At 44.7% G+C, this 576,716-nt stretch overlaps 6 protein-coding genes and 1 pseudogene across 14 annotated transcripts in view; 4 read left to right on the plus strand and 3 right to left on the minus strand.

Annotated features, from left to right (window-relative positions):
• The window catches only part of BPIFC (BPI fold containing family C), a 54,303-nt gene extending 34,916 nt beyond the window's left edge, over window positions 1-19,387 (plus strand). For 3 of the 4 annotated variants that reach the window (XM_060166830.1, XM_060166832.1, XM_060166831.1), the window contains 6 exons: window positions 513-683; window positions 1,328-1,395; window positions 15,506-15,548; window positions 17,017-17,080; window positions 17,845-17,921; window positions 18,788-19,387. In XM_060166830.1, the coding sequence (XP_060022813.1) occupies window positions 513-683; window positions 1,328-1,395; window positions 15,506-15,548; window positions 17,017-17,080; window positions 17,845-17,921; window positions 18,788-18,952 (588 nt within the window). In that variant the 3' untranslated portion in view covers window positions 18,953-19,387. The remainder of the gene's footprint in view (window positions 1-512; window positions 684-1,327; window positions 1,396-15,505; window positions 15,549-17,016; window positions 17,081-17,844; window positions 17,922-18,787) is intronic. The other variant, XM_060166834.1, reaches the window with a different exon arrangement.
• LOC132529188 (pleckstrin homology domain-containing family B member 2-like) lies at window positions 10,358-11,626 on the plus strand (annotated as a pseudogene).
• Window positions 19,388-20,722: 1,335 nt separating the features above from the next.
• On the plus strand, window positions 20,723-41,782 carry RTCB (RNA 2',3'-cyclic phosphate and 5'-OH ligase). The gene is made up of 12 exons (XM_060165121.1): window positions 20,723-20,905; window positions 23,615-23,693; window positions 24,855-24,922; window positions 26,038-26,137; window positions 28,203-28,359; window positions 30,158-30,314; window positions 31,540-31,699; window positions 32,980-33,155; window positions 33,659-33,847; window positions 34,534-34,644; window positions 36,045-36,164; window positions 39,771-41,782. The coding sequence occupies exons 1-12, from the start codon at window positions 20,813-20,815 to the stop codon at window positions 39,876-39,878; spliced, it is 1,518 nt and encodes a 505-aa protein (XP_060021104.1). The 5' UTR covers window positions 20,723-20,812; the 3' UTR covers window positions 39,879-41,782.
• Window positions 41,783-61,129: 19,347 nt separating this feature from the next.
• On the minus strand, window positions 61,130-61,651 carry ASCL4 (achaete-scute family bHLH transcription factor 4). The gene has a single exon (XM_060166698.1). It carries the CDS (start codon window positions 61,643-61,645, stop codon window positions 61,130-61,132), a length of 516 nt encoding a protein of 171 aa, XP_060022681.1. The 5' UTR covers window positions 61,646-61,651.
• An 11,708-nt stretch (window positions 61,652-73,359) lies between these two features.
• PRDM4 (PR/SET domain 4) lies at window positions 73,360-98,348 on the plus strand. 3 transcript variants are annotated; one of them, XM_060164307.1, is made up of 12 exons: window positions 73,360-73,643; window positions 76,774-76,907; window positions 79,481-79,666; window positions 81,204-81,998; window positions 84,254-84,403; window positions 85,414-85,532; window positions 86,488-86,573; window positions 87,555-87,682; window positions 88,309-88,623; window positions 90,150-90,318; window positions 95,607-96,124; window positions 97,347-97,538. In XM_060164307.1, exons 1-11 carry the CDS (start codon window positions 73,633-73,635, stop codon window positions 95,917-95,919), a joined length of 2,406 nt encoding a protein of 801 aa, XP_060020290.1. In that variant the 5' UTR covers window positions 73,360-73,632; the 3' UTR covers window positions 95,920-96,124; window positions 97,347-97,538. The 3 variants fall into 3 exon arrangements, with proteins under 3 accessions (XP_060020290.1, XP_060020291.1, XP_060020292.1); XM_060164308.1 differs by lacking the exon at window positions 97,347-97,538 and having other exon boundaries at window positions 90,150-90,426; window positions 95,607-95,734; XM_060164309.1 differs by lacking the exons at window positions 90,150-90,318; window positions 95,607-96,124; window positions 97,347-97,538 and adding an exon at window positions 98,271-98,348.
• Window positions 98,349-115,954: 17,606 nt separating this feature from the next.
• On the minus strand, window positions 115,955-137,284 carry PWP1 (PWP1 homolog, endonuclein). 2 transcript variants are annotated; one of them, XM_060164310.1, is made up of 15 exons: window positions 137,054-137,284; window positions 134,932-134,990; window positions 134,611-134,795; window positions 132,963-133,048; window positions 132,766-132,862; window positions 130,199-130,309; window positions 129,279-129,409; window positions 128,583-128,644; window positions 122,720-122,816; window positions 121,990-122,051; window positions 120,643-120,754; window positions 118,848-118,938; window positions 118,634-118,755; window positions 117,133-117,238; window positions 115,955-116,307 (listed from the first exon to the last, which is right to left on the minus strand). In XM_060164310.1, exons 1-15 carry the CDS (start codon window positions 137,123-137,125, stop codon window positions 116,198-116,200), a joined length of 1,503 nt encoding a protein of 500 aa, XP_060020293.1. In that variant the 5' UTR covers window positions 137,126-137,284; the 3' UTR covers window positions 115,955-116,197. The 2 variants fall into 2 exon arrangements, with proteins under 2 accessions (XP_060020293.1, XP_060020294.1); XM_060164311.1 differs by lacking the exon at window positions 137,054-137,284 and having other exon boundaries at window positions 134,611-134,790; window positions 134,932-134,984.
• A 19,284-nt stretch (window positions 137,285-156,568) lies between these two features.
• ABTB3 (ankyrin repeat and BTB domain containing 3) lies at window positions 156,569-463,909 on the minus strand. Of its 3 annotated transcripts, XM_060164682.1 has the most exons (17): window positions 462,244-463,907; window positions 276,666-276,815; window positions 264,852-265,056; window positions 228,537-228,689; window positions 202,197-202,362; window positions 200,018-200,107; window positions 197,912-198,013; window positions 195,845-195,938; window positions 195,593-195,728; window positions 194,708-194,928; window positions 193,071-193,249; window positions 180,293-180,398; window positions 176,748-176,850; window positions 174,577-174,658; window positions 167,535-167,603; window positions 165,554-165,667; window positions 156,569-158,723 (listed from the first exon to the last, which is right to left on the minus strand). In XM_060164682.1, exons 1-17 carry the CDS (start codon window positions 463,394-463,396, stop codon window positions 158,514-158,516), a joined length of 3,333 nt encoding a protein of 1,110 aa, XP_060020665.1. In that variant the 5' UTR covers window positions 463,397-463,907; the 3' UTR covers window positions 156,569-158,513. The 3 variants fall into 3 exon arrangements, with proteins under 3 accessions (XP_060020665.1, XP_060020666.1, XP_060020667.1); XM_060164683.1 differs by lacking the exon at window positions 197,912-198,013; XM_060164684.1 differs by lacking the exons at window positions 194,708-194,928; window positions 195,593-195,728 and having other exon boundaries at window positions 462,244-463,909.
• Between the last annotated feature and the right edge of the window lie 112,807 nt (window positions 463,910-576,716).

Below are 576,716 nucleotides of genomic sequence, written 5' to 3' on the forward strand. Positions count from 1 at the left end.
GTTAAAACAACTATTAATATCATGCTGTCACGGGATCTGAGTATTGGACACAGTATATTGAAAGGCTCAGGTTTGCCCTGGAGGACAGAGAGATGCTCGTGTAGCATCCTGGGTTTAGAGCAAGGATCTTGAGTCAGACAGACCTAGATTTGAATCCCAGTTCTATAACTTACTCATCTGGAACCTTCAGAAAATTACTTAACCTCTCTGAGACTCACTTTCTTTAGTTGTGAAATGGGAATTCCGATAGAACCTGCCTCAGAGGGATTTTTTGGAGATTAGATGCAATAATACTGAAAGTCCTGACGTGGTGCCTGACACACAGTATGTGTTCAATAAATGGCAGCTGTTATTATTATTATCTTGTTGTTATTGCTATAATTATTAAAGAGCTTTTTTCTGTTCTAACTGTATGATGTAAGATTTAATCACCACAGGCCACCCCAAATTTGTGATTTCCCCTCTTCAACTCATGACTCCCAATCTCTGTTTCTTTCCCTGAATGTGGGCAGATTGCAGAGCTGTACATCTTGTCCCAGCCCTTCATGGTACAGGTCTTGGCAAGAGAGCCTCCCGTGGTCAATTTATTACCGGGTAACTTCACCCTAGACATCCCTGCCTCCTTCGTGATACTCACCCAGTCCAAGAACTCAACTGCAGAAACCGTCATTTCCATGGACTTTGTAAGTCTGCGGGGACAGGAGGGCAGCCTACGGATACCAGTCCTGTTCCTGCAGTAGACCACTGGCCAGCAGGGTCTACTAAATGTTTGGAGGGATGGGATGTGATCCATCGATTAGGAGAGAGGACAGGGTTGAGACTGGGGTGGGGGTAGGTATGGGAGGCCAGTGCTCATACCCCCAAACATTGTAAAATAGCTCTCCCTGCTTCTCCACGTCCTGTGTGCCCTTCCCTCTGCTTCAGTTACATTGATAACCAAATTTCTTTTTTTCTTGAAATAAGTCAGTCAAGGTAGAATTCAAGTTTATTTGAGTAGATGAAGGCCAAATAAAATCTGAGAGAAAATGACTGAACATGAACCTAAGTGAGACGTCTCTCTCTCCCTCTCTCTCCCCCCACTGCCCCCCACACACGCAAAAGAGAGATTAGAAGAAAAGGAAAAATAATTTAAAGGAGATCTTCAAACAAAAAGTCTTTATAGTTAGTTTCCCTATCTGCAAGACAATATTTTTAGAGCTATTTCTTTCCAATATTTTTTGAGATGAGAGTGAAAGTGAAGTTTATGTTTCTACTATAGGTAATGATATTCATGGCCAAAATGGATAAATGCACTCATCTTACTAATGTACGCTTTTGTTCTCTGCAGGTTGCTAGTACCAATGTTGCCCTGGCTATTTTGGGACAAAGATTGATCTGCTCTTTATCTCTGAACAGGTAAGCTCAGTTGATGTGACTGTTGGATGGTAGTACTAAGTGAATCAACAGACCTTAGAGACAAGTGAACAGTAACAAAACAGGGGAAGTTACCATTCAATAGAACATGAATCACTTAAACATTTCTCCTATAATAGTCCAGATAATTTCAGAATATGGACCTAACTGAAAATTATGAATTTTTTCTTCCCATTAGACAATATTCAGATAAATTTGGCAACAAAATTATTGTAAATTTAATTCCACAATGTAAATTCTCATTCTAATGGTACAACAGTGTAAAATAAAGTTCCTCTTCAACAAATTTAGAATGGATGCTATTGAAGAAAGAGCATGAAACTTTGAGGTCAAGGAATGAAGTTTCAAATCCCTGCTCCCTGGTTCCAGAACCGTGATCAAGTCTGTTAACCTCTTTGAACCTCAGTTTCCTTATCTGTAAAATAATGAAGTTGGACAAAATCATCTCTGACTTACCTTCAGGCTCTGACACTCTGATCCCTTTACTAAAGTGGAGAATTTAACAAGACCATGCCCCACGGCCTGGCTGGCTCTCAAACACAAACCATGCAGTGTGAAAGGGCTTGAGCAGGTCATGCACACAGATCATTGAACAGTAATTACCACTGGGAAGAACCACCCGCAAAGCCCGTTCTCCTCAGCCCAATAAAGCCCATAGCTGAAGCCATGAATCAGACTACCTGGGGCGGAGGGAGGCAGGGGAGGATATACAGAATGATCAGGTGGCCCAGACTAAATCCATGAAAGGACAAAAAGGAAGCAATAAAACAGACAAAGAAATCCTAGTCTGAAAAGATTGGGAAACCAACAGAGAGAAAAAGTAAGTCAATCACCATAAGTCAAATTGATGGTTAGGAAGACTATTGTAGAAACATGGAAAATGTTTTCAATAAAATAATATGAAATGGAATAAGCAGAATACAGAACTGCATAAACACAACAGTCAGCCGTGTAAACTAGCTTTCCATCTGGATAAGGAAGTGAATTACAAATGAAGGGTTGTGTTAGACTATGAGATTATGAGTTGGTTGTTTCCTCAAAATTTTCTTTATAACTATGTTGTTTTCCCAATAAAAGGAACAATAAAAGCAAAAAGTAATATGTCTTCCCAGAAATAAAAGACTTCATGAAGGCTTTCTCCTCAACTTTACCCAGGCCTTCAAAGAAGGACTAATTTCTCCATTAAATTCTAAAGGCACAGTGCCCAGAGCCTATGAGACTTCAGGGACCCATGAAAATGTTTTAATATATTTTAAAATGAGAATTTTAGGGGCTTCCCTGGTGGTGCAGTGGTTGAGAGTCTGCCTGCCGCTGCAGGGGACATGGGTTTGTGCCTCGGTCCGGGAGGATCCCACATGCCGCGGAGCGGCTGGGCCCGTAAGCCATGGCCGCTGAGCCTGCGCGTCCGGAGCCTGTGCTCCGCAACGGGAGAGGCCACAACAGTGAGAGGCCCGTGTACCGCAAATAAAAAAAAAAAAAAAGAATTTTAAAATAAATACAATCCAGACTGGATTATACTTATCTTTATAAAACACAGTCTTCGAAGATAATTTTTAATGTTTTTTTATGGAGGAAGGGCTCCTGAAGGCTTCAGGCTACCAGAATTCATATGTGGCCCTGTTTCTAGAGGATCAAAGCTGATGAAACTGTGAACCTTGATGGGTGGTGTTTGAGATGGCAGTTTTAATGGTTGAGAGGATGGAAGCCAGAGAGCAGGAGATGAGGAGGGAAAGGACCAAAGGTGAAGAGCTGGCGGTATCTGAGCTAGGCCGAGAGAAAGGAGAGAATTTGAAAGGCGGTTTGCCTGAGCCGCAGGACTGGGAGGCCTCTATCTGAAGACTGAGAGGAAAGGGCTATAGGAAAGGGGAGCTGGCAATCTGGAGTGATGGCGGAGTATGCGGGCAGGGCTGCTAATTGAGGCAGCAAGCTCTGAGAAGGTAGAAACATTTGCACTTGAGCGGGGTTCTGGTTTACTGGCAGGATCTGAAGGAAGGATTTAATAAGAAGGGGATTTCAGGCTGTGGCAGGCAGGTAGGAAAGATCTTAAGTTGCAGAGACCAGGTTTGCTTCTCTGCTTAATTGGGCTTGACCCTCACCTCCAACATTCTACCAGTAAGAAACTGCATGTACAGTGGGCGTTACGTTTATTTATGGGAGTAACTGGGAAAACTGATGGTAACCTGCTAAATTCACATCATCCAAAGGAATGTTTGAATTCATTCTCCAGCTTCTGGCGGTCCACAAGCCTTCTTTGACCTTGTGAACACAAACCTGAAATTAGAACTCCTGCCTGCTTGAAGTCTCTTCCGAACACCCCTGTGATCTCCTTTAGATTCCCGTGCTGGGGAGGCTGCCTGCGCCCTGAGGCCTTAGTAGGGTCTGAACAAGACCACCTACATAGTTTGTGAGGCTTGGTGCAAAATGAAAGTGCAGAACCCCTGTTCAAAAATTATGAAGAATTTCAAGATGGAGATGGCAGGGCGTTAAACCGCGCACAGAGCCCTTCTGAGCACCGTGCAGGTCACGTGCACTGAGTCTGAGTGGGGCTCCTGCAGTGGGTACTATAGCAAACCTCAGGCAGCGAGCAGACTAGGGGCAAAGCAGGTGGGCCTGGCATCACTCAGGCCTCAGGCAGTCAAACCCAGAAGCAAGACCACAAAGGAGCAGAGGCTGTGCTGAAAGAGCAGCCTGAGCCGTTGGCAGCAAGAGCAGTAGCCCCGCCTCCCACACGGGCCACAGCAGCCAATGCCTCCGCTCCGGGGCTCCACAGAGCTGCTTTTCAGGGTGAGCTGGTTTGGTCTTAAGTGACGTCATAGAGACACAGCAGGAAAAGGTGTAAAGTGGATGGGGATCAGTGAAACACCCCTGAGGAGAGCCAGGGAACACAGGGTCTCCGAATACGTCTCCCCAGAACACCACGGCCTTCCTAACTGTCCCCTGTCTGAGGGCGTCTCTCTCTGGAGCTGCTCAGGGCTGGCTACCTAGACACGAGACGCAAAAATCAGAGGCGAATCCAGGGTGGTGAGTTTAGAGAGGTGGGGAGATCATGGGCTTTGGAATCAGGCTAGCTGGTTCAGGTCCCAGCCCGGATCATTAGCTGTGGGATCTCAAGCAAGTTTCTTAATCTCTCTGGGCCTACATTTTCTCCTCTATAAAATGATACAATAAAACCTACTTCAGGGAGTTGTTGTGAGGAGTACATGAGTTAATACGTGTAAAGTGCATGTTAAGTGTTAAGCAAAAATGATGGCTATGGCTATTATCTAAAATTATGGGGACTGGCCTCAGCCAGGGGAAGGAAGGACTCAATTATACAAGATCATTCCAAGAGCTCTATTCAGAAAACACCTCACTCCCCTGTCTCCTGTCCAGTGATGGCTATTAGAGAAATTGCCTTTTGTTCTACCATTTATAAATACACTTTATCATTGAGCCTTTACTATCTGCTGGTCCTGTACCAAGCACCACACAGAGATTACTTTAGTTAAACCTCACAGCCCTGTATCTCCAGGATCTGGCACAGATAAGTGTCTGTAGATTGAATGAATAATCCTGGAGGTAGCTTATCATCCCCATTTTCCAGCTTACAGAGGTCAAATAACTTACTCAAGTGTTGACCAAAATAAATGGGCTGCCGGATATTTCTCCCCAGCGAAGATGTGCGTATTCAGGATGAGCAGAGAACTGCAGTTTGGGGTCTATAACCATGGTGAGCCCTGTGCAAGTCCCCACATGGCAAGGGAAGGAGAACCCTTTTATAGAGGGAAAAGGAAGTTGGGAGGGCTGTAGTAAACAAAGAGTCCATGGCTTTTCTTTAGCTAAGTCCTTGCCAGGAAACAAGAGGAGGCTTCCTTCTTCCTGTTGGGCTCTGCTGTCGTCACAGGGTGTGAGAACTCCCCCTGCTGGTCTCCAGACTCTGTTGAACTGAGCTTTCTATTCATTAGTAATTTTTTGGGCAAGTCACAGAGCTATTGAATGGCAGAGCTAGAACTTGAACCTGAGTGAGTCTTCAACGCCCTGAGTGTTTGTTTACTTACTACATTGTACTGCCTTTGATGTGGTGAATAGCTAAGTCTTAGAAAATGAGACTTAGACCTACAATTTATAAAATAAATACCTTTGCCTAGAGGAGAAAACCAGAAGCATGGAGTCAGGTTAAAGTGAAACAGGATGTCCTGTCTCAATGTTAAGTATTGATAGAAAAAAGAGAAGACACTGGCATTGTGTGTCCTGAAATGGAAAAAGCACACAGCCCTTTTCTCATTGCATTAAGGAACTGAGTGAAGGAAAGAATAAAGAAAGAGAAAGCTGGAAGTACTAGTAATAAACTTGACCTTTTTGTGTATGTCCAATTAAAAGCACAGGCTCTGGAGTCAAGCATGTCTCATTTTGAATTCTACCTCAGCCATTTGCTAGCTGTGTGACCTTGCACAAGTTAACTTTCCTCCTCAGCAAAACAGAGCCCCTGTGTAGAATGTTGTATTGGTAGAGATGAGAATGTATGAAAAGCACAGCGCCCAGCCCATAATCAGTGCTCGAGAAACATCCGTTACTGCTACTAGTAGTACTTTATTCTCTTTCCTTATTCTAGTATCAAAGTTTGGCCAAGTAAGAGGGAGAAATTGGTCCCAAGAGACATGACAAGTCAGGAGGGTCTTAAAAGCTGTGGAGTGGCCCATAAACCAGATTCTTACAGCTCTTTGTATATTTGAGGCTTTTGTTCCAAACAGTTCTGTTTGGAGGTAACTCCAATCCAGGTTGGTCTATTTGGAGGTAACTTCAATCCAAATGTCCATGTAGACATTTTTGAGACTAATTCAGGGACCAAATTAAACAACACTTTCCTTTTGATGGTCTTCATACACATGACTTAATTCTAACCCTTTTTCTTAATCGCATGCAAAGCTCAGGGCAATCAAATGCACATTATTGTTCAACCATTTAGAGCTTGGAACACTTTTTTTTTACATTCCCATGATTGAGGATTTGGATACTCCCAAACTGCACCCCACCCCACTACCACACACACACACACACACACACACACACACACACACACACACACACACACACCTACCTACCTGCCCTGCAACCCCTCCCATGCAACACCATCAGAGCATGCAAATATAGCTGACTACAAGCAGATAGTATCACCACCCAACTCCATTTCTCACAGCTGGGCAGATAAACATTTCCCAGCGTGAGCCATCTGGTGAGAAAGAGAGGGAAACAAGTCTGGAAAGAATGGATTCAGTTTCTGTTGGAATGGTGCTTGGACAGGCCAGCAGAGCTCAGTCTTGGCAACTGGGCTGATCTCCATCTCCATCTTCCCTCTGAACTACTGTTGAGGCCAGGGTAGAGGAAGGCCACAGTGGGGAGCCCCTATCGGAGGTGGAACCCCGAATGATTTCTTACCTTTCTCCCAGACTCACTTAGGGAATTTCTAGACTGCAGAAGGCAATGGAGTTAAAATACTGGGGAACTCTGCCTCATAAAGAGGGTCCTTTAATTCTGGAGTGGGCTCAACACATTCCTCCCCTCAAAACTTTTCATCATTGGATTAAATCTACAGCCTAGGGTTTTCAAGCTCTTCAATGTCTAGTCCTACCTTTCCAGACAGCCAGTCTAACCTCCCATAACTCCCTAAATGAACATTTTGCTTTAGGTGCTTCACCCTCAAGGTGACCTCAATTCTAATAGATACTTTCCCACCCATCCTTTATCTGCTTGTTTATCCATACATCCATTCAATGAGAATTTATTGAGCACCTATTACGTGCTCTGCACTGTTCCTGATACAAAGAGTTGAGAGAAGAACAATGGTTTCTATCTTCCAGGTCCACAGCCTGGTGAGGGTAACACTCAGATTTTTTTAAATTAATTTTTATTGGAGTATAGTTGGTTTACAATGTTGTGTTTGTTTCTACTGTACAGCAAAGTGAATCAGCTATACGTATACATATATCCCCTCTTTTTTGGATTTCCTTCCCATTTAGGTCACCACAGAGCATTGTGTAGAGTTTCCTGTGCTATACAGTAGGTTCTCATTAGTTATCTATTTTATACATGGTATCAGTAGTGTATATATGTCAATCCCAATCTCCCAATTCATCCCACCCACCCCCTTCCCCCTTGGTATCTATACTTTGTTCTCTATGTCTTTGTCTCTATTTCTGCTTTGCAAATAATATCATCTATGCCATTTTTCTAGATTTCACACATATGTGTTAATAACATACGACATTTGTTTTTCTCTTTCTGACTTACTTCACTCTGTATGACAGTCTCTAGGTCCATCCACATCTCTACAAATGACCCAATTTCATTCCTTTATATGGCTGAGTAATATTCCATTGTATATATGTACCACATGCTAATGGACAAGGTAGGGTGCCTGTACATGGTAGTATACAGAGTGCTTCTCTCAAAGGGCAATTTATTTCCGCTCTCCCCCTCGTATTACACACACACACACCCCTCGCTGGTCTCATCACCTTTTCACACCTTCTCAGAATTCCTGCAACAAGTAATGTGTAAGCCCACAAAAGCGCACCTGAATACAGGCTGCTTTGTATTGTTCTCTAACTTCTTCCTGTGCATAAAGTTTCTCCCCATCCCTCATAAATATAGATATAAATAAAATTCTTCACATTGCCTAGCACATTACCAAGCATAGAAGAAGGACCTGGGAACCTCCTCAGCCTGCCAGTCTTTTCTCCATACTGCAGCCAGAGTGATCTTTACAAAACACTGACCTCCTCCCCCTTCTTAGAAACCTGCCACAGATTCCTTTTCGGGTAAACATCAAAATTCCAACATGACCTGAGAAACCCAGCCCGGTCAGCCGCTGTCTGTCTGTCTAGCATCGTCTCACTGTGCTCTCTCCATAACTCTCTGTTCCCTCCACTGGGCCTTTGGCCTCTGCCCAGACCCCTCCACTCTTCCTTCCCCATTTTGCCTTTTTAATTCTGCTCATCCTTCATATGTCAGTTCAAGGACACAGCCCCTTCTTGGAAACCTTCCTGCATCCACCAAGTTAGATTCCTTAGTCATTTGCCTCAATGAGCAAATGAACGTATTTCTTTCCTTCAGACTATTGATCTAACCTGTAGTTAAACGTTCATCAGTGCAGTTATTTGGTTAATGTCTGCCTTCCCACTAGGCTGTAAGCTACATGGAGCAGTGAGTGTGTTTGGTTTTTCTCACACTTGTATCTCTGGTACCTGTCCCAGAGCTGCTGTATACTGGGTATTCAATAGATATCTTCTGGAAGAATCAATGAGTGAACGAATGAACACTAAGCACTAAGTGTGCCATGCTCTGTACTCAATCCCACGAATACAGAGGGAATTAAGACTGTATCTCAACCCACAAGGAGTTTATAGTCATAGGGCAAAGAGATAAGCAATCATTATAGGGGATTGAGTGCAAGGATTGATTTTCAATGTCTGCCATGGCCACAGGGTTGGAGGAATGGCATTGTGAATGCCTGTGATTTGGTCCACTTGGCCTTCATTATGTCATAGTTGCTATATTGACTCAGATTATGAAGGGCTTTTTGCCATGCTTAAAAGTTTGCACTTTAGCTCTGGTTTTCAATCAGAGCAGTAAACCTTCTCCAAAGCTTTAAAAATAAACTACACTTTTATATGCCTGCAAGGTAGACATATTTGAGCTCCCTTTCTCCTCAGCTACTCTGTGGTTCTGTAATAAAAATTAGCTGCTAGTAGCAGGGCTTTAAGTAACAGGTTAGGTGCCAGGTGAAGGATAAAATGTCAAAGGAGTGAAGTTGTTCGCCACCTAGTGGTCTGAGTTGAGCTTGTGTGTTTTTCAGAACCTGGACGGGAAGAGTTTGCTCTTTGCTCCACCTGTTTCTCTGCAGTTAGACTTGTCTCTTAGTAAACTAACCTAGTAAATATGCCTAGAGACTAGTAAATAGATAAAAGTCATACGGCCCTAGTAGGAAAGGATAGTTGATTTGCGGGAAGCTCAGGTGGTCCTAAGATAACCAATCATGGCTTAGGGTTGTGATGAAAGAAAAGAAAGGAAACTCACAAGTGTGTTCCATTTTATGTAGACCTAATTTCTAAATTGCTCTAGATTGCCCATTGTAAGAGGCAGGGTGACCAGGGGGAGGCACCCACATTTCCCCAGCAGTGCCTGCAAATGTTTGTTCAACTGCTCAGCTTACTTCCTTCAAAGATGCCCCAATGATTCTGGTCCTCACTTTCCACTAAGATCAATTTGAGCCACAGTGCCTCTGATACCATTTCTCATCCTTGTCAGAATTAACAGTCTTTCTGGTTTTTACTCCTAGCTGTCACTTTGAATAAATCTCAAAAGCTAATTCATGCTAACATGATATTGGCTGATAATAAGCAAACTTACCTCTTCTGTCAATATCTGCTCCTTAAATGAAATAACAGAAAGATTCCCGGAAGAGGTCACACCTGAGTTAAATCTTAAGCAAGTAAAAGGAGTTAACCAGCCAAAGAGAAAGGAGAAGGGCAATTCTAGAAAGAGGGGGCCACATGAGCAAAAAGCATGGAGGCCAGAAATATCATGGAATATGCAAGGAAACACCTCAAGGTCGTTTTAGGGTCTTTATGGCCTTACCCACTCTAATTTTTGGAGACTCCATCCCAAAATATATTGCACATATTCAAATGCATTCCACAGTAAATATAATTTATATTTAACTATGAGTCGGGTTGAGTTAACGTGACTAGCGGCCATAATGTTACTTGTTGTAGACATTTATTAATTTTAATTTTTCAGGATTTTTTGGTATGTGTTTTGAAGCCAATATACTTCAAACTCAGGTATATAGTACCTGATGAAAAAGACAGCATAGCGCTAAGCAGTTAGGAGTTACTGAGTATAAAGTTCAAGGTAGAGGGCGTGAGGCAGTCGGAGCTGAGGAGCCCAGCAGTGACCTTGCGCTCCCGCCCTGCTTCGGTGCACGGCTGTGGCCAGAGGCTTTGCAGGTGAGAAGACAGCGTTTGTGAAGAGTGGATGGTTGCTGAGACAGAGTACTATTTTGAAGCGCTGGAAGGAGAATTGGTTTGACCTGTGGTCAGATGGTCACCTGACCTATTATGATGACCAAACTCGGCAGAGTGTAGAGGATAAGATGCACGTGCCAGTGGACTGCATCAACATCCGCATGGGACGTGAATGTCAGGATATTCAGCCTCCAGATGGGAAGGCAAAAGACTGCTGCAGGTTGTTTGCCAAGACGGGAAAACCATCAGTCTTTGTGCAGAAAGCACAGATGATTGTTTGGCCTGGAAATTTACACTTCAGGATTCCAGGACAAACACAGCTCATGTTGGCTCAGAAGTCATGCATGATGAGACTGCCCTGGCTTCCTCCCCACCTCCTTACACAGCCTATGCTGCACTAACCCCTGATGCAGATGGCTATGGTCCATACAGTGGTGCATACCTGCCAGGAGCTCAAGTTTTCTATGCTGCAAACAGGCAGGCTTACGCTGTACCCTGTCAGTACCCATATGCAGGACTTTATGGACAGCAGCCTGCCAACCAAGTCATCATTCATGAGCGGTACTGAGACGATGACAGTGACCTGGCGCTGGGCATGCTGGCTGCAGCAGCCACAGGCATGGCCTCAGGGTCTCCGTTCTGGGTCTCCTCGAGTCCTTGGAACCTGGATGTGCATAGCTTCTGATGCCCTGCGTGCAATAATATACTTTGCAGGGCATTTCTGTTTGTTATAAACGTTTTTAATAATAGTTTTAGTAGTTCTTTTGAAAGTAGTGACATCATACTTATAACTAATCCATATAAATACCACAGAGAAGGCTTTGGACTGCTGTTTAGCTAAAACGTGGACTATTTGGGGGCACTGGCTCATTCTAGGAGTTTTTTATGGCACTCTCAGAATACCTTATTTGAACACACCTGTTTGGAAAGGCCATTTTGCTTTTAGAGTTAGGCCTTAGTGCTTAAGGGATAGTTTATTTTAGTAGTACACTAGTAACATGGTGATGTATGAGTGAGTGAGTGATTAGGGCAAGAAGAACTGCAGCTGTTTTGTTTTAATGCCAGACTTTGAAACCTCAGACCAGAACTGGCTGCACGTTACTTCAGGAGTTGTAGGCTGGAACCTTCCTGAGGCAGCCGTGTGATATGCCCACAGCCTCTGGGGCTCTGCAAAGCTGACTGCTCAGGATGATGGGCGGGGTGGCAGATCCCCCCCTTTAAAATGATGCCTTTTCATTTTATTTTTACTAGTTTGTTTTTGGTAGCGATCCTTGGAAAACATCTCAAATTAGGAGTAGACTTGAGTCTCAGCATTTTAGGGCTTTATCATTTAAAACTCGAACAAGGCAAAACAATTACAAACAAGTATGTGGAGGTAGATTTGCTTTATTCAGAGGCATCATGTTTTTAGTGTTTACTTTGACTATTTTTATTGCCACTTCAGCCTACTTATAGCTTATTTTTCTACTTGTTGAGAAAGTAATATTAAGAGAATGGTGAGGAAAGTGGAATGAGAACCATAGTTACAGTGCTGTTTCAGGGGATTGGGCTGCACTGAGGATCCTCTTTTCCACCCTTCTGAAGGCTGTTAAAGAGCCCATTTCCTGTCCTGTGCAGGACTGGGGCTCTGTGGCTGTCCCCAAGCACTGGGGTGCGTGCAACCCCCATGGGTGGCATGGTTGGGGAGACTCAGGTTACAGATGGGGATTGCGGCCTAAGGACATGAATAACCTGCTCAAGGTATTACTCCACCTGATCAGGACACCGGCCTTGTTTTTATTCTTGACTCAAATGTTACAGAGAAGCTTAAACCATTTAATTTGAGCCCCAACTATGTGTGAAGCTCTGGAAAACTGAGAGTCGTGCGTTTCTGTTATTTCTTATTTCTTTATTTATGTAAATTTTAAAACTTCAATTATTCTAGTTTTCTGTCCTGCATGCTTTAAAAAATGTACTTTTACAAAGGCAGTTTAGCACATTGAAAGTCTCTGCCCCTGTATTCCATGTGGCCCTATTTTCCATAAAATACACTCCTAGTAGCACAAATTCTGTTTGTATTCTATGTGGCCAGTTACATACATAGTCTTTTGTTCCACTGATCAACGCACTCCACCTCTAAGGCAGACTTAAATAGATCTATCTCCGTACGAAACCAGATGCCAGATGAACTTTGTGGTGACCACAGGTCTGTTTTCCTAGTCAATTCTGTTGCACTTGTTGACTCTGGAGAGTCTGTTTCCAGCTGAAAAGAAGTATACTTGGCTGTCATCTCTTTGGATGTTTGACATGGTGGAAATTTGCCAGATGTGATGCGTGACAACACTGGTTTTGATGGTTAAAAATGTTACTTTAGTTATTTTACATCGTATGTAATAAGAATGGTTTTGTTCAGATGGTAATCATTATTTGAGCTGTATGCTTTACTTACAAAACTAAACTCAGTTTTTAATGTTACATCAGGGTATTAATTTTGAACTTGGAGTTACTGGAACCACAGATACTGAGTTATGTCAGTGAAATGCCCTTGAAGCAGATGGTCTCCCTGTGTTCCCCTGGCTTCCCTCTGTCAGAAGGGGGAGAGCTATGGACTGAAGCTTGGGCACACATATTCCCCCGCATCTCCAGTCCCTGTCCCCAGTGGGGCCAGCCCCACTGGGCAACTATAGTTGAGTCTGGAAGTTCAATGTCACTAGTGACTTGATCCTGAGAGGAAATGCATGCTCGGTATAAAGATGGGCTGAGATACTTCACTTCCCTGGCCCCAACTCTCATAGATGCCAACACTTAGGTAATCCTAAATCAAGAAGTTAGGTGAGTTGGAAGGAACTTGTTCAGGTTTAGTCAGTATTTTACTTCCATGTGTACTTTTAACTAGTTGGCCTTTGACATTGTACACATGCCAGTCTGCTTGTTTCTTAGCTCTGTTCTTTTAATTCCTTGAGTTAACTTCAGGGTCTTAGATGTAAAGAGAAGGGAGAGACCTGTGATTGTGTTTCAGATCATCATTCATGAAACGGGCCAGACCGGGACCCAAGATCTGGATCATGGGAGAAGTTCCTGTCATTGAGACAAAATGACCCACATTTATTTTCTGCATTAATTGTGCTACCGTGTGATCTATCTTTCTGCTTCCCAAGTTTATGTAGACACCAGCATGGGATGCAGTTCCCTTTTGTCCCCCTAGGTTGATCTTTTTTTCTGATTACTTGCCTGTCTCTAGTATTCTGTTGTGTCCTCAGAACCTATGTTTCCCTGTATATGCAAATTGTATGTTTATAAGTGAAAATGTTAATACATTAAATGATTGCTAACCTTAAAAAAAAATTCAAGGTAGAGAATGAAAGATGAGAACAGAGAGGCAGCTGGGAGTCAGGATACAGAAAGCCTCCTGTGCTGTATGAATCACTAGGACTTTATCATAACCAGGAAAGAATATTGAGCAGGAGAACGTCCTCGTCAGACATGAGTGTAAGTGTAGCTCACTCTGGGGATGGTGTGGAAGATGGATGGAGAGAATCAAGGCTGAAGACAGGGAGTTCCACTGGAGGGATGATACAGAAGCAAGACTCTAGACCTGGGCAAAAGTGAGCCATAGGAAGCTAAATAGGGAGAACAAGATGAGTCAACATCGTATAATGGAAGGGAGCTTTGGGGGCGGCATCAAGAGATCTGTGTTCCAGTCCCAAATCTGCCATTAGTATTCCCCTCTTTGGACCTCAGTTTTCCCATGTGTAAAATGAAGGAATCCTCCCTGTGGATTACTATTGTTTCATATTACTATTGCTATTGATTACTATTGCTTCATATTACTATTACTATTGATTACTACTGCTTCATATTACTATTACTATTGCATTGAACATCAAGTGTGTATGTTGGGAGGACTACCTGTGGATCGGTCCTTGGAAAATTGGGGAAAGAGGCAATGTTGGCCTTTAGCTTTATCATGAAAATTACAAAATATCAAGCATCAGGACAGGCTGTGTTGGGGAGGTGAGGGACTCCCTGCTAATGGGACCTATAGCAAAGGTTCTGTATTTGACAAAGAATATCAAGGGCATTATGTGCTGGCCTAACTGTTAGCATTTCTCCTAGTTATAATAACAGCATTGATCGAGTGCTAAGGATATGCTAGGCACAGTTCTAGGCATTTTATGTGCATTATTTCATTCAATCTTCACTATAGTCCTATAAGGTAGGTACCATTCTTATTCATATTTTGTAGATGAGAAAACTAAGATCCAGAGAGAGTAAGTAATTCTATGTAGTAAGAGGCAGACATGGGATTCAAACTCTGGCATTCTACAGAGTCCCTATTCTTTAACAATTATACTGTACTGCCTTTCATATCAGGTAGCCATCACAGCTAACGTTTCCCTTATGTGTTCTGACTGAGCCGCTAAAAAAATTATACATGTAATACCTCCTTCAGAGGGGTGTGGCCTAGACAGAGCATAGAACTTAAGAGTCAAATAGAGTGAGATTTGTCACCTGCACCTATCAATTGCTGACTCTGTGACTTGGGAAATTTACTTTCCCTCTCTGATCATCAGTTTTCTTGTCTGCCAAAGGGACAGTAATAGTAGCATTTCTAACAGGGTCATTATGAATATTAAATTTTTGAATGTTTACAAAGCTCCTAGAATAGTCCACGTCCTGCAGTGGCACTACCACCACCATCATCATCATTGTCATATCTATTAATAAGGGACTGGCCTGACTCGGGGAAGTTATATGGTTGAGTTCAGAGCAAGAAGACTTAAAAACTGTTTCTTAAGAATGTTCTGCATTCCAAGTGGCCAACAGTAAGTTGCATATAGCAAATGCACTTGGGCAACCCATCCTGGTTACAAATCCAAGCTTTCTGTTACCCCTGCTCTTCTTCTGAAGCAGCAAATATAGGGGTAAAGATGTACTAGAACAATATGTTCTTAAAAGTTTGTGTAGTTTTTTGAATAACGGCTTATTGAACTAAAGAAAAAAAAGTTCCCTTTCCTTTTTGTTTCTTTCTTCCGATATGGTTGTTTTTAAGTCTTCCCTCCTTTAACTTTTTCCCATTGGTTTTTGTTGCTTTGTTTTGTTTTCAGATTCCGCCTATCTTTGCCAGAGTCCATTCGCAGCAATATTGAGGTAGGAATCAGAGCTCTCAGAGTCCCCGTACAGGGAAAAATGAGAATTTTCCTATATAGTAGCTGGATGATTGTTTTCTTTGCCTCTGATTGTAGGTTTTAACTTTAAAATTCTTTATGTAGCTACTCATCCACCAAGCCTGTTAACTATTAAACTCTCCAATTTACTTTTATCTATTCAAAAACACTTTCAAAAGAACTCAAAAGACTGTTAAGACTGTGTAATATTGGGGAGAAGAACCCAGACATTTCATTTTTTGGATAAAATAATCCTTTAGAGTTAAACTTAAGATTCAGACTACCAAAGGATGATGCTCTATATAATTATTAGACTACGATTAGGTTTGCTCTTAAAAGGATATCTACCCATCTCCTAAAATTAGGTCAAGGTGCCTAATTTTAGGAGGTTGTGTAGGTGCCTCTTCGGAGGGTCTAGCCTGGTGACCTCCTGACTGGAATAGGTCATCCCAACATTCGACTTGGAAACCCCCCTCCCCAAGCTTCAGGAAGATCAGCCAGATCACTAATTGGTGCCCCTACCCTCATGTCGCTTATGTTCTAGAGCACTGGTTCTCAACGCTTATGTTCTAGAGCACTGGTTCTCAACGAGGGTCAATTTTCCCCTCCACGGGCATTTGGCAGCGTTTGTAGACATCTCTGAAAAATGACAATGCTATATACTGGGCATTTTACATAATATTAACTTGTTTAATCCTGATAACAACCCTCTGAGATTAGTACTATTATCTTCATTTTACAGTTGAGGAAATTGAGGCACAGAGAGATGTTTCCCAACATCACACAGTAAAATGGTAAAATCAAGAGATAAATCTAGGACATCTGCTTCAGAGCCACCCTTGCTAAGCTTCAAAGAGGTTCTTATTATTGCTAAGCATATAGGATGCTTAAAAAATATTCACTGAATGAACTGATGTTCATCATAGTGCCTTTGTTTTTAATACCTAAATCTTCCCAGGAACCAGCAGTTTGCTAAGATTATACAACTACCATAGTTTATTAAAGATAAATTACATGTTCTGGTGGTGCTATTAGCTATAGAGCATAATATAATACAAGGAAACTCCTGTGGCCAGGGTTCCCAATAAATTAATGGAAGACTACTAATTGGAATATCTATTAGTCATTCAAGATTATCTTACCTGGTAAGTATCTAAGCTGTTATGTTTGCTGCCACCATGTGGTCCCTCTGCATTTGTTGTCACCACGATCTACTGTAGAGAGAAACCAAAATGTCCATCCTCAAAGAGGAAAAAAGATTAGGAAACCCTGTAAAATGGCTTCCCACAAAATAGCTTTCAGTGTCTGGAAAGCTAGAGTATCTCTATGGGGAGATGCTAATTATTGCTTTCAGTCCTGATAAAGACTGGGAGAGTACATGTCCAAACCAGGTGTGGTGCTTTCAAAATGCCCTGATTCGGCAACTGATTCAGTTTCCCCTTTCATTTTAGGTCTTCAGGTTTGAGAATATTCTGTCTTCCATTCTGCACTTCGGAGTCCTCCCACTGGCCAATGGTAAGGGATTCTTGGGAAACAATGTGACACTGACATTGGCTAAGTGTTGGTGATTGTCTGGAACTTTTCCATCCTGAAGCTTGTACTTCTAATGTGTTCTTATGAATCGAGGCCAGCCCCAGAATTGACAGAGTTTGTACCAACAACGATACAGTTTTGAAGTTAGATATTCCAGGTCCAGGCCTTGTTAGCAACTCTACTTGCAGACTCAGCAAGAACAGCTAACTCTGTTTGAGTTAAGGAGATTAAAACCACTCTCCTTAGGCAGTCAAGAGTCTCCTTCGGGTCAACCAGAAATGAGATGATGATCCTTAGAAGGTGTCTCTGTGGTTCTTATGCAAAAACCACTATCTGGACAGACACAGTTTTAATGAATGACAATCCTAGGCCTTCTCCCTACAGTGCAATTGTTCACAAACTGTAGGATCTTGAGTTTGGCTTGGTTAAAATATGCTTTGTACTGGAGATCAAAATATTCTCAGGACCCACTAGTTAAGGTATTTTCAAAATACAAATTGGACAAGTTGCCAGCATTTTTCTGCCATCCAAATGCCCATAGTTGCAGGTGCATTTTTATTAAGCACAGATTAATTAACCATTCTTTCAGGGAAATGCTAGGGACATATCAGAGAGAATGAAGACACAGAACCAGGAAGAATGGAAAGATAAATTATCAAAAAGTTTCTTGTTAGTCTCTTACTAAAAGGTTTACTAAATCTTCCATGCCCATGCCCAATTATTTTACATCTTGTTCTATATTTTAGCAAAATTGCAGCAAGGATTTCCTCTGCCCAATACACACAAAATCTCACTCGTCAATTCAGATATTGAAGTTCTTGAGGTAAGAATTGTCAATGTTAATTGCCCCATTTCTTTTCATAGTAAAATATACCTCTTCCTATTTTGCTTACTTTTTGTTTTGTTTTGTTTTGCTTTGTTTTTTCCCAGCCCGAGGAATTTCATAAATAAGATGTTTAGCTCTTAAAGCCCATAATTAACAATGAAAAGCACTTAAACTTGAGTTTAAAAATCAGATCAAAGTGGAAAAAAACCCCATCAGACCAAGTCTGATTTCCCTTTGAAGCCAAGTTTATTCACACCACACTACAAGAAGATGCACTAGTGCACTGTATTTCATTTGTTTCACAAGACAACTTGTAAGGCTGGGATTATTAATCCCATTTTATAGATGAGGAAAGTAAGATCCAGAGAGGTGAAGTGGCTTGTGTCCTGGAAAAGGGCATATCTGAGACTAGACTGACTCTTCTGATTCTCTCAGTCAGTAAACTTCTGCCTGAACCAAAGACCCTCCTCTGGGTTCAGGGATCTGTTGTGAGCTGTTTCCTGGTTAATCATTATTAACAAACTTCAGAATACCTTGTTTCTTCCTTTCTGGGGCTTTTTGGTTTGGGGAGGTGAACAGAAGATTCTGACAGAGTTCTCCAATCCTATATACTACCCTGCACTCCCTCTTCCCTCCCCATGTCCCTTTCTATAACTGCTTAAGTCACATAAGGTGACAAGAATCCAAAATGGCCTGTTCCTATGTCTGAGGCACTCACAAGGGGGACAGGGGTTAGGAAGGGTATTGCACAGTAGGACCTGGTAAAGAAACCACATCTCCCCAACCCCTCAGGCAAACTCAGACATCCTATGGCTCCAGGTGCCCCAAGTTTGATATCATCTTCATTGTTGCATCCTTTTTAGGGTTTCCTTTTGATTTCCACTGACCTGAAGTATAAAACGTCCTTAAAGCAGCAGTCAAGTTTCCATGGTTGGGAAGCTCTGAACCTGATAAGTGGACGGTGGAGGGGGAAGCCAGCCCCTTGGTTGCCTGTTTGGAGTCCACTCCAGAAAGTAAATCGCCCTTAATCCCACAGCTCCTGTAAAGCCAGAGCGGGAAGATGGTACACACAGGAATTGTAAAGCCATTGTGAATTGCTGGAAGTTTTCTTTTTCAAGCCCTCATGGATGTAGAGGGAGGCAAACTGGGTGAAAGGGCTCAGTCAGGATGTGTGTGTTCCCATGTGTGTGGAGGGGTATATGTTTGAATGTGTGTTCATGTTTGAGTGCATGTTGTATGTTCCTGTGTCTGTGAGATTCTGGGGCCAAGAGTGAGGCATGTACTTCTAAGGAGGTGCATGAGAAACTCTCAAATACAGATTTGCCTCAGTTGTTATCAGCGGAGATCCCTTCAGCCCCTTCAGCTCTCTAGGGTTCCCCCCTCCCTGCATATTGGATTTTATGTTTTATATTTACTGTTACTGTCCCCTGTATTTAATTAAAATTGTTTGCTATCAATGTCAATTTTGCCTTTTTATTTGCAAATTTTCTTGCCCCAGATTTTTTTTTAATAAAATAAGGCTGGTAAGAAGAAAATTTAGTGTCCTTATCATTAACACAAACTGAGCTTGTACAGAATTCAAGAATTTCAAGAATTTTAAGTCCTTGATTTAAAAAGGGAATATGTTGTCTCTTTAGATGTTTCCAGAGAGAAACAGAGTGAACACAGGAAACTCTAGAAGTTGTATCACTTGTTTAAGTTTTAGGCTGTTTTCCCTTTCAAATTAAATGAAATGGCAGTGAAGAGTACTAAACCTAGATAAATCACAGTAGGTTAAGTTAAAGCAACCAATCAATGGGGCGAAATTGGGGCAGAAGAGGAGGAAAGGGGAACCCGTATGGATAATGTAGGGAATGAATAGAAACCACACTTTGCATTTGTGGTGCTGACAATCCAGTGGGGGAATGGAAGAGAGCTGTTTACTGGAGGGCTTACCAAGTGTCATTTCATTTAATCCTCACAGCCACTCTGTGAAGAATTATGATCCCATTTTATAGATAAGGAAACAAAGGTTAAAAGAGATGAATCACACAAAGCCAGTAAACAGCAGAGGTAAAAATTCAATCAAAGCCTTTCTGATTTCAAAGTCGCTGTTCTTTACATGAGGTAGGATTAGAAACCGAAGGCACTTAAAGCTCACTTATTACTGTGAAGAAGCGACACTGGATAAAAGCACGATCACAGAGTACTTAGTCATCACAGAAGGCTGGACTGGGAAGCTCTGGCTATCCATAGGGACTGCCATTTACCCATCTTCGTATTGCTCATAAAATAGCAATAGATACCCCCGTAATAGAAGCCCCTGTCAGTGTTGTTGGAATAAATGATAAGCTGTCACGTTTCATTCTTTGGAATGCCCTTTTCTGAAAGAAAAGTTATTTAATGTGTTCACAAATTCGTTCTGAAACATTACAAAATTTCCGTTGTGGTATTTATTTAAACACGTTTCTCTTTCTCGGCTGCAGACATCTCTTCCCCCTCACTACTAGGGATGTAAACTCCAAGCAGATGGATTCTTCAGAACAACTGGACCTGATCCCGATTCAGTGTGTTTCTCAGTGCTGGAGAACACTTCCAAAACGAAGGATAACTAGATCATACTAAAAACTACTGCACTGCATTTAGCCTAGCTTTAGCCTAGAAGAAAATGACTAGTTAACATCCAAAAAGTAAACACTAGAGGACAGTCTAACTTAAAAAAAAAAAAAAAAAAAAAAAGCGATTGGTGCTACGAGTTTTGAGCCTCGGCGCTAGCCGTCGCCCATCCTGCCGCGGAGCTGGCCGCGCCTGCGCGTTGAGTTCCGGAAGTTGGTGTTTCGGTCAGCGGGACAACGCGGCAGCGGCTCTTCAAAGCGAAGCCGGGAGTTTTCGCCACTCTTGTCGCCGCCATGAGCCGCAGTTACAACGATGAACTGCAGTTCTTGGAAAAGGTCAATAAAAGCTGCTGGAGAATCAAGAAGGGCTTCGTGCCCAACATGCAGGTGAGGCGGGGGAGCAGGACCCGGTGTCGGGGCCTTCCCGGCTGGGGGCCCGCGGCGCGTCTTTACCCACCCGGCCCGGTCTCCTTCGAGCCCTCCCGACCCCTCGCGCGCCGGAGAGGCCCCCGCCCACAGCAAAGTTCCCATCCCACCCCACCCACTCCTCCCGCCTCCGGGGCTGCCCAGCCTAGGGCGGCCCCACCTCACGGATGGAGCGGTCCCCGAACCGCGAGGACGAGCAAAGCGAAGTGCGTCCAGGGAATCCCAGTAAATACGAAATTGGCCTTTGCAAAGCGTCTTCACACAGAAGTCTCATGAACGCACCGTGAGATGTGTTACGTCCCTGAGCCTTAGAGACATTAGTGGGCTTTTACTAGGTGGCACAGCCAGTCCAGGGTGCAGTTGCTGGGACTGAACTCCGCTTCTCTGAGTCATACCAGTCATTTACATAACGTTTACTGACTTGTGTTCGCTGAACCAAGTTTCTAGCATTCACTGCTCCGTGTTGGGTTTGTTGTTGTTTTTTTTAATTGACATGCGCGGGGTTTTAATACAACGATCTTGCTTCTCGTGGCAACCTAGAAAGTTCACAGGGCAGGTTTTTTCTTTTTAATGTGCACTTTTTAGTAGGGCTTTGAGCGTGAGTCGGTTACACGGCTTCCTTTACTCACCCAGTAGAAGCTCAGCTAAGACGTGATGTCCAGTTCACTTATTTTTCCTCTGACAGGATGACGTCTTCCCGATGGAGACTTGGGAGCCCGATACCAGAGAGTTTGAAAGCCAGGTCTCTGTATCTCTTGGGCTTCCTTGTCATTTGTGCTTATGGTCTTCCATTAAAGTGAAGAAGGCGGCATTTGTGAGGTTTTGGTGCATATGTTGTTAGACGGCTTTTGAAATCCCTTTAGGTGCCCTGCAAGTGTATTGAAGGTTTGTGATCCTGCGTCTTGGTAAAAGTTCCCGATAGCCGCTCCACCCTTTTACTCAATATTAAAACTTATTGAGCACCCCCTATGAGCAAAGCACTTAGCTAGACGCTGAGCGGAGAAAAAGCCCATAGTCGCAAACCTCCCTTTTGCTCTGTTTTTTCCTTTGACTAGTTTCTTTTTATGGAATCCAGTTCCCTGCATGGAGTAGAAAATAAAAAGCATATGACCATCCTAAGAGGATTGTAACACACACTGTTATGTTCCGTCAGCAATTCTGGCTTAACTTTTGATGCACACACTCCTGCTAATTCAGCTTGGGGACAAGTCTGATTTTTGCTAGGCAGTTCCAGTTTAACTATTTGAACAACACTTTACTACCACCCCTCCCTTGGGAAGGGAGAGTTGAAATCTTGATATATTGCTCTTAAAAAGTTACTGACCTTTATGGTAGGCTTGTGTTGTATTCCCAGTCTCATGAGAGTAGTGAACTTCACACTTACAATTCCCTATCTCTCTTGCTTAATCTCCATTCCTCCTGTAAGAACCGTGTGCTGCACTAAAAATTCCTCTTTGTTCCTTAAAAATACTTCTCTCCCATCTTTATGTCATCTTTCCATTCAGCTCCTAAATGTGTTGCTGCTGCTCCAGTAATGTCTCTTGTCTTTAAAGAGCCAGCTCAGTGTTCACAAAAAATTAACAAACTGTGAAGCGCACCCCCACCCCGGCTACCGCCTCCCTAGACTGTTGAGCCCCTTCTTCATCAGATTCTTCTGTAGTACTCTGTGCTTCTATTACAGCACTTGCCTCATTGCACTCTACGTTTTCTAGTCTGAGCTTCATGCTAGACTAGAAGTTCCACAACATCACGATCTTGCATATTCTCTGTATCTCCCCTACTGCGCAGTACAGTGCCTGACACATAATGAGTCCTCAGCAAATGTTTGGTGAATTAATAAATGTGGCCCTTTGGAAAATTGAGACATTTTCCATAACTGGTATTGTTATTCATGCAGTGGTAAGATGCAGAAGTCATCTTTCTGATAAATAAATTTCCTTGTCCAGATGATTGTTAAATCTTTGGTTCTTCAATGCTTGGCAGATCCTTCATAATATTTGATCTCTGATTAAAATGTTCTGTCCTTTGGTGTTACATAATCATGTCTTCCATTGCCCTTTGTGTGCCTCTATTGTCAAGCTTTTTTATCCCCTTAAAATTACATAGATGGTAAAACTAAGCACACAGCTATATAGCTACTTGTTAAAATTTTTTTACTCACTGTTTACCTAAGTACAGATTTGTAAATCAGAATAGGACACAGTAAAGTGTAGTGTGCTGTTGTCTTAGACCTAGATAAAGTACACTTAGGTCAGATGACTGCATTTTTATGTTTAGATCTGAGTTTTTGATTCATTTATTTTTTTCAAAACCTACTGATATTTTAGAAGCACAAGAATACTGAGACCTTTGGCCTTAGAGCATTGTTGGAAGACGTTTCTTTAGCACACACACACACACACAAAATATTTTACCTGTTGAACTTTTAAATATGGCCTATGAGAGTAGGAGAATAAACAAAATGATTTGTGAACATTGTAAAATACACTTTTAAGATATAAAGATGGGAACATCTTGTAAGAAGTTTTCTGCTTGTTTAAGGTAGCGTGAAAGTGTTTTATAAAGAGTAAAGCAAAATAAATATTGTCTACAGTGTTTGTATTCTATCCTGTACTTATATACATCAGGTCCATGTGCTCAGACATAATTCTTCCTTTTCTTTGGTACCAGGTTGAAGGAGTTTTCTATGTGAATGATGCTCTGGAAAAATTAATGTTTGAAGAATTAAGGAATGCCTGTCGAGGTGGTGGTAAGTAAATTAGAGTTTGACATGTGGCGGTACAAGTAGTGTCTACCTTGTGACCTGAAAAATGGTAACTCAAAGAATTATAATTTAAAAATACAAAAGTGTTGTCAAGGAATGATCAAGACTTCAAATGAGGCGAGAACCCATTACTTATTCGTGATCACATTGTTAGCCACCTGGCCTTGTAGAAAGCACTTGGAGCTGGATGGACCTGATTGGTTTTGCACCTAACCTCGGACAGTAATAACAATAGCTACCATTTATTGTGCACTTACTATGTGCCAGGCACTTTACATAGGTTATCTCATGTAATTCTTAAAGTAACTCTAAGAGGATATCTCCATTTTACAGATGTTTAAGTCAAGGCTGAGTGAAGTTAAGTCATTTTAATTTGTCCAAGGTTGCGCAGTCTCTCAGTGACAGAATCAGAATTCAGATCCAGGAGTGTCTGATTACAAAGTCAGTGCACTGATTAGCCTCATTGAACTTCAGTTTTCTCATCTGTAAAAGAGAGTTTATAACACATATCTTGCAAGACTACAGGGAGGTTTAGAGATAAATGTATAAAACTGTAATACAATGTTCTAGTGGTAATGGTAGAATAGAAATCTAGTTTTAACCCTTTTATTTTTTTAGTCAACAAACCTAAAATAAATAAGTCTCATCCTGCCCCCCACCAGGGTGTGCTGACTTGTCTGAAATGACACACAGCCAGTGACAGAGCTGAGATTAGAACTCCAGATCCCCTGGCTCTCCATCCAGTGTTTTCCCAACTCTTCCAAATTGCCCTTCTTTGTCACTTAGAATACAACCACTACTTTTTTTTGATATATATTATGAACAGTTAAAAGAACGCTTTTTTTATACTGACAACATAAGTTATAATGATTATGTTTCACATCTCCCTGTACAGTATTTGCAAGCAATCCTCCGTGGTATGCACAGAATACTGACAGCATGTTTGTAATTATTCTGGTTGCCCTCACTACCTTCCTGTGCATGTGCTGCCTTCTTTTCCACTTCATCTCAAACACCCTTTTATGCTTTGTTGTTTTAGCAGTCCTAACCACTACCCCTTCATTAACGCAAGCTAGAAAAGTATGAATACACTTCAACTAAAAATCAAATATGTCCTCTTTTCTAATATTGAAATTTTGTTTTCAGGTGTTGGTGGCTTCCTGCCAGCCATGAAACAAATTGGCAATGTGGCCGCCCTGCCTGGGATTGTTCATGTGAGTCTATGTTCACAGTTTTAATCACTCATATTTTTTTTTAGTCTGAAAGTTTGTTGAATGGATGAATGGCCATGCCTAACTGATAGTGGTGTCATTTAGACAGTGACCTTCAAACATCTAGAAATAACCATGGAATTTAAAGAAATAACTGAGTCTGGGTAACATCTCAGTTTCTGGTTGCCTTTAGCCAGAATCTATAAGTTTGAGAACCTTTGAAGTAGATTTTGTTTTCTTGTTGTACACATTATTCTTATATCAGTTTGCCACCAGTGAAAGTTTCACGGTGGCCTCATTTAAGAGATTGATTGGAGAAAGACTGGCAAGAATTGTAAGGGTTAGGACTGAGGGGAGGGACAAAGGGCAATATAGCTGTTGTGGGTATGATTGGAAAAGGAGGGTGGTGGCGATGGTGGGGATAGAACTGGATGGTACAAGTGGGGCCCTCACCTGAGTCTACATTCAGATTCCACCATTAGAGGTAGATGTTAAATCCATTCAACAGACATTTTTTGAGGTCTTTATGCCGGTTTCTCTGCTGGGCACTTGGGAGGAGAAGTGAAAAGACATGGCTTGTGCATTTAAGGAACTCGTAAGTGTCCAGGTGTCTGCATGTATTCCTACCATGTTTTGACCTCCATTCTTCCTGGGTCAGTATCCTTTTCTAGGCCCCAGATGTAGAAATTGTACAGTTTTCATACCATCAAATGGATTACATTTGTCTCTGATTGCTTAAACACTAAGGACCTGTGTAAATCAGGTATTTTCCTCCTGTCAGCCTGACGTGACCACAATCTGTCAGTCATCTTTAAAATGTAATAATGCGTTAAAGTTAGTATGTGGTCCTCCTATATCATGTGGTACTAAGGTTTTTCTCTTTTCAATTTTCTTAGTTAATGTCAGACTTTGTAAAAAAGTTTTTCCTGCTATATTTGGCTTTATGATTAGGAATTTTTTACACCTAATTTCCACCAATAGAGAAGATTTCATGAAAACAGAATCTTGATTTAGGGAAGGCTTCAGCCCCCCAGCCTGTTTGAGAGTTAGTGTCAGGTCTATCAGGCAGCCAGAGTGCCAGTGAGAAAACTGTATTTTATTTTCTAATTCTCTTTCAGCGATCCATTGGGCTTCCTGATGTCCATTCAGGTTATGGGTTTGCTATTGGGAATATGGCAGCTTTTGATATGAATGACCCTGAAGCAGTGGTATCCCCAGGTAAGGTCACTGTGCATGTCTGCTGTCAGGTGTGTAGCTTCTCTCAGAATCGTAGCCTTTCTAAAATAGAGCACGGCTGCATTTTGTGTGTGAATGTCAGCCTCATCATATTCTATCATTTCTTTTCCCCATTTACTGAGAGAATTAATTGTGGACACTCAGAGGCTATTAAAATATCAAGTAAAGCATATATTTATTTAAAGTTATTTGGGCTCCTACTGTGTGCCAGGCACTATTCAGACATGGGCTACAAAAGAAACTGAAACACTTCCCTGGCAAATTATACATCTTCTTTGTGTCCCAGTTATCTCTTAGGCAAATTGTAGTTAATAATGTTATTTACTGCATAGCATTATTGTGAGGATTAAATTCATTAAGCTTTGTTAAAATACTTAGAACAATGCTGGACACATAGGAAGTAATTGATAAGTGTTTACTCTCATTAGCATCATTATTAGTCACTTGTAGTTGTATACTTCTTTTCTGCTGTGGTGTGCTTTCACTGAAAATGTTTCATGCTGGAAGTAATATCCTTGCGTTCAGAGGCTGAAAAAAAGATGAAAGGTTGAATTGTGTCTTGAGAGTTCTGCCTCCAGCAGCAGTGGACAAGGTCATTTCAGGCAATCCTTTGCCGAGAACAACGAGAAAAGCTGCGTGAAATTTTTAAAACAGAGCCAAAAATGCATCTGTTGAAACCATAAAAATCTACAGAGGCAGTAAGAATTTGTGAGGCTAAGATCCAGAGGAAAAGTGCAGATACGTGAGCCCAACATTTAGCACTATTTTTCTCTTGAGGAAATGGCAGATTTGAATCAGTAAGGACACGTGATTTGAACAATCCTGTTACAAACTTGACACCTTGATCTCTCATATACATGTGTGGTTGTGCATGCATCCACATTACAGTACATCCAAGAACTGTAGAGTACACATTCTTTTCAAGTGCACACAGAATGTTTACCAAAATTGACCATATACTGAGCCGTAAAGCATGTCTCAAGTTTCAAAGCATTGAAATCATACATCAGCAGTTCTCAAACTTTGGGCCCAAGACCCCTTTACGTTCTTAAAATTATTGAGGGTTGATCTCAAAGGCTTTTATCAATGTTTACCTTACTGGAAATTAAAACTGAGAAAGTTTAGAAACAGTAATACACAAGGACATGTCTCATTACCCCTCAGAGCAAGCATGTTATCACATGTCATGTAGCCTTTGGAAAACTTCACTGTACAGTAGAGAGAATTGTATTGTTATACAATTAATCCTAAAGGCCTGAAAGAATTCTTGGGTCACACCTAAGAACCACTGATATAGAGGATACTATCCTACCACAGCAGAATTAAGTTAGAAATCACTAATAACAATAAAAACCTGGGGGAAAAAAACTATGTTTATGAGTTAAGCAATGCATTTAAATAACCCATGGGTCAAAAACAAAAAATCGTAATGGAAACTACAGAATAATTTTAACTGATGTTAATTTAAAAAATACCTGTCTAAAAATTGTGGGTTACTGTTAATGCCATACTTGGATAGAAATATATAGCCTTCAGTGCACAAATTAGAAAAGAAGAAAGGCTGCAGTGTCAATGATCTAAGCATCCATCTCAAAAAGTTAGAAAAAGAACAACTAATTAAACCCAGAAAATGTAGATAGGTGGAAATAATTGAGCAAGATTAATGAAACAATATACAGTGGTAAGGACCAACAAAGCCAAAAGTTGGTTCTTTGAAAAGACTAATAGAATTCATAAACCCCTGACAAGAGTGATCAAGAAAAAAAGAGAAGCATGTAATTCAAATTTTAATCTCTAGTCTAGATGTTACTTGTTGTTCATTACTGCCTCCTTGACCCACAAAGTACCTTTAGTATGTATTTACTTTAAATTTTGTTGTCCTCAGACTTTACCCACAGAGAACCACTTTGTTGGCTCCTTTAAAACATAGCTATTTTTAAAAGAGTGGCTGTCTTTTAAACCCTTTATTAATAGTGGGAAACCACAGGTAACAAAGCCTAACTACCTGGTTTTGCTAATATTTGACTAACTTTTCTCTATTTTGTAGGTGGCGTCGGATTTGACATCAACTGTGGTGTCCGCTTGCTAAGAACCAATTTAGACGAAAGTGATGTCCAGCCTGTGAAGGAGCAACTTGCCCAAGCTATGTTCGACCACATTCCTGTTGGGGTGGGGTCGAAAGGCGTCATCCCAATGAATGCCAAGTAAGAATGAAAGCTGCCAGTAAAGGGAGTGAGAGATAATAATCACACGACCCTCACGTTCATTTCCACTGTAGGACACTTAGGAGATGGGGATTGTTCAGTCACTGTTGAAGAAGTGGTAACGAATTGTTTTTTTAAGCATGAGGTCTGTAATGTTCATTAGAGACATTAGTCAATTCATGTTCATCATGACAGCCTTTGACATATGGTAGAATTCATAATAGAATAATATCCGCTGATGATTACTAAGCACTTCCTGTATGCAGAGCACTGTGCTGTAGTGTAGGTGTATATCATTTTGTGTAGATAATAACCCTAATATTATTCTTAGTTCACAAGAAAGGAAACTGAAGTTTAAAGAGATAATAGTAAATAAGCTAGTAAGTAAAGTCAGGATTCAAACCAAGGATCTTTTGGCTTCAGAAGCTGTATTCTGAACCCCACTGTCCTTTGTCAGTGAACCTGTATTGACAACCTTCCTTTTTGGATGATAGCACTGAGTGTGTTCTTCACCTAAGATGTTATGTATTTCCAAAGTAGAAAATTCAATGTAAAGCTACAGCACAGTGGCCTTTTACATGGCCGTTGATGTACTGTCATAGCTCGTATAAAGCTGTGCACCTTACACTTTGCAGAAGGGTGTGCTTAATAAGTATGTATCATTAATATCTTCTGTTTTATCTAAAAGTTCATGTGAATTTTGCATTCTATTCAAATATATGTACAGACATTAATGTTAAAATGTCTTTAGCTATTACCTGTTATACAACTCCCCTTTACCAAAAAACAAAACAAAAAAACTTGGAGTAAAATTGATACATTTGGAAGATGCTTATTCTGTGACTTTATGTGGTCCCTGAATGCAGTCCCACTTTGAAAAGCATACCTGGAACATCTAAATAAATTCCAAGCATCTTTACAAATATTTTAGGTAGGAATTTTGTCCTAATAAGTAATGTTTGAAATGGGCTGTTGTGGGGAGGGCCCATTGATCATTGTAATCTCTCCGGATGGTATTTTGTAAGAGGGCTAGACCTTAGGTGAAGATCAGAGCTTTTTCCTTCTAAGGGTTTAACGTTGTGCACCTCAGCTTCAAAGTGCAGGTGCAGTAAAGCGACGTAGTACTTCTGTGAAGGTGGGAATAGACCTTAAAATTTAACCTGTGTTGGGCTTCCCTCGTGGCGCAGTGGTTGAGAGTCCGCCTGCTGATGCAGGGGACACGGGTTCATGCCCTGGTCCAGGAAGATCCCACATGCCACGGAGCAGCTGGGCCCGTGAGCCATGGCCACTGAGCCTGCGCATCCGGAGCCTGTGCTCCACAACGGTGAGAGGCCCGCGTACCGCAAAAAAAAAAAAAAAAAATTTAACCTGTGTTGCCTGAGGACATTGAGATAGCTTTGTTTGTTGTAATTTTTCATAAGTTACTATGAAAAGTTAGTGTAGCTATAGTAAAGTTGGTGGCAGATAATGATATTTGATTATGGTTATAAATTTTCTGTGGCTGCTTAATCACTGCCTCATAGAATTAAGGATCAGAGAGATAAATAAGATTTGAAAAGTATGAGGGGCTGAGTAAATGTCAAGAACATTGGCGTTTATAATTTTAATATTCAATTATTTATGTAACCGCTTTTCCTCAAAAAACTAGAGTTGCTGAGAGCATGAACTACATCTAGCACGATGCCTGATACACAGGCATAGTCAATATAGTTCTTTCTTTTGCCCTTTGAGATGTGGTCATCTTTAGATTTTGATCTGCCTTGGCTGTGAAATGACCTGCACCTTGTTACTCACTCAGAGACTTGGAGGAGGCCTTGGAGATGGGTGTGGACTGGTCCCTAAGGGAAGGCTATGCCTGGGCTGAAGACAAGGAGCACTGCGAGGAGTACGGAAGGATGCTGCAAGCCGACCCCAGTAAGGTCTCTGCCAGGGCCAAAAAGAGAGGCCTTCCCCAGGTAGCGCTCACTTTGCAGGGGAAATGTTCATTTTTTTCATATTTTGTTTTTGTTGGGAGGAAGAAAAAAGTCTGTCTTCCATGTAGTAAATATACCCCAGCTTTTTTCACATCAAAAGGAACACAAACTTGTTTATGCTTCATTGTTAATCTTTTAAAAAGCTATCAGGAGCTTGTAGATGTTCGTAAAATAAAACAAGATATCATGAATTAGAAGTGGATGGGAGGAAAATGGGATATGATTATAAGGCTTAAAATGTATACCAGGGCTTCCCTGGTGGCGCAGTGGTTGAGAGTCCACCTGCCAATGCAGGGGACACGGGTTCGTGCCCCGGTCCGGGAAGATCCCACATGCCGCGGAGCGGCTGGGCCCGTGAGCCATGGCCACTGAGCCTGCGCGTCCGGAGCCTGTGCTCTGCAACGGGAGAGGCCACAACAGTGAGAGGCCCGCGTACCGCAAAGAAAAAAAAAGGTATACCAAAATTGCGTATGTACAAACTTGGACAATCTACAGATTTGGCTGAAAGTTTTCTAGCATCCAAGATGACAGCAGATACCTTGTCGGTTCATGGTGTCCATGAGATAAAAATATACCCGATGTTTGAAATTTACAGCAAATTGTGATGGCTTTGCCACTAATTCACTGTGACCTTGGGCAAGTCTCTTTTGCCTGTCTGGGTCTCATTTTCTCATCCAAAAATTGAGATAGTTAAAACTAGGCAGTCTCTTAAGACTGTTCCAACACTGCCATTCTTTGGGTCCGTAAAGCATCTGTTAGCTCCAGTTATGGGATATATTCTTCCAGTGATGGATAGTGGTAGGTGTCAGTGAACTCACAGATATTTCAAAAATCATTTGAACTTGGACTTTGTGTAAGAGTCAACATTCACCAGAGTTCACCCCAAAATTTGACCCTTCTCTCCGTGATGTTTAAATTGTCCTGTGAGCCATTGGTGGTTTGAGTTTTCATTTATGATGCTTTTAATGTGCTGTGCCTCAAGCAAATAATGATATAATAAACGCAGGAACTGGTCTACATTATTTTAGTTGTGTGGGATATTACTTTAAGTGAACGAAGCGTTTCTAAGCTTAGAAGTTTTTTTGTTAACGCTATATGTGTGGTTATCTTTTTATTTTTATTGGGTTTTTTTTACCTATTTGCTTTGCAAATGGATTTTTTCAAACCTGAATAGCAGCTATTTTATCAGACATTCTCACATTTGCAGTTGGGGACTCTGGGAGCAGGCAACCACTATGCAGAAATCCAGGTTGTGGATGAGATTTTCAATGAGTATGCTGCTAGGAAAATGGGCATCGACCATAAGGGACAGGTGTGTGTGATGATCCACAGTGGAAGCAGAGGCTTGGGCCACCAAGTAGCCACAGGTATTTTCTGGACCTAATTTTTGGCTTGGTGCTAAAATGTACATTTTGTGGGGAACCATATAGAGACTAAAGGGAGAAAGTGCTGGAACTGTACTGTGCAGGTTTTTACCCTGGTTTTCCTAACTAGCAGAAATTAACTGCACTGGGCCTTAACTTACTTGTCTGAAAAAAATGGGAATAATAATTATTTCATATGGTGTTGTCAAAGGCTCCAGTTACCATATTTACTCTTACAGGTTACTATTACTGTCTGACCAAGGAGAGCAGTAAAGACTTCAAATTGTAGAGTTTATGATATATGCGGGAATATGTCTTAGACACCTACCTGTACGGCAAGATTAAGTGTTATAGTGGATTCAGAGATGAAATAGCAAGGGCTCTGCCCTCAAATTGTCTCATGAGAGAGATGTCATGTTCATTAAGAAGAAAAAGTAAAGACAGAAGGTGTAGTAATTGATAAAATACTATGGAAGAGACAAAAGTGTTTAGGGAAAAGATTTTAGAGATGACTTCATGGACGCATAACATGTGCAATTTGAACAATCACACACGCAGAACATTCATGACCGAAAGACAGTGTGAACAAAAGCAGGAGGCAGGGAAATAGTAGAAAGGTCACTTTGGACCGTTTGTATGATGAGTGAAAGGATTTATGAATATAGGAAAAGTTATATAGACACGTGGGAATTACTGTAAACTCTAAATTGCAATTATGGTTCATCCTTGTATGTACATTTAATTCTATGGGAATCTAACAATTTGTGCCAGCCTGGCCTGTTAGAATATTTTGTCTAGCAAATATATGGAGCATTGACTAGTATTTCTGAACTTGCTACTGAGTTCTGCTTTACACTTTATCATGGATTTGATTTGCATGCAGAAGGTCTAGCAACTTATCTCCAGTTCTTTTAAGTTAAGTCACTAAAAATTATTTTTTAAAACCATGATGGCAATAAAACGTATTTTATTACTTCTCATTCATGCACATGCCAGGAAGGGAGTAAGTAACTCAGACCACCTTGCATTCCCCTTGCAAGTCTTCGAGGGCAGGTGTTCTCTTTGGAGCCTGCATATATTGTGTCACATAGCTCTGACAGAAGATTCTCAGTAGATATATCTTGACCAATAAATAGATGAGCTCAGAAACACTTTAAAGGGAAAATGGTATTTTACTTGTTTATTTGTAGAATGGTTTTGAATCTAGCCCACCTTTCTGCAATAAATCTGAATTATAAAGGGAAAGCTGGCTGGTTTGGACTTGTTGTGCTCTCTCCTTTCAGATGCGCTGGTAGCTATGGAAAAAGCCATGAAGAGAGACAAGATTATAGTCAATGACCGTCAGTTGGCTTGTGCTCGAATCGCTTCCGCAGAGGGTCAGGACTACCTGAAGGGAATGGCAGCGGCCGGGAACTATGCCTGGGTCAACCGCTCTTCCATGACCTTCTTAACCCGTCAGGTACAGTTGAGGTTGCTTGTCTGTTCCCAGTTATACATGATGAAGTTAAGTAATTTAAAACATAGTGTATTCAAATCTAAGCTTGTAGAATTTGGTTTTGGAAATGTATGTAATAGATATTCAAAATATTGGCAAAGTGTCCAAGCTTTCGGTGTGTCCTTAAGCTAACTCAGCAGGGTATCAGGAGAGGGGAGAAGAGAAGCCAGAATTATTCCTAGAATTTGCCTTGAGCAGCGGAGAGGGTAGAAGTGCCGTTCACTGAGATTCAGAAGGCTGAAGAAGAAGCACCTCTGATGGGTTTGGTCAAGACTAGTTGGAGTTTATGGAGTGGAGTTTGCTCTGTGGTCTAAAGATAGTTTTTGTCCTTTACATGAAGGTTAATAATTCTGCTATTTTTGAACTCTTAAATCCTTCACTCCCTTCCAACAGACCTTCCAGAATCAATAAGATAAGTTCTGAAGAGCTGGTTCTGCCACTTTTAACGTAAGCTTTTTTTCTCTTAGGCTTTTGCCAAGGTCTTCAACACAACCCCTGATGACTTGGACCTACATGTGATCTATGATGTTTCTCACAATATTGCCAAAGTAGAACAGCATGTGGTGGATGGAAAGGAACGGACTCTGTTAGTACACAGGAAGGGATCCACCCGAGCTTTCCCTCCTCACCATCCCCTCATTGCGGTTGATTACCAAGTACGTACTGAGCCATTTGTGGTTTTAAGCAGTGGGGGCATGATTTAGACAGTTCTAAATATGTAAGAATTTAAACAGGAAAGCAGCAATTGTGAAAAGAAAACAGTCTGTCATCCATGAGAACAGTGATTTCCAGTCTTCTCTGAAGCATGACTCCCCCCGCATCTGTGCTTGCAGTGTGCTGTAGTGCTGCATGGAGAATATTCTACTCCATTAAGATGCACTAAGATTATCTTTTTAAGGCCTTTGAATGATTAGAAGACAGGATTAAGATTAAACTCAGTCTGTTTCATTCCTCTTATCCTTTTGGTGTCTGGCTGTGATAGAGTTAGAAAGACCCTTAACCTACCATTTCACAGATGAGGAAACAAGCCTGAGAGGGCAGATGCCTTGCTCGGGATGGTTCTTCCTAAAACACTTCACTACAAATTTGAGTTTTGCTTTGCTCTTACCTTCAGGCTGTCTTCTGCTGCCTTCCTGGTCCTCACATTTTTCCTCCCATCCTCTTCCCTTCCCTCTCAACTATCAAAGAATCAGAATAATATCTTAATATAGTTGTGAGCACAGTGCATTTAAAGGCCCTGGTTTCTCCACAGTCCTCCAATGCAAGAGGAAATTTAAATCTCAGACATAGGAAGCTCCTGCTTTTCTAAATTTTAACATGTTTGATTTGTGTGCTTCCTCAGCTCACTGGACAACCTGTGCTCATTGGCGGCACCATGGGAACCTGTAGCTATGTTCTCACTGGCACTGAGCAGGGCATGACCGAGACCTTTGGAACAACTTGTCATGGAGCGGTGAGTTATGAAAACAGAAAATTACTTAGAAATGTTCTCTTCAGTGTAGTCATTGTTTTGCATTTTGACAGGTAAATGTACTTGGTTGAGCATTAACAAAGTTGAGGTTTGGGTTTGTCTTGTCTTCTACCTGAATTTTTCCCCGTAATATATACTGTCTAGTGAACTAACTGAGGTCACCAAGTATCTCGACCTTAGTGGGGTCATTGTACGGCCAGGGACTGTTCCTCAACTCTGTGAGTCCACAAAATCCAGATCGAGAAATTATCGCACTACCGTAACTGATAAAACTTTACCTGATGCAAATTTACATCAAAATGTATCTCAATGATTCACAGACCTAGCCATTAGCATAATTTGTTCCTTACTGGGTGGGTCCACTCAAGATTTGGAGGATATGCCCCATTTTGCAAATCAGGACGCATGTGTAGACTGCACACCTATTTCAATATATTGCCTCTTCTAAGCCAGGGGTTGGTAAACTTTCTATAAAGCACCAGACAGTAAATATTTTAGGCTTTGGGGGCCATAAGATCTCTGTAGCAGCTATTCTATTGTGCCATTTTAGTAGAAAAGCAGCCATAGACAATATATAAACAAATAGGTATTGCTGTGTACTAATAAAACTGTATTTACAAAAACAGGTAATAGGCCAGATTTGGCCCACAAACCAGTTTTCCAGCTGCTCTTCTAAGCCATCAAAGTTCTTAGCTGGTGATGGAGTGGAAAATAGAAACTGTCTATGATACCTTCTCAGTAGGACAGAGCCTCACATATATATTAACCCTACTTATTTTCCTCTGATCCTTTCTCATTTTCAGTTGCCTCCCAACTCCTAACTTTAACCCAGTGATCAAAACCATCTCCCCACACACATTAGCGGTGTCTCAGGGCATTTTCTGTTGTCGCAGTGGGGGAGGGGAATTGTGCTATTGGCATCTAGTGGGTAGAGGGCAAGGATGCCGCTAAACATCTTATAACGTATGGGACAGTCCCCACAACAGTTACCTCATCCAAGATGTCAGTAAGTGCTAAGGTGGAGAAACTGTTTTAAACCACAAAGAGCACAAAGTTTTTGTGATGATGGACATACTGATTACAATTTAAAATTAACATATTTATATGTAATTGATAATTAGTAGTGATTAGATACACAAAACTAAGTCTTTAAATGCTAAATGCTTTGTAGATGTAAATTTGTCTTCCAAAAGGATGAGTCTTAAAACAAAAAGCACATTACAGTGTTGATTAAATAGAAAAAGACTCTCTTATTTCTTCTTTTAGTTTAAAAAGAAGTCAGGGAAAAGGCATATGATCCTAAGGGTTTAAATAATTGCTGGGATTGAACATAAATTGGAGCTCAGAATTTATAAATGAAGTTCATTCCTTTCCCAATCTAGGGCCGTGCACTGTCCCGAGCAAAGTCAAGGCGTAATTTAGATTTCCAGGACGTCCTAGACAAATTGGCAGACATGGGAATTGCAATCCGTGTTGCCTCACCCAAGCTGGTTATGGAGGAGGTAAGTGAAATTTTGATAAGTATTCAGCATAAAACTGTTTATAATTTATGCCAGTACCCGGAGACAGCAATTTTTAGTATTGCTAATAGAAATGTTTTTTTTAAAAGTAACCTCAGTTACAGTCTATCATTGTCTTCTCTTTTGTTTGGAGGTTAATTATGAGCTGGGTCCATAAGAATGATTTTTACCATTCATGTATAGTCTTTGTCTACATATTACAAGCTTTAAATTTAGTTTGAGCTGACTCATCTTAACCTTTCTTTTGCACAACTGTATACTTAACAGTTAAATTTGAAAGCAAATTTGAAAAGGTAGGGGGGGAAATGTTTGAGAAGATGGATTTTTTTGATTCATAAGGGAGCAAAGATTTTGTTTAAATTACATGTATGTATATGTACACATATGTACATATTTAAATTAGAAGCAACATAACTTCCTTTTAAAAGTTTAAGAGAAAAGAAAAATTGTCATCAGAAATTCTGTGCCATGACATAACTATTACCTCCTTTTTTTAAGATGCTTATTGCCATTTTTTCCCTAAATGCTTTTTTTAAACTGGTTATAATCATAGTTTACAAACATTTTATAGTCCTTTTTAAAATTTAACACATTATTATAATATTGTTTACGTCATTTTTAACGACTGAGAAATATTCTACTAGCTAAGTACCGTAAGTTTCTGCCCATAGTGGATAATCAAGTAGTTTCCACATCTTTGCTACTCTATATTAAGTTGTACTGTGTGTCTTCATGCCTGAATCTTTCCTCCAGATGTTTTAATAATTAGAGTGAAATCTCAAAAGCAGAATTACTGCGTTAAAGAGTATGACAAAGCTTTATTTTTTGGTTTTTTTGGGTTTTTTTTTGTGTGTGTGGTACACAGGCCTCTCACTGCTGTGGCCTCTCCCATTGTGGAGCACAGGCTCCGGACGCGCAGGCTCAGCGACCTTGGCTCACGGGCCCAGCCGCTCTGCGGCATGTGGGTTCTTCCCGGACCGGGACATGAACCCGCGTCCCCTGCATCGGCAGGCGGACTCTCAACCACTGCGCCACCAGGGAAGCCCCAAAGCTTTATTTTTTAACAACTTAATTTTTCACCTGATTTTAATTAAGAGGTTTTAGAAAATACCAAGAAGAAAACATCTAGAATTCCACCAATCAGAGATAACCACTATTAACATTTGGTATACTTTTTATTTGCACGTTTTACATATGATTTTTTTCACTCATCCAGCTAATACTTATTAAACATCTGCTATAGTTAGGAACTGTTCTAGGTGCTAGGGATATTGCAGTGAACAAAACAAACATAAATCCTTTCCTGTGAAACTTACCAAATAGTAAAATGTATAGTGTGTAGAATGATGGTAAGTGCTACAAAGTAAAAATGGGAAGGGGGATAGGGAGAGACTGGGAGTGGGTGCAGTTTTAGATAGGGTGTAGTGAGGTGGTATTTGAGTGAAGACCTGAGAGGGGTAAGGGAACAGGCTATGTGGGTATCTAGGGGTAAGCTTTCCAGGCAGGGAGGATGGCAAGTGCAGAAACTCTGAGGCCAGATCACACTTGGAGGTTCAGGAAACAGTGTGGAGGCCAGCGTGACTGGAGCGAGCAAGAGGGAGAGGAGGTTAGAGAGGTAGGGTCACCAGATCGTGTGGGTCCTTGTTTTTTCCTTTACAAATGGATTTTTGCTCTTCCTCTGAGTGAGATGAGGGGAAGACTTGGGAGAATTTTGAGCAGAAGAATAACATGATCTAACTGATGTGTTTGCATGCTGTTGAGAAGAATCTAGAAGAGAAATTGAAGATGCAGGAAAGAGTGGGGAATTACTAGAGAAGTGTCCTTGAGTAGATGAAAGGAGATGGGATCTGGTGGGGTTGGTCTTTGCTAGGAGCTTAGGTAATTCATCCTTAATAAAAGGAGAGAAGGTACAGATGCTGGTAGTCAGGGAAGATATGGCAAGAGAGTTTATGGAGATTCTTTTCTGGTTGTTTCTGTTTTTTCAGTGTAATAGGAAGTAGGGCCAGCAACTGAGAGTGAGGATGCAGGAGAAGGTATAAAATCATCATCTAAGAAAGTGATTGGCCTAGTGAAATTTTGGGTGATTGCCAGGACAGCGTCAAGGGCCCACTTGAGCTTAAATTCAGTGGTTGGCTGTTTTTCAGCTATATCCAACTGTATAGGTGCTGGCATGAAATAGATGCTGAGTTTCCTTTAACCAGGGTTGCAAGCAAAGGAGAAGCAAGGTTGTTGAAGGGTGTTGCAAAGGGATTGTGGGTCTCGTGGGGTTAAAGGATTGTTGGAGGTGGAAACCTAGGCTGTCTGGGGTGCTGGGAGCTGAGACTGTGGAGGAGTTGTAATCATTGGTTATGACGAGTTCTTGGGGATGACTCTGGGAGAGAATGGCAGAGGTAAACATTGAAGGAGAGGGAATCAAGAAACTAGGAAGCCAAGTTACTGAAAGAATCCTCTTCCTGGATATTGAAATCGTTCTGAATTACAGCAGGAGAGGATGAGGGTGACCCAGGAGCTACAAAACTTTAAGTAACAATGGGGATCAGACTCTAGCAGATGATTGCAGCAACAGGAGTAGTGGGTGGTATAAATGGTGACTGCAACATTCAAAACTGGGAGAAAGGAGGGAGAATGGTCTGAAAGGAACCATGAAGAGCAAGGACACCTGTCCCACCTCTCAACCTAATGGCATGACCCAGTTTGGGAGAGAAAACAGCTACCACTTCAGAAAGCTGGAAGCAGAAGTAATATCGTCAGCAGAGGTCCATGTTTCAGCAAGAACAAGAAAATGAAGGGGATGTTTAAAAAAGAAAGGAAGAAGTTCTTTGCCTTTGACTCAATGGAAGGAGTTCAGAGGCCACAGTGGAAATGTTGCAGAAACTGGAAGGGAATAGGAGATGGGCTAGAAAGGGGTGTGTACAGAGCCCCCACGGGAATCAGTCTGAGAGACCTAAGCTTGCTGTGTTGACATGAATGGAGATAAAGGGTGTGTGTGGTGAGATTTGTTCTAATGGTGGCAAGACAGAAGGAAGGGGGGAGGTCTTACTAGAAACTCACAGAAATAAATTGTATGTGTATGTATGTATGCCCATGTATGCATGCATATATATAGTGTTAGTTATATATATGAATGTAATAATCTTTCCTTATTGTGAAGGTTATACATGGTCATTCCAGGAATTTTGACAACTGTAGAAATATCTAATAAAAGAAAATCAAAACTGCTAATAACTCCACCATCCAAAGACAGTTACCACTAACAGGATGATTTGGTACATTTCCTTCCAGTTGGGTATTAGTGTATATGCTTTATTCAATTACATTTACTGCTTTTCCTACTTATACAAGTGATATATATTCTTTGGGGAAATTTAGAGAAATACAGAAAAAATATAAAACAAGATGAGAGTGTTATTATACTACTCCCTTACCAACACTGAGCTTAATCTTTTTTTAAACCTTTGCCTATTTGATAGGCAAAAAAAGAAAAAACAAAAGCAACTCAGTACTGTTTGAATGTGCATTTTTTAAATTACAAATGAACATTAATGCTTTTAAAGATTCCATTTTAAGTAGACTTTTCCTCCCCTGCAGGCACCTGAGTCTTATAAGAATGTGACTGATGTGGTGAACACCTGCCATGATGCCGGAATCAGCAAGAAGGCCATTAAACTGACACCGATTGCTGTTATCAAAGGATAGAACCCTGACGGCAGCCACTGGACACCACTGACCCTACTGAAGTGGACGTGGACTGAAATGCTCTTCAGACATCAGACTCGAGACCTGACAGGTTCCAGGGTGTGCAGGTGTAGCTGCCCGTTCCAGAATGGCTGGTGGGGAGGCTCCTGATTCAGGAACCAATGTTGTAAACTTTCCTTCTGGGAGGAGTCACAATGCCTCCATTTGGAAAGGGATGTATATGCTTCCTCCCTGATTATCCCACAGGTTTTTAGGAAGGTCTGTTAGGGGGTGGGGGTAAGTCAAGAAACTGCCTTACTCAGTCATACAAGTCTTTAATCATCAGAATGAAGTTCTTTACACCAACCTTTGTTTCCAGCCTGAGAGGTGTCATGAAGAACATTGTATTAAATAGGAAGGTTTGGGAATGTTTCTTTTTGCCCTCTGTTTGTCAGTTTATCCATTTAACCACTCATATACCCCCTTCCCCTGCACTGAGCAAAACCCTAAATACCATTCTTACTTGGAGCATATAAAAGGGTCATAGCAAGATGTTAGATGGATAATGAGACACGTTATGGAGGGGTTATGTGTGGAGGCGTAGGGATAGGGACCCAAAAGAGAAAGTAATTCATCATAGACTTGCTACCTTTGTCATTCTAACTATAAGGCAGACTTCTGACTTCCGTGTAAAAATGGCATCAGCTGGTATCTTTAATTAGGCCTAGTCTGGCAGAATTTTCTTGAATAATAACTTGCACAGCAGCAGCAGAGAACCCTCAGATAATACAGATATCTTTACATTTATGATTGAGTTATTATAAAAGCATCAAAAGGCCGCAGCTATGATGTTAATGGTTACTCTGTGTTGACAGGTTGGCTAGTCCTTGTGCCACCTAATCAGATTAGGTATTATATATACTGTGACACCCAAAGATGTTAACGTTATAGGTTACTAAGGCCATAGTTGAGTCTAAATAGCCAGTAAAATAGAAGAATCTAATAAAGTTGTAATACGTTGTTTATATTTTGTGCTTAATGTTTTATGGCTTAGGATAATTAGTATTTTTTCTTGGTTCACTTTGGACAGTGCTTCTGTTTTCTGATTTTCTCCCTGGTTGCTTTCAGAGATGCACCCTAAAAGATATTCTTTTCTAACACTTATCTCTCAATATATAATAAAACCCCCCATTGGAGTGTCTTCTAAATGCTGTTTGGAAGACTAGAGAAAAGCAGACTTCCTCTGAAAAATGTATGATACGAAATAGCATGTCTTGACTCTGAGCACTCGGTAACTTTAATGGTTTTGATGGTAGAGTTTGAAAGTTATCAGTAAGTTAGTAATCGTAATGCGATAATTATGCATTAGTTATGCCTCCAGATTGGACCAGCAACTGTTGTGCACAGATGACTTAAGGATGTAGGTTACCTGTGAACGCTGGAGGGCATTTAAAGATGAGAAACAGGCTTCTGGCAAGTGCTAGATTCTCTAGAGATGAGGCAACACTGAGTGTCTGAGTGGACTTCCTCTAACTGCGCTTTCCCAATGATGTTGTTTGAAACAGATTCATAGCAAAGTCCTCTCCCAAAACTAACTGATGTCAGTGCAAGCAATGCTGCAGATTGTCTTAAATACATATGTTGCGTTTTATTGGATGCTTTGAAAGTCACTCTTTGGGAAGGGAAGAGGGGAGCAGGTGAGGAGGAGAAATAGAGAAGGATGGTTTGTGCCATGGCATTTCTGTATTATAAGCTTTTCTTATATGTAGCATTTCTACCAAACTTGACCCTATTAATGACCTTGGAAAGTAATGGTTAATATTTTGAGTTCAAAAAGAAAACTACAAACATTGTTTTCCTTGTTCTAAAGATGTTATTTTCCCATTGGAGGCAAAAAGCCACTTAAAAGTGAATGTTCAAATGAAGCTGATGTAACGGACTGTTTTTTACTGCCCTGAGTAAAAGAACCCCATGCCTGGGCGCATGGACGCAGCTGGGAAAGCCCTTTGATAAGGCACTGTCTGGTTTTCTCAGGCATGAAAATGAGTCTTATTACTATGCACATATTTGTCCCTTTTTCAGTCCTCTAAAGTCAGTAGGTTTATCATTAATATTTTCAAAAGCAGTGCCGTTCACACATTGATGATGGGCTGTATCATTCCTGTCATCAGCATATGGTTGGGAAAACCAGTTCATGAGATATAAACAAAATATGAACATTCACTAATTTGCTAATTTTGTGAATATTTTGTGGAGCAACAAGGAACTGAAGATTCAGGAACTGAAGGTTTTTTTTTTTTAGGATTTCCTATTTTGTTTGCGTAAGACTGCTTTTTTCCCCTCATGTTCATTTTAAAGTTTCTTTCTCCTATTTCTGAAAACTGCCTTTAAGCATTACCTATATTGCTGGAGTGTTTGCAACTCTCTGTGCCTGCTATTCCAATACACAACTAACATAGCCTCTCTGTCCGTACTTCTCACCTATGTCCTTATTGTTACATCTGCTCCATTGCTTGACTATGTGGGATTTTCATGTTGTCCAGAGAGCGTGATTTGGGTCCATCTGGATCAGTTGAGTTTGAAGATGCTGTTAATTATTAATCAAGCACCTTGGAGTATGCAAAGTTGTTATGATAGATTCTGATCTTTAAAAGATCTTGCTTTAGGGCTTCCCTGGTGGCACAGTGGTTGAGAGTCCGCCTGCCGATGCAGGGGACACGGGTTCGTGCCCCGGTCCGGGAAGATCCCACATGCCGCGGAGCGGCTGGGCCCGTAAGCCATGGCTGCTGAGCCTGCACGTCCGGAGCCTGTGCCCTGCAACAGGAGAGGCCACAACAGTGAGAGGCCCGTGTACCGCAAAAAAAAAAAAAAAAAAAAGATCTTGCTTTAAAACTAATATCTGAAACACCAGTGATCCGAAGAGAAGATAATGTTATAAGGGGAACATGGCATAGAGAACTGAGTAGTGATTGAAGTTGTACCTTGCGGACAGACATGTTGTAAATGAACAAAGTGCCAAGCATATAGTAGGTGCTTAACACATTAAAAATCATCATTCCTGGGGTGAGGGATCAGAGAAAAAAAAAATCACCATTCCTGCTTTGCAGTTTACCCAACATTTTTACATATGGTTTTAGTCCTTAATAAATGAGGGAGGACTGACAGGCAGGGTCGACGCCCCTACTCAGCCTTGAAGCAGTTACAGAAGACTGACCATTGCCCCTTGCTTCCCATTAGAATGTGGGAGTAAAATCTCTGAGGGGGGATGAAACAGGAGGTGAGGGGTCAGGGCACAACCTTTAAAAGAATGACATAGCCATAGGACATGACAAAAACTGGTTAGAACCAACTAGATCCAAGATGGTGAAAGATTCACCTTCCAATGGACCTTTGAGCTTCATTATATGCTCATTGTAATACATTAGCGTATGCTAAATGACATGACACCCACAGGTGTCATGACAGTTCCTAGGCCGACCATCAAAGGTCAAAAAGTGAGTGGTGGCCCAGTTTCTGGAAATCTCCACCCCTTCTCCAAAATAGTTGGAATAATCCTCCCACTCATTAGCCTATGAAATTACCCAGCCCATAAAAACTAACAACCCCATATTCCAGGGCTTCTAGCCTTTTGAGATGGACTGCATTCTGTATGTGGAATGTGTATCTCTCTAAATAAGTTCACTTCTTATCTAAAAGGAGGGAGGGAGGACTGTGTGAGCCATTCACTGGAATTTAATGAAGTTGGCAAGATAGGTATTATCGCATCATTACAAATTAGAACGAAGCCTCAAAGATCAAGCAGCTTGGGGACCTCCCTGGTGGTGCAGTGGTTAAGAATCCACCTGCCAATGCAGGGGACACGGGTTTGATCCCTGGTCCGGGAAGATCCCACATGCCACGGAGTAACCAAGTCCATGTGCCACAGCTACTGAGCCCGTGTGCCACAACTACTGAAGCCTGCGTGCCTAGAGCCCGTGCTCCGCAACAAGAGAAGCCATCACAATGAGAAGCCCACGCACCACAAAAAAGAGTAGCCCCGACTCGCTGCAACTAGAGAAGACCCAACGCAGCCAAAAATAAAACTTAAAAAAAAAATCAAACAGTTTGCCCAAGGACAAGCTTGCCCAAGGGCACCAACTAATGACAAAGCCAGGCATAGAGAGCCAGGTGTTTTGACTCCCAAGTTTAATTTTTTTTTTTTTTTTAATTTCTGTTTGCACCACGCAGCATATGCGAGATCTTGGTTCCCCAACCAGGGATCAAACCCGCGCCCCCTGCAATGGAAATGCGGAGTCTTAAGCACTGGACCGTGAGGGAATTGCCCCTGTTTTCTTGATGTCACACTGCCTCATTTAACCACTTTGTGCTGCTTTTTCTAATCAGTACAAGAACCAGCCAAGACCAGTCTGGAACTTTTAACATGGAGCACTCAAAGAAATTTCTTTCAAATGGGATTAGTCTTCTTGCTTGGCCTTGTTGAGGCAGGTCAGAGATCTTGACCACCATTAAGGATTCCGTGTGAACTATGAAGGTTTTATTCTGCTTGATGAATGTGTATAAAACAGGCCTCTCCTTTTGCTTTGTGTCCTAGCCCACAAATCAGCAAATGTCAGGTAGCCCTCAAAACACAGCATCTCTAGGGACCCCAGGACCCTGTAAACATTTGCCCTCTGTTGCTACATGTTTCTTTCCCAGAATGGGAGAAAAATTTGTGTATAATCAGGCACCAAGACACTTGCCCATGTTACTGGGGGAAGGAGACCCCTTTGCTCTCGATTCTAAATCAGTATTTATTAATCAACAATAGTTTTATTCTTAACCGTGAGCAGAGCACTGTGCTAGATCCTAAGGAAGTTCACAAAGATTGTCATATTCTGCCTTCAGGAACTTAGAGTCTAATTGAGAATGTGGAACAGATGTGCATACTTTTCAAACAAAAGCAACTCAAAGCAATTTAAGCATTGACTGATAAGTGTGAAGAATACGTGTTGTAGGGAAAAGACACTGAATTCCAGCCCTTCATTGTACACAGCCACGCTACTTCAGAGGGGTGTGTGTGCTCTAAGCCTCCACTTCCTCTTCTCCCATGCTGTCCTTGATTCTTCTTAATCCTGGCTGTGCCCTTACAACTCCAAGGAAACTACTCATCAACGTCACCAGTTGGTTACTAGTTAGATGGACCAATTTTTGTTTGTATTTGCCTTGTGTAGTATTTGGTACTATTAATCACTCTTGGAACACTCCCTTAAAACGTTTTCACTGGGGGAATTCCCTGGCAGTCCAGTGGTTAGGACTCTGCACTTCCATTGCAGGAGGCACGGGTTTGATCCCTGGTCAGGGAACTAAGATCCCACAAGCCACACAGTGCAGCCAAAAAATTAAAAAATTTTATTTAAAACAAAAAAGTGTTCTCACTGGGCTACATCCTGGCCCTCTTCCCACTGTGCACATACTTCATGGCTCATTGTCAACCACTCCCATGGCTGGTGACCCCACGTTCACCTCTCCAACCCACACCTGCTGGACAGCTCCACCTAAAGATCCCATAGACACCTCAAAATCAACACGTAAATTCAACTCATCATTTTTCCTTCTTTCAAGATCTGTTCCCAGTCTCAGGGAAGACACTACCACTTAGTGGTAGTGTCTTAAGCCAGAAATTAGTGTCTTCTTTGATTCTCGCCTCTCTTATTCTAATGCTTGGCTATCTCTAAAATGCTTTCCTCTCTTCATTTTCAGTGCCTACATCACTTACCTGTTCAGATGCTTATCTGCCATCTCTGAGACTATGCATTAGCTGGTAGCCTGCCCCGCATAAATCCTCTTTTCTTCCGGTAATAGAACCCATATGTTTCTTAGCGAACCATTCCGCCTCCATTCTCAGTTCATGTGGTTTGTTGGGTGGACTGACTCCACCCCTAGACTCACACCTGGGTACCTGCATCACTTCCTCCGCCCCAAGCTCCCAGCCCCAGGAACTGGTTGAGGAATTGGCACATGATCCAGTTAGAATAAAAGCTAACTGGGAGTTTTTTCTGTTACCCAAGAGCAAGGTGCCCTTTTTCCCCTGGTGTTGCTAAGAGGATATGATGTAGGCCTGGGCCTCTTGCTGGCCATCTTGCCATTTGAGCAAACTTGCCTGAGAACTGGAACCCACATAAGGGAAAGCAGAGCTGAAAAAGCAGATATGAACTGGACTTACCCTTTCCCAAAAGCAGGATACCCTTGGACTTTTCAGTTATGTGAGAGGAAAAAAGTGTACCTTTGTGCTTAGGTCAGTTTGAGTTGAATTTTCTTACAACCGTAAGATTCCTGGCTGGCACAGTGATCAGATGATGGAAGTAGGCAGGAAGAAAGGAGTCAGCTGAATCCACAGTTTCGCACCTGACGTACTGAAAGAAGGATGGCTCCCCTCTCAGAAACAGAGATTGCTGAGGAAAACTGATTTCAAGAGGGTCGTGAGTTTGGCATTAGACACATTGAATTTAAGGTGCTTCAGACCATGGAGGAGGCAACTGAAGATGTATTACAGGGTTGCTAAGAAGGGAGACTCTAAATGGATTGTTGGATTTCGGAGAAAGAGATTTTTCAGAACTCAGACTCTGAGGCAATCTAGCACCAGAGCATGAGAATCTTCCCTAATAATCTTAATGGTTAACATTTATTGAGCATTTCCTATAAGCTGGAGATTGTTTTAGGGCGGACGTAATTGAGATAGCAAAAGGAAATAACACCCCTCCAAGCTACCCAATAATAAGGAACCTGAAAAATGGTAGATCTGAAAGACTCAGTAGGCATTTCTTGAGATGTTAGTTGTGGTCCTTAAACTTGTGGAGGTCAGGAACGTTCTTTGAGAATCCAGTAAAAGCTAAGCTAGATCTCTCCCCAGAAAATGTACAATCAATGACACAAAAGTTTGCATATAACTCATAGGGTTTACCGAGGTCATCTTTGTCAAATCACAAGGATGTGTGTGCGAGAGAGAGAGAGAGAGAGAGGGATAAAGACTGGAACATCTTGTGCCAGAAAATAAGGAAAAGCTCAATGAATAATGGGGACATGTAAAAGGAACCAGCTTGAAGGGGTTTCTCTACCCCCAGGCAAGTTAGAAACAATCTGAACACTCAGGAACAGTATTTATCAAAAATAATATTAATAGGTGACAACCTACTGAATGAGTCGATACTGATAAAAATAAATGAATAAATTAATTGAGAAAGTAGAGAAAGCTGTTCCTTATAGGAGAATGCCAACTAATACGGAAGGACTAATGGAGATAGAGAATCAACCTTTGGCAACCACTGTGGAGGTGACTGATGCAGATAGGAGTCGTCAATAAACATGAAGGCGAGTTGGTGGAAGTTTGATGAACAGGATATTGGCATAATATGAGAATACCTCTCCCTCCCTCTAAGACTAATCAATTACAAAGGTGAATTTAAGGTAGGGAAACCTGGCAGATTGATCAAGGTTAACATGGCCAATGGTGGGATGACTCACATCTCCTGGTGTGAGGCAGAGAGGAACACAGCACCGTCTCTGAGATGTTCCTGTCAAGAACGCATGGCCTCAATCTGGTCATGAGCAAACATTGAAAACACCCAAGTTGAAGGTCATCCTACAGAACCAAAGCCTATGCACTCAAAACTGTCAAGGAAATGAAAGACAGGGAGAGGCTGACAAACTGTTTCAGACGGAAGGAGTCTGAAAAGACATGACAACTAAAGGCAATGTATATTCCTGGATAGGATCCTGGACCAAAAAGGAAACACTGACATTGTTGGGACAGTTGGTGAAATTTGAATAAAATCTATAAACTGGCCAGTAGGGATATACCAACGTTGATTTCTTGATTCATTGGTTATGCAGGGTGGTGTCTTTGTGTGATATTGTGATCTATAACAACTAACATAAATTTGGTCTTCACCCCTGGCTTTTGGCACAGAGCTCTTAAACCCTTGGAATTTCCTAAGTGATGAGTGATAAAGGTGTCTTGTTATTCATAACAAGCCCCTTTCAACCACATCAGAGTTTATACCAATGAGATAACTTTTGGAAAACCCCTAAGGAGGGGGGCTGGTTGCCAGGGGAGCCAACCATGTGATTAGATGTTTGGAACTTTCAGCCCCAACCCTGGACCTCCAGGGAAATGTGAGGAGCTGGATATGGACTTCAATCACCAATGGCCAGTAGTTTAATCAATCATACCTATGTAATGAAGCCTCCATAAAGACCCAAAAGAGGTTCAGAGAGCTTCCATGTTGGTGAAACAGAACACATCCACGTGCCAATAGGGTAGCACACCTGAAACTCCACGAGGACAGAAGCTCCTGTGTTCAGGACCTTTCTGGACCTCTCCCTTTGTATCTCCTCATCTTGCTGTTCATTTGCACCCTTTAATATTCTTTGTAACAAACCAGTAATCTAGTAAGTAAACTGGTTTCCTGGGTTATGTGAACTGCCCTAGTAAATTAATCAAACCCAAGGAAGGGGGTCATGGGAACCTCTGATTTATAGCCAGTGGGTCAGAAGCACAGGTGACAACCCGGACTTGTGACTGGCATCTGAAGTGGGGGAAGACCTGTGGACAGAGCCTCTAACCTGTGGGATCTGATGCTGTCTCCAGGTACATAGTGTCAGAATTGAGTTATATTTGTAGGACAACCAGTGTCCACTGAGAATTAGAGAATTGCTTGGTGGTGTTGGAAAACACAGACCTCGACCTTGTTTGGGAGTGTGAATGAAAATTAACAGAGCTAAGACGCCAGACAAACCCCCTGATGCTGCGCTCTGGAGCAGAAAAGGCGAATGCCCAGCACCCCACATGACTCAGACCTGACGCCCGTCCCTCAGGCAACTGCACCTGACCAGGAAGCCCCTGACAGGAGGCTGCCCCTCAGGAGTCTCCGGGGCCCGAGAAGAGGAGCCCCCAACAGGACACCCGACCCTCAGGTGACTCCATGACAGGATGGCTGCCCGAGCTGTGTGGCTGACAGGGTCTTGGTGCTCCGGCTGGGTGTCAGGCGTGAACCTCTGAGGTGGGAGAGCCGAGTTCAGGATATTGAACCACCAGACCTCCCAGCCCCATGTAACATCAATCGGTGAGAGCTCTCCCAGAGATCTCCATCTCAACGCTAAGACCCAACTCCATTCAACAACCAGCAAGCTCCAGTGCTGGACACCCAATGCCAAACAGCCAGCAGGACAGGAACAAAACCCCACCCATTAGCAGAGAGGCTGCCTAAAATCATAATAAGTTCACAGACACCCCAAAACACACCACCGGAAGCAGTCCTGCCATCAAAAAGACAAGATCCAGCCTCGTCCACCAGAGCACAGGCACCAGTGCCCTCCACCAGGAAGCCTACACAACCCACTGAACCAACCTTACCCACTGGGGGCAGACACCAAAAACAATGGGAACTACGAACCTGCGGTCTGCGAAAAGGAGACCCCAAACACAGTAAGTTAAGCAAAATGAGAACACAGAAAAACACACAGCAGATGAAGGAGCAAGGTAAAGACCCACCAGACCAAACAAATGAAGAGAAAATAGGCAGTCTACCCGAAGAAGAATTCAGAGTAGTGATAGTAAAGATGATCCAAAATCTTGGAAATAGAATGGAGAAAATACAAGAAACGTTTAAGAAGAACTTAGAAGAACTAAAGAGCAAACAAACAATGATGAGCAGCACAATAAATGAAATTAAAAATTCTCTAGAAGGAATCCATAGCAGAATAACTGAGGCAGAAGAACGGATAAGTGACCTGGAAGATAAAATAGTGGAAATAACTACCACAGAGCAGCATAAAGAAAAAAGAATGAAAAGAATTGAGGACAGTCTCAGAGACCTCTGGGACAACATTAAATGAACCAACATTTGAATTATAGGGGTCCCAGAAGGAGAAGAGAAAAAGAAAGGGTCTGAGAAAATATTTGAAGAGATTATAGTTGAAAACTTCCTTAATATGGGAAAGGAAATAGTCAATCAAGTCCAGGAAGCACAGAGGGTCTCACACAGGATAAACCCAAAGAGAAACACGCCAAGACACGTATTAATCAAACCATCAAAAATTAAATACAAAGAAAAAATATTAAAAGCAAGGGAAAAGCAACAAATAACATACAAGGGAATCCCCATAAGGTTAACAGCTGATCCTTCAGCAGAAACTCTGCAAGCCAGAAGGACATATTTTAAGTGAGGAAAGGGAAAAACCTACAACCAAGATTACTCTACCCAGCAAGGGTCTCATTCAGATTCAATGGAGAAATTAAAACCTTTACAGAAAAAAAAAGCTAAGAGAATTCAGCACCACCAAACCAGCTTTACAACAAATGCTAAAGGAACTTCTCTAGGCAGGAAACACAAGAGAAGGAAAAAACCTACAATAACAAACCCAAAACAAGAAAATGGTAATAGGAATATGCATATCGATAATTACCTTAAATGTAAGTGGATTAAATGCTTCAACCAAAAGACATAGACTGACTGAATGGATACAAAAACAAGACCTGTATATATGCTGTCTACAAGAGACCCACTTCAGACCTAGGGACACATACAGACTGAAAGTGAGGGGATGGAAAAAGATAGTCCATGCAAATGGAAATCAGAAGAAAGCTGGAGTAGCAATTCTCATATCAGACAAAATAGACTTTAAAATAAAGACTATTATAAGAGACAAAGAAAGACACTACATAATGATCAAGGGATCGATCCAAGAAGAAGATATAACAATTGTGAATATGCACCCAACATAGGAGCACCTCAATACATAAGGCAAATGCTAACAGCCATAAAAGGGGAAATCGACAGTAGCACAATAATAGTAGGGGACGTTAACACCCCACTTTCACCAATGGACAGATCATCCAAAATGAAAATAAATAAGGAAACACAAGCTTTAAATGACACATTAAACAAGATAGACTTAATTGATATTTATATGACATTCCATCCAAAAACAACAGAATACACTTTCTTCTCAAGTGCTCATGGAACATTCTCCAGGATAGATCATATCTTGGGTCACAAATCAAGCCTTGGTAAATTTAAGAAAATTGAAATCATATCAGGTATCTTTTCCAACCACAACACTATGAGACTAGATACCAATTACAGGAAAAAAAAAACTGTAAAACATACAAACACATGGAAGCTAAACAATGCACTACTAAATAATTTGATTACTGAAGAAATCAAAGACAAAATCAAAAAATACCTAGAAGCAAATGACAAAACACGACCCAAAACCTATGGGATGCAGCAAAAGCAGTTCTAAGAGGGAAGTTTATAGCAATACAACCCTACCTCAAGAAACAAGAAAAATCTCAAATAAACAACCTAACCTTACACCTACAGCAATTAGAGAAAGACAAAAAAAAAAAAAAAAAAGTTAGCAGAAGGAAAGAAATCGTAAAGATCAGATCAGAAATAAATGAAAAAGAAATGAAGGAAATGATAACAAAGATCAATAAAACTAAAAGCTGGTTCTTTGAGAAGATAAACAAAATTGATAAACCATTAGCCAGACTCATCAAGAGAAAAGGAGAAGACTCAAATCAACAGAATTAGAAATGAAAAAGGAGAAGTAACAACTGACACTGCAGAGATACAAAGGATCATGAGAGATTACTACAAGCAACTATATGCCAATAAAATGGACAACCTGGAAGAAATGGACAAATTCTTAGAAAAGCACAACATTACGAGGCTGAACCAGGAAGGAATAGAAAATATAAACAGACCAGTCACAAGCACTGAAATTGAAACTGTGATTAAAAATCTTCCAACAAACAAAAGCCCAGGACCAGATGGCTTCACAGGTGAATTCTGTCAGACATTTAGAGAAAAGCTAACACCTATCCTTCTCAAACTCTTCCAAAATATAGCAGAGGGAGGAACACTCCCAAACTCATTCTATGAGGCCACCATCATCCTGATACCAAAACCAGGCAAAGATGTCACAAAAAAAGAAAACTATAGGCCAATATCACTGATGAACATAGATGCAAAAATCCTCAACAAAATACTAGCAAACAGAATCCAACAGCACATTAAAAGGATCATACACCATGATCAAGTGGGGTTTATCCCAGGAATGCAAGGATTCTTCAATATACACAAATCTATCAATGTGAAACAACATATTAACAAATTGAAGGATAAAAACCATATGATAATCTCAATAGATGCAGAGAAAGCTTTCGACAAAATTCAACACCTGTTTATGATAAAAACCCTCCAGAGGGACTTCCCTGGTGGTGCAGTGGTTAAGAATTCACCTGCCAATCCACCTGCCAGGGGACGGGTTCGAGCCCTGGTCTGGGAAGATCCCACATGCCGCGGAGCAACTAAGCCCGTGCGCCACAACTACAGAAGCCCACGTGCCTAAAGCCTGAGCTCTGCAACAAGAGAAACCACTGCAGGGAGAAGCCCACACACCGCAACAAAGAGTAGCCCCCGCTCAGTCCAACTAGAGAAAGCCCATGTGGGGCAATGAAGATCCAGTGCAACCAATAAATAAATAAAAATTAAATTAAACAACAACAAAAAACTACAATGAAATATCACCTGGTACTGTTCAGAATGGCCATCATGAAAAAATCTACAAACAATTGTGCTTCCCTGGTGGCGCAGTGGTTGAGAGTCCGCCTGCCGATGCAGGGGACACGGGTTCATGCCCCGGTCCGGGAGGATCCCACATGCTGCAGAGGGGCTGGGCCCGTGTGCCATGGCCGCTGAGCCTGCGCATCCGGAGCCTGTACTCCGCAGCGGGAGAGGCCGCAACAGTGAGAGGCCCACGTACAGCAAAAAAAAAAAAAAAATCTACAAACAGTAAATGCTGGAGGCGGTGTGGAGAAAAGGGAACCCTCTTGCACTGTTGGTGGGAATGTAAATTGATACAGCCACTATGGAGAACAGTATGCATGTTCCTTAAAAAACTAAAAATAGAACTACCATATGACCCAGCAATCCCATTACTGGGCATATACCCTGAGAAAACCATAATTCAAAAAGAAGCATGTACCACAATGTTCATTGCAGCATTATTTACAATAGCCAGGACATGGAAGCAACCTAAGTGTCCACTGACAGATGAATGGATAAAGAAGATGTAGCACATATACACAATGGAATATTACTCAGCCGTAAAAAGAAATTGCGTTATTTGTAGCGAGGTGAATGGACCTAGATTCTGTCATACAGAGTGAAGTAAGTCAGAAAGAGAAAAAAAAATGCCTTATGCTAACACATATATATGGATATATGGAATCTAAAAAAAAAAAAAAAGGTTCTGAAGAACCTAGGGGCAGGAGAGGAATAAAGACGCAGACGTAGAGAATGGGCTTGAGGACACGGGGAGGGGGAAGGGTAAACTGGGACAAAGTGAGAGAGTGGCATGGACATATATACACTACCAAATGTAAAACAGATAGCTGGTGGGAAGCAGCCACATAGCACAGGGAGATCAGCTCAGTGTTTTGTGACCACCTAGAGGGGTGGGAGGGAAACGCAAGAGGGAAGGGATATATGTATACGTATAGGTAATTCACTTTGTTACACAGCAGAAACGAACACAACATTGGAAAGCAATTATACTCCAATAAAGATGTTAAAAAAAAAATAAGAAAACAGAAACCTCATTTAAAATGGAGTCGGAGGCCAGTAGAGGGAGCTCTCACGCCCACCACTTGCCATCAACTGCAGACCCCAACAGCAAGAAGGTTACTACTTTACTACCCAGCAGGAGGAAAGAAGAATTTCTCCCCGCCCAGTGACAGCCCAGCCAATGAGAGCCAGTCACGGCTCAGCTAATGAAAAGCTACTATACTTGGAACTCCCAGTTTCCTCCAGAGGATTCTTTGTTTATAACAGCCCCTCCCAATTTTCCCCTCTCCTTTATAAAAGAATCATCTTCTCCTCTCTTCTCCCCAAGGGAGACCAGCAGATGAACCACCCAGTTAATCTCACAGTCTCAATTGTGGGAAACAATAAATTGCTGTTGTAAATTTTAGAGTGACTTCTTACACATTAGGAAACCTAGTATGTTTCTATTTCCGTCCTCATACTTGAGAATTTAATCAATATCAACTGACTTTATGCTGAATAGAATTTTCCGCAAATTGGATAGTGTATTTCTCTGCAAAGCGATCCCTAACTTTCATTGGAGACTTGATTTGCATATGGGTTAATAGTGATAATAGCACTTTTTAGAGAGATATTTTACTTATGTACCCTCATTTCGCCTTTACCACAACCCTGTGAGATGGAATAGGGGTTACTATCCTTAATTTTACAGATGAGAAAAATAGGTTCAGAGCAGTCCTGTCACTTGCCCAAGGAAACAACCAATAAGTGCTGAAGTCAGGACTGGAACACAGGTCCTTTCTACTCCGTCAAGGTGCAGCTAGTGTCATGGGCCTCTGTGGGGAACACTTGGCTTACCTGCAGATGTCAAACCGAAATTACATCAGGAAGTGTTCTAATGTTCTGAATCAACTTTGGTTGCTGTGAATGTGAAAGGGGATTGATGGGGATCCCCTTATCAAGTAGGACCCCACTTTATTCCATTTGTCCCTCGTTTTTTTACATGGATATTGAGCTGAGTGTGGTAACCATGGGTCTCAAACAAGAAGAGCTTACAGGGGAACTTAATGTCAGTCTTCAGATATTTTGGTCTGATTGAAAGTTGTCTGGTCATTTAAATCTGCACAGGGCTGCTTTAGAACAGTAGAAGGAGAAGAGATGTTGATTGAAAATGAGAGTGAAAAGTAATTGAATTACAAAAATCCTTGCTTTATTTTTCTTGGCCATTATCACCACCTGAAGCATATTTATGCTTGTTTACTGATTTCCTTCCTCTCCTAAAATTAAGCTCCATGTAGGCAACCAGTAAATATTTACTGATTGATGAATGGATGGATGGACAGATGGATGGATGAAGACCAACCAGAGACAGTTTACTACCACTGATCTGTATGATATGCTACTTAACCTCTCTAAGCTTCACTTCCTCATCTCTAAAATGGAAGTGATACACATAACTTGTAGGATGGTTGTGAAGATCAGATGAGAATAATACATAGAAGGGCTAGCCTCCTGTCTGGTAGGCCCTCAGGAAATGTCAACTGGTGGAGAATTTCTGTCATTAGAGGTCTTTTAAGAGAGAACAGATACGCTTCTGCCCTGCATGGTTTAATCCTTCATTTCACTAAAACCCCTGGGGTTGAATCAGGTCATTTCCCAAGGCCCTTTCTAGTCCTGTGACTCTGAGATAGGATTCCTTCTTCAGAGATGTTTCCACTGTCAGGGAAATGAGAAATGTCTTCAGCAGTGGCCCCCTCAAGGCTTGCTCTGCAGGCAAAAACCAGTTTGGAGAGTTTCATCGTCTGGACGCACTTCGTTCTGCCACAACTGCAGTTTCATTTTAGCTGTGGTTAATGACAGTAACCCCACATGAGAAGGCCGCTGACAGGTTTTCAGCAAAGGACACAGCTAAATAGCTACGAAAGGATTAAAGACCAATCTCACCACCCAGAGAGCCTGCGTGTAAAACGCATACACAACCCAGTGATGATAATCAAAGAGCTGGGAATGGTTCTATGGTTTCATGGGCCAATAAAGAAAATGTAAAGCAATTTCAGGCCCTCTGCCCTCTTCCAGCAGTCTGTCCGCCTCACATGGAGATAAAAGGGCCGGTGATGCCTGAAAGAGAAGGGTGGAGAAGTGATCATTCTGCAGAGAAGGAGTCCGCTGAGTCACATTTCCATCAAAAGTCTCATTCCCAGGGCGACAAGTGGGATTGTTATCCATTTTGGGAGAAAATGATAACTTTGGGAGCATTGAAAAAAACCTTCAGGGGTTTCAAAAGCTCAGAAAGCTTTTGAAATGCACCATCTGAAACTGTGGTTGGCTATAGCCGGGTAATGCTGACTCATCCTATGAAACGCCTTCCCTAGTCTGATGGGACTTTGCTCTCAAATTCAATTAAGACTTACAGCACCTGGAGTCAGGAGGATGAGAGTTAAATTCAAGTGTCCTGAGTTGAAGTTATGTTACCCAAAAATCACAAACGGCTAGGCCAAAGGAGCAGACCCCGTCTCTTCAGATCTAGATAACTGAAGGGCATCTCAGTTCTCCTCGCCTCCAAACTTTGTTCCTTTTTCCTAGGTTACTTTATTCTTCTTGTCTCCAGAAATAATTCCACAAAGGGAAGAAAATAAGATACTGTTTTCTTCTTTCTCATCAGTGCTTGATCCACTGCAGTTACTTTATACCGGTTCTGTAAATACTATTCTACATGAGAATTTTTTTTAATTAATTAATTAATTAATTTATTTATTTTTGGCCGTGTTGGTTCTTCGTTGCTGCGCGCGGGCTTTCTCTAGTTGCGGCGAGCGGGGGCTACTCTTCGTCACAGTGCACGGGCTTCTCATTGCAGTGGCTTCTCTTGTTGTGGAGCACGGGCTCTTTGGCATGTGGGCTCAGTAGTTGTGGCTCGCAGGCTCTAGAGTGCAGGCTCAGTAGTCGTGGCTCATGGGCTTATTTGCTCCACGGCATGTGGGATCTTCCCGAACCAGGGCTTGAACCTGTGTCTTCTGCGTTGGCAGGCGAATTCTTAACCACTGAGCCACCAGGGAAGTCCCTCTAGTGATCTTTCAATGGCTAAATCCAATCTGAATCACTTGATGCTGTCCACTGCCTCCTCCTTACAAAATGAAATCTTCATTTAATTGCCATGATCTCACACCAGCCTGGTTCTCTTTCCAACTTCTCAGTCCTCTTCAAAGACATTTTTTCTTCTGCCACTCCTTAAGTGTAGGCCTGCCCGGCTTTCTTCTCTCCCTGGGAGATCTCATCTACTCCTACTGCTGCTTATATGTTTATGCCTCTCAATCTACAGCTGTCCTTGACTTCCCTCCTGACCACACTGTCAGCATTTCCGGGCAGGAGTAACCTATTAATATTTTAAACCCAGCATCTCCAAATCAAGACAGGTACCTTTTCAATCTGCCTCTCTTTCTGCATTCCCAACTTCAGTTAGTGGGAACTCACTAGAGCTGTCTCTAACTTCTTCCTCTTCTTCATCCCCAGCCCTGTCCTCTGAGTAGCCAAGACCTATTAGTGCTACTCCCACATCACCTCCTCATCCATCCATCCTTTCCTTCCCATCCCCACCACCACTGCCTTCATTTAAGCCCTCACTTCCTCTTCCTTCATTATTGCAATACCCCATCAGTCTGCTGCTTCCTGCCACCAGAGTGATCCTCAGCCACAGCGATGAACAGTTCACCCTCTCTGCAAGCCAAAAGAAACCATTTTTTTCCAATAGTTCCCCATTGTCTTAAAAATAAAGTTCAAGTTATTTTAGCCGGGCTTTCAATGCCTCCTAGAACCTAGTCTCAGCCGTCATTTCTAATCTCCTATTACTCGGCTTCTATTCTTCAAACACAGTTCCTTGCTTCTACGTAGGAATCCAGTCGATTCCCCGCTAGATGCTCTGCCTGTAATTGTTCCCCTTGGATTCTCTGCCTGTAATTCTCATTCCATTTTCACCTGCCCAGTGCTATATCCCCCAAAGCCTTCCCTCCGAGTCCTCTGCTCACCTGAAGTTAGAACAAATCCCTCTTTTCTCTGTATCCTCATAGCATTTTTCATTTTGGACCCCAGTTGTAACACTTACACCTTTTTACCTCATATTGAGGTGAAATGGGTTCATTTTTCCTCCAGATTGTAAGATTCTTCAAAGTCCACTCCACAGAAGATTATGAAGTTTGTGCTTTTTAAAATTAAGCATTGTAACAGCAACTAGACTCAAAGTGTAAACTGCAGCTCTGGGACTGGATCTTTCTAGAGGGAGAATATGATACAGAAGCATAGAGCCATTGCACTGTGTGGCAGGAAGTGGGCATGTCTTACTGCCATTTGTTTCCCCTAGTCTAGGACTTTGCACATGTCAGAAGAATGGCATGTTCTAGCTGGAAGGCCTAAAAGATCATGCAGTCCAGTCTTCACGTGCCCTAGCATAGGGAACTGAGATCACTAAAGTTAGGGACTCGCCCAAGGTCACCAGATCAGTGAAAGGCCAAGCCCGAGGGCACACTCTCCCACACCCCTCTACAGCCCCTCCTTCTTCGCACCCAAGGGATGGGGGTAAGGTGTCACAGTTATTAATCAGTGTTATGAATATTCTAAAAGCAATACAATGTAATCAATGGATATGTCTGGGCTGAGTGTCCAAAGAAATAGGGAAGATCTTGAAGGACTTGCAATGTTTCTCCTTTCATGAATGCATCATTTCCATAAAACTCCTCTCCACTCCATTGATTCTACGCAGCCTGCGGGATCCTAGTTCCCTGAATAAACCCGAGCCTTGGGCAGTGAAAGCATGGAGTCCTAACCACTGGACAGCCAGGGGGTTCCCGAGAGTCAAATTGTTCTGTGGTTAATTAAGTGTTCAGTCACAGAAAAAGGGAAAACTGAACATTTTAAAAGGTCTCATTCCTGGATTGGTGCTCCTCCTGTAAGCCATTAGGAAAGTTCCAGAAAAACTGCCTGATTTTTTTTTTTCCTCTAAAAAAAGTTACATGATTGAGATAGGATTTTTTTTTCCGAAAGTTTTCTCAAAATCATTGCTTTATTCTCAATAGGACTTATTTTTTTTCAATAGGACTTTAAAGAAAAGTTTCATTAGAAGTCTCTCAAGAAATTTTATCCAGAAAAAAAGTTCTCTTTTAAAACTGCCTTTGTCCTTCTCTTTATAAACCACTCATGTCAGCCAAGTATATTATACTTATTCACACATTTTATACACATATTTTGAAGAAGTAAATGAAGAAATCTTTCTTTTTTCCTGCATTAAAAGCAACCACATAACCTGTATAGATTAAACAAAATATACTCTTTTATTATTATTCCTACTTTAGAAAAGAGAATATCAAGGTTCTCACCCATTAGCTGGAGCAGAAAAAAGGAATAAAGAGTGTTATTACTGTCCAACGAATACCCCTAAAAAAGTATCTCAAGGTTCTCCAATTAACAACTTGATTAATTAGCCTCTTCTTCAACACAGCCAGGAGGTAACATGAGTGCTTTCCCTTTTTCTTTTCTTTTTCCCCCTAATTAGCAAATATATCTTACGTATACTTGCTTCACTGAAACCTGCACTGGAGTAAGAACCAGCCTGGAGAAAAAATGGATACATTATAGGAGTTTGTCAGAATGTAACTAAGTAATGGGTAAGAGAAAATAGCTGTTCCATCTTGCTCATTCAAACCACAGAGCTCTGCCTGCTTCTAAAGAAAAAGTAGTTTGGTAGTAAATCATTGCACAGCATTTATCTGAGCAGTAAGAAACAATAGAATCCCATAATAATTCATCATCATAAATATTAGTAGTAATGCATTTCAACGTGGATTCAGCATTCCATCAGTCATGTCCCCTAGAACCTTACAATAGAAAACAGAACCCTAATAAAGTGTGGTTTACTCCATCCTTCTGAACACTGAAGAAATCACACTCACTCCATCTAGACATCATTTTTAACCAGGCTTACTCTCTATAGCTAATGAATAGTACTTCCTCCAAACACTAACGCTAACACTACTAACTTAATCATTGGATTGTAGCTTGCAGATGACCAAGGTCTGTAACCTATGCTTCTGTGAAGTAGTGGAATGAGGAGGAGGAACCTGAGTTGCAGAGAGGTTAAGAAGCATTTGCTGGTCACCTAGCTAGCAAATGACAGGGCAAGGGAGAGCACAGTCAGGTAGAAAGCAAGCCTAGGCTTCAGGGTCAGGCAGACTTAGGACTGGATCTCAGCTCACCTAATTCTAGCAACACTAACCTGGGCAAGGCATGTAACCTCTCCCAGCCTTTTTTTTTTTTTTTAACTACAAATATGTATAATACCCACTTCACAGATTTATGAGAAGAAACAGGACAAAATGTGAAAACCACACAACAGAATTTCTGGCACATAAAAGATGTTTATTTGCTTCCCTCTGTTTACACATCTGCAGAAAGGGGGTAATAAAACCTACCTCAGTGTGGGACTTAATGAAATAATACCTGGAAAGGGCTCAGCACTGTTAGTTTTCTCTCTTTGTCCTCTTCCCAGCACCCCCAAGCCCCCTCACCCCCAGAGCAAAGCTGTCTGCAGGGAAAGTCAACAGTCAGACTTTAGAGATAGGAAGTTTATATGTCAACAAGCATTTGACTTACCTACTGAATTTATAATTGTTTCTCAGGAAGAAAAAGACCAGAATTAAATATTTTTAAAAGACTTCTAGAGTCACTAGACAATTTCAGTATAGCTGGAAGCCCTCAAGGTGATAAAAGTATGAGAATGTCCCAACGTCAATCCCTCCCATTCAACCATCTAAGCGTTTCCTTTTTTTTTTTTTTAAGGCCACAGTGTCACTTTAACCGAAAGTTAGATGGAGTGAGAACAAGGGGGTGGAGGTGAGGGGTGCAAAGAAAAGGAAAATGAAAACACAACGCACAAGACACCTGAGAGGAAAAGTAAGTTTTCATACAAATCTTGAGTTCTCTTCCAAAAAAAGATCATTGCCACTGACACGTTACTATCTGCTAGATGCTATGAAGCTCCCACACGACCACTCTTTTGATAAAACAGGATGTTTCCAATATGGAATGTCCTTTCTAGCACCGCCATCCACACGCTTAGTCAACAGCACAGGCTGGCCTGGCCGCGTGCTCTGGCAAACGTGTTCCGAGGTGTCAGCTTTGGGCCACCTTCCTCCAAAGCACGGTGTCAATTACATTTCACATCAATTCCCAAATGAAGGAATGCAGGAAAAACCTTCTGCTCATCTTAAGGGCTGTTATTTATTTAGATAGCTAGTTTTGGAAAGTTCTTCTTTGGTTAAGATTGGATTTGTTTCAGTATTTACGTCCCTAATTTACCCACCCCGTTGACTGTGGCAAATCCTCGTTGTTTTCGCCCTTTGAGGAGTTCAGAGTCTGGTACAGTTTGTCTTTGAGAAGGACAGGAAGAGTTTCATAAGCATCTTTCAGTTGCAGGCACATAACCAATAGGGGGGGTGGAGGGGGTGGAAACAACTAGAATGTCAAAATCTTTTTTTCCCCCTAAAGCACTCATTTCTTTTTCCTAAGATTTAGTTCTGGAGAAAAGAAAAAAAAAAAAAACAGATTGCAAATGCAAACCACCTCCGGAGGGAACCTTAGAGCAGACTCCAAAAGCGCGCGGCACAGCGGGAGGGGTCCGGCGCGGCCCAGCGCTCGCTAACAGGCCCCCTCCTCGGGCTCGCTGCTGGGCGAAGGCGCCGACGAGGCCTTGGACTCGCCGTCGCTGTTGCATTCGGCCCTGAGTGAGGGGCCGGCGCCGGCCGCGCCCTCCTGACCCCGCGCGTGGCGCTCCAGCAGCTCCTGGAGGTGCTTGATGTAACGGATGGCGGCGCGGAGCGTCTCCACTTTGCTGAGGCGCTTGTCCGCCAGCTCGCGGGGCAGGTGAGCTCGGAGGCGCGCGTAGCCCTCGTTCACGCAGCGCACCCGCTGCCGCTCGCGTTCGTTGCGCTTGCGGAGGAAGGCGGGCTCGAAGGCGCCGTCCAGCGGCAGGGGCAAGTACGGCCGCCGCGGGGCGCAGCCGCCCCGCTCCCAGCACGCGGCGTCCAGACGCAAGGAGACCCTGAAGGGGTCTCGCAGGGGAAGGCGGGGCAGGGACCCAGGCACGCCCATGGGCCCCGGGAGCAGGTGGTACGGCAGGGTCAGCAGTCCGGCCTGTTTACGTTTCTCCATCATCCGCCGAAAAGCGAACCAATCACCCCAGAGGTGAATCTCTCAGCAGAAGACTGAAAATAAATCTTCAAAGCGGAGATGCTGGTCCATTCAGACTGCCTAGCACCGCCGCTGGTCTGCTTCTGGAGAAGGTTCTGGATCCGGAAGCTAGGTTCCAGAACAGGCTTCACGGAAACGTTGCATGATTCCCTAAGTTCATTGTACTCGATCTTTTTATAATGATCCAGGCGGAGGTGATAGGCAAAGATTTAGGCGACCCCCCCCCCAATCCACACTTCAAACCCTGTCTTCCCTTCTGATCTTATTTCAAAAGATTACAAAAGGGGTTCCTCTACGCGGTCCCCTAGCCTGGAAATGTGAGCGCACACCAAACATATAGTAATCTTGCAAAGCCACCAAAGCTTTTCAATTACTGTAATCCACCGCTCTGTGTCTTCATGAACATAGGAATCGTTAAGGTTTCAGAAGAGCTCCTCCCAGGAACCAACAGATCTCCTGGCGGCTGAGCGAAAGTTTACCAGAGGCTTTCTCCTTGAAAATCAAGACTTGACTGCCCTTTGTGGTTTCCGGCGTCCAGGGCTAATGGAAAGAGCTTTTAGGCTGTTTGCAAACTTACACTTGCTCTTTCATTTCTGGAGAGGTGGAGAGAAGACCTCATCAAAGGGAAGAGTGCTCCCTTGTGGTTATAAAATGTGTCAAGTTAAGGAGGACCCCAGGGAAGTCTTGAGGGTTTTCTTCTCCAAAACCAAAACTTTCAAAAACCCAAGTAGACATTTTTTGAAGAGAACAGAAAAGAAACATACTTTAGCAACAAATATAAGGGTCTGCATATTATTATGTTGAACACGGGGGCCGTGATGTATTTGTGCTACTTTTTAAGAGCACATCAAAAGACTGAGCAGTAACAAACACTTTTAGCCAGAGTTATTTCTCACAGTGCTTACTGTAAACACAGCTTAAGCACTGCTTCCCGACCTCTTCTGATCCCACCCAGGATATAAGGACATCAGCTTTCCATAGTGTAAAGAGTATATTTCTATTGTATTTTTTTTGTCTTAAAAAAAAAAGATGTAATTTATTTTCTCCCTTGGGGGTAAGAAAGCAACATTTGAAAGGTGGAGAGCCCCAGTTCCGAGGAGAAAGGATGATGGCTTTGAAGATTTGTCTTTTTAACACACAACCAAAAAATGAATAATTAATCCACCGTGTTAGTGAAGGGCTTTGAAGATGAAAGTGTCATTAAAAATCCAACTGTACTGGTTAATGTCAAAGAATGTGTTATCACACTGAAAATCAGATTTCCTGTTCTGCAAACCAGCACATTAAAGGCAGCTTCTACTTTAAAAGTCTGACTTAAAAACAAGAGAAGCAAAAACCCCCTACGTTTTCAATCAGACTTTCTGCCTATTCCTCGGGAGCCAAGGTGTCGCCCTGACATGTTTTTTTGACAAGTCCTACGCTTCCCTGTTTACTCTGATGATCTGCCTGAAGCAATTGGAAAAACACTTCCATCAAGGCAAGTAAAATAGAAACAATTATTCCTTTCAGGCATAAGTTAGTCACATTTTAAAAGGTGTAGCTCCCTCTGAGGCTTGTACCAGTAAACAAACATATGTCATCTTGATTTCTCAGTAGAGTTGAGACCTATCAGGAGGAAGCCCTACTGGGCGAAAAGCCCACCAGAGAGGCAGACAATTAGACCACAAGGAGCTTTTGGGCCATGTCAAAGATGTTGGCCATTACTCTAAGAGTGATGGGAAATAAATGAGGTGTTTTGAGCAGACAGGTGACGTAAGATTTGTTTTTCTAAAAGATCACTGCAGAATGCAGAATAGATTGGAGGGGAACAAAAAAGAGAATAGTTAAGATACCATTTTTCATCCTCAGATTGGCAAAAATTTAAAAGATTGCTAATAAGGATTGGGGGAAAGGGCAGAAGCATAAATTGCTGCAAGCTTTTGGGAAAATAATATTAATAGTGCACATCACATATCCTTTGACTCAGAGTTCTCTACAATTTTATCCTGCAAAAATAAATGCACCAGTATGGATTTATATGTACAATAATATTTATTACAGCATTGTTTGTAGTGATTAAAACAAGAGAATAAATGGAAATAGAGTGAATGTCCATCAATAGGGAAAGGGCTAATCCTTTTAACATACTGTCTTATTAAAAATAAGGAGTTAGATCTATATGTAAGAACTTGCAGAGATGTCCATAACACAATAAGTGAAAAAAAAGCAAATGGTAGGGTAACGTATGCAGCATGAACTTAAAACAAACTATTCTGCACGATGTCTTTACATGAGCACAGAGAAAAAAGTAGAAAGACACGCTCTAAACTTTTGTCATTGGTTGCCTAAAAAAGGTGGCCTTGGGGGGCTTCCCTGGTGGTGCAGTGGTTGAGAGTCCGCCTGCCGATGCAGGAGACACGGGTTCGTGCCCCGGTCCGGGAAGATCCCACATGCCGCGGAGCGGCTGGGCCCGTGAGCCATGGCCGCTGAGCCTGCGCGTCCGGAGCCTGTGCTCCGCAACGGGAGACGCCACAACAGTGAGAGGCCCGCGAACCGCAAAAAAAAAAAAAAAAAAAAAGGTGGCATTGGGGATGGGGGAGTGGTTCACTTTTCTTTATGGATATTTCTACTATTTAAAGTATTACAAAGAACAAATATTACTTTTGATTTTCTCTGATCTAGTGAACTTTAAAATACTAAGGTAAAATATACAGAAAACTCAAATGATACCCTGGTCTGACCTAAACGAACAGATTTATCATGAAAATTTAAAGTTCTTGAGCCAAGTTTTCTGGCTTCTTATAAATTCTGTCTCTGAGGAATAAATATCTACAGGATTTTTTTTTCCCACTACTAATACCACAATCAACAATGGCCGGACCCTGATCCTATAGTGGTCTTTTTAGAGGGTCCAAGTAGTGTTAGGATTACTACATGATCTATATGGTCACAAAGAATGCTGACACTCTTTCTTACACTTTTTGAAGGTGCACGTGCATTGGAAATAAGTGGTTTTCCCAGTGAGATCCCAGTGAGAGAAGCATCATTTTACTCGCACAATGTGCATGAGTGTGTATGTGGGGGGGGGTATGGGGGGAGGGGCTGCCTTCTTTCTTATATAAGAGATCAAAAGAGGAGATTCTGACTCCCCATCACTCCCCAGTCAGTTTTCATCCAGACAAATGTTCTCGCCAACTTTAAAGATGTCTTTCTTAAGACTGGCTAGATCAAGTTACAGATAGGCAAAACCGCCAAGAGCGTTTGGGACTAGTGTTATGTAGTCCTACTTAGATCTGCTTGTAAAAGGGGAGATGGGATTCACCCAGTCTCAGGAGATTTAAAGGTATCTCTAAGGCCAAGGAAAACTTCCACCCCTAAAACTCAGACAGGTCTCTCATCACTTGCTTGAAATATGTGAGATAAAGAGACTTAGATTGGCCCTTCTTGTGAAGTATTTGATATCACATTGTAGATTTTGGTATCCTAAACCCATGGCACAGAGGGCTGCATACCCCCTGGCCCCATACCTGCAATTTGCATCAGCTGCCACTGATGGGGGAACAGGGAAACATATGTATTACCTCGTGATCCAAGTAAGATTTATCACAGGTGTAGTTACATAAATCTCAAATTGATGCTCTAACACAATTCTATCCAATTAGTTCTTTTCTATATAGCCCAAGTATAAACTGTTTGTATTACCATTTGCAGCATTCACCAGGAGTCTTCTCAGGCACAACTAAACTTCAAGATTCATTAAGACTACCATGGGCCACATTTAGCATCAGATTCATTTGGAAGGATTTAGGTCAGGAACAATAGCTCTGAGCAGGGCAGAATTAGGTGTTATACCTCCCAGGGAGTCCTTGCAGTAATCTATGCAGATATCTACATAGCTGCTCCCCCTTAACCCACCTGCGGCCAAGTGACAGCTCAGGTGCAAGGCAAGACCACTCACATCAGACCAGTGTGGCAGCTTCCCTGACTTGGATGTCTGGTACCTCTCGGGAGCCAGTCTGTCTTGTAAAGACCCCATAGGCATAGCTTCCAGGGACCTCGCCACGGGCCCAATTAGAGTCTTCACACTCAGAAAAGCCCAAAGCTATGCTCCCCCACCAGCTATAGTTGTGGCAACCCAGATGCAATCTAACAATCAGGTAATTGCTTTAATATAAGTCAGGCTGCCTAACAACATAGCTGACATTCGATCTTTATTAGGTTTCAGAGAAACAGATAACAGCAAGTTAACTGAAGGTCAAATTGTTGTGCAAGAAGAGGAAAAGTTTTATTAATCCTTTACCCACACCATTACATTCTATTTTAAAGATAATATAATTTACAGCAAGATTTAAAGAACCACAAATATTTAGGTACAATTTATTACTGGTTTTTTTTTCTGAACTTCTCAAACACTATTTGCATTTTAACCTTGCCTATGCAGTCTTTTATTGAATAGAAATCTAAAACTTTGATGTAGTCAGATCCATTAATCCTTCCCTTGTGGTTTTTGTCTTTTCTCTCTTGCTTAAGGCTACCTTCTCCTACCACACATTTACAAGGCCTTTCCTTGTCTATGTGGCATCTTGGTGTGAATCAGAAAAATGTACCACATTCAAGGCTTGGAGAATGGATGGCTGACTTTGCAATTTATCTGAAAGAACTATTGAGCAAGGATGCCCAAATTTGGAAAAGAAGAGGAAAGTAACGTGCACGTTTAAAAAAAGTTATTTATTTATTCATTCATTTTGGGCTGCATTGGGTCTTCGGTGCTGGGCGCGGGCTTTTCTCTAGTTGCGGCGAGCGGGGGCTACTCTTCGTTGCAGTGCATCGGCTTCTCAGTGTGGTGGCTTCTCTTGTTACAGAGCACGGCTCTAGGCACGCGGGCTTCAGTAGTTGTGGCTCGCGGGCTCAGTAGTTGTGGCTCACGGGCTCTAGAGCATAGGCTCAGCAGTTGTAGCTCATGGGCTTAGTTGCTCCGCGGCATGTAGGATCTTCCCAGACCAGGGCTCAAACCCGTGTCTCCTGCATTGGCAGGAGGATTCTTAACCACTGTGCCACCAGGGAAACCCAACATGCACTTTTAATATCCGTGAGAGAGGAAAACTTTGGGATTCTAATTGGGATTGTGTTAAATATACAGATTAATTTGGAGAGAATTTACTTTTTTTTTAACATTGAATCTCTCCTATATGAACATAGTAGAACTCATTTATTCAGGCCTTCTTTTTGCCCTTTAATAAAGTTTCATATGTTTCTTCATGTAGATCTTACATGCTTCTTGTTATGGTTATCTCAGGATGTTTTACAGGTGTGATTGCTGCTGTGAATAGTATTTTTTCAAAGCTATTGACTTATTTCATGTTAATTTTTAATCCAGTCATCTCATGATCTCTCTTGCTAGTTCTAATGATTTTTAAATGAGTGAAAATCTACATATAGTTAAACTCTCATATATTAAATACGTCATTCAATGAGTTTTGATATATGTATACACTTGTGAAACAACACCCCACTCAAGATAGTTCTAATAGGTTTTTCGGGGGCCACGCCACACATCTTGTGGAATTCTAGTTCTCGGACCAGGGTTCGAACCTGGGTCCTCAGCAGTGAGAGCTTGGAGCCCTAACCACTGGACCGCCAGGGAATTGCCAATAGTTTTTGTTTGTTTTTTGTTTTTTTTGCCGTGCCGCAAAGCATGTGGAATCCCAGTTCCCCAACCAGGGGTCGAACCTGTGCCCCCTGCCCTGGAAGCACAGAGTGTTATCCACTGGACCTCCAGGGAAGTCCCCCAATAGTTATTTTTTAAAGATAGTTTTCTACAATTTCTTAAACTGTAATCAGATCGTCTACAAGTAATGATAATTTTGTTTCTTCTTTTCTAGTAAAACTCATTTATTTTTTCTTATTGAATTTCATTGCCTAAGATCTCTAGTCCAATGCTAGCATCCTTGTCCTTTTTTATGGGAAAGCATCTAATGTTGCACCAGTTTAGCTTTTGCCCCATTAAAATCTTTAAAGTAGATCAGAACAATACATTTGTTAAATTAACCTCAAAGCCTGGTGGTCCCTTGGCTAAAAGGGCATTCTTTTCCTTTCTCTAATGAAAACCATTTCAATAGAGCTGGCCAGAGATTATGCAATCAAATAAATTATCAGTAGAATAATACTTCAGACTTTTAAAAATCATTTATTTATTTATTTGGCTGCATCCGTTCTTAGTTGAGGCACATGGGATCTTTGTTGTGGCACGCGGGATCTTTCGTTGCGGCGTGAGGGCTCTTCTTTGCACCGCGGGCTTCTGTCTAGTTCTGGTGCGCGCACACAGGCTCCAGGGCGTGTGAGCTTAGTTGCCCTGTGGCATGTGGGATCTTAGTTCCCCGACCAGGGGTCGAACCCACATCCCCTGCATTGGAAGGCAGATTCTCAACCACTGGACCACCAGGGAAGTCCCCAATACTTCAGATTTTAAAAAGCACCCATTATCAAATTGCTAAGGATAAATTAAAACCCAAAGTTTAAATAACCTTACCCTATAGGTTTAAATTCAAAGGTATCAACATCAAAATTTCTTTGGTTAAACTCCACAGATCATTCCCCCCAGTTTCCGATTCTGCTCAGTCTCAAATAGAGGGGTCACACTGCCCAGTCTGAGCAAAGTCAGGGTTTCTTCAGCAGTTTTAGCCTGGGTGATCGTCTACTGAAATTCGTGTAGTCTCTTCAAATCTGAGGAATTGAATTAGTTTATCACCACATGTTTTCTGCTTTTGAAGTCCATAGAACACACAAGATTATCCCAGTTCTAGTCCCATACACACTCCATTTAGAAAACAAGCCATTCTGCAGCCCTTAGAGAAGTTAAACCAAATACTTGGAACTTAACCCAAGAGAAATAATGTTCCAAATACCAGTGGTTAATTTTATACCCATGTAACAGTTTCCAAAGGTCAAAGCAGAAAATCAGTGGCATCCAAGAAAAGGAAGGCAGCCTCAATATTGCCATCAAATAAACCACCTCAAGACTCAGTAGCTTAAGAAAATAAGCATTTATTTAGTTCTTGAGCCTGAGGGGCAATGATTTAGGCTGAATTCTAGTATATGTCTAACATGGCAAACTTAGAATCAAGGGGCAGAAAAAACTTTTTTCTTTTCCTAGGATGAGCTATGAAGTCCCCTTGTAAAGGGCATGGTTACAAGAGGAGTGAAGAACTGGGGCCAGTAACATAATCACTCTAAAATAATTACACAATTTGAACTAGGGACATTTCAGGGGCTCAATAACCACACGTGACTAGTGGCTCCCATGTTAGACCGTCCAGTGCTAGTGTCACTGGCCTCCTTGCAATTCCTCAAACCTGTCAGGGATTCTCCTGCCTCGGGGCCTTTGCATTTGCCATTCCCTCTGAGTGAAACACTCTTCCAGATGTGCAGATGGGTCACTCCCTCATCTCATTTGTTTCAAATGTCACATTTTCGATGATGACTTCCCTGTCTACCCTGTTTAAAATTGCAGCTCCTATCCCTGAGCACTATCTATATTCCTTGCCATACTTTTAATGGTATTTATTGCTATCTCGTATATTTTATATTTTAATTATTTATTATTTTTCTCCACTATAATGTAAGCTCCATAAAGACTGGGTATCTTTTGCCTGTTTAGTTCACTGTTATCTCCCCAGTGCCTAGAGCAATAGTAGGCACTCAACACATATTTGTTGAACCAACTCTAGCCTTTCCATGACTTTCTGCAAATACTAAAGAAATAAGTCAGAGTTATATTTGATAATTATAATTTATTATATCAGATTGTACATCATAAGTCTGATTTCCAATAAATCAGGCTTATGCATGAGAATCCCAAGAATTCCAAAGAACAGGTTTACCCACGTAAGAAGTCGTATTTCCAGACCCTCCCTTACATGAGCGATCAGAAGTAGGATTTGAAACCTTAATTAGAGTCAATTGAAAGAAAAATATCCTAAGAAGCCCAGTCCAGGCCCAAACTTACCCATTACTGTCCTCGTCTTTAGGGCTAGAAGATAACGTTTAAAGGTAATTTGCGCGGTTTCCCTGTGGTGCAGTGGTTAAGAATTCGCCTGCCAATGCAGGGGATACGGGTGCGAGCCCTGGTCCGGTAAGATTCCATATGCCGTGGAGCAACAAAGCCGGTACGGCACAACTACTGAAGCCCGTGCGCCTAGAGCCCATGCTCCGCAACAAGAGAAGCCCATGCACCACAACAAACAGTAGCTCCTGCTCGCCTCAACCAGAGAAAAGCCCGCGCACAGCAACGAAGACCCAACGCAGACAAAAATAAAAAAATAAATAAATTAAAAAAAAAAGGTAATTTGCTGTTTCTGTCTTTGCCATCCAGCAAAATATTAATGCTTGCTATCTGGTTTGTCTTATACACAATTATCTCTAAGGTTTACCTTTGATTGCAACCCTAAATCTTTGCTCCACAGTCTTTCTATTACTTGGGATCTGAAAGAGCAGCTATGCTCTTCATTTCTACTTGTCTAATTGGTCAATAATTCTCCTATTGTTTTTATTGTCTCAGTGGCACCTTGGTGTCTCCTAAGTGGTAAGTCACCCTAAATCAGCTCCTTAGACAACTGTGGGCATCCATTTTACTGTAGGTCTCCAAGTAAGTAGATATTTGAGTCAATAAGCATAGCTTTGATTTATGTCGGTTTGACTTTCATTCATTTAACAAATATTTATTGAGAACCTAATATATGCTGAAAATTGTGCTATGTCATATAGCATTAAGTAAGATGGACATGGGTCTTGTCCCCAAAACTTAAAATCTACTTGGCAAGACAGAAAATTAAACAATTAATTACAATGAAGATAAGGATGGTGAGAGAACATATGGTTGACCTAATCTGGTCTGGGGAATGGGGTTAGGATGCTTCAATTTTTGATGACCCTGTATCATTTTCTTTTTAAAGCAACTTTTTGAGTGTTTTTTTCTTAAAAGAAAGAAATGGAAAATTTTATTCAAGCCAAATTTGAGGATTATAACCCAGGAAGAGCATCTATCTCAGAAAGCTCTGAGAACTGTTTACTCGAGGTATTTTTACATACAATAAAACTCATCAATCTCAAATGTACTATTTGATGAATTTTGACAAATGTATGCAGTCATACACCCACTCCCACAATCAACATAATTACATCACCCTTAGAAGTCCCCTCATGCCCCTTTGCAGGCAGTCTCATTCCTCCCATTCATCCTCAACTCCCAACACTTACCTGCTTTTTATTACTACAGTTTTTCCTTTTTTAGAATTCCATATAAATGGATACACATATTGTGTAGTCTTTTGTGTATGGTTTCTTTTACTTAGCTTAATGCTGTTGAGATTCACCTATGAATAGCTTTTTCCTTCTTATTGCTGAATAGTATTCCGCTGCGTAGATATACTCTAATTTGTTTATTCATTCACCAGTGGATGGACATTTGGGTTATTTCCAGTTTGAGGTTATTATAAATAAAGCTTCTATGCACATTTGTGTACATGTCTTTGTACATATGTTTGTATTTTCTCTTGGGTAAACACCTAGAAGTGTTAATTACTGAATCATATGGTATAAAAATTGCTAAGTTGTTTTCTCAAATGGCTTCAGCACTTTGCATTCCCACCAGCAAAGTGTGAGGGTTACAGTTGTTTTGTATCTGCACCAACACTTGTTGTAGTTGGCCTTTTAAAATTTGGCCACTCTAGGATGTGTATAATGTTATCTCATTGTGTTGTGATTTGCATTTCCCTAATCAATAATAATTGCTCATCTTTTTGTGTGCTTAGTTGCCATGCATATATCTTCTTTGGTGAAGTGGCTGTTCAAACATTTTGCTCATTTAAAAAAGTTGGGTTGTTTGCCTTATTATTTAGTTTAAAGGGGTTTATATACATTCCAATAAAAGTCCTTTGTCAGATATTTGTTTTGCAAATATTTTCTCCCCATCTCTGGCTTGACATTTCATTTTGTCAACAGTGTCTTTTCAAGACCGAAAGTTTTAATTTTGATGAAGTTCAATTTGTCAAATTTTTAGTGGTTCCTGATTTTTGTATCCTATCAAGATTACAAAGATTTTCTCCTATATTTTCTTCTGTAAGTATTATAGTTTTAGCTCTTATATTTATCTGACCTGACTTTTACATACACTTCTGAAATTAATAAAATTGTTCAAAAAGAATAGGCATGGAAAACCAGAATGAAATTATTTAGCCTTTGTAAGACATCATCTCTCCCTAGGCCCCAGGTTTGATGTGACATTTTAGGGAATATTGTCTCTCACTTAGTTGTGATATGATGACTTTCTTGATTTAGGTTTCTATTGATATCTGTTGTCAACGAGAGCAAAACCAACGTGACCTGCCAGTGTTCAGTGAATAGTTCCCTCAACTTGGAATGTTCTTTTTCCTTCTGAGAAGTAAAGGAAGGGAGACATTACATGAATTGACACCACTCCAGGCTCTCGTCCAAAACATTGTATGTGCCTCTGTCTTTCACATGAGACTGAATTTTCAAAACTCACCAGTCCCTACTACACTGCAAGCTGTTGAAAGTCAAGACCTGCGTGTTATTTTGTATCCTATGTTTGAGATGTAATTCAGTAAATGTCTTCTGAATGAAAGGAGGAATTCCTGGGTCTCTGCTGTTCTGCTGGTGAATGGAAGCTAACAGGTAGTGTGTGCTGTAGTTTCATTGTCCAATCCTCACGAACTTGGACCACTTTCCTTTAAAGCCATCTCAGTATCCCTAGGGCTTAGCACAGTGCCTGACATGCAGTAGGGAACGAACGGCAAAGAGAGAAGGGGAAGGAAATTTGTACAAAATCCCAAACACCACTCTTTATGACCTCAAGCAAGGAAACTGAGCAACCTTCAGATGTAACGTATGACGACAAATATTCGGGATATTCAACTCCTCCTGGGCAACACCACCAACACCTCTAGGTTAAGTCCCTTATTTCAAATTTTGTGGGCTTGCGTGGACGCACGCTTTGCTACTAGGAGAATGCCAGGAAGACTGAAATCCTAAGTTTGGTGGATTTATAAGACTCAGAACTCACTCCCTGCGCGCACGTCAGCCCTGGTTACTTAGCAACGGGATCGACCGCTCGGCGCTCGACTCGACCCGGCCGGACTGAGACGAGGCGTTCCGGGCCGAGCCTCTCACGGCCCGCCCCCTCCGGCCCGAGTCCCCGCGGCGCGCAAGCGCGGAACGGGGTGGGTTGGGGGGAGGGGGAGTCGGTGCGCTGGCGCCGGTTGCGGGCCGTGGCGGGGAGGGGCGCACGCACAAGGGGCGGGGCAGCGGGCGCCGAGAGTGGCTGAGGAGCCGGAAACGCGCCTTGGAGGGTGCGGCCCTGAGGACACTGCGGGTTGGGCCGGGCCGGGCGGGAAACGTTAGGCGAGCGGGCCCCGGGGCGGGGGGTCGTGCTGGCGGGGAGGGCCCCGAGGCGAGCTTTGCCCGGATGAGGAACAAAGCGGTGGGGCAGGCGTGCGCGACCCCCGCGCGGCCGGCAGGTGGGCTGCGCGCGGGCCCGGCCGGGGCGGGGCGAGGGCGGCCTGCGGGCCCCATGCCGGCGAGCGGGCGACTTGGCCGCCCTTGGGAGGCAGTGTCAGCAGGCCCGGGCTCTCTGGCGGCGAGGGGACGGGGGCTGCATCCTTCCCGTGTTTTGGTGACCTCCCTTGTCCTCCCCCTCAGGTTAGGTAGCCCCCCCTCCCGAAGCTTCTGGAGGAAAGGCCCCGGGTGTCCCCCGGCATGCCTTATCTCGCGGCGGGGTGCGCGGCCGCCGGCCCTCGGGAGAAGTTGGGCTGCCCCGGGCGGCCCCGGGGAAGAATGGCCGCGTTTGTGCAGCGGTTGTAAGCAAGATGTGGTAGCACGTGACCCTGGAACGCAAACCCTGATGCCGGTTCTCCACCACCCGTGTGCGCGTTCCTCTGACACTTGGCCCCCAGCAGATGCATCACAGGTGAGTAGCTTGGTGAGCTCAGCGTTGGTGACATCTTTGGAAAACATTTGGCAAATGAGACTTAAGAGTGCTTTTGTTTTTGGTGCCATTGGGCAGGTTACAGGTGCGATTGGCAAGTGGGTTTGTCCCAAAGGGAACAAAACATCCAGAAACCAGTATTGGGTTGAATATACTCTCATTAAATTTGATTTACTCCAAATGTGAGTAGTTGTTCCGAATAGCCATTACGTCGATTGTTGGCTCGTTGGACATCTTTATCCTTGCCTTTGAGTTATTTGCGCGTTTAATAATATTTTTATCTGGATTTCGAAGTGTGTTTTTAGCTCAAAACCATGTTTCATCTTGAATTTTGCTGGTTACCGTCTGGCTTGGCTGGTAATGTAGAGAAATTACGTTATTAATTGTGCAGGCTCCGTGTTAATGTTGAAAGTACTTTGTGGTACCATGCCACTACAGTACAGAAGTGTGCCAGAGAAATAGTTACATTTGGCCATTCTTTATGAGTCCTTTCATAGGCTGTATGTTGAGGATAAGGAAGATTAAAAAAAGTTCATCCAAATTACTGAAACTGTCCATTGCATTTGCAAAGTGGCTGCATTTCAGTTAGCTTCTTATGTCATTCTAAGAAAAAGTCGTAAGATCAACAAATGGTTCATACATAGGTCACATAAACTAGAGAAGATGAAGGATATGATTCTACAGTGAATGCATAGGGAAGAAGAGCGAGCTTAGTATCTTGATTCTGGCCCTTCTCCCAAGATTGCTTCCTAGCATCCCATGTGAGAAAAGGAGCTAGAATAGACTTGCACTTTGGAATGAGGGAGTCTTTTGAGGCTCATACTGTAAATTCCCTTCATCTGCTTTCTCTCTGTGGGATACTAGTTACCTTTGGTTTATGGCTGCTGAGATCATCACATTTTAGTGACTCACAGCAAAGCAGAAATCTGCTGAGCCTCTCACATTAAACTCCGGTTTGAACTGGTTTGAGAAGGCCTAAGAGTCAACCTAGAAGCACCGTTTTGATTTTCATCTTGAGATGAGGTGCACAGATTAATACTCAGAAATTTTTCATCATGGAATTTGAAGCTACAGACTTTTAATTGTACTTAAAATAATTATCGTAACCATTTTTTGTAGGTCATTACTGCTCCAGTGGTTCTAAAGTTTTAGTTAATGTTTGTAGCTATAAAAAGTCACAGGAAAAGTCTGTTTTAAACCACCCCAAACCCAGAAACCTTCAAAATTGTTAGCTATCGCTTCTTTAGGCTATAAGGATTTTTGCATTCTTTTATAGCATAATTAAATACTGTTATTAATGTGCTGTCTTTCATAAGGTGTATCTCATTTGCCATGTGATGCTAGTTGTCTTTCTAGTAAAGATGAGTTTGCATTGCTTCATCCAAATCAAATACATATTTCAGAATGCCTACTCTTTATAGGGTATCGCCCTCAGCTTTGTACACTTTATTAACGTCTGGGAGCCTAGTTGTATGAGATACCTAGCCCGGAGTAAGGTTGAAGCTTATGGATAGAGAGTAATTCAGGAATAGGTCTATGTGGGACTTTAAACATACTCCACAATATAAATACACAGATCATAAGTGTTGGGACTGTAAAAGGCAAAAAGTTTCTTTTATTGTAATTGTCTTTTTCTAGTCATAGTTAAGAGTTTAGATTTCTTAAATTAGGCAGACCTGGACTTAAATGCCAATTCTGCGACTTACTAGTTTCTTAAATTAGGCAGACCTGGATTTAAATCCCGACTCTACCACTTACTAGTTAATGTAATTTGGGGTTAAGTTTCTTAGCCTGAGTCTCAATTTTCTCATCTCTAAAATGGGATTAAGAATAATACCTACCTCACAGTAGTTATAAGGATTAGGTGAGGTAATTACATGTTATCACTTAGCCCAGTGCCTAACACCTAAAGTAAGGGAGTAATAAGTATTAGTTGTTATTATTTTCATGTTGATTGGCAGCTGATACTGCCATTTTTCAGATTAAAAACCTATTAAGTTTTGCCTTCACTGCTAAGGAGTGTGTAGACCGATTTGGTTCCCCTTCCTGTTCTTCACCCCTCCCATGTACATAGGTGCACGCGCATGAACTTGAATCACTGATAACTCAGTATAAGCATTGGAGGTCACTGGTGACCTCCTTTGGATAGCCTGTTGGCTGGCCTCTTGAAGTTGTTTATAATATGGCAGTCTCTAAATTCTGACATAGGAACTAATACTTACTGATAACAATCTCTAGTAGTATCTTATTCAAATCAGTATACTCTTATTCTAATGGCTTTGTCAATGGCACTACAAGATGGATTTTATGGAAAAAGCAGTTCTCAGATTCTTCAGCCAAAAATGGTCTCTAGATAAAAAAAGTTTGGTGCATTGAAAAACTTCTTGACAGTATTTTGCAGCATGATCTGTGTTATTTCATTGCTGTGTGATTTGGGGCATATGACAAGCCCTCTTTGAGCCACTGTTTCCTTGGTTACCTTATTTTGTAGAATTGGTGAGCAAATATGAAGTAATTTTTTATAAAGTAGCTAGCTTGCCTAATGAACCTTGATATGTGGAGGATATTACTAAAATTATTGATTATTAAGGTATCTATACAGAATTTTAATAAAATGCTGATCCATGGAGAAGATATGGTGCTTCTTTATACGATTGGTAATCTAATTCACACCCAGTATCACTTAACTCCTGGTAAAAGGAATTAGTAAAAATTCTTTGAGTAAGTTAAAACAGACTGTCTATAAAACTCCTGGTTTAAAGTAATAAGTCGGTTGGAGAAACTAAATACTGTGAAGGAAAAAACTTAGGTGAATTTAAAAAACAAACCCTTGTTGCCAGTGTGCTCTAAGGATTGCAAACTTTGCTTTGGATAGTGTGCTTAGGGTTTGGAGCGAGGCACACCTGAGTTAAATCCTGTTTCTGCTATATGATGGCTGAGTTAACATCTCTGAATCCCAATGACACTAGTTATCAGGGAGCTGTGAGCATAGAAATGAAGTCATAGTTGGTTAAGTCCCATTTCCCCACCTCCATTGTTTCAGGTTCTTCAGTACCTTAAACAGTCACTGAGGTAATTTTTTGCATAACTGGTTGTGTCTGCTCTTTCTTAGGATGAATGAAATGAACCTGAGCCCAGTGGGGATGGAGCAGCTGACTTCATCCTCTGTGAGCAATGCCTTGCCAGTCTCAGGGAGTCACCTGGGGTTGGCTGCCTCACCCACTCACAATGCCATCCCAGCCCCAGGTGAGTGGTAAGGGAGAGTGACTGAATTTCAGCACTTAATTGCATTATCAGTTCTAAATGGAGCCTACAGGGGGGTGAAAGCCCCTTTAAGAGTGGAAGGGAGAAGCCCAGCAGGTCTAAATGGTGGTTCCACATGTGGCAGCAATTTTCCTAGAGTACTGAAGTCCTAGTGGATAGAATAGGAGTAGCGGTTTTTTTTCTGGTTGTTCTCTTCTTGGGTTAGTGGCCTTTTGTCTGTAGAGCTGTAGTTGATTTGACATTTTATCTAGGGTTACCCATTCATCTGTTTTCCCCCTTGGCATTCTGTCCCTGGGTTATTAGGAGAGAATCAAAGTTACTGTAATAACTATTCCTAGAACACATGGGAAATTCAGCTTTATTTTCTATGGTATCAAACTGGCAACAGCTGCAAACACACCAGGCCTAGAATTATGGTCAAAGAGGAGGTTTCAGAGATGGAGCTCCTACGTAGAACTCCCCCTGAGCCTCAGTACTGGGACAGAATAATAGTATAGGAAAAGCTCATTTTTCCCCATCGCTGTACTTTTAAAACCTTGTTATCTGGCTAGTTCAATTTTTTCTTTCTACTGAAATAGAAATGAAACAAGTAAGCCATTGAGTCTTACAGTGGCAAGATAGTGATTCTTCGGTCTTTGACATTGTAATGTATTGGATTTTATCAAAGTAAGAGTTAATGTTTAAGAGTATTTTAAATCTATTAAGTTGTTTAGTTCTCTATAGAGAATTACCTGCTTAATTACTAATATGCAGCCGTTAAATAAGGTTTGTCTAAACTAGGGTGTCTTCACATTTCTTTTAGTGTCCACAAAAGAAATTTTTAAAAAAAGTATTACTTCTTAACTCATTTGATTATCTCCTAGGCATTCCATTTAGTGGACACTCTTATTGAGGAGGAAAAACCTATTAAAAAATACTGCCACTGGCAAAAATAATGCGAATCAGCACTGCCCAAGTTGGTGATTGTTCATTATGATACGTAGGCACAGGGTCACTTTAGCACTTGCGGATAGATACAGTCCAAGGTAAATATAAAGTACAAATTTTTAAAAATCATGAAGTACAGCATATATACAAAGATTATATGAAAATATGTATGTACAGTTTTACATTTAGCTTTACATTAATTTCCAAGTAGAAACATTTTTTAAAAAATGAATTAATTAATTTTCTTGGCTGCATTGGGTCTTTGTTGCTGCGCCCAGGCCTTCTTGTTTTTGTTTTTGTTTTTGTTTTTTGCGGTACGGGGGCCTCTCACTGTTGTGGCCTCTCCCGTTGTGGAGCACAGGCTCCGGACGCGCAGGCTCAGCGGCCATGGCTCACGGGCCCAGCCGCTCTGCGGCATGTGGGATCTTCCCGGACTGGGGCACGAACCCGTGTCCCCTGCATCGGCAGGCGGGCTCTCAACCACTGCGCCACCAGGGAAGCCCCCAGAAGCCCAGAAGCATATCTTTTTTTAAGTGAAACGTTCTCACCATATAAAATGGAAAATATAGTAAAGTGCAAAAATAAATTTAAAAACTCTGGGGACTTCTCTGGTGGCGCAGTGGTTAAGAATCCGCCTGCCAGTGCAGGGGATACGGGTTCAAGCCCTGGTTCGGGAAGATCCCACATGCCGTGGAGCAGCTAAGCCTGTGCTGCGCCACAACTACTGAGCCCGCAGGCCACAACTACTGAGCCTGCACTCTACAACTACTGAAGCCCGTGCTCCGCAACGAGAAGCCACCGCAATGAGAAGCCCACGTGCTGCAACGAAGTGTGGCCCCTGCTCGCCACAACTAGAGAAAGCCTGTGCGCCGCAACAAAGACCCAAATAAAGAAAGAACGAAAATTCTTAGAAAAACAAACAACTGTTCTATCACTACTCAGAGACCACTCTGAACTTTGATATATTTCTTTGATCTTTGGTATGTTTCTTCCCATTCTTTTTATCTCTAATAATTTGTTTTCTTAAATTGTATTTAAACTAGGTTTTTAATTGTAATTAAATGCTTTGATACTTAAGAGCAATAGACAACTGGATGATCAAGTTGGCATTTTAAAACTAACTTGACTAAATGTAGGACTTGTTTGTGGATGTCTGCACAACACTACCTGTGGATGTAAAGGGCTGCTAGGTGAGATTTTTGCCCATTGCAAAAACCTTCCTAAGAGTTGAGCAAGTGATTACAGAATTTTAAAGTACTTACTTTTTAAAAAAAAATTAATTATGGCTGTGTTGGGTCTTCGTTGCTGCGAGCGGGCTCTCTCTAGTTGCGGAGAGCGGGGGCTCCTCTCCATTGCGGTGTGCGGGCTTCTCATTGCAGTGGCTTCTCTTGTTGCGGAGCACGGACTCTAGGCACGCAGGCTTCAGTAGTTGTGCCTTGCGGGCTCTAGAGCGCTGGTTCAGTAGTTGTGGCGCACGGGCTTAGTTGCTCCCGCGGCATGTGGGATCTTCCCTGACCCGGGATAGAACCCATATCCCCTGCACTGGCAGGCGGGTTCTTAACCACTGCGCCACTAGGGAAGCCCTAAGATACTTACTTTTAATGGAGAAAAAAAATTTTTTTTTGTAGGGCTGCCAGTGGCGATTCCAAACCTGGGTCCCTCCCTGAGCTCTCTGCCTTCTGCTTTGTCTCTCATGCTCCCAATGGGTATTGGGGATCGAGGGGTGATGTGTGGGTTACCTGAAAGAAACTACACCCTACCTCCACCACCTTACCCCCACCTTGAGAGCAGTTACTTCAGAACCATTCTACCTGGTAAGTGTTATAGTTATTCAGGAATTTAGGAGAAAGAATTCAGCCAGCTCTTAACTTCAGTTCTTGAAGGCTTGAATAACACTTTTTTCTGTTTGTCACTATTAGACATTAATCTTTGTGGGAAAAAATTGTTCATATTTATGTACTTTTCCTCTTAGAACATATAGATAACATATTAACGTAGCAGTTTGACTAAGCTTAGCCTCTCCCGCTGCGGAGCACAGGCTCCGGACGCACAGGCTCAGCGGCCATGGCTCACGGGCCCAGCCGCTCCGTGGCATGTGGGATCCTCCCAGACCAGGGCACAAACCCGCGTCCCCTGCGTCGGCAGGCGGACTCCCAACCACTGCGCCACCAGGGAAGCCCTAAGCTTAATTTCTTAATGGCACATAAACAATTTTTCTTGTCTCCTCTAGCATCTCCTTGGTTCAGTTTTTATAATTCTGCAGTTGTAATACCTGTCAACCACATGTCCTGCTTACAAGTGTCATTGTTTATTATAAATTAAAGTTTATTGAATTTTTATTCTAGAAGTATTATATACTCATTTCAAAAAATTTAGCAAATAAGGAGGAAGGGGAATCATTCATAGTCCCATCATCCATCTTTTTGGTGTACTTCCTTCCTGTCTTTTATTTTTATGTATAGGTTTTTACTGTTTTTCATAATTAACACTATATAGTACTTTCTATACAATTGTGTACCCTTTTTTTTACTTAATATTTTTCTCTAGTTTTACATAGTTATTTTTCCCAACTGCTGTGTGGTTTTCATAATTATCCTTTTTAATGATGCATTATATTCTACTGAGTGGATATTCCGTGGTTTATTATATCTTTATTGTTGGAGAGTTTTTTCCAGTTTTTTTAATAACCATATATGAATGTCTTTGTGTATAATACTTAACAAAATACATTTAGGTGAGATTACCATAAGTGGAATTTCTTGTGCAAGAGGGTATGAACATTTTTGAGGTTATTATTGTAGATACTTTCCAAAGAGGATTTAGAAATTTAGGCTCCTACTGGCAATGCAGCAAGTACCATTTCACCACATCTTCATAAGCACGAGTGTTCAAATATTTTTTTCTGTTTTAATAAAGCAGGTATAATTGTGACTTGTTTTGAATAGAGCCTAATGTTTTATGATAGTCTAATAAGTTAAAAATTATATTTAATTTTTATTTTTCACATGGAAAATCTTTTAAATGATTTTACCTTTTAACTCTTATAGAGCAGATTTCAGCATCTTAAGACTCAGGAACTCCAGCCATGTATATATTAAAGGCAGCATTTATAAGTGATTAATTTCTAGTGACTTCAAAGGAACATAGTTAATTTTTTATGATTTCTGAGTTTCACAGGAAAAACTGAATTGTGGTATATGTATGTTGCTATTTATAAAGTATATAGATATCAAACCAAAGAAATAGGTAGGAGATTATTTTAGTTTAGTTACATTTGTAAGGAATTTGGAATTCTTTATATTTAAGAATATACTGAAAAATTCCTGATATCTCATCTTTTCCTTTTCTCAGGCATTTTATCTTATTTAGCTGACAGACCACCTCCTCAGTATATCCACCCTAACTCTATAAATGTTGATGGTAATACAGCATTATCTATCACCAATAACCCTTCGGCGCTAGATCCCTATCAGTCCAATGGAAATGTTGGATTAGAACCAGGCATTGTTTCAATAGACTCTCGCTCTGTGAACACACATGGTGCCCAAAGTCTTCATCCCACTGATGGCCATGAGGTGGCCTTGGACACAACAATCACTATGGAGAACGTCTCTAGGGTCACCAGCCCAATCTCTACAGATGGAATGGCAGAAGAGCTCACCATGGATGGTGTTGCAGGAGAGCATACCCAAATCCCAAATGGCTCCAGAAGTCATGAACCTCTGTCTGTGGATTCTGTGAGCAACAACCTTGCAGCAGAAACTGTAGGACATGGTGGTGTGATACCCATTCATGGGAATGGCCTGGAGCTCCCTGTGGTCATGGAGACAGACCACATTGCAAGTCGGGTCAACGGAATGTCTGACAGTGCCCTCAGTGACTCCATCCACACCGTGGCCATGAGCACCAACTCTGTAAGCGTGGCACTCTCTACCTCACACAACCTCGCCTCCCTAGAATCTGTTTCCCTCCATGAAGTTGGCCTAAGCCTAGAACCTGTGGCTGTCTCCTCCATCACCCAGGAGGTTGCTATGGGGACAGGTCATGTAGATGTGTCTTCAGACAGTCTTTCTTTTGTACCACCTTCACTGCAAATGGAAGACTCCAATTCAAACAAGGAAAATATGGCAACCTTGTTTACAATTTGTGAGTGTGCTTAGCCTTTTTCTTTTGGAGATATTGATAGAAAGGGCCATCATCCTTAACAGGTTTAGTCACAAAGTCAGGTGTTAAGGGAGTATAGAAAGTAACTAGACTTTGGAACTTTTATTTGCCTTTGTATTGTCCTTTGTATTAATGTGGTGCCTTTTCCTCAGGTAAGCCAAACAGTATATAGACATTTTGTTGGTTCTTATAGCATCTTCCTGAAGTAAGGAAACAGTCATTTCTGTATTTTACAGGTAAGCTTAGCCTAATAATGCTTAAGGTATTTCCCAAGATTTCACAGATAGTTAATTATAGAAGTAAATTTCAGTAAGGTATTCTGTGTGACATGCTATTTGCTTTTTCAACATAAGACATATTTATTAGATCACGTGTAATATAATTCGCATATGCATTTTAAAGTGTACAGTTTAGTGGTTTTTAGTATATTGACAAGGTTGTGCAACCATCACCACTGTGTAATTCCCAAATTTTTATCGCCCCATAAAGAAACCCCATTAGCAGTCACTCTCACCCCTGCCCCCCATTCTCAGGCAACCAATAATCTACTTTCTCTGGATTCGCCTATTAGACATGTCATATAAATGGCATCACACATTATGTGGCTGTGTCTGGCTTCTTTCCAGCATAATGTTGGGATGGCTCATCCATGTTATAGCATGTATTAGTACTTTATTCCTCTTTTTGGAAGAAGAATATTCCATAGTATGCATATACCGCATTTTGTTTATCCATTTATCTTTTATGAATATTTTGTTTCTCCTTTTTGGCCATTATATTCAATGCTGGTAGGAACATTCACGTACAAGTTTTTGTATGAACATATGTTTTTAATTTTCTTGGATATATATTAGGAGTGGAATTCCTCATTTTGAGGAATTGCCAGACTGTTTCCCAAAGTGGCTGCACCATTTTACATTCCCAGCATCTGTGTATGAGGGTTCCATTTTCTCTACATGTTTGCCAAGACTTTTTTTTTTTAATACCCATTGTAGTGGGTGTGAAGTGGCATCTCATTGTGGTTTTAATTTGCATTTCCTTAATGACTAATGATGTTGAACATCTTACATGTACTTATTGGCCATTTGTATATCTTTGAAGGAAACCTGTAAGCATTTTTTGCAGTATGAATTCTGAATCTCCTTTGTTTGAAGAGTTAACATGGTTTCTTGTTAAGAGCATTGGAGAATAAGTTCTCATAGAGTGTAGGGGATCTCTAGTCTGATATTCAAAGAATTTTTAATCAAGTAGTACTCGAAGAAGTAATATATTATTACTGCTTTGGCTAAATATGAAAACTTACTGATATTTTATGCCACTTAAGCAGTAATTTCTAATGGATTTCTTAGGAGAAAAAGGCACCTAGAAGGCTGCGATTCTAAGGTTTATGTATTTACAACTATTTTGTGAATGAATTTGGAAAGTTTGAACACAATCATTGACTAAATAGGGTCATTAATACTACTGTTAAGGTAGCAGTGAGAAAGGAAAGTAAAAGAATAGAACAGAAGATTTATAGAGAAGGAGGACACTCCTGAGCTTGTAAAAGTGAAGTTACAGTAAGCACAGAAAACAGAATATGAATTCAGCGTTTTTTCTGACAATGCAAAAAGACCGCATGAACAATAAGAATTAAGAATGTTAAGCAAATATGTCTGCAAGAATATGATTCACCTGCTGTCCCAAAGAGCAGGTTGCATATTTTTTTTGTCTTAAGAGCTTGTCATCAAAGCGTGGTCAGCCAGTTTGTTAATAGTGAAGCAAAAGAGAGCAGTGGTGCAGCTTGCTGACTTTGTTGTGCTCTGTTGTCATCTCTGTTTTGGCTTTGCATCGCTACAGCATTTCAACTCAGTTTCCTCTTATAGTTTGGTAGAATTGGAATCTTTTGGACTTTAGAATATCATATCTCAAGGTATTATCTACTCAATGCAAGGAATAATATACTTGATTCTTGAAGTAATGTAGGCTTATTTTTTGATCAGTCTTTCTCTTACGCATTGAATAGAAAACTTGTCCAGTTGGATCAAAAGAAAAATATCAAATGTTGCTGAAGAGAGATATAACAGTGGATATATATTTTAGTGTAAGAAAGTGGTTCTTTGATCAGAGAATTTCTACTAGAACCTTGCTTTTTACTGGTTACATTTTAATAATATGTATTTAAATAAAAAAGCAGGTGGTCATTCATTTGCCTGCTAGAACTGACCCCATTTATGTCTCAAATTTCCCATCTGCAGGGTGCACTCTCTGTGACCGAGCCTATCCCTCAGACTGCCCAGATCACGGACCGGTGACTTTTGTTCCTGACACTCCAATAGAGAGCAGAGCGAGGCTTTCTCTCCCAAAGCAGCTTGTTCTCCGCCAGTCAATTGTGGGAGCAGATGTTGGTAAGACCCTTGGAACCATAAAACCCCATCAGAGGTTCTTCTTCCTTTGCAGGGTGAAGTTGTAAAAGTGGATGTGTGTAATTTAGTGATTATTTGGTTGATCCAGAAGTCAGTTTATAGCTGAGATTTATCCTTTTACGGAATATTTGTCTTGTCCAGGGGTGACAGCATTACATCAAGTTGAAAACTTTATTGGAAAAGTTCCCCTTTCTTAGAATCAGAATTGAATAGAGGAGAGAATCCTAGCCTGAGTCTTTGAAGACTTGACTTTTATTTTCAGCTGTATCATCCACTATCAATAATCATAACAAAGCACTCCTTGAAACTTAGTTTCTTTTATAAAACATTGAAAATTCACCATTGATAACTTCTTTATCACTAAAGATATTTACATTAGATGTTTGTAAATTGCCTAATACTCCTTAGGAAAAGGTAATAAGAAATGTAGACTGCCAAAGTATGCTTATCCATATTGGAACTTCACATGGTATCTGAATCACTGTGCCATTCTTCGAAAATACAATACTAGGTTCGTTATTCTTTCAGGTGTAACTTAGGCATGGGTCAACTGAAAGCAATAAACAGCTTAGATAGTAAAGAGCAGTGCTTTAAGCACAAGTGATCTTAGAAGTTTGATTTATTTTGTAGTAATTGCTTTACTTTTTTATGATAGAATGATGTTCTCTAGTCTTTTTTATGTATCAACTCCAAAATAACGTATTTGGAGGGACATGGTTTGGTTCCTTGTGTATAAAAATGGTTCAGGAATTTCTGATACTGCTTCTTACTCTGCTTATTTCTTCTGAGCCCCTGTCTAATCTGTTTATTACTTTTTCCTTATTTACAGGATAGGACCCATAAGACTTATCTACCTCTCAGGAGTGCTAGAATATCAGTAGTACTTAGGTTCATTGAAAATAAGATTCTTTGTATGAGTTAAGCTACTCTCTTCTCTATCTGATTAGATGTTTAAATCATTGATTGTGTAGTTCATGTCCTTCCACTGATAGGTGTATGGACTGGAGAAACCATTCCTGTGCGGACTTGCTTTGGGCCTCTTATTGGCCAGCAAAGTCACTCCATGGAAGTAGCAGAATGGACAGACAAGGCAGTTAATCATATCTGGAAGGTCAGTGTTTATGAAACTTTTCTATGACTTTTGGTTGCTTTTACTGTAATGAGGTAGTTAAAAACTTAGCCAAGATTCATACAGTGCCTTTCACTTATCAGTCATTTAATAGTACATTCTCTCCGTTCTTAGTAGCCAACTTATTATACATAGCAAAACATCAGATATTGAATATGGAAGATAAACTGTTTTAGTCTCCATTTTGTTAGATAACTCAACGATTATTCATTTTTATTACTTGTGGCAGCTGAGGCCATGGACTTTGTTTATATGTTGAAAGTCTTATTTTGTAATCAACTAAAACATTCCTCAAATATTTAGCTTGGGAAACAATTCTAGAATTGGAAGCTAAGATTATTTCTCTAGTTTTCTAACGGGGCTAGAAGGGGCTAGAAACTTAAGTTTTTGATATAAACAGCTATTCCTATAACATGTTTATATAGAATTTTAGTCAATAGGTTGAGAATGATACCTGCAAAAATTGAAGTAAGGGGGAAATGGGTCTTGTGATAGTTGGAAAGGTAGAGTGCCACTGGCATTGGGGACTTTAATTGTGGTATCCAGGAGTAAACACAGAGGAATGCTACGTGCACTGGAGAAATAATGAGAAGAGGTGGTTCTCTGACCTTAATGTCCATTCATGTGGTAGGTGGTGAAGACAAGCGGACTGTTTCTTATGTCTTTTCCAGTCAAGCCAAAATGTGAATAATCAAGAGCAACATGATTCTATACACTGAGCACTAACTGTAGGTCTCTAGTGGTCTTTATTGTACTGCTGGAAATAGGGGGACTGGTGAAATGACAAACATTTGAAAAGACAACCATGTATTTTCACACTGACTAGGAAAGTTGGTACCTAGTGCAAAGTAAATGAGATTATTGCTAGACTAAACTTAGTAGCATTGTGTATCACTTTTCAGTTCATCTGATGTGTATGTTTGCCTTTTGTTGACAGATATACCACAGTGGTGTCCTAGAATTCTGCATCATTACAACTGACGAAAATGAATGTAATTGGATGATGTTTGTGCGCAAAGCCAGGTAAGAGTAGACTTGGATGAAAGAAATAGTTACGATTCAGATGTTTTTCGGTAGGAAGCTTTGAATAAAATAGGGAAGAATCGAAGAATCCAAATGACAGTGATATCTGAACATACCTTAAAGCCTAAGACTTTTCACCTTCTTCACCCCAGTAGTTGTTGACTAAGGGTTATTATAAATCAAAATATAAGAAGCTATCCTTGTTTTATGAACAGTTTATTCAACTTACTAATGCAGTAAGGAATGATACAATTACCATTGACCTTGCAAGTGGGTACCTTTTTTTTTTTTTGCTGTATGTGGGCCTCTCACTGTTGTGGCCTCTCCCGTTGCGGAGCACAGGCTCCGGATGCGCAGGCTCAGTGGCCATGGCTCGTGGGCCCATTTGCTCCGCGGCATGTGGGATCTTCCCGGACCGGGGCACGAACCTGTGTCCCCTGCATCGGCAGGCGGACTCTTAACCACTGCGCCACCAGGGAAGCCCGGGTACCTCTTCTTTATATTAGCTATTAGTCAACCCCTTAGGCTGCTGTTGTGGTTAATTCTTGTTCAGCTATCTATTTCTGTGTCTTTGTTATATTGTTTTAAGACTTTATTTATTTTTCTTCCAGTAACAGACTGTAGTATTTCTGACTATAAAGGACGATATTGAAGTAAGAATTCTGTTTCTATGCAAGTTACTCCTAATAGGTAGTATAGGGAATTAGAGAAATGACCCAGAGAAATAGTACATCTAAGTTTTCATATAGGATTTTGCTGTAGGGATATGATGTGTTTAGTGTATATTTCAAAATTAATATGCTTGATGGGAGTTCCCTGGTGACCTAGTGGTTAGCATTCTGGGCTTTCACTGCTGTGGCCTGGGTTTAATCCTTAGTCGGGAAACTGAGATCCCGCAAGCCTTGTGGCACAGCCAAAAAAATTTTTTTTAATTAATAAAATAAATTTAATATGCTTCATCTGTTAAATGTGATGACTTAGGAATCGGGAAGAGCAGAATTTGGTGGCTTATCCCCATGATGGAAAAATCTATTTCTGCACCTCACAAGATATCCCTCCTGAAAATGAACTGCTTTTTTATTACAGCCGGGATTATGCTCAGCAGATTGGTAAGTTTATGTAAGACTTGTTTGCTATGAATCTAGCATAGTAAAAGCACCAAGGACCAGTAGTAGAGTTTTGGGAATGATTTACATGTAAGCTGAAACAAATCCCATACCTTTGTATATATAAAAGCAGGATATTACCCCATGTTAAAAGTGTTAAAATCCGTGAGATTCTTCATAAGCTAATTGTTATTGACCAGACAGTATGAACTTTTGTGTTAGGACTTTGATTTGTGGAATTTGAAGTTCCTATGTTCCTTTTGAACCATTACAATTTAATTTCATAAAGGACAGCAAAGCTTCTTGAGTTGGTTTAACCTTCATAGGCTTTTTCTTGCACTGTGTCATGATAACAAGTGATGTTTAGGAGTTTGTATGCTACAAAATCTTAAGTTTTTTTCCTAGGAAAGGTGCCTTATAATCCGGTATTTACCAAGTGTTCCCTATGTATGTGCCTGACACGCTATCTGAGATGCTGGGACTAGAGCATTGAACAAGATGTTTTAATTTTACAGGTAGTGGGCAAGCTGGAAATTTTGGTAGAAGGGAGAATTATAAGCAATAGTTACTAATATCAACAAGTTTTTAAATTTAAGTGTCAGGAGACATTGAATAATCTTTCTCTTAAGGTGTTCCTGAACACCCAGATGTGCACCTCTGTAACTGTGGCAAGGAGTGCAGTTCCTATACAGAGTTCAAAGCCCACCTGACCAGCCACATCCATAACCATCTTCCTAGCCAGGGCCACAGCAGCAGCCATGGGCCAAGCCACAGCAAAGAAAGGAAGTGGAAGTGCTCCATGTGCCCCCAAGCTTTTATCTCTCCTTCCAAACTTCATGTTCACTTTATGGGTCACATGGGTATGAAGCCCCACAAGTGTGATTTCTGTAGCAAGGCTTTTAGTGATCCCAGCAACCTGCGGACCCACCTCAAGATACATACAGGTAAGTTGTGTTGGACCATCAAAGTGGAATTTTGAAAAATTAGAAATTAGTAAGGCCTTGGCAGCAAGATAGTCTTGCAGGTAGAGTTGAGATCAGATGTTAGAAAGAATCCAGCTGGCTGTCAGCAGGACTTTTTTGGGTCATAAATCTTGGTGGGATAACTGTGCCTCCTCAGAGAGTATTACTTCTCGTTATTAAGTTGCTTCACTTTCCAGGTGCCCCCACCATAGTTTGAAGGTGACTGGAAAAATGCAGTTAATAATCAGGAAGTTGGTGTATGTGTTTGGGCCTAAAGGGAATTCTACAGAAACAGCCTGAGCCTCCCATTAGAGCTCACCCCTGGTCACCAGCCACAGCCAGTTTCTTTCCTTTGAATATTGCTCAGTAAACACTGCCAAAATTTGTTGAGTTTCTATTTTCTAAACTCCATACAAACCAACCCCTTTCTCTTAGCACTTACTTTTTTCACTTACTTTTTTACTTTGCTATAAAGTAACTGCTTTAGTTTTGTTTTCTTGGCTGGGTCATTCATTCTCCAAATCTTTGAAAGTAAAGCTTTTCCTCATTCTTTTCCATTAAGACTGAGTAGTTGCAGCAGAGACCATATGGCTCACAGAGCTTAAGATTCTGACCGACCTGTAAGAAAAGGTTTGCTAACCCCTGACTTAGAGTAACTTTCTTTTTTTTTAATATAAATTTATTTATTTTTGGCTGTGTTGGGTCGTTGCTGCGTGTGGGCTTTTCTTTAGTTGCGGCGCGAGTGGGGGCTACTCTTGGTTGCTGTGCGGTGGCTTCTCTTGTTGCGGAGCATGGGCTCTAGGTGCACAGGCTTCAGTAGTTGCGGTGCGTGGGCTCAGTAGTTGTGGCTCGCGGACTCTAGAGTGCAGGCTCAGTAGTCGTGGTGCACGGACTTCATTGCTCCGCGGCATGTGGGATCTTCCTGGGCCAGGGCTTGAACCTGTGTCCCCTGCATTGGCAGGCGGATTCTTAACCACTGAGCCACCAGGGAAGTCCCTATTTCTGCATTCTTAAAAGGATTTTATTTCATCCCTGGTTTATGAGGTCATATTAAATGTTTTAAAAAAGAATACTAAAATGTAGGTTGTAAAAATATGTTTGCTTATAGGCAAGTACTAGATTTCATGAGTTTTTTAAAAAAAATAATTGAATTAAGTTGGGCACTGGGGTTATAAGTGATTTTTTCTCCAGAGTTTATATCATGTGTTAGCTATAAACATTAAAAAGTGTGTGTGGGTGTGGGTGTGGGTGTGGGTGTGGGTGTGGGTGTGGGTGGGCAGGCAGTCCTAGGAGGTCAGATTTGTTAGCTTCACTAGCTTTAGTTGCAGAATATAAATTCAGTGGCTCTGAGTGGCTCTGGGTAGACAGTCCCAGAAAGTGAAGTTCCAGTTTACAGTCAGTTCTGTTTTATTCCTGCCTCTGCTACATACCCATACAGTGTGCCTCTTCATCCTGAGAATGCTCGTGGCAGTTTTATTCATGGTATGGTAATTCGGGTTGATGTGCAGGTCAGAAGAACTACAGGTGCACTTTGTGTGACAAGTCTTTCACCCAGAAGGCTCACCTGGAGTCCCACATGGTTATCCACACGGGCGAGAAGAACCTCAAGTGTGATTACTGTGACAAGCTGTTCATGCGGAGGCAGGACCTCAAGCAGCACGTGCTCATCCACACACAGTGAGTCGCCCGCAGCCCAACACCCCTTGGGCGGGGAACGAGGCTTGTCATCTGTCTCCTGCCTTGGCACCCGTCGGTGCCTCCTGTGTTCCACGTAGCCAAGCAGAGGTTGGAAAACTAATGTTTTGGTTTATCCTGGAAGATTTCACTTGTTTGTTTTTCTTATTTTTCACCTCTACTCTCTGTATTTCCTTTTTTTTCATATTTTCAAAACATCATTTCATTAACAAGTTTCTAAGTACCTCCTTGATGCCCAGCACTGTGCTAAGTGGTAAAAATACAAAGATGAGATGGTCCTTGGATTTAAAGAGCTTGGGGAGCATTAAGAGACAGAAGAGTAATTGCTATACTGTGTTGCAGATGTCAGGGTAAGCGCTGGGTCCTGAGAGACCAGAGAGGAGGATCCAGCCCAGCCTGCAGTGTCCTGGGAAAGTGTCCTGGTAGTTTGAGCAAGCATTAAAGGAGATAAATTAGAGTTATTCAGGGAGACAGTGAAGGGTAAGGGATGAGAATACTGTTCTAGACAGAGGAAACGGAGTATGCGAAAAGGACTGTGAAATGCAAGTGTTTCCTTTTCTTTTTTTTTTGGCTGCGCGTGCGGCATGCAGGATCTTAGTTCCCTGACCAGGGATCGAACCTGTGCTCCTGCAGTGGAAGCACAGAGTCGTAACCACTGGACCACCAAGGAGGTCCCACTAGTGGTTCTTTATAGTTAAGAGCATTGGGTGTATATGAGAGCGAGGGAGAGAGAGGCAGCAGCCAAATCATAAAGAGCCTTTTATCCAACTAAAAAAATTAAATTTCATTCTGGAAATAATGGAGAGTCACCGAAGCATTTTTCCTACCTATGTACCAGGAACTATTCTTTGCTTTGTGTGTGTGCGTGCATGTGTGTATTTTAATTATGGCATAAAACACAGATTTTACTGTCTTAACTGTTTTTAAGTATATAGTTAGTAATGTTACGTGTATTCACATTCTTGCACAGGCATTGAAGGATTTTAAGGGAAAGAATGTCATGGTGAAATGTTCTTTTTTTTTTTTTTTTTTTTGAGATGTTCATTTTATAAAGATTACTCTGGCAGCAGAAAAGGGTGATTGAAGGAGGAGAAGGCCAAGTATTAGAAGACCTATTAGGATTTTATTGCATGGATCCAAGTGTAATTAATTGCCCAGCCTGTTAGTTACAGTAGTAGTAGAGAGAAGAGAACAGATTTTGTGGTCCTGAGCTTTTAGCAAGTGTTAGAAGAGGGAGAAAACATTAGCTTGAATTATTATTTAGAAATCCATAAAAAATGGAAACTTTATATTCTTATTACGGGTTTTAGATAAATATTTTGCTTTTATACCAGCTCTTTGATTCATAGCCACAGTGCAACCTGAAACACTAAAACATCCAAGGAGTCTGGATCTACATTCCAAACTCTCAAAATGACCTTTTAAAACAAAGTTTTCATTAAGTGGTTTCATTCTTAGTATGAAATTTTAGAAATTTGACACACTAATTATCAAATATTAGATATGATTGTACATAATTAGAGCTGAAAGGATCTCTGGGATCATTTAGTCTAGCTGCTTATATTAGTCAGCTTGAGCTGCCATTAACAAAATACCATAGACTGGGTGGTGGCTTAAACAAAAGAAATTTATATTAAACTTCTGGAGGCTGGAAGTCGAGATCAGGGTGCCAGCATGGTTGGGTTTTGATGAGGGCCTTCTTCCTGGCTTGTGCATGGCTGCCTTCTTGTGTCCTCACATGGTGGAGAGAGCGAGCAAGCTCTGGTCTCTCTTCCTCTTCTTATAAGGGCACTAATCCCATCATGGGGGTCCCATCCTTATGACCTCATCTAAACCTGATTACCTCCCACAGGCCCCCACCTCCAAATACCATCACATTATGAGTTACAGCTTCAACATACCAATTTAGGAGTGGGGATGGGGGGATGACAAATATCCAACCGATAACACTGCTCATGATAATCAGCTGGGAAATGTGAAAAACAGTGATTGGTGCCAGGGCCCCAGCTCCAGGGATTCTAATTTAGTTGGTCAGGGGTAGAGCCCTGGCCTTGGTATTTTTAAAAAGCTCCCCAAGTGAGTCTAATGTCCAGTCAGTGTTGCGTGCTACTCAGTTGATCCAAATCAAAGACTTGTTTCACAGTATCTCTGGCAAGTGGCTATATTGTTACTTCTTGAAAACCACACATAAAGAGGAGTTATTATCTTCCTTGACCTTAACTTTCTATTCTTTCAAGTGATGTGTAAATTTGCACTTGCTTTTATGGTAGCCATTTCACAGCATAATGAAATAGAAATTATTTTGAGATTAGTCATAACTGCTTATCTCCTTTTGGGGTGGAAATTGGCTTTATCAGATATTGACCAGTGAAAGCAGTTTTCTTAAATGTGGATCTGGACACTTTCTCATGATGACAAAATATAATAAGCCTCTGCCAAACTCCCATGGTATAAAAGTTGTTTTAGGACTGTCAAGACTTTATGCTAGTGTAAGTCATTCATAAAAGAAGCACCATTCACCCTATATATATATATATATATATACACACACACACATACATACACACACATTTTGGCTGCACCACACGGCTTGCAGGATCTTAGTTCCCCAACCAGGGATTGAACCCAGGCCCTCGGCAGTGAACGTCCTAACCACTGGACTGCTGGAGAATTCCCCAACCAATTTTTTTTTTTTTTTTTGCGGTACGCGGGCCTCTCACTGTTGTGGCCTCTCCCGTTGTGGAGCACAGGCTCCGGATGCACAGGCTCAGCGGCCATGGTTCACGGGCCCAGCTGCTCCGCGGCATGTGGGATCCTCCTGGACCGGGGAACGAACCCGTGTCCCCTGCATTGGCAGGTGGACTCTCAACCACTGTGCCACCAGGGAAGCCCCCCCAACCAATATTTTTGAATGAGACTTCCTATAGAGATCATTGGTAAAATTTTCAGTTGTTTGTATCTTTACTTTTAGGCATTTCAAAATGCATATGTTAGTATTGGAATTCATTCTATTTATCTGCTTAGAAAAGAGCTATAGCCCCTAAAGCCAAATGTAGGAGTTGGTCCTCTCCCAGTGTTCCCCTGGGAGTATAAGGCATGGACTTTGCCCTTCCTCTAAGAAAGGAACTTGAGAGTACGAGTGGGGCGCTTATTCTCTAGGTCGTTATTTTAGTCCCGTGGCTTTGTGATCTATATCCCCAGCCTTATATAACTAACCATTCACTCAGCATCTCTGAGTTCTGGATGTCCGCTAGGCAGCTCAAACCTGATAAGTCCAAACCTCAACTCTTCGTATTAACCCAACAAACTTGATTTTCCCCAGTGTTCACTGGCTCAGAAAATGATACCACCATTCATCCCAGTGGCTCAAGCCAGACACCTTGGAGTCATCCTCAACTCAGTCTTCCATTCTTTCCTTCATTCAGCTCTTGCCTGGTTGAGACCACCAGCATCTTTTTTATGGACAACTTCAGTAGTGTCGCAGCTGACTTCCCTGCTGCTCTTCTCTCTCCTCATCCATTCCCCAACACAGATATACACACAGGTGCCACGCACACATGCTGTATTCATCCACAGTGGCCAGAGTGATATATTTAAAACATAAGTCAGATTGTGCACATCTCCAGTCGTGATTCTTCATTGACTAGAAGTCCCTTCATGATGTGGTAGTGGTACTTGACTATGTGTCCCACTCCATCTTTTATTGCTTTTCTCATATTGTTCTATTTTACCCACATTGGGCCTCCCCTTGCTACTACTTCATACTGAACACAGTCTCAGGGCCTTCGCACTGTTCTGCCTCTGCCTAGAAACTTCTCCCTCTGGATATCTCCCTGTCTCCCTCCCTCACTTCATTCAGGTTTCTGCTTAAGTTTGTCATTTCCTCAGAATGGCCTTCCTTGATTATCTCATCTAAAACAGGACTCTGTCACTCTTACCTGGCTTCATTTTTTTTTAATAGTATTTATTACTGTCTGATATCACATTATATATTTTTAATTTGTTTATGGTGTGAGTCCTCCACTAGAATGTAAGCTCCATGAAGGCAGGAACTGAGTTTTCCCTGTCCTGTAGCTCCACAGAATTCTTCTCTGCCACGTCCTGCTGGGAGAAGGTGGTAGAAATGCTAAGGAAACCAGGCTTCAGAACTTTCCACTGCACCCTCACACTCCATCAAGGATTTTAACCCCCTTTTATTTGCTTCACATATTGGACTTTCATTAAGACGTAGGCTTCAGCTGCTCAAAAAAAGAGTTAAAAAATTCCTGCTCTGTGTGATCCCTAAGTTTCTTTTCAGCTCTAAATGTCTAGGCCAAGTTTACTCCACCCTTGACACTACTGACATCTTTAGCCGGATAATTTTTTGTTGTAGGGGCTACTGTAACACCATAGTTAGATACCATTGTGTATTGGTCAATTGGCAAATGTTTTCAAACTTGAGTTTTCCAGTTGGTAAGAATGTGGGGCAACGGGAACTCACAAATGGCTGTTGATGGATGTGTATATCAATACAGCCATGTTGGAAAACAGCGTAGCATCATCTAGTAAAATTGAAGATGTGCATATCCTTTGATCCAGCTATGCCTCTCCTGAGTATATGCCGTAGAGCAGCGGTCCCCAACCTTTTCGGCACCAGGGACAGGTTTCATGGAAGACGGTTTTCCCACGGATGGGGGACGGGGATGGTTCAGGCGGTAATGTGAGCCATGGGGAGCGGCCGATGAAGCTTCTCTTGCTCACCTCTGCTGTGCGGCCCGGTTCCGAACAGGCCGTGGACCCCTGCCCTAGAGGAACTGATGTGTATGCAAATCCACACACCAGTGTAGAAATGTTCATAGCAGTCTTGCCTGTGGTGATAAAGAACTGAAAAGCACCAGAATACCCATTAACAACAGACAGAGCCAGTGCCACAGATAAGTTGTGGTATATTTGTAAGTAGCTTACCGCCGTGGAAGGGAGCAAACTACTGATACAGCAACTTGATTGAAATTCAGAAACATCATACTGAGTGAAAGAAGCAAAACACAAGAGAGATACATACAGTACGATCCCATTTACATAGAGTTCTAAACCAAGCAGAATCAGTCTATGGTGTTTAAACTACAAATGGTTTATGACTCTTCTATATGATACATCTCCTGTTAAAAAAAGTTTGATTCTACTTGGGTAGAGCTTCTCTGACAAAGGTCTGAGGTTGTGCAGAATAAGTGTGTGCCTCAGTTGTCATTTGTAACCCCAAATCAAATGTTTTTTTCTTGTGTTCCTCTTAGAGAACGCCAGATCAAGTGCCCCAAGTGTGATAAGCTGTTCTTGAGAACAAATCACTTAAAGAAACATCTCAATTCACATGAAGGAAAACGGGATTATGTCTGTGAAAAGTGTACAAAGGCTTATCTAACCAAATATCATCTCACCCGACACCTGAAAACCTGCAAAGGGCCCACGTCCAGTTCATCAGCGCAGGAGGAGGAGGAGGAAGACGACTCGGAGGAGGAGGAGCTCGCGGACCCTGTGGGGGCAGAAGGCTGCCGGGTTAGCAGTGCTGTGTATCCCGCAGACGAGGCTCTGTCTACACATAAATGAAAGGAAAAGGAGCCAGCTGTTTCGGATGGAAAATACAAAAGGGAAAAACACACATGACCAGTTATCCACTACCGTGCTTTTTATATAAAATAATTTCTGATTTCCTTCCAGCCAACAGTCAAAACAGACTAAATGGGAACGGATAAAGCACTTATAGAAGAGTATCCTAATGAAAACACTTTAAGAAAGATTGAGAAAAGAGCACGTATCCTATTTTTAAGTGGCGTATGGGGAGGAAAGTGTCAACTTTAGAGATCTTTTTTTTTTTTTTTTTTTTTTTTTGCTGTACACGGGCCTCTCACGGTTGTGGTCTCTCCCGTTGCGGAGCACAGGTTCCGGATGCGCAGGCTCAGGGGCCATGGCTCATGGGCCTAGCTGCTCCGCGGTATGTGGGATCTTCCCGGACCAGGGCACGAACCCGTGTCCCCTGCATCGGCAGGCGGACTCTCAACCATTGCGCCACCAGGGAAGCCCTGAGATCTATTCTTTATTTACATAATTGGGTGATACATTTATGCCTGAGTCAGAGCTGCTCTCTGCCCAAACAAATCAGATTTATTTTAAATTCTTTCATTATTCCATTTTTCTCCCAAGCCACTGATTTGGTAGCACTCTAAACTTGATCCCTGCCTTACAGTCGTCCTGATTATGGTTCTGGTGTTTTGTTTTATGCAGACTTGTGACTTAAGCTCATCCCAGAATGGATTGGAATATAACAACGTAAGCTTGTTACTCTTGACTGCAGCTAACAAGTTTAAAGCACCACCTACCTTAATCTCTCCTGGCTGCTTGGGAGTTTAGGGTAGGTCTTGCTTCCCAAAATTTCAGCAGGTACCTAGAGGACAGATAAAAAAGGGAGCAGCCAGGCAGTAGGCACTGATGGAGAGAAGAAAAGGAGAGATGCCTGGGCCACTGTCCAAGCAGCTAGCTTTGATTGAAGCTGGGGTAAGAGATCTGGTGGTTGTTCCTTAGAGGTCTTTGTAGGTTTAGACATGTCTCTGTCTCCAGTGAAGCCTCCAGCACCCAGACGAAGGGGATCTGGGGGTGTAGCAAGCCAAGTAATGCCTGCTGCATCGTCTCCTGATAACAAGGACATGTGGACTCAGCTGGCAAAGTGGTACCTTGGCCCAGGGAAGGAAGGAGGGAATGATCCTTCCTATCTGGCTTACCCTACGAAAAGGATCAAGACACCATTAAAACGTTGCCAACTCAGAATGACAGATGACATATTGGTGCATTTGCAAGATTAGGCCTTCCCAGTTGTCTACAATGAAGGACCTCATCAGTTAAGCATGGTGGATGCCAAAGGATTTGGGAAGTGCAGAAGGTTCAGTGGTCACCACGTGGGTGTGTTTCCAGGGTCCCAGCCTAATTCATCTACCCATCTGATCTTTTCACCTTGTCTCTCATGCATCTCCTGCTTTCAGCAAGAAGCAAACACATCTTGAAGTTGACGGTTGATGGAACATGCTCTCCTGCTCTAAGGCGTGACCTCTGGGCTGGAGTAGAGAGAACCTTGGTGGGAAGGTTTTGCTGCTAATGTATTTATGGAATGAATGTATTTCATTCAAATCTGTATTCCTCTAGGAAGGATTAAAATAAAAACTTTTTAAAAAATACGATTCCTCTTGTAATCTCATTTTGTGGACGGAGAGGAATGAGTCTTTTTAGGGAAAATGAGATACAACTTGAGTTTTTTTTTAAGGTCAGAAAGTATTTCCTAAGTACTGTAGCTTTGAAATTATATTTTCGCATGCTTCTGCATAACAGTGCTTAAATAAACTATGCTCCCTGTGTTTCCAGCTCTCATCCCTGCCCTCTTCCTTCCTAAGGTGGTGCCTTTACTTTGCTGTCTCCTTGGAGAACTACAGGTCTGCAGTTGAGGGAGTTGGTGAGGTATGGTGGTTAGAGGTGGCTGTCAACACTGGGCCATGAAGGCTTCATCAGGGAGCTCTGGTGGGACTGAGGCAACTCAAATCTCAGCCTTTTGAGCTGGTAAAGGCATCCTGGTGGCAGCGACTCCTGTCCCCAGGAAACTATCGGTGCTAGAACTACAAGCACCTTTCTCCCTTTAACTCTGGCTCACGCTGGGTTAAATTTCTTCATTTCCAGGTGCTAGTTGAAGTGCTGCCCAAGATAGATAAACCTTACATAAAACAGTAAAAGGGGAATTCTGGGAAATAGTTTAGGTGAAAATGTAGCTGTTGTTGCTTGCTTTACAACTGTGTCTTCCATTTTTTTTTTACCTCTTAGACTTAAGTGACACATTATAAGTCATTCTCACAAGATGAGTAAATTAGTAGCTGCCCCTTTGGCAAGATTTTACTCTGAGCCTTCCTTGCCCATTGCAGGTGCCCTCATCTGTTGCTGCTGCTGGGATCAGTCTGCTGTTGGGTAAATGGTCACATTCAGAGGCAGGATATTATGAGTGTGGGCTCTGTAGCCCTGCTGAACGTTCTCCAGTCGGGGCTTTGCTGCACGATGGTTTGGAAGCTTAGTCAAGTATGTAACCTCTCTGTGCCTCTTTTTACTTAACTGTAAGCAGAGACTACTAACAAGAGTTCCCATTTCATAGTATTGTTTGATGTTCATTCATGTAAAGGGCTGGCACAGTGCTCAACATACAGTGAGCACTGGCTAATATTCTTTAGTTTTAGGTTATCCTAGCACAGATTTCTATCCTTAAAATATGGCTATTCATGACCCAAGAAGTCCTAGATTTTAGTGAGACAAGTAAAACTGACGTGACTTGAGTTTTCAAGGCCAAAGCCTAGAAACTGTTTAGTTTGCAGTCTTCTTGTGGATCAGTATATGTATGTTTGCTGTTTCCTACCTTAAAAGGCGAGTTTCAATCTTGCATGTGTGCTGAGTTCCTCCGTACGTCAGAGGGCAAAGAGGTGACAGGATCTAGTCTGCTTCAGCCTTTTCAGCCTATTGACCTATATTCACACTTGCTAGTGTGTCTTGAGGAACATAAACGTTGCCAGAGCTATCAGCCCCTTATTAAGTATGTAAACTTGTATTACCTGATCACCAAGCTGCATCTTAGAGTCAAACACTCAAAAACAACTTCAGGTATATAAATGATAGCATCTATTTTGGGCAGAATTGTGTTCCTTCAAAATTCATGTATTGAAATTCTAACCCCAGTACCTCAGAATGTGAGTGTATTTGGAGATAAGGTCTCCAAAGGAGTGATTAAGCTAAAATGAGGTCCTTAGGGCATACCTTAATCCTGTATGACTGGTCTCCTTATAGAAGAGGAAATTTGAACAGAGAGACCCAGGAGGAAGATCACGTGAAGACGCAGGAAGAAGATTACTATGTGCAAGCCAAGGAGAGAGGCTTCGGAAGAAACAACTCTCCTGACCCCTTGACCTTGGACTTCTGGCCTCCAGAACTGTGAGAAAATTAATTTCTCTTGTTTAAGCACCCCCCCGGCCCCTGTCTGTGGTACTTTGTTGTGACAGCACTGGCAAACTAAATACTGTCCAACCGAATAGACCATCTTTATGGTGATTGCTTCATAGAGGAGCAGCTTCCAGAGTAGTGATTACAGCTTAACCTCAGTTTTACAAATCGTGAGCAACATAATGGCAGTAACAATCTGTAGTGGTGTGTTTTGCCACTGGCAGATTTCTGGACTGCTGAAAGGATAGATTTGCTCCTCAGCTATGTTTTTTTCCTTTGCTTTTCTTGCATATACACACTTGACAGTCATGAAGCCCCCAGGCCTATGTCATCCTCAGATAAGGACAACTTTCTTTCAAAAACCATATATTGGCAAAAACAAAACCAAAAAAACCCCAAAACACTTATTGAGTGCTGGTACAAATTAAGGCATTGTAAAGGGACAGAAAAATGGTTAGAACTTATGCCCTTGTCCTCTGGAAACTCAAAATTTTGCAGAGATCTGAATGCACAGCTGGATCACCTGAGGAAATGAGAAAAGTCAGGTGTCCAGGTCAGCCCCAGGCCTACTGATGAGCCTCCTGGGCTCCCCAGGTGATCCTGAAGCAGTCCACAGGAGTTTTAAACGTTGGAGACCCCACAAGATGCAGATGCAGACACCTATACCCAAGGCAAGCCGGACCATGGCAAGTGTTACAGGTACAAGAAGTAGTAAAATCTAGGAGCAGGAGTGAAAATGTAATACTAAGAGAAGAATAGTAAGGAAAAGTGGATAAAACAATCCTGGGTCTGTGGTGTAGTAAAATAAGGCTGGGGCAATACATTTGAGATAACAGGGCTAAAATTTTTATTTTTATTTATTTATTTTTAAAAATATTTATCTGGTTGCATTGGGTCTTAGTTGCGGGCGTGCAGGATCTTCGTTGTGGCATGCGGGCTTCTTTCTGGTTGTGACGCACGGGCTCTGGAGCACGCGGGCTTAGTTGCCCCGCAGCATGTGGGATTTTAGTTCCCCGACCAGGGATCAAACCCATGTCCCCTGCATTGGAAAGCAAAGTCTTAATCACTGGACCGCCAGGGAAGTCCCCAAGGAAGGCGGAATTCTTAACCACTGGACCACCAGGGAAGTCCCAGGGCTAAAAACTTTAGAATGAGTAGTTTACCAAATCAGTAGCTGCTTTTTGATTATTTTTAATTGCATTGGTAGTGTTTACTTGTGGCAGGCATTGTTCTAAATGTTTTCTAAATAACACATTTAACCTGCACAGTAGACTTGTGATGATCCCTAGTATAAAGAAGAAACAGAGGTGCAAGAGAGGTTAAGTAATTGACACACAGTTACATGGCTGTTAAGTGCAGTCTGCGCCTAGCCCACCAAGCGTTATTGATTCTTCAGTAGTGGCCTGGCTAAAATTGGGATCTCACCGTGGCATATAGGCAGGCTACAAGTCTTTAAAAGCAGTCACACAGAACATTTAAATTATTCTATTTAGACAAAACATATTTATATACCCGAGTTAGGGAGCTCGTGGAAAGCACGCTTTGGTTTTTGTCTTCTCCTCTGCTGCAGCAGCCCTCTCCACCCTCCACCCGCTTCGTGCTGCTGCCTACTTGCTGAGGCACAGGCTAGAGCTGGGCTCTGGGGTAGGACAAACATCAAGATCTGTTAATGGCCAGAATGAGGAGAGAAAATCACTTAGGGAGAAGGGTACTAACTTTGGGAAAATTTACTTCTTGACTGATCTATCACTGGTCAGTAGACAACTTCCAGCCCTTCTTAGCTAACATGTTCTAGGACATCTGTGACACATTTATTTGCAGATATCGTTTGTAACAGCAGTAGTATATTTTAGTTTAACATTTGTTTAATCCTCGCAGAGCATTATAAAAGTAGATTTTACCCCCATTTTATGGTTATTGAAAATGAAGTTCAGAAAAATAAAGATGTTCCACATTTCATATTCAGTACTTCACTGCCTGGGAGCACTTTTTAAAAAGTACATTTTAAAATGTATGTAAATATTTCTCCTCCAGGGTTCTCTTCCATGTGACTCCACATGCTGTTGTTCTGACACCTCATTTCAGGGTGCATCACACTGCTACCTCTACTAGTTGCATATTTGTGCTGGGGTTGTGAAATGCATTTTTATAAGCAGAGAGCACCATTATGGGCCATTGCTCTTAACTGGTTACAGACAACTGGCACTCAGCTATGAAAAATGAATTAGTCAAAAGCGTGGGAGATGACATAATATTCTGTTAGGGACTTTTTCAAGATGCCTGACCCAGATATGCTGTAGCAAAAAGAAAGTGAGCCAGGCTATTTTGCATCTGAAATTCCCAAATGCAAGTAGTATTTTGAGGCCAAAGAAAAGCAGGATGACCCATTCATTCAGTATATATTTGTTCTCTTTGGGAAAGGAACATGTTAGACTTTAAGGGGGGTAGAGGAGGGAGATAAAGTGTAGGGGAGGGAGATGAAAAAACAATGGCTTATGACCAGGAAATTGAATCTCAAGCCCAGAAGCATACACACATGCAAAAAAAAAAGAAGATATATTCAGGATCATAGTCCTTTCTTACAGGGGTGTAGTTAGGATGAAGGAATACATCAGTTTCTAACAGCGGAGACAGAAGAAGCCTAAGTGTCTTCCAGAAAGGAGATGTTGAATAAATTATGGCACATTCATACTGAGCAATACGTTGTTATGAAAAAGGATGCCTGCTTCCCAGACTCCTTTAGAGCTAAGATTCCAAACAAAACCACAGTTTCTCTGATCAGATGCACTTGTGTGAGACTTTGATTCGGAAGTGAGTTATGTGGGGACAGAAGCAGGGCCTGAGGCGTCTATTTAATATGCAGGCTTGGATCTTACCAAGGCTGATGTGGTTTTGGAGCTGGTGGCTGTGTGGATGGAGGCCTTCTGGTGTGGCAGGTCGCTTCCTGATTGTAGAAGCAGCACTGTACCTTGCAAGCTCACTTCTGTGGTATGGGATTGGGAGTCATTCCTAGAATTCAGCCTGGACTCCATTTGAAACCTTTTCAGTGATTCTATGAGCTATCTATACTGCATAATAAATTCTTTTTGCTTAAACTAGCTTGAGGGGATTCTGTTTTCTGAAAATAAGAATGCTGATCAAGTAATTGGTATCCAGAAATATTACAGGAAATAGATCCACAAGGAAATGGGATCTTGCATTAGTTGTCTGACCTCTCTGGGTTTCAAGGCACTGAGGATCCAGCTACTGTTAGAGGATGGGGTACAAAATTGTACCTGGACCCCATGGTTGGAACATGAGTTAGATCATCACCTGTGACCACTTGAATTGAAATGTGCCCAAAACAATAAATTCAGTTTCATCTAAATTATGTTTCTCCTTCCCGGTCCAGCATCCTCAGAATCCTTTGGACACGTATTCCTCAAGATTTAGGAAATTCCTGTAATTCTGTTAATATATAAGCTTTCTTTTACAAGGTTTGTCTTTGGAATTATACAGAATTTGAGGGTTTGTCTTAGTCATAGGTTAGAGGCAGTAGGAGGTAGCAGGACTGGTAAATGAGGGGAATTGGAATTTTATTTTGGTGTGGTCATTACAGGGTATTCAAGAAAGTCAAAGCCATTCTCATTAGATAGTGGAGGAGGAGCTGCTTCTGTTGACTAGGGAAATCTTTGGGGTTTGGGGGTGATTGGAGTTATTAGAATCCTCTCAAATATTACCATCCTACTTTTCAGTTTTGCACTTTTACCCCCAAATACTGTAATTTTCACTTAAGAAATCTGCTGAAGCTATGAATTCAACCTGTGTTGTAAGTCAGTAACCTGCAGGATCAGACTGCTTCTGGTTTATCCCTGTGTCAGCCTTACGGCTACAAGAGGGAAGATATTCTTTCAGGGCAATCAGGGATAACTCCATGGTTCTCTGACGTAGCTTATGTGTTTATCAGGCAGTTTGATATGAATATTAAGTGTGTTTCAGTATTCATATTTTCTATTTTTTCTTGTATCAGTTCTGGTAAGTTATGTTTTTCTAGGAAGTTTTCCATCTTAAATGTGTAAATTTAGTCACATAAAGTTCATATCTTATTAATTATTTGTCTCTAGGATCTGTAACAATGTCCCCTTTTTTGTTCCTGGTGTTGATAACTTGTGTGTGTCTTTTGTTATCAGTATTGCTCCTGGGTTTATCAGCTTTCTTAGTATTCTAAAGAACCAGTTTTTTGCTTTGATGATTTTCTGTATTGTATGTCTGTCTCTGTGACATTACTTTCTACTCTTACTTCCTTCTGTCCACATTTTCAGGTTTAAATTGCTATTCTTTTTCTTCTTAAGATGGCTGCTTGAATAACTGATTTTATTTCTTTTCTAATATGCTTTTAAGGCTATAAATCATCTTCTCAATCAATATAGCTTTAGTTACATCCTATTTTTTTATGTTAGACTTTCATTGTTTTTCATTGTTAAAAATACTTTCTAATTTCTGTTGTGCTTTCTCCTTTGACCCATGGATCATTTATAAATGAATGGCTTAATTTCCAAATTTTCAGGAATTTTCTAGTTGATCTTTTCTAATTGATTTCTAGCTTAATTCCATGATGATCAGAGAACACACTGAATAATTTTAGTTCTTTAAAATTTGTTGAACCTTGCTTCAGGGCCCTGCATATGGTCAATTTTGGAAAATGTTCCATATGAAAAGAATGTATGTTCTGCTTTTCTTGGGTACAGTGTTCTATGAATAACAAGTCAGCTCGATAATCATGTTAACTAGGACTCATACTGAATTTTTTGTCTGCTTGTTGTATCAGTTACTGAGAAAGATATATTAAACATCCTCAGTCTGATTGTAGATTTGTCTGTTTCTCCTTTTAGTCGTCCTTTTTGCTTTATGTATTTTGGAGCTATGTTTCTGGATGTTTAAAAATTTAGAAATGTATTTTTGTGTTGGATTGATCCTTTTATCATTGTAAAAAGGACACTGCTTTTATAATGTCTTTCCTTGAAGTCTATTTTGATATTAAAATAGCTGCATCACATTAATCTTGATATTTGCATAGTATTTTTCCATTCTTTGAGGACTTTTGACTTTTCTGTATCCTTATGTTTAAGTGTGGCTCTTGTAAGCGGCATACAGTTATTTTTTTTTTTTTTACATATTTGGATAATCTGCCCTTAATTACTTAGATCATTTATATATATTATACTTATGGATATATTTGGGTTTAAATCTTCCATCTTACAATTTGTTTTCTATTTATTCCATTCTGTATTCCTTTTTCTCTCCTTTTGGATTAATCAAGTATTTATTCTTCATTCCTCCTCCCCCCTTTTGGCTCTGTGTGTTCTTTATTCTCTTAGTAGTTAGCCTAGAAATTACAACATACATCTTTAACTTATTAGAGTGTAATATCAATTAGTACTTTTATTGCTTTTAAAAGAATGTTGGTGTTGTAGAATACCTGACTCTATTCGTCTCTTTCCAGCCTTTTATATTGTTGTCAGGCATTTTAATTTTACAGACATCTTACATTCTACACAAGATTATTATTGTTGTTTTACAAAATAATATTTATTTAAATTTACCTGTATTGATCATTATTCTTTCTTGCATTTCCATGTTCCCATCTGAGATCATTTTTCATTTTTAAGTTTAATGTAGGTCTAAAGATAATGAATTTTCCCAGTTTTAAGACATTCTGTCTTAAAATGTCTTTATCTTTTTACAAAACAGCTTTATTGAGGGTAATTTACTTACCATAAAATACATCCATTTAAAATGTACAATTTAATGGTTTCTAGTATGTTCAGAGGTGTGCAACCATTGCCACAATCCCATTTTAAAATATTTCCATCACCCCAGAAAGATCCATTGTGTCCATTTGCACTCATTCCCATTCTCACCCCTAGTCCCAGGAAATTATTATTCCGTTGACTCTATAGATTTGCCTTTTCTGATAATGTAAATGCAGTTCATTCAATATGTGGTTGACCCCTTGTGTCTGGCTTCTTTCATTTAGTGTGTTTTAAAGGCCCACTCGTGTAGCAGCATGTGTCAGTAGTTCATTCTTGTTTATCGTATAATTCTATTGTATGGATATACCACATCTTGTCTGTTCATTCACCAGTTGATAGACATTTGGATTATTTCCACTTTTTGGCTATTATGAATAATGCTGCTGAACATTTGCATACAAGTCTTTGTGTGGATATATTTTTATTTCTCTTGTGTATATACCTAGGAGGTTTGCATGGTAAATTTATGTTTAACTTTTTAAGAAACTGCCAAACTGTTTCCCAAAGTGGCTGCATCACTTTACATTCCTACTAGTTATATAGAAAGGTTTCAGCTTCTCCATATCCTCACCAACACTTGTATTTTTAATTATAGCCTTTCTAGTGGGTATGAAGAGGTATCTTACTGTGTTTTTATTTTGTATTTCCCTTCTGGCCAGTGATGTTGAGCATTTTTCCGCAAGTGCTTATTGGCTTGATGCCTTTCATCAGTTTGGGAAAAATTCTCAGCTATAATCTCTTTGAATATCACTCTCTCGTTCCTTTCTCAGATTCCAATTACATGTAGTTTAGACTTTTGTACCATGTCCAATATGTATCTTATGATTTTTTAAAAATACTTTTTTTTCTTTGTACTTAGCCTGGATATTTACTGTTGACCTACCCTCAAGTTCACTAATCCTTCCTCACCTGTGTCTAATTTTTTATTAATCCCATACATAAAATTCCCTATTTAATATATCAGTTCTAGAATTCTCATTTAATTCTTTACAGATTTCAGTTTTCTGGTGACATAGTCAATCTTGTTTTCTCTTTTCTTGGATGTATCAATCTTGGCTGTTTCAAAGTCCATGTCCAGTAGAAGTCAATTGTGTGAATTCCTTTCAGGTCCATTTCTCTTTTGGTCCTATTTCCTAGTATGCTTGTTAACTTATTTTTTGGCCACGCTGAGCGGCATGCGGGATGTTAGTTCCCCAACCAGGAATCAAACCTGTGCTCCCTGCAGTGGAAGCACGGAGACTTAACCACTGGACCGCCAGGGAAGTCCCTATGCTTGGTAATTTTTGATGGGATGCTAGAGATTGTATATGAAACACTGGAAGCTGTGGATGAAATTATCCTCTTCCAGAGAGGATTCACCATATTCTCTAGCAAACAACTAGAGCAGGAACATCTCAATCCAGTCAAGAACTGATCTTATTCAAGGCTGGGCTTCTGATTTTATAAAGCTGGCTCTGTGTCTGGTTCACCTCAACTTCTAGTCTAGGGGTCACAATAAGAGCCTGAAGTGTTTGGAAACCTCCCTCCTTGAGGTCCTTAAGTTCAATTTTTGTTTTTTGTTTTTAGCATTGTGAGACTGCTGAATGCTCTGCTGTACTTTTCACCTACATTTTTTTCCCTTTTAGTTTCTCACCTCATACAACATAAAAATTAGTAAATGCCTGAGAAGAAAACCAGCCTAGGTTGCTTCTCTACAGGTCTCTTTTCCCAGGATCTTTGCCCCTCAAGTCTCGGGTGCCTTAGAAACTCTCCAATGACTTCAAATAGATGTTGCATGCATTCTGTTCAGCCTTTCTTGTTTTCAGTGGAAGAGCATAACAAACTAATTTGTCATAGCTAGAAATGGAAACATAGAGTTATTTTTGAACCCACATTCTGGATGTTTGCTCTGACATTATGTTTTTTTGTTTTATTACTTTGTCTTGAAAAGACCAGGAAAAAAAAAGTATGTACTACCTTTAAGATGTCATGTTTATAACATGAGCTTTAAGATGTAATGAACTTTACAACGTACAGTTGGGGTTGTCCTGAACAGTTAAGGCCTGATCATTACTCCTGTGTAATGCGTCCCCCCAGCAAAATAAGTTGATTCTGCTTTTAAAATAATTGGTCTCAGTGAATTTGAATTCTGATATATAATTAGCTGGAGCCTACCTATATCTAGGTTGTTTTGTTTTTTTTTAAGTTAGTATTGATTTTTCACTTTGACAGACAGGATCAACCCCATAGCATTTCCACGTACTACCTAATGAAAACACCAATCACCAACAAACCACCAATGATGAAAATAATGCTACATCTCGTTTTCCCACTTTCCTTTCCAGATAGGCACTCTCTCTAGGCCACTAATCTCTGGGCTCAGATCTATCCACACGTAAGAGTGGTATATCCCTATGGTAGGAAACAATTGGAATTTTTTTCTCAGTCCACATGGCACAATTGAGCTTCCTTTTAAATCTACAATCCTGACTTGTATTTGAATCCCCATGTTCCCCAGTCTCCTGGGTTTGACTGCCTCTGTTGCCTGTCTGCTCAGATGTCTCACCCACTGCCTGTGCTGGCTTTTGGCAGCAACTGTGCAAGCCTAGGCCAGTTCTTTGATCCCAGGTGTCCAGATCTACTCTAAGGAATAGCTTCAGAGGCACATTCTCTTGGCTCTGAATGCACCTCCTTGCCTAGCATTCATCAGACCTAGTACTTTCCAAGTTGGAAATAGGAATGTCACCCTTATTTTACCATTTAAAATTTTTACAAGTATTAACAAATTATTGACTGGCGGATTTTTGCAGAAACTAATGCTTGTGGCTGTAATACATCTCCAGTCAAAAATGTGTTAAATATGAATTCTTATATTAATATGTATAATAATATGAGTTATATATATATTTAGGCAGTGCCATATGTCTATATAAAACAGTGAAATTTATTTATTTATTATTTTTTTTTTTTTGGCTGCGTTGGGTCGTTGCTCCACGTGGGCTTTCTCTAGTTGTGGCGAGTGGGGGCTGCTCTTCCTTGAGGGGCTTCTCATTGCGGTGGCTTCTCTAGTTGCAGAGCACCAGCTTTAGGTGCATGGGCTTCAGTAGTTGTGGCTCGCGGGCTCTAGAGCGCAGGCTCCATAGTTGTGGCGCATGGGCTTAGTTGCTGCGCGGCATGTGGGATCTTCCCAGACCAGGGCTCGAACCTGTGTCCCCTGCATTGGCAGGTGGATTCTTAACCGCTGCACCACCAGGGAAGCCCTCTTTACTTTTTATACCTAACTTTTCCTGAGAAGTCCAGGAAAGATGCATTTTTTATAGCTATTCTTTACAGGAGAATACAAAATTTGAGAGAAAATTAACTATTGAGTTTAAACCTATTAGAAGTCTGCCTCTAGCTGTCACTAGTCTGGGGCTGGTTTTGATACTGAATTAAAAGCCAAATCAAAACAAAGAAAACCAAAATAGTTACTCCGTCCTTCAGCCTGTTGTCCTTTCTAGAGAGATTTTGGTGAACCCAAGTTGCTGTACCTTTATACCAGTGTCTGACTTGGAGTGATATTCTGCAGGATTCACGCTGAAATGATTGAAGTCATATTCATGAATTAAACAGGAAATATTAATGGTTCATGAACTGATAGCTCTTTTATTCTACCAAGTTAGGATTGGGTCTCATAAATCAAACTAATTTTTACTGCTTGCTAAAATTCACTTTTAATAGGAAGAAAATCTGTAATTAGAATTGTCCCATTAGGTGGAAAGCAAAGACTTTTCTTATTCACACTGAATCTCCCCATGCCTGAACGGCACTAGATACAGAATAGGCATTCAGTATTTGAAAATGAAAGAACAGTCTCCCTTTTATCTTTCTCACTTTTTAATGTCCATTTATGTATTGTCTATGGCTACTTTTGTGCTACAACTGAGTTGAGTGTTGTGACACGCAGCTAGCTAACTATCCAGAATGTTTACTATCTGGCTATTTTTTGGAAAACTCACCAACCCCCATTTTAGGTTATAGTGATCAGGAAACACCTTACGGTTCTTGAAGGACATTTTTGCTAGGTGTAGAATTCAAGTTTGGCTACTATCTTCTTTCAGCACTTTCTATTGTTTTTTTGTTTTCAGTTATGTTTTTTTGTTTATCTGATTATTTTTATGCCCTGATTATTCGTATCAAAAATTATAATAAAAACGTGTTAACCAATACTTTCCAGGCACTTTCATTTAGATTCAATTTCTCTTTGTCACAATTATTTATCTTTTGTGTATTTTAATATTTGCCTCTTCATTTATTCTAGTGTGGGCCTCCTGACAGGAAGTTCTCTGGGTTTTTTAATAACTTTCACTTTTGTTCTTGAAGAATCATTTTGTAGGTGTAGAATTCAAATATGGCTGCTATTTACTTTCAGTACCTGGACTATATACTTCTGTTATCCTCCAGCTTCCATTATTTTTGTTACGAATTCATCTGTAAGGTGAGTTGTTGCTCCTTTAAATTCTCCTCCCTGCCTCACTATGGTTGTGCCTTAGCCTTTGCTATAGTTTTCAGCACTTTACCATAATGTGCTTAGATACGGTTTTTTTGGGTATATTCTGCATGGGGTTACTGGTGCTTTCAAATCTGTCATTTGATAAATCATTAATTTGGTGTCATTATTCTTGGAAAACTTTTAGCCAATAATTTTGCATATATTGCTTCTGTCCCATTTTTCTCCTTTTTCTCCTCTACTTCTAGAGAATCTCTTCTCAGTTACATCTAATCTGTTGTTAAGGCCATTTATGGAGATTGTCATTTCTATTATTATGTCTTTCAGTTCTAGGTTCTATATTTTAAATACAATTTCTAGTTCTTGGCCAAGATTCTCCATTTTTAAGTTTCCTTGACCATATTAAAGATAGTTATTGCAAAATCTGTTTCCAATAACTCCTTTATTTGGATCTCTTGTGTGTTTCTTTCTATTGTCTTTTTTTTTTTCCAGTTTTCAATTATGTTTTGTTTCCTTCTGTACCTGGTTATTTTTATGCCCTGATTATTACATATCAAACTATAATAAAAATGTGTGGCCCCATATGATGCTGTCTTCCTCTATCTTCCAAATGATTTGTCATTTTGGTAGGCAGGTAAGGGTATCAGCAATCCTGCATTACATTAATGAATTATAATTCAGATGATTCAAAACTGGCCTTCAGTCTGTTTGTGGGAGGAACAGTTTCTGGTTAGTCATTACTTCTAGATCAACTCAAAGCCTTGGGAGGTTATTCAAGCTCCACCTACCTACTTGATGCCTCTCAATACCAGTTGTTTCCCACTAGCACTTCACTGTTAATAAAGAAAAAAAAAAATCTATGCTTGGCTTTTCAGGCCTTTAGCTACCTTTCTGTAATCCGCACATGTTCCTCGAGAAAAAAAATAGTCCCCAAATTGGGTACAACTTTCTGTTTGTTTTCTCCTGGCTGTTGCTGTAATATTTCAATGACTTAGTTCCTTGGGATTTTCTATGATCTGTATTTCTCAGTCTGGCATTTGTGGAAATAGATGTTGAACTGTGTAGTGGATGCTGGGATGAACCACCCAGAATCCCTTTCACAAATAACAAGCTCTTTCCAGAGGTGCTGGCCTATGACTGCTCATAGCTGAATTTTTCTCTGGAGATGGCTCTCAGCTTATGGCAGTTGCCTTGCCCAGGGAGACAATGCCTGCTCATTCCTGCACGCAGTCTAAACCAAACGACTGGTTGGTGTACAGGTAAATGCTCAGTGACAGTGCCTCAGTTTAGGACTTCTGTGGAGGGTCATTTCAGCTTTAGGGTTAGAGATCCGAATGGGACATCTGTGGAAAGTTCCTATCAGTCCAGCTTATCCCTTCACATAATTCTGCATCCCTCTTTCCTTACAGGTCTTGTTTCAGAGAGTACTCCCAATTAACCTACCACAGAGTTCTAGGAAACCATATTTATGAGTCACTACTTTGCTTTTAATATAGTCATAGCATTTCTTTTTGTTATATTTAACTCATATCACAAAGGAGGAGAGGAAGTTGTGTTACGAGAAATAGAACATTTGGTAGAAGTGATATACTTTGGCTATGACAGAGGCAATTAAGATATATTTTGTCTTTGTCTTTTGTCTGAGGGGGCACATCTTTACTGTTTTACATTCTCTCCTTTTTTTTTTTTTTTTTGCAGTACACGGGCCTCTCACTGTTGTGGCCTCTCCTGTTGCGGAGCACAGGCTCCGGACACACAGGCCAGCGGCCATGGCTCACCGGCCCAGCCGCTCCACGGCACGTGGGATCCTCCTGGACCGGGGTACGAACCTGTGTCCCCTGCATCGGCAGGCGGACTCTCAACCACTGCGCCACCAGGGAAGCCCCCATTCTCTCCTTTTGAAAAAAAACTGAGATATAACTGACATATAACATTAGTTTCAGGTGTACAACATAATTAGATTTTGTATATATTGTGAAATGATTACAATAAATCTAGTTAACATCACTCCACACAAATTTTTGTGATGAGAACTTTAAAAATTTACTCTTAGCAACTTTCAAATACATAATTCAGTATTATTAACTATAGTCACCATGCTATACATTACATCCCCAGAACTTAATTTTATAGTTGGAAGTTTATACCTTTTGACCCCCTTTACCCATTTCACCCACTCTCCCCACCTCTGGCAACCACCAGTCTGTTCTCTATAGCTATGAGCTTGGGTGGTAGTGGGGATTTTGTTTTGGATTCCACACAGAAGTGAGATCATACAGTTCAATATCTGTCTTTCTCTGACTTGCTTAGCATAATGCCCTCAAGGTATATCCATGCTGTCACAAGTGGCAAGATTTCCTTCTTTTTTATGACTCATTATGTGTGTGTACCACATTTTTAAAAATTTATTTTTATTTGTTGCTGTTGGGTCTTCAATGCTGTGCGCAGGGTTTCTCTAGTTGCGGCAAGTGGGTGCTACTCTTCATTGTGGTGCACGGGCTTCTCATTGCGGTGGCTTCTCTTGTTGCAGAGCATGGGCTCTAGGTGTGTGGGCTCTAGAGCGCAGGCTCAGTAGTTGTGGCACACGGGCTTAGTTGCTTCACTGCATGTGGGATCTTCCTGGACCAGGGATCGAACCCGTGTCCCCTGCATTGGCAGGTGGATTCTTTTTTTTTTTTTTTTGCGGCACGCGGGCCTCTCACCACTGTGGCCTCTCCCGTCGCGCAGCACAGGCTCTGGACGCGCAGGCCCAGCAACCATGGCTCACGGGCCCAGGCGCCCCGCAGCATGCAGGATCCTCCCAGACCAGGGCACAAACCCACGTCCCCTGCATCGGCAGGCAGACTCTCAACCACTGCACCACCAGGGAAACCCGGCAGGTGGATTCTTAACCACTGCACCACCAGGTAAGTCCCCACATTTTCTTTATTCATCCATTGACAGACACTTGGGTTGTTTCCATGTCTTGGCTATTTAAGTAATGCTGCAGTGAACACTGGTGGTTCATGTATCTGTTTTAGTGTTTTCATTTCCTTCAAATGAATACCTAGAATTGCTGGATCATATGTTAGTGCTATTTTTAATTTTTTGAGGAACCTCCATACATTTTCCATAGTAGCTGCACCAATTTACACTCCCACTAACAGTGCACAAGGGTTCCCTTCTTTTCAGATCTTTGCCAACATATTATTTCATGTGTCTTTGATTAATAGCCATTCCAGCAGGTGAGGTGACATCTGATGTAGTTTTGGCTTGCATTTACCTGATGATTAGTAATGTTCATTACCTTTTCATGTACCTGTGGCTTCTGTATGTCTTCTTTGGAAAAATGTCTTTTCATATCCTCTATCCATATTTAAACTGGGTGATTTTTGCTGTTGAGTTATATGAGTTCTTTATACATTTTGGATCTTAACCCCTTATCAGATATATAATTTGCAAATATTTGCTCCCATTCTGTAGATTGCCTCTTCATTTCATTTTGTTGGTTTCTTTTGCTGTGTAGGTGCTTTTTAGTTTGATGTAGCCCCACTTGTTTTTTACTTTTGTTCCCTTTGCTTTTTGTCAGATCCAAAAAAATTACTGCTAAGACCAATGTCAAGGAAATTGCTGTGTATGTTTTCTTCTAAGAGTTTTATGGTCTCAGGTCTACTAGTCAAGTCTTTAATCTACTTTGAGTTAATTTTTGTGTATGGTGTGAGATAGTGGTCGTTTCCCAACACCATTTATTGAAGAGAGACTGCCCTTTTCCCATTGTATGTTCTTGGTCCTGTGTTGTAAATTAACCATATGCGTGGGTTTATTTCCAGGCTGTTTATTCCATTGATCTGTATCTGTTTTTATGCCAGTATCATACGGTTTTGATTACTATAGCTTTGTAATATAGTTTGAAATCAAGAAGCATATGCTTTTAGCTTTGTTCTTTCTCAAGATTTCTTTGGCTATTTAGGATCTTTTGTGGTTCCCCACAAATTACAGGATTATTTATTTAACTTTTGTGAAAAATGCCATTTGAATTTTAACAGGGGTTGCATTGAAGATGCAGATTGCTTTGGTTAGTTCCTGCATTTCAATAGTATTCATCTCCTCCACAAGCACTGAATATCTTTCCACTTATTTGTGTCTTCAGTTTCTCTCATCAGTGTCTTAGTTTGCAATGTATAGGTCTTTCACCTCCTCATTAAATTTATTCCTAGGTAGTTTATTCTTTTTGATGCAATTGTAAATGGCATTGCTTTCTTCTTTTTCTGATAGTTGGTTATTGGTGTATAGAAATGCAACAGATTTCTGTGTATTGATTTTGTATCCTGCAACTTTACTGAATTTATTCTAATTTTTTTAATAGAGTCTTTAGAGTTTTCTATACATATTATGTCATCCACAAACAGTGACAATTTTACTGCTTTCTGATTTGGATTTTTATTTTTCCTAATTGCCCTGGCTAGGGCTTCCAATACTACATTGAATAAAAGTGGTGAGTGGCGGCATCCTTGTCTTGTTCCTGATCTTAGACGAAAAGCTTTCAGCTTTTCACCACTGAATATGATGTTAGCTGTGGGCTTGTCATATATGTCCTTTATTATGTTGAGGTACATTCCCTCTATACCCACCTTGTTTTTACCATAAATTGATGCTGAATTTGTCAAATGTGATTTTTTTTTGCATCTATTGGATGATCCTATGAGTTTTATCCTTTTTTTTTTTTGGTTAATGTGGTGTATCATATTAATTGATTTGCAGATGTTGAACCATTCTTACATCCTTGGGGTAAATCTGACTCAGTCATGCTGTATGATCCTTTTAATGTATTGCTGAATCCAGTTTGCTAATATTGATATTTTGTGGATTTTCACATCTATATTTATGAGGGATACTGGCCTTTAATTTTCTTTTCTTGGGGCATCCTTGTCTGGTTTTGGTATCAGGGTAATGCTGGCCTTCTAAAATGAGTTTGGAAGTATTCCCTCCACTTATATTTTTTGGAAGAGTTTGAGGATTGGTATTAACTTTGGTATAATTCACCATTGAAGACATCTGGTCCTGGACTTTACTGGAAGGGTTTTGGTTACTGACTCAACATTCTTACTAGTAATTGGTGTGTTCAGATTTTCTATTTCTTCGTGATTCAGTCTTGGTAGTTGTCCAATTTGTTGATGTACGGCGCTCATAGTAGTCTCTTATGATCCTTTGTATTTCTGGGGTATTGAGGTATAACATTTCCCCTTTCAGTTCTGATTTTAAGTCCTCATCTCTTTTTTTTTCCCTTACTGAGTCAAGCAAAAGGTTTGTCAGTTTATCTTTTTGAAAAGTAGCTCTTGGTTTCATCTTTTCTATTGTCTTTTTAGCCTCTATTCCATTTATTTCCATGATCTTTTTCCTTCTGTCTACTAACTTCGGGCTTTGTTCTTCTTTTTCTAGTTCCTTGAGGTGTAAAGTGAGGTCATTTGTTTGAAATCTTTGTTTCTTGATGGTAGGCATTGCTAAGAACTTTTCTCTTAGAACTACCCTTGCTGCATCCCATAAATTATGGTATGTTGTATTTCCATTTTCATTGTTCTTTTGATTTCTTTGACACATTAGTTGTTCAATAGGATGTTGTTTAATCCTCACATATTTGTGAAATTTTCCAATTTTCTTCTTGTAACTTATGTCTAGTTTCATAACTGTAGTTAGAAAAGATGCTTTATATGATTTTAGTCTTCTTAAATTTATTGAGACTCATATTTGTGGTGTAACATCATCTGTCCTGGAGAATATTCCATGTGTGCTTGAGAAGAATGTGTATTCTCTTGCTTTGGGTGGAATATTCTATATATGTCTGAGTCCATCTGGTCTAGTGTGTCGTTTAAGGCTGATGTTTCCTTATTTTCTGTCTGAATGAGCTACCCATTGGTGAAAGTAGGGTACTAAAGTCTCCTACTAGTAATTGTATTGCTACTTCTCCTTTTAGCTCTTTTACCATTTGCTTTATTTATTCACCCAACATAAGGGTACCTAAATATTTATTTACAAATGTTATATCCTCTTGTTGAACTATCATTATGTAATGCCTCTTTTGTTTGGTAACACTGAATACTATGCTATGGACAAAAAAAGGCATATGCCACTTTTAAGAGAGTAGCACTAAGAACATTTCTAAGTCATGAGCACTAATTGGAGAACAACTGGTCAGGAAAGTGTAGTCCCAGAAGGACCTGCCTGTGCTCATAGTCTACTGTGCAATCTTGGCCTAATTACCACTTTTCCAGGCCTGGGTTTACCCATCTTTTAAGATATTAAGAGGATTTTCCTCTTTTAAAATTCTATGAAGTACTACTTATTTTACAAACCTAGACTATCTGTGACAGATGGCATACTTAAGAAATTATTTTTAAAAAACCTTTTTTATTATCCCTTTCAAGAAATGCAAGTGGAGCCCTATATACCACATGCTTGAAAGGTTAGTACAAAGACCAGCCCCGTTTGTTTGTGCTGCCACCACAGCTGCAGAGAGGAATGTCAGGCAATTTTGTTTCAGTCATTTTGATGGCTGCAGCAGGGAACATCTTTAGGCCAGCTTTAAAAAACTGAGTTAGGGTAAATAAAACAGGAAACTGTATGCTCTTCATTAAGACTCCATTGGTGTTGCTGAGCTCCTGCTCCCAAAAGGGCCACTAACAGATGAATTTCTTGTATTGCTGAGAACAAGCCTCTCTCGTCTTCCAAATGCTTCATTTACTAAAACATAAATAAATGGTTAAGAAGCTACCAGATCAGAAAACTAAGACCCTATAATATAAAAAGAGACTAAAATGTAGACATGAGCAATGAGGTTCTCTATCTACCCTGTGGTGGTGATTTTGTTTTGAAAAATATATATTTAGCACTTTATAAATGGGTAAGTAACCAGCTCAAAAGTCCAAGATAATGTTCTGAAGTTTTAACTATGTTTTAAATTGGTCCTCCTTTTTTTAATACTTTCTTTGCCTTGTCCTGGATTTATCAAATCCACCATGATAACAGATGTCCAAGCCCTTATAACAGTGACTCTATCCTTCCCTTATTGTACTTCTGATTGTTTCCTACCTTCATCTTTCTCTGTATCATGATCAGAATAGAACTTTGTGGATTTAGGACCCCAGTGGAGGGAAGAATCAGTAAGTAATAGAAGGGAACAGAGTGGCCCCTTCAGGAAAGCTGGATTTTCTAGGAAGTAGTTGAAAAAAGGCAGACTTACTCACACTGGGAAGAGGAGGGGCCATTCTTTGAGACCATACTATATATCCTTCCAGCTTTCCAATAAAATCTTTCATTTTTAAAATTCAAATTTTGTCATAAAGATATTTAAAAATTATCTACATTTAAAGTGTGAAGACAAATTTATTTGTGAACATGAACATTTCCAAATTACAATTTGATCTTATCTGTTTCCTAAGCAGACTGTACTAGAGGATGAACACTGGATCCATCTTTGTTATCTCCTTAATGTATTCAAGCCACAGATTCTACTACTTTAGCTCTTATACAACTCATCCAGAAAAAGCAGGAAATTAAGATTCTTACCTGAAGAGATTGTGCTTATATCCCAGACCCGAAGCCCTTCTTTCTGACCTCCAAAAGCATAAATAAATGGTAAATCAGGGCAACAGGAAGAACAGAAGAGAACTCCCTGAGAAGAGAATACAAAGTCAGTGATTTCAGTTTTTCCAGAAAGCTCTAATCTTGATCCCTACTCCTGTCTACAAGAACCTATGATTGGAATGGTTACTCAAAACCAACTCACCAGTATCTCTTTCAAGGCTCTTGCAAAGGTAGTTCACAGTCAAGTTGGAAGGGCTATCTCTACAATACAAAGCTGGACAAGTTCAGCATGATGGACATTCCGGGAAGACAAGTGTATGCTCTGACCACTCAGGTCTCTCTCTCCATTGTCATTCTAATAGGGACCTCCTAATTAATCTAATCTGCTAAATATTCCCATAATGATGCTGATACCAGATGTCATTATTCAATCATTTAAAATTTTTAACTCTATTACAACATTTGCATCATAGAAAATACAAAAAAGTATAAAAATCACTCTGAGATAACCAGCTGTTCATGTTTTGGGACAGGGTCTTCTAGATTTAAATATAAGCATTCAAAGACTTAAGTATTTAAATATATGCATGGAATGATGCTATAAAAACTGCTCTGTAACCTGCCTTTCCACAAATATATTTTTATATATATATATACATACATATATACAATTTTAAACAGCTGTGTGCAGTGTTCTATGTCTGCAATTTAAATTTTGTAATTTAGCGCCTGGCATACAGTATATGCTCAATAAATATTTGATGAATGAATTATTGAATTCCAGTTACTTCTAAAACTCTTGCTACTATGTAGTAATTAGTGTAGTAAGAACTAGTTATACAAAGAAGTAGGTGATAAACTGACCTCAACCACTATGGTGCCCTATAAAGGTTCAAGATTTCCTGGGATGGTCCTGATTTTAAGGTTAAAAAATTGTGGAACTTATGGTTACCTGGGGGGAAAGGGGGAGAGGGATAGTTAGGGAATTTGGGTTGACATGTACACAGTGCTATATTTAATATGGATAACCAACAAGAACCTACTGTATAGCACAGGGAACTCTGCTCAGTATTATGTAACAACCTAAATGGGAAAAGAATTTGAAAAAGAACAGATACATGTGTATGTATAACTGTATCACTTTACTGTATACCTGAAACTAACATTGTTAATCAACTGTACTCCAATATAAAAGAAAAAGTTAAAAAAAAAATGTGGCCATTCCACTTGTGTCCTTGAAAACCACCCCCTCATCATCCTTGTTTTTCCCAGCAACTGTTAATCATGTGAGTTGGAAAAGGAACCAGCTAGTCATTGATTTCTCCCCAAACTGTCCTAAGTTATAAAACTTGCACAAATTTGACTAAGCCCCAAATTAACCTCCCAACAAATCCATATTCTTTAGTGCAATGATTCCTAGAGAAAGACAAACGACACGACAGATCAGAAACAAAAAAACCAAGATGCCCAGGGATATTCTTACCATTTTCATGTCCCTAGAGTGAACTAGGCTTGGCCTATCTCCTAATATGTCCCAGATCTTCACATACTTGTCCGCTGATGCAGTCACAAGACAGCCCTTGATTTGACTACTTAGATCAAGACCTAGAGGAAGATAAGTTCAGAGACTCTCACTTTGAAATAAATTTACTTCATCATAGGTTAATAGAGACGAAAGAAACAGTATTCTTGCTCACCAGAAATTTCATCATTGTGTGCATTAAGTGTAAAAATTGGCTTATCTGAACGTGCATCCAAATTATATACAAAGCCGTCATCTGTACTGGCCTGGAAAGAGTAAAAGATGGGCAAGGTAATATTACATGACAATAAAATTTAGCAATGGGTAAACAGTATAAATCATTGTGAAAATCAGCTATGTACCTGACTTAGCTGAAGAGCTTATTACAAATTAACATGGACATAAAGAATTTACTTGTGGATAAGTCGAGTTGGTTCTTACAAGGACTAGTTTAGCTGACATGTCTATTAGGCAGTTGGATATGAGTATGAAGCTGTGGTAGTGATACAGACTGCAGAGATATGGAAGCACAGAGGCAGAAGTTACATCCATTGAGAACAGAGGGGATACACCCTGGGAGTGTATAATTAAGAGCACTGTGTTGAGGACAGAGACCTGGAGAGCACAGCCACTTACGGTAGAGGCTGAGGAGGAGCTCACAGAAGTAAGAATCAAAGAGGGAGGAGGGAATAACTGTTAAAGAAGCCAAGGGAAGAGGGGTTCTGAAGAAAGGAGTGACAATGCTGTCAATATTTTGGCAGAGATTTAATCAGATAAGGACTGAAAGGCAGATTACAGTTCCACTTTGAAGAAAGGAAGAGAAAATTTTGAAGGAATTAAGAGACCTAGTCAAGGACAGGAGACAGAAACTTGAGCCTATATACAGGCCAAGGGCAATAGCCAGGACAGGAAAAAGGGAGGGGAAAAAAGGACAACTGATGCAGTCTTGAAGGTGGAGCTGCAGATGGGCATAAAAACAGAAGAGGGAGATCCCATCCTTTGAGACTGGAGGGAAAGGGGTAAGCCATTTGATTACTTTCCATTTCCCTAAATATTTGTGAATTTAGTACTGATAACCATTTGTTAGCAAATAACCTCAGGAAATATGTGTGCCTGCCTGTGAGAGCCAAAGTACAGTACAACATTCAGATATAACGGGGACTTCACTCCTGGTAACTGTAAGATGAAATCTGGCTTAAGGGAGCTCAGCTGGGAACTGCATGCAACTCCACACAGAGGAGATTAAATGTTCCCACAAGTGCAGGAAACTTATTAAAATTGTTCACATATTTTAAGAAAGCTGTTTTTTAAAGAATTCCTTTCCTCATTTACAAAGCACTACGTATTTGCTTTAGGAAAATTAGGCAATATATGGATGTATCACAATTTCTCTAATTAATCTTCCCTTCTGGATAAAAGCTGGGATTTTATTTTTCCATGGATTGAAATGTCAGTGGCATCTTTGGATCCTACATGGAAAACTGTTATCCTACAGATATTAAGGGTATTTACAAAATGATCGTAAACTATCTGGGAGATGGTGGTATATTAAATGCTATATTAGTTAAATAGGCCAGCATTTGCATCACTGGAGCTCCATTTAAGTACTAATATATAAATAAAGGAATTTTTTTTTGGACTGCTTTAACCATTAAAAAACATAAAAAGAACATTAGTCATGCTTAGTATTTCAAAGTAATTTTAAAATGATCAACTAATTACAACTAATAAAATGTGACACTTTGGAATGATTGGAAATTAGCAAAATCATTTACATGTTTACTGTCTTTTTGTGGCAAATCCACTGTTCTCTTATTAAAAATATATTTTTGTTTTTAAAGAAAACCCAAACCCAAATACTTCACACTGTTAATACAGAAAAAGCTTTTCAGAGATTCTCTCTACAATGGAAGTAAAGAAAAAAAGTCATTAATAACCTGATAAACGAACAGTGATATGCACACTCTTACCAAAAAATGACAAGGTGAAAAGTGATTCCAAGTCACTCTCTCGATCTGCCCACTGAATCGCCACATTCGATGGCTTTCCTCTGGACTTCGGCAGTCATACAAAGCCACCGACCTGGATGTGTTCAGGCAAAGTTAGGATTTTAAGGGTTCAATTTTCCTGTATGTTTTAATTTATTTTTAATGAAATGGTAATAAAACAACACCATGAAATCAAGATCAAATTATTTAAAGCCTATTTTAAGTAGAAAAATCAACTCATCTAAAAGTAGAAGAGTTGATTTTTACTAATTGGTGGACTCTGGTCCTGTCACTTGAAGACACTGGTAGCTCTGGATGTCACAGTGGCCTTGACCTCCCCCAGACTGAATCCTCTACTTCCAAGATGAATCCTCTCTATTTCCAAAAGAATGGGACAATTTCTAATTTCCCCTTCCCCAGTAGTGCTCAGAGCCAGATAACTCACATCTCAGCCACATTTACTCTTTACAAGCAGGCTACTGTGTTGGGGGAACTGATAAATAGACTTTTGCAATTTTTGCATGAATCCCAACTAAAAAATGTAAATATAGGACTCTTCAAAAGGGTAAGGAATCAAAATAAAGACTGCAAGTTGGTTTCTGTTTCTACTAGCTACCTCTCCTACCTTCACACCCAATCTGTAAAAAGCACACATATGACTGGAACCCCCCCTGTGGTTGACCACAGTGGTCCCAATTCTTCACTTCTCCCTACATCCATGCCTTCTGTCAGTGATCTGACAGTTCCTCCCCTAAAGGCAGAGTTCATTTCCCACTCCATGTGATGTCTATTTTGGCCAAGAGTAAGACAGACGTGTATTAGGTCTGAGCCCAGGTCTTAAGAGGCCTTGGTGTCTCTGCTTGTACTCCTGACCTTGCTATGGCAACACATGTGGGCCAGCCCGCTGGTCCCAGGAAGATGTGAAACACGAGGAAGGGGAGCCAGGTCTCCAGACCCAGCCTGAACAAGCCAAGATTAGCAGAGCTACCAGTTGAATCTAGCCTCGATTAGCTCAACCCTGCAGGTGATAAGAAATAAATGTTCACTGCTTTAAGTCACTGAATTTTGGGATGGCTTATTTCACAGCAATGTCTAACTCATACACCCGCTAAAAAAATCAAAGTAGTTGCTAGTTAGGAACTACATTATAACAGAACCATATTCCCTTGCAGATTGAAAGGATCAAGTTGAAAGGACAAATAAGTAGTCCTACAAATTTAAACACACAGAAGCCTCAGTAATAAATTCTACCTGAGCATCAAGCGACACTTTCTGAATTAGTTCAAGAGGATAAAAACGACAGCAATAATTCCTGAAATGCTTTCTTACTTATCATATGATCCAGAAATCAGAGTCTGTGCTTCAAATGGATGAAACTGGAGAGTCTGGACCTAAAAAGAAGAAACATAAATGAATAGATCAATGTTTGTTTTGGTTTGGTAAAACTGCCTTATACTTGGTGAGACTCAATCTGGCAGTGTTTCTACAGGTTTTTCCCTTTGAAATGTAGTACTATTTAAAGAAATGTAAATGTACTGCATAATCAAAAGGTCAAAACATACTTCTGAATAAAGGCTGACACTTAAGAGACACAATGCAGCATCACCCAAATTGTGCTTGGCAGTATACCTATGTCCCTCATGCTAAACTATAATCAGAAGAAAAAATGGGAGCTGTCAAACTTACTGGGCAACTCCACACGTTCCGGAAGTTTCACAATGTACATTAGCACATTAGATCCCTGGGTTCTGTAGTAACATCTGTTAAATTCTTTAACCCCATTTGGTGACTGATACCCCTTCATCCCTTTTTAGGAGCCTCTGTAAAAATGCTGCAAAGCACTAATGTTCCTAGTCACTTCACCTTTCTGCACCCATTTTTGCATCTCTCAGGTGGGTAATTATAACTATCACGAAGGGCTCTGTGAAGGATCCAGTGAGATAGCATGTCAAAGCACTTTGTAATTCACAGAAAGCCATATATAAATGTTTGGGATTATTTGTAGTCAATATACGTCTCAGAGTTTTTAGAATCCCTTTTATCCATTAAATCACCATACCTTGTCTGTATGTACGGCAAGGCTGGCTGCTGGTTTCCCCAAGGACATATCCCACAGAATAACAGTGTTATCAGCTGATGCACTGGCCAGCACATTTCTGAGAAAGGGAGGAAACAAATCAGGTAATCTTTTAAAAATCAAGAGGATTACATGTAAGAATTCCATTTACAATACCATCAAAAAGAATAAAATACTTAGGAATAAATTTAGCAAAAGAAAAGTAAGATTTTTAATATACTGAAAACAAAGATTGTTGAAGGAAATTAAAGAGTATCTAAATTAATGGAAGGTCATTTCATGCTCACGGACTGGAAGGCTTAACATTAAGACAGAAATATTGCCAACTACAGACTGATTTATAGATTCAGCCACAATCCCAGCTGACCCTTTTGCAGAAAACTGAATGCTGGTTTTAAAAATTGATATGGAAATGCAAGGGACCCAGACTACTCAAAATAATCTTGAAAAAAGGAGAGCAAGTTGAAAAGTTCACAGTTCCTGATTTCAAAACTGACTGAAAAACAACAGTAATCGTAACAATGTGGTACTGGCATAGGACATACAGAATAGAAAAGTCCAGAATTAAACCCTCAAATTTATGTTCTTATGTTCACTCGTTTTTGACAAGGGTGCTAAGAGTATTTATGCTTAGTTCAATGGGGAAAAAAACAGTATCTTCAACAAATGACTCAGGGTCAACTGGATATTCTACAGCAAAAAAATGAAGATAGAGCCCCACCTCACACTATACACAAAAAGGGATTCAAAATAGATCACAGGTCTACTAAACATAACAGCTAAAGCTCTAAAGCACTCAAAAAAAAAAAAACTCAAAATACCCCAGGTATAAATCTTCATGACAATGGGTTAGGCAATGGTCTTAGATATGACACCAAAAGCAAAAACAAAAGAAAGAAACTGGATATCATCAGCATGAAAAACTTTTGTGATGCAAATAAGACTACCAAGAAAGTGAAAAAACAACCCACTGGAGAAAATATTTGTAAATCATATATGTGATAAAGTGCTTGTATCTAGAATACATAAAGAACTCTCAACCAAAAAATAAACAGACAAACCCAATCAGAAGATGGGCAAAGGATCTGAACAGACATTTCTCCAAAGAAGATATACAAATGGCCAATGAGCGTGTGAAAAGATGCTCAACACCATTAGTCATTAGGGAAATGAAAATCAAAAAAATGGGAGACCACTTCATACAGGATCTCTATAATGAAAAAGATAGACAAGCGCTAGCAAGATGTAGAGAAACTGGAACCCCCCTACATTGCTGGTGGGAATGTAAATGGTAGAGACACTACCACATGACCTAGCAATTAAACTCTTAGGTATGTATCCAAGAAAATGAAAACATATGTCCATGCAAAAACTTGTTCATGAATGTTCACAGCAGCATTATTCATAATATGCAAAAACAAACTAAATGTCCATTAACTGGTGAATGGATACACAAAATGTGGTATATCCATACAAGAGAATATTATTCAGCAATAGAAAATGAGGTACTGACAGACGATGCAACATGGATGGACCTTGAAAACATTATGCTAAGTGACAGAAGCCAGATACATATGGCCACGTATTATATGATTCCATTTTTAGGAAATGTCCAGAATAGGCAAATCCACAGAGACAGAAAGCATATGAGTAAGCTACCAGGGGCTGGAGGGACAGGAGAACGAGGAGTGACTGCTAATGGGTATGGCATGGTTTTTGGACTGATGAAAATGTTATGGAATTAGACAGTGGTGACGGCTGCATAACTTTGTGAATATACTGAAAACTACTGAATTATATACTTTAAAAGAGTGGATTTTATGACGTGTACTTGCTAGGTCATATATTATGAATTACATCTCAACTGTTTTTTTTTCTTCCTTAAAAAAGAGCATTAAATGCTATTAACAGAAAAAACCCAATATGTCTACCTCTTAGGGATCAAGCACTAATAATGTAGTTCTACAGCGGAACACAGGCTTTAGGGCCCAGAAAACCTGAAATGGAGTCTTGGTGCTGCCACTTGCCTGCCAACGAGAATGAAACAACCAACCTCAAAGAGCTGCTATGCAAGAACCTGGCTGAGTAACTGGGACATAGCAGGCCCTTGATAAATGTTAGCTGCCTCCTAAAAATACAGATACTCCTGAAATTGAAAGCTCATTCTTCAACATCGAACTTTAACATGGCTCAACACAAAATTAGGCCATTAGTGACAGTAATGTTTTTGTTCAGAAAACCAATATACTGTTGAAATAAAATGCTGATGGACTCATTTTCAGATATTATTTCCTCAATAAATTACTTCCATTATACAAACTACTTTCAGTTTTGTAACTCACATTTCAGTGATATATGCAAGGTCTCTTAGGAGGATCATGTATATTCAGGTCATGCTAGCTTTTTTCTACCATTAAGTCCCACATACAGGTCACAATGTTTTCAGTCCTTAGCATTTTATAAATTAAATATTAATTTAAATTTCCAGTAACTAGTTTATTTATATTCTATGTCTCCCAACAGCAAAAAGTTAAAATTCCACAGTACATTTTTCATCCCAGTCATTCCAAAAATATCTGAGATTCCTCCCACATTAAAGTTCTTATTATATGAGGCGAAAAAAACAAAAACAAAACTTCTGAACACTACAACCGCAAGAAGAGCACTCCAACAAGAGTATGAATTAGCAGAGAACATGCATTTTTTTTTTTCCTGGGAGGATTTTACTAGAAACCAAGGGCCCCACCAGTAACAAGGTCAACATGTTATTCCTCACCATAATCCTAAACTCTGTGCACCAGAGTATGGGACATATTTTAAAGCATACTGCACCTTTTCAGTAAAGAAAGGGGAAAGGAGAACGAAGATCTAAAATAAGATAGAGAAAGGAGAGTGAAGGAGCAAAGAAATCTGTGGCACTGAAGTCAAAGAGATGCGAGTGCAGATGGGGATGGAAGGGAGTACAGGTGCTGATAAGGGTCTAAATGGAACTAGGGAATTGTGGCTGGGGAAAGGAATTGATGAGTCAGTTGGAATACTGACGAGAGGTTGTTCCATTAGAAAAAACTTTCAGTTGCTCAAAGTAACAGTTGCTATATAAGAATTTATATATAAAATTGGGTTTCTAAAAGCATGGTACACTCATTATTAGATCTCTTATTTATCTCCCCATTCGTCAGGATCAGGGCCAATTCAAGCAAAACCCAAACAACTGCCTGTAGCCTGGCAGCAAGAGGTTCATCTGGGGAAGCTTTGAAAATAAAAACAAAAACACCAACAGATTCTTGGGCCCCTGCTCCAGAACAACTGACTCAATCTTGGGGGATTAGAGACTGGGAACTTGTACCTTAAAGGGTTACCCAGAAGTTTCTGATTTGCAGCTATGTTTGGGAAATACTAACCTAAACAACTTTCTCAGGTCCATTTCCCCAAATAGTCGTAACTCTGAAGAGGTCTGAACACAAACAAGATAGGATATCCTTCAGTTAAGCCAGCACTCTGGGATCTTCCTTAGAATGCTCATAATTATAGTGTCCAGTGTAATAGAAATGCTTTAAAAAAAAGTGCCCTGGCTAATCCAGTTTGTTCTTACCCCCCTTAAGTAAGCTGTACTCAACCTAATGCTTACCTCCCTTGCCTTAGCAGCCCCTCAAACCAACTACACTATTAGGAAAATGGCCCCTTTGCAGTAATTGTTGTTTGAGGATAAGTATGAAAAATATGTGGATGACATGCAAAAGAATTAAGGTGAACCCTTACCTTACACAGTATAGAAAAATTAACTCAAAATGAATCAAAGACTTAAGAGCTAAAACTATACTTTTAGGGGAAAATCTTCATGACAATGGATTTGGCAATGATTTCTTGGCTATAATACTAAAAGCACAGGCAACAAAAGTAAAAATGAACTGTACTACATCAAAATGAAAAACTTCTGTGCATCAAAGGACACTTCAATAGAGTTAAAGGCAACCAATCGAATGGGGGAAAATACTGGCAAATCATAAATCTCATAAGAGATTAACATTCAGAATATATAAAGAACTCACACAACTCAAAAACATAAAACCAAACAACCAATTGAAAAATGGACAAAAAGACTTGGATAGACATTTCTCCAAAGAATATATAAAAATGGCCAATAAGTACTTGAAAAGATGATCAACAGCACTAATCATTAAGGAAATGCAAATCAAAACTGCAATGAGGGCTTCCCTGGTGGCGCAGTGGTTAAGAATCTGCCTGCCAATGCAGGGGACACGGATTCAAGCCCTAGTCCGGGAAGATCCCACATGCCGCAGAGCAACTAAGCCCGTGCGCCACAACTCCTGAGCCTGCACTCTAGAGCCCACAAGCCACAACTACTGAGCCCACGCACCACATCTACTGAAGCCCGCACACTCTAGGGCCCATGCTCTGCAACAAGAGAAGCCACCGCAGTGAGAAGCCTGCGCACCACAACGAAGAGTAGCCCCTGCTCGCGGCAACTAGAGAAAGCCCACGCACAGCAACGAAGACCCAACACAGCCAAAACTAATAAATAAATAAAAATAAATAAAATAAATAAATTTATATAAAAAACTGCAATGAGATACTGCATCACACCTGTTTGGATGGCTATTATGAAATCAACAATAACAAAAACAGAAGGTATCAAGTGATGGAGAGGATGTGGAAAAACTGGAACCCTTGTGCACTGCTGGAGGGGAGGTAAATGGTGCAATTGCTGTAGAAAACAGTATGGTGGTTCCTCAGAAAGGTAAACATAGAACTACCATTAGATCCAGCAATTCCATTTTTGGCTATATATTCAAAAGAACTGAAAGCAGGGACTCTAACAGATACACATAAACCCACATTATTTATATCTGTGTCAATAACAGCAGCATTATTCACAAAAGCCAAGAGGTGGAAGCAACCCAGGTGTCCATCAACAGATGGATAAACAAAATATGGCATATACGTACAATGGAATATTATTCAGCCTTAAAAAGGAAGGAAGTACTGCCACATGCTACAACTTTTGCTAAGTGAAGTAAGCCAGTCACAAGAGGACAAATACTGTATGATTCCACTTATAACAGGGAGACGCAAGAGGGAGGAGATATGGGGATGTATGTACATGTATAGCTGATTCACTTTGTTATAAAAAAGAAACTAACACACCACTGTAAAGCAATTATACTCCAATAAAGATGTTAAAAAAAAAAAAAGAGGTACCTGGAGGAGTCAACTCATAGAGACAGAAAGTAGAACGGTAGTTACTAGGGCCTGGGGGGAGCAGGAAATGGGGAGTTACTGTTTAATGGGCATATAGTTTCAGTTCTGGAAGATGAAAAGGTTCTGGAGTTGAATGGTGGATCGTTTTGCACAACAATGTGCAAAAATGTCCAATGAACTGTATACCTAAACGTGGTTAAAATGGTAATGTTACATATATTTTACCAGTTTAAAAAAAAAATATATATATATATATATAAAGAACACGTGGATGAGATGTGAAAACTAAATGAAGTGAGAAAAACGTCTTCCCTGAAGAAACAATTCTACTGCACCACTGGCACTGCAGTACATACTGCTTTTTCCCAGTGGTGTTGGAGAGGAGGGCACTTGGTCCCCAAATATGTAATGAGCATCTACTAAGTGAAGAGCTGGCAGGTGATGCTGGGGGGTGCAAGGATACAGACAGCAGAGCTCCTGCCTTCCAGCAGCTTGTACTGCAGGAAAAGAAAATAAAACATGGACACAAAGATGTGAAACTCATAACGTAGAGAGATGAGTGTAGACAGGAGGTAGAATCACGCTGGTTACCGTCTTTAACAGTCCTGCAAATGGTATTTTTTACCTGATCAGCTTATTCCAAGAAAGGTCAAGGACAGCATCGGTATGCCCATCTGCTGAGGAATTCTGTAATAATTGTTTAATTACTTTTGGTATTAAAGTACACCCCCAAATAAAATTGGTATATTAATTTGAAAGATTCTTTAAACCTTATTTTGATTTTAAGTAAACTTGCCCAAATATCTAGGGAAAGAAACACCTTTTCCTCCTCTTACTTGAGAGACGTGATAAATGTTCTTTACAGGGAAGAAACTATAGTTCTTAACCTAGGTGCTATAATTCTACAAGTCAATCCTCACCCCACCCATCTCTCCCCCACCAAAAACCTGAGTTTTCAAAGCTACAGGAATACATGGATATTTAGAATTCAACGTACTCAAGGCTAAACAGAAATATTTTAAAAGTTCAAAAATAGCATTTTAGTGTGAACAGCTACTCTCTATGAAGGAAGATCATAACCTTAAGAGTAATTTGTTTTGTGTAAGGATGGATAACGTGCCAGTGGAGGTTTTATATAATCAGAAGTCAATTTTTCTTTGGATGGGCTTTTCAAAACTAGAAACTAGAGTAACTTCATAATTACCTGTCCTATTTCACCAAAAGTGTCTAACTGAAAAAGTGCATGTTCCCATCCCCCGTCCCCAGCCCCACAAACCTCTCTGTTTGTCATCAGAGTTTAAATATCTATTAGCTTGTTTACCTTCTTTCCTTTCTTTTTCTTCTTTTTTGATAGCTTACTTCCAAGTGTAAAGACTGGCTCCAAAGAGTCCACTATATCAAGGTCCCACACTTCAATAACGGGGGTCATGTTTCCCACAGCAATGTAATTTCCTACAGGAGGAAATGATATACTTATGATTTAAAATACAACTCCTAATGAAATACATTACACTTCAGATTAACTGAGTCATGGCTTAGAGCAGTTTCTCTCAAACTTTCGTATGTGTGTACACCACCTGAATGTTGTTAAAATGCAGATTCAGTTTCAGGTCTTGGGTGGGGCCCCAAAACTGCATTTCTAACTGGCTCCTAGGTGATGGCAATGCTGTGCTGCCGTCCTCAGACCACAATTTGAATAACAATTTGAATAACAATTTGAATATCATGAATGTGAACAAGCTTTGCAAACAAGATGTAAGGTATGAGTATTAACAGTTTTTATCCTTGTTAAGAAGTATGCAGGGGCAACTAGTACTGTGCAGCTATGGCCAAAGGGACTAACACGAGCGCCCAATTCTTTCTTCATTTTGGTTTACCTTGATGTTTTCTGAAAAGGGTCATGAACTAAACTCTAGCTGGTAACATCAGACACACCATGCCAGTTTGTAGGTTTGGGATTTTAGGAGACCTTCACACAGTTCTGCAGACCCAAAGCCTCCAGGCCCTGTCCTTCTGCCTATAGTGGAGCAGCAACCTCCTCAGCCTGCCCGAAGTCTGGAGACACACAGACCCTAAACAATTAAGTGATTGTGCTTGGAGAACTATATAACTTCATAAAGTAACATTAACTTCATAAAACATCAATAATTATGAAAACATTCATACAAAATAGGTAACTTATGTGGCTAGGAAAAACACATAGGAGTAGAACCATTGAGCAATCTCAACTTTTCTAATTACCAGTTGAATCATCTGGGCTAGGATCAAAATTCAGCCATTCCACACTCAAAGGGTATGCAGACAACAGGATATCATGGTGGACATAAAAAGAATCTTCTTCTTGATTATAAACTGTGAAGATTGGGAAAAGAGAATTTATTACATCAGAATAAGAAATCATATCCCACTCAAAAGAAAAGATTCTCCCTTTTAAACCTATGGGAGACACTTGCTTAAAGTGAGACATATTTTATGACATTAAAGACATTCCAAAGTATTTATTGCCAGGCAAAAATTTTTCATGTCAAATATATTCCCAGCACCTGGTGTGCCCCAAAGGGGAACAGGAACACTGAGAGAGAATTGACATCTGCCTGAATACTCCATCTGCATGATCCCCAGCTAAAATGGTCCTACCTTCCGGTTCACCAATTACAGAAAACAAACGAGGTCTCCATAAGGAGTACTTCATTATTATTTTATCTTTTAAAGGTCTATCTGGTCATAAGTAAAGAAGAACAAATCAGCACTGGAGAGAAATAACTCATATTTAGAAGTCTAAATGCCTGTCAAAAATTGCTTCTTTAATATTTATTGTTAAGATCAATAAGAAGCCTTTTAAAAATTATATAATGAAACACTGATAAAAATAGAGCCCAAGTAGTCAGAAATTTCCCCCAATATGTTTTTTACTAGAAAGAAGCAATGTTAAGATAAGCTAAGGATTTTTTAAAAATTCTTCAGACCACTGCATCTGGGACAGATCTTGGGATCAGCAGATTCCATGTAATGCTCTATCACATCACGTTATGATAAGAATGTGTTCAAAATGATTAGGTTGTGGCCCTGCAAGAACCTCAACTATGGTCAATGCACTCAGCTTACATTTTAAATAAAAATGATGATGATGCCTTAAAATAATCTTCTTTTAACCATGTCAGATTATTATTCAGAGTTGATTTAGAGTGCAATTTTGAAATTATTCTTGAACAGAGATACACTAGGTAATCTGGAGATTCACACCAAATCCAAGTAAAATATATCATTAATGACCTAACCTAGAACAACGTAGGAATACAACTGCTTTACTTCAACTTCTCAGCTCCTGTCTAAGGCTCACGAGATTCAAAGGAATGACTACAGTAAATTCTCAAATAAGAATGCATAAAAATCAACGATGACAAACTGTAATAGCTGCAATTTTTTGAAATTAGAATTGGTGTTTTAAAAATTCCATCATCATGGTTTACACTTGAAATATGTAAATAGTTCAAAGATAATTAGGAGAATAACTTCACATTGACGTATTTGCTATTTAAAGCCTTTTTGACTTTATAAATAGATCACAATGGGCCATGGAATAAAAATGGCCTGATTGATAGGCTTCCTGAGGGCAGTCTTGAAGAAATTCAAGCTAAAAAATGGAGTAAAACATTAAACCCAAGGGTTTTAATTTTCAAACTGTGTTTCCTATAAGAAAAGGCGTTAGCCTATTAATCTCTTTAAAGCTTCAAAATTTTAAGACAGATGAACAGAAGAGTGTTGGGGAAGGAGAGTATCTGGGCACGAATGGACCTGTCTGAGGACGTGTGCACACAGGAAGGGGCAAAAAAAAGAAAAAGGGAAAATATGGAGGCAGAATATTCCAGATATCTTAAAGGTCTATTTTAAGAAAATAGTCATTAATGTTTGTTGAATTAATAAATATCAACATTAAGAAATATCTGATTTAAGAATTCCAATAAAAAAGAAAAATTCAAATCATTGCCTACTTCAGATTCAAAGTACAGCTGACCCTTGAACAATGCAGAAGTTAGGGATGCTGACCCTCTGCACAGGAGAAAATCCCTGTATAACTTATAGTCCACCCTCTGTATCCCAACCAAACTTGCATCGTGTAGTACTGTAGTATTTACTATTAACAAAAGTCTGCATATAAGTGGATCTATGCAGTTCAACCCCGTGTTGTTCAAGGTTCAACTGTATTCACCTCTGGCTTTAGTGCAAACATTCTCTGCACCGAGAAAGGTGACCAAAATGTTTTGGTCTCTGAAGAAAAATGTGGGCCTCTATGCTGAAGTTTTATGAAAAGATTAAAATGTTTTGCAAAAGGGGATCTATTTGAAATGACTCTGAAAAAAAGCAGGATAAATTATATTGAGTGTAATCTTTGCCACATAAAGAAAAAACAGCCAGAAAGCAAACTGGAGTAAAGAGCCAGGGTAAAAAGTTACCCTACGCTAATGGGATTATAATTTTTTCTTGCATTTTAAAATAGTTTTACTTCCAAGTTTTCTCCATTGAGGGGAAAAAGTTAAAAACTGGCAAAAATGTTTAAACAAAAGATTTAAAAAACCCAGTTAGAACCTTCCAGGTGACCTATTTCCATAAGTAAAGTCAAGTACCAAACTAACACATTGGACTACACATGCCCAGGCACAATAACCAGGAAGTCTGATTTAACTGGTAACCAACTTAAATGAAATACAGACGGATCTGGTGCTTAGAAATCCATAATAGTTACTATGATGGTTATTTTAGTATCACTTAAGTAGAAAACTTTTTAGTAAGGGATGTATCCCACTTACCATGTACCTCTAAATTGCACTGGTCCTGTTCAGCTCTGCCACAAACTATGAGATTGTCATTGGGCTTAATCAAGAAATCTTCACGTTCGTACTGCTCCTAAGTGGAGAAAGAAAAAGTCATTGACTAGAATCAGATATTTGGGAAGGTTTTTCAAACACTTAAGGAGCATAATTAGAAAAGCCATATAGCTATTTACCGTATCTTTCAGAGTAACATAAGGATCTTGATCATTACTCCCATAGACTGTAAGACCCAAAAGAGATTCACCAAGAGTTTCAGTATCTGTAAGAATTCATAAAACAAAATGAATAAAACAGTCATTTTGACAAAAGCATTTTTCCTAAGGCATCCCATCTTTAGACTTAGATCCAACCATCTATTTCATAACTAACACTGGATCATCCACAATTGGGAAAGGAAATAGTGGATAATAATAAATAGGAGTTTAAAAGCCATTTATATTTGGCTCTGGAATGCACATCTGATAGTCTTGGAATACACAATCTTCCATTAAAAGAATCAAATCAAACCAAGAAACTCCCTTTTAGAAAATGTTAGAACTCTACTCAGATCCTCTAGTTTGCTCCTTGTACTCATTATTCAAAAGTGCTACAGAGAGGTGGCCTCGCAGACCTGGAAATAAGTAAGTCCCTAAAACACTGGTATCAACACAATGAAGTAAGGGTTGCTTGGTCAAATAAAATTGAAAAATAATGAGTCTCATAAAGTTAAATAGGTTTCTTTATTGCAAGATGTCTCATAACTACTGATATGCTAACTTGCCTAATGAATCTGAAAGAGAGGATACTACATGCCCTTTTCACCAAACTTATGGCATTCTTTTATGGCATGTCTGCAAAGATGACATAGAGTAGACCCCGAATAACATGAAACTCAGAAGAAGGAAGATACTCTTAATTTTCAGGAGAAACTACTTTAAGGAGGTAGGGCTAATACGTCTTAAACATCTGACAGGCAACAGAGAGGGGAATTTCTACTGGATGAGAAACACAGAGTCAATACTCTGCAGGGTATAGAGAGTATCAGGGAGCAGTGTCTGAATGGCTCTTCTCCAGGCTGGTTAGCTCTTCTTTCTCTGTATTCCCATGGCCTCCGTCCTAGTAGGATGGAAGCCAACCCAGAGGGGCCCATAACCCAGAGTCCAATGGAAAAAACTATCCCCTGCATCTAGTGAAGTACACTGAAAAGCATGAAGGCTTTAGAGCCAGAGAATGTTCAAACCTCAGCTCCATTAATCACCAGCTGCATGATACTGGCAAAGTTATTTCATCTCTGTAAGCCTGTTTTCTCTTCTGTAAAATGGAGGTAATAATTCCTCTCTCATTGCAGGTAAAGAAAAATGAATTACAGATTATCATAACCACTACTTGCAATAAAACATACCATACTAACATTTTTTTGTTTTTTAAATCTTTTTTTTTTTTTTTTTTTTTGCGGTACACGGGCCTCTCACTGCTGTGGCCTCTCCCGTCACGGAGCACAGGCTCCAGACGCACAGGCTCAGCGGCCATGGCTCACGGGCCCAGCTGCTCCGCAGCACGTGGGATCCTCCCGGACCGGGGCATGAACCCACATCCCCTGCATCGGCAGGTGGACTCTCAACCACTGCGCCACCAGGGAAGCCCCCTGTTTTTTAGATCTTAGAGGGCTGAACTGATTTTTTTAAATCAGTTTAGGAAACATGCTGTCTTCCTTGAGCCCGATTATTTGACTGACATAAAGGACAACAGATTCTCAGAGTAAAGCTTTGGTGGAACACTAGAAGCATGATCTAACGCACTGAGTTTGTGATTAAAAACCAGTAGAAGTGGGTGAATTCTAACCTGGGTCACCTTCCTCATCATATTTATCTAAGGCGTACTCGGCCAGCTCATCATCATCCAGCGTCCTGTCATCCTCCGGGTCGCCATCCTCCAGGGGCTCCTGAGGTCGGGCCTGGGTACGGGCACTCTGCATGCCATCTTCTGAAGGATCGCCTGTCTCCTCTTCATCACTGCCACCTTCTTCTCTATGCCAATGAAAAAATAAAAAGTAAAAAGATCACCCAAAAGGCACCGTTCAATAACAAGACCGCCTTGTCGTCATCGTTTAAGATTTACATTTCATCTGGACTTTACTACAGGCGTCAACATCCCAAAACTTACTGTAATTTTTCCTTTGCTTCAGCAATGAGACGTTTCACTTCTTCTTTACTAAGCTCTACCTATAAAAGACCAAACATCTCATTATGATATATTTAAGGAAATCATTTTAAGCCTTTGAATTTAAAAGAAGTTTACAAACTAACATAAAACATAGCTTCAAAAGACATCAAAAGTCAAATGGAGTTTTCACAGGTCCTTACAAATTAAGATCCTTCTCACCTAAAACTGTTAAAAAAAAATCATGTTCGGTCTACCTCTCCAGTCTTTTTCAAAAAAGACAGACTTGTATAAACTGGCTTCTATGAAACCCCATCTCATTTTCTTCCACTTACCCCAACTCCTTGGCCGCTTCTCCCCATTTTTCCTGTGGATATTCCTAAACAAACCACCCTTGCCTTGGTCCTCTGCTCTTTCCCCCGGTATCCCTGCCAAGTATTCACTCATTACGCTGTCACTTCCTTGCAAAGCTCATTCATTCTCAAGACTAAAACCACCATCTCTGAACAGATTACTCCAAACTTTCCCTTCTCTAGCCCTGTATACTGTAGTTCCATTTTTCCAATTGCCTATAAGACTCTCCACTTGGACATCCTGTTCAAAACTGAAGTCATTCTCTTCACTCAAAAACTGGCATTCCCTCACCTAATCAATGCTTCAGTACCTTTTAAAAACGCCCGTATCACTGCTAAACTGTAAGCTCCTTGTCACTGTGTTTTCTGCCCATGGTAGATGATAGATGATGAATCAAACAATCATGCAGTTTGTGCTAAAAGGCCTTTAATAATGTGGAAATCCTCTTGGGTGATGACATTTTACTATTAGCTCCAGAAACTAAAGGTTCTTAAGTTTAATCAAAAGATACTTATTTTTCTAATTTCTCTTATTGATTTGAGTTTTCCTTTCTGGGACTTTGTAGAATAAATTCAATCTCTTCTTCCTATAAACTCTTCAAGCAATGGTTCCAAATTTGTCTGCACATTAGAATCACATGGGGGAATCTTTTAACAATTTCAGGCTCTACTCCAGGCTAATTAAATCACAACACTTGGGAGCTGGTATTTTTTAAGCTCCACAAGTGGTTCCAATGTGTAGACATGTTTGGAAATCACTGTCTTCAAGTATTTGAAAGGCTGTATGTTCCTTTTAAACAACAACTCTTACCTCCTTCAATAATTTTTAATATGAGATGGTTTCCTGTCCCTATTCTACATATACCGCACTGAATGCCTACTGTGAGCCAAACACTGGAGAAACTGGTGAACAAAACAGTCTGTGCCCTGGTGAAATTGGCTCAGTAACATTGAAACAAACACTCCCCCGTCCCTATTTGTTTCATAGCATTTATCCCCACGGACAGAGTATCATATATGCACGTATCAACTCCACAAAGGCAGGGACTTTTCCTGTTTTGTTCATGCCTATCCCAGGACACTGAACAATGCCTAGTACAGAGAAAGCGCTTCCTAAGTATCTGTTGAATAACTTAACTAATCTTCTCCTCTGCTACAGACTCAGCCTCTCACTCCTGTAGGCTTTCCCTTCATGACGTGTCGCGTTTACCTCGCACCCCCACTGCCACATCAACATCTCACTTGGACTACTGCGAGAAATTCCTAATTCAACTCCCAGCCTCACGACACCGTGGTCTCCATACCAGCTCTTCTACACCACAACTTTCATCCAGTTTATTCCTCTAAACGCCGAGCGGAGGAGTGGAAAGTGGAGTTTCACATATGTGCTCCCTCTTCCCCTTATGCCTGGAAACGCACTGGGCTGGTGGGAGACGACGTGGTGTCGTCAGGAAGGCTCTGGGGGAGCTCCCCTTCCGAGCAACACCCCGCCCCCTTCCAGCCCTTGAGGTCCACGTGTTTGCGAACTGGGGGTGGGGCTGGGCTTGGGGGAAGGGACCGTGAGGAGGCGGGGCCCCTGATCCCAGGCCCAGGAGTCCCAGACCCTCGGAGCCGCAGCCCTAATCACGACAAACAAGCCACAGCGGGCCTCACCCCGTCAGTCCCACCAGCCGCGCCAAGGCCGCGCGTTCCGGGTCCAGGTCCCCAGGTGGGGCTGACTCAGGGTGCTGCAAAGAGGCCGCTACCCCTACCTCGGAGCGACCAGGCCTCACCTTGTCTGGCGTCTCTTTGGCCACGCCGCAGCGGACCCAGGCCACGCACGTCACCTGGCGGCTGCGGTTCATCGTCCTCGGCGCAGCGACGCCTCAAGCTAAAGACTTGGCCCCAACGGGTCTCGAAGCCACGCCGCGCTGGGGTCCACACGCTCCCCAACGGGCTCCAGGAGGCGCCTCGGCAGGGCAGAGGCGCGGGGCGCTGCTTCCTGTGGCGTCGGCGCCCGTTTCTGACGTCAGTCGAAGGCGCCTAAACGGGAAAGGGGTGGAGAAAGGGCTGGAAGCTGAAGCAACTGGGCGAGGAATCTGCTGTGTGGGATGATGTGAATGGGCTCTACGGGACACCTGTGACGGTGTGTGCAGGCTTCGTGGAAGCAATGACTAAATAAGTGTAAATGGAACTGTAGGGATCAGAGGCAAATTTCCACCGACCTTTATTTTGCCTCCATAGCCTAAAAGCTGACAAATGGTAGAGGTTTTAGGTTTATTTTTAAAGCTTTCTCCAAAATGAATTTATCTTTTTTTCTTTTCCTGCCGAGACGCGCGGTTTGCGGGATCTTAATTCCCCAACTGGGGATCGAACCCGCTCTGGCAGTGAAAGCGCTGAGTCCTCACCCTAGGACCACCAGGGAATTCCCCCGAAATGAATTTATCATTTCAAGGAGATACTTCCGCCCTTTATATTTCATTACATGCTTGGATGTTACTTATATACTAAGTATACAGTAGTGGTTGTAGCTAGCAGTAGCAAACACAAAGTGCTTGATAGCGTTTTAAGTGCCTTATATTAACTTGGTTACTTCTTAACCCTGTGTGGAAGGTCTTGCTCCCATTTTACATATGGGGAAACATTATCTTTCCCAAGGTCACACAGCTAGTAAGTAGCTAGGATATTAACCCAGGCAGTGTGACTCTACATGCTGGCTATAATCTGTCAGGCTTCTCAGCTAAGGTCAGAGTCATCTACTAGAAAATGTCAGTGGCTGGAGACTTTAGAATGGAAAGTCTTAGCATTGCATAAAGGTCTAGGTTTTGAACTTTTTCTTGGCTGTGTGACCCTGTCCAGGTCATTTGCCCTCTCTGAGCTTCCATCTCTCTCTCCTACCTCTGAGACAGGCAAGCAAAAACAGGAGGGTGGCTGCTATGGAGAGAGAGTGGTGGCAAAGGTGAACCCGCAGCATGTGGTTTGCCCCAGATGCATTGTCAAAGTGGGCTGCCCACCTGTGGGGTCAATTTGCGGGCACTTTCGCAACACATTTTTCTTACATACAATATTTTGCTTGGTTCTTGTAACAATGCTGGTGAAACATGATCGCGCATTACCTCCATTTTAAAGGTGAGGAAGTTCAGTGATGAAAAGCCTTACTACTGTGAGATCACACACAGTTAGGGACCGACAGAACTACAACTAGACCCCAGCAACTCTGTACACTCAGACGGGTGCCCTTGGCACTTGCGCGGCCTGAGAAGGGATCCTCTCAGGTGTGAACTGCTAATCCTTAGGGTTGGTGGACTGTGTTCAGCTTTTCCAGGGCTCTGTTCATCTAAACTGATTCCTCTGTAGCTTCTTTGCTTTCAGCCCATTTTGAAAGGTGGTATGACAGGTTCTATTTTTCAGAAGTGGCTGCAACAATATCTTTCTTTCAGACGTGTTCTTCCACAATGTGATCTTGATGCTCTCCCATCAAAACATGGAGTGTAATTCTATCCACCCCCCAACCTCGAGTTTGGATAGGCTTATGACTGTTTTGACCAATATAGAATATGACAGACATTCCAAGGTTAGGTCATAGATGGGATGCAGGTTTTGCCTTTTTTTCCCCCTGACACACTCATGTTTGGTGCTCTGAGCTGCCATATAAAAAGTTTGACTACCCTGAGGCCACTATATTGTGAGGAAGCCAAACCACGTGGAGAGGCCACATGTGGGTGCCCCAGTAGACAGTCCTAGTTTTTGAGTCAACCCAGACACATTACTGAAAGAGCCTTCAGATGATTCCAGCACCCAGACACTAAATCCCTCACCCCCAGCCTTTGAGTTTTTCCACCTGAGGCCCAGACACCGTGGAGCAGAGATGAATCCTCCCCACTGTGCCCTGTCCCCAATTTTGACACCCCCAAATCTGTGAGCATAGTTAAATGGTTGTTTCAAACCATTAAGTTTTTTTTATCCTTCCGTAATTCTTTATTGTGGTAAAATATACATAGTATAATCTAATAATTAGATTTACCATTTTAATCATTTTTAAGTGTATAAGTCAGTGGCATTAAATACCAAACCACTAAGTTTTGAGGTCATTTTGTTTTATTTTGAGGTCATTTTAAAATGCAGCAATAATACCTGAAACAGGCAAGAACCTGGGCTATATTCAGAACAGAGCACATGAACTGATATATATAAAAGGCTGATTTGTTAACACCTGGCTGAGCCTAGTCAGGTGTGCACACCTGCTACGTGGGAGTGGGATCATATTTGAGTATTTGCCTCTAGATCTGTTTTCTCTGGGGGCTGCCTTCTTCAGAGCCAGCTGCTGCCGCATGATGGTGCCTGGTGCAGAGTAGGTACTTGATAAATATTTGTTAACATGGATGAATAAATTAAATAAGAGAAGGTGCAGCAGGGCTCTGGCTACTTTGACCTACTAAACTTATACTCTTTTACTGCGCTTAGATCTGACATTCTGCCACTTCAACCCAAGCTGTGAATTCCCTTTAGAACTGAAAATCCAACTGCAGTTGGCATCATTAGTTCCTTATTACAAGAATAGAAAGAGATTGAGCTTAAGAAGTTCCATTTCTAAGCCTGATTCTTAGGCACACTGATGAGCATATTTAACTCAGAAAAGTCTCTTTGCCAGAGGCCAGAAAAAATGTACTTGGTAGCATGTTGGCTATTCTTATAGCTAAAGGTCCCAGAGGATTGGACCCAGGCCCATGCAAGGCTCTCACTACACCCTCTAGCTCAGTGCTGGGTATAATTAGGCTCCTAAACATGATTTCAGATTGGTCCTGAGCCGGGGAAGGGAGTGAAGTGTGTGGTACCCCCTCCCCCATTACACTAGGCTCTATTTCTTGCCCCTCCTATAGCTAACCCTGCAATATTAGCTGATAAGGAGTGGAAGGAATAATAATAGCTACCAGTTACCAAGTGCTAGAGACTTCTACCACAAACAGATTTTACAGTGACACAAAGTTATTTTTCTAGAACCGAACTCTTTTTCCATTTTCATGAAAATAGGAACCATGAGGGTTTTGCTAGTACTGCAGAGCCAACACCTAGCTTGGTGCCTGGCACAATAAATACTGTAAATATTTGTTGAATAAATGAATGATATCAGAGTTCTAAACTGAAGTCCAGAGACATCGGGCAACTTGCCTAGTGTCACCCAGTAAATGGCAACATACCGTGCTGAATTTTAGCACAGAATCCTTTCCTCTATGCCTCAAGTTTTCCAGTAGATGCATTCATTCATTCATTCATTCATTCATTCATTCATTCATTTGCCTGTCAGGACTCTTTCGGATGCCAGTGACAGATAACCCAATTCTAATTGCCTTAGGCAAGAAATGGAATTTATGTGCTCGGGTGACTCAAGAATGCAATGACATAAATGGCTTCAGGCTCAGCTGGATCCAGGGGCTTAACCCATGTCATCAGGATTTGACCTCGCTCCCATCTTCTGTCTCCATCTTCCAATGCCTTGGCTAATTTCAGGCCTTCAGCAGCTTCCAGCTTGCAGTATCCTTACTACTTGCAATCCTACCAGAAAAGCACTTGCCTTTATCCTTGCCTCTCTCTGCCTCATTTGTCTCTTCAGTTCTGGAACGGTCACTTGCCCATTCTTGAAGCAGTCACTGTGGTCAGGTGAAGGTGATGTTTTGCTTGGCCGGGGCTGAGCATGTGTCCAGCTCTGGAGCCAGGGAAGGAGTCAGCTGTCACATGGCGCACGTGAGTGGGAGAGGGGACAGGAGAGTTCTTTAGAGAGAATTGGGATGCTGCTCCCGTCAGTGGGCTGGCAGGAAGAACCGATGCTCAGGACATTCATCAAACGTTTTCTCTGCCATCTTTGTGCAGAGCTCTGTTCGAGAGACAGGGAGCTACACAGATGAATATGCCATAGTCCTTCTCCTGAGAGGAGGTTACACTCTAACGGAGGACTAGCGGTGTAAAGTCAAGGGAAAACTAAGATGTGCAAGCACATGTGGTTGCAGCAGCCAGATGGCCGACTCACTCACCCTGTTCCCCGTCCGATGCTAAATGACAGCTGAGGTTTCTGACCCCTTAGCTTCCACCAGAAACTCCGCATTTCCCCAAACCCTTCCTGCTTTATGCCACCACCATCTCCACCTCTTAGGAAAAAAACCTTTCCCCAGGTTCAAGGAGTAGTTCTGGGTAACACTTCAGTATCTGTCTTAAATTGAAACTTCAGTACCATAAGGTTTCTAACTCCAGTTCTACCTTGGTTTTCTGCTCCAATTTCTCTCCAGGTGACCAGCTGCGTGGTATTGGGGTCCCAATCCCAGACATGAGGCTGGAGCAGAATGAACAAGGAGGAGACAGGTGGAGAGGTGGTGGGCAGCCAGACGGTGACAAATCTTGCAATTCATGGTGAGGGACACTGGGGGCTGTGAGTAGGGGGCATAGGACAGACAAAGGGCACATCTAACTTATGTTTTCATGCCGTTCGATCTCCTGTGTGATGGGGGGGGGAGCCGAGTGAATGTGGGGAGAACCATTAGGAGGCTACTGTATGGCTAATCTAGGGGGAGATGATGCCACGTGGACTAGAGCATGGCTGACTGTAGGATGGAGGGAAGTGGGGAAAGTCCCCATCTCCTGATGGGATGGTCTGTAAAGAACTGGTGGCTGTATTTAACTTACCACAGATGAGAAGACTGAGGCCCAGAAAAAGGATAAGACTGATCCAAGACCACACACCACATATGGGTCAAGATGGGGGTCAGAGCCTGAGTCTTCCAACTTCAGTCTTATGTGGCTCCCTCCACATCCACACAGCCCCTTCTAGAAGAGAAGGCAGAAAGGTGTGCCCGGGGAAGAGCGAAGCTTCACTAAAGCCCCAGGTGAAAGAAATCAATCACATCCCTGCCATCTCAAGCCCCACCCAGTGGCATTAACAGAGGTTTCTGAGGAGACAGGACTTTATTTCCATTTTCATGAGGACAGGGATTGGGAAATGGATCCAGCTGTTCACAAGAAGCAAAGAAAGGATGGGTGGGGCAAAGGTTTTGATCTCCCCACTTCAGGGTGCCAACAGAGAAATGACTTGACTTTAAAGGGTCCAGGAGACCTTTAAAGTCAAATTCTGGGCTCCTCTGGCTAGCTTTTGGCAAGCATCAGTCATCACACCGGTCAAGCTGAACGCACGTGTTTTTCTTGTCCACCAGACTGTGCCTGATCCCTCTTAGGATTCCCAGAGCTTGTTGGAGAATACATGCTAAGTGAATATTTGAATAAGAAATGGGAGAATGATATCTCTGGACCTCTGTTAAGGATGGAGTGAGTAGAATGATGTAGCTGTTGCCTGGCTATGAGACATTCCAGAAGCAGAGGCGTCAGATCCTTACAGGGTTTGTAAATACAGTGTTCACTGCTTATCACCATGCTTAGTACAGAGTAGGTGCTCAGTAAATATTTGTTGGATGAATGGATGAGTGAGTGAATGAGTGAGCCTCCTCCATCCCTCACTTAGGGGCCAAATTCATGCTGTCCTCTGGAAACAGTTTGAGAACCCCCTGAATGTATCAATAGAAGTGTGGCTCCACCTAGTGGATACTTGAGAATTGTGCCTGGAGTTTGAACATTTTGCCCCCACTTGTTCCTGAACTGTAGCTTCTCTAATTACTTGTCCCCACTTTACCCAGTTTGTCACGGACCACCATGTGTGGCAGTCTAGCCCTGCAGGTGAGCAGAGCCTATATGCAGCCCTGAAATGAGCAATTTGAGAAAGATGCTGTTAGAGGATGGAGGGGACCAGCTATATGAAATGGTTTAGAGTGGCTGAAGTTGTGCCCAGAACCCTGGACCAGGTGTCCAGAGGACTGTCACTAGTTTGCTGTGTGGCCTTGGGCAACTGACTTGCTCTCTCTGAGCTTCAGTTTTATCATCACACAGCTGTGTACCCCTTGTACCCCTGCGCTAATCTTCAGATCCCAGCACAGCCTCACTGGACATGTGGGGACCACCTTGCCCATGTTACAGCAGAGGAAATCTGCTTTAGATTAAGTGAGGAGCCCAAGACCTCACAGCTAACAAGGGTGAGAATCAGGATTTGAATTCAGATCTGTCTGACTCCAGTGCCTATACTGCTGGCTTTCTAAAGCCATTCGATGGTTCTGCACATCTTCTTGAACCTGTGTCTCTCCTTTTGAGAGGCTGTATATCAAAAGACTTAAGGGTGTGGCCCCTGGAGCCAACCTCCCTCAGTTTGAATCCTAAATTTACTTACGTACCTGATTCTATGAACATGCCTACTTGTAAAGCATGTGACCTTTGGCAAATCACTTGATTTCACTCCATTTCAGTTTTCCCATCTGTAAAATGGGATTGACAACAACAGATATTTATTACTTAGTTAACTCAGAATACTACCCAGGATACCCAGTATTTATGTTTTAACTATAAATATATAGTTAGCCATATACATATATACATATGTAAGTCTTTATATGTTTTAACTATTATTTTCGGCCTGTGAACTTTTGCTGCTCCTAATGACATAGCTTCAAAGAGCTGTAAATTTAGATCTTTAATATTTTTCCAAGCAAAGTATATTTATAGCTACAGAGACACACTAAGACTGAAGCGAAGAAAACTTTCACTGTGTACCTATAAGGTTGTATCCCATTAAGGGACAACCTTGTCTGTAGGGTACTATGAAATAATATATGAATCTTATAGATGTTTTAATAGCACAAGTATATTGCATTCTATTACTCCAGGGTAGAAATATTAATTCCTTATATGCAAATATTTAAAATTAATTGATATTTTTGTAATCTTGTTTTTGCCTTTCTTCATTTTTATACCTGGAGCTTCTAAAATGGACATGACCTGGGTTTCTCTTGACCTCCCAGAGGCCCCGATCTATGCCAAGGTACCAGGGTTGGAAGAAGCTAAACCCCAGAAATCCCTTTGGAGACTAAAATATAAATGAGGGGGCTCTGCCCTCCAAGGAGGCCGTGTGGTGACACAGCTGAGTGGCCAGGACCTGGCCCTGGGGTGCGAAGCAACCTGGGCTCATCACTTGAGCCTGTTCATGCTGACTTGCCTGTGATCCAAGAAACTACGGGAGGAAGTTCTGACCCAAATTCCTTCAATACCACCGTGCTGAGCGGTGAATGGAGACTCAAACCCATCTCCCCAGAACAAAGCTTCTCAACCTCATTGCTACTGACACTCGGGGCCGGATAATTCTGCAGTGGAGCCTGTCTTGTGCATTGTAGAATGTTTAGCAGCACCCCAGCTCTGCCACTAGATGCCAGCCGCACCCTCTCTCTCGTGACACCGAAAATGTCTCCAGACCTTGGCAAATGCCCCGGGGGTAACCTCACAGCCCCCTCCCCTCGTTGAGAACCACCAGCATAGAGTAAATGGTGGGAGTCACAAGGCAGCCGGTTTGCTAAACCAGCGCTCCCCAACCTTTTTGGCACCCGGGACCGGTTTCGTGGAAGACAATTTTTCCACGGACGGGGCGGGGGCGGGCGGCGATGGTCCAGGCGGTAATGCGAGCTATGGAGAGCGTTGCGGGGGCGGCAGATGAAGCCTCGCTCGCTCGCCTGCCACTCACCTCCTGCTGTGCGGCCCGGTTCCTAACAGGCTGAGGGCTGATACCGGACCGCGGCCCCGGGAGTTGGGAACCCCTGTGCTAAACCAAGTCCCAATCACGTGGTTAGTGCCTCTGGTCAGATATTTTTGGAGAAGTCCATGATGATGGCTTGTGTGCAGAGGTGGTTGGGCTGGGGGAGGTTGGCTGTGGCTTATCCGGATAATTAATCAGTACTCCTTCCCTACGCTGCATTGTAGGCAGGGCCTTGATCTCCTTTGGATGAAAAGAATTGCTTTTACAAAAAAGCAATTTTGCAAAAAGCAAAGAGATCATGTTTCATTAATAGGTATGTAGAGACATAATCTAAAGGCTGAAATCCTAGGAGTTTAGGGCATTCTGTACACATCGTAGTTTCTTGTTTTAACTTTTATGCTCTCAAAGGACATTTCTAAGGAAGATGTTTGAGATTGTCAGCCCCCCCCCCTGGCCCATGTACCCTTGAAACATCCTCTTTCAAGCCATCACACTTCCCTCCCTTCAATTCCCTTCTCTGCTCCTGCCCCTTGAGTGGCTTGTCTGTCCCACATGGAACACAAGCTGCTTTTGGCAAATCTCAAGCATGCATATGTGGTTTTATAAAACGCCCTTAGCTTTCTGTGTCATCTCTCCCCAGAATGGAGTGATTTATACCTAATGCTTGGTAATTCTTAAAGTTGTCAGCAGAAACAGGTGGCTGGAAAGGATGATTGCTTATATATATGGTGTTCCAAAGCTTTCTTCACAATATGCCCCTGGTGAGAGACAGCAGGAAAGAAGCCACCCAGCAGGGAAGGTAATTGACCAGACATTCTGCAGCGGACTTGAAAAATATCTCACACCTCTAGTCGGGGGAGAAGTGATTGGCAGTAAAAAAGTGATGCACAAATGACTATCAGAAAACGTCTCTGAGGGACTTCCCTGGTGGTGCAGTGGTTAAGAATCCACCTGCCAATGCAGGGGACACAGGTTCGATCCCCGGCCAGGGAAGATCCCACAAGCAGTGGAGCAATTAAGCCCATGTGCCACAACTACTGAACCTGCGCTCTAGAACCCGTGAGCCACAACTACTGAGCCCACGTGCCGCAACTACTGAAGCCCACGTGCCCAGAGCCCGTGCTCCACAACAAGAGAAGCCACCGCAATGAGAAGCCCGCGCACCACAACGAAGAGTAGCCCCTGCTCGCTGCAACTAGACGAAGCCAGTGTGCAGCAACAAAGACTCAACACAGCCAAAAGAAAGAAAGAAAGAAAGAAAATGTCTCTGAGAACACAGAGGTCTTAAAATGACTTATTACAGGACTCCCCTGGTGGCACAGTGGGTAAGAATCCACCTGCCAATGCAGGGAACACGGGCTCGAGCCCTGGTCCGGGAAGATCCCACATGCCGCGGAGCAACTAAGCCCGTGCACAACAACTACTGAGCCTGTGCTCTATAACCCACGAGCCACAACTACTGAGCCCACACGCCACAACTACTGAAGCCCGTGTGCCTAGAGCCTGTGCTCCGCAATGAAGAGTAGCCCCCGCTCGCCGCAATTAGAGAAAAGCCTCCGCTCAGCAACAAAGACCCAACGCAGCCAAAATAAATGAATAAATAAATGTATTTAAAAAAAAGACTTATTACAGCTGAACAAATAAAACATTAAAAAAATTTAAAAATATTTATTTAGTTATTTGGCTGCTCTGGGTCTTTTTTGGGGGGGGGTTGTTTTAATTTTTTTTTTTCATTTTTACCTGCGTTGGTTCTTCGTTGCTGCATGCAGGCTTTCTCTAGTTGTGGCGAGCGGGGGCTACTCTCCGTTGCGGTGTGCGCAACTAAGTCAGAAAAAAAGGCCGGTCCGTCTAACCCCAGGCTGGCACTGAGGACACCTGCCTACAGCTCAGCCCTGAACCGCTGAACCAAAGTTGTTCAATGTCCTGATTTTCCACTGCCTGGACATCACAGCTATTTACTTATTTCCCGATTTTGCTTAAAAAAAAAAAAGAAAGAAAGAAAGAAAGAAAAAAGTACCTCCTGGGCTTTCTCAATCCACTCTTGTTCCCCTGAATACAGATGTATTGAGGATGAAGATGCTGTATGTACAGCAGAAAATGGGAGAAACAGAACCGTGTTTCAGCTCAAGCTGATCTACTAAAAGAAACACAATAAAACAAACAAAAACCAGGAAAAAATTAGAATGCCTGTGTAAGTGTGAGGAGTTTCTGGTGGTTTATTCTTGAGGTGCTTCTGAAAGGTTGCAACTGAGAGCAAAATTTGTGGTTAGGGCAGTCTCAGCAACAGGAAGCAAACAAGTCTCTTGTCCTCCACGTGGAAGTCAAAATAAGCAGCCTGGTTGCTGCACTGCAGGAACTGGGCCACGGGGCACGCCTTCTTCTGCAGCCTCAGAGGCAATAAAGGGGGCCTTCGTCTGCTGGCTCTGTGGGCCTTTCCTCGTTTATAAAGCTCTAAGAAGCAGCTGAGCCTTTGAAGTCTTTCTCAGCTCTAACAAGACACTAAAACCCAAACCTCCCAAATTCAGGTTGTTCCCCGTGCCTGGAAAGGGGACTACGTCCCGCTTTGAGTTAACACAACCATACTCTGCTCCCTGCACCCCGAGGTAGCAGAGTCTTGGAGTCCAGGAGGTGCCTCTTAGGTGTATGCCCCTGGGGAAGTGATGCCCATCACTGAGTCACTGTTTGGGGGTGAAGTCAGCCTTTAGGGAAATTCCCCCTCTGCTTTCTCTATTTGTCAACAAGGCTGAGAACTCAGGTCAGTGGGACCCTGGCCCAACAGAAGCCCAAAATCTGAGTTGGGAAAGGGGCGGACTCAGAGGCACAGGGGACCAATCACGTCTCCTGTTTGACCCATCGCCTCGCTGAGAGTGATGATAATTGGTGACCCCTCTGTCAACGAGGTGTGGAGGGGGGTGGGTCCTTGGACAGGGTGGTGGGTCTTCGGAGGCTGTCTGACAACCTCCCACCACCTCACTTTGCACCGAGTCAGCCTGGCAGCAACTCAGTACCTAGGCTGTGTCTGTGTGTCAGGGAGCACCTTTGAGGGATGCATCGTCCTCATCTCTGTCCCCCGTGGAATCAATACCCGTTAAATATTGGCTGATCTGAATGGAACCCTTACAGCACTCAACAATCCTTTCTCCCCCAAACAAAACTCACAACAAAACTACATCCAAAAAAAAAAAAACTACATCCAGAGGCAGCTGACCTTGGCCTAATAGCTCACCATAGGTACACACGATTAACCTTTGTCTTAGCCCATAAGGCTTTATCTTCCACTTCTGAATAGTTACCTGAATGGTCATTTTTCAAGCAGTGGACAAGAGAGAAGCATCATATTTTCCCCACCTCTCCTTACAGGACGCAATAAAGCAAGAGGACTGGGCTTGCTTAGAAGTCAGACCAGCCCAGATCCACAGCCCAGCTCTGCACTTATCTTTTAGCCTTGCTCTCTGCACCTCAGTTTCCCTATCTGTAAAATGGAAATACAGATCCTTATCAAGTAGGATTCGCAGTGAGGACTGAGATAGTGCATGTAAGTACTTGGTACAGTATCTGCCACATGATAAAAGCTCCATAAATGTTAGATCTCACTATTCTGTCCAAGTCAGAACAATGCTGGGTTTTACCTGTTCCTATATATATATATATATATATATATATATATATATATATATATATACACACACACATTGCAGAGTATCTTTCCATGGTAGGAATGTATACGATTGCCCTGTGGTGGTCCTTTACCTGTCAAGAAGTCATTCTCTAAAACCAGCCCTGTCCTGTCATACCAATTTCTGCAAAGATATATAAAAGAGGAACGCGAAATATAAAGGAATGGGAAACACACGACTCTCTCGTGCATTGAAAATGATATTTCAGTCACATCGAAGCAGCACACAGGGGCACCATATTCAGGTGTTGCTTCCATCGCCTCAGGAGTGAAATGTGACAGTGGCTCACAGTCTCCGAGTAAGATTCCTTACCTGAGAGCTCGGAGCAGGAGCCCCTGGGGGCTCCGGGGAACGAGGCTGTCAAGAGGGTGTCATGAATCAAACTGGAATCTAGTGGGTGACTCCTCAAACTCAATAGTGTAGTAAGAGGGGGGCTGTCAGGCTGTTCCGGGCTGGATGGCTGACAGAGCACCTGCTGGCCTTTGGGGACCCAAGGCTGCGGGGGAGGTGGATTTAACCAATCAGCGAGAAGACTGGAGGCGGCCAGCTCCAGGGTAGGGACAAACCCTAGTTTCCCTCTTGCTTCTCTCTGCTTGTCCAGACCTTGGTGAACACTGCGTTCTGCATTTTGACAGAACCCCCTCCCCCGCACTACTGCAAGATTGCCTCTCCACCTCTGGCTTTGTCAATGCAGCGGCATTCCCATTCTGCAGGTGGCAAGACTGAGGCTGACAGGGGAACTCACTCACCAGGCACTTGTGGCCAAACTAACGCACCACTCATGGTTTTTCTCTGTTGAGTCTGGTTTAAAAAACGCGTAACAGGGGTGGTGTTGACACATGCAATTTCACATACCTGGATTTCTTTCTACTCTCAAAACTGGCCCTCCCTAACTTGATTACTTTACTGAAATCCACTTTTTTCTCCTTTATAAAAAGAAGTCCCATTTTTCAGTGACTGAATCACTTCTAGCTACTTTTTTTCTTGCCAGCTGGTGAGGTTTTATAGAACATTTCTCTTCCTTCTGTATTAGATAAGTAATAATAATGAATAGATCTGCTGCCTCACTAACTGGATGAGGATAAATAGGTGGCAGATTTTAATACAATGCAGCCCTGGCAAAAAGCAAAGGCTGGGAGGTCATTACAAATTCTACATAAGATCTATCAAGATTGATTTCTTTTCTGAGGCCAAATGGATGATTACTATCAGAAGGAGAGAACTAATAATGACAAAATCCCTGACTTGTAAGAGAACTTTAAATTCTACCCTGCTTTATTGCTTGCAGTTGACCAGCATTTTCTTGAATGCTTCCTGTGATCGGGAACTCACTACCCCCTGAGAGAAGTCATTCAGTCTTGGGAAGGCTTTGATCTGACTTTTAAAAGTTCTTGTTTATGCTTAGATGAAGTCTGAATCCTTGAGGAGTCCATCATTAGGACAGCTCTAATCCTTGTGGCCATACTGAATCAGGCTAATTCCTCTTATCTATGAAATCTCTCCCCCTATTTAAAGGCAACCACCATGGTCACCCAAGTCTTCTCTTCTACGGGCCAAACATCCCATTTTCTTCAGCTGTTCTTTCACTTTCTGGCTCTTTCCTTCTGATGCGGCTGCAGTTTCTCTGTGACCTTCATTAAATGAAGGGGACATGTGTCATGTTCATGGCTACCCATCATCCTTCTATACTTGTAGAAATCCCATGGTGTAGGTCCTGTCTCCCTAACGCAGCAGTAAGAACTGAAATTCCCAACCTCCTCTGTGTCTGACACAGTCACATGACCCAGGTTCTGCCAGTGGGATACACTGAGGTGAAACTCTGTTCTTACAGGTGGAGGTGAAAGCATTGAGCTTCTCGAGCAGGCTGAGTTCCTGATGCAGGAATGGTATTGGTGCTCACGGCCACAGCAGTCTTAGAAATCAACCTCCTGGTAACTGCAGACCTGCCATTATTGATTTCTGCCTTCGTTGTATCTGGTGGTGGCAGTGACAGCAATGATATCATCAGGGCTTTTCTGTATCACAGTTTATGTTATTCCTAAAAGCCCCGCCTTTAAAATGGTTTCTCTAGCCCTCTCAACAATTGTATGAATCATCTAATATCTTTGAATAAATCCCCTTTTGTCTCAGAGTTAGTTAGTTAGTCATTAGTCAGAGTTGCTTGCTGCTGGGAACCCTGATTCATCCCGGCCCTGAACTGAACGCACAGCTCCAGTGGGGATCTCTCTGGAGCAGAGAGAACCATCACGGCCTCATTCCAGTGATCCTGCTTCGACTGACGTAGCCTACAGCCAAATTAACTCTCCTAAGTGACCACATCACACACCTGACTTACATTCAATTTAATGGTTAACTGAAACCCTCACACTTCTAGGGCAGGGAGTCACTCCCTGGTCCAAGGAATTGCTAGGAAAACAGAAGCTCATGTACTTTCTTACTATGTGTTCAACAGAAAACGGTGTCTGAGCTTTCCCCCCACCTCCAATCACAATATTTAGTATATGAGAGTGATTCCTTCGAAGTATTGAAATCATGCACTCATTCCCTTGACAAGGAAAGGAAAGAGGAGTAATTAAGCGTGAAATCCTACCCCCTCCTTCCCCTGCAGCACATGCTGTCAAGTCTCAAGGTCACCCGGCAGCCATTTGAACCAGATGTGTCACTCATCTCTCTCCACTATCAAAGAGTTTTCAAGCGAACACAGAAGGGACAGCTGTCTTTGATTGTTCCCTTCTCCATCCTCCTGAGACCCAGGGTGTCTCTTGAGTACAGCAAGAAGCCTCATAAAACAGCCTTAAAATAAAGAAGCATTTTCTCCTTTCCTTCTACTGCCATCCCTGAAGGAAAAAGGGAAAAGAAAAGGGGGAGAGTTTGGGTACTTGATGGCAGAGAGGAGGGTCCCTTATGCAGCTTACGACATCAGTAAATACCTGTGCGATAAATACATTTGATTTAGAGCCAAAGCAGGGTCTAAATACTACCAGGAAAAGGTGAGGGTAGTATGGAGTTCTGTGAGAATAATTCCTCAGGCATAATGCAGAACCACCTAGAAAAATATAATTTGAAATGATTCCCCCAGATACATGGCTAGAACGTCTTCATGGTCTGGGTCAGAAAGAAAGGCTCGTAATAATCCACAAGATTGAAATTCCAGAAAGGCCAGATGACAGGACAAAAGCCACAGGTTGGTCTGGCAGGAGAAAGTCTTTGAGATGAATCTCTATACTCTACACCTTTGCTACTCAAAGTATGGGCCCTGGACCGGAAGCCTCAGCATCACCTGGAGGCTTGTTCAAAATGCTGACTCTCAAGCCCGAACCAGCCCCACTGAGTCAGAACCTGCATATCAACGAGATCCCCAGTGATATGTATACAGAGTGAGTGTGAGAAGCCTTTCCCAATACCATCAGTGAGATGTTTGGAAAAGTCAGTCAATCATAGAAGGACCTTACCGCAGAGCTGAAAGGCCCAGGTGAGCCCAAGTGAGAGCAGTGGACCTCCGTGATCCATCACCAACACTGAATTGTAGGACTAACATCATGGGACATTCCTCGATGCTGCAGGGTGAGGCAGTCATGTCCAGCTCTCAGGAGACAGAATTGTTTTCTGGGATCTCTGACCAGAGAGGCAGCTGCCAGAGCCTCTCTGGCAGAGTATGGCAGTATGTCTCACTGCCATACTTCCTGACGTGCTGGAGCATTAGGTAAAAAGGAGATGAGACACCGGGGAATACTGCTCAGCAATAAAAAAGGAACAGACTCTTGATACATGTAACATGCTTGGATGGATCTCAAGGGCATTGTGCTGAGTGAAGAAAGCCACTTACTGTATGGTTCCATTTATATAACATTCTCAAAATGAGAACACTATGGAGATGGAAAACAGATTAGTGGTTGCTAGGGCTTATGGATGGTATGTGTGGAGGAAGGGGGTAGGAGTGACTATAAAGGGGTGGCACGAAGGAGATCTTTGTGGTGATGGAACAGTGATGGTGGTGGTGGTTAAACAGATCTACACACGTCATAAAATGGCACAGAGCTATAAACTCACATTGTGCCAACGTCCACTTCCTGGTTTGATGCTATACTAGAGATACTTGAGATGCTACCATTGGGGGAAACTGGGTGAAGGGTACACAGGACCTCTCTGTACTCTCTTTGTGACTCCCTGTGAATCTATAATTATTTAAAAACAAAAAGTGAGAAAAACAAAAGGAGATGGTAGTCAGGAGGCTGTGATCTGGTGAGATGCATCCTCAGAGTAAAATGTCCTCGGACCCGGGTTGTAGGGCTTTACTTGGTTTCCCATCTGTTTTACCGAAGACATCATCATACACTGAGGTCCCTTTACTGAAGTCATCCTGGATGCAATCCAGTATGTCCTATCACACTAAACAGCGCCACCACCATTCTAATATATGTAATATATAATATATATATGTAGTAAGAGGAGTGTGTGTGACATGTGCCGGTCTAGGTGACAGAATATCATCTCAGAAGGACTCCCATTTAGAGTTGAGGAAACTGGTCCAGGGTGGAGAAGAGGCCCAGTCAAGGTTACCCAAGTAGCTGATGGCAGCAGTGAGCCCACAGGTGAGGTCTGGTACCCAGCCCAGAGCCCCTCTGTTATCCCACCTGCAGCTTAGTACCAGAGGTTTGAGACAGCATTAAAATGCAGAACTCATCCAAAGGTTAACTCTGAAAAGCAACACCCAAAGAACGTATCAGTGACATCAGGGCACCTCTTTTAATTGCCTATTCACGTGGACAGATTGACTTTTCATATTCAGAGCTAAACTTGGAGACGTGTCCTTTTGCAGGGTTCTCGTTATCTGACTGCCTCATCAGGAATGGAACTAATGTGCAATGTGATTGCTGAGTTTGAGTTCTAATTTTTTTTTTTTCCTGTGAAGCAGGAAGTTTAAAATGTGCTGGGTTATATTTTAAGATGGTGAAAAAATAGGCATCCTACCAGCTTCTGTAACGGCCCTGTCCAAAGGCACGTGCTACTTTATTCAAGGCATTGGCCAGCTGCGGAGGAACAGGGGTGGCATGAAGTCTTACCAGGGAGATTTCCTGGTGGAGGGACTGGGGATGAGTGTCCACACACTGAAGTGGCAGCAAAGGACCTGAGCTTAGCTGTTGACTTGGCGAGGACAGAGATCCAGGGTGTTTTTGGTGGTGACATCCAGCAGTTTGTTTCATTTGGGAATTTATGACTCTCACTTCCTCCCCAAAGCGTGTTGGTCGCCAGACCTGAACTGAGAGTTGGCCCCAATGAGTCTGTTCCCTGCCCGGTCATTTTTGGGGCCTTGTGTCATATGAGTCACAAACGTGAGTCTCACATTCTTGAGTTGATGAGGAGTTTGGGAGAGCAAACCCCTGCAACTCTAGTACTTAGGAAATCGAGTATTTATCTGAAAGGAAATCCAGTTGAACTTGGCTTCCAGTAAGTTACACATTTCTTGATCACCGACTTTGTGTTAAGGCACTGTAGTAGGAACGAGGTTGGCAATAGAATTTTTGGGGGGCAATTTCCCCACGTCGCCTGGAAGAGCAACAAAACTCAGAGAATCACAAACCACCATGGGAAATTCTGCCGTAGAAAGTTCTAGAAAGTGACTTCCCTGGTGGCGCAGTGGTTAAGAATCTGCCTGCCAGTGCAGGGGACACGGGTTCAATCCCTGGCCCGGGAAGTTCCCACATGCTGCGGAGCAGCTAAGCCCGTGCTCCACAACTGCTGAGCCTGCGCCCTAGAGCCCGCGAGCCACAACTACTGAGCCGGCGCGCCTAGAGCCCGTGCTCCGCAACGAGAAGCCACCGCAATGAGAAGCCCGCGCACTACAAAAACGAGCAGCCCCCGCTCGCCGCAACTAGAGAAAGGCTGTGTGCAGCAACGAAGACCCAACGCAGCCAAAAAATTTAAAAAAAAAAAGTTCTAGAAATGAATGGTAAAATCATTAACCTTCCTTTCCTCGTGTGAGTCATCACGTTCTCCTCTCTGCTCAGTCTTAGAAATTCGGAACGCTTTTTCTCCGCTACTACAAGCAGAGGCCCTGTACAGAATACCTCCTCTAATCCTCCCAACAACCCTGTTCACTAGTTATTTTTAAACCCAATTTCTCAAAAGAGGAAAATGAAAACTAGATGGCGTAATAACCTGTCCACTGTTTTCAAAGTGAGTCCGGGGCTGAATCAGCTGGGAAAGGGAAGGTTTCAGGCCTGCACTGGAGCCTGACGTCCAGTAGTGGGCGCTGCACAGAAGGGCTGGGTGAATTTCTCCCCGACTTGAACGCTGAAGCTGACAAGCTCAGGAAACGGTCTGCTAGCGGGCGGGCGGGGGTGGGGGTGGGGGGTGGTGTCCACGTCGGGGCGGGTGGGAAGGGGAGGTAGGAGTGGGAGGCTGTGAACACTTCTCTGACCACTCATATGTGACTCAAGCTGGCGAACGTAGGGCGAGGGGTCGGGGGAGCTGCGCACTGGATTCTGAAGAAGGCTGGGAGCCCAAGATGGGTGAAAGAGGAGATTTTCCTCAAAGAATTGCCTAGGATCCTTACCTTTCACCCACCCTGAAAGCACGAGGCCTGAGGTTAGTAAGCGCTGTGTGATAACAGCTTTGATGAGACAACTCTGGATGACATATCACCCAGCTGGAGTAACACTTTTGCCTGGGGCTTCCCAGGAAAGAAACGCAAGCTACAAGAGTCACAGGACTCCAGAGTCCCGGGGGTGGAGAGACTCTGGTAGAGGCCCGACTGCACTTTCCTCCAGCTTCTGCCTGGGCCCCTCTTGTGTTGGGAGCTCACACCTTGATCTCTATTTTGGGTGGAGAATCCTCCTTCTTTTGGGGAGAACGGATGGCACCCAAGCATGGTGTATATAAGACCCTTCCCACGTTGAGTTGGGGAGGGGGTAGCAGAAGCCAAGTCAAGCCCTTCACGTTGATTCCCGGGGCTGCAGGCACACGAGCCTTCTGGTTTTCCACTGCGAACGGAAGGGGCGCAGGGGAGCTACGTGGCAGGAAGGTAGGCTCCCCCACCTACGCCTACCCCCCCATGCTAAGGGGCCCTTGTGCAGTCGCTAAGAACAGAGGGACAAACCCCCTATCCGACAAGTGAAAGGCAAATGCCACAGCACACGCTTTATCTTTCCAAAAGGAACACATCACATGCCTTATTCACTCCGAGGATACACAGGGGGTGATGCACAGTCAAAAATAAACTGACCTTCTGTTCTCCTGGCCTGACTCTGAGTTCTGGTTCCTGGCACTCAGTTGCTTGGGTTGCTTCCTAAAGAAGAAACAGACCTCGACTGCTAAGCAGGGGTGATCAGTCTTTGCCAGAGGTGCTTGTGATGTCAGCTGTTGACCAGGCCTCACTGGCCCAGGGCTCCAGGGGCTGCCTGGACCTCTCCCTGGCTTCCTGTAGGCCTCTGTGGCTAGGCCAGAGGTATTCATCTCCACCAGGCCTGGGTTGGGCCCAGGCTGGGTCAGGAGCCAGAGGGGACCAGCTGGGGACTCGGTTTGACCCCCAAGGGGAGAGCTGCTTGTCCCTCCATGACCCTCACCCCTAATCCCAGAATGCTGCCACCATCCACAAACATCACTTCATGCTGCCCTTTGGGGCGGGACATGCCAGGTTGAGATAACCTGTTTTTCTTCATTCCCCCGCTCCCCAAAAGCTTCAAGGCACACAATGACAGAACTCCATCCTTTGCAGGCGAGTTAGCTGCAGGAGGCAAAAGGCAATGACAGGCGGCACCTGTATGTCCTCTGCCTGATGGGAAGGAAATCCAAGGGTGGCACCCAGAGGTGTTTGCAGACCCAGGGGACTAGAGCTTGGTTAGCCAAGTTCTAGTTGGCAGAGTGGAAGGCAGTCAGCAACACGAGCAACCATCTTTTATCTAGCATCTTCATTTCCCTTGATTTTTTTTTTTTCTGCAGGGTCACATTTTCCAATCTCTTAACTGAGTGAAGTTCTCAGGCTCCAACTGTGGGGTACCATACAAACAATGCACGGCTTGGGAAAATCATTTCTTTTAATGACAGAGAAAGCACACCAAACTATGACAGAAGCCCGTCAGGAGTTGCCACTGTACAAATCAATGCCCAGAGGCCCAGAGCTAGCATCAGACATTCACAGGGAAGTCAGTCGCGGTTAAGGAAACATCCACGCAGCATCTCGGACAGGAGGAGGCGAGAGACAGCAATGACTCAGGATGTGCTGTGTATCTGTGACTTGGACTCCTCTGTAGGCAGTTTTTTTTTCCCCTTCCTCATCGGATGCTGGGGGCTGGGGAGGTTTGCAAATGACCGAGTGGAAGAGAGGCCTTGTGTATCAGCATCACAGAAGAGCCAATGCTGTAGACAGATGTGGCCCGAGTACTCCATGGGTCATACCTATGAAATACGACTTGACATTGGTCCTCTGAACAATGGCTCAGGGAGCTAGTACAACGTTTGAACAGCAGCTCCTTTAGACTCTGGGGTCTGCGCACAAGTTCCCAAAGGCATGCTAGGAAATAGTTTTGTCAACGAAACTTTGCCATCCTAAAGGGTAAGAGTCATTCTCCTAGTTTTTACTGCATGTTATCTAGGTTTCAAATGACAGGACAAGAAAAAAAAGGCAGTGACTCAAAAATTATTTGGAATATTGTGGCACTTCACTAATCTCTTTTGCTTATAAGATATGGCAAAGCAAACAGAACCCTGTCGACATAAACTCTCCTTATAGATAACCCTATACTGTACACTCTCAGAATACAGAAAGAATCCATCCTATCATACATGTTCCATCTTTAAAAATAATCTAACATAGTCATATCCTCTGGCTAGTAACAAACTATGAACATCTTCTGAGAATACAGAGGAAACTCTGGGATTAATAGTAAATTCTCTGACGTGCCCCCCCATCCCCTATGCAGCATCATCTATGAACACATTTCTGCAAAAGCATCCCAGCATCATTCCTAACTAGGAAAGGAAATGGATATGTTAGTTTCACCAAATGGACTTTTAGCAAGAAGTGATGGGACATTTTTACCTTGGCAAAAATGAAGCACAAACATAACATTTTACAGGTTCAGGCCCATGCAAATGCATGTTTTTTTTTTTTTTTATGTGGGGGGATTTTATTCTCACCCCGAAATCACGATTAGCATGCAGGTTTTTTTCAACTATTGAGTTAATTATTGGCAGTGCAGCTCTTTTGGGTAACCATGATCACTAAGGCAAGGTTATTATTTCACCTTGTGCAGAATATAGTAATATCTTCTCAGATGCATGTTTATACAGTGTAGACCTGCAACTGTATCTTTAAAAAAAGAAATCTCAAAACACAGATCCCTAAACACAATCCAGTTGAAAATGAACTGTTAAGCTTTTAGAAATATATTTTAAACTACAAGGCTACCCTGTTTTGGGTTTTTTTTTTATGAACATTTTAAAAAGTTCCCACCCCTAAAAATATGCCAAATGATGTCTTCGTCATTGGTAACAGTCTCACCAATTTGCTACCATGGTTTAACTCTTGCGGAATTGCAGCTACTAAGGTAATGTGTAATAAATATAATGCTTTTCAGGGTCGGTGCAGTGAAGTTCTCCAACTGTCAACCTGGAACCTGAACGACCTTTAGTTCTCAGTCTATCTGCTGGATAGCGGTCCCTGGCAAGGGGTGTTCAACTGCCCCAGGGGTGCTTTCAGATGAGGTCAGCTTGGCTGTCCCACGTTGGCCTTCCAGCTCTGGATCCAGCCGTAATCTGACCTGCAGGCCAGTGGCATGTCCTTTGTTTCTCAACAGGAGCTCATGAGAGCTGTATTTGCTTATTCAAGAGCAGCTGAGGCAGGAAAAGCAGCTCCTTGGCCCAGCCAAAAACAGACGCCAGGTGAGACTCGTATGTTTGTGTGAAGTCAATGCAGCAGCAGAACTGGCAAGTCCCCGGGGAACATTCTTTGGACTGGACGTTTCATACAACAGAACCTTTGGAAGATGACAAGTGGATTGACTGAATCCTGATGGCCAACGTCCTCTGTAAGTCCTGGAGCACATCCTGGCCCGTCCCTTCGCCATTTTTGTCATATAGGAGCTGCTTGAATGCTTCGTTTTCGATGAGGACCATCATGTTTTTGAGAAAGTAGCCTTCGCAATATGCTGAGAGCTCCATGACTCCAAGAAACTGTGGAGAGTGGAGAAGAAGCAGGAGATGGTTATGTTTCTGAAAGCACCTGTTTTCACACGTGTTGATGGCGAACACCTGTTAAAGTAGACTGCGACAGTGGCCCCGATTCTGCATCCTTTGCTGTATTCACACCCAGGGTATGTGACTTTGCAGCTCCTCCCATCAAAGGGCTGAGTCCATTTCTCCCTGCCTTGGCCTTGTGAGTTGCTCAGGCCAAGAGAACGTGGTTGAAGTGAGAGTTGCCAGCTCTGAGCTGGCTTCAAGTGGCCATGTGTGCTTCTGTGCTCTCTCTCAGAACCCTGCCTCTGCCTCAAAAACAAGCCTGAGCTAGCCTGCTTGCAGCTTCAACAACCACATGAAACTGACCCGACAGCGACAGAGCCCAGCCAGGATCAGCACAGCCAGCCACAGCCAACCGGCCAGCTGACCTCAGAAGCAAGGCTGGCTGAGATCAGAAGAGCCCACCCATGCTGTCAACTCATGTACTAACACTGGGTTTTGAGTCTCTTTGCTCCACTACAGATAACTGGTACACTGACGGAGTTGCAGACACAGTTCTAATCTCTTTACAAGTATCAATTAGCTCACTTAATTCTCACAACCATCCTATGAGTGGGCACTGCCTACCTACCCCCTGTATTTAGGGCAGTGGTTCTCGACCAGGGGTGATTTTGTCTCTCAGGCGACATCTGGAAGTCTGGACACATTTTTGGTTGTCACAACTCGGGGGCAGGGATGGAGTGTGTACTCCTGGCATCTAGTGGGTAGAAGCCAGGGATGCCACTAAATACCTCACCATGCAGAGGACAGACCCCCTGGCAGAGAATTACGCAGCTCACATTGTCAGTAGTGCCAAGGTTGAGAAACTGATAAGAGAGACATAGTTCCTGACAGACTAAACCAATACGGAAGGGATGACTGACCTGCCTCACTTTACAAGCCCAAGAAGAAGGCTTGGTAGACAGTAGACACAATATGGATTTGTTGAATGTATGAATGAACAGTTAATTCTCAGAGTAGTGACACCAGCAGCAAACACTGAGTGACAGCATATCATGTGCTGAGCACCGTGCCAGGCACTTCACGTGCATCATCTCAAAGTCCTCACATTTCCTTGAGGCAGGTACTATTACCACCTTCGATTTATAGATGAGGAAAGTGAGACAAGGGAGTAGCTGACAACAATTCACACATGTCAAGGACAGAACCAGGAGCTGAACCCTGGTAACTCAAGTCCTGAAGGCTGTGTGTTTAACCATTAGGATGCACTGCCTCCGGCCTGATACCATTCAACCTTGGAAGCGTGCTTGGTGGAAGCGTGCTTGGTGGAAGCGTGCTTGGTGGAAGTGTGCTGTTTGAGATGCAGAAGCAAATGTGCATACGAGGGTCAGCTGTGTCCGTATTCAGACCTTTTCTACAGTTTTCAAAGCTTGTAAGTCTCTCTTTTGCAATGAGCTGGATGCTCCCTGAGATGATATCCTGCTGCTTTATTTAGATGCTAAATTATCTAAATTATCTAAATGTGGAATTTACCATTCTGAACTCCCCAATATGCTGTCCTTAAGCCAGAGATGCACTTTAAGCTGCCCCATGTGGAATGGTGGAATTACGATGAGGCAGCGCCAACAGGGCGATGGTGGAATGAGCGGGACACCTGGAATCAAGTTGAGGCTCCCCCACTTTTCTGAATATGTGACCAGGGCTGGGTCACTTGGCCTCTGGCTTTAGGTTCCTCATTTTCAAAATGGGAACTATGTCACTTGCATCATAGACCTGTTGAGGGGATTGAGTGGAACATAACTGATGGCAGAGTTGTCATCTGTCACACTTAGGGGATGCAGGTTAGGAAGGGAGCTAAGGGAGGGAGCTTTGGAATCTGCATGAGTTTTTAATCCAGACTTTGCCACTTCCAGCCATCTGCTGCTGGGCAAGTTATTTAATCTCTCTGTGCCTCCATATTCCTGTCCCTAAAATGGGGGAAGATAATAATACCTACCTAATAAGCTGTCACTGGCATTAAATGCGATAATACATGGCACATTCAGAACAATGGCTCATTGTAGTCAGTGCTCACTCAATGTTAGCTGGCATGCTAAATGTAAACTATTCATAATTATTACCCTCATCTCACTCATTTAAATCCAGGGACCCACGTGGACAACCTAGGTGCCTAGGTTGGGATAAGAGGAGTTGACTGTATCTATGGAACCTAGTTCAGCTAACTGGCCCATAGAAGGAACAAGCCTGTAACCTTTTTTTCTTTTTTTTAAAACTATTATTTTTTGGCTGCATCACATGGCTTGCGGGATCTCAGTTCTCCGACCAGGGACTGAATCCAGGCCACGGCAGTGAAAGCCTGGAATCCTAACCACTAGGCCACTAGGGAACTCCCCCAAGCCTGTACCTCGAACTCACTGACACCATGTGCTAATTCACTGAGTCAATGACCTATCTTCATAAAAATCATGTGCAACTTTGGGCAAGTCAAATCACTTCTCTGGGCCTCAGTTTCCCAAGCTACAAAATGAGGGGGTGTGAACTGGAGGGTGCCATGCTCTGCGCATTCAGGACACGGACACACCAGGTAATTCTGTGGTCTCTGAGAGGCTTAGGGGGCCTGGTGAGCTGTATCAGGTGGGCAGGATTGTTATCACACAAATGTTCACAGAGATGCTAGCATCCTGGAGCTGGAAGAGTTCTTAGGAATGCTTTCATTCTTTCAAAATGAACCCTCCTTTTAGAGTCACAGAGAAAAGGCCTCATTGTACCTGTGGCGAAACTAAGGCTCAGAGTTGCCTATCTCTGATTCTGTGGACAGAGAGAGACCCTCTCCCCTTACCACACCTAGCCACTTGCTTTGTATAGGGGGGTCTCTCATCACAAGTTAGTGTAATTGGAGAAGAATAAGCACAATAAGTACTTCCATTTATATTTGGTGATATTTATTGAATGGTGAGTATGTATCAGATGCTTGCCTACCTTTACACAGCTAATTACAGACAGAACTGGGACCAGACCTCTCACCTTCTAGACCAATGGTTGACAAACTACAGGCCTGTGAGCCAAATCTGGCCCACCACCTGTTTTTGTAAATAAAGTTTTATTGGGAGACAGCCACATCCATTCATTTACATATTGTCTCTGGCTGCTTTTCACTACAATGGCAGAATTGAGTAGGATCAAAGTGACAGCATGGCCTCTGTGAAAATACTTATCTGGACCTTCATAGAAGAAGTGTGCTGACCCCTGTCCTAGACAGTACCTTTTTCAAGTGCAGAGACCATATCTTACTAATTTCTTATTCAGATGTATATACACCTCCTGGTAAACAGTGGGCTCACAATACACACTAGGGAATGAATCCCTTGGTTTCCAAACACATGTTCTTCCCATCACGGTGCCCCGTTGAGCTTACTGCGTTAGCTTAGATTCAATCTGATGAACCAGCTTGTTCTTATTCTCAAGTTGAAAGACACCCTGAAAGGGCCATCAGAAGCTCCAGGGCCTCTTCTTCATGACTGAATAGTTCGGGACAGCTTTGCTAGCAAAAGAAAGATGAGGAAGCCATGCATTTATGGGCTAGGCTTCTCCTCTGGGCTGGAAAACTCCACAGCTGTCTCCAATGGTTAGGTGCAGAACAGAGGTAATGTTGCCAAGAACTTGTTGACATTTGAAGCATGGCTGTTAGTATCTCAACGCCTGCATTTCCTGGGGTTCCAAACCGAGTATTGGTTTCTTTTCTGTCTCTTTTACTAAACTAGCCTCAGCATGCAGCACAATCTGGCAGTAACAGAATCCACGTGGCAGGTTATCATTAGCGGGAGCTGCAGGATCCACAGCACAGGGGAAGCGGCACATAGAAAGGGCAAGGGGTGCTGGCATTGTCCCGTTCTCCATGCAAGTGTCAGGAAGGGCAGGCGTTGACCTTGGAAACATTCCAGGATGAGGCCTGGGAGGGCAGACAGAGGCTGGCGTCTGCAAAAGACCAAGCTCTGGCTGCAGAGGCACATCCATGAAAGAGGCAGTTCTTTGCCATAGGTGTTCCAAGCCTGTAGCACTAATGTATTCCCAGCCCGGGCTCACGTTGCATCCGGTGTGTTATTAAATAAAAAGAGAGCTACAGAAGCTGCCTGCCAAGGAGCCTGAAGTTATTAAAATGGGACTGTGGAACGCAGGCCTTGCTGCCAGGGAGATAGGCCACGGCAAAGCCACTGTGGATGTGGGGTTCACAGGGCAGTCTGGGTGTCCAATGGCCAGGGGAGGGGGCAGAGGACCGTGAGACTAATTGGGCCCCTTCCTGGGTAGAGAGTTTCTCTGGATGCCAGTAACCAGTTTCTCTGGTTACTTTTTGCAAAGTAACCAGTTCAAGATTTAAAAAAAAATTTTTTTTGCTGTGTCCCAAGAAACCAGATTTTGGTAAAACCCTGACTTAACCCAAACATCCAGTGTGTGTGGGTAGAGAGTAGCCTGACTGAACCTTTTGATTTTCTGATGAGCAATCAGAAAATCTTTTTTTGAGTATTATTGCAAGGATTATTGCAAATATTTTGAACATTTATTAGGCCAGACAATAAACACAAGGAAGAACCTGTGCTTTGGAGTGAGGCAAATCTAGGTTTACATTCTGAGCAAATATCCCAAAGAACTGAAAGAAGGGACTGGAACAGATATTTGCACACCCCTGTTCACAGCAGCATTATTCACAAGAGCCAAAAGGTGGATGCAACCCAGGTATCCACTGATGGATGAATGGATAAACACAATGCGGTACATACATACAATGGAATATCATTCAGCCCGAAAAAGAAATGAAATTCTGACACACACTACAACATGGACGAACCCTGAGGACACTGTGCTAACTGAAAGAAGCCAGCCTCAAAAATAAGCCAGACAAATACCATATGATTCCATTTATATGAAGTACCTAGAGCAAACTCACAGAGACAGAAAGTAGAATGATGGTTGCCAGGGCTGGGGAGGAGGGGGGAATGGGGAGTTAGTGTTTAATGGGTATAGATTTTCAGTTTGGGAAGACGAAAAATTCTGGAGATGGATGGCAGTGATGGTTGCACAACAGTGGGAATGTACGTAATACCGCTGAAGTGTACACTTAGAAATGGTTAAAATGGTAAGTTTCACATTACGTATGTTTTACCACAATGGAAAAAAATCTCTGTAATAGCTGTGTGACCTTAAGCAAGTTACTTCACCTCTCTGTGCCTCAGTTTCCTTATTATAACATGGGACTAATGAAAGGGTTGTGGTGAGGATTTAAAAAAGCTTTAAGCACAGAGGCCTGCACCTGGGAAGGACTCAGGGAATGTTGGTGTAAAACAGAAAATAACATCTCAAACGCAACCTGTGTTTTCACAACGAGCAGAGTAACCATTATTCACATCAGTTGTCACTCTACAACCGTGGATGTGGGAGGCATGTGTACTGAGCTCCAGTTATACCAAAGAAGAGTGCTTTGTTTTAAATTAACTCCTGATCTTAATTTATTTCATTGTTTCTTCCCAGCAGATGCTAATCCCCCTGTCCTGAGCGCATGAACCAAAATGAAGTGGCACCTGGACACACGATTTTAATTCTCTTGGTCCCGGTATCCCCACTTGTGAAGTGAATTGGATGAAATCGGTGGTTCACTGATTTTACTCCAGAAACTGGAGTGAAGACTGGCCTTAGGGCTGAAATCACAAAGGTTGCCCTGGGAGCCTGTTAAAAATACAGATTCCTGGGCTTCCCTGCAGAGATCTTTGGGGTGAAGGGCCACACCGAGATTCCAAATGTCTCCCCAGGTGTTGGGGCCACCTGAGTAGGAGGAATCCTTGGACCTCTCTAGGGTTGACAGCCTGTTCTCAATCTTGGCACATCTGAGAATCACCCAGGAAGCTATGAAAAAAATACCTTTTTTCCAGGCTCCACCCCCAGAGATTGATGAATTGGTCTGTGATAGGTCCCAGGCATGGGGAATTTTTTTTTTTTTTTTTTTTTTTTTTTTGCGGTACGCGGGCCTCTCACTGTTGTGGCCTCTCCCGTTGCGGAGCACAGCCTCCGGACGCGCAGGCTCAGCGGCCATGGCTCACGGGCCCAGCCGCTCCGCGGCATGTGGGATCCTCCCTGACCGGGGCACGAACCCGTGTCCCCTACATCGGCAGGCGGACTCTCAACCACTGCGCCACCAGGCATGGGGATTTTAAGTGAGTGCCCAGGTGATTCTACCGTGCAGCCAGCATTGGGAACCTCAGTTCTAGCATAATGGTTCTCACCTGTGAACACCCCCAGACTCACCTGGAGGGCCTGGGAAGCCATAGACGGCCAGACCTCACTCACAAAGTTTCTGATTCAGCAGGTCTGGGTGGGGCCTACAATATACATTCCTGACAAGTTTCTGGTTGATACTGATGCTGCTGGATTGGAGACAACACTTGGAGAACCACTGTTCGAGAAGCTTGCTGCTCAAGGTGTGGCCTAGACCAGCTAGCAGAGGCTTCACCTGGGAGCCTGTTAGAAACGCAGGACCAGCGCCCACCCCAGAGCCCGCTGAATCAGAGTCTGCGATGTGACTCATACGCATGCCACAGTTTGAGAATGACTGCTTTTGAAACTTCTGCTTGCTTGCTTTCATTGTGTTCTGGAGGGGCAGATGAAGGGAAAGACATCTCTTCTAAGCAGGAAGCAGACCTTGGGAGGAGTGATGACGGCTGGCCTAAATGCACAGGCCCAGCATCCGCGCTCTACCCGGACTCAGAGTGTGTGCAAAGAAAGTCTCTCCCGCGTCAGGGCACGGGGGGTGCTCGGGAAGCGAGAACGGGATCGATTACCTTGGCGTGGTTGTAAATATCCACACAGTTGTCGGTATTGATGCTCTTTGCACAGATAATCTCACAGTGTCGCTGCAAAGCCTCCAGCTGGAAAAATTTAGCAGCAGACAGAAGCTAAAAACCATGAAAAGAGCCTGTTAGAGGTTGGGAGGTGGAAGGAAAGCAACGCCCATGGTGAGAAAACTCTTCACCTCCCACAGCGGTACCCAAGGTGAAGGCACCGGGAATAAAGTGTCGGACATCACTCTAAAGCTGGAAGGTTACACTAGAGCTGTTGCTGGCATTAGAGGACTAAAGACTCAGAGACAGAATTCAACTGCAGGGGAAGATGGCAGGGGGGAGGGGTGGGGTCGAAGTGAATCAAATTTACATTTATTACAGCAAGAGGTCAAGCAGAAATGCCTAAAATTGTTACATCCAGAAATAAGGGTGACGCTCTTATTCCGCAAGGTGGGTATCAATGTGGCTCACTCCCTCCATTTATCCATGTCTCCACACACATGTCACCTCAGGACTCCTCCCTCCATCACGATCCGGCCCCCCTACCCTGTCTGAGTTTTCCTCACAGCCCTTCTCACACCAGACATGATGTCATGCCTGTCGCCCTCTCCAGAGACCAGGAGGGCAGGCATCTCTGTCCCTTTGCATAGCTGCTGTATTCCAGCCCTGAGCACGGCACCTGGCCGTGGAAGATGCTGAACAGAGGCTCTGGGGAGGGGAAGAAAGGGCTGAAGCAAGAGTTCAAAGGGATTGCCTTTGGGGAAAGGACTGGGAGGATGGGGTGGGGGGTGGCTGGGTGAGGTGCTTTTTATGTACTGTAAAGCTCTTCTGTGTTATCTACATGATTGAAATGTATGTTCATTATTTCAATTTGAAAATAATTTTTAAAAAGGTTTACAAAAGAGTCTGAGTCCTCAGAGTGTAGTTTAGTCCTGAGGTTGTGACGAGTCAGAGGAGCCGTCCAGAGAGACAGGAGAGTAACTTTGGGGGGCGGGGGAGTGACCACAGAAGGTTTCACAGAGTAAGAACAAAAGGATAAATGGCCCCCAGTGAACACACAGCCCCTGTGACACGAGCCAGGCACTGTAGTAAGCACCTTACAAACAGAAACTCTTAAGATCTTCAAAACCCAATGGGGTAGATATTGTTATCCCCATTCTACAGGTTGGGAAACTGAGGATCAGAGAGGTTAAATTACTGCTCCAAGATCACACAGCTCAGAAGGGGTAGAGCCTGGATCTGAACCCAGTCTGGCCCAGAGCCCATGTCTGAACCACCATGTGGTGTCACCTCTTGAACAACTCATAGTGTTCTGACATCTCTCATCAGCCACCCTGGGCTTCAGGCACCTGAATGGGCTCCTGGCTCTCTCGCTCTGGAATATCAAAGTGATTTTGGCTTCTGGTTCAAAGCTACCAGCTTTGACACGAGTTCCACTTCTAGGAAGGAGCAGGGAGGGCAGAAGAGGCAGAGTTACGAGAGGTGGACAGGAGACAGGGAGAGCCAGGGAGCTGCAGGAATGAGGGGCCTGAGTGAGGCCAGGAGAGCTTTGTAACTGGTTCTTGGCTTCTGCCTCAGTGGACGTGCTGAGATTTGAGGAATGCTTTCAGACCGTCTATTTCTCTTACAAATGACAAGGGAGAAGTCGTCAAAGATAGTTCCTGATGATGCTATTTGAGCCCCAGCTGTGCCTGAAGCTAGCGCTAGCCTCAGACTCTTCAGTAAATTTCCTTTCCTCCACCCGCCAAAGCCAGTTAAAATTGGGCTTCACTCAGCTTCACTCAGTTGCTATTGAAAGGGATCAGACTAGCGCCCCCAGCGCCCCAGCCTTCCGGGGGAGGGGCTCTGATGAGAAGCCCTTGGGAGATCTAAGGAGGCAGGCAGGACCCCAAAGCCTGCATCCAAGTGAAGACCCAGCACAGCCTCCCCCCAGACACCGCCCGTGCGTGCCACCCACTCAATGACACAGCGGATTCCTTACCTCCATGATCTCGTTGTTTTTAATGAGAAGCGACTCTGGGCCACCGTAGTAGAGGTACTGCATGACCAGCTGGAAGACAGAACACAGTGAGCAAAGTGTCAATGGCACACAGACACAGTCATCTTGAAGCCATCCACTCAAACCCTCGGGCTGGCTCTGAGTCCCTGTATGACACCCCTGTTTAAGGGCGGCCATTCCGGCCGGATCACTGCCTTTCAGGAGAAGCTCCCTTTAAACGTTGTATAGGCTGGACAGTTTTCCTTACACCGTGCTGCCATCTGTCTCCCTGTGGTTCATCCTCGGGGCCAAATTAAACAATTCTAAGCTCTGCTCTCCAGGATGGTTTTCCCCCATCTATGAGTGATAATCACGGGTTGTCCTCCTACCTCCCACCCCACCGAGCTGCCCAGAACTGCAGCACACGTGGTGTGGCTTCAAGACCCTACACCAGCGGCAGTCCCCCTGGGAACATGGCCCGGTTTGACTAGAAACCTCTTGTTTAAGTTCCGGAGGGTGACTGAGCCACGGTGAAACCACCTGCTTATTATAACTTGACATCAGGGGTCCAGGGTTTCAACGTTTCATTGATGGTGTGAACTGTCCAACTGTCCAAGCCAGGCTTTGTACATGGGACTCAGGATGCGGGATGGTGTGCAGAGTCCCAGAGCTTTGCAAACTGGTGTCCCTCAAGTAGAATGAAGCCTAAGGATGTGTTAGTATTGGCTGTCACCACCTCCCATGGAGCTGAGTATAAATTTTTTAGGTGGTGTGTATCCTTCCCAGTTGGCTACTGTCTCCACTACTCTCTAATGTTTTCTGCCTGCCTGTATGACATGCTGACTTTACCTGCCTGGGCTTAATAAAGGTGTGTTGGAAAAATCTGTAGACTGTTACATTCCATTTTGGGGGCGCCTATAAAATGAGGTGCTTGGACTGGGCTGCCCTCTATGGTCCCTTCAGGCTCTGAGAGTCTGTGACTAATATAGAACAGTGGTTAGGAGCAAGGAACCTGGAGCTGGGCTGCCTCAGTTTCTGATCTGGCTCTGCCACTTAAAAGCTGGGTGACCTGAATTAAGTTAGGCTCTCTGTGCCTCAGTTTCATCATCTGTAAAGTGGGGATAATATGACCTACGTCATGGAGTTGTGATCAGGATTAAATGAGTTAATATATGTAACAGGCCTAACAGGGGCCTGGCAGGTGCATGGCAAGAACTCAATAAATGTTAGCTCTTCAATTTTCTCTGCGGTTGAAAAACCTTCTTCCAGGAGTGCTTCTGCCATGTGCTGCCACTTTCTTACGCAGGCCATTTAACATCCTTTGTGACTGATCTCAATCTACTTTTTGCATGTGTGTTTAAAGTAATCATTTTTCAGCTCATATAACTCAATAACAAAAAAAGACAACCCAACCCAAAACTGGGCAGAAGACTAAAACAGACATTTCTCCAAAGAAGACATACAGATGGCCAATAGGCACATGCAAAGATGCTCAATACTGCTAAATATTAGAGAAATGCAAATCAAAACTATAATGAGGTATCACCTCACACAGGTCAGAATGGCCATTATTAAAAAATCTACAAACAATAAATGCTGGAGAGGGTGTGGAGGAAGGGAACCCTCCTACACTGTTGGTGGGAATGTAAATTGGTGCAGGCACTATGGAGAACAGTATGGAGGTTCCTTAAAAAACTAAAAATAGAGCTACCATATGACCCAGCAATCCCACTCCTGGGCATATATCCAGAGAAAACTCTAAGTCGAGAAGATACATGCACCCCAATGCTCACAGCAGCACTATTTACAATAGTCAAGACATGGAAACAACCTAAATGTCCACTGACAGATGAATAGACAAAGAAGATGTGGTATATTACTCAGCCACAAAAAGAATGAAATAATGCCATTTGCAGCAACGTGGGTGGGCCTAGAGATTATCATACTAAGTGAAGTTAAGTCAGAGAAAGACAAATACCATATATCACTTATAAGTGGAATCTAAAATGACACAAATGAACTTATTTACGAAACAGAAGCAGACTCACAGACATAGAAAACAAACTTATGGTTACCAAAGGGGGAAGGGGGAGGGGGAGGGATAAATTAGGAGCTTGGGATCAACATATACACACTACTGTATATAAAATAGATAAACAACAAGGTCCTACTGTATAGCACAGGGAACTATATTCAATATCCTGTAATAAACCATAACGGAAAAGAATATGAAAAAGAATATGTATAACTGAATCACTTTGTTGTACACCAGAAACAAACGCAACATTGTAAATCAACTATACTTCAGTAAAACAGTAATTGTTCAAAAAACATGTATATATTATTTAGTTGTCTTGAAATAGAGTTCATATGACACAAAATGCTTTGATCTAAAGTATACAGTTCAATGGTTTTTAGAATATTCACAATGTTGTGCAACCATCACCACAATCTAATTTTAGAACATTTTCAACACCCCCAGGAAAAACCCCACGCCCACCAGTAGTCTCTCCCATTTCCTACTTGTGCTGACAACCACTGTGATTTGCCTGTTCCGGACATTTCATACAGACGGAATCATACAGCATGTGCTCTTTTGTGTCTGGCTTCTGTCACTTAGTGTGAATGTTTTCAAGGTTCACCCTGCTGTCACATGTATCACTTTCACCTCTTTTCTATTGCTGAACAATATCCCGTTGTGTGGATGTACCACATTTTGTGTATCCATTCATCAGCCGATGGACATTTGGGTTGTTTCCACTTTTCTGCTGTTATGAATACGGCTACTACGGCTCAATTTACTTTTTCAGATCTCACCTGCCACTCTGCCCTTCTCGCCTCCTAACCTTGATAACATCTGCCTTTTTCACTCTGACCGCTCCCAACCATTTGCCTTGATCAGAACCTACCACCACCGTCACTTTCACTCCTCTGCTTTTGCCCACGCTGTTCCCTCTGCTTGGATGCCCTTCCCTTCTTCTCCACCTGTTGATCTCTGGCCCCTCCTTCGGGATCTAGCTCAGTGGTCACCTCTGTGAAGCCTTCTCAGATCTGCTCAGATCTCTCAGCTGCCTCCCACCCCGTGCCGGGCAGCCCATCACGCGTGACTGCAGTGTTACTTCCCGCTGGAGTCTGAGGGCACAGACTGGGTCTCGTCCATCTCTGCCTCCCCAGTGCCTGCCCTTCCTCTTTTGCATTTGAGTCTGGCCACCTGCCTGTTGCAGAGATGGCGGTGCTTTAATGGTGATGGCTGAGGCTTTGTGAAATGATATCGTAGCGTTATTTACCCGCCCCGCCCCCCCAAACCTGATGGGTCATAAGCATCTAAAACACCACATCGGTGAATGCTGGGACATTTGCTTTATTAAAATCCATTTATTCCCCTAGCATCTCTCTTTTATAAAGGCCAAACCAACAATAATAACGGTAAGAGCCATAATAATAACTGTCCTGAACACAGGGCCGCTCCAGTTACAAAGCATGTTATCTCATTTCCTCACGGTTGGGTTGTTGACTTGAAATGCTTCTTTCAAGAGCATGGATGGAGAACCTGGGGCTCATGGAATTTAAACTGGGCTGAGCCATGTCACCTTCAGACTCGGCCAGCACAAGCCTTTCCCACAAGGGGGCGGAATGGACCCTTATTAGGCCAAAGGGCCTGTTTATGGAGTTGTTTTTCTTGGCAGCGGTCCGCCTGCATGAAGCAGGATGTAAACGGAGTCCACAGCCTCGTGGAGGCCCTGCTGCCAGGTGCAGCCTCAGCTGCATGGGGCTCTTGCCCGTGTATGATGTTAAATATTCTTGCAGGGAGGAAACTCAAAGCTGCCTCATTTACTAAAATTCTTCTGTTCAGCAGGGAAGTGAAGTGAGCAGGCCCCTGGGAGCCTCCTTCTGGGTCAGATTCAGCCCTACTTGGCCTATTTTGAGCCACAAATGAGGCTTTTCTTCTTTTATGGGGAAGGGGCAGGCACATGGAAGAGTCCCCAGGGCCTGCTCAATCTTCTCTGCCCATTACAGTAACTGGAGGCTAATGTGGCCGGGAAGCCTAATCCAGCCAAAAGCAATTACAGGCCTATGATTCCTCTGGGGCTGTGCCTTTCCACGTAGGTGTCTCATTTAACCAGCTCCCACAGCACGCATTTATTGAGTGCCTACTACAGGCCGGGTTCGGATGACAAGAACCTCCCCAATTAGTCCCATGCTTGATGGCGTACGTGCTCCCTCCATGAGCACTTGGAGAGCTGGGGGGCACGTGGTTTCCAGCATCTGGCTCATGCTCCAAATGCTAATGGACCTTTCCTCCGGGCTGGGCGATTTTTAGGGAGGACCCAAGGCCCCAGAGCAGGGAGGCAGTTAAGAGGTCAGGTCTGGGAGTCAGCCAGGCCTGGGTCTGAAGCTCAGCTTGGCTGTGATGAGCCGTGGGAGCTCGGGCCACTTCCTCTACCTTGTCTGCTGGGTGGGAGAAGAGCCACCTGGAGGGGGAGCTGGGAGGACTGAATGAGACGATGTGGGGCAGTGGTGCTCGGAGTGGCTCCCTGCAGCAGCATCAACATTACCTGGGATCTTGTAAGAAACATGAATTCTCGGGCCCCACCCCAGGCCTACAGAATCAGGAACTCTGGGGGGCAGGGCCCAGGAATCTGTACCTTAGAGAGTTTTCTGCATCTTAACAAGCAACTCCCTTCACCCCCCCAGCACTTCCCCTGGAGTTTCTGACGCCTCCTAAATTTCGAGAACCACTGTAGCTTAGAGCACTGGTTCTCCACCTTGGCTGCACACGCCTCTGGATGATGGCAGAGGGTGGATACTTCAAAATGCTGATGCCTGGGCCGCAGCCCAGATTCTGATTTACAGCCTGGACACTGGGGATCGTCAAAGTTCCTCAAATGATTCCACTGCTCAGCTGAGGTTGAGAACCACTGGTTTCGAGCCCTGCACGTAGCTGGAGCACATGAAATGGGAGCTGCTCTTATTATTGTTCCTCTTTGGACCAGACTGGGTGCAAATAATGGCTCTGTCACTGACCAGCACTAAGTTCTCTGGCTCTCCGTTTCCCCACCTCTAAAAGTGGCAAGATTAATCCAGATAACCACATGCAAGCAAAGGTCAGTGCCTCATTCATAGTTGGAGTTAAAAATGGGGAAAATGAGGCTCAGAGAAGACAGTGTCTTGTGCATGGTTATTCCATAAGGATTCTTTATTTTGAAGTTTCAACATGACCAAAGGAATGCATCTCTAATGGTGGAAATACTGACACCTCAGTGGGCTTTAGGGCTTTAGTGTGAGGTCATGGGGGCTTCCTGGCAGCCCTCTGAATCACAGGATCTGGGGGACCAGGGGCAATCACCAGTGGAGGGAAGAACCATCATCTGACCAGCCACACTTGGCTTATAGTATGTGGTTCCAATGCATCTTTTCGATCTCCAGTATACCTTAAGACACAGCCGAATGGACTATTATCACTTTCCCTCAAATACACACCGCGATTTCCCACTTTCGTGCCTTTGTTTATGCTGTTTCTCCCTCTGGAATACCCTCTCTCTCCTATTCACCAGATGAGGAAGCTGAGGCTCAGATAGTCTGGGTAATTTGTTCAAGGTCACACGAGGGACAATGGTTTCAAACAGGGGAATGCAGCTGTTTAAACTGGGGAAGGTAGCATTTAGATCCTGAAACGCAGCTCTGTCCTTCAAAGCCCAGATCAGGACCTCCGCCCTATGACCCTGGTTACGGCCGTGCTTGCCTCCTGCTTATGTCTGAGTGGTCTCCTCAACCCTCTTGGAATGTGAGCCTCCCGAGGGCCAGCCTGAGTCTTACCCACATTTCCCCAGGGCTGTCCTTCCAGAACTAAACCAGAGGAAACAGATCCTGTTCAGAATCCTATAAACTCCATCCCCAGATCACCCACATTGGCCGACTAACCCTGGCTGTGGGAAGACAGCACGGAGGGGCCACAGTCTCCCCGGTAGGCCCCCTGCTGTACATAAGCAGCCCACCAGCCTCCATGCCCCCAGTGAGACTCAGAGCTTCAGAGATAGGGCTGCAAGGCCAGATGGGGGTGTGAATTTCTCCTAGCGGCGAGAATTTCTCCTAGTGGCGAGAATGTCATTGCAAGGCTGGATTTATGAATCAGGCATGAAATCCAGGGCCAGATGGCTTCACAGGCAAATTCTACCAAACGTACAGAGAAGAACTTATACCAATTCTTCTCAAACTCTTCCAAAAGATTGAAGAGGAAGGAACACTCCCGAAGACATTCTATGAAGCCACCATTAGCCTGATACCAAAACCAGACAAAGACACCACTAAAAACAAGAAAAAAAAAAAAAAAAAAGAATCAGGCATGAAGAATGGAGGAAAAGGGAAGAAAGCTACTGTGCCCCCTTAGAGGCGCCCCATAAACCAAACGGTATTGATTTCAAATGCAGGGAGACATGGCAATGTCATTCGGCCTCTGACAAACCTTCCTTTCCTATTTACATTAGGTTCAGACCAATGTTAAAATGACCCTGGATTCCCTGAAGTCCACTGGTTCCTGATCACACTGGGTTCAACCGCCTTTGGGGACTTCATACCTGCTGTTCTCTGCCTAGAATGTTCCAATTCCCTTTCTTAAGCCCTAAGCCTCCCCACGGTTTGCCAGCTTCTCCTCAGCCTGCAATATTTCAGCGACACCTCATCCAGGGGCCTTCCCCAGTCTCCCGGGTCTGAGTCGCCGTAGCTTGTTGGTTCACCCCTCTCTCATGCACAGCCCACTTTATACTGTAACTCAGAGTTACCCCCTCTGGACTGTGAGTCCCCAGGAGAAGAACGTCCTTTATCCTTGTGTCTCCAGGTCCCAACACAGTGTCGGGCACATAGTAGGTGCTCAGTTAATGCTGTGGGCATGAATGGATGGTAAGTGGGAGGGGCAGTGTGCGGATGGGGGCCAAGAGTGCAGGAGCTGATGACTCAGTACAGTGGCTCATCCACAGGTGGAGGGTTGGAGGGACCCACCGGTGCCCCGCACCTACCAGCAGGGTTCCAGGCCACAGCAGGGGCTTACCTGAAAGATGGGGTACTTCACGTATCCGATCTCTATGCAGGTGTTGTCATTTGTTGGTTTGTTAGAGAGGAGGGCTTTGAACCTGAGGAGGAACATAAAGAGGGAGATAAGAAGACTCAGAAAGACATCAACAGCTTGCAAGAGACTCAGCTCTCTGATGACAGAACACGTAATGTCTTGTATCCCCTCCCACTCTGAAATACAATGACATATCCATAGATGGTTTAACATAATGCTCCCCCTTCTGATATGATACCATAATTCAATCTGAAGTTAAAACTAAAACTCTAAAGTTTAAAAGTGTTTGGAACTGTTAAATTATTTCTCAAACAGGTGATTGGAAAAGAACAAATGTCTTTTAAAACCCCGTCCACCTTGTAGGGCCCATCACAAAGGCTGCCTTCTTCCTGGAGTCCTTCCTGATTCAGGCCTCAAGCTCCTCAGGCGCCCACGGAGCTCTCCACCTCCCTCTTCCCCCCCGCCTCCCACACAACCTTTGCTCCAAGAGGGCAGGGACTTCTGCCATTTCTGCCTCTGCTGCCTCCTCAGAGCCTATGCCAGGCTGGACCTGATGCACTGTAGGTATTTAATCAACATCTGTGGATTACCTAACCATCTCCCTATGTGGGTGATCTTCTGTCTGGGGTTTGAGGTGCATTTTCCTGCCGCTGACTAAACTAAGCTCCTTGTGGGTAGAGATGCAGTCAGTGGAACACATGGATACTCAATACATTTAGAAATAAGCTAAGCTGTGTCTCTTTTTATAAATTAAACTTTAAATCTGAAATAATTTTAGATTTACAGAAGAGTTGCAAACATCATACAGAGACTTCCAGGATGCCCTTCACCCAGCTTCCCCCGATGTTACATCCTACACAGCCATGGTACCTTTGTTGAAACTAAGAAATTAACATTGGTACAATACTGATCTAGTTCTTCTATGGTGTCACAACCGAGAACCTTGCAAGGGACAGTGTATTTTTCTTGCAGTGGCAAAGCAGACATTTGGGGTATTAGGTTTTGGGGGGGACACCGGAGATGCCAGGAGGCTTTTAGGAACCCAGGGAGTGTTGGCCACACAGCTTCATTAGTGACCTGGAAGTGGGTTCCGTTTCTGGATCCCAGTGGCCTTACCCTCTGCTCACCCCCTGGCAGCCTGCCTTCCCCTCATTCAGCATCACTTTCTTCTCTGCCCACCTTCACCGATCCCTGTTCAGGTCCCGGGATAATACAGTTCTAAATGGTCAACTCTATCTCTACTCAAATCAAAAGGAGAAGCAAGGGCTGTAGCAGAGCTAGCAGGGACGGTGTTATACTACTGTCACTCCAGAGTCAGGGAAAAGTAAGGTTCAGGACCTCTGTGTTTTGGGTGGCTTATGTCAAAGTTCCCTGATATTTGGAGAGCAGGCCTTTCAAGGCTTCTGTGTATGAGCTTTCAGGCTGCATGAGGACACCTGGCTGAGGGAGCTACAATCCAATCCACGCTCTGCTCACGAAGCTCTTTGCCCGATATGTGCCCCGTCTGCCTAGAGGAACGGTGCCCTGTCTAAGCCACATAATCAGGCTGCTGATTATGCTAGTGTCAGCCCTGTACTCTTTTTCCAAATTGTGGTTAAACATGTAACATAAAATTTACTGTATTAACCATTCTTAAGTGTAATGTTCACGTGAAGTGTGCTCACATCGCTGTGCAATCAGTCTCCAGGACTTACCCTGTCCCCATTAAACAACTCCCCATTCCCCTCTCCAGCTCCACCATCCCCACCCTTCTACTTGCTGTCTCTATGAAGTTGATTACTCTAGGTTCATATAAATGGAAACATACAGTATTTGTCTCTTTGTGATGAGCGTATTTCACTTCATATAATGTTCCCAAGTTCATTCATATTGTAGCATGTGTCAAAACTGCCTTCCTTTTTAAGGCGGAACAACATGTATACACTAGGTATTTTTTAATTCATTCCTCCACTGATGGACTCCTGGGCGGCTTCCCCCTTTTGTCTTTGTGAATCATGCTGCCTGAACACGGTATACAAATGCCCTGTACTCTTGGATCCTTGATTTTGAGAAGAAAACCTGCCAGTTCAGTGACCATACCACCCAAATTGAATTTCAGAGAACAGTAATAGCCACCCTCGTAATTCAGTGCTTTCAAAATTGATGACACATACCTTGGAGAGGCTGTAAATAACAGCACTTTGTGGGCATAAAATGGTCTTCCTTCTACCAGAAAGGTAACATCTGACATTTCTTTATTGTTAAGGAAATGAGGATCTGGAACAGGAAAGGGAGAGAGGGTAGCTTTAGAGGAGAGAAGGGTGAGGTTTGGATTCCCCTTTTGGAAAAGTGCCTGTAAGAGCTGACAGGGAGGCTATGGCGATAAAATACTCATTGGAGAGAAAGTGACCAAACAGGAGACAGAATCAGTTAAAGGAACACTCAAATCACTGAAATTCAGTTTCTTGTAGGAAACCTTCATAGCTTACTCGTGACTAAAAGTAGCATTTCCCCTTAGAAGCCTCGCCCCCAGCCCGAGTTCAGATGACTGTCAGGTGTGGAAGGTGACCATCCACCTCACTGACCTCCAAGGAGTCACCCCCCCACCTCGCTCCTCCTCAAGCTCGGCGCCCTCCGGCTGGTGAGAAGTGCTTCTGAAGAGCTGTCCCCTTGCCGCTGCGTTCCAGGCGATCCGAAATCCAAGCCCTTTTCTCAGGGTCAGAGGCAAACGAGCCAGGCCCCTGCCCTCAACTCCAAGAATAAAGAAGTTGTATAACTACTTGTACAACGAGTACTCTAGCACTTGCTGAGCTGCCACTTACACGTGTAAACTCATTCAGTCCTGGGAGAAAGGGACGGCTGTCAGGTTGCAGCTGGGGACACAGCCGCCAGGAGTCACAGTGACTTGTCAAGCAAATGGCAGGTGGAGAGGCCAGGATGTGAACCTAGACATTCTGACTCCAGGGCCTGCATTGCTAAGCACTGGGATCCTCCGATTTGCCTGTCATGTTGGCCATTTTTCCTGGGGCTACAGAAGGTGCCAGTCTGTCCTCAGCTCAGCCCTTCTGTCTCACTGGGAAAATCCACCAACACTCCCGTGCACCCCTACACGGCTCCACCCCACCTGGCTTCTAAGTCAGACCCCTGGCCTGGCCCCATTTTGCCCAGGCCCTGCTGTAACTTGGACCCAGAATTTGCCTTCCTGGCTGATTCGCCCCAGGGGGTGGTCCTGGATGTCCTCCACTCATATTTCTCTGTCCGTACCTACAGCCACCTCACCTCTTCCCAATAAAAAAGTTTTAATTTAAAAGATATCAAAAAAAAGCATTAAGAAGTCAAAATCCCCTGTAATCCCTCTATCTTAAAAAAAAATTTTTTTATTAAAAAAAAATACAACAAGGGCTTCCCTGGTGACGCAGTGGTTGAGAGTCCGCCTGCCGATGCAGGGGACCCGGTTCGTGCGTGCCCCGGTCCGGGAAGATCCCACATGCCGCGGAGCGGCTGGGCCCATGAGCCATGGCCGCTGAGCCTGCGCGTCCGGAGCCTGTGCTCCGCGATGGGAGAGGCCACAACAGTGAGAGGCCCGCGTACCGCAAAAATACAAAAAAACAACAAAACCCAAACTTCTAAAACTCTCCAGGTAAAGGGAAGAGAGGCTATAGGGGAAGGCCCCAGCGTTGACTAACACTTCTCCACTTGCTTTAAAGACCGTTAACAGGTTGGAGTGACTTTCTCCCTCTTCTCAGCCACCTGCCTCCCTCCTCTGGGTCTCTCTCATTCCCACTGTCCACTTCCAACTAGCCCCCACTCCTGCTTCCCAAATTGCTAATATCTCCTACCTTTAGCTCTTTTTACCATTCTCCCCCAGAATTCACTGGGAGGGCAAGAGGACAACATACTATAAAAAATAAGGCATGTGCTCTCCAGTTTGCCATAGTCCCCACCACTCCCCTACTGTCTTACACCAAACTCATTTCAATCATTTTTATGACCTGCCTGGCCCTACAGAGATGCCAGTTTGGAACCTCTGTCACTACTCTTATCTTTCCTTTCAAGTAGATTCCTAAGGAACTACTATTTGGCCACCTTTAGTTATCTGAGCCTGAAATGCTGTATTGAAGATGCAAAACACTATTTGTTCCATATTCCACTTATTAGTAATTATGTCCTTTTTCTTTCATCTTGTGAGCTTTGAGCCTCTCAGGCCTGCCTTTATTCTCTTGGTGCTAATAACCCTTGGGATTCCGATGCTTGGGCTGAAAACCAGGCCCTTTTAATCGCTGGTGAAAGAAATCTCAGCAAGTTCAGGAGGAAAAAAAATGTTCCCTCCTCTCCTATAGCTACAGGAAAGCAGATTTTATGCTGCATCAGTGAAACAGCCCTTGCAAATGTTTGCTCTAACAAGGGTGTCTTGTAAGGCACCAGCTGTCAGAGATTATTGCTGTGTCCTGGCAATGTAACCTTCAATCTCTAAAGTCTGTTAATTTGATTGATCTTTATAATTTGTTGCCCTGATAATATTTTAATTAACACCTGTTTTCTACAAGGTAAGAACTCCTAGCAGTTTTAGTACATTCTGGTTTGCCTACATGAATGGGCATAAAGAAAACCAGACAATTTGGATTCAACTGCTAAGTTTTTCATTTTAGCATAAAAGGTTGTATCATTTAAATTAACAGGTTATTCATGACAGGAACAAAAATACTTTAAAACCGTTTCATGAATTTAGCCTTTTCATTAATTTAAACTAGCTCACCTGTTTCAAAAGTAGGGGTTTTGCTAAAGGGTAGAATTTTTCAGATGCTTCCATTTCTCCAAAGTTTCCTGGTCTTTACAGGAAGAGGAAACAGGAAGTAGGAAAGTCCCCAACCTTCATGGCAAAGGGAGTCCTTTATCTTTAATATTTTATAACCCCCAGGCAGTGAGAGACAGGCCCTCACAACAGAAGGTTCATGCTTCAGGATTCAAGGCAGCTGGGTGTTTGCCTTCTTGCCAGGCTGATCAACCAGGTTGCAAGCAGACTCAGGATCTTCCAAATGAAATCAGTGCCTGATGGAAAGGTTTCTTCTGGAAAACCCCAGAAGCCGGACTGGAGAATGATGGGATTGTGGCTTTGGGGGGACCTGGGTTCAAGCTCCAGTTCCACCTGAACTGATGCTGCAGCCTCTGAGAGCCTCTCTTTCTTCAGCTTCGACCAGGATGACACTGTGTGCCTCCTGCGGTGGCCCAGGGATTGCTTGAGAGAGAGTAGGTGAGGGGCTTTGCTGTGGCCAGCTCAATGCCAGGGTCAAAGAAGGGTGAAAAGTACTGTCACTGTCCCCAGCTTGTTCCATCTCAGGGAGGAGGGACTTCTTAGAGGGGAGGCTGGGGGAGAGCAGCCATGCATGCACAGCTCAGCCTTCTCCGGGACTTTACCTGGCTGCTGGAAGTGCGTGGGCTCAGAAGGTCTTGGGCAGCCCGTCACTGTCGGTGACTTGCAGTAGAAAGGCACTCAATGGAAGGATGAGATTTCGGCGAGTTCCCTTGTCCACACCCCCAAGGTATGTTCTCCAAACAGTTTAATCGCATAACAAAGGTGACATCCCGATCTCCGCCTACCTCACTCCAGTCTCCACCTCGTTTGCCCTCCAACACTCCCACCTTCTTTTATGGCGTTTGCTTGCTCCCTGCCCTCCAATCACAAAGCAACAGCGCAGGGCAGGACCCGGGAAGCACTTACCCAGGCGCGAGGTCTGTTTCCGTTTGATCTCTGTGAGCTTGGGGATGGGGTAGGGCCCGTAGCAGTGAGTGAAGATGACACACAGCTGCTGGCTGATCACTTCGTTCTGTGGAAAGGAAAGAACGGCTCACACTGCTGGGGGCTGTGCACTCATCCAAGCTGTGCTGTAACAATGGGTTCCTCCCCCCAGGCGAGAGGAGCCCACAGACTCACTGCAGATTCTCAGAGAAATTCCCCTGACATCACACGTTCACTTTGCCCCTCAGGCCCTGGATTTGCTTGCTCTGTTTGTCCACTATTTCTAGCAGGTTCATTGGTGGAAGTTTAATTTGTAATTAAATCCTTTCTTGCTCCAATCATTTCTTTACTATCCATTAGAAGACAAGTTTTGTAGCTCACAGGATGGAAAATAAGTTTTTCACCCTAAACACACCTTTATTAATACTCCAAAATTCTGGCAGCAGGTCATTATCCCGAAAATCACAGCAGGAAGCCCTGTGGGTCCTGTTCCTGTGCTCTCCATGACCAAGACACAAACGCTCCTGATTCGGTGTTCTTCTGAATTTGATTCTGGCGCTGAGGCATTTCCAGAGCCAGGAGTGCTCAGCTGAATCACTTCCTCCAAAAAAAAGTGTGTGTGGGGAGGGGAATAGTTCTGTGATGCAAAACTACAGCTGCCCCAGTTGCTCAGGGAGCCTGTTTCTGATCGCCCTTCGCCCTTCACGTTCTCTCCTCCTTTCCCATTGGGGCCCGTGCTGTTCATTAATCTCCCTCCAACTGCAGGTGTGCAGGAAGGAAGCTCAGGAATCAGAGCATTTTTTGGGATGCTTTTTACTGGGTGAAGGGGGTTGAAACTAGGGGCTAAAATCAGAGGTAGATAGCTAGACATTTACAGTATATTAAGAAAAGTAGGTTACAACACAATTTGTACCATGTATTTTTGGAAGTAAAATGCTACATATATATTTGGATGTATAAAGAAAGGTCTGGAAAAAGAGTAGCTACCGTTGGGTGGGATGATGATGTCTTCCCTTTTCTTTTTATCTATATTTTCTGTAATAAACACGTGTTGCTTTGGTCATAAAAACAATACATGTTATTTTTCATTTTAAAAGACAGGTTTGGGACTAATGATGTTAGCAGTTCTTATTCTTGAATCTGCTTCACTGTGTTCCTGAAAGAGAGGGATCACAGCTCAACCTATGGAAAGAAAACCCAACCCTTTGATCCTGCAAGGCACCATGTTACCTCAGAGGGGGTCCACAGAGGTGCCTAAGGAGATGCAATCCTATTGGACAGAAAAAGGGATTCTGCTTTCAAAGATGATACCTTGCGACCAGCAGCATCAGCATCACCTGGGAGCTTGTTAGAACTGCAGATCTGCAGGTCCCATCCCAGACTTCAGCCTCAGGTGGGCTGGGGGTGGGGCCCACCAGTCAATATTTTAACAAGTTTTCTGATGCTCCCTTTGTTTTGAGACCCACACGTTTCATATATTGAAATTCTGTCTTGGGTTTGACCTGGGCTGGGGACTGTCAATTTGTTTCCTTTGGTCTAAAGCCTTGCCACACAAACGTGCCCCATCGACCAGCAGCAGCAGTATTGCCTGGGAGCTTGCAAGAAATGCGGACTCTCCTCCTAGGCCCACTGAATCAGAATCCGCATTAACACGCTCTACAGGTGATCCCCATGCATACTCATGTTGGAGAAGCACGGGGGTGGTTGGCAGTACTGTGGCCCCTAGAGGACTGCGTGGCCTAATCCCTGGGGCTGTGATATCATGAGATACCATGCCTGTGAATATGTTCTCTTTCAGAGCAAAAGGGACTTGGCAGGAGTAATTAAGGTCACTAAGTAGTTGACCTTAAAAGGGGGCGATTACTTTGGATTATCTGGGTGGGCTCACTGTAATCACATGAGCCTTTAAAATTAAGAGGCAGAAGAGGAATTCAGAAGGGATGGGGGAGACGTGGAAGTCAGAGGGTCTGGAAGCCTGAGAAGGACTTGATGCACTGTTGCTTGAAGACGGTGGGGGCCACATGGTGAGCTTGAGAGGGAACGTAGGCCCCAACACTAGGAACAAAATGTGACCCCCCAGCTGACCCCCAGGAAGGAAATGGGACCTCAGTCCTACAGCCACAAGGAACTGAATTCTACCCAAACCTGAATGAGCTTGCAAGTGGATTCTTCCCGGGTCTCTGGAAAGGAACTCAGCCCTGCTGATACCCCTGATTTTGGTCCTGTGAGACCCTAAGTAGAGAGCTCAGCCGAGACCTTGTGCCTGGACTTCTGACCAATGGAAACCATGAGAGAGTAAATGGCTGTTGTCTTCAGCCTCTAGATTGTGGTCATTTGTTACCGCAGCAATAGAAACCAATCCAGCTCATCTAGAGTTTGCCTATTTCATCTTCCTTCTGACCGCAGCATACCCGACACACTGTGGATGCACAGTGAACACTTGCAGATCACAAGAAAGATGAGACCTGTGACCGGCAAGATGCTCTGTGCAGACTGTGTGCTGAATGGTGCTGGTCTCACTACCTGCACCTGGGGTTGTCTTGGGAGGCTTGCTGGTGAGTCAGCCCATGTCATCAACTCGGGGGAAGGAATGAAGATCCATTTCCTGGATTTCGTGACCCGTAAGAGAAGCTGTACTCAGCATCTAAGAGGTGACCGGCACCGTGAAAGGAGCCATACTGGGGGCAAGCAGAGGCAGCAGAGCAAGATCCCGTCTCTCCAGGAACTCACAGCTCGGCCTCACTTCCTAACTTCACTATGTGTTGTATCACCTGAGAAAGTGAAGACAAGGGCTGTCTGTTCCACAGGGACAATCCTCAAGCACTTAAAAATTATCTGGGAGGCACGTAACTCCCCACTCCTAAGTGAGGGCTGCATACAGTGACTTGATTCCAAAGAGCACAGTCTGAAAAGCGAGGGGGAGGCAACAGTAAGTTAGCCGTGGAGAAACTCGGCAAACACAATCTCAGCCAGGTGGTCAAGGTCATCATCACCGGGGATGAGTCATATTGATAGCATGTACACCTGATGTGATGAGAAAGGCGCTTTACCTCGGTGGGCATCCTTCCCAAACCCACAATCTCAGTCTAAATCGTGAGACAAATACTGCGTGCTCCACTAGAGGGGCAGCCTATAAAATATGTGACCAGTACTCCTCAGAAACGGTCATGGTCATCAAAAACAAGGCAAATCTGAGAAACTGTCTCAGCCAAGAGGAGCTTAAGGAGGCATGACGACTAAAGGTAACCTGGTGTCCCGGAGCAGAAAAAGACACTAGATAAAAACCGAGGAAACAGGTATAAAGTATTTAGCTAACAATAACGTATCCATGTTGGTTCACTGATTATAACAAATGTACCACACTGATGCAGGATGTTAATACTGGGGGAAGCAGGTGAGGGGTTGTATGGGAACTCTCTGTGCTATCTTCTCCATTTTTCTGTAAATCTAAAGTCATTCCAAAAAATGAAGTCTATGATTACAAGAAAAGCTGCCCAATGAGGAAATAGGAAAATTATGATGAAAGCACTAAAAGTTCAGGAGAGAAAGGGAAAGAAGACGGGTCATCAACATTTCCCTAGGCTTGACTCATTCATCCCCCAAAGGTTTCGTGAATGTAAACTTTCCCTCATGCGCTAAGCTATGCTTTCATCCATTCGTGAATTTTCTTCAAAATATTTATTGAGCATCTGCTAAGTGCCAGGCACTGGCTAGACCCTGAGGGCTGGACACTGTGTGAAGGATGATGCTGATGAGCCCGACGCCAGCACCAAAGATGCTGCCATTTCCGAGGCTTTCTGGCCGCTTCTCTTTCAGAGATGAGAACCCTAAGAGAAGCCTCCCCACTGTGTCCTTGAACTCATCTGTGTTTGTCGAGGTGTCTGCTCTGTGCCCTTTTCTGTGCACTTCCTCCAGACTGTGGGATTGTTGGGATAATTCACTCTGCTTCCCTGGCACGCTGTAATTCGTGTAAGTTAACAACTCTTGTGGGGTTGTTCTACCCTAAGGATTTGGGTAGGTCTGGACCCAAACCTCAAGACAGTGGCTGGAATTAGCCAAGCTTGAGGCTCACTCTCTTCTGGGGGTGGGCGTGGGTTGGGTGGCTGTGCTGGGACAGACGCTGACGCTCTCCTCTGAGCGACACATTTAAGCATGGCGCTTTTAGCTCAAAGGGCCACAAGGCTCAAGCCCCAGGGGCAGCAGGCCAGCCTCAGCATGTAGGCCCTGACCTGGGAGGCCTGGGCTGGGAGAGGTAGGTCTGGCCAGGCTCATGTACATGGCAGCCGGTTAGCAGTTGTTATTGGCGTGCCACTGGGGACCTGGAATTCAGGTTTCTCACGGAAAATGCTGGGTATGTGTGCTCGTGGGGTGAACTTGGGTCCTCGGGACTCGGAACTGTGCAGCTACATAGAACTAGACAGGAATGAAGCCAAGTTCCTAACACCAGGGTTACCAGGAGACTCCCCTGAGATGGATTCCTGTGGACTTTGGGGCTGACATCCTTCCTCTCCTCCTCTAACCCCTCACTCCTCTCCTAAAAAGATACTGAAACACCTTCTCTTCTTCACAAAGGAGTGCTAGGATTGATCCCAAAGGTCCTTTTCAGGTGGCTTAGGCGGGGGTTCTACACAGTGGTAAAAACCTGGACAAGGGGGCCAGATGGGACTGGGTCCCAGTCCTGGTTCCTCACCCACTAGCTCTGTGACCTTAGGAAAGTGACTCGGCCTCTCTGGGTTTTGGTATTCTCTTCTAAAGTGGATTAAAACTACCTGCTTGGTGAGGTTGCTATGAGAGCTAAAAAGGATAACACATCCCAATATACTGCTGAACCAAAGGAAAGTGCTGAGATTTGACCATTTTTAACCCCCAAAACAGCAATTTCCCATAATTCAGACGAATGCCTATTTTTCTAGACCCTAAAATGTCATAAAATTAATGGCAGCTTTTAGGAAGAGGAAAAAGAAACTCACCACATTAAACACACACACCCATTTTTAAGATCCATTTAACTTGAGAAATGCTGGAAGGTGGAAAAAGCTGTGTCTCAGAATCAAGAGAATGCGGAATTACTGTTACTATCTGGGGGCACTGGCAGGGAGTTCTCTGCCTCAGTCCACCGTCAACAGGGACTGACTCTTCCCTACAGAGGCCCCTCCCTTGCGGGATGCACTGACCTGTGAGCAGTGAGCTGCTCTGCGCTGCCACATCCCTGGGAAAGGTGGAGGTGGGAAGTGTCCCCACCTCCAGAGGGTTCTGCGAGGTCAGCATGTAGCCCCACTGGAGTTGTGCACAAGATGAAATTGAACACACGATGAACTCAAGTGCTTTTAAATAGTCATCCGTGTGTTTTGATATGTACCTTTTATTCATGTCAAGTGAGGAAGGTTTTCAATTTATGGTAGTAATACAATGTTTCCTTTCTAACTACATTTAATGGAAAGCAAATTGATTTAAAGAAAAATATCAGTGGAAATACCCTTGAGGAATGAAAGGGAAATCAGACATTATCAGATGAAGGAAAACTCAAAGAATTTGTCACCAGGAGACCTACCCTAAAAGAATAGCTGAAGAAAGTTCTCTAAACAGAAAGGATAGAGGAAGGAATCTTGGGACATCAGGAAGAAAGAACATGGTAAACAAAAATATGGATAAACATAATAGGTTTTCTTTCTTCTCTTGAGTTTCCTAATTATGTTTGATGGTTGATGCAAAAATTATAAGTGTCTGATGTGGTTCTAAATATGTAGATGAAATATTTAAAGACAATTATGTCATAAATGGGGGAGGTAAAGGGACATAAAGGGAAGTAATGTTTCTGTACTTTACTTGAACTGGTAAAATGAAGACACCAGTAGTCTATGATGTTATACACACACACACACACACACACACACACACACACACACACACACTATAATACTGCAAGCAACCACTAGAAAAACTATACAAAGGCATACAATCAAAAACACTACAGACATATAAAAATGGAATTTAAAAAGTGTTCAAGCAACTCCACAAGAAGGCATAAAAAGAAAAGAGAAAAAAGACAGAGAGACCAAACAGAAAACCCAAAATAAGATGGCAGGCTTAAGCCCTAAAGTAGCAATAACTGAGTAAAATACAAATGGTCTCAATATACCAATTAAAAAACAGAGATTGGCAGAGTGGATGAAAAGCCCCACTATATGCTTTTTACAAGAAAGTCACTTCAAATCTAATAAAACAGGCAAGGTGACAGTAAAGGATGGAAAAATATATCACATGAACATTAATCAAAGGAAAGCAGGAATGGCTATATAAATATTAGATAAAGTAAATGTCAGAGCAAGGAAAATTAGCAGAAGCAGAGAGGGGCATTATATAATGATAAAAGGGTTAATTCACCAAGAAGATATTGCAGTCCTAAATGTGTATGCACCAAACAACAGATCTGCAAAATATGTGAATCAAAAACTGACAGAACCAAAAGAAGAAATAGACAAACCCACAATTACAGTTGGGTTCTTTCTCAACTGATAGAATAACTAGACAGAAAATCTGTAGGCTATGGAAGAACTCAACAATACCATCAACCAACAGGGTCTTATCGACAGTTATGGAAACACTCCACTCAACAATGGCAGAAAACAGTCTTTCCTTTTTTTTGGCCACATTGCATGGCTTGTGGGATTTTAGCTCCCAGACCAGGGATCGAACCCAGGTTCCCGGCAGTGAAAGCACTGAGTCCTAACCACTGGACCACCAGGGAATTTCTGAAAACATTCTTTTTAAGTGCCCGTGAAACCAAGATAGACCATATCCTGGGCCATAAAACCAACCTCAAAATTTTAAAAGGACTGAAATAATACAGACTGTGTTCTCTGACCACAATGGAATCAACCTAGAAATCAATAACAGAAAGATAACAGGAAAATCTCCGAATACTTGGAAACTAAACAACACATTTCTAAATAATTCATAAGTCAAAAAGGAAGTTCCAAGGGAAATAAAAAACACACTGAACTGAATGAAAATGAGAATAAAAGGTATCAAATTTTGTGGTACACAGCCAGAGTAGTGCTGAGAAAGATATGCATACATAAGACAAGAGGAAAGGTCTCAAATTAATATTCTAAGCTTCTACCTAAAGAACCTGGAAAAAGAAAAACAAAATAAGAAAAAAAAAAGAAAAACAAAATAAGCCCAAAGCAAGCAAATAATAAAGATAAGAGCAGCAATCAATGAAACTTAAAAAAGAAGAGTAGCAGAGAGAGAAGACACAAATTAACAAAATCAAGAATGAAACAGGGGCTATCACTACAGACTCTGTAGACATCAGAAGGGTAATAAGGGAATGTGATGAGCAACTCTACACACATACATTTGACAACGTAGATGAAACGGACCAATTCCCTGAAAAACACAAAGTACCCCACCTCACTCAGTATTAAGTAGATAATTTGAATAGCTCTGTAACTATTAAAGAAATTGAATTTATAATTTAAAAAACTTCCCTTAAAGAAATCTCCAAGACCAGATTGAAAAGGAAGAAATGAAACCATCTCTACTTGCAGATTACATGATTATCTAAGTAGAAAAATCCCAATAAATCTGCAAAAAACTCCTAGAACTAATAAATGAGTTCAGCAAGGTCACAGGATACGAGATAAACATACAAAAATCAATTGTATTTCCATATGCTAGCAATGAACACATGGACAAAAAATTAAAAATATAACACCATTTACAATTGTTAAAAAAAGAGAAATAGTTATGTGTAAGTCTAATAAAACATGTCCAGGGGCTTCCCTGGTGGCGCAGTGGTTGAGAGTCTGCCTGCCGATGCAGGGGACGCGGGTTCGTGCCCCGGTCCGGGAGGATCCCACATACCGCGGAGCGGCTGGGCCCGTGAGCCATGGCCGCTGGGCCTGCGGGTCCGGAGCCTGTGCTCCGCAACGGGAGAGGCCACAACAGTGAGAGGCCCACGTACAGCAAAAAAAAAGAGAAAAAAACATGTCCAGGACTTGTACCCTGAAAACTCACAATATTGATGAAAGGAATCAAAGAAGATCTAAAGACACCAAGAGACTAACATGTTCATGGATTGAAAGACTTAACATAGAAAAGATGTCAATTCTCCCTAAACTGATATAGAGGTTTAACACAATTCCTATCAGTCTCAGCAAGATTTCTGTTGTTGTTCATATAGCAAATTTGTTCCAAAATTTATATGGATAGGCAAAGAACTAACATAGCTAAATTCATTTTGTGAAAGAAGAATAAAATGGAAGGAACAAATTTACCCAATTTCAAGACTTATTTTATAGCTATAGTAATTAAGACTGTGTGGTAATGGTGGAGGGACAGACACATAGATCAATGGAACAGAATGGAAAACTCAGAAACAGACCCACACAAATATGCCCAACTGACTTGACAAAGTTGCAATAGTAATTTGATGAACGAGAGATAGCCTTTTCAACAAATGGTGCTGGAGCAATGGAACATCCACTGGCAAAACAAAAACAAAAACAAAACAACTTTGCTCTGAGTCCTGCATTTCATACAAAAATTAACTCAAAATGAAAATGAATCACAGACTTCAGCGTAAAACAGAAAACTATAAAAATTCTAGGAAAAAAATGCAGGAGGAAATCTTCATGATTTAGGGCTAGGCAAAGCATTCTAATACTTGTCATCAAAAGCATAAGCTCCATAAAAGGAAAAACTTAAATTGGACTTCCTCGAAATGGAAGCCCCGTGAAAGACCCTGTTAAGAGGATAAGAAGACAAGCTGCAGAATGGGAGAAAGTATTTGCAAACCATGTATCTGACAAAAGACTATTTTCTAGAATTTACAAAGAACTCTCAAAATTCAACAGTGAAAAACCAAACAATTTAATTAGAACACGGGCAAAAGACACAAAGAGACATTTCACTGAAGAGGATATACAGATGGCAAATAAACACATGAAAATATGTTCAACATCATTAGCCATTTAGGGAAATGCAAATTAAAACCACAATGAGATACCACTTACACATCTACCAGAATGGCTAATATAAAAAATAGCAGTAGCATCAAACAGGGAGGATGTGGAGAAACTTCATTACCCATACTTTGCTGGTGGGAATGTAAAATGGTGCAGCCACTCTCAAAACCAGTTTAGCAGTTTCTTTAAAAACTAAACATGCAACTTCCATACAATCCAGCAGTTGCACTCCTGAGCATTTATCCCAGAGAAATGAAGACTTATATTCATATCAAAACCCTGTGCAGGAATGTTTAAACAGCTTTATTTGTAATAGCTCAGCACTGGAAACAACTCAGATGTCCTTCAGTGGTGAGTGGTTAATAAACTGTGATCTGTCCGTACCACAGAGTACTAGTCAGCAATAGAAAGAATCAAACTATCAACACATGCAACGACCTGGAAGAATCTTCAGAGAATTATGCTGAGTGAGAAAATCCAATCCTAAAAAGTTACATACTGTATGATTCCATTTAAATCACATGCTTGAAATGACAAAATTAGAGAAATGGAGACCGGATTAGTGGTTACCGGGGCATGAGGAGGGAGTGAGGGCAGAAGAGATACGGTGTGGTTGTAAAAGGGCAACATGAGGGATCCTTACGGTGACGGGAGTTTTCTGCGTGTTTACTGTATCACGTCAATATCTCGGTTGTGATATTTAACTGTCATTTTGCAAGATATTGCCAATGGGGGAAATGAAGTATCTCTCTGTATGTTTTCCTACAACTGCATGTGACTCTACAATTGTCTCAAAATAAAAAGTTTAATTTACAAAACTCAATTTTAAAACAGTGGGAAAACCCCCTAAAAACGTGTATAAACCACAAGGAAAAAAAAACCCAAAACACATAGCTTATGTCTCACCCTGGACATGAGCTATGTGTTTTGTCTTTTTTTTCTCTCCATGTGAACTGCTTTAGCCTCCAGCGTTGTTCTATTCAGTTCACGTGGAGAGAAACCCCAAATGTCCACCATGTTCTGAGAAAGGCTCCGTGCCATTTGATCTCATCTCCTACACTTTCTCCTGTGTCCCACTGCTTCCTGCTGCCCCAGCACATCAAGCACGTTCCCACCTGGAGCCTGAGCTCCTGCAGTTCCCCCACTTGGAATGCTTTCCCTCCAGACCTCTGCGTGGCTGGAAGCTTTTCCTCACTTAGGTGGTTGTTCCCATGCTCCCTCCTCTGGGAGACTTTTCTTACCATCCTCTCTAAATTAGACCTTGCACCAGAGACTACATCGTTGTCCAAGTTCTTTTTTTTCATAGCATTTATCATGCTCTCACTCTCTTTTGCTGATGTATTTCCTTGCGTACTATGTGTCTGCCCCTCCCCTGGCCACAGTACGTTCCATAAAGAAGGTAAAGAAGGTCCTGTCACCCCTGTAGCCTAGGAGGCACTCATGACTACAGAATGAATAAATGCCCAGAGGAGTCATGTGTGGGAGAAACGGGCCAGGAGCTCTCTTTAAATAGATGTATTTTAAAAAATGACTGTATTGTTCTACTCCTGGGGAACTCTAGAGACACTGAACCCTTTTAAAGATAAAATTTATAACTGGGGGCAAAAAAGCACATCTGCAACTAGATTTCAAGTAACGTATGACCGAGCAAGAGTCACGGATGCGGAGAAGGCCTCGCCTCACTTTACAGGATGGCTGTATTTCTGTGAGTTGACCATAAAGTGGATTTATTTACAGGAATTCTATATTCTTACCCACTACTCTGATAGAACCAGGTATTTGTGCCCACAGAACAGCAGACATGATTTGAACAGGAATCCGTTAATGGAGGGAGAAGGGACAATGCTAGCTAGTTGTGTGATGCATGGCTACTCCTTTCCTCCAATAGGACACTTTCTGAAGGCAGAGCTTTGCAGCACTTTCTCAACTCTCTGAACTTCTCTGCCACCATCTCTCTCTAGACATCTTTTGACCCCAGGAACATCACCATGTTTGGGGACTGCTTGACTTGCCCCGGCAGCCAAGGGAAATTGATCACCTCTTTGTCCCCTGTGGTCGGTGTACATGGTGGTGTAATACCACATCTCACCAGTAGGGGTTACCATTGACCCCCCCGCATAATGGCAAACTTGACTCTTGAAAGCACCCTTTTCCCCAGACTTGCCCCCGCTCCTGACCACGTGCTGCTCCTGCCCCATCCCTGGCTCCCCCCACCCTCCAAGATCAGTACAGCTGACAGGGAGCAGGCTCTAGTCCACATCTGCCAAAGGCCCCTGGCTTCTTCCAGGCCTCCAGGTGCTACTTTCAGAGGCTGTTGGCTGCCCTTTCCGGGTGGTGGCTGAGTGGGGTATAAGGGGCCTGCTGGCGTGCTAGCAATGTTCCATTTCTCAGTCTGGGTGCTGACCACACAGGTAAGTTTACCTTGTGAAAATTCATTAGGATCTATAGTTACGATCTGGGCACTTTTCTAATGTATCTCATTCTTCAAAGTGAAGTTTACTTTAAAAAATCCATAGATTAGCTTTCCTCAAGACATAGGATGCCTTAGTAATTTCTGGAACTCCCACTACAGCCCGTAGAAGAGAAAAAAACCAAACCAAACCAAAAAACCAATTAGAACACCAAGACCCTGGGAACAGACCTAGCAATGATTTTTCACTAAGGTGGTTTCTTAGGTAGTTTCAGGCCTTATTTATTTATTTTTCAAGTTGCGGGGTGAGGGGCAGGGAGAGTTTGGTTTTGAAATACTTCCAGCAAGTTTTGCTCTTTGTGGAATCACTGAGGCTCATCACCCGAGGGCCGGCACACCTCCTCCCATTTTGGGTCTCAGTGGGGCCTGACATCAAGCACAAATCCAGCCCCCAGAGGCTGAGACTCTGGTGCTAATGAGAATACCTAATGGGACCCGCTCTGGACCCCAGGCCAGGTGCTCCAAGGCTCAGGGAGCAGCTGGGTGTGTTGCTGCTGCTGCTTTGCTGCGGGGCCATCCCTGCCACCTGGAGAAGGCTGCTCCCCCTCTCCACTCGTGACAGCTTGTTGGCCAAGCCTGGCAGGGGAACCCACCCGCCCTTTTGGTTCAGAGGCCTGCCTACTTCCCTGACACTGCACAGGCTCCCACTATCTTAGGACCCCCGGGTCCTGCAAAGCCTGTTGTGAAGGGGTTGCGGCATTTCCCCGTTGCTGGGAGCATAGTGCCAGCAGGAATTCAGAGGCCCTTGAGGAAGGCGTGAGCCTCAAGCGCTGGGCTCATGCGATCCTCAGACCTGAAAAGCCTTCTCAGGGCCTGGCTTTCCAGGGACCTTGGCAGGTCTGCATCCTGTCGACCTAGAGAGCTACACCCATTTCTCTCTTCCTGCTGGGTTCCTAATGTCCATCCAGGCCTGCCCTGGTCTCAGCGCCTCAGTGACGCCTTCCCTGAGCATCTCACACCCCTCAGAGCCTGTGCCACCCAATTTAACATTGTTTCACAAACCACCTCAGATGTCCTTGGGGCCCATGGGTGGGCTTTAGCTCCCCAGCTTTCATGCAAATTCCCCAGGCTGGAAGGTATCTTTTACTTTGTCCCACGTGCCCAAGTGCCTTGGGACGTAACAGGTGTTCAGTAAAGCGGCTGCCCCATGAAAGGCTCTGCAAATAGCTGTAACCAGCTGGGGTACACTTGTGTCAGCGCTGTGACTGCAGGCAGCCCCCCCACCTCCGTGGGACAGGGTCAGGCTCAGGGAGCATGGAGATCAGAGCCCCCAGCCTTTCTCTCTGCCCACAAGCACAACGGCATTAAGCCCTCGTACCTTGCTGGCTTTCAAGATCTCGAACATGAGGGGCAGGCCCTGGGTGACGAGCTCCTCCGTGTACTCTTCCTCCTGAATGGTCTTAAACTCCTTCAACAGGCACTGAATGAGAGGCCGGCGATGCTGCTGGAAGGCGATCCGCAAAGACTCCAGCCAGGTGTGCAGGGTCCACGGGACACCTGGAAAGGGGGCAGGTGGGGGTGGGGGAGGGGAGGGGAGGGCAGAAAACAACCGGAGGAGAAGGCGTGTTTTTATCTGGAAGCTGGCCTTTCCGGGGGACATTACCACATCATGAGACCAAGAGCCTGCCTTTCAATGAATAGAGCCAGTGTTGCTTTTTTTCCCCCCAAAGACCCACAGAAGTTGAAATTAAAGGTCGTAATTCGATTCCCTTAACTATGGGTGTTTAGTTCTGCACGCTACTCACGTTATTAGGGGCTGCATTTTACAAGGTATAATCCTTGTGTAGAATATTGGAATTCTAATGCACACTCTTTATGCAGATCCCATCCTTCTGAGTTCTGACTTCCTTCGTCTCCATCCCCTCTACATCCGTGCCCAGAGCTTAGAGGTGGTGAAACCTCACCATCCGCTGCTCTGGTCAGGGCAGGTATTTCCATCTGAATGTGAAGACACGGGAGGGAGGATGCTGCTGCCGCCCCCATGTGCAAAACGACATTTCCACCTGCAGGCACTTCATCAGGTCTTTCTCCCTGGATAGAAGCCTCTCCAGCAGCTGATCGCTGTGATTTGCTTCTCCCCCCCCCCACTGTGAGACTGAGGCACTCGCTACTGTTTATAACAAGCACACGATTCAGGGTCTCGAGCTTCAGAATCAAGCGTCACAGGCTCCCAGGGCGATGGCATAAACGTCCGCCACACTAAACGGCCACCCTCCAAGAGAGACCAGTTTCCAGAACAGCACCGGGGGCCCCTCCTTGGGGCCTCGGCCTACCCTGAGCTGCCACAGCCTGTGTTTACAGCCCGTGCTCCATCCTGCTGTGTCTGGGCCGGGGCTAGTGCCATTAGAGGGGTGAAGGCCAGGCCAGCCTGTTCCCCAGACGCACGGAGGAGATGGCTCCGGCATAGCTCACTCAAGGGAGAGCCACCCCTAACTTTTCCCGAGGGTGGCTTTGCCCCTGAAGTGGGTGCAGCCTTGCTAGGGAAGAGATGCCCTCATCCTAGCTGGTGCCGGCGGCCGCTTCATGGATTTGGGGGCTCTCAGGCAGCGATTCCCCAACCACTGGGAACCACCTGGGATGATTGTTAAATATAAAGATTTCCAGCCTTTATCCATCCAGACCCTTGAAAGCAGAGCCTCTGGGTGTAGGGCCTGGCAATCTGTATTCAGACAAGCTCCCCAGGTGATTCAAATTTCTAACTCAGGGTCCAGAGTTTGGGAATCGTGGAAAGGTGACCTGAGGATGGGACTTTGGGGCTGGCAGGATGCTGCTGTCCATGGGGATGGTGTGGGAACTTAGCCTGGAAGTGCTCCAACCAGCAAATGAGAAGTTCCCTGGGCTGCGTGGGGTGTGCGTGCGTGCGTGCGTGCGTGCGTGCGCGTGTGTGTGTGGGTGCGTGTGACCTGGAGCTGGGCAAAGGCTCTGTGCCCAGCCTTGGGGGGTCCCCAGACTGACCTATGCTCCTGATATCAATTGTGACATCCACGTAGCCATGCTCAGCGCTGTGATACATGGCCTCCCTCAGGGCTCTGAGTTTGGCCTTGCTGTTGCGGCTGGCGCACAGGGGGGGCGGGGCTGTCTCCGCCAGGTCTGTCCCCTCGGCCAGAATCTCCTCCAGGGACAGGATATCACTCTTCTCCTTCTCTGGCTGAGCGAGCAGTTTGCGGAACACATTCCTGTCAATCATAAACCCAGAGATGAAGACACTCAGAGACGGAAGGGCTGTGCCAGGGCAGGGACTAGGCAGGGGCGTGGGGAGACCTCTCACGTGGGACAAGGGAAGGACGGGACCAACTCCGGGGTGGCGGTTTCAGAGGCCTGACCACAGGTGCTACGTTTGGTGGATGGAAGAGATGGTGGGGCAGGTCTGGCTGTGTTTCCTTGAGGACAACTTGGAGCTAAGTGCATTCCCCAAATATCTAGAAGGTTCTAGAACGTCTGCCTGCAGTTCCCCCCCCCCATAGTGAATTTGCTTCACTTGGGGTTACGTGTAGTAAAATCTGATGGGGTAAATCCTGAAGGAAATGTAGACAGGAGGTAACCAAACATGAGAGGTTTTACGATTCTTTAAAATGGATTCTTCTCACTTCACGACAGGCGATAGGATGAGTGCTGACCAACCCTGGCAGAGAGTGACGTCTCTGTGATAGGAAAGCCGGTTGGGAAAGGACCAGACAAGCCAGTCTGAGTGGACGTGTGCTGCATGAAGCTGGCTGGCCAGGACTGGTCTGCCTCTGGGTCCCACATCCAGAGATACAGTGGGTCTGGGGTAGGCTTGGGAATCTACATTTTTAACAAGCACCACTTGGGACCTCGTGGCTTTGGGCCGTCCTAGCCTACCTGTGTCCGTGGGCTGCGGCCTGGCTGAAAGAGTTCATATCACCCTGGGGGGTGGTAGAAATTCCATTCCTGTACATGGTTCCTATCAGGGGGTCCGCGCCACGCTCCAACAGCAAACTAACCAGCTCAAAATTTCCTGCAAGCCCAGAGAAGGGGGTTTTATAAGAGAATCAAGCAAACACACAGTCACAGACACATCAAGGGCCAGCGCGCTGGAGCCCCTTGGCCGGCGTGAGCATCAGCAACTCTTACCTACGGCGGCTGCGAGCTGGAGGGGTGTTTCTGAATAGTTCTCCTCGCCATGCTCCACAGAGCCCTCCACCTTGGCCCCAGCGTCCAGGAGGAGCTGCGGAGGAAGAGTGGCCATTGAGATGTTTAAAGGACATGCATGTGAGGGGACGTCAGGAAAAGGTGGTGGAAATCAGTGTGACGTCAGTGTTCCTGCCCTCCCTCTGGGTCTGTGAGCATGTGCACGGGGGAGGGCAATTGCACCTCAGAGGAAAAACCGAGAGCCTCTCGTATCTTCTAGAGCCTCAGATCACTCCAATTGTGGTCCACGGACAGTAGCATCGGCATCCCCTGGGAGCTTGTTTGAAATGCTGGCTCTGAGGCTCCACCCCAGACCGAAGGATGGGAATCTGCACTTCAGCAAGTTCTCCAAGTGATTTATATGTACATTAAAAGTTTCTAGAAGCACTGAGCTAGAAGCTCGTGGCACCAGAGTGTTGGAGGACTTCCTTTCGGGGTCGGTGACACAAAGCCTCGGAGAGTATTAGTGGGGTCTCTTAGAGCCATAGCAACCCAAGAGTTCTGAAAAACTCTGCGGGGACCACCAGGGCCAACCAGGACAAGAATCGCTTCTAGAACATCCTGGAGGGCTCTGAGGACAGCTCAGCAGATGCTGAGTTTTCTGGCCAGCAAGAGCAGTGAGTAAAGTGGCAGAGTGAGCTTCCAAGAGCGCTGCTGAATATGATTCCATTCTGTGCATCTCTGAGAGATCTGGGCTTCCTAAAAACAGAGATGCTGTCCATGCCGGATCTCACAGTGAACGTGCTGTCAGCACCGCTGATGTAAAATGGGGGAGAAACATCTGTCTTACCTGTTCAGGGCTACCTGAGGGCACAGCCAGGAAGGGGCTGCCTACCTGGCATTCCATGATGTGTGCACCTGCTGCACAGAGGTGACCTGACTTCTGTTTGGCTTTGCTTGGCTACCCACTGCTCCTATTCCTGATGTAAAGGCTGGGGATTCCACTGCATGTTAAGGGATGGCATTGGTGTCCACTAGGCCACCCTCTGACCCCTCCTTTCTTTGATCCCTCCACTAGGAGTGGGCTGGTCATGACATTCTACAGGCAGAAGCCAGCTCTCGGTGTGACATGTCACACACTCAACCTCCTGAAACATGACTTCGGATCTGTCTTAAGGATTCCCACGACCTAGGAAACAACGAAGGATTCCTGTGGCACTCCAACATTGCCTAGGGGTCCCTAGCACACTATTTTCTGCTCTGCATACTTCTAAGAGGCTTGGACCACGTAAAAGGAGGTGAGTTCCCGATGTACCCAAAGCTCAGCGTTTATTAGGGGGTCAGATGTGGTCAGGGACGTGGGTGCTGATCTCTTTTTTCCAATGAAGTAAAGTTTTAAGATCTAGAATAAACCGAGCTTAAGATCTAGAATATACTAGATGGGTATTCATTGAACACCAACTCTACAACAGCCAGAGAAGGTGCAAGCAAAACACACTTACGTGCCCAAAGGACCTCAGATGAGGACATACTCGGGGAGCTGTTTCAGAAGACACACGTGAAGACCCTACTCTAGACCTCTCGGATGGGCTTCTCCATAAGTGGGATCCAAGCAAGTATCTTTTGGAACCACTCCGTTGGAGACCTGGATGTTTCTTTCCAGTGGTTGGAAACCACTAGACTCTATGCAAACACTGGGGTCACACCTAAGGGAAGGTTCTAAGGTCTCACACCAGCCAGGTCTTACGTTCATGTTACAACAAGCAAAAATGAACAAATCCACAAAATCACAGCTCAGGCCCCACCCCCGAGCAACTGGGAACAACTTGATAAGTTTGCCACTCTGCGTGTGAGGCTGCATGTGGGTATGTGTTAAGTTCATATTGGTTAGAGCCAGGCCATATAGAGCATTACATATAATATTTTCATTCATATGATATGAATGTGCTATATTTAACTGCAATTAACCAATATGAATCTCTTAGGGAATAGGCATGCTGGGAGAGGTACAAATTTGCATGAAAGAGGTAAAATTAAAGGTCAGATGTGGATAGGGAAATATGTTAATACCTGAACTACAGGAATATGTCCATGCAACACAGCAAAAGTCAGAGCCGTCCAATGGCGGGTCTCAGGGTGGACGGATGGATATTTATGAGGAGTACTGACAACCTATAAACAAATTGAAGTTATTTTCAAAATGTGACCTTCACAATACTTAGACCAGCAAATCTGACCTATCTGTGGCTGGGCATGTGGGCCAGATATGTACAAAAGGACGTCCTAGAAGGCGCCTCGGGAAACACTGGAGATGTGGGGTAGTGACTTTATATCCTCCGTCACAATAAGGACTCCTTTGCTTCTCATCTGAAAAGAGTTGAATGGATGATTTCTGACCACCTCTAAGGAGCCTTGGAGAAGCTGTAATGGTGGCTACAATGAGCCTGCTCCCCTGCCTGTTTTTCTCTTCCTGCTTAAGGGAGGGTGATGCTTCTGAGAGCTACAGGATGTCAGGTAGTGTGAGGCCACTACCATCACATCCACATCTTTAGGGGAAATTCTTGGCAGTGGCAAACCCCGTGCAAGGGGAGGTCTGCTTCGAGCTTTCAAGCCAAGCAATACCACCAGCCTTCTGATGGAGGACATCACCATCTGGTCACAGCTCACCCCACACTGTCCTCACTTCATTCTTCTGCTGGCTTCCTGGTTGACAAGGACCCTCATGCTACTGGAAACCTAGGCACAAACCTTCCCTGGGCACACCACGAATGAGCAATCTGATACTGGCCTTCCCATATGGGGACCTCAAAACACCCCAGGCCAAGAGAGAGGCTGCAGGACAGCTAAAGGTTAGGGTCCTGCAGGATTGCCACCTACACATGGCTTTTCTTCCAAACATTCCTGGGGCCATAGAGCCGCGATGCCTGCTGCTTTCATAGCAGTTGATTTCACTAATCACCGGCGGGGGGAGGACCTTGAGCTGGGAGCTGTGGGATGGGCTAGAGGACCAGAGAACCCCACCAGGACCCAAAGTTGACGAGCCTTTGCAGGGATGTGCACAGTGCTTGGGGGATTCATAGCAGGAAAAAAAATCCCCAATACCTGAAATTTATAAGATCCAAAATGGTTCTGGATCCAAAACCATGTCTATTGCCTGCTTTCCTCAGATGAATATAAAGCATGCTTTTTTTTTCTTTTTTTTTTTTTTTTAACCACAGTACTAAGACTACAAGAGCATCTAATTTTGAACTAAAAAAAGTTTCGTGGGGTGGCTGAGTTAGGAGTGCAGCATGTCAATCGATCTTCTCAGCTTCTGAGACTGCCAATATTAGGCTGCCGGAAGAGAGTGGGTCTTCTTTTTTTTTTTTTTTGTGAGAGTGGGTCTTAAGTCAGCATAGAACATGGTCAAAAAGTGTAATTTTACCTATTATAAGCCTTGGCGGGGGCAGGAACCAATAATAACTGAGTCCTAAATTGATGCTACTCTGTATTTATTTCTTCCAACAACTCTCTGAGATGGGTGCGATTATTCCCCCATTTTGCAAAGGGGAACACCGAAGCTCAGGAAGGTTAAACTATTTGCCCAAGCAGAAAAGCAAGTTACTAAGATGCAGCAGTTTCAGAATTTGAACCCATGTGTCAAATTCTAAAGCCTGCGGGGAGTGTGCTTTCCACTATACCACACTGCCTCATGGAAGCTTTGCAATTAGCTTTAAGACCTGTGGTTTAAACCGGCCAACCGGGTGAGCCAATCGGGATTCGGTGGGGGAGGGTGGAAGATCTGGGGGAGCTACACCTTAGCTCAGGGCACGTGGACCAACTTTGTATTTGGCAGAGGAAAGGGCTGATGGCTCAGGAGAGCTCTCTCTTCCCGACCCCAGAAGGAACGGATCAGCAAGAAGAATCAGAGATTGGGTACAGCTGAACTGAGGGAAAAGCTAGGGCTCCTTGTGGCCTCGTTGGTTATTTTTAAATGAAAAATGTTTGGGGGCAGCTCCTTGGAGTTTGGTTGGGCTGGGGCCTCAGGACGGAGGAAATCCAACAGCTGGTCTGACCTATTTGCTGGACTGAGCACCCTCAGCGGTGGCTCTTTGGGAGATAAAGCCCCCCTCTCTTTGCTCGCCTTCCCGAAGGATATGCCAGGCCCAGGGGCCCTGCAGCCCTCTGCACCCTCACCTCCACATTCAGGTCAGCTCCGGCATCCAGCAGCATCTGAACCATTGCCTCGTCCCCGCGGACGCAGGCGTACATCAGGGGGGTCATGCCCTGCAGTGAGTTAAAAACCAGAGAATGGAGGTTTACCAGGTGGCTGTGTCACTTGACAAAACAAACGGAAAATCTTACTTGTGTGAAGAAGGCTATAACTGTACTCAAAATCCAGTATTTTAAAGTAAATGTACAGCCCTATAAGGTCATAATCCTCCATATTTTGAAAACCAAAAGGGAAGCAAGGAGGGAAACATACATTGCCTTTTTTTTGCATTTATCTTGGCTTAAGTCGGAGGATTTTTTGTTTGCCTTAGGGTGCAACAGATCTAAAAGTGTTGGCTAAAACAAGTGGCTGGTTTCAACTGAAAGCTCTTAGGAACTTTCTGGATTCTGCAATATCAGCCCTAAGCTATCTAATTGGTAAACACTGTTTCCTTGACATTTTCTCTTTCACAATATAAGTGTCATCTTTGCTCTATGTGAGCTGCTGGTCAGTGTCAAGGGAAATTGGTGCCTCTGAGTATGACCACAGCACGACGTCAGCTTTGACATTATCATTTACAAGCAAAAGGCAAGGGAATGAGGAATGACTTTCAGGAATTCCATATCTGCCCACGATTCCTGCTTATTACAAAGTACCACAACCAACAGAAGTAAGGGACAGATTTTTCAATAAACAGTGTTGTGAAGGTGGCTATTTGGGAAAATGTTCAGGTTAGAGCCTTACCTCACACTATACACCAAAATCATTTCCAGTTTGATTAGAGATATAGAGAAAAAAATTAAAACCATAAAAGACATCTAACTGGATCCGTTTCTAGGCATAAAAGTAATGGAAGAAATCACAAAAGAAAATCATTATAGTGTTGAGGACACGCAATTGAAAACATAAACAAAATTAAGAGGTAAACAAAATAAATTGAGACATATTTGTCATATTGTAACAGAGGGTTATATGTCTAATATGTAAAGAACTCTTTGAAATAAAGAAGAAAAACACTTAAGCTCTAATGAAAAACAGGCAAAAGATAATTAAATTAAGTAAAAGATTAACAGGGTACACATAAATAGTTGGAGAGTGTGTACAAGGAAACAGCCTCTGGGAAAGTAATTTGAGATCAAAAACTTTAAGATAAGTTGATGCATTTGAGTGACTATTTCCACTTAATCAGAGATTTGAACAAAGGTTTGTGTAAGTATATGTAGCTCAGCATTATTGATATAAGTAATTAGAAACAATCTAAGTATTCAACAACTGAGGTATGGTTCACTGAACAAATAATATGACCATTTTATGTAGCCATTAAGAGTTAAAAAAAGAATATTTAATGATACTGCAAAGTATCTTTAATACAAAATACCAAAACCAGAAAGATAATAAATCCTTGTTCTTAAAAAATAATGTGTGTGTGTGTGTGTGTGTGTGTGTGTGTGTGTGTGTGTGTGTATGTGTGTATTACGGCTCCTTTGTGTTGCTCAAGAAAATTATTAGCTGTTATCCCTTCCCTGGAACTTGCTGCATGAGCTGCCCATGTGAGAAGCAATTCCATTTGTCCTTTGTGACTTTCCATCTGGGGCTCACATTGAAAGCTGCTGTTTGTTTTCTCCATCCGTGACATCTTCACCCACCCGGGGTGTCTCCCTGATAGATACACAAGCCTCTCACTGTACCTGTGTCAGTGGTTTGGGGGATGGCTGCCTGTCTCTGAGGTGTCTCCTAGGGTCCCTCAGAATGACTTTTGTGTATCTTAAACACACCCTGAAAGTTTGGTGAAAATCTGCTTGGATTTGTTCTGTGATGCAGAGAACTAATTTTAACTATGCTGGAAAAAGGGCTTGAAGGACACAAGCTAAATATAAATGATGGTGGATGATGATGGTATGATTTCCTTTCTGGAATAGGTCTATTTTTCTCTATTTTCCATTTCAGCTGCAAGGATCACGTGCAACTTCTGTACAGATGAACAAGGATATTTTTATAAGATATTTTAAAAACTTAAAAAAAAAAGAAAACAACAACTACACAATCACCCTACGTCACCAGAAGGGGGAGCCTCTGTTCAGCGCCTCCTGTTTCCATCCTGCCCTGGGGCAGGGCACATGGTGGAGGTGGGGTGCCTGTTCAGACACTCCGAGGACCCTGTACCTGTTCGCTCATGGTGTTGATCCCATCGGGCCCCAGGAGAGACACTGCCTGCTTCACCAGGTCCGTCCGCCCACAGTTCAGCATCCGGAAACCCAGGTCCTGCTTAAACTTGGCTTCGATGGCCACCGCGTCCAGCTTCCGAGAAGCGCAAAAGCAGTCGTCGGCCCTAAGGAAGAGAGAGATGGTCAGGTGTGTGCAACAGCTTCGCCAGGACTGGCTCTCGAGTTAGGAAGCACCAAGGAGACTTTCCATTTGCTTTTCATGTCAATTGCTTGTTTCTGGGCTCCAGGTAGAATATGGATATCTCTTGATCCTCGTCCTTTATGTCCTTTATAACTGCGGCTTATCTGTCTTATCTCTCCTCTGCTCCCACAGCAGATTGAGCTAAGAATAATAATGGCTAATATTTACTGACTGTTCACTATGGTTAAACTCTTTACATGAGTTAATTCGTTTACCCCCACATAACCCTAAGAGGTAAGTACTATCATTACCCTCTCTTTTAACCATGGGAAACAGACACAGATAAGGGACTTGCCCAAGGCCACACAGCAAAAACCAGTGAGCTGGGATGTGAGCCCAAGGCAGTCTGTGGAGAGCTGACCTGGGTATATACTGTGTCCCCCCACCCCACCCCCCGTCCCCCCATCACAGCATATACTACTATTTGCCTCTTTCCTTGTCTGACTTCCCCTCCAGGCTGGGGACTTCTGAGAGCAGGGACCTTGTCCAGCAAGTCTCTGCATCACAGTCCAGACAGCACCCAGCACGTGGAGGTGTTAAAAACGTTAGCCGAGTGAACACAGAATGGCTGGAGTCTCTACTTTCAAAGTAGAAGCAGGGCGGAGACCTGGCAAGATGAAATAAGAGTACTAGTGGTGAGATGCTTTGGAAACTAACCGAGCCAGTTGGGCGAAGTGAGCCAGGTTAGGGAAGGGTGGGGAGGAGAATCAAGGAATTCAAGAAGGGGATACAAACTACACTTGCAAAGGATGTTACTTCCTTCTTATGGTGAATTGTCAAATCAAATCACCAAGCATTTACTGAGCACCTGTTTGCAAGAGGCGCACAATGCCTGGAAGGGGAGAGGGCACAGGCCCTGGCAACCATGATGCCATGTGGCAATTGCAGTGATTGAGGTGTTCAGAGACACACACCAACCAGAGCCTAGGGGATCCAGCAAGGCTTCCTGGGGAAGGTGACCCCTGAGCTTTGTCTTTTTTTAAATATATATCTTTATTGGAGTATAATTGCTTTACAATGTTGTGTTAGTTTCTGCCGTACAACAAAGTGAATCAGCTACATGTATACATATATCCCCATATCCCCTCCCTCTTGAGCCTCCCTCCCTCTCTCCCTATCCAACCCCTCTAGGTCATCACAAAGCATCGAGCTGATCTCCCTGTGCTATGCGGCTGCTTCCCACTAGCTGTCTATTTTACATTTGGTAGTGTATATATGTCCATGCTACTCTCTCACTTCATCCCAGCTTCCCCTTCCCCCACCTGTGTCCTCAAGTCCGTTCTCTACGTCTCCGTCTTTATTCCTGTCTCGCCACTAGGTTCATCAGCACCGTTGTTTTTAGATTCCATATATGTGCATTAGCATACGGTATTTGTTTTTCTCTTTCTGACTTACTTCACTCTGTATGACAGACTGAACTGTGTCTTAAATAAGGAGAGAGAGGGACAGAGGGTAGGAGAACTTGGAGCAGGGCTTGCATGAGCAAAGGTATGGACACGAGACGTGGCGGGCTCTGAGAGCTAACTATGGAGGTTTTAGTGTTTCTGGGGCATAAACTTCCAGGCAGAGGGCCAGAAGCTGAGGGTGGGGAACTTTACTTAATCCTAAGACTTTATCCGTAAGAGCCACTGAAGGTTTCTAAGCAGGCAGGGGACTGATACGGTTGGATGGCCAACTCTGGGAGACCGTGGAGGATGGATTTGAGGGGAGCTGACCCTAGAGGTGGGGAGATGTTAGTGCTAAAAGAAACAGCCAAACAGAAAGAAGTCACTGCCCAAGTGTGAAGTGACAAGGGGCTGAGTGAAGGTAGTGGGTGCTGGGACGGAGCAGAGGACGAAGATTCCATTTTTCTACGAGCAGGTGCCCATTTCTCAGGTGATGGCCCTTGTCCTCAGGCTGGTGAGCTACACGCCCTGCATCATCAGGAGTCTGTGCTGTCCCGGACCCCTTCATACTCCTGCTCTTTGCTAATGCTGGGCATGGATACCCAGGAAAGGAGCCAGGGCTCCAGAATTCCTGGTTCCACTCCTGCCTCTAAATAACCCACTTTCTGGTGTGAGGAAGGGTTAACTTTGCCAGGGAACTAGCTTCTTGTTAATCCTTGAAGGAAATGAGACGGACTGTTGTTCTGAAAGTTTATGGCACTAAGGCTCCTCAGAACGGCTAGGATCTGGGGCAGAGGACCTGAGGGATGAAGAACAGAGGGAACCTTAGGAATCATGTGGGATGGGTGTGCCCTTGACTCTTCACTGGGTTCCTGACCTATCATTCATCCCAGCTGGCAAAGGAGCCTTGGAGGAAGGCTGTCTGGAAATAGGAACACAGTCACAGGAGATGTTAGGGCTCTTAGAGGACCAGAGGGCGCTGATGCAGTGACGATGGAATCCAGAGAAAGAGGAAGCTTGGTGTTGACGTGGGGTCTAATCTGCATACATGCTTCAGGAACTGGGTGTCAGGCCAGGCCATCCGAGGGCTTGTTTGTATGACAGCCCTGGGAGGAACTAAGAAAGGTTTTTGGAGACTTGGACCTGGACCCTGGACTCCAGGATTAGACCTTTTCATGGCAGGTCGGGGAGCCAAGACTACCTCAGTTGGAAGACTCTCCGAGGAAGCCTGAGAGCTCTCCAGGTGTGGGTAGGGGAGGGCTGAAGACTCCGGGTCTGGCTTTAGACCATGGCATCAGCACCCAAGATGTGAACTTCTAAGGACACATAATGGGGCTGTGCCCTAGGGCTTCTTGGTCCAGTTCATGGGAATTTGGACTTGGGATTCTTACAGCTACGGTGGCCAGATTTAGCAAATAAATATACTTTAGCAAATACTGAGTGACACAAACTTATACTAGAACATTATTCACTGTTTATCTGAAATTGAAATTTAACTTAAAAAAAAAAATCTGGGAAAGGGCAGAGCCACGTGCCATGATTTGAAAAGAACACACGGTGAGATCATGGATCTCACTGAATGTAGACAGCACCCATCTCCGGGGAAGAGGGGAGGTGCCTGGTGTGGCAGTGGGCTGCATCTAAGGGACCCATGTTCCCCCAAAACTGGTTAAGGCAGATGCTTCAGGCAAAATGAACACAACAGAGAGAAGAAGGTGAGAGCAACAGGGTGAGATCCTGGGGCACACATCACAGAGGCTTCCGGAGAGGGAGAGATGGGGGCCTGCAGGTGTCACACCGAGGTGTCTGGAGCCTTGATGGGTGTGTGTGTGTGCAGATCTTGGGGAGGTATCTGATTTGACTAATTGGAAGGGAAACCTTTCTTCTAACAGACCACTAACTAATTCTGGACGAGGTTGCTTTGTGAAATCAAGAGCCTCCTTCTTGGGGAGCAAAGATGCTGTGAATCGTCACCGTCACTGAATTTGCAATTTCCTCTCTCCTGTCTGTGTCCAAGCCCCTTCTGCTCTCTTCAATGCCTGATTGACTCTCTCAAATAAGCATCTTTTCCGGAATCACGCTAAATTCCATGTGACTGGATGAGGGTTACTGCGGCACATCCTGCGTGTGGGCACCACGAGGGGAGGTTATGGAGGAGAGACACAGACCCTACCCTGTGTTCACGGAGCTCCCAGACTGGTAAAGCGATAATTCCTGGACCACCAGGAGAAGTGTTTACCAGCTACAAAGGTCCTTGATTTTAATTAGAAAGAGAGAAATGGCAAGAAATTACTGTCGCTAAGATGATGATGATGATAATTGTTATTATAGGAATCCAACGCTTATTGAATACTGACTATTGAAATCTAAGCTCTTCCCACGTATTAACTCATACGATCAGTACAACAAGCCCACAATGTAGGTGATATTGGGAGCCCCGTTCCAGAGATGAGGAAACTGTCCAAGTCACAGGGCTGGTACGTGGCGAGCCAGGATCTGACCTGGCTGATCTGAGACCCCGGCCTGACACTGGTACTTCTCCATCATGCTGGCATATACAACCGTCTACTGGACCAAGCTGCTTGGATGGCTCTCAGACCCTCAAATTGGGCCCGTCCAGAATGGAGGTTTCTATGTCCATCCCCACCCTCCGTCCTTGTCCTCCAGTCGTCCCATCTCCGTAAATGGCATCACCGTCCACCCAAGGCGCTCAGGCCAGAACCTTCTCTCATGCCCATATTCATTCCATCAGCTGTTAATGTTCCCACCCAAATCCCAAATCCGCCCGCTTCTCTCCACCTCCACCACCCGTACCCTGCTTCTAAACACCAGCATCTTTTTTTTTGGGGGGGGGTATGGTTGTTTTACAACGTTGTGTTAGTTTCTACCATACAGCGAAGTGAAGTAGAGTCCCCTGGGCTATACAGCAGGTTCTTATTAGTTATCTCTTTTATACATATTAGTGTATATACGTCAATCTCAATCTCCCAATTCATCCCACCTCCCCACTCCTGCTTTCCCCCCTTGGTGTCCATACAACACCAGCATCTCTTGCCTAGAGGTCATAATTGCAGTCCTATTAAAGTGCTCATAGTGCAGAGACTTTCAGGTCTGGGCATATTTTAATTCTTAGGCCTGTGATATCCTAGACAGCTGCTGACAAACAAGGACTGCCTTGCACCAAGCATAGGCATAAGAATTTGTTATGACAAATTCTCGTGACAGTGCTTTGGCTTGGGTCATTGGCAGGGGAGGGTTGGGAAGGGACAGTTGTTTAGACTTTTATATATTGGAAAGTTGTATTTTGAAATGCTTTAATAAAAGTTTTCTGTGTGAGGGACTTCCCTGGTGGCACAGTGGTTAAGAATTCGCCTGCCAATGCAGGGGACACGGGTTCAATCCCTGGGCTGGGAAGATCCCACATGCCGTGGAGCAACTAAGCCCATGTGCCATAACTACTGAGCCCGCATGCCACAACTACTGAAGCCCACGCGCCTAGAACCCGTGCTCCACAACATGAGAAGCCCATGCACCACAACGAAGAGTAGCCCCTGCTCGCCACAACTAGAGAAAGCCCATGCACAGCAACGAAGACCCAACGCAGCCAAAAAATAAATAAATAAAATAAATTAAAAAAAAGTTTTCCGTGTGATTTGACTCTTCTCTCTATCCAAACCAGTCTCTTACACAAGGTGAGAGTGAACTTAAAATGTCTATAAGGGGAATTCCCTGGTGGTCCGGTGGTTAGGACTCTGCGCTCTCACTGCCGAGGGCCCGGGTTCAATCCCTGGTCAGGGAACTAAGATCCCACAAGCCATGGAGCATGGCCAAGGAAAAAAAAAGTCTATAGGACCATGTTCTGCCTCTGCTTAACACCTTTCAATGCCTTCCCATGTACTGAGAATAGAATCCAGCTCTCCACGCATGGCCTGCCGGGCTCTGGGGTACCGGCCCGGCCCTGCTCTCCAGCACTTCCCTGCCTCCTTCACTCTGTATGAGCAATTCTCCTCTCTCTTCTGTACCTTCAGCTGGCCAACATCTGTCCTGCCCGGAGGACTTTCTTCCTGCTGTTCCCCCTGGCTAGAATGCCCTTCCCCTGGCTCTTTGCAGGGCTGACTCCTTCTCTCCCCTCAAGTGTGAGCTTGGAGGTCATGTCCAAAGGATGTCTTCTCTGACCATCTAAAGGAGGTAAGTTTCCCCCCTATCTCTGTACACCTTGGCTCCAGGTCAATTTCATCTGTCTCCTTCTTGGCACCTTTCAAAATCTGTGACTATTTTATTAATTTATTTTTTCACTTGTAAAAAGCTTGCTTTTTGTTTTTTGGGTTTTTTTCCATGAGAATGTCAGCCTCCTGGGGGCAGGACCACATCTACCTTATTGTCTGTCGTATCCCCAACAGTGCCTGAAGCATAACGGCATTAACAGATGTGTGATCCACGCACAACCCACTGTTCATTCTTGAGAGCAGACCCCAGGAAACGTCTGTTCATCAAGAATCCCTCGGCCACACAAAGTAAGGAATGGTTCTGGTTACTGAATTCTGCCAGCCAATGCAGGCCAGCAAACTGAAACAGGTAAGAAACATTTTCCATAGTGGTATGTGAAAATGTGGCTTTCTGTTCAACTGGGTTTGTTAGAAAATTTAACTCTGCAAAGTCTTAATTCCTGCAGCATTCTTGCAGACACGACTCAGAGCTCCATTTACTCTTTCTGGAAAGTCTCTGAGGGATCTGCCCCGGAAGACCAGCAGGTTCCCCGTGGCCTGGACAAATGAGCATGGCTGCCTAAGTACAGGACTTATTTATGTAGAAATCTATTAAGCCGGTCACCTGGGGCTTCACTAGAAGGTGATCAACTTTGTGGTTTTTCCCTCTGAGTGGCTTTCAATGATGCCATAAAAAAATCTGATCAATTTAAGTAAGAGTCGTCAGCTACCAAGGTGGTCAATTTCTCTGACTTCTCAAGGACCCCGGCCCCAAGAGACTGGTTCAATATTTCCCACTACTTCAGGAACATGACTTCAGAAAGATGTTTTCCAGGAGGCCTGCAGGCCTGAGGACAGCAGTGATTGCACTGCCTTTTCTCCCCCGGGGAAGGAGGCGGCGTTGAGGTGAGAGCTGACACATTCTGCTGATATCTTGATGCAGTCCAAGTGACAAATGCAAGCTGGTGTGGCGTCAGACACATTTTATGCATTTATGAATTTTAAAAGCTAGCACCGAAGTTACGAGCATGAACTCTGGTTTTCCCAGCTCTACTGTTTAGCAGCTATGTGACCTTGGGGCACGTTATTTAACCTCTGTGTTATTCAGTTTTCTCATCTGTAAAATGAGCTTTTAGTAACGATACCTTCCTTGTAGGATTTTGGGTGTGGATTAAATGAGATAAGCCCCGTACAGCGTGTGGAAGAGAACAGAGCTTGGCACACAGCTCTCATTAAATGTTAAGAGATCTCATACCATAATCATTATTACAAATCACAAAGCAAGGTGCAGACTGGAGAAAATACACTGTATTTCAAAGAAGCAAATGCAGAGACACAGAGACTAAAGAATGTTTTAGGAAGAGCACTTCTTAAGGTCTCAGATTAGACACTGTATTTAACAAATTCTACCAGAATAAAGGCGGTCCTTTTCCTAGTGGGGAAACCATGCCCCCAGAAGGGCTGTCATTCCTGTCCTGTATGCTTCTGCAAGCAAACTGAAAATGACGACAGAGGTTGGGGAGGGAGGGGGGAATGGGAGTCACACTTGATGAAAGCACAGTTTCTGGAACAGTTCAACAGCAAGAAAAGCCAGAGCCTCTCAGGATGCTATGGGCCTGCCCAGCCAGGCTCCCACACCCTCTTTCCTCCTCCACCACCAGGACCAATCCTGACCCCGCTGGTACGAGAAGGTAACCTGCAGCTCCCAGGATCCCTGAGCTCCAGTGGAACTCTGCTAAGCCCGTCCCCCAGGGTGTGCACTCAGAAGCCAGACTGCCTGGGTTCACTGCTTGGCTCTGCCCTCACTCCCTGGGTAATGCTGCACAGGTTACTCAATCTCCTTTATTTTTCTCCTCTGTAAAACAGGGACACTAACATTACATGTTTTACTTATCCAACAAAGACTTAGAAAGCAATGACCATGGACCAGGCATATTGTAAGGTTTTTTTTTTTTTTTTTTTTTTTTTACAAATATTGACTTGTTTAACTCTCATGATATCCTTATGAGGAAAGCATTATTATTACTAACCTATTTTACAGATAAGGAAAATGAGGCACAGAGAGGTTAATTAATTTGCTCATTGTCACACAGCTAATAAGGAGGAGTCAGGATGTGAACTGAGACAGTCTGGATCCGGGGTCAGTCCCACTGACTAGTCCGTACTGCTCAGTTCTTAGTGATGTGCTGGCAACCACTGGGCTTCCAAAGGGACTCCTCATGACCCTGGGATCTGAACTCCAAAAGGCCTAAGCAGTTCCCATAACCATGACTTTCTCATCAGTAATAAAAAAAGCTACCCTTCACTGCACGCTCATTATATGCCAAGCGCTGTACAAAGTGCTTGGTTCCCACCACTTCAATGGATTCTCTCCTTGAAGGAACTGCTGGAAGCTGAAGCCCAGGTTTGAGTGTCTGACACCAAAGCCTGTGCACCTACGCAGCAGGCAGAGCCCAGGCCCCAGCACCAGAGTCCACATCCCTGTTTAGCTTCTTACTTGCTATCTTGGGCAGGTAGCTTAACCTCTCTAAGCCTCTGTCTCTCTATCTGCAAAGCAGGCTTGACAACACCAGTACTTAACGTCTATATCTGCAATGAGGATTAAAGGAGATGATACTTTCGAACCACTCAGCACAGTGTGTGATCATAATTGCCTGATACATGGGAGGCATATTTATTACAATACTATTATTTTATAACTGCAGGTCCTCTTTCTAGGGATTTAATCAGGCCATCTGGAATCTCCCCTTTCCCCCTTCCCCTCCCCCATCCTCCAACCACACAATCCTCCAGTCCCAGGGCAGGTCTTTCCTTGGCCCCCGAGGCGATTTCCAGCTATCCCAGAGCCCGGCCCCCCAGAACCCAGCCCTCCCTGCAGCCTCATGTTTGCTGGGCCTTGTGAAAGTTCTGCGGTTTCTCTCATGGCTTCTCACTTCCCTTTCCCCGTGTTTCTATTCTTGTTCATCAAGGTCTCGCCAGCAGGCTGGCAACCTGAGACAGAGCAACTTTCGAGACCCCTCTCAGAGGCAGTGGCCTGGGGTAAATATTTAGTAAATATTTACAGTTTCCCAACACACTCTAGTTAATATAATACTACTACTACTAACTGACATTTATAGATAGCTTTCCACGTGCTAAGCATTTCACACGTAATAATCCATCTCATCCTCAACATGGCCCTCAAAACTGGGCACTGTTCATTTTACAGATGAAAAAACAGAGGCATGGAGGTTATGTCACCCGCCCAAGGCCACACAGTTTGTAGGTGGCAAGGCCTGGTTCAACCCAGGTGGTCTGACTCCTGAGCCCATGCTCACTTCCTGACAAAACCGTTAAACCCAAAAGGCAGGTTTCCACACGCCCATTTCACAGGTGAGGAAACAGAGACCGAGAGGCGTGAAGTAACCTGCCCCAAAGTCACTTGGCTCTTCTATCTCCAAGTCACCAGGCCTGTCTCGTCACAAAGTTAGGCCTAAGTAAGACTCGGGTTGGTGAGGAGTCCCACACCTGGTCTCAGGCCAACTCCTCTGAATCCAACACTATCGAATGCCACGAGCCACACCCTGGGAATACAGAGGGGCCAATAGGATGAGATTTCGGCTCCGGAGAACCTCAGAGGCTAAGCGAAGCGCCATGATTCATTCATTCCACGTATTGAGCACCAGCTACAGGCCAGGCGCTGGGTTAGGTGCTGGGGTCCCCCAGCAAGTGGACCAGACACAGGCCCTGCCCTCCCAGGCTGTCATGGAGAAGGATATTAAGCAAGATGTTTGGCTACATAGGTGACTATGTAACTGGAAATGAAGTTGCCTAGGGTTGAGAGTACAACACTAACTCAAAATAGTAATTGCGGATCAAGTCGCCATCCCTTCATATTTCTCTGTGGGCGTGGAGCCTTCTGACATCCAGGAGCGAGACGACAATGCTGATTTCATTTATCTGCCGACCCTGGAACTCACCCAAGGGTGGCAGAAAAAACTATTCATGAAATGGGAGAGAAGTACATACGTGTCAAGGTTTTTGTGAGGAATCAGTGAGAGGGTGCCTACGAATCTACTCTTGCTATGCTGGAGGTACTGTTTGAATACAGATACGTAACTGGAGATGTGGGATGTGTGACACAGACTATGAATTTCTAGAAGATGTGGGCCTATGTCAGTCATCGGAAATGCAGGAGAAACATTACAAGGAGTCAGCACTCCCACTACCTCTTTAGGAATTCAGGGTAATGTTGTGTTGTCTGTGAACAACATCTAAGCTAGGGATGGAACGGGGTTCATCTTGGGCAAACTCTGATTCATTGGATGATTAGAGTAAAGGTGTTAAGCAGGATTCTGAGGCCATGACCAGATTTAGCCAAGAAAGAGGAACCCTACAGAACAGGGGCCTACGTAATGGTTCTGAAAGCAACTGGTAAGGCAGGAATAGGGCCACTGGTTTAAGTCGTGGCTGTACCACCCATTAGCTGTGACCTTGGATACATCACATTTCCACTGACAGCTTCAGTATCCTTATCTATAAAATGCGGGTGTTGGGCTAGTCAAGCTCTTGGGTGCCTCCAAGCAGGGACATTCTCTGAGTTTATCACGTGTTTTCTGGTGTTCACGTACCACTCTTTACTGTGCAACAGCTCTTCTCCCTGACTCCATCCTGACGTTTTAGCTTCTTGGTTTTTGCTCTAATTTCATGCAAACACTTATTACTGTAGCCAGGTGGATCACCTGGGAAAGAAATGCGTCTAGTTTCCCAGCTTACTGGGCACCTGGATGAGGTCAGCTTGAGGAGAAACAAGGCCAAGAATTTGCCAGTTTACACTTTCATTTAAGAGCAGCCCAGTGGTTCTCAAAGCACAACAAAGAAAGCCACACTCTGTCCCTGCTGTGAAGCACAGGAGTCTGCCCAGGAAGAGAATTTCAGGAAGGAGGGAGAGATGCTGGGCTTGGGAGCAGAAGGGCAAACTCTAGGCCAGTGCAGTCCTAGCACCTATGCTGCGGGCTAGCACAGGGTTTGAAAACAGCTGGAAAACTTTGATGTGGGGCATACATATGCCTAGCTCTTATCTCACGTCCAGCTGGGTCCACTCATTGGTGTTCCCTGTCTGGCTCTGGGGCCTCTGAGTTTGGACCGTGGACTGGGGAAGGGTGATACGGGATAAGTTCTAGTATCATAGATGGGTATTAAGGAGCTAATGTTTTAAGAAAGCTTCATTAATTCATTCTGATCACCTATTGTATGTCAAGCAGTATGCAAGGCATACTAAAAGTATTTTATTGGTTCTCAAATAATAGTAATACTAGTAATAACAATACCAAACACATTAGTACTTATTGTGTACTAGGAACTGTTCTAATTTTACTATATGTGTGTGTGTGTGTGTGTGTGTGTGTGTGTGGGTGTGTATATATATATATATATATATATATATACACACCCACACCCCCACACACCCACATATATACTCATTCATATATGTGAACTTATCCAATCCTTACTTTAACCGTAGAAAATTTATCTTCGCTGCTCAGAAGAAGAAACTGCAGCATAGAGAGGCTACGAAACTTGCCCCAGGTGACAGAGCCTGAAAGTAGTAAGTAGAACTGAGATTTGAACCAGGCCGACTGTTGCTGGAGCCCTGCTCTTACTGCCTCACTCCCCTGCCTCTCTGTGTTACCAAAGGCCTTCCACGTTCACTTAGATTCTGTTCAAATGCTGCGTGGCTAACTACTAGACGCCTGGTCCTGAGTTGGGTGCCAAAGAAATCTAAATTCCCAACCACAGGCTTCAAATTCAAGGCTGTCTTGCAGTGGCCCCTCTGGAAAGTTCCCCATTTCTCAACCATTTCTTCCTTCTCACCATTCCAGCCACAGGGTCTCTTCCCACTTCATATACACATTTCCCTACCGCTTTCTTGCCTGCATGCATGGTGTGTCCGTCACTGCAAATTCTCTCCCCTGAATCTGCTTTCCTTCAAGTTGTATTCTAGACCCAAGTCCCAGATCGCAGCTTCTGACCTGCAGAATCCCAGAAGGTCAGTGCTGAAGGAGAGCACTCAGCTCAACTCTCTACCTTCTTCAGATCAGGAAACTGGAAGCCTGAGAGGGTTAACTAATTTTTAGGGGTCAAAGATGTATTTAGGAGCAGAATTCATGTCTTCTTTTAAGGTCATTTAGCAAGTCTCTCTATGGATGGATACCTGTAGGTTTTGCAGGGCAGTGATTCTCAAACGGGGGTGATTTTATCTCCCAGGGGACATTTGGCATTGTCTGGAGACATTTTTGGCTGTGACAACTAGGGACCTGCTACTGGCGTCTAGTAGGTAGAGGCAAAAGATGCTGCTAAACATCTTACAATGCACAGGACATCCCCCACTACAAAGAATGATCCAGCCCAAGATGTCAATAGTGCTGAGGCTGAGAAACGCTGGTGGAGGGAAGTACAATTTTTTTGCATCATCTCTTATGTAGTGGGCAGTTCCCATTACAGGATTCTGTAACCGTGACAATAAAATGGAACCTTCAGAAATGAATCGTGAAATGGAAAATCAGAGGACTCTAGGCTTCACTTGGATAGAGGCCCCTGGCCCCCCTCCTCAGCACATTTTCCCAAGGAAGCCAAATTCCTTTTCAGAGCCTACAAGTCCCCCCAGTAATGAGTTTTTCCTTCTCTTCTTGGTAGCAAAAAGATGAACAAATTGAGACCACTTTGTACTCAAGTAAGTCACACCGAGATCTCCGTGCACCTTTGTAAGAAAATTATATGATTGTTGCAACTGGAACATGCAATGCTTGCAAAGTTCCTAGGAGAAATCTTTGTCCAACAATTGTGCCCACTTGCTGTTTAATGCTGCTACTAAAGTACAGAAAAGAGCCAGCTCATTAAACCTGCCTTGAATAATGTAACAAAAGTGTGATTCCACCTCCTTCTCCCAGCCAATCTCTTCTGCCTCGTGAGATATAGCAAGGGACCTGGAAGCTTTCTCCTTCTTAGAAGTAAATGCTCAGTTAGTGGCAAAACCCACTTTGTTTACCTCCTCACCAAAAAAGAAATTCTGGGTCTGTTCAAATACGTGAAAAAAGACATCTCAAATGCAAGGGCTAGGAGAACAAAACTAGCGTGTTGCATCTGAACGTGCTGTCATGTTACTTTGAGTAGAAAATAATGAAGCAGAGTTACACGTCTCTTGCTCTGGCATCACGGCTTATTTTGTTTTTGTTTCTGTTTTTTTTTTTTTTTTGTGGTACGCGGGCCTCTCACTGTTGTGGTCTCTCCCATTGCGGAGCACAGGCTCCGGACGCGCAGGCTCAGCGGCCATGGCTCACGGGCCCAGCCGCTCTGTGGCACGTGGGATCTTCCCGGACCGGGGCACGAACCCGTGTCCCCTGCATCGGCAGGCGGACTCTTGACCACTGCGCCACCAGGGAAGCCCACGGCTTATTTTAAAAGAGTTGAAAATAAGGCCTATCCCTACAGAAAGGAGTCACCTTTGATTTTGGCAGCCCTTAATGTATCCCTTTTTGGCAGAGACTCATTGCTCTCCCCCAGAATCCTTTATCTCCTTTATGTGTTGTAGGACCTGAATTTTTAGCTGGGCACGTGGCTGCCCAGATAAAGACTACAGTTCCCAGGTTCCCTTGCAGCTAGACATGGCCACCTGACTAAGTGCTGGCCAATAGGGAGTAAGGGGAAGAGATGGTGTGCAATCTCCAGGGCATGCCCTATCTTACGTTCCCTCTTCCCACTAGATAGATGTAGTTCTGGTGGGTGGGGCCAGCCATGTCCGGCCATGCAAAGAAAGGTATCACCTAAGGGACCACAGAGCAACAAGAGGGAAGGTGCCTGGGACCCTGACCTGGAGTTGCCATAACAGCCCAGACTGCCTATGCCTGGATTGTTAGATGAGGAAAATTTTAAGCTCCTATCTTATCCAAGCCACAGGTACTTCGCATGTCTGTTACAGCTAATGAATCTATATCCTAATTAATCCATTCCACAAATGGTTCTTTAATTTAAATCAATTCCACGAAGCACACAGGAAGCACTAAATATATGCGGGCTATTGCACTAGGTGCTGGAGATTCCAAGATGAAACACCATCTTCCAAGGAATTCTAGAAAGAAAGGATAGTCTTCTTTATAACAATTTTCACAAATAAACATACCAGTTCCTGAGGTGTAAGGGCAAAGTTCTAGTGTTACAATCCCAAAATTAATTCCCAGTAACACCAGTGCCATAAACTGCTCTATGACAGATCTGCACATTATTTCTGTAAAGGGCCAAAGTAAACATTTTGGGCTTCGTGGGCCACGTGGTCTCTGCCGTAACTACTCAGTTGTGCTACAGTGGTGAAAGCAGTCATAAACAATGCTAAACAAAGGGGTATGGCTATTTCCCCATACAACTTCTTTTACAAAAATAGGTGGCAGGCAGCTCTAGTTTGCTGACTCCTCATCTATGGTAAAAGAACTTAATAGGATAACCTTCTTTTGGGGATTTACAAGAAAGACAGGATGTTAAAAGCACCGAGAGGGACTTCCCTGGTGGCACAGTGGTTAAGAATCCGCCTGCCAATGCAGGAGACACGGGTTCGATCCCCGGTCCGGGAAGACCCCACGTGTGGTGGAGCAACTAAGCCCCTGTGCCACAACTACTGAAGCCCGCATGCTCTAGAGCCTGCATGCCTCAACTACTGAGCCTGCGTGCTGCAACTACTGAAGCCGGAGCACCTAGAACCCGTGCTCTGCAACAAGAGAAGCCACTTCAATGAGAAGCCAGTGCACCGCAACGAAGAGTAGTCCCCGCTCGCCGCAACTGGAGAAAGCCCGCGCAGCAACAAAGACCCAACGCAGCCAATAAATAAATAAATAAAATAAAATACACAACATAAAACAAAAAATAAAAAAAACACTGAGAATTTTTTAAAAGCCTGTTTAATTTTATTTAAGCCAGTGTTTCCCAAATTTATTGAACCACTTATAACTTTTAAAATAATGCTTATAAATATCCCAGAATTGGCCTTCTGAATGTGCTGTTGCAAACACCAGCTAAGTAACTTTTATTGTTAATAGGTTATTTTAGGCATACATAAAATATAGAGTAGTACAATGATGCCTACATGTTCACCACCCAACCCAGCTGAAAGAATAAAATACTACAAGTACAAAGGCCTCTGCACACTCTTCTTGATTCCATCATCTCTTCTACCTTCCTGAGATTACCATCTTCCCTGAATTTGACATTTATCATCACTGTCATGCTTTATACTTTCTACTACTTTTATGAATTCCTAATAATATATAGACTGTTTTGCACGTTGGTAAGCTTTATATAAATGTTAGCACTGTACCCAAATCCTGCCTCAACTTGCTTTTTTTGCACAATATTATGTTTCTGGGATTTAGTTATATAATAACATGTAGCTCTAGTTCATTTATTTTTGTAGCTACTTTGTATTCCCATGAATGAACATACCAGCATTTATTCATCCATTCTCCTGTAGAAAGCTTGTTCCTTTCTCTTTTTCTGTATTTTGCTATTACAAACACTGCTTCCATGAACACCTTTGTACATATGGGAGAGTTTCTGTAGGGTATAGACTTAGATATGTGTTTAGGTATGTGTTTTCAAGTTTACTTGGAAGTGGATTCAGAGTCCCCTCCGGTGATGTTTAAGAGTTCTCACACTTCTATATCTTTTCTCAAATCTGATATCGTCAGACTTTAATTGTTTTTGCCAATCTAACGGTTATGAAATGCATACTGGGGTGTGGTTTTGAATTGCATTTCTAGGATTACTAGTGAGGTTGAGCCTTTTTCATACATTTCTTGGACTATTTCTACGTTAATTCTTCACAGGGATCCTTGGCCTCGGACGATGCTGACAATGTAGGTTGACACAAGAGACAGACGGGCATACAAATTCCTAAGGGAAACTAAGGCTGGAAGCTAATCCTTCCAAGGTGAACCAGTGGGCCTCACTCAAAAGTTACTTTCCCATTTCCCAATGCCAATTCTTTGATTGGAGTTACCTTTTTAGTGGAGAGAACCTGGGCTTTGGAGTCAGACAGACTTGGTTCAAATCCAAGATGGGCTCTTTCTACATGTGATGGTGGGCAGGTTTCCCAACCTCCCAGAGCCCCAGTTTCCCCAGGTGTGAAGAGGAAAATAAAGTCTCTCATGCAGTTGGGGGAAACTGAACGCAGTGCAAAAAGCACCCAGGACAGTGTCTGGCCCACGACTCGCAATCATTCCCTCTGTTATTCTGTGAGATATGGGAGAGACGTGAGCTGAAGCTCTGCTCATTTCCTTCACCCTCTGCATGCCTGAGTTTCCTGCACAGGGAAAAGTGTCACCTCCATTTGCACACAGAACATCAGACCACAAAACTGAATAATCTTCAGAGTTAGAAAGGACTTTGGAGATCACCCAGTCTGGTGGTTCTTAACCTTTCATAGGGTGATTTAATGAGCTGATGAGAGGCTAGTTCACTTTGGAAAAATGGCACATATGCTCCAAACGTTGTGATGACTGCAAACTTTCTGAAGGATGGTACCCACTCTTTCATTGTTACCCAAAAACACCATTGTCATGACCTTATATGAAGGACTTTGTGTAAGGACATGGCTTTGCAGTAAGTACTGGTTGGCTGGCTAATTGCTAAGAGAAGATAATGCTCCTGTGTAACTAATATTTTAACCTAGACTTTGGGAGATTTGCTCACAGATAAGTAAATAAGCATCTTTGACAGAAATTTAACAGACTCAAGAGGGGAAAACCACCCCCCCCCACAAAATCCCTGTTCCCAGGAAGCCAAATCCCATATGGAAAACTATATACTCTCAAGCTGCCAGCCTGAATCTGAAGGCCCAGTTTGGAAGTGAGCCCCAAATGCCATTTAAGATGTAGTTCTCTGTGTTGCTGTAAGCACCAAATGTGTTTCTTTTTTTTTTTGCTTTTAACACTTGGAAACGCCAAACAAATTCCAAGTGTCGGCAAACTGTCTGCTGCCGCAGTCTGGTCTCTGCCCACACCGGGCTGTCGAAACTGCCGTTAAGGGAGCTGCTGGCTCCTGCACTGCCAATCCCTGTGGCCTCCTTTCGGTCTGCATCTTCTCTGCCTGTGGGTAGCCTTGGATCCTGGTGACCCCTCCCCACCTTAGTTTCCTAAGTCTGCTACCTTGCTTTCTTCAGGCTGTTCTTGGACCTGGGAGTCCTCTTCCTTCATCTCATGATGACGCCTCTTCGTTGGTCCTTTTCCTGGGCTTCGGCCCCACCCATGACTTCAGGGGCCACTAGTCTGCCAGCGTACCCCACAAAAGCCTCTTTAGTTAAGACCTCTCTTCTGAGTTCCACGCCTGCATCTCACCTACCTACCACTGTTTCCATGTTGAAGCCTTTTTGCCTCTGAATTAGTCCAGGACGTCTTAGTCTGTCATTTCTAGTATCACCTACACACTTGATGACAGCCTTTTGCATCATTCATTCATTCGACGAGGATTTACTGGGCCCCAGCTATGTGCCAGGCCCTGTGGTAGGCACCCCAATCAAGGAAACTGATTTCTGGCCCAGCCCTAATGAGAGAAGGAGGCTACTCTCTGAGATAAAGTCCAAGCTGTGACTCTTTCTTCGGAAATATTCTATGCCCCCCTCCCCTCACCTCTGCTCACTTGGGACAAGACCCCACTGATGAGGGACCATATTTGTTGTCTACGTGTCTCTCTTCCCTTCTTTTATCTCTTCCTGCTAGTGACCTCATCCAAGATTGCAAATGCAGCTGGTGATGTATGATCAACTGCTTTGGACAAGGTTCAGGACTCCAGCCAATGATGGCTTTCAAAAATCTCACACGTCAGAGAAAATATAAAACTTGAGTATCCAGAGGAACTCTAAAGTCGCTGGAATAGGGACAGTGGCCCCCAAGCCCGTCAGCCCCGGTTGTCTTCCTGCACGCTGGGGGCACTGAGCCACCAGCAGTGGTAGAAGGGCCAAGACACACCTGACTGCAGCGTGGGCTACAAACCATATTCCTGACGGTACACTAGCACATCTCTTCAAGATATATATTTCTCCTCTCTCTCAGAGGAAGTTGAGACGATTGGTTTTGGCAATCGAGAGGAGCTGACCTTCTTGGTCCAGAGTAGGGCAGTAAGGATAGTCACTAATATTTAATGTGCATTTACTATGACACAAGTATGCTACATGGTTTTCATGCTACATGGTGTTAAATGTTTTATATATACTATTTTACTTAATTCTTCCTATAACCTTATGAGGTGGGCATACTATTGTGCCTATTATATAGATACAGAGACTGAGGCCCAGAGAGGTGAGTAACTTGCCTAAGGTCACACAGAGCGCAAGCAGTCGAGCCAAGATTGGAACCCAGGCAGCCAGGCTGCAGGGCCTGCATTCCTAGCCACTCTGCTCTGTTTCTCCTCTAATTAGATGATAACACAAGCACCTAATTCCTTGGCAACCTTCCTCCAATGGACGAGCCTGACACAGACTCTCATTTCCATGGACAACCAAGTGGGCGGCATCTGGCGCTCAACATTTTCAAAACTGACCCCATTATTACTTCTCTGACATCATCCTTGTCCTGTATTTGTTAAAAGCATCCCTAGCTACACACTCCCCTCAGAGTCAATTTTTTTTTTTTTTTGCTGTACGCGGGCCTCTCACTGTTGTGGCCTCTCGCATTGCGGAGCACAGGCTCCGGACACGCAGGCTCAGCGGGCATGGCTCACGGGCCCAGCCGCTCCGTGGCATGTGGGATCTTTCCGGACCGGGACATGAACCCGTGTCCCCTGCATCGGCAGGCGGACTCTCAACCACTGCGCCACCAGGGAAGCCCTCAGAGTCAATTTTTAACATAAAAGTTTGGTGAGGGGAAGAGGTATCACGTGTACATGCTACGAAGTCCAACAGTCAAGTAAGTTTCCTCCCATCTCTGTACTCCTGTGTAATGGGTTGAATTATGTACTCCCCAAAAGATATGTTGAAGTCCTAACCACCCTACCCTGCATCTGTGAAGTGAATGTAACTTTATTTGGAAACAGAGTCTTTGCAGATGCAATCAAACTAGATGCGATCATCAGGGTGGCCCCTCATCCAGCATGACTGGTGACCTTTACAGGAAGATGGAAATTTGGACAGAGAAACAGAGAGAAGACAGCCCTGTGAAGAAGGAGGCAAGGATCGGAGTGATGCTGTCACAAGCTAAGGACCACGGGGGCTACCAGAAGCTGGAAGGAAAAGGAAGCATCCGCCTCCAGACCCTTCGGAGGGAGCACGGTCCTGCCGACACCTTGATTCTGGACTCTAGCCTTCAGAACGGTGAGACAGTAATGACTGCTTGAAGCCACCCAGTCTGTGGTACTTTGTTACAGCAGCCATAGGAAACCGATATAGACAGTTTTCTAATCCCCTCCTTGGTATGACTCTGGTTATTGGTTTCATACCTACCCTCTCAGACGCAGTCTGAGCACGGAGAGCAAATACTCATGTATATATTTCACACAGGGTGACATGTCATACACTATTCTTTATGATCGTTTTCACTTGATAACACACCAGGACTAATCTTTTAAATTGTGGTAAAGTATATATAACATAAAAATTGACCGTTTTAACATCTTAAGTGTACAGTTCTGTGGCATTAAGTACATTCACATTGTTGTGCAGTCATCACCACCATCCATCTGCAGAACTTCTCATCTTCCCAAACCGGAACTCGGTACCCATGAAACACTAACTCCCCAGGCCCCTCTCCCCCCCGCCCACCAGGGCCACCTCTAACACTGCTCCGTCCCTCCCCCACCGACATGTGCCCCCAAGTCCTGCTGCTTCTACCTTCTCTGTTTCTCTAGCATCTCTCCATCCCCTCTGATTCTGCATCACTCTGGCTGTCAGCATCTCTCACCTGGATCTCTGCAAGAACTTCTTGACTCGAGGCCCCGGCCCACCTCAGCCCATCTTCCCTGTCACCACCAGTCTCCCTTTCTAAAATACAACTCTGATGTCAGTCCCATACTTAATCATCTGTGATGGCTCCTACCTCCTGCAGAATATAGTCAAAAGTCTTCGGCGTGGCATACAAGGCCCTCCCTGGGCGGAATTCAGCTGGCTTTCTGTGCTGTAGCCAATGCCTGGTCCAGGGCCTGGCCCACAGGAGGTGCTCAGAGCAGTGTTGGTTGAACCCTGTGTTCTCAGTTTGAATTCCTTGTTTCCTCCAACACACATTCTCACCTTGCCCTTTACATACATGGTTCCCTCTGTGTGGACTTATTTTTTCTAATGCCGTTTCTCCATTCCTCTCCTATCTTCACCTTCTCTACCTGATAAATCTGTTTGTTCTTCAGTATTCAGATTAAACGATACCTCTTGCATTTCGAGCTCTCCCAGACCTAGATCTTTACTGCCTTCTATCAGAGCGTTTACCAGATTTTTCTGTAATTCCTTCGACCTCTCTGCCCACCCACCTCCAGTCTAACTCACAATAGGCCAGGTGCACAGTGGGTGCTTGGCCTGTGTCTGCTGAGTGCAGGGCGGCCTCGCCAGCCCGGCTCCTGGAGCTGTGCTGTGGCCTGTCCCTGACACTGTTAGGGAGGACAGCTGAGCCCAAGAGCAGCCCTCCTGGGGTCAGGGAGAGGGCAGCTTCCTGGCTCGCAGGAGGCGCTAATGCACTGACATCAGTGCAGGGGTAGCAGTGGTTCCAACGGGGTCACGCGGGGGCTGGCAGCACAGGCTTAATGCCCGCTGGAGGTGAAGGAGCTGGCATCGCGAGGCTGCACTTCAAGCCGGAGAGGCTGGGGAGCAGCAAGGACAAGGGCTCTCCAGGGGAGAGGAGAGTGTGGGTCCGGCTCTGAGAGGCTGGGGAGCCTTCCAGGGCCCCACAGAGCCGCGTGCAGGACCCAGGTGCTCGGCCTCTGCAGGTGACCTTTTGAGGGAGAGAACAGGGAGGCCCAGGTCTGAATTCAGGGGTCGATGTGGACTTGACCAAGGGAAATGGCTGGCGTGGGTGCGGCTCCAGATCTCCCCCCACCCCCCAGCCCCCAGTTTTCTCCATAAGCCACTGGCCAGGATACCAAGTATTCCTTTACAGCAGGCCTGTGACACTGTCCCTTCCTCCCCGAGGCCCCAGGGTGCCCTGTTCTTTTCTCCTCAACTCCTCTCTACCCCAGACTCTGTTTCACTTTCTTTGTAGTACTCAGACTCTGTGAGATTATTTTGCTAATCCGTTGGCTACTGTCTATTACTGGTGTCTCCCCAGCAGCAAGTAAGTCCCAGGGACTCCGTCTCCTCTGAGCCCAGAATAAGACCTGGCTCCATACAGATGGGGCGAGGAATGGGTGGACAGCATCTTTCCTTCTGGCACCAAGGGCTGGAATTCCCCTCATCTGGTGATCCTCTTCTTAAAGGGCCACGGGTGCTTACAGGAACGGGGACCAGTGGCTCCAGGAGCACCAGGCCTGCTTCCCATGTGATGGGCAGCAGCTGGGTTTTCCCTGACTTGGTGTCCCTGGGTCCCACACAGGTTCTGGTGGGCCATCAGCACCCAGTACATTTTCGGCCCATGTTTGGCAAATGAGCCCGAACTTCCAGCTGTCCTTACAGGGCTGTCTCAGAGGCACCAGAATTTCACTTCAGGTGCTGCTGTGGCATAAACTTCGCCTTAGAACCTACCTTGACCCAAACCAGACAAATAACAAAACTTATTAACCTCAAGAGGTGCCAAGGAGACCTGGGAAGGGTGAAAAGGGGCAGACCAAGCGGTGGTGCGATTTTTAAAATTCACACGTGACCTCTTACTGAGGTTCCCCACCCCACGAAGCAGCTGTCACCCCCGTCTTTACAGGGGATGAACCTGGCCCTGTGAGATGGGCAAGGTGACCTACCAGAGGCGACCCGTTGGAAAGCAACAGACCCAGGTGAGAGCATCTAGTGTGGGGTTTGGCCTTAGGTGCTCAAAAACAATGTACCAGAAGAGCAAAGGAAAGAACATAATGACCCAGGTCTCCGTCCTGATACTCTTAGCATCCTATCACCCCGAACATCCATTCTGGACTGCTCCAAATCTGGTCTGAATCTAAGAAACGCTTGCAAAAAGATGAACCATTTCCTGGAGTGAGCTCCTCGTTCTAACAACCCCCAGTTCTTGTTGGTAGGTGTCGTTTATCAGCTCCGATAGGATTTGAGAACACCCCTTACTATCGTTATTTTAACACAGCCTCACTCTGGAGCAGAAAAACTGCCCCTTAAAAATATGGGGAAAACAACAGTATTCACTCTTTGTATTTCTGAAATGTTTCAAAACCAGTTATTAATAAGAAAATGTACAAAGCCTAATAAGAAAATGTACAAACTGCTCCAGGATGTATTATTTGTTCTTTCCTTTATTCTTACTTCCCTCCTCCCCCACTTCCCGAAGGACATGAAGAAGAAAAGAAAGGGCCCAAATTCCCAGGTTTCAATGATCTGATACTTTAATTAAGGAAGAATAAATGGGTCACCTCTGTCAGCTTACAATCTACAGCTGCATTAAATGGTGTTCCTTTGGTATAAACCCAATAGCCACGGTGAGGCTTTACTGTAGCAGAATAAAGACGAAAGCAGAGCTCCCACAGGACTGACCAAGGTCACTGTGAAAACCAGTGTAGCACGAGCGTCAGACCTGGAATTCCTTGACTCTGCTTGCTCTGTCCCGGCTGGTGTCCAGGCTGCCTCCCCACGAGGAAGCCTCAGCCAGCTGGTAGGTAATTACATGTGCTAACAGTCACTGACACTCCAGCTGCCAACACCACGTCCCAAGTTCCCGCATCTGTTAGAACACCAAACTACCCACACTTTTCTAAGGCTGATTACGTAGAGAGGTATGTTTGGCTCCAAATGAGTCAGAACTAGGAGCCTGCCTGGCAACTTTGCAGATGAATGTCTGGGAGGGTAGAAAGACAAGTCCACTTGCCAAGTCCTCCATCCTACACCTCATCTGCCTCACAGTAGCTGTGTGACCTTGGACAAGTCCCATAACCGCAACTAGCCTCAGTGCTTCTATCTGTAAAATGGGATAATAAAGTCTGCCTTGCGGAATTGTTGGGGATGGCACACCATGAAGACTGTTAGTGCAAGGTCGGCGTCCAATACTTATTTGTTGGCTATCTGAATGAACAAAACTTCTTTTTTTTTTTTTTTTTTGAACAAAACTTCTTTGATCCCATCCCCTGAAAACTGGAGACAGTAATTCCTACTTCACGTCACACTAAATGTGATTGGGAGATATATGTATAGATAGATGTATCTGTATGTTGACCAGACTGAAAAATAGGTACTCTTAAAAACAAAAACAAAAACAAACTGGCTCATTGTATCACGTACTGAATTTGGTCTAGTTAATGGAACTTGTCTTACACTTACGATTTAGGAAAATTTATAATGAAACACTATATTTTAGTTTTCTCTTGGAATATGATTTCCAAATGATGAAAATTTGGCTGGAACAATCAATTCGTATAGTTTGTACACACAAATCATCATCCTGGAGACAAAAGAGTCAAGAATTGCAAGGTAAATCACTAAAAATAGCCTAGAGACTCAAGTGGAACTGACTTCCTTTGTTTCGCTGCTCTAACTGTGTGCATCTTGGCCTGCCAGGTGATCACAATCACATCCCAAATGGCAGGGCTGATGCCTCAAACTGGACAGACATTGAAATGGAAATCCTTGGTGTGACTGTCAAACGGCACATATCTGGTCACTAGACCATGTAGCAAAAGCTCTGTGTTGGGGAAAGAGCATAGAGATGACAGCAGCCCTTGGAGCTCCTGTTCAGTCTATGGAATTAGCATATGAAATAGAAGCGTCTGGAAGAAGGTTATCAGCATCCACCAAGAGGGCTGACTCTAGGTCTAGGGTGAGGACCAGAAAAGTTGGTTATAGCTCTGGGTGTCTGGGTTTGATATTCGGCTCCTAACTCTGTCACTTAGTACCTGTGTGACGTTGGAAGAGTTACCTAATCTTGTTGGCCTTGATTTCTTCCTCTGTAAAATGGGGAAGCACTACCTTCCCAGATAGCAAGAGTGTTTGTTTTGAGGCTCACATGAGAAAGTGTTAAGATAAAGCAATACTGGGACTCCCCTGGTGGCGCAGTGGTTAAGAATCCCCCTGCCAGTGTAGGGGGCATGGGTTCGATCTCTGGTCAGGGAAGATCCCACATGCCACAGAGCAACTAAGTCCGTGCACCACAACTACTGAGCCCACGTGCCACAACTACTAAAGCCCACGTGCCTAGAACCTGTGCTCCGCAACAGGAGAAGCCACCGCAATGAGAAGCCTGCGCACCACAACAAAGAGTAGCCCCCGCTCACCGCAACTAGAGAAAGCCCGCGCAGCAACGAAGACCCAACACAGCCAAAAATAAATAAATAAATAAATTTAAAAAGAAAAGATAAAGCAATACCTAGGTATGAGCCTGCATTATTACTGCAGGGATAGTAGAGGTTTAGGGTAATGTTCACTTCCTTTTAGGCATTGTCTGTGTGGGTCCTTCATGTTCATGACCCTGCTTTGTGCTTGTACCAATCTCCGAGGGAGCTGCTATTATTATGTTCATGTATGGGTGGGGAAAAAGGTCCAGAGAGGTTAACGAACTTGCCCAAGGTTGCACAGCTAATTAGCCATGGTGGTGAGATTTAGACCCAGGCAACAGGACTCTGGAGCCCAGACTCCTAACCTTTAGGCTGTGGGGTTTCCTGAGAGCATGACAAACAAGAAGTGCTTTGTCGGCAAGAGTTAAGGAAGCATCTTACTTTCCCTGCCACCCAGCAGTTTCAGGTTTGCTGCAAGGAAGAGAGCTGGAGTCTGAAGGTCATCCCAGGTCGGAGCTGGGGACAGTGAGCACGGGCAGTGGGAGTGAGCCTGCAGGTAGCGTAGCCATGCCCATGAAACAGGAGGCAGGAGAGTCTGGTGGGCAGAGGATGGGCTTTGGAATACGAGCTACAAGGATCACATCCCTGATATCTCCACCTACAAGCTGTCCCAGCAACGGCTTCCCAATCTTTTAAAATGGGAAGCTTATACTAATCTCAGGAGGTTGCTTCAGGGCTCAAAGGAGACAAGTAACGAATGCAAATCTCTTGTTGCAATTAATAACAGGCACATAGTAGGTGCTCAATAAGTGGCTGCTCCCTTGTCTCTCTCCCTGAGACCTCTTGTTATTCTAGGTGACAAGATGTAAGGGATGGTGGCACAGACAGATTCTGTCTAGACAGAAACCTGAAGAAAGTACAACTCAGTGGTTAGAACTATGGGGGCCTGGGGGTCTGGGCTGCCTGAATTCATATCCTGGCTCCACCACTTACAAGTCCTGTGACCTTGGGCATGTAACTTAACCTATCTGTGCCTCAGTTTCCTTATCTGTAAAGTGGGCATAATAATAATGCCCACTTCATACAGGTTGGAGAATATTCGATATTAATTAATCTGTGTAAAGCATTTAGAACAGTGCTCAGCTTATGGTAAGCATTCAATAAATGCTTGCTGACGTCCATCAGGCCCCTGCATGTTCCTGGGCTGCGGGGCATCTCTGGGCCTTCAATGGGCTATACTTCATACTGCAAACCCTCTCTTTCCTTGAAGACCTCCAATCATATCCTGGAAGGGTGGACATCTCTGCAGCCTGGCCACATCACAGGCTAGATGAACTTTAGAGGAAGGACAGTGTCTCATCTGGTGGGCAATGGGGATTTGAAAATGGTGACAATGACCACCTGGACAACAGTGCAAGGAGTCAAGAAAGTACACCACATATGCACACACACCTATGTCTGTGTGTCTGTATTTTCTGCGTTTAGAACCAGGTTTTGACTCAACTGAGCGAGTTGTTTCCTTTCTTTCACTTTGGATAAATGTGAGCCCCCCTGCATGGGGTCTCTGAGCAGCCCGTGAATAATTCCCACCCTGATGCAGGAGAGACCTGGATGCAGGCGTGAGAGATGGTGGGAGAGTCGCTCCATCCCCGTGCAAGTGAAAAAGCACAGGCGGGCTCTGACCCAGCCAGAAATTCTACTCTGCAAGGTTTTGCTAGAAAACTACAGGAAGACAATAATTTACTTCTAATGGAGAGAAGGAGAGAGGGAAGGAGAGGGAGGGAGGGGGAGAGGGAGGGAGAGAGAGGAAGAAGGAGAATAGAAAAGAAAGAATATGAATCGAATCAAGGCACACCGATATCTTGCAATCGAAGAATCAGGAGCCTTCCCACAGAGCCTTGCTCCTGTCCTCCTCCATCCCTGCAACTCGAGGAACCTGGTCATTGTTAAGCCGGCGTCTGTCCTTTAAACCAGCGAAGCCTCGATCTCAGCGACGGCAAGGCTGCCGGCGCATACCGCCCCAGGCGCAACCATCCCCGAGCCCCACGGGCTGCGGCCGCTCTCCCTGCACCCGGACGCGGGCTGGGTGTGCGGGGAAGGGCGCCCTCCCTGCGCCCCGCCGCCCCCGATCTCCCGCCCGCCGCCCTTACCTGAGCTGGCGCGGCTCGCAGTCCACGCCGGGCAGCAGCAGCCGGGCGGCCTGGCGGACGTCGTCGCTGTCCATGGAGAAGCTGCGGCGGTGGCCGGCGTGCGCCACGGCCACCCGGATCCACTCCATCAGTGGCGGCAGCACGAGGAAGGGCCTGCGGCGGGGGAGGGAACGAGACGCGTTAGGGGGGCCGCAGCGGGAGCTGCCGGCTCAGACCCACCCCCACCGCTCATCGCCGACCCCCCCCCCACTTCCCTATCCCCACCCTCTTTTCCCTGGAGACCCTGTCTCTCAATTCAAAGTGGGAGGACCTTTGGAGACATCCGGACCGCACTGGTGACCTCGGGGCAGGCTCTCCTGAGTCTTTGGGCCTCAGTTTCCTCATCTGCAAAACGGGGATAATGTGACTGAAAGGCCACGATGTGACTCTTCTGTGAGTGTAATCTTCCTCGGCGGTCATGTGAACATGAAGGAGATGACTCACTTAAAGCACCATGCACAGAGTCGGGTGCTCAGTATAAAATCCAATCAACTCCTGGGGTTTTTAGGACTTGGGGCTCCCCATGGTGAGGCCAATCGTAAATCGTCCTCCAACTCTCTCTTCCCACCCCTAGCTGCTCCCTGTCATCATTCTGGAGCTCTCCCAGGCCTCAGCTCTGCCCAAGCACCAAGCCGCCAGCAGGCTTTAGCGTCTGGAAACAGAGGAGCCTTCCCGGAGAGACCGGGCAGCCCAGAACTACCAGCAAAGTGCGGGGGAGGAAGGGGTGGCACTTTGGGGCCTCGGCCACACCGCTGAAGCTTTGGGAAGTCTCCTGCTCCTACGGGCTCAAGGGATCACAGCAGTGGTGCAACTCGCCGCCAGAATTCACGAGATAATGCTTAAGGCTGAACTATAACTTTCGAAGTGTAATACATTTGTGCCATCTTCTTATTTTTTCCGGTGATTATCATAAACTCCATCCTCACATTAGGATTGAGGGCAGGGGAGCTTTTGGAAAATACTGATACCTGAGTCCTATCCCAGGAATTCTGATTTAATTTATCTAGGATTGGGCTGGACATTGGTAGTGTTTAAAAACATCCCCCAGGTGACCTTAACGCACATCAGAATTCTCCGGAGGGCTTGTTAAAATGCAGATTGCTGGGCTCCACCCCCAGAGGGTCTGATTCAGTAGATCAGGGGAGGTGGCCAAGAATCTGCCCTTCTAATGAGTTCTGGGGCCATGCTGATGCTGCCGGGCTGGAGGGGCAAACTCGAAGAACTTCTGCTCTAAGGTATGGTATAGGGCCTGAGAATCACCTGATTTTGAGTGTCTGTGTGTGTGAGTGAATGTGTGAGTGTGTGTGTGTGAGTGTGTGTGTGTGGTGGGGGATGCAGATTCCCTGGCCTTATCTCCAGTGATGCTGATTGCATAGGGTCCACGAATATAATTTTAATAAGCAGCCCATATGATATTGATTTAGGTAGACCAAGGGCCACACTTTGAGAAACGCATGGTGTAGATCAAACAGGTGTCCTACCATTCAACGTGGTTATGACCAGGGTGAGGCACATGGGGCGCCTGGGTGCAAAATTTAAGAGGGTCAGATCAAGTAAATATGTTCTAGCAGCCCTCTTGCCTCACCCTAGCCCCTGTGGTGCTATTCAGTCCAGCATGGCTGCCACGGGAGGGAGAAAAGGTTGGTAAATAAAGGGTTTATTTACCCAAGGCAGCAACCCCCTCACAGTATGCAGATGTCACGAGCTTCCCCCCCAGTTTTGGTGGCAGGTTCCAGTTTTCTTAGAAAGCAACCTATTTATCCAATGTTAAGATTAAACAGCTTTTACATTCATCTCAGTTAATCCCATTCATGATCTCATCTAAATGCTTAGGACCAACCTACAAGCTAGTTATCCATTTTCTAGATCAGGAGAATGAAGTTTATTGAGGTTAAGTAACATGCCCTGGATCACAAGGTTAGCAAGTACGAGAGCTGGGAGTCAGACCCAAGACATTTGACTACATAGCCTATGTGTTATAACCCCATGTGGTTCCCATCCACGTTCTCTTGTCCAACTTCCTTCCCAGCACCAGGGGAAGCCGATCTCGTCTTGGACCTTTGATGGCATGCCATTTTCATTCCTGCTCATGCAGCTCAATCCCCTGTCTGTAAGGCCTCCAGCCCTTTAAAAAGCCACACCCCACTTAACCTTCAAACCACAGTTCGAATCCCACCTCTCCCTAAACATTTCTCCTGAGGACTCCTCCCAGCATGGACCCCTCCCATGGTAGCCCTCACCCCAGTGGCCTTACCCATCAGCCTTGCAGATTCCGCATTACAATGTAAGCTCCATGGGGCAGGGACCTGGAACTGCTGGGTTCACCGATCCAGCCCCATCCCTACTCCCAGGGCAAAGCCTGGCAGGCTGTGAGCACTTAATAAATAATGTGTTCATGAAATGGGCTAAGATTTATCAATTCCTTACTGGGTGAAACAGATAAAATCAAGCTTCTGGACCCATGGACCTGTGGGGCAGGCTCCCCGGGAATTTCTGCCCAGATCAGCCTGCTGCTTAGGCTGTTGTCCTCATTCGCTCAGTCTCTCCATCACCTAAACCTAATCAGGCGCTCAATAAACACACTGACTTGAAATTGAATTGGATTCTACGGTCTCAGGTGAGCAGGACTTATTTTGGTCACCATGTCTCCATTGTTGCTAAAACCAGCCCCGGGTACTCAGAGAATGCCCCTCTGGGTTGTATTTTCAGAGGCAGCACCCCCAAGCCCTGGTCTGCCTTTCCTTTGCTCAGTGCCCCCCAAAGCATAGCCCACAGCTCCCGGTCCCTGGGGGCGCTGCGTCTCTAGCACAGACTGCCCTTCAGCGGTTGCCTTTCATGTTAGATGCTGAGGCCCAGGGCACACAGCCAACTTCTGATGAATACCAAAGAGGAGAAAAAGAGGCTCTAGTGCCTTCAAAATAACACCTTTACCAAGACAGCCGGCGAGCACCAGAGTAAGAAACCTTGAATCCCAGGATTCCGGCCTCTTCTGGAATTTTCTATGTACCTATTTTTCCCTTTCATCATTGCCTTCTTTTTGTCACTCTGACCTCAATAGTTCATAAGCTCATGAATTCTTTGCCAGCAACTCATCTAAAAATCTTCTTATCTTGGCTACTCAGAAGGAAAGAAAAATAGTGTTATTTGTGATGTTTCTTTTGGAGGAGTTGGAGATGGGAAAGAATGCTAGGGTCTTGAGTTAAGGAGAGGGTGGAGAATACTGTATTCTCCTGATATATTTTTCAAGACAACAATGTCCCACTGGCTACGGACTTTGTTCTGAAGTTGTCTGTAGTAACTAAAACCTAGAGGAAGCCCAAGGAGCTCATGGCTTAGTGAAGTAGATTCAACCTCAGAATCTTGCAGGGTCAAGGGTTGGGGGAGGTTAGGAAGGGGGTGTGTGTGTGTGAAAATTGCCAAGGCCTCAATTTGACCCCCAGAGTTTTGGTTCAACAGGTCTGGGATGGGGCCTGGGCATCTGTATTCTAAATAAGCTCCTCTGGAAATTTGGGAGCAAGCCAGGTTTAATAACCCCTGAGCAGGTGGCCTGAGGTGAACAGAGGGGAGACACGGTCCATTCAACAGGCCAGTGGCCATTAAAATTGTTGCTATGGTCTTAAAAAACTAAAAATAGAGTTACCGTATGATACAGCGATCCCATTCCTGGGCATATATCTGGAGAAAACTATAATTCGAAAAGATACATGCACCCCAATGTTCACAGCAGCACTATTTATGATAGTCAAGACATGAAAACAAGCTAAGTGTCCGTTGACAGATGAATGGATAAAGAAGATGTGGTACATATGCACAATGGAATACTACTCAGCCATAGAAAGAATGAAATATTGCAATTTGCAGCAACATGGATGGACCTAGAGATGATCATACTGAATGAAATAAGTCAGACAAAGACAAACATCATATGATATCACTTATATGTGAAACCTAAAAAAAGAAACAAATGAACTTACTTACAAAACAGAAATAGACTAACAGACATAGCAAACAAACTTATGATTACCAAAGGGGAAAGGGGGGAAGGGATAAATTAGGGGTTTAGGATTAAAATTACACACTACTATATATAAAACAGATAACCAACAAGGTCCTACTGTAGAGCACAGGGACCTCTACTCAATATCTTGTAGTAGCCTGTAGCAGGGAGGGAATCTGAAGAAGAATTATTTGGCTGTGAGCCTGGGACTGGCACAACATTGTAAATCAACTATATTTCAATAAAAAATTAAAAAGAAGTAAACCCTAAAAAAAAATTGTCGCTAAGGCTTTTGAAGAGAAGGTTTGTAGGAGTGGGACCAGAGGTTCTAGAAGGGAAAAGAAAGCCTAGATGGGTTTCTTGCAGGGTCAAGAGAACAAGTCAGCTCAGGAAGGTTGTTGGGCCCAGATTCAAGAAGGACATACATGGGTGGGGCCTTTCTAAAATGCTGAAGAGAGAGCTGGTGATGAGGGTGACCACCCAGAGTGGAAAGGGAGTCTTACGGGGGAGGGGCTGGGCGCTAAAGGGGATGGTGGGGTATGTGGGAGAGCCTGGTTTGTTCAGGATTCTGAGGAACTGAATTCTAGTCCTGAATCTGCCAAGAGCTCACAGCAGGACCCTGGTTCTGGTCTGTCAAGTTCTGGCTCTCAGTGCCTTCATCTGTAAAGTGGGTGGGTTTGGATCTGAGGGTCTATTTCAGGGGTTGGCAAACCTTTTCTGTAAAGGGCCAGGTGGTAAATAGGGTTTATGGGCCATACAATTTCTGTTGCAACTACTCAACTCTGCCATTGCAGTGAGTAAGCAACCACAGACAATACATACATGACAGAGCTGGCTGTGTTCCAAGAAAACTTTATTCACGAAATCAGATGGTGGGTCACAGTTGGCCAACCCTGGGTCTGTTTGATTCCTTCCTACTCTGAAATTCTTTGATTCTATCAAAATAGTCAGCTGCCTGGGGACTTAGGGTGAGTCTAGTGTGCAGATCAGGAAAGATGGGAAGAAGCACATGAAGGTCCTAGCGATGGGCACAGAAAGCTTTGGAGAGATTAGAAAATAGGACCCTTCCAAAAAGAGGTTGGATCTGGGGAATATTGAGCTACAGGCATACTCAGAGGAAGAACCTTCAAGGATAAAACTCAAACCTGGCCATGGGTGTGTAACTGATAAAATGTCATCTATTAATAGCATTTTTTCATCCAACAATCCTTTAGGGAGCACCCATATTGCAGGTATGCTTCCAGGAGCTGGAGATGGAGTAGAGAACAGGATGCATCCATGTTCTCACAGAGCTAACAGTCTAACAGGGAGACAGATAAGAAACCCATAAACTAACAAGTAATAAAGCAATTACAAACTGTGATTAGTGCCAGGGTGCTGGGATAGAGAATAAACAGGGTTGACATAGGTTGGTGGGAAGGCCTCTCTGAGGAGGTGACAAAACCTTGAATATGTGAAGGAATTGGCCATACGTGAATGTGTGTGTATAAAGATGGATGTTCTAGGTGGCAGTAACAGACTGTGCAAAGGCCCTGAGGCAGAAAAGACCTTTACAGCTCAACCAAGGGCTTTCACACACATCATGTCCTAGTTGGCCCTCCAGGACAGATGGGGCAGCCAGGACATGTGTGAGAAAGGATCACTGTGGTTGGCTGGATAATGGCCCCCAAAGATATCCGGTCAGTTCCCTATGAATACTGATAGCAAAAGAAAGTCTGCAGATGTGGCCCAGCTAAGGATCTTGAGAAGATTAGCCTGGATTATCCAGGTAGGCCCTAAATGCAATCACAAGGGTCCTTATAAGAGGGAAACAGAAGGAGATTCAACACAGGTGGTATGGAAGCAAGATGCTCTGCTGCTGGGTTGAAGATGAAAGAAGGGGCCACAAGCCAAGGAATGCAAGGGATGCAGATTTAGAAGCTGGAAAAGATGAGGAAATGGATTCTTCCCTCAGAACCTCCAGAAGAAAACAGCCTTGCTGACATCTTGATTTTGGCCTGGTGAAACTGACTTTGGACTACTGACCTCTGGAACTGTATGAGAATAAATGTGTGTTGTTTTAACCCACCAAGTCTGTGGCCATTTGTCACAGCAGCCACAGGAGACTAAGCCAGGGTATTGACAGGGTCGCTGCAGGTGAGGTTGGAGACATGGGGGTGGAGAATGTGAATCAAGTATTAAAGCTGGGAATGGGGGCATTCACAGGGCTCTGGAATTCATCTCGGATGCCTAAACTGCCTTGTTCCTGAGGTCCAAGCATTACTTGTTGACATGGGCTGAACTGTGTCCACCCCAAATTCATATGTTGAAGCCCTAACCCCCAGAACCTCAGAATGTAACTGTATTAAAATGAGGCCATTAGGGTGGGCCCGAATTCAGTGTGACTGGTGTCCTTATAAGAAGGGAGACTGGGACACAAAAAGAGACACAGAGGGGCAGCCATGTAAAAGATGCAGCAAGAGGGCAGCAGTCTGTAAGCCAAGGAGAGAGGCCTCAGAAAACACCAAACTCGCTGACACTTGGATCTTGGACTTCCAGCCTCCAGCACTGTCAGAAAATAAATTTCTTTTGTACAAGCCGCCTTTTTTATTATGGAAGCCCCAGCAGACTAATATGCCTGTGGCTTGACTTACATTTTGCCCTGCCCTTGAGGTTTTAGTCTGTGGTAGAGGAGCTTCTATTGGAAGCTCACACTCTTTACAGTGTGATGGTTTTCTGTTCATTTCCTAGGGACAATAGTGGATAAGTTAAAGCCATTTGAAAGCTGTCCCATGCGGAAGTCAGAAGTTTGGGCTTTGGAGACAGGCTGACCAAGAGCTGGATTCCAGCTCCACCTTCAAGCTGTGTGACCTTGAACAAAGGACAGTTGTCCCTTGGTATCCATGGGGAATTGGTTCCAGGACCTCCACAGGTACCAAAATGCTCAAGTCCCTTATATAAAATGGCATGGTACAGTTGGTGCTCTGTATTCACAGGTTCTGCATCTGCAGAATCAACCAACTGTGGACGTGGACCCCACGGATATGGAGGATGACTGTATTCCGATGGTCATGCCTCACTTCTCTCACCGGGAAAATGGGGATAATAACAGTACCTATGTCAGAGGGTGTGTAAGGGCCCCCCAAAATGTCCACATCCTAATCCCCAGAACCTGTCAATGTTATCTGATGAAACAGAGTTTGCACGTGTGATTATGTTAAGGATTTTGAGTAAGGAAGACCATCTTGAATTATCCAGGTGGGCCCCAAATGAAATCACAAGCCAAGTTAGAAGAGGGAGGCAAGAAGGTCAAAGGAGGGAGTAGATGTGACAACAGAAGCAAGTTGGACTAATGCAGGAAAGGGGCCAGGAGCCACGGCACACAGGTGGCCTCCAGAAGCTGGAAAAGGCAAGGAAGTAGATTCTCCCCCGGAGCCTCCAGAAGGAACCAGCCCGCCGACACTTTAACTTTAGCCTAGTGAAACTGATTTCATACTTGTGACCCCCCAGACCGTAAGATCATCAGTTTGTGTTGTTTTGAGCCTGCACGTTTGTGGCAGATTTTTTCTTTTTAATTAAAAATTTAAAAAAATTTTTTTTTAAGTCTTTATTGAATTTGTTACCATATTGCTTCTGTTTTATGTTTTGGTTTTTTGGCCACGAGGCACGTGGGATCTTAGCTCCCTGACCAGGGATTGAACCCGCACGCTCTGCAGTAGAAGGTGAAGTCTTAACCGCTGGATCGCCAGGGAAGTCCCTGTGGCAGTTTTTTACAGCAGCCATGGGAAACTAACACAGAGGGTTATTGTAAGAACTGGATGGGATGAGGTCCATGTAGCCTGGTGCCTGGTACCAGGAAAGTGCTCATAAGCGGTAGCTGTCATCATCATCATCACCAACGTTGTTTTTAGCATCAGTCAACCTTCTCTCTGCCAGATGGAAGAAAAGGCCTTGCTACACAGAGCAACGCTTGCGTCTTCTCTTTTCAAATCAAAGCAAATCGCTGCAGTGGCTCTGCCTTTCCTTTATAAATTGTGTGGCCCCGACTTTTCATGTTTGTTATTTGTTAAGTCTTTCTTTGGCTGGAGAGGAATTTAGATATTTGACTGTGGTTTGGGAGGCTCATAATTTCAGAGAAACAGGGAGTGAAGGACGAGCAGCAGCATTGATAGTAGACAATATCCAGTGCTGGTTTCTATAGCAATATTCACTGTAATCTCACTGTAGTTGTGATACCAAAGCTAGGAAGATGATGGCAGAAGTCAGAGGTGGCCATGGCTGGTTACTATAGTGACAGCCCAACTGTGCAAAGTATGGTGGGCTTGCCTGAGGGGTGGTTCCTGCAGACAGCCTGGAGTAGGAGGCGGCAATGGTGTGGGCTAGGTCAGAACTTCCTGAATATTAATGTGCATACGAATAGTCTGGAATCTTTTTAAAATGCAGATTCTGATTCAGTGGGTCTGAGGTAGGGCCCGAGATTCCGCATTTCTATCAAACTCCCTGGCAATGATGCAGCTGCCAATCTACTGACCACATTTAAATAACGAGGCCCTAGGAAGTATTATGACTCAAGCCAGAAACCAGGGACGGTGAATTTGGTTATCATGTTTAAGGGGGAGAAGGTGAGGCAAGGAGGGAGAGAGCTGCAAGAGGGGAGAGAGGCCCAGGAGACAACAGAAGGGAAGAAGGAGCTTGTTTGTACCTGGACCTCCTGATTAAACCTGGGGGCTCTGTCGGATTGGCTGAACCTAGGCCACAAGACTGCACCAAGCTGTAGGGGAGGCTGGGAGAACAAGTGTTTGGTGATTTCGGCTTTTATTGGGGGAGGTGGGTTCTGCCTCCCACCACGATTCTCCTTTAGTTTTCCAGTAATCTTATGAAACATCATATCCCATTCTTAGGGAGTTTGTTATGAGCTAAGCTCCCATCCCATTGTCTGATAGGTGTTTTGTATTCATGACAGTGTTTAGCATCATCCCGGGAATGTAAATGCTTAAAAAATACACTTTGTGATAGTTGATTTTATGTGTCAACTTGGTTAGGCCACAGCTACCCAGAGATATGGTCAAACATATATTACCCAGATATGTAGTCCGGATGTCGCTGGGTGTTGAAAGTATTTTTTAGATGAGATTAACAATTAAATCAGTGGACTTTGAGTAAAGCAAGTTGTCCTCCATAAGGTGGGTAGGGCTCATCCAATCAATTAGAGGCCTGAAGAGAAAAAAAGACTGTTCTCCAAAAAACAGGGAAACTGCCAGCTCACTGCCTTCAGATCTGAGCTGCAACGTTGACTCTTTCCTGGATCATACACACAACCTAGTGGTTCTGCTTCTCTGGAAAACCCTACCTAATACAAACCTGCAACGGGTGCCACAGGAATTAATTATTTGCAGTGATGCAGCCTCCTCTTCCTACGATGATCCCACCCCCTTCCGCATCATGCACAATTGGCAGGGGCAGGGAGGAAGCTTGGGGGTCGGATCACACAGAGGACCGCTTCCCAGTTTCCCAAGTGTGCAGACACATCCCTTGGGAACTGAGACAAAGGCATCATGGGTAGGGTACGGTCAATGCTTTTAGGGAAGGGTAAGCCATGCTATACCAAAGGACAAGTCCCTTGCTGTGTGGAAGTCCACCCCACCAACGGGTGATTATATAAATCCCCTGAAATGGGACAAGTGCCAAGGGGTACTGGTGAGGAGGTGACTTCCCCTAATAGTGCCAGCAGGTGCATGTGACGGACCACCCAGCCTTCTTTGGCTTTCCTGTCACACATTCTGAAGAAGGTGATTTAGGGGGCTGCGGGGTCCATGAATGGAGCGCGGAGGTGCAAGCAGAGCAAAAATGATATACAAATAGTAACAGTGTCCTCGCTGCGGACAAACAGCTGCACATCCCCCAGCCTTCATCTTCCCTCCCACCCTGGAGAGGAAGGTCTCCTCCTCCACACACCCCGCCCCCCGCTTCCCTGGGCACTGGCCCCATCACTGCTCTCCCGGCGGTCCCATAACTCAACCTCCACTTCCTCTCTGGACTTTCCCATCAGCATTTAAACACACAACATGCTCCCGTCTCTCACAATTTGAATAGGAGAGGAGAAAAACTGATGGAGAGTAAGAATTCACAGTCCTCCAGGAATTTCAGTCTAGGTTCTCCATCTAGTTTTCAGTCTTCAGCAGGGGGAGCTCAAAATCACCCGGGGGGGCTTCCCTGGTGGCGCAGTGGTTGAGAGTCCGCCTGCCGATGCAGGGGACACGGGTTCGTGCCCCGGTCCGGGAAGATCCCACACGCCGCGGAGCGGCTGGGCCCGTGAGCCATGGCCGCTGAGCCTATGCGTCCGGAGCCTGTGCTCCGCAACGGGAGAGGCCACAACAGTGAGAGGCCCGCGTACCGCAAAAAAAAAACCCCAAAAAACAAACAACAACAACAACAAAAAATCACCCGGGGAACTGGTTGAAATGCATAGTCCTGAGTTCCTGCCATTTGCTGGGTGTGTTCGTTTCCTGTCGCTGCTGTAACAAACTACGCAAACTTGGTGGCTTAAAACAACAGACATTTATTCTCACGGAGTGCTGGAGGCCAGAAGTCCAAAATCAAGGTGTCCCCAGGGCTGTGCTCCCTCCAGAGGATCTAGGGGAGAGCCCATTCCTTGCCTCTTCCAGCTTTTGGTGGTTGCTAGCATTCCTTAGCTTGTGGCTACATTACTCTAATCTCTGCCTCTGTGTTTACATCACTTCTTCCTTTGTCTGTGTGTGTCAAATCTCCCTTTTCTTATAAGGACACTTGTGATTGGATTTAGGGCCTACCCAGATAATGCAGGATAATCTCCCGGTGTCAAGACCCTTGACTGAATTGCATCTGCAAAGACCCTTTTTCTTTATAAAATAACATCTATTGGTTGCAGGGGATTAGGACCTGTTTTCTTTGGGGGCCACTATTCGGTCTACTAACACTTGGCATCTATCTGCATCTAGTCCATTCTCTGCAGGGGTGTCTGGTGACTACCTGAGGCCGAGACTCTCAGGTCTAGAGAATGCCAGCTCTGAGCTGAGGGATGCTCGACAAGCCCGAAGTCCTTCCTCACACATCATGCAGGGCCCAGAGACCAGCCTGCACCTCTCCTCTGTAGGCTGTTGGCTACAGCACAGCCGAGCCTGGCTTAGGGGTGCAGAGGCCTCTGTGGTGGGAACCTGATCTCAAGCGAGTAGAATGATGATGGGGCCTAGAGGGGATATAAATGGCCCTGGGAGGGAAGCCGTGGCTTCAGAAGTGGGGAAGCCATAGGCTCTGTTGGACGCTGCCGCAGAACCTTCCTCGCAGCCTTGGGTACAAAAGATAAACATCCGGGAGGTGGCAAAGGCTGCACAGCTTCATATCCTAGCAGCAGAGGCTCAAGAAACCTAAAAAGGCAGGGCCTGGCCGCATCAAGGCCGAGAGGCAAAAGCCAGAGATGGGCTCCCGGGGTCATCTGAGCCTGCCCCTGCCTCCAAGAGGATTATTATAAAAGTCTCCAAAAGGCAGCACATGGCCTAACAAAGAAACCCACTGCATCTTTGAATCTAATGCTGGTGTGGTGGAACGGACACACAGCCTGAAGACAGAAGGGCCCTACATTTGAGCCCAGGCTCCATCATTTGCTGTGGGACCTTGGGCAAGTTACTGAACTTCTCTGTGCCCCAGTTTCCTCCTATGTAAAATGGGAGAAATAGTAAGGCTACCCCACAGGGTTGTTGGGCATATTAAATGAGAGCATCCCTGTAAGGTGCTGAGCACGTAGTAAATGCTCAACAAAGGGAGCTATTATTGAGGGCTCATTACATGCTAGGCATGGTTCTGAGCGGTTTCCTTTCATTGGTTCATTAGATAATGACTAGAACCATAAAGTAAGTACCGTTATGATCTTCATTCTACAGATAATGAAAGGAAGCACAGAGAGGTTATGTAACATGCCTAAGGGCAAGCAGTTATAAGCAGCAGTACTGGGATACACATGCAGGCAGGTGGACCCAGCCCTGGGGCTAGTAACCATGTCATTTCCAGGCAGAGGCTACAGTGTACCCAGGCTGGGTGTGGCTGGAGCTGAGATGGAGGGGAGATAGTGGTGCAGGGAGGTAGGAGGTAGGACAGGTAGGAGGCAACACTGGAGAGAGACAGGAGAAGAACCACACAGGGCCTTGTAACTCCTGCAATAAAACTGTGAACTCCTAATACTTTAATTTTCCCTGAGAATTGCAGTTGGAAAACACAAAATCAGAAAAACATTTGAAAAAAACATCAAAAATGGGTTGACAAAAATACCTCTGAGAATGCAAAACAATGGGTTCACCACAACTGTTTGTTTAGAAAGTTAGTGGAGAATTTTTTATACTCTGGCTGAGACTGCTTGGGTCCCTTTATATGTGTCCTCTTCTTCCTTAGTAATAAAACCCCCAATCTTCAGTCCTATAAGCAGGACTACCCAGCTTCCATTTTTCAGCCTCCCTTGCAGCCAGGAGACTGGTTCTTACAAAGATATAAGCAGAAGTTTCTTGTGAGACTCTTAGGAAAGTTCCTAAATAGAGGAAGCCCAACTTTCTCTGGTCTTTTTCCATTCTGCTGACAAGAATGTAGACATAATGGCTGGTGCTCAAGCAGCCAAACTGAACCATGAGGTGGAAACCACATGTGATGACAGCAGAGCAAAAGGATAGTAGAAGGATGATTGGTTAAGTGGCCATACCTGCCCTGGATTCTTAATTCCAGACTTAGTTTATACGAGAAATAAGCTTCTATCTTCTGTAAACACCTGCTATTTGAGTTTTCTGTCACTGATAGCTAAATCTAATTCTAAGTGACACTCATATCAGTTTCCATAACATTTACATTAAATCTCTATTTTTCCTTTATTGTGTCACCATGGATTTGAGTTTCTTTCTGTTTAGCAAAAAAAGACAGAAACATTTCTTTTCAGTAGTTATCTTCTAAAGACTACAAATTTTAACCTTGAGATTGTATTTGTTCCCAGAAACTACATTTATTAAAATATTTGTTACAGTGAATTGTTTGTTCATTTAAAGCTGTAAACTATGTCATAGGAAGTTGATTTTGTTCATCAACCTTGCGAAATTTTACTGACAATGGTTTTGAGCTTGTCAAAATTAACCTAAAAAAATCACAATATAGATACTCTTGGAGACAGAAACATATCTCAAAGTCTTTATGCTTGCAAAAGTTCTCTTGTAAGAAATTAAAAAGCTATTTAAAAATAGCTAGCTTATGTTAGCTATTTTTCCTCAACTTTATTGAGATAAGAGTTGACATACACCAGAGTGCAAGTGTTAAGTGTACAGTGTGATGCTTTGATACACATATTTTATGACTACCACAGTAGGGTTAGTTAACACCTCCATCACCTCACATAATTACCATTTTGTGTTGGTGGTGAGAACATTTAAAATCTACTCTCCTAGCAATTTTCCAGTATATAATACAAGATTGCTAGCTATAGTCACCGAGCTGTACATTAGATCCTGAGAATTTATTCCTCTTATAACTGGAAGTTTGTACCCTTTAACCAACATCTCCCCAATTCCCCCACCCCCAGCCCCTGGCAACCACCATTCTACTCTCTGTTTCTCTGAGTTCAGCTATTTTAGATTCCACTTATAAGTGAGATCATACAGTATTTGTCTTTCTGACTTAGTTCACTTAGCATAATGCTCTCAGGGTCCATCCCCGTTGTCACAAATGGCAGGATTTTCTTTCTTTTTCTCTTGGCTGAATAATATCCCATTAACAGATCAATTAAAACACCATGCAGAATCTCTTCCTTCACACAAAGAAAGAGGAGGTAAAGTGAGGCTGGGCATAGTCTAGAGGTTCCCCTACATGCCCTTGGTGTCTTTGCCACTGGGCTGTGGCTTTGAGAAAATGATATTCTAGTTCTCTTGTAATAAACCCCTTGAACTCACATTCCCCTGCATTTGGCAGTCTGACAGGATGGATTAAATTCATACTCCAGCACTGATCAATCAGAACCCTACTTATCAAAACACAGACTTAAGACAGCTGCTTCCCCGGGCCTCCATGGAATGACTCATGCATTGAGTTAGAAGCATGTTTTGGAGCAGGCTCTGCCGCTAACTAGCCACGTGACTTGTGTGTCTTGAGGCTTTTGGGCCTCCCGTATACTCACAGTAGAGTTAAGAGACCAGAGAACCCTCCCTTCTAGCTTAGAATAATAGTATAATATTTTGAAATAAAGAAAGAAATAACATACTGCCACGAGGAAGTTGGGGGGGAAAAAGGCATGAAGGGAGCTTCCAACAGAACTTCCTGCTATGATGGCAATGTTCTGAATCTGTGCTAATACAACGGCCACAAGCCACTGTGGCTACTGAACCCCTGAAATGTGGCTGGTGCCACTGAGTAGCTAAATTCTAATTTTATTCAGTTTTCATTAAGTTAACTTTAAATAGCCACACGTGGTTAGCGGCCACCTTACTGGATGGTGCAGTTGTAAGGAATGTCCTTCAGGTCACTACAGTTCCAGACAGGAATCCTGGTGGAAGTGGAAAAAGGGCTACAGTAGATATTAGGTAACCTAATTTTTGACTCTGTCTTCTTTCCATTATCATGATCTACATCATCACCGTTGTTATCAGGATTTTATAGCATCTACTCAAGTGCTTACAATGTTTCAGGCTCTGTGCAGAAAGCTTAAATGTACATTATTTCATTTAATTATAGTAACAACCTTGGAAGGTTATTATTATTATCATCCCTATTTACAGATGAGCAAACGGAGGCTTTGCAAGACTCAGTAACTATAGGATACCACAGGTATTGGTGCAGAACTGGGATTTGATCCCAAGTCTGCCAGAAGCCAAAAGTCCACATGCTTAGCCGTTCTTAGATGGCTTCTCCAAAGACCAGTGTGCCACTGGCTGAGTCATGGGACCTTGAGAAGCTTCAGGTCCTCGTCTGTGGAGGAGGAAACTGAGCCCTATGAACTCTAAGATCCACTCACACAGGAAAAAGTCATGATTCCTAAACTCCACCCCCACCCCTCACCCAGGGGGCCACTTTTATATAATGAATGCTATTGTTTACAGATGTGACTATGTGACTCCAAAAGTACCTGACTGCTCTCAGCACAGTTCAATGATTTCCCTCAGTGTGACCCTGGACTTGGTTATACATTGCTTTTAAAAACGCCCCAGGTGATTCAGATCACGGGAATGATCTAAGAGTCCTAGTCCTGGACTGAACTTGGTAAAGTCAGAAAAGATCCTTTTAAAATAAGATAATGAGAGCTTTATAATGCATGTTTCTCTTTTTGCCTTGGAGGCCAGGAAACTCAAAGCTAAATTTTGTGTTCAATTGCAACAGTAAACCTTAGGAGAGATTTTTCTGGTACGGTGGTCTTCCTTAGTGTTAATGACATGTTTTTGTATTGTTATCCTTGTTTTGTGGTTCTGTTATATCTAACTCATAATGTGAGTCTAGTTCTAACCTTTTTCAGAGTTAGATTCATTATAAATGATGAGTGGATAAACATCATCTGTCTCAGATTGTGACAAAGCCCCAAGATTAACTGGGATAATAAAATAAAAAAGAGAATGTCACCATGTAGAATGAGGGGGAGTCCTTTGAAAATGTGGGGGATAGAAATGGGATAGAACTTCCCAGCAAAAAGAAAAATAAAAAAGGAACATGGAGAAAGGAAGGAAAGAAAAGAGAAATCCCCAGAGAGCCTAAAAAATCAAGGAAGAGGGACTTTCATGGTTGTCCAGTGTGTAAGACTCTGTGCTCCCAATGCAGAGGGCCCGGGTTCGATCCCTGATTAGGGAACTAGATCCCGCATGCATGCTGCAACTAACAGTCTGCATGCTGCAACTGAGGAGTCCACATGCCACAACTGAGAGTCCACATGTCACAACTAAGACCTGGTGTAGCCTAAATAGATAGATAGATAGATAGATAAATAAAATACAGCTGCAAAATGTATATTTAAAAAAAAAAATCAAGGAAGAGACTAGAGGAGGAAGGGAGGCCGTTTTGCTGCCTACACAAAACAACTGCTTGGCCATTTAACAGATTTATGGAATCTCCATACGCGTGAGAAGAAAACATATGAATAATTTACTTCTTGGATTAAATGTTACCAATTTTACATTTCACTGAATCTGGAAGTGAAAGATGACAGAAACCAGGAAGGAAGCTTGTGATTTTAATTAAAGGAAAACCAAAAGGGCTATTTGTTAAGCTGGACTTTGGTGCTATCTAGGAAAGGATTCCTCGTCTAGGTCAGTACTCCAGGGCGACCCTCGCCATCTACACAGGCAAAATATTCAGGGCTGATTATCTGATGAGATGGAAAGGGGTCTGGGTGCGTCCCCTACCCACATACCACGACCTGTCCAATCCTCTTAGGAGAATTCCTGCAGCCTCTCTCATCCAATCATCGAGTGAAGGGGTCACGTTCTGGGGCCAGCCCCAAGGGAGGGAGAGTAACCAAAGCAAATCCTAACCAGGGATGAGTCCAGGCTGGGGAGGGGAGGCCTGGCCAAGTCAGGAGTAGCACTTCTCTGAGATGGAGGGATGGGCTGGCAAAGAGGTTGGGGGGTGGGGTGAGGGGGTGGGTATGGGTGTGTGTGTATCCATATTTGTCTGGGGTGCGGGTGTTGGTTCTGAATGGAAGCTGGGTGCATGCTGAGTGGATAAGGCAAAGATGCCACCTAACCCTTAGATTCCTCTCTCACCTAAAGACTGAGGATAATGTCCATTGGTCCTTCTTTACGGGGCCACTGAGAGATGACGTAACAGGTACACAACTACAGTTATATGAAAGGTTTACATTCAGGCGTCTTCATGTACACCAGGCATCTAACACATCTAGTCTAAGTTGCTACCTACTTAAACACCAGATGAAGAAAAACACAAAGAGGAAGGTAGTTCTGCTAACCAGAACCTCATCTTATCAGGGTTTTCCAGCTACAACTGTAGCAATGCTACAAACTGCCTAGCGGGAGCTCCTGTACACATGCTCAGCACATAGGCTGGGTTCTCCTGGCTTTTCCTATCAGTTCCTCACACCTGTTCTCATTCTGCTTCCAGATTTCCAGCCTCTCCGTCTTGCTGTATTCCTCTTCGCCTATCACTGGGACACCTCCAAGTTGAAGCTTTGCTTTACCCAAATGTGATTATAAACATGGGTCTCATGCCTTCCACCTTTCTAGGTACATCCCCCCTCCTGCGTCCTCCCAGGATAGAGATCTTCTTTCCCAGACACAGCTCCTGCACTGGGCTTGCCTCAGTGCTACCAGCAGGAACCAGGCCCATGAAATGGGCCAAACATGAATCACTTGTCTTCTGCAATAGCCAGACGGCAGGCCAAAGTCAAGCATACATTATCACAATGCTTGGGTATTGACTCCACTGTCCAAAGCACTAGAGTGGGGAGTGCCGGACTTCATTAACCACGCTTATTCACCTTAAGTTTTCCCCCTCTGCGATACCCAGGACAGGGGATTCAAAGGAACAGGTGCGAAAAAATGTTTGTCAAGTTAAACTGATAGCTTTTTCTAAGGGTGCAGGTGTCAGACAGCTGTGAGTTTTGATCCTGGTGCTGTCACTCACCTGGGTCAGTGACCAAATTTCAGCAAGTCACATGGCCAACGAGCCCCAGGGTCCAATTGGGAAATGGGGAAATACACACCCTGCAGGCTTGCCCAGCACACAGAAAGTCCTCAGTAAATTACAACTGTTTTTGAATAGTGAAAAGCTGCATCTGGGTCAGAAATTGGACTGGTTGGTTCTGAAGGCCCCAAGGAGCAAAAGAAGGAGTGGTGGTGGCAGCTCCAGGGAGCAGATCTCGGTTCACTTAAGTAAGACCTCAGAGGAGTCTCAGCTCTCTAGAGCTGGGATGGGAAGAAAGCCTCAAGGGCTGGTGCCTAGGTTGGGCAGTCCCTTGGGGAGGACCTTAGGAAGGGGATTTAAACATCGAATGGGCGGTTAGACTAGATGACTTTTTGGAGTCCCTCCCCACCCTAAGAGTCTAACACTCCACATTTAACTGATTGGCCACTGATACAAGACTCTTCCTAGGATTGGACCATTGCATTATTTTTATAATAATTTCCGGGTTCTGGTTTTTCTCTTCAATCTTTTCACATTGCTGCCATGATGAATATGCTAACATGTAAATGTGGTCATCTGATAAAAGTATAAATTCCTCAGCCTGCACATATGTTAACTGGCCTCAATCCACATCTTCACTCTCCCGTGCCCCTTCCATGCCTGTCCAGCACCAGTGTGCTCCAGCCACACCAAACGGCCAGCCATTTCTGGAACACAGGTGTCTGCTCACATCTCCCTCCATTGCTCCTGCGGTTGTTCCCTCTCTCTTTCTATCCTGTCCATCGAGTTAAGTCCTACTCATCTTTAAGACACCGATCAAATAGCACCTCCTCTGGGAACTATTCCCCAAGAGCCCTCCACCCCCATACCCACAATATAGTTAGTCTTTTGTTTCCTTCTAACTCGATAAGCATTTTGTACATAATTCCATAATACCATTTATATCATGTTATTGTTATCATTTATGTCTTTACTACCATCCCAGCTAACCACGGGGACGTGAACTATTCATCTTTATATACCCCAAACTTGCATATTGTAGCCCTTGCCACTCAGGATGACATTTTATGTTAGTGTCCTGGTTTGTCCTGTTTTGTTTGTTAGTTTGCTTGTTTGTTTTTTGGCCGCTTGTGGGAACTGAGTTCCCCGCCCAGGGATTGAACCCACACCCTCGGCAGGGAGAGCGTGGAGCCCTAACCACTGGACCACCAGGGAAGTCCCTTCCTGGTTTGTTCTGTCTCCTCCACTAGACTGTCAGTTTCATGAGAGCAGGAACTTATCCTGTGCTCTGCTTTATCCTCAGCACTTAGCGTGGCACCTGGTACATCATAGGTCCTCAACCAACATTCTCTGAGTGAATGAGTGAATGAATGAATGAATGAAGAATGTTAACTGAATCAACGAATGTACGATTGAATCCTGTGAATTTGCTTAGGTCCTCAACCAATATTCTTTGAGTGAATGAATGAATGAATGTTTGTTAAATGAATCAATGAATGTACAATTGAATCCTGTGAATTTGCTTAGCTTAAATTCTGGTGGGTTTCTCACTTTACTGTGGGTGACAGGTAACTGGGATGGTTTTATAAAGACTAAGTAAAATGATAAAAATAGTTAAATGTAGTTTATTTTCAGTTGTGTTAAGGGTAGGAATCCACATTAAAATTCAATGTGGCACATATATACAATGGAATATTACTCAGCCATAAAAAGAAACGAAACTGAGTTATTTGTAGTGAGGTGGATGGACCTAGAGTCTGTCATACAGAGTGAAGTAAGTCAGAAAGAGAAAAACAAATACCGTATGCTAACGCATATATATGGAGTCCAAAAAAAAAAAAAGGTACTGATAAACCTACTTGCAGGACAGGAATAAAGAGGTAGATATAGAGAATGGACTTGAGGACATGGGGTGGGAGGACAAAGCTGGGATGAAGTGAGAGTAGCACTGACATATATACACTACTGAATGTAAAATAGTTGGTTGGTGGGAAGCAGCAGCACAGCACAGGGAAATTGGCTCGGTGCTTTGCAATGACCTAGAGGGGTGGGAGAGGGAGGATGGGAGGGAGGCTCAGGAGGGAGGGGATATGGGGACATGTGTGTGCATATGGCTGATTCGCTTTGTTGTGCAACAGAAACTAACATAGTATTGTGAAGCAATTATACTCCAATAAAGATCTATTAAAAAAAATTCAGTGAGAACCAGGCTTGGGTAAAATCTCTGTTAAAAGTTAGGTTCAAGACCTTGGCCAAGTGCCCCAAATAAATCCCAGTGAGCATCAAAGACTTCAGACTCTGGGAAAGTCAGAAATGAAACATAAATGATGAGCAGGCATTAGGACCACATTCCTCTTGAGTTGAGATGTCCCCTGTGCCCAATCTGCCACCACAATGAAACTAGCACATGTAGGAGGGGCTGGCAAAAGTGTCACTGGCCACAGACTTTTGGAACGATCTACAAGGCCGTGCCAGTTCCAGAACAGGTGAACTCACACACTAACAGGTTTTAAAACTGCTAAATGGGACTATTCATAGTGCTTTACCATTTGTAGGTAATAAGGGCAGACTTGGGATTTTGCACGTTTCAAAAATTGTATGCAGTCTATATACCAAGATGAGACCCAATTCTGTTCAGTTCAGCAAAACCCAATTCAGGTCAATTCAATTCAACCTGACTCATATAATTCAGATTAACAAACATTTACTGAGCTTCTCAAAAACGTGGACTAGAAACCAAACTCTTCCATATGCTCAAAACGTTCTGCAGGATCTAACCCTGCCCACCTTGGACTTCATCTCCCACCATGCTCACTCATTCTCTGCCAGCCTCACTGGACTCCTTGCTGTTCCTTGCATGTTCCAAGAATGTTCCTGTCCCAGGGCCTTTCACTTACTGCTCTCTTTTCCTGGCAAGATCTTTGGTCAGATATCCACACAGCTTACTGCCTCGATTCCTTAATTTCTCTGCTCAAATTCTATTTCCTTAGAGAAAACTTCCCTGACCATCCTCGCTAAAATAACACCTCTCATCACCTGTACCTGGTTCAAGTACCCAGTTTTGTTTTTCTTTATATCAGTTACCTGTGCCTGATATTTTATTATTTATGCATTTGTTCCTCATCTGCAGCCCCTAGTAAAAGGTAAGCTCCATGAAGACAGGTATTTTGCCTGGCACAGAATAGATGTGCTATAAATATATGTCGAATAGATGAATGAATGAAATGAGCACCTACTATATACCAGCTTCTATACTTGGTGATACTGCAACGATTCTAGACCTCAACAAACTCAAGGTCTAATGTGAAAAACATGAGAAAAGAAGCTTATCTGAAGAGTCTTTTGATAAAGAAATGTACAAAGTCTTACGGGAGAATGAATCAAAATCAGCTGGAGCCGAAGGTGGGTAAGAGCATGTTGTAAAATGCCATCCTGAGCCTGGAAGGGGGAGAGCTAGAAGGGCTTGGAAGAAGAATCCAGGCAGAGGATGGATTCCAGGATGAGGAAATGCAGAGCAAGCTCAGGGGACTCTGTGGGGACTGGAGTAGCTGAAGGGATAAGAGGATGGGAGGTATGGTGGCCGATGAACCTGGGGGCTGATAAGGCATGAACAGGGAGGGCCATTCATGGAGTAGGCCAATCATTTAACTTGTTCCCTATTTATTGACTATCTCCTTGGAGCAAGGGTCCATGCTGAGTTTTGTGGAAGACGCAAGAATTTAAAACCTGGACCCTGATGTTCAACCTAGCAAGGGAGTTAAGTCACACATCCCCAGTTTCCCAGGGCAGCCCCAATTGCAATGTCTGTTTGCCCTTAATTATCCTTGTATACTTGTTAGACCATGACTTCTGATTGGTGGATGGGAGCGTAAAGTGGCCATCAAAGAAGGAAGGGCAGATAACCATGACGCAAGGCTGACCATGAGAAGTGTCCTGTGGGATGCTCTTGTAAAGTGCCCTGGGGTCTGAAGAAGGACAGTGCCTCCGGGGATGGAATTTGGAGGCAGTGGAATCTGAAGTCTGTGTTAGTGTTTTCAACACGTTGGTCCTTGACTTTGACAATACTTTCCTTCCCTTTTTCTTCATAAAAATGTTCTTTCCACACCCTGCTGCCATAACGGATTGGGGAATGGCCATGTGATGGGTGGGATTCTGTGTAAGGAATTCGTAGAGAGCAGTGTGACAAAGGACTGCCAAAAGGGCTAGCTCCAGCCTTGGAGTTCAAACTTTTCAGTGAGAACAAAGCCTGGGAAAATAGTCACCTTCTTTTGCCAGCATGTTCTGCCTAAATTCCTGGGCAGGCCTGAACCTGACCTACTGAATCTTGACTGAACTCCTCACACCAATTTGAAAGAACTGAGGAAGCCTTCCCAGGGAATGTTTCTTATCTGCGGGGAAAACCTAAAAACAGAGCAAAAACTTTAAATCCAGAATTACAAACATGACCGACCAACCAGCCAACACGATTCGCAGTTCCTGGAATCGTGGAAACTTCCATATCTATAGACACGGCCAAGTACATGTGCAATGAACTCTGTACATGGTCAGACGCAAAACTTGCTTTCTGATAATGCTGGAATGCTCTTCCCCATTCTAGAAGCAGTGTGGGAAGGAGGGTGGGGATTTCCAGGCATCCCTAGAGCAGCCCTCTGGTTTCAATTTGACCACTCCATTGCATGGCTTTGGGCAAATCTCACGACTTTTCTAGACTTTCTTTCAGTCTCTTAAGTTGTGAAAAGCAACTGCGGCTGGTCTTCCCACTTCCGGAATCCAGGGAGATTGCAAGGGTGGAAGACCCCCGGAAACCGTGAAGCACTCGCTCCAGGAGATTTGATAATGACTGTGGCTGGAAACCTTACAGGCTGGGTGGGGCCACTCCTGATGTTTCCCACAAGGCATTTCTTCCTGGAAAAAGAAGTGGCACGGGATGGGGCTGGGGAAGCCCACCTCCTGGTGCTCTGCTTCTTCTGTAATTTCTCCCTCACCCGGGCTATCTGAGGCCTCATAAATTAACCCCTCCGTTGCTCTGCTCCAGACAGACTACTCTCTTTATATCCGTTCCCTCAACATTGGTGTTTTAGTCATGCCACTATGGGCAGTTTTAAAAGAACAGCAATTCACACATTGGAAACAACCCAAATGCCCGGCAACCTGGGAACCGTTAGGGAAATTATGATGCCTTCACAAGATGGAATATTTTGCAGTCATTAAAAATGATGTTTATGAATATTCTGTAGTAGTGCTAGGATAATGCTTATGGCATACTAGTAAGTGAAATAAAAAAGATATAAAATTATATATACACAGTACAATTATTTTTAAAAGGCTAATTTGTCTTGGAAAAAAAGATAAGAAAATAGACTAAATAATCATTTTGGCTACCTCTGGGTAGTAGAATTGTAGATAATTTTAATTTTCTTTCTTACATTTTTCTGTATTTTCCAAAATTAAAAAAAAGGAGTATATATAGCTTTTCAGTAAACAGATACGATCATATAAAAATTTGTATTTATAGCAACTGTATTGTAGTTGTAAACATATGCAGTCCATGAGGAGAGCAAAATGGATGGAGGGGAGAATGTGATTCAATCAAGAAACCTAGGAAAACTATAGCCTAGGATACACGGAGACATGTATAGGCTTCGTTTGGGAAGTCAGACTTTGAAGAATGAAAGGGCAACTCAGATGCTCTGATGCTCAGGGCAAAGGACCAGATTTACTGCCTGGGAAACCACAGCATGTGAAACCCAGCTATGTGCTGGCAGCTGTCAATATCACTATTTCTGAAAGGATGAAAAAGATTGAAAACTTGGCACAGGGGCAGATGGTTTGAAAGCGGGCTGAGCTCAGAGAATGCTCTTCCTCTCTCTCTCTCTTTCTCCCTCTCTCTGCAGGCCTTTCTGGTCCCACGCACTCTGGCTCTCGTTTGCCTTTGCCATCCTGGGCCAGCCCTCAGTTTACACTAGGCAGCTTCAAGGGCTAATTTTCGCCCTTTTAATGTTCTTCAAAAAGAATTTTCCTGCACGTTCACAACATTCACATATGGTGCCCGAGGCCCCAGACACAGGGCAAGCAAAGGGCTGCCGGTTCTAGGCAAATGAGAAAGAATCAAAAATCCAAGAAGTCTAACGTAGCTTTCTTCCAGGCCATTCAGCAAAAGGAGGAGGCCACTGGTGACATCTCTCGCCTGGGGGACAGAGAGGTTGGCACTCCGCCAAGCCATGCACTTGTCATCTCTCTTGGGACTTTTGCAGGAATCTTCTGACTGGTCCCTACATCACCCTCTGCTACATCCTCCTGCTGCCATGCACTCAGATTGATCTTTATATCCCCATCCACTCTGTGCCAGGCCTGGCTGGCTGCCAGAGAGAGCACGAGATGATCAAAGTCCAGTCCCTGCTGGCGAGGAGCTCAAAGTCTGGCAGCAAAGACAGACATTTGGAAGCAAATGAGTACCATTTGGAAGCCAGAGTGATGACTGGGGCCACACGGTAGGGGGTCAAGAAGACACAGGCTCTGGAATCACAGTGCTTGGGCTCAGCCTCCAGCCCAGCCACTTACTAGCTTAGCTATGTGACCTTGGTCCAATCCTTGGACTTCTCGAAGCCTCACTTTCCTCATCTGTAGAATAGTCAGAGTTACAGTATCTCAGAGGGTGATTGGGACATTTCAGTGGGATAATCTGGAAAAGCTTATCATAGGGTCTGGCTCACATTGGCACTCAAGAGTTGTTATAATTATGCACAGAGGGCTTCATGGGGACTGGGGGTGAGGGGCACAAAGTTTCACAGCACAGGTGAGGATGCAGCTGAGTCCTGAAGGATGAGCAGCCATTTGTACTTTGCTTATGCTTCTTCCTTTGTTCAAACCTTCACCCTAACCCCACTGTGGAAGGACCAGAGGCCCATCAACACCTGCAGGATGTGTATTTCTCCCATAGACTTTCAACTCAGCGAGGAGTTTTTAAATACTTGACTATGGGGAAGGCCCAGGTACCACCTAACTCCTATGGTCTTGCTGCAGACAGGACCTCTTATGGGGCAGCTGCAGGACACGAGGCGGGGGATGAGGGTGGCGGAGGGGACATTGGGGGCAGCAGCGTTTTACCAACTCATAGAGAATTATTTTAGCATTTTAACAACTGGCTAACCATCTGCACTTCTGCAAAGCAGCTGAAGGTCAGTCTGGCCTCTGGTCCAACTCAGCTGGTCTATGGTACATGCTTCCCACCATGTACCTTGCAATTTCCTACCTTGGAGCCTTTGCCAGCTGCTCCTTCCCCTTAGAATGCCTGATCTTATCCATCTTTCAAAGCCTGACTCAAAAACCATCATCCCTGAGTTCCTCAGCAGTTTATCTGCACCTCCCTTCTGAACCTTGGCACTTTCTATCTTTGATGATAAATGAGCTGCTCAGGCAGGAGTCCTGAGAGGTCCCTGGGCCCCGCCTCCCCAGCACGGGGCCACTCCTGAGCCCTGTGAACTTGGGCAAGTTGCTTATCCTCTCTGCCTCACTTTCCACATCTATAAACTGGGGATGACAATAACAATTCCTCCCTCCTGGAGTTATCATGAGGGATAAATGAGTTAATTCATGTAAAGTGCTTGTAATGGTGCCTGGCACACGTAAGACTCCGGTAAAGACCAGCTCTTCCTTTTACTATGCTTAGGGCAGACACTCAATGCGTGTTCAGTGAATGAACGAAGAATGAACAACTGAATGAAAAGTCCAGTAGTAAATAAAACAAGTAATTAACAATTTTGAAAAGTACAGTAAGAAATGAAAAGCTCAAGTAGCACTGAGGTAAAGATTTAAGAGGCAGGGTCTGTCTATACATATCCAGCAATTTGTTTCAGGAGGTTAACATGTTTCTCAAAGGTTTTTAACTGTTGTTTAAGCTGATAAAATGATTTGATTACCATTATTCCACTTATATTAGTGATATTTATTAAAGCCTAAGCCAGGGAAAATCTTAGAAGGAAAAGGGTAGAGGTGGAAGAAGCATATTAAAACAAGAATGTTCCTGTTGGGAGATTTTCAGACTTTTAACCTTTGCAGGGAATCCTATGCCCTCCCCATCACATCCGACATCCTTCCCATCCCCGTGGCACGGCACCCCGTTGACAGAGTAAACTCTGGACTCAAGCTTCCTACCTTTGCGTCTCAGTTCTGCCCTGATTAGCTGTGTGACCTGGGCAAGCTACACAACCTCTCTGAGCCTGAATTTACTCAGGAAAAGATAAGAGATTGCGATAGTGTAAGATACGCTACTACGCTTGCAGGATTCTCGTGAGGACCCAATGACTAATGCACTTAGAAGAGAGGCTAGCATGTCGTAAGTACTTGGTAAAATTTGGTTGTGATGATGATGATGGCCGCTTTGAAAAAGCTCTAAGATGATCAAAACACGGAAACACGCAAAATGCCTTGGTAGGGGAGCTGGTCCCTGGTCCCTACACTTCCTACCTTATTGCTTCAGGAGTGGGATTATCATGGGCTCTTTTTCCTGCAATGGGGACACTATGTGCACTGAGTCTCTAGTTCAGCGACGTCCAATAGAAGTTTCTGTGATGTTGGAAAGGTCCTATCTCTGCGGAATCCAACGCAGGAACCACTAGCCACATCTTAGCTATTGAGTATTTGAAAAGAGGCGAGTGATACTAAGGAACTGAAGCTCTAGTTTTATTCAATTTAAATTCATTTAAATTTAAACAGCTTTGCATGGCTAGTGGTTACTATACTGGATAGTGCAGCACTACTAGTTCCTTAGTCTTTGTATCATAAAGGTAAGGTTTCCCTTCTTTTTCCCTTAAATAAAGAGAAGCTGGTGTCAGACCAGACCAGACTGCTGTGGCAGCCAGTTAACTGGGATTCAGAAAAGACCTGGGTATTGAAATGAACAAGTGAAGCACATGCATTTGTTCAGACTAACCCCCCATATTAGGAGAGGGGGCTGTTTTTAAACTTGAGCCCCCAGCTTATTACCTGTGGTCAGGAGCAACTGCACCCCCTTTGGCTGGGAGAAAACTCCTGGGCAACTGCGTGTAAACAGTTTGACAAGCCCTGAGGGCTGGACGTGTTTTTTTTTTTCTTTTTTGCGGTACGCGGGCCTCTCACTGTTGTGGCCTCTCCCGTTGCGGAGCACAGGCTCCGGACGCGCAGGCTCAGCAGCCACGGTTCACGGGCCCAGCCGCTCCGCGGCATGTGGGATCTTCCCGGACCGGGGCACGAACTCGTGTCCCCTTCGTCGGCAGGCAGACTCTCAACCACTGCGCCACCAGGGAAGCCCTGTTTTTTGTTTTTTGTTTTTGGCTGGACGTGTTTAACAGCCCTTTAGCTGGTGTGGTTTAGGATTTGCCCTGCTGCCTCTCCCCGGGTAGGACACCTGTCAAATCCTGCCTCACCTTGCTCCTGCACACTTGTGGTTAATTTGCTATTCCCAAGCCTCTTGAGAGGAGCTGGCCACCTTGCTAAGTGGAAGATGATCATTATATTTGGATGCTCAGCACCTTCCCTTGGCTGCCTCTCCAAAGCCTGAGAGTTCCACAGGCTGGCCACATCTGACTTCTGAAATCCATTCATTTCGGCAAATTGCAGAGGGGTCCAGCATCTCATGAGGTAAGAGTAGAGGCCCTGCAAGGCTCAATCCAGCCCCCAGAGCCTGAGAAATATTTCTTAGGCACCTATTATGTGCTAAGCTCTACCAGAGAGACAAAAATCAACAAAAGGCTTATTTCTTGCCCTTATGTAACTGAAAATGGGGGGTGGAGTAGGTTGGGGAAATGAATGACAACACAGTATCTTGTTATTCACGTGATGCTCCATGGACCAGAAGCATCAGCACCACCTGGGAGCTTATTAGAAATGAAGCATTTCAGGCCCCACCCCAGACCTAATGAATAGAATCTGCATATTAATGAGGTCCCAGGGGATTCAAATGTACGTTAAAATTTGAGAAGGCCTGCTATAGCATACACCTAGGTTATAAGCACCATGACAGAATAATAATGGCCATTATCTATAAAGAGACTAATGCATGATGGATTTTAAGTGCTTTCTATATATTAACACATAATAGCTTCACAACAGCCCTCTGAAGCAGATTCTATGATAGCTCCCATTTTACAGATAAGAAAACTGAGGCTCAGAGTGGTTAAGTAACCTGTTCAAGGTCACAGAGCTAGTAAGTGTTAGAACCAAGATATAAACTCTGGCTCCACAATAAAAAATATCCAGAGATATAATTAATGCACTGTGAAGGTCCTTAGCTTTACCTAAATAGCTTCCAAATAGCATTTTCCTACTAGTAGCAACTAGACTTAATCATCTCATCTGTAGACGAAGGCATTTCTACCTCACAAAGTTGAGTGTAAGGATTAAATTAAACTCTGAAAGTAAAGTAGCTCACATAGCACATGGCACATAGTAGGTGCATCAAATGTTCATTACCTTCCTTCAGGCATCCTCATGCCTCCATCAAGGGAGGGCTTACAAGGAATCAGACGCAGTTTTGGTCTCTTCACCTCCCTTCTCAGAATCCTTTCCAGCTCCTCACTCCTTATAGGAGAAAGTCCTGACACCTTGGCGGGTCTCTCAACCTTCTTTCCTGTCTAATTTGTTGCTCTACCCAACACCTCTTCAGAACAAGGTCTCGCTTTCTGTTTTCTCACCTTCCTGCCCTCCATGGTATGCATTCTGTTCCCTTAGCAGAGAGCTTCCTTCCCTATAGCCATGCAGCATTCATTTGATGTCTTTGATACTCCCAGACCTGCCCAAGTGTACAACTTACTTAACCTCACTGCACCTCAGTTTCCTCATTTGTGAAATGAGGAGAGGTGAGGCTAGCTTCTGCCTCAAGGGGTACTGTGATGATTGAATTAGTTAATACACACGACGTATAGAGCAGGACCTGCCACATACTAAGTGTTGATCAAAACCTCTTATAATGTCTAAGAGGAGGTCAACCTGGTTTAAAGAAGTAAATAATAACCCCTGCCGTTGACGGATCACCTGCTAAGTGTCAGTGATTGTGTGTGGCACTTACATAAGTTAGTTCATTAGTCATTGAAACAGCTCCATGAAGTAGGAATGATTATTTTTTGTGTACAGCTAAGAAAACTGAGGCCTGAAGCATGTGATCAGTAGAGCCAGTGGCAATCTAAGGGCTGTCTGAGTTGACACTGGCAACGTGGCTCTTTGGGCCGAAAGCCAGAACATATAGGTTTCAGACCCAGCTCTGTTCATTTCCGCAAGCATTTATTAAGCACTTACTATATGCTATCCACTGAGCTAGAGCCTGGACACTCAGTGCATCCTGAGGTTGTAGGAAAGGGATCTTGGAGGAGGTGATGCCTAAAATGAGTCTTGAAGGATGAACGGATGGGGGTAGTGAGATGACGGAGCAGAGGGGAGGCAGCGGTCCAAGAAGAGGGCAAAGCATGTGCAAGGCACTGTGGCACTGCCTTGCAAATCCACTGAAAATATGCTTATGACTCCAGAAAAGTCCACTCATCCCTCTAGGCCTCAGTTTTATCATCTTCGACAGGAATGAAGCATGTTTGACATGCCTGTTCTCAGCTTTTCTGTTGACTTTAAATTCCATATCCAATGATGGAACAGTCCTTATTTTGTGAAACAGCCAAACACGTTTTGAATATACACAGAAAACTAAGATTGGAAGGAAATACCCCATATGGTCTCAGTGCTTATTCCTGGATGCAGAGACTATGGGTGACTCAAAGTTTCTTCTTTCAAGTTTTTGTGTACTTATATTTTATTTAATAAGTATATTAGTTTTATATCCTGTAAACATTCATAAAGATTATAAAAAGATTCTAGAGATTAGGGATGAGGCTTTCAAATATTATTTCTTTAAAACCATAGTCCATGGACAGCAAGACAGACTAGCAAAGACAAGCACAGAGCAGGGCCTGATGCCAGGAGTTCAGACACTAGTTCTGCAACGTTAGCTGCATGACCTTGGCAAGTTAATCAACTCCAGTTAAGTTAATGTAACCAAAAAAAAAAAAAAAAAAAAACCCAACAAACTTTCAAGAAACATAGTTACCTTCCCTCAATGCAAGCTACTTCCATTTTTTTTTTATTCAATTCTACTTAATTTTTTAGAAATGCAGGTTATAACCCACAGCATCAGGGGAAAGGGCTAAATAGTATTTTCAGCCTTGTGGGCCATTTGGTCTCTGTCACAACTAACCACAAGTGCAAAAGCAGCCATAAATAATATGTAAACAAGTGGGTATGGCTGTGTTCCAATAAAACTTTATAAAAACAGACAGTAGGCCAGGCTTGGTCTGTGGGGTATTGTTTGCCAATCTCTGCACTGCATTGGTTTAATGGCCCATTAATGGGCTGTAACCTACAGTTTGAAAAATATTGGGATTAGAGTTGCTTTTACCCTGGCCAGATGAAATAAATGGCAGCAACGCTCACGTCACAAATAGATCATGTTTTAAAACTTTGTTTCTTCACAAATAGATCATGTTTTAAAACTCTGTTTCTTAAGTTAATTATTTAGAATTCAACATGCATTTTGTTTTTCATTAGAACCATTTATATAATGGTTGGAATTCCAGGCACGCCCACAAAAGCCCACAAGTAGCCCTGCAGAAAACAGGTCTCATATATGGTTCTCCCACTCTGGGTTGTCCCCATTCATACACTGACTATGAATTTCTCCAGGACCCACTAGCACTGGGTGGACATTTTAGGGGACTTTTGTGCCAGCTGTGATCACCGCCCTCAAGAAGGTGAGAAGGCAGCATTCTTCCTCTGGGGAAAGGCGTTCTGCACGGCTGCTTAAGGTGTCAGGACAAAACAGCCCTCCCGTCTCCTCCTTCTTGCTGTTGAGGTTCCTAGGGTGTCAGCCCAAGCAGTCTTTATGTTGGGGAGTATTCACTGTGGTGTGTAAGCCAATCAGTTGTGAGCTGTGTGGCTAATAATGGTCAGAAGTACTGAACTGTGCAAATGATTCACTTGTGTGTTACTGATTTTAAAAAAGAGTAAAGGAGAAGAGTGTAGTGAACCTTTGTCAACTTTTTTGGGTGCTTGGAACCACTGATGACCTTACCGTTTGGAGAATTTCCCATATTATTATTCCATAGTTCAACAAGGTAGAAATTCACCTTTCCAGACACCCCTGCTACTAGGGTGCAGGGATGTGACCCAGGCTCCACTGATTTAGAAGCAAGTGGTGTGACATAGATGGAACATGACAAGGGTGGTAGCAGAGACATTCAGTTTTCAGGGGTAATGGTGACAGAGGTCCTGCTGGGAGTGGCCAAAGTTCAGCCTCAGTGGTATAAAGTCCACTGTCTATGGCTCTGAGCAATCCTGGGGTGCAACTTGGGCACTGCTCCAGGTTGTGTGGGCTCAAAGCCTGCTTCTCCAGCTTCAATGCCCTCCAGAAGTCTTCTTAAGCTCTACTAAACATTTAGACTCACGGGACCATCATAGGCCACACTTGTCCCTCATGACAACATCAGACGTTCCTTTTACTGGGAGTCTTTATAACGATTCACCCAGCCGTCTCAGAGCTATCTTCTGCCCCAGTGACACTCAGGTGCAAGGAGATAAGATCCAATTGGGTGGTTGTGAGAACTGCCCTGCTTTATGAACCCCAATATCTCTTGTAACAACTCCACAGAAGTAGCTTTCAAGGTCCCTGCAAGGGACATTGCTAGTTATAAGGATCAGTGAATTCAAGGAAGCCCAAAGCTCTGGAAGTACTATACCAAGTACTATAAATACTTGGTATTTATACCAAGTATCTATAGTACTACAAGGCCAGATCTAATGTACCAACCTAGGGTCATTCTGACCATAAGGAATGTTGCTTAGTAACACAGTTGATATTGTAATTCTTATCATGTTTCCAGGGAAACAGAGCTAGAAAATTAACCCAATGTCAGGTTCTCATGCAGGAGTGACAAGGATTTATTAACCCTCTTCCTACACTGGGCCTCCCAGAGGTTTTCTTTCTGCTCAGCAGGTTCAACTCTTGCAACTAAGCATTCTTACTAGTAGTGCTGCTTGTATCAAGGATACCTCTGCTCACTTGTGTTGTGATATACATTCCTTGATGGGAAAGAAAGGGGAAGGGTTATAATTAGAAGGCTGGAAATTTTGCATAACCCTGGGTATGTCTGTTGGAGTGTGTTAAAATTTGGATATCACCTGTCACATATTGATGTGCTGGGGTGATCTTTTGGGAGGGTTTCTTAGAAGATGTATTTGGGTACCATTAACTTCTAATATCTGGTATGTTTTCTTTATTAACTCTATTTCCTCAAGTGTAAATTCTTCCATTTGTTAAGACTGTTCTGTTTCTTCCATTCATTTTCCTCAAATAGTTGGTGATTGGATACTCATGTTTGTGGTTGAGATTTCCCTGGTAGACACAGGGAAACAGATGTCTGCCACATCTGTTTACACAGCTCTGTTACAAAAGGGGCGAAAGCTGCCACTGCCTAGATGTAAATTCTGGTTTGTTTCCCATGAGACTCGGGGAGAGTAAAACTACCTAATTGTCTAGTCTTCTAGGTGAAGCTGATCTCTGTTCCTCTCGGGCACGATCAGTTACTGCGGGCAACAAAACACTCCTATTTATCCTACTCCTTTTAATTTTATGATGACAAATTACTGAAATCATCCATGGCCAAACACATCTAGGAATCACTAGTCTTTCCAGTAATGATTTGGGGCAGGGAACTTTTGTCATAGATTTAAGATGATTCTATCAAAAAATAGTAGTAACTTCACATGACCCCCATCCTCAAAACTGAGGTGTTTACATTTATCATTACTATTTGGAAAATGAATATAGCCTAATCATAATCATACAAGATTTATCTGAGTTTTTTTTTTTTTTTTTTTCCTAAATAAAGTATCTGAGGGACTGAAAGATTTCAGAAGCTCAAAAAATAGTAGCCAAAGTCCTGGAACAACTTAAACTACAGAAATTTTATACTGGTACTGAGCTTCTTCAAAACCCCACAATGAAAAATGAAGCTATCCAAAACCAATGTAGCAACTGGAAAGCTATGCCCACATGAAAGAGTCAAATGGTATACGGAGGCCTAGTTCCAAGTACTCCAGCCAAGAAAGGCTCTTCTGACAAGCAGAGATGGTTTGAGGCACAACACAATCCGTATTTCAGTCAACAAATATGTTCCAGGCCTTCTGCTCGGCGTGGACAAAAAGCACATAATATTCAGCTCCTGTTCTTGAAGAGTTTATGGAAAACCATATAAACACCATGGCCTTACTTGACTTTGCCAGACAGAGATAGAGAGTCAAGGAAATGTTTTTGATTTGGAGGGAAAAAGAAGACAGAAAAAGAGAAAAAAAAACCAGCTCCAAATTAGAATCCTACCTCCCACTGGAAACGTCTTGTTTGTAAGTTTTGGTATGAAGCTGCGGTAAACACTTGTCTGGAAACAAGAGTCCTCTCTCCTCTGAAGCCCTTACCTGTGTGTTTTCAGACGCTAATGAATATCAACGCCTAGCCTATCGTGGAACGGGAAGAAACAGCTTTTCGTCTGGAAGGAATCATACACAGGCTCCTTCAGGGACAACGATAATAACATTTTAGAGCCAAAAAATAAAAAGAAGATGTATTATATCAGCTCCTTTTTGGTGGGGGTGAGGGGAGCTCCCCTTGTGCCAGGCATGGCACTGGATGTCTTAGCTACAGTATCTAATTCATTGCTTACACCAGTCCCAAGAGGCTGGTTTTGTTCTCATTTCACAGTTGAGGAGAAGAGTTTCAGTAGGGGTGAAATGACTCATTCAAGGTCCCAGAACTAGAAGAAGCAGAGCTGGGATCCAAACCCAAAGGTCGATCTGACTCCCAAATCCATACTCTTTCCAGAGGACCAAAGTGAACAGAACTCAAAAAATGACAAGTGTTTTCTGTTTTGTGTCGTCCCCTGAAAATTCAGCCAAGGAGGAATGGAAAGACCAAGATAATTGACTCTGACAAATTCTAGGACATGTTCTCTTTACTCGGCTCCCCCTTGCAGCTCATGCCTCTTTAAAACTTGTCCCAGAAAGTTTGGAATCCTTAGATGCTCTCCCTAGACTTACAGCCACTTCAACTACACTCTGAATCCTGAAATAGATTCCGGAAGGGAAGATGGAAACTACATAACAGAAAATATAACAGGAGCCATGCAACTGTGTTGAGTTGGGGGCAGGGGGTATGTCACATGATGAGATGCATATTTTAGAAGTTTCAGTCTGGTGGCCATGAGGATGGAGCTGGTCAGAGAATATTAAGCCTCCCGTCCAGGGAGACCGCTTAGAAATCAAATGCAGTAATAGCAGTAAGAGGAAACGAGGGACTGAACCATGCAGTGAGGCAGCCATCTGGGGAGGAAGGATTAGAGGAATGGGAGACGGCACAGAAGTTGCATCGGTGAGACCTACTGACCAGCTGGCTGTAGGAAGGAGGGAAGGAGAGGAAGGAGTGTGGAGTGAGTCCCAGTTTTCTGACCGAGGTGACCGGGTTGATGGTGATGCCATTCTTAGAGACTGGGGGCGGGGGGGAAAGGAGGAAGAGTCGGTTTGGGGGGAAAGATGTTGGCTTTAGTTTTGAGGTGGTTGTGGGCACTCCTGATGGAAATGTTCCATAGGCAGTTGGATCAACGGATTTGTCCCTTCTTTCATCCTACAAATATTTACTGACTTTGTGATATATACCAGATGTTGAGCTTGGCATTAGGTGTGGCGTGACAACAAAAACAGATGTGTTCTGTGCCCTTATGAAGCTCATAGGCAATAAACACACACACACACACATTTGCTGTGTTGGGCAGAAGAGAATAAGGTGCCCTGAGAAGAACCAGCCTGAGAGTGTGAGACTTGATAGTGGAAACTGGAAGGCTGAGTTGGATCAGGTTCTGGAGCTCAGAGGTGGTGACGTCTGGCTGGAGATGGAGGGGGTGTCATCTGCATAGAGGCGGGAATTGAAGAGTGGCGGGGTAGGTGAGTCAGAGCAACTGCCCTATTCTACAGGCTGCTGGGGTAGGGATGGGGGCTGAAGAACTAGGTACCCCAAAGGCCAAGGCCAATAGTTTCCATCCTCCCAGCCATCACGATTCATACTCATAGAAAGCAACGTCTTGGTGTGTCTGACTGAGGTTGTTTTCTGCCCAGGGACCACGGGCACGTTGCCACCTCTCCACTTTGGGCATATTTGGCACATGAAAATATGCACATGGCACCCACTGATTTGGCCTGGATGGCGGGAGACATGAGTAATCCTCTGATTAAGTTAATTCCAGACTGGATTGAAATATTGATGCTAACTTGGGATTAAAAAAAAAAAGAGTCAACTTCTGTCTCGCTCATCCTCCATCCTCTACTCTAAACTGAAAGCCAAGAGACATGGTTTAGGAGCCCAATTAAGCCCGACCCATCCTGGCAGAAACAGAGCATCCAGTGAGTGTTTTAAAACCACTTGGAACCATTTAACAGAGAAAAGTGCATTGAGCCCAAACTGGGAGTTGTTCAGCTATTTGCGGATAAGATCTCCAACAACAATAATAAAAGGGAACATTTATTGAGCACTTACTACGTGCTGGGCACTGTTCAATGCATTCGATCTTCAAACAGCCTTATGAAGGATTTATTCTTAGGACCTCTATTTTGTAGATGAAGAAACTGAGGCACGGGGAGGTTAAAGGCACTTTTCCAAGACATCCTGGCTTTTAATTGGAAGAGCCTGGATTTGAACCCAGAAGTCTGGATCACAGAGTCTGTTCTTTAACCACTCAATAAACAGCGTCACTACTGCAGTAGTTAGAGTGAACAAGCCTGTGTACACAGGAGGAGGGGCCTGATTTGTGAGATGCTGGGGGGAGATGTTCCCTTAGGAACAGGTCCACATCTCTGTGGACCTGTACCCAGGGGAAGAGGGGACGCCTCCAGGCAGCCTCCTTTCCTGATGGTGGTTTGGATTCCTTGCCTCTGAGAGGGTGAAACCATCCTCAGAAAATCTTGGGATTTTCCAGGTAGAAGGCAACCTGGAAAGCGATTAGTGCAGCTACTCGTTTACAGATACGGAGGCTGAGGCATGGGGACGTGGACAGATGGCGCTGGGGAGCAGCAGAAGCCAGGTCAGAGGGAGCTTCCTCTTCCAGGGAGCCCTCCCTTCCTTCTCTGCCATGAGGATTCTGCTTCATGGGAACTGCTATGCTGTCTTCTGCCCACATGAGAGGCCCACTTCTGGCTGAGCAAGTGTTATGGTTTCCCCCTGGAATCCCCAGGGCAGACAGGGTGAAATGAAGATAAAACATCTCCCACCCAAGAAGCTGGTATCCCCCTAAGCTGCCTTCACAAGGAAGCCCCCTTGCACTGCAGAGGCCTCATCCCTCCAGATTTGCAGACCCTCTCTTCTGACCCAGGCCACTTTTATCCCAAACTGGGGCAGCCCTATGCAAACCCATTTCAAAGATTCCACCCAGGTCTCTGATAACCCCTCAAGGTCATCTAGACCCCTCCAGTGAGTTTCTGGAAACTGGGCAGTTCTGACCCCCAGCATCCCTCTCCTCCCCCACTCCTGTACCACCCTGGGGGCAATACCTACTCACCATAAGGTGGTGTTGGCCAGAAGGGAGCCCCTCTCTTTGGCCATCCAAAGCCAGCACAAGTCTTACCTTTCCACCTGGAGGTTGACTTTGGAGGGCTCCACGTTGGGATTTTCCCATTCCATCTGCGGGCAGTGCATGAAATAGCAAAGGGTGTACAGGGCCTCGGGCTCCCAGTAGAGCGCCCCCTGCTTGTGGTGCAGGGGGGTGCCATTGCCATGGTGTTTGGCGTTGAGGGGCTGCAGGTGATGCATTGCTCGGGACACCAGGTCACCTGTGGACAGAAGTAACATTTCAGATCCTTCAGGCAGCCAAAGCTTGCAGAGAAGATGTGCCTGGAGATCTCGGCAGAGGTTTGCATCCTGAGATTCCCTCATTCAATGGGAGTGGTCCCATGAGACCTCCAGGTCACACATCAAGCAGAGAGGAAAGCATTTGTTCATTCACCACGCGACAGTCAAGGGCTTTCCAGGTCTGGGGTGCTGTTTCAGGCACAGAGGGCTGCTAAGATAACTCCAGTCCTGCCCTTCTGGGACCCCTCGTTTCTAACAAGGCACAGAAAGCCCTTTGTATGTGTCTGCCTCCGGCCTCCCTCACCTTGGGACACACCCTCTGTCACATCCTGTGCTGTAACCAGCACTGCCTTCTTTGCAGTCACAAGAACTGTCACTTGCCTTTAAGCCTGGGCATACACTATTCCATCTATCCAGAACATTCTCTCTCTCCTCTTTTCCAGGTTAACTCCTACTGATTATCCAGGTATCGGCTTATATATTAATTTCTCCAGGAAGCCATCCTGGAATCTCCCGCACTCCCCTGTGTCTCATATCACACTGTACTTTCTTGGGTACAGCATTTAGAGCACTGTGTCTTTTTCTTTGTCAGTCGTTCCCAACAACAGCGACTCAGTCCTAAATGACACTTGTTATGCGATAGCACTAATTCATCTGATTCTCACAATACCCTATAAAGTAGGTACCTTTATAAACCCATTTTACAGATGAGGAAACAGAGGCTCAAAGAGGTTAAATAACTTCTCAGGGGTGCACAGCTATGAGCAGCAGAGGGAGGATTTGACCCCGGCATTCTGGCTCCAGAATCCAGGCACTTAACTGTGCTCCTTGAGGGGCATGTTTTACTTTTCTCAACGCTGGCAAACCTTGAGAACACGCTGGTCTTTCTCACGCTTTCTCAGAAGGAAACCAGCCTTCTCCTTAATCAAACCAAAGCTGCAGGCTCCCAGATTGGCCATGGAGGGAAGATCCTCCTGTGGGATGCTGGCTGGGCCTGAAGCCCCGACTTTTCTTGGCTAAGATGGTGTTTCTCAAACTTGGATTGCTTGTAAGCGACCTTCGTGAGTGTAGCTGAATCCAAACACCACCCGTACCATTATTTACTTAATCTTCAATGGACTCCCTTTGTTTTTAAAAATACATATATCTAAAAAGGAAACATTATGTCACTGCCATAAGCGGAAAATCAGTATCACCTGCCATAAACAGAAGGTCATTGTGAAAGTTAACCTCATGAAAAGGAAACAGCGTAATCAATTTATAGCTGAATCCTGGTCCTGCTTTCTACTCTTATAAATAATGAGTGAGAGTGTTGTTAGGGGCTCATATCAAGTGGAGCCTTTCTTCTGAAAGTAATTAGCATTAAAATAGAATTTAAAAGAGTCACTCCCATGACCAATGTTATTTAAGGCACTGCCCCTGTCCCGCTGGAAATCATCTCATGCACAGTGGGAGGTGTTGCACACTTGGGGAGACACTCCTCTAAGATACCTGTGATGGTGAATTTTATGTGGCAACTGGGCTAGGCTATGGTGCCCAGTTGGCTGGTCAAACACTAGACTAGATATTGTTGTGAAGCTATTTTTTACATGGGATCAACATTTAAGTCAGTAGATTTTCAGTAAAGCAGATTACCCTCCATAATGTGGGTGGGTCTCATCCAGTCAGTTGAAGGAAGGCCTTAGGAGAAAAGATAGAGGACCTTAAAGAGGAAGGAATTCTGCCTTCAGACTCATGACTGAAACATCAACTCCTACTGGAGTTTAAAGCCCCCATTCCCAATCCTTCATTGCCCAGCTGAAACCAAGCCTGCAGAGCCCACCAGTTCTCTGCCATCCAGCTGTACTTTTTAACATGACACTTTCTACCTAAAATCCAAACCCAAGAAAGTGAGGCTCAGTGAGAGGCAGGAGTTTCTCCTCTGAAGGCCCAGGACCTGCCTTCTAGGTTCCCATTTCCTATCTGAGGAAAAGGGCCACTTCTTCAAAAGAAGATTGACAAGAGGACCATTCACCCCCTCTGTGGGAGTGAGACTATGGAGATGAGGTCTCACCTGAGGGTGGAAATGGCAAATATTCCCCTTTCTCTTCCATGCCCATGGCAGACATGCTTAGTCAATCACAGAGCCCGTATCCACTAAGTGTAGATGCAGCCTTAAAAATCCTTCTTGAGGCAAGATTCCAAGTGTCCACTATTTCTGATAGGAGTTGTCAGAGGAAAGGAAACTTCTATGTTGCCAGAGTCCTAAGGCCTCATTAAGACGACCTAACCAGAGTACAATCCACTAAGCTTAATATCTGAACAGTGATGCAGGAGTTAAACAGATAGCAGTGGGGCGGGGTGGGGGGGAAGGTTTGCTTCCCTACACCCCTCTGCCTCTTATCAAGCCTAACCTAGAGTCTGACCCTCCTTCTCTCCATTTGCCACAGCAGGAAAATATATGCAAGAACCTCAAAAAAGAATCAGAGGAGGAAATTCTCTTTGAGTGGCAGGTGGGCAGGGAAGATCCCCAGGGGACCTGCAGATGGAAAATGTGGAGAAACATGGCTCTACATGAACGGTCCCAGCTGCCATTCATTGAGCGCCTACCCTATACCAGGCACTGTGAAAAAGCACCTCACGTGCATTGTTTCTCTTCCTCACAAGGCTCTATAGGGTATGTTTATATTATTTTAGCTTTAGAGCAGTGATCTGCAACCAGGGTGATTTTGCCTCCCAGGGGATGTCTGGCAATATCTGGAGATATTTCTGGTGCCATGTCTGGGGGGCTGTTTGGCAATATCTGGAGATATTTCTGGTGCCATGTCCGGGGGGCTGTTACTACATCTAATGGGTAGAGGGAAGAAATGTTCTTAAACATCCTACAATGCACAGATCAGTCCCCACAAGAAAGAATTTAGCCCAAATGTCAATAATGCCCAGGTTGAGAAATCCTGTTTTACAGATGAGGAAACTGAGGCTCAAGGTCACAAGGCAGAGATAAGATTCCAACCCAGGTCTGTCTGACTCTAATGTCTGTGCTCATCGCCCTACACGGACCTGAGTCCTTCTTTCAGAGACATCCTGCTGCATCTGCGGCCAACTCCAAGTCTATGATGGGGCCATTTGTCATTATGTAGCCAAGGTGTTCACGTATGCTCCTTTCCCTCGATTCAGTAATTCCATTTCTGGGACTCTGTCCCAATGTTAGAATTCAAAATGCAGCAAAATCTTCATGCCCAAGGGTTTTCACCCAAACCTTATTTACAGGGTCCAAAATTTGACAAAGAAACAAATGTTTGAAAATCAGAGCGTGGTTAAATAAACTCTGGTATGTGATAAAACTTATGCAGTTACTAAAAATGTTTACATAGAATGGCAATAAATGATGAAAAGCTTTGTGTTAAAATGGTAAGTGGGGAAAAAAGTGAAATTCAAAACTGCATACAGTGTGATCAGGATTATGTTATTAAAAAATATGCTCTGAGTAAATACCAGGAGAAAAAAAAAAGCAAAATGTTGACCAGGGATTTCTGTGCCTAGCGGGATTGTGGGTGACGTTCCCTCCCAACTTTTCTGTCATTTCTGAATTTTGAATTATGCCATGTGCTATTTGGTATTATCGGAATAATAAGCTCACCGAGGTGGTGTTTAAATTTCTTGTACCTTCCATCTAGGGTCAGGCTGGGGTACACTTAATCTGTTACAATATTGCTTCTGTTTTATGTTTTAGTTTTTTGGCCAGGAGGCATGTGGGATTTTAGCTCCCCGACCAGGGATTGGAAGGCAAAGTCTTAACCACTGGACCACCAGGGAAGTCCCCCTCTGTCTTTCTTGAAAGCACTCATAAAAAAGCTCAAAATAAGGGCTTCCCTGGTGGTGCAGTGGTTGAGAGTCCGCCTGCTGATGCAGGGGACACGGGTTCGTGCCCCGGTCCGGGAAGATCCCACATGCTGCGGAGAGGCTGGGCCCGTGGGCCATGGCCGCTGAGTCTGCGCGTCCGGAGCCTGTGCTCCGCGGTGGGAGAGGCCACAGCAGTGAGAGGCCCGTGTATAGCAAAAAAAAAAAAAAAAATCAAAATGGGGTGGAGATGAGAAGAGGATCCATGTTTTGGGGCAGTGCATCACCCCTCAAGTTCCCCAAGACCCTGGGAAGGCTTTGGCCTTGATTGGGCTAACCATCTCCTCAGAGCATCGTTCAGCTCACCCTGCACTTCCAGGTTCCCTGCTTTTGCTTTTGCTCTTGTTGTTTTCTCATCTTAGAGTGCCCCCCCACCCCGCTTCATCCTCTCAACTACTGACGACCTTCAAGGCTATGATCAAATGCCACTTCTTCCCTGGAGCCCTCCAGGATGTCACAGATCAGAATCAACTTCCCATTCCCCTGTGTACACACAACACCTACTAATAAAGTCTAACATGTTACTTGTTTAACTCAGACGTGTTTTAAGTGCCCACACATCTACTTCCCCTACTGAGCTTCACAAGCAGAGACACGACTCATTCATTGTCCTGTTCTTGGAGGAGCAGTGTAGTGTAGTGTAGTGGTTAGGGACAAGCTCTCTGGAGTCAGACTGTCTGAGTCTGAGTCTCCAACCTGCCACTGACTAGCTGCATGATCTTGGGTGAGTTTACTTCTTTGTATACAGGGATGATTATGACCTTTGTGAATTTGTTGTGTGGATTAAATTGATAACATGTATAAAGTACCCAGCATTGGTTTCTTCATTTGAAAAATGGAGATAATAATAGTGCCTAACTCATAATATGAAATGAAGCAATCACAAATCACTTCAAGCACCTGGAATAGGGTCTGGCACATCCTACGTGTATATAATAAGTATTCAGCACTATTTCTTTTACTTTGTATCATCCCATCATCATCATCACCACCATCATCATCTTCATCACCACCATCATCTTTTCCACATCATGACCACCATCATCATCACTTTCATTATCATCTTCATCATCATCACCATCATTTCTATCTTCATCATTATCACTATCATCATCACCACATCATTATCATCATCATCATTGTTATCAGCCGAGTCTCTGCATCAGAGGCCGAAAGGATGTCTCTGATGAGGGCTGGCCATAGGAGATGGAATTGGCACGGGGATTCTGTAATCACAAGCTCCATTTCAAATCCCACTCTATGTATGTGCTATCTGCTGCTTCACCTGTCAGCGTCATGAACCCCAAACAACAAATCCACTTGTCACTAGCTGCACTGAGTTTGGGTGTCTGGAGTTTGGGTCTAGGAACCTACTTGAGAACCCGCTTATAACCAGGTTTTCCAAATGTCAGCCATTTGAGAATCAGCATCATGAATTCTCACATACCTGTGTGCCGCAGGTATAGTTTATTTACTTAATATTTTTCCTTAAATTGGCTAATTCTTTCACACAATAAATTCATTTTAAAAGGAAACTTCATATCAGTGCCATAAAAGGAAAACCAATATTTTTCTAGTACCTGTGAAAAATTCATAGCAATTAAAAATAGAAAGTGTTTTGCGTATCACCTACAATCATCTCCCATGCAACCCTTTGGGAAACGCTGCTCTAACCTGCCAGGCTCAAGCTATCAGTGTAGCTCCCTCTAAGCCGTCTTCCTGCATGCCAGTGTGATCCCCCTGAGACAAAGCGCTGCACATTCCAACATGGGCTCCTTCTGCCAAAACCTATGCTGTGACAGCACCTTCAATTCCTTCGCCGCTCTTCATCCTCGGTCAAAGACCACTTACTATAGTACGTTTTCAAAACCTCACACGACCCTGGGGTAGGAGGTATGATCACCCTCTTTTCACAGATCCCTGGGGATCCGAGTGATCACGTCACTTGCCCTAGGTCACACAGCAAAGATAAGGAAGCCAAGGCACTCCCCAGCATCATAAACTGCAGTTTAACTTGCCTCACTGAAACTCCTCCCCTTGAAAAAAAGAAAGACCATGTATAGCCCAGTACAAAGTAATGAGAGGAGATTTGTTTTAAAGGAGAAGGAGAGCTGGAGAAACAGGGATGGACAAGGGAAGACTGAACTCTGGATCCAGCAGGAAACTTACCATTCATGCATTCATTCATTCATCAAATATTTATTGCATCCTACTATGTGCCAGACATTGTTCTAGGCACTGGGGATACAGTCAATGATGTTAAAAAAAAGTCTGAGCTCTTATGGGGTTCACAGTCTTGGTGAGGTGGACAGAAAATAAACAAATATATAATTTGTCAGGTGGTGCTAAGTGCTATGAAGAAAATTAAAGCAGGAAGTGTGTATAGAAAGCAGTGATGCAGGGAGGGTTAAGTGAGTGGGGCTGTCATAGGAAGGCCTCTCTGAGGAGGTGACATTTAAGCAGAGGCCTGAATGAAATGAGGGAGGAGCTTTGTAAAAATCAAGGGAAAAGCTTTCTAGGCAGAGGGAGGAGCAGGTGCAAAGGCCCTGTTGTGGAGTGGAACATTCAAGAAATACCAAGAGGCCAGTGGCCACTTGACCACCTGAAAAGGTCACAGTGCATTCTAGGGGCTGGAGGCAGCAGGACCTTGTGAAAAGATCCCATTTGCATTTGAGAGACCCCCTTGTCCAAGCAATAAGGGCTGTTTTTCTTTCTGGTGACACCAAGGGGAGACAACCCAGAAACCTTTTTATGCACAGTTGTAAATTAATGGCCCCATTTTGATGAACTCATTGAGTGGGAACAACAAGTTCACAGTTTAGTGTGAAAAGAAAACAGAAAGAGGCAGTTTTCGATGAAGCCCTCATTTTTTCCCCTTTAAACAGCAGAAAGCAATTACTCTAATTAATGACTGTCCAATGCAGTTTTAATTGGGAGCTTGGGGGCAAGGCAGGGAATGTCGGGCAGAAGGGCTGCAGCAAGATCTTGGAGGACACAAATGTGGGATTGATGGGACCAAATGCAGAGTCGAGTTGGTACAGAGGAATGGATAAAGAAGATGTGGTACATATATACAGTGGTATATATTACTCAGCCATAAAAAAGAACAAAATAATGCCATCTGCAGCAACATGGCTGGACCTAGAGACGGTCATATTAAGTGAAGTAAGTCAGACGGAGAAAGACAAATATCATATGAAGTTGCTTATATGTGGAATCTAAAAAAAAAGGGTACAAATGAACTTATTTACCAAACAGAAGTAGAGTCACAGATGTAGAAAACAAACTTATGGTTACCAGGGGATAAGGAGGGGAGGGATAAATTGGGAGATTGGGACTGACATACACACACTACTGTATATGAAATAGACAACTAATAAGAACTTGTTATATAGAACAAGGAACTGTACTCAATATTCTGTAATGGCCTATATGGGGAAAGAACCTAAAAAATAAAAGAGTGGATATATGTATATGTATAACTGATTCACTTTGCTGTACAAATGAAACTAACACAACATGGTAAATCAACTATACCCTGATAAAAATTAAAAAAAAAAAAGGAAACCAATAAAATAAACTAAAGTAGCCTTAACTTCTGTTCTCTCAAAAAAAAAAGTGAGAATAGCCAGAGCCTCTGCTTTCCTTGTGGCCTCAATGGAGGAGACGGGACAGACCAGCTTCCCCCAGACCTACTCCTGACCTGGTTCAGGTAAGAAGACCTGGTCTGCCCACCAGACTCTAAGCATTGCCTTGAGAATCTCTTCGGGCTCACAGTTAAGAATCACCAGGCTTGTGTCAGTTTGTGGACCTTTGTGGTCTTCTGATTTAGCTTCTCATTCAAATAATTTGACATACAGAGATTCAGCTCTAGTTCTCTGAGTTCAAAATTCAGTTTAATATTCGACGAGAGTTTCATTAAGAGTTCCCCTCCCCTGCAGCATTTTCTTCAGCTTTTGTTTCACAGACTAGTTCACTGTGGGTCATTCAGGTCTTCATTTGACATTCAACAGATATTTCCTAAGCTACAGGTGATGTGTTAGTTGCTTAGAATGCAAAGCTGAACTGGATGCAGAAAAGTAGAAAAAGAAAAACGGTTTGAAATGTGACTCTGCCACTTCCTAGCTGTGTGGCTCTGGGCAAAACATTTATCCTTCCAGGTCTTAGTTTTCTTATCTATGAAATGAGAATAAAAATACCTTTAATATATTTAAAGCACTTGGCATGCAGTAGGTGGTCGGGAAGTAGTGGATATATTTTCACCTCAAGCCATAACAGGCTGGACAGAGAAAGTGCTCTGGACATCACCACTGATCAAGACAGTTCTGGATTCTAATAAGATGCCTTGAGGATAGAAGCAGGGGGAATACAGGCAGAAGTCTCAGCGGGCAGCGGGGTCCTGCCATCTAGGTGCTGGTGAAATACTAGGTAACCTTTGTGAATTCTCACGTCTCCAGTTTAGTTTTGAGGAGAGCATCCCCAGTACATCCTACAGAGCAAACTGCGATCCTCAGACCTGGAAGGAACACAGATCTGACAAACATGATGATCTTACAGAGGCGGACTCTCATTCCACCTGTATCATATAGAAACACCTGGGCTTCCCCCAGAGACAGGGAGTCACGCCTAGTGTTGAAAGCTCTGCCTTGAGAACTGGACTCAACTTCAGCCATCAGCTCACAGGTGTGGTTGATCTTAGACAAGTCGTTTGTCCCCTTCCTGCCTCCATGCCCACATCTACGTGGATAATAATGGTTATACTGGAAATAGCTCACGTAGATTTTTCATAGATCACCAGGTCCACGGCATCAGGGGCTGCTATTATTATTGTTGGCCACGAAGAAGGCCATAGTCAGGGGCTCTGCCCTCAACCCCGAACAGCCTGGTTCAAGAAGAGCAGGGACGGCTGGGAACGAACTCTTTCCATCTCGCCTTTTCTGGAACAACAGTGGTTTCTGGAATCCACACTGGCGGAGTAACCTTTGCATATGAAGAACAGCTCTCTATGTACACAGAGAGAGCAAGGCTGTATTGATTCAGACCTCAGAGCAAGCCAGTCTAAATTATAGTCAGATCAGAAAAGAAGGAAATTTTATTACCTTCTGTCGCCCATGTGGCTGATCAACGTGCTACTGTGCACACGTTCTACAGGGCTGACTTGATGAACGTAGGGAACCTATTCGTAATTAGCAGCACCCATCTGTGTGCCAACAATTCATATGCGAAAGTCAACATTCAACGAAGATGACAGCATTTAATTTACAGAGCAGACTGTCCTTAGAAACCATTTACGTGGCAAGGCACTCCCGCATGCTGCCTGCTTAGGTGGAGGGCAGATTTGTTTAGCAAATCCTTTCCTCCAAGCGAAGAACCGGATTTGAGCAGGGCCTCAGCCCAGGTGCTAGGAGGGGCCCTTAAAATATCACCGGACAAACTTTTGAGACCCCAGAGAAGAATGCGTGGGTACCTCTTCCGAGGTTGCGCCCACACAGACATGAACCAACCCTGTAGCCAGATTCGGCCTTTCCAAGGTCACGGGCATGTCTTGGAAATTTGCAGAGTCCCAAACGGTATGGCATTTCTTCTTTGAGATGTTTCCCCAGGGGAGCTGCTTGGACCAGCTACATCTGAATCCCTGGGGAGCTGTTAAAATACAGACCTTTCCTTATCCCATTCCAATTGTTGCAGATATCTCAAAATATCCTTCACACACATCACTACCTCAAAATAATGGCTCATCAGAGCTGCTGCTAGATCTTGTTTTACAATGTTCTAATAAAAAAGGCACAGAATTACTGTATCACAGTTGAGGTAAAAATATATTGATAACTGTATTTTAATATAATTAGCTTCCTTTATAAACTTATGCATTTTATTTTTTGCATTTAAAAATATTATTCTGAGGCAGGGTCCATAGGCTTCATCAGATTGCCAAAGGGGTCCATGGCAAAAAGTTTAAGAACAATCGTACAACTGACCAGTGGCTGGAAGACCCTGTCATCGGAGGCATCTTAGGACTTCAGGGGTTTGATGGGAATGCAAGCACAATTTCCAAATTCAGGTGCCAGGAAAGTAACTCTAGTGACCATAAGGTCCCCCTACGGCTTGAATTGGCTACTGCTTCCCTTTTCAGAGGTGCATGTCGTATACTCAAGGGTGGATGCTTGTCCCGGCTGTACAGGGAACTTTGGGGAAGAGGCACAAGTTGCTTTATGGGTCCTGAATTCTTTCATAGTTCAGAATTTTCTAGAATATCACACCAACTCATAATTTAACATACTCTAGCATTTCTGAGATCAATGCTCCAGTTCCATCCGGAACTAACACATGGCTATGTCATTTGACAATCAATTGGATCATAAGTAAATACAGTTTTATTTTCCTCTGGTTGGCCAGACTCAGAAAGCACAGCCCCGAATTAGGGGATATACAAGCACAGCAATCATTGCTCAAACTTGGGACACCCCAGCCTTCTTCTCTCCACCTTTCTGCCCCTTTCTCTCCCTCTCTCTCTCTCTCTCCCTCTCTCTCTCTCCCACTGTCTTGCTGTCTCTCTGTCTCTGTCTCTGTCTCTTTCTTTCTTCATATTTCCTGAGGGCCTACTATGTGTCAAGCAGCATTCTTGGTGTTGAGGTTACAACAACAAACAAAACAAATTGTGTACTCTCCATGAAAAAATATTCTAGTAGTGGGAAACAGACAATTAAAAAAAATTAATGAGTAAACTATAGAGTGTGACTAGGGGAAGGAGGGAGGGGAATGATTGCTAATGGTTTTCAGGTTTCTTGTTGGGGTGATGAAAATGTTCTAAAATTGACTGTGCTTATGCTTGTATAGCTTGGTTAATATACTAAAAGCCACTGAATGATGATACACTTTAAGTAGGTAAACTGGATATGAATTCTATCTCAGTGGAGCTGTTATTGAAAAACAAACAAAAAAATAAGAGTATGTCATAGGGTAACAGCTGGGAAGAAAGGTAAAGCAGTGAGGAGGGATTAGGGTCCTCAGGGTGCTATAATTTTAAATAGGGTGGTTAGGGAAAGCTTCATTAAGGGGTAACATTTGGGTGAGACTTGAAGATAACTAGGGAGCAAGCTATGTGGGTATCTGGAGGATGAGAGTGGTGAAGGAACAGTACATTCAAAGGCCCTAAGGTGTGCCTGCTACGTCCAAGGAACAACAGGGGCCAGTGTGGCTGAGTTAAGTGGGCCTTGGGAGAGAGTGGAAGAAGATGTCTGAGGAATACAGGTGGGCGAGCCTGGACATAATTCTGAGGACTTTGGCTTTTCCTACGGATCAGATGCGGAGCCCGTGGAGGATTCTGAATAGAGGACAGATGTGATCCCACTGTAGAAATCAATAGCATTTGCAGGATTTACTCTGTGCCAGGTACCGTGGTGAACCCCTTCATGGGCATTAGCTTGCTAAATCGCCACAACTATTGAGTATTATCATTTTCTCTATTTTATAGAAAAGGAAATTGAGGCTCAGAAAAGGGTAGGAACTTGACCTACATCAGAGGCCGAGCCAGGAACTTTACCAGTCTGCCTGATTCCAGAGCTGCTGCCTTCACCACGGCCAGCAGCACAGGTGTGTGTACACAGCAGGCGCTCAATAAAAGGAATCCCCTGGCTGGTTACAAAGCACTGCCCTAAGGGCAGCTGGTCACCTGGGAACAGACAGGGTAAGAGAACCAGCGTCCACTTACTCAGTTCCGCGATGCTGCCCACGCGGGTGGCCAACAAGGATTGCTCGATGGTCCTCAGCTCGGACTGGCTGAACATGGGCAGCTCTCCCGGTTTGCTGGTCCGCTGCGGGTCTCGGTGAAGGTTCAGGCTGTCTGGCAGGCAGAGTACCCCTATGGTTGGTGGGGAGAGAGAGTGAAAGGAAAATAGTTTGTTATTGTTCAGTTAACCAAAGGAGGGGTGCAAAACCTTGCACAGCCTCAAACCGCGCCAGGGCTAGTACCACAAAGCCAACGTGGGAACCAAGGCTCTGAATCCTCTTAGAAATGATGTCTAGCTCTTTTAAAAGGTCTTTTGCTGATTTTAACAAACACGGTGGCATCCGTCTGTATGCACACATTTCCAAAGGACACAAAAGAAAATCATCTCCTCAGACCTGGCAGGGATTCCTTCCATGCAGAGAACCCAGCGGTCACTGTCCCACTCTCTGTCCCAGAGGCAGTTGCCTCCCAGAGCACCCTGGAGGAAGTCTCTGCTGGGATTCTTTTGAGAGCTTGCTTTACTTGCCCAGTAAATTTAACTCTGGGTGGCTGGGCTGTTATCTGTTAGACAAGGCCCTGGCTTTCTCCATAGAGCTGTATGTCAGGAGGTGAAAAGTCCCCACGGACTTTTGTAACTTGTATGGCGAATACCCATGGGAAATCCCTGGAATCCAATTATTTTCATCCCGTCCTTCCCATTCCATGAACATTTAGCGAGAACTTACTTTGTTGATTATTCAGAAATAATCACTGTTCCCATATCCTCCCCAGCCTCCATAGGCAGAGTGCGCTTTCTTGCTCCTTGACTTTGGGCTTGATGAACTTTGGCCAAAGGTATATTAAGAGACATGATGGAACCAAAGGTCTGAAAAGCACCTGTGTGGCTGAACTTGCTCTTTCGTGTGTTTGCCATTGTTATGAGAAAAACACACCCTGGTTAGCCTGCTGGTCTAAGAAAGGTGAGAGACAGACAGAGCCAATGCAGTAACAATCTGCAGCTTAGAGCTGCCCCACAAAAGCAAATGCTAATTTAATTTGTCACTGGGGTTATTTGCCACTCAGCATTATTATGGTGATAACTAACAGATACACCTACCAAGTGTCAATCACTGAGGAGACAATGAACAAGGCAGGCATTGTGCTAAGTTAGGGGCTGAGGATACAGTGATGGACAGAATATACATACTTCCTGTTCTCAGTGGGCTCACAGTCTAAGTGAAGGAGATGGACTGTTACACACATAACCACAAAGCCAAATGACACATGCTCTATGGTAAGAGAAGATGAGGAATAAAGGGATATCTTAGCAGGGACCTGAACAAAGGTAGTTGTCAATAAGCAGGAAGCACTTATTGAATGCCTACAGTATTCCCAATCCTGCTAGGAGATGGAAAAGAAGCAGAAGACGTATTCAAGTATAAACTCACTGGAGAAACAAGACTGCCAGTGACAAAACAACTGAGGTACAATAAAGCAGTATCAATATACAGGTGCTGAATTATTTAAGCCAACTGTCAGGGTGAGGGGACAGACAGAACACAAAGGTCAAAGTTCAAGTCCACAAAGCACAGAGCTGATCTCCCTGTGCTATGTGGCTGCTTCGCACTAGCTGTCTATTTTACTTTTGGTAGTGCTTTGTGACCACCTAGAGGGGTGGGATAGGGAGTGTGGGAGGGAGGGAGACGCAAGAGGGAAGAGATATGGGATCATATGTATATGTATAACTGATTCACTTTGTTATAAAGCAGAAACTAACACACCATTGTAAAGCAATTATACTCCAATAAAGATGTTTAAAAAAAAAAATTCAAGTCCACTTCTCACCCTGCTCGAAACACAAAAGCTCAGCAAACAAAGCCTCCTCTGGGATGAAGTGAGAGAGTAGCACTGACATGTATACACTACCAAATGTAAAATAGACAGCTACTGGGAAGCAGCCGCGTAGCACAGGGAGATCAGCTCGGTGCTTTGTGTCCACCTAGAGGGGTGGGATAGGGAGGGTGGGAGGGAGACGTAAGAGGGAGGGGACATGGGGATATATGTGTACGTATAGCTGATTCACTTTGGTATACAGCAGAAACTAACACAACATTGGAAAGCAATTATACTCCAATAAAGATGGTAAAAGAAACAACCAGAGGCTTCTCCTTTGAAGATGGGCAGGCGTGAGGTGGCACCCAACACACACCTCCTCTGGGCCCTGCTGCCTAGTTAGTGGCTCCAGCCACGCTGAACCAGTCACTTGTTCTGAATGTTTCACCTTCACACCTAACAGGCTGACACGGTGGAGAAGGCAACCATAGTAGATTTTTTTTTTTTAATGAATAATGAATAAATGGATGAACAATGCAAATGACCATTAGATGTTAATGTTCCTATAATCAGGAAGCTGTTCAAGTTACTGAGATTGTTCTCTAACCATTGTTTTTCAAAAATTTTAGACTCAATAAGAATGTATTTTACTAATTAAACTTAAAAGCTTTTGCACACCAAAGGAAACCATAAACAAGACAAAAACGGGAGAAAATGCAAATGTTTTCTCCCCTCAGAATGGGAGAAAACATTTGCAAACGAAGCAACTGACGAGGGATTAATCTCTAAAATATACAAACAGCTCATGCAGCTTAATATCAAAAAAACAAACAACCCAATCCAAAAATGGGTGGAAGACCTAAATAGACATTTCTCCAAAGAAGACATACAGATGGTCAACAAGGATATGAAAAGATGCTCAATATCACTAATCATTAGAGAAATGCAAATCAAAACTACAATGAGGTATCATCTCACGCCAGTCAGAATGGCCATCATCAAAAAATCTAGAAACAGTAAATGCTGGCGCGGGTGTGGAGAAAAGGGAACCCTCTTGCACTATTTGTGGGAATGTAAATTGGTACAGCCACTGTGGAGAACAGTATAGAGGTTCCTTAAAAAACTAGAAATAGAATTACCATATGACCCAGCAATCTCCCTACTGGTCATATACCCTGAGAAAACCATAATTCTAAAAGAGTCATGTACCAAAATGTTCATTGCAGCTCTATTTACAATAGCTAGGACATGGAAACAACCTAAATGCCCATCAACAGAGGAATGGATAAAGAAGATGTGGTACATATATACAATGGAATATTACTCAGTCATAAAAAGGAACGAAATTGTGTCATTTGTAGAGATGTAGATGGACCTAGAGACTGTCAAACAAAGTGAAGTAAGTCAGAAAGAGAAAAATAAATATCGTATATTAACGTATATATGTGGAATCTGAAAAAACTGGTATAGACAATCTTATTTACAAAGCAGAAATAGAGACACAGACATAGAGAACAAATGTATGGATACCAAGGGGGAAAGGGGTGGTGGTGGGATGAATTGGGAGATTGGGATTGATATAGTATATACACTATTGATACAGTATATACACTTCTGATACTATGCATAAAATAGATAACTAATCAGAACCTACTGTATAGCACAGGGAACTCTACTCAGTGCTCTGTGGTGACGTAAATGGGAAGGAAATCCAAAAAAGAGGGGATATATGTATACATATAGTGGATTCACTTTGCTGTACGGTAGAAACTAACACAATACTGCAAAGCAACTATACTCCAATAAAAATTTTAAAAAACTACAAAAAAAAGAATGTATTTTACATCATGACCCAGTACACACACACACACACACACCATCGCCACCACTACTACTACACACATTTTTCATGTTTTCCATGAAAAAGTTCATGAAAAATAACACTGATCCTTACTATGTATGAGGCACTCTCAATTTTTTCTTTTCACTTCGTTTCTATCTTATCAATAAAAAATGCTGTCTGCAGCACCAGAAGTGATTTCATGGTCGACTAGTGGGTCATGACTGGCAGTCTGAAAAACACTGTGGGCTGGGCCAGTTCACAACTTGGCATTAATTGGACAATACAGATTGACGATTTACTACTTAGTGCTGGGCCGGCCTCCACACGGGACGTAGGGATGGCTGAGAGGCGATCCCTGCACTTCAGGAACCCTCAGCTTTTTAGGAAAGACAAGACCTTCACAGAAATGCCCACCATCCAAGGCTGGCCTCCTGCCTGTCCTTTTCTCTTAACAGCTGAGTCATCCCCCCGATCACCCCAGGCAGGGACGCCCTGAGTCACCTCTGTTTCCTCCCGCTTGCTCACCTGCCCAGACATCTGGTCAGAGGCCAAGGCAAGTAGCCATTGCCAGGGCAATGAATGTTGGGCCAATCCCTCATCTGACGCCTCTGACGTTCCTGACTCTTAATTCAGAGATTCACTACCCTCAAAAGTGCTCACGGCAAATGACACCAGATGACCACGACCCAGTGTGACAAGTGACCCAACGTTCAGGGGATGAGGGCCTCCGCTGGGGGACGGGGTGGTGATCAGGGGCTTCACAGCAAAGGAGGCCTGTGAGTGAGCCCTGAATGTCAGGGAGGATGAAGTACAAGTGGCCCTGACATGTGCTCACAGGATTGCTTTCTTGGTAATTGCACTGTGTGCAGCAAGTTCTTATCCCAGGCCTGTATCTGAAACATTGCTTCACATGTTGGTTGAGGCACAAGCAAACGGGACGTGGAGTCTGGAACCCAGAGCTTCAGTCCTGGCTCTGCCACTTCCCACCCATGTTTAACCTTGGGCAGGTCACAGAGCCTCTCTGGACCTCAGTTTCCTCTTCTGTGAAATGGGAGTGATAGGAATGGCCTTGCCTCCCTCATGGCGCTGCTGCGGGTGGGGATGAAGTGAGACAATGTGTACTAAAGAACTTACTTTGCATGTGCTGAGTAACAGTATGTGCTCGACATATGTTAACTGAGATGAAGATCACTTACTGTGTATAAGCCCAGCTTTGGACTACTTTATGCTTCATCATAAGAATAAATAATTTCCCTCAGAATTACTCCTCCTTCTTTTAGAGGGTTATGAAATTTAAATGTGAAAATATAATTATTCCAAGAAGCTTCGAAAGCTAGAGTACTAGGATTTGGGAAATCTATAATTAATCTATTATGCAAAGATTATATACCAGGGTTTTCCTTTTTTTTCTTTTCTTTTGTTTTGAGGACTTCATATGGAGTACACACATAAACTAGAGTCATTTATTTTTTTGTATAAAAATCAACTAGGTCATTAAGAAGGTCCCAGTATCATATTTTAGTGTTAGCTGCAGGTCTCCGTTTTGGACCACTCATCAATTTCCATTACTGGAACCAAGGACAGCCACAGCCTGGTGACTAAGACTCAAGTTTAAAAACAGGGGGAACCTAAGGTTCAAATATGACTTTGGACCTAAAGGAAATAATTCCCCTGGACAGCAGGTGATCACAGGGGAGGGTCCACTATGTTGAAGGGGTCATGGTCTTACCGAAATCTATTACTTTGGGGTGGGTTGTACATTGTCTAAGGGAAAATCCATTCACATTTTCAAAGGGGTTGGCCAGTGCTGAAAGAGGGTGAACCAATGCCTTTGAATGTCCACATTTCCAGCCATAAGCAACCTGGGACTGACTGGCTGTAGGTGGGACAGAGGGGCCAGGCATGACCATGGGCTCTTGACAGAGCCAGGCTCCAGTCCTGCCCCAGTCCCCTGGGCAACCTGGACAAAGCACTTCCCAGATCCCCAGTCAGCTTCTGTGTCTGCAAAGAGGGGTTAAAATATCTACTGCATCAGTTTATTGCAGTGATTAAACTAGATAAATATTTAAGGCCTCCAGCCTATAGTAAGCGTCTACTAAATGGCCTGTTCCCACAAATGTGCAGTTTTGTTTATTTAATGTCTGGATTCAAATAGTCTTGCAGATCATCTTTCCAAAACCTTGTGCGACTGGAGACAGACAACTTTTTGGTTAGGGCATTTAGAACAGAAAATATGAAAACCGCTCCTCTGGGTGGGCCCCTGGACCAACCACATCTGGCATTCTGTCTCCGATGGGGCGATCAGGGCAATTCTGCCTCCCTGAATGCCTACCTTCCTATATGATTGGATGGCTCCTTGGCAAATATAACCGCGCCATCCTTTTTCTCCTCTCAGCTTTTCTCTGTGTCTCCATGCTATCACTGGACTAGGATGCTATTTACCCACCGAGAGAAAACCAAATAAGACAGCCATCAGCACTCATCCATTCTCCCCTTGATGTTGACGGTGGTGATGGAGGAGGAGGCTACATAGGTCTTGGCACCCTGGGCCCAGGCTGGGGTTCTGCCTTGCCTGTCTCTGGCTGTGAGAAGGGAACAGACTCTCCTATGTCCTCCTTGCCAGGCTAGGCTTTGTCTTCTGCTAAGTTATCCCCAGAATTTAAAGTGGAGCGTCCTGGCACCAGTCCCAGCTTTAAGAAATGGGAAGGAAGCAGCTGGGGCGCAGCAGACCAGCCCTCAAACTGGTACCGGACAGACCTGGCTGGGTTCAGATTCCCGCCTTGCCGTCTTCCGGCTGTGTGGCCTGGGGCTTGCGACTTGGCTCTCTGAGCCTCTGTTTGTCCCTCTGTAACATGTTTGATACTATCTACCTCCTAGCATGGTTGGGAGGCTGTAATGGGATAATCTTCATGGACAACCTGTCACAACAAAGGGGGTCGAGAAATGTCTGCTAATAATCTAAGTGAAGTTCTTTGAAGGTAAAGATTTAGAAATTCAATAACACAGTGCTAGAGTGTTTTCTTTTACTGTTCAGTTTATTAAGAAACAAGATAGGAAGTTATCAGATTTTTTTTAATGTTTGCATAAGCGGCTTGGAAATTCCTTTTTATTTTAAGAGACTCGGCAGTGGGAAACAAATTCAGGACTGTCTTGGCAAGCACATTCATCTGTGAGAGGCATGCCGTACTCCAATCAGGATACATCCAGACCATGGTTCATTTTCCTGCCCTGCCCCGCCCCATAATGAATTACATTCAAAGGGAAAGTTCTTAGGAAGTCTGAAGCCAAACCATCACAAGAAATAAGAGGTAGAAAACACAAAGATGCAGAATTTTCAGGAATGGGTTCAATAACATGCCCATCCGTGGAGGCTGAAGTACACAGAAGGAATAAGCCTGCCAACCTTAAAAGAACATGAAGAGATCTATGGACCATTCATTCATTCAACCACCAACACTGAGCACCATGAAGGCAGTAGGACACATTTCTGTTCTCACAGGCTCCCGGTTGGCAGGGGAGACACCCCCGCCACCAATTGAACCACTACGGGAGAAACACCAGAGCAGAGACGTTAATGAAGTCCCCGTGGAGCGCAGTGGGTGAACCCAAGTTGGCCTGGGAGCTTCAGGGCAGCTTCCCAGGGGAGCTTAGGGGACCTGGGGAAGCAGACGCCTGACAGCAGGTTGAAAGAGTGTGGATTCTGGAGCCCGAATGAACGTTCAGGTTGAATTGCGTCTGCGCTACTTCACAGCAATGTTGCCCAGGGATGCTACTTAGCCTCCCTGTACCTCCGTTTCCCTGTGAATAATATGGGAATGGTCATTGTACAATCCTTATAAGGCCACTGGAAGATCAAATGACTTAATACATGTAAATCTTGGACCCTATAAATAGCTCAACAAATGTGATCATGATTATAAAGATGATGGTGGGGCTTCCCTGGTGGTGCAGTGGTTGAGAGTCCACCTGCCGATGCAGGGGACACAGGTTCGTGCCCCGGTCTGGGAAGATCCCACATGCCACGGAGCGGCTGGCCTGTGAGCCACGGCTTCTGAGCCTGCGCGTCCGGAGCCTGTGCTCCACAACGGGAGAGGCCACAACAGTGAGAGGCCCGCGTACCGCAAAAAAAAAAAAAAAAAAAAAAAAAAAGATGATGATGATTAGAGAAGGACATTCCAAGAAAAAGCAAAGGCCCAGAGGTATGTGCTTTGCATATAAGAGTGGCTGGAACAGAGGGTACAAGAGGGTGCAGAAGTTGGGAGAAGGGGCTGGACCGGGAGGCAGGGGTGGACCATTGAGAGCATTGGGCCAAAAGAAGTTTGGACTTAAAAACTAAACCTTTACCTTCCAGCTACCCTGTTTCTCTCTCTTCCCTTTTCTCAGCTGAAATTCTAGAAAGAGTGGTTGACACCCACGATGCCCATTTCTTCCTCTCCCTCATCTTTATACCTATTATCTCCATTTTTGACGGGTGCCCAGCAAGTTCATGTTCGTCCTTCAAGGCCCAACTCAAATGCCACTTTTGAGATCTCAAGACTCAAAGAAGTTCCTGTTCTTAGGAAGCTCTCAGTCCAGAGAGGAAATCCTGAGACAGTAAGAAAACCGTACCCGGTGTGCATGCTGGGTACTGAGGCAGAGAGGCAGGGACAGGTGGGGACGGTGGTGGTGGGGGGGGGGTCATGAAGGAGTAAGTAGTCCAAGGTGACCCCACACGCGGCCCTCCCCACGTGAGCCAGATGCAGCCAGCTTTCCCTCGCAGTCAGCTCAGGAGTAAAGGGGACTAATTAAAGTCTAGGTCAGGGAGTGTCAGCCTTTAGAGCAGCGCACAGAGGCAGCCATGATGTTATTAAGGCATCGTATGTGGTGCGTGGCACACAGGGACACTGGGGTGATGGTGCGGCTCTAACACTGATGGCATAAATAAGAAAAGCTGCAGAAAAACAAAGGGAAAATACTCTGTTCATTCATTCATTCGGTGAGTATTAGCTGAGCGCCTACTAGGTGCTAGGTACAGTTCTAGGTACTGAGGATCCAGCAGCAAAATACTGGAAATTCTTCCCATCTTGGTATGTGTGTTCCAAATACATAATTAGAATATGCAGCCAGCTGGGTGGTAAGCGCCATGGAGAAAAACAGAGCAGGAAAGGAGGATGGGGAGCGCTGGGTGGGGTAGCGGCGTCACACGGAGAAGGGGACATTCAAAGAGAGACTTGAAGGGAGTGAACATGGGAGCAGGGCTGATATCTTGGGGGAAGAGCAGGGGGGATGTGAGGGCAAAGGTCTGAGGGGGTGGGTTTGGCTTGTTAGAGGAAGGAACAGAAAAAGTGAGGGGAAAGCAGTAGGTGATAAGAGAAGTGAGAAGTGAAGTGAAGTGATAAGAGAAGTGATGAAGGAGGACTGGGTGGAGTCTCGTAGGCGACTCTGGACTTTAGCTTTTACTCTGAGCAAGATGGGAGCCGCTGGAGGGTTTGGAGTTTTGGGGGGGTGTGACCTGACCTTTTTTGAGGGTCACTCCAGCTGGTGGGTTGAGAACAGACTGTAGGGAGTGACCAGGGCAGAACCAGAGTAGATATGGTGGAGATGCTAGAAAAGTGAAGGAGGGGACTTCTCTGGCAGTCCAGTGGTTGAGACTTCGCCTTCCAACGCAGGGGGTGCAGGTTCAATCCCTGGTCGGGGAGCTAAGATCCCCCATGCCTTGGGGCCAAAAATACCAAAGCATAAAACAGAAGCAATATTGTAACAAATTCAGTAAAGACTTAGAAAATGGTCCACATCAAAAAAAATCTTAAAAAAAAAAGATAAGTGAAGGGAAAGCTGATGGAGTTGCCAACTGGGTGCAAGGTGTAAGAAAAAAAGGAGGCAAGAACAAGTCCAAGGTTTTTGACCTGCATGATTGAAAGGAGGGGTTTACCATTTACTGAAACAGGGAACATTGCAGGAGGGTCAAGTTTGGGGTAAAGATCAGGAGTTCAGTTCTGGTTAAGTTTAACTTGAGACACCCACTGGCCACCCACGTGGAGATGCTGTACAGGCTTTTCTGCTCTCTCCCCTGACCTCCCATGATGTAAAGCCTCGTCATGTAAGCCCCACTGTGGTTTGTGCTTTTCCCCCTCTTCTTCCTCTTCCCTGTCACTAGCAAGCACAGTTAAACATCCTTACAAGATTGTTGGTTACTTCCTGTGCGCTCCCTCCTCTCCCAGCGTTCTGTCTTTATTGCATTATCCTTGCAACTTTCCCCATAGAGTTCTGAGCTACATCCATCTCGCAGGGGCTTAAGAGGAGAGAGAAAGACTCATTTTCCCAGTTTTCTAATCTCTGCAGTGAAGTGCACCTGGGGCTCTGCAGGGCTTGTGAGTTTCTGCTTCAGTCCCTGACTCCTCCTAAGAGGTATTTTCCACCTCCAGCTAGGTCTTGGGTAGCTGTGGAATTGTCAGAGGTTGATCAGATTTTGAAGATCATCTGGCTCCCAGGACCATGGACTGTGGCCATTTGGGAGTTCTCTGAAAAGCATCTGTCTCCCTTGTTTACCAGTGTTATATAGCAGTGACACTTGTGGGCATACTTTCATGTGGTGGTGATAAAACTCAGCACTGGGTGCTACTGACAGCGAAGCTGTGTGTTAGACTATTTTGAGTGAAAAACTAGTCTTTGACATTTCAATTAACACATGGCAACAGGCCAAAGTAAAACAATGAGGAGACAGCTTTTTGGACGATGGAGACTTTCTTGCTCTACATCAAGGTGGCCATGCATCTTCTTCTTGAATACTTATAATTTAAATGCATTAATCAGTTCATCCATTCAACCATTCATTTATCCATCCATCCGAACTTCCACTTTTATTTTTTAATTTTTTTAACATCTTTATTAGAGTATAATTGCTTTACAAGGGTGTGTTAGTTTCTGTTTTATGACAAAGTGAATCAGTTATACATATACATATGTCCCCATATCTCTTCCCTCTTGCATCTCCCTCCCTCCCACCCTCTCTATCGCACCCCTCTAGGTGGTCACAAAGCACCGAGCTGATCTCCTGCTGCTATGAGGCTGCTTCCCACCAGCTATCTATTTTACCTTTGGTAGTGTATATATGTCCATGCCACTCTCTCACTTTGTCCCAGCTTACCCTTCCCCCTCCCCATATCCTCAAGTCCATTCTCTAGTAGGCCTGACTCTTTATTCCCGTCTTGCCCCTAGGTTTTTCTGACCATTTTTTTTCTTTTTCTTTTTTTTCTTAGATTCCATATATATGTCTTAGCATACGGTATTTGTCTTTCTCTTTCTGACTTACTTCACTCTGTATGACAGACTCTAGTCTATCCACCTCATTACAAATAGCTTAATTTCATTTCTTTTTATGGCTGAGTAATATTCCATCGTATATATGTGCCACATCTTCTTTATCCATTCATCTGTTGATGGACATTTAGGTTGCTTCCATGTCCTGGCTATTGTAAATAGAGATGCAATGAACATTTTGGTACATGACTCTTTTTGAATTTTGGTTTTCTCAGGGTATATGCCCAGTAGTGGGATTGCTGGGTCGTATGGTAGTTCTGTTTTTAGTTTTTTAAGGAACCTCCATACTGTTCGCCATAGTGGCTGTATCAATTTACGTTCCCACCAACAGTGCAAGAGGGTTCCCTTTTCTCCACACCCTCTCCAGCATTTACTGTTTCTAGATTTTTTGATGATGGCCATTCTGACTGGCGTGAGATGATACCTCATTGTAGTTTTGATTTGCATTTCTCTAATGATTAGTGGTGTGCATTCTTTCATGTGTTTGTTGGCAATTTGTATATCTTCTTTGGAGAAATGTCTATTTAGGTCTTCTGCCCATTTTTGGATTAGGTTGTTTGTTTGATATTGAGCTGCATGAATTGCTTGTATGTTTTGGAGATTAATCCTTTGTCATTTGCAAATATTTTCTCCCATTCTGAGGGTTGTCTTTTCATCTTGTTTATGGTTTCCTTTGCTGTGCAAAAGCTTTTAAGTTTCATTAGGTCCCATTTGTTTATTTTTGTTTTTATTTCCATTTCTCTAGGAGGTGGGTCAAAAAGGATCTTGCTGTGATTTATGTCATAGAGTGTTCTACCTATGTTTTCCTCTAAGAGATTGATGGTGTCTGGCCTTACATTTAGGTCTTTAATCCATTTTGAGTTTATTTTTGTGTACGGTGTTAGGGAGTATTCTAATTTCATTCTTTTACATGTAGCTGTCAAGTTTGCCCAGCACCACTTATTGAAGAGGCTGTCTTTTCTCCACTGTATATTCTTGCCTCCTTTATCAAAGATAAGGTGACCATATGTGCGTGGGTTTATCTCTGGGCTTTCTATCCTGTTCCATTGATCTATATTTCTGTTTATGTGCCAGTACCATACTGTCTTGATTACTGTAGCTTTGTAGTATAGTCTGAAGTCAGGAATCCTGATTCCTCCAGCTCCGTTTTTCTTTCTCAAGATTGTTTTGGCTATTCGGGGTCTTTTGTGTTTCCACACAAATTGTGAAATTTTTTGTTCTAGTTCTGTGAAAAATGACAGTGGTAGTTTGATAGGGATTGCATTGAATCTGTAGATTGCTTTGGGTAGTAGAGTCATTTTCACAATATTGATTCTTCCAATCCAAGAACATGGTATATCTCTCCATCTATTTGTATCATCTTTAATTTCTTTCATCAGTGTCTTATAATTTTCTGCATACAGGTCTCCTTAGGTAGGTTTATTCCTAGATATTTTATTCTTTTTGTTGCAGTGGTAAATGGGAGTGTTTTCTTAATTTCACTTTCAGATTTTTCATCATTAGGGTATAGGAATGAAAGAGATTTCTGTGCATTAATTTTGTATCCTGCTACTTTACCAAATTCATCGATTAGCTCTAGTAGTTTTCTGGTGGCATCTTTAGGATTCTCTATGTATAGTATCATGTCATCTGCAAACAGTGACAGCTTTACTTCTTCTTTTCTGATTTGGATTCCTTTTATTTCTTTTTCTTCTCTGCTTGCTGTGGCTAAAACTTCCAAAACTATGTTGAATAACAGTGGTGAGAGTGGGCAACCTTGTCTTCCTCCTGATCTTAATGGAAATGGTTTCAGTTTTTCACCATTGAGGATGATGTTGGCTGTGGCCTTTGTCATATATGGCCTTTATTATATTGAGGAAAGTTCCCTCTACGCCTACTTTCTGGAGGGTTTTTATCATAAATGGGTGTTGAATTTTGTCAAAAGCTTTTTCTGCATCTATTGAGATGATCATATGGTTTTTCTCCTTCAATTTGTTAATATGGTGTATCACGTTGATTGGTTTGCGTATATTGAAGAATCCTTGCATTCCTGGGATAAACCCCACTTGATCATGGTGTATGATCCTTTTAATGTGCTGTTGGATTCTGTTTGCTAGTATTTTGTTGAGGATTTTTGCATCTATGTTCATCAGTGATATTGGCCTGTAGTTTTCTTTCTTTGTGACATCTTTGTCTGGTTTTGGTATCAGAGTGATGGTGGTCATGTAGAATGAGTTTGGGAGTGTTCCTCCCTCTGCTATACTTTGGAAGTGTTTGAGAAGGATCAAACTTCTGCTTTTAAATTGGATCATCCTTTAATTAATTAAAGGGTAATTAATTAATTTTTGAGCATCTGCTGTGTGCTACACATTGTGCTAAACGATGGAGATACAGCAGAAGACAATAGAGGGTAGCTGCTCTCATGGAGCTTAACTTCCATTCATCTATCTAATTATCCATCCACCTACCCTTCCTTCCATCCATCCATCCATTCCTCCGTCCATCCATCCCATATAAGGTGCCAGACTGGGACTATAATGAAAAGTAAGACACAGACCCTCTCCTTAAGAAATTCATAATCTAGTGGGATAAGTACACATGCTCATGAGTCTCACCGGTGATGTAAGAGAAGCTCATACATGCTACGCTAATAGCACAAATAGACATTGGATATTCTACCTGAGTGGTGTGTCAGGAAAGGATTCATAGATGAACTGTCCTAGGATCAGTACTAAAAGATGAGCTGGTGTTCACTAGGTGAATTGGGTGGGGGCTGGGGAAGAGAAGGGTATAGGAAAAGGCAAATCAGAGGGAGCAGCAAAAGCCAAGGCACAGAGGCAAGAATACTCCTGGTGCATTGAAGGACTCTGATAAGTTCTTTTTATACATTATTGGATTTGTTTTACTAATATTTTGTTCAGGATTTTTGCATCTATGTTCACAAGAGATATTTATCTGTAGTTTTCTTGTAATATTGTTGTCTGGTTTTGGTATTAGTGTAATACTAGATTCATAGAATGAGTTAGGAAGTATTCCCTCTTCTTTTATCTTCTGAAAGAGGTTGTAGAGAATTGGTATAATTTCTTCCTGAAATGTTTGGTAGCATTCACTATCTGGGCCTGAAGCTTTCTGTTTTGGAAGGTTATTAACTGTTGATTCAATTTCTTTAATAGATATAGGCCTATTTAGATCGTCTATTTCTTCTTGTGTGAGTCTTGGTAGATTGGGTCTCTCAAGGAATTGGTACCTTTCACCTAAGGTATCAGATTTGTGAGCAGAGAGTTGTTCATAGTATTTCTTTATTATTCTTTTAATGTCCATGGGATCTATAGTGATATCCCCTTTTCCATTTCTGATATTAGTAATTTCTCTTTTTTTCTTAGTTAGCCTGGCTAGAGGCTCATCAGTTTTATCAATCTTTTCAAAGAACCAGCTTTTGGTTTCATCGATTTTCTCTATTCATTTCCTGTTTTTAATTGATTTCTGCTCTAATTCTTATTATTTCTTTTCATTTGCTTACTTTTGATTTAATTTGCTCTTCTCTTTCTAGTTTCCTAATGCAAAAACTTAGATTCTTGATTTTACATCTTTCTTCTCTTTTAATACATGAATTTACTGCTATAAATTTCCCTCTAAGCACTGCTTTTTCTGCATCCCACAGATTTTTGTTATGTTTTCACTTAGTTCAAAATATTTTTAAAACTTCTCTTGAGATTTTTTCTCTTTGACCCATGTGTTATTCAGAAGTGTGTTTTTTAACCTCCAAGTATTTGGGATTTTCCAGCTATCACTCTGTTATTGATTTCTAGTTTAATTTCACTGTGGTCTGAGAAACAGACATTGTATGATTTCTATTCTTTTAAAGTTGTTAAGGTGTGTTTCATGTCCCAGAATGTGGTCTATCTTGGTGAATGTTCCATGTGAGCTTGAGAAGAATGTGTATTCTGTTGTTGTTGGATGAAGCAGTCTATAGATGTCCATTGTATCCAGTTGTTTGATGGTGCTGAGTTTGACTATGTCCTTATTGATTTTCTACCAGTTGGATCTGTCCATTTCTGATAGAGGGGTGTTAAAGTCTCCAACAATTAGAGTGGATTTATCTATTTCTCCATGCAGTTCTATCAGTTTTTGCCTTTTCTTTTTACAACGTATGTTGGGGGTATTTTTAGCTGTTTCTTTCCCAGATTAATTTAAATTCTGAATCATTAAGTATTTGAATATGGTTCAACTAGTGAAGGTGATCACACTAGAAAAAGAAGGAAGGAAATGATAGGCAGGAGGAGTGGTAAGGATGTATATATCCATTTAAGAGACTTTCTGGATTCATTATTTGAATATACAGTATGTGCCCTGAAACAAGTTTAGCTGTACCCTTCTCTGCTGCCAACTCTTCAATTCTACTGTGTCTCACTGAGACCTCCTTGCTAAACACAAGTTGAATTAATGAATGAGTCCTGGGTAGAGTTCTTGATGGAAAAGAAAGATCAGTACATTTTAAAGAATGGTGTTAATGATACATTAGCACCCCACTGAGAATTTCTCCCTGATAGAGAAAGAAAAGGGGGCTGGAAAACGGATTTCACAGAAGCAGTCAGAACATTTTATGCCAAGGACAAATATTCACAGATTTGTCATCCCTGGGATGTCTAGAAACCATTTCCAGTAATTGCGAGGGTACCTTCTACAGTGAAAGTCTGTGTATTTGGCAGGATTTCAACTGGAAATTTCTTTCCAATGGAACTTCTGCAGAGTAAGAGCATGAAGATCGTTTATATTCATAACAAAGGCCCTCAAGGTCTGTAAGATCCTGAATCACCCAAGAAAGATTAAATCATGTTCAACCGAGCTTTAGTGTTAAGTATATTTAATTGTATTCTAAGTCTTCAAAGACCGATTATCTTTAATTAAATAGCCTGGTGACTATAGACTTATGACTTATTTGATACGATATAGTGAGGAACTATTCATTAGGATCTTTAACAAGTTGAAATACCCTATGGCTGACCACACAGAATGACAGAGGTGTGTGTGTGTATGTGTATGTGTGTCTACAGGCATAGAGGAGATTAGGCCAACATTCTGAGAGCTGGCTAAATGCCGCTGTTAACATAGTGTAGATGTTAATGGCACATAAAAGCATAGATCTGCCATTTGCAGGCATGCATGTGTACAGTGAATATAAATACCTAATAGGGCTTTCACAGTCTGTTGAAAATACAAAGATTACTAAATTGGCTTTTAAAAACATTAGAATTCCATTAGGCCCAAAACTCAGCAGCTGATTACAGAGCAAAATCAACCTCAAGAGGACTCTAAATTCTCATTTGTCGCTGCTGCTCAAAGGTACTGTAGGGGGCTTCCCTGGTGGCGCAGTGGTTGAGAATCTGCCTGCCAATGCAGGGGACACAGGTTCGAGCCCTGGTCCGGGAAGATCCCACATGCCGCAGAGCAACTAGGCCCATGAGCCACAACTACTGAGCCTGCGCGTCTGGAGCCTGTGCTCTGCAACAAGAGAGGCCACGATAGTGAGAGGCCCGCGCACCGCGATGAAGAGTGGACCCCGCTTGCCGCAACTAGAGAAAGCCCTCGCACAGAAACGAAGACCCAACACAGCCAAAAATAAATATAAAAATAAATTAAAAAAAAAAAAAGGCACAAAGTTCACGCCCCTTCCTTGCTTCTAAAAAAAAAAAGGTACTGCACTTTTGACAAGGCCATGGGCCCCTGGGGAAGAAAGCTCATGGTCCTTGCTGGCAAGGAGTGGCCCTATCCAGCTGTACATCTGGATAAGGATGCTTCCAGGGAGATGCTTCCTCCTAGCACCTGTTCTGGGAGTTCTATCAAGAAATCTATGATGTAGCCCAGATACAACTCAATGTTTCTCAACCGTTTTTTATTATGGTTCCTTCTGCCCAAGAAGTCTTTTTGGACATTTTCTTCCGTCCCCCACCCACACCTCCATTATATTCACCGTGTCTCTTATTTCTATATTCTGATGCTTTGACATCTGGGTCCTTGCTGACCCTGGAGGGTCCATCCTTCCCAGGGTTAGCCAGTTCCTAGAGATAGCAAACAACTTGCTAGTGAACGTGCTTTTCAAATGCAAAGCAACCAATCCAGAGCCCACACTCACAATCACCTCCTTAAACCGGCTCTCATGCTCCAGACCACTATCCACCCACCCTAATCACTGACCCTGCCCACCCCCTGCCAGCAGGTACCAGAACAATTAGGGACACCCCTCTGCCCCTGAGCCCACTGAAACTAGCCAATCCTAAATCTGTTTACCCTGCCTCGCCAGTTCCTTTGCTTGAAGACCACAATAAAGGGTCTTGCCCACGTTTCCCCCTCTTCCTCTGCCTGCTGACCCACCCCGGTGCTTCCCTGTGTCCACCCATCCTCCCTCCCATCCGGGTGTGGCATGCCCCTCCTCTTGGGAGCCGAGAGTAACAGACTACCTTTTCAATGGCAATTGTCTCCCGATCCGCTGGCCTCCCTGTACCTCAGATTTTCTATTAATATACTATATTGTAAAACATCCCACCCCATGGAATTTTAATAGCATCTATACACTGTGTATCTGTTTATGTTCTGGGGCCCTTTGGAGGGTCACAAACCATTGTAATCCTAAGGGCTTTTTTGCCTCCCAAGAGCCAATTTTCACTCCCTCGGCTCTATATTGCCCTCATTGAAATACCCATAGTGAACCAAACTGCACTGCACGTGAGGATAACTTAGAGAGTATTAAAAAGTACTGACACCCAGTCCCCACTCCAGACCAATGAAATCAGAATCTCTAGGGGGGCAGGGCCCAGGCACTGGTATTTTTTCACTGTTCTCCCCAGTGACTCTCATGTGCATCCAGGTGGAGATCACAGTTGCTCCCTCCATCCCCCTCACCAGGCCTGCCCTCACACACCACATTGACTTTTACAGATAAGAAGAACCACAGGAAAAAACCAAATGACTCAGGGCTCCATGCACTTCCATACTTCTGACAGCTCTATCCTGCTGACGGCAGGAATGTACATTTATGTGTAGACATGTGTGTAGACATGTGCTGGACAATTGTGTGTGTTTTTTTACATTATACTTTTTTTTTTGTTTTTTCTCTTTTGCTAAATTGAAGTATAGTTGATTTACAACGTTGTATTAGTTTCAGGTGTACAGCAAAGTAATTCAGTTATACATACATATATATCTATTTTTCCAGATTCTTTTCCCTTATAGGTTATTATAAAATATTGACTATAGTTCCCTTTGCTATACAGTAGGTCCTTGTTGGTTATGTATTTTATATATAATAGTGTGTATATGACAATCGATTTAATCATCTGTAGTAAGTTGAATGATGGTCCTCAAGAGAGAAATCTAAGCCCTAAGCCCGGGACATCTTTTATTTGTTAACAGGGTCTTGCCGATGTAATTCAGGATCTCAAGATGAGATCATCCTGGATTTAGGCTGGGCCCTGAATCCAATGATGTGTCCTTAATAAGACAAAGGCAGAGGGCCACTTGAGACACAGAGACAGAGGGGAGATGGCCATGTGAAGATGGAGACAGACTAAAGTAATGTGTCCACAAGCCAAGGAAGATCAAGGGTGGCCAGCAGCCACCAGGAGCTGGGAGAAAGGCACAGCACAGATTCACCCTCAGAGCCTGCAGTAGGAACTGACCCTGCCAACACCTTGATTTCAGATTTTTGACCTCCAGAACTATGAGAGAATACATTTCTCTCACAGTTGTATTAAACCACCCCGTTTGCGGTAATTTGTTACGGCAGCCTTAGGACTAACTTATTTCTCTGTGATTTTAAATGTTTCGTACTGCCTAGAGCAAAGTCTTAAGCCCATGGCCACCCTCTCCACTCGAACAACCTTCAGTGGCTCCCCACTTCCTAGAGGATAAGATGGAAACTTCTTCACCAGGCATTTAGACACCCCTGCGACCTTTACCTAACCTAGCTGTCCAACTGAATTTCATACCACTCCCAAAGTGAGCGAGGGATGCACTCTCCTCAGCCCGGCTCTCCACCTCCACGCGTGCCCCCATGGCTCCTCTCATCCAGAACTCCCTGCCCTCGGCTTTCGACAGGGAGCGCGTCCCCCTTTCCTCAACGCACAACGTAAACGCCACTTCCTTCAGCAGCTGCCCCAGATCTCCCCAGGTGGCTGGGACCCCCGCCTCTTCCCACAGCAGGGTGACGCATAGAACGTCCACATCCATTCCGTACTGTGGCAGGAGAATCATGATATTGATGAGAAAGAGTAGTTCAGGTTTTATATGGCACTTGTTAGGAGCCAGGCACTCTTTACATGTAGGAACTATTATATTATTTATTTGGCCGCAACACACGGCTTGTGGGATCTTACTTCCCAACCAGGGACTGAACCCGGGCCTTTGGCAGTGAAAGCGCAGAGTCCTAACCGCTGGACCACCAGGGGGTTCCCTATGAACTACTCATTTAATCCGTACAACATCCTTCTGCAGTTGGTATTATTATTCTTGCTCTTAGCTTACAGATGACAAAACTGAGCACCATACACACACACACACACACACACACACACACACACACACACTCTGTCTCTGTCTCTGTCTCTCTCTCTCCCCTTCTCTCTCCCCCCTCCCCCTGTGTGTGTGTATGTATATATACATGTATACGTATATATACACACACACATTCACAGTTGTCCATCCTTCTGTTTAGTGTGTGTGTGTGTGTGTGTGTGTGTCATCGGGTGCCTTCTTGTACAAAGATTTGTGCCACAGAGAAAAATGACACACCTTCTGCTCAGGCGTTTCCTGACCGATGTGGATACCCATTTTGAAAATCTGTGTTCTGTTCTGTTATTTAGAACCGTGAGTCAGGAAACCACAGACCTTGAAGGCTGGGAAGCCTCAAATACCACTAAATCCAGCTCCCCCAAGTCAGCACAAACGTTTTCTGAGTGCCTACTGTGTGCTGGGCCCTGGGCATGAGATAGTGAAGCCATAGTCGCTCATTACCAGAGCTTACCGCTAAACTCTTTATTTTAGAGGTAAGAAAACACAGGTTTATCCAGAGAGGTTAAGTAACTCTCCTGAGGTCACATGAACTTGGTTTAATCCCATTTATGGATAATGAAAACCCACTTTCAGTTCCAGAGATGAATTACCAATTAAAAATTTTTTTTAAATTGAAGTACAGTTGATTTACAATGTTGTGTTAGTTTCAGGTGTACAGCAAAGTAATTCAGTTTTCTTTCTATATGTATATATATATCCTATATATGTATATGTGTGTATATATATACATATTCATATATATATATTCTTTTTCAGATTCTTTTCCACTATAGGTTATTACAAGATATTGAATATAGTTCCCTGTGCTACACAGTAGGACCTTATTCATCTATTTTATATATAGTAGTGTGTATCTGTTAATCTCAGACTCCTAATTTATCCCTACCCCCTTTCCCCTTTGGTAAACTTAAGTTTGTTTTCTATGTCTGTGAGTCTCTGTTTTGTAAATAAGTTCATTTGTATCATTTTTTTAGATTCCGCATATACGTGATCTCATATGATATTTGTCTTTCTCTCTCTGACTTACTTCACTTAGTATGATCATCTCTAGGTCCATCCATGTTGCTGCAAATGGCATTATTTCATTCTTTTTTATGGGTGAGAAATATTCCACATGAATTACCAATTTTGAAAGAACTAGCATATAATTCTATAGTCATAATGCCATGTGGTAGGCAACATCATGGTCCCCAAAGATGTCCACTTCCTAATCCCTTGAACCTGTGAATAAGTTAAGTTACATAGCAAGGGTGGAAGGAATTAAGGTAGCAGATAGAAGTAAGGTTGCTAATCAAGTGATTTTAAGATTAGGAGACTATTCTGGATTATCTGGGTGGGTCCAGTGTAATCACAAGCGTCCTTCAAATGGAGAAGAAGGAGGCAGAAGAATCAGTGTCAGAGAGATGCCGTGTGAGAAAGACTGGACCAGCTACAGCTGGTCTTGAAGATGGAAGGAGGCCGAGAGCCAAGGAATGCGGGCAACCCTAGAAGCTGGAAAAGGCAAGGAAAGGGCTTTTCCGGAAAGGAACATAGCCCAGCTGACATCTTAGTTTTGGCTCAGTGAGACTCATTTTGGACTCTGACCTCCCAAACTGTAAGAGAAGAAATTTACGCTGTTTTAGGTCACTGAGCTTGTAGTCATTTGTTACAGCAGACATAGGAGGCTAAAGTTCCCTATAATTACACTGAGCCTTACAAAACTCCTCAGGGTGCTGGGCGCCTGACAGAACCATTCTGAAATGAACATCATCTTTCTAGAAGTCCAGACATCTAATTTCACTTTAAAACTTTGTACTATCTATTTTCAGTCGGAATACCTTCTCAGCCTTTGTCTTTTTCTCCTCTGGGTAAATTCCAGCATTTAACGCAGAAATAGAGATGACCAAAGAATGCCATTTTTCATAACTTTCTTCCTCTGTTCTTCCAGACGCTTCTCTCTCTGCTTTTAGATCATTGCATCTGGTACTTATTTTCAGAGATGCTCTTGGCGTTTATCCCCTGCAGCCCATTGAAGAAGTGACCTTGAGGGTTACTGTTGCTCTCCCCATGGCCCCCAACCTCCTTTCATTTGTTAGTTTCTGTTTGGAGACTGTCTTCTGCTTTGGGGATGTGCTTATGATTCGAGGTCCTCTTAATGGGGAGGGAAGGTAGAGGGGCTTACAGAGCGGGGCCAGGCTCTGTGTTCTGGCATGAGAAGGGGGAATCACTCCTGCCCACTAGGGTCAGAGAGTTGAGGTGGGACCGAGCCCCTTCCAGGAGAAGGAAGGATGCATCCACCACTTCAAGGGAGGGAGATGGTGGCAAATGGCTCCTCTGGGGACTCAGAGAATAAGAGTGTTGATTTTTCTGACACAGAAAAGCTGTCCCTCCTGGGAACATGAGTGATTGTGAGAAATGCCTCATCATCCAGCATTCAACAAAATATTCACTGAAAACCTTCTTAGTGCCAGGTTTTGTGCAGGGGGTATAGATGATGAAGATGATGGTGATGCTGATGCTGACGGTGATGATGGTGATGATGCTGAGGGTGATGATGGTGATGTTGATGCTGATGGTGACGATGGTGATGACTGCAGCTAACACCCACTATGTGCCAGGCACTAAGTACTTTTTTCTAAGTACTTTTCATATACTCACATGTTTTATATCTTCAGGTGGTGGGCATGAAATATTTGCTGAATTAATGAATAGTGAATGACTTGGTCTCTACCACCCTAAGCTCACAGAATGAAGGGAAGATGGGTGAGGGGAAATAGAAATAGAAACAGTAATTGTGATAGAAAAAGACAGAGTAGTGGGTTTAAATCTAGCTCTGTTTTCTATTGACTCTCCAGCCAAATTAATGAACCTCTCTGTGCCTCAGTTTCCTCATTGTAAAGTGGGGATGATCAGAATAGCATTTACCTCACAGGGTTGTTTTGTATGTATCCATAGTTGAACGGTATCTGGCACACAGTAGATGCTTAATAACTGGTTTCTTGTTATTACAAGATGCTCGGCAGAATGCATCTAAGCCACTCGAAGGCAGATTTGGTTGCTTCAGTTCCTAATTTGGCTTCTCTCCTAAACCAGTTCTCAGAATCTAATTAGGAGTCTTTGTTGCCTCTATTCTTGCTGCCATTCTGGACAATAAAATCCCCACACCTGATTTCCTATTTTGCATCTTTATCTCTCCCCAGCCAAGGAAGACTTCAGCAGACAGATGACATCTGAGCTGAGTCCTTAGGAATGTGCAATTTTTTTTTAACATCTTTATTGGAGTATAATCGCTTTACAATGGTGTTAGTTTCTGCTTTATAACAAAGTGAATCAGTTATACATACACATATGTTCCCATATCTCTTCCCTCTTGCACCTCCCTCCCTCCCACCCTCCCTATCCCACCCCTCTAGGTGGTCACAAAGCACCAAGCTGATCTCCCTGTTCTATGCGGCTGCTTCCCACTAGCTATCTATTTTACATTTGATAGTGTATATATGTCCATGCCACTCTCTCACTTGGTCTCAGCTTACCCTTCCCCCTCCCCATATCCTCAAGTCCATTCTCTAGTAGGTCTGTGTCTTTATTCCTGTCTTGCCCCTAGGACTTCATGACCCGTCTTGCTCCTAGGTTCTTCATTTTTTTTTTTTTTAAGATTCTATATATATGTGTTAGCGTACGGTATTTGTTTTTCTCTTTCTGACTTACTTCACTCTGTATGACAGACTCTAGGTCCATCCACCTCCCTACAAATAACTCAATTTTGTTTCTTTTTATGGCTGAGTAATAGGAATGTGTAATTTTAAAAAGAGAGGGAGTTAATAAAAAAGGAAGAAGGAGCTGGTCTGGCTAGAGGGGGAAAGTAGGGGAGAGAGGTGATTCCTGGGGAAATGCCAGGCAGCAGGCGGTGCCTGGGGATAAGGCAGGAGCCCAGGCGGCAGGAGGCAGAACTATAGGATGAAAGCGCTTAACCAGCACATTAACATTTTACAGGTTCAGTGGGAGCCATTAAAATTTCCAAAGGTTTATAAACCCATAATTGTTATGCATATCCTGGAGGGTGGCATTAGTACCACCCTTATCCTAGTGGTGGCATTAGTACCACTACCAAAGGTAGCTGTAGGAATAATGGCATTAATAGTCACAGCAGCAATCACAGTAGTAGGAGTAATAGCAGCAGCACTGCGGAAACTCAGACGTCATCATCATCACCATCTTTCTTACAGTTACTTTCATTTAGTACTTACTATGTGCCATTCTAAATACTTTTGAGTCTTATCACATTTAATCCTCACAGTAACCATATAAGGTAGTTACTATTATTATCCCCGTTTTACAGATGAGAAAACAGAGGCAGGATAGAGTTATGTGACTTGGGCAAAGCTACAGTTGGAACCCAGAGACCCAGGACCTGGATGCTTGTAAAAGACTATATTAGGCACAGTGAGGAGCTGCCCTGGCTGACCCCATGGGAAATGGACACCGGAACTAATACCGTAAGAGGCCCTGGTACCTTCAGCAGTACCAGCTGAAGATAGGAAGGGCTTCCCCAAAGTTCAGGGAGCACTCAGGGACGGGAGCCCCTTCTTTTTTTCTTTTCTTTTCTTTTTTTTTTTTTGCGGTACGCGGGCCTCTCACTGTTGTGGCCTCTCCCGTTGCGGAGCACAGGCTCCGGATGCGCAGGCTCAGCGGCCATGGCTCACGGGCCTAGCTGCTCCACGGCATGTGGGATCTTCCCGGACCAGGCCACGAACCCATGTCCCCTGCATCGGCAGGCAGACTCTCAACCACTGCACCACCAGGGAAGCCCGGGGAGCTCCTTAGATGTGATTGTGGGGTCCTGGCTGAGCCTTGGAAGTGGTAATTGATGAGGGCAGCCAGTCACAGCCTGTCTGATGCCCCTCTGGCCTCCATGAGAGATGGAGTCCTGGGATGGCTGCGCCCCACTCTTGTCATACGCAGGCCAGGGCTAGGAGGAGCACATATGGGTAGCCAGGAACCCCCTCTGCAGGCCTCCCACCAGCTGGGGCTGGCCTGCCTGGCCATCTCCCCTAGGTTGAGGGGTCAGGCTGGGTCTCGGAGCCCCTCTGCTGCTTGCCTCGAGTCTGGTCTACCTGCAGAGCACATAGACAGAGGACCGTTCACACCACAGCACAGCTGAGCCAGCGTGAGTGGGCCTGGCTCTGCCCCGCACCCTGCCCAGGCTGGACGCTGGCCAAGTGGTCCAGCAGGAGGCAACGGCTAAGGCAAAATGTAATTACCCCAACTGCAATTTGGCTCTGCTCCCTGTAAAACATGTCACATCCCCCTCCTACTCTGCTTCCCAGTTACCAAGGGAGAGGGGGTGGGGCTCCCGTGGACAGCTGGAGGTGCAGACAGCCTCCATCCGAAAATGCCTGGAGGGGACCCTCGGGCAGCTGGGGGTTCTGGCTACCCCCTGCCTTACCCTGGGTCCTGAGAAGGACAGTCAGCCTGCACCCTGTCTCTGCATTCCCCTGGCTCTTCAGTGACAGCTCCCCTGTGGCCCCCACGGTCCCCTGCCAGGAGACGGAGCTTAAAGGGCCTATTTTGCAGGCTCCAGGAGGACTGAGATGCCATCTTTCTGTGCCTTGATTAAGAATGATCCCAGGGCCCTGCTGGGGGAGAGGATGAGCTCTTCTGACAGGGATACAGGAAACGGAGGGGCGTCACAGAGCCTGGCCCTCAGCGGGGAAGGGAGGTGCTGCCTGGGGACAGCTGCTTGAGCCCGAGGGAGGTGGCATGGGGAAGAGGGAGGCCTTTGGGTCATAACTTGGTGTTTTAGAGAAGCAGGAAAGGCCCAGGCTTTGAAAGCCTGAAGAAGAATATTAAAGACAGCGGGAGGCAGATTTCCTTAGGACACCCCGATGATCTCTTGGCTCCTGGCCCCTGCAAAGCCGAGCCTTATAGCTGGGGCCCCTCGGCTCCCTGGCCACACCTGTCTTGGGCCAAGGAAGCCCTTGGCCTTCAGACAGCTGGTTGAGGGGCTCCCTCTACTTTTTTTTTTTTGGCGGTACACGGGCCTCTCACTGTTGTGGCCTCTCCCGTTGCGGAGCACAGGCTCCGGACGTGCAGGCCCAGCGGCCATGGCTCACGGGCGCAGCCACTCCGCGGCATGTGGGATCTTCCCGGACCGGGGCACGAACCCGTGTCCCCTGCATCAGCAGGCGGACTCTCAACCACTGCGCCACCAGGGAAGCCCTACCCTCTGCTTTCTGGTCAGCTCCTTACCCCTGACTTTCCCAGACCACTCATCAGCGACTCAGCTCCATACGCTCTGGGCTCATCCTGACTTTTCTGTCCCAGCCCCACTTATTGTGGGACGGGGAGGTCTTGGCAGGACTCATTTTGTAGGCCAGGAATCCCAGGCTGTTGCGTGAGATCCTAGGAATCTCGAAGTGCTTCTCAGATCTCCTTTGCTTCCAACCAAGACCCAGGATTCAATGTTCAAGTGGGTCCTACACTGTCTTGTGTGCTTGGAGCTGAACAGAGCTAGGCTCATACCTGTCCTCTTTTCTTACTTACTGTGTGGCTTTGGACAAGTCACTTGACCTCTCTGAGTCTCAGTTCCTAGGTCTGTAAAGTGTGGATAATAATATCTCCCTTTGCAGGCTTCTTGTGAGGTCTGAGAAGGTAATATACCGTTCTAGTTTGCTAGGACTGTCATAACAAAGTACCACAAACTCAGTGGCTTAAACTAAAGACATTCATTATCTCACAGTTCTAGAGTCTAGACATCTGAGATCAAAGTGTTGGCAGGGCTGGTTCCTACTAAGGGCTGTGACAGAGAATCTGTCCCATGCCTCTCCCCTATATCCTGGTGGTTTGCTGGTAATCCTTGGCATTCCTTGGCATGAAGAAGCATCACCCTAATCTGGGCTTTCATTGTCACATGGTGTTCTTTCTGTGTGCATGTATGCCTGTGTCCAAATTTGCCTTTTTTATAAGGGCATCAGCCATATTGGATTAGGGGCCCATCCTACTCCAGTATGACCTCATCTTAACTAACTACATCTGCAATGAACTTATTTCAAAATAAAGTCACATTCCGAAGTGCTGGGTGTTAAGACTTTTGGGAGGACACAATTCAAACCATAACACATACATAAAGATACCAAGCATAGGATGGATTCTCAAAAAATGCCAGACCCTTTTCCTTCTCCCATGAAAGAGGAGCTGGCCTCAGGGGCTGAGAGAAGGCTCCAGCTCTGGGGTTGCTTTGCTGATGGCTGCAGGCTCCGCTTGCTGCTGCCTGCAAGAGCCCTTCGTGCTCCAGCCCGACTTACCCATCAGGGACGTCCTGCCCCAGAGGGTGCCTCCCTGCCCCACACAGAGGGTATCTTCTGCACCATGGCTCCCGCCGCCTGGGACAGTGTAGGAAGAGGGCCAAGGCTTGGCAGGGAGAGGCCAACCCGCTCTCCATCTTTCTTGCTCATCCTTCCCTGCAGGGACCCTGAGTTGGGAGGCCCCAAGAGCTACCTCAGTCCCCAGGTGACTCCTCTGGGCTGGAGCCTGGCCTTTTCCCTCTATTTTCTATGACGGAAGAGAATTCTTTTCTCTGCGGCTTGGTCCTGGGGAAACTTAGCTCATTTCTCCAGCCCTGGGGGTTACCGCGCTTCCTGTTTGTCTAACGTCATTCTGATCTTAACAGCAGCACCGCGAAAACAATACCTACTAATGACTGATGCCGGGTGGCACTTATTAGCACAAAGTTCCTTCCAGGCCCTCTGTTCATTCTGCATGGCAGCTGCCCACCGGGTTACCTCTGGGAAGGCGAGCAGCTGCCCAAGGGCACAAAGCTAAAAATAAGCAGAGAGGTCAGCACAGGTTCTGCCCCACGACGGTCCCCGCATGTGCTGGCTTGAACTGTGACACTGCTTTCTCTGGTTGTGCTGAGTGGGGTTGGTCGGCCTCCTCTAGAGGGTCTGAAAGAGTTCTAGGGGGTGGTGCAGGGTGTGGGGGAATGCCTACGATGGAAGGGGGATGAAGACAGGAGAGCAAGCAGGCAGGGGGCGGTCGGAGGGACAGGGGCACAGGACGCCGGAGTGGGAGGGGGTGCAGGCTTGGACGACAGCACCTGGGCCACTGGCTTTACGAGGGTCCTGTGGTGTGGCGGGAAAGGGTCCAGCTTTGGAGCCGGGAAAAGCCAAGTGCACATCCTTTCTCTGGCTTTCCAAGGGGCATCCTGAGCAAGGCACCCCAGGGACTCTGACCCTCAGCCTCCACATCTGAAGGTGGAGAGAGGACAGCACACACTGCACCCGGATGGGGCAACATCCCGGAGTTGGCAGCGTCACTCCCATTCTTCAGGTGAGAAAATGGTCAATGAATTATTGGGAGGTGTCCATCCCTGGAGGTGAGAATGCAGCAGCACAGGAAAGGGGCAAAGTGGGAGGGGCTTCTTTTCACTCCCCAAATCTAAATTCTCATCCAAGGGCTTCAGCAACATAATTTGATAAAGTCTCCTCTGAGAATTGCTCCATTTTATAACCGTCTCCCCAAAGCCCAAGCCATGACTCAACCCAGTTCTTAAATGAAATGGCGTATCACTGCTAACTCCTCCATCCCACCCACTGGACTGTGCTCTGTGGGGGAAGGACTGGGCTCCGTTCAGCTGGCAGTGCTGGCTCTTAGCTCAAGGTCCAGTGCAAAGGGACTGCCTGGCTGGTGTTTGTTGGATGAATAAATGAATGAATGAGCAAAAGAAAGAATGAATGCATTTAAAAGGAAACTGCAGGGAATTCCCTGGTGGTCCAGTGGTTAGGTATCTGCACTTTCACTGCCGAGGGCCCGGGTTCAAACCCTGGTCGGGGAACTAAGATCCCACAAGCCATGTAGTGTGGCCAAAAAGCAAAAAATAAAAAATAAATAAAAGGAAACTGCACACTTCTGGTACCATGTTCCCTCCTATTTATTAATGTTGTCAGTAGACCCGAAGAACAGAGTGTGACACCAGGTGTGTGGACCTGCTCTCATCAACAGGGCAACCAAGATGCTGAGGCATGTAGCCCAGCAGCTATTCACTTGGGTGATGAATGAATGAAGTGTGGAAAGCTGTTCCTCTCCTTATCTTAGTCTTGAAAGCAGGATGATTCCTCAGCCACAGAGGCCCACCTACTCAGATGTACAGTTATTATTATGTGATGATGACATACAGGTGTGGTCCCAGCAGGCTTTGAAGTCCAGCAGATCTGACTTCTAATCCTGACTCTGCCTCTCATAAGCTGTGTGGTCTTGACCAGTGATTCAACCTCTGAGCCTCTTTCCTCACCTACACAAGGGGCTATCGAGACTTCAGGGTGGTTGTGAAGAGTGAATTAAGTGAGGCAATTAGTTCAAAGTTCCCAGCGCAGCCCTGGAAACGCTTAATGTGGCCAACACACAACAGCACCCTTTCTCCCCTAATCCTTGTTGTAGGTTGAGAAGCAAATTGCTTTGCCCAACCATGCCTCTGTTTCTCCCTCTGTGAAGTGGGGTCAATGATATCTGCCTAGCCTCCCTCACAGGACTGTTGTAATGAGATGAAGAAAATGAAAGTGTTATTTCTCCAAAGAAGAAATACAAATGGCCAAAAGGTACATGAAAAAATGCTCAACATCGCTAATTATTAGAGAAATGCAAATCAAAACTACAATGAGGTACCACCTCATTTAATAATGGTCGGAATGGCCATTATTAAAAACTCTACAAATACAATAACAAATGCTAGAAAGGGTGTAGAGAAAAGGGAATCCTCCTACCCTGTTGGTGGGAATGTAAATTGGTGCAGCTACTGTGGAAAACCATATGGAGGTTCCTCAGAAAACTAAAAATAGAATTACCATATGATCCAGCAGTCCCACTCCTGGGCATATATCTAGACAAAACTCTTATCCAAAAAGATACATGTTCCCCTATGTTCATAGCAGCACTATTCACAATAGCCAAGACATGGAAACAACCTAAATGTCCATTGACAGATGAATGGATAAAGAAGATGGTGGTATATATATACAATAAAATACTACTCAGCCGCAAAAAGAGAATGAAATAATGCCATTTGCAGCAACATGGATGCAACTAGAGATTGTCATACTAAGCGAAGTAAGTCAGAGAGAGAAAGATAAATACCCTATGATATCACTTATATGTGGAATCTAAAATATGACACAAATGAACCTACCTATGAAACAGAAACAGAATCACTAACATAGAGAACAGACTGGTGGTTGCCAAGGGGGACGGGGTTGGGGAAGGGATGGAGTGGGAGGCTGGGGTTAGCAGATGTAAGCTATTATATACAGGATGGATACACAACAAGGTCCTACTGTATAGCACAGGGAACTATATTCAGTATCCTATGATAAACCATAATGGAAAAGAGTATTAAAAAAAAGAATGTATACAGTATACATATAACTGAATCACTTTGCTGTACAGTAGAAATGAACATAACATTGTAAATCAACTATACTTCAATACAAAAATTGTTTACAAAAAAGAAAATGAAAGTGCTTTGTAAGCATAAGTGCACTGAAAGGGGTTGTTTTTATTTTGTGGCTAACTCCAACCGCCATTTGTTCCAATTCAATTATTAAGGGCATTAGAGACAGCTTCCTGGGTGGGCTCATCCTGGTGAACATCCATATCCCTCTCTCCGGGACACTATCATTTCTGTTCCTGTAGCCCAAGAAATCCAGAGGCCACCATCTCTGCCAATTCCCCCAGTCCAGGTGGAATAATATTCTTATCAAAGTGGGTGGAAGATGCCCTCTTCAGTCCACTGCAGGGGTGATTTCCAGTCTCAGTGATGATGGCTGGACTGTCACCCAGGACAGGGCTGTCACCCTCTACCACTTGCCTGTGATATACTCCCTCTCGGGAGCCCTGGCTGACCTTGGGTTGGGGATTGGGAATGTGCACCCACAGTGCAAACCCACAGTCTCCTTAACCAGTCCCGTGTTCTGGCAATAAACCTAGGAAAGTGGAGGACAGCTAAGGAACAGCTGCCCAAGCCTTCACTGGAATTTGGGGGTTACTCTCCCAGTCATGTCAGTGTGCCTGGAGCAAGGTAAGATTAAAGAGTTGACAAACAGAGATCCACCTATGAGTGGCTTTTACGTTTGCAATGGGTCTATTATTCCCTAACTAGTGTATATAAATACAATTTTTGTCAAACAATATTTTAAATGCCTCAGGGCATCTCCTAATGGAACAGAGCCCTGCTACCTGCAATAAATCTTTAAAAAACATTTTTCTTAAGATTCAATACTATGCTTTTTTGAACTCTTCAATTAATCGGGGACACTCAGGTTGCTTCCACTTGGGAGCTATTACAAACAACAGTAACTGAGGTTCATGGATATCAACACGCACACAGTCCTGTGAAATCTGTGTTACTCTGAGGATGATTCCTCAGAAGTCAAAGTACCGGGTCAGGGTGAGAATCATTTTTTAAATGGCCTTTGACACGTGTTGCCAAATTAGTTGTCTAAAGGTTGTGCCCCAAGTAACGTCCGTAAGTGCCAATTTCACCACACCTTTCCCAGCATTAAGTGTTATTAGGGCTGCCAAGATCATAGCCAAGTAATATGTTGTGAATAGAAGTATCACAAAGAGAACTTGAGATGTCTTTTTCTTTCTTCTTGGAAATCACAGCCATCTTTGATTCTTCTTTCTTTCTTATATCCAACTTTCAATCATTTACTAAATCTTATGGTTTCTTCTTCCTAACTTTTCTTGTGTATTTTTTCCATTCCTGTGAGTTCATCCCTAGGTCAGGCCCGAAACGTCTCCCGTATGCACTGCTCTTACAACCTTGCCGAGGGTCTCACTTGAGTTTCTCCCTCCTCTGGGTTTTCCTGCCCACTCCTTTCTTAAAAGCAAAGTTTTTGATGGTGGTGATGGCTGCACAATAATGTGAATGTACTTAATGCCACTAATCTGTATGCTTTTTAAATGGTCAAAATGGTAAATTTTATATTATGTATATTTTACCACAATTAAAAAAAAAACTTTGGATTGTTTCCCTGCTCAGAAATCTTCAGTGACTCCCTGGGCCTACCAGACACAGTTCAAAGTGTGCAGCCCGGGCTTTTAAGATTCTCTGCGATTAGAACACAGCAACCTTATGTGAGCCGACGCTGGGTTGAGCAATTTATAGGCATTGGCTTGTCAACCCTCACCTCAATCTGATGAAGTAGACATTATTGTTATTCCCATGTTCAGATGAAGAAATCAGGGCACAGATTTTTTTCCATTTAAAATCAACTTTCTTGTGGTGTAATTCACATCTAATAAAATGTCCATTTTAAGTGTACAGCTTGATGAGTTTCGACAAATGTACAACCTATGCAAGTAAGACTCCGATCAAGTTGAAACTGAGCAGGACCCTATGTTTCCCCCGGCCAATTACCTCTGCCTGCCTTTTGTGTGTTGAAAAACTTTAGCCAAAGAATAAGTTTAATCGGAGAAATGAGAAAATGCAGAAGCAAAGGAAAACAGTCAAACAGAACAAAATAATAATAGTTTAGTCATTAAGCAAAGTCAAGGACTTTTAGTTCCTCTTCAAGGGCTATAGACAATATTCTGAGCCATATCCTGTGAGCTGTTTTGTAGATACTGAAACCCTCACCAGGTGGAAGAAGTTAACTACATGATGACCAGACTGTAGCCATGACATAAGTGGCCACGATTCCGAGAACTGGCCTCAAAGAAATGGGAACCAATAGACCCTGGAACTAAAGGCTAACTGTACTTAAAACAAGATGACGCTGATCAGACCACCGCATGACCAATTTTGAGAAGACTGTCAGAGCTGACTGTGCTGTTTCTGCATGTAGCCCCCTCCCTCCGCCTATACACACCTGAAACTCCCCTTTAAAAGCTCTTGCCCACTGATTGTCAGTGGGGGAATTGGCCTTTGGACACGAGTCTACTCTCTCCCGAGTTGCCAGCCTCTGAAATAAAGCAAACTTTCCTTTCCACCAACCTTGCCTCTCTAGTATGGGTTTTAAAGCGGTGAGCAGCCGGACCACACTTTTGGTAACAAAGTCATAGTACATTTCTATCATCCCCAAGCACAAAGATTGAAGTTGTCAGCTAAGGGTATGAAGCTTGCAAAGGAACTGGTTGAGAGCAGAACCCAGGTCTGATCCCGAACCAAGCTCTTAGCCACTCTATCCCCCCAAATCTCCCACCACCTTCCAGCTGTACCTCCTTGGATGTGTCCCCCTGAAGCCAGCCCCTTGTACCTGAACCATACCTTCTACCTGCCACTCTGCACCTTTGTAAACGCTGCTTCCCACACCACAATGGCGTCCCTCCTGCTTGGTCTAGACCTACTCCTCCCTGGGAGCCTGGCTTTAATCCTTCTCTTCTAGGAAGTCTTTCTGCCCTGCCCCAGCCAGCCCAAGGGCAGGCCACCTCTCCCCTGGATGTCCACCACCTTGTTATCTGTGTCACCCTTTGCTCGCCGCTCAAATAAATACTCAATTGATGGTGATCAAATACTGTTTGTATTTAGGTGATTTTTAAAAAACTGTCCCTTCCCTCCAATGGACCAGATGATCCCTGAGGGTTTTTCTGAAAATGCCTGTGGTTTTGTGAATGCAAAAGTGTACCTGGGGTCTTTGTCAATCAACTCGTTTCCTCAAAGATCAATCTCGCTGGAATGAAAGGGGTACATTTTTTAAATTTTTGCTGAAATCTTTCCTGGTGCCAGCAGAATTTATGCTGACTTATTCCTTAAGTGCAATCAGTGAGAAGGTGGCCAGATCACATCAAGCACCTGTGAACATGGCAGGTAACATCCTTTCCTTCTCTGAGGATGCTCCCAGCCAAGTGAAACAGACTTCGGCACAGAGGTGCAGCTGACCTCTTCCTAACAGCAGTCAGTCTGAAAGGTAGAGGCCTCAAGCCTCAATGGCCAACACCGTGTAGAAATGATGAGCTGAAAAGAATGAAGAATATTCTGGAAAAATTCCTTTCTTCCTTGTCCCTTTGCTGAGCCCACTTCTCTAAGGAAGGCACAGTGCTGGGCACGGGGGATCTGGTGATAAATGACATGACCTCCCTGGGTCTGAGGGGCTTACAGTCCAGAAAGTGACCCCATCTAAGCCTTTATCCACTGAGCACCTGCTGTGTGCCAGGCACTAGGGTCTGGGGTGAGAAAGAGCATTACTCTGCCCTCGAGGGAAAACTGGGAAGATGCAGATGTGGATGCATGTTATTATAACACAATGGAATATGTGCTGTGTAACAGTTTTTGTTTACATCTGTAAGATGGAGATAATAACAACATCTATGACAAAATGGTGAACAAACTGGCCTCTGGAGACAGACTTCCTGGGTTCAAACTCCAGCTCGCCTTTTTGCCAGCTGTGTGACTGTGCGAAAGTTACTTAACCTCTCTGTGCCTTGGTTGCCTCATCTGTAAAAAGGTGATAATAAAGGTACCTACTACTTAGAATTGCTATGAAAGTTAAGTTAGTCCATGTGACATGCTTAGAAACAGTGGTTGGCACATGGTGTTCTATGAACATCAGTGATTATTTGCTATTCAAAGTCCCTTGGGGGCCTGAGGAGGATGTGGTTAGCTTTGTTTTGGGCTTGGGTGGCTACAGAAGCTTCTCAGTAGAGAAAATACTACAAGTTGGGCCATGTAGTATGCATAGGAGTTTGCTAGATAAAATTCGTGTGTGTGTGTGTATACTGGATTAGAGCAAATGTTATCCAACTTGTCCTATAGAAGGCCAGACAGTAAATATTTTCAGCTTTTTGGATAACTACTCAATTCTGCTGTTGAATAGGAGTGGTTGTGTTCCAATAACACTTGATTTACAAAAATAGGCCCTCGGGCCATAGTTTGCCAATCCCTGAATTAGAGGACTAACGGGACACAAACCCAGATTTATGGCAGTACTAGACCTGGCCATGTCCACTGAGGTTAATGGTGTCTTTTGCAGAACTGATCCTCAGGCATGGCTCTTTTACACAGTTGACTTGTAAACATTTCTTTCAGAATTCTTAAAACCAACTAGAGGGGAAATTAATGCTCAGATAAACATCCCTGTGCTGTGTGTGTGTGTGTGTGTGTGTGTGTGTGTGTGTGTGTGTTGTGTGTGTGTGTGTGTGTATGAGAGAGAGAGACAGAGAGAGAGAGAGACCTGCATCCCTGGCCATCCCTGGAAAACACCCCAACATCTTTCCTTCCTAACTCACATCATTCCTGGGAGCCATGGATTTCAAAATGGTAGCTGTGTATGGCATGAAGGCCACCTCTTCCAGAAGTCCTCAATACACACCCTCTCGAGGAGGGAGGCAGGACGCAGGTGCTCTGTAGCCTCTGCTGAGAAAACCCCTTCATGGTCCAGCTGGTCGTGGGACCCCGCAGAGCTGCTACATGGAAAGGCTGGGCCTGGGGGATAATGTGTGTGTCCCCCAGCATCAGGGCCATTCACTGTGTCCCCTGACCCCACACCTGGGTAGAATTTTCCAATGTCATCCATGGAGCCTGGATGGGATTTATAAATGCAGTGCAGTAGAAAAATCATAGGCTTTGGAGCCAGATTCAAATTCCAGCTCTGCCATTTCCTAGGTAAGTGATCTAGGGCTCCCCTGAGCCTCATTTTCTTACCTGTAAAGTGGGTTGTTATGAGAATTTCATGAGGTAATGGACACCAAGTAACAATGTCAAACACATTATTGAAAATCTGAGGATGTCGGTTATCTTTATGCTCTCGATATACACCTTCCAACCAGTTATTTTCCTGCTCCACACTCGGGTATCTGCCCTCCACGGCTCAAGTATTCTGTTATTAGGAACTTGGAATCAGAAAAATCCCTGCCACCTCAGCATGCTCAGAGAAACATTTAAGAGAGTAAGACAGATACATAAAGTCATTTCTTCAGGTTAACCATAGAGACAATATATTTTCTTTCATGTTTCAGTCCTGGAAACATTGCCTTCCGGAAAAAGTTATATTGTATGTCAAGAGAATATGAAAAAATAAAAGAAATAAGAAGAAGAAAACAATGATCTCATTTCTTGCCCTACAGGTATAATCCCTCTTGGGCTGGTAGAATAGTTGATTTATTTGCAAGGCTGGGTTATTCGTTTCCCAAGTTCAAGCATTCTGCTATTTTCACTGTTCTAGCCTACAGTGTACAAAAACAGATACAGAGACACAGACAGACATACTCAGTGTCCCCGAAAAGAACTTCCTTGTCAAGAAGCAAGTGGCAGAGAGCCAGAAGAAAGAGGCATTAAAGGAAGAGCAACCATGTGAACCAAACAGCTCCATTACTCTGATCTCGGGAGCGGTGCCTGTGACCTTGTCACCCACAGCCCAGGCTGCACCAGACACGGCAGGAGCAAGGGAGGACTGGGGTCCTGAGGTGCAGCTGGGGGTTCTTCTCTCTTAGCTCGAGACAATGATGACATTCACTGGTCATGCTTTTCCCCACCAATTTTTAAAATCTCCTGGAAATCTGCAGGGAGCAGAATGACAGAAAGGAAAAAGGAAATGGATTTGAAATCAGAGGGGCTTGGCCTGTTTTGCCACATAGGCATCCTATGACCTCTGACTAGTTATTTACCCCTGTGACCCTCAGTTTATTCATCTCTAAAATGGGTATAAACTGATCTACCAGCCCACGATTCTTATCTGCATTAAAGGAAAGAATATGTATGAAGGTCTTTTCGTAAGCCCTAGAGTATGCCTCCTGTAGCCTTCTCCATCTTGGTGGATGCCGACTGGACATCATCCCCTGATGTTCAAGGGCATCTCACAGGTAACACATCCCACACTGACCGCTGATCAATGCCCATCCCCCAACCTGCTTCTCCAACTCAGTAAACAACCACTCCATCCTTCGATGCTTGGGACAAAGATCTGGGAGTCAGCCTTGACTCCGCCATTCTCTTCTACTCCACATCGAGTCCATCAGCAAATCCTGTGGCCTCTTTCCTCAGAATCCAATTGCTTCTCAATATCCCCACTGCTGCCCCCAGTCCTGCCATCCCATCTCTGACTGGGGTTACAGCTGTACCGTCAGGAGTGGTCCCCCTGCTTCCGTCCTTGTCCCCACCCTCACCCAGGTTTATTCTCAACACGGCAGCCAGAGTGATTCCGACAAAAAAAAAATCAGACCAGGTCCCTCCTCTGCTCAAAACCCTCCAATGGCTGCCATCCCACTGGGGTAAAGGCTGAAGTCCTTACAATTCCTTTGGGAAGAGGGTTCATTCACCTCTGGGGCACGGCTGCCACCTCCCAAACTCACCCTCAGGCAGTGACGTGGGCTCATCACTCTGCCTGGAGCCTCTCCCCAGACATCACATGGCTCTCTCCCTCCCCTCCTTCAGGTGTGTGTGCAAACGTCACCTTCTCACAGGCTCTGGAACTCCGTGTCTGAAGTCGCAGCTTCTGTCTCTTTATCTTCCGTCCTCAACCCACTTTGTTTTTCTCCACTGAGCCTTTCTGATCTGACATGCTGTCTACCTGACACCTTAACATGTTCATGGGCAGCTCCACGAAGGCATGGAGGGATGTCTCGTGTTTCCATCACCATCCCCAGAGCCTAAAATGATGTACGGCACAGAGTAAAGACTCAATGGACACCCGTGGAAGGACTTACAGATGTTTCTTTATGAGGTGGAAGCACCCTTGATATGCCTGTTTGTATTGGATTATAAGCAAACCTGGACCCATGTCATCAATACCCTCTCCTCTACATCGGGAAGGAGATTCAGGCAGGCATTTTGGAATCCGAGCAAACAAGTTTGTTCTGCTTCTAGTTGATCCCAGTCAGGGAGCTGCCAGGGGTGTGTTGGGGCAGGGGAAGAGGCTGCAGGACAGAGGCTGGGGGGCCTGGCACCGGGCCGGGAATGGGCGGGAAGTATCTGTAATGCCAGAGGGTCCGACCACACACAGGTCCTGGGAAGAGCAGGGGCCAAGGAGACCACAGGTGGGAGCCGTCCCCTCCAACTTGCCTTACACATGAAAGGGGATTAGAGTGAGCATCAAAGAGAGCTCCGGAGGGGCTGATAAGAGGAGGAGATATCCTACACTGGACCCCCGGCCAGAGGGGAAGGTGAGGGAGCAGACGGTATGCGTGCAGTTTGTATTTACTGGAAGGAAGGCCATAAATGACTGTGAAGTCATTTCCCAAGTCCGGGACCCAGGCCCTTCTGGTCCTCTGTCTCCCCGAGTCACTGCCTAATCACAGCCACCTGCCCCTATTCCCTTAGCCCCAGTCCGAGCCTTGAAGAGAGTGGGGCCAGACCTCAGACTCCACTGGGCTGAGCTCCCAGCCCTGGACCACCTTCTCACCCTCTCCTCTAACTCCGCTCCCCTGGGCCAAGCGTCAACGCCGTGGGTGGGACCTTAGGAGGCAGCAGCTCTGCCTTAGGAGGCAGCATAGCAGAGATGAAAGACCAGGCAGATAACAGGACACCTGGGCTGAGTGCCCACTCGGCCACTTACTGGCTGGGGTGGTGGCCATGTGTCATTTCAGTCCCCCAGCGTCCACCCCTACTGCTTCTGGTGGCAGCATCCCCGAACTTCCCCTGGAGGAGCACCCCTCGCCCACTCCCTGTTCAGGCACTGTGGCCAACGTGTTTGGTCGTTCAGAGTATCCTTTCCCTCCAGCAACAGGGGTTGGATCAGGGATGGATGTGTTCGCTAATTCAGAGCCAAAAGGTACATGTAGGGACAGCTGAGAGAGAGGCACTTTATTTCCTCCTCACTGGGAGCTGTGAAGGCATAGCCTGTAAACCCAGCCACTATCTCGCCGCCCAGAAGGGCAAGACTCAGAATGTCCCGGGAGAGAGCAGAGCTGAGGACAGGAAGGCAGAGCCAAGAGGTGGGCAGCGGTGGGATCTAGTGACATTGTCAGGGCTCCTGGGTCCAGCTGTGTCTGAAGCTGTGACCCTGAATGCTCTGGTTATTGAATGAAGACACCTGAGTCAATCCAGTCTGAGCAGGACTCCTCTGTGTCAGAGGAGTCCTCGTGGATGCACAGCCACAGGCTAGGGCGAGTCAGTTCACTTCCCCGGGATTCAGTGCCTTCCTCTCTCAGTACTGGGTGCGGGTGAGGGGAACCTGGGAACCTCCCAGCTCCCCTCCAGTTCTGCCCTATGGGTCTGTGCAAAGGGCCACCACTATCGGCTCAAGTCCTGAATTCCCAACGATGAGGGGGAGATGTGAGCTGGTGTCCAGAGGGAACCAGGCCTGGGTCCTGCATGGTCCCCTTTTTACTGAGGGTTAATGGATAACACAAAGCCTTCCAGCTGCCTGCTTCTGATATAAGTCTGTCACTCCAGAGGAGGTCAATTAGCCCTCAGCCTCTTCTGGAAGCTTACAGGGGAAGGCATGAACCCAGTGGTCCGGCTGAGCCTCTGTGCATAGTTAAAAGGAAAGACTTCTTTTTTCTCTAAAGCAGGGTTTCTCATCCTCAGCACTGTTGACATGGGTTGATAATTCTTTGTTGTTGGTGGCTGTTCTGTGCATTTTAGTGTTCAGCATCATCTCAGATCTCTAACCATGACATACCAATAGCACAATCTCCCCTAGCTGTGACAGTCCAAAATGTCTTCAGATATTGCCACATGTCCCCTGGGGGGGCAAGGTCACCCCTGGTAGAGAATCACTGCTCTAAAACATGTTGACAGACCAGAGGACAACTCTTGGTTCCTAAGCCTGGAGTGTTCATTTCACCTCTAACCTTCCTTCCAAAACCTATCTATCTATCTATCTATCTATCTATCTATCTATCTATCTATCTATCATCTATCTATCATCTCTATTCTCTTTATCCTTGCTTTTGGATTCCAGGAATTGTTCCTGCAGAATCCTGGGCTTCACCTTTGGGTGTGATCCCTGAGGCATCCCAGCACGTCAACACTGTTTTTGTGGTCATGGATCATGGATTCCTCTAAGAAGCTGATGCAACGGACCATCTCCCGAGTCAAATGCCACCTGTGCGCACATTCCCAGGACACGCACACACACACACACACACACACACACACACACACACACACACACGCCATTCTGCCTACGATGTCAGGTAGTCCTCAAACTCCTTATTGCAAGAGCCATGACCCTTCAGAGTTCAGGGGACTTAACCCTTTCAGACGTAACAGACTCAGCCATGTCTTTGCCCGTTGCAGCAGAATAAACACAGAATTTATAGTCAGAAGACCCGGCTGGAGTTTGGGCTCTACTACTTCATTAGATATGTGACTTTGGACAAGTCATCTGACCTCAGTTCTAGGAAACTGGGAATGCCTCATTGCTTTAGGGCTCCAAGGAAAAACAGGCACCCTCAAATCCAATGATCTCCCAGTGTCCATTCCCTCCACCTTTCATTCCACTTGACGTTCCTCTTCCAGGTTAATCTTCCTAGAGCACAGCTGTGGGCATATTCTCCTCCGCTCAAAAGCACTCCATGGCTTGCTACTTCCTAGAGGCTAACATCCTTTTTTTTATCCAATGCCCTCCACAGTCAGGTCGTGTGTTAGCTTTCTACTTGCCTAAATTCTAGCTAAAGCTAACTATTTCTGCTTAAACATTTTCTGGGGTTTTTACTTTCGTATCTTTGTTCCTGCTGCTTCTTCCACCTGGAATTCTTTTCTCTACCCATCCTTTTTAAGGCCACCTCCTCTGGAGGCAGACACAGTTTACTCCTCCCCCAAGTTCCTATAGCACTTGGCATCACTTGTTCTGCCTGTATCCCACACCAATGCTTCTTACCTAAGGATCCCACTCTGCGTAGTGGCTGAGAACATGGGATCTGGCGTTGACTATCCTGGATCAAGTCCTGGATACCACCTGCTTCCTCAGTTCCTCAATCACCCTTCTTTTCCACAGTTGAAAAACAGAGCTAATAACATTGCCTACTTCACAGAATTATTGTATGCGTTAAACTCTGTGTCAGGCACTGAGCCAAGGTATAGGATCTCATATAGGATATATATGTCAAGTAAGTATATACAAAATGCTTACATCACAGTGCCTGGCACAGAGGAAGTACTCAATAAATTTCAATACAATCATAGCCATCATTACCAGCCCCTGGGGAAGGATTAGGAAAAAAGACCATTCCACAGGGCTAAGGTGATAACGACCAATTAGAGGACATGGGCCAACCTCCTCAGTGGCCCCCAGAGAAGAAGGAAATTAGAAATAATAACAGCAAACACCTACTTTGTGCTGAGTATGGGGCAGGCACTGTCCTAAGCATTTTAATGCATTTACTCTATAATTCTCACCATGGCCCTATAAGGTAGAGACCGTTAGCTCTCCTTTGGAGATGTGAACACTGAAACACAGAGCGGGCAAGTAACTCACCTGAGGTCACACAGCTGAGCTGGGATTCAATCCCAGGTCATGTGGCTCTTCAGCCCCTTCACATTTGCATCCTAACAGGGTGCATCTGTGATGTCTCTTGGGACAGAGACCTTGGGAGGCTCTTCAGGGGCATCCCAGAACTGGAGAAGGCAGTAGCAAAGGCCATACATGAATCTGAAAGATGCCTTTATGCAGGGCTATCCACTGTTTAGTCTGAGCTCTGTCCACAACCACCTGCGATCAGCTACCACTCTGCAGGGCTGGAAAACATCTGGAGCCCAGATGTGTCCATCACTCCCTGGGCCAAGTAAATGTATGCACAATTTTCAAAACTTGTTGGTTCTCAGAGTATTTTAAATACTTTGTAGGAAGGAGGAAGAAGGAGGGTGCGGAGCAGAGTTACAAGGAACATCTTCGGGAAGAATCTCAAACAAATCTCATTTCCCCTGTTAGTTTCAAAGTTCTGGAGGACCAGGCAGTTCAAAGGTTGCTGCCGGGTCAGTGTGTCTTAGGGCAAACCTAGAAGTTGGCTGAGCTCACGCCATTCTGAGGGGTCAGAGGCTGAGAAGGTGGGAATCCAGGGCTGCCAAGGCAGGAGACTACTCTGGGATTCCAGATGACGATGCACCTAGAGTCCCTTCTTTTTTTAAAAATTAATTTATTTTATTTATTTTTGTCTGCATTGGGTCTTAGTTGTGGCACGCGGGATCTTTGCTGAGGCATGCAGGATCTTTCGTTGCAGCACGCAGGCTTCTCTCTAGTTGTGACACACGGGTTTTCTCTTCTCTAGTTGTGGCGCGGGCTCCAGGGCACGCGGGCTCTGTAGGTTGCAGCATGCAGCCTCTCTAGTTGAGGCGCGCGAGTTCAGCAGTTGTGGCACGCAGGCTTAGTTGCCCCGCGGCATGTGGGATCTTAGTTCCCTGACCAGGGATCGAACCCGCATCCCCTGCATAGGAAGGCAGATTCTTTACCACTGGACCACCAGGGAAGTCCCTAGAGTCCCTTCTTTTTTTTTTTTGTTTTGTGGTACGCGAGCCTCTCACTGTTGTGGCCTCTCCCGTTGCAGAGCACAGGCTCCAGACGCGCAGGCTCAGCGGCCATGGCTCACGGGCGCAGCCACTCCGCGGCATGTGGGATCTTCCCGGACCGGGGCACGAACCCGTGTCCCCTGCATCAGCAGGCAGACTCTCAACCACTGCGCCACCAGGGAAGCCCTAGAGTCCCTTCTTTAAGAGATGAGATGAGAGGGGTTTCAAGCTCACTTCACAAATATATTAGTTATATAATATATAAAAATGGGGGGAGGGATGAGACTAGATTATTTTCTGAGATGCAATCCTTCCTAAGTTTAAGTCATCGTCCCTTTATTCAGACTCTTCAAATGATGGAAAAGAAAAAGCATTCAGCAGTTGTCCACTGACTGTCTTAATGTGACTGGATTAATTAATTCTTCTCTTTAGACAGTTACTCATTTGTTTATTCAAGCCATGTCTCCACCCATTCATTCTACAAACACCTCCTATGAGCACCTACTATGTGTCACATGCCAGACTAGGCGTGGGAGGCACAGCAGTACACTGGACCCATGTGGCCCTGAGTTTCGTGGGCCTGACCATGTGGTCTGGTTTGATGGGCTCCTAGCTCTATATCCCCCTTCTAAACTCCTCTCCATCCAAAAGTTACAACTTTCGAAATTCAAAGAAGATCATGTCTTCTTTAAAACATGTATGACATATAACTAAACACCAATAGTTTCAGCTTTGGGACAAGAATACCTGTGCTAAACCAGCCCAAGTAATTTAGCAAGAGCGGCAGAGTTGGGCATCTGGACCATAACATATCCCCCCGAATTGTGCTCTGAGGAAGGTCAAGACTGCACATTACCACAGTAGAGCTATTTAGTGCAATGTCAGGCTCTCTGTAAGGATTCTTCTAGGGGGCTGGAGAAGACACTGGGTCTTCTCCACAAAGGGCTCAGAGGAGATCCCCTCAGGTCTCAGTATCAGCCAGAGTTTTGCTTGTCCTGATCAACAGGTTTGTTTGATCATCACTGGGACAATGTAACTGACTGCATTTCCCTTTTCACAATGCCTTCTTGGAAGCTCGGGGCCCTGTTTATAGCTCGGCAGAACAAGCATATAGAGTGGTAGAATATTCATTTTAAAATTCAGCTCATTCCTGGTACCTTTTGGTGTCTTCATCCTTGTTTTCCTTTTATCTCTGCCATTAAGTTCACATTTACTTTATCCTGCCATACATTATATAACCTTGAAAGCAAACTTTAGTCCTTTTCGGAGCATGATGGTGCATAAAATGGAGTGAAGTGGAATGGAATGAAATAGCATAAAGTAGAATAAAATAAAATAACGGTTTTGAGTTTGAAATTTTGAAAAATTCCAGGTCTACCCTAACCCTAATCTCTGGAATTCACACTAAAATACAGAATATATTCTAGCATCTTCTTTCCAAAGGCCCATCAGTACTGATGGGTTAATATTCCCATCTCAACTGATGCATTTGGCAGGAGCAAGTTTTAGTGCCAGTGTGTCTGCTTACCCACATGACCTTCCCAGCCCAAGAAAAACTAGCTTTCAACACCATTTTCCCACTAACAAGCATTAAGAGGTAGTCAGTTTTCTGTTCCTTTGCTTTTCACAGTGATGTCCCTCCACCTACCCACTGAACTCTGTATCATGGACACATGCTAGAGGCAACAGCAGGAGAGAGGCCACAGGCCCCCTTGACCATACTTTGGCCAGAGGTGAGAGACACAAGTGGCCTTTTGCAATCTTTTAAGGCATGAGCGCCAGCGCCTCCGTTTTTAAGCACAAAGGCCCAGCATATTCAGACACAGGGCACAGTTTTATTTAAATGCCCCTGAGTTGCCAGCGCCAAGCACCAGCAGTCCTGCGGACGGCCGCTGATGTGGATTTCTTCCAAAAGCCGATCCCCAACTGGAAAACAAAGCTGCTTTTCTGTAGTTCCATTCAACAAATATTTCTTGAGCACCTACTATGTGAACATCCTATTAGACACAAGCATACAGACATGAAACGAACAAGGAGTACAGATGTATGTTTGTGCATGCACAAATAAGCAAACTAGCGAGTAAATCCATGCACGCACACTTCGTGCATTCCCTCATGCCTACACACGTTCCCCTGCCTTCAAGGAGCTCACCATCCAGTTGGGGGCAGGGGGATAGGCACCCGCCTACAATCCTTGCTCTCTATATTCCACTAGTTTCTACAGAGACTCTAGAATGTAGCTTAAGCCTCATTCCTCCTGGGAAGCCTGTTCTGCTACCTCGGCCAAGTCTCCTCCCAAGCAGGTCAGGTGTCGTGTGGGTCTGGTGACAGTTTACTGATGTTACCCATAACATCATACATACATAACATACATCTGACATGCAAGTTACGCTTAATAAATATCTGCAGAATGAAGGAGTGAATGAGTGAGTGAATAAATGAGTGAGTGAATGAATGATGTTGCTGTTTCCCTAGCAACGTTGTACCAGAACTATCGTTTTTGATACTGTGAGTCAGGCATGGTGTTAAATGCTTTTCACATATTATCTTATTTAATTCTTATCTACAAGAGCCTTACGAACTGGGAACTATTATCTTCTCCATTTTGCAGACAGCAAAACTGAGATCCTAGGAGATTGTCTGACACGTCCAGGTTTCACCTCCAGGCAAAGGAGGAACTGGGACTGAATCCAGGCCTCCTAACACTGAAAGGTTAAAATGAGGGATTCAATGAGTAGACGGTTTCCAAGGTACTCACCTCTGGCTTTGGCCAGAACTTTTGGTTCTGTGATTTTTTTCAGGAAATCGAAGTCTCAGATCACAATTTAGAAGGTTTTAGGGTTGGTGGAGACCCAGCTGGGTAGCTTCCTGCTCACATCTGACATCTCACCATGCCCAGAAGCCCCTTCAGGGAGGGGCAGGCAGTGGGCCCAACATCCTGAGTCAGCCCTGAGCACAGTCTGCTGGGCCTGGGCCAGCCAGGGGCCCTCATTGGCCAGCCAGTGAGGCTGCCCTAGCTCTCATCTAGCCAGGTCCCCTCCTTTGCTTGTCTTTCTCCTTAGCCTACTGAAGGAAGTGGTGGTTTGACACTGCAAAGTAGGCAAATCAGGGCTGCAGCTGCTGGGAGAATGTTTGCATCTTGCCCGCTCCTGCAGAAATGTCATCTATGGCTTTAATCCCCAGCCATCTAGAACCAACAGCTCAGGCGCCAACACGGTGAGCTCCAGGGACCTGGAGGCTGTAAGAATGTTCTCTGGCCAGGCCAGGCGGTCCTATCCTGAGGCATTTTGTAACCTTCAGCTGGCGCGGCATGTGCTGCTGTTAACGTTCACCCACCGTGGCCTGTGTACCCAGGGAAGGCCAGAGAACCAATCTGCATAAAGGCAAGAACATGGGCTTTGGTGTCAGAAGCCTTGGGCGCAAGGCCTAGCTCTATTGCTGACCTCTTTGTGTCTCAGTTTCCTCATTTTTAAAAACAAAGAGAACAATAATACTGTCTGGAGACGTTTGCTCTGAAGAGGAAATGCAATAACCCATGTCAAGTCCCTACACCACAGGGTCTGGCCTGTGGATGCGGTAGGATTCACCCTAGTTCTCTTGCTCCTGAGGGGCTACAGTGCAGGAAGGGTCTGGGTCAGATCTGGGTTCTACTAGGATCTCACTGGGAGCTGTGTGGAGGAGGACCAGAGGGGACAAAACTGGACGCAGGGCTACTGGGCAGGAGGCTGGTCAGACAGGAAATGGCTCACACTCACTCTTGGGTTCTGTCTGCTCCTGGCTGCTCTGAGTACCTAACTGATCAGATAAACCACGCCTGGCAACTTATGTCCACTGTATCCTTTGGAAATCATGACAACTTGCTGATCTAGGTCTTTTTTCTCTATAGATGAGGAAACTGAGGCCAAAGAAGATCTAGGTCAAGTCAGATTTCCATTCCGAACCCAATCGCACGCAGATACTGATGCCTGACCTTGCACCCAGGGAGATACTCTCCCATAAAAGGTACCAGAGGGAAGTCAACGTGAAGGGGTGTTGTTATTTAAAAGTGCAGCCACTATGGAAAACAGTATGGAGGTTTCTCAAAAAACTAAAAGTAGAACTACCATATGACCCAGAAATTCCACTCCAGAGTATTTATCCCCCCAAAACAAAAACACTAATTTGAAAACATACCTGCATCTCAATGTTCATAGCAGGATTATTTACAATTGTCAAGATATGGAAGCAACCTAAGTGTCCATCAACAGATGAATGGGTAAAGGAGACATATATATATATATATATATATATATATATATATATATACACACACATACGTATACCTATGCATATAAAATGGAATACTACTCAGCCATAAAAAAGAATGAAATTTTGCTATCTGCAACAACATGGATGGACTTGGAGGGTATTACACTAAGTGAAATAAGTCAGTGAAAGACAAATACTGTTTGATATCACTTATATGTAGAATCTAAAAACAACAAACCAGTGAATATAACAAAAAGAAACAGACTCATAGATATAGAGAACAAACTAGTGGTTACCAGTGGGGAGTGGGAAGGAGAGAGGGGCAAGATAGGGGTAAGGGATTAAGAAGTACAAACTACTCTGTATAAAATAAATAAGCTGCAAGGATATATTGTATTGCACAGGGAATATAGCCAATATTTTATAATAACTATAAACAAAATATAACCTTTAAAAAATTGTGAAGCACTATGTTGTATACCTGAAACATATAATATTATACATCAACTATATCTCAGTAAGAAAAACTGTGGTATAATCAGACAATGAAATATCACTCAATAAAACAAGAATGAACTATTGTTACAATTGGAAAAAAAAAACAGCCTCAAGAAGCTAAGCTGGGATGGAGTTTCACTGCAGAGTTGCACTAAAGCTGCAGTCAGATATGGCACAAGGTAAAGAGATCCTGAAAGTGAAGGGTAAACTCGGTGTCAGGAGAGCTGAGAAAATCAGGAAGTGAGCTGAGGCTGTGAGTTGGGAAAGCTTGAGTCTCTTTGTGATGGGGCCCAGTGTGGGCCAAAGAGACTGGTATCTTAAAACAGTAGTCTCCAGATGAGAATCAGAATGACTACTGGGACTTGTACAAAAATGTTGCATCTCTGGTCCCAGCCTGGGAGAATATGATTCAGTGGGAAGTGGTGGACCAGATGTCTGTGTTAACCTCAACTCTGGGGTGGGTGGGGAAGGGACTTCTGCTGCTCTGGGAGGCTGGTACCAAGCACTGAGTGGAGGGTTGGTAAAATGGTGGTAACAAGTGGAGGTTCATCGTATTAGTCTCTCTAATTCATTTTATGTTTGGCCATCCCCTTCTTACCTGTCCCCCTAGGGCCAAGGGCATCCTAACTTTTAACCTTTCTGGATTTCTCTTGAATGCCCCGCCTCTCCTGCATGGCTGACCACTCTCCTTCCCAACATCACTGGTCCAGCTACAGGTCCACGGTCCCATCCTGTTTGCCCCAGGGCTGAGCCATTGAAGAAAACAGGCTCTGATATCTTTGCTCAAGTATCCCTGCCGCCCATAGCTTTTAATCATTTGAAAAGAGCCTGCTGTTTGCAGGAAGTGTCTCCCTTAAATGTGTCAGTATCTTCTTATAAACCTTCCATGCTGCTCCGTCCCAGGGGTCTGACTCAGGGTCACACCCTCATGAGAGAAACAGTGAGCTGAGGTGGCTCTCAGATGCAGTGGATGGATGAGAGCCCTGAACAGGATTTAGCTTAGAATCTGTGTCCAATAAATGTGGGCTGAGGGACTGTCCTTGAGTCCCATGCTAGAGGTCAAGTTCAGAGGGCTCAGCCATCCCACTTCCAGGAACATACCCAGCAGGACAGCAGGCACACTGGCACTAGAAACATGTTCTAGAATGTTCACAGCATTACCACCCATGGGAGCCCCAGTATGAAACCACCTAATGTCCATCAACAGTAGAATGGATAAACCAAAATGTGGTTTCCTCATCCCATGCAATCAAACACAGCTACACCCAACAACATGGGTGAGTCAAATAAACATGATACTGAACGGAAGAAGCCAGACACAAAAGAGTACGTATTGTGTGATTCCATTTATGGAATCACAGAGCGGCGAGACTAATCTATGCTGTAGGAGTCGGGACAGCAGCATACAGGTCTGCTCTGGTGGTGAAAATGCACTGAGCTCTACACTTTGGATATGTGTATTTTCTGTGCGTCTATTATACTTCAAGTGAAAAACATCTCACCCCAGAGATGTTCATGAATGAAAAAAAAAAAAAGGTACAAAGGATCCAAAAAATTTCCACGTGGTACTCCTCTGTCCTCTCTTGGCTACTGGCTTGCTGTGGCCTCCCCTCGGTCCCTAGGTCTCCCAGGGCCTGAGTGTCATCTTTCATCTACAGAGCAGAGGCACTGGGATGGGATGACCTCTGTGGTCTGGTGGGGACTGTCTCTGCTGATGGTGCTAAGGGAGCTCAAAAGGTCAAGGTCAAACCCCAGAGACCTCTGACGTCCTCTGACAGCTCCACAGAACATCCCTGGAGTCAGCTAAGCCTTATGGGCTTCCTGATGCTCAATTTTGTCTTTATGTCTCATCCCACCAGCCTGTGAGTCCCTCCGAGCAGCGTTCCTCTGTGCACCGTGAGGGCCCAGCTCTAAGTATAGGATCAGATAAACTTGTGTTGAACCTGAACTGCTGACGTTCCCACTAGGTGCAGTAACAGTCACAGCAACAGCCCACGCACATACAACCCTTCCTATGTTTGTGCCAGGCACTGTTCTAAGCCCTTTCCAGGCAGGTTTTATCTACCAACCCATTTTACACTCGTGAACTGAAGAACAGAGGGGCTGACTGCACTGCCTAAGCTCACACAGCTAGTAAATGTCAGGGTGGGGTTTCAAACTCAGGGAGTCTGGCTCCAGAGTTCATGTGTTTTACCCTCTCTCTAAAGCTGGCTGGCCTTTGATTTGTCCCGGCCACTGGCAAGGCCAAGGCATCTACTGTCCTGTTTGCTCCATCCACACTTTCCCTTCCACCTTGTATAGGTGTCCATCATTGCCCCTCTTGGCCTTTATCCTCCTAGACTGAAGAGGCCTTTAAGGTTTACCAGTCCACACCCATGGCAGCTGCTCAGAGCCCTTCATTGTTTAAGTTCCTTGCTCTGTCTCTGCTGCAGAAATGACAGGAATGGATGCACAGGCTGCGTTCTAGGCTCTGTCGCACGAGACATGTTCAAGGGCCCCTCGGTGTTTTCTCTTTGGTCCCAACAACCCTCCTGGTAATGGCCAGCTATTTTGTCTTTAGGTTCAAGAGGTGTTGAAGAGTGCTGGGTTCCAGTCAGCCCCTGAGTCTCAGTTTCTGCACCTGAAAAGTGGGGAGATTATGTCTGCTCTGTCTACTGCAGGGGGCGGGGTTACAACCAGGTCCACCAGGACAGTCCAGGAGCCTCAATGGCTAGGGTCAATCTGCAGTTGTATGGAAAGCTGTAAGGCAAGGGAATCAGCTCTTTAGAACTCCGGGTGCTGGGGGCAGTTAGCGCCACTGTGCCATCGAGCCTCACAGCTTTGTGAGGGAGGCATTCTTAGTCCCATCTCACAGATGAAGATACTGAGGCATAGAGAACTCACTCACCGTGGTGTCAGGATGGATGAGCCCAGGGAGCCACAGGGGGCCCTTAAAGCCTGACCTTCTGGATAGCAGAGGGAGAAGCTGCTGCTGTATCTCCTTTCCAGGGTCTCCAGGGCCATTTGCCATGTGTCCCATTTGTAAAAGCTACACTACACACTGGGGGCAAAATTCACACCAACTCAAAGTATTGCTGCTCTAAGGATTAAATAAGATGAACCAGCTCAAGGGCTCAGTATAGAACTCGGCACACAGAAAAGGCTCAATAACTCCTAGGTACTTTTTTTTTAATCCAACTACTTCCTATCCTCTACACTCTTTTTTTTTTGCTTTGCTCCCCTTGAATTGCAGTGGGAGCCCCTACTTCTGTTCCCAATCCTAAGATTCCAGGTAAATGAAAAGCAGATTCTGGAAGAAGTCTGGAAGAATTAAGTCTGGAAGATTAAGTTCACCCAGACAATCCTTCTAGATCCCTAAATACTGTGATCCCTCTCTTATCCCTAATACTTCTTAGTTGAATGACTTTATGCTGGCTACTTAACTTCTCTCTGCCTTAGTTTCCTCAGCTGTAAAATGGGGTAATAATACCTTCCATAGAGTTCTTTTGAGAATCCATTGAGTGAGTAAGTATGTAATTAAACAAACAAATAAATGCTTAGTTTAACACCTGACTCAAAGCGCCAGATAAGGGTTTGCTGTTATAATTTACACAGAAAACACAGAGGACCGGCTGTGTGCTTATAGCCCCACCATCCATGCATCAAGCCATTCAACAACTTATTATTTATTAAATGCCTCCTCCGAGCCTGGCACACTCAGTACTTCACATCTGTTCTCTCTGACAGCAACAATTCCCAACAACTGTTGTAAGGTGCTGGAGATACAAATGGGAATAAGATGCCCACATGCCAGCCTCCCTCCCCTGTCACTCCCGTTTTAGACCAAGATCTCATTTCACCCAGGTGGCCAGTGAGGCATCGGGCTATCCACAGCTTCCCAGATGGCTCGGTGCTTTCTCCCCCGAGCCTCCATTCTGGGTGGGTTTCCTCCTCTCTGGCCACCATCCCAAGTAGCAGAGGCAACCTCTCCCAGCTGGGGCCTAGCCAGCCAGAGCCAGGCACCGGGAGAGGTACCACCAGACCAGGGTCGGTTAATCTTGCCTTTAATTAGCAGACGCGCTAAGTGACCTGCAGGGGCCTGCGGCCCCGGGGTGACCCGCAGATGGCTGCCTGCTCGGCTCCGAGTGATAAATTGGGAGCGTCCAGTTCTGCCAAGGGTCGCATCCACACTGCTTCCTGTGACTGCACTTCTCACACCTGCTGTTCAGGCACCACAGCACTGCTGGGTGGCAGGGCCGTCCTCAGGGCCCAGGGTCAGGGCCCCGAAGATGACACAGAACAACAACATTCAGATCACAGAGTGGCTGTGAGGGTTAAATGTTACACATCCTAGTTTCAAGACTCCTAGAAAACTGTTTGATGCAAATAGTCCATTAATGTTAAATATCAGAGAGACAGAAACAGGAAGAACACCTACCCCTCCTTCGACCTCCCCCTCTATTTTTGCCATAGTACATGTGGTATTTATGGATTTCTTTACTTACTTATTATTTTCCTCCCACCAAGATGTAAGCCCCACAAAGCAGGACCTTTTGTTCATCTCTCTACCCGCGTTGCCTAAAAGAGTGCCTGGCACATAGTAGCTACTCAATAAATACTCATAGTGTATTAATAAATGACCACGCCCTTCCCTTCACCGAGTATGAAGCATCACTCAGCTCACAGTCCATAGCCCAGAGCAGCTCATCTTACAGATCATCCCTTCTCATCCAGCCTCATCCACAGTGGGTCTTTGAAGAGGTGCTGTTTGTTTTCAAGGTCACCCTCCAAGGCTCCCTGCCCCGGCCCGTAGCTCCCCCTGCAGCACGTTGGTCACACTCGCTTTCCTGGCTGTCTGCAATTCCTGTGGCCCTGGGGGTCCTCTCCCAGAAGCCAGAGCCCCCTTCAACTCAACTCACTCACGAGGTCACTGTCTGGCCAGCTTCCCTCTCTCCCAGCAAATCAGCGCCTTTCCCTTGCCAGGTCCACAGAAGTGAAAAATAAACAGCCCGTGCTGGCTGGCTCCAGTTCCACCTTCACTGCTGCCAGGGAGCGCTTGCTCTTCAGATTTTCCCCTTTTTTGCTTGATTAATAGAATGCCAATTCCCTGCTGCTCAGTCTTCTGAGGGGCGCGTATTTGCTTTTAATGCAGCTGACCTCAGCTCCTGCAGGAAGGGCTCATATGCAAAAATCCAGGGGCAGAGGCTGGATTGGACATGTCCTGGTTGTAAAAAGTCTGGATGAGTTTTAGCAAAGCCCAAGAATCTTTCAAATCAAGGCAAAGACAAGAGGGGAAAGGGTCTCTGCAGGCACGTCCTTTTGCTTTTGCACACGGTGAGGGGGGCCACTTCTGGCCTGGTCACGAGGATCCCATCTGGAGGGATGGTTGGTGGCCACTTCTGGAGCGCCTGGAGCCAGCCATGCCTCTGCTCTTTGTGACTGGTGGGCAGCAGGCAGTGAAGCGGCTCCAGAAAGGGAAAGTGTGCAAGGAAACAGTTACCATAAACAAAAGGAGGGGATGACCTTTGATGTAAAACAAAGCATGGTCCTTTCTCTAAAAGTCTCTGATAAAGAAAAGCAGGAGGAAAAGGAGTGTCGCTTCAAGTAACTGGAGCCCTGAGTGGGTCAAAATATAGGTTGGATCTTGATGTGTGTGTGTGTGTGTGTGTGTGTGCGTGTGTGCGCGCGCGCGTGTGTGTGTGTGTGCGCGCGCGCGCGCACGTGCCTGCATCTTGGGCTGGAGAATAATGTAGCCTCCAAGCAGGCCTCGACTTAGTTGCTTCTAGAGTCAATAGATGGATGCAATTCAGTGAACAATTATCAAATGTCCCAGCTGGTGCCGAGGACAAGAGAGTGACAAGACAGCCCGGGGCTGCCAGGAGCTCACAGGCTGTCTGCCACACGCCAGGCCAGGCCCGGCCTGCTGCAGGCACAGGACACCCACTGGGAGCGCTGGCCAGAAGTGGGCATGCCTGCTGGTCTCCGAAACAGCACTGCACAAAGGCCCGCTTTCATTTGGTCCCCTCGAAGCTGAGGCCAACCGCCTGTGCAGTTGGCTCTCCTTCCCTACCTGGCTGCTCGCTGCACCCCAGCTCTGCAGACAGCGGGCTTTGGCACCAAAGGATGTTAGCGCTTGATAGTTCATCCAACTAATGACACAGGCAGCTCCCATCTACTGTCACCCACGTGCTGTCAGGCGCTGTTCTCAGTACTTCACTTGAATAAACTGATTTTTATCCCCCTCGGCAACCCCATGAGATAGATGCTACAGATACACAATCGCTCTTCCACGGCCCTGGGGCCCAGATGTGTTTCGGAATTGAGAACTTTTTGAATTTTAGAAAGATGATATCGCGGATGTGCTGTAGATTACTAACACTCAGAGGATCCATCCCCTTAACGCTCCCGCAGCCACTCGTAGGACTCTCCCCACTTGGAACAAGAAGACTACAGACAGCCTCATGACCCCTGGGCCGGGTTCAGCTGCTAAATGAATTTGTGCCAAGTTTATGAAAAAAACCTCTGGTTTCCAGAGCTTTGGGGGTTTTGCATTTGCAGATAATGGAATATGAAGCCCTGTTTGCAGAGCATAGTGAAACTTGAGAGGTAAAGCTGGTGAGCGTAGGGGCCAGCTTCACACCCAGGCCAACTGGCTCTGGATCTGGGCTCTCAGCCTCACACACGGCATGGCCTCCCTCATGTATACGTGAGAACTAAAAAATTACCTTCAGAGATGCAAAGGCCTGCAGGTTCTGCTCCCACCTTACCTCCCCAGCAGACTGCTTTTCATACACTTCTTTTCCTACCCTAGGAGCCAATCACACAGGTTTCTGAATACACCAGGATCTTTCCCTCCTTTCGTCTTTTGCAAATACTCTTCCTACTGCCTTGAATACCCCCAACTTCTTTCACTGTTTGGCCAACTCCTATTCATCCTTCAAAAGCCACTCAAATACCCCTTCCTTGGTGAGGCACATGCTCATTTCACTTGGCCCAGAATGAACTGCTATATCCTTCTCGGCCCTGCTCAGACCTGCATGGCTCCTTGTTAACTCGCCAGAAACACTTTCCACTGAGCATTAACCAGACGCCAGGGGACCCTGTCTGCTCTTTGGAATCTGGACAAGCCAGGCACCAAGGCCCAATTCCACACCACTCAGAAGACACTCCCTCAAGCTGTCTGCAAGATTCCCAGGGGTGGGTCTCACCTGTGATCACTGCAGCCTCCAGCTCCTCTTCCTCCGAGTGGTCCCATTCACATGATAACCAGCCCTTTCCGCGATGCCCACCTGAATCCACTACACAAAGCATATGTGAGAAGACAAGCCTTTGCTGGACATTTGCCGTTGGGGTGGGCGGGGCAGAGGGGATAGTCACACTGTAGAAATACAACCCACCTCAAGCTGAATGTGGGGTCCTGTTCTTAAATGTCCCCACAGGAGAATTTTCTGGTCCTCCCCCCACCCCGGGTCCCAAGCCTCCTTATCTCACTGGTCCTTCCCCTCCTCTCCTCTCCCCTCCCCTCCCCTCCCCTCTACTCTGCCTTCTCGCTCCTGCTCCACCCTCTTAGGAGAAGGCCCAACTCCTGTTTCCTCCTTGCAGAGAAACTGACCAGCTTTTCCCTTTCTAGACCCTCCTAATACCCTCCCACCCCATCCCCTGGGCCTCAGGCTCTACTTCCTATCACAAGCAGCTCATCAAGGCTTTTCCTCAAAGTGATCAGCATCCGCCCGGGGGATGCTGAAGTCAGCAGCTAGAATTATAAATATGGTTCAGCTTATTAGAGTTGTTTACTTGTCTGTCTTCCCTGCACTGGTCTGCTTTGCTCAGCTGAGTGTCCTCAGTCTCTAGCAAATGCTGGACACATAGTAGGGCTTCAATAAGCGATGGTGAAGTGAATGAATTAATGATGAATGAAGAATAGCTCTGAGAGGCAGAAAAAAATGCAGAGAAGATTTATTTCGTACAGGAGCATAAAAGACATAAATAGAAGCGTGTGTGTGTGTGTGTGTGTGTGTGTGTGTGTGCGTGCGCACGTGTGTGTCTATTTTCTGGAAGTTGGGTCATGGATGTTAGGCCTGGAAATATGTGAGGTAGGAAGAGACGAGACAAGCCAGGCCCATGAGATCAGGTGGGCAAGCCTAGCACCTGAGGTTTGAGTCAAAGAAGGTGGCCTAGTGATCAAGGGATACCAGTGCTGAGCCTGACCCCAGGGCAGTGGTCCTGGTTGTGACTTTTTCCACTCTGGTATGTAGATGAGGACAGAGCATCATCAGGTAAGTCTGTCCTCCAGCACTCCCTTCCCCTTAGAGGGATGCCTACACTTTTCAGATGATGGGACTCTGCCTTTGTTTTTAAATTTAAGAGCTGCGTGCCCATTTGCATCCAAAGAGCCATTACTGAGCACACCCATGCCGGGGAGACAAAGGTATCAAGGGGCTTACAATTGTCGGGTAGGGGAACCCAGACAAAAACAAATGATCCTAACACAGAGAGTGCAACCTAGTGGCCATGAACTTGTGCTCTGGAGCCAGGCTGCCTAGTAAGATGCTGGTGTGGACAAAGAATGTCACCTGTCCTATTGGTCAAGGATGTTGCAGCCATCGAGCCGTCCTCCACTACAGCCGCCCCTGAGGTGCACCTTGAGGCGATTCAGGACAGAGAAAAACAGGATCTTGGCCCTAGATAGGAATGATTTCATTGAGCCTAGATTCTTGCATCTTTCCCATACATAGAAATCTGCTAAATTCATAAACATGAAATGTCTGGTTTTCTTTAATTAGCAGTAATCTTTTGATGTTCAAACTACCTGGGTGTTTTGTTTTTGTTTTTGCAAAAACACCTATATGTGCTGGCTCCTCCCTTACCTCTTCTGAACAATCCCTCAGAGCTACCTGAGAGGCTGCGTCCCAGGCTTAAGTCCTCAGTAAGTCCTCCAAATAAAACACAATTTTCAACTTTTAAGTTGTGCATTTTTTCCGTTGACACTGGGCTCCATCCCTTAAATGCATGATGTTGCAAAAATCATTTTACCTCTGCGCTTCAGGTCCTTTGATCCTGATATGCGCCTAGTAATGATGCCTACATCACTGGGCCCTTGGGAGTTTCAAACAAGTGAGTATGTATCAAGTCTTCAGAACACTGTACGGTTTGCAGCATGTTCTGCATGAGTTTCATATTCTACTGCAACTAATGATGATAGTAAATAGTATTACCCTGGGACAAACGCTATGGCAGTTGTTGCTATGTGACCTAGCCCCTCTCTGACCTCAGCTCTTAACACCCTCTCCCCACCCCACTCGCTCCAGACCGGGGTTTCTCAACCTGAACATGACTGGCATTTGGGATTAGAGATGAACTTGGGTGGTGTGTGCTTGGGGCTGGGGGTGGGGCTGTCCTGTGCACTGTAAGGATGTTTAGTAGCGTCCTTGGCCTCTAAATACCAGTAGCATCACCAACAATGCCCCCTCCCCCCCGCAAGCTGTGTCATCCAAATATGTTTCCAGGTATTGCCAAACATCCCCTGGGCAGGTAAAAAGGACCCAAGTTGAGAATCACTGCTTGAGACCTACTGATTTCCCTGCTGTTTCTCAAATAAATAAGCCTACACAGACCCCGGGGTCTTAGCACCTGCAGTTCCCTCTACCTGGGATGCTCTTCCCCCAGATAACCAGGTTGGCTCAGTCCCTCTGCTCACATGTCACCACCTCCTCTGAGAGGCTTCTGACCACTGCAACATGCAACACACACACACACACACACACACACACGCACGCGCGCGCGCACACACACACACCATACACATTTCATGGCTCTCAAGCTCCTCTTCACCCTCCACCTTGTAGCTTATCTACATCTGACCAGAGTTAGAGCTGTCCTGCCTCAGAAGGCTGAGGGTCCGATGCATGGCAAAGTGCAAAGCTAGGCTGCAGATGCCCCCAAACGTGGTTCCAGTGGGGCCCCACTGTGCTTCCCCTCCCTGGACCGAACCAGACAAGCCATGGAGATCATCTGTGTCTCCCCCTCGTTTTCAGATGAAATGACAAGAGGCCCAGAGATGGGGCAGATTTTCCCACAGTCCTACAGAGAGTTGGTGGCAATCCAGGGACCAGAATCCCCATCTTCTCTGATCCCAGGCAGGAATGGCGGTCTCTAGAAGCAAAAGTGAAAGAGAGGCTGGTTGAGGTCCCTTAGCACAGCATTAGGGAAAGCTCTTGATCTGATAAATGGGGACAGAAGCCCCTTGAGGGGTTGTTGAGATTAAATGGGAATGTTTATGAAGAGCCCAGCACATGCCTGGTACAAAGTAGGAGCTTAACAGATCACATTTGTTATTGCTGGTGTCGTCATCATTGTTGCAAGCACTTGTCTCACACCAAGTTTATGTGGTTTAGGTACAGGCTTTGGAGTCTGAGTGTCTTGGTTCAAATCCCAGTTCTGTTGATTACTGGCTGTGTGATTCTGGGCAAGTTACTTAACCCCTCTGTGTCTCAGTTATCTCACACATAAAATAGGGGTAAATCCTAGAACCTACCTCATAGGGAGCTTGTAGGGATGAAAGGAGATCATGCAGGCAAAGTGCTTAGCAGGGTGGCCAGGACAACGGCCAGTCATTAAAGGTTATGATCACCATCATCATCATGACCATGACCATGACCATGACCATCACCATCCCCGTCATCCCAATCACCATTATCACCACCATCATCATCATCACTATTATCGCCATCTTCATCATCATCCCATCAACCTTATCACTGTCATCATCATCATCATTCCCATTATCACCATTCTCATCATTCCAACTTGACATGAAATGCAGCACAGTGAAGGGCTCCACAAATCTACTTCTTGACTGACTTTCAAGTCCCCACCCATTGATTCCCAGGGAAGCTTTTGCTTCTCCCCAAACGTTTGCTTAGAGGATTTCTCAACACTCAAAACAAAACAAAACAGTTCCAAAGATAAGAGAAATCACAGGAAGGCTGAAAGATCCACGCTAGATAGTTTTATTCATTGAATATTAAATCAATATTAAAATCTCACCTCTTTTTAAAGGCGTTAATAAAAATAGACTTTAAATTTTCTGCAAATAAAAAGTCAGTGCAGAAAGATTCCCAGGGCTGCAAAGCCCCACTCTGTCCTCTACTGAAGAGATTTCTAAACTGAGGCAGATTTCAATCTCAGGATTCTCCCCGGGGGCCCAAAGGGAAACAATCAATCAGGAAGGGCTCAGTCTCTTCTCCCCATGCAGACATCTTCTCCTGGAACGCCCTCTTCTCTGTCCCCACCCACAATGCAAAATCAATGGAACTCTCCGGAGAAACCTTGGTTCCTGTTGGCTCTCCTTATTTATGCATTAGCACACTTTTAAGTCTAGCTGACTTTGGAATCTCACCGGGGGGATCACTGGATTATGCCAGGGGCGCCACACTCAAGATTCCCAGCTCCAAGCCTGATTTATTTTCTTTCTCTGGGAGCTGTGGGGCTGCTGTGAATCTCTGAAGTTTGGGTTTCTTACTTCCAGGCTAATCCATGTCCTTCTTCTCCCCAACTTCCCCACTTGAAAAACTGTCTTTCTTTTGCTGTGCAAATCTGCCAGAGAAGTCTCAAGTAGAAAGCTGATTATGCAGAAGCCACAGAATCAAGGATTTGAAAAACAAGGAGAGCTGGGCTGTCTGTTCCCCAGGGCTACCTTCACGAATTGCCACCAACTGGGAGGCTTCAATAACAGAAATCCATTCTTTCCTAGTCTGGAGGCCAGAAGTCTGAAATCAAGGTGTCAGCAGGGTGCTCCCTTTCCGAGGCTCTGAGGGAGAATCTGTCCCAGGCCCCTCCCAGCTTCTGGGGGTTCCCAGCAGCCTTGGCGTTCATTCCTTGGCTGGTAGCTGCAATTTTCCCATCTCTGCCTCCGTCTTCACATGGCCTTCTCCCATCTGTGTCTGTCCTCTGTGTGTCCACTCTTCTTATAAGGACACCAATCATATTGGATTAGAGGCCCACCCTAGTCCAGTATGACCTCATCTTAACTCATGACATCTGCAATGGCCCAATTTCCAAACAAGGTCACATTCTGAGGTTCCGGGTAGACATTCATTTGGGGGGGATACTATTCAACCCAGTAGAGGGGGCAAGAATTTAAACAAATTATTTAGTACCTTGCCCACACTGGGACCCTCTCTGAGTGCCTTGCACAGTCTCCAGCCCCCCAGTGTAAGATGGCAAAAGGAGATGTCAAGTTAGCAACAGAAGCAATGCTGTGGCCCCACTGAGGGAGAACTTGGAGTTTTCAAACAATTTCCCCCAGCTAGTACACCAGTATAACCTCATAATGACCACAGAGGGAGAGTGGACTTTCTCATCATCCAATGAGGAAACAGCTCAGAGAGGTTGGGCCACTTGCCTAAGGTCACACAGCTGCTATGTGGAGAACTGGGCCTAGAACCCAGGCCTTCTCTCCCCAGTGCAAGGCTCTTTCTCTTTCCCCATTTTCTTACCAAGGAAAGAACAGGGCTGGTGAGTTGGTAACAGAAAACAGATGGCTTGGAAACCTGTTGGGGGTCTGGGGAGAAATTGCCTCTTGAGACACTAGCCACTTTCCAGACACAGTGGCAGAGCACTGGCAGGGTGAAGGGAGCCAGGCTATCTTCCCTTGATGTGGCACCTATACACAATGGAATATTACTCAGCCATGAAAAGGAATGCAATCGAGTTATTTGTAGTGAGGTGGATGGACCTAGAGTCTGTCATACAGAGTGAAGTAAGTCAGAAAGAGAAAAACAAATACCGTATGCTAACACATATATATGGAATCTAAGAGAAAAAATGATTCTGAAGAACCTAGGGGCAGGACAGGAATAAAGACGGAGACTTAGAGAATGGACTTGAGGAAGCAGGGAGGGGGAAAGGTAAGCTGGGACAAAGTGAGAGAGTGGCATGGACATATATACACTACCAAATGTAAAACAGATAGCTGGTGGGAAGCAGCCGCATAGCACAGGGAGATCAGCTCTGTGTTTTGTGACCACTTAGAGGGGTGGGTTAGGGAGGGTGTGAGGGAGACGCAAGAGGGAGGAGATATGGGGATATGCGTATACATATAGCTGATTCACTTTGTTATACAGCAGAAACTAACACAACATTGTAAAGCAATTATACTCCAATAAAGATGTTTAAAAAAAAAGAATTTATGAATAAACAGTTTCTGAAAACTTTAAAAAAAGAAAGAAGAAAATCAAGAGAAGCCAGACGTTGCCGGGTCCCCTTTCCCATCGATCTCTCAGATTAGCTCTCCTCAGAATCCTGCTGCAGGTTCATTATGCTAACTCTTTCGATTCCCCCAGTGCAGCTTAAAAATCTACTGAGAGATGAAAGTGAGGGGCTGATGTGCGCCTGGAGGGTGGGAGGATCTTGCTCAGCCAGCCAGCCTGCAGGGGGGTGCTCTGGGGTCTGGCCGCATCCCTTCAACACTGCATCACACAGGCTGGACCACAAAAGGCCACACGTGCCAGCCAGCAAGCCCAGGTTTCCCCCTGAAGGCAGAGCAGGCATAATCCTGTGGTGTAATGAATGGCTATAGGCTAGAGTTTGATAACTGGCCTCTTTGCCCCCACCTGCCTTGTGGTTTGCTGCATCTGCTGTTCCCTCTGCCTGGAATACTTTTCCCCTAGACAGGCATATGGGCACTTCCTCACTTGATTCAAGGCTCTGCTGAAAATCACCTCATCTTGGAAGCCATCTCTGACCAGCCTTCTTAAAATTGCACCCCCAGCACTCCCTAGCTCCCTCCCTGCATTTTTCTCTTAACATCTTATGTATTTTAGTTTTAAATTTTGTTTATGGTCTATCCCTCCAGATTGGCAGGTCCATGAGAGCAGGGATTTTTGTCCATTTTATTCACCGTTGAATCTCTAGTGTCTGTCATATTCCCTGGCACTCAATAAATACTTGTTAAATAAATCAACACACGGATGAAAGCATTTACGACAGGATTCAGGGCAGCAACAAGAGGTCCTGGATTCAGATTCTCTAGAAATTGAATCTAACTCCTTACTGCCTGGCATGGGACCTGAGCAAATCACTTACTGTCTCTGGGCCTCAGTTTGCTCATCTGTAAAAAGGGGATAATAACATTGCTACCTCATAGGGTTGTGAGGAGGATCAACGAGATGAATCTGAAGTGCCTGGTACACTGCCAACCCCCCACATATATATCAGCTATTTTTATTACTACTGGATTTTTATTACCATTTGGGGTAGAACATTGCAAAGTTTTGCAGGAGAGGATGAGGAAAGGGAGACATGCCCCCCATCCTCAGGGACCTTAGAGCTTCCAGGCATCCACCAAGTTGCCATCATCTATCCCAGTGCCTAGCACAGAGTGGGCGTGGAGGAAGTGGCAGATGAATGAACAGAAGTGCATCATCCCAGGACCCCTGACAGAGGATGGTTCTGTATTCCATAGCCTTAACCTTGGAAGACAGCAGATAACTGGGTGGTGAGGGGAGCTGGAGAGGGTGTGTCCAGATGGAGTAGGTTGTCCGTGGGCTCTCCCTTGCCCTACAGAGCCCTCCTGGCTACAGAAGCTTCCTGGGACATCTCGGTTTAAGTCCTGGCCCTGCCCCCAGCTGGCTGCATGTCTCTAGGACAAGTCCCTTGACAATTCTGGGTCTCAGTGTCCCCATCAGCAGTGTGAGGCAGTAGAGCCCCTTCTAGCTGTGACACTCTCGGGTCCTTGGTGGTCTCCATTGACCCAACCATGCTGAGTTTCCACCTTGAAGACTTTCAGGAGGAGACCCATCCCACCAGATTGTGTCCTGTCTCATTAAACAAGTACTGTTGAGGTTGCTGATCTGGGTCCAATCCTACTGCCAACTGCCCAGAGGGTGTGGACCTTGGTCTTAGCATGCACTGGGCTCCAGTCCCATCTCTGCTCCTGCTTGCTGAGTGACCTGACAAAAGTCACTTAACTTCTCTGATCCCACTCTCTTTGCCTGTCAAACCACAATAAAACCCCTATATCCCACAGGGAACTGTGACAGTGAAATAAAAGAGCCTGCATGAAACACTCACAACACTGCCTGGCACACAGTAGGGACTCAGTACATATTACTTCCCTTCTTATCCAGCCTGGGAGGAACAGACGGCCTCAGCAGTGATGAGGAGGAAGAAGCGAATGAAGACAGCAGCAGAGAACCTTTTGCAAAATTAAATGTATCACCCATTTCAATCTTCACAGCACTATTATTCCCATTTCACAGATGAAGAAACTGAGGCTCGGCAAGGTCAAGCAAGCTGCCCAAGGTCACATAGCCACTAATGGACGTGGCAGGACCCCAACATCATTTTTTTCTGTTGCCAAAGACCTTGTTGTAACTGTCACGTCCTGATTGCCTCTCATGGGGTGAACACTTGAGCCACTGGTTCTCTTGGTCCACATGGCTAAGCAGAAGGTACAGAAGGAGGGACAGGGCATGAGGCTTGGCATACAGCAGGCAGCTGAGGCCGTGCTTCCAGGGCTGCAGGTGACACTGCTGCTTTTTATTGGGCTAAGGAGGGCCATGTTACCACTGTCTGCCCCGAAAGACTCTAGCTCTGGGCTGGGAGCTGGGATGGCTCTAAGCTTGCAGAATTCTTTCTGCTCTAACAAGATTGAATGCTGTGAGTCTGTACCTGGAGATCCTATCCATTAGTTGATTAAAAGCTATAGATCAGCCTGCCTGGGACCTGCCAGCGCCATTATGAATAAGAAGTGTCAGGAAATCTTTCGGCATGACCAATGTCTTTGAAATTGCCACGGTGACAGATAATAAAACTTCGGGGTCTTTTGGCAAGCCAGCTCTGCTGCCAGGCAGTAAAATTTGGGACAGCCTTTGAAGCAGTTTGTATTTAAATGAGCCGTGAGTGCCATATCTCAAAGTTCCACACCCTCGGATTAAAAACAACCGCCACCAAAAACAAGCTTGTCAAACAATGATTCCAGGCTAACGTAAGTGGTTGTGAACAATACTAAGGGCTACCCAGGATTATGCAGAGGCAGGAAGACTACTGGCCACATACACGGTCCCTGGAGCCAACTAACTGCCCAAGTTCAAATCCAGGTTCTACCACCTCCTAGCTGTGTGACGTTGGGCCAGTTACATAACCCCTCCATGGTTCAGTTTCTTCACTTATAAAGAGGGGATAACATTTAGTAACTACTTCAGGGGGTTGTTGTCATGATCAGATGTGTTAATATGGATGTCTTAATCCATTTGGGCCGTAAGACAAAATACCATAGACTGGGTGGCATAGAAACAGAAATTTAAATCTCACAATTCTGGCAGCTGGAAGATCAAGGCACTGGCAGATTCAGTGTCTGGCGAGGACCTGCTTCCTGGTTCATAAAGGGCCATCTTTCTGCCATAACCTCACACGGCAGAAGGTGTAGGGCAGCTTTCCTGGGTCTCTTTTATAAGAGCACTAATCCCATTCACAAGGGCTCCACCCTCATGACCTAAGCACCTTCCAAAGGCCCCACATCCAAACATCGTCACATTGGGAGTTTAGGCTTCAACATAAGCCATAAATTTTAGGGGGGACACAAACATTCAGCCTATAGCAATGGAAAAGGCTAAAATGGTCCCCATAAGTAAGGGCATATCCATTTACTTAATAAGCATTTATTGTGCATTATGTCTCTAATTTTTCATATCTCTGATCCATACTCTCTGGGAGTGCCCTTCCTTACTGATTCTGAGCCAGACCTTGTGACTTCATTAGAGAATGCAGTAGATGTGACGGTGCTCCAGTTCTGAGCCTGGATCTAGAGAAATATTGTTCAATTCCACTCCCTCTCTTGGAGCCCCAGTGTAGGCAAGTAAACGAACCTAGGCTAGCCTGCTGCAGGCGGAGTGACTGTGACGAGGGCTCAGGTGAGGCTCTGGGCCATCAGATGTGCCATCGGAGCCATCCTAGACCTGCCTGCAGCCAGCCAGCTCCCAAACCTGCGAGACAGCCCAGTCCAGAAAGCAGAGCTGGTGCACCAAATGACAGCTGACTCTGAGGATGTGTGAGACCAGAAGAACCATCCAGCTGTCCCTAGACTTGTGAGTATCAATAAATGCTTTCGTTTAAGTCATTTGGAGTTTGGCAATAGTTTGTTACACAGCAATACCTAGCTGATACAGGACCAACTACCTACTGAGAGCTGTAGTAGACACAGAGGAAACAGTATTGAATAAGATGTTGCTCACACCTTCAGGAGTCTGTTATCAAGTCGGGGAAACACCACCAAAAAAATAATCCCATCATAACTGGGCCTTGAAGGATCCCTCCCAAGGAGAAGGGGCATTCCAGGCAGAAAGACCAGCACGGGCAAAGGCACAGAGGCATAAAAGTCTCTCTCTCCCACCTATTGCCATTCTCCAATGAGCAGGGGATCTGAGCATCCCATACCTCAACAGTGAAGGAATAGGGAGGAAAAACAAGTACCAAATGACCTTCTCTGTGTCAACACAAGAGCTCGGCACTTTAAATGGAGTCATGTAATCATCTCAACAACTTAGGTGGTAAGATTTTTCAGAAATTAGGAGACTTGCCTCAAACCACAGAGTTAAGAGGTGGTACAGATCATCTCCCACCGTGCCCCAGCTCTGGAATCAGAGACAGGGGTTCAAACCCCTCACTAGTTTTTGTTTTCTTTTTTTCCCCTCACTTGCTAAATGACCTGCAGATAAGGTGACACATACCAAGAGCTGAATAATTAGAAGCCATTTGTTATTATTATTTATAATAGTGAATAATTATAATTCAAAGCAACCTAATTTAACAGAGACACAAATTTTACAGGGAAAAAGAGACTAAAGGAAAGGAGTGAAAATGCAGACAGGCATGGCTGAACTGCTTCCCAGGACCTGCAGGCTGCACACAGTCAGTCCCCACTGGGCTCCTTGAACATCTGGGCTCCTTCTGCTGGCTCTCAAAAAGTTCTACATCAGACTTTATCTCAGAAACCCTGGATGAACCCACATTTGTCCTCAAGTGTCCACGGCTTCCTACCTAGGAGCAAGGCCTGTGCAGTCACACAGCACCTCCTGTTTGGTTTAATGCTCTCCTGTCACCATCTTGAATTTCTTAACAATTTCGAACAAGGGGCCTGCATTCTCATGTGGCAGTGGGCCCTGGGAACCATGCAGACTGTCCTTCTCGGGCCTATGCAAGTGTGGATCCTCTGGGAACCCCCAGACAGATCTGCATCAGCAGGGACCAAAGCCGTAGCCTTACTGGTTAGGTAGACTTGGGTGTCTATTCATTCAACAAGCACTTATGAGCACCTACTGTGTGCTGGGTACAGGGCTAAGAGCTGGGGTATGTATAATGAATAACACAAGAACTTGGTGTTTCAAGAAGTTTGCACACCCCAAGTGCACTCTTGATTTCCCTTAAACCTGCTCCCTTCTTCTGCCCCTGTACCTCTCCCACTCAGTAAGTGGTACCACCATCCTCCCAATCTCTCCAGTTGGAAAGCCAAAAGTCATCTGGATTCTACCCCCCTGCCCCCCTCGCAGAACAGTAGCAAGTCCTGTGGGTTTTACCCTCCAAATTTAGCTCCAATCTCCATTCTCTCTATACCCACTAGTACCCCTCCTCCAGGCCACATCCCCTCTTATCTGGGGGGGTCCCACTTCCACTCTTGCCCCAGCCCAATCATTCTTTCTTACCAGAGGAATTAAAATGAAAATAAGATATCACTCCCTTGTTTAAAGTCCTCTGATCACCTTCTCTTGCCTGTGGCAAAAAATCTCAGCTCCTAACCTTGGCCTCAGAGCCTCAGGATCTGGTCTTCCAACCCCCCTTGCTCATGACTATACAGACAACCTGGCCTCCTTTCAATTCTCTGAGTACATCAAACTGTTCTGCATCTCAGGGTCTTTGCCCATGCTGTTCCTTAGACCTGGGTCATGTTCCCCTTGCTGTTCCATATGAGCTGGTCCTTTCTGAACAGAAATGTCATGGCCTCAGAGAAGCCTTCCCTGACCACTCTGTCTAAGGGTGTTTCAGCCCCACCCCATATCTCATCTTGGTTTTTTTTTAATCCATCACTTATCACCGTTGGTGATTATTTTATTGATACAACTTTCTGAAGATTTAAGAATCTCCCTTCCATGATCCACCCCTGGAGACTGTAAGCTCCATGAGGGCAGAGACCTTTTGATCTCTCTCTGTGTGTCATTCTTAACCCTGGTAGCAAATACAGTGCCTGGCACATATTTGGTGCTCAATACTTGTTTGCTGAGTGAATGAATGAATGAATGAGCAGAAAGCAGGGAGGCAGGAAAGAGCACATGTGTCCGGCTATCTGGAAGGAGCACTGGGTGGGTAGAGGGACAGCAGCAAGGGATGGGGCTGGGGAAGCTGGCAGGGGTCAGATCTCAAAGGCCTTGTCAGCCACGCTAAGGGGCCCGGACTTTGAGGGCAGTGGGAAACCTACGGAGAAATTAAAGCAAGACAGGATCTGTGTCTAATAGTGTGCTGTGGCGGTTGTGTGGAGGATGAATTAGAAGAGGGCAGGCGAAGACAGTTATTTACGAGCTCCAGGGAACACACGCATTCATTTCGCGCAATCCTTAGGAGTATTCAGGACCACGGGAGGCGGCGGGAGGGTGGCAGGCATCGCAGACAGCCCTGCCTTCAACATGCTCTAACCAGGCTCACCTTCGGAGTCTCAGCCCCCAGCTGAAAAAGAGGTTTCCACCTTGCACATTGCAAGGAAGAAAGCGAAAAGAGCTATCAAAGCTCACCAATCTTGTCTCGGATTATGTCGTGAGCACGAGGAAGAAAATCCATCCTCTCTGGTGCCATAGTTTTCTTTCTTTAATGTCACTTCTTTCAAACCTATCAAAGCAAAGCATGCTGTACATGATGTTGCACAATATCTCGGGGGCTGCTATATGGGCTCCATCTGCTCTGTGAAAGGGCACCATTTCCAATATTGAATTCCTTGACGTGAGAAACTGTAGAAATATTTTACATGACCCCCTACTGTTTAGAAAACATATCTTAATCCAGAGGGGGAATTAGAATTTTCTTCCCCCCTATTATGGGAAGAGAAGAAAATGGAAAGGAAGGAAGGAAGGAAGGGAGGGAGGGAGGAAGGAGAAAGAGAGAGAGAGAGAATCAGTAAGAATAAGGTAGACCAGAGACAAGTGACCCCCAAGAAATCCCTCAGATCGTTTCCCACCTGTCCCCGTGGGCTGTTCATGAGTCAGAATTCCAGCAACCACACATTAATCATTTGGACAGTGAAGATTTACTATTAAGAGAAGAAGAGCATTGACATTTATTGAGCACCTACTGCATACCAGGCACTGTGCTAAACATCAATTCAGTTAAACCTCATGTCTTTCCTTCAGAGATGAAGAAATCTTATTACCCTTATCTTCAGATGCGAAAACAGAGGTCTGAAAATGAGGTGATGTGGCTTACGTATGCAGACTGCACAGGACTGTGGATGTTATTATGCTCCACGGCCAACGCAGTGGGCTACTTGGAGGGATCCCAACGAAGTGGAAGGTGGGGCCCCTCACTCCCGTAGCTCAGCGTCTCCTGGGCTGGGAAGGAAGATATAGGCAGAGAAATGAGAAGCGGGGGAGAGGTTCCCTGCAGCCTTACATTTCTACATTTTGGGATGTCCATTTGTTACTGGTCCCACATGCCATCTGGAGATAAGATGCTGACATGAGCAGTTCAGATTTAAGAGTTCTGCTTCATCAGAGCAGTGTGGCCTGTCCCTGCTCTGGGAAACAGACCCACCACAGGACAAAAAGAAATCCCACGGCAGAGGCTCTCCCTATGGTGCTGTCCGGGCTTCCTGGATGCAGACAGTGGGTCCAAAAGTGCTGGAGTCTAGACTGCCCCCAGCTGCAATTTTACAAGCAGGAAACCTAAGGGCCCAGGCACATGACTGCCTCACCCGAGGTCACATGACCGGCAGGTGGCAGCACAAGGGTGGCCCAGGGTCACCTGGCCAAAGCCTCCTTCTTAATGCCTCTTACTTCTCAGAACTGGGCTTTCTCATGCTCCTCCAGATACTGCTTGGGTTCATTCATTCATTCATTCATTCGAGAACCCACCACTGAGCTCCTATCCTGTGAGGTCCTAAGGCTCTACGATAAACAAACTGTAGGCCCTTCCCCAGCCCAGGTGCTCCTTGCAGACGTAGCAGATGCTGGGTGCTTTGAAGGCCTTGCTTTGGCTTCCGTTTGGAGTTTTGCTTTAAGTTTAAATTATTTTGTTCCCATCTCTTCTAATTTCTTTGGAAACTGCCCTCCTTTCTTTCTGGGTGCCTTTTACGGAGACAGGAGTGGGTGTTAGAACGAAGGCTCTGAATGACGCCCCCTGGGGGCAGAGCATGGAACTAGTGGTCAAAGATGGGGGCTCCACAGAACCACGAGATTCAGGCAGGTCAATCATACAGCTGCCGCTGGTGGAGTTCCCACCGTAATTACACACCTTCATTCATTTATTTCTCACAGCAACCGCTCAAGTCAGTAAATGATCCCCATTTTGGCAGGTGAATAAGCCGAAGCTGAGAGGGCCAGGATCAGTGCAAGTCACTCGCCTATGGAGCCTGGTTTGGGAGATGGATTTCTAACTCAGGTCAGTATGATTCCATTTCCATCTGGGCCTCATTCTTCCAATCTCTGAAATGGGGATTACAGAATTTGCTTTCACAGGGTTGCTCTGAAGTGCACTGAAGACAGTTACGGAGAGGCCCTTAGCCCATGCTTGGCCCATCAATTCCTTCATAAATATTTGGGAGGAGAGGACGATATCCCAAGCCTGGGCTGAGCATGGGGCCCCTGAGACCTGCCCTGGCCAAGAACCCTGGGCCCACCTGGCCGTGGGTCAGAGGTCGAGGTTCAAGTTCTCTCTGGGCTTGAATAAGCAAGTTCCAAATCTCGTTTTTAGCTTGCAGGACGCCTTAACGAAGAGGCTGTGCCTGGCTGCCCTGATCTCCCCTTCTCTCAGCAGAGGGGACCTGAGGCGGGTTCCAAAATTCATGGAGACAAAACCATTACATGGTCGACCTGTGAGTTCTGTCGGGAGACTTTCTCCCTGGTAATCGTGAAAGTTAATACAATGCAGGAAGTGCTCCAGCTATTTGAATTTCAAATATGGCAAAGCTGCTGGAAGCATCCCCGGGTGCAGGAGAGGGTACATTTCACTGTCTCACTTCCTGGACCCCCCAACCACTGGCTTGGGGTGCGGGTGTGGAGGACCTGGATTCTCAGGTAACCTCCAATATGAAGAACCAGGCAGGGCTCAGGGAGGGGGAGAAAAAGTCAACCTTAAGGGTCTCCACCTCCTCTTCTCAGCCAGGGGACAGATGCCTGGGACCATATATTCTGTCCCCCCATAATGTCCTGGAACAGACTGCTCTGGAAAACAGAGTGTTCTGGTTAACTGAGAGGGGCTATGGGATCCCAAGAGGTTGAACACCTTCCAAGTTAGAATCCACTTCCAAAAACTCTACACTTAAAAAAATTATAAAGCTTTTATTTGGAAGGCACTTTCCAAAGCATTACATTATCAAATCTTCCCAACAGCCCAGTGGAGTAGAAGTTATTATCCATACTTTCTAGATGAGGAAATTGAGACTCTGAGAGGTTAAGTAACGCCCAGGTCTGCTTCGTCTGCCTGCAAGACAGCTGGAATCTGTACAAATCTTCAGAATTTGGGTGCAGCCTCTTCCTGTGACCCCATGTCTACTAGATACTCCATTTGAACAGAGGCAATTATCTTCTCTGGGATTAAGTATTTTGTTGGCATCAGTGGTCACTCTGGGGACAGACGCAGAGGCAGCTGGAGCCTGCGCTGCAGCTCTGCCGACCCCAGGAGGGACCCAGGAGCTGCTCTGATCTCCTCATGGTCTCCTGGGGTTTGCCTCCCTGCCCATATGGTGGCGGACACGGGAGGAAACGATCCTGGCTTCCTTGTTGTCTCACTTACTGTGTCCCTGCTCTAGCACACAGGGGATTTCCAGTCTCTGTAGCTTATAAAACCTGCCATAGATGTACCCACTCTCCCTCCCAGTCTGCATGGCATTAGGCCCTTCTTAATCTCCAAACCATCCCTCCCCCCACAAGCCACCACAAATAGACATACCATTTAAGTAAAGACAGCGTGCTTGGCACACAATATGGTAGCTTCAGAACACATCCCCTGGCTCACGGTTCTACCTAGACTAACCCCCCAGCCCCTCCTATCACAGAACTCAGAGCCAACAACCGCTTCTCACCTAAGAGGAGGCCCCGAAATGCTCTAATTTTTCTTCCCACGCATTCATATAGCACTTGGCACTATGTTTATTATGCCTTTGTTTAAGCAGTTTCTCCTGTCTGAAATGCCCTCCCATCTGTGGTAGGCAGAATTATAGCCCCTGAAGATGGGGCCAGGACCTGTGAATATGTCCCCTTACAGGGCAAAAGGGACTTTGCAGATATGATTACATGAAGGACCTTGAGATGGGGAGATTATCCTGGATTACCTGGGTGGATCCAATGTGATTACAAGGGTCCTTATAAGAGGGAGGCAGCAGGGTCAGAGACAGAGAAGGAGAGGGGATGACAGAAGCAGAGGTCAGAGAGAGAGAGATTTTGAAGGTGCTATGCTACTGATTTAAAGATGGAGTTAGGGGCCGCAAATCAAGGAACGCAGGTGGTCTCTGGAGACTGGAAAAGGTGAGGAAGTAGGTTCTCCCTAAGGCCTCCAGAAGTTACAAAGCTCTACCGATACCTTGACTTTAGGGCTTCTGATGTCCAGAACTGTAAAGTAATACATTTATGTTATTTAAAATCACGAAATTTGTGACCATTCTCCATGAGTCTCAGAGTTGGCTTTCCAGGAATCTAACCTCCTACAAGGTCTTTGCTCAAATGTCACCTTCCCAAGGAGACTTTTCCGGAGTGCCCTATTAAACTGTCCACTTCCTCTGCCCCAGAAACTCTCTGCCTCCCCGACTTCTTGCTTTCTCTACATAGAACTTATCGCCATCCAACAGTCTGCAATTTATTTATTTATTTAATTTTTTAAAAGCTTATTTACTTACATATATTCTGTCTCCCCCACTAGAATATAAGCTCAGTGAGGGCAGGGACTTTGTTATGTTCATGGCTGTATCCTTTTCTAGGCACTGAGGCTACAGCAACGAACAAAGCATAATGGAATGGAATAAATAGCTGTGGAATGAATGAATGAACGAACGAGTGAATAAGTGAGTGCCTATCCTCCTGGTCACATGCTTCCCAAGGCGGCTCCTCTAGTTTCTGGCTTCCCCGATGGGCAGTGTGGGGCATCCCAGTCCCTCCACCCTGCCCACTGCCTGGTCCTCCCAAGTTTCTCCTTTGCTCTTGAGAAACCTAAGAAGACAAGCCATGCCATGTCATTTTCTCCAACTCCTTTTGACCAAATGCATCCCAATCCTTTGCAGATTTTTTTTTTTTTTTTTTTTTGCGGTACACGGGCCTCTCACTGTTGTGGCCTCTCCCGTTGCGGAGCACAGGCTCCGGACGCACAGGCCCAGCGGCCATGGCTCACGGGCCCAGCCGCTCCGCGGCATGTGGGATCTTCCCGGACGGGCGCACGAACCCGCGTCCCCTGCATCGTCAGGCGGACACCCAACCACTGCGCCACCAGGGAAGCCCTTCTGCAGATTTTTAATAGCAGTGTGGCTGCCCTGGGGATCATGTACACCAAGTCAAGGAGAGATGATCCAGGATGGTGAGCAGGCCAAGTGTCCCGCCCCTCCTCCATGCTCTTTGCCTAAGAGTCCTCCTGGGCGTCCACGAAGCACAGTTATCTCCCAGGATTTACATGCTTTAAGCTTTTCATGAGTCCCTTATCACCTATCCTGGAACTATGACTGGCTGGGAGGAAGAGAAAGGAAGGAAAAAATGGGAGAAAGGAACCCCCCCCCCCATAGACCTCTTTATTTGCTACTCTATTTCCTAAAATTTTGGAAACTCTTGAAGAAAAGCTAGCAGATGTTAGGCTATTTGGCCAAATAAATAATATCAAAAAAGCCTTCAAAATCAATCCTCCGCTGTTAGCAGGACACAATTAAACAGCAACCAAAAGGTGTTTGGCTTCCAATGGGCAAAAAAGGAAATGAAATCTACAGTTTTCTCTACTTTTCAAACATAAATTAGGTTACAGCCTAGAGAGGGGGAAAGTGATTAGAGCTAACACCCTATTAAATTTCAACAGGACCCGAATTATTTTCAAAATTTCTGACTTAACTGGGGGGAAAAAAGGATCCAAAATGAAACCACTTACTTATTCATTCATTCACTCATCTATTCATTGAGCTAATGCTTACTGAACACCAGCTACATACCCCACGCCGGACCCTGGAAATGCAAAGGTAGGATGAGCCCTCGCTGTCCTCAAGAGTAAGAAAAGAGGGCTTCCCTGGTGGCGCAGTGGTTGAGAGTCCGCCTGCCGATGCAGGGGACACGGGTTCGTGCCCCGGTCTGGGAAGATCCCACATGCCGTGGAGCGGCTGGGCCCGTGAGCCATGGCCGCTGAGACTGCGCGTCCGGAGCCTGTGCTCCGCAACGGGAGAGGCCAGAACAGTGAAAAGCCCGCGTACCGCAAAAAAAAAAAAAAAAAAAAAAAAAAAAAAAAAAAAAAAAAGAGTAAGAAAAGAAAAGGCTGTACACCAAGGTTGTCAAAAAAAAAAAAAAAAAAAGTGATTCTAGGGCCCCCATCCCAGACCTACTGAAATCAGAACTTCTGGGGTGAAATCGGAAGTCTGCCTTTTAAGTAAACACTACAGGTAATTCTTAAGCACTTAAGAAGCTTAACTTAATGTTTGAGAACCACTGGCCCGCCGTGGCTGAGCCTGGCTCTCTCTTCCTCCAGTGCCCAGCTCAGGGGGAAAGCAGCAAGCCGGCTTTGGACTGACCCCTAACCTCGGCACTGCCTAGCTGTGGCTTTGGGCAAAAGCCACTTCCAATCTGGAGCCTCATTCTCCTCATCCATAAAATGGGAGAAATACTAAAAACTTGCAAAGGTCATTGTGAGAATCTAAGGGGTGTGCCCGTCACGCCTTTGACTCAGGCTCCAGCGTGGTGCAAGCGTTCACTCAGTGCGGCTGTCACCTTCTTGTCTTCCGTCTGGTGGGGTCCCACCCCTTCCACTCACTTCCACTGTCTCTCCCCCTCCTTCCTTTCCCTGTCTCCCTTCTTTACTTCTTCCATTTGAGAGACTCGCCCTGTGACTTGTGCGTTTCTGGCACTGTGTTAGGTGGTTGGGGAGTTCAAGGGTGGTCATCACAGACAAGGTTCCTGGCCCAGTAGAACATACATTCTCATGGGGAAGAGTTTATAAGAGTGAACACACAAAATAACCAAGGCTGGGCTAACCTCTATGAATGAAATAAGGGTGGCACAGAGACAGAGAGTGAGAGAGGAACCCTAAGGAGGACGCATGGTAAAGGAAGGCCTCTTTGAAGAGGCAACAACAGCCAAACGGAGGCTGGAATGATAAGAAGGTCTTGAAGATGAGACCCTTCCAGGCAGAGGGAACAGCAGGGGCAAATGCTCAGGAAAGCAGGCATGAGCTTGGGGTGTTTGGAGAGCTGAAAGAGGTCAGTGTGGCCGGATGGAGAAGGCAAAGGTATGAACCTGGAGCGGGGAGCTGGTGCAGAGCCTTAAAAGCTGCGTGATGGGCGGAATATTTATCAGGTCTCCACAGCATCAGAAGGGATGCTGACCACAGTGCTGAAGCAGCGCCTGGAGGCCCCAAAGGCACCAGGTGTTAACCCTTCACTGACGGATTATGCAGAGCTGTGGGAGGGTGGAGGGGTCCCTAGGTAATGAGCCAGATAAGACTTCTAACAACCGGTATCACCTTAACAACGAACACCAGCTGAGTATCAGGCTGTCAAATAAATCATAGGAAGGCATTTAGATTTTATTCCAGGCAGGACAGGAAGCCACGGATGAGCAAAGCAACAGGGGAATAAGACCAGCAGGAGGACATTTTTAAAAGCCCGCTCTGGTTGCTGTGTGCAGATGAATGGCAGGGGCAAGAGTGGGAGGGGAAGCAGGGAGGAGGCCTCTGTGCTGGTCCAGGAGAGATGGGGGGGCCAGAGATGGGGCAGTGGAGGAGGAGAGGTGGGGCTATTGGGTAGTCTCAGCCCTGCCTGTGGGGTACCCAAGGTGCACTGGAGCCCACCCCACCGATGGGCTCCGGGCATCCACAAGGGCTCAGCAGAGGGGAATGTGTGGCCTGAGCATCCCAGCCAGCAAGCGAACAGACAGGTGGAGGTGAGATTTCTGACCTGCAGATCCCTCCCCGGGAGTAAGAGGCCTGAGGTGAGAAGTGAGAGGCTAAGTGATCTGAATCCTTCCTTATTCATTCCGAACGTTTCCCCAGCCAAGGTTCAGACCCAGCTAGTGTCAAAACGAGACAGTCAACCTTATCATTAAGCCAGGCATGTCTGGCTAAGGTTAAATCCTGGAAGAATTAAAAACATAGACATTTGAAGTGCTGTTATCTGCAAATTACAGCACCATTAAAGATGCGCAATTATTAGCACTTCACGTGCGTGGGTGACGGTCTTTATGTTCAAGCCCCAAACAAATAGTTTGTTCTTCCAGAGACAAATATTAGCCACACTTCCATGGCTGTTAACCACCACAAGAATAAAATAAAACGGGGGATGCCTTAGGTTTGCAAAACGCATTTCCATTCGCTCTTTGCCTAATATTGGCACAAACGGGTGCTTTCTTCAGCTAAACAGATATTAAATCAGACTTTTTGGAAAGGTGGTGCCGTTGCTCAGCATTCAAAGTCATTTCACCTGGGGCAACTGCTTTCTGAGCGGCAAGCAGCTGTATGTAGCCTTCTGAGGCTAGAAGTTATTTTTCCACCAAGATAATCACTACAAAGGATCTGGTGCTAATGTGTCATTTTGTTCCATCTTTGGCGAGAACTTGGGGGAACCTAAGTGGAATGGCTCCAAGAATTCATGGGGGAGTAGGGACAGTCATAGCAGTTTACTGGTTTAAAAAAAAGAGAGAGGGAGAAAGAGAGGGAGACGTTCTCAGAGGGCTGATGCCTTTTATCGGCTGGAAGATGTGTTTCCAGAAAGCACGGATATTTGCATTTCCTGAGGACAAAGCATTAAGCATGTAAAGAATATTCCAACGTCTCTCAAGGCTGCAGGACTCAAGTTTCTGACAGAGCAGCGCAGCAGGAGAAGTGCAGCCTTCTTCTGAGAATTGATTCATTCACACAGCTGCATTTGAGTTAAACGCCACACCCCCACGAAAGGAATCCATCGCAGGGTTGGGCAGAGTTGATCTAAGACAACTTTTAAAAGGCAATCTTGTTTCTGTGGCCTGGAAAGGTAGGACTTGATGACTCCCCATCCTCAGGAGAATGGCTTACAGACAGTCTCATCCATGCTTGCCAATGCACGAAAAGGGTATGCTATGTGAGCCCCCCAACTCAAGCCCCCTTCGTGTTTCCAGAAAATAACATCACATAGAGGGTTCACAGTGACTGTGACCCAGAGCAGAAACAGGGATACAGGAGTAACTCAGTGCCTTGAGCCTGGCTGTATCACCTGAGAGCTGAGCCTAACCCAGCTCAGGGTCTCTGTGTCACCTCTGAATGGCCTCCCCATGAGAGAATATCCTCAGGAGAGACCAGCTGGGACCAGAAGAAACAGGAAAAATGCAAACCAGTGTCTGTGGTTTCTGACTGAACAGTTCCAATCAAGGTCAAGGCTGTTTGGAGGTAGCCCTGGGACAACAGTAAGAAAGGGCAAACAAGCCCCCATATTCACTGGAGCAGGTTGAACGGTGGCGCCCCAAACAGATATGTCCACATCCTAATTCCCGGAACCTGTGAATGTGACCTTCTTTGGGGAAAGGTTCTTTGCAGATGTGATTAAATTAAGGATCATGAGATGAGGAATCCTCCTGGATTATCCAGGCGGGCCCTGAACCAATGACAAGTGTCCTGATAAGAGAAAAGCAGAGGGAGCTTGGAGACAGACAGAGAACAAAGAGGTAATGTGACCAGGGAAGCAGAAACTGGAGCCATGCAGCCACAAGAGAAAGAATGCCGGCAGCCACCGGAAGCTGGAGGGGGCAAAGAACTGATTCTCCCCCTAGAACCCCAAACGAGTGCTGCCCTGCTGACACCTCAGTTTTGAACTTTCAGTCTCCAGAATTTCGTGAGAGAACAAATTTCTACTGTTTTAAGCCACCCAGTTTGTGGTAAGGTGTTACATCAGTTACAGGAAACTAATACACACAATCAGAGGACATTACCCAAAGGAGCTTAGCACTATCTACAGCCCAGCCTTTCCCAAGAAGGATCCATGGACCCCTACGAGCTCAGGGATGGCTTTCTACCCCGAAATCATATACATATTCTGTGTGACTAAACAGTCGTGCATTTTTGAGAGGAAAGTGTCCACAGTTTTCATCAGATTCTCAAATGGCACCAGGACCCCAGAAATTACCACACACCACAGATCTCCCTGAGGGCCCAGAGCTGTGCAGGGTCACACAGCTCATCGTTTATTCACTCACTTATTCTAGAAGTCATCCTGCAAAGATTTATAAAGCACCTAATGTGCCAGGTGTGCAGCTGTGCACTATATAAGCAGAGCTGATAGATTTCCCACTACACGCTGGGAAAATACAGACACAGAGAGAGGCCAACATCTGGATTTTCTGCCACAAATCCCTTTAGGGCTTGACTGCTCATTGCATCTGGAAGAGTGTGGCGGGCAGGATGAGCCTCCCGGATGCTCTGAGTCAGTCATAGGCTTGACTATGTTACCAGGGAAAAGCCCTCACACCCTTACAAGCCTCCAGAAACTCCAATATGGCGACCATACTCCCGACTGCCTGTCTCACCCAGAAGTAGTCCCTAATCCTTGTTCAGACCATGTGACCCAATCTTGGGGTAGAAAACACAATCCCAGAGCTAACTGGGGGCCAAACTCAGATCCCCAAGCCCAGTTTGTCCCTCCCTCCTCAGTACTCCCATCAGCCTTTAATTAGGCCCCTTTTGTGTCTGTCACATCATTCCTAAAAGGAACGGTGTTACTCATTGATAAGCCGCTTGAGGGAGGGGTTGAGTGTCAGTTCTGAATTCTCATCTCCCAGTACCATATCTGGCACCTCGGGGAGTGTTCAGTAGGTGTTTCCTGAATGAAGAAGTGAGCCAGTGAACTTGTCCCTGTTCCCATTCCTTCCACCTTGGCTTAAGATGAACCATAAAAACTCCACGTGGGCAGCTGTGGGTATGTGGATGCACATGGACAGTGCTGGTGGCACAGTGCCTTGGCTGCTTTTTTTGAGGAGAATGCCCTGGACATGCAGAGAAAGAGTTGAAAACAGACTACACTTTCACTGTCCAATGTGGCACCCACGTGGGCTAGTTAGGTTTAAATTAATTAAAATTTTAAAAAGTTAAAAATTCAATTTCTCAGTCACACTAGCCACACCTTAAGTACTTAATAGCCATATGGGGCAAAAGGCATTTGCATTGGACAGCACAGCTATAGAACATTCCCGTCAGAGCAGAAGGTTCTATTGGACAGAGCAGGGCTATGCCCTCTGGCCCCATAATTCCACTTCAGGAATTACATCCTGGGGAAACAATAAAGGAAGAGCAAAGTATCCTGTACAGAGGGCACCATCTTTTTTCTTTTTTTCTAATTTTTTTTTAATACAGCAGGTTCTTATTAGTTATCTATTTTATACATATTAGTGGATATATGTCAATCCCAATCTCCCAGTTCATCCCCACCTGCACTTTCTCCCCTTGGTGTCCATATGTTTGTTCTCTACAATGTAGACTCTGTGTCTCTATTTTTGCCTTGCAAACCAGTTCATCTGTACCATTTTTCTAGATTCCACATATATGTGTTAATATACGATATGTGTTTTTCTCTTTCTGACTTCCTTCACTCTGTATGACAGTCTCTAGGTCCATCCACGTCTCTACAAATGATCCAATTTCGTTCCTTTTTATGGCTGAGTAATATTCCATTGTATATATGTACCACCTCTTCTTTATCCATTCGTCTGTCAATGGGCATTTAGGTTGCTTCCATGTCCTGGCTATTGTAAATAGATCTGCAATGAACATTGTGGTACATGACTCTTTTTGAATTATGGGTTTCTCAGGGTATATGCCCAGTAGTGCTGGGGCTTTTGGTAATTCTATTTTTGTTTTTTAAGGAACCTACATACTGTGCTCCATAGTGGCTGTATCAATTTACATTCCCACCAACAGTGCAAGAGGGTTCCCTTTTCTCCACACCCTCTCCAGCATTTGTTGTTTGTACATTTTCTGATGATGCCTATTCTAACCAGTGTGAGGTGATAACTCACTGTAGTTTTGATTTGCATTTCTCTAATGATTAGTGATGTTGAGCATCCTTTCATGTGTTTGTTGGCAATCTGTATATCTTCTTCAGAGAAATGTTTATTTAGGTCTTCTGCCAATTTTTTGATTGGGTTGTTTGTTTTCTTGATATTGAGGTGCATGGGCTGTTTATATATTTTGGAGATTAATCTTTTGTCCGTTGATTCATTTGCGAATATTTTCTCCCATTCTGAGGGTTGACAGAGTGCACCATCTAAAACAAGGGAAAACTGGAAACACCCCAAATGCTTCCACGTAGGACACTGGCTAAACAAACTGTATTAACATGAAGAAAACAATAACGACCCTCATATTTGTATCTGTTCACTCATTCAACAAATATTTATTGAGGACCTACTGTGCACCGGACCCTGTGTCCAGTGCAGGAGGTAGGTGACATCTCTGTCCTTGTGGTCTTTTTATTCCAGAGCAGGAGAGCCAGGTGACAAACAAGTCAATGAATGAATCAAGAAGATTATTTAAAAATGTATTAAGTACATCAAAGAAATAAAAAGCTGGAAGCCACAGAGAGTGATGGGGGCTGACAGGGGGAAGGTGCTATTTATAAAGGGTTCTCATGTGTATCGCTTCCCTCACCCTGTGAGGATGCAGTGGCTTCTCTTGGGGAATGTGGATTACAGTCGGGGCCTGGGAATATGTGCACACACTGTCACGTGTAAGCAGCAGGAGAAATGGCCAGCATGCAACAAATAAATTTCCAGAGAAACACGTGTGCATGGAGCAACAACACGGCAAGAGAATTCAGAGGCGCTTACGTGTTTTTGTTTTTTAAATTTTTAAAATTTTAGTTATTTTTGGCTGCGTTGGGTCTTCATGGCGGTGCATGGGCTTCCCATTGCAGTGGCTTCTCTTGTTGCGGAGCACAGGCTCTAGGAGCGCAGGCTTCAGTAGTTGTGGCGCATGGGCTTAGTTCCTCCGCGGCACGTGGGATCTTCCCCGGGCCAGGGATCAAACCCATGTCCCCTGCACCGGCAGGCAGATTCTTAACCATTGCGCCACCAGGGGAGTCCCCAGAGGTGCTTATGTTTAATTAACATTTGGCAAGCATGGTTTTGGTCTGTGTTTTTGCAATGCTGTTGAAGTTCATAGTTTCAAAGAAGAAACTTCAGCTGAGTATAAAGGGCTCCAAAATTAGGGCCATGCTGACATGTTCATGGGGCACATGGTGGCCATCTAGGGGTGGCGCTGGTCACATTCCGGAGCCAACTTGCCACTTCCTAGGCTACCCGCCCTGAGCAGAATGAATTATTTTCTCTTCCATGTTCCCATCAGCCTTTATTGCTAACACAGATTTGATTCTTGGACACTGAATTATAGTTAGCATCTGTCTCCTGGGTCTGCTTTAACTATTTGGATGTAGCAGCTGAGATTGACAGAAGCTGGTGTATAAATACCCCAGGTGCCTTGCCCTGCAGGGAGGATAATTCTGAGATATATGTTCTACGCTGGCTGCCAGTTTCCCTGGTGGGAATAAGTCCCAGGCGCCCACCGTGGTAGCTGGCTTGCTAACACACCCTTTAGTGGTGGTCTTCCCTTCCTTGATTCAGTCTCCACTCCTCTACTTTCACCTCCCATACGAATCTCTAGCACTCAAATCCTCACTTAGGATCTGTTTTTGGGGGAAACCCAACCTAAGACAAGGTTAGGTTAGAAACCTACCCTATGTAAGGCTGTTATGAGCATTCAGAGGAGAGAACAGACATCGCACACCCAGAGTGGCACACAGTAGGCACTCGGCAAATCAGACGTCCTTTCCATGGGGACCGCTGCTCCCCTTAGTTCTATCTGTTCCCTTCACCACCTTGTCCGTCGAGCCCCACAAAGCCTTCCTGGGATGCCCATGTCATGCTCTACTATTTCCCCAGCAGCTGATGGGTAATTACAGATTCTAACTGTAACTCATCTTCGTGATTTGGATAAATCCATTAGAGCCACCTCTGACAAACCTCTATTCCTCGTCTTGTCTTGAATATGTTAACCACATTCTACCGTGAAAAAGAGGCATGCAAAGAGGTGTGCTTGTTAATGAGTGGGCTGTGAACAGGAAGCTTTCCACGACATAATCTCATTAAGGAAGATCACCTAGAGCATGGATCTCAAATCGAAGGGTGTATCAGAACCTCCCAGGGTTAACTTATTATAAATGCATATCCCCGGGTCCCTCTGTGGAAATTCTGATACAGAACATCTGGATGGAGCCCAGGAATTTGCATTTTAGCAATTTTCCCAAGGGATTCTGAAGCAGGGGACCTCCCAGGACACACTTGAAGAAACATGGTTCCTTTGTTCCTTCTGGGCACCAACGTTCCCCAGTGTCCAGCGCCTGGATCAGTGTAAACTCCCATCCACTCATCCATCCAACATCTCTCATTGCACACCTCCTATGTCCCAGCCACAACACTGTGCACTGGGACTACCGTATGTTTGCCAAATGAGAACAGGAGCCATATCTGCCGCTTTCAACACATTGGGAACCAGCATCAAACACATAGGAGGTCCTCAACGAAGACTCAAGGGCTGCCAGGACCTTCCCGGGGTAAAGAAAGGAGTCTGGGGGCCTGCCTCGCGGAGGACTTCATAGTTTTATGGAGACTCCAAGACGTTAAAATGTACCAGAGGGTCTTCTTCACAAAATCGGCTCCTAACCCACTTTCTTCACACACTTTATCCTACTCTCACAAACAAAAACGGCTCTTTCCTTCTCTCCCAACCCCCGTCAGTCCCCTCAAGCCTCAGAGTGACTTCTGCTTCTAGGGCTTTCCATCCTCAGGACCACCTCTGGCTACACAAGGGAGGGAGAATCGGGTTGGAGGGAGGCAATGCAACCTAGATGTGTCTGAACACAGGGATCTGACTTACCTACTTGTTGCCCAGAAAAAAAGTCACCATTTATAATTCTTTGGGTTGACTTTTTTAAAGCACCTACTATGTGCCAGGACTCCCAGGGGTGCAGAGGTGACTAAACAAAGCCTGCTTATGGGACAGAATGAGCATTTGTGCAATCCTTTGCGCACTGCCACCCACTGGTCAGCCAGGAACAGGAAAAGGAATCAAATTGAGTGAGTCATTTTTTCAGCACAGAACAATACCCCCTTCTCCCCGGGGTCTGCCAGGCTTCACCTGCTACTCATCCAGGTCAGGTAGACCCTGACTGATTTACTGGAAATATCCAGAAGGAGCACAAGCACTTACATGTTCACATGCTTCTGGTGAGTGTCTCTGAGACCGGACAGCCAGGAAGATTTTCCATTTATTTTATAAAGTTAATCTAACATCACCTTAAAAACATACGCAGTTGTATGTTCTAAAAATCATAATAGGGGCTTCCCTGGTGGCGCAGTGGTTGAGAGTCCGCCTGCTGATGCAGGGGACACGGGTTCGTGCCCCAGTCCGGGAAGATCCCACATGCCGCGGAGCGGCTGGGCCCGTGAGCCATGACTGCTGAGCCTGCGCGTCCGGAGCCTGTGCTCCACAACGGGAGAGGCCACAACAGTGAGATGCCGGCGTACCGCAAAAAAGTAAATAAATAAAATAAAATAAAATAAAAAAATCATAATAAGTCTTGACTAAGAAATGTTTATCCCAATAATAAAATGTGGTTTCATGTTAGGGAAATAATATGGTTCAATCACACCGACTGATCCAAAGAGATAAACAAAGGATTTTCTCTGTGGATGATAAAAGGTATTTTGTAATCTGCTTTAAGATTTGAAAAACTAAGAGCACAGAAAATATTTTTTTTTTACTGTTATGGGGAATGTCTCTGTAACTACTAATCAACATCATACTTAACGGTGAAACACTAGAGATTCCCACTAAATTCAGAAACAAGAATAAGTGACCCCTCACTGTAACTTTTTAAGATTATTTTAGAAATTGTAGCTAATACATTGAGGAAAGGATGATGGAAGGATAGATGGAAGAAAGACAAATATTAGAAAGTAGGGGCCCAAGTCATGAATATATGCAGGTGTGGTGACAGCTGACTTAGAAAGCCAGAAGTGTGGGGAAATGGGTACTCTTAATTTTCAAGTATAATACTGAAACAACAAACATTAAAAGCAAAAGTCTTTTTCGGACCTTTTAATCTAGAAATTTTTCTTCAGGAGAAAAAATCTGAGCTGCATGGGTATATTTATGTTCAAAGATGTACAACATTATGCTATTTATAAAAGCAAAAAGCAGGAACAACTCAAATTTCCAGCAAAAGGGGACTGGGTAAATAAATTATGATTTCCCTAGGAGATAGATGGAATATAAAACAGTACTTTAAAATTATATTTTAGGAGAGCAATACTTATTGCAAGGAAGAGGTCATGATACATCAGTAAATGAAAAAGGCACGATATAAACGGTATGCTTAAGATAATCCGATTTTGTAAATTACAGCTATAAGCATAGAAAACAGACTAGAAAGACTCCCAAGCAAGTGTGAAAACTGATTATCTCGGTGGTTTTGTTTACCTTTTCTTTGTGCTTATTAGTAAGTAATTAGAAAACAAAACATGCTATCTAAGAAATAAGTAGTCTGCCATGCTCTGTCTCAGAAGGTCACACCCACAATGGGAACCCAATGCCGGACATGGCAACCCCTGTCCGTGGCCAGTGACAGGCCAACAGCCTTTTCTGCATCATGGCTGACTCAGGCCCTATATATCTGTGAAGAAAAACCAGATCTACACAATCATAAAACAGACTGTCTTGTGTGCTGAGCCTTGAAGAAAACCTAACCCAGTGACCGAATCTCTCATAAATCGTCATTCACCTAGGGGCAGCTCGTGGAGTTCCAAGAAATCAGCAGTTTCTGAGGAGCTGACCTTGCAATTTGAACCTGGCAGGTGAGGACAAATGCCAGAACTTCCGAGAGCCCAGCCCGCAGGGTGATGAACCGTTTGGCCCGGGTGAGAGGATGAGACAGCTGTGATTCACTGCACACTTCACTTCCCTGCCTCCCAGTGAAGAGGGCAGACTAGGCAAGAGAATGAAAAAATTTATTTTATTTTATTTTTTATTTTTATTGGAGTATAGTTGATTTACAATGTTGCGTTAGTTTCAGGTGTACAGCAAAGTGAATCAGTTATACATATGCATACATCCATTCTTTTCTTTTTTTTAGATTCTTTGCCCATATAGGCTATTAGAGAGTATTGAGTAGAGTTCCCTGTGCTATACAGCAGGTTCTTACTAGTTATCTATTTTATATACAGTAGTGTGTATATACAAACATTTTATATACACACTACTGTATATAAAATAGAGAGTGAAAAATTTTAAATGGTGTGGGCTGAGAAGTATAGTCAACCAGGCGGACAGCGGAGAGGTTCTCATCTCAAGTCCGGAGCAAGGAAGAGACCCAGAGGGCTGCTGACCTGGGCTTCTGAGGCTGAAGGGAGGGGAGGGGAGTGTAAGCCCCTGGACAGGGGCAGCCAAGGGTCAGCTGGTCCCATCACCTTCCATAGGCACCACCCAGGCTGGGGCAGGCTGACTCAACTCAGAAGCAGAGCAGAGACAGAAGGAGTGGACACCTACCAGCTGATGGTAAAAGAAGACCAGCGCTTTCTGTGCTTTAAACCAGAAAAACAACCCCACACCCCCTTCCCCCTGGCAACAAGTCCTCCTTGAAGGATGTTCCCTCCCACCACTACCCCATTCCTCTGGACCTCCCTGCCCTGGATGCTGGGACTGGAGGTTTGGTGAAGCAATGTATAACAGCTACGTGACTTTGAACAAGTCTCATTACCTCTCTCAGCCTCCGTTTTCTCATCTATAAAAGAGGACTACTAATAAGGACCTACTGTATAGCACAAGAAACTCTATTCAATACTCTGTAATAACTTACATGGGAAAAGAATCTAAAAAAGAGTTCATATATGTATATGTATAACTGATTCACTTTGCTGTACAGCAGAAACTAACACAACAGTGCCAATCAACTATACTCTAATAAAAATTAAAAAAAACAAAACAAAACAGGACGACTGACAACAGCAGCCACCTCACAGGGTTGCTGTGAGGATCAAACGATATGAGTGCTGGTGGCTAATCACAGTGCCTGGCATGTGATGTTAGATTTTATTATTTTAACCTGATGCTGTCTCTTCGCAGTGTGGTATTTCTGTTTGGAGTCCCCCAAAGCAGACCCTGAGGCAGGGGATTTTGTGTGAGTCATTGATTTGGGAGGTCATTCTGGGAGGTAAGAGAGTAGAGAGGAAAGCCCAAGGTCGCTTTAATGAGAGGGTTGCACTATAGGGAACTGGGTCTCAGCCTTGCTGGGGACCCTCTGAGATGTGTGAATGCACCCTAGAACTGTCCCACCAAGAGGGTGACGACGCCAGAGGGTTATCCACCGATTCCCATCCTTCATTGGTGGAGGGTCACTCCTGGGGTGTTAACTCCCCTACTTCCTGCCAGACTGAACACACTCCAGTGGCCAGAGGACACACAGGGCAGACATGCAGGAGTACTCAGGAGGGAGCTGAGGACACAGGTGGGACACTGACAGCACCTGTTACAATGGGAGAGGTGGCATTGGCCAATGCGATCCTTGGATGTCAGTTGTGCTGAGATTTGCAAGCCATTTCAGGGCTTAGCCAGGTAAGCTGGTTTTCCTTATTCCATTCATACATTTGTTCATTTCTCGCACCTTTCACCCACCCATTCACCAAGCACCTAATGAGCACCTACTGACTGCTGTGCCAGATACGCTGTGAGAGTCAAAGAGGAAGGAGGTGGGTTTTTAAAGGCAGAGAAGAGAGGGAAAGGCATTCCACGCAGAGGGCCCAGCTCAGCAAAGACTAAGAGGAGAAGCCCCCATGGTGTGGAAGAGGGAGCAAGTGGTTTAGCCTGGCTGGACCTGGGACACATGAAAAAATGAGGTGGAGACAAGGAGGGCAAGGGGGTTAAGGCTGTGGAGGATTCTGACTCTTGTGAGGAGAAGCTAATGTGCTGGGGACACACTGGGCACACGTTGAACACTCCATCCACCCGGCTGGCAGAATTAGACTTTGATCTGTAAGCAACTGAGAGCCACCACAGATTTCTAAAGGGAGAATGGTGAGTATTTTAGGAAGATAGCTGTGGTGGGCTGAATAATGACCCCCGACCCGCTGCCTCCAAGGGAACCCCCAACCTAATCTCTGCAACCTGTGAATATGTTACCTTACACGGTAAAAGGGACTTTGCAGATGTGATTAAATTCAGAATCTTGAAATGGGGGAGGTTAACCTGGATTATCTCGGTGGGCCCAGTGTAATCACAAGGGTCCTTATAAGAGGGATACAGGAGGGTCAGAGGTCAGAGAGGAGAAGGCAATGTGATGTTGGAAGCAGAGGATGGAGTGCTGTAGCCACAAGCCAAGGAATGTCGACAGCCTCTAGAAACTGGAAGATGCAAGGGACAAATTCTCCCCTGGAGAATCTCCAGGAGGAACCAGTACTACTGACACCTTGATTTTGGGCCCATAGACTCATTTTGGACTTCTGACTTCCATAACTATCAGAGAATACGCCTGTGTTGCTTTAAGCCACAAAGTTTATGATAATTCATTACAACAGCAACAAGAAAACTGATACAAAGGCTCTGGGGGCACTGGGGAAAATGGATGAAATTGAGAAAAGAGCAGGAGAGTAAGGGGGCTGCAGCCAGGTCTCAGGGGATGGTGACCTAAGGGTGAAGCCATAGGGGCATGGGGGAGTGGGTGACTGGAAAGGAATTATGAGGACAGGACCCCCAGGGCTTGGCAGAGGTGGGAGAGTAGGGGGATGGTGGAGGCAAAGTTATGCCCAGGTTTCTGGTTTGGGTGAGGGAGCAGAGGATGGTGGGAGGAAGAGAAGGCTGAGGTCTACCTGGAGGAGACTCAAGTTTCAGCCCTCTTGCCCCCAGGGGTCAAGGCGGTGCTGACCCTCCCTCTCCATAATGGCTGCCTTTCTTTGCACCCTGACCTTCAGCAAGGCCACTGCATGCCAGGGAGCTAATCCAGAAAACCAACCCAGTCAAGCTGTGCAAGACACCCTAGTGGGAGGCTGCAGGAACAACATCTGGATGTTGCCTGGGTTGGGAGAGCAGGAAGAGAGGCCAGCAGTGCCCCTGGACCCGAGCTTTGGAGCTGACCCTGCACAGCAGGCTGGGAGCCCACTACAGACCTCTAGCTGGAATCAGTCCATGCATCGATTCGCAGGCTGTGTCACACCAGGGATGGGGAAGGCGGCCCGGAGGGATCTGCGCTGACTCACAGCAGCCTCAAAGTCCCCACCACAAGCACGGAGTCACCCCTCCCTTGTCCCCATCCATCCACCTTCAGCCTGGCCAGACACAATGTGGCCAGCGGGCCACTACTTGGCCCTAGTTCTGTCCTTAATCAGTTTAAACTGCTCCAAAAAGTGGGAGGGAGCTCTGCTGTGAAGTGCTGATGGCACAGAATTGGAGAGAATAGTAAATAGAAAGGAAACGCCTGGGAGAGGAGGCGAAAAGGAGATGCCAGCATTTATGCAACTAGGCCAGAGCTCTGTGAATCCCCCTGCTAGAGGGTGGGAGGGAGATGGGTCTGGAAGCCCGTGTGGGAGATGCAAATGCCTTCTCAGTGCAGGAGAGATCCTTGGAAGTCTATATTCTGGGCACCTCCTGAGGCTGTGATCGATGGTCCGACCCAAGCGGGCAGAGGGCGCCTCCCCTCTCCAGAACAGGAGGACTTGAAAGGTTACAACCTCCTAGGAAGACAAGGTGGGGTAGGAGGTTCAACATCTGAGCATCACCTGGTGCCTGGCCCTGTGCTAAAGCAGAGGATGCAGGCTGGATGGAGCTGGATGGATGCCCTCAAGATGCGCACAGGCCGCCGGGGGCACAGATGTGGAAATAAATGAGTGCAGTGAAGTCCTGCGGGGGGAGGGGATCTGATAAAAATCTAGACGGCATATGGTGGGCATAGGGGCCACCCTGGAAAGAGGAGTCTGTTTCACCTGGGTGGTTCAGAGAGTCTTTATAGAATAGGAGATTCTTTTTGTTTGTTTAATTGAGGTGAAATTCACACAAACATAAAATGATCTATTTTAAAGTGAACGATTCAACGGCATTTAGTACATTCATAATGTTGTACAACCACCACCTCTATGTAGCTCTAAAACATTTCTATCACCCCCCAAAGGAAACCCTATACCCATTAAACAGTTCTCATTCCCCCCACCTCCAGCCCCTGGCAGCCACCCATCTGCTTTCTGTCTCTATGTATTTTTTTTACCTTTTCTGGTCATTTCTGTAAATAGAATCAGACAATAGGTGACCTTTTGTGTCTGACTTTTTCCACTCGGTATAATGTTTTCAAGGTTCATTCATGTTGTAAAATGTATCAATACTTCACTCCTTTTCATGGGTGAATAATAGAGGAGGTGATTCTGATTCTTGAGCCGATCTTGAAAAATGAGTAGGTGCGAGTGAGCCAGGGAGACCAAGGAGGGATGGCCGTTCATGGTGGAGGAGGGGGTATCGGAAAAGGCATGGAGGCATGAAACAGCGGGGTATCCTCCGGGGACCGCACGGAGGTCAGGATGGCTGGAGGGGTGATGTGCAGCAAACGACGAGGTTTGGAAGGTAGGCAGGGCCGAGCAAGCTAAGGGGCCCTCTGCTTGGGTAACAGGGGCCATGGAAGGCAAACCAGGCTGTGACATGACTGTGCTTGCGTTTTAGAAAAGAAGTACTGGCTGCGGCATGGACCACTGATGCGGGGAGACCAGCTGGGCGGCTCCCGGGAGGTGATGGGGCCAGGACCAAGGCAGGAGCTGTGGGGACACAGAGGCAGGACCAGCTGCCAGTGTGTTAGGCAGGCAAACGTAGCAGACTTGGCCCACCCACCCTGGACCGTGAGATGCAGGAGTCTCAGATGAGTTCCAGGAGGAGATGCCCTGAGGGTGGAAATGAGAGGAGCTGAGGTGATCTGCTGTGGGCGAGTTGGGTTTCAGGGTTCTGTGGGTCGTCCAGGTGGACCCTTCCTGCAGCAGTTGGGTGGCACCTGGGTCTGGGTCAGGAGAGGAGCCTGGGCTGAAGAGAAACGTTTATGAATCTTGCTCCATTGATTCCTTCCAGAAGTCTGCATTACAGAATGGATGGGATTACCATTCTACAGACGGGAAAACAGAGACTCAGAGAGATTAAGCCACATACGCAAGGCCACAGAGCTAAGAAGTGCGATTCGGCTTTTTCTCACATAGCAGAGCTGGGGTGCGAACCCATATTTGGTTGATTCGAAAGCCTCTGAACTTTCCGTTAAGCCCAGCTGCCTTTCAATCCTTTCCTGGCAGCTCCCACTCCTCTCCTCAAGCTCTAAATCCACTCAGCACATCCATGGGAGATGGAATATGGGCCTGACCATACCACAGAGCAGCAATTTTTCCATCTTGATGTTCAAGTGCAGTGGGTAGGGGGAGGGTGGTGGAGAAAGGAAAGACAATGGGGAGGACAACGTTTTCCCAGTAAACACTTAAAATCTGCCGGGATGCACTGGAGATGCTGCTGAACCTGAATCAGACCCCAGAGTCACAAGGACGAAGCAGCCTCAGATAAGGTAACCAGGCAGACGTCCCCAGGCTGGAGAGTCAGAACTATGTATGTTTTTTACACCACTTAAGTGCCCACTCTGGCCTCTCAAGGTAATAGTGTTAGCTGATTCCCTCCCCCGTCACGTGGCTCAGCTTACGGTGCCATGGTGGGGAGGAAGACGCAAGTTAACAGCTTCATGGGCAAATTTGGAGCTTTGGGGAGCTTCTTAACTGGCATGAATAAAGCAGCCTCAGAAGCAAACAAAACCTAGGCAAGAGCAAAACTACCCAAAGAAGGCAACTTGGGGACGTGATCAGGTATCATTCAAAGCAAGAGAGGCAATGGGGGAACCGTTATTTTAATGACGCAAAAACAGCATCTTCTCGGAATGCTTCTTTAAATGAGTCCAGCTTGCATTCTCAAGGCCAAACAGCCCAGGCCTCCAAGGGCCAGGCTTGGAATGGTATCAGGTTATCACTGAACTTGCATTTGAATAATTCAAAGTGACTCAGCCATCCTTTTTTTTAAACAGAAAAAATGATGTCCAGGGGTCATTAGGCATCACAGGCTACAAATCTGGACCTCTGTGCAATGGTCCCCCCTGCTGTCCGAGCCAGCTCCTCTCCTGCCCCGCCCCTCCCCCGCCCCACCATGGCGATGATGATTCTCCACTCTCCTTATACAATACAGTGTTCTGTCCCTTCAGAATGCAGGAAATACTGTGCTTCTTTCTGCTCTCACTGGACTGTCAGGTGGCTACAGACACGTGACCATCAGCCTTTCCGTCTCCAGCTCCTTTCCTGGCATGGAGCTATCACGCCCTGCAGCTGCATCCTGCGTGAGGAGGTTCCTTGAAAACTGGAATCCAGCATAGTGTAGTTCTCATGGCTACAATTACTTTCTGTATCTCCAGGAAAGCATATTCTATGACCCAAGAAAAACGAGAAGGCAGAATTCTCATTTATTTAAAAAAAAAAAATCTCATTATGCCTGGGTTAGGGTTAGGGTTAGGGCTAAAGTTAGGGTTAGGGTTAGAGTTAAGGTTAGGGTTCGGGTTCGGGTTCGGGTTAGGGCTAGGGTTATTTTTGCCTACACAGCATTCATCTTCCCTTCTCCTAGTGATGCACAATTATTTTCTCGGGGAAGGGAGAGTGTTCTTCTCTGCCACCAGCCCTGATTCCAGGTTGAGCACAAGACACAGGGCACCAATCAGTGTATTTTATTTCCTTGGACAGAGTGATGTGCAGATGACTTAAGGTGGGTGAATTGTCAATTCTGTTGAAACCATCGAGCAAAAAATACCCCTTTCCTACAGCAATTGTTATCTGTAAGGTTCATGTCAGCCTGGAGCTGCTGGGGGCCACCATGTGAGAAATGAAGCCAAACTAATATATGAAAAGACAGAAGTGACTAAATCCTGAAGATATCATCCATGCTCCTGGAACCAGCCATACCTGAAGCCCATGTACAGCTTCAGTGATTGGAGTCAGTGTGAGCTGGTTTTCTGCTCTTACAAAGCAAGAGTCCTGACCCATATAACATACTACAGTGCTTTGCACAGAGGAAGTGTAAGGAGTTATGTCTTCATTCATTCTATTAGCAAATCATGCTGGATCTGTCTTCAAAATCTATCCCAAATTTTATCACTTCTTGTCACCTCTGTTGCTACCATCAAGGTCCAAACCACCAATATCTCTTACCTAAACTACCGTGAGTCTCCCACTGGGTCTTGCAGTTTTCCTTCTTATTTCTCTATAGACTATTCTCCACTTCGCAGGCAGGCAGGCAGAAAGAGCCTTTTAAAATCTCAGACCACGTCACTCTTCTGCTCAGAACCATTCAATGGCTGCCATCCCACTTTGGATAAAATCCAAAGGCCTTCCAGCACCTGTAGGACTTTATCACGACCTGCAAACCCAGGCAGAGCTAGCCCAGCTTCCTCTTTGACCCTTCTCCCATCCTCGTCCTCCAGGCTGGCCTCCCTGCTGTTCTGTGTTTGTACACCTGCTCCTTCCTCTGCCTGCAACCCTCTTCTCCCCATATTCTCCCGCCTCCCTCTCTTTGCTCAAATTTCACCTCCTGGAGGACTTCCTTGACCATCTCATCCAAATTAGCCCCCCTCACTCCTACTCCCTTGCCTTACTTTACTTTATTCCGTAGCACTTTCTACTGTCTGACATAATCCATTTTTCCATTTGTATACTGCTTGTCTTCCCCACTGGAGTGTAGGTTCCAGGGCCTTGACTGGTCCTGCGCGCTGCTGTAGCCCGGGGCCCAGAACAGTGCCCGGCACACCACAGGTGCTCAATAAGTCTTTGTCAGGAGCCTGAGTAAGTGCTGAACGTGTGCTGAATGACCTTGGGCAATTAGCAGCCTCTCTGGTCCATTCGTTTTTCCATGTGTGAAGGAAGAGATCAGATGAGATCTACGGTTTTCAAAGTACAGTTCACTTTTAGACTGAGTGGGGTTGGGGGGCACTCTGGGGCCACCTCTCTGCTTCGACAGAGCCCCTCAATTTTTATTTTTATATATTGGCTTCCACAGAAGAAACAAAAGTGTACCGCTATTATGAGGTGGCTGAGAAGGCTGGATGACTTCAGTGCTGGGCCTACAAGTCCACAGTCCCCATTTCTCTAAGTCATTTCAGCACTTTCTACATTTTCTCGTAGCAGAAAAGCTTTGCAGGCTTTTTCTCTTTGCCTTAAACTCTGAGAAAGTCTAAGCAGATTCTCTTTCTTTTCATTAAAGTAGCACAGAGGGGTTACTGGCTTCTGGTGCCAATATATTATCCGGCATACAATATAATGTCAACCAACCCCCTCTGCCATGGAAGGTCTCAGCAGAGAGATCCCCGTGTTATGGGCGTTTAAAGGAAATCCCTTCCCTCCTCCTTACTGGGCAAAATAATCTCTCCTTTTTCTTTTACCGCATGCAATTTAGAGAAATTGGCAAATTTCTCTAAAACTGCAGAGACGTTAAGTTTAAACAGGAAGAGAAAATCAATCCGTGTATGAGGCTAATTAAAAAGCGTCTCAGTAGGACTGTGCTTCTTGCCTATTCTTGCACCTTCTCTTTGAGGCAAAATTTTCCTCCATAGACTCAGCATATTGAGCACACGAAAAAGAAAAAAGAAAAACAAGGCGATAACCTTGTTAACCTTGTGAACCTCAGGCAATAACCTTCAGTGGCCTTCTCCCAGGAAAGGGGCTCTGAGACCTCACTCCTCTTTCACAATAGCTCAAAAAGCTGGCAGAGAAGACAAGCAAAATTGGGAACCAAGGCTTATGTAATTTGAACAGTATTGATTCAGGCAGCTCCCTTGGAGAATACCCGCATTTGGTGGCAGGAGGAGAAAGGAATGCCGGAGATGGAAGAAAACGGGGGCTGGGGAATGACTTCTATTTACTTCATGTCAATCCCCAGGCAGTTCTTTTCATCTCCAGAGAACGAAGGAGCTTCTGAAGGAGACAGGTAGGGGGTTTGCCTGAGTCCCACAGCAGAGACAGGGATGGGGCCGTGATTCCACCTCAGGACCAAGGTCAGAGTTCTCTCCAGCACCCTGCACCACCTCCCAGGAAACCTAGTAAAAGGCCAGGGATGCCAAGGATGTGGAAGGCTTGGGAGGAACGGCGTGTGGTCAACCATCATGTGCGGCAGAAAGATCAGGAAGGACATCACTGAAAACCCACCGCTGGATTAGCAAACTGGGGTCCCTGAGAGAGCAGTGAAGTAATGGGGACCCTTGTCTTGGGTTTCATCCTCGTGTGGGGAAAATGGTGCAGAGCCATCATTCCACACACAAATGTGGCCACAACTTACCCTGCTGAAAACCCTTCACTGGTTCCCCACGGCCAACCTCCCAACTTGGCCGACAGGGGCTTCGGGGACTCCCCCACCCTCGTCTCCCTTCTCCCTCCTCAAACACTCCACTTTATTAATATCACTCACTGGGCTCTCTCAGCTCACGATGCTGCGTCTTGCCTTTGCTCATGCTCTTCCCTCTGTCAGGCAGGCCCTTCCCCCAACTCCTCACTTAACTCCTGTACCTACATTAATACTCTTGTTCTTGCAGCATGTGTTCAAAAAAGCGTTCTTTGAAGCCATAAGTCAGGGTAAGTCTGGACTGGAAATAATGATGAGAGTGACAATGAAATTAACTAACACTATGGAATACCCACTCCGTGCTAGACTGGTCTAAGGGTTCATCGTGTAGTAACTCATTCAATCCTTATAACCATCCTGGGTGGTAAGGTGTCACTAATTCATAGGTGAGAAGACAAGGCACAGGGGAGTTAAGTAGCTGAGGGTAACAGGATAGAGAGTGACAGGGTGGTAATGGGGGGTATTATGGATTGAATGTGTGTGTACCCCTAAAATTCATATGTTGGAACCCTAATCCCAAAGTGACTATATTTGGAGATAGGGCCTATAAGGAAGTAATTAAGGTTAAATAAGGTTATACAGGTGGGGCCCCTGATCTGATAGGATTAGTGTCCTTATAAGAAGATACACCAGAGTGCTCCCCCCTCCTTTTCTCTCCCTCCTGCCATGTGAGGACCCAGCAAGAAGACAGCTATCTGTAAGCTAGGAAGAGAGTTCCTACCAGAAACTGATCAGCCACAACCTTAATCTTGGACTTCTAGCCTCCTAGAACTGTGGGAAGATGCATTTCTGCTCTTTAAGCCACCAGGTCTATGGTATTTGGTTAGGGCAGCCTAAACTGACTAATATAGGGAGAAGCAAAAATAGAGCACTCCAGGCAGCCCTCTCAGAGGAGGTAACATTTCAGCTGAGATCTAAATGAGGAGTGTGGGGTGGTCACAGGAATATCTGGGGAAAAACAATCCAGGCAGAGGGAACAGCAGGTGCAAAGGTCCTGTGACACGAATCATCCCACATGTTAGAGAAACAGAAGTGTAGTGAGCAAAGGGAGACTGGTACTAGGAGGGTCTGGAGACGCAGGTAGGGACCAGACTTCTTAGGCCATTAAAAAGGATCTGGATTTTATTCTAAGCGTCCCATTGGCCTATTAGGAGACCAAGCAGGTCGTGCTCTGAGGAGTGGGATGGGAGAGGAAAAGGTCTCAGAACAAACATCTTTCCCTCCATTGCAGGCCACTGCACATAGCCACATAGGCCACGCTCCACACCACATTGTGGGGGGCTGTGCACCTGGGCTCTGCTGTGAATGCAGTCCCTGGGGCTGGGAAGCCCAGTGACCTTGCTCACCCTGTCCTCACACTTGTCTCTGAGAACAGGCATTCTCAAAGTGTTTTTGTTTTTTAATTAAATTTCAGTGACCTGCTCCCTGTAATGGCATTAAATTAGCAGGCCATCTGCTACCTGGGAACAGAGGAGCGGGGACGCAGCCTGAGTTGGGGGAAGTGGATGTCCACGGTGTTTCCTCCTACAGTTATTCTCCTTATGCAAATCCAACCACTCCCACCCAGCAACGTAGGGAGGGAGAGAAAAAACTAATCCAGACAGTGTGGGCAGATTTATCCACAATCCCAACCGCTGTGCAGATGCCAGGGAATACGGGAGAGATGGGAAACAGGAACCTGGGGTTTCCACGGGCTCAGCAGAAGGGGAGCATCTTAGATCCTGGGTGTGATTCTGCCGTGTCAAGGGTAATTTTGACTGTGACACCACTTTTGAACACAATGCCTGGGTGAGGTGCGGCTCCACTGTGTAATCAGAGGCTAGAAGAGGTTGTCAGCTCTTCCGGATCCATTGGGCCTTGGCTCTGCACCAGGATGTGGTTAGTGCTGGGATTCATAAGAGGGGAAAGTTCATTTTAAAGGGAATGGAAGAGCATAGCGGGGGAGGTGGCACATGAGATGCCTCTTGAAGGAAAGACAAATGCAACGAATTCCTTAAATATTTGACTATGGAAGACACTGAGTCCCAAAGACGATGGTCTCAGGATTCTGCCTCCAGTGGGCTCACAGTCTGCCAAGGCAGCAAGACCGTATACAAGGGACCATAATAGCAGGCAGTACATGGTCTAACAGAATGATGCTCAAACGCCATGGACTAAAGAAAAAGATGAAAGAGTAATTCTGTCGAAGAAACAGAGGATGCTATAGACAGGAGAGAACACTTGAAATGCCCCTAAAGGGCTAATTCAACAGACAGAAAAAGGTGGGTGGAATAGTAGAATAACGGCCCTACAAGGATGTCCATGCCCTAAGCCCAGGAACCTGGGATTATGTTCCCTTACAGGGCAAATTGGACTTTGCAGATGGGATTAAACTGAGGATCTTGTGATGGGGAGATCATCCTGGGTTATCTGGGTGAATTCAGTGTAATCCTAAAGGTCCTTATAAGAGGAAGACAGGAGGGTCAGAGTCAGAGAAAGAGATGTGAAGTCAGAGTGATGTCACGTAAGAAAGACTAGATGGGCCTTTGCTGGCTTTGAAGATGGAGGTAGGGGCCACCAGTCAAGAGATGCAGGATCCTCTTAAACCTGGAAAAGGCAAGAAACAGAGTCTCCCCAAGAGTCTCCAAAAGGAACACAGCCTTGATGACACCTTCATTTTAGCCCAGTGAGATCCACCTTGGACTTCTCAGCCCCAGAACTGTAAGATACTAAATCTGTGTTATTTTAAGCCACTGAGTTTGTGGTGATGTGTTACGGCAGCAGTAGGAAACTAATGCAGTAGGGAAGGGCATTCCCAGGCAGGAGGAACAGCACACACAGAGGCACAGAGGCCTAAAATGCACAGTTGGGTTTAGAAAACCAAGAGGGGGCTTGGCCATAGGGTACATGCAGATTGGCTGGAGGTGACACTGAAAAGTATTGGGGGCTGGGCTTTCTAGGCCTTTGATGCCATGTCTGCAACTGGGGAATATCTCTGTGGGCACTAGGGAGTGCCAGGAGATTTTTAAGCCTGATAAGTTAGGGCAGTGAGCTGATCAGATCTGTACTTGAGAAAGATAACTCTCGTGGTGGTAGTGAAAGCAGTGTGAAAGCAAAATGGGAAGAAAGGAGGTAAAGCACAAGGAACCCCAAAACCCATAACTTGGGGATCACGGCCCATAACAAGGAGAAATCCTGCTCCTGACAAGCTGCGGAGGCCAACTTGCAGCCCTGCAGTGTGTCGGCCCCACACCAGTCCCCGTTCTCCCATTCATGAACGGGAGGGCAGAGAGGTTTCATCTGAAAGGCCGGCTCCAGGACCACCTGGAGGGTCGTGTTCACCACACTCAGGGTCTGTGGGAAGAAGTACTGTGATGGATTAGTCACGTCTGCTCTGGGCCTGTTGGCGGGGATGGTGCAGGGGTAGAACAGCCCTGTGGGCGACCATGGAAGGAACGTGGCAGTTCCCTTGGTAGTGGTGGTGTGGGTCGGGAGTGGGGATGGTGAGGGGATGTTGAGACGGGGGGTGATGATGGGGCATTAAGACAGGCAGTAGAGAGAGGAAAAGGGTACGGGTGAGGCATGTGGAGGGTCAGTCCAGCTCGGGCCAGGATGTGACCCCTTCTCATGGCCCTCTTTCACCTTCAGTAAAGTCCACAGAAATTCTCAGAGTGAGGGGAGTTCTTGCCAGAGAGGAAGGGAGGTGAGTTCTGCATTCTGATATCAAGGAAGGTACTTGCAAATGAGGAAGCAAGTGCGGACACTTGAAAAAAATCATGGGGAAACCAGTGGACTCTCACAGGGGGTAGGACTGAGGCCAGGGAGCCCTGAGTGGACATCTGGTTATGCAAAATGGGATTCTGGGAAAGCTTTTAAAAGCAGCTTTACTGCTTTTTTAAAAAGCAGGAGAACTTCCGCTCTAAGGCAGCCCCAGTGCACCTCCAGCTGAATATCTGGGCCTTAGAAGTTCGGAATCTTGCCCAAGGTCATACAAGGAAATTGCAGAGCAGGCTGAACACTCCTGCCAGCTCTCCATCAGGCCAACTCCTTCTCGGCTGTCCAGTTTCTAGGCTACAACATGCTGCTCCTGCTCTCAGAGTGTTCATAGCCCTGTCATCTGTGCCATACCCACCAGGTGGTGGATGAGAAGGGTCCTCATCAATTCCAAACACGGAGAAAAGACCCTCGGGGCTAAGGTAGGGGGACAGGATGCAGGGCTGGAATGACTTCCAAAAGCCAAGCATTGGTTTCCTCTGTCCTGACAATCCCCAGAAAGGTATCCTATGATAAGTTGAGGAATTTTCTAGAACTGTCCCTACAGGTGGGGCCGTGGGTCATTCCACACGTATACAGGAAAACTGGGTTTGCAGAACTTCTGGGCACTTGCGTAACTGGGAAGGCCTTGGATGCACGTAGGAATTAAACACAGGTTCTTCAGACTGTATCAGAAAGGGGTATCAGGGGAGACCGTGCGGGCCCAGCACAATATCTCAGCATACACCGGACACTCAGTAAGTAAGAGTAATGGCCATCGACGGAGTGTGAGCTATGAGTGGGCACTGAGAAAGCTTTCCACACATTATTCCTATGAGGTATATAGCAGGGGCACCTCCGTTTCACAGCTAAAGTTATTGAGGCTCAGGAAGGTTGAATAACCTCCCTAAGGTTGAACAGTGGGTTGAATGGTGGGACCTGTGAATGGGACCTTACTCGGAAGAAAGAGTCTTTGCAGAGGTAGTTAGGTAAGGATCTTGAGATCATTCTGGATTTTCTGGGAGGGCGCAAAATCCAATGACAAATGTCCTTATAAGAGGCAGAAGAGAAGACAGAGAGGAGGAGGCCATGAGAAGACAGAGGGAGAGCTTGGAGAACTGTGGCTACAAGCCAAGGAGCACCTGGGGTTGCCAGAAGCTGGAAGAGGCGAGGAAGGATTCTCCCCCAGAGCCTTCAGAGGGAGTGCAGCCCTGCGGCGACACCTCGATTTTGGATGTCTAGCCTCCAGAACTGGGAGAATACATTTCTATTGTTTTAAGGTAATTTGTCACAGCAGCCCTAGGACACTAATGCAGGTCACAAAACTAGTGGGTGGCAGAGGTGGGTCCGTCTGACCCCAAATGCTGTGCTTTTAACCATGAATGAATGGATCCACGGTTTGACAAATGAATGAAGGAAGGAAGGAATGAGGAAACCTCACTACAGCAGAAGATCTATATTGTTTCAGTGACAGGATAGAAAGGAGGGAGATCCAGGCCAAAAAAAAAAAAAAAAAAATTCAATTGCACTTCTTTGCCTTCAGGTGTCAAATTTAACACTCTTAATTCTGCCTGTTCATTCGCCACTAGGGCTCCCCGTGCTCAATAGAAAGGGAAGAAGGGAACAGCAGGTTTTGCATGAAGAGACCATGAAGTGAAATAGATGAACACCAGCCTGAGTCAGGCAACCAACTGCTTTTCAGCTCAAATGTGAGCGGGTCACACCTGGAAGGAGAGAAAGAGGTCGTGCAAAGAAGTGACAGGTGTCTTAACACGCATACCTAACTAGGTATCACAAGGAGCTGTTCATTCTTCCAAAGGTCAAGGGCCTCAGCAGTTCATCCTCTTTTCTACTGTCTCCTTCCCCAGGCCTCAGGGATGGGCGCGGTGGCTTCCAGTTAGAGGAAGGGCCGACCAGCTGGATTTCCAGAACCTGGTACATGTTCTCAAGCTGCAGTGCTCAAGAAGGAAGTGGACGTCCAATACCTCCTTATCTAGGGCTCAGTTCTTAACATCACACTTCAAAACTGCACAAGAAACAGAAGGGAAGATGGAGAGACTTTCTTCTCACTGCAACAAACACATGGACCCCGGTGCCTCTCCTCCCATTCTGGGCTTCGTATGACACGCGGACCAGGCATTTCTTCAGGCTGCGTTTACCTGCTGCGGTTCCTGACCACAGTCTTTCCAGTTTGCTGCTGGGCCTGCCTGAATTCTTTCAGACTCTGGAATTTTTTCCAAACTCACATTACTGGCTGGTTGTGAAACAGAGCGTAAAATGCCAGTCATTTTTTTTTTCTCTCTCTTTCACATTCCATAGTCGTCTGACATCATAACAGATTTCAGACTCAAACTGTCAGAATCTGGGCTCAAACAATGCTCAGCCAGCCTCTGAAGGACAAGAGCCAGCTTGGTGTGATGCAAAGAACCTTGAACTTGGAGGCACACAGGTTGGAGTTCAAAGCCTAGCCCCACCGTTTACTGACAGCAAGGCCTAGACCAGTGTTCTAACCTCTGAGTCTCAGTCTGTGTGTTTATTCAATAGCTACTGAGCTCTCACCCTGTGGCCAGCACTGCTCCTTTCTGCGGAAGGAGCCAGGCCATAAACAAACAAAAAGAAAAATCCCAGATGGCGATAAATGCGATTCAGAGAATTAAAATGGGCAGGGGCGGGCACAGTAGCTGAACTGCAGCTTTAGATGGAGTGGTGGCCCCTCAGAGGAGGTAACATTGTAAATAAGATCTGAGGGACAAGAAGCAGCCAGTTACACAGAAAGCAGGAGGAGAAGCGTTCCAAGAAGGGGGAACGGCTCGTGTAAAGGCCCGAAGGCTGAGCCACACTTGAAAATCTGGATAGGAGCTGTGGGGCTGGAGTATAGTGGGCGAGGGATAAGCTGGGGAAAGGTGATGCTGGAGAAAGGAAGGGACCAAATCACATGAGGGTTCCACGCTATGATGACTGGGTGTAGGAAAAAATGAGAACTTCCGGCTACATTGATTTGCGGATCTAACAATCTAAGAAATTTAAACTCAACGAATTTCACTATATTATTGTTGGTAGTACAGGTATGTAAGCTCTAAATGAATAGGCATATAATGAAGGTGCGTGCTCAAATTTTGGGGGCGGGGTACGTAAAAACACTTTAGACATCGCTAAAGTAGAACTTTGTGAAAAAGCGTGTGGAGTGGGATAGTGAGCCTTCCATGAGTTTTTTTTGTTCGTTTGTTTTGTGTTTTTTTTGTTTTGTTTTTTTTCTTCCACGAGTTTTAAATGGGAGAATGAGAGGAGCTGGTTGATATTTTTAAACTTTAAAATTTAAAGCATCACTCCTTACAGAATGGAACAAATTGCCCGGCCCATAAGACCCACCCAGTGTGTCTGGAGGCCCCAGCAAGATGATACAGGTAACGCTGTGCTTATCGCTTACAGAAAAGCTGTCTGTATAGCGTAAAATGTATTAGAACCGTTACCAATTACCGAATTATCCCCATTACACAAAACATGCATGCTCATTTGAGTTCAAAAATTCTACTGGCCTGTTAAGTTTCACATGGCCTACCATCACCTCCTCCTAACACATACTCTCTCCATATTGAAAAGGGTCCTCCCTTTTCCAGCCACGCCTTCTTTTCTCTCCTATGCCCCTGATCACCAGATCAGAAAATCCTCTGTTTATTTCTCTTTTTGGAGATTCACAGTGCACATTGGGTATTAAGGGCCCTGAGCAGTTCTGCAGTTAAAAAAAAAAAAAAAACCTGTCTATGTTTGTCTAATCTCGTGGCTGGGGAGCCTTATAAAATCCTCATGCCTGGGTCCTGCCTCTAAAGAGGGACTCAGGGGTGTAGCCTGAACAGGAACAGATGTCAAAGCTTCCCCGGTAGTTCCAATGTGCAGCTACAGTTGGGAATCACTCCTTTCACTCAACAGTTTCCAAACCTGCTTGCCCGGAAATTTGTTTGTTTGTTTGTTTTACATATACTTATTCATCTCCCCATGGAACCGAGCTGAGCCGGTGTTCTGCGGAGCACATTCTGAGGAATGCTGGACTGAGGCGGCAGCAGTTCCCAAATTTGACTGCATGTTAAAATCAGCGGGGCCTTTAAAGGCGCTCCATTTCCCAGATGCAAGCCCAGACATACCGCATCTGGAGCCCTAGGGCCGTAGCCTGGGAGTCTGCAGTTCTAACCGGTCTGCCAGGTGATTCTGATGACCCATGAGTTTGGGGGCCATCCATCTAGATAATTCAGGCACCAGATGGGTAGGGCGGAGGGTGGAGGCCACCAAGTGAAGGTGAAGTCCCTCAACTCAGAGCTTCTCTAATATGGGGGTCTCTGACCTTCCTACCACCTCAACCCCATGCTGCTGCCCCCAGCAGGAGCACCCTAACCGAGCAGGGAGCTAGGCTTCGAGTTTGACCGTGGTCAGGGAAGGATGCGTCTTCATTAATCTGTGTATATCACCTTACAGCCCTTCATCAACCTGGGCCTCGGTTTTCTCATTCGCAAAATAACGAAAGGATTTCTGAGGCCCTGTTCCAACCTCCTACATCTCTGCGTTCCTCTGTTAATGCATTTTCATGAATGCATCACCCCTTGGAAGATGCTAAGCACAAATGGCTCCTCTCCACTGCCTCTTTCAACCTTGTAAGACTGATGTGTCCTGCTTGGATGAATAATATCCAACAGGAAGAATGCTGGCTCAGGCATCTGGGCCAGGCTCAGACCATGAGCTGTGTGGCCTGGAGCAGGTAACTTGAACTTGCCAAACCTCAGCTTCCTCATCTACAAAATACAGAAAAGTGCGTTACGCGCACCACACAGGCGGTTGCAGGAATACAAAGAGGGGTTATATACAGAGGGTTAGCAGAGTGCCTGGCAAACATGAGGAGCTCAATAAATGTCTGCTGTTGATGGTGGCAGTGAGGTAGAGTAATAGAGGGCCGCCCTCTAAACATTGTCAATGGCTGTCATAAGGCCCACAATTCCTAAACGACACTGAAGCTGCTCATCTCTCCTGCTGAGTCAGGGTTTGCTGGGGCCCTGGCATTCTTGACACAGGAGCAAACACTCCCAACACAAAGCGAGTCACTGCTCTGTGGCTCCCAGGGCTACAGGCCACAAGGGGACTCGCTTGCTCTCCGCCGCCAGCACCACCGGTTGAGCAGGGCTAGATGGAGCTCAGATCAGAAACCACGCCATCCACTCGTCAGTGCAGTTAAAATGCACCCCGCTGGGTACCACTGGTCAGTCAGTCCTGCAGGGCTGAGGGATGAGGTAAGGGGAAGCCAGGGGCATAAATCTGTCCGGTTCCATAGGACCCTGCAGCTGACGGACCACAGGATCAGAGATGGTGGCCCAGAGGCTGACAGTCCTCCCACGGATGGGGAAAGTGAGGACCAGAGGGGTAACAAGACTCACCAAGGCAACAGAGCTTGCCAGTTGCAGGCTCCGAAGGAAAGTAAGAAAGAAGGGGATGCTAATGTTTATTGAGTGCCTACCGAGTGAATATCCCACTTTCACTCAGGCAACGTTTAAGGACGGCCAGGCACGTACCAGGTGCCTTACACGTATTATGGCATTTAACGCAATTAATCTACGCACAAGGTAGGTATTACTATCTACACAGAGGAGAAAACTAATGCTCAGGCAGTGAAATGACTGGAACGCCTGGTTCCAATGCCAGCTCTGCCACTTAGGAGCTGCGTGACCTTGGGCAGGTTATTTAACCTTCCAGTGTCTCATTGCCCTTATCTGCAAAATGGAAATCACAGGTTTAATGTAAAATAAAATATATGTGTAGAACACATAGAGTAATGTCTGACACTAAGTGCTCAGTAAGTGTTAGCTCTTCCCAAGTCTCCCTAAATCCAGCCCAGCTCTCCCTGCCCCGCCCGTGCCCAACCGTCTTCCCAGAGATGCTCTCCTCACTAACAGAGCTCCCCAACGTGTTTAAACCATTTCCTGACCATCTTTAAATGTGCAAATTAGAAATGTCAACATGCACCTCCAATGAACTAGATAAGGATGGGACAGCAGTCTGCAGGACTGTGGGTTTTAATAAAAGAAAAATAACCAACAATATCAATTTTTTAAAAGCACCTGATGTACAATTTCCAAATTACCGCTCTATGCATTTCTTTCCTTTATGCGTGTTGCAGTTAAATTACCTTTCTCAGAAATCTCGGCCACACAGAGCATGCTTGTTTCCTCACCAAGCTGCATACATTTTTAGCATCTGCTTGGGGTTTTATCGTGGAGAGTACAATACACAGCTAGAGACAGTTTATCATATTTGGTCGGCTGGCCCCTCATTTTTCCAGCTGACAGTTTAATTCATTTTGTGGCGAAGACAGGTTGGTCAGAGGGTGGCATCCCAGGGCTTTGCAGTCCAGCTTCCCTGTACCCATCCTCCACTTCTGCACAACATTCCTGGGAAAAAAATCCCAGGCTACAACCCCAGGCAATCTGGGTGCAAGATGGGAGCAATTTTCTGGAGCGATGATCCAGTGAGTGTTTCAGGGCTATTGTCACCATGTACAATTGAAAATATAAAGGACTCCCCAAATCACTGCCCCTCGCTGCAGTTCTTACACTGGTCCTCTCCTGGGGGTTCTTGGGAGGCCCAGCAGAGCCCATTAATGTCCCTGAGATTCTTCACACCCCCTGCCATGTGACTGCAGTTCCTTCCACTAAAAGACTGGAATCTATTTCTCTACCTCCTGACATTGGGTTTGACCGTGTGATTGCTTTTACAGGCAGAATGAGGTGCAAGGGACAGTACTGTCCCAGCCCGAGCCTTCAGGGGCCTTGCATGTTTGCCCTCTTTTACCTTTGCATTGCAATGAGAAGCATATTCTCTGGGTAGCTACTGTTCTCTGAGACAAGCCCCAAGATGGACCACACGTGGAGCCATCTGAGCCCAAACCCCAGCGAGGAGCCAAGTCCTGCTAGATCTGTGCTTTAAAGCACAGCAGTCCAGTCTAGCCTAGAATAATTCAGCTGCCTTATCTCACCCACAGGTATGTAAACAATTATAAATAGTTGTTATAAGCCACCCCGTTTCAGGGTGATTTGTTATGCAGCAATAATTAATCAATACAGGAGAGGAGGAAAAACCACCACTCTGTGCTAAGCCAAGTGTTTCACACACATTATCACATCTCGGGCTTCCACTGTGAGTTAGGAACTATTTTACACCCATTTTACAGATGAGCAAACTGAGGCTCCAAGAGTAACTTGCCCAAGGTCATACAGGGGCAAGCTGCGTTCTAAATGCTTTACATGTATTAACTCCCTGAATCCTCCTGACAGTCCTAGGATGTGGGCGATGTTATTTTAAAGATGAGGAAACAGGAATGGAAAGGTCAAGTGACTTGTCCAAGGTCAAGCAGCCAGGGATTGGCAGAACCAGGACTCAAAGCCCAGGCCGTCTGACTCCAGAGCCCAAGCTCAGGAGGAATAATGGAATGAGAGCTTAGTTTGGAGGAGGGTGACTCAGAACTCCCAGAGGAATACAGTAGGGGCTTCTAGATCAATGAGTCTCAACCGGTGATGGGGATGGTAGGAATCAGAAAGTCACCTATGGTTTTTCCAAAGCAACGCATGGAGATTCCTGTTTATATTCTACTTGCTTATTTGTTGGGTATCTGTCGTCCCCCACGAGACTGCAGGCTCCATGAGAACAGGTATTTCTGCCTGTTCTGATCACAGACACATCTCCAGTGCCTAGAGCAGGGCCTGGCACAGCCCAGGTGCTCACTAGGCAGCCCTGAACGAATGAATGAAGGAGTGCTCGGTGAATGAAGACCGTGGATTGCATGAGACCACCCCAGATACTGAGCTGACTTAAGGCTGGCGACTCCTGGACTTAACAGCAACTAGACCCTAACTCTTCAAGTAGGAAAACCAGGGGATCTTTAAGGAGCAGCCTGGTAAGTAACTAGCTCCAATGGTGGAGCGCTGCTGGTGCCAGGCATCATTCTAAGCACCCTCATAATCCTCACAACAAGCCCCTGGGATAGGTACTATCACAGCCCCACCACCAACCCATTTTACAGATGGGGAGACTGATACCCAGAGAGGTGAAGTAACCTGTCCCCCAGCTAAGAAGTGGCAAAACCAGAATTAGAACACAGGAGTATGTATGACTCCACTTCACTTAACCACTACCCTATGCTGCCCCTCAAACAAACCAGAGCAGGGAAAGAAGAGAGTTTCCAAGGTCATCTGGACCACGCCCTCACTTACTGATGGGGAAACTGAGGACAGAGAGTGGGAGCATCACACCCAAGTCAGGGCGCTGGTCAGGAGCAGAAAAGGGACCTGCACTGGATCTCTAAAGGCCCAGCTCAATCCCTCTTTCATGGGACATGCGGACGATGGACCCTGGGAAGGCAGGGAAACAGAGGAACCAACTCCACCAACTCCAGGCAGGGAGGACTTCCTTGGCCAGCGTCCATGCCAGGCTTGTGTCTGTCTATAGCACAGCACCCCCCCAGGGACTGGCTTCCCCTCCCAGCGTGAGCTGGCGGGTCAGACGGCCGCTGTGGCTCTGGCCCAGACTTGAGGATTTCCACATCTGCTGTTCTGCGGCTCTCCTTCAGTTGCCCGGCAGGACAGCCCTGGGCACCCTCACCAGCACTGACCACTCACCTGTGCCCACCGCTCAGATGGTGGTTGCTTTCAAGAGAGGATGAGGCTAAACAAAGGAGAAGGTGTGCATGGATTTAAAGAAAAATACAAGTAAATAAAAATAGCGACCATTTCGACCATTTAATGATGACTTTCTATTCGATCCTGACAAAGACCTGATAGGTTGCCTTCATCATTATCCCCATTTCACAGATGTGGAAATAGAAGGAAAGAGCCAAGGTCACATCACTTCAGTAATAATCAGCACTAACAGTGGGCCCAGTACTGTGCCAAATGCTTTGCATGTCTTAAATCACGAGAACACCATGGACAGGCCCTACTATCATCCCCATTGTACAGAGAAGGAAACTGAGGCTCAGAGAGATTAAGTACCTTGCCCAAGGCAGCAGATAATAAGTAGATGACCCAGGGAGCCTGACTGCTAACCATCAGGCTATACTGCCTCTTGTATCGGAGACGCAGCAAAAATCATGGCTTAGCGCTCAAATAACTGGAGCTGGGGAAACACTGCCTGGGTTTGTTGTGGCCACTCAGGTGACTCCACCACCTCAGGGTCATCCTAAGACCTGTCTTGTCCCAGCCCGTTCGTGGCTGGCCTCTTTGGGCATGCTGCACCCTCACACCAATGCAGCCCCTCCGAATGGGACAGCCCAGCATACAGGTCCAGTCTCCCCAGGAGCTTGCTGGTGGGGAGTTCAGGGCTGCTTCTCTGAATCTCAGGTAGTCAAAGCTGGGAAATTCCTTAGTATCTAGTTTGGAGATTTTTTAATGCTTACTTATTTGTTTATTTATAACTACCAGAAGCCTTTAATTAAAGTCTTCCTCAGAAATCTGATAAACAAAACAAATAACACGGGCAGTGCTCTAGTGTCAGCGGTCTCTGAGTCCCCATAGGATCCTTGGGGGTTGGGGAACCCACTTTGAAAACCACTGCTTGGGGCCAAACCCTCATTTTACAGATGAGAAAACTAAGGCTCAGAGAGGAGAAGTGATTTGCCCAAGGTCACACAGCAAATGAGTAACCATGCTGGGGCCAGACCCAGGCAGCCTCCTGGCCAGCCGGGCCAAGAGCAGGCTGGCAAAGCCTTGGGCGTGGCCAGGGTTGCAGAGGGAGGAGGGGGTAATGACTAAGGGGCTGGGGTGGGGCACCCCATGGCCTGGGTCCAGATCGCAGCACCACTGCTTCTGCTGCCTTAGAGGAGCTGTTCCCAGGCACTCAATTTTCTCAGTTGTAAAATAAAATGAATGTTAACCCCACATAGGGTTGTTTGTAGGGAATAAACGAGATGTGGTCATTCCTGAGACACGTGACACAGTAGGCGTCCAACCAATGTCAGCCGTTACGATGGCCTCTGAGCCACAGCCTGAGCCTTCTCTAGGTAGAGCCCACGTGCATTCGTCAGTTGGTTTAGGGTCTATCCGTTTGTCTGTCTCTCTCATACACACACACACACACACACACACCCCGTGGGCCAGTTCACCCACCCTCCAGGGAACAGATCACCTTCCCTTCACAACCTCAGATGGATCCTTTGGAAGCTGTGATCCGAAGCTTGTCCTGGGCCAAGAAGCTCAGCGCTGGGTCTGGAGGAATCACCAGTGTTCTGGAAGGGGCCTGCTGCCCTCCCCACCTGGTGGAAGATTTGGCCACAGCGCGGTCCTCTGCCTGTGTCTTTTTGCACGGGCCTCTGACATTGCGTGACAATGTACACGGTTGTCAATTCTGCCCAGACCCCACCTTGCCCTCCTCTGGACCCTGATGACACTTCCTGCACTACGCTACCAACACTCAGCCTCTGGCCCTGCATCCCCTACTTCAGAAAGAAGAGTGAGCCCCCTTCAGATGCTCAGTTCATGTCACCATTGCCAAGACAGAGAGTAAGCCACACCTAGCAGAAGTCTCTGCAGCCCTTGTCCGTCTTCATAAGGTTGGGCCATATACACTTGTCGTCATGGTGTCTGCTGAGCACGGGGGGCCCTCCCTGCCCAGAGCTCCTGTCTGGCAGAGCTTCTTCACTGCTTGCTGGGTCACAGTTGGCACTCCCGGCTGGGACAGATACTTGGTTTCTTCCACCCCACATCAATCCTTATGAACACTGGCAGGTAGCAGCCTGAATGTTGGGCTTTAGGTGGCCCATGCCTGAGAGGCCCAGGATGCTGGCTGGGGTGGCCCAGGACAAACAGGGAAGAGCACCCCCATCCGTGATTGCTTGGGGACAGGCTGGAAAGGCATGAGTTCTCTGGGAAGAAGAAAGGGGCATCTTTCATTAAGTGGATTTGCTCACTTCACAGAGGCAGCCACGGCCAGGCAGCGGCTTGGACATAAGCTTCAAAGACACAGAAGTGTGGGTTCGGATCCTACCCGTGACAGGTCCTTAAGCACAGCACTCGGCCTCTCTGAGACCCTCACTGAGCTTTGTGAAGATGAAAGGAGATAGCTGACAGCTGACACCTACCACCCAGCACAGAGCCTGGCACTTGGGAGGCAATCTCAATCAAAACGTCCTCCTTCTCACCACTCTCTGCAACAGTCCCTTTCATACTGTTCTTCTGAACATGTAGAAATGTCAGGGGCAGTATGAAAAGGGCACACAGAAAAGGGCACACAGAATATTCATAGCAGCGTTATTGACAATCACCAAAAAGTGGAAACAACCCAAATGTCCATCAACTAAGGAAGGAATAACCAAAATGTGGCCTATCCATCCAATGGAATATTGTCCAGCCATAAAAAGGAATGAAGTCCTCATACATGCTGCAACACGGATGAACCTTGACATACTGCCAAGCGACAGAAGCCAAACACAAAAGGCGACATACTGTATGATTCCACTTATATGAAATGTCCAGAAAAGGAAAATCCTTAGAGACAGAAGTCGATTAGCAGTTGCCAGGGGCTGGGGGGAGGGGAAGATTATGATGAACTGCTCATGAGAATGGGATTTCTTCCTGAGGTTACGAAAACTTTGTGACTATACTAAAACCAACTGAATTCTACACTTAAAAAATTAAAAAGAATTCAAAAAAGAAAAATAAGATGAGGTGAAATAAATGACAGCTGTTTACATTTTAAAACAAAAAGGAAAAGGTATATGGTTGTGCCCATCATATACAAAACTCCAGCTGTTAGGTTACCATTAGGGGGATATTAACCTATTCATTCAATTAAAAATGCAAACCATTTATTAAAGACCTACTATGTGCTAAGCCTGGGCAAAGGTACTGTGGGGACTAAGATGTATGGCCAGATCAACCGGTCATGTCCTCAACCAGCTCAAAGCCTGGTGGGGGAGACACCTCACACAGGAGGCATAGCTGTGATGTGATCACTGTCAGAGACAAGCAAGTTATATGATAAGAAAGCTTAGAGCAGGGGAGGGGGGATCAGAGAAGGCTTCGTGCAAGAGGCTGTACCCGAGCAAGACCTTGACAGTAGAATTTGGACACGGTAAAAATGAGGAATGGCATTCTACATGAGGCAAGTAACATGAGCAGAGGCACCAAGGTAGGAAAGTAGAGGAATGTGTGAGGAAATTCATTTGTCTAGAAGGTGGGTAGAGAAAGGGACGGTGGGAAGTAAAGTTGTGCAGGTTATAAAAACAACAGCAAACATAAGCAGCCAACATTCACGGGGCGTTTACTATAGGCCAGGATTGTCCCAATCACTGTACATGGATGAACTCACGTAATCGTCACACCAACCTCCAGAGAAAGACAGTGCTCTCATTCCTTATTTCATAGATGAGAAAACTGAGGCACAGAAGGGTTAAGGAACTTGTCCTAGGTCACACAAGTGGAAGCAGAGAGCCAGCTGTCCAACCCAGACCTGATGGGATGGTGTACGTTCTCCTGAGCCCACCTATGAGTAAACAGCTGAAAACAGCTAGAATTCCAGGGCCACTGTTTTGGTTGTGCAGCTTGTGCACTGCACAATTCTAGAGGGTGCTATTCACAAAAAACTACACTGTGATTGATAACCCTCTGTGGTTGTGCAGTGTACAGCCTGGCCAGCTGTATGCCATGGCCCAGACAGAGGTGCCTCCTAAGACAGCTAAATCAAACCAGCACTTTGTCTACATCACTCCCAAGATCTGCTCACTGAAGCAGAGCGTTGCAGCAAAACAGCAGGGCCCTGGGCTCGTACCAACCTGAGTTTGCACCGTGGATCTGCCACATTATACGGATGCAAGGCCTGGGGGAGTTCCTAAACCTCACCAGACCTTACTGTCCTCAACTACAAAATAGACCAAAATAATAGTGCTTTCCCTGTGGGCGATTATGAAGTTTACAGGAGCACAGACACAGGAACAGTGCCTCCAATGCAGCCGGCATTTGGGCCATAGTAGCTACTGTGATGAATAAAGCTTGGAATGAGGAGAGGGAGCCTCGATTGAGGTCACCCCAGCCAGGGAAGAGGCTGTGCCATCCATCAGGGCCAGCTGAGCAGTGAAAAAGCACCTGCTTCCAATGAGCGTCACGGCTCCATTAATCAGTGCTCCCCAAGCAGGTAGGAAAACTGGGTATGCATCATTCCTAGAAGCCAGAGGAAGCCCCAGGAGAGTCAAATCCAGCAGGCAGTTTCAAAATACTCCATCTTTTGCGGTGCTACGTGAGATGCTGGCGCTGCTTTCAAAGGCAGTCTTGAGCAGATCTGTCTTGATTACGCATTTTAAAGAGACAGGAGGCAGTGAGAGCTCGTGAGAGGCAATGGGGAGACAGCACGGCCGCCACACTGCCTGTCTGGAGCAGAGGCCGTGTCTTCATGGAGCCAATTTCCAAAACTGCAATTTCTTTGGCCCCTCTCACCCTGCTCAGGAGAGCATAGAAAGAACTTGTGGGAACAAGTTCTTTCCAACAGATGGGACGTGGATCATTAGAATAAAATCTGGTTGCCATTGACTTTGGTTTATCCATAAATTCCAAAGACTTCCAGGCATCTTATCTGGTCTCCTCTAACTGTGCACTTCTGATTTGGGGAGGAGGCCTGGAAAGGAGGGTCTCTCACTGGTATCCTCAGAGTTTCGAGTAAACGGGCAGCCTTTGGAGAAGTGTATTCCTTGCCTGGCATTCCCTCTGCCCTCTGGGATCTGTGATTGCAAAGGGCTCCCTGACCACCCAGTCTGTGCCTCAGAGGGCTGTATGTTTGTTTGTTTTTAAAACAAGAATGTTGCTGGAGGTTGGAGGATTTTATCAAGAATAAGGAGAATAACATTTATTAAATGTCTGCTGTTGGTGAACACGTTGCAGACACAATCTCATTTTATTTTCCCTACAGCCCTAGGAGGTATTATTAGGCATCTGTAGACCCACTTGAGGGATGAGAAAACCAAGGCTCATTGGAGAGGTGAAGGCATACCCTGGGCAGATGGAGCTGGCAGGGAGCTGGGGCCACCCATCCCCCAAGCTTTCTTATGGATTCTGGAAATTGAGGGAGCCTGGTTAAACACCCACTGCATTTCTGGCCTGTGTCATATGAGGCACAGGGATATTTAGACTGTGCAAGGGCAGATCTATGACGAATGGGCTATGAGCGACATGCACATCTCTCTCTGCCCTTGCCAGGCCTCGGTGTGTTCATCTGTCAAATGGAACCAATGAGACCCACCTCACAAGCAGTCAGGAGAATTCACTTACATATGTGATCTACAGACCACGTCTGAGGCATCACAGGTGCCACGGTAAAGGGCATCCACGCAAACAGATGCATGACCTGGACCCAAGGCCTGCAGGAGCCCTCTCAGCAACGTGCGGCAAAGCAGGGAGAAGGACCTAGGATCTGTGCTTAAGGTATGCTGCGGCTGGGGACCACCCCTCCCCAACTCCCAACAGCACAGCTTGGGAAGGGAACCAACCCAAGAGCTACAGTTACCCTCCTGGAAACTGCTGGCCTCACAGGTTTCCAACCCACTGGGCCAGCCACAGAGATGTAAACCCAGGAAGAGGAGGAATTTAGGGGTTAGCAGAAGTGCAAGGATGTCATTAGCTAGAAATTCTGTCTTCAGTGGGGTAAGGCAGGGTTGGGGGCCGTAGGAAACAAAGCAGGAGGAGCCAGCAGGAATCATTCCCTATGCGGGCATTACCTACTGTGTAAAGAGCAGAGGTCAAGGCTAAAAATGCTATGCACGTGGGTTAAAAAAGGAGAGAGGTTGCTTTTATACCTTATTATTTCGTTTGGTTTATTACATGACACTATTCCTTTCTATATAAAGCAGTGATTCTCAGACTTGAGGATTTCATAGATCAGGAATTTCTCCCCAAAGTAGAAACCATTATTAGGGCCCAACTTTGTGTCGTATCAAAATGACAGAGGCAACCACAAATTATTATCACCATCATTTTGGATTTCTTAAAGGACATCCTGACATCAGCTCAAGATCAAGCACCAGCCTTTAAGCTGTATATATTTTGCAGTATTCGGGGGCAAACTCACTACTCTCCCCTTATTTCTCTCTCATTTTGCCACAGATGGTCGAGACCTTGGGTAGGGGACCAGTGTGCAGACCAGCGATCAGGCATTCCTGGTATTGAATCTCCCCCATCCCGCCACTTGGGAATGCTGGTGACTAGAGAGGTGTCTATTTCCTATAATTACTGAGTGTTAATGTAATCACCGAAGCAGAGAGCCAGCTGGAAAGGATGGAGTCTGATGTCCCGCAAAGACAGACAGTTAAATAAGTCATACGGCTTGCAGACAGCCTAGCTGCCGGGTTATGTAATCATCTCTCCTTGGCTCCCTTTCCGTTGCTCTATTTCTCCGTTTGGCTTTTGTGTGCTTTTGCTTTTGCTTTCTGAGGCTGAGCCTCTACAATAGGCAGGGAAAATACTGGACATGAAAGAGAACCCATCTGGGAACACGGTACAGACAGCCACCTCATTTGTCTCCAGGCTCAGAACCAAACCCCAGGTTTCCATGGGAGCCGGGCTACAGCCACAGGAAAGGTCCTGGAACTGCGTGGTCCTGCATGTGAACGTGGACGGTCGGTGGCCTGGCACAGGCAGGCGGGGCACGGGCCTTCCCAGATGGCTGGTGGCTCCTTGATAAACGCAGTTAATGCATTTTAATTTGACCGGGACCTTTTGAAACATGGCTGCTGAGGGAGTTAGGAAGTAATCAGCTCTCTGCCAATCCATTTTCCCCCAGGTGCGAGATCCACATGTGAGAACTGGTGAAAGGAGATTAGCTTGGGCATATCCTGGCAGTAAACTGGGTAAAGGCCACTCCAACCGGTAACACTGATGCAGGGGTGTGAGCCTCTCTTAGGGCTCTGTACGCCTCTGAATAATAGCAATAACAATGGTAGCGCTGGCCACTTACCAGGTACCAGACCTCACGCTTTGAATGCTTCATCTCTCCTTCATCTCTTCATCTTCATCATCTACTGGGCAGTAGATCCTGTTACCATTCGAGTTTCACAGAAGAGGAGACAGGCTCAGAAAGGCTCAGTTCAGGGGACCAGGCACACGCGTGGAAACTGACACAAACTTCACCGCGCCAGCTCAGCAAACAAACGGAGAAATAATTCTGCATTTCCGAAACCAGCCTGTATACAAGCATTCCCTGGAGTACTTGTTAAAAACACAGATTTCCGGGCCCTGACCCAGATCTACTCAATCAGAAATCCCAGCAGAGAGGCCTGGCAACCTGTCTGGTGAATGAGCACCCCAGGCGATCTTATCACGGAGCACAGTGCAGTGTTTATTACATACATATTATTAAGTAAGTTAATACAGAGAGAGCATTTACAACAGTGCTGGACACAGAGCATTAGCTGTAATAATATGAGTGGTATGATTTCATTACCATTTTGGGGGCAGGTGATTCCACCCACTCTTCTAATCGATAAGCTCATGCCCGGAGTATAGGGGAGATGGGGGTCTTGAGTGTGCTGCTTCCTCTAGGGCTCCCCTCTCCCTAAATGGGCTCCCCTCCTGGCCCTGAGTGTCAGCCCAGTGTTCAAAGACAGAGGCGGAGCCAGGTTCTAACACTAGAGGGAAGAGGCTTGGGGATGGGGAGCTGTGCCCCTGCTGGGGAATCTGGGGCTCCACCAAAGAAATGGTGGTCTGTTCCAATAACAGAGGAAAAACTAGCTGCGGCGGACCTGTGTTGAGAATGGATGTCTATACGTCACACTTTGTAGGTAATGTAAGGGATTTTTCCAGCATAGTGTAGACTCTCACTTAATGCACTGATGTTAGACATAATCCCCCTGCCCACACCCCACGCAAGATGGGACTTCACTGTAGCTTGTTTAGGATCACACGGAACTCAACCCTGGTCTGCTGTCCAGAGTCCAGGCTCTTAACGTTTTACTGATTGTACTGATTCTTAGAAGGTACTAGGAAGCCAGACTGTGCCTTGTGAATTGTACAGAGCTCCCTGGAACTCCCTGCTAAGTCAGTCCTGCGTGAGTTTAGACGCTCAGTGTAAAATATAAATAATCACCTTCCCCCGCCTCCTCCAAGTCCCCGTCAGCCCCACTTTAGTGGTCTCCTAAATTGCACGCACTGGATTGTAAAGTGAGATTGAGCAGCGTGAGGACTGCGTGCGATGCAGCACCCTGGATGCAAGAGCCAGAAGCGGGAAATGAAGAGATGGTTCTGGACACCCCGGGGCCAAGGCCAGTGCTGAGGGAGGGACGTGGCACATGAAATGCAGCCTCCGCGCGGCCCGGGCAGTCAGCATGCTTGCTTTCCAACTGATGGGCTCTGCTCCTGGGAACTGATGGGAGAACCCATCCTGGGAGTTTACCTCTGGCCTCCTCGTTCAGTTGGAAGATGCCCACTTGTCCTGCCAATGAGCTCACAGACCTTAAAGTTTTCTGTGGGAGCCAATTTGTGCTGTCCTGCGTCTGTGTTACCCAGTCTCTGTGGGGACAGGCCCGTGGCCATGGTTAAATTGCTCTGAAAAATTACTCTATGGCAGTGAGGACAGGTGGGCATAAACACCAGGCTTCTGCAAACAAACTTGGACCTTGCCTGCACACGGCCACCCAGGCTGGTGTGGCATCTGTCACTGCTCAATGGGTCAGGCTTTCTTCTCCCATCCAGCCCCACCCCCATGTCAGGGCAGAGAGTTTACATAAGGCGATCAGGCTGTGTAATGAAGAGGTCAGTAACTCATATAAAAGCTAAGAAAGCAGCAGAATAGAGCAAAGGAATGAAGGGCCTGCCAGTCCCCCTGCTGTGTGTTCTCATAGCATCCTGGGCTTTTCTACGATGACATTTGCCCCAATTATGATTAAGTAATACTTTACGTCTAGATAGAACAAAACAGTGAGCCTAGAAGAAGACCACATAAACATATCAACTCAGTATAGAACAGAGGTGGTGTTACAGAACAGTGCTGGGACAAACGGCTTTCCTTAGGGGAAAAAAATTAAATTAGATCCCCACCTCACACTACACACGAAAATAAGTTCCCAATGGATCAACCACCCACACATGAAACTAAAACAACAAACTTCAAAATTATGAGGAGGAAACATAGGAGAGTAACTTTACAATCTTAGGTCTTAATCAAGACAAGAAAGTTGTAATCCTAAAAGACTGATCAATTTGACCATAACAAAATTAAAACCTTCTGCATGACAAAAAGCCTAATGAATAAGGCTCAGCGATAAGCAATACACTGGGAAAAGGCATTTGAAAGATACACAACAGATAGAGAATCAGTCCCCAAGATGTATCAGGAACGCCCACAGGAAAAAAAAGTGGGTAAAGAATATGAACAGGTATTTTGTTGAATAGGAGACCCGAATATTCAGAAAGCTTAGAATCATGTCCAACTTGCTAGTGATCAGAGATGTGACCATGAAGACAGGGATGAGATGCCATTCCACATCCGATCAGATTGGCACAAATTAAAAAGTCTAATAATACCAAGCACTGGTGAGAATGTGGAGAAACAAGAACTCTCATATGTTGCTACAGTAAATCGGTACAAACACTTGGGAAAACAAGTTGGCACTGTCCAGCCAAGCCGCAAACGCGCACGCCCTGTGATTCAGCAATTCTACCTCTAGGAATACCTCCCATGGGAGCTGGAAGAGAGGCACACCCGCCTGATCACTGACAGCCCTGGGAGAGAGCAAAGGTGGGGAATTGACAGAATAGCATGTAGCAATCCAATGAGTGAACTCAATGTTTCAACATGAATGGATCTGAAACACAATACTGGGTGAAAACGCTGAGTTGCAGAATATCACCCACAGTTTGATGCTATATATTGTAAATATAACACAGAAAAGACCATCCATGAATTATGAACACAGAGAGAGAGCGCAAAGTATAAAGACAGATTGGAAGACTTGCCCCAAATTCAAGATCGTAGTTGCCTCTAGGGAAGGGGGAAGGACTGGGGGTGTGGCTAACAAAAGGGATTTCAGCTCTTACTAAAATGTGTTCCTTCTTTTATCTGAGAAAATCATGCAAATATGAGAAATTATTAACTACTGTTAATTCTACCGGGTTTTTCATATGCTCTGTGTTGTTAATTGCTGTAAAGAACATTAATCCCAAAGCAAATAAAATTAAAATTCATCGTGTGAAAAAATCATCCATGTCACACTATTTAGTTCGGGTCCACCTCCCCGGAGGGCGGAGCCTGGGATCTCGTGTTTTGGTACAAATGCAGAGCTCCGCAGAGTGCTGGCCACAGTCTGCGGCACTGGCTGAACGGACCTTATTAATGCATTACCTCATTTGGTCCTCACAGCAGTCTTTGAAAGCGCCCCCATTGTACAGATGAGAAAGCTACAGTTTGGGAAGGTGAAGAGATTTGCCCAAGCCCACAAGGCAAGCAGACTTTGAACTTGGATCTAACTCCACACAGGTGGGCAAAGTTCAGGGCATACACTTACACGAGAAGCAGGAGGCTGGGGAGAAGGTGGGGCAGAGCACATGAGCTGCAGGCATTGTTCTAAATTCTTCATGTGCAGTAACCTATTAAAACAAGACAACAGCCCTACGAGGAAAGTATTATTAACAAGCAGAGGACAAAGAGGAGAGGCAGAGAGAGGTTGGGTTGGGTTGTAAAGGGTCTGAAATGCAAAGGCTGGGCACGCTTGGCCCAGGACCTCCCAGGTTTTAGGCAGGATGAGGTCCGGCTGGAGTGGGGAGCTAAGAGGAAACACCTGCTTGCCCTGGCCACGCCTGCACCTTCACGGCTCCCCGCCCACTTTGGGAGAGTGCCCAGGTCCTGGTCCTATCACTCCCAGCATCCTTCCCGGCCCAGCCCTCTGGTGCCCATCACACCGTGATCTGAGTGTCTCTGGTCACCATCCATTTGCCCCACACGTGGTTTCCGTGCTGCCTTCTGTGAATTACTTACACTCTCCGTGCCTTGGCTCCCTTGTGGGAAAAAAAACGGGAACTTAAAGGACACTGGGTATGAGAGGAAAGGCAGCTTGGGATGGACGGGCCTGGAGTGAGGGAAGGGACTAGGGCTGGCCCTGCTGGGGTGGTCGGCATCCCCACGGCACCTGGGAGTATGGCCGGTTAGGGAGGCCATGGACATACACGGAAAGATCCTCTGATGGGTGGGTGGCAGCACCCACCTGAGCAGGGAGGTGCTTGCAATTGAGGAAATGCTTGGACACAGCTGGTACAGACAGTTGGCTTCAAACAGTGCACCGAGTAGGTGTTCAATAAACACACTCAACAAACCAGTTTGGAGCTACTGGCTAGGCGTGCAAGCAGCACAGGTGAATCCCAGGGGTGTGTGTGTATGGGCGGGGGTGTCACGGCCACAGGCAAATAACCTAGACCTCTAGACAGCATTAGCAGGTGACCTAAGGGCCAAGCCAGGAAGCCCCAGCATATGAACAGGTAAACCAGTGGGGCAGGGACTAAAGCTCAATGCAGGTGCAGGTGGGTGTTTGGGACTCCGACAGGTGAGGACAACAGGAGCACTTCCAGATGCCACCTGCTGATGGGGCGCCGGGGGGCTGCAAAGGCAAATACCTAGGTCAGAGACTGGGCTGGGCCAGGTGTGCAGGTGGGCGGAGCTCAGGGCTCCACAGAAAGGCCAGAGGAGAGCAAAACATAATGGTAAGAACAAGAGCCCTGGTAAAAGCTCCCGGTCCTTTGCCCAGAGCAGCCTCCAGGGCTGACCGCAGGGCTGCGCTGGCTCTGCTGGGAGCCTTCAGGCTACCCCAAGGGAAGCCCCGGCCCACCTGTATTTTGAAGAATAATAATGTTCTTGATGATCATGATGATGGTGAAGGTGACAAGAGCTGCCACTTACTGAGAGCTTGCTCTGTGCCGGGCGTTGTTCTAAACGCTTCACATGCATTAACTAACTTCAACAGCCTCACGAGGAAAGTAGTAGTATCATGCAGAGGAAGAAACGGAGGCACAGGTTAAGTAACACCGCCGGTAGCAGAGCTGGAATGTGAACCCCATGGTTTGGCTCGAAAGCCCATTTTCCGACAGTCAGGCTATAAAAACCAGTTCACATTGAACAGCACTTTAGTGTTAACAGAAGCACATCGGTATTCATTTCCTCATTCAAGCCTCAAGTGGTCTTAATGCAGTGATGCTGTACCCACTATTACCTGGCTGGCTGGGGTCAGAACAGACAGAAATTCTGGTTCAGGAGGAAGAACTAAGCTAACAGGATGCAAACTTCCCTAAAGAAATGTCTTTATAATACTTGGTTCGACTCTGGAATTCTATCACCAATTACTGTGTGACCCTGGGTAAGTGGATGATCCTCTCTAAGCCTTAGTTTTCCCGTCTGAAAAAATGAGCCAGTATGGGCCTTGTCCCATATGGTTAAGAACCCTGGCTTTGGAGTCTGGCGGCCCTGGGTGAGAATCTGAACCCTGCTGGCTGTGCAACCTTGAGGAAGTGAATTCACCTCTCTGAGCCTTGGTCTTGTCATTCATTCATTTGCATTTACCGAGCACCTACTATGACCCTGACACAGGACAGGTGTGATTTTGTAAAGTGGGGTGGACTGCAGTGAAGATTAAATGACATCACCTCCGCGGAGGGCTTCCCACCTTGCCTGGCCACAGTCAGTGCCGTTGGGGAAACTATTGTAAATGCTAGAGCCCAGGGTCCCCGTCATCACTCAGAGCTCTTTGTCTCCTGCCCCTGTTGCTCCACAGTGCATGAGTTGGGGGAGGCCTAGATGCTTCTGGATTTCCATCTCCCCGACACCTACACACCCCTGTGCGCCTCTGCCTGAGGTGTGAAATGAGACTCAGAGATCGTCTTCCCTGCCCTGCTCACCCTTCCTACTAGAAAGCGCAGAGCATTCTTCCTGTGACCTCATTAGAAAACCACAGAAGATTTATTTTTAAGACGAGGAATGATGGTTGCATTTTGCTGAGAAGGAGCTCCCGTGGCTGCCCGATCGCCCCCGGCGTCCCTCAAGGAAGCATTTCCTGAGTCACCTACATGCCAATCAACATCTTTTTCAACAGCTGCTGCAGAGGCACCAAGGGGGACCTGGGATGGGCACGTCCTGCACACCTGCCTCCTCTTTCACCTCACCAGCGGTTCTTGTTCTGAAGGCCAAATCCAGAAAGAACCAAAGCACCTCACAGTTTTCCATCCGCCATCTTCCTTGGGCCTTTTGGTGACCTGTCCACCGTGAGTCTGTAACAGGGCTCCTACTGGGAGGAAGACCTCCCCCGGATCAGAGAAACTCTGATACCCGAAAAAAGGACTGACCTTTTCCCTGTGAACACAGCCTATACTTTACACTTCCATTCACTCTAGTAAACACGCATTAAATGCCTACTCTGTGACCAACGCTGGACTCGGCTCATCAGTGGATGTGATTCCTGCCCTCAGGGAGTATACGGTCTTACAGAGGAGACAGGCATTAATCAGGAATGAAGCAGACACTATTTAAGTGCTGAGTATGGTTCTGCCCATTCCTGCCCTATAAGCACTTAATATTTTGGTCAAGCTGGTTTACCCACGACCCCCCCACAAGGACCTCCCTCTAAAGCCAGCCTCCCTTATGAGAGGCGGGAAAGCCTGATGATTAGGATCCCGACTTGGGTGCCTGACTGGGTTTGAATCCAGCTCCATGATGTTAGGAGCTGTATGTACTTGGCCAAGCTACAACTTCTCTGTGCCCCAATTTCCTCATCTGCGAAGTGGCAATAATGGTGGCACTCAGTCCTTTGGGTTGTTTGAGGGTTAAATGAATTAATTCATATAAAGCTACAAGTGCCCTATGTAGCACATGTAAGTTCAACGATCACCACCCTGGACTCAGACTTCTTTCCAAATCCCGATCACTCTTTAAGGTCCAGTGTAAGTCCCACGGCCTCCAAGAAGCATCATCTGAGGTCATCAGTCCTTGGACTCTCTCTCCATCCTCAGAAGTACCATGTCAGCACTAACCAGCCTGACCAGGCTAGCTGGGCTCCAAAGGTGACCCCGGAAAGACCATCCCTCCCAATGTCATGCCCGTGTTTAGTCTCCTCCCACAACGAATTAGACAGGACTTTGGCCACAGACTAAGGCTTGGCGGCTTCTGCTTTTGAGCTTTTGGGAGCCTTGAACCACCATGTAAGGAGGTCAGTTACTGTGCTAGAAAGACCATGTGGAGGGACCACGTGGAAAGTCCACATGAAGAGGCCTCTATGAGGGGACGGGAACAGACAGACACACACCCCAGGTGTCCCAGCATCCCATTTGACCTCATATTTAAGACACTGGACACATCAGTGAGCTGTCCTAGAGATGCCAGTCCAGCAGAGCCCCCAGCTGACCACAGCCCCAGCTGACATCACTGAAGCAGAATATCCACCCAGCTGAGCCCAGCCAACACCGAGAACTCCCAGAGATAAGACACGGTTAAGTCACTATAGTTTGCATAGTTTGTTATGTAGCAATTGATAACCAAAATATTCACTCTGGACAGGACCATGGGAGGAGATCCAACTCAACTGCCAGTTGAGGAGAGACAACTGCCATGCCAGTTTCAGAATCTGTAAGCTAACAGGTTCTTGTTGGGGGGGCAGAATGTCACTGTGGGGAAGTGTGGAGTCTCAGGTGTCAGGCTGCCTGGGTGTGAGTCTGGGCTCTGTCATCTATATGCTATGTGACCCTTGGGAAGAATTCCTGCTTATATCTGAGTTTTCTTACCTGTAAAACAGAAAAATAGGGTTTTTGGAAGTATAAATGAGATAAAAGATGCAAAATGCCTGGTACATAAGAAATAAAAATTGTTAGCTATTATGGGGAAAAGACTGGAGGAAGTAGGGAGTTACAGCTTGAATGATACAGCTTCTCTGAAGAGTCTTTGTTTAATTAAAAAAATTTTCCCAAATATTGTTGCAAATTTATTGAGGTCAATCCCATTACCCTCTGGCTCCATTTCCCATCCCCAAGCATGCAAACAGAGCTGGCTTGTGATGTCCAAGGTACAGAGGTGTAGCCCCAATTACCATGGGTTAATACTCATCTGCAGCCCATGCCTGTTTCTTTGAAAAACGAAATCCAAAAAGTTGAACTCTGATGTTTAATGTTGATTCACCCCAACATGAAAAACATAAACACTGAATGCTTTTCCCTCAAGGAACACAAGATCTGAGAAACCTATCTGATCTTTGTTAAAGGAACGTATCCATGAAAGAACTGAAGAGGAAACCTTGGTTCCTAATAACCAACATGATCAGTACTGACTATGCGCCAGACACTGAGCAAAGCACTTTATATCTATTAATAGAGCCCTGGGGCCATCCAGGATATGGACGTTGGGGAGATAAGGAACACTCAGCAAAGGAGACCTTTCGGTGCTACACAGATGACACTCACCCAGCCCCCAGCAGAGGCCATCAAGAGCTCAAGAACAGCTGGGCCAGGACTCCAGAAGAAGGGAGGATGAGGGGGAGAAAAAGAGGGGGAGGGGCTTCCCTGGCGGCGCAGTGGTTGAGAGTCCGCCTGCCAATGCGGGGGACGCGGGTTCGTGCCCCGGTCTGGGAGGATCCCACGTTCCGCGGAGCGGCTGGGCCCATGAGCCATCGCTGCTGGGCCTGCGCGTCCGGAGCCTGTGCTCCGCAATGGGAGAGGCCACAACAGTGAGAGGCCCGCGTACCGCAAAAAAAAAAAAAAAAAAAAGAGGGGAGGAGGGAGGAAGAGGAGAAGGGGGAAGAGGAAGAGAAGGAAGAAGGGATCCTCAAACTCTTTGGTGGAATAAAAACCAAACCTACGAAAAAGGCAACAAAGCTCTTGTACAAGATGCTGGAGGACAGGAAAGGCTCTTACACATCTTCATCTCCCAGAACTTAGGGCCTGATGTGTTGACTGTTCTCAATATATATGCATGCTTATATCAGTGCTAAATCAGTGCTAATTGGCAAAGTCAAAAGTTCCCACATCTCAAATGGGAGATGCAGCTGATGTGGGCTATTCAGAGGAAAGGGAGCTATTACTCTGGCCTGGTGGTCTAGGAAGCTTCCAGAAGGAAATGTGCTTATTAATTATCTAACACACTTCCTGGCAGAGTGGGTGCTTCAAGAGATTGTTGAACAAATGAACGGATGAACTTAAAAACAACGGACCTACCCTGTCGCCTTTCTTTGCAGCACCTGGAACACTTGATACCTTGAGACTGAATCACAACTACATCTGGTGATTCGTTTAACATCTGTCTTCTCACTGAATAGTCCCCTGCAGGCTGGCAAGAATCCTGCCTGTGTTGTCACCAGGGAGTCCTCCGCACCTAGTCAGGCACCTGACACACAGTACTCACTGATACGCACTGACTTAGGGACAGAGACTGCCTAATATGAAGAGGGGCAGAAGAGCCCTGTCTGCAGGATCGGGCTTGCGAAGATGTGAAGGTTTAACGTGGGTTTGGAATGCAGCTGCGTGTCTTATCCACGCCACGCCACGCCACACCACACCACACACACACACACACACACACACACACACACACACACACACACTTTCCATTTCCTTTGACTTCTCAGCCTCCCACCCCGGGAGGCCCAGGCTGCTGTGACATACCAAGGATATCGCTGTGACATGATGCAATTAGAAAACTGTGTGTAGCAGCTGCAGTCAAACGATGGAGTGGGAGCGGCTGAGCAAGCCCATCTGCCAGGGCCGCGGGAACAGCCCTCGCCCGGGCTGCAACAAGGGCCAAGGAATGATTGGGCAGTACTGTCAGCTCACTGAGCACAGGCTGACACAAGACAGAGTTGGACAAGTGTTCTTTTAGGTTCTAGACGAATTACCCAAACCCCTGAAGCTACTGAGATGCTTCCCCCAGGTCGATGTTACGATCTTGTTGATAACACATCTCCCTTTTGTTTAGTGTTTTTCATTTACAAGGGTCTTCACCTACATAATCTCATCTGAATAGGCATTCAGCAACAAACATTTATTGGGCATCTACTATACGCCAAGCACTCTGCTGCATGCTGGGGATATAGCCACGGACAAGACAACAAGGTGCCTGCCTTCCATGGGGCAAAGAAGGATGTCACTGATCCAAGAATCCCACAAACAAATGCCGGCTGGCAACTGACCAGTGACCAGGAGAAGGAATGCAGCTCTGTGGAGGCCCATGAGAGTGGATAATGGGGAACTGACCCGCTTAGGCAGGTGTGATGATTGACTGAGACATGAAGGAGGAATGGGATCCATTAGGTAAAAGGGAAAGGGGTGAGGAAGAGCATTCTAACAGAGAGAAGAGCCTGTGCAAAGGCACTGAGGCAGGAAAGAATACCTTGGGAGGCAGGTAAGGCTGTGTTCACCTTATCCCCATTTTACAGATGAGGGACTAAAACCCAGAGAACCACACAGCAGAATCAGGATCAGACCCAGAGTTCTGACTCAAAATCTGGTTTTGTGAAACTCCATGAAATCTTCAAAGCCCCCAGGATCCCCTTTCCGGGTCTGCCATGGTCCTGGCTCAGGCTAGGTTGGGCGTGCTGGTGGGGATGGCAGCAGGGTAGGGGCAGGGCTGTTCTCACAAGGCATTCCAGGCCAGCGAGAAGCAGGAAACAGCAGAGAACGCCCATTCTCACAAGATTGCCCAACTTGTGTTTGGCCTTGGGGAGGGTGGTGGGGAGGGTATGTGTCGCCATCAGGCCCCAAGAGCTGTCTTCATGGCAGAGCTGCTCTGATCCTCACTTCTAGGGCACTACATGAGGCATTGGGCAAGGACCAAGGTGGGAGGTTTTCCAAGGAGCATCTCAGCCCTGCCAGGCAGAGGACAGCCCAGTGAGCCGGCACCACACCCCCGGAGCAGCTTTGTGGAGCCCCACCCCAGCCAGCAGGAAGGAAAGACAGGCTTCCCAGCCTTGACAATGGCAGTTAAGCCAGCCTGTCATTCAGCTACACTCAAATGATGAATATTTATCATGTAAGGGGAGACTGCATTAGGCAGCAGGGAATGCAAAGATGCGTAAGCCACAAACTTGTCTCTGTCTCCGAGAGGCCCTCCAGTCACTACCCCCAACACCTTGCTTTATTTTCATCACAGCACTCATCACTGCTGGAAATTATCCCACGTGTTAACTTGTCTGCCAGGAGAAGGTAAACGCCATGAAGACAGCCCATATTGCCTGCCTTCTCACTGCTGTATCCCAGAACCGGGCACTTACTCTGTAAATAGCTGTGGAATGAGTGAACAATAAAAAGAAAGAGAAAGGAAGGAAGGAAGGAAGGGAGGGAGGAGGGAAGGAGGGAGGGGGGAGGGAGGTTGCCTTCAAGGAAGGAAGAAAGATAACTAGTGTGGAGTTTGTACACGTGCCAGGCCCTGGGCTGGGAGAGCTTTATACATTATCCCACTAACACGCATCACCCCCCGAAAGGCTGGACTTATTCCCAATGCCCAGTAAGCTTCGGAGCCTACGTCCAGTCCAGGGAGAAGTGCTGAACCCAGCCCAAGGATGGTGATGCGGAGGAGTGGCGGCAAGGAAGGATGTGCCCGAGGAGAAATGGCATGACTTGGTGGTGCAGCACAGGGCTGAGAAAGACACGAAGTCCAAGCTATTCTCTTGGTTTCTGATTATGACTCCTGATTCCACAGTGACTCCATAGTGAATAAAAGATACAAAATTGGTCAGAGTCAGTAATGCCTCATGTAGTAGATGGAGTCTGTAGGGCTTCCTCCCAAGACCCCCTTTTCAGATTCAAGGCACCCTGCCCCCAGCTGCTGAAACCCTTTCCAGGAACTGCTCAGCGTAAGGAAGGGCCTTGCCCACGATCATGTCCCAGCACAGGACAGCTGTGTCTAATGACTGGTCCACATGGAGGTACAATGGCCTGGCCCCCTTCCCTGAATTGGGGACAGCCCTGAAGGGACATTCCAGCTTTGGAGCTCCCCAGGGCACTAGCAGAGACCTCTATTGCAGTTCAACCTCCGCATCTGTCCATTTCTGCTTCCCCATGTCGATCCCAGGAGCACGCTCCACCCATCCTCCTGAAGGCAAATCCGAGAGTCTCCTTGCCAGGAAACCCAACCTAAGACACCTCCCAAGATGCACTTTGGAAACCAAGGAAACCCGACCAGGACCTCAATTTTGGGTCAGTGCCATGGCTCCCAGGCAACCCGTTCCTCAGCCCACTGAGACCTGGGGGCTTTTTGTTTTTGGCTAGAAATGGCCTTGGGCTAGTTAAGGACATAGTTGCCTCTGGAGCCAGGCTGCCTGAATTCAAAACTCAGCTTCACCCTTCCTGGCTACATGAGCCTATGCCTAAGTCTTTTCTGTCTTCTCCTTCGTAAAACGAAATCCTCTGTCACAGGACATTGAAGATCACACACATCAATACATAGGAAGTCTTCAGAACACAGCCCGTCACACTGCAAGCGCCCCAGACACATTAGCTCTTAGCTGTGGCCAGTTCTACAAGGTGTATGTTTGTCTTTTCTCTCCTAGAGGGACTGCAGGGGTGCAGGGGTGCAGGGTGCAGGGGTGCCGGTGTGCAGGGGTGCTAGTGTGCAGGGGTGCCGGTGTGCAGGGGTGCCAATGTGCAGGGGTGCAGGTATGCAGGGGTGCCGGTGTGCAGGGGTGCAGGTGTGCAGGGTGCAGGGGTGCCAATGTGCAGGGGTGCAGGTATGCAGGGGTGCAGCCCGACAAGCCCACCACAGCCTGGGCCTGACGCTCATCACTGGGTGGATGGTAAATGAATGCGCGCAGGCCTAGATGCTGGGAGTGATGCCTAGATGCTAGGAGCAACGCTTGCATGGGTGTCCTCTTGCTGTTCCTCCTTAGCAGCCTTCTAGAAGCTTTCAGAATGAAAGACCCGGAGCACATGGAAAATACTGTTATTTGAACTGTCTGAAATTTGCTTATCACTGATTCAGATCAACTAGGGACACGCCATTTCCATAAATCAACCAACCACACAATCGGCCTGTCCACAAAGCATAAAGATGACAATGATAATCATGTGTATTTATGCAGTGCCTTTGTTCTGCAAACCTCCAGACAGTCAACAATCATTATCTCATTAATCCTGTAGCCATCTCTGAAAGGTAGGCAGAGAACAGGCGCTTCTCCCCTTGAATAGGTAGGAAAATAATACTGACAGTAATGGCAAATACAATACTCACCGACCACTTATTCTGCGCGGGGCCCTGTTTCAAGGGCTTTGTAAATTTTAATTCACTTATAACTCTGTGAAGTGGTTACCTCTATTGTTATCCTCACTGTACAGAGGCAACTAAGATCTGGAGAGGTTAAGGAATTTGCCGAGGTCACCCAGCCAGCAGGAGTGGAAGCAGGCCCTGACCCAGCGGACTGCTCATTTACTCCCTGCAGCTGGTGGCCTCCCCAAACCCAAGAGGCAAAGTGTCACCAGGGACAAATGCAAAAGTCAGAGCTGTGGATAGAAGACATGTCAGAGAGGGTGACAGTCTCAGACCAGCTAACCATGCAGGAGCAGGGGAGTCCTACGACCCCAGCTTCAGGACTGGGTCTGTGCCCCAAACGTGGCTTTCACTTGCCGGCTGATCTTGCCTCAAACCAAGAGCCACTAAGTAGGCTACTGACGACATTCAGATCTTTGCCTGAATGAGCATCAGAGCATGACACGGGGTCATGGTAGCACTGGTAGCAATGGCAGGCCAAGTGCCATCGCAAGAGCGACACAGATAAACACGTCTTTCTCTCCATCTCATCTTTGCTTCCCATTCTGCAATGAGTCCAGGCAGCAGCCACAAGCGTCTTTTTAAAAGCAGCCAAAAGGACAGGAATAAAGAATCAGATGTAGAGAATGGACTTGAGGACACAGGGAGGGGAAAGGGTGAGCTGGGACCAAGTGAGAGAGTGGCATGGACATATATACACTACCAAATGTAAAACAGATAGCTAGTGAGAAGCAGCCGCATAGCACAGGGAGATTAGCTCAGCACAGGGAGATCAGCTCGGTGCTTTGTGACCACCTAGAGGGGTGGGTTAAGGAGGGTGGGAGGGAGACGCAAGAGGGAGGAGATATGGGGATATGCGTATACATATAGCTGATTCACTTTGTTATATAGCAGAAACTAATACAACATTGTAAAGCAATTATACTCCAATAAAGATGTTAAGAAAAAAGGGGGTAGGGAGGACTGACTAAACTGAAATATTTAATAGCTATTGTAAAATATATGTGCTATTTTCCTTGTAGTAAATTTTCATACTTAAAAAATATATATATTATTTTACAGCTAAATTTCAACTTAAGACATGATTAGTGATTTTAAAATGTACTGAAGAGGGCTTCCCTGGTGGCGCAGTGGTTGGGAGTCCGCCTGCCGATGCAGGGGACACGGGTTCGTGCCCCGGTCCGGGAAGATCCCACATGCCGCGGAGCGGCTGGGCCCGTGAGCCATGGCCGCTGAGCCTGTGCGTCCGGAGCCTGTGCTCCGCAGCGGGAGAGGCCACAACAGTGAGAGGCCCGCGTGCCGCAAAAAAAAAAAAAAAAAAAAAAGAAATGTACTGAAGAGTCTGACAATGTTAATATTAGACTCTATTAATTGATCAAGTCAAATGTGAAACCTGTACTCATTTCTACATGAGACTACATATGCAAATTATTCATTAAATAACTTCTAAAATGGAAAGAAAATAAAAGGAGCCAAATCCCATCACCTCCTAAGCCCTCCAGTGCATTTCTACCCGAACCCCTTACCTTCACAGACCAGGTCCTGGCCTCCCTCCCCCTCCCCTGCTTCATCTCCAACACTCTGATTCTTCTGGGCCCTCGCATATACCCAATCTCACAATCTCACTGCAGATAAGTCACCTCCTCCGGGAGGCCCTTCCTGGACACCAAACCCAAGGGAGCCCCCTGCACCTCTGTACATCCCTGCTCTAGTTCTCCCCTTAGTCTTATCGCTGGCTGATTTGTTCCTGTTCATTTATTTATTCATCTATTATTTTTCTCCCCTAATTAGAATGCAAGCTCCATGCCACGATGGTTTATGTATAATTTGGTCACGATGTAACCCCAGCCTGGAAAACGGTAGGATATGCAGTTAATATTAGTTGAATGAATTATAATAAGACTTGCAGAGCAGTTATTCCACGCCAGGAACAAGCTCTGTGATGAACATGAATTAGCTCATTTAATCCTCACGTCACCCTGCTGCAGCTGGTCTTAATTACCTCCCCATTTTACAGATGAGGGAGTGGAGGCAGAAGGGGTTAAATATCTTGCCTAAATGACAGAACCAGGATGAGAATCCAGGCAGTCTGCTTGCCAAGTCCTTGCTCCACACCACACAGGGGTTCGAATAGTTCCCACTAGCCCTCAGGATGCAGCCTCAACTCCCTGACATGATGAGGAAGCCTTTGGTGATCAGATCTAGTCTCCTTTCCAGCCTCATTCTGGCCATTCCCTGATGCACACACTAAGTTCCAGTCCCGAGGAAACTTCTGGAAGACCCTGTCCTTTGTTGTTTCTGCCATTTGCCTTTGCCGTTCTCTACCTGGAGCTCTCATCTTTCTTGACCAACTCCTTTCTTACTCTGCAGGTTCCAGCTCAGGGTTCCAGCTTAGCAAGCTTCCCCAAAGGCTTGGGTCAGGTGCCCCCTTGGCATCCTCCTAGGACCCTGCACTCCCCCAAACCCTGTGTGTAGCCCACTCTAGTGGGCATGTGTGTTCACCCATCTGCAGTGGCTCCCCAACCATTCATTTGTTTCAGCAGATATTTACTGCATGCCTACTACATGCCCAGCCTTGCAGGTGCTGGGGAGACAGCAGCGTGCAAACCAAAATCTCCAACCATGCAGACCTGACGTTCTAATGCAGGAGACGCATAAGAAAGAAACAAAAATATAATATCATGTCAGGGAGAACGACGGAGACAAAGGCAGAGGAGAGGGAAAGAGAGTAATGGGGTGAGGCTATATTAGCATGGTTGGGGATGGCCATCCACTCACTAAACCAATGGTCTCCAAATTTTTTTGATCATATACCCTATAATTCTTTTTTTAAAACACCTTTATTGGAGTATAATTGCTTTACAATGGTGTGTCAGTTTCCGCTGTATAACAGGGTGAATCAGCTATACGTATACATACATCCCCATATCTCCTCCCTCTTGCGTCTCCCTCCCACCCTCCCTATCCCACCCCTCCAGGTGGACACAAAGCACGAGCTGATCTCCCTGTGCTATACGGCTGCTTCCCACTAGCTATCTGTTTTACGTTTGGTAGTGTATATATGTCCGTGCCACTCTCTCACTTCCTCCCAGCTTACCCTTCCCCCTCCCGGTGTCCTCAAGTCTGTATGGAATCTACCCTATAATTCTTGAGGGTACCTCTCCAGTATATGAACACATACTTAATCATAGACTATCCTCATCACTGCCGTACTACTCTGTTCTACAGTTCATTATAAAATAGACACAAAATATAGAAATACCACAAGGATGAGGAAAAAATGACGAGGAAGAGGCGTTCTGGAACGTTCCTCCTGGTGCCTCATCCTGCACACTCACGCGTGTACCCTGATTGAGAGGCCTCCGTGCCAGAATGTCAGCTCCACTTAGTGTTAAAAAGGAAAACCGCAAAGTAACGAGGCCACTCCCTGATCCTGGCTAATTCAACGTAGCAGACACCCCAAAATAATCTGTCAGGTGACTCAGGAAATGGGGTTCAGTAGACGCTAGGTAAGTCAGCCCCAGACAGTCATTTCCTAATTCTTGGTCTCAGTTTCCCCATCTGTAAACGCAGGGTGTGGTCTAAATCCCCAAGGGCCCAGAGACCCAGGCTGAGGTTCCCTCAACCTGAACCGCACCACTGTTCTCCGACCTAGAAGGGGGCCCACTTGGTCCTGAAGCAACACTCAACCAAGCTCTGGTGTGGGCAGGGCTTTCATTTGCTGGCCTTTTGTTGATTTTTACTGGTTTACACAGAAAGGGAAAAAAATGCAAACAAAGAAACAAAGGCACTCCATCTCTAACCCCAGCGAATTATGCAGAGATTCAAGAGAGTAATGAAAACCATAAAGCATCCGCTGAAATAAGAGCTCCCAATCTTCCATAATTCTTTGGTGATAAAACGCAAAACAGCAGGCCAGTGACGCCCATTCAGAAATCCCAGGTCCGCTTATTGGCGTTCCGTTCAGAGCACATTTGCTGGCGCTGAGAACCCGTTCTGTTGTTCTGCACGCCCGCTGGGGTTAAGGGCAGGTCCTTTAAGTGTCACAGGTGAATCTCAGCCTCGTCAACGCCAGGGATGCCAGGGGCCTGGGAATTCTGTTGCTGCAAAGTATGTAGATGGTGGACGTTTGCTGGATCCCTGGACTGTGGCCAGACAGTACTGTGAGGGGTTAGGGTGGATGCGAGTAAAGCCCATTGTTAGGTTCAGGAACCTGGGGCACCAAGAAACCAACTTGTCCCAGAGTTACACAGCGAGGAGTGGAGGCGAGACTTAAGGCCAAGGCTTCCCGGCAGCCTGACCCACGAATCCTCATTCTCCTTGGAAGGCTCTGTAAGCTCAAGGCTGAGTCGGTCTTTGTCATCTCTGCCTCTCACTCCCCAGCACAAGGCTTTGCTGGTAGAAGAAGGTGACTAACATTGAGGAAGGGATGGAGGGAGATGAGAGAGGGAAATTCAGTTTATGTCTTGTCTGCCAATACCAAGAACAGTGCTAAAAACAATCGTTCACAGAACCCTTACCTCACATCAGCTGGAGCAACCAGTGCTTTAAAAGCAATGTCTCTGCTACTCTTTCCAGCAGTCTCTGGGGAGGGTACTGTTGTAATCCCCATTGTTTAGAAGGGGAAGGGGAAATGGAGGCACAGAGAGGTTCAGTAACTTGCCCAAGGTCACTCAGCAGGTACGTGGTCAACCCAGAACGTCAGCTCTGACAGCTCCGATGCTTAACCACCACCCCACCCTGCCTGCCACTGGGAGCAGAAACCGTGCTTCTTGAGTTCTTTCCGGCACACTCTGCTACTCTGTGCTGTAAGGGTGGGAGCAGCTCTCACACCAGGTGGAGACAGCACCTCGGTGACTCCTGGGATACCCCTGGGGAACCCCAGTGTCTGTCTACAGGGCAGGGCGTGCAGCCAAAGCCCTGTCAGGGGACATTCTCACAAGTGACAGAAGATCCACTCTCATTCCCAAAGGCAAAAGGAGCCAGCGCAGTTGTAGATTTGGGCATGAACAGTCAGGACGCAGATGAGAAAGGAAAAAGAGGGAAGACAAGCCAGTGTGTGGAGCTGGAACCAGGAGGTTCGACGGATGAAGAAGCACCAAGAGAATGGGCTACATCAATTGGCTACTCACTTGCTGTGAGACCTTGGACCTCCCAGAGCTCCAGGCGCTCATCTGTAAAATGGGGATAATAATAGTACCTACCTTACAGAGCTGTTATAAGGATTCAATAGTGTATATAAACTGCTTCAAGCACAGGAGCTGGCATATGGGAAGTGCTCAACCAGTAACAGTGGTGGTGGTCCAGTCATGTAACTGGTGTATAAAGTAAGGGGAGGCAAAGGCATGAGCAGGTGAGATGGAAGAAGGTGCAGTGGCATCACCCCCCAAGCTTTAAGTGACATGAGGTTAACAGACTACGTCTGAATACAGCCAAGGCAAAGACCGTCATTAAGGAACATGCCCAAGGCTGAGTCACAGCATTTTCTGGGCAGGGACCGCGGCTGAATCATCTGATATTCCAGCCCCTGACATCGCCTTTGCAGAGTGAGCACTCCACCAAGGTTTGAGAAATGTCCAAGTGGTGGGTCTCCCAAAGTCCATGGTGAGATTATATTCCCTACTTTCTCCCTTGGCTTGGTCTCCCATGACTCCCCTCCCTGCTGATTCATTGATCTTCTTCCCACACTTCTTGAGCATCTATTGGTGGTGGAGACCAATAGATGCTCCCACACCATCTATTGGTGTGGTACTGCTGGAAACTAGAAGAGTATTAAAAGGAGTCTGGGACAGGGCTGAAAATGAAGCAACCGGACATAAGCATTGAACAACCAGAAGGTGACCTATGCATTCCACTTGGCCACATCCCACTGCCCACCCAAAATAAGGTCTTTCCCTCTCCTGTGCGGGCTGTGTGTGAAATCTTAAAAGAGCAATTTCATTTCTGCCTCTCTTGTTCCCTCAACAAGCATTTCCTAAGGAGACCAAAGTATGGGCTCACAGTGGCTCACAGCAAAGAGTTATTCATCTCATCAGTAGACCATCACAACTCAGAACCGCAAGAGAAACTATGCTGAGTCTTACACTCGACGGTCCCCTCCCTCTGGTCATCGCTACCAATGAACAGTCGCAAGGCTTCAACCAGCACATGCTGGCCCTCCAAGACTCAAGACACTTCTGAGGGGATGCAGGGGGGAGTCACGTAGCAAGGTGGGTTCCCTGAGAAGCAGAAAAGCAGATGGAGTTGAGCATGTGGAGGTGTATCTGTAGGACTTAGGCGCACAGAGACAAAGCAGTGCTCTTGGGCTCGGCCCCGCGTAAGGGAAGGTGAGAAGCAAGATTGGGCAGTGGCAGAAGTTGGGCTGCGATGCGGTCTCAGCGGAGGCCTCAGCCCAGCCCACTGGGTGCTCAGAAGCTGGGGTGACCCTTCAGAGCTGTCCTGAGCTGGTGAGTGGCGGCCCAGGTTTTAGATCCCCGACATAAAACAAAAAACAAGCAGACTCACGGTCGCTGAGTGAGGGCTGCCTATAGAAGGGACATGACTTTGGCCTAGATACTCTTTTTTTTTTTTTAAAATTGAATGAAAGATTCTTTAAATTCTTCAGTGCTTTACAGTTTTCAAAAGTTTCACATGCCTGATTTCACATAATCCCATAATAACTCTTTTCTCCCCCACCCTGATATTTCCCCTCCCCACTTCCCTCTCCCCACTGGTAACCACTAGTTTGTTCTCTCTGCCTGTGAGTCTGCTTCTTTTTCATTATATTCACCAGTTTGTTGTAATTTTTAGATTCCACATATAAGTGATACCATGCAGGCCCAGATACTCTTCTGAACAGAGGCAATTTCCAAAGACGGCTGCAAGCCCAGGGCTGTACCAGCAGCACTTCAAACAGCGAGGAGTGGCCTTCAGTCCTGAAGGGGTCCCCAGTAGCACACCCCTGGTCTGAGAGCCCTAGGGACAGCCACTGACTCTTTTTCCCCATTGAAGAGCAAAACAGGGCAGTGGTTGAGATGTTGAGCTCTGGAATCAGACAGGCTTGGGCTCCAGTGGAGAACCTGCCCGTTACACCTCTAAGCCCCTCACCTGTAAAAGGGGGCCACTAATAACATCTCCACATTCAGCTGCTGTAGGACTGGATAAGACAACACACGTGCCTGAAAACAGCAATCACTCCATAAAAGGCAACTCTGGTCATTGTTACAAGCCCACAATGGAGGCAGACACTGCTTACTTCAGGGCACAGCAGTCGTGTATTTCTTAGTCTCACAGGGTCTGCAGCATATGTACAAATCCATCAGAAATTTATTCAGGGCCTACAATTATATACAGGGAACAATTCTAGGTGCCAGGAGTACTGTAGTGACCCATGGAGAAAGCCTGGCCCTCATGGAGTTGAGTGGAACAAAAGAACCAATACAGTAAGTCCCCTACACGTGAACGAGTTCCGTTCTGAGAGCATGTTCGTAAGTCCAACAATGTTAGCCTAGGTACCCAACTATATAGTAGCATACTGTACAGCTATATAGTCCTGTACTGTAATAGGTTTATAATACCTTTCACACAAATAATACATAAAAAAACAAGCAAACACAAAAAATAAAGAAAACTTTTTTTTTTGCGGTACGCGGGCCTCTCACTGCCGCGGCCCCTCCCACTGTGGAGCACAGGCTCCGGACGCGCAGGCCCAGCGGCCATGGCTCACGGGCCCAGCCGCTCCGCGGTACGTGGGATCCTCTCGGACCGGGGCACGAACCCGCGTCCCCTGCATCGGCAGGCGGACTCCCAACCACTGTGCCACCAGGGAAGCCCAAGAAAACATTTTTAATCTTACAGTACAGTCCCTTGAAAAGTACAGTAGTACAGTATAACAGCTGGCATACAGGGGCTGGCATCCCGTGAACAGGCAAGAAGAGTGACTGACTGTTGGAGGGAGGGGAGGTGGGAGATGGTAGAGCTGAAGGATCGTCAGCAATAGGAGACGGAGGGCAAGCTGCAATTCCACTCACACCTGACGTGGATGGCACAGGTTCTGGTTCCTTGCTGGATTCAATTCTCTCCACCCTCTTGAAAAAATGACCCAGTGATATCTGGGTAGTAGCTCTTTTTCTCGTCATAGATGACACAGTAGCACTGGATTGCATTCTGAATGGCTGCTGCAACCTTCGTGCACTGTTCTACGTTCGGATCCTGTGCCTCAAAAACTAACAGTGCCTCGTCAAATAAAGAAAATCCCCTCGCCATTCCCTGCGTCGTGAATCTCTTCAGTTCTTCAGTTACCTCTTCCTCTTGTCTCTCTTGCCGCTTCTTAGCAGTACCAGCTACATCACCGCTGCTTTTACGCTTGCTTCTGGACATCCTGGGCTTGAAATAAAGATACTGTACTCCTGTACTCTATACAATACTGCACAGTAAAGTATACAAAAGCACAACCACTGGTAGAGGATGCACACATGTGACAATGTACACCAGACACGTGAACTAATTTATGTGATTGTACACCAGACACGTGAACTAACTGTGATTATGTGATTGGACATGTGAACGCACGTTCGCATCTTTGAACGTTCGCAACTTGAAGGTTCATACGTAGGGGACTTACTGTATGTTTGTAACACAGGCCCTAAGAAGGAACACATAGCCAGGCAAGAGGACAGAGGGGGCTGGCTGGGGGCGGAATGGTGGGGAAGGGGAGGGCTGTTTTGGACAGAATGATCAGGGAAGCATCTCAGGCAGTGAGCAAACTCCAGACGGAAGTGAGGAAGGGAGCCGCAGGGTGTCTGGGGGACGCCTTCCTGGTGGTTGGGAGCTGCCTGTCATATTCCGGGAATGTCAAAAAGGGCCCCCAGGGCTCGGAAAACCATAAACAAGGGGGAGGGCCCTGGGGCTGAAGAGGCAGCTCGGCTGGACCATACAGAGCCTCAGGCCGGGTGAGAACTCTGGATCCTCCTCCAAGGGTGATGGGAAGGAAGCCCCTGGCAAGTTTTTGAGCAGGAGAGGAACCCTGCTGGGGTGCATGGGATTCCAGGACACAAGAGAAGTCCCATAACGAAAAATCGCCCGTCAGTGGAGGAAGAAGGGAGAGGATCCCAGATCCCAGAGCAGTAAGAACTCTCCTGAGAGCATCTGGCCCAGCTGCTTGCCTTCCAGCAACTAAGGGATGAATATCGCCATGTGGTGGAGGAGTAACGCCCAGAGACGTCAAGAGATCTGCCGAGGGTTCTGTGGCCAGTGAGAGGCAGAACGGGGGCCAGGACTCTCTCTTCTCCTCTGGAAGTGCTCCGCCAGCCAGCCCACGCTGAGGACAGAACGGGTTTCGGTTTTTGTTGCTGTTGCCGTTCTGTTCTAAGGCAAGCCCTAACACTAACGTAAGCTGTAAAAAGAAACATTTCAGGGAGGTTCCTCAGTCACAGCAGCTGAGGTGCCAGTTAAATGGTTTCTCTGTGGCCTCTGACCAGACACTCTCTGTTCCAAACATGGGAGGAGGCCAAAAAGACTTAACCTTTCCCCAGAGCTGCCTGCTTCCTCCATCCGTGGGTCCAGCCCAGGACCCAAGAGAGAAAACAGCCCAACTCTCAGGTGAGTGTGGCTACCAGAGAGTCTCCAACGTATGAAATAATCAGACAATTCACCACGGAGGGGCTCTGCTCCTAACTGTTCCAGCTGAGGGGTGCCTGCGGAGAAAGGCATGAGAAGATTCAGGGCCATAAGCCATGAAGCCGCTCGTTTGAGTCCATCTTACTCTGCCAGGGCCCAGAAAGCAAATGCACCCCTGAGGGTCACTTTCTGTACATTAAGCATCACTTGCAAGCAGGGCAGCGGAGAACCCCTGTCCCAACAGAATGGGAGGGGCTACCATGTCAGGGACCGGGAACACAGCAGCTCCTTTGGAGAAGGCCAGGAGGAAGGAGAGCACTGAGGAAAAGTCCACCCGTCAACACACCCCCCTCTCCCCGCCCAGCCCACCCACGTGCAAAGGTTTGAAAGCCCAGTCTTGGGCTCAGGGTGGGGAGGGTCCCAGCCCTGCAGGGCGAGGAGCAGGGAAACGATGTGAGGATGTGCGCAAGGCCTTGGAATCTACCCCGCACTGTGGAGCAGGGCAGAAATCATTCGCAGCTCCAGGAGGGGCCTGACAGGTGCGCGCAGCAGGGGAAGGAAATGTAGGTTAGGCATCTAGGGCAGTTCTGAAGCTGGGGCTTGCCTGTCGGGAAGTCAGGCAGCGGCCGTAAGCGACAGGAAGTAGAATGCGCTAAAGGACCAAGCGGGACTCAAAGCTTCTGATTTGGAAAAGGAGCAGAGGGGGAAGAATAAAGAATTGCTCTGATGAAGCAGGGGGAGGGGCGCTGGGGAGGCAGGCTGAGCAGAGGCAGAGTTGCCAGCAGCCTCTCCCCTGCCCACGCCCACAGACACCGGGGCTAAGTGGTACAGGAGCCGAGCATCCCTTCCTACCGTGGAGACACACGGAGACCCGAGGCCAGGCTGCTGCCCAGGACACTCACTAATAATTCACTAGGGCTTCCCTGGTGGCACAGTGGTTGAGAGTCCGCCTGCCGATGCAGGGGACACGGGTTCGGGCCCCGGTCCGGGAAGATCCCACATGCCGCGGAGCGGGTGGGCCCGTGAGCCATGGCCGCTGAGCCTGCGCGTCCGGAGCCTGTGATCCGCAACAGGAGAGGCCACAACAGTGAGAGGCCCGCGTACCACAAAATAATAATAATAATAATAATTCACTACAAGTCCTCTCTGCCAGAATATCTCCCTCCCGCGTATCCTGAGCTCCCTGCATAAACTCCACTCCAGCATTTATCCTGTCTGACTTTTATTTGCTGAGTCATGCACTCAATTCTTCCACAAATATTTATTGAGCATGAATAAGGCTCTGGGCTGGGGGCTGTGAAGGAGGCTGAGTTACAAGGTCATCTCTCTCTCAAGGAGGTACAGCCCAGGCACCTGGGATCCAAAGTCCAGCTCCAAGACTTCCTAACTGTGTGACCTTGAAGAAATTCCTCCAGCTGTCTCAATTTCAGTTCTTTTTCTGTAGAATGGAGGGCCTTGGAGGTGGGGATATGGAGTGATAAGCCTAAAGGGCAAATAGGGGTCAGGTCAGGGCCATTGCACAACATCATAATTGCCATTTATTGAGCACCTACTAGTAAGTGTCCAGAACTGTTCCAGTTGCTTTATGGATATGATTCCTAAACCCTGCCATCACCCCACAAAGTGGGAATTGCTCCGCCTGCACACAGACGCAATGGTAAATGGGAGTGATCTTGCACGGTGCTTGGCACATGGTAGGAGTGTGAATAAATGCTGAATTAATTCATTCTCTAGACACATACTCATGTTTACTATGTGTGACATATTTCTAGGCCAGTGGTTCTCAACCAGAGGTGATTTTGTCCCTTTTATTTGTTGGGTTGTGCACTCAATTCTTCCACAAATATTTATTGAGCATGAAGAAGGCACTGGGCTGGGAGCTGTGAAGGATGCTGAGTTACAAGATCATCCCTTTCTCAAGCACGTACAGCCCAGGCACCTGGAATCCAAAGTCATGACTCGGAGGGGGCAGTGCTACTGGCATCTAGTGGGTAGAGGCCAGGAATGCTGCTCAACATCTCACAAAGCATAGGGCGGCCCCCCGACAACAGGGAACTATCTGGTCCAAAGTGTCAGTAGTGCGGAGGCTGAGAAACTCTGCTCCAGGCCCTGGGGATCCAGTGGTGCACCAAACAGGCCAGTGTTCCTGGAGCTCACATCCCAGAACAGTGGACAGAAAATGGGGTCTGTCGGCACAAAGCGCTAAGGAGAAAAACACAGTAGGACAGGAGGGAAGAGTGACACGTTCACCAGGGACAAAGGGGACATTGAGGAGAGACCAGAGGGGAATGAGGAGTGAACCAATAGCTGCCTGATGTGATGGGCAAAAGCCCCGGGTAGGACACATGAGCATCCTCAGGTGAAGCAGGAGGCCCGTGAGCCGGGAGTGAGTGGTCGGACATGAGGTCAGAAAGTGACTGGGACAATTTATTTAGTTGTGTGGATATCTTCTGGCCCCCAGGGGTGGTGCACTCCTTGAGGACAGAGGTCATGCCCTTGTATGCAACCTCTCAGTGCCACACACTTGCTGGACCCAAGCTGAGGAAGACGCCAAGCTGAGTTGTATTTTGGCTCAGGGAAGGCAGTTTCCTGTATTGTGAAATTTGCATAAGACAAATTGCCCCTACTTTGTTCTGGTTTGGGCAGGAAATGAGTTTAAATGTGCTTTTAGTTTTCATTTTGTGATTGCTGGTTGGCTTTCATTCATTTCAGGAGAGAGAATATAATGATAAGTATCACTGAGGAGGGAGTCACAAGCCCCAGAGCTGGTTGTGAATAGAATTTCTGCACTGTCCTCTTAGTCCTAATGAGAAGACGTATCTATCTATTCACTGATCCAACAAGTAGTTATTGGAGATAACCTCAGGGCAGAGCTGGGGTAATGCAACAATGAATCACGCACAGATTCTTCTCTCCAGCAACTTATGGGGTAGTAGAAAAGTTAAAATGTATATCTAATTAATAATATAAGGTACAAAGTACCAGTTGAAGAGAAGTAACAAAGAACTATGAAGAACAGATGACTACATATAAAGCTGGATAGCATAAGCTTTCATCTCACTTGCCAACTGATCAACAGAGGTGCCTAGAACAGTGTTAAGAAGACTTCTGATATCCTATATGAACTCAGTGAGAAAAAGTGCTGTGCTTAATTACTTGGGTCTGCTATGAACAAGGAAGCCAGGTGGCAGACAGTCCAAGTATTTTTTGTCATCCAAGCTTAAGTGGAGACCAAATAAGTGGAAATGTAGCTTTAAAAGTGAATTATGTCCTTCCTTTTCATGATGAACATAGAAATATAATTAATATGCTACACTACTGAAGTGGAAATAGAGGAGCATAAAAAACTCAATTTCATAACATTGAGTGTACATTTATTTACCTCTTCAACTCTAGGAGTATTTAAGAAATAAGAGAGAGAGCAAGGAATTCTCTGCTACTAAATGACTAATTACAAGTAAGACTCGGCCAAGGTGTCACCACTTAAAATCAGGGGGCCGAGCTCCGGACAGAGGATCCCGCCCCAGACACCTCACCCTGCCACCTCTTCTCCCCAGAGCTCCACAGGAGGCCGTACTGAGGAGTCTGGCAGGAAAGCAGTGAAATCTCTTCTGAGAACTGGGTTTGCCAGTCAAATCCTTCCCTCCCAGGGCCTGGAGAGACAGGACAAGATACCCTGCTATTGCCTGGTCCTTCACAAACTTGCTCAGCAACAGGTTTGGGGCCAACTTCCCAAGTCTCCTATCTCTGGGATTCTGTCCACTGCCCTTTTTTCAGGCTGTTTCAAGAACAGCAGCCCAGGGCTTCCCTGGTGGCACAGTGGTCGAGAGTCCGCCTGCCGATGCAGGGGACACGGGTTCGTGCCCCGGTCTGGGAAGATCCCACATGCCGCGGAGCGGCTGGGTCCGTGAACCATGGTCGCTGAGTCTGCGCGTCCGGAGCCTGTGCTCCGCAACGGGAGAGGCCACAGCGGTGAGAGGCCCGCGTACCGCAAAAAAAAAAAAAAAAAGAACAGCAGCCCAGAGATGGGATTGAGTCTGATTCTGACACAACAAAGCTCCAGAATGATATTCCCACTTGCTAGGCAAGCTGGGACTGAGCCAAAGGCAGCACACGGGTCTCAGGATCCAGAGAGAGATGGAATTGCTTTATTAATATCGCAAAGTGAAAGGGGAAAGAGAGGGTTCTGGCTCTGCTGTGCCAGCGGTACTTCAAAACACAATGGGGAAAACACACACACACAATGGGAAGGGAGGGGAGAGAAGGGTCGGGGGATCCCCCAGAGGCACGCCCTTCGCCCTCCAAGCGCAGCCGTGCTGGGAGGGGGCAGTCGCCCTTGCTGGCCAGTGCGCCAAGTGAAGAGGAACCATGTGTCCTCTCACCTAGAGGGACAGCCCTCCAAAGCTCAGGAAAGAAGGGGACAGAACAGAGCCGCAACCAAGGGATCAAAAGCTTAAATCACAAAAGTTTTTTCAAAAAGTCCTTTTTTGAAAGGCAGCCAAAAAAAAGTGCCTTCACAGAGCCAGCTCTGTGCCACCTTTAAACCAAACTATTTCCAGAGGCACAGGCTGAGCAGCCCAGAGCCTGGGTGTGAAGTCGTTGGTGCTGCTCTCAAACCTGTGGCCCAGAGACCCTGCTTTATTTTGTTTCTATTTTTATTTTCATTTCAGGAGAAAGGGCTGAGAGGGGCAGGGGAGCCAAGCAGAAATACTACGTGTTCCTGAAGCCCACGTGCAGAAATAGCCAGGCAAGACGAGCATCCGGATGATTCATCCCACGGGCCCAGCTAAGCATCTGCCGTGTGCCAGGCCCTCGTCTCAGAGCCCCATGGGGCTGGACAGAGCAGGTGCTCTGTGGAGGCCTTGGCGGTGCCCACAGACGTGCTGGTGGAAAGGCCAGCGGAAGCTTTCACGAGCCCACGTGGGACAACATGGGACACCAGAAATAATTGAGTGGAAGTCATGGATTAGCAGGTGGGGGCAAGAGGCAATGACATTGGGGGGATTGAGGGTAACATGCTCCCCAATTTATACCCACACCTTGGTGAGGCCTGGGGAAATAGCTCAGAGCACCCTTAAAGGCACTGTCTGAGATGAATGGATAAAGAGGATGTGGTACATATATACAATGGAATACTACTCAGCCATGAAAAAGAATGAAATAATGCCATTTGCAGCAACATGGATGGACCTAGACAGTATCGTACTAAGTGAAGTAAGTTAAACACTTACAGAGAAAGACAAATACCATATGATATCACTTATACATGGAATCTAAAAAAATGATACAAATGAACTTATTTACAAAACAGAAATAGACCCACAGACATAAAAAACAAACTTATAGTTACCAAAGGGGATAGCAGGTGGAGGGATAAATTAGGAGTTTGGGATTAACAGATACACATTACTGTATATAAAATAAACAACAAGGACCTACTGTATAGCACAGGGAACTATATTCAATATCTTGTAATAACCTATAATGGAAAAGAATCTGAAAAAGAATATATGTATGTGTATATATATGTATATTATACATACGTATACACACATAATAAAACTAAATCACTTTGCTGTACACCTGAAACTAACACAACGTTATAAATCAACTATATTTCAATTAAAAAAAATTTTTTAAGTCATTGATGATGATGATCTGAGGGGAAATAACATTTATTGAGTGTTATGCATTCGTATACATTATAGCTTTTAATTCTTACAATAATCCTAGGAGGTGCATATTATCCTCCCTGTTTTACAGATGAAGAAATGGAGGCTCAGAGGGGTTGCTCAAGTTCACGTGGCTGGGAAGTGGTGAAGCCAGGGCTGAGGGCAGGTTTATCTGACCCCAAGAACCCTGCTGCTTTCGTTATGCCTCACCACCTCTCAGCATTACAGGAAATTGTCAAGGCTCCCTTGCTCAGGACACAACGTACAAATTGTGCAAAACAAAAACCTCATTCTTCTTTAGTTTTCAAATGGTAAGGTTCAGAGATCTCAGAAGAGAATAAAAAGCTCAGAAACAAACCCATGCACACAAGAACCTGATTTATGATAAAGTTGCTTCTTATATCAATGGAGAAAGGACCGACTCTTTAATAATGTTGAGAAAACTGACTCACTAAATGAATTTGGATACCTCCCATACCCCACATATATAAAGGTAGACTCCAAATGAATAAAAAACATAGATGTGGAGAAAGAAATCTATAAGCTAATAGAAGAAAGTGTGAGAGACTATATTCATGAACTTAGGGTATGGGGGAACCTCTTAAACAAGATTCCCAAAGCACAATTCATAAAGCAAAAAAAAAAAAAAAAGATGGATTTGATTACATCAAAATGAAGGGCTTCCATTCAACAAAAGGCACTATGGATAAAGTTAACAGAGAAGTGGCATAGTATAAAAAGATATAGATTTTTCAACATCTACACCCAACAAACGATTAACATTCAGCTACTCAAGAAACACCAATAAATCAACAGGAAACAACAGAACAATGGTCTGTGAATATGAATAGGCAGTACAAAAAAGTGGAAACTAGAATTCTAGCTTGCTCAACAGATATATAGAAAATGCTCAAATTCATGGTAATGAGAGAAATGAAAATGAAAGCAATGACGAGACTCCTCATTACACCCAACAGATTGGCAAAATTAGAATGTTTAATACTGAATGTTGGAGAGGGTATGGGTAAATGGGAACCCACGCACCACTGGTGGGAGTCTAGATTGGTGTGACCATTCTAGAGACTCATCTGGCAGTGATTACTGAAACCAAGTGCGTATAAACCCTATGACTAAACACACACACTTGGGGATAGAGCTCAGAGAGATACCTGCACAGGTTTATAAGGGGACAAGCAAAGGGTATTTGTGATAGCACTGCTCGTGGTGATGGGGAATTGGAAGCAACTAGTTGCCTATGGCTAAAGAATGGATAAACGCAAAATATGGTGGGCACCTACTTTGTGGTAGTTATCAGCACCTTTCACCAATTATTTCCAGTTTTCCTCCTTCTAGGTTCATGGTAGGATTATACTTCCCATCCCTTATGAAACTGGGAACGGCCATGTGACTTGTTGTGGCCACCTGTGGACCAGTGTGCTATCTGCTACCTTCTGGACAGAGTCTTTACAAGTCAGTGTGTTATTTGCCACTTTCTCCTCTCCCTGCCATGGTGAATGGTGGAAGCGCCATCAGCCTATGACCTGAGTGAGATGTGAAGCAAAGTTCGCGCTGACCTGATGGACACGTAGTATGGCCAAGCAGTAAACCTTTAACATTTTAAGCCATTAAGAATTTGGTGTTGTTACTGTACCATAACATAGCCTACCTTGATTGAGACAACTATGCAGCTGTTAGAAGCAATAAACTAGATGTACAGCCAACAACATGGATAGATTCTAAAACCTGAGTGAGAACATGGGTGAAAATGGTAAGAACAGAAACAAGGTCCTTGACAGAATATCCTTTCTATAAATCATTAATACACACACACAAAACAATACTGTATTTTTTCAGACACAGGCCCTTTTGAGGGCATATATTAGACACCTGACATGGGTACCTATAGCGGAGTGGGGATCACAGATGAAGACAAAAAAATTAAGAACTAAAACAAGAGAGAACTTTGCATTGATCAAAATGAAACTTCCATAAACTTATGAGTATGAATTACTCAACTCTGCATTATATCTGAGATCAAAGGAGAAAAGGCAAGGGGAAGAGGTGTACATAACTTTCCTTATTTAATTTCTGTATGCATTTTATGCCAATCAGTCTTCATGCCAATGAGACTTGAAAGCACGGAGTTTCCCTTTCCCCACCAAGTTTTAGTTGACCCAGACAGACTTTCACTTCACAACCTCCACGGTTACTACGCTTCCTTGGTACAAAGATTACAGCCACAGCAGCTACTGCCAATACCTCATTTCACCGTGATCTAAGGAAAGGCACCCCTGTGAGGGAACAGAGCAGCAAACAAGCGGAATGGAGAAGCAAGACCCGAATGGCACAAGTCGATGGCTTTGATGGGCTCCATCCCCCCTTGTGGGGAGTGATCCCGGCTCCTGAGAGGATCTCAGCTGAGAACAAATGGTCAGCCAGTGGGTGAGCCAGCAAGTCATGCTCAGGTGCGCACCTGAGGCAGGAGATGATGCAAGACTTTCAGCCTGAATTTGCTGGGTCCCAAGAGGAAGTGGGGTTCAGGAGTAGGCTGGCTTGGAAATCCACCATGTAGACACATTACAGCAGTGACTGTGCAACAAACACAGCTCAGCCCAAACAGTTCATCGTTTCTTTCCTTGGAGTACTGTAAAGAAGCTGGGCTTGGAGTCAGGCAGACCTGAGTCTGAATTCAGGGGGTGCCCCAGAAAGAAGCTGTAAGTCTCTGCACCAGACTGTTGGCTCTCTGGGGGCAGGGACCAGGGATTATTTGACTTAACATCCCTAGCACCTCATCAAATGTCTATTGAATGAATAAACTAATGAATGAGCAAATGACTTGACTGATTAACAAATTAATTTTTCTTCCAATGATCTCTAGTTTACACATCTTCTTTCCCCCTAGGCATCCAATTAACTCAGGACATTGCAGCTATTCATCTCTATGCCTAGCACTGTGTCAGGCACACAGCAGAAGCTTATACATATTTGCTGAATTGAACTGAACTGTTTGTATGCTTCTAATTCATTTTCTTTTAGAAACCACCAACTTAGATAAATGCATTCATTTTATTTGAGGCACCCCCCCAAAGAATGTAAATAATAGTAATTCCTTTCAATTGTCAAACATGTGATACAAGGTTCTTCACTATCAAGATTAATACTTATATCAACACTCTTTTATTATGCTTTTTATATAGATAAGTAGGGTAAAGCTCAAAGAGGGTAAGTAATCAACCCACAGTTTTCTGGAATGTAAGCTAATCAATGTGGAAGAAATAATAGAACTAGAAAAATCACCCTTTTGCAATCTTCAGCGTAATCATTGACTCAGGTCAGAATCATCAACAGAGGCTAAGACTTCTGGGAGGAAAACTGTTGGAGAACAGGATATTCACATGCTCTGAAAATATCACTCACAGGTTAATAGTTACAAAGGGAAATGTGTCTTTACAGTGGCGAGCTCTTGCTGTCGCTACCTTTAGCCAAGAAATCAAACTTAATGTCTCCAACTGTGGGACAACCCGATGCTATGTGCTCCCAAAGGGATGTATTAACAAATACAAAGCAACACCTGTGGGTATTCCTGCCAAACGTGTTTCACGTTACTATAACCACGAGGAAACCATCAGACAAATCCAGAACGTGAGACCCTCTACAAGACACGCGGTCTGTTCTTCCTCAAAAACAGCATCATGAAGGCACTTCCCTGGAGGTCCAGAGGTTAAGACTCCGGGCTTCCACTGCAGGGCGTGCAGGTTCAATCCCTGGTCGAGGAACTAAGAGCCCGCATGCTGTATGGTGTGGCCAAAAAGTAAAAAAAAAAAAAAAAAAAAAAAGTGTCATGAAAACATAAAAAGGCAGGGGAGGTGTTTTAGGTTTAAAGAGACTAAAGAGATCTCATAATCAAATGTAATACGTTGCTTCCTAGATTTGTTAAAAATTATAAAAATCATTCTTGGGCCATTTCAGGAAAATTAAATAAAGACTGAATAGCAGATGACATGACTGAATGAATAATTTTCATTCAGTATGAATAATGAATAAATAATTTTCTGAGGCATGATAATATTGTATTAATGTTAAATCTCTTGATTGTGGTAATGGTCTTATAATTATGTAGGAGAATATCCATGTCGTGAGGAAAAGCAGCTGAAACATATGCAGTGAAGATGAGGGATAAAGTGTCATGATACCTCAAACTTACTTTTAAATGGTTCAGCAAAAGAGAAATGTGTGTGCGTGTGTATGTGTAAAGAGAGAGAAAGGGAGGGGGGCATACAAATGGGACAAAATGCTAACAGTTTGTGAATCAAGCTAAAGATAAGGGGTATACAGGTATTTACTGTACTAGTCCTTCAACTTTTCTGTAGGTCTGAAATTTTTCGATTAAAAAAAAGTTGGGAGGAAAACATAGGTGTTGTGATTTTAAGGCCAAGGATAACGTGGGATACTGACCCACCCCTATAGGTGGCTATTGGCGTACAAGCAACGTTCCTCCTCCCTGTCCCCAGGACTATCATCAGATCCCTTTCTAGCCAGAAAGAATAATCAGTCATTCAGATATAGGGGGCTGCATTCCTTCTCAGAATCTTTTCTGTTGATAGGGTACCAATATATACTCAAAATGGATTATAAAATGAAGTTTCTTTTCCACCCCATTTTCATTCTAATAGTAAAACACATTTGTTAAATGTCCCAATTAAACATTGAAGGAAAGGCCATACTTCACTGTTTAAGCTGCATTTTCACTAATTTGGTCACTAGTTAAAGGTTTAAGAGAGATGGCATCTGTCAGGCATGAATGCTGCCCTCCTCCCTGCCCTCTCCCCAGCAGGCATGACTAATCAATCACTGAACCTTTTCCGCAGCCTCAAATGGTACCCTGCAGAGTTTCCTGGTGGTAAGTTTTTCCTTTTTTACTTTCATTTTCTTCCTTTTTAAAAAAAAAAAAATTAGATGAGAAGGAAAATATTCACTCTTCTCTTCTCAGGAGACTCATTATATCCAAAGGGCTTATGTAAGATGTTTTCTCTGGAAAATCGCTGTTTTCAAGGTCCCTGATTTCCTCCCGTAATTATTCATTCAATAATCATCTGTTAACTGCCTACTGTGTGCTAGTGTCTGGGGTGCCAAGATGAATGAGATCCAGCTCCCCTCCAGAAGGCTCACTGATGGATACTGACCAGATGTTTAAGTAGGGCACAAAGCAAGGAGTGGCCGACTGGCCGGGAAGGGGAGGAAAGGGCTTCAGAGAAGCGGGGAACATTCTCAGAAGCCTTCTAGAAGACACAGTGTGGAAAGGTGCTGGTGGTAGGAATGTTATCAGGGATGTGTGATGTGTTCTCACGTTACATGATCCTCACTCTGGCTTCATCAGCTCCCATGGGTACCCGTGGGCACCTCAGCCAACTACTGGTCAGTCTTAGTGTGAGGTGGTTGCTGGCTGCCAGTATTCTTTCAAAGGCAGTCGAATTCCATGAATGCCGCCCATTTGTGAGTGAAATATAACCTTTCACTTTGTGCTGGGTCAATTCACTGCAGCAGGTGGAACGGGCAGTTGTCTGGTGAGATGTGTGCAGTGCCAAGCTGGACTCACCCAATGTCGTGAAACATCTCCCTCCCTGATGTCTGCAACTCCATCCCATTGAGGGAAGAGCATTGTAGTAAGAGGACATGATGGGACGGAGGAAAGTGATGGAAAACAACATCTACTGAGCAGCTGCTATGCACCCACACTGGTAAATGTTTATATCAGCTCGTTTACCCCTCAGCAACCTTGAGAGGCAGGGAAGAGTTGCACATGTCCCAAATGGCTCTCCTACAGCTAGATCAGGATCACAGTCCGACACAATTACGAAGCAGGTGGAGAGAGAGGGAAAAAACATTTTTTTGGTGTTCACTTTGTGTATTAAGCGTCCACGTATGTGATCTAAAAAGCTCTAAACTGTTAGCGTTATTATTCTCATTTTGCAGATGAGCAAGCTGAGGGTTCAGGAAATTGTTAATCTGTGTCCTGTATTACCTCTGTGAACTTCTTTGCTGTAAACATCTTTGCTGCCAACATTTTTGCCACCAACATTTTCACTGCATAACTAATTGGCTGTAAGGCAATTTTGCCATAAAAGATAAAATAATGAAAAATAAACCAATGAAAAATAAAAGACAGATATTAAAAAGGACATAATGAAAAATGAATAACAAAATTAGAAAGACGACCCCATTTAACTGGGAAGTCACTGAGTCCAGGAAAGGTTAAATCACCTTGTCAAGATTACATTCAGTAGGTGTTAGTTCTGGGATTCAAATGCAAGTCCACCTGACGCTAAGCCCACGTTCTCAAACACAACTAATGCTACCTTTCAAATATGTGCCACCTACTAAGTGACAGGACACTAAAGCAACCACTGTGACAGTAGCTACACCCACTACCTCCCAGGGGAGTCTATTTGGGCCTCTTTGAGTATGTAGAAGTCATTCCTTAGACCAAATCTAAAAAGAAAGATAAAACAGCCTCGGGACTTCCCTGGTGGTACAGTGGTTAAGAATCCACCTGCCAATGCAGGGGACACGTTCAAGCCCTGGTCTGGGAATATCTCACATGCCACAGAGCAACTAAGCCCGTGCACCGCAACTACTGAGCCTGTTCTCTAGAGCCTGCAAGCCACAACTACTGAGCCTGCATGCCACAACTACTGAAGTCCATGCACCTAGAGCCCGTGCTCTGCAACAAGAGAAGCCACCGCGATGAGAAGCCCATGCACCGCAACGAACAGTAGCCCCCGCTCACTGCAACTAGAGAAAGCCCACCCGCAGCAACAAAGACCCAATGCAGCTGAAAATAAATAAATATATATTTATTTTTTAAAAAAGAAAAAAACAGCCTCAATAGAAATTAAAATTATATTTTGGCAGTGCTAGCCATTAGCAATGACAGCTTACTCTTATTTCATGCTTATTTCTAACAAGCGCTATGCACATGGTGGTGGACATACCGCTGCTCACCCATGTCCCTGGTTTTCCTCTGCTTCTAGCCCCTTTCTGCCACCTTGAATTTATGTATCACCATGCAGTTTGCTTTCCCCAATGAAACACAAGCAGAAATGATTTGTGTCACTGCCTGTCAAAACCTTTGAGAGCCAGTACATAATTCCCCATCTGTCTTCTCCACTGTAGCAAGCATGGAAGCATGTTGATATGAAGGGGCTGTAAAACTGAAGCGGCCTAGAATATGTTGAGCCAACACATGGACAGCAACTGCACTGAGAATCATCCAGATCTTTGGAGGACTCTGCAGGAGTGAGAAATACACTTTGGTAGCAACGAACTTCTGAGATTTGAGATTTGTTACTGCAGCATAAGCTAGCCCATCTTGACTATCTTGAATCCTTGTAACAACTATGATGGGGGTGCTGTTGCTATGCCCATTTTATAGACAAGAAACTAAAGCACAGAGAAGTTAGGTCACTTGCCAAAGATCACACAGCTAATAAAAGGTAGAGCAGCTGTGAACCTCAAGAATGGAGGTTCTTAGTCAGTACCCTACCCTTCCTCACTAACATTTTTACCAGTCAGATATACTAATGCATAAAGATCAAGGTCTATAAGTTTCTTGGTAAATCTTAGCCAATGTTTAAAGAACAAAGGAATTATAAGAACATATAATTAAAGAAGCACCAAAATTGCTTGCTTTAAAAAAGAAGAAGAAGACAAAAGCCTAGCTTCTGCTTGTAAAGCAATTAAAACCAAAAATGGGTTGCAACAGAGGTGACTGTTCTTTAGGGAATTGCCTGGAACGATCGTAAGCCACTTAAAGAAAAACTCAGTTTCTCTTTCTTTACCCAATTCCTTAGAGTTTACCCTAAAGGGCAATAGATACAATTAAAAGTATAATTAGTGTTCTCACCCCATCCCCCCAAATTACATGTTTTCTTTCTGATTGAAAAAAATTTTTCTTTAACAGATTCATTATTTTCTCCCTAAATCCAAGCAAATCCTTAACGAATTGCTGAGATCCTTAAGATAGAATGGAATCATCAGAAACCTCACATCGTGAACTTGAATGTGTCTGAGTTCTCTGTGAAAAAGGACACTTGTCAAGGTCCTCTCTGTCCTGTGCGGTCCATCATAATTGCCGTTCGTTGTAATTCAGGACACTTGGTTAAGTGGTTCTCTCAAAAGCAATTAATGAATTCCATGGGAACAGGGCTGGTCAGAAGGTCTGCCAGTGAGGGGCATGCCTTTTCAACCTGGGGACACTCACAGGCTGGCAGGTCTGGCTCTTAGCTCACTCTTCCTCTAAGTTTAGGGGTTGTCAACCTTTCAAAAGTCAGGTGATGCTGATGGTGGGAAGCAGATTCCTAATGACTGGTCTCTGGAGTCGCACTGTCTGGGTTCAAATCCCAGCTCCCCCTCCCCCTCAGCTAGAACACTGGGGACATCTTACTTAATCCTCTAAGCCTGTTTCCTCATTTACAAGGTAGACATGGCCAGAATGGCTATTTCATTGTTAGAAGGATCGAAGGAGAAGATGCATGCACAAAGCCTAGCGTAGTACTCAACACAAATGAGCTATCATTTTTATAATTATTACTAGAGAATGGTTATTGCCCTCCCTTGCTCTTTTCCTGCCATGTGGAGGGACATCCATTTGTATAACAATCTTGGCTTTTCTTTACCCTCTTACTCCTTCCCTGGGGAGGTGGAATGACTCATCCTGTTAGCGAGCGTGGGAGGAGGTGCTGGGCAGGCCTCGCTTAGCTCCTCCTACCTTCTCCCGGAAGCCAGCTGCCTACAAGAAGGGAGTGGTCCTCTGAGCTCCTGCTCTGCCATAGTTTTCCAGGGTGAGGTCTGCAGTCTTCCAGCACAGCCCACGAGTAGGTGCTCACCTCTGATGAGTGGCAGGGTCCAGTATTAGAAAGCCAATCGTAGCTGCACATCTAAGCCACGTTCTCCTAACTAGTCTTTATTAATAATAAAAGCAGCATTTTCACCTCCATCTACCTGATCTCTCCCGTGTCTATCTCAGTTATATGAGAACTGGTGTAGAGAAAGAAATGCTGTTTATTGGATTGCCTCCAACCTCGATTATGGTCACTGCAATCTTTCTGGTGGGCATTCAAGGCCTTTTATGAGCTGGCTGGTCGGATCCAGCAATCCCACATTTAGAAATTTAACCTTAGCATATAAGCAATCCCACGTGAAAGTTATATTACAGGGCAATTCACGACAGAGCTGATTATAGAATCGAAAAATGGGAAACAACCTAAATGTCCAACATTAGGGAACTGACTGTGAGATAGCACATCATACAGCCATTTAAAGCGATGCTACCAAACAGTATGTAACAGCATGTAAAGATGTTCATAATCTAAGTGAACAAAGCAAGTACAGAACAATATGTACGAGATGATTCTATTTTGTAAGGAAAACATGAAATGCGTAAAAACGTTTGGAAAGGATATACAACAAGCTGTTAACACTTTCTCTCTAGATGGTGAGATGGTGGGTCATTTAAATTTTTTCTTTTATTGCTTATGTAAATGCTTTTTCCCCTAACGTACATGTGTTTCCTTCAAAATAAGAAAAGAACGTATTTTTCATTTTTCAAAAGCCAAGGGTGCAGTGGCTGGTGGCAAGAACTCCTTCAGAGAGCTCAACCTGTACTTCTCAGCCACAGATGGACATGGCCTCGTTTTGGAAACAGAGCCATTAGGTAAACGGGACTGTGCTCAGATCGTCTGGGGTCCTCCCTGACTTATCAGTTGAGGTCTGGTTGTTCTGACTGTTCTGATAGAAGTCGGGGCAGGGTTCCGTAGGAGCCCTGTGGGACAGTCAGTCGTGGCCGAGTAGGGGAGGTGGTGACCCAAGCAAGGGGCTGAGAACAGCCTGGAAACAACTATCAGGAAATGGGCACCTGGGACTTTGGGGCCTTCACCGCCAAAGGTTAAAGTCCCATCCATTTAGCACGACATTCGTGGCCTTTGGATCTGGCCCTCATCCTTACCCCACTGGCTCAGCTCCACAAAGCTCTAGCCATTCCTCAAATGGTCCAGACACCGGTCCCTCAAAGCCCCTGACGCAGTGTTTCTTCTCATCATCCTCCACCTCTTTCTGATCCCGCACCACCTACATCCCCTACACTTACCTACACCACTAATGCCCCCTACAGCTACCTACACTGCTGACATCCCCTACATCTATCCAGCAGCAATGGTGTCTGGGTGCCACAAAGCTCTGAGCCTACAGGCACAATCTGAAACAGAGCAGGTGCCTAGAAGTCCAGAGGGCCCTCAGGAACCCACCGTGTATCCAATTAGCAGTCCTTTCCCCCTTCTAGGCCTCAGCCTTTTCTGACAAATCTGGGGACAGGACCGGATGTCCTCAGGGTCTCTTCACCCTGACAATCAATGATCCCAGCGCAGAGGCACTGGGCCACCCATCCCTGCCTTCTCTTCCTACCTTCCGTCCCTCGAACTCGCCTGACCTCAGTTTGAGCACAGGCGCAGCGTCTGACTTCTTTTTACTAGTCTCAATGTCAACGTCCAGACACTAAGATGATGGCATTTCTGGGGGTGAGGAGGTCAGGTCAGTGATGATTACCCCCTCTGTTTTATACCGCACACTGGAGGGAACGGTGGACCATGCGGGGATGGTCAGGAGTGGCCCAGATGTTCGCTATCAGTGGCTCTCACGTTTCAGCGGGCATCAGAAACCCCCTGGAGGGTTTCTTTAAACAAAGATTGTGGACCCCACCCCCAGAGTTTCTGATTCAGTGGATCTGGGGTGGTTCAGAGACAACACTTTGAGAACCATTAATTTGGATAGAATTCCCAAACCCTTGCAAGGTCTGGCCCTCATCCCTCATTACCTGCGTGAAGTCGTCTCCTACACTTTCCCCTTGTTCCTCCTCACTATTCTTCAAACATGCCAGGCACGGGGCCTTTGCATGTGCTGTCCCATTGCCTAGAGGGCCCTTCCTTAGTTACCTGTATAGCTCATTCCCTAACCTCTTTAAAGGTCTTTACTAAAATGTCAATCTGTCAATGAGGCTTTCCCCTGCCGCCCTATCTACAATCACCATCTCCCAACATTTACTATCCCCATTCCCTGCTTTGTTTTCTCTGTAGCACTTATCCCCGCATAACATACTATTTATTTTATTTTATTTTATATTTATTTATTTGGCTATGCCATGTCTTAGTGGTGGCACACGGGATCTTTAGTTGCAGCATGCAGACTCTTAGTTGCTGCTCGCATGCGGGATCTAGTTCCCTGACCAGGGATCGAACCCAGGTCCCCTGTATTGGGAGCGTGGAGTTTTAACCACTGGACCACCAGGGAAGTCCCCATACTATATATTTTATATCATTGATTGTATTTATTTTTGTATCACCCCACCAGAATGTGGGCTCCATGAGGGCAAGGGGGGTTGTCTATTTTATTTACTGCTGTATCCCAGAATAGTATCTGGTATATTGTAGATAATCTAGCATTTGTGGAAGGAAGAGAGAAAAGGGCAAAGGGCTGCAAGGAAGAGAGGAAGAGAGAGAAGAGAAGGAAGGAGGGAAAAAGAGTGAGAAGGGAAGAAGGAAGCAAAGGAGGAAGAAAGGAATTTCACAGACAAGTAATATTCTTGTAATAGCTGCAGATCAACAGTGTGGGTACTGACTTTGTTATTTTGCCGAGTAAGTGCTTTAAAAGCCCAGAAACATCAATTACCATCTCCTATCCCTTCAGGACCCCGCAGGGTGGACCAGAGGCTGCTGAGCACATGGTAGCCTGAGTGAATAGTGCCCCAGGAATTGGACGATACACAGCACGCGTGGTGCCACACAGTGTTCTGAGCACCATCATTTCATTAAAGAAAGGACATTTTAGTCCCAGCGCCTTTCAAGTATCAGAGAAAGGGCTGTAGATTTCACCTCAAATACCAACTCTGAATGCCTGGGGTACTAAAGGATGCAGAGGCCACCTCCAGGACCCCCACTGTGGGGCAGATGGTGACAATGGGAGCACGCGTGAGCCATACACTTGCCAGAAGATGCCCCGTAAGTGTTGGTTGAACCCATGAATGACATTTGCCTGTTGAATGTGCCCATAATATGCTGGCTGTCTAAGGGTGCAAGTATGATGACATTTCAAGACACTGCCCAACACACATACAACTTCCCAAGCTGTAAGTCAACAAGATTCCTCAGGGTCCTCTGAGCTCCTTGAGGGCGGGTACTTATTACCTTTGTATTCTCAAGTCTGAGTTCAGCCTTCCCACCCCCATACAGTTGGGCTTCAATAAATATTTGTTGAGCTGAGATTTTCCCTTTTCAACTCAGAAATCAAGTTCTGGCTTCAACGTCTATGCCTAGATGGTCTGATCCTAAAGTAGGAGAGAATTAGGGGCACTTAGCCCAGTGCTTGGCACATAGTAGGTCCTCAATAAATGTTGGCTGGTGAGTTCACTGACAGATCTTCTGACTCATCCAGATATCGAACAGGACTCTGTGGTCTCACCAGCTCTTGAAATAGTTGCTGCTGCATTTTCCACTAGGGGAGATGGTGCAGAATCTGCCTGGAACACTGTCAGACTTTGTGAAGAGGCTGGAGGAGGAAGGAAAGCAGCCAGTGGTACACAGGGTGGGAACTCTTTTGGCAAGAGAAACAGCCAGAAGCAGGCTGATCCTTCCACATCCACAGATCAAAGCGGCTGGATGGACTGGAGGAAGATGACAGTGTCCACGGTCCCACAAACCAAGAGCTTGAGAGAGCAGGAAGGACTTCACGTGGAGAATGTCAGCCTCCCAACACCTCCGTGGTGACCACAGGCATCGTAGCTTCTAAGCACTCTTGTACCCCTGGTGCTAAGGCTCCAGCTCCCTGCCAGCCTCCCCATCTCATCAACGGTCAGGGAAAGAGGCTTTCTTCCGGTCTTCTCCATAAGGAAGGGGAAACGCCACTCACTCTTCCCCTTCCTCTTTATGGCTCCATTCATTCTGTCATGTACCCATTATTCATGTAGCAAGCGCCTATAATGGGTCTGTTACGGCGCTGGATGCTGAAGATGCCAAGATGAATAAATCCCAGGCACAGCCTACTTGTCACTCCTCATCGAGGGGGAAAGACAGCCCTGTAAGCAAATCACTGCACATCATGTGTTTCTTTCCCCAAAGTGTGATCCACATAGCACTGGTAGACATGAGCTGGTTTTAGGTGATATATGGATGAACATTTTTATCTTGAGTTATGTGTTTGTTTTCATGTAGAATCCCCCCAAAGCACAACGAGCACATCAAACCCTCTGTGTTATGTGAATTTGTGCACTGGCCTTGTTTTTGATGAACAAAAACCGTTCTTGCAAAGTTGATGATAATAAAAATGTTAGATAACTAGAGCGCAGGTGGTAGAAGGAACTCACAAAGGTGGGATGCAGATGACTGAGGTCTGAAACCCACCGGGAGTGGATGAAAGCGCAGATGGCGGGTTCAAATCCCAAGTCTGCTGCTTACCAGCAGGGTGACTTTGAACTTGTTATTTCCCCACCTGGGACCTTGATTTCTTCCTGCATAAAGTGATTATGTCTACCTTGTGGATTCTGCTGTAGATAATAAACCTGGTAGGTGCAAAGTCATTATTAGTTTATCATCATTACATCATATTCTCCCTGTGCCTACAACAGAGTTGGGAAGCTGTTGTACTTGGGGCAGGGGGCTGGCAAATGCTCCAAATTGTGCACCAGCCATGCAGACAGATAAGGGAACAAGAAAAGGGCTTTATTTATGAGCCCAAGGAGCTTCTGGGGCTCCCTGATGAGAAGGGAGACAGCTGGGCAGCGGAGGCCCAGGGTCCGCAGCAGCAGCTGCCTCAGTGGTCGAGGCCCACCTGTCTCACTGGGCTGCAGCCCCCATACAGAGGCGTCGTGCCAAGAATGGCATGTCAGAGCCACGATACAGAAATTCTAATCCCGGGTGGGTCTCCACTCCCTAGCGGCTCCAGCTCACTGGACTCAGCTCTGCAGCTCAGAGGGACCTCTAAGAGGAACAGCCTGGGTGTCCTGCGATGCTGGCAGCCCAGGGAGGCTGGGAAAAGGCCTCCCAAACTATAAAAGGCCCTGGCAAGGAGTGAGGCTTAGTCTTTGATTCCCTGGGCAAGGGGTCCGTCTAACTCTACTGTGCATAGGGGCAGGGGTTCCTATGGTGGTACATCCATGCGAGGGAAGGAATGCAATTCAGCCATGAAAAGGCGCACAACCACATGGATGGATCTCCAGGGGCTTATGCTGGGGGGGAAGAAGGAGAGTCGGAAGGCTACATCGTGTATGATTACAGCTATCACCTTCTGGAAAAGGCAAAACGAGAGGACCAGAGAGTAAATCAGTGGTTGCCAGGGAAGAAGGACATGTATGGGGAGATTATACACTGAGACACCACTTCACAAGCACTAGGATGGCTAGGATAAAAAATACAGATAATAACAGGTATTGGCAAGGATGTGGAGAGGTTGGAGCCCTCAGACACTGCTCGAGAGACTGTAAAATGTTGCAGCTGCTGTGGAAGACAGTCTGGCAGTTCCTCTAAAAGGTTATACATAGTTACCCTATGACCCAGCAATTCCACAGGAAAACATATGTCCACATAAAAATTTGTACACTAATGTTCACAGCAGCATTATTTATAACAGCCAAAAAGCAGAAACCACCCATGCTGTATATCCATATAAAATAGAATATCATTCAGCAATAAAAAGGAATGCAGTCCTGATACATGCTACAACATGGGTGAACCCTGAAAACTATCCTGCTCAGTGAAAGAAGCCAGTCACAGAAGACCAGATAGTGTATGATTCCCTTTATGTGAAGTGTCCAGAGTAGGCAAATCCATAGAAAGTAGGTCAGTGTTTGTCGGGGGCTGGGGCAGGGGAGGAGGGGAGAGCTCACAGGAAAGGACTGTGACCGCTAAGGCGTCCAGGGTTTCTTGTGGCAGCGATGAAACTGTCCTAAAATTGTGCTGATGGCTGTACAATTCTGTGAAGGTACTGCAAAACCACAGAACTGTACACTTTAAATAAGTGAACTGTACAGTGTGTGAATTACATCTCAAGAAAGCTGTTGCAAAAACTAAGAGAATAAATTATCACAAAGAAAACAAGAGTAGGGGGAGGGTTTACTACAAAGGGATAAGACAAGGGAATCTGGAGGGAGGTCGTAGAATAATGTGTATCTTGTTTGTGGTACTGGTTACATGATTATGAACTTGTCAAAATTCAGAACTCTACACCAAAGCTACAAAAAAAAAAAGCCTAACCTAATCGGTATTAAAAACGGTTGCCCTCTAGTAGACACTCTGCTAAGTACCTTATATGCCTCGAATTATTTAATCCTCAAACCACTGAAGTATTACTATCCCCATGTTACAGGTGGGCAAACTGAGGCTCAGAGAGGCTGTGTGACTGGCCCAGGATCACAACTAGGAAATGTTTTCAAAGCCAGATTCTGAACTCAGTTCTGACTCCAGATCCCACGTGCTCTGCCCGCCTGCACACTGATAAACTGGAACATTCCTTGTGCACCTCTCAGAAGTCTCATTACTGCCCCACTGGTGAGTCCCTTGAGGGCCAAGACCATGCCTCTGGACTCTGTATCCCCCACTGCGCTGGGCACACAGCCAGGCACTTAGCAGGCAGTGCACGAATGTTTGGGTATTATCAGGGGATAACGAAAGACAGGCAGGGAAAATGCCATTCAGAAATGTAGAAGAGCTACGATGAACCCCATGCCTGGGTCCCCTGGCACTCGGCCTTGAGTCTGGCCACTAGACCACACAGTCACCATCTGATGGGCCTCCTACCGTTGGATCAAATACCTGAGTGTGAGCTGGACAGCAGGGGACCACACCTAACTCTGGCTCTCTCAGGAGCCAGGGGGCGAAACACTAATCCTGTAGGCTGTGTTCCTTCGTGATTTAGTATTTCTGCTCCAGAAAGAATGTCCTCATCTCGTTAAGTCATAGGAGGCAATGAGAACCAGGTGGTTCGTACAGGCCACGACTTCTGCATCTCAGACCCATTCACCTGTTTCCATCCTAACTGCCTCCCAGGCTGCCACCATCTCTTCCATGCCCAACCCTCCCCCCACCCCACCATTCTCCCCCTCCCTCCTGATCCATCATCCAGCAAATGCTGCAACCAGAGAAAAGGGTCAAAAACACAAATCTGATCACATCATTCTCCTGATATCAAGGAAAGCACCTACCCTTAAGCTTCCTTGATAAGAATGAGAAAAAGGTGCCCTCCTCCAGGCAGACACGGGCCCTACACTGGGGCCCATGCCCTGGTGGGTAGAGGGGCTCCCCTTAGCTGGCACCCTTGTGCAGGACACAACCTGGGAAACCGCCCAGGGTGGCCCTGACCTACAGTGTCTGCCTACTGCTCTGAGAACAAACACCAAACTCCTGCCAGGGGATCCTGAGGTCCTGCACAATGTGGTCCCTGTCTATTTCTGCATGCTCTTCCCCCTCCAGTCTGTTCCCTCCCCACTGCTCCATTCTCCATCCAGACAGTCAGCACAGTTCTCAATCCCCCAAGCATTCCATGCGTGCCCTCCCTTTGCACAAACTGTTCCCTCCAAGCCCGGCCAAGTCCTGCACATCCCTCAGCCCTTACCTTAGATGTCCCCCACTTCACTAGAGCCTCCCCTCACCCCACCAAGTCCTAGATGGGTGACCCCAGGGCACCTGGCACCTCCCTCCTATAGCTCTTTTCACCCAGTACCACGATAGCCTGTTTACTCTGCTGTCTCTCCCCCAGACCCACTGCTCTGCAAGGGCGAGAACCAGCTGCTTATTCACCAATTCACCCTTGTATCTGGGGCACATACTTGGCACAAGGGAGACATTTATTGAATAAATGAATTCATCAACGAATGAAGAGGTAAGTGAATGAAACAAAATTGCTTGTCATTGGTAGGACACGCCAGGATTTTGGATCAGAAGACTCCTACTAACTCAGCCTGACCCATCATTTTATGGAGAAGGAGGCTGACGCCTTAGGGAGGTTCCACGTCTTTCCTCAGGTCACGCATGTGCGGTCCATTGGGAGAGGGCATTAGAAGCCAGGCCAATCCTCCACCTACCACAGCAGACAGAGACAGCAGAAGTACCTGAAGCACACGGAACACTCCTTTAGAGAAACTCTGATGGCAAAATGCAGTAGAACACAGTGGTTAAGCACAAGAGCTTTGCAATCAGAAAGCCCGGGGCTACTTATTAACCATGTTTCCTTGGGCAGCTAATTTGAACACTGAGTCTCCACTCTGTAAAACGGAACCCAGGCACCTACTGTATGAGGTATGAGTGGGATCAAAGAGATGCTGTATGAAAAGCACTTAGCACAGTGCCGGACACTTACTAGTCAATTAAAACTATCTGTGAATCCTGTAACGGAACAATGCTTTTTATAACCCCATGATGCACCCTCCCTCCACCCCGGACTCAACCCCAGGCCCTGCTTTCTCCCCTTTGCCAATCCCATCAGCACAAATCCTACCTTTGACTCCCTCCCATCCCTCACCGTGGTACGGGGGAAAACTCAAACCTCACAGGGGTTCGGTTTCTGAGGGCAGCTTCAGGCAACTGAGGGGACTCCAAAATGGCCTTGAGGCTTCCAGGGTTTTCAAAAAAAAAAAAAAAACCCTCTATCTAAAATATCTCCTGCTGGACAGGAAAAAAGACGCAGATGTAGAAAATGGACTTGAGGACACGGGGAGGGGGAAGGGTAAGCTGGGACGAAGTGAGAGAGTGGCACGGACATATATACACTACCAAATGTAAAGTAGATAGCTGGTGGGAAGCAGCTGCATAGCACAGGGAGATCAGATCGGTGCTTTGTGACCACCTAGAGGGGTGGGATAGGGAGGGTGGGAGGGAGACGCAAGAGGGAGGGGCTATGGGAATATATGTATATGTATAGCTGATTCACTTTGTTATAAAGCAGAAACTAACACACCATTGTAAAGCAATTATACTCCAATAAAGATGTTAAAAAAAAAAACAGCAAAAAAAATTTAAAAAAAACTAAACTATCCCCTGCCACATCTGGGAAAGAAGAGGGAGCCTTCAGTAATGCTGATCAGACCACGTTCCAGCCCAGGCGGTGCATCTGCAAGGGGAGACAAGAATGTGTCTGGCAGCTTCACCTTCTGCAAAATATTCCCAAACTCTCCTCCCCGCGTTTTGATGCTTGCAGCTTTACCCAGAGAGGCTTTGGGTAGACTGTAGTTTGGAGCCAGACTCCAATTGTGTGTCTCCTATTAGATCCCTGGGTGGCGCATGGCAAATTTATCTCTAGATCTGCAGGGAAGCAGAATAATGAATTATCAGCATTTTATCTGAGAGATGCACAGACCATAAAGTCGGGCAACAATCCCCTCAAATTAATTTCATTTTATTTTTAAATAGCTTATAGAAAAAGAGTATAAGTAACGGATTGTCTGTTTCCTGATCAAAAAAATCACCCTTTGCTTTGAGAGGGAAGAAGAGTTCATCTTCCCGATGACTTGATAGAAAAGCAAACTTCAATTGTCCGTCTCAGTTAATTGCTCACACCCTGTGCTCTCGTGGCGTCAATCCTACGGTCACTGTGGGGGCTCAACGAGCAAGGCAGCAATCCGCAAGGGTGAGTGAGTCTGGATTTCTTAAGAGCCCAGAGGGGGATGTCTGTTTCCACCGCACTCTGTCTGCACCTCTGACATGACTCACGTCACCCAGCACGGCAGTGACGTTCTTCATGCCTGTCCGACCACTACCACGGGCTCCTCAAAGGCAGGCATTTTTTTTTCCGTCATCTTTATCCCCGGGTAGGGTTGCTGGTTAAAATACTGGATGAACAGTTAAAAGTGAACGTCAGATAAGCATGCAATATTGGGCACATAACTTATACTAAAAAATACCCCTTGTTTATCTGACATTCAAATTTCATTGGCATCCCATCCTTTCTATTTGCTAAATCTGGCAATCTTATCCCCAGGGCTTCTTCTCATCTGATCCTCACAGCTCTGAAAAATAGGTATAATACTCATTTTGTAGTTAAAGAAACAAAAGCTTAGAGAGGCTAAACAACCTGCTGAGATTCCACAGCTAGTAGGTGGCAGAGCTGAATTTGAACCTCTAACTTTCCATCTACATGCTCGGTAGACGGTTTGGAGAATGAACGAATGAATGCACACCTGCAGAAGATAAGTAGCTAGAGAACCTGTTATGCGCCTTGCTCTGAGTCATCATTCCCTCCCTCTCTGGAATCCCAGCCACACTTCCTTATTAGCAAGATTGCTCACCGCAATGACCCTGCCCCACATTCCTCCTCTTGGGAAAGGGCCAGCTTCCCGAGAACAACACTGATGCTGTAGATGAGGTCAGGTTCTCCCTAAGTGAAAGCAAATCTCCTGGTGCCAGAACAGCGGGGGGCGGCGGGGGGGGGCGGGTGTCTGGACAGAACAGGCTGCTCACTACCCTGGGAAGCCATCGCCCTGGAGCTCGAGGCCTGGAAGCTGACCATCCCCCACCTGCAGCTGCCCTCCTCTGGCTCAGAGCAGCAGAGCTCCGAACAGGGGTCCCCCGCCCCTCGCTCTAGCCTGTGACCTCAGAGAGCCCACGGTGCAACAAGGCAGGTTTACAGAGAGAACCAGGGTGCGAGGTGGACAATACGTGCCGAAGCAGTTCACACAGGCCCTGCTGTTCCCTCTTCCCAGAATTCTCTGCCCAAGAGCATCCCCACTTTTGCTTAAGTGTCACCTCCCAAGAGAGGCTTTCCAGCTGCTCAGTCTAAAACAGATAAGATCTCCACCTTATGGCTCAGCACCACCCGAAATCACATCACGAATGAAATGTCCACTTGTTCACTGCTGGTCTCCCGCATAACATGTAAGCTCCAAGAACAGCCTCTTGTTCACCGCTTTTGTTTTCCTCACCACCACATCCTCAGCATCTAGAACACTGTCTGGCATACATTAGGCGCTCAGGACATGTTTGCTGAGTGAAAGACTGAACGGAGGTCTCGGTGTAAAAAAAATTTTATGTGTATATATATATACATATATATATATATATACACACACACATATATATACACACACACACACATATGGGTATGTGTATATGTATATTTATATACACCTATGTAAATATACACATATATTTATATACAGCCACATACACACACATATAAAACATTAAATACAAGTAATGATGTGTTAAATTTTCCCCAAGTTAGGAGGACTACTTCAATAAATAAAACTAAACTGTCCTCAGCAATGAGCTGAAGCTACTACCTGGCCCGTGTGAAAAATGAATGGGTAGCATTTATACGGAGATTTACAGGATATTATTCACTGCTCTAAACAAAAGACTTTTGTAGGGATGAAGTAAAACCATGATTACCCCCAGTAAGTTTTAGGAATATTGCCGGTTATGACAGTTACTATAAAAACATCGCATAAAAATACCCCATTTTTGTGTCTGGTACTAGGAAGCCCTGACAATTTCTTCATTGCCTGCAGGACCAGAATGGAGATGTGTTCCTATGGCCTTGGCTATTTACTCCCAGGCATTCAGAGACAGAGTCTGTCTGGCAAGTCAGGGTGTCTGCCTCCAGGAAAATTACATTTGCTTTTTTTTTGTTTGTTTGTTTTTTGCGTTACGCGGGCCTCTCACTGCTGTGGCCTCTCCTGTTGCAGAGCACAGGCTCCGGACGCGCAGGCTCAGCAGCCATGGCTCACGGGCCCAGCCGCTCCGCAGCATGTGGGATCTTCCCAGACCGCGGCACGAACCCATGTCCCCTGCATCGGCAGGCGGACTCTCAACCACTGCGCCACCAGGGAAGCCCTGCATTTGCTTTTTATTGGTAAAAATTTAGAGGCAGCCTCAATTAGAAGGGCTTCCTGTCATGGGATACCGCCTGTAGCTGAGAGATCTGGCTACAGGATGCCTTTGTTGGACCATCACAAGGCCATGCTCTGCACCAGCATGCCTCCCAAGTCCTCTCAGTTCAGCCCCACCCAAATCCAGACCTTCCATCTTCCTCCAAATCATAAACTCAGCACCAAAAGGGCCCTCGGGGCCCCCTATGCCAGGGCCTGGTCGAATCCTTGCTCAGGAGCCCCGGCCTTTTTCAACCGGACACTTCTGGTGTGCTGGGCGGCAGAGGGAACAGGTACAAACTCCATCTCAGTAGCCCCAGGTGTGAGTCCCGATTCTGCTACTTACAGACGATGGAACCTGAGACAAGTCACGTGACCTCACTGGGTCCATGGGGGCCAAGGACAGCTCATACCTCAGGGGACTACTGTGAAGATTGCGTGAGATAACGTCTTGTGAAACGCTTAGAAGGTAGTAAATGTTCAATGAAAGGAGCTGCTCTAGCTGAACAGACAGCACAGACCAGGAGTGGGAGACCATCTCCCCGCTTATGAGCAGTCTGTCCGGTTCACCCTTCATTTTCTTCTCCCCAGTGTTCTTGCTTAGCTCCCTCTGCGCTCTGCCCACCCCCCGAGGCCCACCCCCAATACCTGCCCAATGTCAGTTCAAATTAGGGGGGAGAAGGCACCCCTGCCTTTCTGCTTCCCTCCTCAAAGCCTGATTGGTCTAATACAGAACTTCCTTCATCCCGCCACCCCCCATCTCCCGATCTCCCTTTCCACGCTGCTAATCCACACTTTTGAGTCTTTTATCGCACTTGCCCAGGTGCCCTGTCTCCTCCACTTAGCTGTAAGTTCTCAGAGTCAGGGAATGAATGTTTCATCTTCATAGTCCCAGAGCCTAGCACAGGGTCTGGCCTGAGCAGGGGTCCAGCATTTGTGTGGGGCAGGGCGGTGAATGAACAAACAATTGAATGAATGAATGAATGGACACGCTGGTGAGAACAGAGCACACGACACCCTGAAGGAACGGCTTTCTTGCTGCAGGCTCTGGGGCCCCACAAAACTTCCCTTCTTGGCCATTCTAGATCCCAATTCCATCTTCTGGGATTTCTGGATGTTGGAACTGTTTGGTCTCCAGCTCTCTGGGGCCACCCTCCTTTTGGAGGAAACCTCATTCCAGCATGGGTAACCCCCCTACCACACTGACTGGGTCAGGGATGGGCCCGACCAATACTCGGTCAGGACCAGTGAACACCAGATGTTTATCAGGATGTCTGGGGAGGGGAAGGTCATTCTCTCCTCCTGATATGATAGGAGGGAGTCAGGTCTGGGGTATTGACAGCCATCTGGCTAGCACGTGAGAAGACGAGCTGAAGATAAACCCACACAGGGAAGAAGGGGCCGCTGAAAGGTACCAAGAGCAGCTGAGGCCCGAGGACATGATGGAGCCTCAATCCAGCAGCCCCTGAACCAGCCCTGTCTCTGGACCTCTCATTTACATGAGCCAGTATCTCCCTTACATGGATGTTTGGGTTGGATATTTCATCACTCGCATCTGAAAGAATCCGAAGACACAAGGCCCTTTTTATCCAAGGACAAAACCAATTCTCTTTGCCGGACAAATCCTATAGAACTCTTCCTTCACAGAGAGCTCTAAAGCCAGGGAATGAAGCATCTACTTCTCTTACAAGTGGCCTCACAGATACATTTTTCAGGCCCACCGAAGTGTCTGCTTGTTTATAAAGGATCTCTTGCCTCCATCACACTTGATTTTGCCCATCTTTTCAACCTTGAGACAAACCATGGTAATCCACAAACAAGATACTTTACTCTCATCTCTCAACACTAAACGCCCTGCAAACAGAAAACAGAGATGGGTAAAAAGGGACTCTCCTTCCAGGCAGAGAACATAATAAGCAATGGTAAAAGCAGGGGTGGGGTCCAGCTGAAGGCTTATTCGGTGAGCTGGAATGAAACGACAGGCTGGAAGATCATTGTCTTCCTTTGGAAATAAACAAGGTCTGACCATAAAATCATGAGTTGGGGTGCTTTCTGGTCCAATGCTAATTTCTTTTAGAGTCCTTTTACCCACCAGAGTGATTTTAAAAGCAAATCGATCATTTTTAAAAATCAAAATTTACTCTTGTTAATCAGGTTGTCAAATTAAAATCTACAGAAATATTAAAGGAAATCTTTGTTGAAGCTCATAGTTGTGTGTAATCAAGATTATGCTCATAATCAAGTACTAGGGACAATGAATTTAATGTAGAGGGTGTGGCCTGGCTTTAGCAAATCTTTAAAGTGATCCAGAACACCAGGACCGTTCCTTAGTGCTAAAGGCTGAGCCGGCCATGACAAGGGTGTCAGCCATCACCCCTTTACGAGGGCAATTACAGTTCAGTGACTTTGGGGGCTCAGGGTGAATCATTCAAGAAACACTCATCTGAGGATGAGGTTGTGGAGAAACCCAACCTTTGAAGTCCTTGGATTCACTGGCAGAAAACTGCAAAGTACGGACTGGACAAATCTGTTGCCTTCTTTGACAGACACCTACTCAGCCTGAAACACAACAGTGTCATTAACCAGCTACAGCAGCTGGCTGCCAACCCAATCAATATTCCTCCCTGCCTTCTTCCTTACTAAGAGACCTCCGACTGAGTAGTGGTGATGAGAAAAATACGTCCAGCTAAAGAACTACATTTCTTAGCCTCCCTTGGAAAAATGGTGGCTGGGGGGCTAACTGTTGGCCAGAAAGATAAAAAGCAGGATTACTGGGTGAGGCATCGGTGAAGTTCCTTAAAAGAAGGGCTGACTCCACCGGCAGGCACCCTTTCCCCCACCCTTCATCACTCTTCATCCTGCTTAAGATGTAGAAGTGATGACTGGAGCTGTAGCAGCCATCTTGGGACCACAAGGGTACCTTAAGAATGCAAACCACACGCTAAGGATGGCAGAGAAGAAAGACAAAGGATCCTGAGATGTTGTAGAACCACCTTCCTGATCTTGGACTGCCTACATGCCTTGGACTGTTATAAAAGAGAAGACCACCTCGCTGTCTTGTTTAAGCCACTGTTAGTTTGGTCTCTGACACTTAGCAGTCAAATACAATCTGACATCAGTTGGCCAGTTAAAATCAAGTGTTCTTATTGGTCAAGGATGGCACCTTCACCTCTGGTCACCTTTAGCAATCAGAATGCTCTAACTGAATACACTGGTTTGTGCTCCAGTTCAGGGCGAGCTGATCAAGTAATAGCTTCAGTGAGTATAGGGCAGAAAAGGGGACAAAAGAACTGGAAGATCCAGACTCTTCCCTCAACGAGTTTATGGTCTAATGGGAGAGGCAGGTCACAGTCACAGCAAAAGATTTCCAACAGCATAAGGACCTGTATGACCCACAGCCGACGTGTTTCAGACAGTAAGCAAATGCTGCGGGACTTCAAAGACAGGGAAAGCTGCTTGTCCTGGGGCAGCCCCAGGACAAAGGAAGGGCTTGGCCTGGAGCAGTGCAACTGAAAGGAGGTAGGAAAGGAGCCATTCCAGGTGGACAAACAGCCTGAGGAGAAGCTTAGAAGAAGGAATGAAAGTGTTCACGGGAGGATGAGAGTAGCCTTGGAGGCTACAGAGGTTCCACTGAGGCAGGATTAGGAGGTGCCAGGATGAGGAGCTTGGACTTGACCGTGCAGCCAAGACGGAAACCATACTATCAGAGCAAGGCTAATCGGGGGTGTCAGGAAGAATAGACTGAGACGAGGAGGAGGCGGAAAACAAGACTAAGGTGAGGCTCCAGTAAGGAGGCTGACTGTGGTCTGTGGGCTCCTGGGACATTGTGAGTGGGGGTGGGGCCAGTGTAGCAGATGGGATGACAGGAGCAACGGTACCACCACGGTCTGTCCGGCTGAGGGTCACTCTGGACAGCTAGAGGGACAGAGCAAACTGACTGCACATCATCCCTCTTCTCCTCCCCTGCAGGCAGGCTCCTTGGATGGAAGCTTTGACATTCATACTCCTCCAGTCCCCCAAGGAAGAATAAAGAGTGTGAGTCTGGCATCCATACAGAAAGAAAGATGCTAGCCAGCCCTGCTCCAACTGACAGTTCAGGATTCCAGACACAAGATCGTGATGACTTGGAATGGAAGGGACCTCATCTGTCATCAAGAAGTCACAGAATTCTAGAATAGCATGGGCTCCTGGAAGGCTCCTGAAGGACCATCTCACCCACCAGTTTTCAAAGTGGGTTCAGTACAGCAGTAGGGTCCCCTATACACAAAGCAAAACAACTCTGCTTTTTCCTGTTTCACGTCCTTATGTTCCCCAAAAAGCTGTATTCCAAGCCAAAGGGTCACCACCAAGTCTGAAAGCCACCGACAAACAACTCTGGTCCAATGCTAATTTCTTTTAGAGTCCCTTTACCCACCAGAGCGATTTTAAAAGCAAATCCCTCATCTTACTGAAGCCCACTGAACGGTGCACTCCCTTTTTCTGTCACCCCCATTGAACTTGTAATGACTCAGCTAACATTTACATTTCCCAGACAGCCTCACAAGTTTGGGGCAAGGCTATTCCCATTCACTGCTGGACCCCCAGCTCCTGGCACAAAACCCACCACAAGGTGGGTGCTCCATAAGCATCTACTAAACAGAGCTATGACTGAAAGGGGCTGGAGACGGCTTTCAGTGCAACAGTGGCAGAGCCACGGTTACTCAAGCCTGGACCGCGCCCAGTCATTGCAGGCGACCGAGCTCGGGCACGTGGTTAACAGGGCATCCTTGGCTCCTTGACTCAGAGTTCCCAGTTACCTATGGCAGGGCTTGGAGTCTGTGCCCCAGGCCTTCCCACGCCACTGTCTCCAACCTGCATTACAGCTCACGGCATCCTATGCTTGAGTAATGGTTCAAGCTCGTCAAGGGCACCAACTGCATCACATCCATCGTGTCTCTCCAGCACCAAGCCTGGCCGAGAACAGGCACTCAGCACTGCCTTTCTGCTTCTCTTCACCAAATTCGTGATCTTTTACAAACATTTGGCAAGTCTTTGAAAATGCAGTTGAGAATGTGCAGATGGTAAAGTTACTAAGCTAGAAAAATTCTCCATCCTGGGAAATCTCTGGTGAATCTCCCAGGAGTGTTTTTTTTTTTTTTTTTTTTTTTTCCTGCCTGAGTGTTCATTTCTCTTCTTCTCTCTAAAATGGGAAGGTTGGCCTTAATCAACCCCTGAGGGCAGCATCAATGCTCCATGTAGTTGTAGGAAAAGAGCCCGGTGAAGTGTATAAACAAGGAATCACATTGCAGGCACCAACTGTGTTTTCATTCCACATCTCTGAGCCCAAACACCTGTAGAATGAGACTTCCTATCCAGATTTGTAGAAGACACGCCGCACCACCCACAGGGAGCGGGAGATGCAGGAGAGGACTCACTATTGACTTTGCATGAGATTCCAATGACCTCAACAACTATATAGCGTGTGTGTGTGTGTGTGTGTGTGTGTGTGTGTGTGTGTGTGATACCTCAGTTGGGCATTGAAACTCTCAGAATGACCTTTCTGAGGCCAATCTCAACTCAGTTTCTTGATGTCACCGCACAGGGCCTTTTCTTTCCACTGGGCAACTCAGTTTTAGGGCCTCTTCTTGGGCCTACTAAACTATCTGATGCCTTATAAGTTAAAATTATCGGCTATAAAACATGAAAAGAAAACTGCAAGGCCATAATTAATAACTGTAATTAAGTGTAATTAAGTGACTAAAATACGTACCATGAAATCAACATCATGAATTGCTGACTTCAATATTCTTAACAGTCTCATTACTGTTGGGGTGAGGGTAGGGAAGCTGGTTAGGTTTTTCTCATTTTGTGAGAATTCCTGAGGACACGTGACGATGGGAGAGAAATCAAAGCCCATGGTAAAACAGGTAAGATACACACAGAGCAAAATAATTCTCAAAGCAAAACCAGTACAATTTTTTCCAGCCATAACACACACTTAACGGGTATGTTTGAGGGTGACACAGGATGGTCCCTCCAAAGATAGGGTGGCTAGAGTTTTGGAAAATGTTAAAACCACCTATATGACAGTCTACAAAATGTTAGCTATCAAAACTCAGAAGATATGGCAAATGTTTGATTTCTGACAATTCTGCTGAGCTGATGTAGGCACTTGTGCATGTGCGTGCGTACACACACACACACACACACACACAGTGGCTGCCTGTTTCCCGGGTCTCTGCTGCAGTAACAACTACTTTCCTTCACTTTATCCAAACGAAAACAAACTGAAGCTTTCCTTGATGTACGACGCATGATCAATAACCTCCCACTTCTCTTTTCATAGAAAACTCATTTTACTTTAAGGCAAACATGATGAGTGATTAAGATCCATAACAGAGACCCTGTGGATGGAATACATAAGGATTTCTGACTGTGACAGTCCTTGCAATGGAAAACTTTTGGCAAATTGAAGACCTAGCCGGCAGCGTGTCTACCACAGGGCACACCCATCTTTCCAGGTAGCCAGGAAAGACCTCTTTGGTGTGGGGACGGAATGGATTTTACAGCTGAGCTGAGCACCCTGGGCTTTGTGAGCCTCTACACGCGTTTTCCTTCAGCAAGAGTGAGCTCAGGCTGGGCCACCTGTTCCTCTAGAAAGTTCCACTATGGGGGAGGCTCAAGTGGCCCACGATGGAGGCCCCTTCCTTTGGGGCCAGTGGGAAGTTGGTGAAGGGTCCATCTGCAGTCTGCAGAGCCCACAGAAGCTTTGATAATCCAGAGGTTACCTCCTCCCACGGTCCCTTCTCTCTTCTTTCTGAGTGGACACTCCACACACTTAATGACCTTCAAGGAGCAGCACCTGAAGCCCAAATCAGAATGGTCTGGGTGGGCCCTCCTACGGCTGAAAATGGAAAGGTGGGAGTCAGGGTCAGACTCAAGGTTCCACTGAGACCTGAGAGGATGCAGGGGAGGGAGAGAATAACTCCATACATCCAAAGGTTGGGGGATCCAAAGGCTGGGCTAATCTCTACCTCCTGATGAGTCTTCAGGTGGGGCCGCTGTGTACTATTCACACATCCCCTTGGGATAGTCAATCCAAGTTCTCAAAATACTTGAGCGCCAAGAATGCTCATGGAGTGGTATTGGGAAGCACAGAGAGAGCAGCCAACAGGGTTAACGGGAACGCCTGAGGATAACGCACAGGTGACTGGGGTGGGAATCCCAGTTCCTGCTCCCCCAGTGCGTGGCCTGGAGTGAGTCCCTGAGCTTGTCTGAGTCGGTTTCCCTGACTGAGGCGTGGAACTAACAACACTGACCTCAACGGCGGGGTTGGAGGGCTTAATGAGAGAATACCGGGAAACTGCTCAGCACAAATCCTGGCGCGGCAGACCTCCATAAACGGGACCCGGGGTTACTCACAACTAAGGAAAGAAAACAAAGCCGTGTTTGTTTTGTTCCTGGGGCAGCATGGCACTGTGGAGAGATGCCAATCTGGGGGTTCAGGGAGCTGAGGCTGGCCCCACCATGAACTCAGAACTTTCTACCTCTGAAACTCGGGATCTTGTCTCACCCACAGAGCTCGCTCATCTGCCGGTGGCTGTGTGGCCTCACACATGTCTATTCATCCCTGTGGTTCTCAGGTGTCTGCTTTGAAACATCCGCCTGATACCCAGACTATGCTGCATCAGGAGAGCTGGGCAGGCTCCTTCCAGTTCTAAGATGCAAGAGTCTCTGCAGACACAGCTTTCAACTTTGAATTAGAGCAAGGTGCCATCTCACAGGAAGAAACCGGGTATAAAGGAATAACGAGCAATCATTTCTTTTCTGTTCTTCAAAGAGAAGCATGCTTTGAAAAGGAGAGATTTTCAGTGCGGAGAATTCAGAAACAGAGGAAGACACCCAGCCAGTTAGCCAATGGTTAGCACCGGCCTTCCTGTCCATGAAGTTCCATTGATTCATGGTTCATTTCACAGACCACAAGTATCTATTCCATGCCCACTATATGCCAGGTGATTGTGGTGAATGAATCAGACAAGCTCCCCTGCTTGAATGGAGCTTACATTCTATGGCCTCCTTCATTCATTGAACAAATATGTTTAAGTGCCTACTATGTGCCAGATGTGGTACCAGAGATGCAAAGATGAAGAAGATATAGTCTGACTTGTAAGGATTAACAGGCGAGTGAACTGTTCAGTATAACCTGACGAGTGCAATAATAATGGAGGTTTCAGATGACTGGGGAATGATAATCCCAACAATAACAGCTGACATGCATCGGGCACTCTCACTACCCCAAACTCAGTGCATATAAATGTCATGTCACTTCATTTTTTATCCCCAAGATACTCCTACGAGGTGGCCACTCTTACAGAGGAGGAAACTGAGGCTGAGAGAGAAGACCTTGTCCAAGGTGGCACAGCCAGTAAGGGATGGCACTGGGATGGGCACCCAGGCTTCTGGCCTCAGACCCTTGCTTACATGACATGATACACCATGTTGACTGCTCTCCAAACCACCAACCAGATTAGACATGTTGGTGAGTAGATAACTTAATAGCCCGTGAGTCACAATATCCTAAAGTCACCATCTCCTATGTCGGGGTTTAGGAATTCAGGACTGATCCTTTCTGTTTATGTAAAATTGGTTTAGCCACAAAACCCCTTAGAAAAAAAAATATACATGTTTCTTTAATACAGAGGCAAGCCAGTTTGAACCTCAGACCTTTGAAAACCACAGGTGAATGTGCCGACTTCAACAAATGAAAGCAAGCCCTTTGGCGTGGAAAGTTGGAATGTGTCTGGCTGGACAGGGTTATTTTGGGTAACAAGACGGCTTTGATAGCAGAGTTCTACCTCTGCTCCCTCGTATCAGAAATGCCACCTGGGAGGTGAGGATGCAGCAGTCAGCAGAGGAGGAACAAAAAGAAGAGCTTTGCATCAGGCAGCACGCAGAGCTGCAAATAATTGTGAGGATGGGGAGAGGAGAGTCACATTCGACTCTGAAACATCTGGTTAGTGGACCCTGCATTCTACCAGTTCTGTCTCTTCCCAGTATTGGTTCTCCTCATTCCCTTTTTCTCTTTTCCATCTCTTTTGGGTTCAGGAGCTCTACAAGATTCCAAGCACAGCACTTAGCTTTCTCCCCTCTCGCCACCCAACCTCGCTCAGTGCTTCTCCAAGCCTCAGCGGGACACGCTCTCCTGGATTGTCTCCACAGCCAAAGCCAAAGCACACTGTGTGATTCCCTGCTCCCTGGGTAGCCTGAGCCTCCTGGGATGTCAGAGCAGCAAGGACTTGCTAATCCTCCAGGCCAGTGCCTTTCAAACTTGATCTGGCAACAGAATCCCTTTTTCAAATGCATCTTAGGCAAAAGTCCAATATAAAAACAGATGAAAGCGTAGCAACTCTGATGAAATGTGTGTGTGTGCGGGGAGTCTCCCCATGTGACCCCTATAGGACTCCCTAAGGCCCTTTACAGGAACCTAAGACTCAAGAAAGCCCAGACTGAAGTCACCAATTTGGCCTAATTCCCTCAATTTATAGATGACACACTGAGGCCATTTTGCCTCCATCCCTTTGAGAAAACATCCAAAACATCTTTCTGGTTCACTATGGTTAGTGTGATTCCCATTAAGCACATCAATGATGCTTGTTCACTGGGCCTCAAACAGTGCCCAGGGGTAGCAGACAGAAATACTCCCACAGCTCGGGGAGCAGTGGTGGGAACGACCTCTCTTGTCACATGACACAGTTGATCACTTCCTCCTCCTAGGTATTTTCTTCTGTTGACTTTTAGGATATTTCTGGCTCTCCATCTTACTGGCTGTTCCTTCTCAGTCTCCTTTGCTGGGTTCTCCTCTTCTGCACAGGTCAAGGAAGGGCTCCATCCTTGGTCCTCCGGTCTCTTCTACCTTCACTCCTTAGGTGACCTTGTCCTGTCTCATGGCTTTTAAAACAACTCGCATGCTCCCAGCTCCCAAATTTGTATCTCCAAACCATCCTCTCTCCTGAACACCAGCCGTGGCTATCCAACTACTACCTGACATCTCCACCTGGATGTCTGAAAGGCACCTCAAACTTAGTACATCCCGATCTGGACTTCAGATCTTTCCACTATTCCAAACCTGCTCTTTCCAAGGTCTTTCCCACCTAGTTTATGGCAACTCTACCCTTCCCTTTGTTCAGACTGAACCCTGGAGACATCCTTTTTTTTTCCCCAAGTTATCCCCCCCTCCCTTTGGTAACCACAAGTTTGTTTTCTATGTCTGTGAGTTTGCTTCTGTTTGGTAAATGAGTTCATTTGCACTATTTTTTAGATTCCACATATAAGTGATGTCATATATTTGTCTTTCTCTGTCTGGCTTACTTCACTTAGTATGATCATCTCTAGGTCCATCCATGTTGCTGCAAGTGGCATTATTTCATTCTTTTTATGGCTGAGCAATATTCCATTGTATATATGTGCCACATCTTTATCCATTCAGCTGTTGATGGAGACTTAGGGTGCTTCCATGTCTTGGCAATTATAAATAGTACGACTATGAACATTGGGGTGCGTGTATCTTTTCGAATTAGAGTTTTCTGTATACATACCCAGGAGTGGGATTGATGGATCATATGGTAACTCTGATTTTAGTTTTCTAAGGAAGCTCCACAGTTTTCCATAGTGGCTGCACCAATTTACATTCCCACCAACAGTATAGGAGGTTCCCTTTTCTCCACACTGTCCCTGGAGGCATCCTTGACTCCTCTAGTTCTCTCACACCCCACACCCAGTGCGGCAACATCTTGCTGACTCTTCCTTTCCATAATGACCCAAATCCAGTCACTTCTTAGCACACCTGCACTGCTACCCCCCTGGTCCAGGCCACCATCATCTCCTGTCTGGATTACTGTAAGAGCCTCCACACACCGGCCTCCCTGCCTTCCCTTCTGCTCTTCTAGAGTCTACTTTTGACCAGCAGCCAAAGTGATTCTTTTTATTTTATTTTTAAAGGAAGAATGGGATCTTCTTTTATTTATTTATTTATTTTTGGCTGCGTTGGTCTCCATTGCTGTGCGTGGGCTTTTCTCTAGTTGCGGCGAGCGGGGGCTACTCTTCGTTGCGGTGCGCGGGCTTCTCATTGCGGTGGCTTCTCTTGTTGCGGAGCACGGGCTCTAGCACACAGGCTTCAGCAGTTGTGGCGCGTGGGCCTAGTTGCTCCCTGGCATGTGGGATCTTCCTGGACCAAGGCTCAAACCCGTGTTCCCCTGAATTGGCAGGTGGATTCTTAACCACTGTGCCACCAGGGAAGATCCCAAAGTGATTCTTTTTAAATCCTAAGTCAGATCTTCAGATCCTGAGTCAAAATCCTGCAGTGGCTTCCTAGTTCACTGAGAGCAAAACCCAAAGTCTACAATAGCCTATGAGGACCTACCCAAGCTGGCTCCTAGGGACTCTCTGTTTTCCTGTCTTATCCCTCTTGGCTCACTCACTTCTCTCCATCACAATGGCTTCTTTGCTATTCCTGCCTCAGAGCCTTTATACTGGTTATTCTCTCTGCCTGGAACACTCTTCCCACAGATACTCACATGGCAAATCCCTCACCACCTTCACCTCTCCCTGCACCAACATCACATTGTCAGTGAGACCACCCTGACCACACTATTTATAATTACAACCCACCATCACCAGCCCTCCAGATCCCCCTTACTCTGATTTATTTCTTCCATGGTAGATATCAACTTCTAACGTCCTATATTATTCACTTATGTTGATTGTTTAGGGCCTCCCTCCACTAGAATGCAAGTCCTATGAAGGCAAGAATTTTTGTCTGTTTGCGCATTGATGTATGCTCAGTGCCCAGAACCGTGCCTCTTCCATAATAGGCTCTCAATAAACATCTTTTGAATGAATGAATGATTATCTTGCAGCTTGCAGATCACTTTCACATCTGAGGACTCATTTGAGCCTCAAAACACTGCTGGTAATTAAATCCTCCCAGTAACCCAGCAGGACCCTATGGGGCCTTCCCAGGACAGGGCCCCACCCCCCGCCCTGCCATATCCTCTGCTGTAGCTCCTCTCTGAAGTACCCAGATAATAGTATCTGACGCATATTTCCTAAGTTTTTCAGATGCTAAAACCCCCCACCAAATGGAAGAAATTAACTAGTTGATGATCATGAGCCCCCAGACCTATTGGTGCCCAAAGATTGTTAAGGTTAACTCCCTGTTACCTCACCATCAACCAGAGAATTGTGGGTGACCTGATCACATACCCTGCGACCCCCCTCCCCCTCATCTGGCCTTTAAAAATGCTTTGCTGAAACCCTTTGAAGGAATTCAGGGGTTTTTGTGCACGAGCCACTCATTCTCCTTCCTTGGCCCTGCAATAAATCTTTTTCTGCTCCAAAAAAAAAAAAAAAAAAAACTCTGCTGTTTTTTTTCAGATAAGAAAACAAGCCCAGAGAGACTAAATCGCTAGCCTAAGATCACACAGCTTGTTCCACAGTGGGTCTCATGCCCTCCTCTTCTGTCCTTAAACCCTCAAGTGCATCTGATCTGACCACACTGGTGCCAATCTCTCCAAGGCCCAGGCCCCACCTGCCTCCCCAAACTCATAGCCCGGCTTGCTGGGGACCACATTTACAGACTCAGTACACAGGATGCTTCCCCCCACCACCACCCAGAGGAGCATTTGTACACTTTCACTCAAATGAACTCATATCTGGTTTCTAGGGACCATGCGACAGAGACATCAGCTTCCAAGGCCAGATTCTAACCCCAAATGCAGGAGGGACACTGATATGCTGCCCACCCCCAGGCTTCTGTGAAAACATATTATCACCACAACTGGACATTCTGTAAGGAATGAGGGAGGAGGTGCGGGCAGCAGGGAGCGGAGAGAGACACTGTAAAACAAGAAGAGGTCCTCCTTGTTCTTTCTTACCAATCAGAGGCTGAAATGTGAGGTCACAAGTACAACTTAATAACTGCTTCTAGCCTCCTGCTGAGAAATTTCTTTTGGGCCTGAGCCCCAGGAACAGCTACAGCAGCTAGTTTAGCTCTGTCTCATCCATCACACTGAATTGTGTATCTGCTCACGGCGGCTCCTTTTTTGCACAGGCTACTGGGAAACCCGAGGGCAGCAAATCCTGGTTTTCAGGTCTTCAGACTCCAGGACCTATACCAGAGACCCCCTGGGCCCCTGGTTCTCTGACTCGCAGGTGGCAAATTGTGGGATTTCTTGGCCTCCATAACCACATGACTCAATCAGTGTTAGCTTTTACCATTACTAAGGGCTGGTAATGGTTTTCCAAAGTGTTGCCTCTTTTGACACATAACTTTGTATGAATACCAGAACCTGGTAGTATCATGATTTCCCATTCTTACATGAGAAAACAGGTTCAGAGGGATGGCAGCCTGTCCAAGGTCGCACAGCATGGGTACCCCCTGCTACGCCTGAGCCCAGGTCTTCCCGCTCACTGGAGGACTCATCTCCCATCCTGTACCCCCTCCTCCCCCCTCCCCAGGCTCCCAGAAGCCCCCAGAGGTTCCACATGATGGGACCATCAGAGGCCATGAAATCACCAGCTTGCTCTTGGTCTGTTCCTTAATCCACAGCTCTCGTGCTGGGAGGAAGGAGGACTTAGAACAGCAACCAAATCAGCAACAGCAGTGGAAGCAGGTGGGGAGGCGTGGGGGAGGTCGCGATGCAGAGAGAGGCTGGGGCCCCACCCCTGGCCCCTGGAACTGAGCCTTTGGCCCCACACCTGCCCCCGTGACCTGAATATGAAGCATCGAGGGACTCATAAACTGGCCCCCAAAACGGCAGCTGCAGGACGGAGCGAGCAGGAGTGGGGGTGAGGGTAGGTTTCTAAAGACAGAGGAACAGATGCAGAATTCGGAGACGCCGACCCGCGGAGGAGATGCCCGGTCCTTCTCCCCTGCCGGCCCTGATGGCAAACTCCAACATGGGAAGAGAATTTTGAGTCTTAACCCCAACCCCACCCCGGGCCCCAAATGTCTAGTCTCCCTGTGCTGGCCACAGCCAGCCCAGAAGCACAAGGGAGGGGCAGCTGGACTCAGCCCGCATCAGAGGGGGCTTTGTCCTCGGGCCCCATGAACCGCTCCTAAGTAGGTCCTGCCATGGGTGCAGTTTTACATCTGGGGGATACTTTGTGAATAAACTAAACCTGCCTCAGGCCTGCAAGCTGCATGAGGGCAGGAACCATGTGTAGTTTTGCTCACAAGGGTGAACCCAGGCCCTAACCCTCAAAGTGAAGGGGCTGAGGGAGGAGGCCGAGGGAGGGAAAAACCATGTATCCATGTATGCTCCCCAGTACTTGACATTTTAGAGGTATCGAGAGACAGACAGAGGGAGAGGGAGAGACAGGGACAGAGACAGAGAGGCAGAGAGAGAGTGGGAGACAGAGAGGGAGACGGAGAGAGGGAGACGGAGAGCGGGAGACAGAGAAGGAGACGGGGGGGGGGGGGGGGGGGGGGTGATGGTGGTGGTAGGGAGGCAGGAGGTGATCTGTGTGTGCGCGATGGTCACACACATCCTGCGCCCCTGGGTGGCACTGTGAGCTGGGATTAGGAAGAAACAATGGCACACGCTACCCAAGAACCCCCGCTGAATCCAAGCAACCTCAGCCTCCTTAAGATTCCACTCACCCCGTAGAGCTGCCGCTCCGATTTGCTTTCAGACGTTAACGCGCTGGGGAACCACTAATTTGATTCTACCTTCGGCTCACCTGATCTGCACAGTAATTGCTTTCCTTGGCTCAAGCTATGGAGACCTCTGCAAGCTTCCAGACTAGCATTCCCTTCTGCTGTGAGACGTACGTAGAGTAAAACCCACAATGTTACACCCAGGTGGCAAATTAATCTCCAAAACTGCTGTCTGTCGTCAAGGCAGCCTCTCACCCCACTCTGTCTCCCAGGAGTGATCTGGTTTGGAGGAGACAATGCATCACAGTGGAGGGGAGATGGGCTAAGAATCCAGAAACCTGGGATACTGGTCCAGATCTGCCATGTGACCTTGTGACCTTGGGCAAGGCAGTATCTCGCTCTGGGCCTCAGTTTTCCCATCTGTAAAATGTGAGAGTTGAACCAGAAGCTCCGTTGGGACGAGGCGTGGCACAGGTGGGAGGAAGGTGGAATGTGAAGTCCCTCAGGCTCAAGTTCAAATCCCTGCTCTGCCATTTATTGTCTTAGCAACTCTGGGAAAGCTACTAAATGTTTCATAGCCTCAGATTCTTCTTGTGTAAGATGGAGGTGATAACAATACCTGACTGCCCTTCCCACATTCACCTTTCCCTTCCTGTCTGCTTTCTGTACTGCAGCCAACATGAGCTTTTTAGAACACAAATCTGATCACAGCATCTCCCTCCTTAAAAGCTTCCAAAGGCTCTCCAGTGTCCTTGGGAAAGACAGACTCCTTAATCTGGCAGACGCTTAGTCCAACCTCTAACCAGCTCCACTCACTTGGTTCTCCCATTCCAGCCACACTGGCTGCTTTCCTCCTTACCGAGCTCCCTTCTGCCACAGGCCCTTTGCGCATTCTGTTTGCATTCATGGAGTACTCTTCTACCTTTTCAACCAAATACACCATTCTTCAACCTCATTCAAGCCTCACTCTTCCTTGCTTCCTTTCCTCACTCCTGACTACATCCAGAGCCTCAGTAAAGACTCTTACAGCCTCATTCATCTCTCTTTTGTAGCTACTGCCACAGCTGTAAATTTACATCTGCATGATTGATTGTTTGATGACAAAACTAAGTCCACTACAGGCCTGCAATCTCCATGAGGGCAGAGACCATGTTGCTTAACATCTAACACAGTGCCTGTAGAAAAAGTCTTCATGAACATAATAAAATCCAACAATGCCAACATTTGTGAAGCAATTTCTACATGCCAGGCACCTCCCCAAAGCTCTAAGAATTAGGTTTTATTATTTTTCTCATTTAACAAAAGAGAAGACTGAATAACAGAGAGGTTAGGTAACTTGCCCAATATCACACAGCTAGTGAGTGGTCAAATCATGTAAGTCTGGTTACTGGCAAACTACTTAAAACCTTTCACTCAATAAATGAAGCAGGGGACAGGGGACAGGTCTTTAAGCAAGGAGGCTGGTACTTCTTAAGCATTTAACAAGAATAATAATTGCTAACAGACAGTGAGTTTTTATGATACGTTCAATATTATTCTGAGGATTTTACATAAATTAACTCATGCTCCCAGTGACCCTCAGTGGTGGAGGGGAGAGCACTACCATTATCCTCATTTAACAGATGAGGAAACTGAGACTCAGAAAGATTAACTGGCTTGCCCATGGTCACCCGGCTTATGGGTGGTAGAGACTTGGTCCACCTAATTCCAGAGTCTGGGAAAACTCAGTCTGTGATTCTCAGGGAGGACAGATTCCCCACCAAGCCTCAGATTTCTACATTCAGTTCTGGTAAGAAGGCCTGAGCTCCTTCTGGCACTGAGCCTACCCAGCTAGACAGGATATGGAAGGAGCTGTCCCCTGGAGGCCACAAAGCCACCCGCTGCTCCGGGGTCTCGGCTGAAGAGGCCACACAGCAACGTCATGGACAGCTGGGCAGTGACTCACGGGGCAGCCAGGGAAGAGGAAGCCAGCAGGGGCTAAAAAAAGACGTAGGACCACACATTATACAAAGGAGCATCATCAACCATGACCACCAGCACCAGGGCAAGCCCCGCTTCCACTCCACACACTCCTCAAGCTGCCCTGGAGTCCATCTGGGATCCTCTCAGAGTCTCATTTGAAGTGGATTTCACCACTGTGCCATAGCTGTTCAGAGCACAGGCTCTGGACCCCAAATTCCAACTCTACCCCTTAGTAGCTATGGCATCTCGGACTGGTCACTGGACCTGTCTGAGCCTCAGTTTCCTCCCCCAATAAAATGGGGATAAGAAACACCCACCTCACAAGAACAGTGTGAAGATTAAATGAGCTAACGTGTGTGAAAGGCCCCATGCAGTACCTGGCTCAGCAACTGTTAGTTCCCCGAGCGGATGAAATGCAGGGGGTGGCAGAGGGGAGAAGACAGGCATGTAGTACAATTTGCCTGGAGCACCCACTCTTTTGGATTCATATTTTAACCATGCCTGAGAGCTTCACACCAATTCGTTGTTAATCCATATAGCATCCCACTTCCAGAACAGGATGATAATAACAAGAATAATAAAGATAAAGGATAACAGTTGTTAAGTATGTACCATGTACGAGACACTGGGGAAAACACGTTGCACCCACCATATTATTATTTTAATATTACTTTGATCTTCATAAACATTCCATAAGGCAGTCCAGAGCCAGACTGCCCCGGTTCAAATGTGACCCAAACACTTGCTAGCTGTGTCGCCTTAGTCAAATTCTTGAATTTACTTCCTAATTGACTTCCTAACCTGTAAAATGGGAACAATAATAATAATAGCACCTATTTCATATAGTTGTGGTGAGGATTCAAATAGTTAATATATGATGGCGGAGATGTCTAGCACTCTACCAAAAATTGATGCCCCTCTAACAGTACAGAATTGTGGCTGGGAGTGGCTGCCTTGCCAGAGACCATAATTCCCAGCCTCTGATATCTAGTTGAGGCCACATGACTCAATTCTGGTGTCTGGAATGTGGAAGCAATTAATATACGCACATCCCAGACTCTCCTACAAAAACATCCCCATCCTCCACACTGGAAGCTCCTGGGAGTCACGTGTTCCAGAGGGCAGACCCTCCATCAGATTCCATGGAACACAGCGCCTCCCTCCCCTACCTTCAACGGGACTCAACAGGAATGAGACAACAACTTTTATTGTGTTTAGCCTCTAAGATGCTAGGGTTTATCTGATGCCACAGCTTGCATTACCTTAACTAATAAAGAAATTGACACCGTGAGTGGGCTCCTTACATATGTGGCATTGGCTTAGAAGTCAGATGGTGGGTTATGATGCTTGAGGCTGGAAAACTGGAGCACCATGTTATACAGCAATAAAAGGTTTGCTTAAACTGTCACCTATCACAACTTAGAAGGCAGAACTCATGTCTACTGAGCCTGTAAGTGCTAGAGGAAAAAGGACTGAAAAATAATGGTAGGAGAGTTTGCTGCTCGTTCCTGGCTGAGTTTAGCAAGGTATTAGGGAAAGAGAGGATCTCAGGCATGAATTAGTCAGTTTGCAAGTAAAACTGGAAAGGAATAGTGTAGACATGAAGAAGACGATATTCCTAGATCCCAAACAATAAGAGTAAAGATTGAGCAGACTTCTAAGTGAAATAAATATCAGATGAAGTGTATAAGCTTCCCACCACATAAGCCTGATGGCCTCAAGGTAGCTGTCATTAAGTTGAGTGAGAAATTGAGGTATGGGGTTAAGAAAGCCAAGAAATAATCCAGGCTTGAGAATTAGGTCTAGGAAATAACTTTGACTGCCGGCACACTAGACGTCATAGGTGAAAATCCTGCTAAGTTGTTGTGGGAATCGTTCTGGCAAAATCTATAAGCTTGGATTTTAAAAACCTTTTACTGTTAAAGCATTAAAACAATCCTTGGGCCCCTTAAAGTTCAAGGGAAGGAACTAGGTTACACAAGATTTAGAGCCTCAAGGAGGTCATATTCCCCAAGACCCATTTCAAGTCTGGCCGAGAGGAATAATGGACAAAGAAAATCCTGCCACGGGGCAGAGCCACGACCATGGAGGACAGTGAACCGGGAAACTGCTTCCAGAGAGCAGAATCAGGGCTTAAGCAAGGAACCTCACCCACTTCCAGGGCATGGTCACACAGTGTCTGGCAAGATCTTGCCTGGCAAGATTTCATAACTACTAAGGGCCGGTGACTTCTGTGCGTCTTCCACTGTCGCCTTTTCCTAATGGGTTATCCTCCAATATGGTATATGGGCACAGAGGGGAAGATAATGAGTCTCTTTTAGCTCATGGGTCTCTGAACCATAAGAAGCCATATTCAATCCCATGGATAGGACAGGAATTCACCCAAAGATCTTGCACTTTAAGTTGGAAGCACTGATTGGCCAGAACATGAATATCCTCCCTTAGGGAAGGATATTTTGTGTGTGTTTTGTGTGTGAGAAGAAGGAGGCACATAGATATTCGGTGGCCAAGGGGGCCAGTGACACATCTGGCCAATGATATATGGGCATAGTGATGAAGGTTCCTTTCAGGCTTAGCCCATAACACCTTTCTTAAGATCCTCCATACTCTCCTTCTTTCTCTACCTACGGGCTGGATAAATGTCCAAGGAAGGCCCTAAAGTCCACATATTGAAGGTAAAGCACTCTCTCCATCAGTCGTGGTACTTAAATGACCCTCCAGCACCCTCCCACCACACTCCTCCCACAATCAGACTTTAGTGAGTAAGAAAGGACCTTCTATTGTGTTAAGTTCCTAAGATTTGGGGGTTGCCTTCTATAATAGCTAATGTAACGACAACAATTATAACATATAGCACTCTTCGAACAGTGCCTGGCACATAATAAGCACTATACAAGTGTAGCTATTATTATTATAATACTCATTTTACAGACAGGGAAACTGCAAGTTATGGGTGTGTCTGACTCCAAAGTCAATTACTATTTTATATTTACCTCTCAGTAAATGATAATCAGACCCATTTTATAGGTAAGTTTGGTGTCTGGCTCAAGGTCACAAATAATAACAGACCCAGAATTAGAGGCCTTTCTTCTATTCAAAGGCCATTAGCCACCCCGCTCCTGACCCCAGATCTCCAGGTTGGTCCGCCATTGTTTATTTTGTTGTTATTTTTATGGTGTGTTTCAGGAAACATTCTACTTACAAATGCCCCAGCACTGAACTGGCAAATCTGAATAGAAAACCAAATAACCCTCCACTGACCTGAATTCCAAGTTTTAATTTACATTAAGCTAGTTAATTAAAAACATGCTCTGTGAGCACAGACACTGACATGGCTGGCTGCTGAGATAGCTTTTGCAGTCCTTTGTAAAAAGCTGGGTTTCTTCTGTGATGTTTTTGTCCAGCACAGCAACACTGTACCATGGAACAGTGCGACCAGCTCCGGGGATGTGGACGGGGTGATGGGCGGGGCCGGGGGGGCAGGCAGCAAAACTGCTGAGTAAGCATTTAGTTTATGAGCAAAAGACCTGAACACCAACTTACCCACCAAACCAGTGCTGGTGAGGTGAGGGCTCATGTTAATTAAAATTTATAAAGTGATTGGGGATCCCAGCAATGAAAGAGACTATTCCAAATCACCTTATTATTATCATCACCAGCCTGAATAATCTGTTTTTTAAGGAAGAGCCATTATTATCGAGTGCCTACTATGTGACAGTGGTTTTCACATATCTGATCTGATTTAATGCTTTTAATCACCCTATGAGGTAGGTTTGGGTTTTCTTCCTTTTTCATGTCTTTTTTTGTTTTGTAATCCTTACTGTGCAGATGAGAAAAACAAATTCAGCAAAATTAAGTCACTTGCTAGAAAGTGGCAGAGCCGAAATTTGAGGCTAGATCTCTCTAAGTGTAAAGCCCTTCTCCCTTTCATCACACCACACTGCCTCTTGCAGTCTTCCCTTCAAATTCTTTCTGCATTTAAAACAAAATTTCATCCAAGGATGCCTATGGCTTTTTTATGTTTCCTTTTTTTACTGAAGTGTAATTTGCAATACAGCGAAACACACATATCTTAACGTTACAATGCAATGCATTTTGACAAATGCAAGTACCCCTGAACCCACACCCCTATAGACAGAAGAGACATTGCTATCACCCCATGTGTCCCATGTGATCCGTTTCCTGATTCCTCGAGCCATAGCAGCAGCAAATTAGAAAGGCGGACAGGTGCAGAGACGGCGGTAAGAATGGGCAACCAAGGTAAAAAGACTTGAAAAGATGATTCAAGGAACTCAGAATTCAATAGTTTCTTTCAGGATATCATTGCACAATATTACACAATAGATTGCTCAACTCAACAGGCATCTAATAAGCTCCAACTGTGTACCAGGCCCTCTCAGACTTGACAGAGGATATAAAAACGTGAAATCCAGTACTGCCCAGTTCAGTTTAATAGGAACATATGGTGTGTTAGAACAGAAGGACTGTCAGGCTATCAAGGGCCTTGGTCAACTGAGTAGGTAATGAAGGGCAGGGAGGATGGCCTGAAGGCAGGGAACTCATCTGTCACTAAAGAGAAAAACAGTTAAGTTGCCTGTGCCTCAGTTTCCTCCTCTGTATCATGGGGATAATAGCAGTACTTTTTCAAGGGAATGTTGAAGAGTAAATGGGTCAATATATAGAGTAGTGTTGGATGCATGTTAGCTGTTATTAGCTTGTACGTCAGTACTTGTGCAGCCCCTAGATTCAGTAGCTGCTCAACAAATATTGATGAACAAATGAATTCACAAATGAATAAGTGAGGCTATTGAGTTAAAAGGGGAAAAAGGTTATGTAAAGCATGGGCTCCTTAATAAAGCTTGCATATCAGAAAGAATGTCATGCAAAGTAGTTGAAGAAATAGGTTTGATGTTTAATGTATGTTTCAGATACCTAAGAAATTAACTGTTCATTTCTTACTGCTTCCTGCCATTTTTAACAAGCCCAAGGAAAAGAGATGAAGAGATCACAATGAAATTACAGTGTATCTCATACCAAGAGATGGCGAAGGGGCCCTGAAACCTAGGAGTTAAGTTCTGTGGTGTGGGAAATGCTGTGATGGCAGCAAACCCTAACCACCACACATTCACCCTGCCCCAAACCAGCTCTGCGGTCTTCTCCTTCCTCAAATTATACTTATTCCAAAAAGGATAAACACAAAATCTGTCTTTAAAAGATGTTAAAGATCATAAAAGTAAAACCAATTTGAAAAAATGCAGAGGCTACTAACAAAAACAGACAGAGCTACAAGAGGACCTGGGGGTGTATCGCAGATCTAGGCCCTTATTTTATAGATGAGGAGACTGAGACCCAGAGAAGGAAAGTGAGTTATGACCCACAGTCATAACTTCAAGAGAACGGCCAAGGCAGAGTTGGACCAGGGCACCCAGCATCCCAAACTGGAGCCCAAAGGGGAATGCTCCTTCTTCCCAAAGGACACACAGGAGTGGGAGGAGATTCCAGCAGGTAAGGGTCTGGGGAGCCAGTAGATTGTAATGGGGAGGTAAGAACAGGGGTGGTGGGTGCATGCGGAGGGAAGAAAATTACGCCTCTCTGCACTTTTTATTGGGGTAGGGCTTCAAACAAAGAACCGTCCAGTCCAAAGCTCCTGGGTTTTGCAGGTGAATCCGACTCCTCCTCCGGACGAAGCACACACAAAGACCAATGCCTTCTCCCAGGTGTTTCCATTTCATCAGGAGTTCACGGGTGGAGGTGGGCAGGCACGGGGAGCCTCACAGGCACCCTCCCTTTAGAGGTTTAGCCCTCTACTGGCAGCAGAGGGGGAAGGGCTCTGCCAAGGAGGCCAGAGGAGTCTTGGCGATCAACGCAGAAGTCGCCATCCTGCCCCCACCACACGAGCACGCGCGCGCGCGCACACACACACACACACACACACACACACACACACAAGCTTTGCTTCTTCCTTCCCCTCCCCCAACGATGACCAAAGCCAGGTGAGGGGATTGACAACTGGAGGTTCTGTTTCCGAAGGGCTTCTGCGGGAGCTGCTTGCTTCTGCGCACACTCACAGGCACACTTACATACACACGCACGGACGCGCGCACACAGACTCTCACAAATACGCACACACTCCTATGCACACACTTGGCACCCACAAGAGGCCGGGCCGCGCCCGCTGCATCTCTGCTGCAGCCCCGGGGAAACGACAGGCAGCAACATGAATGAAATCTGCCCAGAAAGACTGCATTTCAGCTCCAACCACGCAACCTCCAGCCAAACCGCCGAATATGCAACAAAGTTTTATTTCGCTTTTGGAGTCTCCAGTTACGCTTCTACCATTTCCTGTGGAAAACTGAAGCTTTGAAGTGTCTAGCTCCGGCTTTCGCAGACACGCAGGACCGCCAGCTGGAGCTCTCCAAAACAAGAGCCCCGGGCCCCACCCCTCCGCCACCAGAACTGCAGGTTCAAACCCACCCAGCTCCGGCCTTCAAAACAAGGGGTGCGGGAAGGAATGACAGAACCTGCTGGAAACGACCTCTTAAACTGACAGTCCCTTCGGAGCCCCGCCCCACTCCCATCCTGACCGGGTCCCTTGTGGCGCTCCTTAAGCCAAGTGGTGACGCCTGCACCTCCTAGCCAACCGACAGAGGCAAGAGGTCGGAATCTGGGGGGTCTGCCCATTGCGCAGCAGCCACCAGCTGTGAGCTCTGGCCCTCAAAAACTGCCCCGGAAAAAACTCGGGACCTATAAGCCTTCCCGCTTATAGGTCCCACCTCTCCCTGACTTTCTAGGCCGAGCGAGCTCTCAAACATTCTGCCTTTACGGCCGCAGGGCCCTGCCTTCCTGCGCTCACCGACGGTGTCCCCGAGAGCTCGGGGAAGTATGCTAACTGGGCGGCGAGGGCGGAATGCGCCTCCTCCTGAGTTCCAAGGAGCCAAACTCCTGAGCCCGGGTATGTGGCATCTTCAAGGTCAAAAATAAATTTAAATAAATTAAATGTTTAAAATGAAAAAAACAACAACAACGAAACACAGGGCTCTGGCAGAAATATGTACTAGGCGCAAATGATCGCACACCTGTGCCTCCAAAGCGATGCTGGGTTCTTCCCACCGCCTGCCTGAGGCAGCCGCTGTCCCGCCCCGAATTCGGGGCGGAACCGCGCCCTCCCGGACTTGGGACCCTACCAGCGGCGTATAGTACGCGGATCCCGAAAGCAGGAGGGACCAGGGATGTTTCTAGCCGCCTCCAGCTCGGCGGTTCCCTCGGAGGCTTAAGACAGCAGCGGGCAACCGGAAGGGCGCGGGAGGGGGCCGGGAGGCAAACTTAAGACGAGAGTTGGCCCGGTTGGGTGGGAGGGGGCAGCACCCGCGCAGCCACTTACCGCTGGCGTTCTTCCCGCAGATGAGGTGCTGGTAGGGCTGCAGCAGCCCCCAGATCTCGGAGTCGTTGTTGACCGTGTGCTCCAGCGTCTCCACGGTGAACTTGGGCGCCTCGTGGAGCGCGTGGTGGTGGTGATGGTGGTGGTTGGCGGCGGCTGCCGGTGGGGCTGCGGCGGCGGCGGCGGCGGCAGCGGCGGCCGGCGGGGCGCAACAGCTGCTGCCCCCGCTGGCGCTGCTGGCTGCGCTGCAGGCGCCGCCGCTCGCCGCTCCCCCTCCCGGCGCCTCCCGCTCCTTATCCGCCACGGGGGCTGCTCCGGGGCCCGAGCCCTGACCCGGGCCGGAGCTGGAGCTGGAGCCCGGGCCCGGGCCGCTGCAGCTCCTGGGCAGCCCGGAGGCCACGACCCGCGCGTAGATGTCCCGGAAAAGGCTCTCCATGCAGGCCGTCAGGTAAATGGCTGCGTGCTCGTGGATGCGCAGCGCCACGCGGCTGTCCACCATCCAGCGGTACACGCGGCCCACGGAGAAGGTGAGGCCGCAGCGCGCCGATTTGCCGCGGCCCAGGCGGTCGCCACCGGCACTGCTCATGTTGTAGAGGGACAGCGCGGCCAGCGCGGCCGCCGTGCAGTGAGCCGCTAGGCCCCAGGACAGCACGATCTCCATGGCGCTCTGGATCTCGTACTTGGTGCACTTAGCGAAGCGCAGGCTCAGGCGCTGCGCCTCTTTGGCGATGCGTACCAGCGCCCGGCTCACCAGCGTCGACAGCTTGGCCAGCGCGTCTTTGGGTAGGCCGCTGGGGGGCACCGAGCCTGCCCGGGGATCCCGCGAGCGCAGTAGCAGCGCCTCCAGCTCCTGGAGGGTCCAGGGGACCTCGTCGAGGTCCGGCAGCAGCCGCGAGCAATGCTGGCCGGCGCAGTCCAGCCCCTCGGAGTCTTCCACCAGGGCAGTGTTGACAGTGTCAAAGCTGTTGTGCCGGCTGTGCATGGAGTCAGCTAGAGGCGGCCAGCAGCTCCCGCCATACGGGGACGCCGGGTGCGAGTCGGAACAGCACAGGGACAAGTTGGAGGAGCGCACCGAGTCCGCCGCGCCACCATAACCCGAGTCCAGCGTCAGATCCTCCAGCGTCCGAACCACGGGTTTCTTACCTCTCCTGGCCATCGCTGCGCCACTTCATGCTGCGGCCGCCGGGGAGCCGAGGGGAAGCAGCAGCGAGGAAAAGCGGGCGCCGGGGCGCAGGAAGAACCGAGTCCGCGCCGCCTCGGCTCACTTTTCCACCAGACGCTACTACCTACTGTTACTACTTTCGGATGCCTCCCCGAGCCGTCGCCGCTGCAATACGCAGGGCAGAGCAGAGAGTCATCTTCCAGAGCCCGGGCCGGAGCTGGGACACGCTGAGGAGCGAGCCAGGCCGGGGGAGAAGCTCACGCCGGACTCGTCCCTTTCTTCCAAAATAAAATAAAACTGTCTGACCCGCTCCCCACCGGGCCGGGCTGGGCGCAGAAACCACTGGGCGCCGGCCTCGGTGTTCGTAGGACGGAAATCGACCCAGATGCCCGCGGCAGCACCTCTGCCGGCAGCTGGCTCTCGGCTCTCGGCTCCCCGGCTCCCGGTTCCCGGCCCGGGGTTCGCTCGGCGCTCGCCCGCCCGGCACTGAAGCGCAGCAACGACCGCGACAGCTGCAAACCCTACAAAACCCCGCAAGCCCCGGGCAGCCCAAGGGGGCGGGCGTATGTAAAGCAGGGCCGGCGGAGAGCCAATGGGATTGGAGGATGCTAATTACCTCTTTTAATTCCTCAGCTCCACGCAGCCCCGCCCCTCATACACGCCCCCGGCCCGTGACCGAGGCTCCATGAAGTGGGGAGCCAGGGCCTGAGAATTGGGGGACCTGTGGGAGCGTAGAGACGCAGATGTTACCCCACCCCTCCTCTGCTGTCCCTGCCCTTGAGCCTTCGGCTTTGATACCAGAATAGGAGAATGGTAGGTTGGGCATGTGACCCACCCACCCACCCACCCACCGAGTTGTGCTCCCCCCAGCGGTTCACAAAGTGTCTGCCTGGGGTCGCTTTCTGCCCCTGCGTTTCGGATTTCACTTTCCTTTTTCTTTCTCTAGTACACAAAGCATATTTTTTCTCCCTCTCCAGCCTCCCCCACCTTCGGGTCCCCAAACCAATTAATACGGTCCTCTTTCAGCCCCAGTTTGCCCCAGAGCGGAGGGAACTAAGAAACCAGGCAAGCAGAGGGATCAGGGAAGTGGACATCACTGGAAGGCTGAGTCTCTGGACGTTAGCCGTCTGCCACCAGCACTCATTAACTACGTTCCTTCAGTAGCAAGGAGGACGCTGAGCCCATCCTTCAAATGCCTGGGGGTACACTGGAGGGAAGGCTTATGTCCCACTTTGACGTTCTGGTGGGTAATGGTCCAGAGAGCTCAGCTTTAAAAAGGATAAATTTGCACAGAGGAGAGTTTTGTTTTTTGAATAAAGAATGGTATATATGCATGACTTAGTTGCATTTATGTCCAGTGGCATTGTCTTATTTATTTGTCCCCATCCACCAGGGCAGAAACCATATCTTATTCACCTGGGGATCACCAGCTCCCACTGTCTCTGCCTGTAGGGGACTCTCCTCTGAGTTTCCAGCTTAGAAGTGCCATTCTACAAGAAGGTAGCCCATATCCTTCATGTTAAAAAACAAAATTCAACTGAGTAAATTTTAAAGCTCTTTATTGGCTTTATTCAACAATTCACGAATCTGGCAGTATCCAATCTAGCAGATAGAAGGGAGCTTGGAGGAGCTGTACAAAATGAAAGACTTTTCATAGACACAATGGAGAAGGAACAAGGAATTCATACTAGGTTAAAAAGCAGGTTGCTTATTGCAAGTTTACTTTCCTCTAGGAGATGGCAGGGGTCTATAAGGCAGATTACCTAACTACTGCTGATCAGGTGATTCCTGATTGACTAGTTTAAGATTCCATTTCTGGGAGAGCCAAAACTGTAATTAAGTGTCTCAGTTTGGTGAAGTGGAGCTTAGCATAAGTGACTCCATTTGGGGCCTGGTATCTTGTTAACACTCAATACTGTCCTGGGTGTTTCAGCTGCCTCCCCCACTTCCGAGGCTGTTGATTTCTGGCCCCTTGTAACACTAGGTTACTACAGTCTGCTTACTTGTTAGATTCCACACTGAACTAGGGGTTCCCCATACATAGGCCTGACACAGAGTAGTCAGTCAGTAAATATCTGTCGTAAATGCATGAAAGGAAGGAAGGACATGATTTTGAACTGTTGGTTTGATGTTCAACAATGGATTTTGCCAGATAACCCAGGAGATTGTCTGATGTTTCTCATCTCTGTCAGCCCAAATCCACCATCACCCATCCCTTCACCCCAGTATACTACCATCACCCTGTAGCTATCATCCTAATGCATATGCTCATCACCTCTCTCTATTGACTATTATAATATTCTACCAACTGGTCTCCTCTCCTGCCTCTTCCCTCTCCAAACCATCCAGCCCGAGAATCTTCCAAAAGCCCAATTCTCATTTTGTCATTTCTCTCTTGAAAAAAATTCAAAGGTTCCCATTTGCCTTCCAAATAAATAAAGTTTATACTGATTAGTGGCCTTCAGGATCTCCACCCTTTCTTCCCAGACTTTTTCCATAACATTCCAAACCTTTTAAAAGGGATTGTGATGGTTAATTTTATGTGTCAATTTGAATGGGCCACAGGTGCCCAGATTAAACATAGTTTCTGGGTATGTCTGTGAGGGTGTCTCCAGGTGGGATTAGGATTTGAATCAATGGACTCAGTAAATTGCCCTCCCAAATGTGGTTGAGCATCATCCAATCTGCGAGGGACTGAATAAAACAAAAGGTGGAGGCAGGAAGAATTCATCACTCCCCACCCCCCATCACAGACTGAACTGGGACATCTCATCTTCTCCAGCCCTCAGACTGGAATTTACATCACCTGCTCCCCTGGTTCTCAGGTCTTTGGACTTGGACTGAATTATACCAGCAGCTTTCCTGGGACTCCAGCTTGCAGACATCAGATCGTGAGACTTCTCATTCTCCATAATTATATGAACCAACTCCTCATAATAAGTCTTTTTCTATATGTATTTTTCATATACCATCGAATACAAGGATACACAGTCTTTAATGATCTGAACCCTGCTTCCCCCTCTAGGCTCTCCGTCATCACCCTAGCCTCCTGAACACATATTCACAGTCACATAAACACACAGATGCACTCCCACACCCACACAGATACCTGCACACACATGAACACACAGACACACAGACACACACACACACACACGCTTATGTTCTAGCCATACTGAAATCACTTGCTGGTTTTCCAAGTTAACATGTTGTCCCTTGCATCCGATAAGTCTTTGCAGATGTTCTTTCCTTTGTTCACTTTGCTCAAAGACCTTGTCTTCCTCTTCTGAACCTGGCAAACCTCATCCTCTAAGATTCAGCTCCAAGGTTACCACCACAGTGAAGTTTTCCCTGATGTTGCTTCCTGTCCACCCAGCCCAGACCTGGGAGGGTGTCTCCATCTCTGTTGTTTGGGATTTGTTCCCAGAGCCTTTTCTCTTCTCTGTGTGTTTCCCTGGTGATCTCGTCCACTTGTATGCCTTCAGTTCCCACCTATGTGCCGATGATGCTTGAGTGATGACCACTCAGAGTGTAAGCAGCAAGAGAACCCAAGAAAAGCTCATGCACAGGGAAGAAAAGAGACTGAAAGCAATGGGCTTAACATTGATTGATTTACTTTTTTGATGGCACCAGGTCAACTTGGGTTCCATTACTGCCTCTGCCAGTTTTCCAATCATGTATATTCAATCGCTTTTATAGTCTCTTCCTTTGCCTTTGAAATGCACAAATAATCACACCCATCTTTTTGGGTTGCTGGGGGGTTAAATGAGATTTTTCTGTATATAGGATTTAGCAGTGTTCCACACATGATAGTAACCCTATACATGTCTGTTATTATCTTATACATTTTCCTATTTTCTGTAATAAACACATTTCTTATAGAGTCAGAAAAAAATGACAAATGTTACATATAAAATCCAAATGATCCTTCAGGGCTGGGCTGAAATGCCACCTTGTCTAGGAGGCTTTGCCATATCTTAGTAGACATGCTGTTGCCTGTTGTGCTACAGATGTGCAGATGGCTCCTCTCCCCTTTCAGAAGTCACACTCCTTGAAAGCCAGGCCTTGCCCCCAACACAGTTCCAGTACTAACGAGCATGTCCCTTAGTTAGTTTTATGGATAAACCAAAGCATATGTCTGTTTAGTTTACTGAAATAGATCATTAATGATAATGCTAAGTGACTGAGGGCAAGTGAGCCCAAGCACTGAGAATAATAAACACACCAACCATGTGTTCAATATTAGCCCCATACTATGAGAAAATTTGGCATCTGCAAAAAAGTCTGAAGAAAATTCAAATCATCCCAAATTCCATCTTACAGAGATCAACATTAATGATTTGTGTTTCCTTCAAGTCTTTCTAATTTTTTCCCATCTTCTTCTTTTAACATATATATTTTAACAGAGTTGGAATTATTCTGTAAATCATTTTGCATTTCGACTATTTCCTTAAGAAGTTTTCTCAAACTTGATACTATAATCATTTCCCCATGCTAGTAAATATTCATCCAAAACATTCTTTTTTGTCACTATGAAATATTCCAACATATGTTTATACCTTAACTGGTGGGTTGATTCCCTATTTGGTTGTTAACTGGTGTAAGTAATGCTGGGATGAACCTCTTTGTACATAAATAACTCCCTTCTTCAAAACTAGAAGTTTTATCTATGTTATCCTCGGAGAAATGCAGATCAACAATAAACATATACTAAAGATTTTTTGAAAACAGAAATAAATTACTGGGGTTATTTTGCCTATCAGATTAGCAAAGATTTATAAAGTCAGTCGTGATGAATGTGTGTCACAATGGGACATAAATTGGGGCAATCTTTTGGGAGGGCAGTTTGTCAATATGTATCAAAATGTCAGTGTGCACTCCTTGGGACGTCCCAGAAGTCATATCTTCTGATATTATCTAAGGTGATCCTTGTAAATTTTTCAAAAGTATACACAATGTTCTTTGTAATGCTGCTTTAACACAGGACTTTGGGAAACAACCTAAATGTCTTTCAATAAGGCCTGATGAAATGAATTATATTAATTCATACAAGGAAATATTTAGCAGTTGCAAAGAATAATGATGGTGATCTTTATTTCCACAGCATATTGGCGAGTGAAGAAGTTTTTAAAAATAGGTTTTGGAATTGCACATATAATATGATCCCATTTATGTAAAATACTTTATGTAGAGCTAAATATGTATATAAATATGTAAACTTGCCTCAAAGGGTGGAAATAATAGCTATAACTAGTTTGTTGGATTTCTGGTGATTTTTTTTTAAAGGAGCTTTATTGATTCTAGTTCTATCCCTGATGTTTTTTTCTTTTTCTTTTGTTTTCTTATGATCTTTTTTTAACTTTCTTCTTCATACTTCTGAACTTTTTACAATAGGGATCATTTTTACCAGAGCCGGAAAGCTATTTTCCGAAGAAAATTATATAATTTTCTGCCCATTATTCTGAAGCCTACCTGTCAATCAAAGTATTAATATAATCTTTCGTCCTTCAGCATTCTAGAAACCAAGCAGCAAGCATAGCAACCAACCCGACAACCATAATGTGAGCCGGCCTCATTTAGCTAGGGTCACACGCGTTGAGAGCTTCGTCACGTGCTTTCTATGCATCTACTGTGCAGGAGCAAACAGGGCCGCTTGGGTTTGAAGCCTGGCTTCACTACTTTCTAGCTATGTAATCCTGAGCAAGTTTCTTAGCCTCTCTGTGCCTCTCCATGCCTCCGTTCTTCATCTTTAATTGGGGATAATAACAATACCTTGACCGGTTGGCTGTGAGGACTAAATGAGATCATTAGAACAGTGTCTGGCCAGCACTGTAAATGCTCAACTAGGGTTGGTTACTTCTATTATGGGTCAGGCACAGTGCTGGTTGTTGGGGGCAATGTGGACTCAGCTTTCCTTCTGGGTCCTGCCCTTGTTGAGCTTTTAGTTGAAAGACAGATGTTAATAAAAGCTGCAAGTGCAATGAGTTTCAGGAAAGAGGAAGTTCAAGAATGACACACACAAATTAAGCAGATTGTGTATGTTTCACTGCACCAGTTCTGAGCAAGCCCCTGGCAAATACCAGCTGTTTCCTGGATGTACAGTCAGTGTGTATAAAGCTCTGCAATGAGCCCTTTGCCATGTGAGTGTCTTTGTGAGTGGAAGACTCTATCACTGGGTAGAAGACTACTGATGAGTCCAACCCAATTTCAATCTGCTCCACATCAGAAAGGGACATATGTGCCTACTTCTTCTGAACTTTGTCCTGAAAGAAAGAATTACAGAGTCAACGTAATGGCTTGCTCATTTGCAGAGCAGATAGGTCACACAATTCAAGGAGCTATAAAGAGGTAACTTTTAAGCAAGGGGTAGACTTGCACCTCTTAATACAAGGCAGCTCTGAGAGCAGATCCCAGTGCAAGCATGACCCTCATGGCAGTGAGTCTTCATGTCTTAGGGTCATACATCCTTTGATAAACGGGTAGAGCTGCATGCGTGTGCATAAACATTATTCGTATTCAACTGGTGTACAATATCTGGGGTTCACTGACCCCCAAGATTACACCTGTAATTGTCCTAATTGTCAATTAATATGATAATCATTATAAACTCTAACCCTTATTGAGAATGTACTTTGTGCCAGACAACTGTTCTATGCACCGTTCATGTACCTTCCCCACAGAATCCCCACTTTATAGATGAGAAAGTTGAGGTGCAAGGAAGCTGAGCAACTTACCCAAAGTCAAAGAGCTACGAAATGTGGACATAGAATTTTAACCCAGACATTCCAACTCCATTCCACTTCCTGAATCAGTACCACGGGGCTGTGATAGGGGACATTTTGTATGCCAAGGGAGTTCTGAGGAGGGGATCCTAACCCACAGTGGATGAGTCAGAGATGGATTTCTGGAAGAAGTGACACAGATGGTCAGACTTTAAGAACGAGTAGGAACTTACCCACTATGGGAAATATTCCCGAAAAGCAGAAATGGCACATACAAGGGTCCCAGGGCAAAAGAGAACTCAGTCGTTTGGAGGAACTGGCAGAAGGTCAGTGTTGCTGAGCTCAGAGGCAGAAAAAGGGATTTGTAAAATGAGACGGAGAAGGAAGGCACAGGCAAGCGTAAAGTCCCAGAGGGTATTTTACGGAGTTTGGACTTAATCCTGAACCAATTTCAGACCACGGTTGGCCAATATGCCCTGCCTCCCTGAAATCCAAAAATCACTAGACCTACAAGATTAACTATGAGAAGGAAGGCAGGACCACAATCATTCAGAACCAATTCGCCTTACGCCCATAAGAGCCCAGAGATTTTAGGTAAAGCTGTAAATGGCCTTACCCAAGCCAAAGGTTTTCCCTTTTCTCAGCTCCATAAACCCCTTGCCCTTCTTCCTTAAGAGCCAGGTGATACTGTAGGGTCCTGTGTGCAAAGCCCAGTGGCAGCCCTATCTGTGATGGCTCTTGACTTCCAGCTGCAAAACTGGGAAATATAATGCTTACCTCAAATTGTTAGAGTTAGGAGAGTTCATTAACATAAGGTACGTAATATGCCTGGCTTGTCTGTTTGAGAGCAACTGGTCACTCATCACTGAGAAGAGGAAAAGAAAATACACAAACAATCCTGTATCAGTCTGGATATACTAGGTTATGCTTCAGTAACAAACAGTCCCCAAATCTCAGCAGGCTAAAAGAGCAAATGTTTCTTTCTTGCTCAGGCTCCAATGTGCAATGTGGGTCGATAGGGTTGGCTACACTACTTACAGTGTTCACTTAGGGACCCAGGCTGCTGGAAGCACCATCTCAACACATGCTTCCAAAATTGATGAGGCAGGAAAAGGGGTGAGGACATAAGAGTAACACTCTTGACTTTCAAAGTTTTCACCTGGAAGTTACACACACATCACTTCCGCCCATGTTTCATTGACTAACACCATTCATATGACTGCATCTAATTGCAAAAGAACTTGAAAGCATAATCTCACATGTACCCAGAAAGGAAACTGGAATATTTGTGAACAATCATAATGGCTACCAAAAATGCAGCTTTTGCTCTACTAGGAGTGTTATTCCATAGGAGGACAGTTTAATTGACAGACTCTGGAGGAGATGCTGATCTTTCCAAGTTCATTATTTGCAAGCAATCTGGTCTGTTAAAATCTGAGAATGTTGGTGACAAGCCCTTAGAGAGCAGTAAGAAAATAGGAAATTGCTTCTTGAGTTTCTGGACCCTCTGATGGCAGTGTTAAATGAGATGGCAAATGAAAACTGCTCCAGAACACTTTCTACCACCCAACCCACTGGGCTCTCAAGGCTTAGCCAAAACTTGACTTCCCTGGGGGGGCCTTAGCTGACCACCAGTACCCCTAGGCTAGGTCAAGTTCCCCTATCATCAGCTCTCATAGCACATTTACTTCCCCTTCAGAGCGTGTGCCCTAATTTTAATTATATATTCACCTTACTATTTGCTTAATGTCTTTCATTGCAACTAGACTATATGATCCAGAGGGTGTGGACCTATTTGTCTTGATCACTTCTGTAAACCACATTACCTATTACATAGTGGGTACTCAAGAAATGCTTATTGGATTGGATGGATAGGTGTCTTAGCACAGAATCTGCCCCCCAAATGATATTACTGTTATTTTTATTTTCTACCTGAAAGTCTCCATCTCCTAACCAGATTATCTGATGGGGGATCTCCAGGCAGTGACTAGAAAAAATGAGCCAGCCCCTTCTCCCCAGTGGCTTATTGGTGCATTAAAGTCCTCTACTAAAATGTAAACTCCTCAAGGAAAGGATCTTTGCTATATCCCCAGCAGCTAGGAAAGTGCCTAGTACTTGCTAGGCACTCAATACATGTTTGTTGATTGGATGAATCAATGAATGGGTGGAAACTACACCATAATTCAAGCTAAGCACCTGGAAGAAGGAATTAGAACTCATTTCTTTCGTGTCTTCTCTTTTCAGATCCCACACAAGTGAGCCAATGAGGATTACTGTTGGGATCCAAGGCCAGGTATCAATCAAATATTTCTTGAGTAATTCTATCTTTCTCCTTGTAGAATTATAAAAATGGAGAGATGCAGTGCCTGTCCATTAGGAAATTCTGCTCTGGGTGGGGAGTCTAGCCAGGAAACAGAAATACTCTAGGTGTTTCAATCTGAAGGAATCTAATGCAAGGAATCAGTTCCAGAGAGGATGGGAGAGCTGAGGAGCTAAATGGGACAGGAAGGAGACAAGGGGGAAAGTAGCATCAGCAAGAAGCTTCTGCCATGCTCAGGGCTGGAAGGACAGAGAGAAGATGGTGTTACCAGAGCCCAGAAGCCAAGCCGTCTGTTAGGATCTAGAGCTACAGTGGAGACCAAGCAGGAGAGCTAGCTCCATGTTGGGAGGGGCTGCCCAGCAGGATCTGGGCTCATGGATGAGACACAGCTGCTGCCAGGAACACGCCCTGTAGCAGACAGAGAGGAACAGAGAAGCCCCGGGCTCACCCCTCCTTCTGCCCCACATCTTCTGCCAGTGTCTCCCGCTGGCCAAACCCACCAAGAAGTTGGAGGGTGACAGAGTCTGGGAAAGGTAGTTCCTGTGATACAAACTAGATGGATATGAGCACAAACAAGCAAAGGACCAACTTAGGAAGATAAGATGATATTTCAAGACATGTATCTATTATGGCATGTCCCCGAGTAATACTGCAAACTTTCAGAGGAGGAAGCTTCGATTCTGTCCCCTCTTCATTCCCACTGTTCTTACTCTGGTAGAATTGTTCATCACCTCCTATTGGGATGGTTCCCAAAAGCCCCTCGCTTGGTCTCCCTAGTAACAGTCTCACTTTCCCATCTGGACTACTCTGCTGCCTGGGTCATTTTTCATAAGCACTTCCCCTCACCATCAGAAGGGAGGAATGCTGGTCCCTGTCCAGTCTTATAAGTTGCCATCTTCCCTGGTTAACTGCCCCTACACTCCCTACAAACTAATTCTGGTTTTCTTAAATACAGTGTCTTTACTCATGCTGTTCCCCCTATTGTACTCCTATGGATTCTTCAAAGCTCATCCCAAATGGTACCACTGTAGTAAGTACTACACTCCTCCTGTCCTCCTGCCCGATAGAACTAGCCTCTCCCTTTGCTTTTGCTTCTTTAAAACATTGACTATGTATCTCCATTACAGCCCTTATCAATAATTCTTAGCCATAATCAATATCACGGTCAGCAGCTACAGCAGCCTCCTGCTCTTTGTGCAATAGCGTGGTAGTTAAGAGTGTGGACTTGAGCGAAATAAGCCAGACACAGAAAGACAAATACTGTACGATATCACTTATATGTGGAATCTAAACAATACAACAATCTAGTGAATAAAACAGAAAAGAAGCAGACTCACAGATATAGAAAACAAACTAGTGGTTACCAGTGGGAAAAGGGAAGGGGGGAGGGGCAAGATAGGGGTAGGGGGAACAAAAGGGTTGTTGTGGGATTATGTGAAATCATGTGTGTGAAACTTTTGAAAATTGTAAAGCACTATAAAATTTAAAGAATCGTTCATTCAATTAAAAAAAAGAGAGTGTGGACTTGAGGTCATAAAGACCCACGTTTGAGTACAAGTGGCTGGCCATGTGATTTTAGTAAGTTTTTATTTTTTATTTTTATTTTTTTTTGGCCATGCAGCACAGCTTGCAGGATCTTAGTTCCCCAACCAGGGATTGAACCTGGGCCACAGCAGTGAAAGCACCAAGTCTTAACCACTGGACCGCCAGGGAATCCCCTTTAGTAAGATTTTAATCTCTGAATTTCTATCTGTTAATCTTTTATGTAGGGAAAATCATAATGTCTCAGAACTTCATAGGGTTTTAGCTACGTGAGACAACGCACACTTAACACAGTGTCTGGCATGTGGGAAGGCTCCAATAAATACCAGCTAATCCTAATCTTTCAACAAAAAAATTGAGATCATATTGCATATACTGTTTTGTAAACTACATTTTTCCTTAAAATATATCATTTCTTCCTGTCCTTAAATGTTTTCTTACATTTTTCCAACTTTTTATTTTGAAAAATTTCAAACAGACAGAAATGTTGATAGATAAAATAAACATCCTATCTACCTTTCACCCAGATTCACCATTGCTTTCTCTCTCTGTGAGATATTTATGGATATATATATGATGTGTGTGTGTGTGTGTGTATGGTGTGTTATGTTCTTTTTTTCCTGAACCATTTGAAAGTAAGCTGTAAACATCATGGCATTTCAGCATGTATCCTACATTTTCCTACAAAGAGCTGGAGGACCATTATCACACTCAAGAAACGGCACTGATACAATAACATTATCTAAGTCATATTTCAATTGTTCCCCAAATGCCCTTTCAGTGGGTCTTTATGTCATTTGATGACTACGTAGAATTCTACCTAATGGATGTCCAGTAATTTGTTCAATGAATCTATTGTTAGACATTTAAGTTCTTTCCAGCATTGCACAATTATATCCAGATCAGAAGAAAAGTCTTTACAGCAGCTTTTTCTTTATATATTTGACCTCTCATTTCCTTGGGGAAAATGCCTACCATGGAGTTTGGCACAAGGCAATGTAGCATTCTAAGAGCTTAATGCACAGAGCCAAATTGCCCTCCAAGAAGATTGTACCAATTTATACCCCCCAGCAGTGTACAAGAGTGCCTGTCTCACTCCTTTGATACCACTGGCCATTATCATTTTTGTATTTATCAATTTAATAAGAGAAATAATAACTAGCATTTATATACCACTCCTTGTGTGCCAGGCACTATTACAATTGTATGATATCAATGAGGAGACTGAGGCAGCAACCCAGGCAGCCTGAATCCAAAGACTGTGCCACTATTTGCTTTATGCTCTTACCTTTCAATATAGAGTCTAACATTTACTTAATCACCCCAGAAGTTGAATTTTTTCACTTGTTTGTCTTTTATATCTTTGCCCATAAGAATTCCCTGTTTATGTCATTTCTCTTTTTGTAGTGGGGAGGGAGCATCCTAAGATGTTTGTCTTTTTCCTAATGACTTTTAGGAACCACTTACAGAATAAAAATACTCTCTCTGTCATATACACTGCCGGTAATGCTCCATGGTTTGCCATTTGTATTTATTTATTTGTTTGTTTAGCATAAGATTTTAATTTTCTCACAGTTAAAATTGTCAATTCTTTTTTTTTTTTTTTTTTGCGGTATGCGGGCCTCTCACTGTTGTGGCCTCTCCCATTGCAGAGCACAGGCTCCGGACGCGCAGGCTCAGCGGCCATGGCTCACGGGCCCAACCGCTCTGCGGCATGTGGGATCTTCCCAGACCGGGGCACGAACCCGTGTCCCCTGCATCGGCAGGCGGACTCTCAACCACTGCGCCACCAGGGAAGCCCAAAATTGTCAATTCTTTTATTTAATGTTGGTAAGTTAGAAAAGTCTGCCTTCCTCCCAAGAGGATAAATATTATCCTATCTTACATCTTCACATTTTACTTTTAAATCTTCAACCCATCCCATTTCTCTGTGTCTTTGCCAACACCGGCATTGCCTCATGCCTACCAGGGATAGAAATGGGACACAGTTTGCTGAGGGGTTGGTCCCGGGACATCTCTTACTTCATTAAATCTGGAAATGTCACGTGCAATCCCAAGGAGCGGTGCACCAAAGACAAAATAGGATTGCCATTTCAATCTGTTTCATAAATGAGGTACCTTTTTTCTCTCCTGCTTTTCACCTAAAATATGAAACACTTGACACATGTTTGACAATTAAGACAAAAGTCCTGCTTCCACAGGCTTCTCTGAAGCAGGTATTGTGTGGAGAGCGGTGGTAGTTGAGGGGAAAGCATGCCAAGAATTCATTTCAATTTGAAAGAACTTTTCAGGGCTTTATTTGTTCCAAGAGTTCCTCAAACATTTTAAATACAGTCCGATGAAGTGTTTCAGGCACTGTTTCAATACCGATTATGTCTTCTCTCCTTGAGCACAATGCTTTGCTTCAATACACATTACAGTTTTCAGCAAAGCTTTGATTTTAACATTAACCAATCCCATTCTTTCTCTCCTTGGCTCTTTGTCCAAATATTGTGGCTGAAACCATTACTCACAAAACGAAACAATTAGTGCATTTCCAAATACACTTCAGGAGAAATACAGCAGCCCCATCGCCCAAGTAACTATTCGGTGCCTGCAGTAGATAATCGGTCAATGTTTGCTTAAGTAAATTAGTGAAAATGTGCATGGGGTCCAGGAAAAGAAGAATAGCTATTAAGTCTATAATGAACAAAGGGTGGCATACTCTGAAATTTTTGCAGGGGAGCTTAAACCTTTAAAATTACAACTTTAATTCATTTACTCATTTAGCTAATAAGAGAATTTTCCAGTGTGTATTCCATAAAACATTAGCCCTATGAAATGTAGAGCAAAAAAAAAAGAGTTTAAAAGTAAGAGACCCATCCCCCCCCTCTTAGAGACTGATGGTGTACACTTGCATATTAAAGGCTCTGTCTATTCCCGCAGCATAGAAACACATTTAAATTAATTTAAACTCCATAAGGGCATAAGTCAGGTCTGTTGTGCCCATTAATGTGTCACAAGAGCTTCACATACTGCTGTTAGATATTTATTGAATTCTTTATCTGTTGCTTAAAATAACAAACAGTTATTAGTTCACAGTTGTGCATCAGGAACCCAGGCACAGTTTAGATGGGTCCTTAGCTCAGGGTCTCCCAGGCTGCAATCAATGTGTTGGCTGGGCTGCAGTCATCTCAAGCCTCGTTTGGGGAGGACCCACTTTCAAGACTAGTTACAGCTGTTGAAAGCCTGCAGGTCCTAACTGGCTATTGGCTGGAGGCTTCAGTTCTTTGCACGTGGGCAGCTCACAACATGACAGCTGGCTGCTCTCTGAGCAAAAGATCAAGATACCCAGGACGGAAGCCACAGTCTTTTTATAACCTAACATCAGAATTGACATCCATCACTTCAGTCATATTCTGTTTGTTAGATGTGTCAATAAATCCAACCTACACCCCAGGGGAGAGGCTTACACAGGGTGTAATTATTGGGAGATGGGGGTCACTGACCAGCTTAGAGGCTGCCTACCACAAAGAATGACTGAAAGAACCCAGCATTTTCCATACTTATTTGACCTCCTAACTTTTTTCAAATAATAGCTTTTAAAAACACTTCAGAAAAACACTTCAGGAAACATGCAAAACTAGTATGTATTGAGTGCTAGATCCTAAGACATAAGAATATATAAGACAATTCATTTTAAAATTTATTCTTTTTTAAAATATATATATATGTTTTGAGTATGTAGCACTGCCTCCTTGAAGAGCTCAGAGTTTAGCTCATATTTGAGGAGTCCCTCTGAGAATGCATCATCCTAGAAGAAGCAGGCTTAATTGATCAGCAGTACAGATTCCAACCGAAAAAGATGGGGAAGGATTCTATCATGTTGTAGCCTTCTGACTGACTAGCATGTGCCCTCCCTCATGTGCCTTCTTGACGGAGCACTGAACATGACCTTACCTTGGCTGGTGGGATGCTCCCACCAGCATTTTGAATTCTAAATGAGTCACATAAAGTGCAAAGCTAGTGAGCAAGTGTTCATGGTAGAAGTGGTATTGGAACTGTCAGAGTCATTAAAGCTGATGACAAGTATAAAAATTCTCAATCTGGGTGCTTAGTAGAATTGTATTTTCTCATCCTGTAAAAGATTAGGCCTCCCTTGCTTTGGTCAGTTAGATGTGAGGGAAAGTAGCATGTGCTACATCAGAAAGAAGCTTTAAGAGCTGTTAGGTTGGCTAGCTGCAATTGGCTTCATGCCTTTCCCTTTTCCAGTTTCTGAGATCATGGAAGCGTGAGGCGTCCGCTGGCCTGGGCCCATGATTGTAGACATATAACGGGAGTGAGAAATGAACCTCTGTCATCTAAGCCATTGAGATGTTGGGGCTGTTTGTCACTGCAGCATAATCTCACTGATACAGTAGTCCAGCAGTGAACATCAGCATTCAGTGTCCAGCAAATGGTAGATTGAGTGTCCAGCAGTGGTGCTGCCAGTGGTAGTAGCTTAACCAGCCACGATATTGGCTGTATTTTTTCTACCTACACTCACTTCCTTCCTGCTTCCTTCCTGCAAGCTATATCCTTCCAATAAATCCCTTTCCTGCATAAATCACTCAGGACAGGTTTCCATGGCTTGCAGCCCCAAACCCTGCCTAATACCAGTTAGTTCTGTTTCATGCAATAGGAGTCTATTGAGCCCAGAGTGCCTATCATTGTCTTAACTTCAGGCAAGTTTAAAATTGGAACTCAGTAATGAATAAGACACACCTCATCTCAAGTAACCTACAATCTCTTTAAACAAATAATATGCATACAGGTTGAGAATTAAATGAAACTAAGTTAAGACAAGTTAAGACAAACTAAGTTAAACTAATTAAATGAAACTAGTTAAGAAATTTAAAATAAGTCATGTGACCCTGAAGGCACATGGGTGGGTTCTTTACCTAGAAATGTGCAGAAGAAACACACAGATAAAAAAGAGATAGGGGGCTTCCCTGGTGGCGCAGTGGTTGAGAGTCCATCTGCCGATGCAGGGGACACAGGTTCGTGCCCCGGTCCAGGAGGATCCCACATGCCGCGGAGCGGCTGGGCTCATGAGCCATGGCCGCTGAGCCTGCACGTCCGGAGCCTGTGCTCTGCAATGGGAGAGGCCACAACAGTGAGAGGCCCGCGTACCGAAAAAAAAAAAAAAAAGAGATACGGCATGTATATTTTAATCTCTTCGTACTGCACTTATCAAAATTTGTCTTTTGATTTGAGCAATATTTTCTTGACACAGGAAATATGATTATTACAACAGTACCTGGCGCACAGGAAGCAGTGAGTATATATTTGTTGAATGATTCACTGAATGAATGTGATCAGGGGCACATAAGCTTTAGATTCAGTGACTTAGGGTTTGAGTCTTGCCTCTAACATTTATTAGCTGTGTGCTGCTGTACACGTTCCTTATGGTTACTGAGCCTTGGAACAGAGACACCTCACCACAAAAATGGAGATGCTATTATTGGTTTCCCAGGATTGTTGGCAGAATTGAATATATGTGACGGCATATAGGAAACATGCAATAAATGAAATATAGGCATTTAGACACCCACATATATGTACCTATGTGTGTGTATACACTCCTCAGGGTGTATACACATTTCACTTCATTTATTAACTCATGTAGAAATAGTTCTTGAGCATCTACCTCATGGGACACACACTGCTGAGGACATGCTTCGTGGCGAGCATGACATAAAGCTCACAAGAAGTAGGATGACAAGGGACGTTCAGCAAGCTAGGAGACTACACTACAGGGAAAGTTTGGGCTGAACTCTTATAAAATCAGCAATCAGAACTTCCAAAGTCCTGGAAGTTCTCCCAAGTCCCACCCTCTATACTTCTCCCAGCTGAGAAAAAAAAAATCAAAAGGCAGATGAGGCAAATGCTATAAGTCACCTCTCCAATATCCATTTCTCTTTTCTCCTTACTCCTAGAAACTTGATATGTTCTTTAGGATAGTCATGTGTCCTGCTGTAAGACCACATTTCCTAACCTCTCCTGCAGCTGAGGGTGGCTGTGGGACTTGGTTCTGGCCTAAGAGATGTCAGCAGGAGCATGCTAGGCATTTCTGGGAAGGATTTCTTTCCTGATGTAAGTGTCACCTCCTCCTCCCTGTCACCTCCTACTTTAACCAGCATGAAGGGGAGGCCAGAGTGGAGTGAACATCCTGTGTTCAAGAGGACACCATAGGGAAAAGAAAGCCACCCACCAAAGATGGCAGGGAGGGGAGGTGGAGGAGGGGCCAAGGGGTCCTGATGGCGAAGCCGCCCTACGACCTGAAAAAGCCACTATATTAAAGATATATATTGGAACATTACTCAGCCATAAAAAAGAATGAAATAATGCCATTTGCAGCGACACGGATGGACCTAGAGATTGTCATACTGAGTGAAGTAAGTCAGACAGAGCAAGACAAATGTCATATGATATCACTGAATAAGCCACTATTGTTTGGGTCTTCTGTTGGGCAGCAGAATTATGAGCCTTTGATGTTATATTTATCCATCTGACAAACATTTAATGAGCGCCTACTATGTGCCAGGCACTATTCTAAGCCCTGGGGATAGAGCAGAGCAAAAAAGACAAAAATACTTGTCTTCAAGGAGCTTACTTTTGGGGTCAAGGGTATAAACAAGACAAGCAGTGAAATATGTATTACGTTAGTGCACAGCTCTAAGGAGGAAAGTAAACCATGAAAGGAGGATGGAGGCTGTTGGGAGAGGAAGGGTTGCAATTTAAATGGGGTGACCGGGAAAGTCTTTGGTGAGGAGACTCATTGAATCAAGACCTGCAGGCAGTTAGGGAGCAAGTCATGAGGATACTGAGGGGAAGGATATCCCCACAGATGTGGACCAGCCTTTCAAGGCTGAGGTAGAAAGATGTGTCCTAAGTTAGGGGACTAGCATAGACCCGAGTGCGTGGATGGAGCAAAGTGAGCAGGGTAGGAGGACAGGGGTCTGAGAGGTGACCGTGGGGAGTATGGATGAGGCGATCGTATAGGGCAGGGGTTGGCAAGCCTTTGCTGTAAAGGGCCGTTTGATTTTAGTCTTTGCAGCCCACGTGGTCTTTGCTGCAACAGCTCAACTCTACAAGAAAGCAGCCGTAGACACTAAGTAAACAAATGGGCGTGGCCACGTTCCCAAACTTTATTTACGAAAGCAGGCAGCAGGCAGCTGGATTTGGCTGGAGGGTCATAGTTTGCTGATCTAATGCAGGGCCTTGTAGATCAGTATAAGGACCTTGGCTTTTACTAGAAGTAACTGGTTAGCGATTGGTAGGAGCATAGGAGTGACATGATCTGAATTGCATCTTACCAGGATCGCTCTGGGTGTTGAGTAGAGAATAGAAAATAGAGAGTGGGGGGTAAGAGTGAAAGCCTGGAGACCAGTTAGGAGACAACTGCAATAATCCAGGTTTGTGCCACATAAAATGTTTCCTTGCTTTCCAAATTATCGACAAGAGTATGACAACATTACTCAAATGATTTATTCAACCCACCACACCTCATGCACAATTAATGATACCCACCTCCCCTCCAAAGGGGAGGACCCCAAGTGCTTTGCAACCTGACTTGTCAAGCAGAATATGAAGAAGTCCTTATCTAATTGAAAGAGTGGGGGAGATTTTAAATAGGCAACATGCAATTAGCCAAATTAGAATAGACACAGAACAACAAGGCTCACACCCCCTACAAAAATCAAAAGCAAAAGCAGCCCAGCCCCAGACTCAGGTGATCTGCAGAGAAGACCTGGGATCAAGGGTTTTTGTTGACTTCATGATAGAAGGGGTGCATCACAAATATTGAGATTTGGATAGCCAAAAAGAAGAGATATTTTCCCCCTTCTACTGCACATATTAAGCTGGCCCTGGGGTCAGGAAAGTCTCCTGATAATTGGCAGTCATATCTGATTGGGTCTGGCTGAGACAGATGTACTCAATGGCCATCTATTGGTACCAGAGATTTGTTGAGTGGTGGAGTCGGGGGAAGAGGTTGGCAGACACTCTTTTTTTTTTTTTTTTTTTAAATTCAAGTCTAGTTGATTTACAATGTTGTGGCAATCTCTGCTGTACAGCAAAGTGATTCAGTTATACACGTATAGACATTCTTTTTTTAATATCCTTTTCCATTATGATTTATCCCAGGAGATCGGATACACTTTTCTGTGCTATACAGTAGCACCTTGTGTTTATCCATTCTAAATGTACTAGTTGGCACCTACCAACCCCAAACTCCCAGTCCATCCCTCTCCTGACCCCCTCCCCCTTGGCAACCACAAGTCTGATCTCCCTGGGCAGACACTCTTGTTGCCTCCCCATCACCACTCCTCTCTTCCTTCCACTAAGGGGAATCCTCACCTTTATCCTCTCTGCTCTGAATGGCCAAGTCCCTGTGCAGACCGGGCCCTTCTTTGCCCCAGGGATGACTCTTTATTGGTCTTCGACAGCTGTGGGTTCTTGTTCTCCTTGGTAACTGTGGTGGCCATGAGAATGCATCTCTTAGATCCTCTAATGCAGGGAGCATAACTGGACATCGGCCCACCTGCTGTGCTTGAAAAGCCGTCATTGATTTGGTCATGACTCATGCTTCCCATGGGCTGCTCCCTGCCAATGACAGTATGTGGCAGGGATATTAAGGCAGGCTTGTTCCTGGGAGACACAGGACTCTCCGGCAGGTCAGTTCACCTTGAGTGCTCCCCAAAGGTTTTGCCAAACTTTCCTTAGGCTGCGCTGCAGGGTAAGATGCTTTCACCCAACCTTCCTTGCTTCTCTCCCCTCTTCACTCAGGGTCAGACCTACATTTCTATCTGATGGCTCTCCCAGACTCCAGCTCCCTCCCCATTTTCTCTCACAGGCATTTCCCCTAATAAATTTCTAGCTTGTTTAATCCTGTCTCAGCATGTGCTTCTTAGAGAACCTGAACCAACACACCAAGTAACAATTAAAGTGTAGGCATGTGATACAATTTTGGCCAATGCAATGCAAAGCAAAGTTGGGTGGGAGGAGCAGCTTCCAGGAAGCTTGTCTTTGTTCTTAGAAAAGGGATTCAGGGTAGGACAATTTTTTTTCTGTCTTAGCACTAGGGATAGGTCCAGATTTTGTGGAGCATAAAGCTTACATAATTTGAAACACCTTCTTTATGTAAAAGAATACATATACTTTTTATTTTTGAAAATTTCACAAAAGCATATGGTCATTTGAGTACATTGCTAAGCCTTGAAGGGTCCTATGAAAGTGAGGGACACTGAAGCTTAAGTTTCATTAGCTTCATGGCAATCTGCCTCTGCTCTTGATGTTGCCATCAACATGTGATGACTGGAGCTGGGGCAGCTATCCTGGGACCATGAGGGGAGCCAGCCCAAGAGAATGAGCCAACACAACGGAAGGAACACATGCTTGTTGATGTTTCTGAGCTACCTGAGTTTCCAACTCTGGAAGTACCCTATCTCTGCATTTAGGGTTTTAAGAGCTAACAAACTAATAAATGTTCTTATTCCGTAAGCCAAATTTAGTTGGGCTTTCTTTTATTTGTAACCCGAAGTGTTTTAACTGATACAGATTTATTTCTTAAAAGGTTTCATCTGCCAACCCCATTCTCTGTTATGCATTAGATGAAGAAGATCGGTCTGGGATAAGAAAAGAAAGGAAAGGCAAGGTGGTAACTGCAGAACAATTGGGTCTGCACAGCTGATGTTTCCTTGGAAAATCCAGTCATTCTTCTAAGATGAGGTGAATGAATGAATGAGTTGCAGAATTCACTTGCCTCTGGGAAAATGGTGAGGGTCCTAAAGAAGAGGAAAATGATCTAGACTTTGGTTGTGACATGGAGCCATGAATTGGTGGAGAGACAACAGGAATGCAGCAATGAGAACTTCGCAAGGGAAAAAGCACTGGCATTGAACCATAGGCCTTCATGGCACACATAAAATCCTCTACCTGGACCAACAATAAAAACTGGTATCTTGATGGCTGTCAGCTAATAATAGCCAATGACATGTATTGAGCCCCGGGTTTATGTCAGGCACTGTGCTAGCACTTTACACACAGGGTTTCACTTAATCCTCATAGAAAGTTTGTGAGGGTTGTTCCTCCTCCCGTTCTCTGATCCCACCTCCTGCTTCCTTAGAAGAACTGTTATCCCCTTTTACAGATTAGGAAATTGAGGTTCATAAAACTTGAATAACTTGCCCAAAGTCACATAGTTATGAAATGATGGAGCCAGAATCAAATCTCAATAATTTGAATCTAGCGCTAGCTTCTTCTTGCCTCATTTTCTTCTATTTCAAGACCTTCTTAATTTTCCCCAAACTTTTAATATAAAAGGCCAGATAGTCAATATTTTCAGCTTCACGGACAAGTCTCTGGTACAATGATTCCACTCTGCCATTGCAGTGCAAAGCTCGCCATGACAATGAGTGTAGCTGTGTTCCAATAAAACTTTATTTGCAGAAACAGGCAGTGGGCCTGACTTGGTTTGTGGGCCATATAGTCTGCTGACCTCTGCACTATGTCATCACTCACTTGCTTCTCCTATTAGCTCTCCCATCGCTTCTACCACCTGCTACAACCACGCCCATTCCTGTTGACATACAGAGTCCAGATGACTTCAGTTCAGTTGTGACAGCACAGGAAGATTACTATGAAGCTATTGAAGCTTCAGCTACATCAGGGCACTTGTACAGGCTTCTTCTAAGGCCCTAGGTGGGTCTCTAGCAATTGCAGAGGGAGATATATACAGATATAGATATATTTGATTTGCATAAGAAATATATTTTAACAATACCTCCTTTTCCTCCTACTTCCCCTCATGCAGCAGGCATTGAAATGGTCACGGGCATTTTGGGGGTCTGGCCTAAGAGGAACGATTTAATTTGGTTCCAGGGGTATATTTTTGCGGTTCACAGTCTTATATGTGTGTGGTTAGGCTATTGCCTGCCACCTAGTGTGGGAATGGCTTCCAGAGCACTCCTATGACCCACTGTGGCACCCGTCCATCATCGTAACCTGAAGGTGTAGGGCTAAAGATGACACAGTGCCAGGAAAGTGTCCTACAGAGCCTGGCACTGGAAGCAAGTGGTGGCAGGGAGAAACAGGCTTAAAATGTAGCAAGGCATTGCCCTGTCTGCGGAAAATTCCTTAAAGCATCAGACATGTCAATTTCTTAGTGGAGGACTGGGTTCTCAGCCAAGTCTAATCAAACCAGAATTTCTCTCTTTTCAGGAAAATACTTGATCATGCAGCACACGTGACTGGGAATGCACTACACATTTTTTACGGGTAGTGCACAGAACAGTAAGGCGCTTAATGAACGTTAGCTACTTTATTTCATTTTGCCCTCATTGTTCTACAAAAATGAGTGGAAAATAGAAAATTGATAACATTGGTATTAGTACTAAGAAACATGGCTCTCAGAAATGTAACACAATATTAAGAACCAAGAGGGAGAACATGGAGCAGACAAATCAGTGGATTTTCAGCCTCATGTTGACGCTTACTGATGTAAGCTGACCGACCATATCCATTGGTGAAGGAAAAGAATAAGATGAAAGAACACGTACAAAGTAAGGGACCCACATCATCAAAGATGATGCATGACTAGAAATTCCACTGTGTTTCTGCAACTGGGAGGAAGCCTCCCCTCCTTCACCTCTTATGACATTTAACTTAACACATTTTCAGCAGGTCATTTGTATAAAAGTTGGGCAGTGACTAAAGACACCTGATGTCCCCGAGCCTCAGCTTCTTGATCTGTAAAATGGGGATGATACTAATAGGATTATTGTGAGACTTGCACTAGGAAATGTGTGTAGCAGAGGGTCAGGCCACCAGTGGGTGCTCAATATGTTTAACTCTCTTCCCCACACTCAGTTGTTGGACATGGAGGGATCAGCAGGCCAACTTTAAGGGCCTTGTTTGCCAGTGTTTGCCGATGTTCCTACCATTTCCCCAGTCTGTCCACGGGCTTAGGGATGGTGCTGAGTAACATCCTACACTTGCTCAGAAATGACTTCAATTGTCTGCAGTAGGTGCAACTCCCTGGTCTGACATGAGAGTGTCTGGCAACCCTGGGCCGCTAGGAAATAGATCCAGAGTGATGAGTGCTCCAGAGAAGGTATGAAAAGGAAGGGAAACACCCTGAACCTTTGCGGGGAAGAAGAAATAATGGAGACCTGATCCTCATTGAACTGGCCCTGGACTTGATCCTTGGAGAGGGGTGCCTATGCCATGAGCATTTCATCCTCGCATCTATCCTGCAAGCTGGAGATTCTTATTCCCTTTTCACAGATGAGGAAACTGAGGCACACAGGTTCCAAGGGACTTTCCCAAGGACACACGGCAGGACAGGGGCAGAGCAGGGCTAGAGCTCCAATTCCCTGAATCCATCTCTAGTGCTCTGTGGCACTTACCCTCCCCCATCACAGATTCCATGGCTCTCCCCCCTGCTCATGGCCAAGGGTTTGGGATGGCTCCTCTGGTCCTGCTCTACCCCTACCACCTACCCCTACCACACAAGAGGAAAGACATTCTGTGTTGTTGCTCTCCCTGATAAGCCAAGCATCTAGAAATTCTGTCTAAGGTCATGGGGGTGTCTCTGAAGATGCAGGACCTTGAATTCCAAGTCGAGAGAGCTTGGTCTCTATTTTTAGGAGTTTATCAGAAAGAAAACACTCTATTCAAGATCTTCACTCATTCATTCATTCATTCATTCATTCATTCCAGTGTGTGATGAGGGTCTGCTATGTATCAAGAGCTGTGCTGGGTGCAAGGATACAATGGTGAACATGACAGAAGTGGTTCCTGTCGTCCTAGGCCTTGTGGTCCAGTGGGGAAGACAGACAAAAAGACGGGCATACAAATAAAACATGTTACTGCAAAGGGTGATGAGGATTAAGTAGGAGTCCAAATAGGAGGCTGAGATAGAGACTAAAACTTTGGTTCAGGAGTTGCAGGGAGGCCCCTCTGGGGAGGTGACATTTAAGCCTAGTCCTAAAGGATGCAGAGGAGGTGGCAAACAAAGGGTGAGGAGTGGGGGTGGGGAAGGTTCCAAGGTAAAGGGAACAGCACGTGCCAAGCCCTGAGACAGGAAAGTTGGGCCCGTTTGGAGAGCTAAGGAGGCCAGTGTGGCTGGAGCACAGGGAGAGACGAAGAGAGTGGTCAGAGCTGAGTTTGCAGAGGTTGTCAGCCAGCTAATGGAGGGCCTTGTAGTCATGGGAAGGAGCCGGCTTTTACTCTGAGTGCCACAGGAAGCCACTGAACTTGAAACGCATTGCTTTCTAGCTGTATTTTGATGTTATAGTAAATCTGTAGAAATGTGAAAGTCTCAATTTGGACATTCATCTCATGGTAGGCTGATTGAATTAATAACCTCAATTCTTCACCCCTCTCTATATCCATGTGCTTTTTCATGTGACTTTCCAATTCTCAATAAAGATTTACCTGAAATCTGGGCTGGACGTATGACTTACCTTGAAAGGACTGTTAGCAAATGTGATGCAAGCAGAGACTTGGAAAAGCACTTTCATGTTTCTACTTCCTCTGTCATCATAAAACATATCTGGGCTAGCTGGAAGGAGAAAGACATGGATCAGAGCTGGGACCCAGTCATCTCAAGGCCATCCTACATCAGCCAACAGCCAGCCAGTTCCCATACCTGGAAGTGAGCTTAGCAGAACTGATTAGCCAAAACACAACTGATCACAGGCATGTGAGTGAGCCCAGCCAAGATCAGCCCAGCCCAGAACAGTCTGACCATGCAGACTTGTTAGCTAATAAATGTTTATTGTCACATGTCATTGAGGTTTTCTGGTTATTTGTTACACAGCATTATAGTGGAAATAGATAACTGACATACACTTCAAACTGAAGCTGCTTAAATCTAAACTCCTGAAACCTCAAAATCAATCATTCAGATGGAGTGTCTGGATGGTTTAGCTCCTTCCAACACAAACTCTGGAACCTTGTATCTTGTATTCAAATCCCAGCTCTGCAATTTATTACCTGTCAATGATTGCACAAAATATTTCACTCCTCTGAGCCTCAGTTTCCTTATCTGTAGGATGGGTTTAATGATTATACCCACCACATAGGTTGTTAGAAGAATCAAATGAGAAAACACTTCATAGATGTTAAACACTCTCTCTGCAGCTTTTAGTTGTAATCACCAACATATTCATATATGGAGAACAGAGAATAAAAGCAAAAAGGAAATAGAAGCAGCCTGGAAAGCATGGCCTGGTGAGGATACATAAGAACTTTTATAGAGCCTTGTGTTGACAGTCTGCTGTGGTTAGTAAGTTGCATCTGTTGTAGGGAAGAACCAGAGAACATAACATGTTCCATGGGGCATGACGTGCTTTGGTTGGAAATCACTTTTCAGGTGATGGATTGAAAAGGATAGCCAGAAGCTAAGAAACTGTCAGGCTGGTGTTAACAGCGCCCCAGAGATGGCCTCCCAGGCTGGCATCATCCACAACAGCACAAGGAGGCATCAACCAGCAGCACTGCACTCAGCAGAAGTAAATGGTCAATGTGTCCTACCTGTTAGACATGGTTCTGAGACCAACAGTGGCTGATCTGGATAAGGGTCACTCTCACCAGCCAGACAGCATCTGAGGGTTGCTCCTCCTCCTGTTCTCTGATCCCACCTCCTGCTTCCTCCAAGGCCCTGCCTCATTGATTCCACCCTCTTGTCTCTTAAAGCCCTGCCTCTCCCTGAATCCAAACGTGCTTAAGCACCCCTATTACAAAACCATCTCTCCACCGGGCCATGCTCGCCCTCCTTCCTTTCCTGCAACACTTCTTCAGAGAGTTGCCTACATGTCCCACTTCTTCCTAACTCTCCATGTTTGCCTTCACTTCTCAGAAGCATTCGATTCTAGTTGTTTCTTGGTCCCCAACAACCAACTGTTTATAAAAGCCCAGAGACTTTACATCCTTAATATCTCTCACTTCCATTGTCTTGTTTGGATGTCTATGACCTTGGTTTTGATACTTTTTTTTTTTTTTTTTTTTTTTAGGAAGTTGCAATAATCTCCGGTCGCTTTCTTTACTAACCTACATTCCATATCATTTCTGAACTCTTCTCTCTGAATCACAGTTCTGAGCCTGGCTTTCTCCTGCTCAAAACCTCTCAGTGGCTCCCCATTGTCCACAGAAATCGTTTGAATTCTCTAGATTATCTCGAAGACCTTCATGCTCTGGTTTCATCCAGCTTTCCAGTTTATTTGCCACCACGTTCATTCATGAGTCCTATGTTCCATCAAACTTAACTATTCTTTATTCCTTGTGCATACTGAGTACTTGAATACCTCCGTGCCTTTGTTCATGCAGTTTCCCCTTCCTAGCAGTCCATCCCTGCAATTTCTACACACCTAACTCATACCAAATCTTCAAAGCCCAGCATAAATACTTCCTCCTCCATAAGGCTTATTTTATCTTTTCAGGAGAAAGCAATCTTTCCCTTCTCCATCCCTAGAAATGGATACTTTTGTAGCTTTTAGTATAGTTTTTGTACATATTATATCTCTCATATTGGACTAGGACTTCTTGAGAATACAATGCATCTTTGTATCACTGCAATATGCAGCACTGTGCATTGCACATAACAACTGCCCGATTAGCATTTCTTGAACAAATAAATGAGTGTATTTAAAATACCATTGGCATAAAGATGATAACCATAAGTCATAATCGCCAACAATTATACCATATACCGAAGTCATGTTTATCGTAAGTTAATCTAGGGGTTGCAAACTCGGGAGACTATCAAGGCCAAGAAAGTAGCGTAAATGGTAAAACAGGGTTGGGTAAGTACAGTGGCCAATGCTACGATGTCTGCCATATCTCATGGAGGCAGCTTCTACTCAGCGGCAGCCAACCGCTGCCAGTTGGAAATGTGGGCCCAGCATTACCAGGTCATTTGATTATTAGAGCGATGCTAGAAATATAAATGTTTATGTGAAGTCTTCCAGTTTTTAAAAATTGGCAACTAGCTCAATTTTTTAAAGTTGGGCTGCAAGTTGGAAGTGTGGGATTGGAGAATACTGTATTCTGTTTAAGTGAAAAATGCTAGTTAATTGACTTACCAGACACCAGACTTATACTCAGTCAAAGATGGCTGGCTCTCCAAGAATTACAGCATCCTACAATCCATTTAAGGCTGGTTCTGGGGTTGATTCAGAAGGCACTTTGTGGCTTTGCCATGTCTAGGCTCCCCATTTCCGGCATCAATCATCATCTGGGAAAAGAGGGAAGAGCTTTCTGAGAATGGGAACCCTCTGGAGACAGTGGCATTGCTTTTTTCTGAGTACATCGATTTCCGAGGCTGTTCTCATTTCCTCTGTCTCCTGCACTGAGCAATCACTCTGCTGGCCTCTGGGCAGGTAGCAGAAAACTCCAAGGCCCAGTCTCCCAGCTTCTTAAACTTCGTATAATCTCAGTGGCTTGGCAGGGCCCACACTCAAGGAACTGAGGGCCAGACAGGAAACCACCATGCTCCCCTGAAGCCCCAGATCTTCGTTTGGCACCATTCTTATAGGACTTATTAATAATCTTAACAGTAACAAGGGGACCATGTATTGAACACCTAAGCTAGGCATTTCACAAGCTTTCTCACAACAATCATGCAAAGTAGATGACTGGATTAATCAGGATAAGTTTATGGCTATAACAAGACAACCCCTAAAATTCCAGCAGTTGAACACGATGAAAATTTATATCTTGCTCACCTCACAAGGGTTAGGTCATTTGGGTTAAGAGGGGAAGCTCTGCTCTATGCAGTCATTTAGGGACCCAGGATCCTTCCACCTTGTGGCTGGACCCTCCTTTAGGGTATCAGGATCCTCTCTATTCAGCTGCAAGATGGGGAGAGAGAGAGAATGAGGACAGCACATGGGAGAGTTATATCAACCAGTCCTGGAAGAGCTCACATCACCTCCACTTACATTCTAGGCACCAGAACTCAATCAAGTACAGTCAGGCTGTGTGCCCAGGAAGGAGCAGAAGCCGATATTGGTAAACTCTAGCAGCCTCAGCCATAGTCGTCATTCCCATTTCCCAGAGGAGGAAAATGAGACTCAGAGAAGTTACAGCACTTCCCTAAGATCATATACTCCTAAGTGGCACCTCAAACCTAGGCTGGTCTGGCACTGACATCCACTTTTATTCACTGCCCCACTTGGCTCTATTTGCATCTCCTATTCCATCTTGTACTGTGGGCATTAATGAATTTGAAGTACCCACTCCCATAAGACCACTTGCATCTGCAGAATATGTTATTGGCATATCCCCATGGGATTTTGCCTAAAAAGGCTCTCAACTCCCAAATCTTTGGGCACACACACTGCTTTCTCCTAGGATAGAAAAGGGAAAGAAAAGAAGCAGGTCACAAGCGATGTGTAGCTCACCTGTCCATCAAGGTTTGCCTGGGGCACTCTGAGACTAATAGTATACCACTTCATATTGTTAAATTTGCATATTGCTTTCCCCAACCCCAGTAGCTAGAGAGCACATCAAACCTCATACTACCTGAATGCTCCAGAGCTCCGCCATAGACATGTACACATCATCAGTATCTATTCGTGTATTTTAGTTGTTTTCTTTCTTAGGGTTAAGATAGCTTAAAATGTTCGTACAAATGCAACAATGTCAACTATCTGAAGGAATTTGACAGTATAATTAGTTAGCTACAGATAGGAAACCTCAGTGTTACTCTTTCTAGAACTATCTTCCCCCTGGGGGAAAAAAAAAAAGACTTGGCTAGATGTTCCTGTCACACAATCTTTCAGCACTATGTATTCTAGTGTACTTCCTTCATGACACTCATGACAATTATAATTTTTAAAATTGCTTGTGTAATAATTGGTTTAATGTCTGCCTCTCCCTCTAGACTATAAATTCCATGAGGGCAGAGATCATGTCTTTTTCATTCACCACTTGTATCAGTCAGCTAATGCTGCATAATAAACAATGCCCTAACATGGTAACTTACAACAATTATTTATTCTCACTCATATAGCCATAGGTTGGCTGCAGTTTGATACATTTAGGCTGGTCTCCACTGAACTTAACTCCAAGCTGACAGTACTTCTTATTCTTTAGAACCACTGGCGTGTTTTTCTCATGGCACTGACAGAAGTGCAAGAGGCATTGAAAGCAAACAAAGTCTCTCAAGGCCTAGTCTTGCAATTGGCACACAGTCACTTCTGTCCACACCCCATGGGCTAAAGTGAGCCACATGGCCAAGCCTGACCTCAGTAACATGGGGAGTAACATACTCCGCCTCTAGTAGGGACAGTTGCAAAGGGCGCAGGTACAGGGATGGGTGAAGAATTGGGAACAATAATGCACTGCATTACATGGCTGTGTCTGCAGCAGACAGCACACTGCACTGCACATGAGATGCTAATATTGCTTGAATAAATATATAGGGTATTCTTAGTAAATTAATCTCTCTAGGTTGAGAAAAAAAAACTACTGATTGGTGAGGATTACCTAATGTGGCAGGATCATATATCAAGAGATGAATTTGTGTTTGTTCTTCCTAAACCTTTCCCTCCTTGCAGTTAGAGCAGGGAGCCAGGTGGACTTGCGTGCTTGCTTACGGGGTGGAAGAGCCGAAGCAACCTGGAGCTGAGAGCTTTTCCAATCTTTTATTGAAGCCTCAGCCACTTGAAGAGAAAACGCCAAGGAGGACAGAGAGACTTTGAGAAGGGAGGATAGAGAGACTCTGGAAAGAGGATGACTTGCCCAGCCAGGGAGGGGAGTACTGACGTGGATCCTCCATGCACGGAGCCCCACGCACTGTTCTGTGGCCTAGTCTAGAAGATGGAAGAGCTTCAGAGAGGATGACTGTTCGGTGTGCCTGAGGCAGGGAAACCCTGGCCCCATCAGGAAAAAACCCCCAAACCCCATGACTGGCCCAGAAACAGGGACTTCTGGACCTCAAGGTCCCCTCTCCCCCGCGAGCTTGGACAGTAAGGACGTCCGACCACTTCAGTCTCCCAGGTCCTGTTAAAGCCTTGGAACTTGAAGACGTTCCAATAAAGTCTGAGATTAAATTTTCCACATCCCAGGGGAATAAGGGTCTAGTGTCATAATGAAGGTGATTTAAAGGAAATTAAAAAATGCTATTTCCTGAATACCCAAGTTAGAGAACAGTTTATTCATACCCGTTAAAGTATAAAAATTATAGCTGGGAATTGGCAAACCAAGCCTCTTTGAAAGCTTAGTGTAATAATAGTATTTAAATATTTTGATTGTTAGCATTTTCATGTGAAATCTTATAAATCCATACAAAGGCTTGTGCAGAGCACTAGGAGAAAGATTCTGATAAGAAGATAAAGGACTTTCCTCCCCACCTTCCAGGGTTGGAGGTATCTTTTGTAAAACCCACACAATCCCAGATTGTGAAGTTAAATGAGCAATCGTGGTTAAATTATGCAGGCTCCCAGCTGTGCTGTGATGTTTGCACACTTTCTAGGAAGTGACTAATTATAACTAATGCTTAAATACAAAAGACATACTGTCATTAAAAGAAAAGGAGAAAAATAAATCTTACACGTTTAGACCTTGGTCTCCCAGCACTGGCTGTTTCCGTCTGCGCGTGCTGGGCTGCTATAGCTGAAACGACAGGAGGGAAGTGAATGCTGCTTTCTGAACTTCATGTGAGAAGATGGGTCTAGACGTTCATGGGTCACATGAGGACGCCAGACACAGAACAACTCCCGAGACTAAGAATCTGATGCCAGCTGGTCACCTCACCAGGAAAGCAGGGAGGAGCAGAAACAAGGAGCAAGCCATGAGCAGAGCCGGGATCTCCTCCTGGTTATGTCCCTTGTTATTTGTGGAAGGTCATTTAGTGTTTCTGGGTCTCAATTTCCTGATCTGCAAAGTGGATCAACAATGCCTGCCCTAAATGTTTGATAAGTCTGTGTGTGTGTGTGTGTGTGTGTGTGTGTGTGTATTTTTTCCCCTGCAACAATCAATAGCCACTATTATTTGAGTGTTTATGAGGTACGAGGCCCTGGGCTGGAACCTGTGGATTTGGGGGCAAAGAAGAAATACAGAACTCCCTCTCCTATGCTCCCCCAGCCACCCTACTTGTCTTTATCATGGTGGTTTCTTCATTCATCTCCCTCACTAACCCTTCACCATCGGGTCTTGCTTACATCCCCAGCACCTGTCATTGTGTCTGCACGTAGTAGACACCTGATAAGTATTATTTGGAAGAAGGAAGGGAGACACCTTGTCTCATGTTGATAGAAAAGGATTTAAATATATTAGTCTTGCCTCATCTGTACCATAAAGTCTTTTGAAACAAGGAGTGTGTCTGACATTTCGCTTGGTATTCACTACAGTGCCCAGCAATTCTGAGCATGTAATTATTCATACGTTCTCATGAATATTTATCGAGCCCCGACTTTGTGGAAGGCACTATAACAGGTGCTGAGGACACAGCACTGAACAACACAGCCGCCCATCCTGCCTCCTGGGACTTAGTAGGCTGGAAAGGATAGTCAGATCATTAATGAATTGTCAAACCGATAGTCAACCATAAATTGTGAATAGTTAATGCAACAAACACTAGTAGCTGCCTATTGAGATCATCGCTCCCTTCTTTCTTTTGCTAACAGAGCCCTGCTTTGTTTGAGAGGCCATATCCCCGGTTCTGAGTGACTCAACATCATTTAGTTGAATTGAACTAAACTGTCATGATACTTCCATTCCTCTCTGCCAGTCATTGGTCTGGAGTGGACATGTGACCCAGTTCTGACCAATAGGTTGTCAGGGAGAGTCTACTGGGGGCTTCTAAGAAATATTTTCAAGAGAAAATCCCTTTTGCCCCTTTCTCCATCCTTCTTGCTTGGGATGCAGTCATGTGGTGATGTGATATTTGCAGCTGTGGCAGTCATCGTGTGACACCAAGGGGACACATTGTTGACAGACTGATGATGGCAGAGCAGGCAGACTGAACATAACCTGGTTCTTGAGAGCATCTGTTTGAACCCAACGAATAGCTCCCTTTTTCCCATTCTGAGCTCTGAACAAATTGAGAAATCGGATAATGGAGGCAGAGATGAAGGGGAAAATATCACCTTGGTTGCTGATAAATGCTAACTATGAGGATGTAACTTAATGCAAGAACCAGTTGGGTCTGAGCCTCCAGGTTAGGCAGACTTAGCACCAAGTTAGAGCTCACACCCAGAGCAGCAGAGACCAAGGGCTGCGTGTGGTAAGTTCCGTCCCAAGAGGAGCTTGACCAAATTTACCAAACAGATAAGCCACTTTTCCCTGCCAGGGACAGAGAGAATAAAGGGGAAGAAAGAGAGCAGGAGTTACAGTGATTAAGCTTCCTTCAAATGGAAGGAAACTTCAGGAAGGGGCACAAGGCACCTGTCCCTCATCCCAACCACACAATTGAGCCACTGCACCAACCCTAGCATTGTTTGTAAACCTCTTATTACATGAGACTCATAAAATGCTGTTATTGAAGTTACATTTAGTCAGGTGTTCTGTTCACTGCAACCTAACTTTTCTAGGAACATCCTGATTGTTCTGTTCAAAGCATCCTAACTGGTCCAAGCACAATGAAAGAAAAGCAAAGGATAGTGAAAGGAATTGTACTTTCACTACAAAAGGGGATTGAAAGGGGACTTTCATTTTTATTTGGACAGAGATGAAGGCGGTCAAGGAAAAGACTTGCACACCTTGAAAACCTGCACAGGTACAAACCCAGAGGCCACCTCCACTGCCCTTTAACCTGCTCACAAGCTGATTATTTACTGGAACTTGACGAGTTTTGTGAATAAAAGCAAAATCACATCCGCCAAGTCTTCCCAACTTCTTGCTAAACCGGTTCATTGTCTTCCCTTCTGGCATTTTCCTTGGGTTTCTTGTCAAGGCTGACTCAGCTATTGCCTTCCTTCAGAATTCTCCACCCAGCTTTGGGTTCTTTGAGTCAGGCCCCAGCACATATTCTCTGAGTCTGTATTAATATGCATTGTATCAACTTCTGCTCCTACAAAGAATTAGCTTCCCACTGGCTTTTTCTTTTCTGAACCGTTTCCTCTGTGGCAGGAAAGAACTCTCAGAATTAGAAGGGATGACAGACACTGGAGGCTGGGTTCTGTAGTTGGCAACTAATGGGGGTTTGGAGGTCTCCACAGTTCCCCTCTTTCAACTGATAGATGTTCCTCCCTTTTTTGAGGGACCACCCCTTGACAGAGGCTACTAGCCATGTTCCATACTCTGGCCTCTGGGGTTGCCACAGTCACACAAGATGGACCAATAAGAAGGCCAGTTTCTTCTGGTCATAGTGATTGGTTCAATGATGAGCATGTGACATCAGCTGAACCTATCGCCCTTCAGCTTCATTCACTCTGGTCATAGATTTGGAACCTGCAGCTGCTGGTGGCTTGATGCCCCACTAGGGGAGAATAGAGCCCACACAAGGAGAGACAGCAGAACAAGAAGCAGAGAGACATAATAGCATTTGAGCCTCCTTGGGGCAGATGTCTTGGAGACTATCCTGTACAACTCCTTGATTTTTCAGGGCCAAAAATTACATATCCCTCCCTTACCCCATGCATTTTAAAAATTTTCTTAAACTAGTTTGAATTGAGTTTCTTCTACTTGCAGGGAAATGTTCTTGACCAACACAGATTAATTAAGCCTTGACCCCCATATCTATAGCAATATCAGATATTAGAACAGAAAGGGATAGTTGTATTCACTTATTCATATGATCACTAAATGAAAATCTATCAAGTGCCTACTAGTCCAAGCAAGTATAATAATGATTAAGGGTACAGTTTAGGAGTCAAAACTGTGTGTTCAAATCCTGGCTTCACCTCTCTGTGGCACTGGGTAAGTAAACTTGTTGAGGCCTAATTTCCTCATATCTCCAAATAGAAGTTTAAAATATCTACATTATCAGGTTGTTGTGCAACTTAACCTATTGTAACTCGCTTACCATTTAGCCTGCTATATTCTAGGTGCTTAGAAAATGACAGTTCCAGATGTATATATTATACATCAGAGAAACATAAGATTTTCCAGGTTACCCAGCTATCTAAGGACTTAATCTATCCTTAACTTACTCAGATTTATCAAATTCCCTTAGAGAATCAAAGAATTTAGATCTAGCTCACCATCCATTATTTTGAAGGGGTTGTCATTAATTTAAATTTGGCCAAGTAGAGGGTAGGATTACCAGTGCTTCGGAATTCTCCTTTTAATATCAACTGGTTTGCATCAGCTTAAACAACAGAAATTCCAAGTTGTGGTAGCTTAAGCACACGATGTTTACCTTTGTCGCACAACTGAATGTTGGAAGAAGGCAATTCCGGCTGTGTGGAGACTGCAATGCCATCAGGGATCCTGGATCTTCCTGTCTTCTCTGCTGGCCATAGATGATTAGCTTTCATTCTCATGGACACAAGATGGCTGCTATAACTCTAGCCATGACTTCTGCATTCCATCCAGGGAGTAGCAGAGGGAAGCAGGAAGAGGTGGTATCTATATCAGAAATATAAAAGCTTTCCCAATAAAAGTTTATACATTCTATGTCCAAATATAGCTGCAGGAAGTCTAGGAATGTAGCTGTTTTCATCTGGGTGTGTTGCTACCCTGAAGAAAATCAGGGTTCTTTAGTAAGGAAGACAGAGAATGAATATTAGACAGGAAACTAGCAATGCTTGCTATACTCCTAACCTCCATTAGGCAGGTTTACCTGAACCCCAAAGGGCCTCACCTTATATTTCCTATCAAACTCTTAGTTACAGACAAATATTAATTAATTAATCAGTTAATTCATTAATTAAGTTGTTTATTCATTCATTTACCCAGTCAACGCATTGCCAGGTATTGTGCTAAGCAATGTGAGATTACAGAAATACTAAGAGATGATTTCTGCACAGAAGGAGCTCTCAGGTTAATGAAGAAGATGGACAAAAAGAGACTGTTACAATATAAATCTGGTGAATGGGGTTTTAGCTGTAGGTTCATAGAACAATAGGAGCATGGTCCAGGGAGTGGTAGCTAACGCCACCCGCACAGGGGAGTCAGGGGAAGCTTCAGAGAGGAGGTGACCTTTGGCCTGGACCTCGAAGAGAGAGTAGGTGTAAGTCAGGATAGGGTGTGCTGTGCTGTGGTAACAAGTAAATCCCCAAATCTCAGGGGACTAGCACAAATAGAAGTTTCACACTCACGCAGAAGCGAATACAGACATAACTGGTCAGGAGGCTCTCCTGGGTACCTCTCCATCACCTGGTGACTCAGGGGGTGCAGCCTCTTCCATCTAGTGGCTCCACTGTCCCCTGAGGCCTCAGAGTCCTTTCCAGATACTCTGAATCCAGTGGCCACTGAGTGAAGAGAAAGTGTGCAAAGGATTGTGAACCCCAAACAGAGACCACATCAGCCTGAAGCGCTGTACATTTCTGCTTATATTCCATTGGTGCTAGTTGCATGGTCCCATCTCCATGGGCAGCAACTCTGCAGTATGGAAGCGTTTTGCCATTTCTGTTGACCAGCTAATCATCTCTGCTACTGTAGGACTTTACTAGGCAGAGAAGGGAGATAAAGGGCATTAAAAGAAGAGGGAGGGACTTATGCAAAATCCTAGAAGTGTGGTGTATTAGGGGCACAAAGAGTAAGTTTCTGTGGTTGGGTTTCAGGTTACAAGGGAGATGTGAGTAGTATCTAAAGAGGAATCTGAAATGGTAAATATGATGGGCTAGGGAAGGTCCTCAAAGGAGCTTGAATTTCATGCCAGGATTTGACCTTGTCTTGTAGGCAGTGGGGAGACGTTAGAACTTTTATACGTAGCTGAGCAGAAGATGGATTAGAAGGTGCAGAGACAGGAAGCAAGGATCACATTTAAGAGATGAAAGCAAAAGTCCAAGTGAGAAATTATAAAAGCCTGACCTAGGGCAGTGGCTGGAGACTAAAGAGGAAAAGTCTTTGGGAAACACTGCAGAGGTAGAGTTGATTGGACATGCCCACGATGGAATAGGGGAGGTGGACGCTCCAGTAAGATACAGTCTGCACCACTCAAATAGAATTCCCTTCTGTACTCCCATCTTCTTCCCTCCCATGGCAACCTACGCTGATTCTCTAGGAAAATCAAAGAGCTACTTTTCTTCACTTGTCAATCTGGAACGAACCCATGCATCCTGGCATCACCCTGTCCCCCACCCTCAGAATAAGCTACCCCACCCCAGCACTCTTCCTGCTCAGCAATTCAATAACAACACAAAAATGATTGGGGCAGAATAGTAAAGTGCTTAAGAGTATGGCTCTAGCATGAAGCTGCATAGGTTTGTTTCCCAGCTTTTCTAGTTACTGGCTATATATGACTCTGAGTAAATTAAAGCCTTTCTGTGTTTTAACTTCTAATGAAATTAGGCAATTAATATTCTCTACCTTATAAGGCTGTTGCAAGGGTTAAATGATAGAATCTTATATAAAGCACTTAGAACAATGCCAGGATCTTGGTAGGCACTCTAGAAATATTGGCTGCTATCCTTGCTGTTGTTATTATTACTACTGAGCACCTACCACCAGGCAGGCACTGTACTAGACATCATCACACCGAAGCTCTCTCACCAAGATAAAGCAGAAGAAAAGATTGCTACACACCCTTGCACGTCACCCTCCACTCTTAATTCCAGTGCTTCTGTTAGACCTGGCCTGATGGGACCTCTGCCCCGGGCCCTGCTCCTTGGAAGGTTTCACATAACACGAACATAAAAAAATACATTTATTGAAGGGCACACCCTCACCTCTGTCCCTCAGGATTAAGTCAGCAGTGGAAATGGATTGTGAGCCCAGGTAACCTGACTCTGAAGCCAACAGCAAGCGTAACCACTCTGCTCTGCTAACCCTGTGAGTCAGGTATGTTACCACACTTAATGCTCACCATAATCCTAGGAAGCAGGAAAGATTTTTATCTTCAATCTACAGATAAGGAATCTGAGACTGAAAGACATTAAGTCATTTGCATGAAACATAACAGAAAGTAAGTGTTGGTATTAGAATCCAAACCTGGATTATTTGGTTCCAAGTCTCCTGTAGTCGTGCTTAAGCAGTTAAGACAGGGGTTTGTCAGGGTCTCTTGATATATCCTTGAGATTTAGAGATTAGATAGAGCTGTAGAGTATGTATGGTAGTTGGATTAGGTGGATGGATAACTGGCCAAATGACTGTGCCCAAAGGATATTGATTAATGGGCTGCAGCCCCTCCTTTGAGGAAGGTTTCTGATGCAAGGTCATAGAACTCTGGCTGCAGCACTGTACAAGCGTAGAGGCCTGTGCCATCCATGTCTAGTCTGGTCTCCATGTGGATCTCTAAGGGGTTGTAACTGGACAGTCAGGGCTGGGCTCAGAAGACGAACTCGTGTGTTGTATTTCTCAACATCTGATGAATCTCGAAGACCAGCTCGGTCTGCCAGAGGAGAGGGGGATGCCAGAACTAGCCCACAATGCTTCAGGCTCTGCAACCAAGACCACAGTGAGAGCTACCAAGAGACCATGGAGATTCAAAGTCAGGAGGAACTTTCTTAAAGTCAGAACAGAATGGACTGTCATAGATCCACATAAACCCAGCAGCAGGAGCTCTGTGGGGGTGGGGCTGCCTTTCCTACAACATCCCAAAATAACGTCTGACTGTCCTAGAAGGAAAAAAATGGTAAGAACTGGATATTCCATAGACCTGTCAAAAGTCCGCCAAAGCAAAAATGGAAACTATAAAGCAGTGTTTTCTCTTTGTTCCACAGTAAAATAAAATTGTGAAAATTTCAGCAAAGTAGAAGGTGAAAACAAACACTATGGGCATTATCTTCTAGGGAGCCCCACCCCATCTAAGGTAGATAGCCCCACCCCAGCCATTTTCTCTGCTGTGTCTGTGCTATGGGAGATAGTGAGTTTCCTGTCAATGACACTTCCAAGCAGAGGGTGAATGGCCATTTTGCAAGGATAAGATGCTATAGATATTTTCAAGCATTGATGGAAAACAAGATTCAATGAGTTTTTGGGTTTCTTTCAATCCTGACATTCTAGGGTGGAGGTTTCCATGTCCTTTTACCCATTCTGTTAGAGAATCTTCCCAACCTAATTCTGATTCTGTCCAGTTCCAGTTTGTGGAACCAGGGCATTCTGCATGGCAGCACACAGTAGGTGCTCAGTAAATGGTGCATATATTTTAAGTGGGAACCTCCTTTCCCCTTGCTTCGTGTTTCCAAGTAGAGGGACCACCATTCAAGTAACAGTTCTTCCCTCTCCTCCCAGATGAGGAGTGCCTTATCTGATTGGCAAATTTAGGACAAGGAGGTGAGCATGCTCAGTTTCATCTCTCTCTTTCTCCGGGGGCCAGATGCTCATCAGCTCTAAGCAGGTCTGTCCCTGTAGGAGACGCCTGTGTTTGGGAATTAAGTTCAGTACTAGGAAGTGTTAGCAAGCAATTTGGCCAGATCTAAGCCATGCTTATTGTTTCATCAGCAATAAACCTGACAGTTTAATTTCCATCTGGATGACTTCTTTGGGTTTTTCTCAATTCATTAGGAACCTGGGCAGGGAACATGGGTGTCATTTATTAGTGCCCTAAGTCCCAACAGTAGAATTATCTTACTTGCAGACAGGCCCTCCCATTTGGTTTACCCACCTCATCAGCTTCATCTCACACTACCCATTGCCCTCCTTTTATCCTTCAAGGACGTCAGGATGCTTGTAATTTCCTTCATGCTCCTTGCTATTTCATACTTTTATGTCTTTGCTTGTGTTATTCCTTCTGACTGCATATCCATTCTCCCCCACCCTACTGGCCAATCTGCTAACACTTATCCACCAATCTGTTCTTAATGCCTCATCTTAGGGACACCTCATCCAGGAAGTCTTCCATGAATGGTCACCTTTCCACCACTCCAGGCTCTGTTTGGGGCTCCCTTATGAATAAAGCTCTGAAATGAATACACACGTCACATTGTCTTAAAATGTCTACCTCTCACCACCAGATTGTGAGCCTACTGAGGTGGGGACTAAGTGTTCTTCATCTCTGAATCCCTCAGAATTCAGAACCTCTCACAGAGGACATGCACAGTACATTTGTATTGAATCAATGCACAAATTAGCCAATAGTGGGCAATACCCATTCCGGAGGCCAGGCTGAACTGGGAAGGGTATTTACACCAGCCAGAGGTCAGGAGCAAAATCAGTTTATAGCCAAGGAGACAGGACCAACCATTTAGTCCACAGGGCAAGGCAAGGCAAAATATGACAAGGAGAGCAGAGGTAAAAACAGACAGGAGGAAGAGGAGGCCAAAAAGGACTACAGTGCAAGGAACGGGTCAGGGCAGCTAATACAGAAAATGACTGTGAAGGGCAAATGAGTCTGGTGCTCACCTCTTTCGTGGTGCCAGGTGCATGGTTTAGGGAGGGAATGCGAATACCTAATGCTACTGGCAAGGATCTGGTGACAGTGGAGGGCAAGGGAAAATCATAGGAGTGAGCAGGAGATGTAGAGCCTGATCCCAGCTCTGCCACTGAATATGTGGATGAGCTTGGACAAATCACTTCCTTTTCGTGGGAGAGACTTTCCTCATCCATAAATCTGAACAGCACATCCTAGCACACCTCTAAGTTCCCTTCCAGGTCAAATGTATTGTGATTCTTCAGATGCTACTCCATAGTATGATTGCAGAGGATTCTTCTGTTACATCTATAACATTTAGTCTCCATTTCATTCTTTATATTCAATCAACCCAAAGTACTTCTATTTTGATCTCAGTTCTTCTGAAATCAAGGAGATTAGACTAAATTATTTTTGAAATCCCTTCCAGCTATAGAATTTTTACTATGCTGGAATTTTCTCCATTCATTGAACATTCGTTCTTTGTTCCTCTCTGTTCTTAGCCCCATGGTACTCTCTGCTCTGAATGCATTTATAATCTAGATGAAACTATAAGACTAACACCTTAAAAGTGATTGAGAGAAAAATCCAAACCATTGTATAATTTTGTGTGAAATTTTATGCTACAGACTATAAGGAATTGTCAGAAATGAAGAGGATCAAGAGGGGTTGAAGATATCATTGAAGATTTCCTAGAGGACATAGAAGATAAAAGGAAAATAGAGATGGAGGGAGGGACAGGTGGATGGAGGGATGGGTGGGTGGGTGGATGGAAGGATAGATGGAGGGAGGGATGGGTGGATGGAAGGATAGATGGAGGGAGGGATGGGTGGATGGAAGGATAGATGGAGGGAATGATGGGTGGATGGAGGGATGGATGGATGGAGGGATGGGTGGATGGAGGGATGGACAGATAGAGGGATGGGTGGATGGAGGGATGGGTGGGTGGGTGGATGGAAGGATAGATGGAGGGAGGGATGGAGGGATGGAGGGATGGATGGATAGAGGGATGGATGGATAGAGGGATGGGTGGATGGAGGGAGGGGTGGATTGAGTAGGATATCCTTACTGAGAGGTATAGTCCAAGTAAAAGTGAAAACCTAAAGTTAATCATAAATTTGTATGGGGCTCATTATGGAAACCTGCTCTGGTAAAGTAAGGAGAGGGGAAAGAGATGGAGGATAATGTTTGTTGTGCAAGATGCATCTGAAATGTTTTGGTCTCTGCACTCCTGCAGGCCCTGTCTCTAGGAATCACCCCCATACAGAGCTGAAGGGGTGGGCTAACCAGGGCCATGTTTATACTACGTGACAGTCTCACATCCTGGTCACAGATCATTGGACCAGGGGTGGACACTGGACCTAAACTCAGTTGATCCAGTTCTTCTCCCAGAAATATAGCATTGGTCACCAGAAAGCTGAACAGGACTTTCTGTGGAAAGGCCGGGGTGTAGAAAGGTCTAGAGAAGGGGGAAGGAGTGAGAGGTGGAAAGGAGCTGAGGAAAGCTAAGGACACCAGTCTGTGGAGAGCAAAGAGGGGAGAATGTGCAAAAAGGAACAGATGGAGACCCCATAAGGCAGACTCTGTGGCTCCTGGGAGACGGAGCATGTACCTGGATTCCAGCAATCCAGTTCTTGGTTACTCCCCAAGCACTATTTTATTTTCTGTTCCCTGATTTCAGTTGAACTAGCTTCAGTGGTTTCCTGTTCCTTGCAATAAAAAGAGCCTTGGCCAGGATGGTCTGTTCACAAACATTTTTCCAGCTTAATCCTCACAACAATTCCATGAGATAAGTATCATATCTCATTTTTTTTTTTTTTTTTTGCGGTACACGGGCCCCTCACTGCTGCGGCCTCTACCGTTGCGGAGCACAGGCTCCGGACACGCAGGCCCAGCAGCCACGGCTCACGGGCCCAGCCACTCCGCGACACGTGGGATCCTCCCAGACTGGGGCATGAACCCGTGTCCCCAGCATTGGCGGGCGGACTCCCAACCACTGCGCCACCAGGGAAGCCCCTATTTCTCATTATTAATGTACCAAATACCAAAGCTTAGAGGGGCAACATGACCTGCTGAAGCTCTTAGCCAGTAAATGGTTGATCAGGGATTCAAACCCAGGCCTGTTTGGCTCCAAAGACTTCTACTTCACCACACACCCCCATAGGGGACCTTGTCAGTGTTGGCATCAACAGCTGATCGCAAGAACATTTTCTTTGTAACCTGCACAAGACATCTCCACTCTGGGGATTACGCTTTGTTTATACATGGGCCAATTCAAGAGCTTTCAGTAATTCTGAGATTCTCCTGTGGAGGTTCAGGCCTAGAAAGTGTATTTAGAATGCACTAATTCAGAATTGATGAAAAGTCAGGCATTGTTATTTGTGACTCATATTGGGTCAAATTCAAAGCAGTCTTGTCCTTAGAGAATTATTCAAAGTCTAGTGAAAAAAGAGAAGCTGATCAAAATTAGTGGAAATTTTCCAAACCAAGAAGATGAAAAGAATTTCTTTAATTTCAGCTAAGTAATTCATTCATCCTAAGCAATATTCATGGAGTGGTTGCCACACCTAATTCTTAGATTTTAATAACCCATTACAAATACACCTTCACGCATTCTACACTCTAGTCAGACTCAACTCTTACAGTCCTCTCAAATACCATATTACTCACCCTCTATGCCATAATGCATGTGAAAATTCACTTCCCTCCACCTGTTCATCTGGAAAACTTGCATTCTTCCTTCAGAATCCAGCTAGAAAGGCACTTCCTCCATAAAGCCGCCCTTGGCCTTTCACTCTCTGCCCCACACAGGTCAGTAGCTCTTTCCTCTACGGCCCAATAAAGCCTGACGTTAACTCTCATCACTCTTTGCTGTTGAGGTGAGATGTTCTCCTCCTTCCCATGCCAGGTCACTCTTTTCTAATTCCCACCTTTTCCCCTCCCCCACCTAATGGGAAAGTAATTGCTAACTTGATGCACCTGAGATACTGACTCGGCCACATTTCATTAGTGAGTGAGGTTGCCGTGGTCAAAAAATCTTTATCCTTCCTGAAGAGGGTCAGGACTTTTCTGGGCTTCCCCTGCCACTAACAGAGGGTCTGGGAGGTAACTTGGTCAACGTTCTCTTTCTTCCACTTCTTCTCTTCTGTACAGTTGGTAAAGTAAGAGAATATGCAGCCCTGGGTACGACAGAGACCAGGCAGCCCTGCCCTGCAAGCCCAGCCATCCTCCCATCCCTGTGCCAGCCTCTTCACCTGTACCCGCGTAGGTCAGCCAGGTGGGTGTGCTCTGTAGGCTATATTATCTTTTCAGGGGCAAAGAAATAGGAAGTACTAGTTGGGTTTCCCAGCTGAAGTTCAGCTGTTGGGCTCTGCTTACCAGAAACGGCTAACTTGCATGACTGACCGTGGGGTAATGGGGCACCTGCTCATCCATTAATAGAGTGGAACCTTATTTTTCCTTTAGGTCTTTTTCCTTGGTATCTAAACTCTAGATTCTCACAGTCAAAATTCTGGGATGAGGAGACTCCTGGAACAGGATTTGGCACTACAATCTCACCCCACCATGTCCACGGCACACTTCTGAGGGAAATATTCTAACCTAGTGATTTGCAACCCGGGCTGCACGTGGGAAACACCTTCCCCACCTGAAATCACTATGGTTCTAATGTGTGGCTACATTTGAGAACCTTTGCAAAGGAGAGCTTAATAATGTCTCCTACCCCATTCCACCTGAGGACGTGAGTTCTGTTATGAGGCAATAAAAAGAAGCTTCAGGAATCAGTAGATGTAAGTAGAGCTCTGAGTGAACTTGAATTGCTTCAATTCCTCGTGCTACACACCTCCCATCTGTGAAACAAGAGTTGTCACTGACAGCTCTGCTTTTGACATTTTGGGAGTCATGGACACCTTAGAAATTGTATGAAAGCTCTGGACATCTCACCAGAAAAATGAACATTTGTACACTCAGATTTGCACCCAGCTTCTGGGGTGCTTGGATTCCCTGAGATGCTTGCCTAAAGGACAAATAAGGGCCTTTCCATGTTGCAGGTCTGTAATTCCAAACTCTTCAATCTGGGGCCAACAAACTTCACCCCCTTTTCACTGTTGTTCAAAATACTTGTGCTGTGTCTTTAAACACTGGCATTAGCAAGATGCTGACGCTAGAAGAAGCACCTGATAACAACTGAGGGAAATGCAGATCCATTTTTTGGTCAAATATTTATTGAGTCCTACCAGGAACAGGCTCTGGGTGCATATAGCAGTGAGAAAAATGAATCAAAAATCCCCATATTTATTGTATTTATAACCTGAAGGGAGATTTGTATCAGGACATATGCTTATTGAGTGGTATACCCCATTCTACTTAGAAATCTTTTTCTGCCTCTCTCACTGTTTCTCTCTATATGTATGTTTATCTCTGTCTCCCTCTATTTCTTTAATGGTTGAAAATGCATAGTTGGCTTTTTATAAGAAAATGCACTATTTCCCTTACAACTGGGCAAGAGACTCTACCCTTGGCCCACACTTTGGAGGGTCCTGTTCTGACCTTCCTCTGCCCATGCGCCTGCACACCGAGAGAGGAGTCCATGAGGCCAAGGACATACATCCAATCCAAAGCTGCATGCTATCCTCCTACACCATGCTCTTGGTATCCCTGACTCTGTATCCTCTGCCACAATGTCCCTGAGTCTGTCCCCAGGGCCTTGCAGGCTTCTTCAGATCTGTCCTCCCAAAGCTGAGCCACGCTGATGGTTTATGTACCCCTGGACCTGAGGGGTGGCCATGGGGTAGCTGTTTGCTGGGAGTGTGGAAGGAGCTTGCCTGTGCAGGCTGGCATGTCCACGGGAGTGCACGAGGTTCCTTGCAGAGAGTCAGAGATGGGAAGAGAGGCAGAGTGGGCTGGAGGCTGGGGACTGAGGGCTGCCTCTCCCTGGGCTGTTATTGACAGCTCTGAACTTGGAGGAAACTGAGAATTCTAAATTCTCACCCAGGCTTCAAGGGCAGTATAAAGGCATATTTCTCCAAGTAGGAAGATAGAGCATATTTTAGTGAACAGTCTCAGCCTGATCTATAACTTTTAAATATTTATATAAATGGCATTTGGATATACTCTAGAGGTATCCTCATTCCAGGCCCCTCAAATGTTAGGGGAGGGTCTGAGGAAACATATATAGTATGAATTAACCCTAAGCTGCTTTCCTCACCAGTCCCTTATAATAATAATGATGATGATAATAGCTAACCTTTTAAAAATAAAATTCTTATTGTAACATAACATACATACATAAAACTCTTATTGAAGTGTAAGATACATACATAAAAGTGCACAATCATCATGGTGTAACATCCATGTAATAAGCAACTAAATACATAGAACATTACCCAGCATCCATGCCCCCTTCCAATGACTACCCCCTCCATCCTTTCCAAAGGTAGCCAACATTCTCTCTTTATTTTGCCCATTTCTGAACTTCATATAAATGGCATCATATCATATGTATTCTTTTACATCTGGCTTTTTCTCCTCAATATTATCTTTATGATGTTCACCCGTGTTACTTCACGTAGAACTAGTTCACTCAATTTCATTTCTCTCTAGTATCCCAGTGAATGAAAATACCACCTCTCATTTACTCATTCTATCACTGGTAGACATTTGGATTGTTTTTACTTAGAGCTACGAAGAGTAATGCTGCTGTGACTATTCTTCTTTGTGTCCTTTGGTGTCCATATAAACTCATTTCCGTTCCGTTGAGTATATGCTCCTAGGGGTGGGGTTGTTTATGGATGTCTTAGTTTATGGATACATTCAGCTTTAGCAGACACTGCAGGAAGTCTCCCCAAGAGGTTGTACCAATTTCCATCCCTATCAGCAATGTATGAGAGTTCCAGTTACTCCATATCCTCAACAACTACTTGATATAGTCGGGTGCGTTTCTTTTTTCATTTTAGGCATTTTGGTGGGTGTTTATGGGTGTCTCTTTGTGGTTTTGATTGACATTTCCTTTGTGGATAATGTTAATGATTATTAATAAATTGTTATAATAATGCTTTCATATACTTGTTAGACATTTGAATATCCTCCCCTTTTGTAAGCCATCAGTTTTAAAAATTGGGTTCTCTGTTTTTTTCCTTTTGGTTTGCAGTTCTTTATGTATTGCAGATACAAGTCCATTGCTGATTACATCTAATATATATATCTTCTCCTGCTCTTTGGCTCGCATTTCACTCTCTTAATGGTGTCTTTAGATGAACAAGAATTCATTTTTTTCATATAGACCAATTCATTAATCTTTTCCTTAGGGCTCTGAGAAAGGCCCTAGCAATGTGTTTACATGAAGATGTACTATGTTAAATGTGAAAAAGATATACTCACTACAGTCAGTTAAGATCAGCGTGTTTTTCCATTCCAGCCTGCTCTCATTATACTTCCCTTTATGGCAGGTAGCATTGAAGTGGCCATGAGCATTTGTGGGGATGTAGGGAAGGTAGCAATTGAGTTTGGAATATACTTAGTGTTTAATGGGATATTTATGTAGTTTTCAGTCAGATCTGTGAATAGTTGAGTCATTGCTGCTGTCCTACTGTAGGAATGACTTCTGAGAATATGCCTATTGATTAATGAATGTCATCAAGTCAAAGAGTTCTTTAGAAGAGCCACTACAGAAGAAAAATTCATATGCCCTGTAATGTCAGAAATTTTATATGAAAGAAATTTGATAGATTTTCCCCACATTGACAACAATCCTAGGTATTTACATTTCATTGCTGATAACAAGCTTTAAAGATAAAATACATTTTTTCTAAATAAGTAATAAAATTTTTAAAATAAATCATGCTAGAAAAAAGACCAAGTTATCTTTTTATTTTCTCTATAGAAAGTATTGCACAAATAATTATCATAAAAAGGAGTGACCAAAGATTTATTCAGCCAAAAAATGTAAGGAAAAATATTGTAGAGTTATGTCAGACAGATAATCAAAGTAATTTGAAATTTTTCCGGGCTCTGTGATGCCTGTGGGATTGGTCAGCTTTTTACTGTTTGTAACTTGTTGGGATTTCTTTTCTCATGCTAGATAAACCTTCACTTCCATGTCTTTTGGTTTTTGCTGGTAATTTTATATCACTTTTATTAATATTAGAAATTGTACCAGCTTTGGGCCTTACAAAAGACTGATGTGCTCCTGGATGTTTTAGCAAATTTCCTCTGTAACTATTTCATGCTTATGATTTTTCCTCTTTATTCCGTGAATATAATGAATTATATTGATTACTCTCTACTGTTAAATCCACTGTGCATTCCTGGAGTAAATCTAACTTAGATGTAATGTATTATCCTTTTAATATGTTGCTAAATTTGATTTGCTAATATTTAGCTTAGGATTTTTTTTAAAGATTTAATTTTATTTTTAATTTTGGCTGTGTTGGGTTTTCGTTGCTGTGCTCAGGCTTTCTCTAGTTGCGGCGAGCGGGGGCTACTCTTCCTTGCGGTGCACGGGCTTCTCCTTGTGGTGGCTTCTTTTGTTGTGGAGCATGGGCTCTAGGCATGCCGGCTTCAGTAGTTGCGGCACGTGGACTCAGTAGTTGCGGCACGTGGGCTCTAGAGCACAGGCTCAGTAGTTGTGGTGCATGGGCTTAGTCACTCCACGGCATGTGGGATCTTCCTGGACCAGGGATTGAACCCGTGTCCCCTGCATTGGCAGGTGGATTCTTATCCACGGCGCCACTGGGGATGTTCCAGCTTAGGATTTTTTTAGATCTACAATTATTAGATAAATTCATTGGTGATTTTTCTTTTTTGTAACAAAGAAGCTGAGAGGTGTTCCTGCTTTGCCTATTCTCTTGTTGATGCAAATAGTCAACAATCTATAATAAGAATAGAAGAGAGTTTTATTCAAGTCAAACTGAGGACTATAGTCCTGGAGACACAGATTGAAGAAGCACCTGAATTGTGTTCCACCAGACTACAAAATGGGGGAGGCTTATATATGCAGAAATCTCAAAGCTACATAAGTTGTTTGTCAAGAATTAGGACTGGAGCTGGCAAGAAGTAAGCGTGCTTGTTAAGCAAGGATTGGTTGGGGTCCTAAATGGTTGCATAGTTACAAGGGGAGACCTTAAGACCATAAAGGTGCAGCTGGTAGCTGCTAGCAGACATTGTTTAGAAAACGGCTGGTGGTATCCTTGAATTTGATACAGTTCAGAAAACTCAAGTTCTCAGTGATTCAGGAACGTGTCTGAAACCACATCTACAATGGCCACCTGGTTCCATTTTGAATGCCTGAACCACAATTACTCCATTTTGATTTTTAAATTCATTCTTTTCTTTAATGGTTAAAGCAGATGCACAATGCATAAAGTTCAAGCCAAATCAGGTATAAGCAAGAATGACTTCCCTATACCTCAATATGTGAAAATTTCTTCCACCACTCTCAACATTAAACTGTCTGGGCCTGAAGGTTAAAGTGTAGGAAAATTATAAATCATTATTTATATTTCTTTTATAGGTATAATACTGTTCATATCTTTCATTTCCTCATATGTCAATTTTATTAAGCTTTGTTTTCCTAGGGATTTGTTCATTTCCTTTAAAACTCCAAGTTTTCAAATAGTCTTGAGTTGTTTAGTATGTTCTTAATACTCACAGAATCTGTAGTAACATCTCCTTTTCTATCCCTGAAATCTGTACCTATTTTCTTCTTTTCTTTTTCTTTTCTTCTTCTTTCTTCACATGATTTATTGATTTCATGAGTCTTCTCAAATAACTTTTGGTTTTCTTGATTTCCTTTATTGTACATTTCTTTCCTTTTTTTAACGATTTTTTTTGATGTCGACCATTTGTTAAAGTCTTTACTGAATTTGTTACAATATTGCTTCTGTTCTAAGTTTTGGTTTCTTGGCCATGAGGCATGTGGGATCCTAGCTCCCCGACCAGGGATCGAACCCACACCCCCTGCATTGGAAGGCGAAGTCTTAACCACTGGACCGCCAGGGAAGTCCCTGTACATTTATTTTCAGTTTTATTAATTTATGTTCTTATACTTATTACTTCTTTCCTTCTACCTTCTATGGGTTTAACTTGCTGGATATTTTTAAATTTCTCAAAATGGATACATACATAATTGAATTTCAACCTTTCATCTTTTCCAATATATGCACTTAAGGTTACATATTTCCTGTTAAGCACTTCTTTAGTTGTAGCCCACAAGTTTTGATATGTCATATTTTCATAACCATCCAATTCTAAATATTTTCTGATTTCCAGTGTGATTTTTATCTTTGATTTATGGACGACTTAGAAGTGTTTGCTTCATTTCCAAATATTTGGTGATATTCTAGTTGCCCATTGTTATTTATTTTGAGCTCAATTCCATTGTGGCTAGACAATATATATATATTTTTAATTTCAATCCTTTAAAACTTGTTGAGAATTGCTTTAAGGCTCAGCACATGGCCAATTTTGGTAAATGTCCATGTGTACTTGGAAAGAGTTTGTATTCTGCAGTTTTTAGATGTAGAGTTCTAGATATTTCAACTAAGCCAAGCTTTATAATCATGTCAACTTTTTTTTTTTTTTTTCGGTACGCGGGCTTCTCACTGTTGTGGCCTCTCCCGTTGCGGAGCACAGGCTCCGGACGCGCAGGCTCAGCGGCCATGGCTCACGGGCGCAGCTGCTCCGCGGCATGTGGGATCTTCCTGGACCGGGGCACGAACCCGTGTCCTCTGCATCGGCAGGCGGACTCTCAACCACTGCGTCACCAGGTAAGCCCCATGTCAACTTTTTGTCTGCTTGTTCTGTCAGTTACTGAGAAATGAATGCTGAAATCTCCAAGTATGCTTATAGATTTGTCTACTTCTTTTAGTTCTGTCATTATTGCTTCATATTTTTTGAGGTGTTGTTAATGGGTTCATACAAACAGAATATTTACATTTTCCTGTGGATGGACTGTTTTATCATTTTGAAGTGCTCCTCTTATCTCTAGTAATTCTTCTTGCCTAAAGTCTACTTACTTAGTCTGCTACTAGTATAACTATGTCAGCTCTCTTTTGGTTGGCATTACATGGTATACCTTTTATTCCTGACATTTTGCTTTCAGTTCTCTGCATCTTAGTGTTTAAAGTGTGTGTTATAAGAAGAATATGGCTTTATTTTCTTTTTTAGTCTGACAACCTTTGGCTTTTTTTTTTTTTTTTTTTTTTTTGCGGTACACAGGCCTCTCACTGTTGTGGCCTCTCCCGCTGCGGAGCAACAGGCTCCAGACGCGCAGGCTCAGCGGCCATGGCTCACCGGCACAGCCACTCCGCGGCATGTGGGACCCTCCCGGACCGGGGCACGAACCCACGTCCCCTACATCGGCAGGCGGACTCTCAACCAACTGCGCCACCAGGGAAGCCCAACCTTTGGCTTTTAATCAGAGTAGTACGTCTTTTGTATTTCATGGAATTACCTACACATTTGGATTAATTTTTAAATTTGACTATGAGTTTGTTTTCACTGTTTCACCTGTTTTGTGTTCCGTTTTCAGTTTTTTCCCTTCTGGATAAATTATGCATTTTTAATTATTCCACCTATCCATTAGCATAGTTTTACACATTTATTCTTTATTCTGTCACTGCTTGTCCTGAAGACAATTATACAGAAAGACTTCCCAAAGTCCAGTATAAATTAGTAATTTTACTCCTTCCTGAAAATTCAAGGAACTTAACACTTTAATTCCATTCACCACCCTCCCACCTTTAATGCTATTATTGTCATATACTTTAATTCTATAATTATTTTCAAACATATAAGATATTGTTTTAAATGTTCAACATTCATTTAGATATATATTCATATTTTGCTTTCCATTCATCTTCATTCTTTCCTGTTCTCCCATATTTCCCTGTGATATCATTTACTTTCTGCCTAAAGAACACCCTTTAGTATTTCTTTAGTGAGGGTCTGCTGGTGACGAATTCTCTCATTTTTCTTTGTCTATAAATGCCTTAATTTCACTTTTATTTTTAAAGTTATTATCAGTGGGCTCAGAAGTCTAGATGCCAACTATTATCTTTCATCACTTTGAAGATGTCATTCACTTGTCTTCTTCCACTGTGGAGCTTCCATTGCTCTTGTGAGAAGTCATCTATCAAATTATTGTTGCTTGTTTAAAGGTAGTATGCCTTTTTCCTCTGGTTGCTTTTAAGATGTTTATCCTTGATTCTGAGTAGTTTTACTATGATGTGCCTATGTGTGGTTTCCTTTCTACTTATCCTCCTTGGAGTTCATAAAAGTTCTTGAATCTGTGGTGCAATGTGTTTGATCAGTTTTGGAAAAATATCATCCACTATCCCTTTTTCATACATTGCTTTCCCCCATTCTACCCCTCTTGTTCTTCTGTGACTCTAACCACTTATTTGTTCAACTTTTCACTCTGTCCCATGTTTCTTAGGTTCATTTCTGTATTTTTCATTCTTTCATCTCTCCATGCTTCAGTCCAGATGTTTTCTTCTGTCAAATTCTTCAGTTCACTAACCTTTCCTCAGCTCTTTCTAACCTGCTAGTAACTCCATATATTGAGTTTTGTTTTTTTTTTTAAATTTTGGCTACTGTATTTTTCAGTTCTAGTATTTTAATTTGGCCATTTTTAATAGTTTCTTAATCGATGCTGAAAATTACCACTTCATCATCTAACTTCTTGACTACATTAATGACAGATGTTTTAGTGTCTGTGTTAACTCCAATATTTTTTATTTCCTGTTGGTTTCTTTATATTGTCTTAGTTTCTTTCCCTCATAGTTTTTGGACATTTTGTCTTGCCTCCAGGTGAGTCTGGTAATTTTGGATTGGATATGAGATATATAAGGCTCTGGATGGTGTTATCTTCCTCTGGAGAGGATTATTTTTGCTTCTGGCAAGATGGGCCCACTTTAATTAAATCAGTGAACAGATTCAGAACCAGGCTTCAGTCTTTATGAGGGTTGATGTATTTATAGTTCATCCATATTTCTGGATTATAACCCTTGGGAGTTCTAACTGAAAGAGTAGGGTAAACACCATGGTTCCCCCCCTTTGGTAGGCCCTAAATTTCACTGGTGTCTCCTCCACCCCCATAAAACTGCCAGAAGTGATGCTCAGCTTTTCACCTGTCAGTCTTTTCTCTGCAGCCTCTCAGTATCTTAGGTAATGCTTGTCAGCTAGCAAACGCCCTGGAGGAAAAGCAGCACAGAATTTCAGGCTCATTGTTCTCTGTTTCCTTCTCTCTGAGATCTTAGGCTCTTAAAGGCCTCTCAGCCTTGATAGTTTTCCAGTATCTTTGGAATGATTTTTGACATTTTCATTCAGCTTTTCTCATTGTATTTGGTGAAACAAGATAGCTATTATGGAAATCCTCTATACCTGACATTTATTAAGAGCTTAACATGTGCCAGGCACTGCTCCATGTACTTCATGGGTAGCTACTCATTTAAACCTCAACACAATTCTAAAATATAATTCTTATTTCTTAAATTCTTATTTTCCCTCACTTTACAGAGAAGAGAACTGATGCATAGAGAGAAAAGTACCTTGTTCAAAGCCATACAGAGTAAGTGATAGATCCAGAATTTGAAACCAGGCAACTTGAGTTAGAAACCTACACTTAGCCATAGAACTATAAACCTCTTAATTCTCAGTTCTTCTTTCTGTATTTGGAACCCATGAGGTGTACCTAATATCTTACATGAGAGCCACGTTTTACTTGAGTTAATCTGAGTGGGTTTCTGGCACTTGCAATCAAATGATTTCTGACCAACCTCTTAGGACAAGCCACTTCTCCCACCAAAATGCTTCATTAGAATAAAGTGTACTAAGATCCTTTCCCCCAAAGAGATATAATTTTTCTTCCCAGAGCTTCTCATTTGTTAACATCCTCATGATCTCATTTACTCTCCTTGTTTTTAAAAAGAAACTCACTGGACAATTCCCTCACACCCATGTTTCCAGCAAACCTATCTATGAGAAGTAAAGGACATATTCAAGCTAGAAGTAGGCAGCCTCAGTGAAGGAGCAAAGTCCTCCAGCAAGGTCAGAATTCCATCAGACTTGTGTGCCGAGGCCGACAGCCCAACTCGAGCAGGAGAGGTAATTGAGCCAGCTGCTGGGAGGCAGGACCCACACACCCCAACCCGTTAATCGGCCTCCCTTAGCCCCCAAAGGAACCCAGGGCTCCCATTTTAGCAGCATGAGGAAGCATACCATTCCCATGCATCATTCCATTAAAAAATCCCCTCCTGGAGCCCTTATCTAAGGAAAAAAAAAAAAAAAACTCAAGGGAACATTCTCTGCAGCTTCACAAAGCTCTTTATTTAGCAAATCTTGCCCCATAAAATCCACCCAGCTGTTTATTTTTTCCACTGTCAGCCAAACATGGCATTCAGTGGTGGTTTTTTGGTTCATTCTAGCCTACACTGAGGCCTAGAATTTAGGAGAAGCCCAGAGAAAGGTGTTTGCCTTGAGGGGCATTAGAGGTAAGAAGGCTCTTAGGGAGAATGACCCTTCGGTCAGGGTGAAACAATCCCTCTTTGTCAAGACAGAATGTGGAAGAAGGTGGCAGATATTCATCTTGTCCAATCGATCTGCTGTTCCCCAGTATTCAGAGAGAAACTCTGAGTTTCTGGTGAGAAAGTAAATAAGAGGCCACTAGGAAATTAGCAAGGGCACCAAAAAGGATTTATCATACTTGTCTCAGAGGATTCCAACAGAAACCCTTTCCCAACTCCTGTACTAGGATAATGATGATGATGATGATAGTTCATTTGATTGGCCATTATGTGTCAGACAATTTATATGCATTATCCCTAAGCAACCTGAAAGGCAGGTGTATTTTTATCCCAACTTTACAGATAAGAAAACAAAGTTAGAAAGGTCAGTTACTCTGTAAATGGCGAAGCTGGGATTCTAAATTAAAGCCCATGCTCTTTTCAAAACACTACCCTATCTTCTGACTTCTCTTCCTTGTCATACCAAATAATATGAATTTTTTTTTTTTTTTTTTTTTTTTTTGCGCTACGCGGGCCTCTCACTGTTGTGGTCTCTCCCATTGCAGAGCACAGGCTCCGGACACACAGGCTCAGCGGCCATGGCTCACGGGCCCAGCCGCTCCGCAGCACGTGGGATCTTCCCGGACCGGGGCACGAACCCGTGTCCCCTGCATCGGCAGGCGGACTCTCAACCACTGCACCACCAGGGAAGCCCATGAATATTTTTAAATGAGAGTGAGTCTACACTACAACAGAATAACTATTCTCCCACAAAGGAACAAAAATAAATACTGTCCAACTATTAAAGATTATTTAATAAGATATTAAGCAGGAAGCTTCTTAGTTCCTGGCATTGATAACTAAGATGGAATGAAGGTTCCACATACCCAACCTTCTAAATAGAGCCACAAATAACTGGGCCAGTTAACCACCCAGGACTTCATAAGAGCCACAGAAGGACTGGTTCTATACTGGAGGGGAGGAGTTGTGGGAGGTTTGGGTAGTTAGTCACAGGCCTAGTGGGTCCTACTGATTTGGGATCAGAGAATTTTTCTTCTACAGTGGATGGGAGGGGTGCTTCCTCATTTCCTAGCACAGCAGTTAACAAATTTTTTAGACTTAAGACTCCTTTATACTCTTAAAAATGATTGATGACCCTAAGGAGCTTTTGTTTACATGAATTCTATCTATGAATATTCACAGTATTAGAAATTAAAACTAGAAAATTTAAAATTATACACTTATTAATTCATTAAAAAATAATAAATATATTACATGTTAACATAAATAACATTTTAGTGAAAAATAATTTTATTTTCCAAAAATAAAAAATTAATGACTGCAATCCCACTCTTGGGCATAAATCCAGAGAAAACCATAATTCAAAAAGATATGTGCACCCCAGTGTTCATTGCAGCACTATTTACAATAGCCAAGACATGGAAGCAATCTAAATGTCCATCAACAGAGGAATGGCTAAAGAAGATGTGGTATATATATATATATATATATATATACACATACAATGGAATATTATTCAGCCATAAAAAGGAATGAAATAATGCCATTTGCAGCAACAGGCTGGACCTAGAGATTATCATACTAAGTGAAATAAACCAGACAGAGCAAGACAAATATAATGATATTGCTTATATGTGGAATCTAAAAAAAGAGAAAAAAAGACACAAATGAACTTATTTACAAAACAGAAAGAGACTCACAGACATATAAAACAAACTTAGGTTTACCAAAGGGGAGAGCAGGGGGGAGGGATAAATAAGGAATTTGGGATTAACAGATACACACTACTATATATAAAATAGATAACCAACAAGGACCTACTGTATAGCACAGGGAATTATACTCAATATTTTGTAATAACCTATAAGGGAAGAAAATCTGAAAAAGAATATATATATATATAAATATAAATATATTATATATATTAAATATATATAATATAAAAAAATATATATATATATATCATGGTGCTATATACCTGAAATGAACATGATATTGTAAATCAACTATATTTCAATAAAAAAAGAAAAAATTAATGAGAAAGGTACCATTGTTTTACATTTTTGAAAATCTCTTTAATGTCTAGTTTAATAGCAAACAACTGGGTTCTCATGTCTGCTTCTGCATTTGATCTGTTGCAATATATTTCTTTGATTAAAGAATATGAAGAAAATCTGGCCTCATACAGATATGTAGCTGGAAAAGAGTAATATTTCATAGCCTTTTATATAACTGTGGATATTCTCCTTTGATATTACACCAAAACTCAACAAGTGGTAATTTCTTAAGTGGAATCTGAAACTGTTTCAATCCTTTTTGTACTTTGTTATATTAAAATCCACTGAGTGAAATGGGTAAGTTTGCCAAAAGATACAAATTTCCAGTTTTAAGACAAATAAGTCCTGGGGATGTAAATGTACAGCATAGTGACTATAGTTAACAATACTGTATTGTATATCTGAAAGTTGCTAAGAGAAAAGATCTTAAAAGTTCTCGTCACAAGAAAAAAGTTGTAACTATGTGTGGCATGGATGTTAACTAAACTTATCATGGTAGTCATTTAGCAAATATATATTTGAAAGTCACTAACAGAGTAATCTTCAAAATTCAAAAGAATTTTGAAACTACGTGTGGTAATGGATGTTAACTAGGCATATTGTGATGACCATTTTGCAATAAATATATCAAATCATTGTATTATACATCTGAAGCTAATATAATGTTACATGTCATTATATCTCAATTTAAAAAATTGTTTTAATCCACTGGTCTATCTTCTACCAGGAATGGAGCTTTTGCCAATTTTTTGGAACATCATTCATTGATTGGTCATTTGAAAATATTAGTTCACTGAGTTATGTAGATCTTTCAAATAAAAACATTACATCCACTATTTAAAATATCACATTCATTATCATCACTAGCATTGACATCAGAGAAGTCTTTTAAGTAAAGGAAGCTATCAAGTTCATGGTTTCAGATGCGAGTTTTTGCAAAATTCCAATTACTGTTTGAAAACTCAACTTTTACCACTGGTGACAAATACTGTCAGATATTTTTTCTGGAACTGACAAGGTCTCTTTGTACATTTTCAGGAAAATTACTGCCAACTACCCAATTCGGAATAACAATAGTTTATGTGTCAGTATTTCTTTCAAGTGAAAAATGGTGTTCCGTGAAAGAAGAGGCTAGTTCAGGCCACAACCCAGTTGCAAAAGTGTTCATTTCTTAAGACAACCATCATACTTCAGCATGTAGCAGAAATGCTTTTCATGTACTTCCCATTCTGCCACACAAAATATTATTATAAAGACATACTCAAGGGCTGAGATTAAATTTAATCATTTTTACTGCTTCATCAAGACATTCTTAAGTGACACTGGAATTTTTTCTACTGCTCCATGCGTGGTGGTGAAGAATCCAATGACAACTAGAACATTCAGGTGCCACTGCCTTACTTCATGCTAAGGGACCAGCAGTTTTACACACCAATTATTTTTGTACTATTAGTGCAAATGTCAACCCAGTGAAAGGGCAATAATATTTTATTATTAAAATAATTTTGACCTTGTGGACCCCATGAAAGGGTCTTGAAGACCGCCAGGGGTCCACGGACCACACTATAAGAACCACTGTCCTAGTAAATTGAGAGAAGGTGAAACATCAAGAAAATCACTGAGCAGGGGGGTGCATGCAAGAAGTAGAGACTGGCTCCCTCTCTGGATGCTTGAGGAACTGCAGTCAGTAGGCAAACTGTGGGCTGCCATCAGGGGTGAGGGGATTCTTGGGAGAACTTGGTGTGTGTCCCCCAGAATTTGCGAAGGCTGCAGTATAGGATTGTGAATTTTTGCCCTGCATTAGGATGCCTGGCTGAAGGAGTGAATAGGGGCTGAGGAGCAATTGGAAAGGGAAACTTTTTGGTAATTTGTCCACTCAGATGGGGTGCCCTTTTATGGTCTGCATAAGGCAGAGTGTGTATTTAGTGGAAGCTCTCGGTGGTGGTGGTGGGGGGTCTGGCATGCACCCAGGAGCTTCTTGCCTGGAGATCTCTGAAGGCAAGAGGCTTGTTGGAGTAGCCCGTGATGGCTGAGAGAGAAGGAGCCATGGATAATGAGCACAGGAAGAGAACGGGGCATCCTCTACCCCAGCCCACTTTCCTGCAGCCATCTGAGAGTGTAAAAGAGGAAGTGAGAGACTCCCAAGGCACCCTGTCAGGCAGCAGGGGTTAGAGGAAAGGGTAGGAGACGTGGGCTGTCCAAGGGTGCCAAGAGATCCCCGCAGGGCAGCGGGGATCAAGATGAGGCTCAATATTGCCCCTAGATAACCACCCATATCCTCTACACAGAACACGTCATCAGACAGAGGCCACAAGGATGGACTTGTGATTCAGGCTTGGCCAACCCCAGCTCCTTCTTACAGTGATTCATTGTAATGGGGTGGGGTGGGGGGGACACAAGACCCAAGGAGAGCCCCTCCAAGTGCATACAATCCCTGACTTATGGTGATTGGACTTACGACTTTTCAATTTTATGATGGTGCTAAAGCGACACACATTCAGTAGAAACTGTACTTTACATTTTGAATTTGATCTTTTCCTGGGCTAGGGATATGCGGTCCAATGCTCTCATGCAGCTCCGAGTCAGCATGCAATCATGATGGTAAACAACCAGACACACATACAACCGTTCTGTATCCAGACAACCATTCTGTTTTTCACATTCAGTACCGTATTCAATAGATTACATGAGATAGTCAACATTTTATTATAGAATAGGCTTTGTGTCAGATGATTTTGCCCAACTGTAGGCTAATGTAAGTGTTCTGGTACGTTTAAGGTTTAAGGTGGGCTAGGCCAAGCCACGATGTTCGGTAGGTGAGGTGTATTAAATGCATTTTTGACTTACAATGTTTTCAACTTACGATGGGTTTATCAGGATGTAACCCCACTGTAAGTCAAGGAAGATCTGTAATTCAATCTGTGGTGGCCAGCAGGGAGAGTTTCTTTGTTTCTTCTAGAGTCATGGAGCTCTAAGGATGAACTACGCCTGTTGCTGATAGAGGCCATCAGCAGTGGACAGAACCTATGGAAGACTGAAGAGCTGAGAAGAAAACAGAGCTGAGGTGTGGAGAGGGAGGCACAGAATGCTGATGCTGTCATTGGACCCCCAGGGCCCAGCTGCACCTGGACTGAAACCCACTATTTGGGGCCTATTGCTCTTTTCAATTAAGCTACACTGACTTGGGGTTTTGCTGTCCCTTATGATCCAAAAGAGTCTGAATTTACTGAATTCTAGATTCACCTGTTCCACTTACTAACATATGAGCCTGGGCAAGTTATTAAACTTTATTCATTTATTCACGTATTTATTGAGCATATATTAAGTGCTAGACACTGAGCTTGGCACTGATGCTGAAAGATGAAACTATTTGATCCCTGTCTTTTTGGGAGACAAAAAAATAAATAAAAAGACCAAAAAACAGTGGAAAAATTGTTTTAAAATTCAATGGGAGGGCTTCCCTGGTGGCGCAGTGGTTGAGAGTCCGCCTGCCGATGCAGGGGACACGGGTTTGTGCCCTGGTCCGGGAAGATCCCACATGCCGCGGAGCAGCTGGGCCCGTGGGCCATGACCGCTGAGCCTGCGCATCTGGAGCCTGTTCTCCACAACGGGAGAGGCCACAACAGTGAGAGGCCCGCGTACCGCAAAAAAAAAAAAAAAAAAAAAAAATTCAACAGGAGTATAGAGAAAGCACAAAAGTCTGTCTGGCGGACTATATCAGGCAATGCTTTGAGCTTGAGACCTGCTTCTAGAGAGATAAGGGCATTCTAGACAGAGAAGAGCATCTGCAAAGGCATGAAGGGTGGAGAGGAGTAGGCTCAGGACAGCTCCAGCATAGTGTAGGAAGCCGGGAGTGGCCACCACGAGCCGGGAGGGGTGGATGGGGCCAGGTCATGACTATGTCATGCAAAGGAGTTGGGCCTTTATTCTAAAAGTCATGGTGAACCACCAAAGAATTTTCAGGAGGGGAGAGATTGGCTAGGAGTTGAAAGATTTTAAAAACCCAACCAATAAACTAATAACAATTCCAGATGATTGAAAGAGGGCAAGATGGGAGATGAAGGGATGAAGTGGTGGTAGGAGTGAGGGATTGGGGGAAGTGGCTGTTGAAATTGTCCAGGAGTGAGATGGTGAGTGACTGAGCTAAGGTAGTGGATGATATAGTAGTTGAATGGACAGAACATGGTGGTTCTTTGGTTATGGACAAGCAGGGTGAGAATTGTATATTACCTTGTGGGTTTCTGATGAGAATAACTCTTGCATTTCCAAGATTCTTAACCTTTTGGAAGTCATGGATCCCTTTCAGAGTTTCTGAAATCTGTATACTCTCCTCCCAGAAATATTAGCATGTGTAGACATAATAGCTAACATTCGCTAAATACTTAACTATGTTCTAGCAGCTTCATTTATTTAATCATCACAGCAAACCTATGATTTGTTACTAACTCAGAGAGTTTAAGTAACATGTCCAAGTCACACAGTAAGCAGCAAGGCCAGAATTTGAACCCAGGTCATCTGACTTAAACTCAGTGATTTAACGACGATGCTTCACCGCTCCTCATACAGGGGTAACTACACTGTGCCTACAGTTCAGGAAAGTCACAGATTTATCCCCCTAAAGCCCATCCACTGTCACTTAAAAGTCCACAGATCTAGAGTTAAGAACACCCGCCATACTCAAGAGCCCTTGGTAAATTCTATGGAGCAAGATCAATATATGGGATTCTCATCATTGATTTTGGGTTCCCACAACCCCACCTCACAAAACTGTGGCCGAAGAGGCCAGCTTTCTGCCTTAACCCAGCGTTATTATGGCCCTCCCCAAAGGAGCATTTGAAAACATTCTTTTCTAATAGCTTTCCCATGAAATGTCAATAATACAGATATACTGTCCATCTGGTTAGGTACTATGTATGTGTCTGTGCTTTATATTTACATAAAAAATAAATAAGATTTTTCTCTCTCCCACCAAGAATCAACTTTCTTCTAGTTGGGGGCATCCAAACCAGATGAAACAGATGGGGGTACACATTTACCACCAACGTAAACCCCAACATTTACCACCCACCAACTAGAGCTGCTCTCTGGTGTTCATGACCTTGTGTTCACATATTCATTCCCTCCCTTGAGTGTGGGCTGACTTTTTTCCCCTATCAATTAAAAAAATGTGGTAAAATATACTTACCATAAAATTTACCATTTTAACCATTTTAAGTGTACAGTTGAGTGGCATTACGTATATTCACATTGTGGTGCAACCATCAACACTATCCATCTCTAGAACTTTCTCATCATCCCAAACTGAAACTCTGTACCCATTAAACACTAACTCACCACTCCCCACCTCTCCCCCAGCCCCTGGTAACCACTGTTCTACTTTCTTTCTGTCTTTATGAATTTGACTATTCCAGATTCCTCATTTCACTTGGCATAACATCTTCAAGGTTCATCCATGTTGTAACATATATTAGAATTTCATTCCTTCTTAAAGCTGAAAAATTTTCGGTTGTATGCACATACCACATTTTGTTTATCTGTTCATTTATTAATGGGCATTTGTGTTGTTTGTACCTTTTAGCTATTGTGAATAATGCTGTTTGAACATGGGTTTATAGATAGTATTTGAGTCCCTGCTTTCAATTCTTTTGTGTATATAACCAGAAGTGGAATTGCTGGATCATATGGTCATTCTATTTTTTAATTTTGTGAGGAACCACCATTCTGTTTTCCACAATGGCTGCACCATTTTACATTCCCGGTGCACAATTTTTCCCAGGCTGACTTACTGACTTGCTTCTAACAAATAGAATAAGGCAGAAATAACAGGCTGTCACCTCCAAAGTTGGTTATAAAAGGCTTGTCTTGGGCACACTCTTGGTCTGCTGACTCTGACGGAAGCAAACTGCCGTATTGTGAGCTGCCCTATGGAGAGGCCCACATGGCAAGAAACTAATGGGACCAGCCAACAGCCAAGAAGCACCCGAGGCCTGCCAACCGCCAAGTGTGTGTGCTTGGAAGCGGATCATCCCCTCTCGAGCCTTGAGATGACTGTAGCCCCGTGGACATCTTGACTGCAGCCTTGAGGGAGACCTTGAGCCAGAGACATCCAACTAAGCCATGCCTGGATTCCTGACCCAAAATAACTGTGAAATAATAAGTGTTTATTGTCTTAGGCTGTGAATTTTGGGGTGTAATTTGGTAAGTAGCAATAGATACCTAATACAGTGGGGCTAGACAAAGGTTTATTAAGAAGAGAGAAAGAAAACAGGTTTGTATGCTGTTGTAAATGATCTTGTAGAGGGAAAAATCCAGGAGAGAAAGGAGAGAACTGCTGAAATGATGCCCTTCAATACAGGGGATGAGATTTTGTGTACAGGAGGAGGGACTGGCTTTAAATCGAAGCCAAAGTTCATCTACATTTCACTAGAGACATATCAATGTGAAGTTTGTGGTCATGAATTTAAAGTGAAACCAGCAAGAAGTCTGTGTGAATTCTCTCCAGCCACATTTAGCTGCGTGGGTTTGGACATGGAGTCAGTGGTGCTGGATTTAACCAGGGTTTCATTTTGCCCAGAAAGGATGACAGAGCTAAAGGGGGCAAGGGAGTTGATACTATACTGTATACAGTATATACTATACTATATATGCTATATATATAGTATATATACTATACTATAAGTATATACTGTATACAGTATATACTATACTATAGTATATATGCTATATATATGTACTATACTATAAATATATACTGTATATAGTATATACTATACACTATAAGGGTGGTAGTACATGTAATAGTATGTAATATATAGCATATATGTGTGTCTATACTCTATATATGGTATTTATATACTACATGACATACTATAGTACTATAATTGTTGGCCATGGGTAGTGACATGGTAGGATCAACAAACTGGAGGTCCCAGTGGGGACAAAGTGTTGTTGGCATTGGGGAACTTTAGAGAAAGACGATAGTGGTTAGAGAGTAGACACAGAAATCAAGATTAGGGATGGAGTGCGGTTACAGGATGTGGCTATGAGAGTGACTGACAGAGGGTGAAGGAGAAGGTTGTTGGAGGAAAGAAGTTCAAGGAATTGAAACACCAAGGTGTCGGGTGGTGGGGAAGGGGGATGGATCATCCGTATTGAAACTGCAGCACTGAGCGGTAGTAGAAATAAATTAATAAATTATAAGTAAAGAGGTTATTAATGAAAATGTATGTTTTATTGGTGAAGTGATTTTTAAAAATCTAGAACCAAATAGCAAAAAAAAAAAAAAAAATCTTAATGGCAAATACTCTCTGTTCAGCACTATGTTAAGTACTTCATGTAGATTAATTCACTTAATCCTCACAATATTGTTATTATTCCCAATTTACAGGTGAGGAAACTGGTGCAGAGAGGTTAAGCTGACAGGTGGAGCAGTTGAGATTTGAGCCCTATCCATCGAGTCTGGAGTCCTTTCTTTTTATCAGTAAACTGTACTGCTTCCCTCTGCTCCCTTCATCAATTCCCCCTTCTCTAGAGAGTTCCTAAAGTACTAGGGGAAACTTGTCACCTAATAGTATTTTGTCTTGAATTAGTCACTATGCTGGCTGGCATGTTAGTCTCGCCTCCACAACTCAGAGCTCAGACACATCTGTAATTCTCACTGTCCTCCACCTCCTCTGATCCCACGTGCATGCACACACACACACACACACTTGCACACCCCTCTGCTACACACAGGGCTGGATACACAGTTGAGTGCCTTCCCAATGGAGGTAGACTAGGGCAGTGATTGTGAATGGGTTCTGGAGCCATCTTCTGGGCTCAAATCCTGGCTCTGCAGTCCTATGTGGGCCGTGTGACCTTGGGCAAGTTTCTTTGCTTTGATGAACCTTAATTTCCCAATTTAAAAATGGGAACTCTAGGGCTTCCCTGGTGGTGCAGGGGTTGAGAGTCTGCCTGCCGATGCAGGGGACATGGGTTCGTGCCCCGGTCCGGGAAGATCCCACATGGGATCTGGGCCCGTGAGCCATGGCCGCTGAGCCTGCGCGTCTGGAGCCTGTGCTCCACAATGGGAGAGGCCACAACAGTGAGAGGCCCGCGTACCGCAAAAACAAACAAAAAAAGGAACCCTGATATCCCTGTCCTCAGAGAGGAGTTGTGAAGATGAGTATGAATCATCTAACCCTGAGCAATGTTCCGTAAAGTTATTATCGTTGTTATTGTTATTATTACTATTACCATTACCCCCTCATTTCTTATCACTCTCCCCCCCTACCAGGCCACTGGCTTTCTTGTAATTCTTTGAATATGTTAAGTTCTTATCTGCCTCTGGGCCTTTACATTTGCAGTGTCCTCTGCCTGCATCATTTTTGCTCTACATTTTCCTGAGATAAACTCCTTTGATTCAGGTCTTTGCTCAGATGTCACCTCCTCAAGGAGACCTTAGCTGATTATCTTACCTAAAGCTCACATGTGCACACACACATGCATGTTTCACTCTTTATCCTTTTACTATCTGCATAGCATTCATCACTATCTGAAATTATTACGCATATTAATTGCTTATTGTCTGTCTCCCTGCCTAGAACATAAGCTCCAGGAAGACAAGGACTTAGTGTTCCTTGTTCATGGCCATAATCCAGGGCAGGCCTGAGAAAACACTCAATAAATCTTTGCCGAATGAATGTTGAATGAGTAACCATGACTGCTTATAATAAAGACCACTATAAACTGAGTGTTTATTCTGTGCAAGGCATTAGGCTAAGTACTTGATATGAATTGCTTCATTTAATCTTCACAAATGGCCTAAGAAATCAGTGTGATGGTGCCCACAGGGAGGGGCAGAGCAGCTAAGTGACGTGCTCAAGGTCACAGAGTAGGTAAATGGAGGAGCTGGGCTTCCAGTCCACCATTCTGTAGGCAAAGCCTGCAGTCAGGTGAACGATTTCTCCTGCCTTTCCTTGCCAGAACTTTCCCTCTCACATTCCAATACCGCTGCTGTATCTGGCACTCAGACAGGCTGCCTTCAGGTTCACCAGGGAACATCTTGGAAAACACCCAATTTAGCTCCTTGGAAAGGAGCCCCAACTGGGCTGGGAGCGCCAGACCCTACAGGCCACTGCTGGCTCACACCCTGCCTGTTGGCATCGCCACATATTGGTGAGGATTCCAAGGAGAAGCCACCAGGTGCAAGGAGTTGCTGAGCCAAGGGTCTCAGCAAGCTCCTCATCTACACAGCCTACCTTTGCTGGCCCCCTGCCTTCCAGCTGTACCAGAATATTTGGTATTTCCAGAAGAAGCCAAGTTGCTTCTCCACCCCTTGCCTCAATATTCTGCTTCCCTGCCTGGCATGTCCTTCTTGCCTCCTTGTCCTCAAGCAAACTCCTGCTCATCCTTCAAGACCCAGCTCAAGAGTCGCCTCCTCCATGGAGATTTCTCTGACCTTCCCCAGGCCAACTGGACTGCTCTTCCTCTGTCTTCCCTCTCTGTGTCGTACAGCAGAGGGATTAGGCAAGTGGGCTTGGAGTCAGCTGAGTTAGATTCACACATCTCCTCCTCTACTAGTAAACTGTGTGACCTCAGCCAGTTACTTAAACTCCCCAAGCTGTGGTTTTCTCATCTGTAAAATGGGGTCGATGATAGTACCTACATCATGTATTGGTGTGAAGCTTAAATGAGATAACCCATGTGAAGAACCAGCACATACCTGGTATATATTGAACCCTCACTAAATATTAGCAATTATCATTACTAACTCTGTCTTAGAGAAACCCACCAGTTGGTATTGAAACCTGTGTGTCTGTTTATCTCTCTCACCAGACCGTAATCTTGACACACCCATTGTACTCCTAGCCTTGCCCTGCGCCTGGAACACAGGATGTGCTCCATAAAGGTTTGTGGAATGAATCTGGCAACTTTTCAGGAAGCATGCATTGAGGGAGAGGAGGAGAGGGCTGTCCTTAGGCTTAGAAGCAATATGCCCATAACTGATTTTCCTCTCTCATTTTTTTTTTTTTTTTTTTGGTAGGGCCAGAGTTATCTTGATGGGATGAAAAAGTAAGGGTCAGGTGGCAACCAAACTCTACAGCCTCTGCCCACTCTCAGACTGTAGCCTCAGTTCCCCTCATCTCCATTGCATTTACAATGGGAAAGCTTTTTGGAAGTTGGCTGCTGCAGGCATCTCGAAAAACCCAAGACCAAGAGAAAGTTTTTGGCCCCTCTTCACCGGGGTCATGTGCCCAGATTATTTCCTGAGGATTTCCTGAGGATGTGTGTAACCAGATCCTTTATGGCCCTGTGCTGGGGGGCAGGAATAACAGTCACTATAGCTTAATGCTGGGCGGTCAGGTTTCTGCTCGACTTCCTGTACATTTGGTGGTCGTGGCTTAACTGCTAATGAATGATTCCACGACTCAAAGTGCCACATTAAGGGGGGGGGTGGGTCCTGGACTTACAAGGGCGATCCTTATTCCCTCTCCTCATCTCCCTTCCTGCAAGGGGCCAGTCCCCTGACTGAAATGGGGGCCCTTCCCTGCTACCATTTCTTTCTCCCTCTTTTCATTTCCCCTGCCTTTCCTTATGTTTACTTTTATTTGAAAAGAGGTCCCACTTTGAGTCAAAGCGCTTTCAAGAGAACTTATAATAAATGCTCTACATTAAGAAAGTATATTAGTGCCTTCCTTTTCTTTTAAAAAATAATATCCTCATTATGAAAGTAATAAATGCTCCTTATAGAAAATGTGGAAAATTCAGGAGCATTTAAGAAAGAATATTTACATCACCCATAATCTCAGAGCCCTGAGGAAACCATAAATAGCATATTGGCACATTTCCTTTTAGACTGTTATTTATGTATGCTTATACATACATTTGTACATAATTAGTGCCGGACTTCATATTAAACAGAGATGCATGCCATATACTTTGCATATATTTAGATCTGTGACTTTCCATGACATAGTCCCATCATTTCTTTTTCTCTGGCCACCATCATAAAAAGGAAAGCAGATGTTCGTGTCCTGGGATTCTGCATCCAGGGAAACTATGACCCAAAGAAGTAAAGTCACTTTCTCAAGGTCACACAGATTTTGCTAGCACAACTGGGATTGGAGCCTAGGTCTCTTGGGTCATGGCCAAGTCTTCTTTCCACTGAACTGGAAATCTGTCCCAGGGGCACCAAAGAGAAGAGTCTTGAGTACTGGTGCCAAGTTTGTAAAATGTGGAATCATAGTTCTCAGGTTGTTGACATTTTTACCCAAAGTCCAAAGATAGAAAGTGCTGAAATGCTTTCATGAAACAAATTTGAAGATGTTTTGTGGTCATTGAGGGACATGAGAGACCCTCTCAATGGCCTCGACCTTGGCACTCTCATCTCTTTTAGTCAAGGTTTTAAGTTGCAAATCAACACATGCTTACTCCTTTTATTAAGCAGAAAACTTAATTTCTTCAAGGATACTAGGTACATCACAGAAGTCCAGAAAGGCTAAAGAACCAGGCTTAGAAGCCACATAGCCAGTCAAATATTTGACAACCATCTGACATAGACTCCAACTAATCAGAATAGTGGAACATGGTAAATAACCTCTACAGCTGTTCTGGAACAAAATCGCTAGATATCAGCCCTGTCCAAATCATACTTCGGACACATTCCAATAGGAACATTGTATTAGTCAGGTTTCTTCTATGATAATGCAACATAACAAATTATTCTCCAATCTCAACAACAAGCATTTTATTTTATCTTCAGCGGATCAGTTGTGGTTTGGCTCATCTTGGCTGGGCTCAGCTGAGCTTCGTTGGGATTTGGGTCCAGATTTCGGGTCAGGTTCAGGTTTGTTTCAGGTATCTTCATCCTAGGACCCAGGCTGAAGGGACAACGGCTACATGGAGCATGCTTTTCTCATAGTGAGGGTGGAGGCTCCAGTGGGCTAATGGAAACTCACCATGCTTCTAAAACCCTCAGCCTAGATAGAATTAAGACACCATCCCTCTCATCTACTTTCCATGGCTCAAAATAAGTCATATAGCCCAGCTCAAGGCAAATGGGTCTGGAATGTAGACTTTGTCTACTGTCATGGGAGGCACTGCAAGTTACCGGTCCAAAGGCACGGATTCTATGATAGGGAGACAGTGAAGAGTGGAGACAGTTTTCCAGTCTATCATACTCCCAATGCTGCCACCCATGGGCATATCCTCTTCAGTTTACACCACCGATGCTGGGCCCTAGATGCTACTCCTGGAACCTCAGTCCTTACTGCCTCTTGTAAGTGGAGGTGTTTGCCAGCATTCTCATCAGAATGGATTCTACCCAGAAACTGCTTTTCTGCTTCACTAGTTTCCAGTTTACTATTTAGAGCAGGTGCATCCCATTGACTGTATCCTGGCTACCAAGGAGGCTGAAAAAGCAAGTTTCTGGCTTCTACCTAGGATGAAGGTGGGGAAGTCGACTCATTAAGTATAGAATTTCTCAAGCATAGGAAGGATGTTCAAGGTATTGGGTGGCCATAAAGAATGGCAAACGTCCACTACACCCACCTTCAGGGAGATTCCAGGGAGCTCAGGGAGATGTGAAAATCCAGCACAGCCTTTGACTAAGCCATTCACCTGTGACTTCCCTTATTTTCTCTATATTCTCACCCCTCTGACTCTCCATTTCCCTGAATTCATAGTCTCATACTCTAACAGCTCCTCTGCCTCCTTTACTCTGACGCTTATCACAGAGACTGCTGGATGCGCCCAAAACCCATTCTCCACTTCTTCCCTCCTGTAAAGAACCCTTGAGCTTTAGCTGGGCATGTGGACAACCACAAGACGACATTCCCCAGCTTCTCTTGCAGCAAGATGTGGCTCTGTGCCTAAGTTCTGGCCAAAACTTGGGAGCAACCAACATGTCCTTCAGTGGGTGAATGGATAAATAAAATGTGGTACATCCAGACAACGGAATATATTATTTAGCGCTAAAAACAAATGAGCTATCAAGCCATGAAAAGACATAGAGGAAATTTAAACGCATATTAACAACTAAGTAAAATAGCCAATCAGAGAAGGCTACATACGGTATGATTCCAACTACACGGCATGATTCCAACTACACGGCATTCTGGAGAAGGCAAAACTACAGAAATGATAAAGAGATCAGTGGTTCTGGGAGGGTAGTGATAAATAGGCAGAGCACAGAGGATTTTTAAGGCAAGTAAAAATACTCTGTGATATTATGATGATGGATAATTGTCATCATACGTTTGTCCAAAGTCATAGAGTATACAACACCAATAGTGAACCCTAAGGTAAACTATAGACTTTGGGTGATTATGATGTGTCAATGTAGGTTCATTCTTGGTAAAAAAAAAAAAAAGATACCAATCTGATGAGTGACGTTGACATTGCAGATACTATGCACGGGGGGGGGGGGAGGGGAAGGAGGGGCTTATATGGGTAATCCTCTTGATTTTATCGTAAACCTAAAACTGCCCTTCTAAAAAAGTCTTTAAAAAACAAGGAAGAATATTGCCCTCAAGTACCTTACAATTTAGTGAGAAAGAAGGAAACAGGAACAATCAACTAACCCACAGCAGAATAAAATAAATGTGAAAAAGGAGTGTAGGCTAAATGATGGGAGTGAGAAGAGATTGTACCTAAATCCAACTGAAGTTGAGTTACCAGATAAAAATATAGGATACCCAGTTAAAGTTTATTTTCAGATAAACAGCAAATAAAATTTTAGTGTATGTATGTCCTATGAAATAGTTGAGGAATACTTATAAATTATTCATTGTGGATCTGAAACTCAAATTTAACTGGTATCCTATATTTTTATTTGCTAAATCTGGCAACTCTAAACTTGGGAGGATCAAGGGAGACTTCAGAGAGAAATTGGCATTTGAATTGTGCCTCGAGGGATAATGAATAGGATTTCAATAGCTGGATTATTTAAGACTATTCCAGGCTGAGAAGACAGCAGGAACAAAGGATGAGAGATTGAAAATGTCTGGCATACCTTGGCACCTAAGCATTACAGTCTGGCTCTTCATTTAATGTGGCTCTTGTGTGGGTGGACCTAGCTAATACTGAGCCTAGAAAAATGTGCAGCCATGTTGCAGAATTCAAAACCTAGGATCTGGAATCCTTAGCATTGTGTCCATCTAACAGTAGATGCTCTGAATTCTGAAAGTACAATTAAATCAGAAAGTGGAGAATTTAAAGAAGGAAGATATAGTGTTAGAGCTGTGGTGTTCTATTCTAAGAACAGGAATTGCTATCCAGACTTTTCTTGCCAAACAATCATAGTATATACTATTTGCATGTTCTCCTCAGCTCACAAGGATCCTAGTTTGCCCCTCACCTACAGGGATGGGCCCAGCCATGTGTGTTCTATGAGGCTTCTGTCACCCTACTCAAAGTTGATTGGACCAATTATGAATAGGTGACTCATGCTGAACAAATCAGAATCCATATCCTGGGTGTTTGGGATTGGGACTAGAAGATTTTAGTTCATTCTGAATGTCTCTTGAAAGGAGGAGATTTACATTTATTAGCAATCACTGACTATTACAGCAAAGTCTTATCCCCATAGTGGCCTCAAGAACTCTGCTCACTGGGTGTGATGGGACTGGAAGCAGGAAGCCTGGAAGATTCTTCTCTTCTGAGCTTGACGGTCATAAGTTGGAAAAGTCCTCTGCCTTGTGCTAAAAATTGAGATGGTGTCATACTGTGACGTGCAAATAGGCTAATAACTTCTTTCTGTTCCTCACTAATTAGCTACTGTCGGGGTCAGCCTGGGCCCTTGGTCAAGGTGGTGGCTGCAGCCTGCTCTCTTGATACACGCTGGCCCCCCTTTTCCATATTTATCCTCTGGAACAGCGGTAGGGATGCCTTCTGATCCTTAGGAGTTATCTGTTCTGTGCCTGCCCTAAGCTGTGAGGGCTGCTCTTTGCATTATTGATAAGACGGCAGAGACTCTGAAAGGTCAGCACAGTGAGCCAGCCTCTACTGCCTCATTCGAGCAGGCGCTTGTACATCACGCCTGGCCCCATGATTCTAATTTGGTGAGTCTGGGATCTAATGAGACTGATCGTGGGCTTGAACCGACTTCGGTCCTTTGGAATTACCACAGAAAAGGAGCTAACAGAATTCTCAGGTGAGTGATAAAGTGAAAATTAATTGGCTACAGTGTCTTGCAACCATGAATAGTGGTCAGGAAAAAGAAAATGCGAAAGAATTAAAAGTGCAGAATGGTTTCTCTAAATATGCTATCTAAATGTGGCCTTGAGCCCTATCAGCTTTATTATAATTGTGAACAGAGGATACATTGAATTGAGAAACAGGAAAAGACCATAAAGAAAGGATTCACTAGTTTCCTGGGGCAGGGAGCAGGGCGTGTGATGTACGGGATGGGGTGTCTTTCTCCTGAGCCTCTCTAGCATCCCGTTGTAATTGGATCCTGTTTCAAAAGTCCTCATTAAAGACTCTCATTCCAGTATTGTTTACAGTAGAAACACCAAACTAGGGAGGATGTAACCAATCTTCAAATCACCCAAGGTGCTGGGTAGAAATGATTTTCATGGCTGGAGCCTAGGAAGGCAGAACCCACAAACCCAGCAACCCTGTTACACAACGGGCCCAACCAGACTTGCCAAGGTGACATGGGCTCTCGTAAAGTCCTGAGTTATCAGCTCACCCCAAATTTAGTCCCCGCCTAACTGGCAAAATCCGAGAGTAGATTCATGATTAAAGTGGTCAAATGCCTTCTTATAGCAATGCTATCAGTTGTAAGGAAAAAGCCCCAGTTCTCTGAAAGAAAGTAATCTTTCATCAGTGTCCATGTTTAATGCCTTTCTGGGACGATAGGGACTTTTAATACTTTTTATTTCATGTATGAGACTAATCTGATGTTCCATTTCTCACACTGGGCTCTAGGGAACAATAGTAATTTTCCACTTTGTAAAGCTTTCTCTCACTTTTCATCCCACTCAAAGGCAGCTGTTCTAAATTCTGAGTGTCTTTTTTTTTTTTTTTTTTTTGCGGTACGCGGGCCTCTCACTGTTGCGGCCTCTCCCGCCGCGGAGCACAGGCTCCGGACACGCAGGCCCAGCCGCCGTGGCTCACGGGCCCAGACGCTCCGCGGCACGCGGGACCCTCCCAGAACGGGGCACGAACCCGTGTCCCCCCCATCGGCTGGCGGACTCTCAACCACTGCGCCACCAGGGAAGCCCTTGAGTGTCTTTTTGAATAACATGGGCATTCCTGGGGCTATTATGGATGGCATTTTAGAAAAAGATATTGTCAGTTGATTCTAGGTACATGAGGGAAACACTTACCATGTGGAGTTACGTTCCTTCCGAGGGCTGATACTCCATGTCTTATAGATGTAACCACAAACCCTGTGCTTAATCAACTTTCCGTTATATGCCTGTACATTAGACAGCAAAGCCTTCTAAATTATCGATAAATCACTAAAACAGAACAATGCAGATGAACCATGACATTTTATTCATTCATGAATTTCCAGGGAGAGGAGCTTCATGAGAAAATGGCCTGGAAAAACTCCCAGAAGAGAAATAACACCAAGATACCAAGAGGTGCCTCTCCTCAGGTTAGGAACTGGCTAGAGAGCATAAGAAGAGGTTTCTTAAAGCACAGTGAGTGGGAAGATGGTTGTCTTACCTAATCACGCATGTCAAAACCAGACTGAAGACAGATACTTCTGGATTCATATACTGGCTCCACCACTTACTAAGTATCTGACTGGAGACAAGTGACTTAACCTCCCTCTGCCTCAGTTTCCTCACCTATACAATGTGGATAATAATAGCATTCACCCGATAGAGTGATTATACAGTTAAATGAGATACTAATATTAACATTAGCATCTAACTCTTCCAGCAAGGAAACATGAACCACTCTAGGTCTTTCAATCAACCGGAATTTAATACAGGAAATAAGTGATCCAGGAGACAACAGAGCTGAGACACCTAACGGATGCCCATAAAGCAACTCAGACATTAGAAATAGTGGGACACTGTTAGGGCTGGAGGGACAGTAGGAGGCTGTCCTGCAGGGGCTGAAACCACAGCAGGGTCTGAGCTGGAGCCGTGGAGGAGATGCCACAGGATGCAGATAGAAAGAGGAGAAATACTCTTGCCTCTCCCCAAATCCTGTCTTCCAGTTTTCCACCAAAATCTTTCATGGCTGAACCTTCCTGGGAGCTATAGGGTCAAAAAGCTGGGAAAATGTTGTTCCCTGAAATACAGAGCAGAGCAAAAGAAGGGCAGGGGGGAATCGGAGTGCAAACAGGCAGTTAACCAGCAAATACTGACATTACTGAGCCCTCACCATAAGCCAGGCACTGGGCTGAGTGCTTTTTATGGATTAATTCATTTAAACCTGTTAGCAACTCACAGAACCAGGGTCTGAAGCACCCGATCAATGTTAGACCTATTATTGAAGTAATTGAACATAATTGAAGCAACGCAAAGAAAATAATGGTATGTGGGTGCAGCCACTAGATTGAAAACAAATTGCCAAGAGGAACCATGCCTCACTCATCTTTGGGTCCCCAGCACATTGCAGGTGCCCTGCCCTTAGGGATCACTCAGTTCATACTTGTAAAGCCAAATGACATCGACAGCAATGAAAGTGTGAATTGGTGAAGCAGATCTGGTGTGAGTAAAGGATTGTCTCCCATCCTTCTAGGAGTTTGGGTTTTGTGGTTACTGTATAATCCCATCACCTCCCATCAATATTTTGGCATTTTACTTGTAAAAATATGAATATTTCAATAACCAACCCACTAGTATTGAGCATCCCTTATACCTATATTGTGGGCCCTGATCGCCATTTCCCATGAAAAGGAGCAAGGCTACTCAGAGAAATGGCTGATTCTTTGTCTGAGGCGAGACATATATAGATGAACCTGGAACATTTTGTTATGCCAAAACACAAGAAATCTATCAAAGACAACTGTGCTATGTCTAAAGGACTCAGGAGTCAACTTTAAGAGTCTTCCACTAGTCAAAGATGGGACAATTTAAGCACCAATTAGAGTAATAACCACAATTAATTAAAGTTATCAAATACGTTAAAAGCCATGAGTTCATAATGATACTAGGGGGGCGGATTCTCACTGGTCACCTCTGGAGAATGATAGGGAATCAACTGTTAGGGGCTGAATTGCGTCCCATATGTTGAAGTCCTAACACACAGTATCTCAGAACATGACCATTTTTGGAGACAGGACCTTTAAAGAGGTATTAAGGTTAAATAACATCATTGGGGTAGATCCTAATCCAATATGGCTGCTGTCCTTATGAGAAGAGGAGATTAGGACATAGACACACACAGAGGGATGACCATGTGAAGACACAGCAAGAAGACAGCCACCTACAAGCCAAGGAGAGAGGCTTAGAAGAAACCAACTCTGCCAACACCTTGGTATCAGACTTCCAGCCTCCAGAACTGTGAGAAAATTAATTTCTTTCTTTTTTTTTTTTTTTTGCTGTACGCGGGCCTCTCACTGCTGCAGCCTCTCCTGTTGCAGAGCACAGGCTCCGGACGCGCAGGCTCAGCTGCCATGGCTCACGGGCCTAGCCACTCCGCAGCATGTGGGATCCTCCCGGACCAGGGCACGAACCCCTGTCCCCCGCATCAGCAGGTGGACTCTCAACCACTGCGCCACCAGGAAAGCCCCAATTAATTTCTGTTTTTTAAGCCACCCAGTCTGTGGTAGTTGTTGTGGCAGCCCTAGCAAACTAATACATCAACTCATAATTCTGAAATTTGGTAAATAAAGGGAAAGAATCAAGCATTTAACCTGCCTTTCCTATATACCTCGAGGTAAACAAATAGTTGATGAAGAAAACTATGTTATATGGATATGGATATTATATGGATATTTTCCATATAATAAATCAAGAAGGGATGAAAACATCTTTTAAATAACTATTTTGCAAAGCCCTTTAGGAAACAACGTTTCCAGGCAATGGTCATCAACAGTAGCTACCATCACAAAAAGAGAGAACTAGACGTCATGGCTCCTAACGGACGTGTACAATGTCATCTGTAAATTACTGTTTGCCAAAACTCAAACCTGAACCAGACCAGTTCTCTCGATCTAATTACTAATTCACAGAAAATACGTAGGACAGAGCAACGTTGAACAGCAGAAGGATGCAATTAGCAAAATTCAGAATATGGGAAATTCTGTAGGACAAGTGACCTGTTTTCTTAAAAAAATAAATTGCAAAAACTAAAAAAAAAAAAAGAGAGAGAGAGGGGGAGAAATCTATAAATTTAAAAGAGGCTTAAGATACACATCAAGCAAATTCCACTTTAAAAAAGTATTTTGAGACAAGCAGGGAAACTTGAATATTGACTGGATATTGAACATTAAAGAATATTTTGGTATTAACATTATAATAATATTTTAGGTGTCATAATGGTTTTATGGTTATATTTTATAAAAATATCTATCTTTTAGAGGTACATTCTGAAATATTTATAAGGAAAAGATATGATGTCTGGGATTTCCTTAAAAATAATCTAATGTAGGAGGCAGAGTAAGCAGGTAATAGATGAAATCCATCCATCCATGGGTTGGATGTCATAAGGCTGGATGATGGGTACATGGAGGTTCACTACAATATTCTACTTTTCTGAATGCTTTATGTTTTCAATTATAAAATGTTTTTTAAGAAGAGAATGTTTGAATGTTGCAGGCTATCAGAAAGAGGCAAACATGCTCATTCTTGCTAGTAATTCAAGAAATGTAACGAAAGATACTTTTTTGGACTGTCGAATTAGCAACCATTTTATTTTAGTGGTAATTTCTAAGGTTAGGTGAAACACACACTTGCATACATTGTAGCAGGAATATAAATTGGTTGGCACAACACTTTGGGAAATCAATTTGGTAATATGTACTGAGAATATTAAAAGAAACATTTCTATCCTATTTAGAAGAGGGAAACATAGATTTTATGTTCATACTTTTTTTTTTTTTTTTTTTTGCGGTACGCGGGCCTCTCACTGTTGTGGCCTCTCCCGTTGCAGAGCACAGGCTCTGGATGTGCAGGCTCAGCGGCCATGGCTCACGGGCCCAGCCGCTCCATGGCACGTGGGATCTTCCCGGACCGGGGCACGAACCCGTGTCCCCTGCATCGGCAGGCGGACTCTCAACCTCCGCGCAACCAGGGAAGCCCTATGTTCATACATTTTAAACCAGTAATTTTATAGAATAGTTTCATATCCCTGATTGTTGAGATAAAGAAGGAAAAGCTTCATAATTAATAAATATGTTCATTGCATGATTGTTTATAGTAGGGAAAAAAACTAGAAACCAAATATAGGTCCAAAACCAGGTACAATTAATTAGAACAAAATATTATTGGCAATTAAAATATTTAAAAGGGTTTATAGTTTGAGGGGAGGCTTATGTTATAATAAATTTGCTAATACAATTAATTAGAGCAAAATATTATTGGCAATTAAAATGTTTAAAAGGGTTTATAATTTGAGGGGAGGCTTATGTTATAATAAATTTGTTAAATATAGGAAACATTTTATGATTATAACTTATAGGCACTGGATTTTCCAAAGCTGGGGTGGGGGGGAGGGAGAGAGAGAGAATGGATGGATAGACAGATAGATGATGGATGGATGGATAGATACTTTTTTCACAATGTTACATTAACCCTCCTCCCTTGGTGGAACTTTGTAATTGCCTCTACCAGTAAAAGTGACAGAAATGCTATTGACTTCCCAAACTAGCTCATTAAAGAACCTTGCCTGGTTCTCTCTCTTGAGACAACTACCTTTGGAAACCTGAGCTGCCATCTAGATGTCCACCTTGTCCCCCAAGCCCATGCTGGAAAGACTATGTGGCCAGACCACAAAGAGAGAAAGATGCCTGAGGAATCCCAGCTACTTGAGTCTTCAAGCCCAGGCACCAGAATCATGAATGTAGAAGCCATTGAAAGGAGTCTCGTCCCAGCCCCAGCGAAACTGCAACCACATGAACGACCCCAGCCAGAAGTCCCAGATGAGCTGCTCCTGTATTCCTGACCCACAGATAATAAATGACTGTTGCTGTTTTATGGCACTGAGTTTTAGTGCGATTTCTTATTCAGCAATAGGTAACTAATATATAAGTATACAAAATATATAACTATATAAAGTAACAGCAAAAAATACATTAAAAAAATAAGAAGCAGTTACCCCAAAGTATTAACAGTGATCATCTCCAGGGGGATTATGTGTATATGTTTTCTTCCTTCCCCTTCCTTCTGAATTTACTGAATGATCATATATTTCCTTGAAAAACTGAAAAAATAAATTTTATGTTGAAAAGCATTTAACTGTGACTTTTGTGGCATCCCGGCTCCTTCAGTCAAGTTCAAGGGTGTCCATCAGGCTTTCCCGAGGATCATTTGCTGGTACATGAAACCAAATACAGCCAAAGCCTTGAGGGGTGCTAGAGACCGTCCCGTCCAGCCCCCCAGCTGCTCTAAATCTCCTGTATGCAAGCCCATGAGACAGTTGTTGCCCAGCTTTTCTGTGAATGAAAGGTCTCCATGACAGGGGATTTATCCCATCCAGAGCCAGCGCTTTCCATCTTCAGCCTCCCATGACACAAAGTCTTCCACTCACTGGTCTTATTCATGAAATAAATATTCATGAAGTCTTTGTCAAAGGCCTACTACGTGCCATGCGTTGTTCTAAGTCCTGGGACACAACAGAGAGCAAGACAGATAAAGACTTATTTCCAAGGAGCTTAGATTCTAGTGGGAGAGATGCACAGTTTATATATAAAGAAAAAAACAGATAGTACTAAGAACTATGAGGAAAATAAATCAAGGCAAGGAGATTGAGAGTGAGGACAGTACAACTTTTAAAAAGATGGTCAGGGAAGGCCACCCTGGGGAGGTGACCCTGGAGGCCCGACTGAAGTGAGAGAGGGCGTCTTATAAATATCTGAGGGGAGAACATTCCACATGGAGGAGCATCAAGGGCGCAGTTCTGAAGCAGAAGCCTGCTCAGCACATCTGAGTGAAAGCAGGAAGGCCAGGATGACTGGACAGTGGTGAATACGGGAGAGAAAGGCAGGAGAAAGACGTCAGGGAAGATTGTGAGCGCAGAGCGTGAAGACCTTGAAGGCCACACTTTGGACTTTGGATTTCACGCTAAGAGTCATGGGAAACTGCCAGAGGCTTTTGAGCAGAGGAATGGCATGAGCTGATTGATGTCTTCAAAGCATCACCCCAGCTGCTGTGTGGGAACAGAAGGGTGAGGAAGAGGGAGGGAGGGGAGACCAGTGCAGACGTTGCTCTAGTTGTCCAGGAAGCAAATGGGTTAGAAGTGGTTGGATTCTGAATGTATTTTAAAGGTGGAACCAACAGTACTTGTTGGATTAGATGTGGGTATGAAAGTGAGAAGAGAGTCAGAGATAATTCCACAAGCAACCTTACGTCAACAAATATTCGTGTAAGATGGTGGGGATACCCTATGAATAAAACACAGTTGGTTTATGTACTCCCCAGAAAGAGACAGACACATTCCCAGATCATTTTTATATATTAGGGCCTAATATATTAAAGACCCTGCAAAAAAAAAAGTTTTAAAAGTTTCTATTTTCAAGATTAAAAAACAGTAACATTAAAGACTATTAAATAGGCTAAATATTAAAATGAATATACTTAGAAACCCAGGAAAAGGGTAGGAAGGGCTTCCTAAGGGAGAAACAGCTATATGAAGCTTGGGTTTGTAAGGTTGGCAGGTGAAGATCTTTCCAGGGGGTTGGACTTAGCCTGGCTGAGGCCTGGAAGCAGGAAAATTAGGGAGGTGTTGAGGAAAACACTAAGCACCAGGTATGACAGAAGTGAGTGTGCAAGGACGTGGAAGGAAATGAGTTTGGAACAGTGCACAGAGCACAAGCCGGGAAGAGTCTTGGCCATTCTAAGGAGGTGGGGTTTTATCCTGAGAACAGCGAGGGGCTGTGGGTAGGTGTTAAGACAAGAACATCTATGGTGAGGTGTGGACTTCAGAAAGATCATTCTGGCAAAGTGTGGAGAAAGGAGTTGCAATTAGATCGGAGGTCAGTGTAGAAGCTATAATAGTAGTTCAGGTAAAAAAATGCTAAGGGACTCAAGGAACACAGTAGATAGGGGCAAAGAAACTGAGGGAGGATGTGTTGAAATAGAAGGTAGGAAGGACCTTGAAGGCATTGTGCTAAGTGAATAAGTCAAACACTGTATGATATCACATATATGTGGAACCCAAAACACTCTAACTCACAGATACAGAGAACAAATGGATGGTTACCAGAGGCAGGGGTTGGGGGCAGACAAAATGGGTGAAAGGGATCCAAAGGTACAAACTTCCAATTTTAAGACAAATAAGTCCTAGGGATGTCATGTACAACATGGTGATTGTAGTTGACAAAACTTTATTTTATATTTAAAAGTTGCTAAGAGAGTAGATCTGAAAAGATCTCATCATGAGAAGAAAAAATTGTAACTACATGTAGTGATGTTAATTAACTAAACTTGTAGTAATCATTTTGTAATACATATATACATACATCATATACATATATCAAACCCTTATGCTGTACACCTAAAGTGAATACAATGTGATGTCAATTATATCTCAATGTGAAAAATTAAAAAAGAAACAGAAGGTAAAATGGGCTTGATGGCTGATGGGATTTGGGGTGACTGAGTGTCGTCTAGGATGGTTCAAGTTCCTGATGTGGGTGACTGGGGTGGAAAATCAGGGGAAAGTCAATGGGTGTACATGGACACATCGAGTTAGAGTTGCCTGAGGGACACACCCAGGGGGCTGGTCCTGTAGGCAGTTAGATACAGAAGTCTGAAGCTCAGGGGCAAGGTCAGGGATATGTCAGTGTCGTTCTGACCCTTGGGGCTGATAAATCAAGTCTGATTTGCTTTTCACACAGAGGTCCTTTAAATACTTGAGGACAGCCATGACCTTCTTCAACCCTACCTACTGAGCTGCCTGAAGGCTAAACTCTCTTGGTTCCTCCCATCTCCTCTCACCTGGGGGGCAGTAAAGCAGAGTGGTTGAAAGCCTTGCTACTCAAAGTGTGGCCTGTAGACCAGCAGCATCACCTGGGAACTGTGAGAAATTCAAAATCTCAGACTCACCCCAGCTCTACTGAATCAGAGACTGCATTTTTAACAGGATCCCCCCGTGATTTGTGTACAGGACTGATTTAAATTACAGGTTGGATTCACACTGCCAGGGTTTGCACTCTGGCCCTGATACTTATTAGCTGTGTGTGGGCAGATTATTTAACCTCTCTGTGCCTCAGTTTCTTTTTCTATCAAATGGGAATAATTTTAGCACTTACTCCACAAGGATGTCATAAAGGCTTAAATAAATCAATCCAGGTAAAGCACTTCATATAGTCAGGCACTAAGTAAGTGTGAGTTTTTTCGGGGGTTTTTTGTGGTACGCGGGCCTCTCACTGTTGTGGCCTCTCCCGTTGCGGAGCACAGGTTCCAGACGCGCAGGCTCAGCGGCCATGGCTCACGGGCCCAGCCGCTCCGCAGCATGTGGGATCTTCCCGGACTGGGGCACGAACCCGTGTCTCCTGCATCGGCAGGCGGACTCTCAACCACTGCGCCACCAGGGAAGCCCGTGAGTTTATTGTTGATGACAGGGCTCCAGCTTCCTTACTGTACTAACCAGCCTTCTCTGAATCACCTCCAATTAGTCCACGCCTCCTTTAAAGTAAATCACCTAGCGCTGAGCCTACCACTGACTGTGGTCTGGCCTGCTCAAGTGAATTGGACTAGTTCATTCTGGATGCCAAGTTTTACACCTGCTGCCTCTGGGTACCATAGAATAGAGCTGATAGCGTATAAGGGCTATTTAGACCTGAGCTAAGGAGCCAACCGCCTGTATTTGAATCCTGTTTCTATAACGTAGCAGCTGGGAGGCCTTGCGCAAATCATTTAACCTCTCTGTGCCTGTTTCCTCATCCGTGAAAAGGCGATAGTACCTAATTCAAGGGGTTATTTTGAAATTTACATGACAAAGTACTGGAATAGGGCTTGGGGCATATAAAGTATTCAGTAAATGTGATAATCAGTAAAATCTCCATATAGTGCACCTCACAAAATCATGACATTTTGTAGGTCCAGAAAAGTTAAGAGTCTGCGCAAGCCACGCCAGCTAGGAAGGTGTAAGCCCAAGACGGGCTCAGAAATCAGGTCCCTTAACCACATCTGTGACCCCTCCTCAGAGCAGGTACATCACAGGCTATGGGAATGGCATCCTCATCATGCACTGCTCAGCCTGCACAGCTGTGTACAATGGACCTGCCCTTTCTGTGTTCAGAGCATCAGAATCTAGCTGCCTTCATGTAGGGTATGGAGGGAGAAAGGGATCCACCGTATACACTCACAGAATCTTAATGTCTTTCGATTTTGCTTTAGGTCAGTAATGAGTTCTGTAATTATGACTTAAATTGTGGAGTTAATTTCAGTGAGAAATAATGTTCATTTTCCCCCCTCCTTTATTGCCTTAAGTCTTAAAAAGTGTTGATGGTGGGGATTTTGCTTAGGAGCCCGGTGCTGAATGTATTCATTTCTTCATCTTCTCTCGTAAGTGTCAGCAAAGTGGCAAAGAAATAATCATCTCTTTTTGGTCTGGTGGTGGGATAGAGGGTTGTTTTTTACTAGCTTGGTTGCCACCAGAAGCAAACTGCCATGCCGGGGCAGTGGGACAACCATGGATGAGAGTGATAAGAGGATTGTCGATATCAAACGCCTGCAAACATCAGAGCTGTCCTTCCCAAGCCCCTCCCTAGAAGGTTGATTCAGTGGGTCAGTAGCGGGTCCAGGAGCCAGCAGTGAATAAGCACTCTGTGCTTCTCATAAAGAACATTCACTCTGAGAAACAGTGCAGTTCAGTGTAGATTGAGGGAATAGTCTTTGGAGTTAGAGGAGGGTGAAGTTTCCTTGTGAGACTGTAACTTCTCTAAGCTTTGGTTTCCCTTAGCATGGACCAGTAATTGAATTTACTTCACAACGCTGTGAGGATGGAATGAGATAAAGTGTACAAAACACTTAGATGTTGTGCCTCGATAATCTCTGAGCTCAATAAAAGTTAACTCACTATACTTTAAGAAGCAGAATAACCTTTTGGTTATAAGCACAAATATTGGAATCCAGCAGATCTGGTCTTGAATCCTGTTTGACCATTTACAAATCATGAGACCTTGGTTTCTCATATTATAAAAAATGAGACTAATACAGTTCCTCCATCATGGAGTTGTAAAGATGGAGACATGAATCAAGAGCTTAACATATTGCCTGGTATAATAATTAGTGCTACTCCCCAAATATTTTTCTCTCTCCTCCTTCCAAGCACACGATAAGTGTGTACCTTCCCAACTTAAAGTAAGGAGTGACTGTATGACTTGCTTTGGCCAATGAAATGTGAGCAGGACTGAAATGTCACTTCCAGGCAGAAGTTTTAAGCAATGCTGTACAATCTTCCACATCCCCTTCGCTCTGCTGGGGAGACTGTGGGAGCACAGGTCCCTTTGTCAACCTGGATCCAGGGAGTCTATCTGGAGCAGAGGTTGCCTGATGACCCCAGTGGACATACACAATGAGCAAGAAGAAAACTTTTATTGTGTTAAGCCACTGAGATTTTGAGGTCATTTGTTATTACAGCATAACCTAGTCCACCCTGCCTAACAAACCTGGTACACAGCAACCTCTCAAATTACTATCAGCTATCATTATTACAATCATTGTCCTTGAGCAGCTTATAACTCCTGTAGAACAGAAGCAAGACTTAAGAAAAATGAAATATTAAATAAGTCTTCACTGCTTATTAGAAGTGCTAAATAAATGAAAATTTTTAATATAGTACATATTCTAGGAGGCAGTGAAGAGAAAGAGATTGTCCTACAATAACTAGAAAAGGTCTGGTTTTATATTAAACCCAAATTACCACGACTTTAATTTTTGTTCTACCTAAGTAGAAAGAAAATTTAATTCCTGATGTGTCTTGTCATATAACTTAGACCTTGAGTTCTTGGGAATAATCTTGAATTGAATATTTAAGCAATTTTAGCAACCAGGTCCTCCCCGAGTATTACCTGCTTTTATTAAATCTCAATTTCCAAGACAGATTTCTTCCCTTTTGGCTTTTCATTAAAGAAAAGAATCTGTTTTATATATATATATATATATATATATATATAAAAACTGAATCACTTTGCTGTACACCTGAAACGAACACAACATTGTAAATCAACTATGCTTTGATGAAAAAATATATATATATATATAATTCTTTTAAAAAAGAAATAAAGGAAGAAAGAGAGAAGAGGAAGGGAGGGAGGAGGGTGAATAGCTATGGGATAAATTGATTTTTGTCCTTTCTTACTAACTGCATTTCTCCCTTGCCTCCTCCCTGGTTTGAAGCAGTCTGGGCTCTGTCTGCTGTCCAGGTCACCAGGATCCAAGGAGGTCTAGGCAGTAGGATTGGGATGAGAAGGCTACAGTGGGGCAAACTGTGACAGGGATCACAGCTTCCAGCAGCAGGCGCCAGCACAAGGCACCACAAGACCAGGTGGGAATGGCCGGAGCCCAGAGTCCTGGAGCAAAGTCACATCTGTGAGCCCAGAGGGATAAGAAACACCCACGGTGGGAGGACACCCAGCGTGTGCGAAGACCTCTCCCTGCTACCATGAGGCTGCCTCAGCTCCCTCTAGCACCAGATGCCATCCTAGAAAGGTGGTGAGGGGAGGACAAAATACTTCCCCAACAGGAGTTTGAACTTTGAATTGATGAAGTAAATCAATGAGCTAAACTGAAAAAGACTTTCCCCAGAAGAATGGGAACTCCAGAGCAAGATGAGATCAGTTTTAGAAAACGGAAGTACTAGTTTTCACACCTGGATAAATTTTGACTCCACGATATATTTATTTATAATCGCATGCAGTGAAATTATGATGATTGTATACTGGCCACGTTAGAACACGTGTGAAAAAAATTAACCCACCGGCAATGTGGCTCCTTTCTCGCAAGTCACTAAAGCAGCGTTCACGAATTCAGTAGTTCTCAAATTTAAAGTGAGCACCAGAATCATCTGAAAGGCTTTTTAGAATACTGATTACAGGACCCATACCCAGATTTTCTGTTTCAGTAGATCTGGGGCGGGGCCTAGAACCAGCATTTCTAACAGGTTCCCAGGGGCTGCTGATCATGCTGGTTCAGGGACCACACTATGAAAACCACTGTACAAATTCATCTAAAGTCCAATGTCCAGCTAGGTCTTCTATGGTTTCTCTAGTTGATATTAAATACTGGCAGATGAAAGACTATATAAAGCAGCTGCAGCTGCTGTGTTATCATTGTCTCCTCCTCCTCCAACATCACCATCACCATCACCACGACCACCACTGACACTAAGCGTTTACTATAAGCCAAGCTCTGTACTAAGTGCTTTATACAGCTGATCTCATTTAATCCTCACAAATACCATTACTTTCATTTTCCAGGTGAAAGAACTAAGGCTTTGAGAAGTAAAGGAACTTATTCAAAGTTACAGAGCCCCCAAGTGGCATAGCCGGGTCTCAAACTGGGCAGCCTGACCCAGAACCCAATTTCTAAACCCCTAGTGCTTCACTCTGTCACTTGAACAATGCTCTTTATAATGGAGCGACCAAGGGGGCTACAGAGTCTCAGAACTGATTCAAAAACAAAACCACTGAATATAAAATACACTTGGTTTTAGTTGTCCTTAAGCCACCTTAGACACTAGGACCCTTCTAGGCATGTTTCTCCATAGCTTCTACCTGCCACCATTTCATTTTTAAGCTCTCCCTTCTCCATGTCCCAAAGTTTCTATTCATTTCTTTTTTTTTTTTTACATCTTTGTTGGAGTATAATTGCTTTACAATGGTGTGTTAGTTTCTGCTTTATAACAAAGTGAATCAGTTATACATATACATATGTTCCCATATCTCTTCCCTCTTGCATCTCCCTCTATTCATTTCTTATCAGAGAGTTTAACTCTCTCTGCTTTCTTGTCACTTTCTCAACCACCCCTGGTTGGGGCAGGAGGGGGCACAGGGAGGGGTGCTTGCTTGAGCTCCTAATTAAATTGAATTTTGCTAACCAAAAGGCCACCTGCTCTAGAGAGAATGTATATCACTGCGAGCAGAAACAGCTGTTAGCAACTGTGTTTTAAGTAGGGTCTGTTTTTCTGTTTGATATGCATAGTTTAAAGAACTCATTTGTATGCCCAGTGATGGGCTTGAACAAGATGAACAAGAAGAGCCCAAAGTAAGTCCACCTTCTGAGATCGGTTAGCCCCAAAAGGTGTTTATCACAGTCTCCCTTTACACCAGACCCGCAGTGTGCTGATTTTTGAGCTACATCTGCCCATCTGGCAGACGGCCTCAGCGGCGTGAGCCAACCTCAGACCCAAACTATAAAAGAATTAATCAGATTAGTCAGCTACCGAGAACATGCTCCCTGGTTTTTCTCCACAAGAACTTCCAATCTAGGTGTCACATGGGGCAGGACAAAGTCATCTTCTGAGTCCATCTGAGCAGGAGAATGTGTGTCCTTGTTTCCCTGGGGTCTGGCTCAGCTCTGCTTCCTGGGAAATGGAGGGGGAAAACCTGAAGGGAACCCCACTGTTCCTTCCTTCTCCTCCTCTTCCCTGGGGTCAAGGGCATGTTCCATCTGGGTCCGACTCAGCACAGGTTTAGGGGGGCACCTTCCCAAAGATCAGCAGGACCGTCCCCAGTGCCAGGAGAGGGGGAAGCAGGGGACCAGGGAGGGTAGGAGAAAAGGAAGGGGAGGGGGAGATGGAAGACACAATGGTGTCATCACTGGTTGGTCACTGATCAGCCATGGGTGGTCATTGGTTAGTTCTGGGCTTTCAAGTAGAGCCTTTTGCACCCTCCAAGACAGAACTGATAAATGTGCACTTGCTCTTAACCCATCTTAACCCATCTTAACCCATCTTAACCCATCCTCTCATTCTCTCTCTCATATACATTCTTTCCTATTTTCCTGATTGTAAAATAAATACACACCTACTGAAAAAAATAAAAGAAAATAAATAAGGAAATCAAGATCCCTCCATCCAAAAATCATCACTGTTAACAATTCTACACATATCCTTTTTCATATATCTAAACGTATAATTTTATAATAAAATTGCATCATACCATATGTACTGTTTCACAACCTGCTGGTTTTTCTCTACTTCACATTAAACTGTGGATCTCTTGCTATGGCAATCAATATGCATCTATGTCATTATTCCTAGTGGTACATTATATGGCAGATTATAATTTATTTAACAGTTCCCTCTTGTTGAACTCAGTGCTGGACTAGAGTCCTCTTCCCTCCCCAGCCCTTACCCCCCAGCAAACTAACAACTTTGCCCCACAGCTGATACTCGTTCTCACTTACCCCTTGTGTTGGAGCCCTCAGGTATTTCTCCTGGAGCTCCCCATCTCCTTATAAGTTCCTTGTGGGTGGGACCATGACCCCCAAACATCTGACATTCCTACAGCCTGTACAACACTGCCAGTGACTGACTGATATACGGACAGACAGGCTGACAGCCAATCTCTTAAAGGAGTATTTGCTCTTAAATTGGGCCTCTCCCTATCAAGAGCTCCCCCAGCTGTGCTTTATTCCCCCTCCTTCCTCCCACACATTCTTACCTGCTCTCTGTTGCTGTCTCACTTTCACTCTACCGCTTGTGTTCCCCTTTAGCTTACTTTGCTGACACATTCTAGAATTCTTCCTTTTTTTTTTTTTTTTTTTGGCTGCTCCGAGGTTCATGCAGGATCTTAGTTCCTCGACCAGGGATCAAACCTGTGCCCCCTGCAGTGGAAGCACAGAGGCTTAACCACTGGACCACGAGGGAAGTCCTTCTTCCTCTTTTTCTTTCTCCTCTTTCTTTTTTTCTTTTCCTCTTCTCTTTCTCTCCTCTGTACAATACACAGACCCATTTCACACCCTCACCCACACCTGTTGTACACACTGCACCCACATCCCCTCACACATACACCCCTAGAGCGGAATGTCTATCACACTCTGCATCCCTCCCTCTGTTCTTTGTTTCTCCTCTTCAATGAAGAAAAGCCAGTCTTTGAAATGCCAGGCTGAGCAGCCCTGTTGACGGCTGCCCATCTGATCTCAATGCGGTTGAGAAGCTAGTTCATCCAGACCCTAGAGCTCATGGAATTCCTCCAGCCCTTCAAGCAGCATTGAATTTGAGCTGAGAAAAGTAGACAGAAAAGGAGAAAAAGCAGTGTTATCTTGGATGCTAACAGGAGCTGGAATTTCTGATGCTTCCAGTAACCTTTTACAGGTCAGTTAACAGAGACAAGACTACAAGACTGATTAGGAAGGATACCTTCAGGTGTGTCAGGAGGATTTGTAGGAAGCCTGGAAATGACTAGGGGTTATTTTGGAGTGCTTCTACAAGTTTTCAAATGAGCATGACTGTGCTTTATCCAGGTGGAAGGTTTTGTCTGTGTTCTGATTAGCATCTTCAATGATTTTCTAAGGAAAATTTTAGAGCTGTCCAGATGTGTTGTTAATTTTCCTGCCATTGTCCCCCACCAAAAAAAAAAACGGCAAAGGAAGGGGCTTAGGTGGAGAAGGACTTATATCCATCTGATGGGGTGGAACCAAACTACCCAGGTTGAAGTCCTACCTCTGTTACTAACTATTTGAGTGACCCTGGATAAGTCACTCAGTTTGAATCCCAATTTATCCATCTGTAAAATCAGAAAGTCTTTTCTAGCTCCAAATTTCTATGTAAATAATGACTTTGCTTTAAAGGGCAGAGGGAAGAAATAAAAAAGGAATAAAACTTGCAAAAAACAAGAGACAACATCTTTTTCTTAGCAAGATATAAAGCAAGTAGCAAAAAGGCTATCTGGTCACTGGTGGTGGAATGCTGATTCACAGGAAAATTCAGAATCAGAAAGACGAAAACTATTCCTAGGGGGACTGTGATGGAGCCTGTAACCATTCCCAGCAGACTGTTTCCCCCTTTTCTTTTAGGTTAGAGAACCTCACCCCCATTCAAACAAACACGTCAAATTTTAGCTGGGCACTTGATCATCCATCTAGAACCAAAATCTCCCAGAGTTCCTTGTAGCCCTTGAAGAATGGGCTACAATGGTCCATTCATCACAATGATATATGAGCAGTAATGTTGTGTGCAATTTCTACACCCTTTCCTTAAATTTACTTGTCCTTGATTGACTTTTTCTTTCTCCCATTTCCCACCAGCTGATCTATGGTGATGAGAGAAGCTATGTGATGAGTGCCAAAGCCTTCCTGCTGGCCCAGACCACTCAAGGCTACACTTCTTCATGAGAGAGAAAAAACACTCCTACATTGTTAAAGAAACTGCATTTTACAAATCAAAACTACAGTGAGGTATCACCTCACACCAGTCAGAATGGCCATCATCAAAAAATCTACAAACAATAAATGCTGGAGAGGGTGTGGAGAAAAGGGAATCCTTCTACACTGTCGGTGGGAACATAAATTTGTACAGCCACTATGGAGAACAGTATGGAGTTTCCTCAAAAAACTAAAAATAGAATTACCATATGACCCAGCAATCCCACTCCTGGGTATATACCCAGAGAAAACCATAATTCGAAAAGATACATGCACCTCAGTGTTCATTGCAGCACTATTTACAATAGCCAGGACATGCAAGCAACCTAAGTGTCCATCAGCAGAGGAATGGATAAAGAAGATGTAGTATATATATACAATAGAACATTACTCAGCCATAAAAAAAGAACAAAATAATGCCATTTACAGCAACATGGATGGACCTAAAGACTGTCATACTAGTGAACTAAGTCAGACACAGAAAGACAAATATCATATGATATTGCTTTTATGTGGAATCTAAAAAGAAGGGTACAGGGCTTCCCTGGTGGTGCAGTGGTTGAGAGTCCGCCTGCCAATGCAGGGGACACAGGTTCGTACCCTGGTCCGGGAAGATCCCACATGCCGCGGAGCGGCTGGGCCCGTGAGCCATGGCCGCTGAGCCTGAGCATCCGGAGCCTGTGCTCCGCAACGGGAGAGGCCACAGCAGTGAGAGACCCGTGTACCACAAAAAAAAAAAAAAAACAGAAGTAGAGTCATGAATGTAGAAAACAAACTTAGGGCCACCAGGGTATAAGGGGGGGAAGGGATAAATTAGGAGACTGGGATTGACATATACACACGACTATATATAAAATAGATAACTAATAAGAACCGGCTGTATAGCACAGGGAACTCTACTCAGTACTCGGTAATGGCCTACATGGGAAAAGAATCTAAGAAAAAGAAAAGAATGGGTATATGTGTAACTGATTCACTTTGCTGTACACCTGAAACTAACATAACATTGTAAATCAACTATACTCCAATAAAAATTTTTTAAAAAAGAAAAAAAAAAAGAAACTACATTTGGCTCTCCCTGTTACAGCAGATTAACTTTAGCCTAACTAACATGAAGGTCTTTAGGTAAAGCTCTAAGAAGTTAGAAAGTAACAATCATCAGGGAAAAAGTTAGAAACAGTAGTGGGATTGTATTGAAAGAAGACAGCCTATGGAGCCTGACAGGCCTAGATTTGAACCCTGGCTCTGCTGCTTACCAGCTCTGTGACCTTGAACAGACCATTTTCCCTGAGTCTGTTTCCCCATCTATAAAACAGGGAAATGCTATCTTGTTCGGGATTATTGTGAAGACTAGAGGTCACGACAGTAAAGTGCCCGGATGCTTAATAAATGGTAGTTGTGGTTATCACTCAAAAGGCATCATCATAAGAGCCAATTCAAGGAGGACTTGAGTGTTGGGACTCTTAGGAGGAAAGGCATTTTTATTATTTTCATTTGTGGGGCAATAGCTCTCAGCTTCAGAGCTGTCAGCATTCCCAAGTGCCACCCAATATGAGAGAGAAGGCAGTTAGCAAAAGTGATTAAAAGCCCGAAGGGGAACTGGAAAAGGAAATACCGTCGTATAAAGGAGTGACTTTTGTGTGGCTGGGATCAGGGGACATTTCTTTCTGGTCTTAGAACCAAAAAGAATTGCACCTAATGGACACTGTAAATTTTGTAGCTGATCAAGTCTCCCTCTTGGCCTTGACTACTGGAAAACTGGAAGCCAGATGTGTGGGTTTACATCTAACAACATAAAGGCTGGCAAGACAGGCCCTTTTGCATTTGCCTAACTCCTGACTTCATTTAATATCTATAACCTAGCTTATTTTGTTTCTATTTCTCACTTCTTCTAATTTGTGTTCTCTTGTGGCATTTTGTAAATTCCTGTAAGATTCTTTTTCTTTTTAATTTTTATTTAATTAATTTATTTTTTTTGGCTGCATTGCGTCTTTGTTTCTGTGCGTGGGCTTTCTCTAGTTGCAGCGGTTGGGGGCCACTCCTCGTTGCAGTGAGCAGGCTTCTCACCGTGGTGGCCTTTCTTGTTGTGGAGCATGGGCTCTAGGCACATGGGCTTCAGTGGTTGTGGCTTGCGGGCTCTAGAGCGCAGGCTCAGTAGTTGTGGCTCATGGGCCCGGACACTCCGCGGCATGTGGAATCCTCCCGGACCAGGGCTCGAACCTGTGTCCCCTGCATTGGCAGGCGGATTCCCAGTCACTGCGCCACCAGCAAAGCCCCCTGTAAGATTCTTAACATTTTTCTTGGGACAAAGAAAGAATGGATGGATGGATGGATAAATGAGTGAATGAATGAATAGAATCTTAGATTAGAAGAGGATCTTGGAAACCATGTAATCCAGTGCAGATGTTTCCTCTTCAACATCTTAACAGTTGGTCAGTGCAATTTCCTGATTTTGATTTTGCAGTGATTAGAAGCTCACCACCTTCCATTCCAGCTTTACTATTAGAATATTGTAGCTTATAGAGAGTTGATATCTGCTTCCTTTTAGGAAGTAATGCTAATGTATATACTAAAAATCATTGAATTATACACTTTAAATATGTGAGTTGTATGGTATATAAATTATATCTCAATACATATGTTATTTTTAGAATGAGATACAGATGCCGTATCAATCATTGTTCTTGGTTGCAAACAACAGAATCTACTGTTGATGGTTTAAGCAGAAAAGGGCATCTTAAGGCTATTAGGAATCCCACAGACTTTCCAGGAGAGTCAAGATGTCAGTCCCCAAACCACACCTTGGGAACTCCTCCAGGGCAACCACCACTCACCACAGACCCTTCAGCTCTCACTAATGAGGTTTGGAACTGATGTTGGTTTCCTTTTGCTGCTACTTGCCAAGATCTGGACATCTTTGTCTCTAAGGTTTACACAAAGCTTCCTCATGATGCTCTCTTTTGAATAGAGGTCTAGAAAGAAGCCATCTGATTGGCTGAGCCTAAGTCACATGTCTGCATCTACGCTGCAGAGGAAGCTGGAGAGTGAATTCTGTCTTCTGTCGTAAGGGGCAGGTTGTATAATGTGAGAAATACTCCAGTCAAAGGAAGGGTGTTTCTTTTTATCTTGCTTTCCTGCTTTCCATTGAATAGAGTGAGTTTTCTTCTGCTGGTTTAAAAATCATATATTCTATTTTTGTCCTTATGAAGGTTCCATTAACTAGAGGCCCATTTGTAAGTTGTTATATAACAGTGTGCTTCAGACAACTTGTACTCATCTCTCTCTACTTTGCATTCATCGACTTCACCTTAGTAGCCTGAAATCTGTCACGGTGGGAGTATTTACACCACAGATATCATCAAACGCTAAAATCAGGGGTTTTCCCCTCCAGAGAACCAGTTAAACATTTACTAGCACACTGTCTTTACCCTTAGTGATATCTAAATTGTCGCTGTAACAAGACAAGTACTTACAACAGTCCTACCCAATGTGGGATCCATAGACCTGTGCTGGCCTATCAACTATTTATTATGATTATGCAATAACTTCAGAAATTTACAGTAATTTATAGCAATTTGAAATTGCTGTGACATCCCAAGGCATAATTTTTAAAATATTTCACAAAAGCATCAGTCTAGCATGGACTGGAAATTTAAAACAGATCCATCACCACAGGTGATTTGAGAAGTACTGCTCACACTCATAGTTCGTTGTTCCACACTTCTCCCCTCCTACTACAGATACTGATATTATCTTTGCAGGTATGGAACATCTCATTATCTAAGTGTACATAGATTCTTCATCAGCATCTTACCACATGGACTTTAAAAATTGATTCTGTGTCTTAGCTCGGGTTCCACTGTTCTGACTTCTCCTTGGCAGCCTCCTCTCCCAACTGAAGGGCTAAAAAGAAGTGCAGAGTTAAAAAAAAAAAACTCACATGGATTATGAAATATCTCTTCCTCTCTTTCCTTTTCCCATATATAAAACCAAGAAGGGTATACACAAACTTATAACAATAGTTATCACTGGGTGACAAGACTGTGAATAGATGTTGTGTTCTTTTGCATATCTGAATTTTCTGTGTTTTCTACAATAAAAATATATTATGTTATAAAGAGAAAGAAGTCCATGCCCTCATCTTCCAGGTTTTATGGACTTTCCAAGGATTTTCCTTCTTATTCCCTTTTCCCTTCAGAGGAAATGGTGAATGAACTTCCGCATTTCATACATCATTCCTGGAAGGTCATAAGACACTGTCATAGAACTGTTGTCTTGACACTTTGATATGTTAAATCGATATCAGAACTGGTCTGCAACCTCCGAGCTGTCAGGGGGAATTGTGGTTTGTTCTCCCTCCCCCAATTTCCTGCCAAATCCTGCAGTCCCTGCATTTACTAAGAAATTATTCTAGCCTTGGTTTTCTGGAACATCATCACTAATGTTCCCCAAGGATGAGTATGATTCATGCATTAAACCCTGAGTTCTCCATATATATAGCAAGGATCTTTCTGGGCTTATCCTAAGTATCTTGAACACAAGGATTTGTGAGAACAATTTGGTTTGCGGTCAGACTTTAAAGTATTGCAAGATAATAGTATGTGCTTTGCATTTCTATAGAAAATTTTTACATCCAGAGGATTTTAACACATATAATATCATCTCATCTTATTCTTGAGTAAGATCCTTGATGTAATAGCAATTAGAGAAATTTAAATTAAACTTGTAGTATTGTAAGATTTTCACCTATAAATTACAATAGATTTATTTAAAGCTATTATCCAATCCTGGAAAAATTATGTGGAAATTGGCACTCTCACATACTGCTGACAGAAGCACAAATTGGTGTCATTCTTTCTGGAGAGAAATTTATCTCTCTGTGTCAAAAGTATTAAAAAAAAATGCATGTGTAGGCAAAACCTCTGGCTGGGACAGAGAGAATAGGTAGGTAAATTCTCACCCCCCCCCAAAAAAAAAACAAAACAATAAAACTGGACAAAATTTTGGAAAATGATCATCTCAGAGTTCTGGAAATTGACTAAAGGCAAATAGGAAATAGAAAAACTATTTATTCATGAAAAACTGGTGAACATTGGGTAAGACAGAAGGACTCTATGGCATTCTTGCCTAGAGCTGCACCTCTCCTCCCACCTAGCTCGTGGCATAGTAGTGCTACCAGGGCAGGGTAGTCTGTAAATACCAGCAGCTTTGCTGCTGGAGGCGGCTTGATTTGGAGTGGAGGAAAAGAAACTTGTGACCAGCACATTGTCAGTAAAAGTAACAAACTTGGTAGGAAACAAACAGGGAAAGCCCACAGTTACTATAGTTTGAAGTTGCATTGCTGGTTGGGGTGAGTGGCAGAATGGGGGACTACCCAGAAATTTAATAGGGAGCTCCTGGAAATGAGTCACAAGAGCTAGATAAGTTCTCCACACATCCCTGGCTAATTCAGAGCCTGCGTGCTTTAATCTTTAGATCCGGGAAGTTGTAAAACCCCTGAGCCAAGCTACTGAATGCCAAAAACAAAGATAAAATCTTAAAAGCAGCAAGAGGAAAATGACATCACCTACAGTAAAACAGCAGTACGATTAATGGCTGACTTCTCATCAGAAACAACAGAGGGCAATTGGCAGTGGAATAACACATTCAAAGTGCTGAAAGAATAAACTGTCAAAAGAGAATTCTATATCTAACAAAGCCATCCTTCAAAAATGAAGGCAAAATAACAATATTAGCAGATAAACAGTTTGAGGGAGTGTGTTGCTAGGAGACTTGCCTTAAACTAAATGCCAAAGGAAGTACATGAGACTGAAAGAAAATGACACCAGATGATAATTTGAATGGACAGAGACAAATGGTAAATATAAAAAACTGTATAAACATATTTTGTCTCTTCTCTTCCCTTAGTGTCTTTAAAAGACATAAACTGTGTAAAGCAGTAATTATAACACTGTATTACCTGGTTTATAATATATATAAGTATGATGTATATGAGAATAATAGCACAAAAGGGGGGGAATATATTGAAACAAATTTGCTATATTTTACTCAAATTAAGTTAGGAATAACCTCGAGTAAAATATGATAAGTTAAGACACATAATTCCTAAAGCAATCACTAAGAAAACAACTAAAAATATATAGAGTTACAAAATATGATCTCATTAGGGAAATACAAATCAAAACCACAATGAGATACCACTTCACATCCACTAGGATGGTTATAATGAAAAAAGAAAAGAAAGTAACAAGGTTTGGTGAGGATGTGCAAATTTGGAGCCCACATACATTGCTGGTGAGGATGTCAAATACTGCAAATGCTGTGGAAAGCAAGAAGTTAAACATAAAAGAATGTCTGTATGTGTATAACTGAGTCGCTTTGCTATATAGCAGAGATTGGCACAGCATTGTTAATCAACTATACTTCAATAAAAAATACAATTATAGAAATAAATTATAGAACTAATTTATAAAATTATAGAAATTAAACACAGAATTACTATATAATACGTTGATTCCACTCCCTAGGTGTATACCCAAAAGAAATGAAAACAGGGACTCGAAGAGATACTTGTCACAAGTGCTTATGTGCAGCTGCCAAAGGAAACAACCCACATGTCCATGAATGGATGAGTGGATAAATAAAATGTGATCTATACATACAAAGGTATATTATTCAGCCTTAAAAAGGAATAAAGTACTGATACATACTGCGATGCAGATCAACCTAGAAAACATGCTGACTAGACATAAAAGGTCACATATTGTATGATTCCATTTATGTGAAATATCCCAAACAGGTAAATCCGTAGAGACAGAGAGCAGACGGTTGCCAGGGCCTGGAGGTTTGAGGCAGGAATGGGGAGTGACCGCTTAATGGGCACGGGGTTTTCTTTGAGGGTGTTATGTTTTGGAAGTAGACAGGGGTGGTAGCTTCATAACAATGTGAATGCACTAAATGCCACCAAACTGTATACTTTTAAATAACTGATTTTTATGTTATGTGAATTTCACCCTAATTTAAAACATAAGATCTTGTATGTAGAAAATCCTAAGGAATCCACCAAAAATTTTTTAAAAGCCCTACTAGAACTAATATATGATTATAGCAAGGTCACAAGAAACAGGATCAATATACAAAAATCAGTTGTATTTCTATATACTGATAGCAAACAACTTGAAAATGAAATTAAGAAAACAACTCCATTCACAGTAGCATCAAAAAAGAACAAAACACCTAGGACTATAAAAAGGTAAGCTATAGATTGAGAAAAAATATTTACAAATCACGTATCTGTTGAAGAACTTATATTCAGAGTATACGAAGAACTCTTACAGCTCTAAAAAGACAAAATTGGCAAAATATTTGCCAAATTGGCAAAAATTTTTTTTTTTTTTTGCGGTACGCGGGCTTCTCACTGCTGTGGCCTCTCCCGTTGCGGAGCACAGGCTCCGGACGCGCAGGCTCAGCGGCCACGGCTCACGGGCCCAGCCGCTCCGCGGCACGCGGGACTCTCCCGGACCGGGCCACGAACCCGTGCCCCCTGCATCAGCAGGCAGACCCTCAACCACTGCGCCACAAGAGAAGCCCTGGCAAAATATTTGAATAGACATTTCACCAAAGGAGACATACAAATAGTTAATGTGTAAATAAAAAGATGCTCAATATTACCCATCATTATAAAATGCAAATTAAAACTATAGTGAGGTACTGGCACAAAAACAGACACATAGATCAATGGAACAGAATAGAGAGTTCAGAAGTAAACCCAAGCATCTATGGTCAATTAATGTACAACAAAGGAGGCAAGAATATACAATGGAGAAAAGACGGTCTCTTCAACAAGTGGTGTTGGGACAGCTGGACGGCTACATGTAAATCAATGACATTAGAACACTCCCTCACACCATATACAAAAATAAATTCAAACTGATTTAAAGACCTAAATATAAGACATGACACCATAAAACTCCCAGAAGAGAACATAGGCAAAATATTCTCTGACACAAATTGCAGCAATATTTTTTTAGATCGGTCTCCCAAGGCAAAAGAAATAAAAGCAAAAATAAACAACTGGGACCTAATCAAACTTATAAGTGTTTGCACAGCAAAGGAAACCATCAACAAAACAAAAAGACAACCTATAGAATGGGAGAAAATATTTGCAAATGATGCAACTGACAAGGGGTTCCTATCTAAAATATATAAACAGCCCATACAACTCAACAACAAAAAAACAAACAACCCAATTAAAAAATGGGCAGAACAGCTGAATAGACATTTCTCCAAAGAGGACATGCAGATGGCCAACAGGCACATGAAAAGATGCTCAACATCGCTAAGTATCAGAGAAATGCAAATCAAACCCACAAAGAGATATCACTTCACACCAGTCGGAATGGCTGACATCAAAAACAACACAAATAACAAATGTTGGCAAGGATGTGGAGAAAGGGGAACCCTCCTACACTGCTGGTGGGAATGTAAGTTGGTGCAGCCACTGTGTAAAACAGTATGGAGGGTTCTCAAAAAATTAAAAATAGAACTACTATATGATCCAACTATTCCACCCCTGCATATATATCCAAAAAAAAAACCCCAAAAAACACCAATTTGAAAAGATACATGCACCCCAATGTTCATAGCAGAATTATTTACAATAGCCAAGATAAAAGCAACCTAAGTGTCCATCAACAGCTTAATGGATAAAGAAGATGTAGTATATAAATATTAAAATGGAATACTACTCAGCCATAAAAAGAATGAAATTTTTGCTACTTGTAGCAACATGGATGGACTTTGGGGGTATTATGCTAAGTGGAACAAGTCAGACAGAGATAGACAAATACTGTATGATACCACTTATATGAGGAATCTAAAAAATACAACAAACCAGTGAATACAACAAAAAAGAGAAAGACTTACGGATATAGAGAACAAACTGGTAGTTACCAGTGGGGAGAGGGGAAGAGAGAAAACATAGTGGTAGGGGAGTAACAGGCACATATTATTATGTATAAAATAAGCTGCAAGGGCATATTATACAATACAGGGAATATAGCCAATATTTTATAATAACTATAAATGGAGTATAACCTTTAAAAATTGTGAATCACTACGGGGCTTCCCTGGTGGCACAGTGGTTGAGAGTACGCCTGCCGATGCAGGGGACGCGGGTTCGTGCCCCGGTCCAGGAGGATCCCACATGCCGCGGAGCGGCTGGGCCCGTGAGCCATGGCCCCTGGGCTTACACGTCCAGAGTCTGTGCTCCGCAACGGGAGAGGCCACAGCAGTGAGGGGCTCGCGTACCGCCAAAAAAAAAAAATTGTGAATCACTAATATTATGCACCTGTAACTTATAAAATATTGTACATCAACTATACTTTAATTTTAAAAATTACAAAAGAAGTTCCTAAGATGTTAGACAATAAATACTAGATGCAAGATTAAAAAAAAAAACTATAGTGTGATACCACCACACATCCACTAGAATGGCTATAATACAATCTACTAGAATATATACATTATATATACTAGTAATTAGTATATATTTATGTATTATGTATATACATACAGTATATAGTATATATATTATATATACTAATTACTAGTATATATAATATATAGTATAAATATTATATATATATATATTTCATTTAGTCTTCTAAAGGGTTGAGGTATGGCAAAATCACACAGCCAGAAATATGCAGAACCAGAACTTAAACTTTCCATGAGAAAAATCATTATTATGAGGTCCTATCCAGAATCTTCTGTATTGTTTGAATGCTGACCTTTTTTGGAAGTGGGTAAATAATAGGTGTTGGCACAAATGGATTTATTTTAGTGCCAGTAACAAGTAACAAAAGTTAAAAGAAATGATGGATCCCTTCTAACAGTTTGTCCAGCAGGTGCTTGGCCTACTTTCTCTCCTCATGGAGTTTGGTTCTTTAAAAAGGTGATTTTCTTTCTTCAGGTTTAGATCTTAATTTGGATTTGAGTAAGTGCAAGCCACAATGCTCTGCTCATGTAAAGGGCTTAACACAAATGGGTCAAGTCAATCTGTTGCTGAATTTAAGGCAAAAACTGTAACATTAAAACATAGCAAACATAAAAGCATGTTCCTTGGAATCTAAATGCTGCAAACATTGAAATATATATTTGAGTGTATTCAACATCTTACAATGCCTTTTAGGAACCAGGCAGTAGAAATATGTATATGTATTATGAGAAGCCGAGGAAGGTACAACAGGTAGTATCTGCTCATGAATCCAAGGTTGTTTTTACAGCTGCCAAATCCAGAACACTGCAATAATATCTACTTTCATGCCAGCATTGGGCTTCGTACTTTGTATGCAGTATCTTATGGAATCCTCCTTCCAACAACCATCTTTATCTCCTTTATATAGATGAGGAAACTGAGGCTTAGATACAGTAATAACTTACTCAAGCTCACATGGCCAGCACTTGGCATAAACAGAATTCAAATTTGTTGGATTCTTAATTTGGATTGTCCTATACAGTAGATTCCTTCTATAGGGCTCATTCTACCCCTTCTGAGAATGGGGATCATAGCTATCTCTGCCTCTTTGAAAGTTTAACTACATCAACTAGGTGTATTCTCAGAATGTTCCCAAAGACCTCTAAAGTGGTAAGACATACTGCATTGGTATATTATACCAATTTCAGCTAAAGTCTCTAAACATGAAGGAGGTAACTGCTTTCTGAAGTTGGAAATGTTAACCGGCTGGTGACTGTTAGAACCAGAGCTATTTAAAGTCCATTAATTCATTCAACTCAGATTTCCAGATAGCTGTGGAGTGACAGGCCTTTTACTAAGCCCTTGGGCTCTGGATTTGAATGGACACGATCTTGACCTCAAGGGGCTCCAGGTCTAACAGCAGATACAGGAACATAGAAAATTAACCATAACACAATATTAGATATATTACAGTGACAGCAGGGTGGTGTTTTACATTTTTAACCTCTACTATCGTGTGGGCACTGACCAACCAAGTAGAGTGGACCCTAGCTCTAAATTACTGGTATGACTGTGAATTCCTACCAGCGACTGTCAGCTTTGAAAAGTAATACCTAGGAGAGAGGGAAAGCCTTAAAGCAAGGTAGTATTTGATGATCCCAATTGAAAAATGAGTTGCATTTCACTAAGTCAAGAAAAGCCAAAAGGGCATTCTAGAAAACAACAGTGTGAAAAAGAAAAGACAAGGAGGCAAGAAGGTACCTGACAAGTGGACCAGTGAGACTGGGAAGTGGGTGCCTAATGGGGAATGGCAGAAGATAAATTGGAAAAGGCCATTGGAGCAACATTCTGAAGGGCCTTGAACATCACAGTGAGTAATTTGACCTTCCTTGACATTGTTATGGAGCCTTCACAGTATTTTTGAGCAGGAAAATGGTATAAGTATAAATGGATAAGAATCATTAGATATTTCCTAGTCCATCCTCCTTAAAAATGCAGCTGTCTGTCTCTGAAATTCAAGCCAACCATTCCTTGAATACATTTCAGAATAAGCAGCTCATTCTTCTGGAAGTAGCCCAGTTCTTTGCTAGGGGAAATACGTTCTCAACTGCCTTTTTAAGGAAGTTACACTTAGGCTATTTTATGAATGAATGAACAAATGAATTTCCGTGGACCAGCTCTTCAGAATGAGACAATGAGTCTGTTTTACATGCTGAGTTTTTGAAAATTTGAAGTTAGTTAAATTTGCTCAATAATTCCCCCCGTGACCTGATTCACAGCCCCCTCCAGCACCGTGATCTCACGCCTCCTAAATATGATACTTAAAATTATTGATGTCCCTTGGATACCCAAGACTAGACAGTAGACATCCCATATACTCTATCTAGCACATTCCTGTCCTTCATCTGGATACTCTCCTTCAGCTCCAGGTTTTGTTAATCACTATTTTTTAAGTTTTTAAGATTTGCTTACTACAAAATTAAGAAAGTATTCATCATAAAATAAGTCAAGTAATACAATATCTAAATGTCTAAAGTAAAAAGTACAGCCCTCTCTTCCTCTTAGTTCTACTGCCCAGAGATAACTACCATGAACAATTTTATGTGTCCTTCAAGAATGCATCCATATACTAACACAACGTGATTGTGCCATTATTAGAATTTAATTAGGTTTGTAAACATCTGGCTGGCCACTGTCTCTGCAGACTCATATAGAGATTGCGGTCAGCCAAACCCCATCTGTTCCATATCCTCAGGTTATTAGAGAGCCTTGCTGGTTCTGCAGCTGGAAGCAGTGCTTTATCATTACTGTTTGTTAAGTTTTATCATGCTGGTTTGTTCAACCTATAATGGAATCTGAGTCTTTGTTTTGTCTCACCCATAAATTTAATAAGTGAGTTCAACAGAAGAGTCCTGTTGGCCCATCCCTGTTTAAAATCCTTCAGTGTCTTCCTATGACCATCCTGAGCTTCCATTTCCTCATCTGTAAAGTTAAGGAGTATAATTTGATGGTTTTTGAGAGCCCTCTCTGATTTAAAATCTCTGATACCATTCGAGATGTGACATGCCCTGCTGCGCCTCTAGCAGTAGCTAAAGCTTTGCATCCTGGGGGGAGTCCACGTTCCCAAGATACATTGCAGAAGACAATTATCCTGGGAAACCCATCAAGGTCAAAGCAAATGGCGTTGATGAAATTATTCAGGCTTTGGTTTTGAAAGATGGGACACAGTAAGGTCAACTGGATGTGAAAACATTTGCAGCAATTCTAAAGAGAGGAATCTGACTTAGTACTGTTTCCAAGTGTCAAGTGCTAGATATATTTTTCCTGGAGGGGAGTTTGATCTTTTAAAAAAATCAAACCTGTGAGTTATAACTGCAGCTATGGCTTCCACAAAAGTCAGCTGGAAGTTAGTAACTTCTGAAAGTGACTTAATTGCTTGGCTGGGCAATTCTTTTGGTTGGGAATCTTCGTCTAACCAGACTTGTGAGGCTTTTCTTGAACTGGAATTCAGTGCCTCAAAAAGCTTGTCCTCACTTAACCCCAGGAAAAAGGAGAACCCCACAAAGCAGGGCAAGGAGAGTCTTGAAGTATAATTAATACATGAGTACACTTTAATTATTTGGCTGAAATACACTATGGGAATAATTTTCATTTTTAAACGATTTAACTTTTCCCCTTCCAGGGTAAAGGATTCAGCAGTTCCTAATTTTTTTTTTCTCAAGGGCATATTTTCAGGGTTTTGTTGGAACCAGAAACCATCATTCTTCCCCTTGATACCAGAAGCCACAGTAGGGAATATTGTAGCACCCAGCCTTGACTGATTTGGGGGAACAGAAGTACAGAAGGACTTTCAGGAAGAGGGGAGGTGATGGAAAGGGAAATCTAGTGCATAAGAGGTCACCAAGATGATTAGAACAACTTGTACAACTACTAGAACAGAAGGTGTCTGAGCATGATTTGGCAAAAGCAAAGATTCCGGAACCAGACTGCTGAGTTCAAATCATCACGTACAGCTGCATGACTTTAGACCAGTGTTATTCAACCTCTATGTGCTTGCTTCTATAGATTAGATTAGAGGTCATGCTAATGCCTGCTTCAGGGCATTCTTCCCTTCTATAGATTAGAGGTCATGCTAATGCCTGCTTCAGGGTGCTGCTGTGCACATCACATGAGTTAAGACATGTGAAGTGCTTAGGGCAGTACCTGGTTCATGGTAAGTCTCAATAAAGGTTTTATATACAGTGTGTATATGCCATGTACTTATATACATATTCAAATAATAATGAGACTTTCACACCCATTAGGATGGCTATTATATAAGTCAGGGTTCTCCAGAGAAATAGAACCAATACGATATTACATATTTGCTCTGGAATTGAGTCATGTGATTATAGAAGCTGACAAGTCCAAAATCTGCAGGGCGGGTCAGGAGGCTGGAGCACCAGGACAGCTAATGCTGTTCCAGTTCAAAGCCTGTCAGGCTGGAGGACCAGGAAGAGCCAGTGCTCCAGTTCTAGTCCAAGAGCCAACTGCTGGAGAATTCCCACTACTTGTAGGTCTTTCTGTTCTAATCAGGCCTTCAACTGATTGGATGAGACCCAGTCACATTATGAAGGGAAATCTGCTTTATTCAAAGTCCACCAGCTTAAATGTTAGTCTCATCCAAAAACATCCCCACAGAAACATCCAGAAAAATGTCTGACCAACTATCTGGGCACTGTGGCCCAGTGAGTTCACACATAAAATTAACCATCACAGCTCTTATAAACAAGCACACACACACACACACACACACACACACACACACACACACACACAAAACAAGATAGAAAACGAATGTTGGCAAGGATGTGGAGAAATGAGAACACCTGTGCATTGCTGGTAGGAACATACAACAGTGAGCTGTTGTGGAAAATAGTATGACAGCTCAAAAATCAATAATTAGCAAATTGAATCATCAAAAAATTAAACAGAATTATCATTTGATTAGCAATTCCATTTCTGGGTATATACACAAAAGAACTGAAAGCAGGAACTGGAACAGATATCTGTACACTCATGTTCATGGCAGCATTATTCACAATAGCCAAAAGACAAGACTCCCCTGGAGTAATATGTACCCCTAATATCTACTCCAATCAGGAGCAGGGCAGCTACCAGCCTTGGACCCTCACTCTGGCTTACAAATCTTGATAATAATAATAGCTAATATCTATATATAATCAGGCCCAATTACAGTGTATTAACATGTATTAACTCATCTTTTTACTACAATCTATGAGTTAGATACTATTATTATCACTCCATTTTACAGGTGGAAAAAATGAGGCACACACCAATTTCCTATACCAGAAAAATGACAATGTGGGATTCTAACCCAGACAGACTAACTCTAAATTCCAGGCTCTTCACCACTGTACATTTTTCCCTGAAGGGCTGTAGACAAGTGATCCATGACCCGTGACTATAGAGTGGCCGTGGAACCAGTACAAAATGTCTGTGAATCCATATGGTAGGCAAGCATAACCTATAAACAGATATATAATACTTGAGACATTTATGTACAAATATTTTTCAAATTTATATAGATGCTGTTATGAAGAGAAAGATATCAGTTTTAAAATATTGAACACATTGTGGCTTTTACTCATTATAGAGTTTCTTGATTACAGATACAGGGGAGAAATCAAAGCCCGTGGTGATATATCTAATTACAGTCTTCTTTTGTTTTATTTCAAGACACTGATTTGCTTTTCCCTAACATTTTAGAGAGACGTAAATCAAAAGAATAAACAAGTGCGAATTCTAAACAAAAGTGACTTAAAAATTTTTTTCTATTGAGGCATAACATCCATAGAGAAAAGTGCACACGTCATAAGGGAATAGCTGGATGAATTCCCATAAGCTGAAACCACAGTATAACCAGCACCTAGATCAAGAACAAGAACGTCACCAGCACTCCAGAAGATTCTTTGTGCTTCTTACAATCACTCTTCAACTCCTCTCAAGCTTTGCCATTTGTAGTGGGTAGAATTGTGTCCCCCACCCCACATAAATATATATGAGTCCTCACCCCTGGTACCTGTGAGTGGGACCTTATTTGGACATAGGGTCTTTGTAGCCATAATCAAGTTAAGATGAGGTCATCCTAGATTAGGATGGGTCCTAATCCTTGGTTTTTCAGGCTTTCTTTCTGGGCATGTCTGATAAACTTACTATGGAGTTAAATTTTCTGTGCTTTTCCTTTGCCGGTTGAATTAAGTAAATTTATATAATAAGCAAATAATAAAATAAAAAGTCCTTATACTTGAAAGGATGAGGAGCCATTAGAGAGAGTGATTGTATTAGCTTTGCTGGGGCAGCCAAAACAAAACACCACAGAACTGTGTGGCTTAAACAACAGAAATTTATTTACTCAGAGTTCTGGAGACTGGAGGTCCAAGATCAAGGGGCTGACCATGTTGGTATCTTCTGAGGTCCCTCTCCTTGGCTTGCAATGACCACCTTCTCCCTGTGACCGCAAATGGGCATCCCTTGTGTCTCCGTGTGTCCTAATCTCCTCTTCTTATAAGGACACTAGCCAGATGGGATTAAGGGTCAACCTAATGACCTTATTTTAACTTAATCACCTCTCCTTAAGGGTCCTATTTTCAAAGACAGTCACATTCTGAGGCACTGAGGGTTAGGGATTCAACATATAAATTTTGGGGGCACACAATTCAGCTCACAACAGTGATTTAATAATATTGTTTTCATTTTTTAATGTCTATGATCACTCTGTCCTCAACACAGGGGACTTTTGCACAAGCCGGCTTTAGATAGTAAAGCCTGGGCTGAGAAGATTGTTGGTAAGAGGCCCTAACACAGAGGTTGTTTCTGAGACTGCAATGTCTGTGGTCTTTTTTCTTTTTTATGTAAAGAAGTTCTGGTTTTAGAATATGGAAGGAAATGCCAAGTGAAGTTTTAAGTCATCTTCCATAATGAGGTTTGACACCAATATTTTCATATGTAATAGTTGTCCTGCCCATGACTGACAGTGATTGTCTTAGAAGGAAAAGTTTTCCACTGCCAGTAACTTTCTAGGCAAGCACTTTTCAGGTTTGTTTTTCTCTCTGTTCAAAGGATGTGCCTCGAGACCCTCACTGTTGTTGTCGTTGTTTACTTACTGCATTTTGTTTTGCAGTGTTCTGAGAGGTTTGTAAACAGAGGTTTCCACGATCATTTATATCTGGAAGCAAATGAGTAAATGCCCCTTCATTCAAGGAGTCTTTGTTGGGGGTCCACAATGTGCCAGGTGCCGTGCTTGGCACTGGAGCTATAAAGATTAGCCCGCGGGGGCTTATGGTCTAGCAGAGGAGCCAAAAGAGTATAGCAAAAGATTTCTAGAAAGTGTGGTGGGCATTATGAAACAGTTAACCACAGTATGTTCAACCCAGGCTCTCATTTCGCTGAAAATTGCCCCTTCTGATCCACAGGAATAAGACCTGGCAAAGATGTGGGACAGTGATCCTGCCATCGGTCATAACAGATGGGATAAGAGGTGGATAACTCTCCTAGGCTGGATGACTTTGGTTTCTCCCCTTTGGAATTGAGGTTCAGGGATGCTCGTTAGTCTTTACTGTTCATTTGAACTAAGAACCTGTGAATTTAAGAGCTGTGGGAGGTCACTCTCTACTGCTGCTTAGAGAAACAGACAGCCAGTCTGTAAACAGGGGAGAATAAAACTCACTCCCAGAGAGATGCAAAGACAGGCTACTACATGGAGAGATAAGCCAGAGATTGGGGCGGGGGGGCAGGGGGAAGGGGTGCTGGCGCTATTGTGCCATAGACTGGCTCTACTGGCATTGGGGGCTGGATAATTCTTTCTTGTTGAGGACTACCATGTGCACTGTAGGATGTTTTGCAGCATCCTTGGCCTCTACCTGGCCTTGACCCACCAGATGTCGATGGCACTCTCTAGTTGTAATAATCAGAAATGTCTCCAAACAATGCCACATGTCCCTGGGGGATGGGAGAGGTGGCAAAGCTGCACCTCCGTAGACAACCACTGTGCTAGAGTGAGTGAGCTTCTATTATTTGCACCCCAAAGGGCTTTGACTGAGATCCTTCCTGGAGGAGGCTGGGTGCTCCCTAAGCGTTGCCAGATCATTGACAGCGGAAAGGGTGTTCCAGACAGAAGAGCCAGGCTGGACTTGAGAAGACACAAAATTGAGAGAAACACGGCCTCTGCTGTTAGAGGCTACTAGAGAGAGAATAATTTTAGAATGAACAGCTCCTTAACATTCGAGGTAGAAATATGGTCATATTTCTTTTATTTTTTTTAAGTTTAAATTTAACTAGCTGGAACTCTCATTTGCCACATTAGCAGAAATACTCACTCTTTTGGTTCCCTTTTCCACCTTGAGTATCTGAAATTAACAAACTCTTGGAATTGGGCAGCCCAAAAGGAGAGTCAATTTAACTTTTAACTCCAAGGGAAAGAGAACATTTGTTCTAAAGCAGGAATCTTAAAACACTGTTGGGCTTCCCTCGTGGCGCAGTGGTTGAGAGTCCGCCTGCCAATGCAGGGGATGCGGGTTCGTGCCCTGGTCCGGGAAGATCCCACATCCCACATGCCGCGGAGCGGCTGGGCCCGTGAGCCATGGCCGCTGAGCCTGCGCCTCCGGAGCCTGTGCTCCGCAACGGGAGAGGCCACAACAGTGAGAGGCCCGCATAGTGCAAAAAAAAAAAAAAAAAAAAAAAAACACTGTTGATTGTGAACTCCTATCAGTAAAGCCTTTCTGAGGTTGTATGAATATATGTATACATTTACTTATTTATAAATCACAGATGAGTCCTTCTATATTAATATATTAAATTATATATTAGTACAGTGTGTCATATTATAAAACACAAAAAAATCAACTATTTAAATGATTAAAAATACATATAGTCCACCAAAAAAATGACTGGATAAACAAAATGTGGTATGTCCATAAGTGGAAAATTATTCAGTCATAAAAAGGAATGGACTACTGGTGCATGTTATACATGAATGAACCTTGAAAACATTATGCTAAGTGAAAGAAGCCAGTCACAAAAGACCACACAGAATGTGATTTCACTCATATGAAAGTTCAGGTTAGGAAAATCTATAGAAACAGAACGTAGGTTAGTGGTTGCTTAGGACTGGTGGGGATAACACTAAAGAGTATGGGTTCCTGAAATTGACTATGATGATGGTTGCACATATCTATGAATATACTAAAGACCACTGAATTGTATACATTAAATGAGTGCATTTTACGGTATATGAATTATATCTCAATAAAGCTGTTTTTAAAATATACGCAGGGGGCTTTCCTGGTGGCACGGTTGTTGGGAATTTGCCTGCCAATGCAGGGGACACGAGTTTGAGCCCTGGTCTGGGAAGATCCCACATGCCGCCAAGCGACTGAGTCCGTGCTCCACAACTACTGAGCCTGCGCTCTAGAGCCTGCGAGCCACAACTACTGAAGCCCGCGTGCCTAGAGCCCATGCTCCACAACAAGAGCGGCCACCGCAATGAGAAGCCCGCGTACCGCAACGAAGAGTAGCCCCTGCTCACCGCAACTAGAGAAAGCCCGTGTGCAGCAGTGAAGACCCAATGCAGCCAAAAGTTAATGAATAAATAAATAAATTTAAAATATATGCAATAGAAGTTATCTTTCCTCCTCTTACCTCTTGTTTTGTGCCTTCTTAGGGAAGCACATCTCACTCTGAGGACCTCAAGGGTAATGGGCCAGACCCATTCTGGCAATTACTTTCCACTGCTACACTGCAGTGCTATTAAAAGCTGGTCATCCTACCACACACAGTATAATGGCCAAGGTTTAGAAGTCTTCCAACCCCAAGTATTGGCAATGCTGTAGAGAAACTGCTATGAAGAAATGGATACACTCATACGCTCTTTGTGAGAGTATAAATTAGCACAACCACTTTACTATGAAAACTAAACATATGCATTCCCTAAGTCCCAGGATTTAATTTCTTGGTATTTACCAAGAAATTGGTATTTATGCAAAGGTATAGGCACCAAAAGGAATGTACTAGAATGCTTATAATAGCATTGTTTACAATAGCCCCAAACCAGAAACTTCCCAAATGTCCATTAACAGTAGAATGGGCAAACTGCGACATATTCATATGGTAGAATTCTATTCGGCAATGAGAATGAATGAAATAATCTTATACTTAATAAATGAATGAATCTCTTGAAAATAACTTGAGCCAGAGAAGTCAGATGCATAAAAACACATTCTGTATGATTCCATTTAGATGAAGAACAGGCAAGATTAATCTATGCTCTCGAAGTCAGGCTAGTGATTCTTTCTTGGGATGGGGGTGGAGACGAGTGACAGGGCAGAAGGGTTCTGGGTTGCTGGTGATGATCTATTTTTTGACCTAAGTGGTAGCTACAGGGGTGGGTTCACTTTATAAAACTTCACTGAGCTGTTATACTTTGATCTTTACACTTTTCTGCATATGTATTAGACTTTCAAAATATGTTCATTTAAATAAATGAAATGAAAAAAAATGTAAATAAATAGGGTTGGGGCAAGGCCTGCCAGAGTCCTGACAGGACAAACCAGCTCACTCCCATGTCAGTGCTGCCTCTGTGGCCCAGCTCAGCTCCCGTGTCAGAAGGCTGATACGGTCCTCTGAGTGATGCCAGCTCCACTCTCTCCCCTCCCCCAAGCTAAGCAGGACCCAGGATGCCTCAGCCTCCCCCGGTCCTCAGCTCCCTGCACAGCCCTCTCTCTCTCATCCTCCACCTTCCACGGTCCAGCTGCCCCGTAAGGGTTTTTTCGAAATCATTTAAGCATCAACTTCTTTCTATCCAGAACCACTTGCCTTTTCCTGGGAAATACAGAGGGGACAGACCAGTTCCTTTTCAATCTTAGACAAAAGATGCATTTCTCAATTCACACCCTTTCCAGTCTATCTGCCCCACCTATTTGCTCCACCTTCCTGTGCGAAACTCCCCTCGTGGGAGCCATGCATCTACCTCTCAGAGGGAGGTTCTCCTCGGTGGCCATGGCAACAATTCCTCTTTACTCTTCACCACATCCTGTGTTCGGTGACCGCGATACATCATCATCTCATTTAGTCTCCACAACAGTCTTCTGAGGTATGTACTGTCATTATCCTCACTTTCCAGAGGAGGAAGCAAGAGACAGCAAACCATTTGCCAAGGCGATTTATTCCTGTAGAAGAACTTCACAAGGGATTCCATCCTTCCAGTGGCTCCTAGGTGACTCCCTAGAACATCTCTCAGAAGAGTGTGAGGAAAAAGATAGTTCTTGCTAAGTATCTCACTTCAATTACAAACATGTAATCATGGCTATATGACGGAAGTGTGTTAAATGCTAAAAAGAGACATAAACAAAGGAGGGACAAAGGAGAGGTGAGACACAGAGCAGTAAGGAGAGCAGGACCCACTGCTTGGAGGAGGTGGCATTTGCCTCAACAAGTGGGCAGGAGCTGGACAGGCAGAGACGGGGGCAGGGACCCCTCTGGACCAAGGAAGGGAGGTGGGCCTGATTAAAAAGCAGTTGGGAGTCCTGTTCAACTGGGGCATAGAGTGTATACAAGAGTGACTGAGAGATGGGGCTGGAAAAAGAGGTGGGGGGCACCCCAACAGTAGTGTGATGGTTAATTTTATATGTCAACTTGACTGGGCTACAGGGTGTCCAGGTATTTGGTCGAATATTACTCTGGATGTTTCTGTGAGGGTATCTTAGGATGACTAACATTTAAATGGGTAGATTGATTAAAGCAGATTGTCTTCCCTAATGTGGGGGAACCTCATCCAATTAGTTGTTCTTGAATAGAACAAAAAGACTCACATGATTATGGAGGCTGACAGGTCCCAAGATCCACAGGATGAGTCAGCAAGCTGGAGACCCAGGAGGGTCAATGGCCTCATCCTAGTCCAAAGGCCAGCAGGCTTGAGACTCAGGAAGAAAAAACAGTTCAGTTCAAGTTCTAAGGCAGGAAAAGCTGAGGTCCCAGATGCAAGGCAGTCAGGTGGGAGGAATTCTCTCTTACTTGGAGGAGAGTTAGCTTCCTCCTGCCTTCTACCCTTGCTGTTTCCCACACACCATCTATTCCGCACACAACATCCAGAATGATGCAAAAATAATAATCAAGTAAGATCGTTCTCCTGCTCAAGACCCTCCACTGGTTTCCCATAACCCTCAGAACAGCAATTAAAGTCCTTACCGAGGCCTTCAAGGCCTCACACGATCTGACCTCGGCTACCTCTCCAACTCCCCTCTCTGGTTCCACCTTCTCCAGTCACATGGGCCTCTTTGCTCTTCCACAAACACACCAAGCTCCTTCCCACCTCAGGGCCTTTACACTTGAGACTCCCTCTAACTAAGAGATCTGCATGGGCTTCTCTCTTCCACAACCAGGTCCCTGCTCAAAGGTCTTCCCAGAGAGGACTTCCCCAACCACTCTATCTAATGTAGCGCCTTCTGTCACTTTTAATCCACTGACCCCTTTCTATATTCTTCATAGCACTTACTCCTACCTGAAACTGTATATGCGTTTGCTTGTTTTTCTACCTCCACAATAGAACATAATCTCTGTGAGAATCGGGAGTTTGTTTTTGCTCATGGCTATATCCACAGATCCAAGAAGAGCAACTGACATATAGCACATGCTCATAAATATTTGTTGAAAGAAGGACAGAATTTTAACACTTGCATTTTCCCTTAAGGGAGGTACCAGTTCTCCTTGGCTCACCAGTGTCTCAATCATTGTAGCAAAGTGCCTGGCCCATCAGAGGAGTTCAAGGAATATACATTGCATGGTTAATTACCTGCATTTTGGTTATTTCTATACTTAGTTCTCTTCTACTCTAAATGGCAGACTCTCTGAGGGAAGGGACCATCTACACATATACCCCATATCACCTGTTAGAGTTTTGTGCCTTGTAGGTCATGTCCATGCTGAACTGTGTCTCTAAAGTGGATAGATAGTAGCTTTGCACCTACCAGGCACTCCATCAATATTTTTAAATTGCTACTGAACATTTCCATTTAAACCTTCCATTACTGGGTTCATTATGAAGAAGGAGCACAGACATTAAACAAGAGAATGACTACTTGGGGAAGATCTGACCCTCATTTCGATTCATTGGATGATTTTATGTCTACGGCATTAGCAACCTGCTATTTGACTGTGCCACAATTATTTTGTTGAATACAGGACCAGATCCACTTACAATGTGATTGGGTTCTCTTTAAAGTGCCACTTTTGCCATTTTTTTTTTAAGGAATGCATCTTTGAACTATCATTTCAGGGCATCTTGTTTTCAGAAAGTTGCGTCTTCAGTGAAATACAATAGCTTTGATGAGAGGCACTTTATGGAATAAGCAAGTGAAGGAGAGAAGAGATGTTTTGATCAGAGGGTCACAAGAGAATGAAATTGTCAAGCGCTTTGCCCCTGCCAGAGAGCTAAAGTGCTGAGCTTAAGCTGTTTCATTACAGGGGGAAGTGAAGAGTGGAAAGGAGAGAAGGGAAAAAATGTGAGTGTTATTTAGTTGACTTCCTCGGGAAAACCCCACGTGTGCTATACCAGCAAGCCCAAGCTGCAGTGTCCATTTGGAGCTTGACTCCTTTCAGTTGGATCAGGCGCGGAACTCAGGCAGCACCGAGGTGATGCAGGTTCTTGTTTCATTCACACGTTCGCTTGTCATACACAAAGCTCAGAAGAACTTGTATTCTCTCTGATTCTCAGGAAATCAAATTTAGAAACAGGACAAAGAGGGAATTTTCTAGAATCTAATGACTCCCATTATAAGCCAAAGGCAAAATGTTAGCTCAGGGTGGTGTGATAATGAAGTTGGTCATTAGCAGTTAGGAAACACCATTCCTGCAGCTCTTGCTCTGGTGAACCACGTGAAATTGGTTGTAGGATTACAGATTGCCAATTTATCCTGCTCTCACTGATCTGTCACATAATGAGAGCTGAGAGTTGTCACCAGTTGCCTGTTTGTATGCAAACAAAAGAAGCTGAATAAAGCTGAAAAGAGTCTGTAAAAAAAAAATCTGGAAACAATATAGAAGGGTGATTAAAAAAAAAAAGGTGATCAGATTCTAAGGGTGTACACACCCATTTTAAAGGAAAAAGCTGTTACTCCCCTCTCCCCCCACCAAGAATTTATTCCCATAAAAAACTAAAGCCTTTTTACTAAATGGCTGCGAATCATGCACAAATTTTACCTTTATCTTTATAACTGATAAAGTTTTTTGAAGAAAATATGTACTACATTTTTTAATTCTGGTGGAACATGCAGACCCCAGTTTGAGAAATACCGTGTTGAAGAAGATCTGGCTTCCCTCAATTTTAGCTTCTGTCATATGGTCACTGGCTTATAACTGACATTTCTGGAATCAGCCTAAAAGTATGTTAACTATTACTTAGAGGTAAAAGAGGAAAGTGCATACAAATTTAGTGCATTTCTTTAATATGACTTTGCTTCTATTTCTGCGGGTCACGAAACACCAGGTTTTACAGGCATGTCTTCCCCCAAAAGATGGTTTGTTGAGTTAGTATTACAGGTTAAACCCTTCAGTTAACCAGAACACTCAAGGATGCATGTCATCCAGGAACTTTGGTCATCACACTCAAAAGTCTAAGCGCAAAGGTCCATAAACTCAAAGGCGTAGAAGCAGGGATATGCTCTAAGTTGCTAATACTGCTTCATGAAAGCTAACTGTTAAATATTCATGAATTTTGTGAGCTACTTTTTAAAATGATAGTAGCCTGAAACCTGCTGTGGTGGGAATATTTACACCATAGAAATTGGCACTTACTACATAGTTTGCCCCCACCCCCTTTTTGAGGGCCATTTTACCAGTGCACCACACAACATAGAAGGGTTTGGGGAGGCATGCAGAACTAGTCATTCAGGATCTGGCAGGGGAAGCCCAGAAGTCCAGGCTAACTGAGAGGTAAATAGTGGTTAAGAACACTGGCCTCAGGGTCAGGCAGACAGGTTTCTGATCTCAGCTTGCCACTTATAGTTGTAGGACTCCGACCAAGTTATTTACCTGAGCCTGAGTTTTCTCATTTGTAAAATGGGATAATGATAGCCACAGCATAGTTTGTGATGATCAGGTAAAACAGTGTATGCATAATCATAGCCTCACCTGGCACACAGCAGTCGTAGTAGTAGGCACACAGGCATTAAATGCTATGTTAATTTCCAAGTACATACTGTTAGCTCAATTGATTCACAGACCTCTAGATCCAAACCACTTCTTACCCAGTTCTGACCACTCCTGAGGTCTCATCTGCTGTCTCTATGCCTTGTTTTTAGCCTCCTGTTTGCTTATTCCCTCTCTCTGTCTCTCTCTCTGTCTCTCTCTCTCTGTGTCTCTCTCTCTCCCTTTCTCTCTCTCTCTCTCTTTCACTTAGTGATCTTGTCCTGACCACAGAGGGTGGCTGAGGTGAGGTGGGGGATGAATTCAACTGCGGTCAGTATGTTGAACAAGCACAACTTGTGACATAATCAAAACACAATTTTATATTTGTCTCCTGTCTGGTAGTTCCTCAAAAGGTTACAACACAGAGTTATCATATGATCCAGCAATTTCACTCCTAGGTATATATACCCAAGAGAAATGAAAACATATGTCCAAACACAAACTTGTACACCAATGTTCATAGCAGCATTATTCATAATAGCCAGAAAGTGGAAACAACCCAAATGTCCATCAACTGAAAAATGGATAAAGGAAATGTGGTACATTCATATAACGGAATATTATTGGGCAAGAAAAAGGAATGAAGTACTGATTTATGATATAGCATGGATGAACCTTGAAACCAATTATGCTATGTGAAAGAAGTCAGTCACAAAATACCATGTAATATATGATTCCATTTATATGAAATGCCCAGAATAAGCAAATCTATGGAAACAGAAAGGTAATTAGTAGTTGCCTAGGGTTGAGGTGCTTGGGGGAAAATGGAGAGTGACTGCCAATGAGTATGGGGTTTCTTTTTGGGGTGATGAAAATGTTGTAAAATTGATTGTGGCTGTGACTGACTTAAACTTGTGGTGAAGAAGGTTGAACTCCCTTCCCCTCCTAGGGAGATAGGACTTGCACAGTACCTCCCCAAAGTACCTTCTCAACAAACCTCTCCCACACTCTGGCCCTTTTTTATACCCTTAATCTGGCTGAGGGATTCAAGGATCACAATTCAGAATTGTCCTTGGAAATTTGTTTTGTAAATTCTGCAATTGTAACGTGACCCTTGGAGACACTGAAGCGTCTGGGCCTGGTAAGCACAAACACCGTGCTTACTTGTCACCTGACCTGGTTCCTGGGCAGTCTCTGCTCTCAGGGGATGGGCCTACTCAACAACTGTCCTTTAGACCACAGTGAGAGACCCTAGGGGTGGGGGGAGAAACTAGGTACTAACTAAGCCAGTCTTGTATGTGTGTGTTTAATAACTTACACTGTTTCCGAATCTTAGCCAACTGTGAGGCTCAACACACGGACTCACGGCCTCTTCAACAGAATAATTCTGGACACGTGGCCTCCTGGGTGGCCACCACAGGGGATCCAAACCACCGATAATAGTGCAAGCCCATAAAAGTGACATAGCAAGAAGGACTCACCTTCCAGTACTCTCCAGCCAAATTCTCTGTGTACCTGGAGGCCCTGGCCGCTGGCCAGCTGACATTGGCTCTTGTGAGCACATTCACTGTCCCCTGCCCCCAACCGGTCCAGGCTGTGTCCATAAGTTACACACACACCCCAGGAGGGGGCAGACATCTCATTGC

The sequence above is a fragment of the Lagenorhynchus albirostris genome, chromosome 11 (assembly GCF_949774975.1).
Source record: "Lagenorhynchus albirostris chromosome 11, mLagAlb1.1, whole genome shotgun sequence".
NCBI classification, from domain to species: Eukaryota; Metazoa; Chordata; class Mammalia; order Artiodactyla; family Delphinidae; genus Lagenorhynchus; species Lagenorhynchus albirostris.

What these genes read in the sequence shown, in the direction of transcription:
- RTCB (XM_060165121.1), top strand. Translation starts at nt 20,813, where the DNA reads ATGAGCCGCAGTTACAACGATGAACTGCAGTTCTTGGAAAAGGTCAAT. An exon ending in TGAAGCAGTGGTATCCCCAG is followed by an intron (nt 26,138 to 28,202) that starts GTAAGGTCACTG and finishes TCTATTTTGTAG; the next exon opens with GTGGCGTCGGATTTGACATC. An exon ending in AAAAGAGAGGCCTTCCCCAG is followed by an intron (nt 30,315 to 31,539) that starts GTAGCGCTCACT and finishes TCACATTTGCAG; the next exon opens with TTGGGGACTCTGGGAGCAGG.
- ASCL4 (XM_060166698.1), bottom strand. Translation starts at nt 61,645, where the DNA reads ATGATGGAGAAACGTAAACAGGCCGGACTGCTGACCCTGCCGTACCAC.
- PRDM4 (XM_060164307.1), top strand. An exon ending in AATTGTGGGAGCAGATGTTG is followed by an intron (nt 84,404 to 85,413) that starts GTAAGACCCTTG and finishes TTCCACTGATAG; the next exon opens with GTGTATGGACTGGAGAAACC. An exon ending in CAGTTAATCATATCTGGAAG is followed by an intron (nt 85,533 to 86,487) that starts GTCAGTGTTTAT and finishes TTTTGTTGACAG; the next exon opens with ATATACCACAGTGGTGTCCT.
- PWP1 (XM_060164310.1), bottom strand. Translation starts at nt 137,125, where the DNA reads ATGAACCGCAGCCGCCAGGTGACGTGCGTGGCCTGGGTCCGCTGCGGC. An exon ending in TGATGAGGAAGGTGACCCAG is followed by an intron (nt 133,049 to 134,610) that starts GTTAGAATTCAC and finishes GAATTCTTACAG; the next exon opens with ATACTGAAACTCTTGGTGAA. An exon ending in ACACAATGATGAAATTTCTG is followed by an intron (nt 118,756 to 118,847) that starts GTGAGCAAGAAT and finishes ATCTTCCTCTAG; the next exon opens with GTCTTGATCTAAGTAGTCAA.
- ABTB3 (XM_060164682.1), bottom strand. Translation starts at nt 463,396, where the DNA reads ATGGCCAGGAGAGGTAAGAAACCCGTGGTTCGGACGCTGGAGGATCTG. An exon ending in GCCGCAGCCCACGGACACAG is followed by an intron (nt 194,929 to 195,592) that starts GTAGGCTAGGAC and finishes TATGATTGACAG; the next exon opens with GAATGTGTTCCGCAAACTGC. An exon ending in AATTGATATCAGGAGCATAG is followed by an intron (nt 193,250 to 194,707) that starts GTCAGTCTGGGG and finishes CCCCCTTTCCAG; the next exon opens with GTGTCCCGTGGACCCTGCAC.